The 518,272-nt window shown below is 36.2% G+C and overlaps 19 protein-coding genes and 1 long non-coding RNA gene across 41 annotated transcripts; 10 read left to right on the top strand and 10 right to left on the bottom strand.

Annotated features, from left to right (window-relative positions):
* Positions 1-29,940: 29,940 nt before the first annotated feature.
* Positions 29,941-56,701, bottom strand: LOC129753095 (cytochrome P450 4d1-like). Of its 2 annotated transcripts, none has more exons than XM_055748898.1 (6): positions 56,426-56,695; positions 56,259-56,365; positions 55,923-56,202; positions 55,761-55,830; positions 30,501-31,048; positions 29,941-30,437 (listed from the first exon to the last, which is right to left on the bottom strand). In XM_055748898.1, exons 1-6 carry the CDS (start codon positions 56,586-56,588, stop codon positions 30,085-30,087), a joined length of 1,521 nt encoding a protein of 506 aa, XP_055604873.1. In that variant the 5' UTR covers positions 56,589-56,695; the 3' UTR covers positions 29,941-30,084. The 2 variants fall into 2 exon arrangements, with proteins under 2 accessions (XP_055604873.1, XP_055604872.1); XM_055748897.1 differs by lacking the exons at positions 29,941-30,437; positions 30,501-31,048 and adding exons at positions 40,260-40,784; positions 40,849-41,396 and having other exon boundaries at positions 56,426-56,701.
* A 9,702-nt stretch (positions 56,702-66,403) lies between these two features.
* On the bottom strand, positions 66,404-79,790 carry LOC129754500 (cytochrome P450 4d1-like). Its single transcript, XM_055750612.1, has 5 exons — positions 79,480-79,790; positions 67,686-68,072; positions 67,552-67,621; positions 66,936-67,489; positions 66,404-66,872 (listed from the first exon to the last, which is right to left on the bottom strand). The coding sequence occupies exons 1-5, from the start codon at positions 79,640-79,642 to the stop codon at positions 66,520-66,522; spliced, it is 1,527 nt and encodes a 508-aa protein (XP_055606587.1). The 5' UTR covers positions 79,643-79,790; the 3' UTR covers positions 66,404-66,519.
* Positions 79,791-81,525: 1,735 nt separating this feature from the next.
* On the bottom strand, positions 81,526-89,761 carry LOC129753727 (cytochrome P450 4d1-like). Its single transcript, XM_055749571.1, has 5 exons — positions 89,559-89,761; positions 89,364-89,470; positions 82,230-82,874; positions 81,744-82,170; positions 81,526-81,683 (listed from the first exon to the last, which is right to left on the bottom strand). The coding sequence occupies exons 1-5, from the start codon at positions 89,719-89,721 to the stop codon at positions 81,526-81,528; spliced, it is 1,500 nt and encodes a 499-aa protein (XP_055605546.1). The 5' UTR covers positions 89,722-89,761.
* A 6,996-nt stretch (positions 89,762-96,757) lies between these two features.
* LOC129757427 (cytochrome P450 4d2-like) lies at positions 96,758-102,889 on the top strand. Its single transcript, XM_055754651.1, has 6 exons — positions 96,758-96,943; positions 97,034-97,140; positions 101,319-101,981; positions 102,039-102,166; positions 102,219-102,508; positions 102,568-102,889. Exons 1-6 carry the CDS (start codon positions 96,793-96,795, stop codon positions 102,744-102,746), a joined length of 1,518 nt encoding a protein of 505 aa, XP_055610626.1. The 5' UTR covers positions 96,758-96,792; the 3' UTR covers positions 102,747-102,889.
* Positions 102,729-110,145, bottom strand: LOC129757428 (WW domain-containing protein tag-325-like). 2 transcript variants are annotated; one of them, XM_055754652.1, is made up of 6 exons: positions 109,958-110,145; positions 109,799-109,835; positions 109,438-109,732; positions 109,032-109,355; positions 108,871-108,967; positions 102,729-102,928 (listed from the first exon to the last, which is right to left on the bottom strand). In XM_055754652.1, exons 1-6 carry the CDS (start codon positions 110,047-110,049, stop codon positions 102,748-102,750), a joined length of 1,026 nt encoding a protein of 341 aa, XP_055610627.1. In that variant the 5' UTR covers positions 110,050-110,145; the 3' UTR covers positions 102,729-102,747. The 2 variants fall into 2 exon arrangements, with proteins under 2 accessions (XP_055610627.1, XP_055610628.1); XM_055754653.1 differs by having other exon boundaries at positions 108,871-108,964.
* A 7,593-nt stretch (positions 110,146-117,738) lies between these two features.
* LOC129754318 (carboxypeptidase D-like) lies at positions 117,739-177,599 on the top strand. The gene is made up of 13 exons (XM_055750293.1): positions 117,739-118,705; positions 142,310-142,545; positions 142,636-142,963; positions 156,570-156,718; positions 156,786-156,877; positions 159,065-159,170; positions 168,900-169,530; positions 169,587-169,996; positions 170,057-170,330; positions 170,395-170,768; positions 175,633-176,508; positions 176,565-176,857; positions 176,925-177,599. The coding sequence occupies exons 1-13, from the start codon at positions 118,220-118,222 to the stop codon at positions 177,023-177,025; spliced, it is 4,356 nt and encodes a 1,451-aa protein (XP_055606268.1). The 5' UTR covers positions 117,739-118,219; the 3' UTR covers positions 177,026-177,599.
* A 9,539-nt stretch (positions 177,600-187,138) lies between these two features.
* Positions 187,139-327,471, top strand: LOC129750781 (SNF-related serine/threonine-protein kinase-like). 8 transcript variants are annotated; one of them, XR_008738487.1, is made up of 12 exons: positions 187,147-187,422; positions 188,268-189,506; positions 298,879-299,214; positions 299,278-299,496; positions 301,349-301,524; positions 302,744-302,885; positions 302,988-303,197; positions 303,262-303,399; positions 304,945-305,059; positions 313,958-315,676; positions 315,794-315,884; positions 323,907-323,951. XR_008738487.1 is itself a non-coding variant. In XM_055745831.1 (11 exons), exons 3-11 carry the CDS (start codon positions 298,997-298,999, stop codon positions 324,351-324,353), a joined length of 3,384 nt encoding a protein of 1,127 aa, XP_055601806.1. In that variant the 5' UTR covers positions 187,139-187,244; positions 189,320-189,506; positions 298,879-298,996; the 3' UTR covers positions 324,354-327,471. The 8 variants fall into 8 exon arrangements, 7 of the variants coding, with proteins under 7 accessions (XP_055601806.1, XP_055601805.1, XP_055601800.1 ...); XM_055745831.1 differs by lacking the exon at positions 315,794-315,884 and having other exon boundaries at positions 187,139-187,244; positions 189,320-189,506; positions 323,907-327,471; XM_055745830.1 differs by lacking the exon at positions 315,794-315,884 and having other exon boundaries at positions 187,142-187,244; positions 189,154-189,506; positions 323,907-327,471.
* LOC129753726 (uncharacterized) lies at positions 219,746-220,939 on the bottom strand. The gene has a single exon (XM_055749570.1). It carries the CDS (start codon positions 220,937-220,939, stop codon positions 219,746-219,748), a length of 1,194 nt encoding a protein of 397 aa, XP_055605545.1.
* A 10,382-nt stretch (positions 327,472-337,853) lies between the features above and the next one.
* On the top strand, positions 337,854-365,702 carry LOC129755328 (choline transporter-like protein 1). Of its 3 annotated transcripts, XM_055751759.1 has the most exons (9): positions 346,555-346,958; positions 352,212-352,268; positions 355,733-355,843; positions 356,190-356,309; positions 360,218-360,321; positions 360,382-360,868; positions 360,930-361,298; positions 364,874-365,254; positions 365,323-365,702. In XM_055751759.1, the coding sequence occupies exons 1-9, from the start codon at positions 346,899-346,901 to the stop codon at positions 365,566-365,568; spliced, it is 1,935 nt and encodes a 644-aa protein (XP_055607734.1). In that variant the 5' UTR covers positions 346,555-346,898; the 3' UTR covers positions 365,569-365,702. The 3 variants fall into 3 exon arrangements, with proteins under 3 accessions (XP_055607737.1, XP_055607734.1, XP_055607735.1); XM_055751762.1 differs by lacking the exons at positions 346,555-346,958; positions 352,212-352,268 and adding an exon at positions 337,854-337,933; XM_055751760.1 differs by lacking the exon at positions 352,212-352,268.
* Positions 362,703-363,889, bottom strand: LOC129755329 (uncharacterized). Its single transcript, XM_055751763.1, has one exon. The coding sequence runs from the start codon at positions 363,784-363,786 to the stop codon at positions 362,704-362,706; it is 1,083 nt and encodes a 360-aa protein (XP_055607738.1). The 5' UTR covers positions 363,787-363,889; the 3' UTR covers position 362,703.
* A 1,294-nt stretch (positions 365,703-366,996) lies between the features above and the next one.
* On the bottom strand, positions 366,997-389,402 carry LOC129754952 (uncharacterized). 2 transcript variants are annotated; one of them, XM_055751218.1, is made up of 5 exons: positions 388,201-389,402; positions 372,884-373,082; positions 371,504-371,720; positions 370,512-371,433; positions 366,997-369,587 (listed from the first exon to the last, which is right to left on the bottom strand). In XM_055751218.1, exons 1-5 carry the CDS (start codon positions 388,316-388,318, stop codon positions 367,495-367,497), a joined length of 3,549 nt encoding a protein of 1,182 aa, XP_055607193.1. In that variant the 5' UTR covers positions 388,319-389,402; the 3' UTR covers positions 366,997-367,494. The 2 variants fall into 2 exon arrangements, with proteins under 2 accessions (XP_055607193.1, XP_055607194.1); XM_055751219.1 differs by lacking the exons at positions 372,884-373,082; positions 388,201-389,402 and adding an exon at positions 371,840-371,918.
* Positions 389,403-391,738: 2,336 nt separating this feature from the next.
* On the top strand, positions 391,739-395,759 carry LOC129754257 (vacuolar protein sorting-associated protein 11 homolog). The gene is made up of 6 exons (XM_055750206.1): positions 391,739-391,869; positions 391,953-392,468; positions 392,528-394,148; positions 394,209-394,506; positions 394,567-394,795; positions 394,997-395,759. Exons 1-6 carry the CDS (start codon positions 391,855-391,857, stop codon positions 395,543-395,545), a joined length of 3,228 nt encoding a protein of 1,075 aa, XP_055606181.1. The 5' UTR covers positions 391,739-391,854; the 3' UTR covers positions 395,546-395,759.
* A 327-nt stretch (positions 395,760-396,086) lies between these two features.
* Positions 396,087-398,679, bottom strand: LOC129755322 (dolichyldiphosphatase 1-like). 3 transcript variants are annotated; one of them, XR_008739237.1, is made up of 5 exons: positions 398,364-398,679; positions 398,199-398,299; positions 397,963-398,141; positions 397,208-397,794; positions 396,087-396,428 (listed from the first exon to the last, which is right to left on the bottom strand). XR_008739237.1 is itself a non-coding variant. In XM_055751754.1 (4 exons), the coding sequence occupies exons 1-4, from the start codon at positions 398,476-398,478 to the stop codon at positions 397,434-397,436; spliced, it is 756 nt and encodes a 251-aa protein (XP_055607729.1). In that variant the 5' UTR covers positions 398,479-398,679; the 3' UTR covers positions 396,453-397,433. The 3 variants fall into 3 exon arrangements, 1 of the variants encoding a protein (XP_055607729.1); XR_008739236.1 differs by lacking the exon at positions 396,087-396,428 and adding an exon at positions 396,453-396,665; XM_055751754.1 differs by lacking the exon at positions 396,087-396,428 and having other exon boundaries at positions 396,453-397,794.
* Positions 398,680-402,414: 3,735 nt separating this feature from the next.
* Positions 402,415-406,742, bottom strand: LOC129756462 (uncharacterized). Its single transcript, XM_055753353.1, has 4 exons — positions 405,785-406,742; positions 405,665-405,723; positions 403,169-403,388; positions 402,415-403,109 (listed from the first exon to the last, which is right to left on the bottom strand). The coding sequence occupies exons 1-4, from the start codon at positions 405,816-405,818 to the stop codon at positions 402,943-402,945; spliced, it is 480 nt and encodes a 159-aa protein (XP_055609328.1). The 5' UTR covers positions 405,819-406,742; the 3' UTR covers positions 402,415-402,942.
* LOC129756461 (uncharacterized) lies at positions 405,587-407,026 on the top strand. The gene is made up of 4 exons (XM_055753352.1): positions 405,587-406,291; positions 406,355-406,507; positions 406,572-406,688; positions 406,760-407,026. Exons 1-4 carry the CDS (start codon positions 406,220-406,222, stop codon positions 407,024-407,026), a joined length of 609 nt encoding a protein of 202 aa, XP_055609327.1. The 5' UTR covers positions 405,587-406,219.
* Positions 407,027-413,622: 6,596 nt separating this feature from the next.
* Positions 413,623-414,687, top strand: LOC129757723 (uncharacterized). Of its 2 annotated transcripts, XR_008739774.1 has the most exons (4): positions 413,623-413,728; positions 413,964-414,060; positions 414,116-414,276; positions 414,409-414,687. XR_008739774.1 is itself a non-coding variant. In XM_055755011.1 (3 exons), the coding sequence occupies exons 1-3, from the start codon at positions 413,860-413,862 to the stop codon at positions 414,410-414,412; spliced, it is 366 nt and encodes a 121-aa protein (XP_055610986.1). In that variant the 5' UTR covers positions 413,752-413,859; the 3' UTR covers positions 414,413-414,687. The 2 variants fall into 2 exon arrangements, 1 of the variants encoding a protein (XP_055610986.1); XM_055755011.1 differs by lacking the exon at positions 413,623-413,728 and having other exon boundaries at positions 413,752-414,060.
* A 12,222-nt stretch (positions 414,688-426,909) lies between these two features.
* On the bottom strand, positions 426,910-427,979 carry LOC129756312 (uncharacterized). Its single transcript, XR_008739437.1, has 3 exons — positions 427,649-427,979; positions 427,421-427,573; positions 426,910-427,307 (listed from the first exon to the last, which is right to left on the bottom strand). It is a non-coding gene; the product is annotated as an uncharacterized LOC129756312 (long non-coding RNA).
* A 1,168-nt stretch (positions 427,980-429,147) lies between these two features.
* On the top strand, positions 429,148-431,643 carry LOC129756321 (translationally-controlled tumor protein homolog). Its single transcript, XM_055753170.1, has 3 exons — positions 429,148-429,301; positions 430,219-430,474; positions 430,539-431,643. The coding sequence occupies exons 1-3, from the start codon at positions 429,274-429,276 to the stop codon at positions 430,768-430,770; spliced, it is 516 nt and encodes a 171-aa protein (XP_055609145.1). The 5' UTR covers positions 429,148-429,273; the 3' UTR covers positions 430,771-431,643.
* A 27,431-nt stretch (positions 431,644-459,074) lies between these two features.
* Positions 459,075-473,852, top strand: LOC129755165 (glycerol-3-phosphate dehydrogenase, mitochondrial-like). Of its 2 annotated transcripts, XM_055751523.1 has the most exons (10): positions 459,075-459,387; positions 470,061-470,176; positions 470,247-470,513; positions 470,578-470,690; positions 470,751-472,020; positions 472,077-472,265; positions 472,328-472,429; positions 472,501-472,627; positions 472,811-473,212; positions 473,461-473,852. In XM_055751523.1, the coding sequence occupies exons 2-9, from the start codon at positions 470,072-470,074 to the stop codon at positions 472,831-472,833; spliced, it is 2,196 nt and encodes a 731-aa protein (XP_055607498.1). In that variant the 5' UTR covers positions 459,075-459,387; positions 470,061-470,071; the 3' UTR covers positions 472,834-473,212; positions 473,461-473,852. The 2 variants fall into 2 exon arrangements, with proteins under 2 accessions (XP_055607498.1, XP_055607499.1); XM_055751524.1 differs by lacking the exon at positions 472,811-473,212 and having other exon boundaries at positions 459,076-459,387; positions 472,501-472,757.
* Positions 473,853-484,880: 11,028 nt separating this feature from the next.
* On the top strand, positions 484,881-504,437 carry LOC129751912 (transcription factor Sp4-like). 6 transcript variants are annotated; one of them, XM_055747682.1, is made up of 9 exons: positions 484,881-485,323; positions 487,392-487,723; positions 487,860-488,135; positions 488,217-488,805; positions 489,048-489,422; positions 489,583-490,899; positions 497,822-498,030; positions 498,291-498,740; positions 502,109-504,437. In XM_055747682.1, the coding sequence occupies exons 2-9, from the start codon at positions 487,631-487,633 to the stop codon at positions 502,226-502,228; spliced, it is 3,429 nt and encodes a 1,142-aa protein (XP_055603657.1). In that variant the 5' UTR covers positions 484,881-485,323; positions 487,392-487,630; the 3' UTR covers positions 502,229-504,437. The 6 variants fall into 6 exon arrangements, with proteins under 6 accessions (XP_055603657.1, XP_055603659.1, XP_055603658.1 ...); XM_055747683.1 differs by lacking the exon at positions 484,881-485,323 and adding an exon at positions 485,512-485,659 and having other exon boundaries at positions 498,321-498,740; XM_055747681.1 differs by lacking the exon at positions 484,881-485,323 and adding an exon at positions 485,512-485,659.
* Positions 504,438-518,272: the final 13,835 nt, after the last annotated feature.

Raw genomic sequence — 518,272 nt, 5'->3', positions numbered from 1 at the left:
GAACAGAAGGTTGTACCGGGCAAAAACGTTGTAGGTTCGGATGTGGATGATGAAGGTGATTCTGTGGATTATAGGATAGATATACCATTTTTTAAAGGTTAGAATTTAAGGCAGTAGTCTCAAAACTTTCTTTTTGAACATAGGGAAGTGCCACATTACCCTATATACAGAATTCATGATCGTGATTCATTTACAAAAGTTTATCATTTGATTCCTGCAGACCACAGTAAAACAAAATCAATACTTCATCATTAAATCTGAAAAACAATCCGAAATTGCTGATTTTGTGATATGAAGCTTTAACTCATAAGCACAATTTCCTTCCAAATATTAATTTTTCTAACAATTCCTGAGCATAGCAATTTCTTTGAATTGCATCAGTGGAAAACTTTTGAGAAGAATCAAATTCTTATCCATAATCATTATTAATTTAAAGAAAAATTCGGAAAACAAACTTTAAAAATAAAGAAAAAAGAAAAACAAACAATCAAAATATAAAAAAAAACATAACTAAAAACCCAAAAACTACGAAATAAAAAAAATGACAAAAATGAAAAAAAATTACAAAAATGAAAAAAATGAAAAAAATGACAAAATGACAAAAATGACAAAATGACAAAAATGACAAAAATGACAAAAATGACAAAAATGACAAAAATGACAAAAATGACAAAAATGACAAAAATGACAAAAATGACAAAAATGACAAAAATGACAAAAATGACAAAAATGACAAAAATGACAAAAATGACAAAAATGACAAAATGACAAAAATGACAAAAATGACAAAAATGACAAAAATGACAAAAATGACAAAAATGACAAAAATGACAAAAATGACAAAAATGACAAAAATGACATAAAATGACAAAAATGACAAAATGACAAAAATGACAAAAATGACAAAAATGACAAAAATGACAAAAATGACAAAAAATGACAAAAATGACAAAAATGACAAAAATGAACAAAAATGACAAAAATGACAAAAATGACAAAAATGACAAAAATGACAAAATGACAAAAATGACAAAAATGACAAAAATGACAAAAATGACAAAAATGACAAAAATGACAAAAATGACAAAAATGACAAAAATGACAAAAATGACAAAAATGACAAAAATGACAAAGAATGACAAAAATGACAAAAATGACAAAAATGACAAAAATGACAAAAATGACAAAAAATGACAAATATGACAAAAATGACAAAAATGACAAAAATGACAAAAATGACAAAATGACAAAAAATGACAAAATGACAAAAATGACAAAAATGACAAAATGACAAAAATGACAAAAATGACAAAAATGACAAAAATGACAAAAATGACAAAAATGACAAAAATGACAAAAATGACAAAAATGACAAAAATGACAAAAATGACAAAATGACAAAAATGACAAAAATGACAAAAAATGAGACAAAAATGACAAAAATGACAAAAAATGACAAAAATGACAAATGACAAAAATGACAAAAATGACAAAAATGACAAAATGACAAAAATGACAAAAATGACAAAAATGACAAAAAATGACAAAAATGACAAAAATGACAAAAATGACAAAAATGACAAAAAATGACAAAAATGACAAAAATGACAAAATGACAAAAATGACAAAATGACAAAATGGACAAAAATGACAAAATGACAAAAATGACAAAAATGACAAAAATGACAAAAATGACAAAAAATGACAAAAATGACAAAAATGACAAAAATGACAAAAATGACAAAATGACAAAAATTACAAAAAATACAAAAATGACAAAAATGACAAAATTACAAAAATTACAAAAATGACAAAATTGACAAAAATGACAAAAAATGACAAAAATGACAAATACAAAATGACAAAAATGACAAAAATGACAAAAAATGACAAAAATGACAAAATGACAAAAATTGACAAAAATGACAAAAATGACCAAAAATGGACAAAAATGACAAAATGACAAAAATGACAAAAATGACAAAAATGACAAAAATGACCAAAATGAACAAAATGACAAAAATGACAAAAATGAAATGACAAAAATTTAAAAATATGACAAAAATTACAAAAATAACAAAATTTTCAAAATTTACAAAATTTACAAAATTAACAAAATTAAAAAAAATTTACAAAATTTACAAAATTTACAAAATTTACAAAATTTACAAAATTTACAAAATTTACAAAATTTACAAAATTTACAAAATTTACAAAATTTACAAAATTTACAAAATTTACAAAATTTACAAAATTTACAAAATTTACAAAATTTACAAAATTTACAAAATTTACAAAATTTACAAAATTTACAAAATTTACAAAATTTACAAAATTTACAAAATTTACAAAATTTACAAAATTTACAAAATTTACAAAATTTACAAAATTTACAAAATTTACAAAATTTACAAAATTTACAAAATTTACAAAATTTACAAAATTTACAAAATTTACAAAATTTACAAAATTTACAAAATTTACAAAATTTACAAAATTTACAAAATTTACAAAATTTACAAAATTTACAAAATTTACAAAATTTACAAAATTTACAAAATTTACAAAATTTACAAAATTTACAAAATTTACAAAATTTACAAAATTTACAAAATTTACAAAATTTACAAAATTTACAAAATTTACAAAATTTACAAAATTTACAAAATTTACAAAATTTACAAAATTTACAAAATTTACAAAATTTACAAAATTACAAAATTTACAAAATTTACAAAATTTACAAAATTTACAAAATTTACAAAATTTACAAAATTTACAAAATTTACAAAATTTACAAAATTTACAAAATTTACAAAATTTACAAAATTTACAAAATTTACAAAATTTACAAAATTTACAAAATTTACAAAATTTACAAAATTTACAAAATTTACAAAATTTACAAAATTTACAAAATTTACAAAATTTACAAAATTTACAAAATTTACAAAATTTACAAAATTTACAAAATTTACAAAATTACAAAATTTACAAAATTTACAAAATTTACAAAATTTACAAAATTTACAAAATTTACAAAATTTACAAAATTTACAAAATTTACAAAATTTACAAAATTTACAAAATTTACAAAATTTACAAAATTTACAAAATTTACAAAATTTACAAAATTTACAAAATTTACAAAATTTACAAAATTTACAAAATTTACAAAATTTACAAAATTTACAAAATTTACAAAATTTACAAAATTTACAAAATTTACAAAATTTACAAAATTTACAAAATTTACAAAATTTACAAAATTTACAAAATTTACAAAATTTACAAAATTTACAAAATTTACAAAATTTACAAAATTTACAAAATTTACAAAATTTACAAAATTTACAAAATTTACAAAATTTACAAAATTTACAAAATTTACAAAATTTACAAAATTTACAAAATTTACAAAATTTACAAAATTTACAAAATTTACAAAATTTACAAAATTTACAAAATTTACAAAATTTACAAAATTTACAAAATTTACAAAATTTACAAAATTTACAAAATTTACAAAATTTACAAAATTTACAAAATTTACAAAATTTACAAAATTTACAAAATTTACAAAATTTACAAAATTTACAAAATTTACAAAATTTACAAAATTTACAAAATTTACAAAATTTACAAAATTTACAAAATTTACAAAATTTACAAAATTTACAAAATTTACAAAATTTACAAAATTTACAAAATTTACAAAATTTACAAAATTTACAAAATTTACAAAATTTACAAAATTTACAAAATTTACAAAATTTACAAAATTTACAAAATTTACAAAATTTACAAAATTTACAAAATTTACAAAATTTACAAAATTTACAAAATTTACAAAATTTACAAAATTTACAAAATTTACAAAATTTACAAAATTTACAAAATTTACAAAATTTACAAAATTTACAAAATTTACAAAATTTACAAAATTTACAAAATTTACAAAATTTACAAAACTTCACAAAATTTACAAAATTTACAAAATTTACAAAATTTACAAAATTTACAAAATTTACAAAATTTACAAAATTTACAAAATTTACAAAATTTACAAAATTTACAAAATTTACAAAATTCACAAAATTTACAAAATTTACAAAATTTACAAAATTTACAAAATTTACAAAATATACAAAATTTACAAAATTTACAAAATTTACAAAATTTACAAAATTTACAAAATTTTCAAAATTTACAAAATTTACAAAATTTACAAAATTTACAAAATTTACAAAATTTACAAAATTTACAAAATTTACAAAATTTACAAAATTTACAAAATTTACAAAATTTACAAAATTTACAAAATTTACAAAATTTACAAAATTTACAAAATTTACAAAATTTACAAAATTTACAAAATTTACAAAATTTACAAAATTTACAAAATTTACAAAATTTACAAAATTTACAAAATTTACAAAATTTACAAAATTTACAAAATTTACAAAATTTACAAAATTTACAAAATTTACAAAAAATTTACAAAATTTACAAAATTTACAAAATTTACAAAATTTACAAAATTTTCGAAACTAACAGAGATTAGAAAGATTACAAAAATTTCAAAAATTTCAAAAATTTCAAAAATTTCAAAAATTTCAAAAATTTCAAAAATTTCAAAAATTTCAAAAATTTCAAAAATTTCAAAAATTTCAAAAATTTCAAAAATATCAAAAATTTCAAAAATTTCAAAAATATCAAAAATTTCAAAAATTTCAAAATTTTCAAAAATTTCAAAAAATTTCAAAAATTTCAAAAATTTCATAAATTACAAAAATTACAAATATTGAAAATGACACAAACACAAACTGATAAAATTTTTGTTTTAAGGGCACCAAAATTTTCTTTAATCAGTTATTTTAACATAGGCACCAAAATTGGTTTTCCCGAATGAAAATTTTTTTTGGACTTTCATCTTATTGAACAATTCATCTTTATGTCCTGACTTCTCAAATATTCCTCTAGCTGAGTGCTTTATGTTCATTGCTGAACAAAAATTCTAAAAATAAACTCGTTTTTGCTGCTAAATAATCTGAAAAAAAAACTGAAAATACCGGAAGACAAGGCAAAGGTGTATGAGTCATTTCTGTTGACCATTTCAGTTAAACGACCTTTAAAATGCTTTGCATGTTTCCTATGTCTGTTTGTTTTTAATCATTTTCGTCAACAGTCATAAACTTACTCTTTAACGGCTTTGACGTAATCCGAGTCCGAATGGATTTGTGCATTGACCAGAGTCCCTAAAGCTGATTCTGCAATTAAAAACGAAAAAACGACGAATCAAAGCTTCGCATAAAAAAAAACTCACCAAAACAAAAAAAAAAACATTAAAAAATAACCCTACCACAAATAACATCCAACGCATACAAAGTCACCAGGGGAAAAACGTCAAAACATTTTCCGCCGGCCGCGTTCTGGCGCAGCTGGTCGATGAAAATGTTGCTCTGCCGATCGAACACTTCCACGAACTGCTCCAGAATCTTGAAGTGGAACGTGGGCGTAATGATTTTCCGGTGCCGCCGCCATTTCCGGTCGCTGCTAGTTAGCAATCCTTCCCCGAGCCAGGGTCGAATGAAGTCGTACTCGCCGGACTTTTCGATAAACTGCTGGCTGCTCAGAATGGTCTGTGGCGGGAAAACAGAGAAAGAGGAAATCGGTTCGTGAGAATCATAAAATTCAGGTTAATTTTAACAACATGCGACGCTTATGCACGCTTTAACTCTTTATGAACGTTCATGTTGAAAAAATTCTTAATTTACAAATGAACAGAATATTTTTTTTTACTTATTCGAATTGGAAAAATGCAGCTAATCTGAACTGAACTCATCCACAATTCCGCGCAAATGACAGCCGATAACGATTGCAGGTCAAGTTCTAGATCTGAACTTTTTCATTCACCTAGTTTCTTCTTAATGAATAACAGACTACACTTGGCCAAGCGCCACCAATTATAGATATAGGTACTTTTACTTTGTCTCTCGATGTAAGTATAAATTCCGTTCGATGCAGTTCTGACGCCTAGCTTGACTTAGACACACATTGATTATTAGACAAACGGCTTTGAAATATTTATTAGTAACACTGCTGCGCCACGCTGACATATGAACTAGTACTCATAGGAGACGCCGCTGCTTGTCTAAGCCAGTTCGTGATAGTGAACTTGTACGCCGTGAATGAAGGTTGCCGGCTGATTAGAGTCTGGGTTGAGTTCGAATAATGATTCCGGAGCTCGATCTTTATCCCACAAGCATCTGAGCATCTTTTAATTACTTTGAGTCGCGAGTAGTGAACGAATAACTAATACATACATACATATCTAAATGGGACTTCAGAGTTCAGATTTCATCGTGATCTCACCTCAGTGATCTTAGCGTCGGTGACGATGATGAGCATTTCCGGGCCCAGCCACAGTCGGAAACATTTTCCCGCCTCCCGAACGACTTTTTGTATTTCCAGGAAAAAATCTGTAACGAGAGAACAAAATGCGTAAACTTGTTACAAGCGTTCAACTATCTTTTCGGTTAGGAAAATCGAACGTTACGGATTTGTTGTTTCAAAATTTCAAACATCTGAATGTCTCGCGTGGGCTTGCATTACGTCGTATGAAACAAAAAGAAGCAATGAGTTTTATTACGAAAAAAAAAATACAAAAACTGGCATAAACTAGTCGCAATTTCTTTCCAATATATTTAAAACCTGGACAAAATATTCTATATGAGAAATACAAATTTTAAAGTTGTTAAAATAACATTTGCAGCAGTATTCTGTGAATTCATAAAATGTTTCATACGAAGTAATGAAAGCTCACACGAGGTATCGTTTAGGAAAATTACACTTAGGTTGACTGAAAGTAAATGACTGTTTTTTTTTATAACACCTTTCTTAATTTTATGCATGGTTATTCACCATGGGTGCACGGATTCAACGCAGTTTCTGCCTAAGTATGTGCTCGCATGCATTTTTAGATTATTAGTATGTACTGTTATGAATGAACTGTTATGGATGAATTTTTTGTGTTGATTTAAGTTCATTTTTGGAAGAACCAGTCAATAAGGTGGGCTAGTTTACTCACAGGTATTCCGGCGTCCTTGTATCTACCAGGCCAGTTGGCAACTGATTGACCATTCTTGTTAATTAGTCAGTTATATTTAGGAGAAAATACATCCTACGGGTCGGCCAATTATGGGATTCGAGTCCAAGGTTTTCTTGCCATACCGGGCATACCAAAGCCAGACTCAGGTCCAGCCTATCCGCTAGACCACATCGGCGCTCTTAACACCTTTCTTAATACGATGTAGATAAAACGAAAAAAAAAGGAGCCGTAGATTTTTTTTTTCAAACACATATATACATGATAGATTGTTAAATGCCTGTCTGATGTTAAAACGTCTGTCATCAAAAAATAAAAAAAATATATTTCAAATATGTTGGGAAAACTATTGTGCCTAACTTTTTTTCTCTTTAGGGGATTATTAGTTGGTCTATTGTGGTAATTGCCCCGCGTTACTATTGCTTAAAGGCTAACCTGCACTATTGCTACAAATTTCAGTTGATTGGAGATTTTGTAATCGGATATTATATCGAAGATATATAATATAATATACCGAGTTGATTTGGAGTCATTTTTGAATTTTCCAACCCTGGGGTCTAAAAAGCATCGGTTCGGTCGAAAACTAATCAATGATTTTGGTAACCTTTACATGAGTAAATTTGGAAATTTATGTTCAAATGGGAAAATTGAATATTTCATTCTGAAAAATCAAAAACATTTTTGTTTATTCTGAGGAATCGAGCCTGCTATTGGGTGTTCTACCCTTTTATAAAAAATTTAAAGAAATTTTTCCTATTTAAAAACTTTGTCGAAGACCATAACTTCGTATTTTATTTGGCAAAAAAGTTATAAGCTGATGAATAGGAGTATTTTTTATGCATTGGAAGCCAAACAAATTAACCGACATCACTGCTGGTGCCTTGCTAAGTATTGCATGACTACACTGAACCCAAAATCACACTTAAAATACACTTGAAGTTTCACTTAAAATTGGGAGTCAGTGTTTTTTTTTTCATTTCAAGTGGCTCATGTACATTTCACTTGCCCCTCACTTAAGTTTCAAGTGACCGAATCAATGTTCACTAGCTTATCACTTGAATTTTAAGTGACTGGCACCTGAAGTTCTACTGAATGTCAACTTACTTCGCCGCTCACTTCAATTTTATCACATGCTCACTGAAAAATCACTTGACCGGTCACTTAAGTCAAATTTGTACGGGTAGCGAATGTCAGCTATGTTTTGAACGATTGTTTTTATTATGGAAATAAAACAGAGTTGTGTTTGAGCTGGTAGGTGCAGAAAAGAGTAATTTCATTTCAGAATAATATCCTGTGAATAGGGTAACGCATCGTAGTGAAAATATTCGTCCAAATGAGTTACCAAAATAGTAATCAGCAGAAGTTCCCAAGTAACCATAAGCACTTAAACATAGCCCTTAAGCAACAATATATTCCCATATATAACTCTGAATTAACGCTTGTTTTGCACTATATGCGTATATAGTGCAGATTTAATGCTAAAAAGGCGAAATAGCGGGCTGATTAAATGCTATCACAACATAGCCTTTAATAAGCATTACAAATGCTTAATAAGAACATCATCAAAACGTCATTTTTCGCCAGCCGTATGAAAGCACTAACAATGCATACTTAGAACACCTTTTAATTTTTTAATTGATTGATCGTGACTGATGTGAAACGGAAATTCAAAAAATAAAATCATTATCTACAACATCAATCAACCTGCTGAATGAAGGATTATGCCTGATTAATGAAGGATTCTATGAAATGAGAAATGGTTATAATTGAATTATGAATTACATTTGATAAGTCTCGAACCGAGGATCCCGCAGCAGCCTTTATCTTTCCTTGCGCCTCTACCATTTCGACCACTCTGATGCTGATGTGATTGGTGAAAAAACATGTATTTCAAGTACTGTTCGGGTCACACCACATTTTTATTGCTTCTATGCATTAATAATGCTGAATTAAAACTAAAAAGCATTATGAATGTTGATATAATGCTAACTTGCATTAGAAATGTTGATTTAAAGCTGATTAAGGGTTAAGGCTTTATGTTTATGGTTACTATAGGGTTGTGCAACAGTCTTAACGCTTGTTAACTTTATATAGTAGCTCTATACGTGCATATAATGCTATCATTAGTGCTAACTTTTTTATTGCTTCTATGCATCAATAATGCTGATTTAAAACTAAAAAGTATTATGAATGTTGATATAATGCTCACTTGCATGAAATGTTGATTTAATGCTGATTAAGGGTTATGGCTAAATGCTTATGGTTACTTGGATTGTTAATTCCACAGGGCAACTATGAAATTTTGGTATGATGGGAAATGTTTGTTGGAATGTAAGTTGTGATGAATTTAATATAACAAATATGTTTTAATTTCACTTATAATTTTCTTCCTACTTTTTTCATTAAACAGGTTTCGGAAATGCTTCCCAAAGTTGTCGAATTTTGGAAATTTTCAAGTGCAAATAAAGGTCAGTGCATATTATCAAAACAGATAAACTCCTCGAATCATAATTAATTTGTGTTTTATTATTTTCATATAACGGCAACCAACATTTTCTGCTAGAGTAGGACAGCGGATGGATCTTTCAATTCACAACTTTTATTTGAATAATAATGTTTTTCATTTTTAAATGAATATTCAAATAAATAATCGTTTTGAATAAAAAAAAGTTGTTCATCATTGAAAGAACGAAATTTCATCTAAAAATCACTATTTGTGAAAGATATAGACGCCCTAAGCATACGTTTCACGCTTACTTAGAATTCACTTTGTCGCTTACTTGAAATTCACTTGACCAGTCACTTCAGTGAATTTCACTTGACGGTAATTTAAAATTCACATGAATTCTCCAATGGCCAAAATTTACTCCAGAGGTCAAATTATTGTCAGTGCACTTTTCAAGCAATACTTCGCTAGGCACCAGCAGTGATGTTAGTTAATTTGATTGTTTTTAAATGCCAAAAGACTATTTAACAGGTAATTATATCTTTGCATGAAAAGATACAAAGTTTTGGTCTTGGACAAAGTTGTTCAGTGGAAAATTTCTTTAAGAGAATTTATACACTGACTTGAAACTCATTAGCAAGATCGATTCCACAGAAAAACTAAAAATTATGTTGATGTTTCAGAACAAACACTTCAACTTTCCCTTACATACATAAAAGTTCAAATTTACTCATGTAAACGCTACTTTAAAATTCTGCGGAAAATCGTAGATGAGTTTTGAAAAAAAACTTTTAAGGCACCATGGTTTCAGAAATTCAAAAATGACTCCAAATCGACTCATTCTAATGATATAACCTTTCTTAGGACTTATGTGCAACCATATGTCTTGTACGCTTATTAACTTTGTCCCAAATACACGCTCTCTCCGATAAAGGAGGTCGCAACAGTTGCGTTAAAGATGGTTAAAGCTCATGAACTGGAAAAGTACCATTTTTGATTCCAAATGGAGAACAGCAGAGGGAGCAGCTCAGGCGAAAATATTCATTGAACCAAGCGCACGACTCTCTGTTTCTACATGTTGAACCTAAATAAGCACGAGTCAAGTACTTACACAGGTCTCTTGACCGGACAAAGTCTAACAAAACAACACGTCAAAAGAATAAACATTATTCAAAACGATGGCTGTAGGCTTCTCGAAATTCCAAAGAAAGGTTCAGCTCCAATCAACAATCCGTGAGATCCTTCCCTAGCTAACTGGTCTGCTTCTTCGTTCCCTAGGATACCGCAATGGCCTGGAGCTGTTCCTCATGGCCAGGTTTCTTAGTGCAACAGTACATTCCCATACTAGCTTTGAGTATCAACTGAACGTACTTTGTTCTCGAAGAGTGGCCTGGCTTTTAGAGAACATGTAGATACTTGTAAACCTGCATACTACTCTTCTTAGGCAGTTTAGAGTGCATTCCAGAATTGCTATAACTTTAGCTTGGAATTCTGTGGTCCAGTTTATTTTGTAGATCTTCGGGATTTATGGTGCCCTGTAAGATCCACCTCATGGCGAGTTTTGTGTTTGGAGAGTCTCAAGGCACTACATTCTGCCTCTAACTCAATGAATTGATGTAGTGGCAGAATATTTAGTAGTGCGTTTAGAACCTTGTTAGATGTGCTTCGCATGGCGCCAGTTATAGATACGTTGCTATTCTTTGAAACTTGCACGGTTTTGGTCCATAGGTCCAAGAGGGATAAAAAAATTAGAGTCTTTCTTTACTAACTCTATGAATGCATGGCGTTCCAGAAGATAGTGGAGATGAAAAGTGGAGTCTTCTTGCCGAATAATTCTTGGTGTAAACGAACGCCGCTAGTTTCCGTTCAATTTGTGTACTTTTTTCTGTTTTCGTGCTCATTTTCACGGTGAGTGGTCCCCTGGTAGTGCACCATAATGTGGACGGTGGAGCACTCTGAAAACACTCAGTGTTACTTGGGCCCTCACCAATACTATCGTGAATTTTGACAGGTCGTACTTCCAGATGTAGACAAATTGTATGGCAGCGAAAACAAAGATCAGCTGGTGATGGATTTTCACAGCTTAATGTTTACTTTTGACTCTATCGATATCACGCACACCAATTACAAGTGATTTATACTTGTTTTTGACTGGGACGGTGCAACACTATTGAGTGTAAAAATCGAAAACGGTATTAGCGTTCTCGATAAATATTTTAAACTGTCGTGCATTCTTGAGTATGTTTAGTTAAGTTGCATAGTTTTTATTTATGCTATAAATTTACATTAAAGAGAAAATTTACGATGTTTGAGGGAATAAAAAATGGACGTTTTTACAACAGAAGGGATCTGAGACAAAAAAAAAATTTTACATCAAGTTTGGTAAAGCAAAAAGCAGATAAAATTATCACATTACAACCAAATCAGTCACCTGAGCCTTGAATCGATCCAGGTCCGTTTCATAATCCGGGTTTGGACCCATTCTGGACCGATAATGATTTTCGAAAAATCTTATTTTTGTTCCACGACGAGTTCGTACATTCGAGGGATTCATATTTGAATCTTCTATATGCATTATCTATAGTTGTAATTTATTTTCTAGAACTATCGTCTGATCTAGTCCTTGGCGTGCCAGTATGTCTGTTGCTAAATTAATCCAACTGAACAATTGCCTAGCGCGTTTTACAGTGACGAATGTACTGCGCTGGAATTTACGATTTGTTTTGGTTTGTTTAATGTTAGGTTTATTTTTACTACATTATCTAGTCGGGTTCAACTATTGTCGGTTCACTGAATTTGGTACATTTTGTCTTAAGTTTAGCTACATGCAGCTTAGAATGGAACCACCACTGTCGTAAAACAATAAACAGTTATTGACGTTCTGAGCACGATTGCTTGATAAACCTCTTACCTCTCTCTGAAAAAAAAACAATCAACAAACTCTAACTATTTCAGTGGAAGTTCTCTTGAACCTCTCGGATGAATTTGAAGAAATGTTCTGATTACTGGGAGCATCAAAATCCTAGACTAATTCCAAAGTGACCAATAAAATACATAAAAAGCAAAATTTTCTACTACGTATTAATTTAGACATTTTTTTTTATCAAAAGTTAATCCTGCATTTATTTGAATTTCAACCTTAGAGCTGATAGCTTCTACTGGGTTGAAGTCATTCCAATTTCTTCGGAAACCACGTAAAGTTTTAAAATTCTAAAAGTTACTTTACAACAATTTACAGCTGGACATATGTTGAAAAAATCCAACATTTTTTAAATGTTTTCATTTAATTTACCATTGACAATGCGGGTATGCGGCTACAAATGACATTGATTCAGGAAATTTATAAAAGTTAACAAAGGTTAATTGCCCTACTCTGGACCCTTTAAGTGGTGGTTTATACAAACCCATGTTTTTCTCATACACTGCCGGCCAAAAGTTTGGGATCACCCACTAAAAAACATGCAAATTTTGATCGTTCATATCTCAGCCGTCTTAGAACATATTGAAAATCTTCTGATCTCATTTGAAAGATAATGAGCAATAGCTATCTCGGAGGTATTTGGCCCAAATATAATGTTTTAGTTTTGAACATAAAACTTAACCTAAAGTTATAATATTTTCAAAAAATCGCACTCAATATTCAAAGCCGATCATCTCGGGATAGGGTGGACCAAATCTCAAAATTTGAGTGGCATTAGAATTCCTGTTCTTTACTTTTCAAAACACAATCAAAAAAATTTGAGAAAAAATTCAAGAATGTATTTTTAATTAATAAAATAGACACTTGAGTTACCGTCCAAAAGTTTGGGATCACCTCTTTGTATGGTGAGTTTGGGATCATTCTTATAAAAACATGCAAATTTATTTTATTCATATCTTTCTCATCTCACATTGTATTGCACTGCCGCTCATAGCAAGTCCGTCCCATTTGCATTTTTGTTGAGTTGAGAAAACAGCAATTGAATTTTGTTACTTGTTTTGAGAATTTTCGAATTTTCCCGCGGTTTTGATGGCGGCAATCAACAGCATTTGTTACTTACGTGACAAACAAATACTTTTGCATCATTGCTCGTTCAAAAATACCAAAATTTGGTTTGTTTGTGATGAAAATTATGCTCTGGGACGCATATGCGATTATTTTCATGGTAGGTATCTAGCAAAAATGATAGCAAGTCAGTCCCATTCCATAGCCAACTGCTAACGCAGATGAAAAAACAAGGCTAGAAGAGAGCTTGTCCCGGTCTATCGGAACCTATTTCTTGAACAACCTACGGTTAGCATTCCAGATTGCCCAATTTTAACCAGGCTACCGGATCTTTAAAGAATAAATGGAAGATACCCGGTCTGGTCCGGTTGCCCGGATATCGAGGAAACAAAACCCGTTTTTTCTGAGTTTTTTTTTCACAATTTTTGCAAAATACAAACCAAAAACTCTATTTAATTTATGAAATGTATCATTTTTGGGACAAATTACTTCGAATATAAAAAAAAAATTCGCATACATTTTTGGAATAGTAAAATTATATTAGAATGCCCGCCGTTGATGTGTCTTGGTAAAAAAAGTCTGTTTTCATGCGTTCATTTCTTTCCTTCTCTCTTGCCTTTTTTAGGAAATTATCTGGATTTTGACCAGATTTGACCGGTTATGTCCCGGTTTTTGAGTATAAAATTCAGAAATCCATTGCCCAGGAGATTGCCTTATTTTTGAGTGAAAATGATCGAATTTTCCCGGCCGGATACATTCAGAAATAAGCTTAGAAAGCTTAATGTAGGGTATGAAGAGAACTGTAAGTTAAGACCTTTTTTGCGTTATATTTTATATAATTAAAATTTTATGTAGAATGTTCGGAAAATAGCAAAAATGTTTCACTTTTTTTATAACATGCGATAAGCTGCTGTAACAACCGGGTTGTTCTGTATCATATCCAATATAACTGCAGGCTGCACAACTCTTACAGTAGCAACGTTATATTTCAAAGCACACTACATGGTCGTCTATCACCATATAATTATTGACTTTGGGACCGACTTGTGATGATTTTTTGGATGGGACCGACTTGCGATCATTTTCACGATGGGACAAATTTACTTGAGGTTTTTTTCAATGTTCATCAGAACAAAGTACTCAAAAATTTTTTTTCTCCTAAAACTACCGATAATTTTAAGGTGATTCCACGGATAAACTCAAATATGATGAAAATGCAAATGGGACGGACTTGCTAAAGCTTAGTTCTTTTAGAAATGGGACAGTTACGAATGCCTGTATCTCAAAAACTATTCGTTTGAACGAAATAGTTTCTATGAAGAAAATGAAGGTAATGTTATGATCTTTCATGAAAAAATTTGAAAAAAAATATTTACTGTTTTTTGTTAAGGAAATTTCTACTTTATTTTTGGTATCTCCCATTGGCCGGCGCACACTTTTCTCAGTCATGGTATTGATCAGTTTCTTCAACTTATACTTCGTAAAATCTATATTTTAGGTGGCTTCACCTTCCTTCTTCAATTTCTGATACTTTTCGGTCCAATACTTCTCTTTTAAAAGAAACTGGAAGCATTTCAGTGAATATACAGTTGTTTCGAAATGAACAAATTTGATTATTTTTGATCACATTTTTTAACGTTTTGTTTTTTGTACCGGTTTAACAGCTTAAGAGCTTTGGAACTATCAAAAAATGGTTGTTTGAGGTTGGGTTTCAATGAGTCATCACTAGGCAACACTTTCAGCTTATCGGAGAAAATTGTTTTGGACATTTCAGCGATCTACCCTTAGTTTTTCGTTTATTGAAAATTAAAAAGGCTGGTATGAGACTTGACTTCCTTGATGACCCTTAACCGTTGTTGCCGATCATGTGCTTCACTCCAATACTTGATTTGAACTTTGTGGACATTATTGACAGTGTTTGCATACTTATCCACCACAAAAACTCGGTAATTCTTTGAATAATCAACGGTTTTGTCAGCTATCAATTTGATAATGACGAATTTTAAAGGAAACTGTGCAAAATTATTTTTTTCTTTTTCTCTTGCATCGTACATATCTCAAAAACGAGTAAATTTTAAATTTTGAAAAAAATAGGTCGAATAGTACTTTTTACAGGCAACAAAATGCTGTCAAAATTTTTAATATCCAATAACTAGTTAACGAGCTATTAGCAAATGAAAGTGTCCCATTTCTAAAAGAACTAAGCTTTATGAGCGGCAGTGCAGATCTGAAGGGTTCATTTGGAAGCTTAGGAATTGTTGGTTTTTAATAAATTCATACAAAAATTATATTTTAAGGTGAGAACTATATAAAAAATCTGGGAACTTTCAAAAAAACAATTAATTTCAGGTGATTTTTTTATGGTTATCACTTCAAAATATTATTTTTGAATGAATTTATTAAAAAACAACAATTCCTAAGCTTCCAAATGAACCCTTCAGATCTGCAATACGATGTTAGATGAAAAAGATATGAATAAAATAAATTTGCATGTTTTTATAAGAATGATCCCAAACTCACCATACAAAGGGGTGATCCCAAACTTTTGGACGATAACTCAAGTGTCTATTTTATTAATTAAAAATACGGTTTTAAATTTTTTCACAAAATTTTTTGATTGTGTTTTGAGAAGTAAAGAATAGGGATTCTAATGCCACTCAAATTTTGGGATTTGGTCCACCCTATCCCGAGATGATCGGCTTTGAATATTGAGTGCGATTTTTTGAAAATGTTATAACTTTAGGTTAAGTTCTAAGTTCAAAACTAAAACATTATATTTGGGCCAAATACCTCCGAGATAGCTATTGCTCATTATCTTTCAAATGAGATCAGAAGTTTTTCAATATGTCCTAAAACGGCTGAAATATGAACGATCAAAATTTGCATGTTTTTTAGTGGGTGATCCCAAACTTTTGGCCGGCAGTGTACATGGACGAGTTTTAAGTGCTTTAAAGAAACCCCATTAGTAGTTAATGGTCTCATCTGCAAGTTTTCATGAGAATTTTTATCCTTGGTTTTGCCGTTTTTGATAGATTTCCAAAGACATGGACAAATAAAATTTCCTACGTTGAACCTACTGTTCCTGATTTGAATCTGGACTTGTACCCTTTATTGGACCTCGAAAAAACATCAAAAAACTAATTGAGTATTTTAATATAAACAAAAAAACACCATGAACTAATATTAGGAATTTTCAGCAAACCTTTATAAACCTAAATTTCTGTTATGAATATCTCAAATTTTTTCCTCATTGGCGCATTTCTCATCAGCTTGACAGTTAGAAGGGTTTTTGTGTTTACTTGTAGCTTATTAACCTAAAGCTAACAAAAAATGTTGAAAATGCTCAATATAGGTTTCTAGTTATGCCCTTATAAAAATTTGCACCTTAAATGATCGGTTACTATTGAAAAAATTAATGTCAGGTCTAAAAAGGGAAAATCATTGCTGAAAGTGTCCCATTCTTGGACCCGGTTTCTCCGGGTTTTCCAATTATTTTTTGTATTATTTGAGGAAAATAGATAGTATATTTAGTTCATATTCATCACAGCAATGGTAACACTAAAAAGAAAGCACATTTTCAAAAACGTTAAATTTTTTATTAGAACTACTTTTTATGGCAAATATCGGTATTATAGGATAAAGGATGAATAAGAGTTCATTATTTGCATAGGAGTGTCTCGAATTTATGCAAACGATATGAGTTATTTCCGATTTTCAGCATTTGAGGACTAAAGTAGGCTCTAGGTCATGGGTGGCCAACATTTTCAACAGGCGGGCCAAATTTCAGAAATGGGATTGGCTGGCGGGCCACAAAAACAAATTGTTCCGGAGTATTAAAAAATAAATTATAACAGATTTTTAAAACGCTATGGACAAAACATTTGCCTAGGTCACATCGAGTAGAAATAAGTCATTTTTGTTACTTACAAATTTTAACAAATTTCGCTCCATTTGAGAAAAACTATTATCCCTCCTAACTTATGTATGTTTCAGAGATTTAAAACCTCCCCGATGTATTCATCCAAAAAATGTCAAATCGGTTTACTACAACTTTATCGTCGCCAAATTAAAAAAAAACTGACAGCCCATTTGCCAAAGTTTTCAAGTTCACCGTTCTCCTTAGAATAATTGGATAGACAAATAAGGAAAAATTGCAGAATAGAATTGTTGAAAAAAAGTAGCAGTCACAAGCTTTTGATATGTAAAAAAATAATTATTTCAACGATTCTATTTAGTTATAACATAAAAAATATTGATTTTACAAAGCACGGACCTTAACATTAACTAAATACAACTCTTTTCAAATTTTCCAATAAATGTATCTATGTGACAAGTATTTGGGAAAGACTTCTTCAAACAGGGTGAATACGAATTTCATTGTTTTATAATCATGGCACCTTCTTTTGAAAAATCATCTTAGGCCCTTAGAGCCAAAGGGGTATAATTACTAAAATTATCGATTTTGGCTAAATAATGTCGAATAATTCAAATTATGTTTGGTGATTTTTAAATAATTGGGGATACTTTTACGTTCGACAGAAAATTGCAAATGTTCGAAAAATGTATGGAAAATGGCCAACCACAACAATTTAAAAGCATTTTTTCACAAAATAAGTTTAACACACTTTTATTCCTTTGGTGTATATCATTTCAAAGAAATTTCCAGATCTTTGTTTTGAATTTGAATAGTGTTGATTCAGATATATTTATCCAAATGATATATGAAGAATAGGAAAAAAAAACGTTCAGTTCTTAGAACATGACTTTTCTAAAATGAGCTCCGCGGGCCACAAAAAGTTGGGCGCGGGCCACATGTGGTCCGTGGGCCATGGTTCGGCCACCCATGCTCTAGGTCCAAAGTAGGAGAACTCACCTCACCCTATAAAAAATCTTTATAGAAATATCAATCTTCAAAAATGACGAAAGCCTGATTTATCCTGAGAAGACCGCTCTGAGCTCTAAACGATTTCTTAAACTGTTTTTTGTTTGCCCCAACACCTTAAGAATTCACAGAAAACTGCTGAAAAAGTTATTAAAACAACTTTAATATTAGTATCTGACATATAGAAAACTACAAATCCATACTACAAATATTCTAAATGGAAAAAAGTTGCGACTAGTTTATGTCAGTTTTAGTATTATTTTTTTTGTGGTAAAACTTTTTGTTTACATTTTGTTTCATACGACGTAATGAAAGCTCACGCGAGAAATGTTAATTTAAACCGTCTTCATCTTAATATTTCATCATGAACTGAAAAAGGCAAATTTCAAAAATTGTTATTATAAAAGAATAAAATCCGAAAAAAATCAACTTATGCCACATTTTTCTTCCCAATTCCAAAGTTTCCAGTCTGCGATAAATTTTGCTGTGCATTCAAATAGTTTGGCTGTTTACGTAATCTTAAATGAAATAACCTGTCCCTAGTGAGGCATAATGAATTTCGCGAAAACGCATTCAAAAGAGATTAGATAAGAAATGTAAAAGAAAGCTGTTTTAAGTATCTGAAAATCTGAAGAAACTTCTGAAAAAATTGTAATTTGAAAGTAAAAATTTCAGCTGCAACAAAACATAAATGGAGCTGACATTTTATGATAAATCTATAATACTTCTTCATTTGCACCGCATAAACATAGCTAAATTGAAAAGCTCTTAAACATGAACAAATCAATATAAAGGAACGCGCTCACCGAGAGAAATGCCGATCCTAAATGTTGGAGGAATCCGCCAGGAAAACAGCTTATATCTTCAGGGGAGCTTTCTTTCCGAATGTTTCAAGTTTCAATAGCTTGATTGATTAAAAAATTGAGCCAATTTTCCGAATTTCGAAAAAAAAATTCATTTCAGATGACAAAAAAAACGCGTCCACTTCACTCAGTCACAGCCTACCAAGTCTCTTTTTTAAATACAATTATTTATTTAGAATTTTTATTTAGGTCTGAAAAGTTTACATCAATCTGACCTGTAAACGTACTTTGAGATTGTGTTTTTTTTTATAAGAGTGCATAGTAGAGTGTCCCAAATGACCCGACATTTGAAAAAGTTATGCGCTGCAAGCTTAAATTGATCCTCGACCTAGTACAAGGTCTCATGCCAAATTTGGGCCAGATCGGATCACGGGAAGGGGTCGCCCAACAAGCCTAAAGTTTGTATGGGATTTTGAGACATTTTGTTCGGAAGGAAAATGAAAAACCAGTTTTTCTTAAAGCCTAAACTATGACAAGTATTTCATCCGAAGACTGCATTTCGATTCGAGTTAAGATAAAAAAGTTATTAACCTTCAAAAAATAGCTATCTTTTTTCAGGGTGATATTCATAACTATCAGTGAGAGACATTGCTTCGAACATTTTGATGCAGCATCATCAGTGATGAAAAAAGTTACCCTATTTTTGAAGTCTAATAATTTTTTTATCATAAGTCGAATTGAAATGCAGTCTTCGGATGAAATATTTGTCATAGTTTAGGCTTTGAGAAAAACCGTTTTCGAAAGAAATCGGCTGTACCAAAGTTATTCATGAAAAATTGGATTTTCATGTTCCTCCCGAAAAAAATGTATCTAAATCCCATACAAATTTTAGGCTCGTTAAGCGACCCCTTCCAGTGATCCGATCTGGCCCAAATTTGGTATGAGACCTTGTACTAAACCTAGGATAAATTTAAGCTTGCAGCGCATAACATTTCACAAGCTTGTAATTTTCATACAAATTTGGGGCAGTCTAGTGCATAGTCTTTCGATCCATTTTATAATGAAGTGTGATTGAGATTTTCTATTAAAGTTTTCGTTGATATAATTCAAGAACCGAATTATTCTAAATCATGTCGGTTTTGATTTTTGGTCAGAGGTTGTGGTTTTTACTAATCAACAATCACCCTTATTCTTGTTTACGGCGTAACTGTCTGTCGTTAGAACGGATACTTTTGAACGAATTCGAAAAAAGCTATTCTTGTTTTCGTTCGAATGCAAAACGTTTGATGTTAGTGTTACCAGATGAACTTCGAAATTTCAAGCGATCTGCTTTATAATCTAATAAATTTCAATTTTCGAATTCTGATTAATTTTTTTTTTAATCCGATATATGATTGTAAAACGTGAAATTTCTACATTCCTCTCCACTGGTCAGCGGACAATATATTTTTTTTAAAATGCCCATAATTTGCGTACGGTAGTCCCGTTGCACCGCGCCGCTAATGACATTCTCAGAAAGTACCGATTAACAATGGCTAAACGATTTTGCACCAGTCGATATAATTTGAATAATTAAAGAAGTCGCGTGGCCCTCGATTTTGCCATGTGTGAACCAACAGAAGTTTTCCGTCGTCCGTCTTTGCTCACCTGGTGGCGATTTGTTGACGAAGGTTAGTGCATTTCCCAGCAGCGGATAACCTTTCGGTCCACCGATAAGTGCCCCGTAGTGTAGCGTATCGGCAAACTTCCGGTACAGGAACAGCCCCAAAAAGGTGGTCACGGCCAGGAGCACCAATATTAGTGGAATCATTTTGTTTTTGGCTATTGGTCAGATTTTAATTTTTCCCACACTTTCGAAGATAGATTTCATTCCAGTAGGTCACGTTCGATGCACTAAGAAGTGAGATTTTCTATCAAGAATAGAATCCCATCAGCAAAGAGACGCTCCCAGAGCTTTGTTTTGTGCAAAATGTTTACAAAAAAATGGTTAACTGCTGTAATCAGTAGCACGTGCTAAGTGATTTCAGTTATTGGAACAACGCTTTAAAACATCCGAACGCGGCGCCTTATCCCGAGTGACTAACGTCGTTCTAACTTAACTGCCTTCTAGCTAATGAGTGCATTTTACAGCACGCGGGTTAGATGGGATTGGAGTACTATAAAGTTAGTACACCTACTTGCTAGGCCCAACTTACTATCGGCCAACTGTACTTACTACGTATATAGGTTTTTTATATATTTTTATTCTCGCCGTGACACTGAAAATCGAGCCGGACCTGTAAAACGCATTAAAATGCTGCCGCCGCTTTATGTTAGGTTAGGTTTGTGAGGGTATTTCGCATCAGTGTGGGTCAGGCTTTTCCAGCAACGATCCTCTGGTAACACTTTTCGTGTTAGGTTTTGAGGTAGATTATTTGCATGTGATTGTAACGAGTTACGCCGACAGTTAGGAACCGCGATGCGAGAGCGATGAGTTAAAACTTGGAATCGAGACGAATGCGACGGTTAGAACGCAAAAAAACACACGCGCGCACTCATCTGGGAACCCATATGTGCTGGGGTAAGGCCGTCCAGTACCGACTATTTAGGCCTATACCTAACTACTACTAAGTTCGCGTTTCGGTTAACTAGTTACGTGATATGTAACAACTTTAACCCGTTTTAATCAGCCACAGTCGCAAGTTGACGAGGAGTGAATTATTTTTCGAGTGCAACTACATGCAGTCTCAATTCAATGGCACATACATACACATGAAGTCGAGATCTGGATGGAAATAGATTTTCCTGGTGACCTACAACTCGTGCGAGGCATGCAACTTGATCCGATTTTCAATGTCTCTTAGTTTTTTTTAGTAAAAAAACGTTAGTGTAACAGTTTTTTTGCTACTATGTATAAAATTAACCAGTTTTTTTTAGCTTTTGCTGATGAATAATTTGACGGGTTTGAATATCATCGTTATCCATATAATTGGCCTTTGTCTCAGAGTCTTTACTATTTAGTCATAAGCTGAGATTCAAACTTGAGTGGAGCTGTACGCAGAATGGTCGAACACGTGCCCTTTGTAATTAATAACATCACACAGGGATCATTCAACAGGTTCTATCGGGATTGGAACAAGTAATCTTAATTTTATGCAGGTTATCGTCTAATGGCAGTCGGAAGTAGGTTTTCGGAATTCTGTTATGAGCCTTTGCCGTCGCTGCTTTTAAATCGCCAAGCGAGGCCTCATTCAGTACGCTCCAACGTCTGAAGAGAGTCCTTCTTACAGGATCAAAGAAGGAATAGAGGATCACTTTTTGTGCGGTACGGTTTTTCCGATGCTTATTTTGGAAACTACTTCAACAACCGGTTCATCGAAACGAGATTCTCTTCTTCAATGTTGAGTAATGTGCACGATAACGAATTATTCGTAACTCGTAGAAGCTAAACACATTAAGATGACATTCTCTGAACGAAATTCTAAAAAATTGTCATTTTTGAGTTGTTTAAGGTGTGTGATTTATTTCGATGAATATAGATTAGTGAGCTTTAGAGTTGTTCTTCTTAATGTAACACACTCGTAAAAAGCGATTTGACACAATTTATAACGTTCGACATTTTGCAGATTTTCGAAATGAGATTAAAGCTAAGGTACCGAGGTTTTGATTTGAAGTTTTGTATGGAAAACTCGCGAATTAGTTCGGATAATAAAACTTTTAAATTTTTCTCGAATATTTTCTTCATGCGATGTAAAAAAAATTTCAATACCTGGAGTCACCAGCTACCATGATTTTGCAAACAATCTACGTCAATTATGTTGAACTGTCATTTTTGTTTCAAACGTTCCATTCGGGACGATTGAAAGCTTTCAAAAAATTTTAAAATCGCATTTTAAACTGATCATTTTTAATCCAGCGCACAATGGGGAAAAAGTGTATAAACCACGAAGAAATTCAATATCTTCCCTCAGACATGAACCAAATCTATGAAATTATACTTTCCTTTACTGAAAATGTCCGGAAAAACGATAGAACATAGCTTCAGACACCCGCCGCACGAACTTACGAACGGAGATATAGGGTCTTTTTAACCCCTAATTCCCCTAAATTTTGTAAACAATCCGGAAAAACACTGATTCAGACTAGAAAACTTTGAAACTAGATAGACCTATCTTGAGTGACTTTTTGAGGAATCAAATGAAGGCTGTTTGAGTCAACGCACGCATCGGAAAGTTATGGCTGATTTTACCCTCAATTACCCAATATTTTTCGGTTAATTGAGAAAAAATCAAGTTCGAACTTAAAATTTTTGAACCCAATGAGACCAATATAGAGTGTTTTTCTCCAAAAAATCGAATGAAGACTATGTGAGCCGACGGACACATCGGAAAATGGAATTATGGCCGTTTTACCCTCATTTTCCCAACATTTTTAAATAGTTCAGAAAAAAGTCGGACTGGCTTGTGTAATTTTTCCGAAATATCGAACGAAGGCTGTAGTTTTGTGGCAGCGGCCTAAAGAATACTGCCACTGGGATACTGGTCCATGTCGTACGAGGCGACATATCCAGTACTTCCCAGCTCCGTTTATCTCATATTTCTGTCAATTGGAAATCAATGAGGTTGGATCTGGGAGGATAAGAAAATAGGTCAAGGTCAATTATAACGTGCTGATTTCAGAATTGTTTTCAGTTCAGAATTATGTAAGCCAATGTTTGGAATCTGAATTGGTTTTGAATTCTTGCTGATATTTTTGAACTTTTTGACCTATTTTCTCTCGGGGAGGATATGCCAATAGTGCGTATTGTCAAACATGCATTTACACAAGCTGTATTCTTCCATATTTATTTTCTTGTTTTGCCAATTTGGAAAATGATCTATTATTTAACAAACCTGTTTGCTTTCTTAGTAAATCTTTCATCAAAATTCCTACACATGTGATTCTTAAATGTAAATCTCTTTTATGTGCATATCGCTTACAGCCCAATGGGATATTCTTTTTTATTTTGTCAATCTGTTAAGATTGGCTAAGTTGAAATCTTATAAAAATTTGATCTACCTACATAAATTGCATTACTATTATTTATGTATAGGCATTACATATACTACATTACCATTTGTGACATCAAATAATTTCTTCATAGTAGTTGGAAGTCAAAACTGATATCGCATGTCGACAGTTATTCTTGATTCACCAAATATGTATGTATGTGTAACTTCTCTTGTATTGACACATGTGACAAGTTCACTTTAGCTTTAGAATGGTTAAATGTATGGCTTATAAGAGTTGAATCTCGTCTCATTTCATTTTCTGATGCTTCGTTATCATACGCTAGTCCTGGTTCTGAAATTTACTGCACTAGTTTCGTGCAATAAAATCGCTTCTCACTCAATCTTCAAAGCTGCATTTCAAATTTCACTTTAAAGACACTCATAGTAGCTATCTGACCAGAGCACTTACTGGTTTAAAAAAAAAAATTTTGTATAATGAATCTTCTGTTTGGCTTAACTATGATACCGAGGTAGTAGGTACTAGCTATATTTTCCTTCCACCTAGATTGCCCTTTTTGTCTGACTACATGATATTGATATGTCTGAATTTAAGTAAGAAAGTTATATAGAAAAAAAATCATTTTGAATGAAATTTTAAGAAGCGCAAATGCGTGAAATCCCTATGTGGATAGGCTAAATGCCAACTTATATCAGATTTATTATATGCCCTCACTGTAGCATCCTGGTCGGAGCATTCACTGATCAGTGTAAAATCAAATCTCCTCAAATAATTTATGATTCTTAAGATTCTTTCCAACTTATAAGAAACTGTCTCTCGTCCGCTTTAAAACTTTTCTGTACTCTGCCTATCATTTTATAATTGAATCTAATTCTAAGAATTTAACCTAAATTAACATTTTGTCACTCTTTACCTTTGAGCTTTGACGCTTAAAAATCCCAATGTGGATAGGCTTTATGCCATATTTTGTCAAGAACTCCCATGTGGATAGGCTACATGCCATGTTTAATACATTGAATTTATTTTTTTATCCTTTTTATAGGTTTTTAGATTTCTCACGTATATTATGAAATCTGCAAAAAAGGCTAGGCACAATTTTCCCGTTTCCGCTAGCCCTTTTCTGATACCAGATACCTGAAAAGTCGGACTGGCTTGTGTAATTTTTCCAAAATATCGAACGGAGGCTGTTTGAGCCACCGCACGCATCGTAAAACAGAGTCATGGCTAATTTTACCCTTGATTCCACTATATTTTTTCAATAAATTATGAAAACAGCACAGCAATTCAGATTAAAATTCAAATATTTAAGCCATAACTCCGTTTACGTAGCGTGCGGTGGCTCAAACAGCCTTCATTCGATTTTTCGAAAAGAAAAAAAACACACAAGAAAGGTCTTATTTGGTTTTAAATATTCAAGTCCAAACATGCATTTCTCTGAAATACTTGAAAACTATATCCCCGTTCGTAAGCTTGTGCGGCGTCTAAACTATGTTCAATCAATTTTCCAAACATTTTGAATTAAGGGTATCATATTTTTACAGATTTGATTCACGTAGGAGGGAAGATATTGAATTTCTTCGCGGTTTATAAACTTTTTACCCATTATGCAGCGTTTTTGGGTCCAAATATATGCATCATAAAAGCGCGCGCGTTTCCTCATCTCTCACATGTCTAGTAAGGATCTTCGATTTCACTGATTAGGGACTGTTTTATTACATCAGATTTTAAAGAACAAATGTTTGAACCACCATTAACATTACTGTGACTGTGCGTCCAAACGTCTCATCCTAGCGTAAACTTAATAACAGTCCTATGATATTCCGATGTACCCAAACGGCATACAAAACGATTTTCGAAAGTAAAATACAATCCATGAGGTAGAAGAAGATGACTAGAAAAATGCAGATCAGAAGTTTTGCGCCATTGTCTAAAACATCTACAAAGTAATTATCTACAAAACCTATAATTGTTCTGTCCGAACTGAAATCATATGTATCTTAAACATGATATAAGCGATTTATACTCATTGTGCAACAGTAAGTTGAATAAAAGTAATATCGCAGAGTATGATTTGTTATTTTGTTATTATTTAGATAAAACTTGCTCAAAACAATCGTTTATGGACGAAATAATTAAAAATTATAATCATTACATTTAAGTATTTTTTGTTAGGTTTTGCCAATGAAGTGAATGAATTCTGGTAAACACCTGGCTTTTTCATCGAAATACGGGAAATCAGGTCGGACCGAACTTTTCCTAAATTAAGTATCAAAAATCCGGGCAAGTCAGGATAAAACGGGGCAATCTGGAAAACTTATTCTAAGCATTCCAACGAAATGCCTAAATGTGACTAGCATCGCAAAATGTAAGATTATCATTTTCGCAGTGATCAAAGACAAAGCATGTAGATATTTGTCTGTTGTAATGTAACAGAAGGTTTGTATGGTCGTCGCCACAAATGAAAAAACGGAAGAATTAGGTTAACTTTACTATTGGCCACATTTTATTTCTCACCCGTCGAATCACCCGATCTTTCCGGTCGTTTTTGTTAGAGTGTAGTTTCTTTTAAACTTCCACTTACGGTTCTCGTCCGAATGGCACCTTCCTGGGAACCATGCCTGGTCCCACTGTCGGCCTCGTACTCGCCTCCGAGACGCTCGATCGCCTGGCCATGCTGCTGCTGGAGTTGTTGTTGCTCTACTGCTGGTGCAGCACTTCCTACGCAGCCGGAGGTGTGGCTGGCATCGCACCGATGGCTCGCACGACGTTGCCGTGTCGGATGTTGTTGCTGTTCTGCCGCTGGCGCCGCATTTCCCGGGCTACCGGAGATGTGGCTGGTATTACACCGATGGCGCGCACGACATTGCCGTGCCAGATGTGGTCGCTGGGGTTGTTGTGTTCTGCTGCGGGTGCAGCACTTCCCACGCAGCCGGATCCCTTGAACCGTGGAGCCAGTTGATTTTTGACGCGCCGTGACAGTCGCCGGACGATGCAGCTGATGACGTGTAGGATCCCACACGGCTTTCCCGCTTTGGTTTTGGTAGCGGTATCGCCACGGGAATCGCCCAATAGCACACACAACGGTGGCCATCCTCTGGGCGTTGCAATTCGCGCGCACGTGAACGATGAGGAAAGGGCCCTGGTTATCGATTTTCCGTTGAGCGCTGCAGACGAAGCACCTCACTCCTCTTCAATTTACAAAAACTGACCGACCTCCGGAAATATCGATGACAGGACCAGTTTTTTTTTTCTTTTTGTTTTCAGTTTTTTCGGGAGCTATGGGCTGTCGGGTTTGTTTAAAAATAAATTCGATACAGTGGGCCAAATCTGGTCGAACCAATTCACTTTTAATTTGTTGTTTATTAGGGTTGGGTTTTTTTTAACTGTATTTTTGCTCAAATCACACCATAGATAAACTTTTAAAATCAACTGTAACAGTAAAGCAATTAAATCAAAATAAATCAGGAAAACTTATTTTTTTTATTTGAAAACATTACCACTCTAGGTCAGAGTCGAGTTGAGGAGTTGAATTATAAGTAGCATAAACGTAAGAAATTCATCAGCTAATAAGAAAAAAGCTTAACCATTGTTAATTTTACAGAAATAATTTAATACATCCTACGTATTAACATTATTGGAATCATTTGCTTCCCGAAACTCCACAATTACTGTATCAATCTTAGTATCAGTTGATCAATGGTGTTCTTAGAAATCTAAAAGATATTCTGTTTTCTTCGCTTAGATATATTTTCTTTTTTATATCTCATTCTTAAATCGTGATAACAGTACTTTTGTTGTGAAACAACTCAAAGGGCCTCAGAGCCAAAGGGGTATAAGTGCATAAATGTTTTCCCAGACAACCATTTAGCGGGTATTTCGAATTTGCAACGCAAATATACGTGTAAACATATCGTATATAATGTAGCAAAGCCAGTATATACGTATTATTTTGGAGGCCACATAGGTACATTAGCAAACATATTCTTGATTTGGATTGTATTAAATTACGATTTGCACGACTTGTCATGCACATCATTTACTACTACCCTGATTCTTTTTGGAATATACTGTAACAATTTACATCATTATAATAAATGATTGAGGTTGTAATATACGACATTTTTCGTAACAATATGGAAAGTTTGACGACTTATTTGGACGTTTTTTGGGACTTGAGTGTAGGGCTCTCATTTTTCGTCAGTTGAAAAAAAAAATAAGATTAGGTATCATTTTTTTTTTGTACTTTAAACCAATTGGTTTATGCATCCCCAAAAATAATAAAAATAAGATTATTTCAAAGAAATGCTTTTTTGCTGTCAAATTCAAGTTAATATCGTACAAATTTATTATTTGCCTGATTGCTGATTTTTTTCAACGTTCATGAAGTTATTGTTAGTACCTGGACTTGATCCCCTGACGATACGATCTGCAGCTCATGATGGTTCCTCAACGCTATCTGGAATATATAAATTCAAGAGGATTTGCTTCAAAAGCATTAAACCAAAAGCAAATCGTATATTTCTATTACTAAAATCTTTTAAATCGTAGAACACGTCATCGATTATCTAAAAATAAACCAGCATTTTGAAGCCTCCTTAAATACGAGTCTAATCATCGATGTCATATTATCATAAACGATTTTATTGAACTTATTTGTATTCTTTTACGATTGCCAGCAAATACGTTTTACGAAAATCAGACCTGCGAATTAATCATGCAATGTATTCAAATACGATAAATAATATGCACGGGCCGCACATTGTAGGTGCAGATCTACGAAAATGAGTGTAAATAACATTCTGTACGATATAATTTGTAAAATAAAATACGACTTCTGGTTGTCTGGGTTGCTATTTTGAATCAATTTGGTACACTTCCACGCAAAAATTTGATTTATGTTGATGAATGACAATTCTCACTTTTGTAGCATGTCTCTTTCGTGATACCATCACTTACAAATGGGTGCTCAGATTGACGAATAATGCCGATACCCGTGGGGGTTTTTGGCCATTGATGGTTTGTATAATAGTTCCAAGACCCTCCCACGATAAGAAGGAGAGTGGGCAGCTCCCATACAAAATTAGCTTTAACTATGACCAGGAAAAGGAACCTTTAGAAACGGAAGGAGGAGAGTCAAAATGTGTAAGAAAACGTCTAAATTAATGAAATTTTTATGAAACAAATTATCAACACATGCATGTTTCAAGATGACAAGATAATTTTCTTGAAATGCATAATGTTTTGCATTGTAGATTGTAGATACAGAATCTATTTAGAGGGAAAATTAAAATTCGATACAACATTACCAATGTTCAAATAACGTTCGTCTTATTTAGGGAACAAGTTTGATTTGGCATAGAAAGATTATTGGAATGAGTTTCTACCAATTTTGATACGAGGTATTCCATATTGAATCAATGTAGAATACGACACAACGCGATTAAATTTCAAGTAACTTTAAGTTAGGAGCACAAATGAATTGATTTTTCGAATTTTTATAAAACGAATATTTCAAGCTTCTTTAATGAGGTTTATAGTCAAATGGGTCAGCAGGATGGATTAAACCACGATTAAACTTTCCATAGTATGGACTAGTTGACCATTGAATTGTACTCTTTCAAATTCAAACCCTTGGCAGAATCACGCAGCCTCAGGTGACATAATAAATTCTGCTAAAGCAAATACGAGGATAAAATAAAAGAATCAACAAATTAAAATAGAACTGTGTTTAGTTTAAAAATATATATATTTTAAAGGGATAAAATTGTAAGTAGGCATATCAGCCTTCCTAGTAAACACTTTCCTTGTTCTCTCAGATATTGAGGCTCAATAGATCTGCTGAGGCATTTGTGGGTCATGAGGATATGAGAATCAAACTCTTTTCCTGAGCTTCACCAACATTCCAGCTTCATCGCGTAAAATCATTTCGGCCACGAAAGTACTCTTGGTCGGGTCCTTGGCAATGCCAGACGGAAGCAGCTCGTAGTGACGCAAAGTTTTGCTGATCAAACTCTTGATTTCAGCAACGGCAAACTTCTGTCCAATGCAGTTCCTGGGGCCAGCGCTGAACGGAACATACCGATAGGGATTATTCTTCTCGGCTGAGGTTTCCACAGAGAAGCGTTCTGGACGGAACTGTTCGGGATTCTCGAAATAATCTGGATCATTGCCCATGAAATAGGGTAGGAAGACCACGTTGCTGCCTTTCGGGAAAATCATTCCGTCTGAAAGAAATAAAAAATTGGTAAGGATATTTTGATATTTCAGACCTGTAGATGTCTATTTACTGATTTCATGATTTTCGTGGAATTTTCGACCGAAAATCGGAACTGAGGGGTACATGCGGAGGCACTCCTTGATCGTCTGATCAAGATAGTTGAGTTCATTTAACATTTTCAAAGTAATCGGTGTACTAAGATCATCTCCAATAACATGACGAACTTCATCGTACACTTTACGCTGAACATCCGGATGTTCAGCCAGCACCCTCAAGAGGAAACTTATCGCCGATGTGGTTGTATCGTGACCCTCAAACATGAAAGTGTCCACCTCTTCACGGACTTCTAGATCGTCCAGAGGTTTGCCGTCGACCCTCGTCTCCAGCAGCATATCGAGAAAAGCGACCTTCTTACGGATGCCAAGATCATCTTCGGCATTCTCGGTTTTGCTTGCCTTGCTGGCAAGTTCCTTTTTCCGGGACTGAATCACGCTGTCGGTATATCCATGCAGCACTTTAAGCGCGTTTTCGTGCATCTTGTAAAAACGAGTGAACCTGAACGTTAGATTAGATCTAGCCAACACATTGAAGACTCGCTGTTGAATTAAATGGGCCATGCTGTAAAGAAACGCAAGCAGAAAAATAACATACTTAGTTCTGTTGTTGGCTTACAAGTTTTCTTAGTTTTTTTTTTAATAATATATTATTTTTCACAAATCGGAAATTGAATTATCTTTGCATAGCTGACACAGGGCCGTAGCAAGAACTGGGTCAAGAGAGGAGAGGTAGGTAAGTTTTAGTAAATTTTTAACCTTAATCGTGCATCGAACTAAATTGTTACACCAAATCCTATTTCGCAATATTTCTCATTATACCAAAATAGAAGGGATACTCCTTTTTTATTTTTTTTTTTCAATGTGGCTTCCTTGAATGAAAACAGACATAACGAAACCTTAAACAACAAAAAAGAGAACTGTTGTGAGAGAAGATACATTTAAAATTTTCTTGAATAAGTAAGCCAATGAAATGAAAGTTTTATTAATAACTATTATTACCTTCTAGAAAATGGTCAAATATTTTAGTCATCAGAAGAAATGTAAAAAAATGTAAAAATTTTGTACTGAAAAATAAACATCATTTTTGTGTCTTCTGTGGAACCGAGCCTGCTAATAGATTTTTTGCGAATTCATAAGTTTTTAAAAGGAAATTTTCCGCTGAACAAATTTGTTCAAGACCGTAACTTCATATTTTATAAGACATAAAAGTTATTAGCTGTTTAACAGGGGTATGTCTCTTCGTATTGATAAACAATGAAATCAATTGACACCACTGCTGACCCCAGGGTTTGAGAAATTCAAAAATGGCTCCCAATCGCCTCAGTCTAATATTCAAGTTAGGGTGTCAATGGAGTTATGGGAAATATTTCATGATTGAATTTCGCAAACCGGCCATACACATATTTTAGATTTGCCATGAAAACTAACCTGTGTAAAATTTCAGCTTAATCGGACTTGATTAAGGGGTGCCTCAAAGCGCTCAAAGTTTTGGTTTTTTTATCCTCAAAAATCATAAAAGGGGCGCCAAAGGAAAGCAGAACAATTGAAAGTTTTAATTTTGATGCCAAATGACCAAGAAAAGCTTAAAACGTCAAAATCCGTTGTTATCTCGAGAATTAAAAAAAATTGGTACAAAATCAATTTTGAAAATTTAGAAATAACGTAAGGGGAAGCCAAAGGAAATTCGGAAAATCGAAATTTAAATTTTGATGTCAGATGACCTAAAAATTTATGAAACGTCGTGATTTGGTGTTATCTCGAAATTGTTTTTGGTTGAAAATCGACTTCCTTGGAAAACACGGTTGGTTTTCAGAAAAAGTCTCAAAAGTCGATTTTTGTTCTAGAAATATTTTTTCGAGATAACACCATACTCGCCGTCTATGTATTTTTTAAGTTTTTTGGCATCAAGATAAGAAATAAGATTTTCCCAACGTCCTTGATTTTCGAAATTTTGAAGACAATTTGTGACAATCTTTTTTTCGTAATAACACCGTTTGTCATTTTAATAAGAAGAGAAGGCGTTGACTTGCCGGGGACGGATGCGTTTCTTTCTCTCGTCTCGTGGAAATTTGTTCCGATTTGTGAAATTGATAGGATGTGAAAAAAATTATAATCTAATTATGATGTAACAGTGGCTGAACTTAGCATAAGCCGCCGAAAATACGATAATATACGTTTCAATTTGTGTTTAAAAATGGTTTCCGGCGGAAAACTTAGTCTGTAATTCGAAGAGTGCGCTGATTTACATCTATTAAATGGTGTCTTAAGAGAAAACGAAGGCGTAGCGCTGCAGTTCTTTCTCCCGAATAAAAAAAATAAATGGTGTTTTTAAAATTGGTTTACTCTAACGAATGTTTAAGCCTAAATAGCTGGAATATGTTTCGTTCCGTATTATTTTATCGTATCACCGAATGTGTGTTGTCGCTCGGTTCACTGCTATTTTAAATATTCTTTTGCGATTCGGCGTAAATAGTTTAATTTAAAATGATGTTTCGAAAAGTATGAAAACATTGATGTAGAGCGAGAATTGAACATTTCGATCCTTCTTGTGAACTATGAGCGCGCATGGACTTGAAATTCTGGACTGCTGTGATTGAAAGAAATACGTATCTGAAGAAATTGTATTATGTGTATAGCACCAAACCGAATAGCGACAGTTTTACTAGCGACACTTTTTAACTAGCGAAATTCCTGTCACTCGCAGGCTTGTTATTCTTTTTTTCAGTCCAGTTGGCGATTTTCATGTAGTGCACAAACTTTGTTTATGTTATTTACTGTTGATTTTCCTTAGGTCATCAATCGCATACTCCAAGTTTCCTTGGAAACTCGATACGTCGTTATGATTTTCAACGTCGCGACGTATGCGCCGTGTCGCTAGTAGGCGAAGCTGCTATGATTACACTAGTTTACAGCATTTTTGAACTCAGTAAACTGAAGGTCATTTCCAATGTAAAATCGGGCGCTAAATCCGAAAATGAAATTCAAAAAAATCTCAGTAGAACCGTTTTTGAGTTATGCTCCAAATATGAAATTTCGAAAAAATTAAAAAAGTTCTTGTACTTAGATTAAAATATCTCGGACGGCATAACAGTAATTTGAAATCCCTCTTTTGCATATTCAAGGTGAATAAGTTATCTATCGATCATCTGAACACTATTTTTGCGTTTGACCAACAGTATTGTTGATATTAGTGACTTTATGAGAAAAAAAATTATAAAAAACGCATTTTTTTAGAGAAAATTTTGTTTCAACGAAAGCTTAAGACTCGATGGTAGCATTTAAAAAATCTGATTTTCTTTTGCGCTTGAATGTCAATTTAAAACAAGTGGTTCAAGTGGTTATTTATCAAAATCGGTTGAAAATTTAAGAAGTTATGGCTACTTTACCATAACTGAAATTTTTGGAGTTTTTAATAATTTAACGAACCGCAGTACACTTATCATAGTATAGGAAGAATGGAACATGATCAATCTCACTCGCTCTAAGTCAAAATTATTTATTAGCTTACCAGAAGGTCACATGCCAAGTTTCAGAAAGATCTGACCATAGGGAGGGGTTGCTTAAGTTTCAAACGTAAATCAAATTTTGAGGTATTTTGCCCGGGAGGAACGAAAAATACTGGTTTTTCATCAATAACTTTTTTCATCACAAGCTGATTGTTTTTTATGGTTGATTTTCTTAAAGCCTAAGTTGAGACAAATATTTCACCCGAAGACTGTAACTCGATTGGATTTGAAACAGAAAAGTTATTGCGGTTCAAAGATCGTATTTTGGTCGAAAACTGTCGTATAAAACGCAATGCGTAAAAAGTACTCATTGCGTATTGGACAAAATTTGCGGCCTTTGAACCGCAATAACTTTTCTGTTTCTAATCCAATCGAGTTACAGTCTTCGGGTGAAATATTTGTCTCAACTTAGGCTTTAAGAAAATCAACCATAAAAAACAATCAGCTAGTGATGAAAAAAGTTATTGATGAAAAACCAGTATTTTTCGTTGCTTCCGGGCAAAATACCTCAAAATTTTATTCACGTTTGAGACTTAAGCAACCCCTCTCTATGGTCAGATCTTCCTGAAATTTGGCATGTGACCTTCTGGTAAGCTAATAAATAATTTTGTATTAGAACGAGTTAGATTTATCATGTTCCATTCTTCCTATACTATGATAAGTGTACTGCGGTTCGTTAAATTATTAAAAACTCCAAAAATTTCAGTTATGGTAAAGTAGCCATAACTTCTTCAATTTTCAACCGATTTTGATAAATAACCACTTGAACCACTTGTTTTAAATTGACATTTAAGCGCAAAAGAAAATCAGATTTTTTAAATGCTATCATCGAGTCTAAAACTTTCGTTGAAACAAAATTTTCTCTAAAAAAATGCGTTTTTTATAATTTTTTTTCTCATAAAGTCACTAATATCAACAATACTGTTGGTCAAACGCAAAAATAGTGTTCAGATGATCGATAGATAACTTATTCACCTTGAATATGCAAAAGAGGGATTTCAAATTACTGTTATGCCGTCCGAGATATTTTAATCTAAGTACAAGAACTTTTTTAATTTTTTCGAAATTTCATATTTGGAGCATAACTCAAAAACGGTTCTACTGAGATTTTTTTGAATTTCATTTTCGGATTCAGCGCCCGATTTTACATTTAAAATGTTGGTCAGTTAATCAAGTTCACGATTTTTTTAAAATTTTGTAAACTAGTGTTATTAGCGCTCATATTTTGGTTTATATCTGCATGTATAATAAAATGTTTTTAAAACCAATGACGAACATCGACATGGTAAGATCTTTCCTTGACATTTTAAATCAACCGTTAAAAATATATTCACATCTTTACAGCAGAATCGATTTTTTAAAGTTAGAAAAAACAGTGAATATATTGAAAAAAAAAAACATATATAAGCCGGGAATGTCTTTGTCGATTTATTGATGATTGTTTTTTTTTAGTAAAGGAGCGTTAACTTTGGTAGATGCCCAGAAATGAGGGTACACTGAAATCAAAAACAGAACATAAAAATCATATTTTCACGAATGTTTTTACTAAACTAAGAATGTTTGGAAAAAATTCTTCAACACGTTTCGATGATTCCTTTCCGGTTCAAATTTAGATTCAAAAATCAATTTCAAATCAGGATGTCAGAATTTTTATTCAGGTTCATAATGCGGAATTCAGATTTTGAATAAAAATCAAAATTGCTCAAAAAAGTCCAAAAGGGATGAAAACCACTCTCAAAATTCGTTCGCGCTGACATATTTGGATGTGGTTCTTACTTGAAAAAAAATCTGAAAACTAACTGTTTCGATTATTATGAAATGTTTGCAGCATTTTGTAGTGTTTACTTGGAAAAAAAATGTTGTGTAGTGTAGTGTAGTGTTTACTTGGAAAATGTTACTTTTTAACATAAGTCACTGATAAAATGAAGTTTCCATTTTGAAGAATAGTTCAAACATAACTGCCTGCCAAAAGTTTGGGATCACCCGCTAAAAAACATGCAAATTTTGATCGTTCATATCTCAGTCGTCTCAGGACATATTGCATTGCAAATCTATTATCAATTAAAAATAAATTTTTTGGATGATTTTCGAAATGTTTACCTTTTAGTTTATTTGTTTTGAAAAAATTTCGCCAACTTGAGCAAATATGTACGCAGGATTTTTGGCTTTCCGGGCTTTCTAGGCTGATTTGCTGTTTTAATGTTGTGATCTCCATCTGGATAGCATGTCGAAGTGTTCTAACTTTTAACCAAAATTGAAAAACTTTCATCTAAACTTTTTTTTTATCAAATTCTCAGATAGATTCCATGAAAGCTTAAATCCGAATGCTGTATCTGAATATGAATCTGAATTCTGAATTGTATTTCGAAATTCCGATTGCAAAAAATGGATCCGAATGCCCAATTGAGATTGTATATTTTTTTATTGTGTCGCATTTTTATACATGTCAAAGCTGAATTACGAAACATAAATTTAATTTCACAACTGAATTCTTGTTTTGAATTTTATATTTTGATTCAAAGTTATAAAGCTGATTTTTTTTATCTATTTGTATTCTGACTCAAAATAAATGGTGTGAATTCAAATGTGAAATATGGAACAAACAATAACTTAAAATTATTCAAAAATTTTTATATATGTTCAGAAATAAGTATTTCATGTAAATGAATCAGGAATTTTGGATTTGAATCATGAATATAGGGGGATATTTGATCCCATTTTCTTATTTCCAACATATCTTTTAGGAAAAATTTAGCAACTCACCGTCTTTTGAACGAACTTTCTGACAGCGTGTAATTTTATGTTTGTATGTTCTAAAAGTTGAAACGATACTCGAACCCGTAGATGAACTAGGAGCATTTTCTTGGAAGTAAAAAAAAATGCGATATTTTTAAAGTTAAAGAAGACTTGATCCTTCATTCCGGGGGCCCTAATCCATGGAAAAAAAAACAAACAAAATTTCAAAATGGAATGTCAATTAATTATTTCGGTCATATTTGTTCTCTTTTCACAATTTATAAATGTCAAAAGAAGAAAATTCCAAAACTATGTCAAAATTCTAACACTAGATGCATACTTAAAGGCGCCATTTTCTAAATTGGAAAGGAAATCAATTTTCTTAGCCTTTTTTGCCAGACAATTTTTGGAAAAATATCAGTTTTTATCCAACAACTAATCAGCGCGCAGTAAAAGTAATCTCGTAATCAGCAATGATCACGATCTATTTAGAATGAAAAGATATCTTTTTGAAATCTAGGAATCAATTGAACCCATAATGAACATTTCAGAAAACTTTGCGTGAAAAATGTTGAGAGTTTACCATTGTTTTGAAAATATGGTATAATGGAGTTCAAATTACAGTCTAACAATTTATATCCACTAAGGTCTTTTTTTAACCGGTTTGATTTTGCTCAGTTTTTCTAACACGGCTTCTTTTTACGAGGTTTTTTGCCATGGATATGATTCTTCTACACGGCTCTCGCGAATCAACACGTTTTTTGAGCGAAAATATTCCAAGTCCTTTACGTTAACGACGGAATTCATACCACGTAAAAAAAACGTTAGTGTATTGGAATAAATATTTTTGTTATCTTTTTTCATGTTAGAAACATTTACAGTGTTTAAAAACTATCCTTAGTCGTATTCTGTGAGATTTTTCAACCAAAGTTCAATAACTCATAAAAATATTTTGTTAAAAATTTTTGCGCTGTTTTGCTCTATTTGACATTTTTCTAGAACTTTTGATGTTTGTAAGTCATTCCAGTTACGAGATATAGGAAGGATCGAGTATTATCATTTTCCCCTCATTTATTTTTTCCGATAAATTTGTAGTAAAATTTATCTGATCATTCTTATTCTTATATTATGTGGTTTTTAATTAATAAACTACAAGGTCATTTCTCAACGTTTTTTCGAAACGATGGTTTCACATTCATAAATGAATGATAAAGAATAAAAATGAACATTCCTTCCTTCAACCTTCAGAGGAGTTTCATGGTTTCTTAAAAAGATTACTAGCAACAGTATGTCAGCAGAAATGGCCAATGATCTACCAAAAGATCTGATCTGATACTACGATACAGATATTTCCAAAATTTGATTCATATACTACTCAAATATGTACCATGGTATATGTAGCTCCAACAATTCGAGGAAACATTGTAACAATTGTTAGACCAAGCCCACCGGGCGTTCCTATTTCGGTCGGTATTTTAGATGGTTTAATTGGTTGCCTTTTTATCTACTTACTGATTTTCGCACCCATTGTAGCCATCCAGGTTGGTATTTTTGTTTGTTTATTTTCTCATAGCGATGACCGGTTGTGTTGCTACCGGGTTGCTACATAAACGCATCCAGTAACAACCTACTGCTCGAATGCTATTTCTAGAATCAAGTTAGCGACTGTTGGTGCGATGATGGATTGATAGATATGTCGCTGAATGTACTCGAATCGAGGTTTAGCAACCATTGGTGGGCTTAGTCTTAAGAGGGTATTTTTAGAAATGTCCCTGACTCAGCTAACTGCTAAAAAGAGATAACTTTCAGAGCATTCATATCCAGTTTCACAGGCTGATATCTTACACCTTTAACTGTGACTTTTGAGTAAACTTGCATGCAATTCTAAGCTTTCCCTAGTCACAACTATCAAAACAGCGCCACCCAAAGTAAAAAAAAAGTGCATAGTGGTGATGAGGGTCAACTCCTGTCGCAACACATTGATTTGATTTCGATCGGTTTGTTCACAAGCATAAAAGAAAATGTAAATCATATTCCGAAAACATTTGGTTTTATGTTTATCTTTAAAGGTTTACCATTTTCTGACCAAGCATATCAAAATGTGAAAACTTTAGATACTCAGTGATGCAGGAAATATTCATGGTAATTAATTTTAAACGTTTCATATGTACACATTTGTGCGGATTCGAAAAGGTGTGCTATAATGAAATTAAAGCTGATCCTTATTTTTGCACCATCGAAATGTTAGGTTTTGATTCCATATCGTTGTTTAAATATTATTCATTTAAAAAACATATTGAGACTCTGTTGAAAAGCTACTTGGCGACCGTCGTAAACCTCAAGAAAACTAATTAATTTCCAACTGAGGTATTTCATTAAATTTCAAAAATGATAAATAATATATATAAGTATTAATTTGTTTCGTTTGAAAAATGATTGGAAAAGCATAAAAAAATTTTCCCGATGTGAAGAAATAACTAAATACTTAAATAAATAGGAGAATTCCATGGTAGTTCATAAGGAATTTTGAATGTTTTTTGTGAAACGTTGTCGAAATATTTATAAGTCATGAATGTATGTATGCATAAATGGTTTCAGATAAACTTTTAACAATCCAAATTTCTGAAACCAAAATGATTTTTTTTTTTCTAAAAATTAGATTTGACTGTTTTTTACATAAAACTTTCATTATTCAAAAATTTTGTTTAGTTTTCTCGAAACTTTTTACCTTTTTCAGTTTGTTCTTGTCCACATTACCCGTTACTCAAATATATTAAATAAGCAGAATTTCGTCAATTGGTTTCTGAAATATTAAATGCCGAATTTTGGTGTCCTTAAACAATACACTGAGAAAAAATCAATTTTTGTGCAGATTTTTATGTGAAGATACATGTTTCTGTAACAGCAAATTTTTATCATAAAGAATCAATTCCATAATGGAAATCCTGTGGATGATTTAAAAAAAATAAAATTTACGTTTTTTTCGCATAATACAAAAAAAACTTGAATTCCAATTCTAATTAGTAATTTTTAGCTCAATTGTGTTTACATACTAAGTTTGATTAAAAATTTGAAATCTGGAAATTGAATTAACAAGCAATCTAAGGTTCATGATCTCTTCAATTCCTCCTCAATGGTGATTGTAAAATTTATTTACATTGTTGATTGTAAAATTTAATCTGCATTCTGAATCTGAATCATGAACCTGAATCCAAAAATTGCGCTTTAAATCTGTATCCGAATTTTCATACAATTTCTGAAATGTACAAAAAAACACGATTTCCGTAAAATTTTGTGTAAATTGTGGCATATGGAAAAAAAAGATACTGAAAAGATGATCAATAGATGAGCTAAACCAACCAGATACAGAAGATAAATGGGAGAAGCATAGTAGTGTGAAAGAATTTCGAAGCTCAGAATGAATTTTGTTAGATGATAGAACAGAGTATAGTGTGTTTTAATGGTTCAGTTTTTTTTCTCGATCAGTCGAAAGGGCTGTTTCATCCTGTTTTCCACAAACTTTTCTCAAATTGCAGTCAACAAGTTTCCCATCCTTCCATAATATAATCTCAAAGCTTCGACAGTTCCTATCGGTCATGGGTGGTTCAACTATTTATCGTGTCCATTGCATTTAATCTGTTCTTAAATTTACTTTTCGAGAAACAGGAAGTTCTAGTTCACCAAAACCGGCACCAAAAACTTTCTAAGATCTTTTACGAAGCTTAACGAGCAGTCCAGCATCATCCCTTAGGACCAGCTCAGCAACGATGGTACTCTTCGTTGGATCTTTTGCAACTCCCGATGGAAGCAACTCGTAGTGACGCAAAGTTTTGCTGATCAGACTTTTGATTTCAGCTATCGCAAACTTCTGCCCAATACAATTCCTTGGTCCAGCGCTAAACGGAATATACTGGTAGGGATTGGTCTTTTCGGCCGAAGTTTCGGCTGCAAACCTTTCCGGACGAAATTCGTCCGGCTTGTCGAAATATTCCGGATCATTGTTCATGAAGTAGGGAAAGAAAAGTACGTTAGTTCCCGCCGGGAAAATCCTACCATCTGTAAAAACGTAATTGTCCTAATCAAACTTAAATTATTAGAAAACATTTAGGAATAAGATTACTGATGTCGTAATTTTCCATCATTCTCCGACCATAGAGGGGAACTGTAGCCCACATACGGAGGCTCTCCTTAATGGTTTGATCTAAATAGTTGAGCTCGTTCAACATTTTCAACGTCATCGGGGTGTTGATATCATTGCCGGCGACTTCCAGTATCTCGTCATACACCTTCTGTTGAACTTCCGGATATTCCGCCAGGGCCCGCAAAAGAAAACCTATGGCTGATGCCGTTGTATCATGCCCTTCGAACATGAAAGTGTCCACTTCTTCCCGGATCTCCAAATCATCCAACGGTTTGCCGTCTACTCGAGTAGCTAGCAACATGTCCAGGAATGCAATTTTTCTACGAGATCCAACACCATCGAAGCTCTCATCCAACAAACTTTGACCGGATCCGAATTCTTTCCTGCGCGATTTAATAACGCTATCTGTATAACCGTGCATCACCTTGAGGGCACGGGTTTGCATCTTGTAAAAATGGGTAAACTTAAAGGTAATATCGAATCGAGCCAAAGGATTGAAAAACCGCTGATGAACCACATGAGCCATGCTGTAAGAGAAATGGTACAAAATAAGGTAACCTTGAGCCTTTCACGTTTATACTGCACATTGATACCAACTTTGGGCTTTGGACTAGCTACTGACACTGGGCGCTTACATATAATCAAATTTTATTTAAATAACCTAAGGTCTTACAAAATAATCTGGAAGCGATGAAGAGCTGAACAAATTTTTGAATTTCTATTGCATTAAAAACGAAATGACAATATTGATCAAACTTGGTAATGAAACTTTTAGTTTTATCACGTCACTCTACACTAGTCTGTTGAAGAATTTCTCTATAACATGAAAAATATGTAGGTACAAACAAACCAAAAAAACAAACTTAGTATCGGGTCGTTTTCTTTTATTTTCTGCAGTGCCTCTATTGGTGGAAAAAGTTGCCAAAATGGCAGAAAGATCTGTATTTTCACAGAATTTTAAGCAAATTTTCATCACAGAATCTGTGTCACAGAACACAGAATTTTGAAATTTTCACAGATTTCTCAGAACTTTTAAATTTTGAATGGATTTCCAAAATTATATACTTTTTTAACAGTATCCAATTTAGATTTCTTATTTTGAATAAAAAGAGTATGATAAGATCAGTAATGGTATTTGATTTAGCCCAACTATAATATGAATAAACCCAATTTATCGTGAATTTTCTATGAAATTCATAGGAATAACATCACAGAAATTCATCACAAAATTTTTGGGTGAAATCAGGAAAGTCAGAACTATTTTTCTCTAATAAACACAGATTTTTTTCGGCAACCTTAGTTGTCGTACCGAGAAATTTATGACAGCGTTTTGATCTGGAAGGTTTGTTTACCTAGTGGTGAAAATTTCGTCAGGATTGGTTTACGCGTTGAAAAGTTATCCAAATTGGAACGCGAGAAATAAAAAATAATTCTATACAACCACGTTGATGAACCACCATGGTGAAAGGGAAAGGATCCCCACGGCTCTCAAACTCTCGAGATCAACTGGGAAAACCATGCTAAAACGTAACCAGGATGCATTGACGATAGATTGCGCTAAACAAACCAATCTTTGACGTGGAAAATTGGACCGTAAACTACTCGCAACGGTCTCTCTCCGTAATTTGGCGAAAAGGTCAGTGCAGCACATAGTACACCCACCAATCATACTACTCCAATAATGAACTTCCTTGGAGGTCTGAAAGAAACCAAATAAAATATATCCCAAAGCCGGATTAAGGAGGGGGCAATTGCTCCCCCTTCCCCCCTCCTGAGGAATTAAAATTAAAACATTATTTTAATCGTACTTTTTTAAGTTCTAGACATCTAGAAAAAAATGAAACTAGAACATTGGTTATAAAACGTAAAATATAACAGGTTAAGGATCCGTTAAATAATATTTCGAATAGTTTCACTATAATATAATTCAAGGAAGACTTCTAGAGTAGAATTGTAGATTTTTTTCGCATGTTTTTTGGCTGGGCACATCACAAACTTTTACAAAACCTCACAAAGGGCATTTGATTTCGATTTCTATAACACAAGCATGAAACTAATCAAAATCCTGTGATTATGCGAGAAAAAATCTTCAAGAAAGCTACTGAAAACACCTCAAATTTATTTTTTTATCAAAATACATCAGACCGTTAAATTTTTACTTTCCACTTTATTTTGAAAACCCCGAGCATGTCTGAATATATTCGAGAAATTTGATTGTCCACGAGCACACTTTCTCTTAAAGATTATATTTTAGAAGTTTCCAGCGAATCAAGCATTTTGTTTGATTATGAAATATGATTTCCAAAAAAACGGCGTTTATGGGTTTTACGGCGCAGGTAAAATAACTTTTTCTTAGATTTATCGAAATAAAAAATAACGGTTATTAACAGTTTTACAAAAAAAAAAGATTTGCAGTACATAATTTCGTTATTTTCATTAAGATCATTGTTTTGCAATATACAAGATATATTGGATTTACTTAAACCATTATTTGTTCACTAAATTAATTGTAAGACTTTAAAATTAAAATTCCATAATTTATCCATCCAATATCCGGGTAAATACCGGGTATTAGTGAAATAAAATTTAATATGATGAAAGCTGAGGCAAACATAAAAATCCTTTGAGTTTTAAGTTTTCTCGAGCTTTGCTGGGAATAAAATTAATAAAACCGCGTAATCTGGAATGGTCACTGTATAAGCATAAGTATGAGTATGAAAAGTGTGAAATAAATTATAGCTTTTCGATCATTATTGAGATTTGCGTTGGTTTAATCACTTCCACATTTTTTTTCCACGATAAGTGTTTGATTATCATAAAATACCAGTCTCTACTATAAGAAAAAAAAAATATGGGTCATTCCATGTCAAGTGTGCACAGCGAAAAAAAAAACTTATCGAAAATTCGCCAAACTTGGCCGATAGACTTTCTGATGCCTACAAAACAAATCCTCAATTTTTGATAATGATCCGCCCACCTCTCGTTCCAGGACCCTCCCTTCTTTTTTACAAGATTTTGAAAAATTCATCATTTTTAAATTACAACATCTCTTGACTGAAACATCGTACCAAAATGACAAAATATGCGTTTTGTAGATTTTATTAAAATCTATCGATTGATGTTATTTATTACTCGAAAAAGTGACGTTTTAAACGTCAAAACACAGCTCTAAAAAGAAAACGTTAATTTTCTCAAGGAAAGTATATTTTTTTCTTGAATTTTATGATTTCATTATTTTCTTGAGAAAATTTTACGTAAGAACCAACCAAAATCCCAATATAATATTTCTCGTTTTCGAGATATGAAAGATTTAAGTTGGATTGTCTCGCAATTATTTATTCGCAGCACTCAGTGATTTCACTAAACTGCATAATTCATCCAAATTTTTAGCCACATCGTTCTTGCTCGAACAGATTTTTTGTTTTCATGATTTGTTTGAATGATTTTGAACGAAAGAAAAAAAATCATCTTAAAATTGTCTTTTAATTTTGCATACATTTTATATTTGAAATTTCGGTAAGCTTGAACATACTTTCATTCCAATTTTTCCAATATCTAAAGAGATTGCGGCATGAAACGAACGAAATCTTCTTCATGGTTTAACAGGTTTATCATGTTGAAACGGTTAATTTTAATAAGCAACAAACATTTGTAAAAAAATATGCTTAAAAAATTAAAATAACACTTTTGTGTTTGAATTCGTTTTGCTGTTGGGTAACAATTTTATACATTATAACTCTGTATTCAATCATTAAGTTAGTGCTTACTCAGTGGATGGTGCGGATGAATCAAGGTGAGGAATGTCATTAAAATAATGTTATCAATTATATCGGCGATTAAAATCTTAAATCAATTATTCACAAATAATGTTTAAATCTCGAGAATCTGCTCGTACATATGTTGATTACTAAACTTTCACAAATTATGACTTTATTTGTTTTTGTTTTTCTGGGATTTTATGACTCTCGTGTTATTCATCCCTAAATAAATTATGGCGATACTGATATTTATAACAACAGCATTTCTTCATTGTATATTGCCTTCATTTATACATCTTAAGCTCAGCAGATTTTTTTGTTGATACCGAGAGGAGCACTAAACAATAGCGATTTTTTTAAAGTGATTCGCTGACCATTGTGAACGAATTTTGGCCGCATTTGCTTGCTACGCACTCGCTTGCTGCAACCTGCTAGTAGTTTTGAATACAACTTCTCAAATCGAAGATTGCGGTTGAAATATCCAGTTGCTTCCTGTAGCTAAATTAGTACGGAGTTGTTTAAGTGACTTACATTAATAAGCTTCTAAATAGTCGGGAACAGTCCTGAGTTTTCTGAGCAAAAGCAACGTGTTCAATTGGAAAAGAACTTCATGAGCGATGTTCAGTGGATAAATAACTACAACAACAACCAGGCAACGCTACACTCATTTGAGATGTAGTACTCCGATGATTCAAAAGTAGTTGCAATAAACTTCGTGATCATCTCAAATTGCTTGGAGCATATTACTTCTACAGTGTAGAATTTTTCAAAACCAAGTTCAATGGATTGGAGAAAATGCTCATTTTTCTGATAGAGCAGTTTCTCAATACAATTACCGTTTCAACATGAAAAACCTGTTACACCATGAAGAAGATTTCGTTCGTTTAATGCCGCAATCTCTTTAGATATTGAAAAAATTGGAATGAAAGTATGTTCAAGCTTAACAAAATTTCAAATATAAAATGTATGCAAATTTAAAAGACAATTTTAAGATGATTTAACTTGCATTGTTGGAACGAAAAAATATAAAGAAAAATATAGTTATTTTTGGAATTATAATATTCAATAAAACGATTTTTTTTCTTTCGTTCAAAATATTAATTGAATTTTTGTTTTAAATTTAAAATAAATCATGAAAACAAAAAATCTGTTCGAGCAAGAACGATGTGGCTAAAAATTTGGATGAATTATGCAGTTTAGTGAAATCACTGAGTGCTGCGAATAAATAATTGCGAGACAATCCAACTTAAATCTTTCATATCTCTTTATTAATAAAATCTACAAAACGCATATTTTGTCATTTTGGTACGATGTTTCAGTCAAGAGATGTTGTAATTTAAAAATGATGAATTTTTCAAAATCTTGTAAAAAAGAAGGGAGGGTCCTGGAACGAGAGGTGGGCGGATCATTCTCAAAAATTGAGGATTTGTTTTGTAGGCCTCAGAAAGTCTATCGGCCAAGTTTGGCGAATTTTCGATATGATTTTTTTTTTCGCTGTGCACACTTGACATGGAATGACCCATATCTATTATCAACTTGATCATATATGATCGTCACTTGTTTGCAGTTGCATTTGTTCCTTAGTCATAAAGATTGTTGACTTTTTTTGTAGGATTTAAGCTTTTTATTGAGTTCTTTTGAAGGCATGAAAGCAATATTTCTCATTGGAAAAACGTAATATAGGAGTAAGTTAAGTCACTATTTTTTTTATTATTATTAGATTTCTTATCGACATGACTCAGCAAAATTCTGATTTCTCGACAAAAACAATATCTGTAATTCTGTGATTCAACCCAAAAAGTTTGTAATGATTATTCAAGGAAACAGCATTTTCGGTGCCTATGTTTCAATAACTGATTTTGATAGATTTTGGCGTCTTGAATTCAAAACATTCTACAGATTTCATCTATCACTTCTAGTTTCAGTCATATGGAGTGTGGAAATGTTTAAGTTGATCAGTTTCGGGTTAAATCGATCTTTCATAACTGATAATCCAATAAAAATTTCAATCATTTGTCTACCCTTCATTCAATCAAGGACTCAGATATTGTCAAGATATTCTTGGATCACAGATACAAAGCTTTCAAAAAATTGAATTCTACGATTTATAGAAATTTCAAAAAATAAGTTTAAAATTTCTTCTGGCAGAAAATCGTTCAATGTTGGATATTGAAGATTTTAATCCATTTAACCCATTTAACATCCATTCCATTGCGAAATGAGTTGACTTACGGTCTTAAAAATTTCAAAGATTCAATTTAGTTTAATTTTTCCTTAAAATTTCGTCAAAATTCCCGTTTATTGAAAAAATTGAAAATTATTTGCGGTCTTTGGGAAAGTTGATCATTGAGTCAATAAGTATTTGTATTTTAAAGTTTTATCAAAAAGGTACACAAATTGATTAATTTTTTAACTTTTTTTAAGAGCTATCTCGAAAACTAGAGCTGACAAAAAAATCGAATGTTTGGATTCAGCGCCCCCGACTAAGCCAAAATCAGGTCTGAGATACCTTGCACCTCAGAAAAATGAGATTTTTTGTGTTTATGTGTGATGCTAATTTCAGACATTTCATAGGCAAATCATGCCAAACATTGATTAAATTGAGTCATTTTACTTCAAAACCAGCAAACCACATTACCAAAGTCATGAGATTTTCATGATTCAACCTTAGAAAGCCTATCCCAGAGGTATCTAAATTAAACTTAGCAAATCTATGAAATCTGGAAAACAAAATTTAGAATCGAAAATTTAAACTGTAACAATTAACAAATCTGGTTAAAAACCAGTAAAATAATGAATTTATCATGATTTCGAAACCTTGTTCAACATCTCAATGCAATGTTTTCATACGGAACTATAAATAAAAAAAAATTACCGTTTAAAAAAAGGAAGCGTTACAACAAAATTTAAACAAATTGTGAAAAAACTTTTCGAAAATGGACACAGAAAACAAAAACGCTATGGATAATCTCCATGGAAATTTAAAATGAAAGTGATAACGAAAAATACCATCTAATCGGGTCGAACAAAAAAGGATTTTTCCCAGAAAAAGGTTCAAATCTTTTTACAAACCATAGAATGACTTTCAAATTTTTTCGTTTTTAATAAATAGAAGGGAAGCAAATAATATTTCTTTTTTTTTTTGTAAAAATGAATATTAGCTAAACATTTCAATGCAATTAAACATCATTGAAAAATGTTGAAGAGATTTAGTGATGAACTTATTCAATTTCGGCTGGTTTAATCACCTTTTATTTAAAAAAAGGGTTTATTCAAGAACAAGAATTCGTTTTATTTATCATTTTCAGTGTTGTTTTTGTCAAAAGTTTGTCGCTCTGTAAACCATTCTTAATTTAATTTTATTTTCAAATAAAAAATTTTCAAATTAAAAGTGGCCCGTTGCTTAAAAAGGTTGCTCACCCCTGCTCTACACCATGGGTTAGACCAAGCCCACCAATGGTTGCTAAACCTCGAATCGAGTACATTTAGCAACATATTTATCAACCCATCATCGCACCAACAGTCGCTAACTTGATTCGAGAAATAGCATTCGAGCAGTAGGTTGTTACTGGATGCGTTTATGTAGCAACCCGGTAGCAACACAACCGGTCATCGCTATGAGAAAATAAACAAACAAAAATACCAACCTGGATGGCTACAATGGGTGCGAAAATCAGGAAGTAGATAAAAAGGCAACCAATTAAACCATCTAAAATACCGACCGAAATAGGAACGCCCGGTGGGCTTGGTCTTACAAAACCATGGCCACATTTGGCCATGCTATGACTTTTTGTGTGTTGATACACAATCTGTTCGTTCCAACACTTATTCAGTAATGTTTTTTTTTTTGGCTTCTTCTTTGGGTATAAAAACTTTATTCATCGTTACAGAAGCATTGAATCCTTTTATGTGGAATTTATTTCTTATTTTGAGAAGTGAAGAGCTTAGAGGGCATCGGGAAGACAGTGAGATGACTTCAATCTATCGATTGAAAATCGTTTAAAAACACCGTATCACATTCACAATCGTATTTTTACAGTAACTTCAATTATCCGTTTGCAAAACTTCGTTTATCCATCAAAATTTTTCATGAGGCGCTTAGTAGTGAAAGTATGAAATTTTAGAGAAAACGCGCATGAAAACAAAGTTCGTAAATATTCAGAATTCGAGCAGTCTTAATTCAATCGAAAAAGGCTTTGACAAAACTACAAAAAATGAGTTTCGCACCAAGCGTAGTTTGAGCTATGAAAAACCAATTATGTAGTGTACTTAACTCAAAATTATTGATTCTACTTTTATCCCTTATATCCTGAGGGCCTCATTTATGTAATGATGTACATATATCATAATTACATTAAAAGTCAATTTTTTAAATGCAAAACGCTTATAAACGGTATTATTTTTTTTACAATTCCATTCTGTAGTGTTTTTTTTCAATTTTATAAAAATTTGCGAATTTATTTAAAAGGGCGATGAACTTGAAAACTTTGGAAAATGGGCGGTGTTTTCTTAAAATATAATGTTCACGAAATTGACTAATGTCCATTGTAATCACACAATTTGGCATTTATGGGATGAATAAACCCAGAAGGTTTCAAGTCCCTCGAATAGAAAAGGAAAACTATTTGGCGTATTTCATAATAGGCAATTTAATTCAGTTTAGATGAAGTTTTAGAACAAAAGTATTTTCTTTGGGATTTTTTGAAATATTTCAATATGATTATGAATAACTTTTAATCGATTGAAGCAGATTTTATATGAACACATACGAGTAAAAAAATGACCTATTAATGCATATGCAAAAATTTATCAATTTTTTTTTGTTTTCTTTAAATACTAAAGAAAAAAATTGGTTCGGCCCGCTAACTAATCTCTTTTTGAAAATTTGGCCTGTTAAAAATGTTAACCACCCATGCACTACACCCTTTTTCACGAAAATTTAATTCGAAAAATATCAAAAGTAAAAACGCTACAGCAGTTGATTGCTCATCATATCTGCTAAAGTAGAGGAAAATTTCAAAATAAAAGTTAATCGAAAGCCTTTTTTTCCTAAAAAAAAGGAAATACAGAACGAAACATATGGCAAGGCAGACCTCAGATATTGTCCATTTAAATAAAATTTTAAGAAACGTCGCTGGTGAACTGGCAGCAAAACACAAACTTCCGACATTGTCCGAGAATCTAGTACTTTAATTTCCTTTTTCGGAAGTACGTCGGTTAGAAAGTCCGGACTTTTGAAGTAAAATTCAGTGCTGACGCGATAATAGCTTCCTGGACAAGAGGTTTATACAGCAACCGGAAGGGGAAAGGTGGCAGATATTTACAAGCATATTAAACTACCAAAGTCTGCCAAGAAATATTTCGTTTGACAAGCTATAGGGGGACCCATTATGTCTAAGCACGGTTTTGATACAACCTTGCTCTTTGACGTTTAAACAACTGATTTGCGCTTGGTGTTTTTGTTTACAGTTTAACTTAAAAATCTGTGCATCGTGAGCTCCAGTTTTCATCATTTTTGTGAAAATGAGAAGCATTTTCTCGGGAAAGTGCAAAAATATCGTGAACAAATGGTGTTCTATCCCCATCATTTTGCAGCCAAGACCCCGAAAATAATATGATCAACTACTGTATAAATAATCGGTGTGCGTTAACATCGAAGACCGATATTAGTATTCGTATCATAATTCAAGAAGTGTCACTAATACTTTTCAATTTTTGGAACATTTACCTCAAAAACGACCGTGTTTGTCAGCTGGCTGCCCAGTTTTTGCACTGAAATTTGTACCGAGAGTTTTTGAGGTTAATTGTCTCGACTCATCTGTACACGCTCAGCAAGTGTGTATAGAGTTGTTTTTTACATTCCTTACGCACACTTTCAGAGCATGTACAGATGAGACGGGACAATTAACCTCAAAAACTCTCGGTACAAAAAACGGGCCGAATGTTAAGGTGGATGTTACTGAAGCAAATGGATTTATTAAATATGTCCGGCTATTTGGCTTACCTCCAGAGCTGGAGGACAAACAGCTAACGGCAGTATTTTCACAATATGGAGATATTAAGCAGATAGTGCGAGAGCGTTACCCGGCGGAGCTTGGGCTTCCAATCTGGAATGGCGTCCGTGGTTTGCACATTGAACTGCGTGTCGAAATTCCGGCTCAAGTACTCGTACAGAGATTTATATCCAGGGTTTACTACGAAGGAATGGTAAACAAATGTTTCACATGTGGATCAGAGGGCCATTTGAAGGTTAATTGTCGAGCCTGGAATACGATGAATAGAAGACTAGGGTCATACGCTCGCCCGACAACAAGTGACAGATCTGGAATGCACCAACAAGCCAGAAGACAAGGCACCATTCCCAAAACTGACAGAATCTACGGAAAACAAACAAGAACCTGGAGGAAGTGCATCAGCTCGCACGTACCGAACCCTTGAAGCCAACAGGTAAACCAACACGAAATCGAGTGGATAAAACCAAATCAGGAAGCTTTCATTCATTAACAAAAGTATTAGTAATTTGAAAAAAAAAAAACAAAACTATAAATAAAAACCGTCGCATGCATCCCATGATCCGCAAGCATGATTTCCAGTACTGTTTAGGCCAGATTTTGTAGATCGTACAAATCCAACAAAGTCCAGATTGTACCAAAGGAGATGAATCCGCCAAATTGCCCTCAAGCGAGACCGATTGAAATTTTTTGGGCCCTCACCAAATCATATTTGAAACATCATGTGAAGCCGGCAGATTCTTTCGAAAACTCGCAAAAGACTTGAAAAAATGGCCAAAATCATCTCAAATCAGTTTGTGCTGAAGCTAATGAGCAGTCTCGATCAAAAATTCGATCACTTGCCTTTGATTAACCGAATTCTATATTTTTATTGATTTACTATAAAAGACTATAGAAAACTGAAAAGTTAAATAAAATTAAATTTGCTCCTAAATTATGTTTAAACTGTTCATTTCAAACTGTGCTTACACATAATGGAACAGCCTATATATCTGCATCTGTGGCTTGAAAGCACTTTCATTGCAACTGGGACCGACAATCAGGAAATTTACATGAAAGAGTGTCTTCAAAAGCCTTTGCTGCCTTTCCTGAAGAAACATAACTTTTCTGTGCTGTTTTGGCCGGATTTGTCATCCTGCTATTATGGAAAAAAAAACCCATGGAGTGGTATGCCGCTAACAACATTTAGGTTGTGCCCAAAGATAAGAACCCTCGCAACACACCAGAACTTCGCCCAATCGCAGAATTTTAAGAAGGCACAAATAACTGTAAGCAGCGAGAAGCAGTTCAAAGCAAACTGGGGTTCTACGGCGAAGAAATTGAATAAGGTGGCTATACAAAATCTGATGACAGGCATCGAATGAAAGGCTCGCCAATTTGGACTATGCCGGTCGGGATCTAAACTGATTCACACGCAATTTGGCTCGATCACTTTTGATCCGAGCACCTTTAGCTTAGCTTAGCTTAGCTTAGCTTGTTTGACTACTCATATCCACCATAAATCATTGAACTCGAAATGCTATTTAATTGTTTCAGAGGATGGTAATGCTATTTAATTACGTACTTCAAAAGAAAAGATGATTTTTTTGTTATTTTTTATCAATTCGTGCGCATTTCGAATTCCATGATCGCTAGCGTGGCTAAGCAGAACAAGTTCCACGTCGCCAATGGTTGCTACTCCGTGATTAATCGAGGCCATCAATTTTGCACAAAGTCCAAAAGAGTGGTGCTTGGGATTAGCAGTTCATTCTCAATGTACAAAACTCATGCTCTCCGTTTTTTAAATGATTAATAACGGCGCCGGCCACGTCCTAGTAGTCAATGGGGAAAAGGAAGGAATGTTAATTTGATACTCTTTAGGTTCAACTACCAACTTCATGGTCCTGCTTACTCCAAAATAATTTTGAAACAGTCAGAACCAGAAATAAGTAAGTATCACCAACTATGGAAACCGTCTGTACGTCTGCGAATCTATATTCAAGTATCAAAGGAAGGGGTGTGTGTGTTAGAAAAAGGTAAAGATCAGGATCCATTTTGGCCAATGGTGCGATCGTATTTTCCTACACCTTCTATGCTCCTAGACATTTCATAAGGAAACTCCTACTTCTACGAGGCATTCGATAAACGTTAAATAAATATATATTGAGTTAAGTATTGAAAGAAAAATATTACCATCCACAATTCATCCCTACCAAACTATCTTTTTTCCCTAACAGTGGTCCCTGTTTAATTAAAGAATTATCAAAAGGCTTTTATGATTGAAAAAAAAAACAATTTTTTTGAATTGAATGTATTTTTCATAATATGCCGACAAAAACTTTTCAAACTATTTTTCGTGATTAATACCATTTTGAAAATTCTTCAATTCTTTCTTCTCCTTGCCTCTTTTTGAGCTTCATTGCATGTACAAAGCAATGTTCAAATTTTTGCTACTTTTGAAAAGATATGATATTTTTTCGATTTACCAATTCGAGTAACTACTAATCAATCAGAACATTTTATTATTTTTAAATACTGGATTACTCCTATTAAAAACTGTTAATATAACTCAAACTCCGGAATCAATAACTAAATTTTCAAGTTGGTAATTCATTATACATTTCACATTTCGTTCTGAAAATTAATTTTTAAGTTTTGCCATTATTTTTATTTCAGTGTTATGAGTTTTCAAACAATTGATTATCCACATGGAAATGTTTCTAACAAATAATCCTTCAAAGTACTTCATACATAAATCAATTTTGTAAGCCATTTTTCTTTACTTGGATTTATTGAAATCCGTATAAGCAACAAAAAATCTCGCACCGTTACAGTATTGATCATTTGGGTCGATTAAATTTTCAATTTATAACAGTCAAATTAAAAAAAATTACTTACTCCACAACATAACATATTAAACAAAATGAACTCTTTTAGCAATATGAAAAACTTCAATTGTAAGGAACTCTGATGTACGATTGCTAGAGAAATGAGGTCGTTCATCTAGCATCTGATTCTTAACGCTCAATAAGGTTAAGGTAATCTTGATTAAGTAACATAAAATTAGTTACCTTTAAACAAAGAACAACTCAAAGTAAAAAGAAATTAAATGATCAAATAAATAATTTGTTTGGCATTATCGGTATCAAAATGAAATTTCTTGTCGGACAATCAAATTGTTACTGAGCAAGTTTACCTTCAATTTAACTGTAACTAGTATCATTAACAGGGTAATTATCCGGAAATATAGAAATACCACTTATCTTATACATCCCGCCGGTCGCAAAGAAATAGGATCCAGGGACAGTCCGGAGGGCGAAGAATCAGCCCCTTTCAGGCACAGTTCCAGCAAAGAGTATTCCGAGAAATCTTCGCCGAATCCGAATCAGGAAGCCAACAATTAAAAAAACCCTGTAATCTTCAAAGAAAACACTCAACACTAATTCAAAACTGCACTTGTAGATTCAAAAATATCAAAAAATTATTCAAATTTTAAAATTTTTGACAAGAGATAAATTTTTCGCGTCGTATCCAGCCAGAGCCTACTCCGAACTCCTCCATTTGATCCGAGCACCTTTAGGGATGATTTTCTCGGTTGGTATGAATGTAGTGGTCATGCATCATTTTGCCAGAAGTGCTTTTCCAATCATATCAGCTTTTACACTTTTCAGCGCATTTTTGGCGCCGAGCGGCATTGAAATTTTGCAACCTCTTCTTTGGGCGCGTCATTCGTCACAAGCGTGTACGCTGTCAGTGAGTTAGTAGGCTAGCGAGCGAGCGAGTCGAGTAGCGTGTGTGATTCTCTCGGTAGTTCGTGAAAAGTCGAATCTCCGGTTCTGCTTCCGGGCTTCGGAGCTCCGGACCGGTGTGCACAGTAACGAGCCTATAGGCTGATATGAATAAAGCTGCATTCATATTTTGCCATTCTGAAGTTCGAGCTAAGTAAAGCTATCGAAGCAATTGCTATTTTCTTATTCATACCATTCTATGAATGAAAAAAGAGACGAAATGTCACGATTGAAATTTTAGATTTTCTGTCAGTTACATTTCAATCGAGCAAAACCAAGCAGTCTTAAAGGCAGCAGGGTTGCCAGCTCGATATTTTGAAAGGGATCAGATGGCGCCTCTTTGTTTACTATAGTCTCTTTAGGATGTAGTTATTAGAAGTTAATTTTTATTTATATTTAGTCATCTTGTCACAAAACGCTTGTCTATAAATCTTATTAAAAAATACGAGTAATAGTTATGTCATTAGTGTTTGGCAAACATACTTAATTGTTTTTTTATCTTATCTAATTGTTGAAAATTAGGATATGGGTAATGTAATATCAAAAAGCGATGTAAATTTCTGAATTGCCGAAACAGTTGATTAATCCATATGCTTTTAAATTTGATGAAAATCGCAAAAAACTTTCTGTATTCAAATATTATTGGTGTAAAATTTTCTTGACCACCTTTATTCCGAACTCAATTTAAAAAACCAGAAAAAGTCAAACTAAAAAAAATGTTAATACAAACAACAATAAGAATAATATATGTATATCACTACAAGATCTCAACACATGCTTTTAAAATAAATACTAGTTATCTTTTTTCACTTATTCCACAAACCAATCAAATCTTTATTCCTCTTGCTGAAATTTTGCGGAAAATTTCTTATAAATACTCATTCTCGCACACACTATTATGCGACCGATATTGCAATACAAATTAAGAAATATAGTGAAAGGAGAGACACACGCCGGCCATTTGTAGGTTCTAATAAGAGATCAAATGGTGCAAGTTTTGTATAGCATTCTATTCAAATTTCTTCTGAACATGGGATCGGCAACATTTAAACCGACAGATTCAAAAAAAAAATTCGAATACAACAACAAACTTTTGATCTTTGAACAAAGCACCAGGAAAAGTTACGACAATTTCAAACAAAATATTTTATAAAGCACTTATAGTCCGTTTACTCCAAATGTTTCAACAAACCAATAAATTTTAATTAAAAAAATATCTGTATGAAAATTTTTTTGTGCTGTCTAAAACCGAATATTAAAAAGCATATAAAAACAATGATGAAGCAAATATTAGAGCAAATCATTACCGAGGTAGTAATTTCAATAGAAGTCCCCACCACCACAATTAAGCTTACTCTTTAACAGCTCGCACGTATTCGGAATCGGAATTCAGTTGCGCATCCACTTTCGTCCCCATGGCCGTTTCTGCAAAATGGATGGAGATACGTATCGAATATATGTGGATTGATCAAATCATCTTCTCATTAACATCCATCTCAGCTAAGAAGCAAACTCACCACTAATAACATCCAGCGCACAGAGTGTCACGTACGGATAGATATCGAACGCCTGACCACTCTCAGCTTTTTCCTTTAGTTGTTGCACAAAAATGGTACTCTGTTGATCGAATGTCTCCACGAATTGTTCCATAATTTTGAAATGGAACGTTGGGGTGATGATCTTCCTCCGGGAGTGCCACTTTCTTCCGGTGCTGGTAAGTAATCCATCTCCCAGCCAGGGTCGCACGAAATCGTACTCGATCGATTTGTCCAGATATTTTGGGCTGCTGAGGATCGTCTACAGTTGAAATTACGTAAGAATTTGAGTTGTCCCAATTCAACTATCGAACTTACTTCAGCGATTTTAGCGTCCGTCACCAGAACGAGTAGATCAGTTCCGAGCCAAATTCGGCAACACTTCCCGTATTCCTTGATAATATTTCCCAGCTCGATAAGAAACTCTGTAACGAAGGTTTTTCGTTGTATTAAGACACTGAATCCCCTATCTACAAACAACCAACCTGCAGTAGATTTGTTCAAAAATCTGCCCCCATTCCCGATCAACGGATAAGCCGGAGGTCCCGGCAACTTTTCCCCGTAATAAATCAAATTTCCAAAGCGTTGATACAGGAACCAAATCAGCCCAACGGTGGCCAACACCAGGGTCGCCGCTAAAACAACCATCTCGATCACAATCCCAACTGGGAACTGGGATCAACAAAAGTTTGCGCAAACGTCTTTCCCCAACGACCGAACTGAACTGTACTGAGCCGATTCAGGACGGGAGTAGTCGCTTGCCGCGAAGTGGCCAAATTTTCGCAAAAGTTGTCTGATGTAATTTCCCGCCCCGTCACGCACGATTATCTCTCCCAGCAGAACCACTATCATCATCCAGGCAGCCAGGCAGCAGCAGCAGCGTGAGGAGACGCGCGCCTCGCGGATTGTAAACATTGTTCGGGAATAGGGTGGTTCAAAGTTTCGAAAAAATCTAAATTTCCTAAGAACTCTAGGGTTTTATTAAGCCTTAAAGTTGTACGTCAGGGAACTTTAAATTATATAAAAGTATTATTTTGGAGTTGTTTGAAATATTGTGAATTCGAGTTTAGATTACAATCCATTGACCAAGATATTTACCACCTTAGAGTAAGATCCAATCTATGAAACACATGCTACACATTTGATTATGATCAGTGAATTCTACCGAAAAATAGTCTCATGTTTATTTTTTTCTCATTCTTTGTGTAGATTTATTATATTATATTAATTTCCCTAGATTTTAGTTAGGTTATTAAAAATATAAATTCTGGCTCCATCATATGAGGCTTTTTTGTATGAGATTTAAGTCTCCCACCAACAGTCATGGCCAGCAATACGACCGATAAGGAGGTACTAAAATTAGTCTACACGGGCTACGTCTACGTATTGCCAAAGATAAGGCTCGCTGATAATTATTATAATTTCGAGCTTGACAAAAAAATTCCTACTAACTATTTTTAAAAGTTCTGGTCGCGAAACAACTCTCGCGGAAGCTTTTGGCATGGAATCACCTACTCACCATTACAGATCTGAAAGTTCAACTGAAGTGTCTACAATTGTTGAGGCCGGTGACTTTTTTTTGCACTTCTTGGCCGAAAAAAGCCGTCTTCCAAAAATAAATCCGCTGTATGTTGGAGCGTGATGATGTTGATATTTTAATAAGATAAAATCAAACTGGGCTATATCCACCTTCAGTTATCCAGAGTATACAATTAAAAAAGTGAACTGTTAAACTCGCCAAAATTTCTTAATGTTTTGCTTGCCGAGGTTTTAAAAATAGTTCAATTGAGTAAAGCTTGAATGCTTAGCGTAGTTTTATGATATTGAGTTTTTCGTAATGCCATAATACTTCATTCTATCTATAACTATACGTTTTTTTTTATTGAGAAAAGGCAACAGAATCTTGCCGGACAATAAAAGAAAATTAAAATCTTTGAATTAATGGTTAGATTTCAATTTCCTACTAGAAAAACAATTTTTTTTCTTCTTTTTTATCACAATACATTTTGAGCATCCATTTTATTTTTTTTTTCAAGGGGTCATGGAATTTTAACTAAAGTCGGAAATTAAGAATTTCAATCGATTCAAAATTTTGAAAAGCGAACCTGTGTTGCAAAAATGATCATTAAATACATAAAATGCTGAGTTGAATTGGAACTACAAATTCGTATTAACGAGTTTTCTTTAAGGTCTTCCAGTTGAACTTTATTGGTTACATGGACATACATGGTGTTCAATAAGTTCGAATACACTTTTTTAATGTTGTTATAAAGCCATAATGCAGGGGTGAGCAAAAAACGAATTTGAAATATTTTTGGCGGGCCGCACTCAAGATAATATATGTATATACATATATGTATACACTTAGCAGAGCTTTAAGTTATTTTTATAACGACAAATTTTTGATGATTAAAAGGGAAAATGAAACGAATTCATGTTTTAATGAAACAGAAATTCAACACCGTTTCGAAGAAGTAGGCCTTGGCTTGTTGAGATCGCACGTGTTTTTTTTGCTCCTTCGTAGTGAAAATAAAACTTTTGAAGCTTTAGTAGTTTCTTATTGTTAAATTGCGATTTTTTCTAGAATTATTGCATGTTTCATCGTTTGTGCCCGACCCAATTCTCCGTTGATTTTGTCCACCTTCAACAGGTTGAATGACTTCAGCAGGTTGAATGATTTGCTACAAGAGGAAACACACTTGCTACTTCAACAATTGGTGAGTTCGTTCCATTATCCATCTTATTAGTTTATTCTGAACTGGGGTTGCAATCCAGGAGTTTCAACCTGAGGATTCTCAGAAGCCTACAAAATTTGAAAATTCTGAAAAACCGTTTATTAATTTACAAGAGACGTGAGGTGATCCTCCGCAGTTTGCGGGGAGTGCATATAAGTTTTTTTTTCAACTACAACTTACTTTTTCAACTGAAGAAGTACAATGTCGCAAACATTTTCGGGTTTCATTTATAAAGTTAAAAAACTTTTCCGTATAAGATCATTACATTGCTGCATTTTGAGCGACGATATTAAAATCTCAGAAAATTTCATAATTTCACAGATATTTAAACAAACATCTTCAAAGTTACAGTTTACATTCTTGATTCTTCAAATTCTTTATTACAGATTTCATGGATTTCCATGAATTTAATTTAGATGCCGCTGGGATAGGCATTTTATAGTTGATTTATGAAAATATTATGATTATGATCATGTCGATTGCCAATTTTCGAGATCAATAAATTGAGTCTTTTCATTGATATTCGGCATGATTTTTCTAGGAAATTAATCTGAAAATAGAATTACAGAAAATCGCCACAAAATGTTTGGGTCGAATCACCGAATGACAATTATTGTTTTTGTCGCGAATTCAGAATTTTTGTCGGATACTTTGATGCTTAGTCATGTTGATAAGGATTCTTAAAAACTTTTTCTTTGCTTGAAACAAAAAAAAAATGATACCACTAAAGGACTGAGAAATGGCTGTGATCATCTGAAGCCTAGCGATTTTTTGATAACTCTTCCGATCCGCTTTCATGGATTGGAATTTTAAAGTGCTAGATAAATAATAACGAAAAATATGTTTTGCAAATAAATAAGATTGCATCTACATGCCTACAAGAATACAATAAATGCTTAAAATGCTAGAAAAAGTTAACAATTATTTTACACTGTGTACAGAAAAACTGCTTATAGCGTTAATATGAGTGCCGGTCAAAAAGATTTATTAATTTTCGTATTTGGGTCTGAGCAGATTGACTATATGTTAAACAGATGAGCTGGAAAGCCCACAGTTTTAAATAGTTTATTTTTGCCAAAGCTGCATTTGGCAAAGAGTTTCTCTCCACGGAAAAGGAGAATGCTATGGTTAGATAAAATCTGTGTATCAAAAAGTATCAAGAAAACGGGCTAAACGGCAAACTATAGAGTGATGCGGTAAAAAATGCACCGAACATATAGAATATATTAAAGAAACCCAACTTAGCCAAATATGGATTATTTTGATTTATTTGGATTATATGATTTTATTTGAATTATTATTCAAATAAGTCATATTTTAATTATATTCAAACTTCGGAACAAAAATCAAGATGCTGGATTGTAGTTCTTGATGGAATTTTTCAAATTCTTGCATTGTGATTTTGTTTGAAATTTTAAAAGTGAATAAATTTCTGAACAAATTTTAACGAAGAAAAATAAACCAAAAAGGAAAGTAAACAACATGTGGTATCATCTTGAACCCAGTTAGGCTTAAATGCATAAGCAGTGATGAAAACTGAGAAACGTATGGAACGCACTATTTACGAAAAAAAATGTATCGGAGAGTCTAAAACAATTTTTTATTAAAGATTTGCGAACAAAATACATGAGATTTTTTCAAATTTTTACTAATAATAATACCTTAAAATTTCAAAATTTCACATTTTTAAGCATAGATGTATTGAAGTTTCTTCAAAAATGACAAAAGATTATATAGTTATAGTTTCAGAACGCTCCGACTGGAGGGAAATCAAATTTTCTACAAAACAACTTTAACACCATGATTGTATTGTTGAACATGTTTCGACATATTCAGATGATTTGTTATATAAATCTCCCTCGCCATGTTTAAAACGGGAAGGGGGGTCTCATGTAAAATCCATGAAAAATGTGACAGAACACAATGTTTAAACTATTTTGATGTATACCAAATCCAAGTTGAAAGTTATGAGATGATTTAAACTATTATGAGGTGGTTTTGGTTTTTGTGAAGGGGGCTGCCATAAAAAATGAAAAAAAAAATTGACAAAACTCGTATTTTTTTCAAGAGACTGCTGCAAGTAAAAGTTTATTCATGATGATATAATTGATTGAATTTTCAAAAAATGTTTTGGTTTAGCCTTCCATGTAAAAATACTTTAACAATATCCAAAAAGTTATAAAAGATTTGCATCAAACTTGCTACTTAACTAAATATTACATAATGACATCATTTATTACATTGATTGATAAGTCGTGATATAATATGACAATTTATTGTACTGTAAGAGCACTTTTTTTTCAAAAAAAAAAAGGGAGGAGGGCTCCTATACGAACTTGAAGTACTATATAATAAAACTAGAACAATTTTCATGTGTTTGCGATCAAGTCAAGAGATGATTCACCGATTTGAAATTCTCTCTCAACTTTTGTGGAATGCTCCCATACAAAACCAACGTACGATTTTTCATAAATCGGAAAAATTTCAAGTGGTTGGCACCAAGCTCGTCGTGGTTTGTATTGATAGATATTGATTAAATATTTTCTCTGTGTTCTAACATATAATCTACTTGAACAATTTATGTGTAATTGCACTAAGTTTGGTATACGAGTCAGATTTTATAATAAGAGGATTCAATTGAAAAAAAAAACTCCTCCCACTTTCACCAATTCCAATTTTTTTTTTTTTAAAGGGCGGGAGACTGTTCAGAAATTGAAAAAAGCTGTTTCTGTAAAAAATTTTTAAAGAATTTTCGAAAATTCTTAAAATTGTAGCTAGTCGGAATAAGAACAACATCGGGTAAAACGGACACTTCCAATATTTCGAAAATTGCAATATTTGGCACAAATCTATTGCCGGGAGTATATTTGCCTAAGTGTATCAACACTTTCGAGACTCTTTGTTTATTTACATTAAGCAAGGTTTCATAATAGTAAACAAAACAAAACAAAACTTTGTGGATCCACTGTGACTAACGGGTGAAACTCCTATCAAAAAAGGAATAAAAATGAAATTTCAACCGATTTCAAAAATAGAGTGTTTATTAGGCTTCTCTTTAACCATCTGGAGGAAAATTAGCAAATTTTCGGTCGAAAGGCTTGAGCAACAAACGTTTTGAAAAAAAAAGGTGCTAAAGCGGGTAATACGGACGCTTCAAGGTAGGGTAAAACGGACCCATCATTTTCTCAAGATATTTCTAATTTTTCATCGGTTGGATCCTCTTTATGTCTTCGAAAGACCTTGGCAAGAGAAATTGTCGGTCGAAAAACACCCAGCATCTCAAACTGGCCATAAAAATGGTAAAAACTGGATCCCCTCTTAATACAGTGCCTATAAAATATGGAAATCCTAAAGCCTTACTGTTTCGTTTCTGGACTAGAACTAGTTGGTTCCATTTTGGATTAAACACGTTCTCAAATACTAAACTCACAAAAATATGTAATTTTATAACAAATTTATCGTCAAAATGTACCTTTTCTACGTTTTCTCTGACCATATATGAAAAGTGTAACCATATATGTAAAGTGCTATAAAAACGGTCGTCATGAAGGAGATTTGCCAATCCCAATGGTTAATGCGATAGCAAACAATCCAAACTACCCATCTGCACGAAAACTCCTTTGAAAAACCCAATATCTGATTTTATATTGCGATTCTACCTTAGGGCGTCCGTCTTACTAAAATTTCCCCTAGGTATTTAGAAGAATACTTAAAGATTCAGACCTTTCTAAGAAAATAGCAATAACTAATGTTGAAGGTCAATTTTTGAATTTACACAACAAAAAGAATTCATTTCTAAATTATTACAATTCAAGATTAATACTTTTTTTCAAAACTAAAATTTATTAACTCGTATCTGAACTGCAAAAGGTCGTTTTTTTGTGAATATTCCAGGAATATGGTATTTAAGATTAAAATATATTCTTCTATGAAACTGAATTCAAGAAACTGAGCCAAATATTTCAATTAAGAATATCAAACAAAAAATAAATTCAACATCAGGTTTTCTTTCAAAAAATTAATATTATTTGGAAGGTGTTGCAAAGCGCACTGGGTCAACTAGTCTGCAATAAAAGTTGTCTTGAAACAACCATAAAAATAGCTGGTAACATTCTAGAAAATTTAGAAACGCTCGTTGGAATGTACAGTATGACCCATAAAAAATGAGAAAATTTTAAGCACTCTGTTTTGGGTTGTTTTTTACAATTTTTGAGGATGTTTTTGTGACCTTCATCTGTCAGTTGACGTAAACAGTAGTATACTAACTATGATGGCAAGATGTACACAAAGAAGATAGGGACCAGTTTGCGGTGGCTGTAGCATGCCATCTAGGAATTGTTTAGTGCGTGAAACTTTTTCTTCTTCATGGACCATGTCCCTGGAAGCCGGATAATGGGAGATCACGGTATGCTCACAGTCAAAACAGTGATGAAATCTGTCAAGACGAAAGTGAAGCGGAATCCAGTAAGATCAATCCAGATGCTGGTTAAGGAAGCGAATGACTCGATGTTTTCTACGCAACATTTGTTGATCAAAGATGACTTAAATGACTTAAAGAGCAAAGCGCCATTTGATAACAGAACGAATTAAAGGACTGCGACTTGAACGCTCGAAGCGATTTCCGTCTAAGATTAAAAAGAAGCAGTTGAAACAATTTTCGATTGATCTTGTTTCCAATTCACGTACGATCGGTATATTTTACCCCTGAAGGCTTAGAATGGGAAACTCTAGTTCACTATCAAGCATCTCGACGGAATCATGGTATTTTGAGCCTTCAACTGCTCCTCCTGTTTTCATTAAAGCTGGAGTAAAAGTTAATACTGAAGTCTACATAGACATTTTGAGGAAGCAGGTGCTTCCGTGGATTTGTTCGAACTTTGATGAACCCGATAATGTTGTTTTCCAGCTAGATGGAGCCCATACAACACCTCGAAACGGACCAAAACCTTGCTAAAATTAAATATGGATCTTTGGCCTCCGAGCAATCCGGATTTTAACACCCCAGCAAAGGCCTGTGGATCCTCTCACCCTATTTCTGAAGATTTCCATCTCTGAGGCGTGGGATTCAATTTGGATAAGCTCCTAGAGGAAAAAAATCAAAACTATCTGTTTTAATAATCATTGAATAAGATCATTGTTTGTATGCGATAATGAGAAAAGAAAGGATAAAGCCGAACATGATCGAGAAAAAAGATTGAAACGAAGAAAAGATTCTGCATATTAAATATAGCAGTAAGTTCTACAGAAAGATTAAAATATAATATCTACAAACATAGTTGGATTATGCTAAGATTCCATAACTATTTATTTGAGACTTTCAGATACATTCGAAAGAATTCAAATACCTTTTAAGATTTTTCAATAGCAACACCCTGGTTTCAGTATTGACATCGAGTATTGATTACTGGATGGGATTGAGTGACAGCAATTGTAAATGATGATTTGCTGTTTCCGCGCCTTATAACCAGAAAAATTAAATGAATTATTATTGGGTAAAACAGGGGATCTGTCAGCATAAAGGGCAAGTTTTCTCTAACCAGAGCGTCAACTTCGATATTAGCTTGAATGATTTTTAGTTTTAAATTATTATTCTGACAAACCCCACCAAAAATCAACTCTCCATCAGATTTCGACACGTTCCTTTTGTAAACAATGAAGCGCTATTTGTATTCGCAGCAGCACAGAATTTGCTTATAGCAAACTTCTCCATCGAATACTGATTGATGAAACTTGGTATGAATTGGTTTACTGTGCCTCTTGTTGACTTCATCGAGCAGAATAAGTACTTTAAGCCACCTGACGTCATTGTTGTTTTTCGGAGTAGGTTCAGTTTAGGTGGGTAGGTAATTCCTCAAAGGGTTTCATCATTTACAGGTAAAACTTTAGGTACAACATAATGGATACGGGAAGTTGATCAAAAGTGCTGAGTCGTTGTGCCGACTGATGAAATTAACATCAGCTTGGAGCAATTCTACTTGTAATGTCACACTTAAACCGAAGAAAAAAAAACGAACGACAAAGCAGCAAGGCCTCGTTTAGTTTTGCTTTGATTGAGCTTTAAGTAAGCTTTGTGTAAACTTTTTAAAAATTCTACAATTTCAGAGGTTTTTTATGGAACGTGATTCTTAGGAAAATATGGAGGTTCAAAAGGAAAATATAACATTCCAGCATTCCAATGGATGAAACCAAGAAGATTGATAAAAAATTGGTTTAAAAAATTCCATCATTCCAGTATCAGAACTCTGAATCCAATACAAACTTTGAAATTAGATCCCCAATTTTACTAGCAGCTTTTTATTGTGTTTAAGAGATATGATTGGGATTTTACAGGTTTCACACAGGTTCTTTGTGCGAATTGATCAATCAATATAGGTATATTTACTAAACATATCGAACTGGATCAACTGAAATATTTTGAACTACAGGACTATTTTTATTTTCAAAATGCAAGTATTTTTTTCCTAGTTTTGTTGATTCCGAAAAACGAATGTGGTAGACTTATTTATACTGCCGTGGGTAAAATGACATCATGCCCTTTTCCCGCTAAAACTGACTTGTTTTTCAACTGATTTTCAAAATTATTCCTAAGAAAGCTTTTAACGTGACTCAAGTATGATTTACAGACAATACAAGTTTCCGGAAAAAGGGCTGTAAATCAGTTATTGAGTGCTCGAAAAAAGGTAAAGGCTTAATGTTGCTCAGATGGAACATTTCAAAACTTTTTTAAAGATCGTGACCACGAAACATATAAAAAAGTGTTTTAAAAAAACCGTACTTTACAATCAACCAACTGCCAAAGTTGTTCTAGGCACAGAGCAAAAATTTTAAAAGAAATGTGAAAGTAAAATTAACGTAATTTGTCACATTTTGGCATTTTAAGATTTATAAAGTACGAACACACGACTGTTCAAATGTGGACTTTTTATCATTCTACATTTTCTGACTAAATGACTAAACTCGTAATAAAAATAAACGGAAAAATATAAAAAAAAATGCCAAAAATAAAATATTGAAAAAACTTTAAAATGGTAATTGAACAAGACTACACAACTGACAACAGACACAAAAATTTCAAAACGACGCAAAAGAAAAAAAAATTGTTAGAAACAATCAAAATTTATAAAAATGACAAACCAGAGAAAAAGAACAAAATGACGAATTAAAAAAAGACTATATGTCATTTTTGTCATTTTGATAATTTTTATAATAAATGTAATTTTTGTAATTTTTGTAATTTTTGTAATTTTTGTCATTTTTGTCATTTTTGTCATTTTTGTCATTTTTGTCATTTTGTCATTTTTGTCATTTTTGTCATTTTTGTCATTTTTGTCATTTTTGTCATTTTTGTCATTTTTGTCATTTTTGTCATTTTTGTCATTTTTGTCATTTTTGTCATTTTTGTCATTTTTGTCATTTTTGTCATTTTTGTCATTTTTGTCATTTTTGTCATTTTTGTCATTTTTGTCATTTTTGTCATTTTTGTCATTTTTGTCATTTTTGTCATTTTTGTCATTTTTGTCATTTTTGTCATTTTTGTCATTTTTGTCATTTTTGTCATTTTTGTCATTTTTGTCATTTTTGTCATTTTTGTCATTTTTGTCATTTTTGTAGACTTGAATTCAGATTATTAGGGCTTTAAATGACAATTGTTTGAATCTTAACAATCGAAGTGGTTGAAAAGATAGAGTATTAAATACAGTAGTTTTAACCTTCTTTTATTTACTTCTTTAAAAAATGCTATTAACAAAACTTTATAAACATATGCACACATTATTCTCGAAATTTTGTGAAAAATAATCATGCATTATCAGAAATATTGTATTTCAATTGTTCATCAAGCTCCACTACACCCTTTTGCGCAACCTCACCGGAACACCGCCTTCATCCCTCAAAATCAACTCCGCGACAAACCGCCCCGTTTTGGCAGCACGTGCCGCCCCAACCGGAAGCACTTCGTAATGACGCAAAGTTTTACTGACCAAACTCTTGATCTCAGCCACAGCGAACTTCTGTCCAACACAATTCCTAGGACCAGCACTGAACGGAACATACCGATAGGGATTGGCCTTCTCCGCAGAAGTTTCCGTTGCAAAACGCTCCGGCCAAAACTCATTTGGCCGCTCGAAATAGTCCGCATCACGACCCATGTAGAACGGCACCACCACCAAGTTACATCCGGCCGGGATTGTAATGTCCTCTGCAATGAGAAATGGATTGTTTCAGTTCTGTTCAACTTCAAAATACTTTAATGTCTAATTACTTCCTACAATCATATCTTCCTTTAGGTTTCTGGCATAAGCTGGAACCGATGGGTAAAGTCGAAGTGTTTCCTTAATGACCAAATCCAGATAGTTGAGGTCGTTCAACACCTGCAAGGTCACCGGTCTACTGACGTCATTTCCAATTACGGTCAAAATTTCTTCGTAAACCTTTGCCTGAACCTTCGGATTTTCTGCCAGGCAGCGGAACAAGAAGCTTATGGCCGATGTTGTGGTATCGTGACCTTCGAACATAAAAGTGTCAACTTCTTCTCGAATTTCCAGATCTTCCAGAGGTTTGCCATCAACAGTTGTGGCCAGCAGCATGTCCAGGAAGGCTACCTTCTTACGAATTCCGATATCGTTGTCGTTTTCATCGATTTTCCATCCACTAGTCGCTCCCAGCTCTCGTCTTCGAGATTTGATAACGCTGTCCGTATACCCATGTAGAACCTTCAATGCTTGTTCTTGTACTCCACGATAAGGCATCAAATTGAAGGTAAAATTCATTCGGGCCAAAATCTTGAAAGTTCGCTGGTGGACAATGTACGACATGCTGGAATAAGAGAGTGAAAGTGATTACAAAATATTTTCAATATTTGATTCTAACATTCGTACTCTTTAACGGCTCGCACATACTCGGATTCTGCATCTTCTTGTGCGTTGACTTTAGTTCCCATTGCAGATTCTGAAGTTAAATGAAAATTTCAAACTTTATTCTAACTATTTTTTTATTCAATATTCCAAATTACCACAGATAACATCAAGCGCACAAAGCGTTACCAACGGATAGATATCGAAGGCTTCTTCACTAACAGCGTGCGGCCTAAGTTTCTCCACAAATACGCTACTCTGCCGATCGAAGATCTCAACAAATTGTTCCAGAATTTTGAAATGAAACGTAGGGGTGATGATCTTTCGACGGGAGTGCCATTTCCTACCGGTACTCGTCAACAACCCATTGGCCAACCAGGGCCGCAAGAAGTCGTACTCGTTCGATTTGTCCAAAAACTTCTGGCTACTCAGCACTGCCTCCGCCACCCTGGCGTCTTTGCTTACCACCATCAGGTCCGGACCCATCCAAACGCGGAAGGTTTTTCCATGGGCTGCGAAATTTTCACCGACCGACTCCAGGAATTCTGGAAGTACAAAATTTAAAAAACTGTCAATGACTTGAAATTTGAACTTTTTCCAGCTTTTTGGGGAATTAAACCACGTGGTGCGTGAGCTCTCACGGTCAGTCTCAGCTTCTGTTGGCTTAACTGGATTCCATCAATTCGCTATCTAAAACACACACAAAACGGCCACTGATTTCGTGGCCCTTTTGGAGATCCTTGGCGATGAAAATTGCCAGCGGTCTACAAACGGGCGGACAAACTCAAATCGATCCCGCATTCTCCTCCCACTTTTCGTGAAGAATCTGGTGTTCTGAATCTTGGCAACTTGCCTTGAACCTAAGGATAGTCTCACTGAATATTTCGTCAAGAGGTTGGATTGAGGACAGATTATGAACCTCAGATGTACGAGTCCTCGGGGGTGAATTAAAGATAATAATGAGGAATTTGTTCTGGACTCGTTGGAGCTTAATGTGGTGTAGTTTAGCGCAGCACTCCCAACCCAGCATACCGTTTTCGATAACGGGAAGTACTACCTGTTTCATGAAACCACTCCACTGATGTGTGATTCATATCGATTATTCATTCCTCATCCGGGATTAGTTCTCGGGACCATGCTTCCAAAAATCAATCATTTTCACTGAGCCATGCTTGACTACATTCAGAGCCAAAAAATCAAAGCAGTCAAATTTTCCTTCTTCAACCAAATCATACAAACAATCATGCATGACAACGACGCTTCTGTATTTGAAACACTTTTGCGATACATGATGAGGTAAAAAAGGACGCAGACTATCAGCAACGAACGTCTCGATGCTGATTTCTTTCCCTAACGACTTTCAACCTTTAGGATCATAACTGATATGTATCAGTTCTGAGCGATCTATGTAGGCTATGAGATGATTTTTTATTTTTCGTTTTGCCTAGAAGGACAAAATCATGACTAGGTAACCGCAATGAACTGTCCAGCATGTGCTACAGCTTTTTTGAACATGTGGTCCTGGTATTTATTCAGATTTTTCCTTTTGAAACATTAATGATCGTCTATCAATAACGAGCATTATCAACAATGATGCGAGGATATACGTTCGGGAATGATTGAGGGAGCGACGTTCAAAATGTATCACCAAGTATGTCGATCACCGTCGATTAGCCACGTGACGAATAGCAACGGTAGCCTCCGGTGGGGCATGGTAGGGTGAGTGCTCCTACTTTGGACCTAGAGCCTACTTTAGTCCTAAAATGCCGAAAATTGTAAATAATTCATTTTTCTAGCTTAATATAAAGATACTACTATGCTCACAATGAACTCTTATTCTTCCTGAATCCAACCATACCGCTTTTTGCCATAAAAAGTGTTTCTAATAAAATTTTCGACGTTTTTAAAAGTGCACCTCCTCATCAGTAGTAAATCAGACAGCTCAATTAGTAGGGTGCGTTTTGTGAAATTTAGATGAACAAGGAAAAATCTCGTTTTTTTTCTGTTCAAGCCAAATTTTTTAGGGAAATTACTCTCACTGTGAAGAATATTAACTATACTACCTATTTTTCCTAAAATAAATTAAAATTTATGGAAAATCCGGAAAATTTGTGATGGGTCCAAATATAAGAGACTTTTGACTATGATGTTCCATTTTTAGACCTAACATCATCAAAACTTTGTTCCAATACCAACAATTCAACAAAAGTGCGAATTTTTAATTGAAGCATTATTCAGAACCCATATTTATTGAACATTTCAGCTCTACACAAAGCTTTACAGTTACACAAATAAACTTCAAGTAAGTAAACAAAAAAAGTTTCAGCTATTGTTCTGCTGATAGAGCTGACATGGAGTAAAAGTGTTTGAAATATTCGTAACAGAAATTTATGTGTTTTAATCGTTAAAAATCTTTGATATTTTTTTAAGATAATATTTGATTAAAGATTACATTTTTAAGGAATTTGTTGATTTATTTTCGAAAATTCATACTTTTTAAAGGAATTTTAGGTCTAAGTCCAATGAAAGGAACCAGTTAAGTACCAAAATAGGAACAGTAGGTTCAAAGATGGAAATTTCTATCATCCATATTTTTGCATATCTTTCAATAATGGCGATACTTATGTCGAAAATTTTCATTGATACTTGCAGAACAGATCATGAACTATAAACAAATTTCCTTAAAAATTTAAACCTCACGCCCATTTATGAAAAAAGCATGATTATTTAAAAACCACCGCTTAAAGGGTCCAAAGTAGGGCAACTAACCCTATATCTTCTTGTATAAAGTTAGTGTTGATTTTCGACATATTTTCAATGGGTACTTTTACCACGTGCGTATCACAGCACTCGGAGGTAGCATCATTCTAGCTAGAAACCATTCCTGATTGCTTTTCTTGAGCGATTTTCCGACCACTGCCGGGACTGTGAGTGTAGAAAAAGTATTACTTGAGTTTTTGTAGCATTAATACCACAGAGAACAGACGTACAAGCTCGAACAAAAAATCTTCAAAAAAGTGTATAAACATTTAAAAGCTATCATCAGAAAAATACGGTAAAAATTGACTGAAATTTTTTTAAGCGCGTAATCGTATATGAGCTCATGAATAAATTGACCACCCAGACAACCATTTGGTGGGTATTTCGAATTTGCAACGCAAATATACGTGTAAACATATCGTATATAATGCAGCAAAACCAGTATATACGTATCACTTTGGAGGCCATATAGGTACATTAGCACACATAGTCTTGATTTGAATTGTATTGAATTACGATTTCAACGATTTGTCATGCGCATCATTTACGACTACCCTGATTCTTTTTGGAATATACTATGACAATTTACATCATCATATAGATGATTCAGGTTGTAATCTTGTAGGGCTTCGCTCAATATTTGATTGGGAATATCTTTATATACGAAATTTTTCGTAACAATATGAAAAGTTTGACGACTTATTTGGTCGTCTTTTGCAACTTGAAGGCAGGGCTCTCATTTTCCGTTAGTTGAATAAAAATATTATTATTTTTTGGGGGATTTTAAAACAATTGGTTTATTCATCCCCAAAAATAATAAAAATAAGATTATTTCAAAGAAATGCGTTTCTGCTGTCAAATTCAAGTTTATTTCGTACAAATTTTTTATTTGCCTGATTGCTGAATTTTTTCATCGTTCATGAAGTTATTGTTAGTACCTGGACTTGATCCCCTGACGATACGATCTGCAGTTCATGATAGTTCCTCGACGCTATCTGGAATATATAAATTCAAGGGGATTTGCTTCAAAGGCATTAAACCAAAAGCAAATCGTATATTTCTATAACTAAAATCTTTTAAATCGTAGAACACGTCATCGATGATCTAAAAATAGATCAACAATTTGAAGCGATTGAATACGATTCTAATCATCGATGTCTTATTATCATAAACGATTTGATTGAACTTATTTGTATTCTTTTACGATTGCCAGCAAATACGTTTTACGAAAATAAGACATGCGAATTAATTTGCATAGGTATACGATTGCATGCACATTATTACGAATCAATGCAGTTATATACGATTTTATAGCATATAGTTACATACATCCCTCTCCCAGAACCCGAGACAGGATGTATAAACGTGGCGCTCCCAAGCCACGCGCAACCACGCGGTGATCATAATTGCATCGTAAGCAAATATGATCACTTAAATACCGATAGCGAAGGCATGCTCGCTCTCTTTGGTTCCCGACCCGGCAGCAGTAAGTGGTTCAGCAGCAGGAAGTGCAGTTAGCAGTTAGTTTAGTGATAGTGATTAGTGGATAAGTATGAGGAATGTGAAAATAAAACTTTTTTAAAAACATCCTCGGAGACTCGGTCTCATAATTATATATCTCCAAGGGCAAGCAAAGTTGCGAGCTTATTTTCTTTCTGCTAAGATCTAACACCTGGTTCTTAAGACAATATAAATCGTATTTCATGTTAAAAAAATCTTAAATTCGAATAATTTTATGCATAGCACGACAAAATCTGTCAATCATTTTTTTTTTTTTTTTAATCAGAGGTCTGTTTATTAAGGCATTTTACTTACAAAGTTTCATTTTGCCGAGTGTATCACTTAACTTATCTATGTTAGTAGAAGGGGGAGCCGTAATAGTCGCGGCGACTCAACTGTTAGATTATAATTTAATTTAGGAGAGGGAAGGGGAATGTCTAGGGTTCACTATAAAAATTTTTCATCTGGGTACGCTGATGGCTTCCTGTAGCTGAGGTTCCGATAGCTACTCCAGGTGATCGTCTTCCTGGCCAGCCTTCTGGTAGAGTTTGTCGGACCCATCGCATGAGAGGTTACTCTATTAATGAAACGAGGCCAAGATTAATAGGGTACATATACAGAGGAAAGATTAACAGGGTACATATACAAGGAAGGTAAGAGGACTAAACGACCGAGTCAGACATTTTAAGATATTTGTAGATAGGGTAGGGGAGAGGCGGGCTATATGCGCATATTAAGGAAAGCACTCATTTTCTCCCATATTCCAATAGATAGGAGTCTGAAAACAATAAGCACATGAGCGGACATCTGTTTTACATACGTTAGAGCAGTTTTTCTGTTGAAATCTCTTACAGTTTTTGTGAAAATATTTTTTTAGTAGAAGAAGCCAAAATAGCCTATTTCCGAAACTGGCGGGCTAAATGCGCATATTTATGTTTTTAGCTATATTTCATTAACACTTGTAATAATTTGATATTCTTTAATTGAAAATTGTAGAAACGGATGTTAAGCATACGTCAAGGCTGAAATTTTGGTGAAATTTTTTACATCACTAGTTCTTTTGCATGAAACATAGTTAGGTATGCCATATGGCCATATTTCATGGTAATATTTTGTTCATATCGTATTTTTATCGGATCAGTATGAAGTTCTTCTTTTTTCGCTGTAAGATCGTGATTGGAGCGTAGATTTGATGTTTCAATGATAAAAAGTAAAAAATTTATAAGACTTATCTATTTTTCTTGATATAGGCATTTAACCTGCCTTGATATGGGCATTCAGAACCTGCCTCTTATTCTAATATCTTATCATTTACAACTTTGCCAAAAGCTTCAATTTGTTGAATTTTCGATTTCCAGATGAATGAGAAAGAAAAACCTTTAAAATTTATGTTCACAGAATCTGTACGCACGATAATTAAAGTTCAATATATTATAACAAAACTGACAAAAATCTTGTTTGAATTTTTAAATTTTTTCGACTTTATATAACAATTTAATTTTTTCATGCCATGTATTAAAAGCGTATTACCCCCAAACTGCACTGATTAGATGTGATGAATCTCCAGCCATATCGTCAATCGGCTGTATGCGCATTTTACCCAATATGCGCATTTAGGAACACTTCCCCCTACAAATATTCAAGATCAAGTTTTGCCAAGATGTCTCGAATTGGAACACCAGGTGGTTTACGTCGTGCCCTAAGGGTATCCAGTAGCCAAGCCCTCGATCGATCAAACCGTTCACACGTCCACACAACATGATCAATGTCGTGGTAGCCATCCCCACAAACACAAACATTGCTTGTAACTAGTTGTATACGAAACAAATGCGCGTCAAGCCGGCAGTGATTTGACATGAGCCGAGAAACCACGCGAATGAAATCGCGACTCATGTTGAAATGCTTAAACCATGCCTTCGTCGGAACCTTAGGGATAATCGTATGGAGCCAACGTCCCTTTGTGCCATTATCCCAGCTAGACTGCCAAGCGTTAATCGCTAAAGTGCGAGGTATTGAAAAATATTCATTGTAAGTTATTATCCTCTCAAAGATTTCACCTTGTAACGTGCCCACCTTAGCCAATGAGTCCGCCTTCTCATTGCCTTGTATAAGACAATGAGACGGGATCCAAGCTAAGGTAATCCTATACGAATTTTCGATCAGAGCGCCCAATATCCCTGAAATTTCCAGCAAAAAAAGGGAAGAGCGAAAATCTGTCAATCATGGCTGATCATCGTCCCAGACAACCATTTGGTGGGTATTTCGAATTTGCAACACAAATATACGTGCAAATATACGTGTAAACATATCGTATATAATGCAGCAAAACCTGTATATACGTATTATTTTGGAGTCGATATAGGTACATTAGCACACAATTTCTTGATTTGGATTGTATTGTCGTAATAAAATCATGCAATGTATTCAAATTCGATAAAGAATATGCATGGGCCGCACATTGTAGGTGCAGATCTACGAAAATGAGTTTAAATTACATTGTATACGATATAATCTGTAAAATAAAATACCTCTCCTGGTTGTCTGGGGTATATCGGTCGTTTCACAGATTTTTTGCGAATTGTCGTACACAAAAGTCGAGTTCATATGTACATAAATACAAGTCTCTCTTCTTCTCGTAATAAAATCATGCAATGCATCTAAATACGATAAAGAATATGCATGGGCCGCACATTGTAGGTACAGATATACGAAAATGAGTTTAAATAACATTTTATACGATATAATCTGTAAAATAAAATACGACTTCTGGTTGTCTGGGAACTACATATATCAATGTCATCGGCAAAGCAGATAATTTGACTGGATCTGTTGAAAATCGTGCCCCGCATTTCGCCCACCGCTCGTCGAATAACACCTTCTAGCGCCACGTTGAACATCATGCAGGATAGACCATCACCTTGTCGAAGCCCCCTGCGCGATTCGAATGAACTCGACAATTCGCCCGAAATCCGCACACAGCAATGCGTTCCATTCATCGTCGCCTTGATCAGTCTGATCAGCTTCCCGGAAAAGCCGTTCTCGTCCATGATTTCCCATATCTCGTTACGGTCGATCGTGTAGTATGCGGCTTTGAAGTCGATGAATGAATGGTGCGTAGCGACTTGGTGTTCCGGGCATTTTTGGAAGATTTGCCGTAATGTGAATATCTGGTCCGTCGTTGACCGTCCCTCCATGAAGCCGCCTGATGACTTCCCACGAATCTGTTTGCTTGTGGCGTTAGGCGGCGGAGTAGAACTCGGGACAACACTTTGTAGGCGGCATTGAGGACAGTGTTCGCTCGGTAGTTCTCACAGTCCAATTTGTCGCCCTTCTTGTAGATGGGGCATATTACACCCTCCTTCCACTCCTCCGGTAGCTGTACTATGTCCCAGATCCGGGCTATCAACCCAGTTTTCATGTAGGTTTATTAATATGTTTATTATTTATCAATGATCGATTTTACTTAAAACTAATAAACTTTATTTTTATCTTCTAAAATCAGTTATAAAAACATAGGCACCAAAAATATTGTTCCGCTATGAATGTGTCAAATATTGTACAGTTTTCAGAATGTAATTTTTTTTTTATTGGAATTGTAATTTTCTGTAAAATTACATCATATCAAATTAAGGAAATTCCTCCGACTTTCATTTCGAATGAAGTTGATGAAGTTATAACGTTTTTTTTTCAAATGATAACGGGTGGCAACTAAAATGTTGGAACTTCTCTTTAAAGTTGTGAAAAAAGGTCAAGTGGACTTGAAGAAAATTTGATTTATTGGAGTTAAAGGTACATTGTCCATTGTTGAAAAAAAATAGTGAACAGTTGAAAACAGTCCATAATCAGCTGTTCGGCGAAGTTTCCGTTTGATGTCGGAACAGGAGCGTTGTACGGCCTTCATGTCAACTTTGTGAATACATCACTTGATTCTACCAATCTATATTTTGTAGTTCTCGGCTCTCTAATTATTTTTGTAGACCTATGAGCTCAAAGTTCGGAGAAAGAATCTTCGATTGGTCAAACCAGACGACTTCAACCATGGCTTAGAAATACCTCTCACGGAAATGGCGACGTACAGCATCACTTTCTGTTCAAGCTTATGTTTGGACTTGTATTTTATGTTCGGAGATGTAGTAGAACTATTTTTGGAATAGTATTGATCGTTTCGGAGATGTGCGTCTCCGAAAAAAAGAAGTAGCTTTTGTCGTCCAAAACAAAACAATTTCCGGGATATTTTTTTATTACCGAGCGGCATTGAGATTTAAGAGTCGAAATCTGATCCTCAGTGTATTCTTGTCTTCTTTCGCCACTTAATTCCAACTTTTTTCAACGTCTTGCCAATGTACCTACTGGTGAGAACAATTGATCTTTTTGGCGGCTCCCCTTGGCTTAGTGAATCCTTCTTGTTGAAGGCACGAGAAAGAGAACGAAGTCCTTTTGCGTCCATAAGTTTCGCTGGGTTTTTAGGATATGCTAAACAGTGAAAGCCGCCACATTTCAACTTTTAAAATGTTGTACTGTATACTTTTTGCAGAGATTTTTGTGCAGTTCGTAGAACTGTACAACGCGCTCGCGAAACACTTCTTGTTTCGATGGCATTTTGAGCAAAACTGGGCAAACACACAAAACAAAAAAAACTGGCGAACAGAGAAGAAGAAAAGCTAACACATACACACTCTCATTTTTCTCTAAGCTCGTTTATGTTTGAGTATGAGGGCCCCGAAAAAAATTCCAAAATTTTTGTTGCCACCCGTTAAAACCAAGAAATACATTCAAATCTGGTAATTTCAAAAAGAGCTTCACCGTCCACAAAAAGACAGTCACGGTCCAAATGTTAGCTAGCCGACTCATATGGTGCACTGGGTAAGATATCGGACTGGCAAGGAGAGATGAGATTTTGCAGTGAGTTCGATTCTCACTATTTTTTTTTTGACGAATTATCCAATAGGATGAAAATCCCATAAAATGTTTTTTGTTGTTCCGCTTTAATGTAGTGGTCATGTATTATTTTGCTTGGGAGCTTCGAGTGCTTGTCCAATAATATCATTTTTGGTATATGACACTTTTCTGCGTATTTTTAAATAGCCATTGGAATATTGCAACCTCTTCTATGGGTGTACCAAACGGCTGGCATTGAGGCTGAATTTTGGGTGTACGAGTAAAGCTGCGAGTACGATATCACATTGTTTTTCCCGTTTGTTTGAATAAAGTTTCGCTTTTAAGCCTAACCTTTTCCTAAACCACGGTTCTCCCAGATTGGATTTCGATAAGGATTTCGTACACAAGAAAACATAAATGGCTGCTGCAGTAGGTAAGTCTTAGACATTTGGAGTAGGGTTCGTCTGAACGGTAGGCAAGGGCGAAGCTTTGAGACATTGGTGGTCGGTCACAGGCAAAAACTGGTGGATTTATAACAGTTGCACTACAAGAAGTCAAGGTACACTCACTGAACACGCACAGTTGATTAAGGAACCGAAGACAGGCTCAATGACAGCCATGTTGGTCAGAAGTGTACACTGTACAGTAGAGTGCCCCAAATGACCCGACTTTTGAAAAAGTTATACGCTGCAGGCTAAAATTGATCCTTGGCCTAGTACAAGATCTCATGCCAAATTTGGGCGAGATCGGATCACGGGAAGGGGTCGCTCAATGAGCCTGAAGTTTGTATGGGATTTTGAGACATTTTGTTCGGGAGAAACATGATAAACGAGTATTTCATCAATAACTTTGGTTCCGTCGACCGATTCCTTTCAAAAACAAGTTTTTTGAAAGCCTAAGTTATGAAAAATATTTCATCCGAAGACAGCATTACAATTAGAGTTAAGATAAAAAAGTTATTAAGCTTCAAAAATGAGCTAACTTTTTTAACGGTGGTATTCAGCACTGTTAATGAGGCGTCAATATGTTCGACCGCCTCGACTCATTAACAGTGATGAATACCATCCTTAAAAAAGTTAGACCATTTTTGAATCCTTATAACTTTCTTATCTTAACTCTAATTGAAATGCAGTCTTCGAATGAAATATTTGTCATAATTTAGGCTTTCATGTTTCTCCCGAACAAAATGTCTCAAAATCCCATACAAACTTCAGGCTCGTTGAGCGACCCCTTCCCGTTATCCGATCTGGCCCAAATTTGGCATGAGATCTTGTACTAGGACTAGGATCAATTTCAGCCTGCAGCGCATAACATTTCACAGGTTTCGAATTTCCCATACAAATTTGGGGCAGTCTACTGTACAGCCAATTTGGCTAAATGAGTTCTACGGAATTTTTTTTTAAGTCTTTGAGGTTGCGCACAATGTCGAATGCTCTTCGATCGATGTTAAAAAAGTGGTAACCCATATGGAAAATTACATAAGAAGATCGTTAAAATTGGTCAATTTATATTTTAAGGTCAAATGTTCATAGAGAAACGGATGTTGCGAAATGTCGACATTACACACCCAAAATAATCTGCACGTTGCTGCTACGTGAAAAACTACATAATTTTTATCCAATTGATTTTCACGTAATTTGTACAAAAAAAATAAGTAAACGCTTCCATGATAGGATTTTTTCTCTATGAACGTCACGTGCAACTTACGTGAATTTTTAGTGCGTTAAACGTGTTATGAGGATGCAAGCTACGTAAAATATGTTTAGTATCGAAATGATATTTGGATCCTGTCTACTATTTTTTTCGTTTCTACTTTTGAAAATAAAATGAAAACAAATTGAATTTCATCATAAATAAAATTTATTTCATGATCACTGGCACTACACTAAATTCACGATTTAATAAAATCACAATTCCGGAACTTCTTGCCAGTGCAGGTTGTGGAATCCTGTAAGAAATTAAAAATATTTAATAATTAAAAAAAGAATCATCAGAATGATAAATAATTTACCTTGTTTGAATTAGAGTTCATCTGGGCAGATGTGGTGCTCAGGTTTCTCACGGCATTTACTTGTTTTCTCCACGGGTTTCTAGAAGCTTTCTCCGAAGCTGGAAATATCACAAAGCACAGCTTAAATTGAATTAAATTTCAACAGAAAGACAATTCACACTTACCACCTTGCTCCCGAGGCTCGGAGTTTTGTATTTGGGACTCGCAGTATGTCCTGTGTGGTGTACTGTTTGTCTTCCGACGCTGAATGCTCTTGAGCTGCCGCATCCAACCAAAATCAAGTTAGCTAACTGACAAAAATTCCTTTTCCAATAGGAATTACTACCACAGGCTTGAAAAAAATCCAAAAAAAAGGATTCAAACCTATCCATCTAGAATTTACGTGAAATTCATGTGACGTTTATATGAAAGAACAGTAGTTATTTACTACAAAGTACACGTAGAATCGATGTGATGCCACAAAAGCTTAGTTTACGTGAAAAATCCCGTATAATTAATTTCTAAATTATTTTGGGTGCAGTATAAAAAACACATCTCTTAAACCTTCTTAAAAATAGTGAATTATCCAATGATGAACTGGTTTTGATCCCAAATTACTGTCTAAATCGTTCTCCTGGGTATTTTCGCTTCCGTGAACTTGTTAATAAGTCTTGGTCATATAACAACCTCAAATGAGATGAAAGGTGTTTTCTTGAGAAGGTTTACCAATTCAACGGAAATTGTGAAAGGCAGCTAACCGAAACTGTTTCACGTCTGTTTTTCAACTACATTTCCTAAAGATTCTTCAAAGCAGTTGCACTAACCATGTGGAGTTTTGTTGACATATTCCAACGCATTTCCAATCACGGGGAAAGCCGGATAACCAGGAATTTTAGCACCGTACTTCAACAGATGACCAAAACGCTGGTAGATCCAAAACGCGACTCCAATCGAAGCTGCCACCAGCGACAGAATCCAAAGTGCCATTTCCCTCGATTCAATTAGGCCACATTCACTTAACAAACATCACATTCAACACACGATTCTTCAAACAACTGAAGCCAGATTCAAATGCGATTTTTCAACGTCCGCCACGACTTAATCAACGGGTTCAGATAATTCCCCCCGTGTATGATTCTTATCATCGAAACTTATCGAAAATAGAACTTTTTTCTGTTTTCAAACCAAAAAATTCCTGCTGATAATACGATTCGATTTGAACCGGGCTACGTTAACGCGAGGATTGGCGCATAAAATGCGAAGTCACAGGCTTATTCCCCCCTGGGAGATAGCAGGAGTTCAGTCAAGAACTGGCTATGTTTTTTTAGTTTTTCTATTCTGGTAACATGATAATGACCTGAAAACAACAATCGGCTAATAAATGTATTCAAACTGTGATTAAAGAGTAAAAGTTTGTTATGATTTTCAAAACAAAACAAACCCCAGCACAGTCAGGATCGAAAACAAATAAATATTTACAGATGTTGTATTTTTTTAATTTCTGTCTTCCTGTTTTCTTTTCTTTCTGTATTTTAGTCTTTTTTTCTAACAGTTTTCTTTCCGTCTTTTAGATTTTCTATCTTTCCGACTTTTCGAACGCCCATCTTTCCCACTTTCCGTATATCCGTCTTTCCATCTTTAGTTTCTTCCGCCTTTCTGTCTTTCTGTCTTTCTGTCTTTCTGTCTTTCTGTCTTTCTGTCTTTCTGTCTTTCTGTCTTTCTGTCTTTCTGTCTTTCTGTCTTTCTGTCTTTCTGTCTTTCTGTCTTTCTGTCTTTCTGTCTTTCTGTCTTTCTGTCTTTCTGTCTTTCTGTCTTTCTGTCTTTCTGTCTTTCTGTCTTTCTGTCTTTCTGTCTTTCTGTCTTTCTGTCTTTCTGTCTTTCTGTCTTTCTGTCTTTCTGTCTTTCTGTCTTTCTGTCTTTCTGTCTTTCTGTCTTTCTGTCTTTCTGTCTTTCTGTCTTTCTGTCTTTCTGTCTTTCTGTCTTTCTGTCTTTCTGTCTTTCTGTCTTTCTATCTTTCTGTCTTTCTATCTTTCTGTCTTTCTGTCTTTCTGTCTTTCTGTCTTTCTGTCTTTCTGTCTTTCTGTCTTTCTGTCTTTCTGTCTTTCTGTCTTTCTGTCTTTCTGTCTTTCTGTCTTTCTGTCTTTCTGTCTTTCTGTCTTTCTGTCTTTCTGTCTTTCTGTCTTTCTGTTTTTCTGTCTTTCTGTCTTTCTGTCTTTCTGTCTTTCTGTCTTTCTGTCTTTCTGTCTTTCTGTCTTTCTGTCTTTCTGTCCTTCTGTCTTTCTGTCTTTCTGTATTTCTGTCTTTCTATCTTTCTGTCTTTCTGTCTTTCTGTCTTTCTGTCTTTCTGTCTTTCTGTCTTTCTGTCTTTCTGTCTTTCTGTCTTTCTGTCTTTCTGTCTTTCTGTCTTTCTGTCTTTCTGTCTTTCTGTCTTTCTGTCTTTCTGTCTTTCTGTCTTTCTGTCTTTCTGTCTTTCTGTCTTTCTGTCTTTCTGTCTTTCTGTCTTTCTGTCTTTCTGTCTTTCTGTCTTTCTGTCTTTCTGTCTTTCTGTCTTTCTGTCTTTCTGTCTTTCTGTCTTTCTGTCTTTCTGTCTTTCTGTCTTTCTGTCTTTCTGTCTTTCTGTCTTTCTGTCTTTCTGTCTTTCTGTCTTTCTGTCTTTCTGTCTTTCTGTCTTTCTGTCTTTCTGTCTTTCTGTCTTTCTGTCTTTCTGTCTGATTCTCATTCCGATGTCATTTTCACCTATTAATTGAAAATTATCTACGCATACAAAATCAATACACATGGGATAATGTCGTGAACACATTTTTATTGATTTTTATAAAATTTACTTTTAGAGATTATTGTGAAAGAATCACGGGCATATTTTTTCTACTTTATCGAGGTAGAAACCTCACTGGCATTCCATCGACTGGCTTCAGGATAAGTTCGGCTTTGAGCCGTGGCTCAAAATCGGGATCTTCCAGCTCTGCGCGACAAAACGTGAGCACATAAATCAGCAGCACCTTTATTTTGTTCATGGCAAACTTTTGACCTAAAATTTAAAAGTTTGAAAATGATTTGTGTTTTTTTTAAATTTATTTCATAAAATTACCTATACAATTTCGACTTCCGGCGCTGAAAGGAATGTACGTATAAGGATTCCTCTTCTCGGCATCCGTTTCCATGCTGAAACGTTCCGGAATGAATCTCGTCGGTTGTGGGAAATATTTCGGGTTTCGCTGCATGAAAATAACACCCAACGATATGATCGTTCCCTTGGGGTAGGTTACTCCGGCCACTTCCTGATCGGCATCGATCGTTCGGGACATAAACGGAACGGTGGGATAGATCCGAAGCGCTTCCTTGATCGCCAGGTCCATGTACTTCAGTTCGTTCAGCATTGCGGTAGTAAGTGGGGGAATGGATTTGGAGCTTCCAATTACTGAAACAATTTCGTCATAGACTTTCTTCTGAATCTCGGGATGTTTTGCCAGTAGAAATACTATGAACGTCAAGGCACTGGAAGTGGTGTCGTGGCCCTGGAAAACCGAATTTGAATTTGATTTCTCGAAATAAACACTTTGAAAAAAAAACTTACAGCAAACATGAAAGTGTTGACCTGTGCCCGGATTTCTTCGTTCGTCAACCTCCGTCCTTCAACTTCCAGCTGCAGCAATTTGTCCAACAGAGGGATGCGCTTCTTCATCTCATTTTCATTCTCATCCACTTCTTCAATGATCCCATCTACCAGCTCAGCACGACGCTTCAGAATAATGCCCATCGTGAAGTCATCGCTAACCTTCAACATCTCCTGGTACGGCTTGTAGTGCTTGGTCCACCGGAAGGTCCACTCGGCATACCCCATGAAGTTGGTCATCCTCCAAAACGTGATATGACTCAATCCGGCTACTGCCCTGACATACTCCGAATCATTCTGCTGAACCCCGATCCTAACTCCCATAGCCGTTTCCAGCAGAACATCCAGCGCATAAAGTTTCATCGCAGGGAAAATATCGACCGGACGGCCACCGCTGGCCAAAAGTTTCTGGACCAGTACCATGGCCTGGTCCTGCATCGTGGGGATGAAGGTTTCCAAGATTTTGAAATGGAAGGCCGGTGTCAGTGCCCTCCGGTTGACGAACCAACTCTGGCCGTGGTCTAGCAGGATTCCATTGCCGAGCCATTCCTGCAGAACGTCGTAGTCGTTCGATTTTCGGTTGAAGTTGGCATCGGTGGCTATTTTCTGGAAGTACATAAATCAAATCAGTTGGTAATGCATGAAACATATTTTTTTTTTCAAATCACCGCAACAACATTTTCCGAACTTCCCTTTAAACTATTTCAGCTGCTATTGGTAGGTGGCATCACGAAGCTGTTTCATTTTAAATGACATCTATTCCAAGAAAATTTTCAATTCTACAGAGCTCCGGCGCACCCCTCCCCGGAAATCGATGGTACTCAGCTTTATCGCTCTGTACAGAACTAGAACGGCTCTCCAAGTACCTTCTACCATGAGTCCAAATCGAAAAATGGAGCTGAGCCTGATGGTCTAACGGTAGGCAATAGGAAGCAACAGTTTCCTGGCTTTTCGCTGCGTGATTACTTCAGATTCTAAGGTAAATATATATAGAAGACCAAGAGAAGGTTGAGGATCAGGATCAGGATCAAGATCAAGATCAAGATCTGGATAAGAATCGCGATTAAGATCCGGATCATCCGGATACCCAACCCCGGTGGTTACTTTGGTCGCAAGCTAACTAAGCTAGGGGCCTCCGTACGCGTCTGTTCTCCATGTCAGGGGCGGCGTGCGGTGTGCCACAATGTCCTGGTGGTGTTCGGGATCGAAAATAGCAACATCACGACGGTCCTCCTGTGAGATAGTGGGGTTAACTGGGGCTCGCGAGCTCGTGACAACAAACAAAACACATGCAACGAACAACAAATTTCGGATGGAATTCGGCAAAGAGCCACGCGACGAAACGGGACCAGCGATTGGAAACTTGGAACATGGAACTGCCGATCTATAAATTTCATTGGCAGTACCCACGTGCTCTCCAACGAATGGAAGAGCCGCAAATTCGACATTGAAGCATTGCAGGAGGTGTGCGGGAAGAGCTCCACGGTATGTGCGTTCCGAGATGGTCATAAAATCTACCAGAGCTGCGGCAACACACACGACCTGTGGACAGCTTTTATGGTGATGATGATGATGAAGATGAAGAAGCGAGTGATTGGGTGGTAGCCGATCGGCCCACGAATGTGCCGGTTGAGAATTAAGGGTCGGTTCTTCAACATCAGCATACTCAAAGAGCACAGCCCTCACCACGTAAATACTTTAATATCAAGATCGTCATCGACGGTTTTATCGCTCAGGACTTATCAAAATGGGCCGGGTAAGTTAGCCGATTGCCTACACCGGTTTGGGTCTGGATATGGGACACAGATCAGCTACCGGAGGAGTGGAAGGAGGTGCTCATCTACAAGAAGGACGACAAATGGGACTATGAGAACTTCCGAGTGATTACTGTCCTCAATTCCGCCTAAATCGGCAAAAACGGTGTTTGTTACAACAAAGAGTTGTCCCTGAAGAACAAAGCGACTGATGATCAAGCAATCCTTGGAATAGTTAGTCAATAAGTTAAAGAGAAAATAAAATTAAAGTCTTACTTTGTCCATCATCGAAACAAGTTGTTTCTCTCGATCTACTGCCTAGTCCAATAGGTTATGGGCCTACGATTTTTCAAGTTCCCTGCAAGTAGTTTCTTGAAGATTGTTGAGGATGGACGGAAGTCGGTTCAGCATTGAAAAGCTGAGGAGCGGAGGATATGAGTCCTGGAGGTTCAAGACCGAAATGCTCCTGATTCGAGCAAACCTTTGGAAACTTGTGTGCGGCGTTGCACCGGAACCTGTTACGGATGTCTGGGACGAAGGCGATGCGAGGGCACGGGCCACCATAGCGCTTTTGGTGGAAGATAGCCAGCACCCCCTTATCCGCAACTGTACAACTTCAAAGGCGACCTAGGAGGCATTAAAGAACCATCACCACAAGCAGATGATGTCCTCGAAAGTTTCATTCCTGAGGGAGATCTGCCGTTCGGAATTCAAGGAGGATGACAGCATGGAAAATTTTCTTTTCCGCATTAACGAGTTGTTCCAATGTTTGGAAAACGCCGGTTAAGCCACGGAGTAGCAAATGAAGGTTTTCATGGTGATGCAAAGCATTTCCGACTCCTACGACGCGCTCGTTACCGCACTTGAAAGCAGATCTGACGACGAGCTGACGATGTATTCGGTCAAACGAAAATTACTCGACGAGGCACAGAAGCGGTTAGAGAAAATACGTCCCAGTAAAGCACTTCTCAGAACGGGCCGAAACGAAACCGGAAGGAAGGTGGTCTGTAACTCCTGTGGGATGCAAGGCCATTTCAAGCGGAATTGCCCCGAAACACTTGCCCGAGGAGAGAGTCCGAGAAGAGGGACGCAATTGCAACCGAAACCGAAAAGAAAGATTGCCAACGTGAGTAAAGTAAATCCATTCGCATTTATTGAACGCAACGCAACAGAACAGAAGCGTTCCTGGGTAGTAGATTAGGGTGCCACATCTTACATGTGCTCGAATCGAAAGTTTTTCACCGAACTGCGAAGCTGTACAAGTTTGACGATCACCTTGGCCGATGGCAGCGAGACGTCCGTGAAGGGTGTCGGAACCGGTCACCTGTTAGCATTCGACGAAGCTGGAGCGATTCAAGAAATGTTACTGCCCGATATGTTTCACGTCCTAAATTTTGAATCAAACCTGATTTCAGTCGGAAAACTCATCACGAAAGGTGCGGAAGTTCTTTTCACGAAGCAACGAGGCTGCGTTATCCTAAGCGGCGGCCATGTATCAGCTGAAGCAGACAAGATAGGCGGTTTGTTTCTGTTAAATACCCCGGAAGAAAATTCGTTCCTGCATCCGAAAAACTGTATCCACAGTTCGCATCGAAAGTTGGGCCACCGAGTTTGTGAAGCAGTCCAACGAACAGTGCGTGAAGGTTTGACAACAGGCATCTCCATTAGCAAATGTGACCTCAAGAAGACGTGCGAGTGCTGTGTGAAATGTAAAATGGCGCGCTTGCAATTTCCCCCAAAAGCGCGTCAAAACCTTAGGACCTCATCCACACCGATATTTGTGGTCCTATGAACACAACTTCGATTGACGAATCAAGATATTTTTTGACGATGATCGATGACTTCAGTCGTTTCACCGAAGTCTATTTCTTGAAGCGGAAGTCCGAGGCGAACGAAAAGATTCAAGAGTACGTTGCAATAGTACGAAACCGTTTTGGCCGCAATCCAGTGACAATTCGCACAGGCCAGGGTTGCGAATATTAGGGTGGAACCGTTGGGAAAGTTTTACCTAGCTGAAGGAATTGTTCCTTAGTTCACTGCTGTATATTCCCCGCAGCGAAATGGAGTTGCTGAAAGGAAAAACCGAAACCTGGTGGAGATGGCACGCTGTTTAATTCGAGATGCCAAGATGCGTTACCGATTCTGGGCGGAAGCATACAACACCGCCACGTGTCTGCAGAACATTCTACCATCAAGAATCCTGGAGAAGACGCCGTTCGAGTTATGGTTTGGGAAAGTGCCGAGCTATGCAGACCAACATCTCTTTGGTTGCACTGCTTACGTTAAAGTCCCATCGCCGCAGCGGAAGAAGCTGGATCCGAGAGCCGTCAAGCTCGCATTCATCGGCTACTCAAGTAAACACAAGGCGTTTAAGTTTGTCGAGCCAAGTACTGACCAAGTTGTGATTAGCCGTGACGTCCGATTCATCTAAATGGAAGAAGATGACTTAGCTGAGACAACAACTGTGGAATACGAGTCGATTTTAGTTCCTGCCAACGAAGAGCCAAAACTGAAAATCGAGAATCCGACACCAGCGCTTACGATACCACGTATGAAATCGAGAGTGATGCCGAACAAACACCGCTGAGACATTCAACTCGTAGTACCAAAGGTAAAGTTCTTGTTCGTTTTCCCGAAACTACCGGTATGGCAAGAAAGATTTGTACCGAACCGAGGTCGTACAAGGAAGCCATTAATTGTAAAAAATCCGAATTTTGGAAAGCCGTCATGAACGAAGAAATGCAGTCGTTAACCGAAAATGGAACGTGGAAGTTGGTACCAATGCCGGCCGATCGTAAAACAGTCGGTAACAAATGGTCCCTGAAGGTCTTCAAACGCAAGCTAGAAAAGAAAGATGAGGTGATCCGATCCAAAACCCGTTTGGTCGCCCAGGGCTTCACCCAAAAGTACGGTATCGATTACGACCAAGTCTTCACATCAGTGGTTCGTCAAGTCACATTCAGAACCTTGTAGAAGGTAGCCAGCCAGAAGGGTTTGTTGGTATCTGAACGGGGAGCTCAAAGAGACGGTCTGCATGCGACAACCGCCTGGTTACGAAAAGGATGGTCGGGGCAACGTATGTTTCTTGAGGAGGAGTCCTTATGGCATAAAGCAATCAGGTCAGGAAGAACGGAGCGACTGATGATCAAGCAAGCCTTGGAATAGTTAGCTTGTCCATCATCGAAACAAGTTATTTCTCTCGATCTACTGCCTAGTCCAATAGTCTCGAATTGTACTCCACCGCCTAACGCCACTTGCAAACAGATTCGTGGGACGTCATCAGACCGACTTCATGGAAGGACGGACTAAGATGGACCAGATCTTCACAATACGCCATATCCTCCAAAAATGCCGTGAACACCAAGTCCTTACGCACCATCTATTCATTGACTTCAAAGCCGCATAAGACACGATCGACCGTAACGAGCTATGGAAAATCATGGACGAGAACGGCTTCTCCGGGCTCAAGGGCAAAAAAAATAGTTTTGTGAAAAAACACTTTTCTGATTGCAAAACTGTAAAATTATAAAACCGAACTCGTCCGAACTCAGGAGATATAACCAGTTCAAAATGACTATTTTTGTTTAGTATTTTTAAGATATCTCGTTTAAACTTCAAAATTTGTATACAGTATATTCAGCAAAAGTGTACAACTTTTCTGTCTTCAAAACTCTCTAGAACATATTTTATATGAAAAATCACGCGCAAAAAAGTTATGTTGAAAAAAACTGAAAATTGATGTTATTTTTCTAAAAATTATCATAACTTTGAAACGATTAATGTTACAGCTATGACTTCTTTAACAAAGTTGCTAGAATTGGTACAAGCTAAAAACTTTCCTCAGACAATATAGCTCTAAAATTGACATTAAAAAAGTTAGTTTTTCTAACTCACTACTAGGTGGATTAATCAATTTTTCACAAAACTAATTTTTTAGCCCTTGTAATGTTGGTAATTTGTCTCGAAGACACTATAGGTCTAGAACGCATAGTTTTGGCGGAAAATAGTTGTGATCGCCTTTTTCATATTTTACCCCTGTGTGCGACGATGGATGGAGCGTAGTGCTGTGTGCGGATTACGGTGTATTGTCGAGTCCATTCGAATCGCGCAGGGGGCTGCGATAAGGCGATGGTCTATCCTGCATGTTGTTCAAAATGGCGCTAGGAGGTGTTATTCAGAAAGCGGTGGGCGAATTGCGGGGAACGATTTACAACAGATCCAGTCAATTTATCTGCTTTGCCGATGACATTGATATAGTCGGCAGATGATCTGCGGCGGTGGAAAAGATCTACCGCAAACTGAAACGCGAAGCAGGAAGGATTGGATTGATGATTAAAATGTCCAAGACGAAGTACATGCTGGCATGCGGATCCGAGACCGACCGAAACCGCTTGTCCAGTAACAACAAGGTCACGATCGACGGCAACGAGCTGGAGATAGTCGAAGACTTTGTCTTCAAATTTTAGATCACTATTGAGTCCTCTAGGACTATTTAAACGATTCACTATGTGAACTTTGGTCGAAAAGTTGATTTCCAGCTGTTTTAAGGTCTCCCACTGGGGCTTTTCTGGATTTCATCAATTTTCATAGATACATACATTCAAAAGCTATTCACAAAACAAAGTGTTGCATTATTTTTCGAATACACTTCTTACTCCGAGAAAGTGTAGTTAATTTTATGACTGTTTTACGAGTTTCTGGTTTCTGGTTAAATTCTATATTCAGAAGATATGTTAGAAACGAAGACTGATAATATAAACAAGTTATAGCGCAAAACAAATCAGTATCCAAAAATTACCTCTACAATTATTCACTCAAATTTCTACTAAATCTTCAATAAAGCTATATTTTTATATCCATCTTTTAAAAGGTGAATATTATCAACGATAACATAAACAAATATAATGTGACCTAAGGGCATGAAACATTTTTGCGCGATAAAAAAAACTTTAGATCCCAATAATAAAATTTGACTTTCCGAGCATGGTCAATTACATTTTACAATGTAGGTTGAGTTAGCAGCCTTCGCTTTTCATTGCTCAAGAACGCTTAGTAAATCAAGAACCGGTCATCTTGAACGTTTTCCTCATTGCATTGCGCAACCGTTATGCCGTTTGCACCACCGATGAAAGTGAACGTGCAGCTTTCCGACCCATTATGCACTATGTCTATCTGCAACTAGTTTACTATTAATGCATCCAACGGTCGTCGTTGAAGGCGCTTAACTGTTTTCACTTTTATTCAAATTTGTTTTACTAAATTATTGAAAACATTCTAACAAGATTTGTGAATTTAAAAAAAAATCTCGCTGAAATTGTTTTGAAAGAAGAAGATAACTTACCTCAATATCCTCAGGTGAAGCATGCATAATCCAAAATTTAGTGAAGAGATCAAATTTGGTGCGGGCTCCGTAGGTCGAGGTCCATATGAACATTTTTTCAAGCAACTCTGTTGACGTAATAGACACATATGTTAAGGAACTTTTTTTTCACGGGAATATTCTTCTAGGCTGAGAGAGATCACAACAAATCCTCACCGGTGGTGTCCAATCGGGCCACTTCGGGTGCATTTCCCAGCAGCGGAAGCCCTCTGGGGCCAGGAATTGGAGCGAATGCGGTCAGGAATTGGCGCCGCTGGATGTGGATCTTCCACCAGAACAACCCGAGCAGCACCGGGCACAACAGCAGCAGAGCCAACATTTCGAAATCCACTGAACGCGAAAAACCTATCGAACTGAGACGTAATCCACGACTGATCGTGGACTGGCCAAACCAAACCAAAGAAAATGTTCAGTTTAGTTGCAAGTTCTTCTGCAGAAGGCCGCCTGCTGCACCACGGAGAGCCAGAAATGCAACCATGCATCTCTGTATATTGATTTTACCACTATTCTGCATTATTCATTATTATATCAAATATCTTAATGATGCCCCATTAATTTAAATTCAGCTCGATAAGCAAATTTTCTAACCTTTCGGCAGTTATTATATTACGATGATGACGATATATTTTATGGTTCCATGATTTGATAACAACGCAAATCAAATTACCTAAATTCTTCTGTTTCGATGGCGACCGTCATTATAATGTTAAGTGAACCCGTTGGTCCAGGTGCTACGATGATGTCTACGCACAACCTCTCATCACAAATTCTAAAAATTCAATCAGTTATGTTTTGGATTCTACATACATATGTATGAATAATATTCATTGAATATATTGTATTATGGTATATGGTATTTTGAAAAAACTGATTTTGGAGTTCTAGATTCATCTTACTTATTATGAACGAAATCTTATCTTCTATAAAAAGTTTAAATTTCAAAACAAGTGTTCTGAATTCACGTTCGAGAAAGAGAAAAAAATAATGTTTGAAAACCGACGATGCACCATTTCAAATTCAAATTTATAAAGCAGTTTCGTATTTAACTCATAACAATTCTAATTTTGACCCTTCCCATTATTCCCAATGTCTTGAATCTCAACGTAACTTGAAGGTTGAAGGAGCCACCCTTTAGAAAATTTAGAATAAAATAGAGAACCTCTACATTACAATAAATAAACCCTTTAAATTAATCGCCCCTAATTCAAGCGGGTTGGGTTTATTTTTTCTTCATTTTAAGAGACTTTCAGCCTTTGGCAGGTTCGTCTCTGCGGGAGGAGTTAAAAACAGGAAAATTGGTACAAAATCAAAAAATGTGCCCTACTTCATGAAATCACTTAGACACTGGTTTTGTTAATAATATGAATGTTACATTTATTGAACACGAGAGTCTTTATTAGGAATCGTCTATCAATACAATATATCATCTTATTTTGTAAAAACTTTTTGTCAATTCAATAAAACATCTTAAATCGCTTACGCTTATTAATTTATAACGAAAATACTTCGACCATTGTTAAAATTTTGTCACATTTTTGTTAATTTTGAATGGGATTTTAAAAACCATCTCCGACGCCAAAAACTCTTACATACAAATTTTACATTGATCGGTTCAGTAGTTTTCGAATCTATAAGAACATTCATTTTTATATATATAGATGATTTTTTCATTTCTGTAGGCCAGGAAGAACATAAAATTCCTTGGATTTTATTTTTTTATTTTTCTAATAATTTCTTAAAAATTCTTCAGGAGTGCCGATGGTTATATCATAGAATTAAACTAAAAAGTCCTTATTAACGAATTTAAAGCAATAAAAACAAAGTTTTGATTCTTTAAGAACGAAATGTTTTCCCTGAACCTACTTCATATCACAAGACTAAACTTCAGTTTTTGAACAGAAAATTTGTGTTTGCGATCGTCATTTCACAATTGAATACAAATTATTTTCAGCAAAAAATGATCTTAGAAAATACAAAGCCATTTTTAAGATCTTCATTTTTAGCTGACAATATTTACAATCTTGGCATCAGAACATTCTTAATAATAAAAATATATACTAGTAAAAATATTTTATGATTGTGAGTATACTAAATACGGATATAGGAAATTCTGTATTTTCCACTTTAAATTAACTTGAATTACTATGTGTGTATCAAACTTCTTCATTTGGCAAAAAAAAAAAAACAAAAAAAAAATTAAATGTAAAGTTAATGTCTCCAAAACGAAATGTTTAAAGCAAAGGTTTTAAAAAATAATCATGAAATGTTTTTTGGAAGCTTAAAATACAGTTTAAAATCAGTGTATGAGTTTTGAAGACAAAAAATTTTTTTATTCAAATCTTTTCTAGATATTTGTTAAGTAATTTCTGGATTTTGACAAATATTACCCGAATTTTTGGTTGCAATTATGAAATCCAATGCCCAGATTTTGCCAGGTTTTATATAAAGTTGCCCGGATTTGTCCGGCCCGGATGTGTGCTGAAATAATCATGCCTTTTTTTGAGGCTCAAACAGTTGAAATAATTTGCAGAAAAAAATATACATTGAGTTTTTTTTCCAATATTTATATTTTTACTCAATTTAACAGTATGTTGTTTGTACTCATTTATATGCTAGTGTCATGGCCGTAGAAACCCACCCCCCTCCCTCCCCCCGTTTAAGGGTAAACCCACGAGAGTCCAAATTTTGAATTATGTTTAATCAAAGGCAGTTTGTAGACAAAACTCTGATGAAAATCAAATATATCAAGTTGTATATTCCTATTTGTGTTTATTTTGCAAGTTTTGATTCATGAAAAAACTGAATTTGAATTTGAAAAAAAAAATCTTAAAATTAGCCGGACCAAATTTAACAAATTTACTTTTTTTGTTTCGTAGAACAAAGTTTCATAATTAAATTTAGAACATTTGAGTTATGCTGCTCAGAGTAGCACATTTGCATCAAGCGAGAGATTTCTCGTATATGGTCCGCAATGTGATAATTATAGAATTGATTTTTAATAAAAAATATTTTCTGATGAAGAAGCATGTAATGTAAGAATTCTTAAAAAAAAATCTGCAGTGAATTTCATATGTTATCGGTGTATTGTTAAACGTTATTAATATTGCAGTTTATTGAAATTCAAATTTCAAACTAGATTTGTAAATTTGGATCAGATTGAACTGCAAAATTTTATTTCCTTATTTTTAAGTTTGAACATCTGATTTACTTCTATCGACGATTAAAATATTTGAATTTGTCAAAAGTTTGAGAGTTTGAGGTAAATTAATTTGATCATAGAAATATTTTTTCTTTCTTTAAAAACATATTCTATACTCAAATCAAATGAATTAAATCTTCCAGACTCCTGAGCAAATTCTTAGATTTCAACCATTGATGAAAGTTTCCAAAATCAAACGTTGTTTTCACTTTTTACTACAAAAAAAACGGTTATTATCATCATTAACGTAATTTTTAGTCTATATTCGACCATTTTTAGTCATTTTGTATTTTTTATATCATGATGCATTTAGCACTTTTCTTATTTTGTTTATAATATTTTTATTTTGCCGTATTTGCTTTTTTGTAATTTTTCATTTTTTAATTATTTTTTGTCATTTAAAGTATTTTTATTGCATTTGTTTTTGGATTATATGAAACTTTCATTATTTAAATAATTTTTAAGAACCGTAAACTGGGGTAACATTGATCACTTATTTAATTCATTTTCGAATATTTTGGAAGGGGTTGCTTTTTTGTAACACTTAAAAGTTTTAAAAATTTACTGAGGTAAGGAATATAAAGCATGACCATTGAAAGCAGAACATTCAAAAGACATTGGTGGCTATAACTAAATGTTTGTTATCAAACCGGATTTAATGTTTCGGAGTAACTTTGATCACTATGGTTTTAACGTATCTCTTATCATCTTCAAAATTACTGTTTTTAAGGCATTTAGCACAGTAGGCTTAAAAAATCAACAACAGTAATTTATTCTTCGGACTCATTTGAATTTTTCAACGTTTTCTCATAAAAACAAATAGACTCAAAAGCTGGAGATTATTGCTGCATATATTTAGGGGCAAAAACTATTAAAATTTCTCAATATTTTTTGGCCTCAAAACCAAATGAAATTTTACCTTCATGCAATTCCTCAGGCCCTCTCACTGTTCTCATGTTATTTTTTTCTTCAAACTTAACCATTTGATATGGTTTTTAGCCATTTGTTTTATACAGGCTTTCTCATTGAAAATGTTCATTTTTCACATAAAGTAACCAATTTTCTTCTAAACGCTATCATGTTATCAGGAGAGGTTTTTGTTTGTGAGTCTACGAAAAACTTTAAACTTACATTTTAAGTAATATAAAAAAAACTCCAACTATAAAACAAATTTAGCATTTTTAAAACTCAATTTATAGGCTTTCAAAAATATAAAACAGTTTCCAGATATTTTAACTTCAGACTTAGTTAATGATGATTATCTGCAAAAATTTCATGTTGATCAAAGTTACTCCGGTGGTCAAAGTTCCCCCAGTTTACGGTACTTAATAATTTTACAGAAGAAAAACATGTTTTTTTTGTATTTTATCACCATTTTAGAACGTAAAACGTAATTATGGTGTTTCTCTAAATTAAATTAGTACCTGTTATAACGAAAATTATAAGGCAATGTCGTTCTAAAAAACCGTTTGGATGTTGCCAAAATCGAATGTTGCCAAAATCAAATGTTTCCAAAAACGAACAGGGTCTGTATTTTTAAAGTTTTTTTTATTCAATTAAATCAATGGAAAAAATCATTTATCAAACCATCCCCAAGGTTGAAAATGCAAAATTCTCAGGTAATCTGGATGGATTCTTTATAAATATTGAAGTTGATCCTGATATTTCAATCAGAATCATGCATGACCCGTTCCTAATTTTCCTATTTCATGACAAAATTTACAAAATATGGTTCGAAATCCAGAATCTGGGACTTCTTTTTTTAACTTAAAACAAACACACACATTTAGGCACTCCTTTGTAATGGAATTCTACTATCCAAAAAAATGCTTTTCTAGAAATAAAAAATAATTTAAAGATTTTTCTAAAAGAATATCTTTTAGAATTTAGAATTTATTTTTCGTTTCAAATTCAAAATCTGAATATTCGGTTCAGTTTTCTAATTTCTGTGATTTTAAAGCATATATTTTAAACTTACCTACGATATTTCTTGCATTTTCACAAAAAAAAACGATTCATTTCAAGTATCCCCAGTATAGATCGGACTTTTTCACGCTTTATAATATATTATATCATCTTATAACTTTAAAACCTAGATGCGTACGAAATTTTATGAAATAGTTTAAGAATTGTTAGAGTTCTGTCACATTTTAAAAATGACAAGGGAGTTTCAAATAACAAATCGTCTGAATATGTCAAAACATGTTCCACAATAAAACAAATTGATGATAAGTTTTAATCGCCGATAAATTTTATTCATTTAATCATGTTCATTGACACGTGCGGCGAGATGAAAATGCTAGTTAGAATTTTTGTAAAGGAATGAAGAATAGGCGGATAGGCAAGCATCAGATGAGCTTCGTAGGATTAATTATCGCAAAGTAGGGACGCCGAGTAGATAAAATGTGAAAAATCAACAAGTAGCAACTACTCTAAGCGAAACCCAAAAATTGCAATCATCGCTAGAATCGGGTGCGCATCTAAGAAAGCACATGTAAGTCGGTGTGGTGCTACGTTTTTGCCCGATTGCGTATTCACAATACACAATCCAACTGGCCTGCTGTGTTTAGGAATGTGTTGATCAAAAGTCGATCACGCTTCCTATACAGAGTAGTCTGTTGTACGGCAAAGGCGTACCACCACACTTTCATGCTTTCCAATAAAAATGCCCTAGACTTACAGTTTCAACACCTATCCAAACTTTATCCTACGAAGCTCATCTGATGCTTGCCTATCCGCCTATTCTTCATTCCTTTACAAAAATTCTAACTAGCATTTTCATCTCGCCACACGTGTCAATGAACATGATTAAATGAATAAAACAAATTATATCATGGTGTAGCATTTCTTTTGTAAAAAAGTTAATGGAAATTGATCGAAATTTTTCAGAAGATGTGCTATATAATATGTAAATTTTGTATGGGAGCCTTACCTTTCTGAAATCGGAGAGTTCTGAAACTATTATAGAAACCATCCCCGGTACTGAAAACGGTCATATATCAAATTTCACGCTGAATCAGACAGACAGACAGACAAACGTTCATCTTTTTTTATAAATAGATAGAGTAACAGTTATGATTTTATACTTATAGAATGAATAATGAAGCTCAAACGTTTTAATATGGCGACCGTCAAAAATTAAATAAAAAAGGTTCGATGTAGGTACAGGTTGGTTAGATCACGAAATTTAGAACATATTTTTCTCGATCGTTATTCTTTGTCAAAGAAATGCTTTCTAGAATGATTCTAGAAAATTCTGCATCTGCATGAAACACTTAAACTTAAAGAACTGAAATAGTGAGATTTTTTTCTTTAAAATTCAAGCTCGAGATCGAAAGCGAAGAAAGTAACTTTCAGTCGTTTCAGCTTTGCCGTGCTGTCTAGTGCAAACCTGTTGCAAATACGATGAAGATATTATGTAGGCATGCTTCAACGGGGGTGATGGAGTGAACGACGACGCGCAGCCAAATCCTATACGTAAGGTGTTCTATCAAACACTTTCTGCACCTCTACATATAATAGGTAGGATCAATTTCAAGACCAAAGAAACTTTGTTGAGGAGTTTAAAAAACCGAAAAGTTTGTAGTTTTTGTTATTCAGGAACTTGTGTATAAAATTAAATAATGATATCATTAACAGGAACAAAAAAAATGAATGGAACGCATCACATACCTAACGCCATTGAGGCCTCATTGTTCAAGATGATTATTAGATTATTCTAATCGGTTCCTTTTAAGTATGACTTACAAATAAGGCGTGTGTACATTTTACTAGTTCCTCAACATGTTAGCGATGTAGATCGCTGATAGTCAAAGCTAGAAATTTAATAATAGCACTTGTGTTTATCAACGACGCAATCATGTTTATTTGCATTCGCTCCATGCTTACGAGTACGGGCATGATTCTTACATTATTTAGTAGATATCCTTTAATGGGTAAATCTTAATTCTGAAATCAGAATACGTAATGAATTGAGAATTCAGAACTCAGAATTCTTAAGATACCACCAGGTGAATCATGAGCGGAATGTTATATTGCAAACTTCTCACAGTCTGTAAGATCCAAGCTCAAAAGTGATGAGAGAGTAATGATAATCAAAACAAACCCACCTCACTCTGCTTCAAAAAGTTCTTCTGAGCCCGCAGTAGTGCTGAAACTTTCACTGTGTCTCCCTCATTCTCGTTCATTAGAATGTTTGTATTCATATTATCTATAGCAATATGTTTAGTTTTACTTTTGCTAGCCATTCAAACTATCTGTCGGCAGTTCGAGCAGCTTCCGGGGCCTCGAGAATGGCCACTGGTCGGAAGCAGTCTGGAATTTGTGAATCTTAGTCCCGTGGGTAAGTGAAAGCGCATTTCCCCCCGTTCTTTTTCCCTGTTTTGTTGTGATATGCTCATTTGTCGATTCATTCCTCTCCATGGACGCACAGCCATATTCGACCTGTTGCGGCACTATTCGCGGACCTACGGGAGAGCGTACAAGATCAGCTTCGGGTACGAGTGCACCCTGGTGTTCTCCAAGCCGGAAATCGCAGAGGTAAGCGCCGACTCGATTCTTATGTTTAGTTCTACGAAGAGATTAATCACCGTATTTTATGTTTGTCGGTGAAAAGTGTTGCCTTTTTTAGTGAGGACATCTTAAGATTATGAAATTTTTTTCTGACGGATAGAAAATTAGAAGAAACGAATGGTGAAAATGAGCGGGTAGATTTTATTTAGAAGCATTATCATCACATACCAAATTTATGTTCGGCACGGGCCTATGAAGTAGTAGATACTGATAGAGTTTCTTCTAACACCACACATTAGTTTGTAGTTCTGAATCCAGGATATAGATTCTTAAAATTTAGAATTTTTTAACTCGAATTCCAAATTTTCAATCTGAACTTGATTCTCAATCCATACCATAATTCTTTATATGAAGTTTGAATCTGAATACTCGGTAATCCATCGAATTTTTGACGGTCGCCATGAAGCAGCATTAAACTGTTTACTATTTTTTCCGATAAGCTCGCATGCAAATGGTTTAATTTTCGTCAATTTCTATTTAAATTCTAAAAATTCACAAGAGGCTTAAAAACTGTGAATTTATGGAGATGAGGTGCTCCCAAATGGGATTTAAACTCTGGACGGTCAATATCATAATGAAACTGCAGATTCTGACAAAATAAAACTCAAATTACATTCACCGATCGATCTAAAAGCTGATGACTTAAAATCGGCTTAGGCTTATATTCATCAGATTTAAAAAACAGTAAAAAATTGAGTAGGAACACCTTAATGTGATTCTGAACCAATTGATCTGAAGTACCCACATGAACAAAAAGTGTAACCAAACTTGGTATAAAATCGAACTTATCACTTTCGACAAAACTGAAAAATAATAACAATAATGACAAACATTTCAGTACCTGATATATTAACTTCTTTTCTAATAACTCGAATGGTTTGAAAAGATTCAACTAAACGATATTGACAATAATGACAAAAAGCACACAAATGATGGAAATGACAAAAAATGATAAAAAAAAAAAAGGTAAAAATCACAGAAATTACAAAATGACAAAAATCTCAAAAATGGCAAAAATAACAAAAAAAACAAACAAAAAAAGAAAAATATAACAAAAAGCCATAAATGACAAACACGACATGATGAAATAATCGTCAAAAACGACAAAAAAGCAAAACTGAGAAAAACAGCCAAAATGGAAAAATATGACAAAAATTACAAAAATGACAAAAATAATTCAAAGGATACAAATAACAAAAACGACCAAAATAATAAAAATGATAAAGTGCAAGAATGGCAAACGAGAAAAAATTGTAGAAAAAGCAAGAATTGCAAAAATGACATATATGGCAAATATTATAAAAATCAATAAAAACTTATGAAAGACAAAAATAACAAGAATAGCAAAAATGACCAAAAAGATCAAAATGTCAAAATGAAAAAAAAGTTAAGAATGACCAAAATGACCAAAACGACAAAATGACAAAAATAACCAGAATGACAAAAAAATGACAAAATGACAAAAATGACAAAAATGACAAAAATGACAAAAATGACAAAAATGACAAAATGACAAAAAGGACAAAAATGACAAAAATGACAAAAATGACAAAATGACAAAAATGACAAAAATGACCAAAATGACCAAAATGACAAAAATGACAAAAATGACAAAAATGACAAAAATGCCAAAAATGACAAAAATGACAAAAACGACAAAAACGACAAAAATGACAAAAATGACAAAAATGACAAAAATTGACAAAAATGACAAAAATGACAAAAATGACAAAAATGACAAAAATGACAAAAATGACAAAAATGACAAAAATGACAAAAATGACAAAAATGACAAAAATGACAAAAATGACAAAAATGACAAAAATGACAAAAATGACAAAAATGACAAAAATGACAAAAATGTCAAAAATGACAAAAATGACAAAAATGACAAAAATGACAAAAATGACAAAAATGACAAAAATGACAAAAATGACAAAAATGACAAAAATGACAAAAATGACAAAAATGACAAAAATGACAAAAATGCCAAAAATGACAAAAATGACAAAAATGACAAAAATGACAAAAATGACAAAAATGACAAAAATGACAAAAATGACAAAAATGACAAAAATGACAAAAATGACAAAAATGACAAAAATGACAAAAATGACAAAAATGACAAAAATGACAAAAATTACAAAAATTACAAAAATGACAAAAATGACAAAAATTACAAAAATGACAAAAATGACAAAAATGACAAAAATGACAAAAATGACAAAAATGACAAAAATGACAAAAATGACAAAAATGACAAAAATGACAAAAATGACAAAAATGACAAAAATGACAAAAATGACAAAAATGACAAAAATGACAAAAATGACAAAAATGACAAAAATGACAAAAATGACAAAAATGACAAAAATGACAAAAATGACAAAAATGACAAAAATGACAAAAATGACAAAAATAACAAAAATGACAAAAATGACAAAATGACAAAAATGACAAAAATTACAAAAATGACAAAAATGACAAAAATCACAAAAATCACAAAAATGACAAAAATGACAAAAATGACAAAAATGACAAAAATGACAAAAATGACAAAAATGACAAAAATGACAAAAATGACAAAAATGACAAAACTGACAAAAATGACAAAAATGACAAAAATGACAAAAATGACAAAAATGAAAAATATTAAAAAAATGAAAAAAATTAAAAAAATGACAAAAATGACAAAAATGACAAAATTGACAAAAATGACAAAAATGACGAAAATAATGACAAAAATGACAAAAATGACAAAAATGACAAAAATGACAAAAATGACAAAAATGACAAAAATGACAAAAATGACAAAAATGACAAAAATGACAAAAATGACAAAAATGACAAAAATGACAAAAATGACAAAAATGACAAAAATGACAAAAATGACAAAAATGACAAAAATGACAAAAATGACAAAAATGACAAAAATGACAAAAATGACAAAAATGACAAAAATGACAAAAATGACAAAAATGACAAAAATGACAAAAATGACAAAAATGACAAAAATGACAAAAATGACAAAAATGACAAAAATGACAAAAATGACAAAAATGACAAAAATGACAAAAATGACAAAAATGACAAAAATGACAAAAATGACAAAAATGACAAAAATGACAATAATGACAAAAATGACAAAAATGACAAAAATGACAAAAATGACAAAAATGACAAAAATGACAAAAATGACAAAAATGACAAAAATGACAAAAATGACAAAAATGACAAAAATGACAAAAATGACAAAAATGACAAAAATGACAAAAATGACAAAAATGACAAAAATGACAAAAATGACAAAAATGACAAAAATGACAAAAATGACAAAAATGACAAAAATGACAAAAATAACAAAAATGACAAAAATGACAAAAATGACAAAAATGACAAAAATGACAAAAATGACAAAAATGACAAAAATGACAAAAATGACAAAAATGACAAAAATGACAAAAATGACAAAAATGACAAAAATGACAAAAATGACAAAAATGACAAAAATGACAAAAAATGACAAAAATGACAAAAATGGCAAAAATGACAAAAAAAATTTCTGAAGCATGTATTTCGTTTCGGATTTTCTCCGACTTTGTATATAATAGAAATAAATGATTGACCTTGAATTCAAATGAGACTTGAGACTTTTTATTTAGAAAAAAACGATTGGGAAAATCTAACGATTTCAACTAGGAGTGCCATATTGACAATCTTGAAGGAGGTAAATTTTTTATCTGGACTTTAGGGAAGCGTCCATTAATAATTTATGGTGAAAAATAAAAGATCTCATGAACTTATTAGGGATACTAGATAAAGTTTTAGTTTTGGTGAGCCTGGAAAAAGTAACAAGCAGTCAAACTTCTAATAGTGTTATATAAACACTCTAGAGTATTTTAGGATTAAACAATAATGAAAATCATCACATGAAAAGTGTTCATAAGTACCTATAGGTTTTTGTTTCTTTCAATTTTCTGAAAATCTTACCCTGAAAACTTGTTCCATACAATAGTAAGATGATACCGTCATTATTTTATCGAAAAACCGGATAGCTGAAAACGTTGCAATTTGTGCTGATAATTAACCCAACCTACAATTTTGAGTGAAAGCGTTTTAAGATAAAGCTCTTTTTCTTACACTAGAAAATCCTCAACACCCAATCGTACGCCACGAAATCGGAAGACTACGATAAGGTAGCCGAATGGATCGGTTACGGGCTGCTAATATCTCGGGGAGAGAAATGGTTCACTCGGCGCAAAATCCTCACCCCGGGCTTCCACTTCAAGATCCTGGAGAGCTTCGTCCGTGTGTTCGGCGAACAGAGCGATGTGCTCTGCGCAAAGTTGAGGTCCTTTAGCGGAGCCGAAGTCGACGTATTCCCCAACCTTAAACTGTTCACCCTGGACGTTTTGTGTGAAACGGCGCTCGGATATCGGTGCAATGCTCAGACCCAAAATTCGTTCTACCCGTTGGCCGTCGAAGAGCTCGCCTCGATTTTGAACTGGCGGTTTTTCAACTTATATGCGAGTTTCGATGTGATTTTCAGATTCACGAAGGAGAGCAAAAGATTTCGGCAGCTGATTAAGGAAACTCACGATTTCACGTTGAACATCATTGCTCAGAGGAGGAAATCATTGGAGGAGGAGAAATCGAGGATTGCAGACCGTTCGGAAGAGGAGGACGAAAATAGTTACGGAGCTCGTCGGAAGATGGCTCTTCTTGATATACTTCTACAGGCCACTGTCGATGGAAAACCGCTCTCGGATGAGGACATTCGGGAGGAAGTCGATACGTTTACCTTTGCTGTGAGTCAAACAGTATTTGATTTTTATATTCGAAAGCTTGAACTTTGTTTTTCTTAGGGTCATGATACTACAGCGTCAGCACTTACCTTTCTTTTGTACAACATTGCAAAGCATCCGGTAGTTCAACAGAAACTATATGAAGAAATTTTCAGTGTAGTCAAAGATTCTAAGCATCTTGATATAAGGTAAGTATAGAAAACCTTTGAAGTTCCTCTCATTCAACAGTTCCTTTCTCAGCACTCTGAACAACCTACCCTATCTGGATTCGGTGATCAAAGAAACGCTCCGTCTCTTTCCCCCGGTTCCGATGATTGCAAGACTGGCAACGGAAAACACCACAATCGAGGGTATGGACATTCCCGTAAAAACTTGCGTGTGCATTGACATCTACGGTATGCATCGTGATCCCGAACACTTCGAGTATCCAGAACAGTTCAATCCAGAAAGATTCGCCATCGCTCGGGACGCTGAGAAATCTCATCCCTTCACCTACATTCCTTTCAGTGCCGGAAACAGGAATTGTATTGGTATGAACCTGATATTTTAATCAACACAATTGAAATTATTTTCCCTCTAATAACTACAGGTCAAAAGTTCGCCCAATACGAGTTAAAAACAGCAGTAATCAAACTGCTAGAGGCATTCCGCCTGGAACTTCCCACCCCGAATTTTGTACCAACCCTGAAGTCGGAGATTGTTCTCAAACCGGCCGAAAAGCTGCCGATCAAATTCATTGCACGTTCAACTAATAAATCCTCTCCGTAGTTTATTTCTCGAAAATCTCCTCATAATTCTCGATCATGGTCACGATACACTCCCGCGGCACAGCGCTCACCGCCTCGAACCTTTCCGGACACACGTCGGATAGGGTTTCGTTGAACACGCAGGAACTGAGCAGGATGCCGAGGCTGCGGGTATCCATTTCGTTCTCCTCGTGTGAGGCGACTCTGCAAATAGGAGAGAAATTAAACTTTTGAACCTGAAGCGAAACTAAACTATTTTAATTACACAAATGTCGACTAGGAAATTTCTTCATTTCCACGCTTTTAAATTCCAATTTTTTTTTCGGAAACAAATGCTCTATAATGCAGAAAAAAAATGGCTCAAAAGCAATAACATTTCACAAAAAAAAATTCATTGAAATATTCCAAGTTTGAAAATCTAAAATAGATCCCGATAAAAGTTTAAAAACAAGCTATAATTTTGTAGCTGAAACTTCTACAGATCGTCAGCCTTCTCAAGAACTAGACATTATTTTTTCAATTTGTTTCTTCTTGTTTATCTCCGGAAAATACAGACGGGACTTTTCAACGAAATGTTTCTGGCTGGAAACCTATCAGGTGCCCGCTAAAGAGTTCGTTTGGCTGTCCATTTAGAAATTTTTCAAAATATCTCCCCACTAGCGGACCAAATATTTTGCGCACGATTTGACCACCGTTTTTTTTTTATTTTACCGGTGGGCTGCTTTTCTATCTTGTAGAAATTAAGTCAGGCCTGTTTATTAGGCAAGTAGACGAATCAGTAAGAAAATTTTATCTTTTTATCGCTTCTCCTATTGAAAATTTCGGATTGCGCTTGATAAACCTCTCACATTCCTGAACTTCGTGAACATGATCATCTTCAATTTTATTTAAATTTAAGCTCACTGTTAGATTTTCTAGGACTCCATAAACGATTTACCATAATAACTTAGGCCGAATAGTTGTTTTCCAGCTGTTTGTAGGTCTTCCACTGGAATTTTCCTGGATTTTTAATGAGTTCACATGGGAATTCTGTTTCTCAGTTTCTCATACATAGGTAGCTGGTGTGTAGAGCAAAGGTGTAACAATTCATTGGAGCTTTTCATCGACATGCCCTCTAGCCTAAAATTTCAACACCTATCAAGCTTTCTTCTATTGGCGCACTAATGCCTGTCTATCCACCGTTCTTTCATCTATACATATAAAAATGAATGTTTGTCTCTCGTCGGTTCCCTATAGACTCAGACACTTCTGGACCAATCATCGTGAAATTTTGTATATGACCGTTTCCAAGACCGGGGATGGTTTCTATTATAGTTTCAGAACCCTCCATTTTGAAAGAGGGTGGACTCCCATACAAAAGTAACATAGTCTATGACATAACCTGAATAATTTATGTACAAGTTATCTTCATCAGGAGTGACTCGATAGCAAATGAACCAAATTTAGAACGCGATAATAAACTATTGGATACGAGAAATGCTTTTATGATTGTGACCCTCCTCTGCAAACTTCGCTTACTATTCAGCCGCTGAACAGGAGACTCGTGTCCTGTCCCAATCAATGTCTTCGGCTGACCGAGGCTCACTCGCGGCACGACAGCTTAGCCGTTTTGTGTGTGCGTGTAGTGAGGGCGATTGAGGGAGATTGCCGACTCGGAAAGGCCTATCGGTTGAGAGAGTGTTGGGCTCACGATAATTGGCTACACCTCTCCCCCCGACACAAAAATGAAATACGGTAGCCAAATGTTTCAGTAGCAAAATTTAAAGCTGAGAACATGACAAGCACACGTGATTTCTTTTCCTCGAGTGCATTCAAACAGTTTTTGTAAGCGCAGTTTCTATCTTCTTCTGTTTTAATTTATTCTAATATATCTTTCCAACTCATAAACACAAGCTTTGGATAACCTCACATCAAAAAGTAACAGCAAAGTAGTGTTCAGTGCTCAGTCAGGTCTGCTCTGCGAATTCCAAATTTAGCTCATTCGGCGGCTTTACAGATTTCACAGAGAACGCACCAGAACGAGGCTGAAAACCGTAGATGAGAGGTCAACATCAAATTTGATAACACTTAACAGCTTATCATTCTTAGGCGTTACTCAGAACCTTCACTGTATCTCGGTTCTAAAACAGATTTATCAGTACGGCACTTAACGAAAATTTACAAAACAAAAGAGATTCTTCTTTTTTTTTAAATTTACTTTTGTCTGTTATCAGTGACGACATCCTATGATTATAAAAACAATAAAGATGCTTCAATAATATATTTTTGATCCGTTGATTCAGGATTCAAATTGACGAGTCGTACCTTATTAAACCCAGTGAATGAAGCAACGAGACCTGCCTTTCCAATCATTGTGTACCTTTTTAATAGGAGGTTTCCCAAACCAAATAATTTCTACAAGCTACCCTGCTCCAAACATGATTTGTTGGTCCTGCCGCTCCAATAGGTGGTTCCTCTATTCAACCTTCAATACACTCCTCATGTTGGTCCTTCCGATCTAACGTAAATCAATGAAGTGAAACTTCAGAACACTCCTCATGTTGGTTCTCCCGGTCCAACGGAAGTTTATAAAATGAGCCTTCAGAACAATCTTCACGTTGGTCCTCCCGATCCAACGCATATTCATAGAGTGAGCCTCCAGAACACTCTTCATGTTGGTCCTCCCGATACAACGCATATTCATAGAGTGAACCTTCAGAACATTCTTCATGTTGGTCCTCCCGATCCAACGCATATTCATAGAGTGAACCTTTATAACACTCTTCATGTTGGTCCTCCCGATCCAATGCATTTTCTAAGAGTGATCCTTAAGAACACTCTTCATGTTGGTCCTCCCGATCCAACGGATATTCATAAGGTGTACCTTAATAACACTCTTCATGTTGGTCGTCCGAATCCAACGCATATTCAAAGAGTGAGCCTCCAGCACAGTCTTCATGTTGGTCCTCCCTATCCAACGCATGTTTATAGAGTGAACCTTTATAATACTCTTCATGTTGGTCCACCCAATCCAACGGGTATTCACAGAGTGAGCCTTCACTACACTCTTAATGTTGTTTCTCCTCCCAATTCAACGGAAGTTTATGAAGTGTGCCTTCAGAACACTCTTCATGTTGTTTCTCCCGATCCAACGCATATTCATAAAGTTAGCCTTCAGAACACTCTTCATGTTGGTCCTCCCGATCAAACGGATATTCATAAAGTGTATCTTCATAACACTCTTCATGTTGGTCCGCCCGATCCAACGGATATTCATAGAGTGAGCCTTCAGAACACTCTTCATGTTGGTCCTCCCGATCCAACGCATATTCATAGAGTGAGCCTTCAGAACGATCTTCATGTTGGTCCTCCCGATCCAACGCATATTCATAGAGTGAGCCTTCAGAACGATCTTCTTGTTGGTCCTCCCGATTCAACGGAAGTATGTGAAGTGAGCCTTCAGAACACTCTTTATGTTGGTACTCCCGATCCAACGCATGTTTATAGAATTTACCTTCAAAACACTCTACATGTTGGTCCTCCCGATCCAACGCATATTTAAAGAATTAACCTTCAGAACACTCTTCATGTTGGTCCTCCCGATCTAACGCATGTTTATTGAGTGTTCATGTTGGTCCTCCCGATCCAGCGGATATCATAAAGTGTACCTTCATAACACTCCTCCTGATCCAATGCATATTCAAAGAGTGAGCCTTCAGAACACTCTTCATGTTGGTCCTCCCGATTCATCGAATATTCATGAGGTGACTCCTCTCATCAATGGACATTAGAGTGCCCCAAATGACCCGACATTTGAAAAAGTTATGCGCTGTAGGCTTAAATTGATCCTAGGCCTAGTACAAGGTCCCATGCCAAATTTGGGCCAGATCGGATCACGGGAAGGGGTCGCTCAACGAGTCTGAAGTTTGTATGGGATTTTGGGACATTTTGTCCGGGAGGAATACGAAAATCCAGTTTTTCATGAATAACTTTGGTCCCCTTCGGCCGATTTTTTTTGAAAACAGGTTTTCTCAAAGCCTAGACTATTAAAAATATTTCATCTCTTTATTTGCAAACAAAAAACTCAAATCGAGTCGTGTGATTTTTTTTTAGTTTTTGCGTCTAAAACGGTTTTTTAGCAATTTTGATCAAGATAATCATAAACTGTTTGATTGGAAGACTAATATGCGATTCAAATCTGCTGATGTGTTACGATGGAAAAAAAATGATATCATATTTGTGTAAAGTTTCGACGTTTTGGAAATTTATCAACAGCCGACCCCATTCGAACCCCACGTCAAGTTGTATCAAAGAATCAGCCGATTCATTTGCCGAATTTTTCAGCAGCGTATATAGCTCGATAACTCCAGACTGCTCCGATTCCTACTTTGGAACTCTGCCCAACTATGACATTAGGCGCTTTTCTCTGAGCTGGAAGTTACAATTGTTCTGGGTACTCTCGATCCATCAAAAGGTCCAGGGCCGGATGGAATTCCTCCGTCATTGATCTCGAGAATTGCAGTTTCCCTCGCCAAGCCGCTTTGTCTGTTATTTAACCGATCAATCTCAGAAGGAGTTTTTCCGAGCCTTTGGAAATCCGCGTCAATTGCACCGATTCATAAGTCTGGAAATGCACATCGGGTGGAAAACTACCGAGGTACAGCACGGTTATATTAGGAAAAGATCAACGTTGACCAACTTGATGTGCAATGCCAGTGATTTACATGCCACAATTAGTAAAAAAATGCAAGTGGATTCTATCTACATCGATTTTGCCAAAGCCTTCGACAAAGTTCCTCACATTCGTGCAAGAAATATTGAGGCGCTTTGGATTTCCAGAGTGGGCAACTAAATGGTTACTTTCGTATCTATTAAATCGTCAAGGCTATATAAATATTCGTGGAACACACTCTACTGTGTTCGAAATACCGTCCGGAGTTCCACAAGGCAGTCACTTTTATCTTCGTGCTCTTCATAAACGACCTGGCAACATTTCTTAAATCGCCTAAACTTATGTTTGCAGACGACTTAAAAATCTATTGGACCATCGACTCCAGAGTGTTGCCATGGTGTGAAAAACACAGAATGGTAGTTAACGCTGAAAAATGCAAATGTATCAGCTTCTTTAAAAACTAGAACCACAGTTGTCTTTAACTACGCTCTAGATGGTACTCCTCTTTAAAGAGTGACTAGCATAAAAGACCTGGGAGTAACCTTCGACCAAAAGCTATCGTTTATCCAGCATATCGCCACTACAACAGCAAAAGCTTGTTCTTTGCTTGGATTTCTTCGACGAAACAATTTGAGCTTTTAGGACCCGTACGCTTTGAAAGCAGTGTTATACTCATTAGTCCGCAGTGTCTTGGAGTATGCGGTACTAGTTTGGGCGCCTTATGTAGAAAGAGTTAATAAAGTTCTTCGCTATGCGTTGCGCCGACTGCCCTGGCAAGATCCTCTCAGGCTACCGCCCTACCCACAAAGGTGTGGCTTGCTGTCTATGACATCGTTGAGTCAAAGAAGGGTGTACCTACAAAGAATGTTTGTCTACGATATCCTGTCCAATAATATTGAGTGCCCGAAACTGCTTCAGAGTCTAAGTTTAAGCGCTCCAGCTCACCGACTGCGTCTCAAAACCACCTTTTGGAGCCAAGGAGTAGAACAATTTTTGGACAAAATCACCCGCTGAATCGATGCTGTCAAGTTTTCAACGAGGTATCGAACTTGTTCGATTCTAATGCTTCAAAATCTGTGTTCAAATGTGCAATCCGTAACTTCAGCTTTCTTAGACACTAAGTGAAATTTTTTTTTAGCATTCCATAGCTGATTTACATTTTTTTTCCGAAGCACGTTTTTTCGGATTTTTTTTCTTAGATTTTCAATAACGGAAAACCGAAGTGATGTAGGTGAATATTGTCTGAGAAACATGTTTGAGTTACATTACGAGGTTTCTAAAACTATAAATTTGTAAGCATCTGTTTAGGAACAAGAGAAATATATTGGTTTTTAGCGAGGAGTGTCATGGGAGGGATGTACGCCATCCCTCCACAAATCTCATGCTGAGTGTTCGGGGATAAGAGTAGTGTGGCATAGGTTATCAGTATCACCTTGGTAACCAATTGACCTACCAAAAAAGCTAAATGCGCATTTTAGACAAACTTAGTACTCACTTTTTCAAGTGCCTCATCAGACAGCAAAGCGTATTCCTCCGTACTTCATCCAGAGAATTGACTAGCTCCAACACCTTCAACGTTCTGCTATGAACTGCTAAAAACATAAATAAAATCATATGAATCCAACAAAAACATCAAAAATTCCGCTTAAGCATTACTCATATCCGACGGCCCTGGGATCACCCTCGCCAGCTGTTGCAACGATATCAACGGTTCCTTGAGCTCCCTCAGAAACAGCTTCAACACTCCACAAACTTCGTGCGGACTTTTCTGCTTCCGCAGTTTTTTGTAGTTATCGGCATTGATGTCATAGCGCAAATTTTGAATGGTGTTGTGATTGCCCGATACCCGATAGAGACCAACCGTATTCAGGAACTTCTCGTTCGATTCCACCACCGCAATACACTCATGCACAATTTTGGGGATTTTCGGCCTATCGTGCATCACAACGTGCTCCAGGAACGTGTCGAAGCATGCTTCATCTGAGGGAAGATGATTATGGTTGAAAATGTGATTTGATTCTTGAGTTCAGCTGAGATTGAGTTGAAGGAAGTCATAACTTACTCTGTATAATATTCCTGGTCACTAGATTCTCCTTCGTAGCTCGTCGTTTTAGTTTCAAGTTGACCAGCAGTTTTCCGAAGTTGAAATGGTTCTGCGAATCTAGCAGATTGTTGTAACTCTCCTGTAGTTCTTCGTAGGCGTCTTTGAGGCTGGAGTTTTCAATCCGTAGCTGCTCCTGAACACTTTCGAGCCTCTTGTTTGCCGCCTTCAACTTCCGGTGTTGATCTAGCAGTAACTCGTGCTGGGTCTGAAGGTATCGGAACTGATCCACGACACTGACGGAATCGATAACTGACTAAAATCGACATAGACCATTATTGAGGTTGGATGGTTCTGAAACTTTACGGCTGTTATTTATTACCTTTGATTCACGATTTGGTAGATGCTGATTTTTAGTTCTGTAACGAGAAATGAACAATGAATGAACTCACCACCGTGCTCTTCGTTTGATAACACTCTACAAAAAATTAGATAAGAACATCGGAGTACAATGGCATCAGCCTGAGTACCACAAACAAACCTTCTGGGTGGGCCCGAACGATTTGTGAAGCCTTCGAACAAATTTCTGGGACGATTCTTCGGCCTATTGGGATCTCCAGAATGACCTGCCATTACTTAAAACCAACGCCGGATCTACTGTTTGAGGTCGAATTTCGCACAAACTCAGAGTTAATCAACCAATTTCAGGGAGCCTACCAGCTGGAGTAATGCTCGGGAGCTTACTGAGTCAACTGTCTGTGAATGAGTGCTTACTAGAAAGATAAGCTCGAACCCGATAGTGATTGGCCATCACTCGCCGAACGCAGAGCATATTTTACACAGCATTGCGAAGTTTTTTTCCCACTTCGACGCTGAGATATTGCCGGCACTACATATGACTAATAGTTTTGGGATATTGCGAGATAAAATATGAGTGTTTTCGCAGAAACCGGGTGGCAATTTTGCATGCTCTCGACTTAAATGCCACTTCGAGTGATGTTGATTTTTATCTTCAATCGCGTTCTGAGTTTGGTAAAAAGTGGAATGAATTGAATTAGCCGCAATTAAAGAACAATTAAAACTGTGCTGACTGCGGCTAGTTTAAAGTGGAATTCTATCGATCAACGACACAATTCCGGTTTGCTTACCGGATGCTAAGCTAAGCTTGATTGAGTAATCTAGTTCGTTTCTGTGAATCATAAAGCCCGACATGCTCCGTAAAGCATTTTTGGATCGTGCTTCATTTTTGTGTATCACATGTATAATTTAATTGAATACTAAATATATTTCAACTATAAGGTTCCAGATTCGTCTGAGGGAAACAAATGATTTAAAACCGGTGGTTGGCTGTCAAACAAGTGATGCGTGGGTGTTATTATCAATCAGTAAACAACAACGAGAAATCGACCTCTCTGAAATGATAAGACTCAGATCAAAATCCATTAGTCAAAGTATAAATGAAGAAGCGGGACAGGCACAAACTTTACAAAATTTATCAAATTTACAAAATTGACAAAATTAACGAAATTGACAAAACTTACAAAATTGCCAAATTTACAAAATTTACAAAATTTACAAAATTTACAAAATTTACAAAATTTACAAAATTTACAAAATTTACAAAATTTACAAAATTTACAAAATTTACAAAATTTACAAAATTTTCAAAATTTACAAAATTTACAAAATTTACAAAATTTACAAAATTTACAAAATTTACAAAATTAACAAAATTTACAAAATTTACAAAATTTACAAAATTTACAAAATTTACAAAATTTACAAAATTTACAAAATTTACAAAATTTACAAAATTTACAAAATTTACAAAATTTACAAATATTACAAAATTTACAAAATTTACAAAATTTACAAAATTTACAAAATTTACAAAATTTACAAAATTTACAAAATTTATAAAATTTACAAAATTTACAAAATTTACAAAATTTACAAAATTTACAAAATTTACATAATTTACAAAATTTACAAAATTTACAAAATTTACAAAATTTACAAAATTTACAAAATTTACAAAATTTACAAAATTTACAAAATTTACAAAATTTACAAAATTTACAAAATTTACAAAATTTACAAAATTTACAAAATTTACAAAATTTACAAAATTTACAAAATTTACAAAATTTACAAAATTTACAAAATTTACAAAATTTACAAAATTTACAAAATTTACAAAATTTACAAAATTTACAAAATTTACAAAATTTACAAAATTTACAAAATTTACAAAATTTACTAAATTTACTAAATTTACAAAATTTACAAAATTTACAAAATTTACAAAATTTACAAAATTTACAAAAATTACAAAATTTACAAAATTTACAAAATTTACAAAATTTACAAAATTTACAAAATTTACAAAATTTACAAAATTTACAAAATTTACAAAATTTACAAAATTTACAAAATTTACAAAATTTACAAAATTTACAAAATTTACAAAATTTACGAAATCGACAAAATTTACAAAGTTTACAAAATTTACAAAATTTACAAAATTTACAAAATTTACAAAATTTACAAAATTTACAAAATTTACAAAATTTACAAAATTTACAAAATTTACAAAATTTACAAAATTTACAAAATTTACAAAATTTACAAAATTTACAAAATTTTCAAAATTTACAAAATTTACAAAATTTACAAAATTTACAAAATTTACAAAATTTACAAAATTAACAAAATTTACAAAATTTACAAAATTTACAAAATTTACAAAATTTACAAAATTTACAAAATTTACAAAATTTACAAATATTACAAAATTTACAAAATTTACAAAATTTACAAAATTTACAAAATTTACAAAATTTACAAAATTTACAAAATTTACAAAATTTATAAAATTTACAAAATTTACAAAATTTACAAAATTTACAAAATTTGCAAAATTTACAAAATTTACAAAATTTACATAATTTACAAAATTTACAAAATTTACAAAATTTACAAAATTTACAAAATTTACAAAATTTACAAAATTTACAAAATTTACAAAATTTACAAAATTTACAAAATTTACAAAATTTACAAAATTTACAAAATTTACAAAATTTACAAAATTTACAAAATTTACAAAATTTACAAAATTTACAAAATTTACAAAATTTACAAAATTTACAAAATTTACAAAATTTACAAAATTTACAAAATTTACAAAATTTACAAAATTTACAAAATTTACAAAATTTACAAAATTTACAAAATTTACAAAATTTACAAAATTTACAAAATTTACAAAATTTACAAAATTTACAAAATTTACAAAATTTACAAAATTTACAAAATTTACAAAATTTACAAAATTTACAAAATTTACAAAATTTACAAAATTTACAAAATTTACAAAATTTACAAAATTTACAAAATTTACAAAATTTACAAAATTTACAAAATTTACAAAATTTACAAAATTTACAAAATTTACAAAATTTACAAAATTTACAAAATTTACAAAATTTACAAAATTTACAAAATTTACAAAATTTACAAAATTTACAAAATTTACAAAATTTACAAAATTTACAAAATTTACGAAATCGACAAAATTTACAAAGTTTACAAAATTTACAAAATTTACAAAATTTACAAAATTTACAAAATTTACAAAATTTACAAAATTAACAAAATTTACAAAATTTACAAAATTTACAAAATTTACAAAATTTACAAAATTTACAAAATTTACAAAATTTACAAAATTTACAAAATTTACAAAATTTACAAAATTTACAAAATTTACAAAATTTACAAAATTTACAAAATTTACAAAATTTACAAAATTTACAAAATTTACAAAATTTACAAAATTTACAAAATTTACAAAATTTACAAAATTTACAAAATTTACAAAATTTACAAAATTTACAAAATTTACAAAATTTACAAAATTTACAAAATTTACAAAATTTACAAAATTTACAAAATTTACAAAATTTACAAAATTTACAAAATTTACAAAATTTACAAAATTTACAAAATTTACAAAATTTACAAAATTTACAAAATTTACAAAATTTACAAAATTTACAAAATTTACAAAATTTACAAAATTTACAAAATTTACAAAATTTACAAAATTTACAAAATTTACAAAATTTACAAAATTTACAAAATTTACAAAATTTACAAAATTTACAAAATTTACAAAATTTACAAAATTTACAAAATTTACAAAATTTACAAAATTTACAAAATTTACAAAATTTACAAAATTTACAAAATTTACAAAATTTACAAAATTTACAAAATTTACAAAATTTACAAAATTTACAAAATTTACAAAATTTACAAAATTTACAAAATTTACAAAATTTACCAAATTTACAAAATTTACAAAATTTACAAAATTTACAAAGTTTCAAGAATTTACAAAATTTACAGAATTTACAAAATTTAAAAATTTACAAAATTTACTAAATTTACAAAATTTACAAAATTTACAAAATTAACAAAATTTATAAAATTTACAAAATTTACAAAATTTACAAAATTTACAAAATTTACAAAATTTACAAAATTTACAAAATTTACAAAATTTACTAAATTTACTAAATTTACAAAATTTACAAAATTTACAAAATTTACAAAATTTACAAAATTTACAAAATTTACAAAATTTATAAAATTTACAAAATTTACAAAATTTACAAAATTTACAAAATTTACAAAATTTACAAAATTTACAAAATTTACAAAATTTACAAAATTTACAAAATTTACAAAATTTACAAAATTTACAAAATTTACAAAATTTACAAAATTTACAAAATTTACAAAATTTACAAAATTTACAAAATTTACAAAATTTACAAAATTTACAAAATTTACAAAATTTACAAAATTTACAAAATTTACAAAATTTACAAAATTTACAAAATTTACAAAATTTACAAAATTTACAAAATTTACAAAATTTACAAAATTTACAAAATTTACAAAATTTACAAAATTTACAAAATTTACAAAATTTACAAAATTTACAAAATTTACAAAATTTACAAAATTAACAAAATTTACAAAATTTACAAAATTTTCAAAATTTCAAATTAACAAAATTTACAAAATTTACAAAATTTACAAAATTTACAAAATTTTCAAAATTTACAATATTTACAAAATTTACTAAATTAATAAAAATTACAAAATTAACAAAATTTACAAAATTTACAAAATTTACAAAATTTACAAAATTTACAAAATTTACAAAATTTACAAAATTCACAAAATTTACAAAATTTACAAAATTTACAAAATTTACAAAATTTACAAAATTTACAAAATTTACAAAATTTACAAAATTTACAAAATTTACAAAATTTACAAAATTTACAAAATTTACAAAATTTACAAAATTTACAAAATTTACAAAATTTACAAAATTAACAAAATTTACAAAATTTACAAAATTTACAAAATTTACAAAATTTACAAAATTTACAAAATTTACAAAATTTACAAAATTTACAAAATTTACAAAATTTACAAAATTTACAAAATTTACAAAATTTACAAAATTTACAAAATTTACAAAATGTACAAAATTTACAAAATTTACAAAATTTACAAAATTTACAAAATTTACAAAATTTACAAAATTTACAAAATTTACAAAATTTTACAAAATTTACAAAATTTACAAAATTTACAAAATTTACAAAATTTACAAAATTTACAAAATTTACAAAATTTACGAAATTTACAAAATTTACAAAATCTACAAAATCTACAAAATCTACAAAATTGACAAATACAAAATTGACAAAAAAATTAACAATTTTGACAAAATTTACACTATTAACAGATTGACTAAATTGATTAAAAAATATCAGAATTTTTTATTTAAAAGAAAATATAAATATTGCATTATCGATTTTTTTTATAACTTTTTCAAATGACTTCGTGTTTTTTTTTCACAATTTGTAATACATGTAAATTGCTGGATTATCTTATGTTCCTGTAGAGTAAAGTTAAAAATTTGTTAAAATTTCAAAAATGTTTTTTTTATTTTTTGCTAGTGATAAATTTTTATTTTAAAAGACTCTATGAATTAATTTAAATTGCATTTTAGTCCTATTCGATTGATTTTTAGAAAATTCCTAGTTTGTTATGCAAAATTTTTGCAAACTTAGAATGATGTTGAAAATTATTGACGTCGACATTATCGAACAATTTTTTTCCAAAATTTACAATTAATATTGAAACAATCTGAGCTGTTTGATTATCAATAAATATTTGGCAAATTAAGCAACTTTTAAAGATTCTATTAAATTTCGACAAAAAAAATATAATTTTTTTTAAAGGTTTCAAACGTTAGAGATAAGAAGTATTGCAAGTGCAAAAAGTTTTTAATTAAGCTGAGAATGAAGCTTTTTGCGATATCGAGAAATATGAGGACAATTCTTTGAAACGTAGGTTATTCAATTTTCATCATACTTAAGACATTTGAGGCAATTTCTTTTTCTAATTACAATAAAAATTATGTTGATGATATTTGAGAATTTGAAAATTTTTCTAAATTTAATTTTTTTTTCGATAATGCCGACCATTTGAGTTGCTTTTATTGGCAATTTGGCAAAATATTTGAAATTTAGGAAATTTCGATTTAAAAAAATACAACAATTAAAACCATTTTCAAATAATTAATTTCTAGATGATTTTTTCAACATTATAAGCAGTTTTGGATGATTTGGTTCATTTTCGAAGCATTCCAACAATACAATTTATGTTATTTTTGAATAAATTTCTGACATTTTGAGAACATAAAAAAAAACCCAAAAGGCTTGGCTGCCAAGCTTAGCCGCAACAATTTTTTTAAGTTAATTTTTTTTCTAAATAAAAAGATTATAAAAGAAAATTATAAAAAAAAATTATAAAACATGAAAAAAAAAATCTATATAAGAATTTTTTGAGTTATTGCCAATACCGATTTAGTATTCTTGACAATGCTAATCAAGCAGTTGGCTTGTACTTGAAAATATTGGGTTAGTCAAAGCAACTTTGGGAGGTTAAAAACAATTTTATGAATTTTACAATTTTTCGTTAACTTTGAAAAATCGTTAAAAAAAAAATTGTGAATTTTTATTTTCAGAATCTGTCCAATTTTTCACGCGGTTTTCAAAAACTGTTCATGATAAGGTTTAATTTTTCTACGTTCATTTCATTGATTACCTGAATTGCCTGGATTATCCTGATTTTCTATACTTTATCGACGTGAATTTAATGTTAGTATGTACGTTTCCATACTTTTAAAAATATTTTAGCAACCTTAAAAGTAAGTTCACTCGTGTTGGAAGAAAGTGGTAGAAATTTTTACACTTGTAGCATATTTTAAAAATTTTACAATGCAAAACATTTTTCAAGATCTGCTGCCATCAAATTGCTTTACAACACTGTTTCTATTTCAGGCGTATCTGATAATTCTAACTATTTTTTCATCACAGCATGCGAAAATAGACATAGTGTTGTAAAGAAAATTAACGGCCGCAGATCTTGAAAAAAAATTTATATTGTAAAATTTCCGAAATGTGCTTGAAGTGCCAACATTTCTACCACTTTTTTCCAGCACGAGTGAAGTTGATCTTATCATAAGTTCTCACCTCTTAAACTTGTCATTGTTATATATCGCTATAGCAACTGTCTTTTCCTGCACTCACCCACCGAGAAGCTTTTCCACTTTGGTAAAAAATTTATTAATAATCTTAAATTTAAAATTAAATATGTGTTAGAATTAGAAAAAAAATCGAATTGATACTATCAATCAATTTGATAGTGGAAGTTTGGTATCCTAGTAGGATGTACTCTATGCTCTTGATCTCACACCGTATGGAAGTCACACTTAGCAAACGATGTTAATCAATCGCTACCACAACTGACCTTTCCAGTATCTAGCTAGCAATCCAGTGAGTTGGGTGACAGTTTCTATAGTATCCCTGAAAATAAGCTGATGAAACAAATAAGATTTTCAGCCGATGGAACTGTTACTGCAAATGAGATTTTCAGTCGCTTAACCGTATCAGTAGAATTGAACCACACAAAATGACGTCATTTCATCGTTCCCGCTGTATCAACTCCATCTACATCTGAAAAAGTGAACCTGTTTTTCTGTTTTCTCCTCACGAATTTTCTTCAAAAGAAAATCAGCAAGTATTTGACAGTCCGGTCAGTTCCCATTCGTTTGGTTTCTGACGTTCTCCCCACGCGTATTTCATTCGCTCAGGCGTAATTACGCCTCAACACCACTGCAACATCCATGCACGCTTGAGGCGTTTTGTTGTTTTTGCTTTTTGTCCGATTCTCTCACGGACCACGGACGGAACGGCTGACGTTGTGTTTGTGTTTTGTTGCTGTGCCTTGCCTGCTGGCAGAGAGAATCTGTACCAGAGCGACCAAGATTAGGCCCTGCTGGAAGTAAAAGCAAACTTCACTTCGTCGCGGCAGCACACGCAAATCGATTGACGTCGGACGGGTGTCAAAAATTTTCCATCCAGCTGGTGGAAATCGAGTATTTCGAGTGGCAAAGTGGTGGTGGGGGGAGCAATTTTCCATATTTATCCCCGTGGAAGATTGTCCGTACGTGGGTAGTTTTCTCCAGTTTTGCCTCCTGGGGGGCTAATCGAGTCTAGGGGTTTTAGAATTGTGGATTAGATTCATGGTGAAAAGTGCTTTGTGAGTGATTCATTTGCTAGTGTTTTTCGAAATCGAAATCTCGTTCCGTGGAACGAGTTAACCACATCTGAAAGGGGTTTAGGGCACTTAGTGCTCTTGCTTGATAATGGTGCTCCGGAAGCTGCTGCTAATCGTGGTGATTGCTCTACTACAGAGTTGCTTTACCACCTATGGGTATACCCTGCAGAAAAGTGGTGGTCCTCCTGCTGGGACCGTAATCGAAGATGAATCGTTCCTGCAGAATCCACACTACGAGACCAACAACGAGCTGCAGGACCTGTTGGCTCGGATGCAGAAGAACCACCCCAATCTGGTGAGGGTTCACGCAATCGGTTCCTCGCTGGAGGGGCGACCTCTGCTGGCAGTGGAAATCCGAGCCAATGCCGATCATCCAAGACCTGCCCTGGTTCCGATGTTCAAGTATGTGGCCAATATGCACGGTGACGAAACAATCGGCCGGGAGCTGCTCGTCTATCTGGCCCAGTATCTGGTCAACAACTATGGCCGCGATCCGGAGATCACAGCGCTGGTCAACAGCACCGATATCTTCCTGATGCCCACCATGAACCCGGACGGATTCGAGCGTTCCAAGGTTAGTGAATGGCAGCGAACCATATTGTTGAAAGGTGGTCGGTCGATACACCCAAAACTACTAGCCATTGCTTTTTTTTGCTGTTCCCCAAACAATGACCTATCAAAGAATGCCGTGCCTCAAACCCAAAATTTGACCTTGACAAACCCACCCGAGAATCCTTTCAAATTACTTCCCTTTAAAACCCGTTAAACAAGCTCGGGGTGCCCCCTAAGAAAATTAATCTAACAAAAAATAAGACTTTTCTGCTGTGTTTAGTCTTATTGAGTGGCGCTGCGTTCAGTCAGGGACAGGGTGTTTTGTTTCTGTAGAATCGGCAGCTTTCAGCTGCTTACTTAGTTTCATTCCGTCCATGGTAAGTAGACGCCATGACGTCACCTAGACGACTGCGACGGCGTTCACACTATTGAAGGCTTTTTTTCTATGACTATTTTGGTTCGTTCAACCAGACCAAATGAATGAATGTTGATGGATAAGCTGAACCGAATATGCCACTAATCAAGTGCCACGCCAGCTGTTCCATGGTATTTACTTACACTAAGGTAATCACTAAGGCAATAATATAGTTGGTGGTGCATTTAGAGCTGTTTTGCATGCCTAAATTAACTTGAGATGTTTGAACAAGAAACAACATCAGTTCCTTTGAAGTTAAATTTTCACACCAGTGACCAAGATTTTTCGTTGTTTAATTGTTTGTTGATAAGGTCATTATAAACAAAACCTGTGCTGCAGAAATCAATTTTATCCATTTTTTTTGTTTGCTCGAATAAAAAGCTTATGGCTATGTTTCTACTTCATTGCTTTGCCAAAGCCGGCATCTGTCATTTCATTGAGGTTCAAATATGAAGCGCTCATGGACATTTTTCTGTATTTTCGTCATTCAAATCAATTAATTTGGTTTTGAATGATTTATATGAAATTAATTCAAAACTCATTTAATTCTTTTAATTACCTCATACCTTGAAAGGGCGAACATACCTTAAAAGGGCGACACCGAAAATGTCATGCCAATTTTCTTATAATGTTCAGAATCAAACCAAAATTTCAGGGTACTTTTATACATACATTTACAATCAAAAGAAAAATTAGTCGATGGAGCCTTGGGTGCAAAATTGAACGCATTTTCTCTCGATGTCCTCCATCAAAGTCTTTACATTGTCTTCCGGTACCAGTTTTTCAGTTTTTTTTTTCCATTTTCTTAACATTTTCTTCTCGTCTTTGAATGCCTTCTTGCTCTTCCGAATGTTTTTGGAACAAAATGGACAGAATTGGCCTTATACCACTCCAGGACAATTTTAGAATAGTGGCATGGCGCCAAATTTGGCCAAAATAGCGGAGCTTCGTCGTGCTCCTGCAAGAACGGAAAAAGGCGCTTCTCGAGGCACTCAGGCACTGTGCCCTTTGTCACGAAAGGCTTACTCCTCAGTGCGCAAGAGCAAATGGCCTGCCAAACGAGATATATGGAGGCGAACTTCGACATTTTCTTCTTCTTAAATTTGTCGTCCACATCGAACTTGCTCTTGCCGGTGAAAAACTCCAACCCAGGAATTTGCTTAAAATCGGCTTTTATATACGTTTCGTCGTCCATCACACAGCTGCCATATTTTGTCAGCATCTTCTCGTAGAGCTTCCGTGCCCGAGTTTTAGCCGTCGATTGTTGCCGCTCAACGCGATTTGGGAAGTTGTCTACCTTGTTTGTATGTAGTCCAGCTTTCTTCTTTGTATTCTGGACGTAGCTCTGCGACATGCCGATCTTTTTAGCCAAATTACGGCTTGAGACGTTGGGATTTGCTTTAATCATCCGCTTCACCTTTCCCTTCGTCTTTTTGTTCTCCGGTCCCGGTTTTCTTTCAGCTCATTTGCCGTTGTTCCACGTCAACTGCTCCTGGAACCATTTCAACACTCTGGAGACGGTTAAATGATGAATGTTCAATATTTTTCCCAACTGCCGGTCTCAGAAAGGTCAGAAAATTTCAGGTGTTTGGCAACAAGATTGATTGAGTTTCTAGAAAACTCCCATAGAAATACCAACATGGGTTGCGTAAAGGTGGATCTACGGAGATTGCCGTGTTAGAATTGATCAACAGTGTATCTCAAAACCTCGACAGAAAAAGGAAACACATGGCGCGTTATTTCTCGATCTATCGAAAGCCTTCGATACAATTCATCATGATTTTTTGCTTAAAAAGCTAGAAGCATATGTCAACGACTTTATGGGAAGTTATTTGAAAGATCGTAAACAAGTCGGAAAGATAAAAAATACGTTTAGTTCTCAGTTACAGCTATAGGCGTTCCCCAAGGAAGCAATTTAGGACCATTACTGATTCTAATTTACGTAAGCGATTTACCCAAACGGGAAAAAACCTGGAATTCAGATCCAAAAACGGGAAAAATACACAAGGAAATAAAAATTAATTTTTGGTTCCAAGATCAGGGATTCAAACGAAAATTCGAAATTCAGAATTGTAATTTAATTTTCCGAGTCAGAGTTCAACAGATAAAAAAAACTTTTAAAAGAAGATCATAAGTTTTAAAATCCATACTTTGATTCTTCTCCAATTGCCTCGAATTTGAAAAAAAAAAACTCACATTTTTATCGGACCTTAGAGTTCAACAGTGTCTCTGAAAATCACTTAAAAGTCACTTAAAATGTGTTCATGTACCGCTTGTCATTACAATCATTCATAAATCAAAAAATTATATGAAAACAATTAAATCAAAGTTAAATTTTGTATTCAGAACTCTTTGTTGCAAACTTGGAAATGTGAAAAGGGTCTTCTATTATAATTCAATTTAACAGATAAACACAGGACAATTAAACAATTATTAATAAATCTAAAAATCATCTTTATGTACGGTACCGTCTTTTTTATAGCTTCAAAACAACAAATAGGAAACTTTCTTCCATCAAACGAATTATTTCAAAGGTGGGTTTTCTAAATTCAAATACGAATTACAATTTATTAAAGCTTAAGTATGTTACGATCTCTTTAAAAATTTACGAAAATTTAGAAGATTACGGAGGAACTAATAAATTTCTTACCTTATCCGTGGCAAAAATTTGAAGAACATTTAAAAATTCCCAGTTAAATTTTACAAGAAATAGCTATACAAGAGATTTGTGATGAGGGTGTATTCATGTTTATTGAAGCTGTAGATTGAAACGCTTTAAATATCAAACATGTAACAACTTTTTTAAAAATACATCGTACCTCCCTTACAATATATATTCGTGTTTCGAGTATATTTTTTATGAAAGAAATCCTTATTTGGATTCTGAAATATAAGAGGGTTTGTTTCTTTACAAAGTGGAACACTCAAATCTCACTCATCGCTAGTTTTGAAAGTACACATGAAAACTAATAAACCCTCCAGAGGTTTTTTTCCAATTTCATCAAAAAGGAACTTTTTGCTTCTTGCTAATAATTTTTTTTTTCAATATGTTTTATGATCTCCCTTTTTTGTAATTTTTCTACAATTTTCTCAGTACAGCTGTAGATAAAGATAACCGCTACAAGAATGTAAAGTAAATGTATTGGAAAAAACTTTAGTTTGTGTCTCAAAAGCATAAAATGCTTAAAAAAATTGGCTAGTTTTCGGTAATTTCTTTAACATTTTAGAATGTTGAACTGAAAGATGAAGTTCATATGACATTTTTTTTTTCAAAAATACGTGTATGTTATCTAGATTCACAGGGTTGCTGAAGACATGTATACAACATTTTTCAATGCTTTGGAAATATGAAATATACCCATCGCACATAAAACTTCCTTCATACTTAAAATGCCTTCATACTTACCGAAATCATTATTGAATTAGGATTTTTTTTTTTAAATAATTTGTACATAATTTTTTCATTGATTAAAAACTAAGTATTGGAAAAAAAATATATAAAAAATCGTGTTTCCCCGGGCTATTTTTTAAAGTCTATTACCTATCTGATTCTTAGTACTTCAATTATAATACATTTAAAATGAGAAAACTGGATGTTTCTTTAATCTGATTTATTAATCTTTAAACTTTTTTGAGCGTGTCTTTTTGTTCTTAAACTATTTTTTGTATAATGCAGGTACTGAAAAGTATTAAAAATTAGCGGAAAGTTAAAATATTGATTTTACGCTGTGCCACGCCCAATTTTGTGAATTTTAAAAAAGGTAAATTAAATGATACGCAAAACTCCTAATAATCGAATTTTCATTCTAATTTTAATGAAGGTTTTTTTTTTATTTTGAAACATCCAAATTATTTTTATACACTATATTTACAAAAATCTATCTTTACAAGTTTACAAACGAGAACAGAAGCAAAAAAAATTATCAAACGTAATTTCATGCAGCGTCTCAAACCAAGCAATTGTTAAAGTTACATTTTTTTAAAGTAATTCGGTTTATTCAACTATTAGCCATTTTGTGTTTTTAACATTCTTTGTTTAGAAAAAGCTGCCGTTTTTGTCATTACAATAAATTAAAAACTATGCATGAAATTTTTGTGGTTCCGTTCGTTTTTAAGTACCTAGTTGTTCTCTCGCCTTATCTACATTTTATTATCTACATTTATTCGCGAAAACGCGTGTAAATCGGTGAAATCGTTTATTTAAAAAATGAAATTAAATTTCTTTTTCAAGTTTAATTAGTATAAAATTCAGGAAAAATATTCAGTTAGGCTTCCGCTTTTCCAAATCCGAATTGCCGGGCCTTACGCTTAACCCCTGCCATCAGATTTTGTATTAGCACCTTGTCCACCTTCTTCGCCGCAGAAAGCCAGTTTGTCTTGAACTGCTGCTCGTCTTTAGCAGTTTTTTTTTGGTTTTCTTTAGGTTCCGCTTGACAATAGCCCAGTATTTCTCAATTGGGCGGAGCTCTGGCGTGTTGGGAGGGTTCTTGTCCTTGAGAACCACCTGCACGTTGTTGGCGGCGTACCACTCCATGGCCTTTTTACCGTAATGGCAAGATACCAAATCCGGCCAAAACAGTACGGAACAACCGTGTTTCTTCAGGAAAGGCAGCAGACTTTTATTCAAACAATCTTTCACGTAAATTTCTTGGTTGACAGTCCCGGAAGCTATGAAAATGCTGCTTTTCAAGCCACAGGTACAGATGGCTTGCCAAACCAGATATTTCTTCGCGAACTTTGACAGTTTCATGTGCTTGAAAATATCTGCTACCTTTCCCCTTCCTTTTGCCGTATAAAAACTTCTGTCCCGGAAACTGCTTGTAGTCGGCTTTGACGTAGGTTTCGTCGTCCATTACCACGCAGTCAAACTTCGTCAGCATCGTCGTGTACAGCCTCCGGGATCGCGCTTTGGCCGTCGTATTTTGTTTGTCATCGCGATTAAGAGTAACTACTTTCTTGTAAGTCGATAGTCCGGCTCGTTTTTTGGCGGGATAAACGGTTGTAGACGATACACACAGCTTATTTGCGGCATCTCGGAGAGAGAGGTTAGGGTTTCGCTTGAAACTACCGGCAACTCTCTTTGTCGTCTCAGCGGCCTCCGGTTTTCGATTTCCCCCCGATCCAGACTTCCTGGCTGTCGACAAACGGTCCCCAAACTCTTTAATTACATTTGTAACGGTTGATTTGGCAACTTTTAGCGATTTAGCCAGCTTTGCGTGCGAGTAGCTCGGATTTTCACGATGCGCGAGCAAAATTTTGATACGTTGCTCTTCTTCCTTGGACGGCATTTTGACAACTGAAGAGCATAAATCCTTAAAATTAGTTTTTATTCTTGCTCGATTCTGCAGAAATCTATAAAATTTATCTTCCTCAACATATTTAAATTTTGATGTGAGATTCTCACTTCAAAATATTTGTTGATGGAGGTACAATAATATGTTGAACAAATGACAGTATCTTTTCTACGGATTTGATAACCACAAATTTTTGCATTGCAAATCAGCAAGTTTCTTAATTTTTTAAATATTTTCAACTTTGATATGTTGTTAAATAACCCAAAAAACTATAAATTACAGACTATAAAAGTCGTTGCCCAAATTTTGTTTAAGATATTAGAATTCAAAATTAAGATCGTGATTTTCAAATTCTGCAATACGAACTTCAAATGATGCAAAAACGATGTTTGATTGATTATTTCTGAAAAAAATTTCTTCAACAAAATATTTGAAAAATAAATATGAGTTTTTTTAATGTATTGGCTTTGGTAAACGACAGTTTTAGCACAACTGGTGTAGGTAAAAGGCCCGTTTATAAGTGTAACATATTAAAAAAATGATAGAACAGGGATGAGCAAACCGCGGCCCGCGGGCCGCATGCGGCCCTCGAGACATGTTTGTGCGGCCCGCGAAGCTTATCTCACATTAAATTTATTTCACTATTTTTTTCTACGATAGTTTGTTAATTATCATAAAATAGCAGCACCAAAAATGTGATATACCAATAACGTGATATGCACGTCACTTGTTTGCATTTGCATTTGTCTTTTAATCATCCAGATTGCTGACTTTTTTTGTAGGATTTGAGTTTTTTCTTGAGTTCTCTTGAAGCATAGGTGCAATGTTATTTATAGGAAAAATGTAACATTTAATAAGTTAAGTCATTATTTCTCCTCTTAAGCAACGTTCACTGTATGATGAAGTTAAGTATTTTTATTCTTGATAAATACCGGAAATAAGGAAAGTTTTATAATAAAGACTGTTTTTTGGGATTTTAAACTAAATAAAGACTTGTTGAACGATTATAGATTTCTTATCGACATGACTCAGCGATATTCTGATTTTTCGACAAAAACGTTATCTGTAATTCCATGATTCATCTTAAAAAGTTACATTCATCTTAAAAAGTCCAAAAACGATTAAACAGGGGAACAGCGTTTTTGGTGCTGATTTGGTAAGATTTTGGCGTCCTGAAATCAAAACATTTAACAGATTTCACCTATCTCTTCTACTTTCGGTGATATGGCGGGTTGAAATTATTAAATTGAGTTTTGTGAATAGTCGATCTTTCATAACTGATAAATCACCTACATAAATAAAACCAAAAGCTGGTTTTCAATCAATTAACTACCTTTCATTCAATCAAGGACTCAGATATTGCCAAGATATTCTTGTATCAGAGATATAATAACGCTTTACAAAAAATTTAATACTACAATTTATAGAAATTCCCAAAAATAAGATTACAAACTTCTTCGGATGTCATTAAAAAGTTATCGAATATTGAATATTCAAGATTTAAATTCATTCAATAATTTTGTTGAAGACTGCGGAATTATTTGACTTTCGAGTTTAAAAATATTAAAGATAGAATTTAGTTTAGTTTTCCTTAAAAATTTCGCCAAAACTATCATTTTGTGCAGGTATGGAAAAAAAAATAACAAAACAGAAAACTTCCATAAATTTTTTCTCAGAATCCAAAGTTGCTTGCAGTCTTAGGGAAAATTGATCATTGAGTCAATATAAAGTTGTATTTTAAATTTTTGTCAAAAAACTACACAAATTGAATAACTTATTTTTTTTTAATTATCTCGAAAACTTGAGCTTACCAAAAACCAGTTGAACTTTGGGGTTCAGGCCCCTGAATAAGTCAAAATCAGTTTTGAGATTCCTTGCACCTTGGAAAATGTGAATTTTGTTGTCTTGTGTTATGTATGATGCTGTTTTCAGAAATCAGGCAAATTATGCCAAAAATTGATTTAACTTCAAAATTACCAATCCACACTACTAGAGTCATGAAATTTTCATGATTCGGTCAAAAAACCTATCCAGGAGGAATCTAAATAAATTTGATTTATGAAATCTTTAAAAAAAAAATCCAGAATTAAAAATAAAAACTGTAACATTGATAAATCTGGTTAAAAATCTGTGAAATTATGAATTTTCCATGATTTTGAAACCTAGCTCAATATCTCATTGCAATGGTTCTATTCGGAACTTCAAATAACAAAGAAACACCGTTAAAAGAGGCTCGTGAGGCTTCACTACAAAATTAACATAAATTGTCAAAAAACTTGTCGTAAATGGGCACAGAAAAAATAGCCATGATTAAGCTCCATTAAACTTTTAAATGGGAGTGATGAAAAAAAAAATTCCATCACTTCGGTTCGAACAAAAAGGGATTTTCTCAGAAAACTGCTCAAATCTTTTTACGAACCATAGAAAAAACTTTAAAAAAATCAATGATGTTTTTTTGAAAAAATTAAAATTCTCTTTACAAAATCAATTAAAAAAATTAAATAATTCAAAAAAGATCAAGTTTGAGTGATGAACTTATTCAATTTTTGGTTTATTAACCTTACATTTAAAAAGAATGTTTATGCAAATACATGAATTCGTTTTATTTATCCGTTTCCAGTTTTGTAGTGTCAGAATTTTGTCTTTATTATAAGTTACATAAAGCTCTGAAAACTATTATTACCTAAATTTTATTTTAATGCGGCCCGCCGAAAGAATTTCAAATTATAAGTGGCCCATTGCTTCAAAAGGTTGCTCACCCCTGTGATAGAATATTACATTTGAAAATTTATAGGTTCCTACCACGGCCATAATGACGACTGAATGGTTGAAAAGTCCAGTTTTATACACTATTTTTAAATTTTTTTGTGAGCATGATTTAAAAACATCTTTCAATAATATTGTTCAGGATCGCCCCTGATGGTAGGATCGATAGCATCAGATATTTCGAGATTTAATAAATACGCACTCATTCTCAAAACATTACAACAACTTTAGTGGACTGTAGCAAACATATGAAATCTTTGTGTTGAATTGATATTCAGAGTTTATAGAAAATTAGATTTTAAAAATATTACCATCGAGTCTGAAATTGTCGATAAATAAAATTTTGTCAGAAAACATGCTATTTTTATCATTTTTCCTATCATTAGTTCACTCATATCAAAAATACTGTTGATCATACGCAAAAATGAAAGTCAGATGATCGATAGCAAATTCATTCACCTTCAATATGCAGAATAGATATTTCAAATTAATGTTATGCAGGCCGAGATATTTGAATCTAAGAACAAGTTTTTTTTTTATTTTTCCAAAATTTCATAGCTGCAGCATAGCTCAAAAACTGTTGTAGAGTAAGGTGGGGTAAAAGTACGAGTCGAGTAAAAGTACTTTTTGAGATTATCTCAAACTGAGAACAGCAAAATTACAAACTCCGACGTGGATTGATATTGATTCAGAAAGCCTACATGCAGACATAAATTTTTTTCGCAGAAGTTGGGAATACTCCGAAAAATTAAGTAAAGTAGCGTTTTTGCATAAATTATGTAATATTTAAAATAACGGCAAACATGTTTGAGCTTTTTTTTTGTTTCGATTATAGTCATTCTACCATCTTTATGGCATTTGGGACTTTATCAACGTTGCAGTTGGCGGATCGTTATTGTAAAACCTATCCGGTACAACTGTGTTCGAAGTTTACTCTTGGGCTCGAACTCACGGACATCGGCTCAAGAGACAACAGACTGTCAACTGAGCTATATCACAAGCCACATGTTTGAGCTATCGGAATTCTAGCTTTCAATGAAAGCGTTAATGTGTCTGTTTAGTTGTTTTCAACTACTATCAAATGTAGAAGAAATAATTTCATTAATATGTCTCTGTTTTGCACAATAAACTGTGAATCACAAGTAACCTTCAAGGGGCAAAAGTACGAACTGCAAATGGGGCAAAAGTACGAATTATATCCAGGGTCCACTGAAGTTGCACTGGAAACAAAGACCTGCTCGCGGGAAAAATTGCTCAAATACGATGAGAACTGGATTTCATAAACTTGTTGAATATGGACAGTTGTTTAGTGGAGAACTCTGAATTCGCACAGGTTGTTCGCTCATGTATAGGATTTGTATCAAAAGCGAACACAGAAGCTGCTGCTGTAAGCAAAGATGGATATAAAATAACTTTCCTCTTGACTTCATGCAGAAATGTAGAATTTTGAATGGTCGTACTTTTACCCCACATCATTCGATCTTTTGCGCCAGAGGTGGGATAAGAGTACGTTTCGATAGCAGTTAAAGGTATTTTCACTACAGTTATCAAATGTGTCGATTTGTTACCTTTGTAATTTTTTAGAAAAGAGATAAAAGTCCAAGGAATCGAACACTGTTCTTGGATTTTTGGAAAAAAGAACTTCAAAATTTCTAAAAATAGTATAGCACTAAGGTCGTACTTTTACCCCACCATAGTCTACTGAGTTTTTTTTTAATATTATTCTAGGATTCAGCGCCCGATGTCACATTAAAAGTGATTTTCAGCTTACTTAGTTAAAAAATGCTGTAAACTAGTGGTAATCAGCCTGACAAACGCAGTTTGATTCCTTTGACTTACAGTTTCGATTTCTCTTAATCCTCATTCATAATGAAAGCACGCCGTAACTTACATTCGTTGGTGACAGTTAAAGGCAGCTTCACCAACTGATCGATCCAGATCTAGCTCGCGGAACAAGCGTATTGGGATTTCCATTCACTTTTATGACGTTTCATGAACCCCACAGATAATAATATCAATAGGACAAGTTAGAAGACCTGTTTGCAAACTTAGCTAGTACGATTGCTTGTTCGATATAGTTTGTTTTGCTTCATTCTCTGACCATTCAATCTGAAGGAACTTTTTTACGAAAATTAATTAATTCAAACTATTACCTGATTTCCTCTTCCATCAGTTGACGAATTCCTTTTCTCTCTGCGTCCATGAACTTATATAACCGGCAACCGCAAAAAAAACTATCACGTTTCAATCAAAACAGCTTTCAACAGGCAAAACACCCAAAAAACCGGAGCTAGATCAACTTTCATGATCTGACTGAAACCGAGGGAACAGAAGAAAGCAGAGAAAAACATCGTTAACATAAATTAACTTCTGAAACATGTCGAACCTATCCCAACATTTTGCATAGATTGCTTTTGTCCCCTCAACGATTTGTTCTGTTTTGTGTCCAATTTTTGCTCTAGATCGAAGAATTCCAGCTATTCAACTCAGCAACGGCTCTGTTACACAACAGCTCGCCCCCCTTCCATTTCATTTCATGATCCAGATTGGGCACGAGCGCCACGTGAATGGAACATAAACTTTCACTGCTTTTGATCAGCTCTATGCAGGTGCTTTCCCACCCAGCGTATGGAAGCTATTCGATTCTTGTTTTTTGAAATTCTACAGCTGATTCAGTTCTGCCCCCCTTTTTGAATCAATCAGCTCAGCAGCTGGAATGGAAAAATGGAAAATTGCATGATGGAGCCGTAGAAAAATGCATCTCTGCATTTTTGTATTCAAATTTCCAGCTCACATTCTGCTCATGTTTTTCCCCCATATGAAACGATGAACGTGTGAATTGTTAGATCGGTTCGAAATTGGAATCTTAATGCATCCACCAAAGAGGTTCCATAAAATTATAATAATTTCTAGCAAAACTGTAGAACATTATGAATATTCAACGTTACTAATTTGTAGCCCATGGAATAGCTTTTTTCAACATCGAAAGCTGCTTAGTAAATTTTTAATTTTATTGTTGTTTTTGTCCTACAAATCTCATTGAAAAAACACGTTCAATTTAAAATACTCAAAAATGTTCAAGAGTGTTGCCAGGTTTTTTTTTTACTATTTTCAATAATTTTTTTTTTCGATTTTCCTTTGTAAAAATTTATGCTTTTCAAGTTTCCAAATTCAAAACCAAGCCGGTTTAGCAGTATCGTGTTTAGTTCACTAGAGCACCGGTGCCAGCAAATAGCAGGGTTATTGGGCATTTGAGAAATACCGGTTGATGGCCATCATCGAAGAGAATACAAGAGAGATTCGATTCGTCACCGTTTAGCGAGTTTTATTTTTCTCGCCCGGTTCGAAAGTTAGTTGACACCATAACGAAACGAGTGCCTTTAGCTACCTACTTGAATCTGGGCCGATTAGCATCTGAGCTCAAGATGGGAATTGGAAATGCCGGTATTGAATGCACAAACACTGATCGAAAATTGAATTTCGTTTTTGAAATCTACAATCATCCTTGTAACAAAACAAACTGAACTCTAAAAATTGGTTTCTTAACCCCTGGCTCGACAGATTTTCCGAATATTTTTAGGGATAATTTGGTTCACCAAAAACAGTGCAAACTATAAATATACAACATTTTTTATCACCTCTCAGAAAAAAAAACACAATAAACAAACATCTGTGGACAAAGAACGCGCTCATGCAAATTGTGTTCACCGTTAATTTAGTCATTATGAAGTGTAAGCATTCGACGTGGGTCTAATTTGCTGGATTAAGCAATATGAAAGGTTGTTTTTGTGAACATTATAAATACATAGAGAGAGGAAAAAAAATAAACCTAAACAACAGTCTGCAAAACGATGATAATGGCGACGATAACGCAAGTCAATGTACTTGTTGTTGCTGTTGTTGTGAATGGATATCGATCGCTGTCGCATAAAATCATCCAGCGTGTCCGTTCGTCCAGGATGGTTCAGTAATTTTGAGATGATTTCGAACGTATTCGATAAAATTTCAGATATCCCCATAAAATCAGTTCCTTAAAAATATTATTTTTAAAACAAGTAATCAAATAAAAAAAAGGCCGTTTAATTAAGAACACATCAGGATAGTCTCGGATTAAGGGTAGTCATAATAACTGTAGTCGCCGACTGTGGCCTAGAGTATAGCGTCCAAGTTTTCAAAGCCAGCGGTTATGAGATCGAATCTCGGTCACGGCATACATAGTACTCTTTCTGTGGGTTGATGGAGTTAGCATTTGTAAGATGATAACCACCCTTTCCTTGGAAGATGTACACCATAGTGTTAAGTTTTTAAATTAAACTTCTTAAAAGAAACATGAAGTTTCACTGTGTGTTTCCGTTTAAAAAAAAAAACTGTAGAAGAAGCAGTGGAAGAAGTATGAAACAGAACAAAAATAGAAGGTATTCGGTTGACTTTCATCATCAAAACAAACTCGGGCAATCTATGAATGGGGATTTCCAACAACCACTATCAGTTCAATACCAGTAATAATCATCAAGTGTTAAATTCATTATCTTGGCTGAGTGCGCCTCATATCCACTCTGTATGTTTTCTAAATGTTTTTGAAAAATCATTTCCTGGAAATATGTGGTAGATCTCCTGCCGGATTTTGAAATTGCAGCAATCTTGCTGCATTGCAATCTATGCACGAAATATTAGGGTGCGTCAGATGCGAATCAAACCATAATAAAAGAAAAACCATAAACCTTAAGCTTACTGTAGGGATGAGATGAAGTATATACAGAAAATAAATCAAATTTAACACTAAACATACCGACACTCTGTATATACCTATTCATACCGCGAGCGGTCAAATGACGGCAAACACCGTTTTCGCTAAAACTTCCTTGTTTCTCAACCGATTTCTACCAAATTTATAATTTTGAAAAGCTTATAATTCGACTCAAATATGTTTCTCAGACAATTTTCAGCTACAATCAATAACTTTAAAGTTATTTACAGTACAAGAAAAGTTTTATGAAAAAACATGCTTCAGGAAAAAGGTTGTTAAGTGCTCGAAAAAAATTTCACTTAGTGCCTGAGAAAGCTGAAGTTAGAAGCTATATGTTGCACATATGGAAATTTTTTTTTTAAATTTTCTAAGATCATGGCCACAAAAAATGTAAAAAAGTTGTGTAAAACCCGTACTTTTCAATCAATCAACTGCCAAAGCTGTTCCTGTTACAGTAGAAAATTTTGAAAAAGTGAATTGAAAAGTAGACGTAATTTGTCACATTTTGGCATTTTTAGATTTTTAAAATACTATATACATAATTTTTGACGGCTTTTCAAAGGTAGTTGTTTTGCGAACTTTTTATGAATCTGGATTTTCTGAGACAATCCCTACACCAAAATTCAGCTTTGCACTGGATTTTGAGTACGTTAACGTAAAGTTTAGGCAAACAAACTATATGCAAAAGAAAGCAAATTTCATGCCGGTTCTAGTGATGTAACTGCATTGGCGGTGCAATGCTTTTCAAAAATATAATAAATATATTTCTGAAAGTAAAACCAGAAAATTTGAGCGAATGCTCGTTTGTTTTTTCGTTACTTTTCACCCGTCTTCGTGTGCAAAATAGCTTTGAGATATTACCACCCACTGCGCCCGTCTGCCAAGCAAGAATTTGTGCTGACTTCTCAAAATTCAGAAACTAGTTCACTGTTTTATTTATCATATTTTTGCCAAGCATTGCACCGCCAATGCAGTTACACCACTAGAACCGGTATGAAATAAGCTTTCTTTTGCATATAGTTTTATTGCCTAAACTTTACGTTAACGTACTCAAAATCCAGTGCAAAGCTGAGCTTAGGTGTAGGAATTGTCTTAGAAAATCCAAATTGATAAAAAGTTCGAAAAACAGCTACCTTTGAAAAGTCGTCATAAATTAAGTACTTCGTATTTCAAAAATCTAAAGATGCCAAAATGTGACAAATTACGTCTACTTTTCAATTAACTTTTTCAAAATTTTCTACTGTAACAGGAACAGCTTTGGCAGTTGATTGATTGAAAAGTACGGGTTTTACACAACTTTTTTACATTTTTGTGGCCATGATCTTAGAAATTTTTTAAAAAAAATTTCCATATGTGCAACATATAGCTTCTAACTTCAGCTTTCTCAGGCACTAAGTGAAATTTTTTTCGAGCACTTAATAACTGATTTACAACCTTTTTCCTGAAGCATGTTTTTTCATAAAACTTTTCTTGTACTGTAAATAACTTTAAAGTTATTGATTGTAGCTGAAAATTGTCTGAGAAACATATTTGAGTCGAATTATAAGCTTTTCAAAATTATAAATTTGGTAGAAATCGGTTGAGAAACAAGGGAGTTTTAGCGAAAACGGTGTTTGCCGTCATTTGACCGCTCGCGGTATGAATAGGTATACCACATACGTTATTCGAAAACCGTAACACTTAAAAAAAATTTAAAAACGCAAAAATACTTGCATTTCAAAAACAAAAATAGTCCTGTCGTTAAATTTGCGAAAAAACAATTATATAAGGCGTAATCATCGTTTAAAGTTCAAAAACCGTCATTTGACCGCCTCCGGTACGTTTAGTGTTAATGAGGAATAAAATAAAAAAATAATTGTATTCGGCAACACTGTAGATGAATAAAATAAAATAAATTTCAATGACAACATTTGCTATTTTGGCACCACTTGACATACAAACAAAACAAAGTCAGTCATTGATCTATTCTTGCGAGCGACAGACGTGTTTAAGTGAATCTCTGAATTGAGATTCGTAAAATCACGACAATGGCGTGGTTGGTAGAATAAGCACAAATAGCGCAGATATTTAAGGCTGCTGCTGCTGATTGTTTTGATTTGGCCTTCCGGTGGAAATAAGACGGAATTGCCATTAAAAGCGCAGATATTTAAGGCTGCTGCTGCTGATTAAGACTAAAAAATCAATTTTTCTCTACATGATGAGGCTGATTTAGGTTATAACACTCAAATATCGATTAAGCACGATCTTTAGTAAGCAATAATGGCCCTTATTCTGAATTAACATCTGTCACTTAACTTACCCTGACTGTATAGGACTAAGGTGACTAGAGTTTTGAAAATCCTTGGAGATAAATAAACCAACTGGTTAAAAATTGATTGTTAAAAACAATCAGCAGCAGCAGCATTAAATATCTGCGCTTTTAACGCCAATTCTGTCTTATTTCCACCGGAAGGCCAAATCAAAACAATCAGCAGCAGCAGCCTTAAATATCTGCGCTTCTAACGGCAATTCCGTCTTATTTTCACCGGAAGGCCAAATCAAAACAATCAGCAGCAGCAGCAGCCTTAAATATCTGCCCTTTTATTTTCTGTATATACTTCATCTCATCCCTACACTCAGAAATGAAAAAAATATAAAAATATTATTTTTCATGTATTTCCACGCTTTACCGTGCCCACTCACAGAGTTATTTCTCTGGGTGTAATTACTGGGATATTTCTCGCCGAGAAATATCTCGGTTATTAAATTTTATGCATTGGAACTATTCGGAAGTGACATCTGGTGGTTGGGGAAAAAGGTTTAGCCGGAGCTTATAACAAACGATTAAAGCAGAACTAGACAAACAAAACCAAACGAAAATCATTTGATTTTCGTTAAAGTTCTATGGCTAATGTACATTATTGACCATAGCATGCAAAACAGGCATATTTTTTCTGTTGATCATGACTTGCTGCTGATTCCATGCTTATAATATATTATTTAAAAACATTTCCACAAAGGATGGAAACAACATGCAGTCAAGTTGAAGACCATGTAGCAACTGACAAATCTAGCACGTACTCACAAACTGGCTAGCAGAGACCCAAACGACAAAAGACAAAGCGTTTGTTTTGGAAAGAAATATCTCGCGGTTATTTAATTTTATGCATTGGATCGTTTCTTGGCTAGAAATGATCGTGAGTCATTATTTTTTAGTGATTTCAGTTTATTATCGTCAGAAAAATAACCGAATACCTGAAAACTAATAATTTTTATATTATTTTCATTTCTGAGTGTACACTTACCTTGATATTTCTTGTGATATGTTCACACACGGAACATCACGCTCCTACTTTCGGCACTTCCGGCGCCCAAAATCTCTCCTCACTGTTCGTGACCGGAACACGAACCTGCAGCAACTAATCCGGCGTAAAAATCCCTTCTGCGCTCGAGGCTGGAACACTAACTTGACACGCCTTGTTCAGAGACAATTCTCGGCATCAAACTCTGGCCTTTGCTCGGGGCTGGAATACGGGCAAGGTCCTTTTGGCGCTGGTGGCCGTGATGAACAAATGGCCCCATGATCAGCACACAGAAACCCGACATCAAATTATGGAAATTGCTCGGGGTCGGAACACGAGCGGCGCTGGTGGCCGAAATAAGAAAAACAGCACCTTAATCGGCACTTAAATGTCCGACATCAAACTCCCTTCGGCGCTCGTGGCCGCAACACGAACAACCGCTGACCCGGTTTTGTTCTCCGGGGTGATTTCCCCTGCGGCGCTAGTAGCCGGGGAATAAAATATACTAGGCAATGGTGCCTGAAATAATGCACAATCCACTCCGACGGTGTTTGTCGCAGCGCACTGAGGTCACCACAGTTCACTTCGAGGTGAACAGCTCCCTCAAGTGCTTCAAGTAAGCACCCTTGAAGCGATCCACCAACTACGTCCCGCAAGCGATGATCCAACTCAGTGACGATTCCACGTGGGTGTGGAAAATACCACACTGGAGAAGCCCTGTAAAGTGACCACCATTAGTAACTCATAACCACAAAAATGAGAATCGCCTACCTCTTGCCAGAAGGCCTCTTTCGTGCTGGGTTTCGTCGGATCTTCGCTGGTCCAATTAGGACTCAAAGGGGCTGCTTTTCTCTAGCACTATCCGGAATATCTGTTCGGAAACGGAAAATAATTGTGGTTAGCATTCTGTGAGTGGGTTTGCCAGTCAGAGTTATCCGTCCTCCGGAACTGAAGAACGGAACTTTTAATTTGGTGCGTAATGTCCTTGAACATTTACTTACCCGAGTATCTTTAATATCGTACGGTTAGACTACCGGAAACCGGACTGCTGCACTCGGATTTTCCGTACTTTCGAAATGACGCGTGCTTTTTTAGACGACAATCACTTTCCTTTTTCCCGCTTGGTCGTATATCTTATGATGTGTGTTTTGTTGTTGGGTTTTGAATTTTTGGCCTGAGGAACGATGCACGCTCGGCCATATTGAACCATAAATGTTTGAAAAATAACCATAATCCAAGTTCTGTGGGTTAAGTCGTTTTATGACTTTTCCGTAAAAACTCATAAAATGAGATTTCGCGGAGAACTTCGATTATGGTTATTTTTCATCCGTTTTCGTATAGGTAGAAAATGCTTGAAAAATAACCGTTTTCAGAAAAAGGTAACGCGATTATTTATTTTGAGAGTTAGAAAAAACATTTCCGCAATAAATTGTGTTATTTTTTTCAAATTCAAATTTTATGAAATTTCTTTATTTTTATCATTTTTAATCAATATTACAAATTTTTAAGCAATAAAATTATCCTAACCATTTATTTTGATGATTACCTTTGGGCTAACTGGAACAGCTGGGGACGATAATGAGTGCGCCGATCAAAAAACCTTCTTAATCTTAATCTTCTTGAATACGGACTGGAACTTTCTCGACCTAGCATCCTGCTCCCGATAAGATCCCGGTGGTACATCCTGCTTCCCGGACTAACTTGATACTCGGAACGTCTCTGAAGAGAATACTGTAGAGAGCCAAACTTGAAATCAGGAAACTCAGCACCAGCTAGTTGCACTTGGTCCGGAATTTGGATTCAGAACTTAATTTTATGGGGGAACCTCAAAAGGTAGAACCGAGAAATAAAACTTAGAGGTTATCTAAAATCAACTAGAGGCAAATCAACTAACATAATATTAAAAAACAAAACTCACCTCTTACGCCTTGAACACGATTCCTTCGAAATAAGGCTATCCGGGTCTACCTTGCCCGGGAGATACTTCCTTGGCAGATGATCTTTCTTAACCATTCCGAGGTGTTGACGCTTACAAAAACAATGGCTGACCAATCACTAAAGAAAGATGCTTAAATTTTTAACCGTTTTTTTTGGTTTTCCGCTAGAACTTTGAAAATGGTTGAAATTTAACAGTTCACTTTGGTTCAAAAATAACAATAATAGTTTTTTTTTTTCGTTTTGGGGGACTTTTGGCGTGTTAGACCGATTTAAACAAAACTTACATCAAAAGAAACCTTGTAATGTCACTGAAATATGTTTAAAACATTATATACACTCAGGTTTTTTTTACGCGGTATTTCGTCCCGCGTAAAAAAAAACCCGCGTAAAAAAAAACCGCGTTAATTCGAAAATCCGCGTAAAAAAAACCGCGTTAATTCGAAAATCCGCGTAAAAAAAACCGCGTTAATTCGAAAATCCGCGTAAAAAAAAACCTCGGTAATTCGAAAATCCGCGTAAAAAAACCCCGAATTTCGAAAATCCACGTGAAAAAACCATTTTAATTAAAAAATTCGAGCATAAAAGCACGTTACTAAAAAAATGCGAAAGAACCATGATTATTTAAAAATTTGCGTACAATGATAGTTTATTTTTAAGATAAAAAACAAAATCAATTAGATCGTCTGATGTCTCATGTCTCAGGTCTCATGTTCCATGTCTCAGGTCTCATGTCTCATGTCTTAGGTCTCATGTCTCAGGTCTCATGTCTCATGTCTCATGTCTCAGGTCTCATGTCTCAGGTCTCATGTTTTATGTCTCTGGTCTCATGTCTCATGTCTCAGGTCTTATATCTTAGGTCTCATGTCTCATGTCTCAGGTCTCATATCTCAGGTCTCATGTCTTTTGTCTCAGGTCTCATGCCTTAGGTCTCATGTCTCATGTCTCAGGTCTCATATCTCAGGTCTCATGTCTCATGTCTCATGTCTCAGGTTTCATGTCTCATGTCTCAGGTCTCAGGTCTCATGTCTCATGTCTCATGTCTCAGGTCTCATGTCTCAGGTCTCATGTTTTATGTCTCATGTCTCATGTCTCAGGTCTTATATCTTAGGTCTCATGTCTCATGTCTCAGGTCTCATATCTCAGGTCTCATGTCTCATGTCTTTTGTCTCAGGTCTCATGTCTTAGGTCTCATGTCTCAGGTCTCAGGTCTCATGTCTCATGTCTTTTGTCTCAGGTCTCATGTCTCAGGTTTCATGTCTCATGTCTCAGGTCTCAGGTCTCATGTCTCATGTCTCATGTCTCATGTCTCATGTCTCAGGTCTTATATCTCAGGTCTCATGTCTCATGTCTTTTGTCTCAGGTCTCATGTCTTAGGTCTCATGTCTCATGTCTCATGTCTCATGTCTCAGGTCTCATGTCTCAGGTCTCATGTCTCATGTCTCAGGTCTCATGTCTCAGGTCTCATATCTCAGGTCTCATGTCTCATGTCTCAGGTCTCATGTCTCATGTCTCATGTCTCATGTCTCATGTCTCCGGTCTCAGGTCTCAGGTCTCAGGTCTCAAGTCTCAGGTCTCAGGACTCAGATATCATGTATCACGTTCTTAGTCTCAGAGCTAAGATTTTCCCAACTACAAAAAGATTCTAAGTGTTTTCCTTTGAAAAAGTCTTAGAATATTTTCTCTCAAAAACCGCGTTAATTCGAAAATCCGCGTAAAAAAAAACCGCGTTAATTCGAAAATCCGCGTAAAAAAAGCCACGTAAAAAAAACCGTGTAAAAAAAACCGCGTAAAAAAAACCTCAGTGTATAGCTAAAGTTACTAGTTTTCTCGTTATTCAGCATGAAAGAAAAAAAATCCGAAAAAACATGCCTCACGAAAACTGCTGTAGTTCATATGTTACACGTTCAAAAAAATATTTGCCTTATGCATATGAAAGCTGAAGTTAATGCCTACATCATGAAGACAAGAAATATTTTTTAAAATTTTTTTTAATGAAATGGTCACAAAAAGTTCAAAAAAGTGGTCTAAAAACCTACTTTTTATTCGATTGCTAGTAAATACTGTTTGAGCGATGGTAGAGTTTTGAAAAAAATATGACTACAAAATGTATTAAAATTCCAACATTTTGCTGTCTTTAGATTTTTGATGCAACAAAAATTGAATTTACAGGAATTTTTCAAAGTTCACTACTTTGCGCGATTTTTTTACAAATTGAAATTTTATCTGTTTTTGTGGTCCACCGTCAGGTTGTACCCGGATTATCAGTGCTTTTACTTTTTTTGGACCAACCAAGAGTATATTCATTGGAAAGTACATTTAATCTTCATTCTAGTGAGGTGCAACAAATCACGCTGTGAGATTTCACAAAAATATGAAAATTATAAACGTAAAATCATTCCTGAATTTCTAGAACTACAAGCACCGCGTCCAGCAAAACGTGTTTGTTTGCTCTCCGAGAGGTACGGTGGGTGGTGATTTGGGCAGAGAGCGAAGCCGAAAGACGAAATAATGATGCGTGTCGTGACTAGCAAATGCAAACTACTCTCAATAGAATATTTTCAACCAAGAAATGTACGACACGCGGGCTTCGCTCTCTGCCCGAATCACCACCCACCGTACCTACTCGGAGAGCAAACAAACACGTTTTGCTGGACGAGGTGCTTGTAGTTCTAGAAATTCAGGAATGATTTTACGTTTATAATTTTCATATTTTTGTGAAATCTCACAGCGTGATTTGTTGCACCTCACTAGAATGAAGATTAAATGTGCTTTCCAATGAATATACTCTTGGTTGGTCCAAAAAAAGTAAAAGCACTGATAATCCGGGTACAACCTGACGGTGGACCACAAAAACAGATAAAATTTCAATTTGTAAAAAAATCGCGCAAAGTAGTGAACTTTGAAAAATTCCTGTAAATTCAATTTTTGTTGCATCAAAAATCTAAAGACAGCAAAATGTTGGAATTTTAATACATTTTGTAGTCATATTTTTTTCAAAACTCTACCATCGCTCAAACAGTATTTACTAGCAATCGAATAAAAAGTAGGGTTTTTAGACCACTTTTTTGAACTTTTTGTGACCATTTCATTAAAAAAAATTTTAAAAAATATTTCTTGTCTTCATGATGTAGGCATTAACTTCAGCTTTCATATGCATAAGGCAAATATTTTTTTGGACGTGTAACATATAAACTACAGCAGTTTTCGTGAGGCATGTTTTTTCAGATTTTTTTTCTTTCATGCTGAATAACGAGAAAACTTGTAACTTTAGCTGTATATAATGTTCTAAACATATTTTACTGACATTACAAGGTTTCTATTGATATAAGTTTTATATGAAGTTCATAATAATTCAAACGACTTAAATAGATTTTACTTTTGTGGTGTCAAAATGACACCAAAAGTCGGAAAAGGGAGTTTTTTTGTCCAGGCTTCCAGGGTTCGTCCATAAAAAAAGTAAAGATGCAATATTGAAGAACTTTTGAATTCATTTTGGGTCCCCGAAGAAATTTTTGTATTTTGAAGCTTCTGAAAAAAGTTACAAGCCTTCAAACTTGCAATGGTGTCAAAATGACACCCTAATGCGGATGAGGGTTAATTAAAATTCAAAACAAAATCAAGAATTCAGAAGCTCTGAATTTGAATTAAATACTAAAATTTGTTCGTGTTAATTGAGGCATATGATGGAGATTAGTAACAATTTTAAAAAAAAGTTGTACCTACATTTTATTAATAGCAAATTCCAAATCATCACTCAACAACACACATTTGTTGAGTAACTTATCAACAAAAGATATTTGGTATAATTCAGTCCAGGGAATCCTTAGTTACAGCTGTTTGAGTCTGGTGGACCGATTTTTTTCAATATTGAGCCTTTTAAGTGATAAATTAACTTTTTTGTTGAATAAACACCCCCACGGAGTGGAAAATTTTTAAAATTGGAAAACACATCTACTAAGAAAAGTTCCAACTTTTTATAGAAATTCGAGCTTTTGCGGGTATTTTGTAACGGATTTTTGCCGCTTGGGGGGGGTGATCACCCCGATCACCCCCCCCATAGGACCGCGCCTGACAAACAGGTACGATATTGAATACAGCATCGGCCTGGATTTCAAGAAGAACTTTTTTCCCAGCAAATACCTCAGTTCTTTTGTATCGCTGAATTAATCGACTGTAGGTACTACTCTTCCGACGTTTTATTTTTTTTTTCATTTTAGCAATTTTGTTTGTACTATTTAGGTTAAAACAGCCATAACTTCATTTTCTGAAGCGTGCGTTTGCTCAAACAGCCTATAATAGATTCCTTTAAAAAATCACGCAAGATAGGTCTATTTTTGTTCAAAATTTTCAAGTTTTTTTTAACTCTCCGGATATTTTCACTAAAGGAACGTACTTTTTGATAGATTTTTTTTAGTGTTTCTTCGCGGTTTATACACTTGTTTCTCCATTGTGCAATGGTTTTGTTCGTCGTTTTATTCTGCAAACCTTGTACTCAACTTTATTGAACCACCATAAATCCATCTAGAACGAAATCATTCATAATTCTGTGTATGAACCGGGTAGAAATATAAATCACGAAAATCGCAAATTGACCACTAGCGCGCCAACAACACCATTCCAACACAAATGTATTAGCACGCAAAGTTCGATGGACCTCGTGAGATATGGGTCAGGTCAATCCATATTATCGTGATCCCGGAGCGTGTATAATTATTGCGCAATTTAACGGTATCCTCTTTTTACATTTTCTCCATCCCCCAGTAAATAACATTAAATATTACCCTCGTAGGTATTTCCTTTGATTCAAATGTATTTTTTTACATTTTTGAAATAAGGCTGAAAATTTGGCCACTGAACGGATTTAGGATGAGGGTTTAGATTAATTCAGCTGTAAAAAGTTTGAATGCTCGATTTGAGTTTTCTCCTATGCAAATCATTCATGCGAATCCTCGCAAAAGCTCTGGTGAAAATTAATGCAACAAAAGTTACTCACTCTCTTATCACTTGATACTATTCGATTTGCGTCACTGGCAAGCAGTAACAGCATCAACCCAGAGCGTCATAACGCACAATGGCCACCCCCGCAAGATGTTACCACTCGTTTAAATATAGCACCTACACCCACAGCAAAGCATCAAACTCATCCGTTTCTTTTAACTTTCTCGCTCACCCTCTCCACCTATAGGAAGGCTACTGCGAATCCCTGCCCGGGTACGTGGGACGCTACAATGCGGCCCAAATCGATCTGAACCGCGACTTCCCGGACCGGTTCGACGACGACAGGAAGCGGATGATGCGTCGCAACCGGCAGCAACCGGAAACCGTGGCCGTCATGAACTGGATCCTGAGCAATCCGTTCGTGCTGTCCGCAAACCTCCATGGGGGTGCCGTGGTGGCCAGCTATCCGTATGATAATTCAATGTAAGTAGGAGCATCGAGTTTAAAAATAACGCCCTCAACCCTCAAGCTCTTATCTAACGCTTTTCCTTCTTTTTAACCCCCACCCGCCAGTTATCATCACGAATGCTGCGAGGATAGTCCCACGCCGGACAATCATTTCTTCAAATATGCTGCCCTGGTTTATGCTGAGAATCATCCGGTGATGCGTAACGGGCACGATTGTAACGAAACATTCCAGAATGGGATCACCAACGGGGCGTATTGGTACGAGCTGAATGGGGGCATGCAGGATTTCAACTACGTCTTTAGCAACTGTTTCGAGATAACGTTGGAGCTGAGCTGCTGCAAATATCCGCGGGCCTCAGAGCTGCCTAAGGAGTGGCACAAGAACAAGCGGTCGCTCATTGAGTACATTAAGTTGGCACATGTTGGTGTTAAGGTGAGTGAACAATTTCAATCTCAATCCAGGCTAGAAAAAATCCGAATATCGACTTAAGGATTAAGAAAAAACAGAAAATAAGAACTAAATTCAACTTCCAGAACTCTTATTTAAATTCAGAATTTAGACTTTCATTGCAATTTTAAAACTTAGTATTCAGAGTTCGGAATCAGTTATGTAGGTGAGATTAGGGCATAATGGCCACCTTAAGAAGGACGCTTATTTTACCATACAAAAAAGCTATAATATGTGAGCTTCGTCATTGCCTCGTGTTCAGACACTTAAGGAGTCTTTTTTCTTACTGGATCTGTTCTCCAGAAAAAACAAAAATTCTGTTGATTTTTCAGTTCAAAATATTCTTTTTCCCATACAAACCCAAAAGTTTAAATTTACTAATGTAAACGTTACTTACAAATTCTCCAAAAAATCAGATAAGTTTTAAACCAAAACTAAGTTTTTTAGACTCCAAGGTTTGAGAAATTCAAAAATGACCCCAACTCGACTCAGTCTACAGAGTCCGGCAATTGAACTGCTTCAAAACTTTAGGAGTGATTATTTCGAAGTATACAAAACTGAGTTAGATGACACCTTGTCACCTTGTTAACATTAGGTCTAAGAAGACAGAGGGTATTTTTGTTAATTTTTTAATCAAGTGTTTTTTTGTAAAAATAGTCCTCGAACCTTAACGTAGTGCTTTGATTGCCTAGTTTCAGGCTGTGAAACGGTAGAACGACATATTTCGTGAGTTGTCCAAAGAGTGTATGTATTTTTTTTATTATTTTGGCTCGGAAGATACCTGGAGATCAGAAGTACCCAAGTATAGTATGGTGGTGATCGTCAAGCTACAGTGGCGACACCTACCATGGTGAAGATCATCAAGATGCACCCTGAGAGAATTTCTTGGCGGAGTAACACTAAATTGGCGATAGATTTTAATACACCGGATCAAAATCGCCGTCAGATCTTGGAAGATGATCTTTAGGCCCAGCCTTACAAGATCCTAAGATTTCAAGACCTTTCGTTTGAACAGAAGCAAGAGCGGGTAGAAAGGGCAAAGGCGTAGCTTACGCGGTCCACGCATGAAAAGTTTGGAGAATAAAGTGTCTTCTGCCGGACGCTCTCCTAACACGTCCTAATTTTGGTTGTGGTTGGTGGTTTTTCAGCAGAACTTCTCTTTGGCCTACGAAGGAAAGAAGTCCCAATTTTTGTGTGCGATTTTTTTTCGAGGGTTAATTTCGAGTACGGAGTGGTCGGGGAGTTCGCCGGACCTGAATCCTATGGACTTGGCTGTCTAGCGTATACAGAAGCCCGAAGTCTACTCCACAAAACATGACGGGTTGGAAGTTCTGAAGCGCCATCTAGTTGAATCCTGGGATAAAATACCAAAAAAAACCACCTGCAGGTTTTTTAGAATATGTGCCTTGAGCTTCTGCAGTGGTTAAGCTCAAGGACAAAAAATTGAATGGCGCCAATGGATTTTAAAAATGTGATCTGTTTTGATGTAAATCGTATTAAAGTGTAGAAGAAGCTTTTCAAGCATTTTTTACCTTAAATCGGGGGTTTGTTTGAAACCAACATCAATATCGGATCATTTTTTATTTATCTAGAGTTTTACGATGCCACCAAGAAGTAACAAACTTGATAAAACAAAGTACGATTCCAAATTGGTACCTACTAATAATAAACATCGGTTTAGCAGTTTTACAGATGGAGCCAAAACTGTAACCGGCTTTTTTGTGGATTGTGTTTTTGATCCAGAAGTTTATCATAAAAAATCTTCAAAAATGCAAAAAACATTGGGAAATTGTTTTGGTCAAAACTGTATAAAGTCTCTGGCACTGTTGTAGGTTTTCCTGTTCGACCTTTTTTTTTTAATTGGTATTTTTATAATGTAATTTTTAAACTTATCTTACCAATAATTAAAAATAACGATAAATTTTTAATTATTGGTAAGTAACAAAATATGTACAATTTTTTAGTCTCGAAACGTCGGATGAAATAAAATAATCATCATTTCGAAAATAGACTGCAGTGCCAATTTAAAAACTACACACATCTTGAATTGGCTGTTACATTGTTACAAGTGGTACAACTAACAATCAAGCCCAACACTAGATTCCAAAATGAGTACCTGGGTTCAATACTCATTTCAAGTGTTGTTATTGACAATCAGGTTGGTACCATAATGCACACCGTGACAAGTCAACGTAACCATATAGGGATAATCTGAACAGCGAAATGAATTTTTCAGGTGCAAGAGAACTCATGCGACCCTACATACAAGGATGCTGTTTCAGATAGGTAAAGAGAGGGCTATTAATTGTGTTTATAGGAAATCCCACTTGGCAGATAGGATTGATGGGTAAAAATATTGAAATGTACACAAATAGAAAATTAAATAAAAATAGAAAGAGCTCACCAATTTTTAGTTGTGTTTGCACTGCATTAGCATTCCGCTCTGGGATCTACAACCTGATTCCTATATCTTGTAGTTTATGGTCCTTCCAAATTCATTCCTTTACGAATATTTTCTTCCTTTAACGATTTTCTATCATCCGGAACCTAAGCTGGTTAAACACGGGTTCGATACTCATCCTTGGATAAAAATAATTGACTTGTTTAATTATATTAATAATGATAACGTTTTTCAATGTACTGTTATTATAAATAAGTGTTCAAACGATGGGTTCATATTGATCTATTCAGTATAATTTTTTAAATTGCTATTCGCTTCAAGAACCCAGACTTTTTTAATATTTTTTAAATTAGATAAATTACACTTTTCTAGAAGAAAAGTACGATGATGAGTGCGTTAATCTAATCAGAACTTTCATGGCTTAAGAAATTGCATTTTATCAGTTCATCGAAAAAAAAAATTATGGACCGCAAATGTAGTCTAAAAATCTGATTGTCCAATTGATGGAGTTTTTATCTCCTCAAACTGATAAATATGAGTATAAAATGAAAAATTGCGCAGAATTACGACAAATCACGGTACATAGTGAATCATTTGTATGTAGGAAAATTCACTACAGTAAATGCAATGAACTAAAAAAGAGAGAATGTACTTAGCTTTGAATCCGGAAATCCTTTTCCCTCTATCTATAGTGCCAATAATCCAGTGGTTCAGGGAAGCAGGATTGGTGCTTCAGTGAGTCTCAGTTGAAGACACTTGAGAATTGGACAATTCATCTAAAACACCGGAAACCGGGGTAGCGCAAATCACCTCGGCCACACCACAACAAACCCGTCTGCGTTCCCAGGTACAGCAACAAACGCCACCAAAACTTCAAAATTTTCAATGTTTTGGTTCAACTTCTTCAATTTTCACGTCGAGCAAAATTTTTAACGTCTTGTCCGACCAGTAGATTGCTTTGATCTGAAAATCAATACCACATTTAAAAAAATGTTAACTAATGCCGTTTTCGTTTATCTCCACTCGCGCGGGGCAAAACTTTTTCTGAATAAACAAACAGAATCGTTACCCGGGACGATGCAAATATATGGTTGCTATACTCACCCTTATGCTTACCCTCAACACTGACAACTTTTACGGGGTGCAACCGCCTGCTTGAGGTTCAAATCTCGGGCATAACTAGTGGACTTCTGAATTAATAACCGAACATAATAACAGCAGTTAGGGCAAAACTCGTGGGTAACTAGGTTGCCACTGCCAATAAACGAAAACACTATAATCAGGGCTGGTAGCGAGTCACTTTTTAGTGACTTGGTCACTTTTTTTGGGTCAGTCACTAAAAAGTCACTTTTTTCATCATTTGGTCACTAAAGTCACTATTTTCCGATAAATGGTCACTTTTATCACCAAAAGTCACTTTTTTCACCGAAAATAAACCAATGACAGAGTAATTTGAATTGCGCGTGTTAATATTGACATGAGGCGAAAATACGTAGTAACGGTAAATTACTTGATCAGTCAGTCAGAATTTTTTTCGCCTCCGGCGGAATTTCGACATGAATCACCCTTGGCTTGAGACATTTCGATCTACGACATTATTTGACGTTCATGCATTGAAACTTACTTTGATTGTAGATTTTTATTTTCAGTTCAATCAACCTTTTGTATTGGAACTCAAAACTTGATATACAAAAACCCTATCTCGTCTTTAGAATGGGTTTTTTTAAGAAGTGTAACTAAGATTGAGATTGAAACGAACCATTTTTTTTATAAAAAAAAATCTTTTATGTCATAACAAATGTTGATATGAAATATTCTTAAAAAAAACGGTAATTTCAACTAATTTGGGTTCCCCGAATCTAAATATGCAATATTTCTATCAGCTTTTGTTATTGAAATGACTGTTGAAAATAAATAAAATCTATAGAGAAATTTCTGCACTTTTTTTACAAAAACTCAAATCAAAAACATATTATTTAAAAATAAAAGTTTTATATGAATTGATGAGCTTAAAATTGAATCAAGTTTTTTTACACTTTCTGCCATGATGTCAAAAATATTTGTAATGATATTTTTCCATAATCAGTTATCTATCAATGTTTGATTTCACTTAAACTGATAAATAAAGTAATAAACTCTTTATCACCAAAATTAAATGTGTTCGGCCGAATTTGACAAAATTTCTAGTTTAGGACACTATTTACCAAATCAATAATTCAAAAAATAAGCACCAAAATGGTTATGGTGAAACATGTTTATTAAAAAAATTCTTCCTGAATTGTTTTCAAAACTAATCTTTTTTATTTCCATATTTTTTTCATTTTCAAATAAACTTACCGAATTTTGTTGTACAGTTTTTTTTTCAATTTTCTAATCAGCTTGTCGGATTTTTTTCAATCAAACTTTTTAAATTTTAAGACATATTTTTAACAATTGTTTCCTTGTTTTCAAATTCTGAATTTTCGTGTTCTTCAACCATAAGCCTCCAAATTTTGAAAAATAAAACATAATTTCAACCTTCTGTTCTTTCTAGGACTCAATATTTTAATCAAAAGAGACAAAATATTCTGAGCTCGTAATTTAAAGCTTAAAAACCTGCGATTGAAAATTTAAAAACTTTTAATTATTTTTTTTAATATGAAATCATGTTTTTTGGATCGATCATAATTTTTAAATTAATCTAAAAAGTTAGAAAAATTGTTCTAAGTAGCAACTTTAAAAATAAATTTTAATACGCAGTGTTAACTAACTTTGTATTTGATTTGTGCTTTCGATATTAATAACAAAAGTTTTGAACTCATTATTTTTAACTTTTTATCAGTTTTTATCATTCACGTAATTACTCATTTTCTAACATTTCTTTGTCAGTGTGGTTGAACATGAAGTTATTATTTAAGCTTCAAAAATGAAATTTTGATAACTGGAGGATTTTACTTTATTAAAGGCTTTATGTCTGGCTTCTATAACTGGCACTTTTAAAATAATTATAAATATATTCTTCTTTTTATAAAATTAAATTAAACCATCACACATTGAATAAATTCTGTTCAAAATTCATTCAGTAATCGGTAATTCACATTTTAAATCGTGATTAAATATTTTTTGTTCAAATTAAAAAATAACAGCGGAATTTCTCACTCCACTTCCAGTTGAAAATGAGGAAAAGAATTCCAAATTTAGATGAATAAAAATTAACAATTATTATCATTTTCCCAACATCTATTCATGGTAAGTTTTGTACAAGATTGCTCATTTAGTTTCGAGTTCAGATATTTTTAAATTTTAAATTTGCTAAGAAATTCTTTTGAAACTAATTTAGTTCTTACTTTCTTTCATTTGTAATATGTTTCCAAAATTTTGTTTATCAGTCATTTTTTTTAGTTTTTGTGTTGAACATGAGTGACAAACGGTGTAAGAAAACCCTTTTGTTTTCAATTGTTTATTTTTGGTATTGTTATTATTTTTATCTAAATTTGAATTTCGAACCCCCCCCCCCCCCCCCCTCACATTTTTTGTACTTCAAAGTTTTTTTTTTCGTTCTACATAGTCACTATTTGGTCACTTTTTTCGGTCCTCAAAGTCACTATTTGGTCACTTTTTTTCAAATTTTGGTCACTAAAGTCACTACTATTTCATTGTCAAACCGCTACCAGCCCTGTATAATACACCTTCAGCTGCAAATTTTAAAGCAAAATACCCAATGATTTATTTTCTACAGCGTTCTCAAGGTGAAGCAATTTAATGGGACACTAGACCAGACCCGTGCGAAGGAACCGTCCATGGGGGGGAGGGGTTTGAGGGTTTGGAAATTCAAATTTAGCTAAAAATAACAACATATACAAAAAAATACACAATAAAAAGGAAATGAATTCTTTCCATAATTTTCTCACTCATGATTATCACACAATCTCAAAAAATTATAAATTTTACTGATAAAATAAATTAAAATTTCCAAAACAAACAACTATGAAAGTATCAACTCAATGATATTTTCGGTAAGTCATTGAAAAATTTTACAAAATGGTATACCTTATTCTGAACTAGAAATTTGCTTCAAAATAATTTCCAAGCAGTCTAGTTTTAAAATTTGAAATAAATATATCCATAGTACAGATATTGAAAACATCTGAATTCTAAAATAAATGTCAGGTCAGGTAAAAAATTAACCATGATTGTTAGGAAAATGATAATAGTAGTTAAGTTATTTACTAGTTAAGTTATCTTAATTTACATTTCCTTCATCATTGAAGGGTGAATTAAAAAATTGCGCTGTAGTGTTTGAATTTGAAAAAAACATAATAATCGCGATTTGAAATGTGAATTTTCTATTAATGAAAAATTAAAGTTTTATATTTATAGAACACAAAAATTCAAAATTAAAAAACATAGGCAAACTTATCGAAAATAATTCTAAAAATTTGAATAGGTTGAAATTGAAAAATCTGTACTATAACATTCGAGATATATATTTGAAAATTAAAACAAAATATGAAGATGAAAATTTAAGTTTTTGAACATTTAAGAAGGATCTTTTTTTAATAAACATTTCTTACCATTATAAAAACTTGTTTCTAGACTTTAATAACTAATTCAAGAGAACAGCATTTTTGTGCTTATGTTTTAATGATTCATTAGGCAGATTTAAACGTAGTGAACTCGAATCTTCTGTTGAATATGGACTATCCCATTTTGTTTTGATAATATGGAGTTTTTAGTTGTGTCAGTTTTACGTGATCTTATTCATTGATAACTGATTAACTATCAAACCTATATAATACTTCATTCAATTAAGAAATAATTTTATGATGATGTGTGTTCTAAAACAGTAAAAATCAACAGTTTTTAAAAATTTGAGAAGATATAATTACAAGTATTTTTGACATTACTGCAGAAAGTTAAAAAAAACTTGATTTCATTCACAAAAAATGTTGGAACCTGCAAAACAATCAGATTAAAACTTCTTTCAAAATTCGTTAAATGAGGAAAAGTAAACAAACAGAAAACTCAAAATTACTTGAAGTCTTGATGAAAGTTGATGATTGATTCAAAACTTTTATTTTGAAATGTTATGTTTTTGTTTTCAAGTTTTGTTCAAAAAAGTGCAAAACTTCCTTTAAAATTTTTTGCTTATTTTGATAAGTTTTTCAATAACAACAGCTGATAAAAAAAATGTAAATTTTGTGTAAATGTAATCATGTGTAAATAATCAAAAACTTATTACATAAATGTGATGATGAGTATATAGTAGGACAAGAAACACAAATTAAAATTGATACTGAAATTGGTTTCTTGAAGAATACTTCATATCAGCATAACATTTTTATTGACATAAACGTTTTTTTTAATCAAAATTTATAGTAATAGGGTAGAGGATATTAGATTTTAGATTTGGTTTTGCTTATTCTGTTTATCATAGTGAGAAGTAAACGCCTGTTACATGGTTGGCAACTTGTCGATATATAAAACTAGCTGATCCCATACGAACTCCGTTTCGCTTTCAACTTGGAATATGTCATGAACAGTTTGTATGAAAGTCAATTGCCAAGCATTTTCCAGATTCATTGTTAAGTAATAATTGCAAAAATATTGGATGATCAGCTCGTCTGTCGTCTGCTACTAAATATGAAATCAGGTATCAAAAACCACGTGTATAAATTTCGACTAAATCATTGCATAACAACGCAATTGCCAAAAAGCTAAACCCCTTTCGGGGGCTCTTATAAAAACTTTTATACCTGAAATCGATTGCCCTTCCCTCAAAACTCCCGTGTGCAAATTTCAAAGCAATAAATTGTATTATAACGTCAATATTGCTAAAAACAGTGAAAAATTAATTTATATGGACGACCCCTTTCATCGACCCCTGGCAAAATATTTGACATCTGAGATCGATCGTCCGTCCTTGAAAACTACCTATGGAAATTTTTATCCAAATCCGATGTATAATAACTTCGATATTGCAAAAATATTGAAAGGTTTATATGGACGACCCCCTTTGCCGGCCCCTTACACTAAATTGAATACCTGAAATCCATTGCTCATCTCTCAAAAACCTCGTGTACCAATTTTCGTCTGAATCCGATGTATAATAACGATAATATTGCATCAACAGTGAATAGTTAACATGGACGACCCCTTTGGCCGACCCCTGATTTTAGTTCGTATAAGTGAAATCAGTTATTTGTCCCTAATAACTCCTATGTGCAAATTTTCATCCCAATCCGATGTATAGAAACGACAATATCACTAAGATACTGAAAATTTAATATAGACGACCCCTTTTGCCGGTCTCTTACACTAAATTGGATGCCTCAAATCGATTGCACGTCACTCAAAACTATCGTGTACCAATTTTCATCTGAATACGATGTATAATAACGTCGATATCGCAAAAACAGCGAACAGTTAATATGGACGACCCCTTTGGCTGTCCCTTTACACAAAATTTGACACCTGAAATCGATTGTTAGTCTTTCAAAACACTCATGTGCAAATTTTCAACACAATCCGACGAAAAATAACGTCAATATCGTGAAAACCATATTTGTCTTGTATGGACGACCCCCTTCAGAAGGGGTCATCCAAAAATCTGAAAACATTTTTCATCCTTCCTGGTCCTAATGAGTATCCATGCCAAATTTCAGCTCTCTAGCTCTTAAGACGGCTGAGTCTATAGAGGACAAACAAACAAACAAACAAACAAACAAACAAACATACAGAAATTGCTTTTTATATATATAGATTAGAATTCGATGAATTAATTTGGAAGTTTAAAACTCTGTTCTTGTTAAGTCACACTTCTTAATAAAAACTTATTCTATAGACGAGGTAGGGTTTTTGTATGTAAAGTTTAAAGTTTCAATATATCGGTTAATTTAATTGCAAATAGAAATTTACAATTAAAATTAGTTTCAATTCGTGAACGTCATATAGTGTGGTAATATCAAATGTTTCAAGCCTAGGGTAATTTAAGATTAAATTCCTGGCTTTCCTGTTAACACTTCTCTTTAAACACCTTTCAAGTTCCAGTAATTTTCCGACCTTTATACGGAAAAAATCTTCATGGGTGGGGGGACTCGGCCACTTTAAACTTGAGTGAGAGGCAAGTGAAATGTACATGAGCCGCTTGAAATGAAAAAATCTGATTTTTCACTTTTAAGTGAATCTTCTAGTGTTTTTAAAGTGTGATTTTGGGTTCAGTGTATGGCTACTTCTCTTCAAACACTTCAAACTCTTCAAACAGTTCAAAACTCTGGCCAGTATTTATCAAACAAAGTTTAAAACAGCAATTGAGTAATAAAGATGGATGTCGAGAAACCGGCAGCATCACATGGACTGGTGATGACCGATATAGGAGAGGCGAGAAGAGATATTTTTTGGTTTTTGCTAATTGAACGATTACTTGGAAGCTGAATAGAAGGCCGTTCAAATCTGTAATGAAACTTAAATAATATAATCAATAATATAAAACAAACATTGATTATGCTAACTAAGCTGTGTTTGACCTGTTTGAAGAGACTTTTGGTTTCTTGGGTAACACTTATAACTTAATTATGAGTTTCTAAATAAACTTTTTTCTCTAAATTTTTTTTTCGGCATTTTTTATTTTTATTTATCAACATCTCGATCATGATACTTCCAACAGCTCTAAAATTTTGATCATCTCTTAATCAAAGTGCAACCTTTCAATAAAAATATTGGTGGCAATATTCCGATTTTTGTCCACCTGATCCCAAGCAACCAAAAGTTCGGATAACATTCCTCTATCAGGTTTGATCAGCTTAATCGAGTATGCTAATATAACTTCTTTTCAGCTCAATTTTTAAGTAGTTAAACGAACTTTAAAGTTGACAAAAAGTTCGCATAAATCGTCAAACAACTTCTAACCAGCTTAAAAATCCACTTTATAAGCAGCATAAAAAATCGAAAAAATTACTCTTCCGCTCCTTCAATTGCCTTCTCAAGTCTGCTATTTTGATTCATATTAATCAACTATATTTGTTACTAACTCACATTACATTTAAAAAACACGTTCTTACCAAGCCTCGAACCCGAGCTCACCGCTTGAAAGTTGAGATCCATACTTATTGCCCTATATGAACATCATGAGTAGGCAACGATTTTACTCGATGTGATGGTTTTCTTTAAAACGACTTTCAGGTTCTTTATTTCTACTTAATTCCCACTTTCAAGCTGTTAAAAAGTTCTTCCGGAACTTAATGTGTACTTCATATAGTTGTTTCCCAAGTAACAATATGTGTTTATTTATGCAAACACGTGTTGAAGTTCGAAAAAAAGTAGATTTTAGCCTTTAAATCTACTTCAAAGTTTCTATAATACGAAGTTGTTTTTGAATGCCCGTTGGAACTAATTAAAAACTTTCAAGTTCACAAAATAGTACAGCAGAGATTTTTTACGAACTATTGAGCTGTACAAAAAGACTTGCAACCCTTTGATAGCTACTTGATTTTGAAAAAAATGAGAAGTACGTAACAAGTAGATTGTTTTTCTTCATACAAACTTTAAAGTTCCCAAAAAGTAGAAACAGAAACCAAAACAGTACTTTAAAGCTTTTTTTGAGTATTGGCTGAACTTGATAAAGAATGAAGCTCCATGGACCTCGAAAAAGCATTTTGAACAGCAAAAAAGTTCCACAGAACTTTTGTACAGCTATATATGAACTTATTAGTTCGTTCCTTAAGTGATATTCGAACTTTTGGTTGCTTGGGATGTGATCTAGTACCAGGCAGGTTCAACTGTGTTCGATTCATACTGTTGGCCTCGATCACGAAAGACTAGCGTTCTACCCAAACCAAGCTGTGACCAAAGCCTGGCATAAACATTATTTGCATAAAATTGAATAAGCTTACATCGATTTTATGTACTGGAAGAAGTAAAGTATAAATAAAAGAATTTAGGAAGAGTTTGAAAATTGTGTTCATACAGCAGTTCTGTAACGTCTTCAATCGAGCAACAATAGACAGAGATGCCTTTCCCCACACTGAGATAAGGTAGTTAAACTGAAAGTGTTGAATGCAAAGAAAAATTTCATAAAAATACCACACGGTACAAAGTTCCTAATTCTCCAAAGAATGCCATTCAAGGACGATGTTTTTTTTTTTTTTTTTTTGAGTATTTTATTAATATGAAAACTCCAGAAAAGTGTTTCATCCAGTGCCAATCCCAAATATTTAAAGTTATGAACTTTTTCAATTGTAGAACTTGCAAAATAAAGGCGACTACTATAACTGGAGATAATTCTCCATTCAAAAGATCATGCATTTAGATTTCAATAAGTTTGAAGTTAGCAGATTACTGTTGAAATATTTGTGAAGTGTTTCAAAGTCTTTTTCCATTTGTTTAATAATGATCTTTGGATAATTCTCAGTATAGAAAATGCCGTTTAATGGCAAATTGCTTACATCGTTTATGTATAAAAAAAATAATAATGGTCCAATATTACTGCCTTGTGGTACACCCAAATCAAGGGGTTCTAAGGAGTTTTCTGTTTGGTCAACGAAAATGCCATAACGATCAACGTTTTATATGAGGACTTCGTGATCTAAAGTTTCAAAGGCTTTTATAAAGTCCAAAAACAATCCTCCAACGATTTTTTTTCTGTCTTTATTTCCTATGACAGAATCAATCAGTTCACACATAAATAGCTATCAGTTTAGGGCAACCGGCTTTTAAGCCATATTGAAAATTATATAGAATGTTGTATTCATTTATGAATTGGTTTAGTCTGCTCATTAGAAGTTTTTCAAACAATTTACTAAATACGCTAAGTGTTGAAATTGGAAGGTAATTGCTGATACACGTGGCATCACATGATTTAAAGAAGGTAACAACTTTTTCAATTTTTAAGGTTTTGGATAAATTTCAGTTCCAAGAATATTATTGAAGCATTCAGAAAGTATTCTTAAAATTCCAAACAATTAGATTTGAGCAAGTTGCAAGGTATTTTATAAGGACCACTATATTTTTGTTTTTTTAGAAAGTGGATTATGAGGATATCTTCGTTACTAGTTGCTGGACGCATGAAAATGCCCAAGCAACCAAAAGTACCATAAAACAGGTACAAAAACGCTTACTCAGCCTCATCATTGATATGAAGTGCGTTCTATGCAGCTCAAAATTTAAATTCTTATTGATACTTTCAAGTTCCAAAACAAGTCTTAATGATCTTCTATTCAGCTTACAGCGGCCTCTTAATTAAGCTTCCAAAAAATTGCAAAATGAGCAAAAAATCTCTCTCTATCTCAACTGAAACCTTGGCTTCGGTTCATATCACCTTCTCTTGATTATTTACTATGTTCTGTACCGGTGCCGCCATGATGCCACGCGCCGGATTCCAAATTCAACGAATTGCTCAATTGCTTCTTACCTACATTTCCTACATATATAGCATCAGAATGGTCACTCAATTACTAAATTACTTATTTAAAAAAAAACTTGCCCGGCTTGGGGATCGAACCAGACCTTCGTGATGAGAATCGAACACGCTTCCACTAGACCACGCCTAGCTAGATGTTGTTCTAACTGGAACTAAAACTCGAAGTGGTTATTTGATTTTGAAAGCACACCAATGCACTTTTTGTGACTCATCCCGTTTTGAGCACCTTACCAAATCCCGTTTTGAGCACTTTTGTGCCCTTTATGTGACTTAAGTCTCGTATAACTTACATATAGATCACTTTTGCAACTTTCAAGTTCGTTAATGAGCACATATAGTTCACTCATGGGAATTGGGCAAAACAAGTCACATTCAACGTACATATTAATCACTTTTGCAACTTTCAAGTTCATTTATGAGTACATAAAGTTTATTAAAGAGAATTGGGTAGTTGTTTCTCTTTGTCAGAAAATATGTAACTTTCAATGCCTTCGTTCAAGTAAATATGTGACTTTTGATTGCTTGGGTAGTATCTGAAACTCTCTTTAGTAAAATAGGAATCTCTATCGTTGACAAATTTCTTTTTATTTGTTTGTATTGCGATAGTTCACATTCAGGTTCATCTCTGACCTCGATTTTTTCTTGGAAGTTCCCAAAAGAGTGTTAATATTTTTTTCATAATTTTGCAAGTGAAGAGTTGTTAAGAAGGTTTTCAGAAGCGTTTCTTTTTTCATGATTATCTCATACAAATTTCGACCTTCTTGGAATCATCAGAACATTAATTTCCATTCCAGGGTTTGGTAACGGACACAAATGGGCTACCGATCAAGGACGCCGACATCATCGTCGACGGTATCAACCAGAACATCCGTACAACCCCACTTGGCGAGTACTGGCGCCTGTTGGTTCCTGGAAACTACAAAATCCGTGTCGAAGCTGTTGGGTGAGTTCTATCATTATTCAAATATTTTCGGGTTGACTCAATGTGATGGTTGATTTTGCGTCACCAGATACTACCCGAGCAACGAAGTCCCAATCACGATCACAGCCGAACAGACGCTCCTGGTGAACTTCAGCCTCAAATCGTACGACATCGATGAAGGTAAATAAGACGGCTGAGCGTCGTCGTCATCGTCCTGGTGGGGGTCAGCCGAGGGCGCTCCAGCCAGTCCGGGTCAGCTTAAACATCTCTACAGTATTAACTTTAGTCGGTCACCAACCCCACCAAAACCCGGTGATTCGGTGGAGCAGCCCAGGCAACCCAGTATTCAGCCGATGCATCAACATCGTCATATAACTACTACGGTAGAAGTGTTGCCAGTGCTGCCTCTTGGGCAGTTTAGCGGCACCATGCCTAACACAATCATCACTACTAACACTAACACAATTAGAACACTGGGTTCGGTTATCAAGCTTTTCGCCATAGATCATGACTTTGCCGAATGTCGATAGAGTGAAGAATTGATGGTTTGTACAAGGCCAGTCTCGGCTATTGACATTCGGTGAATAATTTACTTCAAGCACTTCTTTTTAAATTATATTACACACTGAACACACTGCCTCTGCTTCTGACTCCTCCCTCTGAATCTCATCACATTTGTATTTTAGTTTATCATAACCTGAAGCTTCATTTTGTGTTTAAGGAATAAAGCAAACGAATGCATAGTTGCACAAACACTCATATTTCACCTTTGTTTCTTGTTATCCGGAGCGAGTAAACGCATCGTTTATCATAACGACAGCCCTGTCATTCCATAGTGGTGCAATCTGGCGGTGAGAGTATGCACTTACCAGACCGCTCCATTTATTTTGTTCTCTATTTTTGCGTCATAATTGAATTTCAGTTTTATACCGAAGACCATACTATCGACCTTTACCCATACCACAACACCAACCATGGACCACATACCCTGCTATCCAAAAACAGAGAGAAAGAAGACCAAAAAAACCAACTCAGCTCATCAAAAACAACAAAAAGTTCAACTCTCCTTACAAAACAAACACTTCTCCGCGGTTTCCAGTTTATTTGAACCCTTACTATGGTAACCGTCACTACGCCATACCCTATTACCAGAACCGATTTTAGTCAAGACGACATGAGAGAACTCTTCAAATCAATAGACAAACATTGTAAGCTACAAAGCAGCAAAACAAAAACAATTCCGTTTCAGCTTTTATTCCCCAAAATACAAACACATCTGTATTGCTAGCGTAGTTGTCAGTTGATCGCATGTCCACCATCTTTAACACAAAACAAACAATCACTTGGTGATGGAACAGACGAAAAAACAGAAGGAAAAAACATGCACAACAACTTATACATATACACATTTAAATGTAAATTTTCATATAAATATTATATACCCGCTATAAATAGGAAACTGTATGTCAAACATGCACACACCCGTTCGAACAAAAAATAGAACAAATAACCACGATAAAATCTCGATCCTTTCGATCCCATCAGGCTGTTTTCTGTAGCTGTGTAACAACCATTAAAAAAACCAATAATACAAATACAAGCTACCGCCTACTATAAGACAAGCAAAAATCGTCCTCAGATGTGATGTTGGTGAAGGCACAGAATTCTTCTCTTCAACATTCTTCCTTTCTCCTCGAAACTCTAGCAAAGCAAAAATCAAATTGTTGTAGATGTTTTAACCAAAAAACTGCTGTATTATTCATTGAATGAAACCCCAATACAAAAACAAACACACAAACACTTTGAAAAATAAGAACAAATTAATTCGATCAAATCATTGTGTTGTAAAACTTGTGTATAGAATACCAACCAAAAAGAACAAAACTGTTTTCTCTGATTACATCTATGAAGAAACAAATATTATAAAAATAAAAATGTATGAAATAAAGCAATTTTCCCAAAAAGTATGCTCCTCAGAACAAAAAAACCAATCCGTCTTTCATTACGACTTTTTTTTAAGTTTGTTTTTCTCATTTGAAATTCGATAAAAAAAAATTGATAACTTTTATTTCTTCTTAAATGTGTATGTGTGTAGGGTGTAGTGAGTTTAATCGCTTGCGCGCTTTAACAGTTAAAAAAAAACAACAATAAACAGTGAATGCCGTGCTACCAAATGCTACTTACCTACTTTTAAGACGAACCTATAGAGACAAATAGTTAAGGTGGGTCATGGTACTACATATAAGTATTTTAGCTCGCTAACGATATAACCTTGTAAATTGTAACTTTCGCTAAGAGTGCTATTAATGTCGAATGCATTGTGCTCGTAACTAATAAAACACACGATTTTGGTTTGTACATTGACAGTTTCAGATAAGACCAAACATCCGAGGGTCGTACGGCAGCAACCGGATCAGTATGGATTCCTGATTCCACCCAAGTTCGAGCACCATAACTACACTGCCATGACGAGGTGAGTAAAATTTATATCAGGGCCTCCGACTGTCCGAACAACCGAATAACAAGTTAGAAAAAGTAGTGGGCTCATTTTACCGCCCTAGGGAACACCGACATTTAGTATTTAAAAAAAAGCCGTAAAATATTGTTTATTCCTGAAATGTAGCCTATTGAACTGAACAATTTTAATGTTCAGATTTCACTTAATCATTTAAATATTTAACCCCTGAGCCGCATCAAGAAAACGAGTTGTAAAAAAATGAAAAAATCCAAATGTTGGGACAACAAAACACAAATCATAAAATCTAATGTTCTGATTTTTTCTTGGTACATCTTCGTACCTGAGAATTATCACATTTTCAAAGGTGATGGAAAGTATAAGATATACATGAGATATCAAAGAATTTCTGGAAATTGCGTGTTCAAGTTCCGTTGGTAAACCGGTGTATTTTTTTTTTTTTTTGAAAAAATCATGGTATTTACGGCTAATGTTCTTCTTTCTTTGATAAAGGGGATAAGTGCACAACGAGCATATCATATCAATCAAAAGAAAACCATCAACCAGCATATCAAAAGAAAACCAGCTTGATTCTCAAATAACGAAAAAATTATATTTTTTTATGGATAATTATAATAGATAAATCCTCTTGGTCTAAAATGTATAAAAATGATGTACATTGTTTCTCAAGTTTAATCTTCATTGAAGTTTTCATATTTCACTGTAATCAATTTTAAAATGCGTTTTTACTTTAACTTGTTGACTCTGGGCGAACAGAGACCATTGATCGAGCCATGATGAGCATATTCTACCGTAAAACCTAGCAACGATTTCAACTTGATGAAGTCAACTTAATTATAGTCCTATTTGCCGCTGGTAGTGTTCGTGAAATTATGCTGGTTGTTTCACCAACACTTTTCAGTTTTGGGACAATTAACCTAAAAAACGACCATGTGCGTCGACTGGCTGCCCGTTTTTTGTACCGAGAGTTTTTGAGGTTAATTGTCCCGTCTAATCTGTACACGCTCAGCAAGTGTGCGTAAGAAATGTCAAAAACAACTCTATAGAGTTATAGCTTGACAGATTTCATCTGAGGAGTTGGCCTAGAGGTAAGATGTCGGAGAGGTAACTCAAAGATCTCGAGTTCGATTCTTGGTCGAGGCGATTTTTTTTCATTTACCACTGATTATCATTATTATCATTCGCCAAACAAAGCACCAGAAAAATAAAGTTTGTGTTTGTGTGATTTTTTTTTTAGCGAATACAAACACATATTGGATCTTAACGAAAATTGAAGTTTCCTCGAAGAGAATCCATTAACTTAACACCAAGTCGTACATCTTTCGAGGATATTTTGGCACCTTACAAATGCTAACACCATCAACCCACAGAAAGTCATCAACTCTGTTTGCCGTGACCGGGTTTCGATCTCATGACCATTGGCTTAGAAGACTATTCTACAAACACACATACATTATTTTGTTGTTGCTTTGTTTGATGGAGGATGTGACTAGCCGTATAAAAGAAAAAAATCGCCTCGTCCAGGAATCGAACATAAGTCCTCTAAGTAACCTCTCCGACACCGTTCCACTAGGCCATAGGTCGGCAACCTGCGGCTCGCGAGCCGCATGCGGCTCTTTTGATGTCAAGCTGCGGCTCTTTAGTTAACTGCACTAATGTTATATATATTTTTGAATAAAATATTTATAAGATCTTGCTAAAGTGATAATTAAATCTTATGACCTGGCACACGGATTTTCATAGGTTCAGAAAAGAATTTTAAAATTGCATCCACTGAAGGAACAAGCGGAAAGGACCAAATGACAAAATAGCATTTTTAGAAGCCTAATTTTACAATTTCTTTGCTTTTTACTGTTTTTGAAGCATCAGCATAGAAATCAAGAATTAGTTTACCATTAACTGTAAATGCAAAGATTCTTCTTCAGCAAACATTCTTCATTTAAAATCTATTCCAAAGCAAAAATCCTGTGGATGATTTTTTCATGAATAGAAATCAGTTTTTCTTTCCATAAAACCAAGTTCCAAATAAAATCAAGTTTCGCCTTATATTTGTGATCTTCAGCTGAAATTTTAAAATTACGTTACCAATCAATGTTATAGAACTCAATTTACCATCTAAATCGGAAATTGAATTTTTAGTATTATTTCTAAATCCAAATTCTGAACCTGCATTCGAAAGTTGAATTTTTAATCTGTTTCCGAATTTCAATACGCTTTCTAAATCTTAATTCAAATTCAGAATAAAAAAAATGAACCAAGATGTGAAATATATTCCAAGGCCTTCAAGCATGAATCTATAATTATAGATTGTTTTTTTCATCCGACTTGCAAATCTGAATTTTAATATGAATTTTTAATGAAGATCTGGTTCCGAATTTTCAGTTGTGGATGGCCATTTTTAAGCTTGGTTATACCTGAATTTAGCATAAGAATTAAGTTCAAGATTTTTTAATCTTAAAACAAAACAAATACTCAGAACGGTTTCTAATATTCTTTTTTCCAAATACTTAAAATTAACCTTTTTAATTTTGAAAATGCATATACATTGTGAAATTCATGGATCAAATTTTGTATGAACCAGGATTTCCAAACTTTATCTTTCTATCAAAAGTTTCCAATAATTATTCGAATTTCAAATCAAAAATCTTAAACTCGATACAGAAAACAAAATATAAAAACAGAAATACAATTATGATTTTGACAGTTAGGAACCAAAATTGCTGGAATGAATTGATTCTCATTTAAAATTTAATATAAAGAACAGAGTTTCAATCAACAAGTGAGAAAATTTTTAATAACTGTTGCAGAATTTTAAACCTGGGATTATTGTGGGTTGACTTGACTTGAATTAGAACTGGTGCTAAAGTTACAGATCAAGTTTGTTACTTGAATAACCTTACTCAATCATCAAAATTTTATTGAGAACCAAAAATTGAGTGTTGAGTAAAAACCTCGCTTGCTTTTCTTGGACCCTGATGGGAGAGGGTTTAGTACCCAAAGCATTCCAATTTACCGCTTCATCCGGAGCTTGCCCAGATTTTCTAAGAAAAAAAATTTGATGATGCCAGACCCGGCCTGGTTACCGTATATCGAGGAAAAAGGCCCGGTTTTTCCAGGATTATTCACAATTTTTTTTATGAAATTCCAAATTTTCCACTAATTTTTCAAAATAAATTCGCATGCATTTTTTTAAACTGTTAAATAAGATTTGAACGCCTCTGATGTGCCTTGGTAAAGAAAATCATTTTTCTTGTGTTTATTTTTCAGCTTTTTTCTTGTCTTTTTCGAAAAGTACGTTGATTTTGTCTGGATTTGCCCGGATTAAAAAAATGAATGAGATTTTGAATTTTCCAGATGCATAAAATTCTGAAGACTCGTTCGCTTGATGTCATGAATTTTTAAAATTCTACCAGTTGTCAAGAGCATAATTTTTGAAGATTAAAATTTTCGACTAAATAAATGTTATTGATTTTTACCTCATACTTCTAGATTTTGGAAAGAATTTACTAAGTCTGGAGAGTGTCTTAAAAAAGCTATTCAATATAAAAAAAATATTTCTCTTTACTTCGTTATTTTAAAAGCTTGTCTTTGCCGAAGATATTATAAACATTATTCTTTTGTAAATAAGTAAAATCCTTCGCATTATCATCATGCAAAGCATTCATATAAGCTTTATATGCACTTAAATCTTTCTTGACTCGATTTTGCCAACATATTCACATTGACATACATTCAAACCATGTAAGAAGAGTTGACGATCCAGAAGAGATGTTCTTAAAGATAATCAGAAACGGAATAAAAAGAAAAATCCAAGCGTTAGAGGAAAAAAAACTAACGCATTTGAAGTTATTTTCGAAAAAGTAATGTTCATTGATCATTCATTTATTTTGATTTTTTTTTAATTAAAAAAAAATCTTTAATGTGGCTCTTTCAAACTCCAAAATGTTCAAAATTTGAGGTTTTTGGCTCCTCCGACTGAAAAGGTTGCCGACCACTGCACTAGGCCAACTAGTCAGATGAAATCTGTCAAGCTGTATTTCTTTAATTTAGATAACTTCATCGAGTTGAATTCGATGCTAGTTTCTACGGCAGAAAATGCTCGTTGTACCCCTATTAATGATGCTTATATTGCCCCAGGGAAGGGTGTTCTTATTATAGGGCTATAGTGACCAATTTTCAGCTTCCGTTGTTGGAAAATGGCTTGAAAAAAAGAATTCAATTCGTGTTTTTATAAATGTTATGAAAATATTTAAAAATGTAGGTACATGACTTTTTTATTTAATCTCTACATGGGATGAGTTTGAAGTTTTTAGCTGGGAAATTATTGTTCGGCAGACTGAAAATTTATTATTTTGGAAATGTTTACAGTTTTATTCAAATTGGCAATTTTGACTTTACTTAGAAATCTTTGACTTGACTTTGAGTTTTTAATGGACTTTTTTTAACGTTCAGCTCAAGTCCAAATTAGATTTTTGAAATTCTTGAAAATATTGACACTATTACCTGATTTATTTTTAACTTTAAAACTTTCAACATAGCACTCCCGAGGTCTGCCTCCATTGTTGAACAATACCTTATACAGCTTACTTTGTGAGAAACATCTAAACTTTGCTCACGTATATTTTGCAATTAGAAGGACATTTTACGTGGTGTCTGTCATAGGATCTTCTGAGTCTCATCTGCACAGACCTTTACAAGATACTTTTAACATCAGGTATCAGGTATCAGAAAATGGGCAGGCTTGATAGCGGCACGTTATCCAAACAAACGGGAAAATTGTGCCTAGCCTTTTTTTTTACAGATTTCATCATATACCTGAGAAACCTGAAAACCATAAAAGGATTAGAAAAAAAAAATATTTAGGGCATAAAGCCGATCCACGTAGGAATTTTGAAGCATTGAAGCTTATAACCACGTTGGGTGAAAAATGACAGATTGTTATTTTAGTTTAAATTCTTAGAATGAGATACACTTATATCAGGATAGGCGGGAGTACATAAAAGCTTTCTAGCAATCGAAAAACAGGCATATATGAGCTAAAAGAATCATACATTATTGATTCACAACTACAAAATTCAGGAGATTTGAGTTTACAATGATCAGAAAATGTTCTAACCAGGATGCTACAATGAGGGCAAATAAACGATTTTATAATGGCAAAGTTGGCATTTAGCCTGTCCACATAGGGATTTTTAAGCAATGAAACTTTTTCAATCAAAATATTGGAAATAAGGACTTTTTTTTTAACTTCCTTTGTAAATTCTGACATACATTAAAAAAAATGAAGTCGGGCAAAAGAGGGACATGTACACACTAAGTGGAAGGTAAATATAGGTACAATAGTACCTCTGAATCATAGCTTAACCATACAGGAGATTCAGAACACAAAGTCTTGATTTTATATATTTTTATTTAACTGACCAGTTAGCGCTCTGGTTAGACGACTACAATGAGCTTCTGTGACGCCAAATTTGAAACAAGCGATATTAACACTGCACGAAGCTGTAGCAGTGGATTCCAGAACCAGGATTGACGTATGATACGAAATATCAGAGTACGATATTAAAGGAGCTTTGACTCTTCTTCACACTATAACCATTCTAAAGCTAAGGGAATATGTGTCAATACGAGAGAAGTGACATATATTAGGTGAAACAGATATGACTGTCGACATGCGATACAAGTTTTGATCAAAAACTTGATTTAATAGGGAATATTGAGGCTTTTTGGCAACCTAAAAGAAATTTTTTTTTTAATTTTTTTCCACGGAAGCGATATTTGTACGGCTTCAATGATTGAATAACCATAACTTTAAAACTTTCAACATAGCACTCCCGAGGTCTGCCTCCATTGTTGAACAATACCTTATACAGCTTACTTTGTGAGAAACATCTAAACTTTGCTCACGTATATTTTGCAATTAGAAGGGCATTTTACGTGGTGTCTGTCATAGGATCTTCTGAGTCTCATCTGCACAGACCTTTACAAGATACTTTAAACATACTTTAAATGTTCATATAGTGAGGAGGGAGGAGGGGAGCCTCCTCCATTGAACTAAATCCGAAGTATTTTGAAAAATTTCTAAATTGGAGAAGAAACTTAAACTTTTCTAATCTATTTTGTACATAATCTTATTTCGATATCGTTTGATTAAACTTCAATCTTCAAATTTGAAATATTTCCTGCGATAAAATTTCGATTAAAAGGTGATTTTCGTATATTGTATACCGAGGACTATTAAAAAACGACTTATGAGCTCTCTAAAGAATCCTCATTATAAATGTCATTTTCTAAACGAAATTAATACACTTGTTGTTGAAAAGGAGAAAATTCTGAGGTTACTTTTAATTATCTCTTTTCCTGAGCTTTTCATATCGAGGTTAGCGCAAGGTTAGCAAAAAGCAAATATTTGAGATAAGTTTTTGATAATCATGGCTATGAATTTAAAACTAATTTAAAAACTTAAATATTTTAATATTATTCTGATATATTTTTCTGAAGAGTGATTCGGAAATATCGTGTTGTTTTTATCATATCTGAAGTTCTTCTTCAATGTAAATTTTAATTCCAAAGTTACATTTAATTCTGATTAAAATTATGATATGTGATTCTGATATCTGGAGCTCATGGAACTCTACTTTCATTGATTTGCTCTTAATTTCAAGCTCTCATACAACATTTTTAACATTTCTTAACCTGGAACGGATGAAATGCAATTTGAATCCTTCGTTACGGAAAGTAAGAATGTAAGAATGAAGAGAGAAAAAAAAACCTCAATAAACGAATTATTTCCATTTTTTTTTTTATTGGATTTGACTGGTTTAGACGTGTTGAATCCAAATATGCGTTTTCTACCAGATCTCACTCAGATTTAAGCTAACATTTGAAAATAGATAAAAAATCATTTGATAAATTTGTGCACTGCTCAAAAAAAACTTTAAAATGTTACAAATATATTGAAAATAAAGTTAAGAACTAAAGATCTACTTTTTCGATGACTTCTGAGAAAAATATACGTAAGTAGTATTTATTTTTTTTTTTTTCAACTTTACAAAAATTTATGAATTGACGAAATTTTCAAGAAATTTTGAAGAAGTCTTCAACCAAAAAATTTCCACCAAGGGGTACAACGAATAAAGAGAAAGAAAATTCCTCAATAAACGAATTATTCCCATTTTTTTTATTGCTTTTGACTGGATTCAACACATCTACCAAATATGCGTTTTCTACCACTTCTGAGATTTAAGCTAAAATTTTAAAATAGATAAAAAGTCATTTGATAAATTTGTGCACTGCTGAAAAAAAATTTAAAATTGTTAAAAATATATTGAAAATAAAGTTAAGAACTAAAGATCTACTTTTTCGATGACTTCTGAGAAAAATATACGTAAGTAGTTTTAATTTTTTTTTTTTCAACTCTACAAAAATTTATGAATTGACGAAATTTTCAAGAAATTCTGAAGAAGTCTTCAACCAAAAAATTTCCACCGACTCCTTCACAAATATGTTAAATATATTCAAATATTTAAGATTTAAATCTTCAAAGTATAATTTGTTATGTCCAAAATAAATGTATTTTTTTTTCAATTGAATTTAATAAAAATTTTAGAATGTCTTTTTTTTTAAGTATTATCTCTGAAACTTAAAAACTTTGGCAAAATCTGCATCCTGATTTAAATAAAGTTTAGTAAAAAAGATTCAAAATTAGGTTTTAGTTTTTATGTAGGTTTATTAGCTTATCGACTTTTAATTATATTTTTTTTATATTCTCTTATAGAATGAAATCTCATGAAGCAGGGTAACGTCAACTGGGGCAACATGCAACAATTTTTCAACTTCAATGGCTTCTAAAATCTTAATGCCTACAGATAAACATACCTCTTGTACATCAAAAGTTTTAAGGTTGTTGGGACGCCAAATTGACGTAGCCAGAAAAATTATTGGTTCAACCAGTTATTTTTAAATTTACAAAAACATGCGATTTTCACCCTACTATGAAAAAGGGGTAAGTTGCAACAAACTCTGTAATTAATGAAAAATCAAATGAAAACGTTTGAAAATTTAAAGTGTTTCATACATTTGTGATGTCATGACGCATAAAGCACCAATTGCAGTAATTTTTGGTTTTGTTCGAATCAAATATTACATTTTTTCTGTAAAAAATGTTTTCAAGAAAAGAGTGTTAATATGCTGCATACATTTAGGGGTAAAAAATACTACAAAATATTCTATTATCTTAAATCATGTAAATAAATCTTAGGGTGGATGAAATTTTAATGTTTACAAACGCATCATGCAAAACAATCATATCCCAGCACATGGAATCGCGATTTATGAGATTTAGTTCTGATTTGCATTTTGTTGCATTTTGCCCCAGACGGCTAACTGAATTATAAAAATATTTATTTTAAAAAATTTGGAGATTGTCCGAAAAACATTTATACACCAAGAGTGTTGGTATAGGATAATGAAAGCAATATAAAGTTTGTAGATGATATCATTAAGCCAATCCGTCATACTAGGTAAAGTTTTTTAAGGCATCGAAAAATGTAAAAATTTGTACATCTATTGCTCGATTTTTTAAATTTTTTATGAGAATCAAAAACTTTAAAAAACTCTTTCACGATATTAAAAACTATGTCATCATCAATTTGTTATCATTCAACGATAACTTTATTACATTATATTGAAATAAAAATTGAATGAGTGTTGTGGTATACAAATGTTGCATCTAACCCTACTTTTGCATGATGCCCCGTTTGACGGTAACAGTTATTATCCAAGTATATTGAATATGAGTCATGGTATAAATTACCCGTGCCAGCATTTAAACTAAAGTTTGCCTCTCTGTTATCGGAAATAATAATAATAAAAATGATCCAAATATTGCGCTGGTACCATCTCTACTCTACTCCGTTTCGTTTTGTTCGTTTTTCAATCGTCGGTAAAAAAATATTTTTGCTAACGGAAAGTAACAGTGAAATTTTGCTAAGTGGAGCCCCGAAAGTTTTGTGTGTAGAAACCCGGTCGGAAGGCGGGGTTGGGAAAAACGATAACAACTCGAATAATAATATTATGTTCAATATTTGCAACCTAAAAAGTAATGAAAATAAGTTCTTCAGACCATGTGGTTATGCAAATTAAAAATATAAAAAATGTTTCCAGAACGATAAACTTTTTCGTTAAACTAAAGTTGTATGTTATCATAAAACAAAACTTCTGTGAATTATTCAACCAAAAAAAATTGGGTTTTAAAAGTCCTTCGCCACTGAAGCGCCTATTGGAAAATTGATTAGCTTTATGGAAAATTTGAATACAATTTGAATTTCTTACCATAACGGCAAATTAAATAAGTTCTTTTATTTCATAAATATTTCCACGTAGTTGAAAATTTTGAAAATTCAAGGGTATATCGTGTAGGAGAAGCTCTGGATTTTTATAAAACTTCGAGCATTTTCGTGTATTTTGTAACAATTTTTTCCGATTATGTGGTGATCACCTCCACACCACGCTTAGATTTCAGAAACTAATTGCAAACGATAATAAGTAGGTATATTTAAAGACTAGTCTCGTCTTTATTAAACCTGAACTCCAGTTCAGTAGGTACTCAGAAATTGTTATTAGATAAATTACCATCAAACCTGAATTAATACCATCATTCTTAAATTATGGTTGTTAGCATTTTATAAGGATAACAATTTCAAATACAAAACCTTCTCATTCCAGCTTTATCCACGACCTTAACGGCCAATACCCCTCGATAACGAAGCTATACTCGATCGGCAAAACCGTCCAACAGCGAGACCTCTGGGTTATGGAAATCACCCGGGACCCGGGTCGACACATTGCTGGCAAACCGGAAGTCAAATACATCGCCAACATGCACGGAAATGAGGTTGTAGGTCGGGAGATGTTACTGCTGTATGCTAAATATCTGTGCGAAAACTACAACCGAAATGGATCGGAACGGGTTAGTAAGTTGGTGAATAACACCCGGTTACATTTGCTGTTCTCGATGAACCCGGATGGGTACGAGATTTCCGAAATCGAAGATAAGGACAACTTGAAGGGACGAGCGAATGCCAACAACGTCGATTTGAACCGGAACTTCCCGGATCAGTTCGGTCGCAATAAGTACAATGAGAAGCAGGAGGTCGAGACCTTGGCGGTCATGAACTGGTCCCAGTCGATTCCGTTTGTACTGTCGGCCAACTTGCATGGAGGAGCACTGGTTGCGAACTATCCGTACGATGATTCGCCGAAGGATTTCGCGTACATGAACGATAACCCGAGGACGGTCTATAACCCTACGGAGGAAAACGAAATGTTCAAGTATCTGGCGCATACGTATTCCGACGTAAGTTTAAATTTGAAGTCCCTATGATTAGAGAGTTAAATTTTTTACAATTCTAGGCTCACACAACAATGCACTTCGGTAAACCTTGTCCGAGCTATTTGAAGGAATCGTTTAAGGACGGGATCACCAATGGAGCTGCGTGGTATTCAGTTACCGGTGGAATGCAGGATTGGTCCTACATTGTCGGAGGAGCGTACGAACTTACGCTGGAAGTCGGATGTACGAAATTCCCCAAAGCCGATGAACTGCCAAGCTTCTGGTTGCAGAACCGTGAAGCACTTCTTCGATACGTTGAACAAGCTCAACATGGAATTACCGGAATGGTACAGAGCACCATAGGTCATGCCATTCCTCACGCTACGATACAGGTCAACAATATTCAGCACGTTACTTATACCACGAAAAATGGGGACTATTACCGGATGCTTCTTCCGGGACTGTACAACATTACTGCCGAGGCCGATGGGTAAGAGCATCTACCATTCTTCAACGTAATACTCAGTGTGTAACATATTCGTGTTTTCAGCTATGAACCACACACAACGGAGGTCCTCATCCCTCCGGAAGCTACCAAAGCGGTGGTTGTCGACTTCCAGCTGATGAGAGACGATCCTCAGCACTGGTCCTCGGCCTACGATTACCGCACCCTTGAAAACGTGGTCCGAACACGATACCACACCGATGTGGAGATCCGCAAAAATATGGGTGAATTCGAGAACAAACACTACAAAACGGCCTCCGTTGAATTCGGAGATAACGAGGTCTCGATGATGTATCCCTCGGTCAAGATTACCCACGAAGTACTTAACCTCATTTTCCCTTTAAAAAAAGTTTCTGTTTCAAAGTTTTTTTGTTTTATCGTAGATCGGTAACCCTGAGGAAACGAAGCTGCACGTTCTGGTGCTATCGTCGCTGTTCCAAAGTACCATGATCGGGCGTGAGTTGGTTATGAACCTAGCCCGACACGTTCTGGCTGGTTACCAAATTCCGGAACCGGAAATACTGAAGCTGTTGCAGAATGTGGTGCTACACTTCGTGCCGATCAAGATCGATTCGGAACTGCTGTTGGAGCAGTTCCAATCGAATAGGAGCGTCTGTGATCCAACGGTGAAGGAAGAACTGGCCGATAAGTTGCTGAGTGCGGAAACCGACAAACAGAAGGATATGCTGCTGCGAATGCTGCAGGAGGAGGAATACGATCTGGCGTTGAACTTTGCTGCCGGTGGAAATGATGTGTTGTAAGTATTGATTGCCGACTTGTCCGAATATAGCCGTAAGGTTTCATAATCAGACTTCCCTCTTTTGTCATTAAGGTCAAGACCTCAAACGTACGTACTTACATTTCTAAGGATCATGAGTTCGTCATGCTCAAACGGGAGTATCCGATGGTCATTAAAAGACTTTTTTGCAATTGTATTATCCAAACTGCAATCAGATATACCAGCCTTTGTTCCGAGAATATCGCATTGGCATCAAATGACGGTCTTCCGTTAAGTCCTTTACCCAGAATTTTATCAAATGGTAGCAAATACACTTAAATAGACTTTTTCGGAAGGTGATTAAAAAGAACCAAGACAGATAACTGAGTTCTGTGATTTTTCAATGGAAGGTCATAACATGAGTTAACTTAGAAAAATATTCCCTTCCAAAGATACCCTTCCAAAGCGACCTTCCAGCGTTTATCGAAAAATGTAAAACGACGGCATGTGTGGACATGTTTTTTGCCATATTCGTTTTCATCTGGTGGAAAGATGGTTGTGCACCAACTGCTGTCATCTTCATATAAAAAAACGCTTTGACAGCACTTGGTGCACTACCGGTGCACCACCAGGATGAAAACGAATATGGCATTTGAGTCCTTTCTTCGGCCATAAGGTGTCCCTTTTATTTGAACGCTCACGTTTCAATACGGAGTAGCTGAGTAGTTCTTCTTCTCCTCTTGATAGCGAGCTTGTTCAGCAAAACTGCCATGCTTCACTGTTTTCGCCATCACAGAAAAAGTTTGTTTATTTGTTTATTTGAATAAAATGACCGGATCGTACGTAGATACTAATGATAACTTAATAGTAATTACAACTACAATTACAAATTACAAATTTGGGGCAGCCTAATGTCTATACAGTTTTTGAAACAGCTGAAAAATTTCTCCGGGATGCTCAGAAAAGCGCTTGAACGATTTCAATATGCCGATAAAGGCGCTGTTCGCTCCGTAGTTGTTAAGACGAATAGGACCATAGAGCTGCAAAAACTGGTTTCTCAATTTTATGGGACGCACACTGAGAGGAATGATCAGCAACAACGACGTAGAGCATACCAGATGAACCCAGCAAACATTTTTGTAGCTATATTTTTATGCTGTGTTGATATACCTGTACAAACACGTGAAAAGGATCTATCTCCATATATGGCGAATCGAGAAAAACGCGTTTGAAAAAAATACAACCTATTTTAAATCGCTAATTAAAAGTTACTTGAAATTTTTAATTTTTATGATAGCCTAACGATTTTTAGGAGTATCCTCTATATATTGGAATAGAGGAATATCAATTTTCATGAAAAAACAACGCGCTATCGTAGATAGAACCTAGCTCACGTAATATTTTATCTCCCTTGTTTATACACCCTTTGCTATTTTCTCATTTATAGCTTTAGTTTTAAGCTCGCGTTCATTTGCAACTATGTTTTTATTTTGAATAAAGTGTCAAATATTTACCAACACACAAAAAGGATCTATATCCAGGAGGGCGTATTGAGAAAAACGCGTTTGAAAAAAATACAACCTATTTCAAATCGCTAATTAAAAATAACTTGAAATTTTTGATTTTTATGAAAGACAAACGATTTTTAGAAGCATCCTCTATATGTTGGAATAGAGGAATATCAATTTTCATGAAAAAAATAACGCGCTATCGTAGATAGAACCTACTTCACGTAACATTTTGTCTAACCTGTTTATACACCCTTTGCTATTTTCTTATATTTAGCTTAAGTTACAAGCTCGCATTCATTTGTAACTATGTTTTTATGTTGAATAAAGAGTTAAATTGATTATTTTGAGTTTGTTGGCGGAGTAGTAGCGAAAAATGGTTTCGGAGTAAAGGGTGTATATCCATGGTAAAGGGTGTACATCCAAGTAAAGGGTGACAGTTCTGGTTTAAGAATGTTTATAGATCCTTTACTCATATTGAGTTTTTAATATAACGGAATATTATTTTCTCAAAAGGGTTTTACCGTTAAGTAGTGCAAGTGTTGGCCTATCGCGAGGTACTGAAAATGGTTTTTGTTTACTTTTGGAGATAGATCCTTTTCACGTGTTGGTACAGATACGTTCTATATAACTTATAGAATGATCGTATGAAAGTTGAAAAACAGCATTTACCTACCAATGTAAAGCAATATACATACATAAATTTCATTTCTTTCTAAAGCGACGAAAACTACACCAATTGGTCGCTATCCAACACCTTATTCGTGCCTAAAGGAAGAATCCAAGGGGAGCGCATGATTTTTTCTCTCAAAGCCTTCAAATCGTTGCCACTGAAAATGTTTTCCAGTTTTCTCATTAATCAATATTACTCAATTTTCATCTGGTCTTAAGCCATCTGGATGCACTGCTGGTTGCAGGGAGAACGTAACGAAGATACTCTCACTTGAAGCTCGCGCGGGACCAAAATCATTTCAAAACATATAAACATGGCGGATTTTCTGTCATATCCGATTTAAACTGACTTCGGACGACATTTTATACGATCTTTTCACTCTGCAGTTGCAATTGCGATTTACAACACCATTGTAAACGACTTGAGTTATCATTTGTGAAACGATTTCATGTTTGCTGGGAAGCGACGTTGGATAGCCTCGATTCTCCCAGCCCCATTCTGGAAGAAAGGGCACCAAACAGCTGAAGCATACCCGTGAATGGAACGAACAATACAGCAGTAAAGACTTTTCACGCAATACACGTCTTGGAAGTCTTTGGCCATGCGAAATACGAATCCAAGGCTTCTGGATTCTTTGTCAACGATATAGTTTGTGTGAGTCTTAAACTCCAGCCGTTGATCGAGAATAACGCCCAGATCGTTGATGTTGTCCACCCGAGAAATGATTCCGTCTCCGAGAGCGTACTCAGCGTAAAGAAGGTGTCGCTTACGGAAAATTATACGACCGAGCATTTACTGCGATTTAGGGACAGGTTATTGAAGTCACACCATTGAGCAAACGCATTGAATTGCTGTTGCCGGAAATCGATGTCCTCTTGGCCGTTTATGGTGTGAAAGAGTTTCAGGTCGTCGGCATATACAAGTTATTTGCTGTCAAGGAGCGAGAGTACATCTTTAAAATATATCACAAAAATGAGGGATATAATAGCGCCAGCACTAAATTTTACTTCGGAAGTCCGTACGGTATTTCCATCTGAACCGCTTTCCGGTCCTATCTACACTGAGCCCTGCTCTCGATTATGCTCGCTATTTATTATCTCAATACTCTTGCAGTTTGATTCGCTCGCCGGGATACCACAGTCCGGACTCCGGACTTCCGACTTCCGAAAGACTTCCGACAAGGAAAAGTGAAATACTAGATTGTCGGAAGTCTGTGTTTTGTTGCCAGTTCACCAGCGACGTTTCTAAAAATTTTATTTAAATTCACAATATATCTTCGATGTCAACGTTCCTAAAATCGTGATAGAAAGACGAGGTTTTCTCTTCTGAGGCATGTATTTTAGTGACATCGAGTGAAATCACTAGGGCTGGATGATGCGGGACAGTTTTAACAAGAGGAGCTGGAGCTGGAGCTGATTTAATTGTCGAATTCTTGATCCCTTCGTTCACAAAGCAGAGGTTATTTGTTGACCTGTCGAAGAGTTGCGGCACTCAAGGAGTCTAGGAAGATGTTGGAGGATGCCGAGAACGAAGAACGAGCAGGATCCGGAAATATAAAGTTTGACTCATAGAGGTGTCTAAATCCTTCTGAACACTCATCGGTAATCATGAGTGATGCTGCATGAGAAATTTTGTCCGTGCATGAAAAACCCATATGAAAAATCGGCAAATTTGGTCTTGTGTTGAGCTAGATTTCCAAGGTCATCCCATGATACTCGGATCAGATTTGCGAATTGAGACCTTTTTTGACATTCATGGCCAAATTGACATTTCGTATTCTGAATGTTTGGGACTTATTGACGAATGAACGAAATGGTTTGGAGGAGTTCAGTGTTCAAGTTAGGAGTAACATTTGTAGACTTTTCAAGAATTGCCGACCTTAAACAGTTTATTTTGTTTCGATAATTTAGTCGTTTTAACATCTTTATGGAATTCAAGACTTCATATCAACTTTGCAGTTGGCGGACAGTTATTGAAAAACTTATCCAGTACAACTGTGTTCGATGTTTACTCTTGGGCTCGAACTCGCGGGCTGTTGAAGTGATGTCGTGGTAGCCCCTTGATGTTCATAAGTGTCGAATGGATTTAAAGCCGCGTTACGCGTTGAAACTGTGTAGAATCGCCTTTTTTACTGAAGGCGAACCACAGTAAACCTAGACACAAAGTAGAAAGCTTGGTAGGTATATAACCACAGGCGACTTTGTGTCGTCTTATCAATTCGGCCTTACTTTCATTTGAGCTTACGACCTTCCGCTTACGACCAACCCACCCGAATGGCTTTGGTCAAGTGCACAGGCTCAAAGAACGCTATATTGTACACTTTTGCTTATAAGGCGGAAGTAGAAGTTCAATAGAGCATACTTTACAAAACTACGAAGAGCTCATTCCATACTGAGAAGCACAAAAAGACATAGAGATCGTCAAAACCTCAGTGTTCCGTAACAGAAGTCCTTTAATCCTAGAAGTAAGTACGATGTGTTAAGCATCCTGTGATCACGAACTACTATTTACAATCTCAGGTCTAGAATCGACTTTACGTAATACAAATTCTATCCACATAACAAGTCCAAGGTGACTTCCTCTGGTACTGCCACCAGGAGGCGACGGATGTACATGAGCGTGAGATTTTTAGCTACGAACTTAGCAATTCAAGTATATTTTAAGAAAACCCGAGGGTCATGCGAATATATCACGTATTAATGAATCATATTCTTCCTCACAGCTACCCCAACACCGACGACAAGGTGGCCATCTACCCGCGATTCGCGGAGAAGATCAAGGGTCACAAATACACCGTGATCAGCAACGAGCAATGTCCGTCGACCGCAAGCCGGTTGAACCAAGCCGACGCCATCCAGAGGGTAACCAATCAGCTACATAGCCTGTACAAGGTTCCACTGTTCACACTGCAGGTTGGGTGCTGCAAAATGCCACCGGAAGCGGAGATCGCCACCGTATGGCGCCAGAATCTCGAACGTATGACCAACTTCTTGCACCTGATCGATACCGGAATCAAGGGATATGTGCGAGATGTCAATGGCAATCCTCTGAGGAAGGCAATTTTGAAGGTCCGGGGCAACAACTTGATCTACAAGGTGACTCCGAATTTGGCGCACTTCAGGGTAGTTTTGCCCTCGGGACCGATGGAGATCGAGTTCAGTTGCATGAACTATACTTCGAGAATCCAGGCGGTTACCCTGAATCAAAACCAAATCCTGGACATGGGAGACATCATTATGCAGGAGGTGGGACTACCTGTTGGAAGGGGCACGGTGGAACCACTTCACCCGACTCCTCAGCGGCTGGGACAGGTCCCTACCGGCAAGCCGGAGCATCACGATAGTTTTGCGGTGATGGAACCCATGGATCGAATGAAAATCTTCCCGCAAGACGGTGGAGTCGAGATGCAGGGACGGATTTCCGGACTGGTATTGGATGAGGCCAACCACCCGCTGCCGAATTCCAAGGTTTACATTGAGAACAAGTTGGTCAATTTGACAACGTACACCGACCCCATCGGTAAATTCCAGCTGAGTGGCGTCAACCAGAAAGATCTGGTTCTGCACGTGGAAGCGTCCGGATATTCATCCGATGAGAGGTAAATATTTCGTCTTAATCAAGTCTCTCGCGTTTCTTACTAGTTTTGTCTTACAGAACTGTCCACATTGGACCGCTGAACGATCTGTCCGGAGTGATCTTCCACCTGAAACGAGACGAGCGGGTGCTCGGAATTCCGCGGCTGTTGTTCGTCATCTTGGCCGGTTGTGCATCTGTTGCCATAATTGCCTGCGGCATCATGTGCTTCATGTTCATTCAGAAGCGGCGACACAATTCCCGCTACTATTACAGCTTCTCGATGCTGCCGCAAAAAGGCGAGGAACAGACGAAGCGACTGTTCGACGATGACGACGATGGGGAAACGGAGTTGTTCCGCGCTCCTGTTAAAAGTGAGTTCTTCAAGTTGAATGTTTAGTGGTTCTTTAAATGATTGATTTATTTACATCTTTCCTACAGAGCTTCAACCGTACTACGATGACGATCGGGATCCGGTGACGGATTCCGATGACGATAGCGAAGAGGAAATCGTCATGCTAAATTCATCATTTAGGAGCTAGGATCTGATTGAGGTGCCTCCGAAAACCGTAGAATAAAGAGAAAGTAAATAAATCTATAGACAGGGAGATGTGCTGAAGGATCGGATTGCTGCACAAAGAGCACGTGGATCACGATCGATCTGAACTTTTTCAATAGCGCATTGAAACAAGCTGTTCAATAGTAACATTTTTGAACCTATGTTAATAGTTGTTCTTCGTTCTGTTACACTCGACAAAAACGTTAATTTTCGCAGAATAATCATTCCTAAAAAAAACAATCTATTTTCCAACTTTTGATCGGTAACTGATCCAGAGAGACAAACACAAGTAAAAGTAATGTGATAAATAGAAAGTTAACATGCGGGTACGTAAGCATGTTTAAGAAACTGACAAAATGTGCGGCTGAAGGCAGCCGAAAAGGCTGACGAATTTTTTATAATAAAGATTTATAGTTAAAAATAAACTTTCGAAAATATTTTCACTTCGAATAATGACACCAAAAAAGAGGTGATGTGAAAAAACATTGATCTGCACACTGTTAGTAACAATTAAATTTACTCAAATACTGCGACTGCAAAGTCGAATAAAGTCCGTTACTTGATAAACTAAAACAAATTGTAAAATTTCGTTTGATTTTGAAATAGATTCCTTGAGAAACCATAAAAAAAGCCTAAGAAAACTTTTTTTTAGACTAATAGGTAAATAATTTTGTTTATGTTTTATTGCTAAAAATTGCAACTGTCGAATTGAACCACATCATATCTCCCCCAACTCCCCTTGGCGTTTTCTTGAGCAAACGTTTTAATGAAGCAAACGCTTCAATGGCGATTTCGGCGGACGCCATTTTTGTCCAATTTGAATCATGCATGATGCGGTAGACAAGAACGGCATGTAAACAAAAGTGGGGTTGCCACGTGAGAGCGACCGGGACAGAGAAAATCACATACACAGGCACGTGGATGATTTGTTTTTGTTTTTTTTTCTAGTAGCGTGCTCTCCAAATAGCGATACGCAAAGAGAAGCGAGCTCTGAATATCTCTCATTCTCTTGAAGGTTTGTAGCAGGCGAAGAGAGTGGTTTTCATTCAATATCTTTGAATATTCATTCTTATTTGGAAAAGATTTTTCAGCATAAAGATTGGAATTAAAAACCTTTAAAATTTAACGCAAAAAGAATTTTAAGATTCTATTATTCGATTAAAAATAAAAGTAAGACATGAGTCTTTCTTCAAGAAACAAATTTCTAAGAGATTAAAACTAATATTTACGATCCCATAAGAATTTAAGAATCTCTATTTCAGCAAAGATTGAATCTTTCAAATTTATGGTTTGAAATTTCAAATTTATATTTCAAAATTTTAAATTGAATTTCAGAATCAGATTCCAGATTCAAATTTCAGATTCAGATTTTAAATTCAGATTTCACATTCAGATTTCATATTCAGATTTCAGATTCAGATTTTAGATTTAAAATTCAGATTTCAGATTTCAGATTCAAATTTCAGATTCAGATTTCAGATTCAGATTTCAGATTCAGATTTCAGATTCAGATTCAGATTTCAGATTCAGATTTCAGATTCAGATTCAGATTTCAGATTCAGATTTCTGATTCAGATTTCAGATTCAGATTTCAGATTCAGATTTCAGATTCAGATTTCAGATTCAGATTTCAGATTCAGATTTCAGATTCAGATTTCAGATTTAGATTTCAGATTTCAGAATCAGATTTCAGAATCAGATTTCAGATTCAGATTTCAGATTCAGATTTCAGATTTCAGATTCAGATTTCAAATTCAGAATTCAGATTCAGATCTAGATTTTAGATTTAAAATTCAGATTTCAGATTCAGATTTCAAATTCAGATTTCAGATTCAGATTTCAGATTCAGATATCAGATTCAGATTTCAGATTCAGATTTCAGATTCAGATTTCAGATTCAGATTTCAGATTCAGATTTCAGATTCAGATTTCAGATTCAGATTTCAGATTCAGATTTCAGATTCAGATTTCAGATTCAGATTTTAGATTCAGATTTCAGATTTCAGATTCAGATTTCAGATTCAGATTTCAGATTCAGATTTCAGATTTCAGATTCAGATTTCAGATTCAGATTTCGGATTCAGATTTCAGATTTCAGATTCAGATTTCAGATTCAGATTTCAGATTCAGATTTCAGATTCAGATTTCAGATTCAGATTTCAGATTCAGATTTCAGATTCAGATTTCAGATTCAGATTTCAGATTCAGATTTCTGATTCAGATTTCAGATTCAGATTTCAGATTCAGATTTCAGATTCAGATTTCAAATTCAGATTTCAGATTTCAGATTCAGATTTCAGATTCAGATTTCAGATTCAGATTTCAGATTTCAGATTTCAGATTCAGATTTCAGATTCAGATTTCAGATTCAGATTTCAGATTCAGATTTCAGATTCAGATCTCAGATTCAGATTTCAGATTCAGATTTCAGATTCAGATTTCAGATTCAGATTTCAGATTCTGATTTCAGATTCAGATTTCAGATTCAGATTTCAGATTCAGATTTCAGATTCAGATTTCAGATTCAGATTTCAGATTCAGATTTCAGATTCAGATTTCAGATTCAGATTTCAGATTCAGATTTCAGATTCAGATTTCAGATTCAGATTTCAGATTCAGATTTCAGATTCAGATTTCAGATTCAGATTTCAGATTCAGATTTCAGATTCAGATTTCAGATTCAGATTTCAGATTCAGATTTCAGATTCAGATTTCAGATTCAGATTTCAGATTCAGATTTCAGATTCAGATTTCAGATTCAGATTTCAGATTCAGATTTCATATTCAGATTTCATATTCAGATTTCAGATTCAGATTTCAGATTCAGATTTCAGATTCAGATTTCAGAATCAGATTTCAGATTCAGATTTCAGATTCAGATTTCAGATTCAGATTTCAGATTCAGATTTCAGATTCAGATTTCAGATTCAGATTTCAGATTCAGATTTCAGATTCAGATTTCAGATTCAGATTTCAGATTCAGATTTCAGATTCAGATTTCAGATTCAGATTTCAGATTCAGATTTCAGATTCAGATTTCAGATTCAGATTTCAGATTCAGATTTCAGATTCAGATTTCAGATTCAGATTTCAGATTCAGATTTCAGATTCAGATTTCAGATTCAGATTTCAGATTCAGATTTCAGATTCAGATTTCAGATTCAGATTTCAGATTCAGATTTCAGATTCAGATTTCAGATTCAGATTTCAGATTCAGATTTCAGATTCAGATTTCAGATTCAGATTTCAGATTCAGATTTCAGATTCAGATTTAAGATTCAGATTTCAGATTCAGATTTCAGATTCAGATTTCAGATTCAGATTTCAGATTCAAATTTCAGATTCAGATTTCAGATTCAGATTTCAGATTCAGATTTCAGATTCAGATTTCAGATTCAGATTTCAGATTCAGATTTCAGATTCAGATTTCAGATTCAGATTTCAGATTCAGATTTCAGATTCAGATTTCAGATTCAGATTTCAGATTCAGATTTCAGATTCAGATTTCAGATTCAGATTTCAGATTCAGATTTCAGATTCAGATTTCAGATTCAGATTTCAGATTCAGATTTCAGATTCAGATTTCAGATTCAGATTTCAGATTCAGATTCAGATTCAGATTTCAGATTCAGATTTCAGATTCAGATTTCAGATTCAGATTTCAGATTCAAATTTCAGATTCAGATTTCAGATTCAGATTTCAGATTCAGATTTCAGATTCAGATTTCAGATTCAGATTTCAGATTCAGATTTCAGATTCAGATTTCAGATTCAGATTTCAGATTCAGATTTCAGATTCAGATTTCAGATTCAGATTTCAGATTCAGATTTCAGATTCAGATTTCAGATTCAGATTTCAGATTCAGATTTCAGATTCAGATTTCAGATTCAGATTTCAGATTCAGATTTCAGATTCAGATTTCAGATTCAGATTTCAGATTCAGATTTCAGATTCAGATTTCAGATTCAGATTTCAGATTCAGATTTCAGATTCAGATTTCAGATTCAGATTTCAGATTCAGATTTCAGATTCAGATTTCAGATTCAGATTTCAGATTCAGATTTCAGATTCAGATTTCAGATTCAGATTTCAGATTCAGATTTCAGATTCAGATTTCAGATTCAGATTTCAGATTCAGATTTCAGATTCAGATTTCAGATTCAGATTTCAGATTCAGATTTCAGATTCAGATTTCAGATTCAGATTTCAGATTCAGATTTCAGATTCAGATTTCAGATTCAGATTTCAGATTCAGATTTCAGATTCAGATTTCAGATTCAGATTTCAGATTCAGATTTCAGATTCAGATTTCAGATTCAGATTTCAGATTCAGATTTCAGATTCAGATTTCAGATTCAGATTTCAGATTCAGATTTCAGATTCAGATTTCAGATTCAGATTTCAGATTCAGATTTCAGATTCAGATTTCAGATTCAGATTTCAGATTCAGATTTCAGATTCAGATCTAGTTTTAAAATTCAGATTTCAGATTCAGATTTCAGATTCAGATTTCAGATTCAGATTTCAGATTCAGATTTCAGATTCAGATTTCAGATTCAGATTTCAGATTCAGATTTCAGATTCAGATTTCAGATTCAGATTTCAGATTCAGATTTCAGATTCAGATTTCAGATTCAGATTTCAGATTCAGATTTCAGATTCAGATTTCAGATTCAGATTTCAGATTCAGATTTCAGATTCAGATTTCAGATTCAGATTTCAGATTCAGATTTCAGAATCAGATTTCAGATTCAGATTTCAGATTCAGATTTCAGATTCAGATTTCAGATTCAGATTTCAGATTCAGATTCAGATTTCAGATTCAGATTTCAGATTCAAATTTCAGATTCAGATTTCAGATTCAGATTTCAGATTCAGATTTCAGATTCAGATTTCAGATTCAGATTTCAGATTCAGATTTCAGATTCAGATTTCAGATTCAGATTTCAGATTCAGATTTCAGATTCAGATTTCAGATTCAGATTTCAGATTCAGATTTCAGATTCAGATTTCAGATTCAGATTTCAGATTCAGATTACAGATTCAGATTTCAGATTCAGATTTCAGATTCAGATTTCAGATTCAGATTTCAGATTCAGATTTCAGATTCAGATTTCAGATTCAGATTTCAGATTCAGATTTCAGATTCAGATTTCAGATTCAGATTTCAGATTCAGATTTCAGATTCAGATTTCAGATTCAGATTTCAGATTCAGATTTCAGATTCAGATTTCAGATTCAGATTTCAGATTCAGATTTCAGATTCAGATTTCAGATTCAGATTTCAGATTCAGATTTCAGATTCAGATTTCAGATTCAGATTGCAGATTCAGATTTCAGATTCAGATTTCAGATTCAGATTTCAGATTCAGATTTCAGATTCAGATTTCAGATTCAGATTTCAGATTCAGATTTCAGATTCAGATTTCAGATTCAGATTTCAGATTCAGATTTCAGATTCAGATTTCAGATTCAGATTTCAGATTCAGATTTCAGATTCAGATTTCAGATTCAGATTTCAGATTCAGATTTCAGATTCAGATTTCAGATTCAGATTTCAGATTCAGATTTCAGATTCAGATTTCAGATTCAGATTTAGTTTTAAAATTCAGATTTCAGATTCAGATTTCAGATTCAGATTTCAGATTCAGATTTCAGATTCATATTTCAGATTCAGATTTCAGATTCAGATTTCAGATTCAGATTTCAGATTCAGATTTCAGATTCAGATTTAGATTTCAGATTCAGATTTCAGATTCAGATTTCAGATTCAGATTTCAGAATCAGATTTCAGATTCAGATTTCAGATTCAGATTTCAGATTCAGATTTCAGATTCAGATTTCAGATTCAGATTTCAGATTCAGATTTCAGATTCAGATTTCAGATTCAGATTTCAGATTTCAGATTCAGATTTCAGATTCAAATTTCAGATTCAGATTTCAGATTCAGATTTCAGATCAGATTCAGATTTCAGATTCAGATTTCAGATTCAGATTTCAGATTCAGATTTCAGATTCAGATTTCAGATTCAGATTTCAGATTCAGATTTCAGATTCAGATTTCAGATTCAGATTTCAGATTCAGATTTCAGATTCAGATTTCAGATTCAGATTTCAGATTCAGATTTCAGATTCAGATTTCAGATTCAGATTTCAGATTCAGATTTCAGATTCAGATTTCAGATTCAGATTTCAGATTCAGATTTCAGATTCAGATTTCAGATTCAGATTTCAGATTCAGATTTAGTTTTAAAATTCAGATTTCAGATTCAGATTTCAGATTCAGATTTCAGATTCAGATTTCAGATTCAGATTTCAGATTCAGATTTCAGATTCAGATTTCAGATTCAGATTTCAGATTCAGATTTCAGATTCAGATTTCAGATTCAGATTTCAGATTCAGATTTCAGATTCAGATTTCAGATTCAGATTTCAGAATCAGATTTCAGATTCAGATTTCAGATTCAGATTTCAGATTCAGATTTCAGATTCAGATTTCAGATTCAGATTTCAGATTCAGATTTCAGATTCAGATTTCAGATTCAGATTTCAGATTTCAGATTCAGATTTCAGATTCAAATTTCAGATTCAGATTTCAGATTCAGATTTCAGATTCAGATTTCAGATTCAGATTTCAGATTCAGATTTCAGATTCAGATTTCAGATTCAGATTTCAGATTCAGATTTCAGATTCAGATTTCAGATTCAGATTTCAGATTCAGATTTCAGATTCAGATTTCAGATACAGATTTCAGATTCAGATTTCAGATTCAGATTTCAGATTCAGATTTCAGATTCAGATTTCAGATTCAGATTTCAGATTCAGATTTCAGATTCAGATTTCAGATTCAGATTTCAGATTCAGATTTCAGATTCAGATTTCAGATTCAGATTTCAGATTCAGATTTCAGATTCAGATTTCAGATTCAGATTTCAGATTCAGATTTCAGATTCAGATTTCAGATTCAGATTTCAGATTCAGATTTCAGATTCAGATTTCAGATTCAGATTTCAGATTCAGATTTCAGATTCAGATTTCAGATTCAGATTTCAGATTCAGATTTCAGATTCAGATTTCAGATTCAGATTTCAGATTCAGATTTCAGATTCAGATTTCAGATTCAGATTTCAGATTCAGATTTCAGATTCAGATTTCAGATTCAGATTTAGTTTTAAAATTCAGATTTCAGATTCAGATTTCAGATTCAGATTTCAGATTCAGATTTCAGATTCAGATTTCAGATTCAGATGCAGATTTCAGATTCAGATTTCATATTCAGATTTCAGATTCAGATTTCAGATTCAGATTTCAGATTCAGATTTCAGATTTCAGATTTCAGATTCAGATTTAATTTTCAGATTTCAGCTTCAGATTCAGATTCAGATTTCAGATTCAGATTTCAGATTCAGATTTCAGATTCAGATTTCAGATTCAGATTTCAGATTCAGATTTCAGATTCAGATTTCAGATTCAGATTTCAGATTCAGATTTCAGATTCAGATTTCAGATTCAGATTTCAGATTCAGATTTCAGATTCAGATTTCAGATTCAGATTTCAGATTCAGATTTCAGATTCAGATTTCAGATTCAGATTTCAGATTCAGATTTCAGATTCAGATTTCAGATTCAGATTTCAGATTCAGATTTCAGATTCAGATTTCAGATTCAGATTTCAGATTCAGATTTCAGATTCAGATTTCAGATTCAGATTTCAGATTCAGATTTCAGATTCAGATTTCAGATTCAGATTTCAGATTCAGATTTCAGATTCAGATTTCAGATTCAGATTTCAGATTCAGATTTCAGATTCAGATTTCAGATTCAGATATTTCAGATTCAGATTTCAGATTCAGATTTCAGATTCAGATTTCAGATTCAGATTTCAGATTCAGATTTCAGATTCAGATTTCAGATTCAGATTTCAGATTCAGATTTCAGATTCAGATTTCAGATTCAGATTTCAGATTCAGATTTCAGATTCAGATTTCAGATTTAAGATTCAGATTTCAGTTTCAGATTCAGATTTCAGATTTCAGATTCAGATTCAGATTCAGATTTCAGATTCAGATTTCAGATTCAGATTTCAGATTCAGATTTCAGATTTCAGATTCAGATTTCAGATTCAGATTTCAGATTCAGATCTGAGATTCAAATCTCAGGTTGAGATTTTAGATTCAGATTTCAGATTCAGATTTCAGATTAAGATTTCAGATTCAGATGCAGATTTCTGATTCAGATTTCAGATTCAGATTTAAGATTCAGATTTCAGATTCAGATTTCAGATTCAGATTTCAGATTTCAGATTCAGATTTCATTTTCAGATGTCAGATTTCATATTCAGATTTAAGATTCAGATTTCAAATTCAGATTTCAGATTTTAATTTCAGATTTCAGATTCAGATTTCAGAATCAGATTTCAGATTCAGATTTCAGATTTCAGATTCAGATTCAGATTCAGATTTCAGATTCAGATTCAGATTTCATATTCAGATTTCAGATTCAGATTTCAGATTCAGATTTCAGATTCAGATTTCAGATTCAGGTTTCAGATACAGATTTCCGATAAAGATTTCAAATTCAGATTTCAGATTCCAAATTCAGATTTCAGATTCAGATTTCAGATTCAGATTTCAGATTCAGATTTCAGATTCAGATTTCAGATTCAGATTTCAGATTCAGATTTCAGATTCAGATTTCAGATTCAGATTTCAGATTCAGATTTCAGATTCAGATTCAGATTCAGATTTCAGATTCAGATTTCAGATTCAGATTTCAGATTCAGATTTCAGATTCAGATTTCAGATTCAGATTTCAGATTCAGATTTCAGATTCAGATTTCAGATTCAGATTTCAGATTCAGATTTCAGATTCAGATTTCAGATTCAGATTTCAGATTCAGATTTCAGATTCAGATTTCAGATTCAGATTTCAGATTCAGATTTCAGATTCAGATTTCAGATTCAGATTTCAGATTCAGATTTCAGATTCAGATTTCAGATTCAGATTTCAGATTCAGATTTCAGATTCAGATTTCAGATTCAGATTTCAGATTCAGATTTCAGATTCAGATTTCAGATTCAGATTTCAGATTCAGATTTCAGATTCAGATTTCAGATTTAGATTCAGATTTCAGTTTCAGATTCAGATTTTAGATTTCAGATACAGATTCAGATTTCAGATTCAGATTTCAGATTCAAATTTCAGATTTAGATTTCAGATTCAGACTTCAGATTCAGATTTCAGATTCAGATTTCAGATTCAGTTTTCAGATTCAGATTTCAGATTCAGATTTCAGATTCAGATTTCAGATTCAGATTTCAGATTCAGATTTCAGATTCAGATTTCAGATTCAGATTTCAGATTCAGATTTCAGATTCAGATTTCAGATTCAGATTTCAGATTCAGATTTCAGATTTAGATCTTAGATTCAAATCTCAGGTTGAGATTTTAGATTCCTGTGTCTTATTTCAGATTCAGTTTTGATATCTGTACATATCTTATTTGAAATTTAGATTTCAGATTTAGATGGTTAAAAACATTTAAATCAAAGCTTAAATTTCTCAATGGCGTTCAAAAAATATCACAAAATGATTATGCCTTTTTACTTAAGGTTGAACAATAATTCCTGAATCGGAGCCCAGAACGAAGTTTAATGTTTTCTGATTCTAAAATTTGTCTTTAAAATCGAAAAATTTGGTTTTTTTTGTAAAATTTGAGATCTGAATTGAAAACAATAGCAATAACAAGTTGAAAAATTAAAAAAAAAAACTTACCAGTTGCCTCGCCACTGACTTGATACAAACAACCTTAACGGAAAGTTCCGCTTCGCTACAGATACCGCTATTTCTCTCTCGCGTAAGTTGCGTTGCGCAAGTGTGCGTATCAGCGAGGTGTACGCGAGAGAAACCGTGCAGCGAATTCGCTCAAACAGAGAATTTTCGCCCGCTTATCGCGGATTCGAATTCGTCGCATCATCCGCTGCTTTGCTTGCTTCTGTTGCTGTCTCTGTATTTGTGGTCCAACTTTCTTGCTCGCTGCGAGAGAACTGTGGCTGGCAGATGGGAGAATTACAAACGAACAAACTCCAATCGTTGTCCAATCGTCTCGCCAGAAAGATGTCGGCGGTGTCCGGATTTTTCGAGGTTTTTTAAAGTGTTTGATTCAGTGGAAAAAGTTGAAAAGTCGCTATTGAAAGTGTCGGTAAGTGATTTATCCGCGTTGAAAACGTCGCATTCCGAGCGTTTGAATCGATTTCCGGTTCCGTATCCGGGGCTTGTCGCTTATTTGGGGTCGAAAAATGACGTTTTCGGACCCGCTTGCTGCCTCGGTGGAGAAATTTTCTTATTGGTGGTGTTGATGCAAGGAATATTTAAAGAAGGTAGTGTCGAGGCAGCCCTGCTTTAGTATTAGTACACACTGCGACGTCACAATCACGAAAAATCTGTTAATTTACTAGGAAATTTGCCTTTTTCATTGATAATTTGAAGAATTTGCTGGAAATGTTCCACTTTTAATACCTGTTATTCTAGAAGGATTCTTGCTCTTCAAGATTAGTATGAAAAAAGTTGGATTTTCGAGTAATTTTCGTATGAAATAGACCATCGAAGTTCGAAAAAATGGTGAAATTTCCCTACTCAAATTTGCAAAACTTAAAAATTAGTTCAAAGTCTTCCATGAAAATGATCAAGTCAGTGCAGTTTAAGATTTTTATTACAAAAAAGTTATCGAAAAACAAACTTTGATATAAAACCACAATTATTTATTCGTATTTTAGGAAATCGAGTTAACAATAATCAATTGATGTTAATTGTTCTACATAAGAATTGAATAAGGTAAACCGATTGGATTAAAATCATGACAATCAGTTGAACACTCAATAACTACCAGCTAGACCTTTTTAAAGTAGATTTTATCTCCGTTTTTGAACGTTTTAGCTTCAAGATGACATCGCGTTCATTATTAAAATGAGAAAAAAACATAATACAATCTTCAAAGGGCCAGAAAATTTCATAACATAGTGAAAAAGAGGTCTTAAAACACAATCGAAATGAAATTGGAATTAATTTTCGTTCTAAAACATGTTTTTTTTTTAAATTTCTGCCATTCGCATATAAATTTTCGATATATTCGTTTTTGTGACGTCACAAAAAAAATCCAATATGGCTCTCGACACTACCTTATTTAAATATTCCTTGGTGTTGATGAATCTCTCGCCTGAATGAGTTTTTGGGAAAAGTCAATGAATGCTACGATTACTGGGTGTTGATGTGTTTTGGTTGATGATGGCCAAGTGAAAAATATGGGGGCCCCACTTGTGTCTTATTGCGGAAATGAAAAGTGAAATTTGTGAGCTGCCAAAAGCGTTTCAGTAAGCGACAATTGCTTTCGACGAATGACCCGAATCTGGTACCCGTGATTCGCGATTGGATTGGAGAAGGCAAATGCCTAGCTTCCTGTTGCTGCCAGGTGAATTTTCTCGCGTCTCTAGCATACTCAAATAATGGCCACTACTGAGCTACGAGTATAGTAAAGCAAAACAGCCAAATTGATGTTTGCTCCTCTGGATCTTGACTTGAGTTCCAACAGTTACATCACTGGCCCAAGCTGATTCAGGTGATCCTAATCTCTACTTACCTGTATAAAAAGTAAACCCAGACGGGGACATTCCCAATCAAGCGTCTTCTTACTCCCACGCCATATCAAATCAAAGGCTGGACCAGATTACGGAAAAAGAAAGAACTTCTCGAAAGCATCATCATCATCAGTGTGTGCGATACCAAATCCTGCTCGTCGTTTTCGAAAAATAGATGGTGTCGATCTACAATTTTAGATTAGACCGAAACCGCATGTAACAAAGTTAAGTGAATTGGGTGCTGCCTTTCGGAAAAAAGAAAATCAAAGGCAATTTAGTCGGGGCCGCAGCCAAGTTGTGAAAGCAAAATAAGAGAAAAAAATAATATTGATAAAAGCTAGAAGAGGAATCGACCACAGCGGAAAAAAAAAGAAGTTCAAAAAGTACATCAGTTTTTCGGAAGAGCACCGTTTTGTTGTGTTTTCCTTTTTTCCACGCTTCTCGTGTATTGTGGGTGTCGTCTTCTTCCTCTATTAGCAGTGCGTTCAGTCAGTTCCCATGTATGTGTGTGCCCGTGTATTGATCTGGGGCTGAGAGCTTGGAAGTAGCGGAAGAATCTGTGTCACCCCCGCGCCATTCCATCCTTTAGTGCATAAGTATTTCGGTTCCGTCTTGGATAACAACTTCATCTCACCATTGCTAGATGTGCCAACTGGTTTATCGTCGTCGCCATCGATTGTATGGGAATTTGATGCAGCTGCTGGCGGGATGCTGATGCTGTAACGCAATTTAGAATTCAGCTGTGAGAAGAGATCCTGTTGGAATTCGACGGTATATTGACTGCTGTAAGAGGAAACCGCCGAAGATAAGGAATTAATTCAGTTTTAAAAGTAAGTTGAATTTTTTTTATTTCTTTTAGGGGGGAAGCTAAACATACCTAATGAGTAATATCCAAATTGTAAATTATTACTTTTCAAATTATCTTAAACCTGAATCTGACAATACGAAAACGCTATAAATCTTATGATATAACAATTGTACACCACAATCTGTTATCTGAATATTATATTCAGGAATCGAATATTTAATCCAGGATTCTTGATTTAAGATTTAAATCTTTAATCTATAACTGAAATCTGAATTTAATACCAGAATCTGAATTCTGAATTTGAAAAATGAACCTGTAATCTGAATATTAAAACTGCATTTGAAATCTTGATCTGAAATCGGAATCTGGAAGCTGAATAAAAAAGTCCCAATCTTAAATCTGAGATCTTAATAAAGAACCGAAATTTGATGTTTCAATCTGAAATCTGAATTCGAATTTGTATCTGAAATCTAAATTCGAATCTGAAATCTGATTCTTAAATCTGATCTGGAATATAAAATCTTATTCAGAAATCTGAATCTGAAGTCTAAATCTGGAATTGGAATCTAAATCTGAAGTCTGGATCTGAATCTGAAATCTAAATTTGAAATCAAGAATCAGAATCTGAAATATAAATTCTGAATGTTCATTGGAAATTCGATCACCATAATCTAATGCATATTAATGCTGTTTTAAATAATTTTTGAGTTCTTGTTTTTTTTTTAATTTTTTTTTATTTGCTTTATTTTTCTTGTTACTTCGACAAATTTCTCATATGAAATTACATAAAGAATTGATTTAGCCAAAACTTTAAAAAAAAACTTTCTACTGAAAATTACTGGAAATTATAGTAACATAGAAGTTTAACCTTAGATATAATAAGGATTAGTGTCCGTACCCTGGGTTCCCATGGGTAACGGCGGCGGTGTGCATGCTTGTGATAATGATGGTTTACTATCATTGTCCTGACAGTGTCGTTGCACACACCTTATCAAGCATGGATCATAATATGATTCAAATTAGAAGGCGTGATGGACACCTTTATTAAAATTAAATTAGCTGTAGGTTCAGTGGTGTCCCAATTTTTCATGATCCATGCTGATAAGATGAATGGGAGTTGAAACACTTGCCCTCCCTTCCGTTGAACAATGGGAAAATTTGGTAGCGAAAATATCACAATTTTCCGTCATAAAGTGATACTTTTCAATAGGGCATAATCTGTTTGATGAGGTAGTTAGCTAGTTTAGTTTCATAGAATTAGGATGTTTCAAGTATTGTTAGGTTAGGTTTAGGTAATGGTATTTGTCTCCCCAATGCTCTAGTAAGTGTGCATTTGCGGTTTATGAATTTCGTTGGCTTATTCTTAAATCAAGCATTTTACAAGAACTAGAGGCTCATTGGACGGAAATGCTGTTTTGACAAATATGATATTTCATTTTGTAATACACTTTCGACATTTGTTTTTAATTATTTATTTACTTTTCGTAGATCTATACATTTTTCGGTTAGGATTGAAATTTATAAATCGAAGTTAAAATAGAAAATATAATTTCGATAAGCAAGAATGAGAAGACAGTTCAGATCATTCATTTCGGGCATTTAAAAACAGGCACACGGTTTATTTGAATTGAACCCCTATCGTGTAGATTGAGTATTATAGTTTGTTAGTGAAATTGACCACAATTAGAGATGAGGTTTTAAAGAACAGCACTGTTATTTTCCTGTTCTGTTGATAAGTTGACGATTCCAATAGAGCTATTTAAGCTTACAGTTAATCGTTTGATGAGTTTAAGAGATATGTACCTTTTATAGATTCTGTTTTTATGATGTCCTTGTTGAGTTATCGAATAACCGTAGTCGCGTAGAATCACTTGAATACATCTTTTACTTAGCAAATCTATGATTATTTTTAAACAACAATCCAAATTTATGGAAACGAGTAAGGTTAGGTGACAGGTAGGGAAAATTCAACTACGGTAAGATAGTGAACCCTTCTGACAACGATATCGAGGCGTTAGCATATGATATCATATTATTTGATACCATACTGCTATTGCTCGGTTGAATTGAAGGTTGGGTCAACTCGAAGTTCATATGGGGCCCACCAACCGTCCTAGTCCGTCGAGCACTATCTTAAAGCTTCCCTAAACTGGTGCTTCAGAACCCTCGGGCTCTGTTGCCGCTATCCTTTTCTAAGCTATTCTACTCTCATTTAAAATTTTCCTCTTCTGTCCCCCGTTCAGTTTTTCATTTCCGGGTCAGCCAGGCGCTCATAAACCCATAAACAAAAAAAAAAAAAAAAAAAAGATATAATAAGGATTAGTGTCCATATTTCTTATGATTATCTTGAATTATTACACGCTAACTTTTGGCTACCCCTTAAAGGTGTAAAATTGACCCGTTATTGAGAACCGCAACGATCTGTCAAAAACGGGTCATTTTATCGGGTCAATATTACCCTTTATTTCAAAAAGCTCGAGTCCGCTTCAAAGGGGTAGTTTTAGATGTTACATCGAAAGCGTTATCATTTGCTCGGTAAATTGCTTGATGGAGAAGATTGAAAGTATTTTATTGTATGATTATTTTGCTTCCTTTGTGAGATTTTAATTATTCATGTAATTATTTCAGAACTGCACAGTTCCGGACGAGGGCGTTGGAAATTTGTTAGCCGATGAGTGAAACCGGAATCGCGGTGGATTAACATGGATGGTAAATAAAAAATGGTGATTTATTTATTGTAATTTTTTAATAAACCAAATGGAACATGATATTTGTAGTGATTTATTTCCCAGCAAACATATTTTCCATAAGCGGCTCTTAAAATTTCCACCATACGAAAGCGTCTCAAATAAGGGGTAATCTTTATCCGGTCGTTTGGAATAAGGAGTAATTTTGATCCGCTACAAGCGTTATGAAGCTGAGTACCCCTTAAGGGGTACAGCGACTTTATCCTTAAAAAGGATTTCTCCCAGTCTTATCGAATAACGGGTTAAAAGTATTCGTTAAGGGGTAGCCAAAAGTTAGCGTGTAGAGAGTTTCTGTTTTAAGTATTATCAGGGTGGCCACAAAACCAGGAAAACCGGGAATTGAAATTCGAACCGGAAAAAACGGGAATTTAGACCAATAATTCAAATTTCCAATACATAATTGAACAGTTCAAAAAATGTGTTAGGGGAATATCATAAGTTTTTAAATTTATTAACTACTCTGATCTCTCTTCAATTACCCCTCTAAATTTAAAAAAAAAATCACAAATTGTACCGAAACCCACAGTTTTAAACTGCCTCGAAGAACAAGATAAGAAATTCAAAATATCTTCTAAATTTTGTTCACGTATCACATCATGATTCATTAAAAAAAACAATCAATCATGTAAAAAACAAACGAATTAAAGTTAAATTTTTGTTTCAAATTTGGAAATTTTTGAAAGATGCTAATATTCTAATTTTCGAGTGATAATGTTTAATTCGAGAGTTGAACACAACACAATCATCTTTACGCACGGCACGCTGTTTTTTGTAGCTTTATAATAATAAATTTGACAAAGGTTAAAAAGGAAACCATCTCCTATCAAACTCAATGTTTGAAAAAAAAATACCATAATTTTTTTTACGTTGTACTTTCAAAATTAACATTTTTCCAAAACTGGTCATAATTTATCCAGAAAATTTCGAATTACACTTTTTAAAGCGTAGATATGTTGAGATTCCTTTGAAGATTTGCGAAAATCGTGACAAAAATTGAAATAAAATAGTCATATGAAATTTTAGTAACACTGTTCAGAATTTTACGAGCATTTTTATGAGGATGTGTTTATGTCGGTAGAATACACTCAGTAAATTCTTTAAAAATGTTAAAATGATTCAACATTGCATGGTACTTCACTAAAAATATACATGTTTGTGTTTCGAGTAAAGCATTTAAACATAATAACAAAATATTGCGATAAAATTGATTATTTTTACTTTTTTCTTTTCGATGGTACAAGGCATCTAAATTTACGTTTTTCCGTTTAAAGAGAGTTTAATGTGCAGTGACGAATGATTGATTGAAAAGTCCTGACACATAATTTTTATTTATTTTTTTGTAAACATGACTTAAAAACCCAAAACGATTTTGTTTTGGATGTTTTTTATTTATCATTTTTAGAAAATGTGATGAAAACCTTAAAATAGAATCGAATTTTGCTAAATGTTCAACGATTTTAGTGTTATGAAACAACCAAATCAATGAAATATGTTGAAAATTTTGATATACCCCGACGAAAGTTGTAAATAAAAGTCTGGAAAACCTTGAATTTTTGACCGGGAAAAAACCGGGAATTTCAAAATGAAAATATTGTGGCCACCCTGTATTATCAAGGTGGTCCAAAAGGGTATCTGGTGATTAAAAGTAAAGTTAGGTTCATTATTTTGTACTCCATTCTGGGCGCCCTTAGGCACGGTTCATAAAACCATAGAAAAGAATAGAATAGAATAGAATAGAACGACCACTTCGTTGGATTATTTTCAACTAAATATGTCATCGGTTATCATCACTTACTATACTACAACACTCCTCCTTAAGCAGGAATCAAATTTGGCTTGGAACATCCAAAACGTCTCAAGCATCATCTCCACTTTGCGGTTCCATACCCGACTTGACTGCTTTAACCCGTACAAGGCCTTATTCAGACGACAAACAAGCGATTTAATCTGGTTCTCGAAGAGATGGGGTTGCTGCATGTAAATTTCTTCATTGAGCTCTCCATGAAAAAATGCAGTTATGGCGTCCATTTTCTGAATCTGCAATCCGTGCTTGACCGCCATCGCAAACAGATATCGCAGCGAACTGCGATGAACCACGGGTGAATACGTTTCGTTGTAGTCCACCCCCTTTCGATGCGAAAATGCCTTGATCAAGTTCCTTCATGGTTCAAGTTCCGTTGCTATCTAGAGCATCGTACTCCTCCTGCATAACTGTTTTCCAACGATCGCAGAGCCTCTTGGTGGGTAAAAGGGTCATCGGAAATGGGTACAGTTGACAAGCTATCCGAGGGCTTGGCAATAGGTGTTAACTTGTCTAACAAGAACTGGTGCGATTGTGCAGTCTGCGCAATGGGAAAACATAGCAGACCCCAATTTCCAAACCAAGGTTCAAGAGCACGCGATCTTCTTGAAGTCGTTCATTCAGATGTCTGTGGTCCTATGGAAGTAACGTCCATAGAAGGCAGCAGATACTACGTTACTGTCGTGGATAACAAATCACTCCGAATATCCATCTATTTTCTTCGAACGAAATCCCAAGACGAGGTACTCAAGGCTTTCAAAACTTTCCATTCGATGTCCGAGAGGCAAACTTGAAAGAAATTGAAGATTCTTAGAAAGGACAACGGTCTAAGACAATTCCGAGAGCGAAGCCGACGATTTTGATTCTACAATGAGTGATGTTAGTACTTCATCCACAGATACCGTAACCGATGTGACCGTGCTCCCATCGCGACAAGTTTCATATCCCTCTAAGTCACAGACGTTGAGGCGCAGCGTTCGGGAGCACAGACTCCAGGCAAATATGAAGGTTTTTTTAGTATCTTGCTAAGGCTTGCCGTGTTCTCCTTCCCTAAAGAACTTGTGAACACAAACCGATCCACCGGAAAGGGCTGAAATACAAGAGGCACCACTCAACTCACTCCACGTTAGCGAGATTTTGGGCTAGATGTCCCATGCGACGATGGCATATGTCCAAACTTGATGTAGTGGTGGGCACTAGAGCACTCAACGTTTCTTCATGTTGTTCCAACTTGAAAAGTTCATTGACGCGGTTTCCAGTAGCTGCAACCTGACCGTCGCGGTTCAAAACATTGCAACCAGCATTGTTGAAAACCACCGTGTAACCCTTGCTGACAATCTTGTTGATCGAAAGAAGGTTTGCCGTTAACTGCAAGATATATTGCACATCGTTGACGGGAATAGCATCTCCTTGACATCGAGGTTGTAACAAAGCAGTACCAGAGCCTTCGATCTGCATCGTTGCCTTATTCGCTGCTGTAACCGATCCAGAGGCGAGCTTGATGTTTTTGAGTAAATTTTTGTTTCGGGTCATATGAACTGTTGCACCCGAATCGAAAAACCATTCGCTGTCGCTGTGGCTTTTTTTTTTTTTTTTTTATAAATTACTTTATTTGAAACGGCTCATACCTTTGAGTTTTAAGGAGCCAAACTCGTTTTGTGTTTATAACAATTGATTACTTAGGTCTAGCACTTTTTGTATCAAGAAAAGAAAAAGATAGAAAGGGAAATAGGAAATTGAAAAGAATTATAGACGGAGATCGATAGCTTTTAGAAAAAGATAAATTTCGAACATGTAGTCCAAATCTAGCACAGCTAACACATCCCTCACTGGAACATAGGGTGGTTTTCCTCGGGCCCGAAGGGAGTCTATCAAATTCGTTCTAGCGACAAGATGAACCTCGCACGACCAAACAATATGCTCGATGTCGTGGTAACCTTGGCCACAGCCACACAAATTGCTGCCAGCAATATTTAAACGATAGAGTACCGCATCCATGGAATAATGATTGGACATGAGACGGGAGAATATACGAATAAAATCCCGACTCAGGTCCAACCTATTAAACCAGGGTTTGAGGCTTACCTTTGGAATAATCGAGTGGAGCCACCGACCCATATCATCCTCTTTCCATTTGCGCTGCCAGTTGACAACAGAGTTCCTTCGTGCCAAGAAGTAAAATTCGTCGAAGACGATTTCACGGTGATACGTGTCGCCTTCTGTCGCCCCACTTTTGCCAGAGAGTCTGCCCTCTCATTACCCATTATCGAGCAATGTGAGGGGACCCAAACAAAGGTGATGGCAAAGCAACGTTTTGATAAAGCACTCAGAATATCTCGTATCTTCCCAAGGAAATACGGCGAGTGCTTTCCCGATCTTATTGAACGGATTGCTTCAACAGAACTAAGACTGTCCGTTACAATATAGTAGTGTTCTGTTGGCCGTGATGCGACGCTTTCCAACGCCCAAAAAATGGCTGCTAACTCTGCAATGTATACAGAACATGGTGACTGGAGATTATATGAGGCGCTAGCTATTTCGTTGAAAACTCCAAATCCCGTTGATTCCTCTATTAGAGACCCATCGGTAAAGTACATTTTATCAGCATCGACGTGTCTATATTTAGCATCGAAAATTCTTGGAATCAAAAGTGGACGATGCGATTCCGGGATTCCTCGAATTTCTTGCTGCATAGACAAATCAAACTGGACAGAAGAGGTGTCGTAGTCAGGGATGAAAACACGAGTTGGAGAGTACGAAGAAGGATTAAACTGCATGGACATAAAGACATGATATATAGACATAAATCTTATTTGAAGATTTTGCTCAAGTAGTCTTTCAAAATTTACGATCACCAATGGGTTCATGACCTCACACCTGATGAGGAACCGGAGTGATAATAAATTAAATCGATCTTTTAGTGGGAGTATGCCTGCTAAAACTTCAAGACTCATGTTATGCGTTGAGGGCATACAGCCCAACGCTATGCGGAGACAACGATATTGAATACGCTCGAGTTTGATGAGGTGAGTTTTAGCAGCTGACTGGAAACAGAAGCTACCATACTCCATCACTGAGAGAATAGTTGTTCGATACAATTTTAAAAGATCTTCTGGATGGGCTCCCCACCAGGTGCCAGTGATTGATCGGAGAAAATTGATTCTTTGTTGGCATTTTCCTTTCAGATACTCAATGTGGGCTCTCCAGGTACACTTGGAATCAAACCAAACCCCAAGATACTTGAAACACCTCGATTGAGTGATCGTTCTGCCTAGGAGTTGAAGCTTAGGTTGAGCAGGTCTATGTTTCTTAGAGAAAACCACCATCTCCGTTTTCTGAGGGGAAAACTCAATCCCAAGCCCCAAAGCCCAGGAAGACAATCTGTCTAAAGTATCTTGTAAAGGTCTGTGCAGATGAGACTCGGAAGATCCTGTGACAGACACCACGCCGTCATCTGCAAGTTGTCTTAGAGTGCAGCCTTCAGAGAGACAACTGTCGATGTCACTTACGTAAAAGTTGTACAAAAGTGGACTTAAACATGAACCCTGCGGGAGGCCCATGTAAGAGGTTCTTCTAATTGCAATATCTCCGTGAGCAAAGTTCAGATGTTTCTCACAAAGCAAGCTGTATAAAATGTTGTTCAAGAGAGGAGGCAGACCCCGGGAGTGCAACTTGTCTGACAACACCTCTATTGAAACTGCATCAAAAGCTCCCTTTATGTCCAGAAACACTGAAGCCATTTGCTCACGTTTTGCGTACGCCATTTGTATCTCTGAAGACAGCAAAGCAAGACAATCGTTTGTCCCTCTGCCCCTTCGAAACCCAAATTGAGTATCTGAAAGGAGACCATTTGTTTCAACCCATTTATCCAAACGAAACAAAATCATTTTTTCCATCAATTTGCGTATACAAGACAACATCGCTATTGGACGGTACGAATTCGCATCGGACGCTGGTTTTCCGGGCTTTTGGATAGCGATAACTCTCACTTGTCTCCACTCTTGGGGAACAATGTTATGCTCCAAGAATTGATTAAATAAATTTAACAAGCGAAATTTGGCAGCGTCCGGAAGGTTTTTCAACAAGTTAAATTTGATTTTATCAATACCCGGAGCTGAATTGTTGCAAGAGAGGAGGGCAAGTGAGAATTCGACCATCGAAAAGCTGGAATCCATACCACACCTATCTGGAGGCACATCCCGTATTATTTTTTGTACAGGCGTAGAGTCTGGACATACTTTCCGTGCGAAGTTAAATATCCATCTATGTGAATATTCCTCACTTTCATTCGTAGTTGATCGATTACGCATGCTGCGTGCCACTCTCCACAAGGTACTCAAGGATGTTTCTCGTGATAAGCCACCCACAAAATTCCTCCAGTACGCCTTTTTCTTCCCCTTGACCAATTTTTTAAACTGATTTTCAAGGGAAACATATACTTCAAAAAGGGCGAGAGTTCCATATTTCCGGAAATCTTTGAATGCTTGTGATTTGTCCTTATAAAGCTTGGAACACTGCTGGTCCCACCATGGGTTTGGAGGCCTTCGAGGAACTGATGAATCTGGGATGGGTTTTGTTTGAGCACGAAGTGCACTTTCATGTATTAATCGTGAAAGAAAGTGGTACTCCTCTGTAGGAGGTAAAACATTCGTAGCACCGATAGCTGATGTTATTTCGTCCGTGTACTTTTTCCAGTCGATGTGTCTTGTAAGGTCATATGTCATATTTATTGTGTTTGAAGAGCTGACCCCATTGGTGATTGTAATTTTGATAGGCAAATGATCACTACCATTGGGATCAGGGATTACCTTCCACTGGCAATCCAATGATAGTGAATTTGAGCAGAGTGAGAGGTCAATTGCACTGTGTCTTGCAGGTGGTTTAGGTACTCGTGTTTTTTCTCCCGTGTTCAAAACTGTTAAATTGAAACTGTCACAAATGTCATAGATAAGAGTAGAACGACCATCGTCAATTTGTTCTCCCCAGACAGTTCCATGCGAATTGAAATCGCCCATTATTAACCTTGGCTCAGGGAGCACTGAGCACAGGTCCTCTAGGTGATTTCGATCCACTGCAACTCTCTGAGGCCAGTACAAACTGACAACACATAAGTCCTTACCTCTTATAGTTGTATGACACGCAACAGCTTCAATTCCGCCTGATAATGGAAGGTGGATTCTGTAAAAGGAGTGGCGCTTATTGATCCCCAAAAGGACCCCTCCATAAGAATCGTAACGATCCAGACGGATAACATTAAAATCGTGGAATGAAATGTTCGATTGAGAAGAAAGCCAAGTTTCGGACAACGCAAAAATGTCACAATTTATTTCATGAAGAAGATGTTTGAACGGATCCATTTTCGGAATTAGACTACGACAATTCCACTGTATAACAGTGATATCTCCGACCTCTCGGCGTAAATTAGCCATCGAGAGAGATAAACACTGAAAGAAGGGGCCAGGTTTGCATCAATTGCTTCAAAAATGTCTTTGCCAAGGGGAGCATTGCGAAAACAATGTCTCTTATGGATTCAGATACGTTGAAAAACGATAATATTCCATTTACTATATCAGTTAGCTTGAAAATTCCCGCTTGGGAGGTTGGTTCTCCCGAAACTACGTTGAATATTGGAGACTTCGAAGATCCTGTCACTTCTGGTTTACTCTGGGGTACAAATTTCATGGGGAATCCAGGAGGGCCTGTTTTGGCATTTCTCGAACTTGATGGATTTTGTCTATTATTTGTTGTAGAGCTAACTGAGGGTATTTTTTTTGGAACTTTGGGGGTTTTAGGAGCAGGTTTTGCCCGTTTCCGGGAGTTTCCAACGAAGATAACTGGTCTATCCTGATCAGTGGAATCAGTGTCTTCACTGTCAACTGACAGCACTGAGAAGATGTTACTGCATTGAGGTTGGGTCGGAGGCGCCGCGCTTTTTAAAATTGCGGCATAGGAATGTTTTGACCGTTCCTTCAAAGAGCGCCTTTGTTTATCCCAGCGGCTCTTGAATGCCTCGCACAGGGAGATATCATGGGGTGAGCCCCCGCAATAGACACATTTCTGCTCTATTGCTGAGCACGCTCCTTCCCCATGAGTCTCCCCACAGTTGGGACAACGCGTCTTGTTGCAGCAGTGGGACGCTGTGTGCCCCAATTTTATGCAATTTTTACATTGCATCGGTCGAGGCACAAAGAGCCGCACAGGAAGCCTCAAAACTCCGTCAATCAAGACGTAGTTAGAGAGGGCGGTACCTGCGAAGGTAACACGAAATGAGGCTGAAGGAGTGTACCTTTTATCTCCATTAACGACGGTGGTAGTTCTGAGTTGGCGACAATCCAAGATTTCAACCGAAGTCGAATCAAGGCTCTTGAACTTACCAACGCCGTTGGATTTAATGTACTCCTCCTTGAGACTCATCTCTGTGATCACGCCCTCGATCTCTACGTCTCGAGACGGGATGTAGACACGGTACTCAAGGTTTATGAAATTGCTAGCTACAATTTCATTTGCGGCTTTCCGGTCAGCCACAACAACGCGCAGCTTGTTCGGACGTACTTTTGTAATACTAGTTACAGAGGGCCACCTTGCCAGATCTTTGGTGATCTGTACCACATTTAGTTGTTTACCGTTTACTTTGGGCCGGATGAAAACCACCCAAGGTCCAGTGAGAGATGAGCCCTCTGTGTATTTTCGGAGTCGGGCTGTTCCACTCTTAACCGAGGGCGATGAAGAATTATCACCTACCCGAGAAAGGTTCGCATTTGAGGGACCAGCATGATCTGTATCTTCCAAATGCTCTTCATTCTCGTAAGTTAAATTCTCATCGTCTTCGGTTGAAGAGTTTAACTCCCCGCCTTCATCCATATTTATCAACGGAGACACTAGTGCCTGCCGTTTTCAAAAATATGAACAAAGCACTAAAATTCGAAATTTAATAAATGAGAAAATGATAGGGTAGAAAAAGAGAAAAAAAAAAGAAAGTTACAAACTTGTTTCCTTATTCGTAATCGACGATTTTGTTCAGTGTCAGCAATGGTCCTATTTTCCAACGTCAACAATGGCCGTCCACCACGTGTTTTTCTTCCGATTCGATAAAACCTCGTCCGAACTGCTTGTCCGCCTTGATCAGACGTAGATTGTCCAAATTGTGTTCACCTGGATGAATTGGTTCCCCGATAACGGCAATCAAATCCGAATTATTCGGGCTTCCAAAACAATCCCTCCGCCGTTGCGGTAGATTTTATCCGGATGTATCCGGCTGTCTGGAGAAAATAATCCTTTCCGGTACTACTGTCGATTGTCCACTCACGGTCCAATTTTAATCGCACTTGTACCATAAAACTCCACAAAACTTTAAACTTTTTTTCACGCTTTTGTTTGGTTTCACTAGCAAAGGGTAAAAAAGGCGACCGCCTTCGGCGAGTGATGCAAAACGAATGTCGCTGTGGCTTGAGGATGTGAATGTTGACAATACGGTGCAGACAGCTTCAGCCTTCTTGTTGCTTCTGCATTCCTTGGCTATATAGCCATATTGGCAACATTTCCTACATTTTGGTCCTCTTGATGATGAATTTGTCAACTTCTGCTGTCTGCCGTGGTGTCCTTTTTTGACTTTTGCCAGTAACGCTACATCCGCTGTTGGTACTTGGATTTCCTGCAACAGTTTCGTTTTGATGGCGTCTTCTGTGATTGCAACGCCGGAATTCTCCAAGGCCATGATCATCGGCCTGTATTCCTTGGGTAGACCATATAACAGCAGCGCATCAAGCCATTCCTCAGAAATGGCGAAATTGATCCCATTTAGCTGATGGGCTGTCGATATAATTGTGTTGACATGTTCCGGCATTGATAAGCAGCTTGCAAAATCCGTCTTGATTAGTTTCCAGAGTAAACCAATATGCCGTGCAAATCCGGTGTCGTCGAACGCCTTTTCTAAATCCGCCCACACTTCTTTGGCCGGATCGAGGATAATGTTTGCCCGAGCTTTGCGGTTCTTGACGGGATCAACTGCTACATCAAAACCATCCGGTTTCACCTTCGGCTTAACGGCATCCCAGAGTTCTTCAAGTTCGAGGTAGGTTTGTACGGCAAATTTCCATGTTTTTTTTTTTTTTTTTTTATTTATTGTAAATCAACGGATCATATATTGACCCAAATGAAAAACTATAATTTAAGACAATGTACATACAAGCGGTAATCTACGTTAAACTTAAAACTCTAAGAATTTTTCTTCGGAATACATCACGCGAAACGTCAAAGTCGAAGTACCCGGAGTAGCGGTTAAATGTTTTTATAACACCGATTAGAGCTGTGTTGGCCCCATAATTGTTCAGCCGGAGAGGGACAAAGAGCTGAAGATCACGATTCCTCAAAACTCGTGGCCGTACGTTGAGTCGAAGTTCCTCTAACAATGCGGGGCAGTCTATTCTCGATGGCGGCGATGTGGCGGTCCGGCGGGCTTGCAGCGTGTCGATGTCGATTAGACGACAGCGGCTCTCGTAGCTGGGAAGTCGGAACGGGTCGTGCCAGTTGAGTTGTCGGAGAGCGTATCGCAAAAAACGCCCTTGGATGGCCTCAATACGCTCTGAGCCGTTTTGATAATATGGGCACCAAACAGCCGAGGCATATTCAAGGGTCGATCGAACCAAACTACAACAAAGACTCTTCAAGCAGTAGACATCCTTGAAGTCTTTCGCCATGCGGAAAAGGAGACCCAGACATCTGGAGGCTTTGTCGACGATGTAGTTAGTGTGAGTCTTGAAATTCAACTGTGTTTCAAGAATCACGCCAAGATCTTTCACTTGTTCGACGCGAGCGATAGCCTCGTTTCCAAGATGATAAATGGCTGATAATGGGAGCCGCTTGCGGGAAAACGAAATTACTGCACATTTACTGCGATTCAAGGGAAGGCAATTTACATCACACCAAGAGGCGAAGAGGTTGAACTGACTCTGTAGGAAGTTTACATCCTCGGGACCGTTGATGCGGCGATACAGTTTCAGGTCATCAGCATACGCTAGTTTTGGTCCATCAAGGAGCAACAGCACGTCGTTGAAGTATATCAGGAATATTATTGGTCCTAGATGACTCCCTTGAGGCACTCCGGATTTGGCGGAGAACTGACTGGAAAATGATTCATCTATTCGAACAATGAGTTTTCGTCCTACCAGGTAGCTACGGAACCATTCCAGTAGAGACCCGCAGATACCAATACGATCGAGTTTGGCGATGGCTATGGAATGTTTCACCTTGTCGAAAGCAGCTGACAGATCAGTGTAGATGAGGTCGGATTGAGATCCCATGGCAAAACTGTCTTGCACAGTAGACGTGAATGTCAACAGGTTTGTAGTCGTAGAGCGCTTGGGCATAAATCCATGTTGTTCATTTGAGAAATAAGGCTTGCAATACGAAAAAATGGGTTCCAAAACAACCAGCTCGAACAATTTGGCTATCGCACATAAGGCAGAAATGCCACGATAGTTGTTCACATTTCGTCTGTCCCCTTTTTTGTGCACCGGAAACATATAGGCCTCTTTCCATAAGGATGGGAACGTAGACTGATCGAGTGAAACTTGGAAGATTATTTTTAGAGGTATCAGCATATGTGATATATATCGCTTCAAGAAGGTAGCTGGTATCTATGTGGTTAATCTATAGGTGGGGACAATCAAAAACCTTAGTATTAGTTTGTTGTATCCATACAGTTGTTTATGAACGATTGTGACGTAACCGACGCCATCACGGAGTCCAGTATTAGGCGTCCGAATGTAGCCATAGAAACTTATTAGAAGGAAGGTTTGGGACGCAAATAAGTTTATTTATTATTGAGTACTCATAGCGTGCAGTACTGGGCGTCAGGAAGAAAAAGCGTAAATAAAAGGGTGCGTTGATTGTGATTTTTTAAATAACATGGAACGTTGCATGTCGTCGATGAATGGCGACTTCAACGTCGAGACGCTCATGAACGTTTGTAACGTAGCAATCAAAACATTGAAAAATATGATTCTCACACTCGTGCAAGGGTAGTCTTGTCCCCACCTATAGATAAACCACATGGAGCTTATATGCCATCTGGTCCTGCGAAAAGGCTGTGTTTCAGCTTAGCGGTCGCTTTCAAAGTAATATCGTCGTCTACAACTATTTGATTCAGCCATGTGTTCAAATGAGGGACGTTACAAGCCGGCTGGTAACTTGGTCCGAGGATATTGAGTTTGAGTCAAATACACTACGGAATTAGTCAGCGAAGAGGTCACAGATTTCAGGTTCCGAAGTCGCTAAATTATCATCCAGAAACATGGAGGGCGGTAGGCTGGATTCTTTACGCTGGTCCTTGATGTACTGCCAAAATGATTTGGGTTTTGTTTTGAAACCTCGCTGTATCCGAATTAAGTAGCTCTGGTCGCAGCGTGAGCATAGTTTTTTGTAAGCTGAGTTGAGTTTGCAATACTCATTTTTAGCGCGGAGAGTTTTGTGCTTGGTGTAATAACGGAGAGCTTTATTCTTGACCAGTTGACCATGTTGACCAGTTCTCTCTGCCTTGAAGTCGCTCTATGCCCGAAAGGTTTGAAATTCCGTAAGAAGGCATATCTTGAGGACAAAATCTTCTAAACGTAACCTGGGCCCATAACCTTTTGTAATAAGAACGACTTGTTCGTTTGATGGTTAGGAATAGAATAACAAAATTTATTTTCAACTATATATGCTATCGGTTATCACCGCTTACTACAACAAGTATCACTAACAGAAGTTTGCTAAAAAATCTGTGAAATTATAGACTCAAATGTGATTTCGACTAACTTGTTACAAACAACCTATAACCCTAGAGGTGTAGGTTCAATTCTAAACGTGATATTTGGTGTTAAATGTTTTTCAGTCTGTAGAACCTAAATGGGCTATTATATTTTCAAATATCACTTACAAGTGTTTGATGGCGCCATGTTCTGTTTAAAAATATCACTGTATACCACTAAAAGTTATGGCAAAGCCAAGGCTTATTTCGTATAGCACGTAAACAATTTCCACATTTTCTGGTTAAGTTTGTTATTGATATTGTGTTAGCTTGTTGGTTTTTTTAACATGTGATTTGATCACATGTAACCACTCGTTTTTCTAATTCCATCTGGAAATCCTATTCCTAAATTAAACATTATGAATAACATCCTGATATCAGAATTTCAGAATCATCATTGAAATAGACCCTCTACCTTAATTTATGTTTTTTTTTTATTTGAATTTGAGTATTCTATAATTCTCAAATATTAAAGAAAAATCAACTTCCCAGCTGTACTATTTATACGGAGCTGAATCGAACTTCTCCATGACGAACCCATTCCATTTCAACGTGCCGCTACTAAATGAAGGAGGAGGAAAACATAACCTTGGTTCCGTTGTTGTTTTGTCTGTTAAGATAAACAATAAATGGCAATATACTACTGCTGTTGGCTGCTACTGCTTTAGACAACCGTGTGGAGGTTGTCTGGAGGCAGAACGATAAACTTTCGATCCAACGACCAAGCGGCTGCCAGCCAGAACGACGGCTTCTGATGGTTTTGCTAGAAAGGGTAGGAAGGTAGAAAACTGCCGCTGCACCGGAATTGCAATAAATATGACGCCCCATGTCGCCCATGTTGTGTGTTGTTGTACCGGGTTCAGTTGTCAATGGAGACAAATTATCACACTATTCGGTTTCGACTGGCTGGGTCCAGGAAAGAAGTCTGTGGATTAGTTCTGAGAAATTTAAAATGATCTCTAGAGTTAAATTTGTTTTGATTTCTCGTTTTTTACTGATTTTGCTTTAATCAAAGATTATGTTGATTAGTTCAGATAATTCTTTGTTCTACTTTATCCGAAATAAATGAGCTAGTCTCATAGGCTGCAGAGAAAGCTCCCCCACATTGACGTAGGTACGGAATAAATTCGTTCACCCACCGGCAGCTCCCAATTGCATAAATTAGGCGCAGGTATTTGTACTTCATTCTTCAAAGGTGACCGCTGCCGTTGTTGTTCGGTGAAAGAAAAGTTTTGAAAGGACAATAGAGAAACCTAATACAGGAGCTTGACTCTACTAGAAGTAGGTGGGAGGTTGTTTTAAGTAGCACAAATCACGCAACTGTGCTGCTCCAGTCAGTTATGCGACAAAAACTCTTCTCTAAGGTGTATTACCCGCCACGTTATTTTTTCTTGGAGAAACAACTTCGGAAAGCTAGAGAAAAAGAAAATTCCCCAATGTTGACCAGTAAAATTTTATGAGACGAGTTCAGGTTCCAATCAACAAGGCAAATTAGCGAGCAATGCCGTGAATGTTTCCGGAATGACCCTTCCGCTGACATTCAGAGACATAATTTTTACGGACTGTATGACTTATTCATAACGAAAATATAAAATGAAATTTTAAAATGGGAAGCATCTCCATATGGTCGAAGAATAAGTCGGAAGTTTCCAACCAAAATGGATACAAAAGAGGCACATTTAAAGGCACTAACAGATTGGTACAACTGCACAGAATAAATGATAATCATTAGGACAAATACGGAGGTGCAGAGACCGTCATAAAATATATCACGTGGAGCACAGAGACGCCAAACGGTTGTTTACCAACAGCAGATTCCATCCGTCGTCTTCCGAGCTGTATTTTGTTATTGTCATTATTATCATTAATATTGACCTTCTCGAGCAGACGAGAAATGTTAAACAGCAGCAAAATATCATGGCTGAAAATGGGAGATCGAATTACGTTCTAGAAAATTTTGTATTCCATAGGAAAGTTAAATTTAACTGTGAGTCTAAAGCCAAATTCAAAGAATTTTAATTAGAATTATGACGAAATTTATAAGGAAAAGTTACCATCAGATTGCAGCTTTGCCAAAATATGGCATCCTCGCTTTATGACAACATTGGCATAAGGAGAGGCTCGCGAATGGAATGAATAGCGTGAACTGCATAAACTCTCTTAACACCTCTTTATAATGTTGACTCTCCATGTTTGACTAGTCCAGAGTTCAGAACTAGCTCATCGAGCTCATCGCTCAAAAAGAGCCATGCAGTGCACCATTCTTCTAATACCGTATTTGTTTATGCCGAGTGTTGCACTGGTGCACCACTAGGTGCTGTCAAACCGTTTGTTTATTCGGACAGTGTTGCACTGGTTTTGACCTGGTGTTGCACTGCCATCGGGCGGTGTTGCCCCGAAAATTTTGTCAGTGTTGTGAGAGAGCGTGTGAGTGAGTGAGGTAGCGATACACTGGCGATGATTTGTGTTTGTTTTTATCGGGTACGGTGGAACACTGGCTAGTGAACGGTGGACAATGTGCAACTCGAGACCCCATACACCCAACCTTCGGGTAGTGGTCATATCACCTCTTGTCTGCAACTCCGATTCTCTACCTCCCCGTGGTGCTAGCTGGGGTGCGAGCAACCTTTGCGGAGATCGGGTACCCAACCCCGGTGGATGCTTTGGTCGCATGCAGACTGAGTCAGGGGGCTTCGTACGCGTCTGTTCTCCATGTCAGGGGCGGCGTGCGGAGTGCAACAGCGTCCTGGTGGTGTTCGGGACCCAAAACAGCAACATCACGACGGTCCTCCTGCGAGATAGTGGGGTTAGCTGCGGGCCTTGCGAGCCTGTGACTACAAAAAACATAAGCAATGAACAACGAACAACAAATTTCGGATGGAAATCGGCAAAGACCCACGCGACGAAAAGGGACTAGCGATTGGAAACTTGGAACATGGAACTGCCGATCTCTAAATTTTGTAGGCAGTACCCACGTGCTCTCCAACAAATTGAAGAGCCGCAAATTCGACATCGTAGCGCTGCAGGAGGTATGCTGGAAGGGCTCCACGGTACGAACGTATCCAGATGGTCGTGCCATCTACCAGAGCTGCGGCAACACACACGAGCTTGGAACAGCTTTTATAGTGATGGGAAAGATGCAAAAGCGCGTGATCGGGTGGTGGCCGATCAACTCTCGAATGTGCCGGTTGAGAATCAAGGGCCGGTTCTTCAACATCAGCATCATCAACGTGCACAGCCCTCACCTCGGAAGTACCGGTGACGCAAAGACGAATTCTACGCGCAGCTGGAGCGTGAATACGACCATTGCCCAAAACATGATATCAAGATCATCATCGGGGACTTCAATGCTCAGGTCGGCCAGGAGGAGGAATTCAAACCGACAATTAGAAGGTTCAGTGCGCACCAGCTGACCAACGAAAACGGCCTCAGACTTATTGATTTCGCCGCCTCCAAACGAATGGCCGTACGTAGTACCTTTTTTCAGCACCGCCTCCCACACAAGTACACCTGGAGATCACCGTAAACTTAATCAAAGATCGACCACGTTTTGATTGACACCAGGCACTTCTCGAACATCATCGACGTCAGATCCTGTCGGGGCGCCAACATCGAGTCGGACCATTATCTGGTGATGGTGAAGATGCGCCCAAAACTTTCCGTAGTGAACAACACGCGAAACCGGCGCCCGCCTCGGTTAAATATCGCGCGACTGAAGCAACCTGAGGTCGCGGCAGACTACGCGCAATCAGTCGAAGCAGCGCTGCCGGCAGAGGGCGAGCTTGATGAAGCCCCTCTCGAGGACTGTTGGGATACCATCAAAACAGCCATCAACAGTGCTGCGGAGAACGTCATCGGTTATGTGGAGCGATCTCGACGGAACGACTGGTTCGACGAGGAGTGTAGGAGGGTGATGGACGAAGAGAATACCGCGCGGGCGGCAGTAGTGCAGAGAGGCACCCGTCGAAATGTGGAAAATCACCGACAGCGGAAGAGGCAGCGAGTCCGACTTTTCCAGGAGAAAAAGCGCCGCCTGGAGGAGGAGGAGCTCGAGGAGCTGGAGCAGCTGCATCGTTCCCAAGAAACACGAAAGTTCTATCAGAAACTCAACGCATCCCGCAAAGGCTTCGTGCCGCAAGCCGAAATGTGCAGGGATAAGGACGGGGGTATCCTGACGGACAACCGTGAGGTGATCAAAAGGTGGAAGCAGCACTTCGATGAACACCTGAACGGCGCACATGCAGGAGATCAAGACGGTGGGGGAAGGTACATCGCCGGCGTAGCCAACGACGAAGAGGAGCCACTCCCAACGATGAGTGAGGTTAAGGAAGCCATTCGCCAGCTGAATAGAAACAAGTCGGCTGGGAAGGATGGCATCGCAGCTGAACTCATCAAAATGGGCCCGGACAGGTTGGCCGATTGCCTACATCGGTTGATAATCCGGATCTGGGACATAGAACAGCTACCGGAGGAGTGGAAGGAGGGGGTAATATGCCCCATCTACAAGAAGGGCGACAAATTGGACTGTGAGAACTACCGAGCGATCACTGTCCTCAATGCCGCCTACAAAGTGTTGTCCCGAATCCTACTCCGCCGCCTAACGCCACAAGCAAACAGATTCGTGGGAAGTCATCAGGCCGGCTTCATGGAGGGACGGTCAATGACGGACCAGATATTCACATTACGGCAAATCCTCCAAAAATGCCGGGAACACCAAGTCCCTACGCACCATCTATTCATCGACTTCAAAGCCACATACGACACGATCGACCGCAACGAGCTATGGAAAATCATGGACGAGAACGGCTTTTCCGGGAAGCTGATCAGACTGATCAAGGCGACGATGGATGGAACGCAGTGCTGTGTGCGGATCTCGGGTGAATTGTCGAGTTCATTCGAATCGCGCAGGGGGCTTCGACTAGGTGATGGTCTATCCTGCATGATGTTCAACGTGGCGCTAGAAGGTGTTATTCGACGAGCGGTGGGCGAAATGCGGGGCACGATTTTCAACAGATCCAGTCAACTTATCTGCTTTGCCGATGACATTGATATAGTCGGCAGATCAACTGCGGCGGTGGAGGAGATCTACCGCAAACTGAAACGCGAAGCAGGAAGGATTGGGTTGATGATTAATACGTCCAAGACGAAGTATATGCTGGCCTGCGGATCCGAGACCGACCAAACCCGCTTGTCCAGTAATAACAAGGTCACGATCGACGGCGACGAGCTGAAGATAGTCGAAGACTTTGTCTATCTCGGCTCACTGGTGACCGCAGACAATGACACCAGCCGTGAGATCCGGAGGCGAATTATCAGCGGAAGTCGTGCCTACTATGGACTCCACAAGCAACTGCGGTCGAGAAGACTTAGCCCTCGCACGAAGTGTAACCTGTATATGACGCTTATTAGACCGGTTGTTCTCTACGGGCACGAGACATGGATATTGCTCGAGGAGGACCTGCGTACACTCGGAGTATTCGAGCGACGAGTGTTAAGAACCATCTTTGGCGGCGTACAGGAGAACGGAGTGTGGAGGCGAAGGATGAACCACGAGCTCGCGCGACTCTACGGCGAACCCAGTATCCAGAAGGTGGCGAAAGCTGGCCGGATACGCTGGGCAGGACATGTTGCGAGAATGCCGGACGACTGTCCTGCAAAACAGGTGTTCACTACGAATCCGGTAGGAACAAGACGAGCGGGGGCGCAACGAGCGAGGTGGTTAGACCAAGTGGAGCGTGATCTGGCGAACGTGGGGTGCCCGAGAAATTGGAGAACGGTTGCTATGAACCGAGTGAATTTTTAGGTGGAACACTGAACGAGGGGAGAAAACAAATACGCCCCCTTATTCTGCGCCGCGCGTGAGGTGACGATATTCGAGTCACCCGATTCAAGTAGTCGCTTTAGGTGAGAAACGTCTTTTAGAATGAACTTTTTGAGTTCTTATCCTAATCTAGTAGTCAGCTGGGCATGAACCTCTGTCACATCTGCTTCGGGAATAAGGTGACAAGACTCACGTGGCTCCGACTCGACTCGACTATCGTCACATCACGCGCGGCGCAGAATAAGGGGGACGGTATAACACTCTCAGAGCTGAAGTCTAGAGAAAAAGTAAGCAGAAGCTTCAGGCACTCTTATAAAAGCTGAACGAGCATCTCTTGATCCCTTCTCTCTTTTTTTCGGTATGCGTATCCTTTTTCTCATTTCTCTTGGAAAAAACATCTTCGACCGTGGAACAAGTTGTTGTCGCCATGTCGATATCGACGTTATCGATCAATATAGATTTGCTCGCACTCAACTCATTGCGAATTCAAAAAAATCTTACGTCAAGACTCAATTTAATATCTCGATTGAATCATTGAACATATTCATGAGGTTAGAATGAGATAAAATGATCTTATAACGATTTTAATTTGGAAGTTGTTTGTACTAATTTCATAAATAACTTATAAATTCAGTTATTTATGAAGCTAAAGTTTTAACCATTAAATGTAGGATTTCAAGGGTTTCGCCAGTTCTCCAATAATTTGTAAACGCACTGTTTAAAAAATAAGATTAGGACTTTTTTTATTTATAGACATTTTAGAATTTTTAAGCTGGTTCATCTCTTAGAACATAAACTAATTGAGGTTAGTTCTCGAACAAATGTGCTGTAAAATATGCCATAAATTGAAATGTTTCTTCGAAGCACTCTAGTAAAACTCTTACATAACCAATCCAAAAACAGTACTTAATTTTAATCACTGCAGAAAGCGTTCGAATCGGCAGTTAATTTCATTATTTTTCGCTGATTAACTGTGGCGCTTCACGACTTCAACCTCGGGAAAAAAAATCGTCCTTGAGTCCTTCTCGGGGTGCGTCTCGAACCATTTCTTTCCTGAAACAAACCGTACTGAATCTCTGCTAAAACCTTACATTTGTTATTTTTTTTATTTGTATTCTCGTATCCAACTCGTTACGAGCAAGAGACCAAGACCAACCGGACGTTGATTAATAGTAACGATAATTGGCTCCCGGCTTTCGTTCGTTTGAAGTTAACGATGCCTCAAAAGTTGGGTGATTTATTGGTCGGTGATTGTTCGTTCAGTTCATACGTCTCCCGAAGAATGAGAAACCGCCAAAATGGGTCGGTAACTGAGTACGTTGAAAACGGCGACAACCACAACATGGTATTATTTTCGTTGGAGACTATCTAGAGAGAGCTTCAAGGACGACATCAGCTGGGTATGACTTTAGAACTGCGTTTATACGCTTTTATTATATTGCAGCTGAACAAATATTATGGATTCCACCATTTTAGTGCGTATCCTTTTGGATCGAGTAACTAATATTGACTACAGAATTCTTTTTTTTTTTTTTTGCAATGTGATTACAGAAACTCTGAAAATGTTTTAATTAACCAAAGTTCACCCTCATGGTTTTTATTTTAATTCAAAAATACATTCGGGGTTTAGTTAAAGTTTTATTGATTCCATTTTCGTAGTTGAATAGTGGGTTAGTTATCATAAACTAAATTTGCTCGAAAATTATAATCGTCGCGTCGTTAAATTCAAAGTTATCAAAAAAAACTTTTTATAAAAGAATCGCGTTCCGTGCACAAACATCTAAAATTATTTTTTCAAGCACGAGCACCAAAAATCTAGCGTAACATGTGAAATGGGCGAAACTGCCAAATTAATAATCACTTAAAACTTTTAAAAAATTGCAAAATTCAATTGGGCAAAACTTCCTGTTGGTGCATTTTCGTTGAAACGTGAAGTTACGCCTATTTAAAATTGGGTTAATTTTTCTATTCGTGTAGACCAGTAGGCGTAACTTGTCCATTACTTGTTGAAATGCCTTTTTATTACTAAAAATATCATGGTTACTGTTGTTTCTAAAAGAAATAGATTTTGTTTTCCGAATGTTATTGTACTAGAATGTCTCGAACTTCTTATTCTATAGACTTAGGTATTCTCATAGTTTTTAGAGTTTCTTTTTTAGCTATTTTAAAAGCTAGTCTAAAAGTATTTGGAAATCGAATTTTGAGTTAAGAAAGGATCGGATATTTGAGAAATTTAAATGAGAATATGCTTTATATTGAAAAAAAAAATTAAAAAAGATTGGACTTGAACTCCTTTTTTGAAATGTAGAATATAAAATTTGGACTATTGAAAAATGACTTAAAAATATGAAAAAATTAAGGCTATAACCTCGATTATTCGAAAAGGTAAGAACCTTCGAAAAGTTCAATATATAAAGAATTTGAATGTATGCACACATTGAAAATTCATTTTTTTAAAGCCTTGTTAGATAAAAATTGGTTATGCTGAACTATAAAGTTATTAATAGATTTGAAAATTTCAAACATTTTAATACCTACTATTTTATACATTTTAATATTTTTTTTTATTTTTAATTGCAGTATTATAGTACTTGGATTATTTGAAAACCAACTCGGAAGTTTGATGAAAATTGGAAGCTTATTTATTTTAAGATTGAATACACATGGACATATGTGAGTTTAGTATTCTGAAACAATTTTACAATTGAATGTTTGAAACTTTTGATAATATAGAATTTGATAATGTGAAAATTGAAGGAATATAGGAATTTTGAAAGGAAACTGTATAATAGACTTTGTGAAGAGATTAAACTGTCAGATCCATACACTTGTCAAAAGTGTTTCCAGATCATATCCCTGAACCTCCAAACACCCAAAAAAAATTATTTGCTAGGATGCAGAGGTGACCTCGGTCCTAAAGCACAATCTTAACTCTTTCATCCTTTTCTCTTATTTTCCCCTCTATCTATTGACTACTAGGACGTGGCCGGCGCCGTTATTGATGTAAAAAGAGAGAGCATCAGTTTTGTGCATTGAGAATGAATTGCTAGTCCCAAGCATCATTCTTTTGACCTTTGCACAAAATTGATGGCCTCGGTCAATCACGGAGTAGCAACCATTGGCGATGTGGAATTCGTTCTACTGAGCCACACCAGCGGTCGTGGGATTCGAAATGCTATCATGTATTGTTCCTATTATTCATATTCAAATAAAATACAAATATTAATGAAATCTTTAAAAAAACTCCTACAAATATCTTTATCTTAGAAAAGCATTTCGGATTTGACGATTTAAGGTGGATGTGAGTAGTCAATCAAGCTAAGCTAAGCTAAGCTATATAGGACCAAAGAGCGAAATTTCAAAACCGAAACAAAAATGGCCGATCTATTGAGCAAATTTGCAGACGTAACTTGAATCGAAAACATAAAAGGATTTACTCGAAACTATCTCAAATTTGGTTAAAAAGGTAAAAGTTCTTGATATCCAACGAACAATAGGTGAATAAAAAGCACATTTCTTGATTTTTTTTTAAACAAAAAGAGGTCGAGTTTTTAAATAGGATTTGATTAGATGTTCCGAAATTTCAAACGCGTTTTTCTCGTTTCAAGCTAACTGCTAGTTTTCAAAATGTTACGCTAGAAATGATGTTTTCAATATTTTAAGTCTCCAAATCTATATACAGACCCCGTCCAATTTTGGCAACATCCGAGAAAAAAAATTTTTTTTGTCACTTTTTTTTTAATTTTTATTTTAAATTAAATAAAATTAACGCTAAACGTAAAATTATTTGATTTTTTTTTTTAATTTGGCCTTATTATATTAGTTTTAAACAGTAAAAACATGAATTTTTCCATGTTTTACTGCTTAAAACTCATAAAATTGAGACAAATTGAAAAAAAGTATGCTAATGTTTTAACATCAATTTTGACTAATTTGGAATGAAAATTAAAGATAAAAAAGTGACAAAAAAACCCTTCGATTTTGGCAACATGAAATTTACGAGCGTATTGCCAAAAACGAACAGAGTCTGTATCTACATTAGGGTGGCAGTAGATGTATGAGAAAAATTTAATGATCCAATTTTGAAAACCAACCATAAACATTTTGAAGATTGGCCCAAAATTTCAGCTCAATCGGACTTGATTTAGGGGTGCCTCAAAGCGTTCAAAGTTTCGGTTTCGATGCTTTAAGCATGTCTGGGTCATTTGACATCAAAATTCAAATTTCGATTTTTCCGATTTCCCTTGGTCTTTGCTTTGGTGTTTTCTGGGGGTCAAACTTTGAGCGCTATATGAGGCATCTCTAATGGTTTTCTCTCTTTCTGTCTGTCTGTTCCCTGGACCCTGAACCGATTTACGTGAAACTTGGCAGGATGGGTCGTCGGAAACTAGGGAAGGTTTCTTTTATAGCTTAAGCCCCTCCCTCTCACAGGAAGGAGAAAGGGGGCTTCCAAACAAAAGACAAATCGGTATCGATCGATAAACGTATTAAACTTTCTATTTTTTATCTAAAAATATGATCCTTTTAAAAAAAATTTAATTCAAGTGTATCTACATTTGATTTGTTTAAAAAGGCGAACAGATTTTTTTATGAGTGTGCAATCACAATGCTCTTTGGGCCATCTTCATCCCGGGACGAAAATTAATTTTTGTTTATTTTCATCTGGCGAGGTTTTTTCCCTTCCAAATTTCACAGCGTGAACAAAAATGCCAATATTAATTCCGAGATCAAAAATGGGCATTCTTATATTTTTGTTTCAATTTTGCAATGCAAAAAAACGCAAATAATAATGATTTTTTAATGTTTATGTGTTAAAATGCGTAAATACGTTCAGTGAGATTGCTTTTAGCTTATTTGCAAAGCAAATATTGCTTATCGAAATATTGCTTCTTTGATAAGTGATCCAAAAGGCGATCAGTCATTCTGGATTTCTAAAGCGCGCTCGCCCCTTGGCGAATAGACAGAATTAGAAAACAAAAGGGCCAAAAATCCAATTTATTCATTTTCACGTAACGATTACGAAAAACTTGTATTAACCTATCAAGGAATGAAATTATGCTTATTTTTAAGGAGTTTAGGTATTTAGTTAGGGAAATGATAAGATACAGTGAAATAGGCAATTGATTATACTTTCTGAAACTTCAAATGAATATTATTATAATATATTTTCTGAAACTTCTCAAAACAGAGGTCTTAACGTACTGGCCCTTTTCAAAAATCGATACCAAAATGTACATATACATTACTCGAGAACCGATCGACCAAATAATACCAAATTTGGCATGGGAGGGTATTTTGGTATGAATAATCATAGAAATATGAGACCCCTTCCTTCTTCCAGTTGGAAGATAGGAAGAGGAAGAGGACTCCTTTCCCATTTTTCAAAATGGAAAAAAAAATTCGCTTGTGAGCGTATTAGGGTATGATGAATTTTAATTTTAATTTTTGGCCTTTTACGGTCTTGGATCTCAATCAAACAACTTATTTTTCGAAATACTCGACGTTTCGACCATTTTTTGTGGTCTTTCTCAAGGGAACTGGAAGTTTATTTGAGTATAATTAGTTTTGAGCATTGTTAGTGGACTATATTAAAGTGTGTAAACTCACTTATCTGTCTGCTGTTATTGTCAATATCGTTTTTTTCCAACGGCTAGGTGTCCAGTACTTGCAGCTCTGTAGGGGGGTATTGTTGTTTTTTTACATTTGATCATATTTATAAATTTACCATCTTACAATTTTAACCGGAAAGAAAAGAATATTTTTCATCCGATTTCCTATGGTCGCACTTTAACAAACTTTTTGAACTATGGATGTTGTGTTATGTGGATTGTGTGGGTATTGTTTGGGGTTGAGCTTTCTGAGTTGGTAAGTGGGATTTGAATTGGTGTAATGTGTGAGTTTAGAGTATTCTTTATGCTATTGCTATTGCTGGTTGTCTGTTTTGGTTTTACGGATTGTAATATGCCTGTGTATGTTGAATGTTTCTATGAATCTATGGCACCCATCTCTCATTGCAGTGAGGAGATTGGAAGAGGGAGGGGCTTCACAATATTTTACATAATTTATAAACTATTCAAGCAAATGGAACCAAATGGTTCAATGATTCTTTGAGTCCCCTCCCTTCTTCCGTTGGAAAGATAGGAAAGGAAGAGTGGGGCTCCCATAAAAATTTTATATTGCATAACTTGAGAACTATTCGAGCAAATGGAACCAAATTTGGCTGGGAAAGGTTTTTGGGTACGAATATGGTTTGTATTCTACCGGTGGCGTGATATGAAAAGAGAGGAGGCTCACTCAATTTTTTTCTTCCATCCCTTGAGAAGCAATAAAGTAAATAGGACCAAATTTGGCATGGGACAGGTATGTGGTACGAGAAATGGTTCTATGATTGTTTAAGACGCCTCCCTTCTTCCAGTGGAAGGAAAAGAAGGTACAAATTTTTAGCACAACCCGATAACTTATTTAAATATTGTTTTGTTGTAAGAACTTATCAACTAATGGAATCAAATTTGCTAATGGGGAATGATTATTAGTAATTTCTACCAGCTTCAAGTAGTGGGGGATGGGTAGGGGAAAGGAGATAGGCTCCTATATTAGTTTTTTTTTGTATAAACCCAAAACGCGTCATGCAAAAGCGACCTTATTTTATAAGAGAGGTTGTTTGTGTACGAATATTTGACATTATTCGAAAATGTATCAAACAAATGGAGCCAAATGTGGCATGCGGCGGTATTCAGATACTAACAATGTTTAATGGTAGTTCGTGAACCCTTCTCACTCTGGAAAAGGGAAAGAGTGGAGAATCTCTACCAGTAAAATATACATTTATGTAGGTATAATAATAGAATTTATAAATCTATAATCTATATAGTTAAATTTTCAGATCTTAAATATCAAATTTAGAGTTTGAGTTTAAGTAACTAACATCTGAAATCATCTTTTTATTAAATATGTTGCTTTTAAATTATGTTTTTTTAGTTTCACTTTTTCTTATTTGCATCATATTATTTCAGAAAAGTTTAGCAACTCGCCATGTTCTGCATTTTCTAACAGCGTGTATTATCAAGTTTATATGCTCCAAAAGTTAGAACGATACATGAACTCATAGATGAATTAGTAGCATTTTTATGAGACGAGAAAAATTGTGATATTTTTTAAGTTAAAGGACCCTTGGCAAAAGGCAAGCAAAATCCAAAGATAAAAGGTCCGTTGACTATTTTTGGCCATTAGTTCTCATTTAACAGTTAGCAAGTGTCGGACAAAGAGAATTCTAAAAGTTTGTCTTCCACCCTATAATACTGCCGTGATATGACGAAGTGACGCATTTCCATTTTTTTTTTCGATTTTGACGCTATTTTGCTCGGATTTGAAATAAAATCATATTTTAACATAACAATCTGTTTAAAATAAAATAAAGAAGACCTACCCTCCTTCCTCGGAAAAAGGGGGTCTCAAACAAAAAGTTGTCGAGGTTGTTTGGTAATTAAAAATCTAAAGCAAATTTCAACATCTACAATAATTTAAAAACTTGAAAAATTATCTAACATTTGTACAATAAAATTTTTTTTTTCATATATTTTACGTTGCTTTTTTACCAATAAATTTGTTTGTGTGGTGAAATCAAAAGTATTATTTATTTTTAAAGCAGTACACTCGAATTTTTCTAACGACCGGAAATTGTTTTTAATGTTCAAAGAAATACATACCTTGAGAAGTTTCTCCAATGGCATTACATAAATTTTCTTCCTCACTCGAGTACAATTTAAGAAGATCCAACGCACTGGCCATTTTTACTGACGAACGAAATTTGTTCCAATTGCACCACAAGACTTAGGATAAATGTCACTCCGACGGAGAATCGTCAACTCAAAATAAACGTTTATATGCCAAACTGACGCATATCCATTTGAAGAATTTATACGAATTTTACGCAAAATGATGAGTTGTGTTTCAAAAGACTGCATTTGACATTTATTTTTGCATAAATTCTACAGATCACATTTTATGAACAGTCCCAGATAAACGAATAAATAGAAAAAAAGAGAAAATCGCTTTTATTCACTAAAAACAAAACTGGTTTATGCGTTACTGTTACGTCTGTGTTACGCCGAACACGGCAGTATAGTCATTGCATAATTAGTGGCATAATTATCAGAATTTAAATTGAAAACAGTTTTTTGAGTTCTTTTTATATAACGAATATTAGTAATTTCGTGCTTAGCAATGATCAAGATTCATTCAAAAGCAAAAATCTATCTTTTTGGACACTAGGGGTCAATTGAACACATATCATTTATTTTGGAAAACTTTTTTTTTTGAAAAAAAAAATGAGAGTTAACTATGGCTTTGAAAACATGGTATTGTGAAGTTCATATTATTCTTTGACGATTGTCGTATTGCAATAAATATTTTTAATATAATTTTTTAACATTTTAAAGTAACAAAAAAATCTTCAAGTCAATTTTTGTTAAATTTTTCAAACAAAGTTCAATAACTCCAAAATTAAATTTTCGAAAATTTGTTGAGATAACAGCATTGTTATTTTGTTCTATTTAGCACATTTTTCTAGAACATTTGATCTATGTAAGACATTCCAGTTTCGAGATATAGCGAAGTATCCACAGAGTCAAGTATTCTCCAAAGGAGTCGTCCTTACGAACTTTTCAATTTTTTTGCGATATTGACGTTATTAGGTATGCATTGGATTCATCTGAAAATTTGCAAGTTTTCAAGAGATTTTGCAAAAAGAAGTTTTAGGGGACGGACAATTGATTTCAGGAGTAAAATTTTGGGTCAGGGGTCGGCAAAAGAGATCGGAAATCCGATTCCGAAAGATGTTTATATATTGTCCTACTTCCTAACTTGCCGTAGCACAGAAGTGCTTAAAAGTTTCTTGAAAAAGCTTGTAGAACAGTATGTAACAAAGTAAGAAAAGTTCCGGGAGTAATGGCTCTTTTTTTTTTTTTTTTTTTTTATTCATAAACTTAAATTTATTTAAGGCAGTAACTTTTATAAGTTTTAATGTGCCGAGGATTCCACTTAAAACTAATATTAAAAACAGGAGTAGGGGAAGTAGAGGAAAGGGGAAAGGGAAAGGAAAAAGGGGTTATCTGGGTATTTGCTTGCGATTCTGTTGTGCGATGGTACTCGCACGAAGATCATAATTAAAATTTGTCCTTTCCTCACTGACAACTTCATTCACTGAAGAAGGGTGAGAAGCAACCGGAGGGGAGCTGGAAGAATTTCCTTCGATGAGAACTTTTTCTGTTACTGCTGGTGACGATACGTTCTTCTTCCGAGGCGGAGAAGTGCAATCCGATAATTTGTTGGTTTGCTGCGCTGATTGTGGAATTGTTGCTGGCTGTTGATGAACTCTTTTCTGCTGGGTGGTTTGCTGCTGTGGTTTCTTTTCTTCTGGTAGTGTTTTGTGTTGTGGTGTGTTCGATGAAGTAGATTGTTTTGGCTGGTTTTGGGTGACTCTTGCGTACGTTGGTAATGCGTTTTTATTTTCGGCTAGTCTTCGGGCGGATGAAATCGAAATATTGCTATCGGTGCTAAGTTTCAGTATTACTTCTTCTTTTTTCCATACCGGACAATCCCGAGAAACGGGAGCGTGCGGTCCTTTGCAGTTCTGACAAAACGGTTTTGATTTTGATGGGCAATTTTCGCTTTCATGCTGGCCTGAGCAAACATTACAAGCTTTTGGATTCTGACAACGGCTTTTCGGATGACCATACAGCAAGCAGTTTCTGCAGAGCAACGGTAAAGGGTAATAGGGGCGAGTGCGTACACGGAGGAGACCAAAGTCAATGAACTCTGGTACCACCGACGAGTTTATAGTCAGAATCAGTGTGGATGTGCCTACTATTCCTGTCGACGTTTTTTTAGTTATTCTGCGAACCTCAGTGATGTCTTGCGATGCTAGTTCCTTCTTAAGATCTTCCTCTGACATTTCATCTACTTCCGAGCAACGGATCACAAATTTTCGAATATTCAATTTCGGGTGGCGTCCAATTTCAATTGCTGTTCCATCGAGAAGATGCTTTAAGGTGGCAATCTTTCGAACTTGATCTAAACTTCGAATTTTTAGCACGTACCAGTTATTCTTCTTCTCGAAAAAGGCTCCTTCGATTTTTCCAGCATGTTGTTCTATCGTTCTTCCGATAACGAATGGGTTTTTCGGGAAACTCGCTCCTCCACGTCCTCTGAGCACAAGGTAATACAATTGTCCATGGATATTTTTTGGATCCATCCATTCCGGAACAGTCCGGTTAGGGTGGTCACCCGGTGACGGGCTCATCACCACAACTAATCCACTAAGCAAACAAAGCCTTTCAACGCGATGGGAAAGAAAAAATCCAACCGATCTCTTCGAAGGCAGAGAAACAACTGTGAATAATGGCTCTTTTGCCAATTTTTATTTTCTACTGCAAGATATCAATCCAACTCCAAGCAACTGGATGTTGATAAGCGGTATCAAACCGCAAGAGCGACCTCGCGATAAAATGCAATCATGCAATGGGTGGTGTTGAATTTTGGCTATTTTCCTAAGTTCGGTAACTCGGTGAATTTTTTTTCAAAGGCCAATTGGATAACTAATATATAACTTAACACAGGTTGGTTCTGATCTAAAATAAAAGGGAATTTAAAAAAGATTCAATCAACAAGTCCTAATCAGCAGTAACCGTTATGATTGGTTTGAGGAAATAGAAAAAAATCCTAAACATAAATAGAACCTCTATAATAGAAGGTGTAAATCAACTGGTATGCGACAGTTTATTGCTGGCTGACTAAACACTTAAATATGATCTAGAAAAATAACTCTATTTCTGGGTTCAACGACTGCATTCGCATTTTTGGGACTTCCGTCATTTGAATTGAATAAGTATTTGTTTTGATTATGCCATGATATTGTCAATATCGTTGAAAGTATTCCATGAGAAGATATGAGTCAGCAGAATGTATGAATGTTACAGTGGAAAAAAGTTATTATTTTTGGAGTTTCATAGTCTAGGAAGGTTTTCATAGCAAATCATGAGAATTTTTGAGCACTTACCATACTGACTGGACACTCAATTTCGTTTTTGGATATTTTTTCCAACAGTACGCAATATCAATTCTAGAGTGCGCATCGATCGATTTGAAGAAATGCTATCCCAGTTAAAAAGTGCCACCCAACTTTCAAAAAACAGACAATTTCTACGATACAATCAGGCTAAACAGGTAAATTTTTCCTACAGGGCATTTTTTTTTGTCAAATTTTGCAGGTTCGCCACTTACCGTCGGTATTGCGAACCAGCAAAATTTGACAAAGCCAGAAAATGGTCGAATTGTTGTTCTAAGGGTCATGTTAGCGTGATTAGTGTTTTAAGGTTATCGACATAAAAGCTAGCATATATCAATGCCATTTTCCAAAACAATTATGCCAAAAATGCATGAAAATGGGTATTGTACCAAATTTTCAAACTTTATGAACAAAATGGCTTGAGTATTATGAATGACAAAAAAACGAAAAAAAAATTGCAAAACAAGATCATTCCTCACGAAAAAATTTGCATCTATTAGTGTATAACTGTGTTATGAATTTGGCTCGATGTTATTATCATACGAGATGTCATTCAGTGGTTGCATATCTGTATTGAAATCTCTGTCTAAAAAAGGTGCATTCTTTTCAAAACCATGAAATTGGGATTGAAATCCTTCTCGAGTGATACGTATTAGCTACTACTATATACAACATTCGAGCGAAAGCAGAAAAAAAAATTCTGCGAGAGAGTGAGAATCAAATGCCTCATGTCATGCTTACCAGCCGGGTGTTTGTCAACTACTCAATTCAAGCCTGTTATTGAACCTTATTGAGGTTTTATTCCAGACTACCACACAACTGACCTGATAGTTGGCTGAACTCTGGAAAGGTCAGTTATGCTATCCATCGCTCAACATCGTGAGTTGAGTTTGGTTCTCGTATACTCTCTTATGGGGGGAGCGCAAAGAGCGATGATATCAAGAACCCACAATGAGCACTTCCCAAAGCTGTTCATAGAATTTATCATCTAAGCTTAACATCGATTGATCTAAGAGTGTATTATGAATGTAAATAAAAGGTCAGAAGAGCCAGGTTTTAATACTCAAATTTTCGTGTTGTTCCCAACTTAAGTTATCCTTGAGGCATACAATTTTTCTTTTCTCCTACGAATGGTAAACCATAAGTTCAATGTACGAACGCCTTTTAATGGTAGGAAACATAAACTTTAACGACTAGAAAGGGAACCAAAAATTTGACAAATACCAACTACACGGTAGATTATAGATGTAACTCCCAAAAAAAAAACATCGTTGAAACACGAAACCTTGCGGCGACAGAAACGGCAAACCAGTCATCATTCCCAAAACCGTTAGTAGTTAGTTGGTGATAGCGTCGAAATTTGAGACATTCCATTTCGAAGGCAGCGAGACGGGTAAGCCTCAGATAAACAATCGATTGTTTTGTTGGTTTTTGAGCCGCGTTAATTAGATTAGTAAGGTACCAGCAACAAACGTCGAGGTGGCATTTGTGACTAGAAACGTGCCCCAGTATTATTATCAACAAGCAGCAGCAGGGTGATCAATAATAAAGTTTGGTTGTTGTTGTTTGCTTGGTCATCATCGCTTTATTTTGCCGCAGCTTTTTTGTTTTTCCTTTCATGGGAAGAGGAATCGTTCGATGACTTCACCGAGCCGAAAGGCGCGCTGCTGCTGAATTGACTGCTTCAAGTAATAAACGGCTTCAAATCGGATTGGCAGCTTGTGCAACCTGTAATGGTTCACGCTTGTAAGACCGACTGGTATTTTGGCATTTATTTATTGATACTCTTGGTAAATGGAAAAGTTACCGGGCCTTAAGTCGTAAATTCGGCTTGGAACGGCCTAATTGAAGTTGATCAAAAAACGAATGTTAGCCAAGATGTTAGCAAATTCGAAATAAAAATAATTCGGCACAGAATTCAACATAAAAAATAATAAACTCCAACTGAATGAAGTCTTTAAAATGCAAATCTGTTCTTCACAGATTAACATTTAAAAATAAGCTATTGTTGTGCTTTTTTGCCCTTAAGCATACCTGCACCTTGGTACACTTTAAAATGGAAGAAAGAAGCACAATTCCGCTGAGAAAAATTCCCACCCCAACAAACCGCCTTACTAAGAGCTGGCTGCTACTTGTTTTGTTTTTCTTGTCGGTAGCGGGCGGAAATGCACCATAGCCCTCTAAAGATCACTTCCGGGGGAATTGTAATGATGCATTTCTTTGGCATTTTGTTTTGTTTTGCTCGGCGTGTGGGCCTGCCGTTGTAGTAGGTGGTGCATAATCTTCACGGATGCTCTACCTACTCTAGCGAAATGGAAATCCATTAGAAGAAGGAGAGGTCCGGCACCGTTGCGAAACTCGGTCAGTAGCTACTCAAAATTGTAAATATTTATCCAGCTGCAGCTGTTTAGACAGAAGGAATTGTAAACTGACACTAGTCTTGTGTTGAGTCATAGACTCGAATTAAAATGTGACATTAAGGGTTTCTGAGTTTAGAGCAAATGATTTTTATTGGAAGTTCTTTGTTTGAAGGGTTTCAAAGGTGAAGATGCGTTTTAAGGTTCTTTTTGACACCTTTTTGAAGTTTTTCCAGCTTTTTTCAAACTGGAGTTCCGTCTAACCGTGATCAGCGTGTTGACGATGAAATAAGTTGACTTTTACGTTTCTTTGCTTGCCCAGCCATGTTTTTTTTCTAAGGCACCCTTTTTTTAATTTAATGTGTCTTTATTTGTACCAATCCATTATTACATTTATATTACATTGTTACATTAAATTAGATGTTCAGCTCAATAATAAACTGTTCAGAGCCCTATAGTTAACTAGAAGATAAATTTTTTTTTATAAGACTTGAATTTGCTGAGCGCAATCAAGTATTTAATGTAGGAGAACATCCTGTAATGTCAAAAATATTTTAAACTTTTTTTTTTTTTTTTTTTTTTTTTTTTTGTTTCGATTATAGTCGTTTTAACATCTTTATGTCATTCGCGACTTATATCAACGATGAAGTTGGCGGACAAGTCATTGAAAAACTTATCCGGTACAACTGTGACGAAGTTTACTCTTGGGCTCGAACTCACGGACATCGGCTCAGAAAGCAACTGACTTGCCAACTGAGCTACATCACAAGCCCTATTTTAAACTTAATACTATAAACTATCCTAAAATTATAAAGAGAACGAATCTCTGCCATGGAAGACTGGCATCGATTTGCCTCTGAAGTTAGAGATGATTTTGTTGGCCATCTCTTCGATAGATTCAATGCCCGCAATCCGATGAAGATCTTCGGTGCTGTGCCGAGGTGGAAGCCGCAAAATCATTTAATCTAAGGCACCCTAATTTTTCCCAACACTCCTCTTGTTCTTCTTTGAACCATTTGGATCAATCGCCATTTGTCATAATAATCCAGGCAAAACTGTCAGTGACTTTCGAAGCACTATCGCAATGTTGTTTCAAATGTGCACCGAAACTTAGTGGATTGTCAATCATTTCTCCGAAGTATTTCAGTTGTTGTATCCAAAATGTCGTACGTCCTTTATCGTAATCTACATATCCGGCACATTTTTTTGTTGGTAACCAGCATTACTTTGGTTTCGTGGTGTGCTATCTGGAGCATCACATCTCTCATCTAGATGTCCACCCCGTTTTTACAAACAGGTCCTTATTACTTCCTCGATTGTCTTGTCAGTAATCATGAGTACTACTTTTGTGCTACTACTTCAGCGTAATCACCCCAATATACATTGCATCCCAGATACTGTTAGGAGTATGAAACTCCGTGGAACACCCGCCTAGGCTAAAAGGTTGTATAGCCCAGTTTTTATTTCGTTATTCAATTGTCGGTTTTCAAAAAAGCATAGGTACATTTACTCAGTGTTCTAAAATTGAGATAATCCAAGAAAGTTATAGCTATTAGTCGAACACTCTCCAGTTCTTATCAGCTTTCAGTGATGGGCCCGACATGTTTCCTCATTCCCTGATATTCGATTGTCCATGCTCTTTCCCAGAAGCTAGAGGATATTTTCATCGAGCTTATTGTTTAACTCTCCTATCCTGTCTTGGTGGAGTGCAGAGAGATACCGTTGATCTTTGTAATCACTGAACCGTCCCGCGAATCTATCAAAATATCCTGGATATCCGGGCAAAATTCCTCTCTTCGAGGCACCTTTAAGAACTCCGTGCTAGGTCAGGTTTGTTACAACTCCTTGTATCCTAAGCCCTGTTCCAAAGCACCCATCAGTAGCGTATTGGTCGCTCTTGTCGAGAAGTGCTGGTTCGATGAGCTTAAAAACTAAAACCTTCTATAGAGTAGACCATCGCTACCTGGCCTAGGCTACTTTCAACGCGCTGTTTACCATTCTGTCCCTTTTCAGCTTAAATGCAGTTGGGCTCAACTCCTTTTGAGGACATGGACTCCACCAAACTAAGTGGGTTGTCAATCATAACTTCAAGGTATTTCAGCTGTTGTGTCGAACAGATCAACACCAAATCGGAATATTTGCGCGCCTGCTAGCTACCTCATATTACTTTGTGTACCAGAGAACAGATCCGAGTAAGGAACCTGTGTATCACCCGTTGTTAGATCAATTGATTGTAATCCGGTTTCTGTTTCGTAGATCAGGACAAAGTTGTTTGGAAATCGCATCCTGTGATGCGCTTGGCAATGGCTCTTCCTCTGGCGTTGCATTATCGATTTCGATAATAACACAAACTTTGCAGTGTTGACAGGTTGTACACAGATTAATCAGCGGCCTAAGGCGACCGAATCTTGCAAGCGGTACTTTATATGCTTGGTCTTAGGGATTGTCACACTGCCTCGGCAAGGGTGTAAAGATACTAAAAGTCTGAGCAGGCGTTCCACAAGGGTGAATACTTGGCCCGGTCCTTTTTAACATTACGTACGATGAGCTGCTAAGGTTGAACCTCGCATTGGGAGCTATTGCGATGATGCCGTCCTCCTGGAGGCAGGAATTTCCACAGCGAATGCACCACGTTAATCCTGCGGTACGGGGTGGCGTCCTGGAGGCCGGCCCTGGGATAACAGTGTAACCTGCAGAGACCCAGGCTGATGTCATGCTGAAGCAACTAGCAACGCGACCTACAACGCAACGTTCACACGACTAACCAGCTCTCATTTGATCTCCATGGAAATCGCGCAGACCTGTCATACTGGTCGCTTTGTATAGCGCAACCAATCTGACGCCAATGTGTTTTGTAGCGCGACTAGTAGGAAATCCAATAGGAATATTGTTTTTTCTCGATTTGAAGCAGTGATTCCGGGTTTTAAGCACAATAGTACGAAGATCTGTCCGAACTTGTGATAATAAACTAAAAAATATCTTAATCGGCGAGAAAATTTTCATGAATTCTTAGTTCCGGCAAAAAACAAGGAATTTTGTCTGTTCAATTTTCGGCATTCTTGCAATCCGGGTCGTGATTTGATGAGTTTTTGATGGCTCCAGAAAGAAAGGAGACGATTCAAAGCATTATCAGATGTAGAGAAGTGATGATTTGTAGGGAATTTCAAAGTGACAGGTCGCGCCAGCATGACATACCAATGCGTTGCAACGCAATCTTATTGGAACGTTGCGTTGCGTTGCGTTGCTAGTTGCTTCAGCATGACATCAGCCTCAGTAGCGTATAACGACTGATGAACCTGTGGGTTATCAGTGACCACCGGACCATTTCGTCCGAAATGGCCTGCGTAGTGCCCATCTCGGTTTTGCTAGAAGAGGATGGCTATTGCTACGACAACAAGGACACGCACAACGTGCGAAAAATCGCCAAGGAGGACTTGATTTCCAACTGGCAGCAGTTCAGCGAGAGACGAATAGGCTCATCGTCTGATCCCGTATATAGGGAGCTGGCTAGGGCGAAAACTCGGTGATGTGGACTTTCACATGACACAGCTCCTAACTGGTCATGGCTGTTCCAGGAAGTACATCATACTTGTCGCATGTAGACCTGACACAACGGTTGATAACGTGGTATAGAGGATGTGTACGGATTCCACAACTTGGAATGCGGTCAACAATGGATTATCCTGGAACATGATTGCCCTGCAAAGGAGCTAGAGTCAGCAGCAGCCTGTGAGTGGTGTAGGATGACTACATCGCCGGCGAGCATCTGAGTATTGTGCGTACGATCCCATGATTGAAGCTACAAAGATAAGTCATCATCTGGTGCGCCGCGAACGTGAGTAGGATATTTAACCCACCGCCGAGGAGTATTCGATTAGAGCCACTTCCTAAGGCGGAAACTGCGGAGATAAGACAAGACCTTCTTTGCAGCGGATATTGTCGGGAGATACCCACGGGTAGAGAGGTTATCGACGCCGGCGTTCCTCTTGAGTCGGTGTAAGATGTCGTCGGGAAACATCCGAGTCGTGGCTTTCAAAGTTCCGAACATGTGCTGTGACAGGCGCTAGGCCAGGATAAGCTGTTCTCGATCGGCACACGACGAGCAAAGAGCAAAAGATCCTAGGGTTGTCAACAAACAACGGGCGGAAAGAAGACCGGACAACGGACGGAGTAGGCTGACCCCATCGACGGGGAGCTATCGAGTAGAGTGCGTCCGCTCCCTTCACTTTGAATTCACAAAGATAAGGCACATCTGCGTAGCGAATGCCGCGTTCGTGCGTAGGATGCTCGACCTTCGGGGAGTATCCGAGTAGCGATTTTCCAATGATCGAAGCGGGGATAAGACTTGACCTTCTCCGCAGTGGAGGTTGCTAGGAAAGGGTTATTTCACGATCGGGGGATACCTATGGGTAGAGTGGCTCTCTACGGGAAAAAGGGAGCGAACCTCGAATCCTGGAGATAAGAGGTCGGGCCTCAAGTCGTTAGAAAAAAGGTCAGGCCTCGAGTCTTCTGGAGAAGAGGCTTATGTGGTCAACCCGAGTCTTTACGATGAGAGGTCGGATTTCGATTTGGAAGAGGATAGATCAGGCCTTGAATGAACAAGAGGAGGTGTAGTTTTTACTTCGAGTCATTACGAGGAGAGGTCAGGTCTCGAGTCGTCAGAGGAGAGATTGGGCCTTAAGTCGGGCAGAAGAGTGGTATGTGTGTACGTCAACCTCGAGTCTATGCGAGGAAGGATCGGATCTTAAGTCGTAGGAGGAGACATCAGGCCTCTAGTTGCCAAGAGGAGAGGTTTGTGAGGGAAACTCGAGTCATTGCGAAGAGATGTAGGTTCTCGAGTCGTTAGAGGAGAGTCCAGGCATCAAGTCGTAACAAGGAGAGGTATTGCTGAAAGTGGTCTGGTTAATGAGTATAGCCTTGGAGAGCACCAACACGAATAGACCTCCCACTATTAAATGATAGTGCTAAATCGTTCGAGGTGGGAATCAAAGTCTGTCTTCGAAAGATTCCCTTTAATTCAACCACGGTATATGAAAAGCTCAGATATGTACCAACATTTCGATAGCAATTTACTATCTTCTTCAGTGAGCGTTTTCGATTGATTAATCATCAATCGGGTGACACTGTGGTTCGCCGTGCCTTGAACTGCAATCCGTAAACCTGGATTTACCACCACGATAACCAACTAAAAAAAGCAATCATCCTAGGCATGGTCATGTTATTTACCTCAAATATGATTTATTTAAGCTTTTTAGTGTTCAGGACTCAAGTTCATAGTTTCGGCACAGATTTCTTATCATAATTTTTGGTATTCTATATCCGCTTCACGACATTACCGACCGCCTAGCAACTAAAAGATTTCAGCCCCTAAAACTAGCTGGATTGTTTGGTAATCGCTGAGCGTGTTATAGTTGCACACTCTGCGGTTTATTCTGCAGGTATTCCATACTCTACATCCAATTTTGCACAGGCCTCTTATAATCTGTGACCTCTGAGTTAGAACACCTTCTACTTCTGTTTGCTGCCCAAACTTTAAAATTTGTACAGGGTTATGTCAGCCCTTGGTAAGTTCATCCGGCGTGGTGTTAACCACCTTGTTCGTTCATCACTTGGTTGACCATTGTAGTTGCAGAAGAAGATTCAGTTGATCTTTGCTTTCAGCTATCACGAATCTAATGTATCTAGACAGTAACTAAGCCTGACTACAATGTCCAATTACAACTTCCATGTACTCCATAATTGAAATCTTTGATAGAGTTCGGACTACTTAGTACAGTACGCCAGTGTCCAGCGCAACAACAAAACTCAGCCCACAGTGGTTATTATTTGTTTGTTACATCACACAACACAGCATTACACATCGTAACAACAAAGCTCAGCCCACAGTAGCTATCATCTGTCTGTTACATCACACAACACAGCATTACACATCGTAACAACAATGTTCAGCCAACAGTCGCTATTATCTGTCTGTTACATCACACAACACAGCATTACGCATCGCAACAACAAAGCTTAGCCCACAGTGGAGATTATTTGTCTAAAACATTATACAATTCAGCATTACACATCGTTAGAACAAAGCTCAGCCCACAGTGGCTATTATTTGTCTGTTACATTACACAGCACAGTACTACACAACAATACGAAGTGGCATATTGACACTTTACACAATTATTATTATTATTATAATTTATTAGAGACCTTTTAACCACCCGGGTCATTCGGGTCTGTCACTTTACACAATGAATAGTAAAATCTTCTCATCTATCAGGGAGCAACCAGTGTTCAATTGAGTGCCAGTGCTTGGTTCCTCTTTTTTATTACGGTATCGTCCAACTCCTTCCCAATTCATTTACCTAGCTTTCCCCCGCAGTAAGAAGTTTTGGCCTCAAAAGGGCCCTGTGATTTATCACAAGCTGTCGCATAAAAAATAGCGAAACAATATTCCCGTTTCTTTACATCAAAAACGTTACAATGTTCCTATTTTTAGATATCTTTCTTATACCCATCTCTAGATGCCCCTATCACGATGTTTTTTATTAACTTGTGAAAAATGTTCTCATAAACAACTTTCAGTGATATTATTTACAGACTCGCATTTCAATATTTACACGTTAAATCGTAGCATTGATGTGCTTAAGAGAGAGAGTTTAGCCAGACTAGATTAGGATTAGATCCAAAATTCAGAAAGCTAAGATTTATTCATTAAATTCCAGTGCAAGCCAATGTCAATATTTTATAAGATTTTTTCCTTTAATTGTAAGAGTAAATAAACAATAGACCCAAGAGTGCTATTTTGTTCCACTCTACCTTTTCATTTTTTTTTTTAATTCAGTTATCAGAGGGTTTCGGATATTGAAAATCCGAAAAACCAGAGAGCAAGCAAAAATGGTGAGGAAAATTGATACAATAAACACAGAACCACTCAACGAAAATCGAATTGGAAATTTAGCTCAGCTCGGTAGCCAGCAGCCAGCCGCCCGGTAAAATCGATAACAAGCATAGCTAATAATAATTCTCGCCCTTCGCTTCGGTGTTCCCTTTTGGGACCGATCAGCATTCGGGGTTTATTTGGCACCTTTTTGCTACCGTTTCTTTTTGTGTGTCGAGTTCCGCTTTTTTTCTGTGCTCTCGTTTGATTATTGGTGCTCATGCTTTGTGGAGCACTCGATAAGATGGCTTATTTGATTTAAATCTACTGAATAGTTTAAAAAAAATTTAAACTAAGCACTTAAAAGTCATCTGTGGATGATTTTTAAATTTTTATGAATATTTTTTTTAGTGATTTGTCAATTATGGTAGAATCAGAGTATACTATTCGAATCCCAACCTGGCCGTTTCAACCAATTTCGTTCCCTGGCTTATTTTGCAAGTCAAAGCTGCTAGGAGAACAATTTTCGAGGGTCCGGGTCAGGAGTGCAGACAGCAGCAGAGACACCAGAATATATGTAAAAAGCCAGCTTTGCCATTCTACATCCATAAGTATATCGGCACCACATCGAACGCTTCCCGGATTGGGACAGATTGGACTAAAAATAGTACACCTAACCCTACTTTTCCTCTCTGTGTCTCGGTCTCTACTCTGCATTAATATCTCTCCCCAGTTGATGGTTGACTGATTTTGTTGAAGCCGGTCGGTGTGTCGATGATTTAGATGGTACCTGGTATTGTTGATGTTGATACTCGAGAATGAGATTTATCCTTTTGACTGAGTGCCACTTATTATGGCAGCTCTTGAAAGAGTAGCCACACGTGTGTTACCAATCGGGCAATTGAGCTGAAATCAAAAATATTAAAAATTTAGTCTCTTTGGCCAGGTATAATTTCAACCTAATGGGGACCAAAAACGTATGATTCAAGAAGATTTACCGACAACATAAACTTTGGTTTACTTACTACTACATTTCAAAACTTAGTAACCCCTCCATCATCAAATCCTAATAAGTCGAGGGATTGCATAACTTTCTGCTTATGAGAGCACTACATTAAGGTTCTCGACTGTTTATGGTTGCTCTTAAATTCGATTAACCTCCAATGATGACGATCGACGGTATATAGAGATACAGAAAAGTGTCGTCATGGCATCCGCAAGGTGAATGCATAGAATTCTTTTAACAATCCTTCCTTCCTGCTCCGTTTTTTTGTGTTTAAACTTTGAAAAGAGACTGCCTCTCAGTTTAAAAGCACTTTGAATTGAACCTTCATCAGGTACCCAGACCAAAAGTTGAACACCATACCTTAAAAACCTTCAGAATCAGTAGTCCTCAAATATGCGCCAGTGGATGAAAGGTTCCCCCAACTCAATTTACCCCCTTGATACTTTCAGTGCTTTTAGAGCCTTTACACGGTGTCATATTTTGTTAGCGAATGATGGTGTGTGCCACTTTTGAATAATTAAATTCGGTCTACCAAGTACTAGAAAACTTTTATCGTTCATTATCTATGGATATTTCTCGAAATCAGTACGATTTTAGGGATTCATTCTGAACGGAAAACTTTTGCCAAAGTTGAATAATTTAGCAAATTATCGATTTGGAATAGTAGTTTTCGGCGAATCGGTGCAGTCCATTTGAATCCAGACTCTTAAAAAATTGGATTAAAATCATCTTGGATCCTTTGTTTTATATTGAGTTGATTTATGTTCATTTCATTAGAATTTAATGCAATTTTCAACACTTAAATATCTTAAGACGCAAATAAGAAATTGTTTCCTTTCTTTTTTATACAACTATGCTTTCGAGATCAGTTCTAAATAAGAACAAAAATCCGGACAGTTAGGCTGAAATTTCGTATTCTTCAATAGTCATCACTGCTATACCCGAGCCTTTTTCAGTAATTTGAAATTAAACATTACGATTTCCCCGATGTAATGTACGATCTTCAAGAAAATTCCTAAGTCCATTTCAATGGAAAACACTCAAACATTTTTCAAGTTAAAAAAATTTAGCTTTAGGGCTTGAAAAGTTGCACATGATATGAGAACGAGATATGATTCAGGAGACACAAGACCTTATTCATAAGACCTGAGACAGTGAGACATGACACATGAAAAATAGGACTTTAGACCTGAGACATGACATGTATAAAAAATGAGACGATATACTTGAGTCATGAGGTCTGAAACTTGAGACATGAGACCTGATTCCTGAGACATGAAATTTAATCATAACCACCAATTATAAGAACTCTACCGGAACAATACACAAACAAGCAAACAAACATGAAGCCTGAAATCTGAAACTTGAGACCTGAAACATGACTCATGAACAAGGTTGCCGAAACCACAGAAAATTCTGTAATATCACAGAGTTTTGAGCAAATTTTCATCATAGAATCTGTTACACAGAATTTTGAAATATTCACAGATTTCACAGAATTTTTGAAATTCGAATGGATTTCCAAAATTATGTTTATTTTGCAATAAATAATTTTGGTTTTTTACTTTGAATCGAAAAAGTATGATAAGATTTGTAATTTTAATTGATTTTACCCAACTCAAACGTAAAAAAGACCCAATTTAACATGAATTTTCAATCAAAATAAAGTAGATTGGATCACAGAAATCCATCACAGAATTTTTGGGTAAAATAACAGAATGTCAGATTTTTTTTTCAAAATCACTGAATTTTTTTTCGGCGACCATGCTCATGAATAAGCTTGCCAGATTACCCGGATTTAACCGGATTCAATCCGGTCCTGCCCAGGATTTCGTTGAAAGATGCCCGGATTTTGCAAAATCAAACAAAAAATTTAAATTGAGTTGGTTATATTTTTTTCAGAATTGTAATAAACGGATTTTTGAAAGCCTAAAAGTATGACTTAAACTCCGCTGATGCGTTTCGATGAAAAAAAAAACAATTTTTCAAGTTTTTTCCTAAATTTTTGTTGAGTAGTTGTTGGATTTTGACCCATTTTGCCCGGATTTTGGGTGGAAATTTTTTAAATCAAATGCACGGATTTGGAGATAAAATTGCCTTCATTTGTCCGGTCCGGATGAGTGCGAGAAAAATTCTGGCAACCTTACTCATGAGATATGAGAAATAAGATATGAGATTTGAAAAGTGAGGCATGAGAACGGTCTCTCGTTAAATTTCTCAAATCTCATTTCTTATCTCTCACATCCCACGGCTCAAATACCACTTCTTACGTCCTACTTTATTTTTCTCACGTCTCATTTTTCACGCCTCACGACTTGCTTTTCATTCTAACGTTTCACATCTCACTTCTCACATAACACGTAAACTAAACTAAATAAACTAAAACAAACTAAACACTCTTTACGACTCACTTCTCAGGTCCCATCTTTCCATTTCCCACATCTTACGTCTCACTTCTCTCTTATGTTTCATTTCTCACTACGCATGTCTCATTTTTTAATTTTAACGCCTTTCGCCTCACTTTTAGTTTTTAGATCTGACTCCTCGAGTTTCACTTCTCACATATCACTTCTCACGTCACATGTGCCATGTTAGTCTTATTTCTCAGGTTTTCCTCATGTCTTAAGTCTTATTTTTCACGTGACATTTCTGATTTCTTTGATCTCACATCTCATATGTCATGACTTAAGTCTTAAGTTTCAGGTCTCACGCCAGGCTTAGATCTCATGTCTCTGGTCTCATATCACAGGTATCAGACAGTCTCTCGTTTTTTTGTTCATGACTCACTTTTCAGGTTTCGTTTCTCACTTCTCACGTCTTACGTCTCACTTCTCTTGCCTTCCGTCTCACTTTTAATTTTCGGATCTCACTCCTCGAGTTTCACACCTCACATACCACTTCTCACGTCACATGTGCCATTATTCAGGTCTTAAGTCTTATTTCTCAGGTTTTGCTCTTGTCTTGGGTATCATTTTTCACGTGACATTTCTTATTTCTCTGATCTCACGTCTCATATGTCATGACTTAAGTCTTCAGTCTCAGGTCTTAGACCAGGCTCACATTTCATGTTTCTGGTATCATGTCTCAGGTATCAGACAGTCTCTCCTGTTTTGTTATGAAACGTTTTCCACAACACGCTATAGATCTCTCCACTTAACGCGTTTACCTAATTCTTCATAAAACTATGGAAGTTTCAAATTAGGTATAGAATCCAGATATTGTTCACCAAAACGACGCTACAATAGCTACAATACCGCCAGATATGGATAGAGAATTGTACTGCTTCTTGCCATACCAAGAATTAATTTTAGCAGCTACATCTCTTACGTTATCAAAAACAATAAACAAAACTATGGCAACACTAAACTTCTGCCCTGTAAATTGCGTTGTATCCAACTTCATTTAGGTTTCTTACATAACTTAAAGCATTATCAGTCACTCAAAACGTCTTGGTTCTGCGTTTGATCACCTCGTTTTAGCTACATTCCAGATAGCTCAGTTGTGAAGAACGCCAACTGTTATATTTTTTTTTTACTTTTCGTAAACTCTACATTATTTGCCTTGGGATGGTTCCCGATACATCTGCTGGTACTTTGTTGCATTTAAAAAATTATTATATCTTTTTTTACCTATTCAGCATTCTCTTAGTTCATTTAGTCAAATGTATAGCTTACTTCCATAATAAAGAGTCTGACTTGTGATGAAAAATATCACTTCAAAGAAAATTACGAATTCGATTCTTGGTGAAAATTGATAATGATGACCATTTTTTTCGTTGTTATTAGGCAACACTGATTTTTTTAATCTTTCAATATAACGAGTTTCAATTGTTTTTATTTTGGTAAATTTCGTTTTTTGTTTCTTCCAAGAAAATTACTGAAATTGTATCGTACTCTGTTTCAGATGTTTGGACCCATTTTGACGATTTATTTTTAATAGAAAATTTCAGTTAAAATAATGTTGACCACTGTACTACAATTTTCCTCGATCTCATAGCGCTTATGACGTTTAATTAAATTATAGAAGTTTAGACGTAATTTCTTGTTTATCATTCTCACCTAGGGTTACTTTAAAAATCTTTTGAAATCTCCCTTCAATTATAGGTTTTTTTTACTTTTACTATTTTTAAACAATAACAATTTCCACTAGAAAACCGCTCTACCAAATATCGAAAACACTTGCCAACCCGGCACACCACGATGACACGATGATTGACGATTGTTTTTCTTTCTCTTTCATTTTCAGGGTAAGCTTTCAAAGTCATTGAAGCCGGAAATACCGAGCGAGTCGAATGAAAATAAGCAAATTCAGCCGATGAAGGTAAAATACAAGAAAAACATCCACTGCTCATAGGTGGTGCTACTGGTAGGTAGCAAATAATCGAAAGTGGACTGCACATCGCGACTTTTCACCATCTTATGTGTTAGGAGCAAATTGGATCAAAAGGAAACCAAGAGTGTAGGAAAATAATCACCCGAAATTAGTCGATCGTTTGCCAAGGGTACAGTGATTAGGTTGTTGGAATGAATTTTTGTAACGAAATTTCTCAGCTCATTGACAGTTTCTCTTTTTTCAAGAGCCCTGCAACTATGAAGTGCGGGAAAAAACTTGGAAACAAACAAATCGGTTGAGTAGATGTTACAGCTTAAGAGTTAGGCTTCATGTATTACCATTTTCTCCATGGACAAGTGTTTTTCGGATGTGAAACTGATGTTGATGTAATGCGCTAGATTAACCATCTTACGGTAGGGCAACCTTGCATGGCAGGTGAAATTTCGTTCGCGAGTTGATTCGGAATTTAGTAGCTAGATGAAATTTACAATTACAGCTTGAGGCTCTGAGCCGATAATTTTTCAATCCTCAAAAAAATTACAGATTTTTTAACAGCATTTACTGAATTGGAGAGTTTTTCGGGAATTTTTACCACAATTGCCGAAATTTTCGGTATTTTTACCGAAATTTTCGGGATTTTTTATCGAAATTTAGTTAAATTTTAAATTTGCATCAAGTGTTGTTTTTGAGTATGCAACGTTCAGCATTGACAAAGACCGACACAGAAAACAAAGCTATAATGATGAGAATTGAAAAACGACATTGAAAATGCACGTTTCCGCACCAGATGCCGATGGAAAAATGTTTGCTCGTGTGAATATATTGCCGGTAACATCGTCAGCATCTCCATCGCTATGTAGTAACGATTCATCCGCAAGCTTCCATCCGTCCGTTCGTCCGGCCATCAGCGAAATGTGGGCTTCATGTGGGTCATTTAAATTAATTTTCGCATTCACTTGAACGGGAATTTCTCATCAATGGCCGGCGGCCTGGTTGCCGCCATTGATGATGGAGGTGCCTCTTTTTTTTGTTCCTCCGTGCCGTTCATGGTGCTGTTGATGATGATGATGATGCTGATAATAGCTCAATAATTGAACCGTAATTGGTCACAAATGCCAATTTTCACTAGGTATATGTATGTTCTCCAAAGTTTAAGGTTTTATTATGCTAGTCGGTCACTTCATAAGCCGGGCAGTCCCTTTTTGTCGTTTGATTAATTGATTGATCATTCTAGGCTGTGCTAAGTCTGATGACATTACTATCTTCATCATTCTTCATCTCCTGTAGCTTGCAACTTCCTTAAACAGTTCATCAGAGGCATAAGTCAATTAAAATTTCAACATCATTATGAATTATGGTCTCGAAAGTTCTCTCGGCGTGACTATTTTTAGAACAAAATTACAAACGTATAAGGGAGCACTCTAGATTTTCGATTCTCCCTCGGCAAACTGGGTGGCCTCCCCCTCGCCTCCTCAAAATAACTCCCCGAAACTTCTCGTTATTCTCTCTTGTGCGGGTCTTTTTAGAAATAACCAGTTGCCCTCCCCGACTTCTAAACACCGACAGCTAACTAGTCCCATAGTCGGTCTTTAATAATTTAATTATTCTTGCTCTAAGATTTATTTATAACTTTGTCCTCGTGAGAGCACGCCGGCACGCGGAAAACTGTGCGAATCAAAACTTTAGAGCACTACTGACTTTCGCCACAGTCACAGGAAAACTATTCGATTGAAGTTTAACCATTTTGATGATGTTGCCTCGTGGGAAATTGCAATTCAAATTGAAATCTCGGATCTCAAATCAGAATATCCAAATATGAATGTTTACTCAATTTCATTAATTTTTTTTTCAAATTTTGAGTGGAATTTTAGAAGTTTCACATCAAATGTATATCTTCGCAACTGTACATTTTTCTTCAATTTCAGATTATTTTTTTTGAAAATTTGCATAAATAGATGTCTGAATACATTATAAGTTACGATATATCTGACATTTTATCTAAGTATATCTAAAAAAAGGAATCTGATCAGATAAGTATACCAATGCAAATGGGTCGGTTCACGCACTGTCTGAACTCATTGTTTTGACAGTTCGCAGTTCCTTATTCGCGATTACGAAGCTAATTTTTGATAGATCGTTTGCGTGCAAGAAAATGTAAACAAACGGGTGGAAATACTAGCTTGTAATAAATTATTATTTTCTCCGGTTTGTTAAGGATTTAAAAAAAAAAGATGGATACCAACTTAAAGTAGAAGGTTCAGAGATTATTGCAAGCTATAGGAGAAAATGTGTAGATATGTGCCGTGAAGCTTAGTGAATCGACGACAAAAAAGGTCATTTTTTATTATTCCAAAAACTTCTCGGAGTATTTCACATGTTTTTGAATAAAAACATAAAAAAATATTGATTTTCAAATGCAATTTATTGAAAGAGGAGTCAATTAAAATTAATTCAAAGTTTGGAAAAGTCCCATCTAAAAATTTCTATTAGAAAAAAACATCAATTTTTGCTATATAATACCAGGTTTTCTTCAGCAGCTGCATCAGGGTGGCCAGTGAACCGGAAAAACCGGGAATCGAAAAAAGCACCGCGAAAACCGGGAAATAACCGGGAACTTGAAATCAAAACCGGGAAAACTGTCAACAAAAGAAATCATTTTTCCTCTTCATATACTTACATACTTAATAGGAAAGTTCATCAAAAGAAAAAAAAATCAGAAGCTTTATGTACAAACTGGTCAATTTTGTTCAGTTATGATTTAACAAGAGATGGAGTTGCAAGTTTTTTTTGCTCCAATTGAGCTATTCCTTCAAATGTTAGAAATAACTAGCCATAAGAGTCCGAATTTAGAAAACGTGTTTCAAATAATTAAATTAAAACATAATTTTGAACTTTTATTAAAAATTCAAATATATTCATATGTGATTTGTCATGTGATTTCAATGGATTATTAGGATATTTTTTCGGTCGACATGCGAACAAAAACAACTATAACTTAACTTATGATTCCAAGGATCGAAACGTTGGAATGATAAGTAAAAAGTCGTTGTTGCTGTTTATTAGACTGTTTGTCGAAATAGTATCAAACAGAATTTACATTCAAAATTTTGATAAGAATTTCAGAATCTTAATTTTTATTTTTGATTTGAATTCAAAGTTTAGGTAAAAAAATCAAGTTAAGAGATCGGATTATACTTTTCATTATTTATACAGAAGTCTGACTCAAAATGCAGATGAAGAATTCATATTCAGAAGGTTTAAGGTTAAGATTTCTTATTCAGAAATCAGATTGAAATTTCAAATTTACAATTTAAGATTAAGATTGAACTGCAATTTTCAAACAAATATACAGCTTCAAAATTAGAGTCTGTTTTGGGAATTTCTGTGGAAAAGTTAAACTTTTGAAAAACAATTCAAATTATGCAACTAAAATTAACCTAGATTTTAAAGTTGGAATCTTAGAATACAAATCAAAAATACAATTTTTTTTAAGTATAAATCTTGAATTCGAAATTTCTCAATCACTTCTATTATAAGTGATATGTCGTTTGGAAGCTCTAATCCTCTTCAGTTCTGAGTAAAATCAACATTGATAATTGATGAGCTTATAAACTTATATGAGGCCCTCAGAACCTAAAGGGCATAAGTATTTTCAATTTTGAGTTAATAACGCCAATCGATTCTTCATATTTTGAACTATGTTTTGTGATTTTTTCAGTTTTTAAGAATTAAATTTACATTTTTTAAAATTCGGAAGTAATTTTTTTTTATATTCGCAAAATAACCAAACACCACATCTTAAACGTGTGTTTTCTCGAAATTAGCTTTTATGCACTTATACCCCTTTAAATCACAGGGCCTTATATGAAAATAGAAAACGATTTCTATAAACTTATGTTGCCCTCGAGGATTCTGATTTTTCCTAGATGTTGTAGATCTCATAACACCATACCTTCCTTTTGACGTGAAATTCATTTAAATGTCTTCGGAATTTCCGTGTTTTATTGAATCGAAAAAAAATAAACGAAATGAAAACTGATGTTAATCGGAAATTGATACAATTCACGATTTTCAATGAAATTATTATGACAAAACATCATAAATTCTGAAATCCTTCCAATGTTCTTCAGTTTTTCTTAAAAAAGGGTAAATACAAATTTTTAAAATAAATGTATCTTCAAAGGTTAACAAAACCTCAATTAACTCTTTAGCTGATAAAGAAAGGTTATTGCTTAAAATCAGCGCCTCAAATAGAAAACAGCTCTTAAATTCTTGTTTCTTTAGAAAGGGTAAATTTTGTAAACTCGTGTTAGCAATTGAATTTAAAATAAGATTCTGAAATTTAAATTCGATTCATTCGCTTTTACTTTTAAAATTTGCAAAATGGTTTTTTTTCTACAGTATAGAAAGTATGAAACCGGAAAAAATGATTAAAATCCTCATCAGGAGAACCGTGAAAAAACCCAGAATTTGATTATAGACATCGTAATAATTTAAAAACTGGAAGACGGATTTCGATGGGATTATGATGGGGGTTACACAATACCAATTTTCTTTGATGCTCTTCAATTGAAATCGTTTAATGGTTATATCATGTTTTTTACTTTTATCGGACCTTATATTGTCTGAATTTTTAATTTATACACCCACTTGCCCTACAGAATTTTAATATTAAATTTAACATTATGATACTTTTTTTTAAACTCTTTCTAAAATATTTATTAATTGTAACAACTAAACCCAATCCAATTGTAATTTTAAAGTAACAACGAAAAAATCCTTCAAAGATACATATACGATGGATCAGCGAAAAGCGCGTAAAGTTTATTATAAAGTTGTTACATTAAAATTCTAATATATAACTAGCAAAAACGAAAAGGTTCCAAACATGGGTAAAGAGAATAAATATAGACACAGTTTCTCACATGTTGGTTTTTTCTCCGACCAACTATTTTAAATTGGAACAATCAGAAAGAATTGACTCTTCTTCTGGGCTTAAAAGAGATCCCTTATTCTATGTTTTTCTCAATTGTGATGTTAAATTTGAAATCTAGATTTAAATTTTGGTATCATTTAATATCTACGCTCTTTTTCCGCTCATACAGACTTTCATCATCAATTATGAATCCTTTGAGAACTATTTTTTTGCTGATTGAAATCAGCTGCATCAGCTTCTGCATCTGCCAATTCTCCTGTCTGTTGTTCTAAATTTTGACTAAGATGGTGAAGTTCAGCAGCACTTCAACCGGATGTTTCGTCAGTCAACAAACTGAAAAGTGAATTTAAAAAATTAGGTGCCTATCGAGTTTACATTAGCTTTCAACTTTCATCAAAAATAAATTTGAACTCAAACTTACCAATTTCACAATTTTGTTTCTGCTATTTTTCATAAGACTCTTGTGAAATATAATGGTGAACTAAAGGCAGTTCATAAGACGTATGTTATAAAAATTATAGTATAACTATGCATCCCTTACACTCAATTGAAATCTGTCCATACATCTTCTTAGCACTTTTCTTGCTCAGCCTCATACATGATTGGTTGTTTTTATGCAGGCCTCAAAAAGTAAGGTTTAGTGAATTTTGTGTAAAAAATTGAAAAAATGTTTCAGAGACAAACAAACTTCCATTAAATTCTTCCGGTATCTTCGGAATATTCTTTGAGCAAAAAACTGAGAAAAATCATGTAGCTTAGGGTTCTTCGAAAATAAAACATGGCATGCATTAAAAATATGAGCCAAAATACGTAGCAAAGACTTGACATAACTACAGGGTTGCTAGCGAACCGGGAAACCCGGGAATACCGGGAAAAACTTTGGAATTTCATCGCATAACCGGGAAAAAACCGGGAATTTCAGCATCTCACCGGGAAAATTGTCATGCTTGAAAATTTTTCACGGAATTCCAAAATTATTTTTAGAACTATTTCTTAATTTAAGAACAGTTTTTGACGGCCTTAATATAGATTTATCTCATTAACGATTATTTTCGTTCATTATTAAACAAACGAAGTTTGAATCGCTTTTTTAACTAATTGCTAAGCAACTATTCAATGTGTATTTGATAGAAATCTACTGATTTATGAGAAACCAGTTGATGCATCAGTTCGAAGTTTTCTCTAGAGAGTTTCAATATGGAACTGTGGATATTTGCTTTTGGTATATCCTTTTGGTACCAAAAATTAAATACGAAACTGGTATTTTCTCTAATTTCCTTGGGTCAGTCAGGAAAATGACTCTAGCTTATAGAGGTTTTACACTCTCACTTATAGAGGTTTCTCACTCAGGTTCGACTGTATCAGTTTTAGTTTTAGACGTCAAATATTTCAGTGTTTGATATAAATATTCCATTAAATTATTTTATACAAAAAGCAAATAAGATAGCAGCTTGAGATGTTTTTCAATAGAGTTACACCTCTTTTAAACCAGAAAAAGATATCGATTGTTCAATGTTGTTGCTGTTGTTGTTGTGTATTTCGTTTGAAATGACCTGAAGAACAAAGCATTAAATCACAAGTGTTTAGTTTTTAATTCTTCCTACGTTAAGTTTTTGCAGTTTCCTACGCTGGATTATATGTGTTATGGAACAATTGTATCGAAAATAGGTCCTGTCAAAATCCAAGGTCTCTACCCTGATACAAAATCATATCTTACATGCAAACGATTAAAGTTCAGCCCTGTCTTATACACGATTTTTATATTTTCACAAATTTTTAGTTCAAATGACTAGAGCAATACTTAAGATATTCATTATCTTATACCTATTGGAAGATTATTTTTTTCTTAAACATATCTTTGGATTTGTACAAGAAAAGATAACATTGCATTGAGAAAATAACCAAATATTTTACTGCAATCTGATGATTTTTAAGTTTCGTAAGACAAATCCCCATTCAAGATAACAAGCTTATTTAATCTTATGTTTCAATGTATTTTTTTAACACATTTTTATAAAAAATTACCAATTTTTTTTTTCTAGAACTACACTGCCGGCCAAAAGTTTGGGATCACCTGCTAAAAAACATGCAAATTTTGATCGTTCATATCTCAGCCGTCTTAGGACATATTGCAAATCTTCTGATCTCATTTGAAAGATAATGAGCAATAGCTATTTTGGAGGTGTTTTGCCCATAAATAATGTTTTAGTTTTGCACCTAAAACTTAACCTAAAGTTAGAGCATTTTCAAAAAAACGCACTCAATATTCAAAGCCGATCATCTCGCGATAGGGTGAACCAAATTTCAAAATTTGAGTTGCATTCGAATCCTTATTCTATACTTCTCAAAATGCAATCAAAAAATTTTGTGCAAAAATTTAAGAATGTACTTTTAATTAATAAAATAGACACTTAAGTTATCGTCCAAAAGTTTGGGATCACCCCTCAGTATGGTGTATCGGTCAAAAACATGCAAATTTATCTCATTCATATCTTGCTCATCTAACATCGTATTGCAGATTTGAAGGGTGCATTTGAAAGCTTAGGAATTGTTGTTTTTTCCATAAATTCATACAAAAATTATATTTTAAAGTGATAACCATAAACAATTTACTTGAAATGAATTGTTTTTTGAAAATTCACACTTATGATTGTAATTTTTTTATGGTTATGGATTTTAAATATAATTTTTTAATAAATTTATGAAAAAATAACAATTCTTAAGCTTTCAAATGCACCCTTCAGATCTGCAATACGATGTTAGATGAGAAAGATATGAATGAGATAAATTTGCATGTTTTTGAAAAGATGATCCCAAACTTTTGGTCGATACACCATACTTAGGGGTGATCCCAAACTTTTGGACGATATCTCAAGTGTCTATTTTATTAATTAAAAGTACATTCTTAAATTTTTGCACAAAATTTTTTGATTGTGTTTTGAGGAGTATAGAAAAAGGATTCTAATGCAACTCAAATTTTGAAATTTGGTCCACCCTATCGCGAGATGATCGGCTTTGAATATTGAGTGCGTTTTTTTGAAAATGCTCCAACTTTAGGTTAAGTTTTAGGTGCAAAACTAAAATATTATTTCTGGAAAAATAACTCCGAAATAGCTATTGCTCATTATCTTTCAAATGAGTTCAGAAGATTTGCAATATGTCCTAAGACGGCTGAGATATAAACGATCAGAATTTGCATGTTTTTTAGCGGGTGATCCCAAACTTTTGGCCGGCAGTGTAATTCTAAAAAAATTCACAGTGGCTGAATTTAACCGAACTTATTTTTGCAATATTATCGAAAAGAAGAAAACAACGAATAGATGCCAATTTCATTAGATTCATTAAAAAAAATAATGAAAACCTGTCAATTTGATACGAAAAGACTGCGTGTTAAAAGACGCCGAAGTATAATTTCTTACCGTTTAACAAGTTTTGGGATACAATTGTTAAAAATTTGAGGCCCTTTACATGGATTTTTTTGTTCACCGAGATTTTATATTAAAAACAAATAAAATTAATAAATAAATTATCATTAATTCTTTAACAACCGGGAAAAAACCGGGGAAAACCGGGAAAAACTTTGGAACGAAAAATCGCTAGCAACCCTGTAACTAACTTGGCTGCATGATGACACGTCGATTGTGATTTAAAGTTGTTTTCGACACTTTCACGCTTATATACCTACTTATTGTTAGCCATGGATAGAATGACTCCTCATATAGGCTTGTCCAGTGAAAGAGAGTGCAATTATTCCGTCTGCTCCTCCAAACTGTCCGAAAAGAGATAAAACGCACTGCAAACATGAGTTAGATGGTCAACACAGAAGAGTGAGCAAGAGCATTCACATCCACCACTGATGAAGAAGAATTCCCTCCTCAAAAAAATTCTTTTGCGCATTATTTTGAGTCGAATTCTGAGAGCAAACGCAGTTTTTTGTCGTTTGCGACAAAAGACGCTGCTCTGCGAACGCTACCTTCGGCATTTCTAGATACAAGATACAAAATCCAAAACAACAATGGACATTAGAGTGCCCCAAATGACCCGACTTTTGAAAAAGTTATGCGCTGCAGGCTAAAATTGATCCTAGACCTAGTACAAGATCTCATGCCAAATTTGGGCCAGATCGGATCACGGGAAGGGGTCGCTCAACGAGCCTGAAGTTTGTATGGGATTTTGAGACATTTTGTTCGGGAGAAACATGAAAAACCAGTTTTTCATCAATAACTTTGGTTCCCGTCGGCCGATTTCTTTCAAAAACGGGTTTTCTTAAAGCCTGATTTATGAAAAACATTTCATCCGAAGACTGCATATCGATAAGAGTTAAGACAAAAAAGTTATTGGACTTCCAAAATGGGCTTACTTTTTTTACGGTGGTATTCATCACTGCTAATGAGGCGTCAATAAGTTCGACCGCCCCGACTCATTTACAGTGATGAATACCATCCTTAAAAAAGTTAGCCCATTTTGGAAGCCTAATAACTTTTTTGTCTTAACTCTTATCGATATGCAGTCTTCGGATGAAATGTTTTTCATAATTCAGGCTTTAAGAAAACCCGTTTTTGAAAGAAATCGGCCGACGGGAAACAAAGTTATTGATGGAAAACTGGTTTTTCATGTTTCTCCCGAACAAAATGTCTCAAAATCCCATACAAACTTCAGGCTCGTTGAGCGACCCCTTCCCGTGATCCGATCTGGCCCAAATTTGGCATGAGATCTTGTACAAGGTCTAGGATCAATTTTAGCCTGCAGCGCATAACATTTCACAGGTTTTGAATTTCCCATACAAATTTGGGGCAGTCTAATGGACATGGTTGCTACAAGTAAAAAGTTATTTAAAAAGGTACCCATTTTTTCACAATTTTTTGGTGGTGGTAAATTTTGAGAGGAAAGAAATGGTATCAATATTCAAACAAAATTTAAAAAAATCATATTTTCTAATATTTTTATCCAAGTACACTGAGGTGTATGACTGAAACACTAGGGCGCTTTTGGCTAGAATGATCTCTCTCTCACTCGCTTACAGCTTACAGCTCTTGTAAACTAGGATAACGAGTGTAGCATGATCAGCTAAGGAAGATTGTACTCGAAAGCCGAACTGAAAACAGTGTTTTTTCTTCTAACACTTTGTTGTTTGGGAGGAGCAAACGTGCTGCCAGTAATACCGGAGTTCGCTCGCCTAGGATTTCTCTAAGTGTGAACAATAACATCAATTGTGGACCTTGAAGTCAGGTTCATAAAATCTATTTTCTTAAAAAAAATAGCAGTTTTCGTTCGAACGTATCAATCTAAAAATAAAATTCTTAAAATCTTAATATTTCAAAAAATATAGTATGAAATATGAAAAATCAGGTGGCATAATTTACCTAGAATTGATCATTTATACACTTAATACCTCTTCGGCTCTGAGGGCCTCAAATGTAAACAACATCCAAACAGCAATAATTGTTTAAATGGAAGATACTCTCCAGTTGATTAACAGTAAAATATCCATACCAGCAAAAGCGATGCCAAGAGGCTCAAAATTGACCAACATCACTAGAAAATCTTTTTTTTTATAACACTAAGTTCCAAAAAAGAAAGAATTCCCCATTGATGCAAGACCAAGTTTTAAAATACACAACATTTAAAAATAACCCCGTGATTATTTTCACATACAAGCCTGTCTACTCAGTCTCCCGGATGCAACAAATTAATACGAGAGGTGCACCAAAATTGATTGAAAACTCATTAATCAGCTTCATTGTTGTGTTACTTAGAGCACGATTAATGTTGAGCGCATAGAACGGCTGCGCGTGGAATTCATTCAGGCCCAGGCCGCCGTTGCCGTCGCTTCTACCGATTACCGAACGCGACGACGACGACGACAACGTGTAATCTCACCCGCGTTAAAAAACGTGATCGGCGGCAGTCAAGCCGTGACCGTGAGAACCAAAGCGAGGAGGAGGACGTCATTCGGCCAACGTGTAACGTAACGAGAGACAGTCTCACTCTAGTAGAGAGCGTATATGTGTGCATATTTGTATAGTTTTTATTTTGAACTGGATGCATCTACAAGCCAGCAATTTGAACTGTTAACTATTACATGTTCATGCTATATACAAAAAAGGTCAAAATATCTTCTAGTCCAAAAAGTGGGATAAATAAATATATAAAGATATAAATATATAAAAAGATATAAAGTTTCACAGAAGAAACAAAAATGATGTTGATTTTTCAGTACAAAATATTTAATTTTCCCATACAAACTTAAAACTTCAAGTTTATTCATGTAAACGTCACATAAAAATTTTGCAAAAATTCATGGATGAGTTTTGAACCTAAACGAAGCTTTTTAGACCCCAGGGTTTGAGAAGTTAAAAAATGACCACAACTCGACTCAGTCTAATGTTTGATACTTTTTCAAGAGCTGAGAATTTTAATAGGAATAAATGTTGAAAAAATGACCTAGGACGTGGCCGGCGCCGTTATTGATGTTCAAAGAGAGAGCATGAATTTTGTACATTGAGAATGAGTTTCTAATCCCAAGAACCATTCTTTTGACCCTTGTACAAAATTGATGGTCTCGGTCAATCACGGAGTAGCAACCATTGGCGATGTGGATTTTTTTCTACTAAGCCACGCCTGCGATCATGGTTTTCGAAATGCATTTATTTAAAAAAAAATTATAGACTATCAACGATACCATGAATTGATAATAAAAAGAAAAAACTGTAAGTGAAAGTCATATTATAAAAATTGATAATGGAGCATTTCGGATTCAATGATTCAGGTGGATGTGAGTAGTCAATCAAGCTAAGCAAGCTAAGGAATAAATGTTGAAAAAATGACCTTTTTTTAAATTGAACCAGTGCGTCCTCTAAACATAATTTTTCTGAGTCGCCACCGTATAAAAGTTTGTTTTTACACCCTATACTATCATTTGAAGGTTGAGCCCCAGAATCCCTGACCACCCTAATGTTCAGGCTCCTGTTTTAGGATTCAGGTCATGGAACTAAAACCCCGATCAAGTTCAGGAACTTGTATCAGGATGTAGATCGAAAACAGTATCAGGATCTAAACTTCAATATCATGATCAAAACTAGAGAGACGAAATACTTGGAAAATAAATAAAGAACAAGTTACAGTTACAGGGGTCCGGCTCAAAAATGGAAACAAGGTCAGTATAAGAATCAAAACCAGGATCAGTATTAAAATCAGATTCGAGATCAGAATCTGGATCAATATCCAGATAAGCATCGCTATCTGGATTTTGATCAAGTCAGGGTGGATAAAAATAAATGATTTTTGCAAAAAAGAAAACGGGTTTTTTTTTATTTCAATCGTATTTTTTTTTTATTTAAATAGGATCTGTTCTATAAATTGCATTTGAGGGATATATTTTGGGAATCGTAGATTCTTCCATCATGTGATAAAGCTGAGTTGTTTAACTCAGTTTTCTAAAGGCTGTATATTAGACTGCCCCAAATGACCCGACTTTTGAAAAAGTTATACGCTGCAGGCTAAAATTGATCCTGGGCCTAGTATAAGATCTCATGCCAAATTTGGGCCGGATCGGACCACGGGAAGGGGTCGCTCAACGAGCCTGAAGTTTGTATGGGATTTTAAGACATTTTGTTCGAGAGGAACATGAAAAACCAGTTTTTCGTCAATAACTTTTGTCTCCTTCGTCCGATTGAAGGCTACAAGAATTACGTGTTTGACAGAAGCTCCGAAAATTTCAAGAGTTTTTAGGAACAATCGTGTGGGTGTAGAGAAAAAATAATACCCAATTACCGAAACGGGCGAGCTGCAGAAATTTTCGATCAAATGTTTTCCCAAACTGCTCTGTGGACCTAGGATACCAAGCGAAGAGAATGAACTGCTGAACCTACGATATTTCAACAAGGAAAAGATGGAAGAATTTGGTGTGATCGATCCTTGATTATTCTTGCCAGTTAGGTTCCCGATTCCTGACTCGGTTGGTTTCCCTCCAGGAATGCTCTTCATTAGAAAACCTGGTATTATCAGCCTGATATCACAAAGCTAAGTATTTTTTTTTTAATTTTTAGTCTTTGAGTAAGGTTAGACTTTGATAAATCACAGTTCCTAAATTGTGGTACAATTTTAAGCTTCTAATGGAAAACTTTGACTTCATTTTCTTCGGGTTTATCGGTTTGAGTTAATCGTTTAGTTATGTTTCTGATTATCGGTCGTAATTAGAGATGTACCGAATAGTGGTATTCGGCGAACGGCCGAATACCGAATATTGACCTTTTCAACTATTCGGCCAAACGAATATTCGGCCGAATATTCGGTCGAATATTCCACTGAGTTTTCAATGAAAAAACCTTAAGTGATTATTTCAATGCTTTCTATTTAATCCATATTAACCTCACGTTTTTAGTCGATTTTTTTCACCCAAATGAAATTATCAGAGAGTTTTGCAAAATATTTTTTATGTAGGGGTCTTTCTGATTTAAAAAATCTCACCAATAACTGAAAAGACGTCAGATGACTTGTCGCTTCTAGGGCCAATGTCTTTGGCGTTCCTTTGAAATCTGAGATAAAACATGTCGAAACAGATGCCAAGCTATTTATAATTGCTTCTCTGATATTGAATTAGATAAAGGTCGCATTTGAGCAAGATATCTTTAAAATATTTGTTGATTAGATAGCTGATCTTTAAACTTAAGCAAACCATACTTTCAACCACATGTATAAAGACGTTCAGGCATTCAGAACGATTTTTGAAAAAAAGGACAGAATTTAAGTATATTTTGAAATTTTTGAGAAATTGAACCCCAAATCTTAAAATTTTTATAATGGATTTGGAGTTTTTTATTTGATTTAGCAAGTAATCTGAATAAACCCGAGAAAAACTCGGGAAGTATTGAACAATATCTGGATATCCCGTTAGGTTTGACTTATCTGGATTCATATTATTTGATTTATGGGCAAGCCCGAATATATCCAGAAAATCTGGAATAAACTATAACCAAAGTATAAAGCGATATCTTTCAGCATTCTTCTGTACGATCTACAGTGAAAGATACATGGATACACCCTAGATGTTTTGCTGAAACCATAAGTTTTTAATGATTGTTTAGCTTTTACAACATTACTTTTGGATATTTGATAAAATTTTCAAGCCTGTAGAAGATATTCGGCCTATTCGGCCTATTCGGCCGAATACTTAGCTCAACTATTCGGTGAGCCAAATATTCGGCTTAACGGTTTTTTGTTGATATTCGGCGCCGAATATTCGGCCGACCGAATATTCGGTACATCTCTAGTCGTAATATTTATTATATGCTTGACGTGTAGGTAAACATATATTGTTAATCTACATCACTTTTTTCTGTCACGAAATTGACTTTGAATGAACTTCAGAATTCATCGGCGTTGCAGTGCATTTTCGGAAGTTAAAAATTGGCAAAAAGTTGCTGTTTTGATTGGAATTCCAATTTTTGTAGGATCATAAATCCTGGATTCCATAGTTTTGAAATTTGGCTAAACCTTTAATGGATAATTAACTTTTTTGGTAACACAATAGTAATATTTTCATAAAGTAAAATAAGTTTTGACAAAATTGAAAAGGACTAATCTGATACATTCTTTATTATGTTAAGATTAAATTTAGTATGTTAAAGGTTAAAGAAAAGAAAGACAGTCACCATCGTTTTATTAAAAGATTTTTTTTTTAACATTGATATTATTTTTTTCTTCAATTTAATTCTTCAATAATGGAAGTTAATGTATAAAAACATTATGCATTTTTAAACTTTCGAGTGTCGTTAGGGAAGAAAAATAGCGTAGTACAATGTATAGTATTTGGTTTTTCACATCATTACACTAGTCAAAAGTATATCCTGCTCAAGTCCTTTTCTCCCAAACCTCCAACTTTTATTTATTTTGCTAGGATGCAGAGGTAACCTCGGTCCTAAAGCATAAAATTGATCTTTCATCCCTTTCTACCTTTTCCAATCTATCCATTGACTACTAGGACGTGGCCGGTGCCGTTATTGATGTTTAAAGAGAGAGCATCTGTTTTGTGCATTGAGGATGAGCTGCTAATCCCAAGCACCATTCTTTTGACCTTTGAGCAAAACTGATGGCCTCGGTCAATCACGGAGTAGCAACCATTGGCGATGTGGAATTCATTCTACTGAGCCACGCCTGCGACAATGGAGTTCGAAATGCATTAAAAGTAATGTGAAAGCAAAAATGGAATCACCTAATGATAAATAAATTCAAGATGATGTATTTCGGGTTCCATAGTTCAAAGGTGTTTAAAATCGGTCATCATTTGACGAAACGGCATGCATTTCACATTGAGTGTTCTGGTCGGACATTTAGTCGCCTCATTAAAACAGTGATGAATGTCACCCTTAAAAAAATTAGCCAATTGTTGAAGCTTAATAACTTTTTTATCTTAACTTTAATTGAAATGCAACCTTCTGATGAAATATTTGTCATAATTTAGGCTTCAAGAAAACCCGTTTTTGAAAGAAATCGGACGAAGGAGACAAAAGTTATTGACGAAAAACTGGTTTTTCATGTTCCTCTCGAACAAAATGTCTCAAAATCCCATACAAACTTCAGGCTCGTTGAGCGACCCCTTCCCGTTGTCCGATCTGGCCCAAATTTGGCATGAGATCTTGTACTAGGCCTAGGATCAATTTTCGCCTGCAGCGTACAATATTTCACAGGTTTTAAATTTCCCATACAAATTTGGGGCAGTCTACTGTATATGTGTAACATTGATGATTCATATCTAATTTTAAACATTCATCAAAAACCAATGCTAATCAAACTAAATCCACATCGATTCGACTTTGTTTCTAACAACTCTAAACGATTGACGATTGTCTTGGAAAATTTTGTTAAATTTCTTCGCAAGCTTACTCTTTTGTAATGCATGTTTTCCACTGTCCCCGTCTAATTTTAAAATTTGTACACAATTTTTAAAAGTTTTTTAAACTTAAATGGTTGATTTCAGTAACAAATGAGCAATTCCTTTACTGAATGAAAATATTATCGAAATTCACCAAACACTTTTTAAAGTCCGTGAATCTTCTTTTTCTCTTGGTTCAGAGAAATCAAAAGATAAAAAAAAATTGAATAAATTATAATTCATAGCTTTTCACAACGTTGAGCGTCGAAATTTAAGCAAAAACATGAAAAATCAGACGATGTAAAAAAAAGGAAAGAAAACTGACATCAGATTGCTTGAAAGAAATGAACATAAATGATTTTGAGCAGATTTGAGCGGACATTGTTTGGGTTATTTGATTGAAATGCCAACTTGTCAAATTTCCAATCAAAATATCTTCATTGAATTAAATTTGAGTAATATATGAAGTAAGTCCACGTGGACATTATCCAAACCCCTACCCCCTTCTACGTGGACAAGCATTCCTCTTCAATCACAACTTGAGGACACACAAGGAGCAAGAAAAAAAATTAATTCTAAATGCCCGAGGGTGTTAAAAAGCCTTCGTTGCTTGAAAACATGGAAAAATGAACAAAAAACCATTCCACATTTACTAAATTTCAGGTATTTTATTCACTGAGAAACTTTGATTTAAATCACTAATAAATCATGATTTAAATCAAATCCACCCTGAATAAAGTTATCACATTAGGGACCGCTAAAAAATCTTAGCTATAAATCACCAAAATTCGGATTTCTATAACTCAGAATCCAATGAATTAGTTTTTACAAAATGTTTAACCTTGAGCTACCGAAAGTGTGGTTTTTAATTTAATACGTTTAGCTTTTGAGTTATGCTCCTAAGTGTAGCCTAAGTGTAACCGGGAAAAAAACTGGGAATTTGAAATGAGACCGGAAAAACCGGGAAAACCGGGAATTTAAAAACAAAACCGGGAATTCATGGATTATATTTTTCTATAGATATATAAACTTTTTAAAACCTAAAATACATTCATTTCATCATGACGAAACTTTCCAGGATTTTTAACCATTTGGAGGAAAATGTGTAGATTTTATATAAATGAGTAAAATGCCGGGAAAAGTCGGGAATATTTGAAAAATTGAGATTTTTTAACTCAGTGCATACTTTTGTCTGAACTATTTCTTAGCTCTCGCATATTGTGCACTGCAGTGAATATACAAAAGTTTTTAAATTAAATAAACATTTCACAACTGTGAAGTTTTAATACGTTAAGTCTTGGTAGTTAACTTTTATCTGAATATCTGAAAAAAAAAGAACTTAAAAATCTGAATGAAGAAATAAGTGAAAGGTATTCTAATGTGAATTCTTATGTTGAAATCAGACAGTTTTCTATTGAATCCACATCTCGAAAACTAAGATTTAAGCTTATCATCTATCTTAAAACTGGAACTATCATACACTAGTCCAGAATTGATGAAGTTCGAGTCTGCATTAGGGGCTCATTTTTTTTTTTTCAGAAAAACACGTTATGCTGAAATGAAACTTGGAAAAATAAGCAGAAACTTAACATTTAAACTGGGGGAGCTATTTCGAAGAGATCGACTAAAATATCTGATTAATTTGGTGAAGAAAAAAATGAATTTTAATCGTTAAGAGAGAGATATGAATGTAGTTATTAATCCATGAAGTCTAAACTCGGTCGACAAATTTTCTGAAAAGCTAGCGATATTTTTAGATATCATAATGATCAATGGTAGTTTTAAAATGGATTGAACAATGCGATTTTTTTTGTCGTGACTTTACTTATTTTCAGCTGTTTTCAATAGAGTTGACAGTACCTCAAAAATCAAAAATAATCATAACCATACTTGAAATTTTTATTTGATTAATAATATATTGAAAAAAAATTATAATAAAAAATAAATATTATATTTGTGCTTTATGTACTTAAAAACTTAAAATTGTCAAAAACTATTAAAACAACATCAAATTTCCGACAAACGAAATAACCTCGAAATACTTACTTTATTTGGTTCCGAAAATATTTCTTTTAATAATAAGCTCAATTTTAACTTTTGGAAATAGGGAATTGTCCCTTACGGGAAAAATGCCGGAAAAAAGATGCCACCATTTTATTCGGCTAATTGATAAACGCACAGAAGGCAGAAGTTGTAAAAAGAGACCTAGTTTTTGTGTGATTCTTGTTGTACAGAAAATCTAGAACTCAGCGCATTCTAATCAAAATGTAAAAGGTATCCAAACAAAACCATGATTCAGTATTCAATATGAGTACCGAAATAAAATATCAGATTACTTATCATGAATAAGGTTCACCTGAATCTGTTTTAAGAACATCAGAATTGAACTATCAGAATATTAATCAGTAGATTTCAATAGAAAAATTTTGTATTTAAGCTTGAATTTTAAAAGTATTTTATTTCATAATATCAAAACAATGGTTTATCCATGCAAATAATAAAATATAGCAGTTTCTTTTAAAACAGCGAGGATGTTATGCAAGACTGAAAAGAAGGTAACAATTTTGGGTTAAGGTTTGGACAACTAGATTTATTTTCTTATCGTATTACGATCACCTATAAGAAAAAAAAGTAATTTGAATAACCTTTGAGTTTCAAGATTAAACTAAAAAGAATTAAGTCCTCTCACACTTTCACATTCAACTTGCATAAACATATCTTCAGTTTTGGTCCAAAAACCTGATGGACATATTTATTTGTGTATTTTGATACGAGGGAAACCATATAATCTCCATCGGGAAAACCGGGAATTTGAAAAAGGAAACTCGCTGGCCACCCTGGATTAGGGATCAGGATCGGTTTCAGAATCAAAATCAGAGTCAAGATCAACCGCAAGTAAAATTGGAATTAAAATAAACTTTTTATCACCACATATGATGTCAGGATGGCCAGTGAACTAGAAAAGCTGGGAAAACCCGGAAATTGAAATGGAACCGGGAAAACCGGGAAAAAACATGGAATCTCAAATCAAAACCGGGAAAATTTTGTATGTATAGTTTTTCTCATATTTAAATCTATTGAATTCTAAAGCTTACTCATTTCATCACGCTTTTTTTCCCAGAAGCTTTACATTTCAGAGCAGCAAGCTGGCATAGCATTCGAAAAAAGCGGGAAAGAATCGGGATATAAATTTTGTAAGAAAAATATGGATAAAAGTCAAGATTTTTTTAAAACATCGGAATTTTTGTGCTTAGCGCTTACATTTTCAGTGTTCCAGTTTCAGTCCCAAAACATTTTATACGTATTTTAAATAGCGAAACGTAGCATAAAAAATTCTCGTCCATAAACTACATATTTCTAAGCTCACGAATATTGTGTATGAATAGTAAAAAATGTGTTTTAATTGGAAAAAAAACCTTGAAAAAATGTAAAGCTTAGATTTTTTTTGATTGGCTTTATTTAATGTGAGAATTATATAATTTATAGTAAGTGCACTTTCTTTGCGAATTCTTAAAAATATAAACCTGATAGTCTGGATGAAGAAATTAGTTTAGGAAATCAAAAATTTTGATAACATTCCATTCATATGTTGATAGTTTTTTTTCCTGAATTCTTATTTCGAACCTTGAGATTGATGCTTAATACCTTTTTTACAACTGGCCTAGAATTTATTATGTTCAAAACTTCATCAAAGATGCGCTATGCTGAATCAAATCTCAAAATAAGCAAATAGAGAACATATTTCAAATGTACAATTTTGACGAGTCCGACCATAAAATCGAATGAATATGTTGAACAAATGAGGATGAAATGAAATTAACTAACTTTCGGCTATTTTGAATTGGGAATACGACGGCACACGAGCATCACAACCATACTTCAAGATTTCATTTAATTACTAAAATATTTACAAACACAATTCTAATAAAATTTATTGTTTGTGTTATTTATACCTAAATTTTGCGCTTTAACTGGTAACCGCATTCTTCATTAGGAAAGAAATGTGAAAAAATACTTATCATATGTGTATGAATTTCGGAATTATATTAATAAAGAATTCATTACAAAAAATCCAGAATTTAAAAAATTCACCCGGAGCACGGTTTTGAAAATTTGGATTTAAATTCAAATTTTAAAGTTTTCATTAATACATTTTCGGGTCTGGGCTGAAATTCTTAGATTTTTGATTAATATTTATTGCAAATCCAAAATCCAGCACCCATAGCGCTCGGACTCTAGATACGCATTATAGAAAAAAAATTAAAGTTATCCAACAAAAAACTGAATTCCACCTAACATGAATCTTAAACTAACATCAGAAGTAAAAATTGAAATTTAAATTCGAATTATGAAATTGAATTAAAATTCGATCAGTTGTTCAATCCAAAATTAATTGTTCATGATCATATCTCAACTATAAGGGGCCAGAGCTTAGTAAAATTCAGTAAGAGCGCAGAATATGATAAACAAATTTTTTCAGTCGAACTTCAACTTAGACATATTATATCAAAGCAAAAATATAACAAATGCAAATCATGAAAATAAATTTTAAAAAATGAAGTTGTTGTCAACGACTGAGAAAATACAACATCCGACGAGATTTCGCAGGATACTAGAATTATTTTCTACTGAAATTATTTTCTTGAAGCTTTGAGTTTCAACTTGTTAAAATTTTATTTTCTGTGTCCCAGCAAACATTCATACACATACATGTCTACTTCTTTGGTAAAAAAAACCGATGCTGTGCATTTCTTTATGTTATTTTAAACCGGGGAAATCATAAAATATGTGTCTTAATTGCTCTCTAACTAGAATTTCAATTTGCCTATATGCCATAAATTTAGATAAGAAAATATGTTATGGAAAAAAAACGGGAATTTGAAAATGGAAACTCGCTGGCCAACCTGTGAGGCAAAAAATGGAATACAAAATAAAGGTTTTCGTTATTCTACGTTAACCTCGTAGTCGAATGTCAAACATAACCTCTTCAATTCTTTTTCGTTTAGTGTTTGTAAAAAAATACAACTTAAAAAATAAATAAATAAATTTGATGTTTGCAATTTTTTTTTGCATACTTTGTTTGACATCTCACACATACATTAAAATATCGTAATAAAAATACCATAGGCCAATTTTTTTTAATCACTAGAATATATTTTGTCAATACATCACCTAAAAATATCCAAGCGTTTCCGAGATATTTGGATTTTGTACAGTGTTGTTTTAAAACAACACTATGAATTAAAGGGTAAAAACAATTATACATTTAACAATGAAATTACACACGATGAAAACCAACGTTGAATTTCTACCCCTCCTCCTCTTGGGTTTGTTCGCCTTCCTGAATGAGTAAAGGTTTTTTTTAATAAAATATCTACGTATAATTCTAGATTATTATAAAAGCAATCCGAACTCTTTCGGGGCCAGAGTTTTTCATTTTCATGAAGTTTTAAGATTTATTGTATCGAATTAAACTATTTTTAACAACTTTGTACATTATGATAAACTCAGAAGCTATTTCCGGAAAGATTGATGTTTTTCAGCATTTTTTATTTCTGAAAATTTGAAGTATTTAAAAAAACGTTTAACTAGTTTTGCCTGTTTCATTATTTATTTCTAAGGTTACTTTAAAAATCCATAAGTGTGTGCTGCTATATTTATTTCCTATATGACACCTATCGTTAGTGAACCCTTTTTCCATATGACATTTAACCTTTCGACAATTTGTTCGACAAAGCTTTTGGAATTTGTTATTCGTTTGAACGTACAGGAATATGAGTTTTTCCATTGAAAAAAGTAGGTAGGCGCCCTGGCCCTAGCAACTTGTGTTGCAAGTACAGCAAATACAACAACCACACCGGAGCACCGGGTTCAAATGTAGGTCAACCACAACAACTGCTGCGCAACAGTATGAAGAGCTTTTGTGAATGAAAGTTAAAATCCAGAAAAGAGTTTGCACCATTATCATCCCCTTATTATCTGTGTTGCCAGGGGGAGGAGGGAATCTCCAGCCAGTCAGCCAGTTAGTCAGTCGACAATGGGCACACACTTGGCTTGGCCACTCCAGTCAGAAGGGGGCCAACAGCAGCAGCAGCAACTCAGCAAGCTGAAGTGAGAGTGCATAGCTAAAAAGGAAGGTGCTTCATGAATGCCGCCCGGGTCGGCCGGTGGTTGTTCTGGTTGCTCCCCGAAGAAATGGGAGCTAAATTTATCGATCCAACACCCATTAATTCATTCATGATTTTTTTTTCTTATGCTTTTCATCCACCACCACCAAAGCGCGGTTTCCTCGAGCTATGCCAGGCGCTCTAAGCAGCAAGGAAAAATATTGCCACCGTTCATGCTCTGGCGGTTGCTGCCGGCTTGGCAATGCCGCCACCGGCAGAAATTTGCTACGAAAAAATGGCTTATATGCCACAGGAATTTCGACGTGAAGACGGGTCGATTTGAATGCTTGCTTAGATTTGGCAGGATCGCCAAAAGTTTAGCCACACTACATCATTTCCGAATTCTGAATTTGGCCCTGTCCTAAAAATATTTGGCATTGAAATCTTATGATACATTTCAGTTAAAAAATTGATTAATGATTTCAAAAATAAAAAACTCAAAAATCGCCACATCCCAATTTCTAGTGCAACGAAAAACCATTCGGAACCAGGCAGCAGTCACATATCTAACCGGTCGTCGCCGTAGACAAATATATTCGCGTGCTGCTCATCGGTTTCCTGTTCAGACATATTTTATTAACAACTGCGCCCCGGCAACTTCCCGGTGAATGAATGATAGAGCCAACAAACGTCCGACCATTCGTTGGCGTCAGCCATGGCCATTCACAATAGGCGTCGCGAAGATTCCTCTCGGGGTATCTACTTTTTTCTACTTCATATTTTTGTGGAATGCCTCTCAAGCGGGAACCAATAATAGTGTGGCACGGTTCCTTGCATCCATTCCGACCGGTTCCAATCGGTTGATTCGGACGATTCAAGCTATCTGCTTTCATAATTATCACCTAACGTTTTAACAAATTGATTTGCTGTTGCATATTGCATCAATTTTGGTCTAAAATTCGATATGATTTTTTTGGTCATTTCTAAATTCGTTTGTTAATTGAGCTCGATTAAGTGAGTCGTTGTAAAAAATCACTACGTATCGATTGGTAAAAATTTACGGTTAGTACTGTGGTTATTCTCTTCCATACTGGTTAGTGTTAGTGTGTTAAAATTAAAAATTAAGAAAACCCTGTTTTATTATGTTATCATATAAAATAAAACTTTTGATTGTTTTTTTTAATCTTCTCTTTTTCTTTTTCTTTCAGGTAAGATATGGTACATCATACGGTAAATATATAGACATCACAAATGAGACTTCTCCAAAAATGCCCTTCCTTGGAGGTGGAATAATCGGCATAAGATTCTATGCCGAACCGGCACTAACAACATTTGGAACTTTTTTTTTTAAATTGAATAACCATTGGGGCTAAAGAGCTTAATTTTCAGTACTTCTTTGGTTGTAGTTGTTACACACTTCATCTATTTTTTTTTTATTCTTTAAACCTATTTAGACTGCTTCATAGCTATATTTTTATAAAGCTTTTGTTTAAATTCTCCCACAGATTACTGGGATGTTTGAACTATGAAAAGTAAACCATGGACTTAAATATTTATCGATTTGTTGTTTTTCCCAATCCCGTCTTCCGTTATACGGGGTTTATATTTTCTCTTCTACCTAACTTTGGATCATTTTTTTTTTCTCGAAAAACCAATCCAGAACAATTCTAAAATTCGTTATTTGTATTTGAGTCGAATTCGGTCGAAATCTGAAGTATAGATATGAATCTATCTATTCCGTTTTATCCACAGATTTGTTTTTCTGATAAACCAAGTAAATTGCTGTTCATAAGCATAAGCCGGTGTTTTACGATAATTGCCGAATTCCCCCTAGGCCTAAAACACTAACGGTTTCCAAAGGTTTACCTAGACATATAAAAATCTAGATAACCATATTTTTGTACCTGTCGAAGAGTATATAAACTTCTTCAGATTTTAGAAAATCTCCATCAGAACTCGCCATGATGTCTAAGTAAAAGGTCTGACCCGAAGTCGAGCCGGACAATGTTGATGTTTCGAACACTTCGAAATTTCTCATGTCTGCGTGTTCCTTTGGGAAATGATAACAAACCTAACTGAGCGATACGAACTGATGACAAAAAATGTTCAAGCAATTTTTAATTATCTTAAATAATTTATTGATCCACCAATAGTTTTTGTTAGCTATATTTATAACTGGTGTATCGTGCGCAGCTTAATTTTAAACATTTCAAATTCAAAAAATGATGAAGAAAGCATCAAAATTGGACCGTTGTTTTACAGAAAACTATTTATGAGAGACAATATTGAGGTTTTTTTATTCAGGATCTTTGATCTTTTTTTATAAATCAGGCACAAAAATGTCAACCAAACTTAGAGCGATGAGCAAAATATCTCAGAGCCGTTTGCTCAAATCAATGGTCCTCAAAATTGAACTGTGACTCGCAGCCACGGATGTTTCACGGATTGCCTGATTTTTCGAGGCTCAGTCTGACAACCTGATAAGCCATTGAATTTCCCTGATCTTTGAAAATATGCCTGATTTTTGCGAATGTGACGAAAAATGGGTAGTAAGGAACTGGATTAATTATTATTACCGTCAACTGGGGCAACATGCAACAATTTTCAACTTCAATGGCTTCTAAAAAACTTATGTTCACAGTTAATCGTATCCTTTATGCATCAAAAGTTTTAAGGATGCTGGGGCATCAAATTGGCGTAGTTAAAAAAAATATTGGTTTCTTCAGTGATTTTTAATTTTCTAAAAACATGCGATTTTCACACTCCTTAGAAAATGGGGTAACTTGCAACAAACTTTGTTTTTAATGAAAAATCTTATGAACACGTACGAAAATTCATAGTTTTTAATATATTTGCGATGCTTTAAAGACTTTTACGCATGACAACACCAATTGCAATAGTTTTTGGGTCTGTTAAAACAAATTTTCACATTTTTCTGAAAATAAGGATGCTGCATACATTTAGGGGTTAAATAATACTACGAAAAATTCTACAAGCTGAAATTATAAAAATAAATGTTTGGATGAATGAAATTTAAATGTTTACAAACGCGTGATGCAAAACATTCATATTCCAGCACATGGAAACGAGATTTACAAGGTATTTCTTTGATTTGCATTTTGTTGCATTTAACCCCAGACACCTAACTGAATTTTAAAAATATTCATTTAAAAAAATTGGGTGATTGTTCGAAAAATATTTTTACACCAAGAATGTTGATATAACATGAGGAAACCTACAAAGAGCTTGTAGGTAATTTTATCAAGCCGATCCGTCATACTGGGTAAAGTTTTTTTCGGCATCGAAAAATGTTAAAATTTGTACATTTATTGCTCGATTTTTCAAATTTTACATAAAAATAAAAAACTTAAGACAACTAGCTTAAGATGCGAGAAATTATGTTATCATCATTTTGTTATCATTAAAAGATAACTTTATTACAATACATTAAATTAAAAATTGATTCAATGTAGTGTTATATAAATGTTGCATTGAACCCCGCTGTTGCATGATGCCCCGTTTGACGGTACTGATGTTAAAAAGTAAAAATGTGGCTGAATCAAAGAAATCGAAAGATTCCCTGTAATTACACTAGTTTACAAAATTTAAAAAAAATCGTGAACTTGATTAACTGACCAACATTTTTAATGTAAAATCAGGCGCTGAATCCGAAAATGAAATTCAAAAAAATCTCAGTAGAACCGTTTTTGAGTTATGCTCCAAATATGAAATTTCGAAAAAATTAAAAAAGTTCTTGTACATACTTAGATTAAAATATCTCGGACAGCATAACAGTAATTTGAAATCCCTCTTTTGCATATTGAAGGTGAATAAGTTTTCTATCGATCATCTGAACACTGTTTTTGCGTTTGACCAACAGTATTGTTGATATTAGTGACTTTATGAGAAAAAAAATTATAAAAAACGCATTTTTTTAGAGAAAATTTTGTTTCAACGAAAGTTTTAGACTCGATGGTAGCATTTAAAAAATCTGATTTTCTTTTGAGCTTAAATGTCAATTTAAAACAAAGATTTCAAGTGGTTATTTATCAAAATCGGTTGAAAATTGAAGAAGTTATGGCTACTTTACCATAACTGAAATTTTTGGAGTTTTTAATAATTTAACGAACCGCAGTACACTTATCATAGTATAGGAAGAATGAAACATGATAAATCTCACTCGCTCCAAATCAAAATTATTTATTAGCTTACCAGAAGGTCACATGCCAAGTTTCAGGAAGATCTGAGGACTTTTTTAATTTTTTCGAAATTTCATATTTGGAGCATAACTCAAAAACGGTTCTACTGAGATTTTTTTGAATTTCATTTTCGGATTCAGCGCCCGATTTTACATTGGAAATAACCTTCAGTTTACTGAGTTCAAAAATGCTGTAAACTAGTGTTATTATTCAAAAAGGACAATTAAAGGGAATATTTCGATTGCTTTGAATCAGTAGAATTATTCAACCACATATTTAAGTTAAAATGTGGGGTGATGACCAAAAAAAAGGTCATCACTTTGAGCGGAATTTCCGTAACTTACGTAGCCTAATTTTGCCTGATTTTTATTTCACCAATCACCAGTTCCCTGATTTTTGAAAAAAAAAATTGTTGGCAACCCTGCTCCCAGCTCAACATTAACTGAAGAGTGAAGAAAGTCGTAGTCAGGGACAGTGATGTCAATCTTCCAGATTTTGTCTGGATCTTCCAGACTTTTTGGCAGACATATTTTCAGGTTTTCAGACTTCCAGATCTTCCAGACAATTCCAGACTTTTGGGTTTGGAGATAAATTGTTCTAAGAAACTTTGAAAATTCAATTTGGTCATGGTGTAATATGGCAGGAAATGATTAGAATTTATGAATTATGAATTCATAAGTGTTCGAAAGTGAATATTATGGAAAATGAGAAGTACAGAACTGCATTAACACATTAATGAAGGTCAACAAGTGGATGAAAGATAAAAAAAGGTCCACTCACTTCGACCGAAATTCCCGTTAAACCTGAATCCTGATTTTTTTTCCTTATGTCCCCCAATTTGAGTAAAAAAAAGTTGGCAATCCTGGTGGCTTGTTTAGTGATGAGAGAGGAACCAAGAGCTGCTTATTTGACCCAGCCATGATGAATCTAGATATGGCGGTTTTACTTTGACAAAAAGTAGACAAGGGTTGGATGCGGCGGTGGGGGCGAAACGCAGCCGAAATTTGACAGCTGGCTGTTGGCTGGCTGGGATGCCAGGTGCTCTGATTTTTGTAAAACACGAAGTTTCCCAACAGATTTATGCTTATCCAACACTATTTTCTTACCAGAGCTGTCTGGAAGCAGCAGAAAATCATCGAATCGGATGATAACATGGCGAGGTATGACATTCCATCGTCCGAGAAGCGGCTGGTCTTCTTGCAGGAAAATCTGATCTTCATCGAGATGAAACAGCTGCTTCAGGAGGAGTTGATTTTGTATCTCAAACACCTGACATCCCTGGACCCCCTTTTTCGTAAACACTTCAGTCCGCTGTCAAAACTTTTTTCAATATGGCATGTGAGACCACCATACTAGATTCATCATGGACCCAGCTCTTTTGGAGAGAACGAACGGACCGTGGCTCTCTACTCTCCGCTCTTGCATTTTGCACTGAACCTCGAAAATACTCAAAATTGAGAACTTTCCCCACCCCCATTAAAGGGAATATTTCGATTGCTTTGAATCAGTAGAATTATTCAACCACATATTTAAGTTAAAATGTGGGATGATGACCAAAAAAAGGTCATCACTTTGAGCGAAATTTCCGTAACTTACAGGTTTGGCTATTGACGGCTTAGCCCAAAGTTAAGCTCTTTTATAAGAACTCATTCCCCAAAATATGATACCGCAATAAAATGAAAACCAAAATAGAAAAAAATCACTGCAGGAACGGGAATCAAACCTCTACCTGCAGTGGCACTGCGATTACCATCTCAGGATGCTAACCGCTCGGTCATCGAAGATTTGTCGGAAGAGGCAGCTACATCATTGCATATGCAATAAAATGTATCCCCTAAAAACAGCTCTCCGCTTTGAACTTACTCCTCAAGCCTCAATCTGCCACGATGGAAGTAATAGAATCAGATTTGCCTACAACAAAATACATTTCTCCACTTGAAGGGCAACTTTGGCAAGCTGTGATTTTTTCACAAACTTGAGTTGTCAATATTGAACTCAGCTTTGGGAGGTGAGTGTTCTCAAGTTTGGGTATTTTTGATTTTCAGTGTAAATTCTACTTTGGGCAGTGGTGCCACGGCTCATTTTCGAACCGCGGTACTTTTTTAAAAAGCCACGGTTCGTTCGTTCTTTTTTGAAGAACCGATTTAAATGAGCGGATTTTGAGCTTTCGCGCAACACTAACAAAACTTAATTGATGCCCGTTACGAAATTAAAAAAAAAATCTTTGAAAAAGAACCTGTTGAAAAAATTTCTCTGCATGCAATGAAGATTTATATCGACAAGTTTCTTGCTTGTGGAATGTAAGATTTTTGGGAAATCTGAAAAAATATTTTTTTTGATGCGCTTGAATGTTTGTATGTAGTGGTTCTGCATCATTTTACCCGAGAACTCGAGTCTTCATGCCAGTGATGGGAAAGCATTCATATCCTCTTTGGCGCAATGCACATTTGAAAGCTTTTTCGGCACATAGTTTGCTCCGATTGGCATTGAAATTTTGCAACCTTTTCTTTCGGTGTAGTCTTTTAAATTAAGTTTAAAAAAATGTAACTCACACTTTCCCTGTACAACATGTGGAAAGTCATCAGTCCATTGACTTAAAAAATAAGCAAATTTCAAAGTGACATCAATTCTTTCTCCTCCACCGCACACAAACAGTTGCATCCGGTTTGCCGATTTCTCCACCGTGAAAAAAAAACGGTAAAATAAAGCACCGAAAACAGTTGGAAAACAAATGAGCCAAAACAAAAATATACTCCCCCGCAGCTGCTGTGGTGTGCTTCACCTTGGATTTGGACCATTACTCATGCTGGTTAGCTATAGTTTGGTGGTGGATATTATTTTCCGTCCCAGAAATAACTACAGCTAGCCTCTGGGAGAGATAGGAACATCTTCTTAGAGTAGGTGGAAGTGGAAGTGGCATTCGGACGTGTGTATGTTCCGGCAGGGTTTCCGAAAAATGGAGCGGAAATATTTTCATTCATCCCACTAACTATTGCCGGTTGCTTGAAGTTTGTTGTACATCAAGCGGCAAGAATGACGTCCGCGTTAATGCACACGTTAATGGTTGCAGCAATATAATGTCTTTGTTTGGTTTTTTTTGGGCTAGAAATGTTCAATTAGGACGTTAAAATGTATGGAAACGAGGCGTCAGCCGTAAATTTGTATAAATGTTGTTTACATTTGTTTGTCATTCGAGTTCCGTGTCCATTTCTCAAGTATGTTCGATATTTGTTTCTATTTACTAAACTCTAGGACTTATGCATCGGTAATTTATAATTGGCAAAAGCTTTGATTTATACTTAAAACTAAAAAACTCATCGCTGTGTTTTACGACGATATTAAACATAAAAGGGTAAATTTTTAGAGCTAAGGACACGAGTACGAATTAGATTTTAATGATGATTCTTTATTGTTTACTCCTTTATAGTAACAGAAGTTGTTCTCTACGTGTATCATCTAAATACAAGAAGCTGTTAGAGAAACGTGAATATTTGTTTTCGCGTGAATGCGAACCCTTTTAACTTTAAATATTTTTCAGGTCGAGGTTCAATTAGAGCTTGTTTGTTGGTGGCCCGAGAGGGTTGCTGCTGCTGCATTTGAAACAATTTTAATGAACACTTGCCCGTTATATTGCAGGCACTAGTTACGATTCCCGTTTGTTGTTTACAGTGATTATAAAATACTGTGACTAGGTCGACCCGACCAACCGGCAAATCGAACACAAAGCTCGCCAACAGGTCTGTCTATTTCGGTTGCAGTCATCAGGATACTACACACGTTTGGGCAAATTGTTTCAAACGGAAATCTGGCATTGCTCCATATCGTTACGACGAAAAATGGGGGCTGGCTGCGCTTCTGATGAATGTACCTTCCTACTAGCTTTAGGTACCATTTCCGGATGTTTAAAAATAAACACATCCACACACTAACTTTCAAGCGACGACTCTGGCTCTGACTCTGACACTAGAGGGTTGGGAGATTGACATTCTTGCGGCCCACGAAATCGGTCGACAGCTACTACTGACGACGGCATCGTAGGTAGTTTCATTGTTGTTGTTTTTTTGTTTTTTTTTTGCTATGCTGTTAAAATTTGTAAACATTGGAAACGAGCTTACGCCATCCAGTTTTAAAGTGTAACGCGCTCATTTCTCTAGGGTGTCCCTTCTTAACTGAAGATACCTTGAATTTTTTTTAACATTTTCATCTATATTGAAGCTAAAAAGTATTATTCCCTAAGGCTGTCTATACTTTTTCCAATTGGCATAATAGCAGAGAGAAAATTTTCTATGAGTCTGATAGAGACTGAATATCGTGTTTCATAGCCCCAACTAGAAATTTACGTTTTACGACTATGTTTTTATGTCTAACACGTTACTTTCTCACGTCACAAATATCAAATCTCGCATTTCATCTCACTTATTGACCTCTCACTTCACATCATGTCTCACTTGTTACCTTTTTCTCATGTTTTACGTTCCACGTATTCCTGTCTCTATTTTCACTTCCCACATCTCACTTAACCTTCTCACGTCTTACTTCATATTCTTAAGTCTTACATCTCACATATCACGTCTCATCCCTTACTTAATCTTTTCACGTCTTATTATGTCTCATCTTTTCATGACTATCATTCCATCTTCCACGTCTCACCTCACCTTCTCACGACTCACTGTCATAAATGCAATGCCTTGCGTCTTTCACCTTGCCCATCTCACGCTTATCTTATCCTCTCACGTCTCACAAATCTCGCTTTTCACATTTCATCTCATCTCACGTCTGATTTCCTCACGATTTGCACTCGTTGAGTCCTTCCAGGGAGGGAACCGTTTCATTTTGGATTTCAAATGTATGCTCACGTTTTCAACACCTCAATTTTCCATTACTTAAAGTTTAAAAAAAAAATCGGAAAAACATACTTAAGAAAAAGTCTATAGAACAGCTACGAAATATTAAAAAAAACCACTCAGTGACCAAGAAAGCTGAAGTTAGAAGATTTACGTTGCGCACAAGGATATTTTTTTAATGTCATGGCCACAAAAATAAAAAAAATGGTGTAAAATCGTACTATTCAATCAATGAACCGTCAAAATTGTATTAGTCACAGTAGATAAATTTTGAAAAGTGGACGGGAAAGTTGAAGTAATTTGACACATTTTGACATCTTCAAATTCTCAAAATACAAAACACACAATTTCTGAAGAATTTTCAAAGGTAGCTGTTTTTCGATCCTTTTGTCAATTTGCAATTTCCAGATTTTTTAACACTTAAAATAAACTTATCATATTTTTGACGTAGAATTACGTCTTACGGCAACACTATAGGGGGGCAAATTGAAATTCGCGAACCGATCTCGCGTCACGAAAAACGCCTCTTTCAAAGACATCTCTCTTAAAAGACATACCAAGCCTGCTCAACGTTGATTGGCTATTCGAAAATGGAAAAAAAATTAGACGCCCCGCCCCTTCATGAGTTTTGTTATTTCCAGCCTACGAAAGGTATAAAACAAGGGGTCAACTGACGGTTTGGTTCATTGTATCAGAGAAATTGAAACTAGTGACACGGGCAGTAGCAGAGCTGACCAACAGCGGCGGAAGCAAGTTGTGTTGTGACAGCTCAGAACCTCACTAACCCATCACACACACACACACACACACACACACACACACACACACACACACACACACACACAAACACAAACACACAAACACACACACACACAAACACAAACACACACACACAGCCGCAACCCCCTTACCACCTTTACCCACCACACTCCTCATCCCCACCCTTCGATTAACACCCACCATCGCACACCACCCGCACGTAACACACCACCCGCCCATCAAATACCACCACCACCCACCCATCGCACATCATCGATCCATCACACACCACCCACCCATCACGCACCACCACCACCCATCGCACACCACAGCTCATCACACACCACCCACCCATCACACACCACCCACCCATCACGCACCACCACCACCCATCGCACACCACAGCTCATCACACACCACCCACCCATCACACACCACCCACCCATCAAACACCACCCACCCATCAAACACCACCCACCCATCAAACACCACCCACCCATCAAACACCACCCACCCATCAAACACCACCCACCCATCACACACCACCCACCCATCAAACACCACCCACCCATCAAACACCACCCACCCATCAAACACCACCCACCCATCAAACACCACCCACCCATCAAACACCACCCACCCATCACACACCACCCACCCATCACACACCACCCACCCATCACGCACCACCAACACAACGCACTCGTCATCCACCTATTGTAAAAGAAAAGTCAAGCGCAACTCTCTTTAAGATTTTGGCCCTGTAAAGGGCCTTTTTTGTTATTTGTAGATATGAAAACATGGTCAATCTAACGCTTCCTCGGGAATCTCGTGTTTAAGCAACAGTTTAAGCTAGTGATTGCTATGTGATCTTAAGGGAAATGAAAACATGATACTGATTCCAATCCAACGAGACGCATGAGACTAAAAACAGTTTGAGAGCTTTTGCCCTGAGTCAAGCGTTTAGATCAAAGCAGTCATTGTAGGCTTTTCTCGCAAGCGTTTGATACAAAGCTCATGTGTTTATCACATTATTTGCATAACTGCCGGGCGCATAATTTCGACGACATCGGCCTTGTTTCTGCTTATACTTATATTTAATTCGCCTTTTGTTATGCAGTTGAAAAAGCTACATACTATCTTTATGGGTCGATTTAGACCATTAATAGTTATTAAAACGACAATTTATGGAAGAATGATTTTTTTCGAAGTTAAGTTCCTTTAAAAAATTCGACACACTTTATTCTAGAATGCTTATTTGAAACGAAAAACACATTGACTGGATAGGCTGTAGTAATTCTACGTGAACTTCTCGGTCGTTTCATATATACAACCACTGTAACTTTTTTTTTTCAAAGCATTGCAGCAACGCTCATGCAATTACACCACTTGCACTGGTGTGGAAATGCCTTTCTAGTGAATATAAATTTATTGCAGGAATTTTGCATTAATGTATTAAAATTCCAGTGCAAAGTTAATTTTTAAATATTAGAAAATCTAAAAAAAAAACAAAAAACAGCAACTTTTAAAATTCTTTAAAAATTGTGTGTTTTATAATTTGAGAATTTAAAGATGCCAAAATGTGTCGAATTACGTCAACTTTTCAATCCACTTTTCAAAATTTTTCTACTGTGGCTAAACAATTTTGACGATTCATTGATTGAAAAACGGTTTTAACGCAACTTTTTTACATTTTTTGTGGTTATGATCTTAAAAAAAGACTCAACAAATATTTACTTATGCCCGACATATAGCTTCAAACTTCGGCATTCTTGAACACTAAGTTAAAATATTTTTGAGCGTTTCGTAGCTGATCTACAGATTATTTCCAAAGCAAGTTTTTTCAAAATTTTTTTGTTACACCAGGAGACCGAACTTTTTTTTTCTCACTTAAAGAGGTTTCTCTGTTATCCAATTTTTCTTTTATAGTGGTTCTGGAACAATCCTTTTTCTTTATAGCCGTTTTTTTTAATCGCGCCAAAATACCTTCCAAGGAGGTAATTGAAATTATTATGAAAGAGAATAATAGTGCTTTAAAAGATAACAAAGTCACCCCAAATAAGAACTCCAATAAATTCAATGGTTTTTTTTTCCTTTTATAATAAAAAAATGCTTTAAAAAATGCAGTGTGGCCACTCTTTCGGGAAAGTTGGGAAATGCCTGAAAATGTCGGGATTTAAAAACCAAAAATTAGCGTAATCGCGATGAAAAAATTTTGAAACAACAAGATTTTAATCTCATTTACAAGACTGATATAGCATTTATGATTGATGAAAATTAGTTTCTTGAATTAAACACTGCTGATTCTTTCTTGAAGGGTTGATTTGAATATTTGAAGTTCCTCGAAAAAAATGCTGATGGAGTTCTGGTCTGGTCGAATTCCGACCATATGTCCCTCGGTGCAAAATAGAAAAAATCAGAAAATATTTTCAAATTAATTATTTAGGAGATAGAAATAAAAGTTTAGGTGTCCTTGTGGTTGCATGGATCATATCAACGCGAAACACATCCTTTAATTTCTGATCTAAATTGTCACGGTGAAATTAAAACAGTTTTCGAACTGAATTCACGTCTTGAAAATCGATATATTTTCTTGAAAATCATGTGGTTTTACAAAGTTTAAAAAATACATTCAAACGAGGTTTATGAAGTAAATAAAATACATAATGGTTGCATATAAGATTTAAAAATTACCTTCTTAGTGATTTGAATTTACTTATTTGTCGCTGTTTTGAATAAGTTTAAAAAAAAATGAAATTATATTAAATATGCCATTATTTATGGGTTTATTAATAACAATTCTAATTCAAACACTTATTAAAAGTAGAAAACCTTTAAATAGTGCTTTTAGGACGGAATTTTTTGTGAGAATCGGGAATTTCGTGAGACCATGCAGTGAAAAGACGGAAAAATGCGGAAAGTCAAAAATTGAATTTGATTGAACACCCTGAATATGCAATATGCATAACTTTTATTTAATCTTTAGCAAGTGTATGGCAAGGTAAAGTGTATTGACTTGACTTTTTCATACTTGTTCATTTGAACAACTAATCCCAAACGACTTTTTATAGATTACTAGCTGACCCGGTGTGCTTTGCTACACCTTCCAAAAACTTTTGAAATTTGTGTACATGTGCATGTACATTTAACTTTTCATTTATTTGCACAAAATTTTCAATTCAATTTCAAAGTCAATAAAATGTTTTTTCAAAATTGTTTTTCAACTTTTTTATTTTTAAATGTTAATTTTTTTAAATCTGTGTTTTAATCCTTTTTATGACTCTGGATTTTTTTTTATATATGGAATTTTTGCCGTCCATTTTAAGTGTGGAGAGGGTCTCAAATAATCATAGTAACATATTTTGTAACAAAATAACGTCACGGGACACTTATTTTACCTATTCGTTCTCGAATTATAATACAAATTGTGAGAGTGACCCCCTTCCGCATTCCTATATCCCTAAAGGAAGGAAAGGGGGTCTCACAAAATCAGAAAAACATATCTTCAATACAAACATGGGATCCCATGTCATATATGGCTCCATTCTCGATAAGTTCTCCAGTTATTCTTAAAAATTGTGACCTTTCCTCACTTTATATCTCCCCCTCTGGCAAGAAAAGTGATCTCAAACCATCGAAGAAATATTGCCGTACACAAATATGCTCCCGTTCAAATTTGGATCCAATTTCTCGATTAGTTATCGAAATATTAAAAAATTATATGTGTGACCCTGTTTCCACTTTTTATCTTTCTACTGAATAGAAAGAGGGGTGCTAAACCACTGGAAAAAAAACATACCCTCTCATGATAAATTTCTTTCGTTTGCTAATTAGTTGTTGAATTATGCTATAAAATTTGTATCGGAGCCCCTCTTCCAACCTATCCCCTATCTGGAAGGAGGAGATCAAGATCAAACACTTCGTGTATTCAAATACACTTCCATGCCCAATTCTGTTCCATTTGCTCGATTGTATGCTTGTTCCCATTTTGTTACATTTGTTAGATAAGTTCTTGGTTTATGCAAAACAATCGTATGTGAGCTTCCGTCTTCCTTAACAGTATCCCCAATTGTAAGAGAAAGAAGTCTCAAATAAGTAAATAACCATTTTACGTATCCAAATGCTTTCCCATGCTAAACTTGTTTCCATTTGCTCGATTAGTTCTCAAGTTATGCGGAAAATTGTAAAGGAACCTCCCTCTCTCCTTTTTATCACCCCACACTGGAAGGAGACAGTAGTACGAAATATTCACAGAACATTCCTTGTGCTCAAATGCCCTACCAAGCCAAATTTCGTTCGATTGGCTGGGTAAGTTCCCGAGTGATGTAAAAAATTATAAGGGAGATTTTCCGACTGCAAGAACGGAGGGTTCTCAAAATATCGTAGAAACGTTTCTCGTAATCAAATACCTTCCTAGGTCAAATTTGGTTCCATTTGATAGATTAGTTTTTCAGTTATGCTGAAAATTGTAATGGAACCCCCTCCCCTATTTCTATATTTTCACTGGCAGGATGGGTACCAAATATTCATAGAACTATTCATAGTACCCATATACCCTTCAAAGCTAAATTTCTTTCCATTTGCTTAAATAGTTTTTGAGTTATGCAATAAATAAGGTATGAAAGCCCCCCTATTTCCTTCTTGTTTCTCCACTGAATAGAGGGAGGGGTCTGAAATAATCATATAACCATTTCTCGTATTCCACTACCCTTCCACGTCAAATTTGGTTCCATTAGCTTGATTAGTTCTCTAGTTATGTAAAATATTGTAAGGTAGGCCCCCTTCCCCCTTCCTATCATCCTACTGGAAGAAGGGAGGGGTACCAAACAATCATAGAAGCATTCCTCGTACCGAAATGCGCTCACATACCAAATTTGGTTCCATTTGCATGATCAGTTCTCGAATTATGATGAATTATTACATTTGTTGGAGAGACCTACTCCCCCTTCCAGGGATAGGGATGGGTCCCAAACCATTATAGGAACCTTCCCTGGTCTCCAAAAGCCCTATCTGCCAAGTTTAACACAAATCGGTTCAGTAGTTTTCGAGTCTATAGGGAACAGACAGACAGACAGAAATTCATTTTTATATATATATATAGATTGTTTTTTTTTTGTCTTTATTAGAGAGACTTTAAGCCTTTGGCTGGTTTGTCTCTAGAAGATTATTGTTCTTTTTTTTTTTTCAAGAAAAGCACGTGAAAAAAACAACTCTACTTTGCTTCTTACAAAGTTTAGAAAATGTGTTTTAAGGTATTGCTGATTGATATTGCAAACACTGGTTTAACTTCTGATGCTAGTGGTAAGGAACATTTTGCCCAGTGCTGAATTTCGATGCTGCTGTTAGCGGCTGTCCAAGTTATCATAATCGGTTCACTGAAGAGTACAGTTGACGTGCCCCTTTTAAGCTTACTCCTTTTCTGATATCTAGTTTTGATATTGATATTTAATATTTCGTTTTTGGGAAAGTTTAGTTTTTCAGTCATTTCTTATGAAATTAAGGTATAAAGTTTTCGTCAAATCGCAAAAAGAGTAACCCTTAGCTCAGAAAACGATGCGCCTCGCTCAACAGGAGGTGTCGATATCGCAAAACCGAGTGGGATATCTGAAATAGCGCTACGGTAGCGCGGTAATAAAAGTTGCATTTCCGTTTTGGACGATGCTGATGCTTGCGGAATCCATCGCCGTTGTCGTTTTTAACCTTCCTACCTTGAAAAAAAAATTAACGATTCAGCGTGCAAAAAAAAACAAACCGCATCTGCAATTTAAGCTCCTCACCGCCTGATCGAGTCAAATTGCCTCCTAAATCATGTTACAATGGAACAGATGACACTAAGGTTAGGCATAAAATGTGTAACTTGATTAGCAAACGACAAAAGTGTACGTGCTAAATTCACTCGCTTCAAAATATTTTCTCAACTTTTTATTATCAGAAATTAAATGTTTTCTTGAAAATGTATGGTGTTATTCGAACGTGTTGAATCATACGAAGCAGTAAACAACGAACCGGGTCCTAATCCATTATGTAAATCCCACTCTGTCACGATTTATTGGATAACATTTGTCGCGCCGGTGTTTGGGGCCCCTTAATTGTGTGACGTCAGGAAACAGGACCGAGCCAGATAGCGGTCGGTCCAAGTCGGTTAGTGGGATACCGACAACAAACGTTAGACCAAAAATATCATTTAAAACTGAAACAAAAAATTAACCTGGGGAAGGGTGCTCCAACACACGATGAATGGCGCTCAGTCGGATTTTAAAAATACCCCTAAAACAGAATGGTTGGATACAAACATTGACGACAAATGGTTAAAAAATTTGAATCAGTTTTCCTTGCTTCAGGTCGAGGTTTTTCCACTTCGACGGAAGATTTTTGTTAATAAAGAAATATTACGATCGATACATCAAATATCTATTTTGTCACTAAATTACTACCTTTTTATTTCTGTTAAATCCTGGTTTGTTTTTTTCAGCGTTCAAAGTAATTTTTGAACGCTTAAAATTTACGAAATCTTTAATTTTGCATCATTTTTTTTTCATGGGCCCTCTCCGAAAGCCCAGACAAATAAATTCCTTAATCAAACCTCGAGTGTCAATTTAAAACTTCTCACTTAAAATCGCAATATACCTCTTGTTTTTCAACCGATTTGTACAAAATTAATATTTTGAAAAAACATAGTAATGTAACTTATACAATATTCAGTTACAACACTTCAGTTTTCCGTTATTCAAAGTCCAAGATAAAAAAAATCCGAAAAAACATGTATCGGAAAAATACTGTAGATCAGTTACTGTACTGTAGATAAATTACAGTTCAAAAAAAATTTACTAAGTGTTCAAGAGCTGAAGTTAAAAGCTATACCTAGGACCAAGGATTTATTTTTGGAAATTTTTAAAGATTACGATTGCCACAAAAAAATTTAACACCAGATAAATTTTGGAAAAAGGATTGGACATTTGACGTAATTTGGCACATTGTCGTATCTTTAGATTTTCAGAATACGAAACACAAAATTTTTGACGAATTTTTAAAGGTAGCTGTTTTTCGAACTTTTTTATCAATTTGCAATTTCTCAGATTTCCCAACATTTAAAATCAACTTTGAACTGAATTTATGGAGCATATATAAACCATACCAACCATATAAAGCACACTGTTTCTAGTGGTGTTATCAAATAAGCGCTGCAATAGTTTACTAAAATATGATTTAGTCAGGAGGTCAAATCGACTCTCCAGAAGCTCTAGCGGGTAAACTTTTCTGGGATTGATGGGGGTTAAGAGCATTTTCTACACCATACTTTCGGTAAGGCTTTTCAACTCGTAATAACATTTTTGGCTAAGTTTGTATCGCACAAAGTTAAAGCCAACAAAGTGACTTTTACTAGAACAAATGGTGTCAAACTCTAAACAAACTTGAGCAGCGACATATTAGAGCTAAGCAAATAAAAAGATTTTTTTTACATTCGAAGACCTATGATAAGCTTCCCAAATTGTTCGGTTTTACCCGGATTTGCCCGGATATTTAATACAAAATTTGGGAAAAATCCGGTCCAGCCCGGTTGTCTAGGTTTTGTTAAAAAATGCCTGGATTTATTCCTTTTTTTTGCATAATCGAACAAAAAACAATATAGGTGATTTATGATTTTTGCGTCCAAAATCAAATTTTTTTCAGCAAGTTTTATCTGAATAATCATGATCGGTTTTCTGCAAACCTAGAATACGAATGGGAATCTGCTGATGTGTTTTTATGAAAAAAAGTTTCAATCATTCTTCTTCTTGATTTTTGTTGAATATTTCTTGTGTTTTGATTGGATTCGCCCGGATTTTGCCTGGTTTTAGGGTTGATATTTTTTTTGTTCACGTCTCAAGTTAAGTTTGGAAAAAATAACACCAAGTTTTGCATGTCTTTTACACTTGAAAGTATATCACGTTTGTCTCTAGGAAGTTCTGAAGAGCATAAAAACAATTATAAAATCCTCAAGATTCAAAGGTTTATTTCTGGATGTCTCTTATCAATCTGTTCATTCGATTTTGTTGAGTTGAAATGTTAACAGTCAACAGTTTTGCCAAAATCAAACGATTTTGTTTTCTCAACTATTATTTTACTTGTTCGCCATTTTTCGTAAATTGATGAGAATTTTCAATCATTTTTTATTACTGACTCTGCTCTTTTTTATTGTTTTGTAAATATTGTTTTATTTTTGCCATACAGTGGTAGAAATTTATTTTATTATTCTATCCACATTAGCTGAGCAAATTGAAAATTACACATTTTTGTATAGGAAATTCCTGTAAGCCTATGAACTTTCATTGAGAAAACATCGAAATTAATGATTAAAAATCCAAAAACTGTTAATAAAAATGACTGGTTACAGTACTTGTTATCAAAATAGTGACAATTATTGGGTTTTGAGATATTCGAGACTTTTTCTAGCCGACTATAAAAATGTAAACCTTTAAGTTCCTTTGTATTGTTTTTACATATTTACAACTCATGGACTGATCCAAACTTATGATAATTCCGTTAGACACACCTGGCAAAGATATTCCTGAGACTTAAAATGAACTCAGAGCTAGATTATGACCTGGCACTCCGGAAAATGATTCTTTCTCTTGGAAATCCTTCCAATTTTTTCTTGAAGACTCGAATTATGGCATTATTTAGCAGAAAGCAAAAGTTCAAATCTATAACATCCTCCGTAAACGAAACAAGTGCACTGTCTAGCAGTTCTGTGTAGTTGTTTTAATTCATTTTACGCGAAAATATGAATTCTTGGATTTTGTCTTTTCGCAAAAATCCGATCCATACCATGAAACTGTCTCCTCTGAAGTTGCAGTTCTGATCTGATTCTGATCATCGAAAATAAACTCCTTCTCGTTGAAAACACCACATAATCCGTATTTATCCTCAAATTTGCCATTATCTTCGAAAAGATCCCGAGGCAGAAGATAACTGAAATTTCATAGGACACAGTCTCATGGTATGGATTTGATTTTTGCGAAAAGGCAAAATACAAATAATCATAACTCAAAATATCTACACAAATTTGAAGGGATCTCCATGAGAAGAAATCATTTTTCGGTGTGCCGGCAGGTCATAATCTAGCTCTGAATCCTATTTAAAGTCTTAGGAATATCTTTGCCAAATGTGTCTAAGTGATTATCGGAAGTTTGGATCGGTCTATGAGTTGCAAACATATAAAAAATACTAAGGAACTTGAAAATTTACAATTTTTTAGTGGACGAGAACAAAAAGTCTCAAAAAACTTTGATATATCAATTGACTAAATGCCGAACCAAATATTTCATACTATTTTGATTACAGGTATTCTGCTGAGACATTATTATCTAGAGTTTTTAGTTTTTCAATTCCCAGTGAACATTTCGGTTTGTATATTTCAGTTGTTTCTGAGATATACACACTTTTGTACAATCTGACAAAGTTGTATAGAATATTCTATATGAGCCTGTACGTACCAAAGTGGAGGCAATATACGGACCAAATTTTGCTCACCTTGAAAATATAAAACTTTGTATTGCGTTTTCAACAATTCGATAGCAACTTTGCTTTGCATAAAATCTTAGGATTGTACAACTTTCAACTTTCTATTGCCTGCCCTACAATTTGATTACAAGTTCCTTTTGCAGGTAGCCTGAGGTTTGTACAACTTTCTTCGCCATTTAATACAATTTATTGTTACTGTATCCCAAAGAAATTATATTTTTCCTTTATAACGATTTTACTAAGAATTGCCGTGAACATTAATACAATAGAATTTGATGTTTACTGCGAAAAAAAATTGAACCATATACAACTTTATGTGTCTCTTTTTCCTCAGTCTCGAACTCACAACGTTCCGATCCCTGTCCTTCGATACTTCCTCGGCGCCATTTCATATTGATACAAACAAGCCAATTTGTTCATGTACAGTTGAGAGTTCCGTTTAAAAATCAGTTGATCGTATAAAGTACCACTGAATGCATCATTTCGGACTCCAAATCTATTTATAGATGACGTTTTTTGATATACAACTTTAACCTATCTCATAGACGATTCGATTACAATCAATAATTGTATTCAGCGCTGTACGATCTTAGCTAGCTATTTACTGTACTGTTAAACAATTCGACAATCTGCAGATTGTTTAAATTCCATTATACGATGTTCTTACAATTACTGTACAACCTTTAATGGAAATAATGTGTCATCATAGATCGCAAGCATGAAAGATTGCTTAAATGTACAGTGGGATATAATATTGAGCTTTGAACAATTCTACTGCAATTCAAAACAACTTTTGTGATCTTTCTATACGATTAACAAAATATTATTGTGTATAATGCACTATACAAACCATAAACGATAAAATATAACTTGGTTTAGCTACAACATGATATTTATACAATTCCAATCTAAACTGGATGCTTATACAATCTACAATGAACACTGCTTTACGATTTCTGGTTATCTGGGTTATTAATTTCGATATTCCGATGTTATTAGAAACATGAAATGGACTTATAGGAATTTCCACCCCAAAAATGAATAATTTTCAATTTATCCAGCTAATGAGGATAGAGATAAATTGTATTATGGTAAAATAGCGGTAATTTTTGAAGATCTATTGAATGGTTTAATTTTTTTTGTGATTTTCAATTCCTGATGGAAAAAAACCTCAAAACTATGTTGCGGTTATACAGTGAGCGAAACAAGAATAGTACCTACCACTATGTGTTTTGCTTGTTAAAATATGAATGATTGAAAATCACCAAAATTTTCTTCTACAACTTGTGTTTAACTGTTCAACGGACAAATCAAGCATATGTTTACTTTATTTTATGGAGCAATTGGCGTTGAGGACAAACAATATGAATAGTACCGCTAATGTTTTTCTTCAAAAATCAAGATTATTTCTTGAAATTAACTGTGTAAATGTTAATGCTTCTAGAAACTTTTTGAATAGATACCTGGATTTTTTCACGATTTTCAGCATTACAAAGGTTTTAAAGGGGTTTCAAGAGATGCTCCTCTAGTACTAAGGATTTAGATATTTGAGCTGTAATACTTTACCAAACTGCTTACTTTCTTCATTACCATTCCTGACATAAAATGATGAAACACAGATTCTAGGCTGACTTTGAACCCAAAAAACAGGCTTCTCCTTAAAAAATACTAATGTTTTTAAACAGTCAATCACTATATTTCCAGTTTGAAAAACACACGTAGTACTATTCTTATTCCGCACTTTTTTTTTTTTCATATTTTGATCCATCCAACAAAAAAAAGTAAACTTATGATTGATTTATCCGTTAAATAATTTAAAACAAATTGTAGAAGAAAATTTTGGTGATTTTCAATCGTTAAAATTTTAACATGCAAAACAAATGGTGAGTGATACTATTCTTGTTTCGGTCATTGTAGGAATTTCTACACTGTATTTGTAATCTTTGTCAATTTACATAATTTTTCAGTTATTTATTGTTGTTTTTAGTTTTTTTTGTTATGGAATTTTATGAAATTTTTATTATATTTATAATTTCTGAGTACTTGACGATATTTTGAACTTATCAGTGTTGTCTGAAAATAAATTAATGGAGCTGGCAATGAGATGGCCACATTTATTTGGCGCTCAATTTGTAAGCATTGAGAGTGTACTAAGTAGGTAGAAGCAGGTATTATAATTTATTTACAACATTATATAAATTCTTCTAAAGTTATTTTCCTTTATTAAACAAAAGAGTTATGAGAACGAATTTTATTTAATCTTCTGCAACCATAATTAGCTTACAACTCTTTTTTGATTTAAAACTGTTGCTTTGATCATATATAACGACTTAGTTCACAAAAATCTGTTCACATAACTCAAATTTGCCAGGTTTCGTTATAAAATTATTAATATGTCTCGACTCGATACGTTTACACCTAGATAGATCCGTCTCATCCGGTTCTATCTCTGTTTGGCAGAGATCTGCTACGCCATTATGCAACCGGCATTTTTTTTTCGTTCACTTCTCTCAGCCGTGATCCATAAAAACCTGACGGGTTTGTGTTCGGCCGTCTGGTTTGGATCAATATCGAACCACAAACGGAACTGGAGCAACCGGTTGACTTTTGCTGCTGATGGATGTTGGCGTAACTCTGAACCAAGCTGGACGGTACCTGAGAGCTGGCCCCTTCACCCTCCCTTCTGTATCAAATCCTCCCAGACTCCCAACGGTCAAATTTTCCTTCTCGCAAAAAAAACAGAGCACATAAGTCGCGTGTGATACGTCAACAAGCCACCGACAACGCCTCAACAAAAAAGTGAACGGCGAAGGACTATTTTTAAGCTTCCGCTCTTGATCCAACGAGAGCGCTGGGGCAAAAACATTGTAGTAGGTAGTTGATGGTTGATGGTTGGGTGACGAAAATTTCGGTCCACGCCAAACCGCCCCCGGCCAAGTCTCCGGTCAACGAACCCTTTGGAATACGACGTTGCGTACCGTTGTTGTGTTGTTCAACCTTGGCGGCAGCGCGTTGCGTTGAGGCGTTCTGCGAACCGCGTCGTCGTCAATCATCGACACATCCACTCATCTTTTCGAAATGATTTTTTTTTCTCATTTTACTCAGTCGTTGTCGTTGTCGTCGCATCTTCTTCCCTATACCTACATATTCTTAGCAGCCGCCGACATCGGTTGAATGTGTTAACTTTTTCGACTTTCGGAGAGTGTTGCGGAGTTACGAACGACAACAACCATGACCCTGAAATGTCGTCTGCTGCAAATGTGCACGCAGTTTCGAATTAATAGCATCCGTTCGACACGACCCGACTAACTAGCTGGTTGAGCTGAGCGTGAACGAAGTTCACGATTCAAACTCCTTTGAGATGCGATCTCATTTGACTGAGGAAATGGATAGTTGCATGCAAAGTGAATGATTCACGTTTTTTTTTGTTACAAACAATTCGACAAATTTATTTACTATTTGCTTAGTTCCTTAATGGTCCCGCATCGATTCCTTGGCGCATAGAGCCGTGGTAAAAGACATCCACAGTTGACGATCCGGAGCCAGCGTTTTCACTTGGTCCCAGTCAAGATTCTCGTCGACAGTTCAGATTTCGTCGGCTAGGCTTCGCGCCACGAGTTTCTTTACTCCGGATGAAATTATTAAGATCACTACACAATAGAAGAGGTTGTAAAAATCCAATACCTATTTAGCAATCTCGGTGTCGAAAATGCGCTGAAAAGTGTACTGTGCCAAAGATGATACGCTTGGAAAAGCGATGCTGGCATAAAGACTCGAGGTCCCAAGCTAAATGATGCATCTCTACTTTCAAGCAAAACAAGGACAAATTTTAATGGGATTTTCATACTGTTGAATAATTCTTAAAAAAAAAATGGGAGAATTGAACTCACTGCAACATTCTCATCTCGGCTTGCCAGTCCGATATCTAACCCAGTACACTATCTGAGTTGGTTAGCAAACGAAAGTCTATTGTCATAGCCATAGCCCTTCTGCCAATGCCGATTACTAAAAAAAACACACTGCATTGGTCGTCTGCCGTTTGGCCGGTGTTTTTTTTTCATCCTCCTTTATCTTTGATGGGGAAAGGATGAAAAAGGAATGAGAATGGGAAACTAGAAACTATTCTCTATTGCCGGCCGGTTTACATACACACGTACAGCTCATCTTGGCAGTTGGTTTTTTGCCGTCGATTGGAAACAGAGAATTTTTTTAATCCGGTTTACATACACACACACCGTGTGATTGTGATTGGATATGGGATATGTTTTATTTAATTTGTTTCAGCCATATGTAATGCGGTTGCGCTGGGAGGACAGTGCCAGTTATTAGAAAGCTTGTTAATGCCGGTCCGGCATAGAAGCTTATTCCGATAATTCCACCTCCAAAGAAGTTCATTTTAGGAGTAGAGTCTGATTTGTGGGTGTATAAGTGGACGAACAGTCAATAAGTCCTGTACGCGAAAAATGCCTAACTTTCTTTTGTCAATAACTTTTTACTGAGTGGAGGGAGGGACCCAATGATATTATCAGCAAGTTAGTAAGTAATGTGAAGTTCATATGTGCAAAGTTTATGACAATCTGTGTTTTTTTTTTTTTTGAGATAGCTCCTGAACAACAATTACATAGACTACGAAACTTTCGCAAGATTGTGGAAAACCTAGGAAAGTCCCACAGGATTCTGAAATACTCGTTGTTACTTTGATTTAGTTATGAAGTTCATATGTGCAAAGTTTATGACAATCTGTGTTTTTTTTTTTTTTTTTTGAGATAGCTCCTGAACAACAATTACATAGACTACGAAACTTTCGCAAGATTGTGGAAAACCTAGGAAAGTCCCACAGGATTCTGAAATACTCGTTGTTACTTTGATTTAGTTACTGCAGGTCTCGTGATATAAAGCGAAAACTGTGATCTACTGTGAAACTACTTTCGATACGAAAATTCTTAGTTATTTTGAAAGGCAACATAACTTGAAATACATTTTTCATTCCTGTTAAAAATTTTAATGCCTAAATAAGTTATGAAGAATATTTTGTAAATTTTATTGAATGCGTCTTTATCGTCATAAATCCTTTATAAGGATTTTTGCCAACACGTTCACGAGCCAGGTTTTTGAAAGTATTCGATCATACACAACTCTCTTTATTATTTCCTCACCTGATATTGCTTAATGAATTATGAAAGTACAGTTTGGGGTCAACTCATAAACTTTGTATGTTATTTGGTCATTTTGGATTTGGTGGCCCGCCATTCCCTACCATTTTTTTAAATAAAAAAATGACTTTTTTTAAACAGTTGAAAATAAACTTATAACTAAATAAATAAAATTGCCTAATGATACGTTAGGAATGTAGAAAACCATAACATTTATCTTTTTCATTGTATCTTTTATAATGAAAAAGTTATGGAGCAAAGAAAAAAATGTGGCCCATGATACCCCACTCTCCCCAACTTTTTTTTAAACACTCAGTACCCGCAAGAAAATTGAAATTTTGACAGTTGCTCAGAAGAACCACATTATAATTTAAAAATCAATTTAAACGACTTGTTTTCGCAAAATTGTTGAAATTGTTGTGTGTTTTTAGGTTAAAAGAGATCGAAGTATTTATTTGGATTGCTAACCAGTTATAAATTTTTGGAAACAATTGTTAGAAATTTGAGGGCTTTAAATTGATTTTTGTTATTTACCATGATTTTATACTGAAAAAACGGGTATAATAAATATTGGTAAATATTGGGAAAATTATCTTTTTCAACCGGGGGAAAATTTGGAATTTCATCTCGTCACCGGGAAACCGGAAAAACCGGGAATTCCAGCACCTCACCACGAAAATTGTTATGTGTGAAACTTTTCCACGGAATTTCATAAATATTTTTGAATTAATTGAATTAATTTTAATCATTAGTAAACAAACAAAGTTTGAATCGCTTTTTTAACTGATTGCGGAGCAAATACGAGATATCTCATTTTTTTCGCTCTCCGCGTTTATGCTACACGTACAAGCATAACACAAATGTTATAAATTCAATAATGAAACTAGAATGGATGAAACTTAACAACAAAACGTTTGATAACTCAACGATACCAAGTTTGTCGAATTTCGGTGTATCTCGGCGTAGATTTCTTTGCGGTCCTTAATGTGTTAACTAAACCAGTTTTAGTATTCGACGTTAAATGATTCAGTGTTTGATATACATTTTTCAAAGTGGGACGTTTATAAGCAGGGTTACATTTTTCTGACGAAACGAGTCCAGAAAAAAATATGGGGTAAAGGTAAACATTGGGAAAATCATGTTTTTCAACCGGGGAAAAACCGGGAAAAACTTTGGAATTCCATCTCGTCACCGGGAAACCGGGAAAAAACCAGGAATTTCGGCACCTCACCTTTATACATTTTTTCACGGAATTTCAAAAATATTTTCAAATTTATTTCTAAATTTAAGAATAAGTCTTGATATAGATTTATCTCATAAACGCTTATTTTCGTTCATTAGTAAACAAACGAAGTTTGAATCGCTTTTTTATCGAATTGCGGGGCAATATGAGATATCAATTTTTTTCGCTCTCCGCAAGTGTGCTATACTTACAAGCATTACACCAATGTTATAAATTTAAAAAATGATAATGAAACTATTATCGATATGAATAATGAAACTATTATCGACAAAACTTACTACAGTCGAACCAGGATAAGTGAGAGTCCAAAGGACTGAATATTTTTTCTCGTTTATATGTATGTCTTATGTAAAAATTGTATTCAAAACAATTGTAATCAAATTGTATCAAAAACAAGCTCCTATCGAAATCTAAGATCTTGACCCTGATACAGAAGAATATCTTCCATTCAAACGATTAAAGTTCACTAAATTTGCTGTATCTTTGACAATTTTCATTGAAAATTCTGGAAATTTGGTATAAAGATGTAAAAATGTTTGATCTAGTAGCAGGCCAAGTTTCGCTAAAATCGATCAACGCGATCAAAAATGGCGTCAGATAGAAAATGAGGTTCATTTTCGCCCAGTAGACGATTTCATTCTTTTTTGGCGGATGTTCGAATAGAAAATACCGAAATCCATTTTTTTCTGGTTTTTTCTTTCACAAAGTCAAAATTTACCACAAAAAATGTTGTAAATTGATAAAAACATCATTCGTGCTTTGTTTAGAATGAGAAAATGTTTCAAATGAGTTCAGATAAGAAGTACAGAGTTTCAGAAATGAACTGCTAAATATACTGATAAAAAAATGGTACACAATTAAAGCGAGTATTATATTCGCTCTTGTGTTTAAATACCAGCTCTGTTGGAACAATTTCTATTTCTAAACAAAGCAGGAATGAAGTCATATTAATTTACAACATTCTTTTTAAAAAATTTGATTTTGTGAAGAAATAACCAGGAATACACGGACTTCGATGTTTTCCATACGAATATCCGTCCAAGAAGAATGAAATCGTCTGCTGGGCGATAATGAACCTCATTTTCTATCCGACGCCATTTTTGATCGCGTTGATCGATTTTAGCGAGACTTGACCTGCTACTAGATCAAACATTGTTTCATCTTTATACCAAATTTCAAGAATTTTCAATGAAGATTGTTAAATATACAGTAAATTAAGTAAAGCAGTTCTAAATTTCCCTTTTTTACGGGAATAGCTGTATCTTTGCTTCCAGTCATTGTAAAGAATTCAAATGTTGTAAAGCGTTAGTTTGATAGTTGAACTTGATTGTGTGAAAATTTCATGAAAAAATATCTACCGATTGACAATCGCAGCTTGTCAAAGTTGGAAATGGGTGCGCAGCTTCACGCTTTTTCATTCTTTTTTAAACGCAACTGTATATATTTTTTACATATTTCTATACAAACTATACAATTTTTTCTAGAACTCTGTAACAATTCTAGAAAATTTCACAGTAGCGGAAAAGTGCTACATTATAGTTTCAAGATCAATCGACCTCGATTTTTTTGCAAAAATATTGTGGAGCAAAGCAACGAATTGATGCCAATTTCGTTAGATTCGTTTTAAAAAATCATGAAAACCTGTCAATTTCATACGAAAATATTACGTATTAAAAGACGCCAAAATATTTGTCATGATTTCTAACCGGATAACAAGTTTTGGAATACAATTGTTAGAAATTTGAGACCCTTTTACAATAATTTTTTTTATTTACCATAATTATATATTAAAAAAACGAGTATATTAAATGGGTAAATTTTCATTCATAACCGGTAACGAACGGGGAAAAACCGGAAAAACTTTTAAATTTCGAAACGAAAAATCGCTAGCAAACCCTGGATTTAGAAAAACATGTGAAAAAAAATTTGTCGTGCTAAAAATGTCGAAATATGAGTCCAACTACCGTGAAATGATATGATGAGAACAGAAAATAGACAACAAAAATGATGAAGATCATATAAGAGAACAGTTCCCTTGATTCCGATAGACTTCTACAAACGACCAGTATAACTATCATACGCCACGTTATTCCCACGTAGTAAAATGTCAATAAATTGGCCCCGGAGAGGCGCAAGATGTGGGTTCAAGTCCAAGTCAAGTCGAATTTTTTCGCATGTTTTTCAACATCAATTTTCATCTAATCTATTCCCTGAAATTTAAACTTACCCAGTTGGATTCATTTCTTCACAGAAAAGTTTCGCCGACTGAATGTTTCAGTCAAGGCCCATCTTTGGGTCACAGTTTAAAAAAAAATCATGTTTACATTTATAACATTTTGTTACTTGCGTCATGATTTGTTCAACTTTGTTAAAGTCATGGTTTTGTATGAATTTGTACTAAAAAGACGAAAACAAAGCGAAAAAAAAATTAATTTTAAATGATTGGTACAAAAATAACAAAATGATTAAAATGGTCAAAATCTTGTAAATATAATTTTTATCAATTTTGTCACATTTTGCTAAGTTGTTTTGTCTTACGAATAGTTAAATTACTAGTTTTATCCAGCGCAAATAGTAAGAATCATTTTCTCAAATAAAGCTTATTTAGTTCTTTAAAAAATGGGACAATTACGAATGTTTATATCTCAAAAACCATCCGTTTGATCTAAATACTTTTTATGAAGGAAATGTAGGTAATCTTATGATAATTCATGGAAAAATTTAAAAACAATTATCGTTTTTTTGTAAGAAAAAATTCTACTTTATTATTGGTACCTCCCATCGGCCGGCGCACACTTTTTTCAGTCATGATATTGATCAGTTTTTCAAACTTAATACTTAATACTTCATCGAAGCAAACTGTGCCAAAGAAGGTGGCAGTGTGGCAGGCATCAAACAAAAGTCTCGCCAATTTCGAATAGGTCGACCGTAATCTTAATTGAGTATTTTTTCCGTCTTTTAAAGCTTAGCTATTTGAGAAATGGGACAGTTACACTCAGAAAAATACTATTATGTATGCCATAAGATTCTCTTATAAAGTGGCGCCATAAGAAAAATTATTGAAATTCATAAGGTTGTCTTATGATGACCCGAATGAATTCTGCAGATGAACACCTCTTTCAATGAGAGGTTTTTGCTTTTTATAAGAAGTTCTTCTAAAAACAGGATAGTAACGTTTAATGATAATAATTCGAAACAATTGATGTTTAAAGAAGTTGTTCGGCCGCATTTGGTCCTTTGATCTTGGTTTTTTCCCGGTCAACGTGCTGAAAAGTAAACAAATAACAAATTTGAATTATCCATTATGTTTAACGTTTACAAAAAAAAAACTTCAAATTAAACTTAACATTTAGAAGAATTACTCCACAGCTTCGTCAGACGGTTCAAAAATGACTGATCGAATGAATGTGTTCATTTTTTTCACAATGCCGGTTTTTCTAGTTTTCATAAGAACTTCGTATGAAAATTGGGAGGATTTCATAAGACTCTTATGAAAAATAATTTTACACTCTAAAAGGCGCTTCATAAGACGTATGAAAATTATAATAATAATTTGCCTGAGTGTACGAATGCGTGTATCTCAAAAACCGTTCGTTTGATCTAAATACTTTCTATGAAGGAAATGGAGGTGATCTTATGATAATTTATGAAGAAAATTAAAAAAAATATTTATCATTTTTTTTGTAAAAAAAAATTCTATTTTATTCTTGGTACCTCCCATCGACCGGCGCACACTTTTTTCAGTCATGATATTGATCAGTTTTTCAAACTTAATACTTCATCTAATCTGTATTTAAGGTGGCTACATTCTCCTCCCTCAATTTCTGCTACTCTCGGTCGAATATTTCTCTTCTAGAAGAAACTGAGGGCAATTTATTGAATTCAAAATTAACAAATTTGATTATTTTTAAGCCACTTTTTTAAGTGTTTTTAATGGAATTTATGCTGGCAAAACTTGATTATAACTAAATCACCTGTCCCATAGCCTCGGTACCAGCTATACAGCTTACGAGCTCTGGAACTAACAAAAATTGAACGCGTTAATTAAAAATTTTGAAAAAAATAGATCGGACAGTACTTTTTACATGCAACAAAATACTGTCAAAATTTTGAATGTCCGATTACATGTAAACGAGCTATTAGCGAAACAAAGTGTCCCATTTCTAAAAGAACTAGGCTTTAATAACACTAGTTAACAGAATTTTTGAACTAAGTAAGCTGAAGATCACTCTAGATGTGGAATCGGACGCTGAAAACGAAAATGAAATTCAAAAAAACTTAGCAGAACAGTTTTTGAGTTATTCTCCAAATATGAAATTTTGGAAAAATAAAAAAAGTTCTTGTACTTATATTCAAATATCTCGAACTGTATAACAATAATTTAAAATCTCTTTTCTGTACATTAAGGGTGAATAAATTAGCTAACGATCATCTGAGTTTCTTTTTTGCGTATGATCAACAGGATTGTTGATATTAGTGAAATTGTGATAGGAAAAATAACAAAAATGCATTTTTTAGAGAAAATTTTGTTTTATCGACAGTTTTAAGACTCGATGGTAACATTTTAAAAATCTAATTTTTTACGGACCGTAAATGTCAATTTAGAACAAAGATTTCAAGTGGTAAGCTAATGATCAATTTTACTTGGAGCGAGAGAGAATTATCATGTTTAACTCTTCCTATATGAAGATTAGTACACCGCGTCTCGTTAAATTATTCAAAAATGCGAATATGACTGTTTTAGAAAAAAAAAACTTCTTAAATTTTTAACCGAGTTTGATAAAAAAAACCACTTGAAATGTTTGTTTTAAATTGACATTTACGGTCCATATTTCTAAACGGATTTCTAAAATGTTACCATCGAGTCTAAGACTGTCAATAAAAAAAATTTAACTGAAAAAAGCATTTTTTTTATCATTCTTTTCTCTCACAACTTCACTAATATCAACAATCCTGTTGATCATACGAGAAGCTCAGATGATCGATAGCAAATTTATTTACCCTCAGTATATACAGAAAAGAGAGTACCTACTTTTTTATTTTTCCAAAATTTCATATTTGGATCATAACTCAAAAACAGTTCTACTGAATTTTTTTTTAATTTCATTATCGGATTCAGCGCCCGATTTCACGTTAAAAATTTGGGCTAGTCGATAAAATTCCGGATTTTTTAAAATTTTGTAAATTTATGTAATCATTCTCAGACTGATGATTTCCAAAACCGAATTTCATGGCACCTGCTAAGCAAATCCCTAAGCGTACTTTAAGCCTCTCTCTCTAGAGACAAATCCACGATTGACCCGGATAACACTGTACCGTCTTCATCACAATTATTGTCAATGTTCCGCTTGTTGAATGCTCGTTAGTTTGCAAACAAGACTACATTTTGCCGTGAGACGCTTCGTTTAACATATGGGATAAGTCTCAATGCAATGGTGGCTTGGTCGTAAATGTATCGGCTAATGTAAAAAGTGGAAGTCAAGCTGAGTAGATAGGTACACAGCAACGGCAGTAAAGGGAGGACACATAACATAACATAACATATCTATAGATGTTGCTAGTTGATATCTATCAGAGAATAAATTTCCGATGATATTGATACCTATACAGTTAGCGTATTTCATGTTTTATCGAAGAGCAGATTGTAAATCTCGAAATAGGTTGTCATGCTGCTAAGTTTAAAACTCACCCGTGATGAGCATCTTGCCTCATTGACTGATCGTATCCATAATAGCCAAACAAACTCCCCGAAGTGCCATATAACGACACATGCACGTGATCCAATGTTGATCGATTAGTTTTCAAAGCGAGTATTTAGATTCCGCCAATGGTATTCGATAGCTACAATTAGGTTTGCATCACGCCTGTCATCATGATCTGTTATGTATGTAGGATGAACGTGTCAGCGCGCGATCGTCAAATTAGCTATACTTACAATATGGTACAATGTTACGTTACGGGCAATAAAATCTACAAAAAAATTAACTTGTAGAAATCAACGAACTTATCAATTATAATATAACTTGAGAACTCTCAAGTACCTTAACCCACAATACTCCAAAAGCAACCTTAAACATCTGCTATCTATCTAGCTACATAACAATGTTGGCATCCATTCGGTTGACAAGATCATCACGTCATTCGGAACGGTTGAGTTGTTGGCGCATTGTATATAGTACGATGCGATATGCGTCATTGATTTCAATTCAATTCAATTTATCCTGCCGCATGCCACCACCTTCAGAGACCAACGAGAAGTGCTTCTTAGCAGAGCTCGAGATCGCCCGATTGGGATTGCACGGATCATCAGTCAGATGCAAGTGTGATTGTTGAGCTCGTTATGAAATGAAATTGAATTGTAGCATTGAATTTTCAACTTTAAAATATGTCCAAATCAGTTATATTATAAATTGAGATGTATTTACCACACATGCGTGGCATAATTCTCAAAAGTTTCATAATTCGTTTCTAATATTTTCTATGTTTTTATCAACTATGTATCTCTTCTTTTTATTTAAGATCAATTCATATTTAATTAAATTTTTCAGTAGCGTCCAAGAAAACGAAATAAATTGGTTTGAACATGCATCAATTTTTCCCATAACAAATAATTTTGATGCATAAAAACTAAAACAAACCTGCAGCTTGCTCAAATCCGGTACGTTCGGCTGCAAATTGATCCCAGCCCAAACATCTGTTGTGGTGTGCGCCAAAATCGCGCAACAGATTCATAATAAACGTAGCACAGACAGTTTTATAGATTGGTTCCGTCCTTCCCAAAGGTCGTTTGTTTTGCTGGCTTCTTCCCGCACAGCATTCGCGCAAAACGTCCGTGTCGGTCGATCCGGGCAAGGTCGCGACCATACGGTGACATTTACGGTAGTTCCGTGACGCCATATGCTGTGCCATGGCAGGCAGCTATCTTTAACGGGTTTCCATATTTTATGGTCCCATCTTTTATATCTGGTGTGTGTGGTTCTGTTTTTTTCGGCTCGTTTTTTTTTTCTGTTTACCTTCTTGTCGGTTGGGGCAAGGTTAAGAGCGCTGCCGAAAAAAGAAATATTTTAATTCAATTATGCGGACAGCTCAAACAATATCTGCGTTGAGGTCTAAATGAGTTGGTCCTCGAAATTCTTTCGATTATTGTGGACGAATTTTGGGTTTGGCATTTTGTGAAGCATAGTGGGATTAAGAGTTTTAATGAAGTTAACTTTTGATATTCTACTTAAAAGCACAATAAAATTTCTTAAAAAGGCACAATCTTTCAACATAAAAATATGGTATTCATCAAAATATGGTTTTTTTGTTACTAACATGGTTTGAGTCCTATGCAAAACTTTCTCAAACGATCATGTGATAAACAAACGTGCATTAGACTGAGTTGATTTGGAGTCATTTTTTAATTACTCAAACCCTGGGGATTTTGCAGATTTTTTGCAGAATTTTTAAGGACTACTTTGAAAAGTAGTCATGAAATACCTCGCTAAGCACCCAGCAGTGATGTCAATTGAATTTATTGATTTTCAATGTCAAAAGACATATCCCTGTTAAACAGCTAAAAATTTGTGTATGTCTAATAAGATACTAAGCAATGGTCTTCGACAAAGTTATTCAGCAGAAAGTTTCCTTTAGAGAATTTATAAATTAGCACAAAACCATCAGCAGGCTCGGTATTAAAGAAAAAAACAAAAATTACGTTGATTTTTGAGTACAAATTTTCAATTTTTCCACAGAAACCTATAAGTTTAAATTTACTCATGTAAACGTTACTTAAAAATTCTGCAAAAAATCATGGATGAGTTTTGAACCAAAACGAAGCATTATAGACCCCAGGGTTTGAGAAATTCAAAAATTACCCCAAATCGACTCAGTCTATTGTCGTGACCTTAGAATAATACCATTTAAACCTATGCTGTTCCCAAATCATAGACTTAAAAAATTTCAAATTGATGTGTAGGGGACAGTGTTCCTAAATGGGCCTATCGGGTTAAATACGCCTATTTGGGGAAATGACTGCCTGGACAGCATATCTAACCAAAGCATTCTGAGGGTTATACGCTTTGAACATCAGGCAAGAAAGAAATTTATGAATTTACCAACTCGAAAAATATAAAAATTCATTCAAGGTCTTGTTCTTTTTTTATGTAATATTTAATCAGGGTGGCCAGCGAACCGGGAAAACCGGAAAAACCGGGAAAAAACCGGGAATTGAAAATAGCACCGGGAAAACCGGGCATTGAAATCAAAACCGGGAAAAACTGTCACCAAAAAAATCATTTTCCTCTTAATATACTTACATACTTAATAGGAAAGTTCATCAATATAATTTTTTTCAGAAGCTTAAGATACAAATTGGTCAATTTTGTTCTGTAGTGATTCAACAATAAATGGAGTTGTATGTTTTTGTGCCCTTTTTGAATTTTTTCGTTAAATATTAGAAATAACCATCAGCCATCAGCTCTTATCAAAATTTTGATAAGAGTTTCAGAATCTGAATTTAATTTGAATTCAAAGTTCAGGTGGAAAATTCAAATTAAGAGATCGGATTGAAATTTCTATTATTTATACAGAAGTCCGACTCAAAATGCAGATGAAGAATTCATATTCAGAATTCAAGTTTAAGGGTAGGATTTCTGATTAAAAAATCAAACTAAAATTTCAAATTTACAATTTAAGATTAAAATTAAAATGCAATTTTTAAAGAAATACACAGCTTCAAAATCAGAGTCTATTTTGAGAATTTCTGTGGAAAAGATAAATTTTTGAAAAACAAATCAATTTATATAACTAAAATTAATCTAGATTTTAAAGTTCGAAACTTAGAATAGAAATTAAAAATTAAAATTCTTTTTTCAAATTACATTGGATTTTTTTAATTCGAAATTTCTCAATCACTTCTATTTTAAGAAACATGTCGTTTGGAAGCTCTAAACCTCATCAGCTCTGAGTAAATAAATCTATATGAGGACTTCAGAGTCAAAAAGGTATAAGTGCAAAAATGTTAGATTTGGAATTAACACCGTCAATCTTTTATTCATATTTCAAACTATATTTTGTGGTTTTTTTTAGATTTCAAGAATTTTATTTTTATATGTTAACATTCGAAAAAAAAAAGTTTTTTTTTTAATATACGGAAAATAATAAAACACCACATCTTAAATGCGTGTTTCTCGAAATTATACCCCTTTGGATCAAAAGGCCTTATGATTTCTACAAACTTATGTTGCCCTCGAAAATTCAGATGTTTCCTAGGTGTTGTAGATCTCTTAAAACAATGCCTTACTTTTGGCGTAAAATTCTTTAAAATGTCTACGAATTTTCCGTGTTTTACAGAATCAATACAATTCACGATTTTCAAAGAAATTTATATGGCAAAACATCTATAATTTTGAAATCCTTCGAATGTTATTCAATTTTTCTAAAAAAAAGGTAAATACACATTTTTAGAAAAAAATGTATTTTCAAAGGTCAACGAAAACTTAACCAACTCTTTAGCTGAAAAAAGCTTATTGCTTAGAATCAGCGCCTCAAATAGAAAACAATTCTTTAATCTTGACTCTTCATTAAGGGTAAATTTTGTAAACCTGTGTTACCAATTGAATTTAGAATAAAATTTTGAAATTTAAATACGATTCATTTTCTTTCATATTAAAAAATTGTAAAATGTCTTTTCTATGGTACAGAAAGTATTTATCTGGGTATGTTGAAACTGGAAAAAAGATTAAAATCTTTTTCAGGAAAACCGGGGAAAACCCGGGAATTTGATTATGGACATCCGCTGGCCACCCTGTATTTTGAATTTTGAAAAAAAACGTAAAGAAGCTCAAAACAAAAACTTGGGTGGTTTTTACTCTTATTCAAATGTTCTTCAAAAGTAAAACAAATGACGGTTTAATGATGATAAGATAGTGGAATAAGAGTGTTTTTGTATGCCCCCATAATGTTTGTTAAATGCCTCCATCCTCAAATAACAGGTTAAATAGAATAAATATATGATTTTTTATCATTAAAACTTAAAATCTTAGCTCTAACTAACACTCTAAGAAAGAATTGAAGATCTAAAAACATATTTGATAAACTTTTCTTTTTGGATGAACTGCCTCCGAATATGGCAACCCTAACTTTTGTTATCTATATATATAAAAATGAATTTCTGTCTGTCTGTCTGTCTGTCTGTCTGTCTGTCTGTCTGTCTGTTCCCTATAGAGTCGGAAACTACTGAACCGATTTGCGTGAAACTTAGTAGGTGGGGGTATTGGAGGCAGGGGAAGGTTCCTATTATAGTTTGAGACCCCTCCCTTTCTCATGAAGGGAGGGAGGGGCCTCCCAAGCAGAAGTCAATTTTTCGCATAAATCGAGAACGCATCAAGTAAATGGTATCAAATTTGGCATGGGGTGATATTTGGGAACAAGAAATATTTCTATGAATATTAGGTACCCCTCCCTCCTCTCAATGGGGTGATAGGAAGGGGGGAGGGGGGCTACCTTACAATTGATCATACAACTCGAAAACTAATCAAGATATTGGAACCAAATTTGGCATGGGAAGGTATTTGGATACGAAAAATAATTCAATGGTTATTCGAGACCCCTCCCTCTTTCCAGAAGAAAGGGGGGGGCCTTTTTCATAATTTTTTACATAACTCAAAAACTAATAAAGCAAATGGAACCAAATTTAGCATGGAAGGGTATTTGGATACGAAAAATATTTCTATGATTATTTGAGACCCCTCCCTCTATCCGTAGGGAGATATGAAGGGGGGAGGGGCCTCTTTTATAATTTTTCACATAACTCAAAAACTAATTAAGCTAATGGAACCAAATTTGGCATGGGCGGGTATTTGGGAACGTGACATGTTCTAATGATTGTCTGAGACCCCTTCCTTCTTCCAGCGGGGAGTAAGGAAAAAGGAAGGGGAGTTTCATACAATTTTTACTACATAACTCGAGAACTACAACCGCAAATGGAACCAAATTTGGCGTGGAACGATATTTGAGTACAAGAAATGCTTCTATGAATATTTGGTATCCCTCACTCCTTCAAAGAAGTGGATGAAAAGGAGGGGAGAGGTCTTCCTTTCAATTTTCAGTTTAATTGGAGAGCTGATCGAGAAAATTGAACCATATTTGGCATGTGAGGGTATTTGGAGACGAATGTTTTTATAATAAATCGAAGCCCCACCTTTTCTCAGCGGAAAGATATAAAGGGGGAAAAAGGGGCTTCCATACAAATTTTATTTCATAACTTGAAAATAAATCGTGCAAATGATACCAAATTTGGCATCATAAAATATTTGAATACGAAAAATATGTTTAGGAATATTAAGTTTTCACCCTTCCATTCAATGGGCAGAACGGAAGGGGGGATGGTACTTCCTTTCAAGTTTATGCATAACCCAATAAATTACAACGCAAATGAAACCAAATTTGGCATGGGATGGCATTTTAATACTAGAAATTTTTTTATGTTGAAACGATTCCTTTCTTGCAGTAGGAGGATAGAATTGAGAATAAAGGAAGGGAAGAGGAATGCATTTAATTTTTTTTAAATCCGAAAAATGGACAAAACTTTACATAAAAATTCATTTTGGTATGATTCTATGATAATCTGACACACCATCCTCCTTTCAGTGAGTAGGTACATAGGAGGAGGGAGGTGAACCCAATACAATTTTGTAAGCATAAGTTCACAATTTATGCTAACGAAGCCAACCAATGGAAACAAATATGGCATGGAAAGGTACTTGGTTACGAGATATGTTTCTACGATTGTTATAGACTCTTACGCTTCACAGTGTTGAGAGGGGAAGAAAGTAGAAGGCTCCATATAAATTTTGATGCAAAGCTCAAAAACTTATCAACCAATGGAACTATATATGATATAAGAGGATTTTGGGGAACAAAAAAAATGGGTATGATTATTAAAGATCCCGTCCTCCATTCACCAGGGGGTGAAAGGGAGGACAGGGGGGCTCTCTTATCAGTTTTTAGAACATATCAAGCAAAACCAACCAGATTTCATAAATTAGATTGTTTGCGTAAGATTAATTTGAGACCCTCCTTTTTCAGGGCGAAGCTTGAAGAAACAGATTAAAATTATCATATTTTTAACACAAATGCACAGATCAAGATTCAGAAAATTTGTTTAAGTCATCTTTGTATTGCAATTCGAAACTCCAGCTGTAGTTCTCATTTTAAAGCGGTTGCTTATTAATTTTGTTGTTATTTGATTTAAAATAATGCCAACAAAACAATAAAAATTTAAAAAGTTTCTGAAAATAACATTTGTTTTTGAAAGGTGTAGCAAAGCACACCGGGTCAGCTAGTATTCCATAAAATTATAAAAAAACATAGTTTTTAGAAAACTTCAGCTTTGTCGTATGAAAGTTATTAGTTTCTAGCATTTTCAATGAAATCAAACGAAAATATTGCCTGAAAATCAGAAATTTTGCCAAAACATAAATAGGCGCATCAATGGTTGATGGTTCGGCGTTTAAGACAACAGTTATAATAAAATCAAAACTGAAGGAGATTTCAACATAAAAATTACTTCAATGTATAGAAAACAGTTGCCTTGTGATGTGTAGGGGAGATAAGGGCATAATGGCCTTTAGGAAAACGTTTATTTAACCATAGAGAACAGCTATAATATGTGAATTCATTGTTTCGTGTTCAGACACTCAAATAGTGAATTACCTAATTGGATGAAACTTGAAAAAGTAGATAAAAACGTTTAAAAATGCATTTTAAAATTTTTTGCCGAAAGCTAGAAACCAGTCACTGTAGGGGCATAATGAGAACCCCCTTGAGGCAGTATAAGCACCATTAATCAAGGCAAGGTGAGCGTTTTCTGCCGACGAGCTTCTTCAGCACAAAAACAACATATTTGACTTTTTATCATTCCACTTCTTTTTTCAAGTAATTGCACCATTCCAAATCCAATTAACATAGAGTTTGTAGGATCTATGGAAGTTTTATTCAGGGATAATGGTCGCATTTGGTTGCTCCCATCTTTCTATATTCAACCATTCATTGTGTCAATAGTTGTTTATCTCCGAAACATCCAGGCAAGACTTGTCAACGAAAAGTTTCTGGCTAGGAACCTGCCAGATGCCCGCTACAGAATTCGTTTTGCTGTCCTTTACGTTATTTTTCAAAATATCTTATCGCTATAGGTTCCAATATTTTGCGCACGATTTGACCACCATAATTTGATTAGTTTTACAGCGGGCAGCTTTTATATCTTGTAGAAATAAAGTCAGGCATGTTTATTATTCAACTAGATGAACTCAAAATATGTAATATTCTCGCTACCTTCATGGAATCAATCACCTTCATTCCATGAATAGTCAAAATTAGAATGAATTTGCTCACTGCTAGATTCTCTAGGACTTCTTAAACAATTTACCATATGAACTTTGGTCGAATAGTTGATTTCTAGCTGTTTTTGGGCCTCCAACTGGGACTTTCCTGATTTTTTTACGATCCTGCCCAGAAAGTTTTTTCAATGACCTTCTGTATTGGACGGTATCTCAAAGACCACTTGACAGAACGCCTTAAAAAATTCACATATGTTAACATTACACTAGCTTCACTAGCTTTACTGAAAAATTTTATCAATTTTTATTCATGCATGCAGAAGTTATTAACAAAACAAAGTGTTGCATTTTTTCGAATACAGTCCTTAGTACAGAGAAATATAATTAGACAAGGGTTCAAGCGAAAAAAAAAGAAAATTTAAAAAAAATATCACAACACTCAAAATTGATAGGTTTGGCAAGAGCTTGCAAATGCTTTTTCCAAATACGGTAATGTCATCTATTTGAATCCACGTGTTTACGATCGTTTTTAAAATTATTTCTTGTGAAAAAAACGAAACATAAAAGACTCAACAAGAAAGTTTTCAATGTTGATCATGATCCAAGTTGAGCCTTTGAAATCAGGCTTCGGGATTGAGAGATGGGCTCCAGTTTAGTATTAGAATCCGGCATTAAGATCCAGAGTATGAATAAAGGTCCACAATTGTGATCCAGGATTATGATCAGGATTCTCGTTCGGGATCAGGATGCAGTACATGATAAGGTACTCAGTATTTGAGATCAGCATCAAGAATTCGGAACTGGGATCACTATCTACGATCAGAATCAACAATAAGATAGTGAGTTCAAGTTACAAGATCAGGCTCTGGATCAGGACCCAATATCATCAATAATGTCATCGTAAGAACTGGCCAGTATGTGTTAAGCATTAATAAAAAAACGAACACATCTGTCAAGGTTATAATGGTAAGCATTTTACAAATGCTAAAATCACCAGCCCACAGGAAGAGTACTATGTATGCCGTGACCGGGTTTCGATCTCATGACTACTTGCTTAGAAGGCTTGAATGCTATCCTCTTAGTGTCAGAAATCAGGATCAGAACGAACACAAGATCAGTTTCCAGGATCCTGGATCAGGAAAATATGCCGTTAAAACCTGTTCGAGCGCACTTCACTAGGGGCAATTAGTAGGTTATTATTATGTGAAAAAAGTCTATTTACACGATGTCCAAATAGTTCTCATATTTGGTAGATATAAACAATACGTACAAAATAAAATTAAAATTGCAATTTTTCGGCTTTGCCACGAAATCTTTATGAACGTAGTTCATCTGAAGCTCATCAAAGTTGCTGAGGAGGGAGTTTTTGAGAACATGCTTAAAATCTTATAGCACATGGATTTAAACCACAAAACCACACAAAGAAAAATTTTATTAAGGAATCGTGAAAACATATTAACGTCACGTTGAATCATACTCATTCAAATGCCATTGTTGAAGATGGAATTTAAAACTAAATGCAAATACCTATTCAGATATATTTTGAAGCTCTAACATAAAAAATGTAAGGATATGAAAATTTGTTTGTGAGAGTGATCCGAATGCACTGAAGCAAAAATCCTCCATTACAATAATTCTTATTTTCCATTTCTTTTACTTTGATTTCAGGATAACCAATGGATCAACATAGAAAATAAGGACATCACCTAAACAGTGGTGATCGCGCCAACCGCAACAGTTTTATCTTGATAGGTCCTAACAGTCCTATCCAAAAGCAACCACAGCCATGCAGCGCAACTTTGGGCTGTCCCCGGCAAGCCGGGCCGGAGTGTACGACGGGAAGATAGCTGGCCTATACGACCTGGAGGAAACGCTCGGTTCCGGCCACTTTGCCGTGGTCAAGCTGGCCCGGCACGTATTCACCGGCGAAAAGGTCGCCGTCAAGGTGATCGAGAAGACCAAACTGGACGAGATTTCCCGAGCGCATCTTTTCCAGGAAGTGCGGTAAGAGTTATTGGGTTTAATGATAAACAAAAATGGTATCTGAATTTGTGTATTTCTCTACAGATGTATGAAACTGGTTCAGCATCCGCATGTGGTGCGACTATACGAGGTGATCGATACCCAGACCAAGCTTTACCTGATTCTGGAATTGGGCGACGGTGGCGATCTCTATGACTATATCATGCGACACGACAAGGGTCTGTCGGAGAATCTGGCCCAGGAGTACTTCCGACAAATTGTCAGGGCCATCTCTTACTGCCATCAGTTACATGTTGTGCACAGGTTTGTTAAATTTGTAATTTTCTGGTCAACAAGAAGTTTTAATTTGTTTTTATGCTACGACCGGATGTTTTTCATTAAATATTTTTGGCTTTTTCGGTCTTTTTAGTATATCAAACAACTTTGTTTTGAAATACCCGACGTTTCGACCAGTTTTGGTGGTCTTTTTCAAGGGAACTAGAAATTTATTATAGATTTACAAATTTGTTACGGAGCGTTGTTAATTAATAAATTATGTAGTGTGTAACTCACTTATCAGTCTGTTGTTCTTGTCAGTGTCGTTTTTATCCAACGGTTAGGAGTCCAGAATTTGCTGCTCGTCTGTGGTAGACAACATGTTATTTTAGTACAATAGATTAATTTTAACTATCTTACATTTTTGCACGGATAAAAAGTAATAAATTTCATCCGTTTTTCTACGGTCCCACTGCACATCAACGTTAGAATTTAAAATGGTGTCTGAGATGTGTGGGACGTGTGGGTATAATCATATGTTGAATTTTCTGGTTCGGATCTTAGGTGTGGAAATGATTGGTTGTGTACAGTGTGTGGGCTAAGTGTGTTTGTACTATTTCTATTGCTGTTTTTTGTTTTGGTGTGTGTTTTAACTGAGTGTAGAATTCCTGCGTATGTAGCACTAAGTCTGGCGGTGTCGGTTCTAAAGTTTACGGCATTCTCGGTGTTGGTTATATGGCACATCTCCAATACTCGAAGGCTTGATTTGTATTGGGCACGATCGATGATTCTCGCTCTGATGTGGTCAAACCTGTGTGTTGTTGAGATGATATGGTCTGTCATAGCTGTTGTCTCTCCGAGTTTTTTCTTTATGTCCGTGGTGTCTGTGGTTCCATTGGCGAGTACTCTCTCATATTTGTTTACATCGGATTTGTGTCCGTACAATCTTTTTGTAAGAGTGTTCGTACTCATTCCAATGTAAACAACTTCGTGACTGCGAAGTTGTTTACATTGGAATGAGTACGAACACTCTTACAAAAAGATTGTACGGACACAAATCCGATGTAAACAAATATGAGAGAGTACTCGCCAATGGAACCACAGACACCACGGACATAAAGAAAAAACTCGGAGAGACAACAGCTATGACAGACCATATCATCTCAACAACACACAGGTTTGACCACATCAGAGCGAGAATCATCGATCGTGCCCAATACAAATCAAGCCTTCGAGTATTGGAGATGTGCCATATAACCAACACCGAGAATGCCGTAAACTTTAGAACCGACACCGCCAGACTTAGTGCTACATACGCAGGAATTCTACACTCAGTTAAAACACACACCAAAACAAAAAACAGCAATAGAAATAGTACAAACACACTTAGCCCACACACTGTACACAACCAATCATTTCCACACCTAAGATCCGAACCAGAAAATTCAACATATGATTATACCCACACGTCCCACACATCTCAGACACCATTTTAAATTCTAACGTTGATGTGCAGTGGGACCGTAGAAAAACGGATGAAATTTATTACTTTTTATCCGTGCAAAAATGTAAGATAGTTAAAATTAATCTATTGTACTAAAATAACATGTTGTCTACCACAGACGAGCAGCAAATTCTGGACTCCTAACCGTTGGATAAAAACGACACTGACAAGAACAACAGACTGATAAGTGAGTTACACACTACATAATTTATTAATTAACAACGCTCCGTAACAAATTTGTAAATCTATAATAAATTTCTAGTTCCCTTGAAAAAGACCACCAAAACTGGTCGAAACGTCGGGTATTTCAAAACAAAGTTGTTTGATATACTAAAAAGACCGAAAAAGCCAAAAATATTTAAAGAAGTTTTAATGTGTCTTTTGTGTCAATTTCAGGGACCTCAAACCAGAAAATGTAGTATTTTTCGAGAAGTTAGGTGTAGTGAAGCTAACAGACTTCGGCTTTAGCAATAAGTTCTGTCCGGGCCAAAAGCTGGAAACCTCCTGTGGCAGTTTAGCGTATTCGGCACCGGAAATTCTGTTGGGTGATTCGTACGACGCACCGGCAGTTGGTAGGTTTCTCTTTCTTTTCTAATTCTTCGCTATCATTAGAACGGACTGACTGATTGACTGTCTGACTAAGGAACTGACTGGCTGACTGACTAAAGAACTGACTGACTAACTAAGGAACTGACTGAGTGACTGACTAAAGAACGGAGTGATTGACTAAGGAACTAATTAACTGACTAAGTACCTGACTGACTGATTGAAGAACTGACTAACTGACTAGGAAACTGATTGACTGACAAAATGATTGACTGCCTGAGGAACTGACTGACTGACTAAGGAACTGATTCACTGACTAAGAAAATTACTGACTGCCTAAGGAACTGGCTGACAGACTCAGAAGCTGACTAAGAAATTGATCGACTGACTAAGGAACTGACGGATTGACTGAGGAACTGACTGACTGACTAAGGAACTGACTGACGGACTAAGAAAATGACTGACAGACTCAGAAGCTACTACGAAACTGACTGACTTACTAAGGAACTGACTGACTGACTGAGAAACTGACTGACTTACTAAGGAACTGACTGACTGGCTAACGAACTGATTGACAGACCAAGGAACTGACTGACTGACTAAGAAACTGATTGACTGACTAAGGAACTGAATGACAGACTATGGAACTAACTGACAGACTTAGGAACTGACTGACTAAGAAACTGATTGACTGACTGACCAAGAACTGGTTTTCTCACTAGGAAACTGATTGACTGACTAAGGAACTGACTGACAGACAATTGAACTAACTGACAGACGTAGGAACTAACTGACTGACTAAGAAATTTATTGACTGACTAAGGAACTGACTGACTGACTAAGGAACTGATTGACTGACTAAGAAAATGACTGACTGACTAAGGAACTGATTGACTGACTAAAAAAATTACTGACTGACTAAGGAGCTGACTGACAGACTCAGAAGCTGACTAAGAAACTGATCGACTGACTAAGGAACTGACTGACTGACTGACTAAGGAACTGATTTTCTAACTAAGAAAGTGACTGACAGACTCAGAAACTGACTGAATGACTACGAAGTTGACTGACAGACAAAAGAACTGACTGACTGACTGAGAAACTGACTGACTGACTGACTAAGGAACTGACAGACTGGTCATTAAAAACCTGTAAAATTCCTGAATTATATTATTTGTTTTTCTAATTTTTTTTTGAAAAAAAAAGAATCAACATGTGCCCACTAATATTCCACTATTCTTCCAGACGTTTGGTCCCTGGGGGTGATTCTCTACATGCTGGTGTGTGGCCACCCCCCGTTCCAGGAGGCTAACGACTCCGAAACGCTCACCATGATTATGGACTGCAAGTACACGATGCCGGATCACGTGTCCGAGGGCTGCCGACAGTAAGTGTACAATTTAATCCCTCGCTCGTGGGTCACGTTCCGGTGATTCCAAGCGCACGTGTTCTGAACTTTCGATTTCTACGTGTTATTTCTGTCCAACAGACTAATCGCTGCCATGCTGGTACGGGAACCGGAAAAGCGCTACACCTTGCAGCAGATTGCCGAGGACCCGTGGCTGATGGAGGGAGCCATCGAGGACACGCCCGAATATCTGCCCCTGGTCAGCCGGGAGCAGGTCAGCGAGGAGGACCACACCCTGATCATCCAGAAGATGATCAACGGCAAGATTGCTACCAAAGAGGAAATCTTAGAGTAGGCTCAAACCTAAACTATATTTTTTTAAATGTAAAACTCACATCGGAATTCTTTCTTGTAGGGCTCTAGATCGAAATGAGTACAATCACATAACGGCCACCTACTTTTTGCTGGCCGAACGGAAGCTGCGGGCTCATCGGCAAGAGGAAGCCCAGAAGCGGAAACCGGAACTTACACTTCCGGTATCGAGCGCGGCAAGGTATGCTTCCTTTATTCGATATTTATTATTCGTCGTGTGTTGATTGCTTGGTTGCTTAATGCTTGGTACTCTTTCGAAAGCCACTTTGATTTGCTTTTTTTGGTAGTAACAATTTTTAATTTTGCATAGTTTTGATTTTAAGATTTTAAATTCATTAACCCTGTTCATCTCAACCAGAAGAATCATTTCCCAATTAAGGAAGGACAGATTTATGGATGCTCCAAGAATTTTCTCAGAAACTTAATGCATGCAAAAAGCTTTTGTTAATTTTTTTTTCTATTATCATACAAAAAGATTGAGATCATTTTCCAAATGTGTCCGAATGTGTTTGGGCTTATTAATATTTGTATGCATGGTTTGTATTCAATTTTTAAGTCAAGATTATGATTCTCGAATCAATCATTTTAATAATTCTTAATATATTTCAAAAAATCCTACATAGAACAAATTTGAAAAAACAATCAATGATTCTACTTAAGGTTTGTGTTGCTAACATTTTAATTTTTCTCTGTCATAAGGGTAAACTTTTAAACCATCAAATTCTAAAATTTTAACGTAAGGACATACTCAAGAAGTTGATCTAACTATTTATTTGTTGTCGTGGATCTAAAGTTTACAGGATTGAAATATTGTTCTCCAACATTTTTCAAAAAAATTGTGCCCAATTGACAAGTAGAGATATTGATTTGGCTAGGTCCTGTTAATCCGACTATATTCCCTGTAAATAAAAATCGCTACTGACACTCATGCCGAATAGTTCAGAACTTTTTCTAGAGTCTGTCAACATTCAACAGTCCAAAATATTTGCTAGCATTAAACTTCAGTCTTACTCAAATGTTTTTTCTGACAATTTCCAGGAATCATATTTTCAAGACCTCTAATCGATAATCGGCTACCGAGACTGTCAAGTGTTGACCTTTTTGTTATTAACTCCTTCTCCGTTACATGTAATTTTGTCTCCTCTTTTTCTGTAACATCGACTGCACCGTGCACTGGCACCTGATCACCATTTCAAATGATGCAAATCTTTTGCAGGAACCTCGCAATTCTGGGCAAGCACTGCAAACTACTACCGATCAAAACAACCACCACATCCACTTAACTTCTACCAAAAAACTACCACCAACGCCCAACCACTACTAGTACTACTAATGATGGGTTATGCTGCGCTCTAGTGAAATGCGCATACGTTTGGTTTTCTTACTTCTTAGGGAAAGCTCTAGTTTTTTTTTTTCAAAATTTAGTTTTATCTCATCATTTGCCAATTTGAAATGCATGTTTTCAATTTGAAAATTGGTTGATTGGGTTTCCACAAGTTTTCGTAGCACTTAGATAGAACTATAAGAATAATAACACCTAGACTGTGCTGTAAGTATAGATTGATAAAACAACCACAAAACTGCATGGAAACGTGTTGTAATAAATGTACGTAGAAGAATTGAAACGAGTTTTTTATTGCCATCCCTAGTATGAAAAGTTTGGAATGATTCTAATTTACCATATCTTTTTTCTCTTTGTTATGAACTGATTACATATTTTCTAAAGACTGCAAGACTTCCGGAAGGATTCCGAAGACGACCTTAAAGGAGACAGTCTTTTACCGCCCAAACTAGGAATGCTTCTAAGCGTTCCTAGAACACCGGGAACCGAAACTGGACAGGTAAGTTTTTATTCAAAGTAGTAGTATATTTTATTCAAATCAACTTTCTTCATCCCAATATCATCATCGTTTCATCAGCAAGGACAAATTTCAACCTCAAAATGAACAGTTGGCATGGTCAAAGTTGTGTATCGATGTTTTTAGTGACGTTTATAACAATTCCTAATTTGTAAAAGAAGGTTGCTTGAGTTCGACACATCATCACAAGCTGAAATGTAGAAGCGATACCCGATCATAAATTTCTCTAAATCAAATTTGATCCAGAAATGGAGAAGCGAATCTCGGTCCTTACCTTCGAACTACAACGTCATTCATCTAAATTCATATAGCGCACATGTCAGCAGATTGTTATATTCTTCTCAATAGCTATATAGTAAGGCAATCTTTTTAAGCGAAGCTCAGGGTTGCTAGCGAACCGGGAAAACCGGGAAAAACTTTGGAATTTCATCACGTCACCGGGAAACCGGGAAAAAACCGGGAATTTCAGCTCCTCACCGGGAAAATTGACATTTTTGAAATTTTTTCACGAAGTTTCAAAAATTTTTTTTGGATTATTTCAAAATTTAATAGTATTTTTGAGAGACTCGATATAGATTCATCTCATAATCGCTTATTTTCGTTCATTAGCAAAATAAGCGTTTATGTTATCACTAATTGCGGAGAAATATGAGTTATTTCGTTTTTTCGCTATTAATTTAACAATGAAACTATTATCGACAAAACTAAACACAAAACTGTACTTCTTTCCTTTCTTAAAGAGGTTTCTAACTTAACCAGGTTCTCTTTTATAGAGGGTCAGCAACATACAAATGAATTAAAGTAATCTAGGAATTCAACTATTCAATATGTATTTGATAAAAATCCACCTGACACCAGTTGACGCCTCAGTTCGAAGTTTTCTGAGTAAGTTTCAATATGGTACAAAAGTGTTATTTTCTCTATCTTCCTTGGTCTAGTCAGGAAAATGACTTTAGCTTATAGAGGTATTACACTCTCACTTGAAGAGGTTTAATAAAATTATTTTATGCAAAAAGCAAATAATTTGGCAGTGTGAGACGTTTTTAAGTAGAGTTACACCTCTTTTTCATCAGAAAAAAATATTGGTTTTTCAATGTTGTTGTTGTTCTGTATTTCGTTTTAATTGGTCTGAAGAAGGAAGCATTACATCGCAAGTGTAAAGTTTTTAATTCATTCTACGTTAAGCTGTTGCTTAAAGTTTCCGAAATCTAAGGTCTTAACCATGATAAAAATTAATATCTTACACTCAAACAATTAAACCTCAGCCCAGTTTTATACATGGTTTCTATATTTTCACGAATCTTTAGTTCAAATGACTATTAGGTACTACAATTATTCATAGTTTAGTTAAAAAACATTTTTTTTTAAAACATGTCTTTGGATTTGTACAAAACAAATTTAACTGGAAATAGAAAATAACTAAATATTTTCCGGCAATCTGATGATTTTAAGTTTTGTAAGACAAATCCCGATTCAAGTTGATTTTATAGTATGTTTCAATGTATTGTTAACATATGTATTTCTATAAAATTTATACTTTTTTTCTAGAATTTCATAGAAATTCTAGAAAATTTATGTTGGCTGAAAGGTACTTACATTATAGTTTCAAGATCAATTGAACCGGACTTTTTTTTTGCAAAATTGTTGAAATTATGGAGCAAAACAACGAATAGATACCCAGTTCGTTAGATTTGTTTTAAAAAAAAATCATAAAAGCCTTTAAATTTGAAACGAAAAGATTATGTGTTACAAGACGCCGAAGTGTTTGCCATGATTTCTAATCGGTTAACAAGTTTTGGGATACAATTATTATACATTTTAAGCCATTTATATTGATATTTTTTATTCGCCGAGTATAAAAAATATCGGAAAAGTCATCATTTATAACCGGGAAAAAACCTGGGAAAAACCGGGAAAAACTTTGGAATTTCAAAACGAAAAATCGCTAGCAACCCTGGAAGCTGTTTTTTCAGTCCCTCGGCAAATTCGCTTTCGAGAACAATCTGGTTCAGCTTTCGTTGGCCTTCAGGTTCTTGTTCTGGCCCTCTTGTGTTTGCTGATTTAGCACGATTGATGGCATTTTTCTCAGGCTTATCCAAGGAAATGTATACGTAATACTCTAGAGTAAACTTCTGACAAGAGACCCAGCAAACGTACTTCGGGCCCGAGGAAAGCCTCCCAGTAAAAGACGTACTAGCTGCGATAGACATTGATTACATGTTCGAAACATACCTTTTTCTAAAAGCTTTTGATCTTCGTCTATAATTCTTTTCATTTTCATATTTCCCTGTCTATTTACTGTTCTCTATAAAAAGTGATGATCTAGACCTAAGCAAACAATTGTAAACATACAAAACGATTTTGGCTCCTTAAACCCTCAAAGTATGAGCCGTTTCAAATAAAGAAAGCACGAAAAAAAACAATCAAACATTTTTGTAGCATTTGTGACATGTATGGCGGTCTTAATAAGTATGCAGGAGAGCGCAAGATTTTTCTCTCAAAGCATTTAAATCGTTGTGAGCGACAAAATTTTCCGGTTCTCTCATTCGTCAATTTACTCTCACGAACACAACCGATTTTCAGCCATCTGGTTGCACTGAGAGAACAACACGTTGAATTTCTCACTTAAAGCCTGCACCCAAAATTCAGCCTCTGTGCCAATGGCGTGTAGTCAATTTCATAGCATCATTGGTACAAGAAGATAACGCGACCGGCACTGATTCGATTTGCGCCCACCGGCATTAACCTCCCAGCGCAACCGAAATGCGTATGTCTGAATGAAACAAAATAAAAACGTTTTCGCGTCCCTCCCCATCGCATCACAAGCCGAAGAAGGATGGAAATAATTACCGGCCATCACCAGGCAGCCAGCGAACCGAGCACTGTGCGTGTGAATGTAGCAACAGCAAAAACAAAAACATCCTTCTAATTCAATCCACCAGCAAACACGGCTAAGCTGTGCGTGTGTATGTAGCAAAAGCAACAACAAAAACATTCCTTCAATTCATCGGCAAACAACACCGGCCAAGCTGCCCGGCTTTAGCAGCTGTGTATATGTAGCGTGTGTATGTAATAGCAGGCAGTAAGCAAAGCACAGTTCTCATTCAATGGGTTTCCCGTTCCTTCACTCCCGTTCCCTTTCCCGTTTCCATCATAAGACAAAGGAATGCATTGAAAGGAGGCCAAACGCCGGGAAGCCACTGTCGTGCGTTTCTTTTGTGATTGATCGGTGGCAGCATGCCTATGACAAATATCCCTCATCCTGCATGAAGCTCAAATAGTACACTGGTTAAGATGTTAGACTGGCAAGACGATTTGAATGGTGAAATGAGTTCGAATCTCCCCACGGCGCTGTGGTTATTAATTTTATTTTCTTGTTTCTGGGATGGATTATCCAATAGGAACGAAATCTCATAAAATGTTTTTCTTGTTTCGCTTGAATGTAGTGGTCATGCATCTTATTGGTTGGGAGCCGAGTCCTTATGCCAGTTACGGTTTTTCAAACATACCGTCTTCGGCACAGTGCACATTTCAGGGCATTATCGGCACAGAGATTTGCTAAATAGGCATTGGATTTTTGCAACCTCTTCTATGGGTGTGCTCGGGAGATAAAACTCAACTAAATCGTTTCAAAATTTACAAACATTGCGGACCTTCCTTCAAATTCGATTTAAATCGACTTTAAACGTCAGTTCATACGATCGTTTCGTTATTTAGTTGGTATTGCGAATCTACCTACCTACCTAAGGGTCCAGCGCCGATTGACCGGCGCATAGGGCTGAGATAAAAGATCTCCACTGCTGGCGATCCGGAGCCAGCGTCTTCACTTGCTGCCAGCCAAGGTTCTCGTCAACTGTGCGGATTTCAGCGGCTAGACTTCGCCGCCACGAGCTTTTGGGCCTGCCTCTTCTTCGATGCCCATCTGGATTCCAGTCAAGCGCCTCTCTGCAAATCTCGTTTTCATCTCTTCGCAGCGTGTGCCCAATCCATCTCCACTTACGTTCCCGAATCTCGATTTCTAGCGCCTTTTGATGACACCGGCGATGAAGTTCAACGTTTGAGATCCAGTTGCCAGGCCACCAAGCGCGGATGATGTTCCGCGGGCACCGATTCACAAAAACTTGCAGTTTTCGCGTCGTCACCGCATATGTGCACCAAGTCTCACACCCGTACAGCAATACGGATTTGACGTTTGAGTTGAAGATTCGGATCTTAGTTCGTAGAGAGATCTGGCGTGACCGCCAGATGTTTCGGAGACTCGCAAACGCAAATCGGGCTTTTCTGATCCGGGTTTCGATGTCCTTCTTGGTACCACCATCAGGCGTAATCTGGCTACCAAGATACTGGAAGCACTCCACTGTCTCAACCTGTTGTCCAGCTACCACGAAATTGGAACGATTTTCTGTATTGATTTCCATCGACTTGGTCTTTCCGACATTGATTTTGAGACCTGCTGCCTTGGAGCTTTCGGTGAGGTCGTCGAGTTTGCTCTGCATGTCTTGTTGTGTTTGGGCGAGCAAAACAATATCGTCTGCCAGGTCAAGGTCGTTCAGTTGCTCCATGGTTGAAGGATTCCACGGCAATCCTCGGTTTGGTCTACAGTCAATCGATCCAGTCAAGATCTCATCCATTACGATGAGAAAAAGCAGCGGTGACAAAATACATCCTTGTCTCACTCCAGCAGTTACCGGGATTGGTTCGGACAAGACACCGTCGTGTAAGACCTTGCACGAAAATGCCTCGTACTGTGCTTCGATGAGATGGACTAGTTTCTCTGGGACCCCTCGTCGTCTAAGAGCAGCCCAGATGTTTTCGTGGTTCAGTCGGTCAAATGCTTTTTCGAAATCAACGAACACCAGCAGAAGAGAGTCCTGGAATTCGTTGATTTGTTCCAGTATTATTCGTAGCGTTGTGATGTGGTCCACACATGATCGTCCGGATCGGAATCCAGCTTGTTGCCGTCGGAGTGTAGCGTCGATTTTCTCCTGGATCCTGTTCAGGATCACTTTGCAGAGTACTTTAAGGGTTGTACAGATCAAAGTTATGCCACGCCAGTTACCGCACTCTGTTAGGTCTCCTTTCTTTGGGACCTTTACGAGGATACCCTGCATCCAGTCGGCCGGGAATGTTGCAGTATCCCAAATGTCAGCGAAAAGACGGTGCAACATTTGTGCTGACAAGGCAGGGTCGGCTTTGAGCATTTCAGCAGGAATGCAATCGATTCCAGGCGCTTTGTTGGATTTCATGTCCTTGATTGCCGCTTCTATTTCAGCCAGCGTGGGCGCTTCCGAGTTGACGCCATTAATGCGACTTACTGTGGGCGCCTCGAGCTGCGGGTTCTGTTGGCCATTGCTATTTGTAACTCGGAAAAGTTGATCAAAATGCTCAGTCCAACGCTTGAGCTGATCTGTTCGATCTGTCAGCAGCTGACCTGCTCGGTTTTTCAGCGGCATTCTTGCATTAGTCCTTGCACCACTAAGGCGGCGAGAAATATCATATAATAATCGGATATCTCCAATGGCGGCGGCTCTTTCTCCCTCTTCGGCTAGGGAGTTTGTCCAGGCTCTCTTGTCTCGTCTACAAGCTCGTTTAACTGCCTTTTCCAGCTCCGCATATCGTAAGCTGGCGGCTGCTTTGGCTGACCCGGTACATGCCTGCTCAATTCCGACTTTCGCCTTTCTCCGATCATCGATCATCCTCCAGGTTTCATCCGACATCCATTCACTTCGTCTTCCACAAACTTTACCGAGAGTACCATGGCTCGTCGTGATAAAGGCATTCTTGATTCCACACCACTGTTCTTCGACTGTTCCGTCTGTCGGCAGTTCCGAGGCTCGGGATTCTAGCTGTTCAACGTATGCCCTTTTCACCTCTGGATTCTCCAACCGGCGGACGTCGTATCGACACCCGACTTTCTCCTCGCGCCGTTGGACACGCGCAACCCTCAGTCGTATCTCGCCAAGGACGAGGTGATGGTCGGATGCAATGTCTGCGCTTCGTTTGTTGCGGACATCAAGAAGGCTCCTTCTCCATTTTCGACTGATGCAGATGTGGTCAATTTGATTTTCTGTTCGGCCATCTCGGGATACCCAAGTGACCTTATGTGCTGGTCGATGGGGGAAGAGCGATCCACCGATCACCATGTTGTTGTTGCCACAAAATTCTACAAACAGCTCTCCGTTTTCGCTCATCTGTCCTAGACCATGGCGCCCCATGATGCGCTCAAAGTCCTGATTATCGGAGCCAATCTTTGCGTTGAAGTCGCCTAAGTGGATTTGAATGTCACCCTTCGGAATTCTCTCAACCACGCTGTTCAATTGACTGTAAAACTGCTCTTTCTCCTGCAAATCGGCAACGTCAGTTGGCGCATAACACTGGACCATTGTAAGGTTTCTAACCCGTGTTCTGAATCTGGCTACGATTATTCTTTCGTTTATCGGTTCCCATCTTATGAGGGCCGCATGGGCCTGCGGGCTTAACAGGAAACCAACTCCTCGTTCCCGAGTAGCATGTTCTCCTCGTATGCCAGAGTAAAGCAGTACTTGCCCGGACTGTGTCTTGTGTTCTCCAGTGTTAGGCCAACGGACTTCGCTCAGTCCCAATATCTCTAGCTTGAGGCGGCTAGCTTCTCTAGCAAGTTGAGCCAGCTTTCCTGGCTGGGCAAGGGTCAAAACATTCCAAGTTCCAATTCTAGTCCGTGTTTTCATGCTAAAAGTCGTTGCCAAAGTTCCAATTCGGTTATTTCTTCTCTCAGTTTCTGTAACAATATAAGGTATCAGGAGCAGTAGGTTGTTAGCCTAAAGTCCCTATCCTGCGATGGGGCTGCCATCTTGGACTTAGCTGGCGGGAGCTGCATTTCATAAATTCAGCCGCTTGCTGCAAGACAGACGCTGTTTGAGCCGCCCCTGACCTGGAGAACAGACGCTCGGTTGTTGTTGCACGCCGCCCCTGACCTGGGGAACAGACGCGTGCGGCCACCTTCTCAGTCTGCATGCGACCAAAGCATCCACCGGGGTTGGCTACCCGATCTCCGCTTAGGTTACTCGCACCCCAGCCGGCACCGCGGGGAGGTAGAGATAGGAGTTGTGAATAAGAGGTGATATGACCACTATGGGGTCTCGTGTTGCACATTATCCACCGTTTACCAGCGAATCGCAGTATATATATTATTAACGATTTGTGCTATTATTTATAATACGATCACCCAAAATTCAGCCTCTGTGCCAATGGCGTGTAGTCAATTTCATAGCATCATTGGTACAAGAAGATAACGCGACCGGCACTGATTCGATTTGCACCCACCGGCATTAACCTCCCAGCGCAACCGGATTGCGTATGTCTGAATGAAACAAAATAAAAACGTTTTCGCGTCCCTCCCCATCGCATCACAAGCCGAAGAAGGATGGAAATAAATACCGGCCAACACCAGGCAGCCAGCGAACCGAGCACTGTGCGTGTGAATGTAGCAAAAGCAACAACAAAAACATCCTTCTAATTCAATCAACCGACAAACACGGCTAAGCTGTGCGTGTGTATGTAGCAAAAGCAACAACAAAAACATTCCTTCAATTCACCGGCAAACAACACCGGCCAAGCTGCCCGGCTTTAGCAGCTGTGCATATGTAGCGTGTGTATGTAATAGCAAGCAGTAAGCAAAGCACAGTTCTCATTCAATGGGTTTCCCGTTCCTTCACTCCCGTTCCCTTTCCCGTTTCCATCTTAAGACAAAGGAATGCATTGAAAGGAGGCCAAACGCCGGGAAGCCGCCGTTGTGCGTTTTTTTTTTGTGATTAATCGGTAACAGGAAGCCTATGACAAATATACCTCGTCCTGCATGAAGCTCGAATAGTACACTGGTTAGAATGTCGGACTGGCAAGACGATACGATTGGTGATTTGAGTTCGATTCTCACTACAGCGCTGTGGTTTTAATTTTTATTTTCTTGCTTCTGGGATGAATTATCTAATAGGAAGGAAATCCCATAAAATGTTTTTCTTGTTTCGCTTGAATGTAGTGGTCATCATTTTGGTTGGGAGCCGAGTCCTTATGCCAGTTACGGTTTTGCAAACATACCGTCTTCGGCACAGTGCACATTTCAGCGCATTATCGGCACAGAGATTTGCTAAATAGGCATTGGATTTTTGCAACCTCTTCTATGGGTGATATTATGTTTGTAGGAAACAGACAATATCATATATTTTCTTCAAGCTAGTGGAATGATCTCTTTTCATATAATCGAGGTCTCCACTTCAGCCATCCAGTTGTTCCAAAGAGTTTCATAGCGCGTTCTTCTCAGTAGTTAGTTTGAGTTCATCGACCGTGAGTGGAAATATAGACGTGATACTCGATTGTAAACTCCTAATAGGAAACATGTTAACACATTTGTTGACTTTGAAGAGGTGATCGAGTTGGAAAGATAACTGAATTTTACATTACGATTTTACGAAATCTTATTTAAGATCAGCTCGTAACACCAGTATCTTACATTATGTTGACTTATACTGAGGAATATTTCTGTGACTTTATCACGAGAATTTATAAGCGATATTCGAGAAACCCTTAGAGCAAACTATAATTTGCTATCGTCAAGCTACTAAAAGTAATTTAACGGATCCTAGGTCCCGGCTCAGCTATTTCAAAGAATTCGATTGCGTTTTTCATATCTCTCTTTTTGGTGGAAATATACGCGATACTCGATAGTTATTTTCGATCATAAGAAAATTACATAGAATAATTTAATGGAGACATTATTAAAAAAATTCATTTATCCCATGTGTCATCCTCATTCTAGTAATTCTTTCACAACATTTTTCTGGGAATTTACCATTTTGTGTCATTCTTCCCTATTTTTCACCACTCTATTCTTCATTTTCATTGTAGACCGGTCGAAATCGCAAGTGCAGCATCGTACAGGAGGAGGAGGACGACGAGGATGATGGTGCCGCCCACGAGGAACTATCGGCACAGCTGAACCGCCGTGGTTCCCGATCCGAGGGTCGGATCAACGTCACGGTCCAGGATAGGATAGCCGAATCGGAGCGGCTCAAGCTGGAGGCCAAAAAACAGCTGGCCGAAGCCAAAGAGAAGGAACTGAGTGAGCAGCTGGCACTGGAAAAGATTGCCAAGGAAAACAAGGGATCACTGTTCGGTGGGCTGGGCAATGTGACGCTGATCACGAGTGAGAACAGCAGTACCAAAGATAGGCTGGGCATTGCGGGAGGAGGTTTGCAACGGAAGGTTCCGGAAATCAAACGAACCGGAATGGATTTTAGCAAAAAGTCTTCTATACTGAAACCGAGTTTAGCAAAAATGGGTGAGGGGAACTTGAGAACTGGTTCGTTTGATAAATGTATTGCTAGCATCAGGGATGTTGAGCACGTAACAACTAAAATTATTACCGACAGTTCGACGATAACGATTCCTTTGCCAAGCTTGAACGTTGTCACAACTTCTACTATACCCAAGTATAAAACGATGCCATCGCCCACCAGAGCCAATACCATCTTGAACGCCACCACCAACTGCTTGAATGAGATTTTCGAAGAAGGAACCGATGTAGGGAGTTCTGATAGCACTTCTACCACGCCTCGACCTGTAGTCCGGAATCAGTTCAATGCGAGGGCGCAGAGTCAAGGCAGTGGAAATGGAAGCGTCGTTCATCGGAGGACAAAGTTCAACAAATCTCGGACGGCATCCTGCAGCAGTTCCGATGCGTCTGATGACGATTCGGAAAACCGGAAGAAGCGTGCGCATAAGATCGTTGACTCTACCGTAAAGCCACAAACTCAACGACGAGATTCGCACGACGATTCCAGTGATTCTCAGGATCCGGGTAATTCGGCAGCTCCCTCCGGCGGTCAAACCGCTGGTTACATGGCGGCAACAGTCATGATGACCAGCGCCAGTAGTAGCAGCAATGATAACAGTAGCCAACCGTCGTCTTCGGACAAACGTTCCTCGGGCGGGGGCAATCGGCAGAAAACCTCCCAGCAGGTTGACTTCCGGAGGCACCGGGGACGGAGGAGACCTGTCGAAACTCGGCTCCGTGAGAGTCAATCGCTTAATCGAATTACGGAAGTGCAGGAGTCGGAGATATCACACTCAGCTGCCGCAGCGGCAGCAGCAGCAGCGGCCGCGACCGCAGGTGCCATATCAACTTCAATCGTGCCAAACGAGATTGCCGTTGCCAAGGACAATCTCAACACCACTGACCAACCGGAAGAAGCTTCCAACGTAGAGGACGGTGCTAGTAGTAGTAATCCTCCTGTGGAGGAACCGACGCCAACCGATGCCACGGCTAATGCCAGCGGCAATAGCAATACAAATAACCCAGCAATCAGCAATCCAACCAAACCGAAAGGGTTCAGCGCCCGGATATTCCATCCTTTCAAGAAGCAGCATCACCACAACCAGCAGCAGCAACAACAATCGTCGAACAGCTCAACCCCGGCTGGGGACGTTCCTTCATCAACGGGAGCAGCTGCTCCGCAAGGGGACGATATCGAGATCGTTGTGGAACTCACCAAGGCGCTGAACGCTTCCGAAAGCAGCAACACCAAGAGTACCAAGAAAATCAAAATTCTTGGGCGGTACTTCCAGGTGAGTTTGGATTTTTTCCTTATTTTGATTTTAATTGTAAAAAAGTATTAATTAAATTAAGTTTTTAAATTGAATCAATACAACGAAACACTTATCTAAAATGGAATTATGTTTCAGGAACATAATTTACAACAAATAGGAAAGACCAATTGATACTCGTGTCAATCATGTAAAAACGCGTTGAAAAATATTATAAATACAATCTACTGTAAGTAGATGGATATAAAGACTCTCTCTTTTGTGTTTCTTTATTAATGTTGAAATTCAAGTTGTGGTGTCTCTAAATTTTTAGTAGTTTTCAAAATTTACTCCCCAGTCCTGGATGAAGCTCTGGCTCTCGGGCCAACCCTCGAGAAATTTCGTATCTCATATTTCAGTGTTTCCTTCATAAAGTCTGATCCTTTCTTTCGAAAGTTTGTACCATAAAATATGTAGCATAATCCCCAATTCTTTTTATATCTCGTACCATTTGTAACTAAACCCAGTAGAAGTGGCTAGACATTTTGACAGTACTTCAAAGCGTAGATCATAAGTCCCCTTTCGTGTACATAACTCAACCGTTTACCACCTTTCACATGTGAACTTGGAATATACCAGATGTTGATGACCTGTAAATAATTAGTTTCTATACTTCGAAAAATTAAACTTCTAATCGAGTAGATATTGTTGTAGCAGCACTTTGGGCAGTGGAAAGAAGAGACTTCTTATGGTTGGAGGTAGATCTTTGAATACTTTATTTTTTATCTTAAGTGTTGAGACAAATCTCAACACTTCTCCTCAACATACACATCCGCAGTCTCCTTACTGCCTTCGGCGGCTCCTCTGAATATGCGGCTGCTCCTCTTCAAAACACGCACCGTACCCGACGCTCTCGCCCCTGTTGCAACTCGACGACCTTACTTCTGGCTTCCGACTCAACGATCTGCCAGTGGCTCCAGCCCGTCGATCTTCCATGATTCCTGGCTCGACGACCTCTAACTGGCCTCCAGGTACGACGACCTTCCAATTGGCTTCTGGTCTCGACTCCCTTGCTGCGGCTCGAAGCTTTCTCCTTCGCCTCGACGCCTTTCCTGAGGCCTGCGTCTCCTAGTGGTTTCAGCCCAAAGACCTTCATTTGGCTTTCCGGTCCGACCTTCCATGTCACCGGCTTGGCGACCTTCCGTAGTACCCTGCTCGTAAGTCCACCAGTGACTCCTGGTTCGACGACGACGTTCCATGATACTGGCCCGTCAACCTTCCATGGCTTTCGGTACGACGACCTACCAGTGATTCTGGCTCGATGACTGCTTCGTTGTCAAGCGACCTTCAATGGCACCGGTCCGACGACCTCCCAGTGGATCCGGTCTGACGACTTTGTTGGATCCGGCTCGACCTCTTATTTTGACCAGACGCCTTACTAATGGCTCGACGACCTTCCGCTGGCTCTCGACTCGCTGACCTTCCAAGGATCCGACCAAACAACCTTCAATGGCACCTGTCCGACATCCTGGCCACCTGGCTTCCCGGTCCGATGATCTTCCAGTTGGGTCCTGGTCCGACAACCTCCCACGGTCTCCGGCTCGCCGACCTTCCAGTGGCCCCGGCTCAACGACCTCCATACGACTCTGCACCGATGACCTTCCAGTAGCTCTGGTTCCTGCCTCGATGACCTTCCAATGGTTCCTGGTTCGTTGTCCTTCCGGGCTTCGGCTCGTTGTCCTTCTTTGGGCGCTGGCTCTTTTGTCACTTTTGATTCCTAGCGATTCTTCTTTTCCTCCTTTCCACTTGTGCTGGGCCCATAACCTGTTGTGGGAAGCACTTTGGGCAGTGGAAAGGTGAGACACGATCGGAGTCGTCGATGTCCTCGTGAGTGGTTTTGGAACCGCCAACAAGAGTAGATTCATTGAGGTTCTCTTTGAGTTTGATTAGCTGTTCCAAAAGTTGTGAAACTTGGGCTTCCAGTTGACGGATCCGCTCGTCTTCTAGGGTTTCAGCTTGACCTCGTTTGGTGGCTTCCTTTTGGTGCTGTAATCGGCTTCTGTAAACCTTGGCGGCCTCCCCTTGGGAAATTCCCAAGTCGACCTTAAGGCGAACGATGGCTTGCTCCGTGAAGATGGGGCAGTTCCGGTTTATTGAAGAGTGGGTGGACGAAGCAGGAAGAATTGGGTTGATGATTAATACGTCCAAGACGAAGTACATGCTGGCCTGCAGATCCGAGACCGACCGAACCCGCTTGTCCAGTAATAACAAGGTCACAATCGACGGCGACGAGCTGGAGATAGTCGAAGACTTTGTCTATCTCGGCTCTCTGGTGACCGCAGACAATGATACCAGCCGTGAGATCCGGAGGCGAATTATCAGCGGAAGTCGTGCCTACTATGGACTCCACAAGCAACTGCGGTCGAGAAGACTTAGCCCTCGCACGAAGTGTAACCTGTATATGACGCTCATTAGACCGGTTGTTCTCTACGGGCACGAGACATGGATATTGCTCGAGGAGGACCTGCGTACACTCGGAGTATTCGAGCGACGAGTGTTAAGAACCATCTTTGGCGGCGTACAGGAGATCGGAGTGTGGAGGCGAAGGATGAACCACGAGCTCGCGCGACTCTACGGCGAACCCAGTATCCAGAAGGTGGTGAAGGCTGGCCGGATACGCTGGGCGGGACATTCTGCGAGAATGCCGGACGACTGTCCAGCAAAACAGGTGTTCGCTACGAATCCGGTAGGAACAAGACGAGCGGGGGCGCAACGAGCGAGGTGGTTAGACCAAGTGGAGTGTGATCTGGCGAACGTGGGGTGCACGAGAAATTGGAGAACGGTTGCCATGGACCGATAGAATTTTAGGAATTATGTTCGTCAAGTTATGTCGTGAGACGGAATACTATGTAAATAAATAAATAAATGATGAGTGGGTTCCTTGGCAATTAACACAGTGCGGTTCATTGTGAACTTTTGAGTCACCGCAGTCGATGCAGATGGGAGCGTTTTTGAATCGAAGCTTCGAGTGGCCATATGTGCCGCAATTAAAGCACAAGAGCGAGCGGGGATAATATGGTAGGGTCGCAATACGGATAAAACCGAAGTAGATGTGAGGAGGAGGAATGGTCCCCTTCACGGTAAGTAACATTGAGTTGGTCGGTACAGTTTTGTCGTCTGATTTTCTTTGAAAGCGATAAATTTTAGTCACGCCCTGATCTGCAAGGAAACGTTGCAGATCATCGTTGCTAAGTCCAACAACGTCGTCACATGACACCACGCACTGGCTGAGGTTAATGGTCGGATGGTGTTGATGATGATCGGAGTGCCGTCAAACAGTCGATCCAGTTTGAACAGCTTGTTGACTTGAAAGGTGTTCTTAACTTTGAGGAGATAACTCTCCCCTCGGTCAGTAGAACTCCCTCCGTCAATTTTACCGACGTATTTTTCGACAGATGTCGAAACGATGAAGGGGTTTTTAGGTAGTTTTTGGTTGCCGGATGGTTTCATTCGAAGGAATTGGATATCACCATACTTTCCAAGGGGATCCATTCATGAGGGAACCGTTCTCAAGTTTCGATTTCCTGGCGGGTTAAGTGCGCCGCCCCACACCGGAGGAGTTTCCCTCATCCCAAAGGAAGGAAATATTGGTTGCGGTGTTTCGCTGGAGTTCAACACTGACACTAGAAAAACTCAGGCGAAAAGGATGTCCGTGCTAGAGGAAAACACGAGAACGCGAAAGAAAAAACTGTAATCAGAGCAAATAGAATAAACGTCCGATCGGTAGCGCGGTCGAAAGCGAACTATCAAATCAAACAATCGTTGTGGAATCATCGCATTTTGTGGTGTGGTGTAGCCCATGATGGCTCTAGATATGGTGGTCTCTCTTTGGCAAAAAGTAGACGAGGGTTGGAGGCGGAGGAGGAGCCGAAATTTGACAGCTGGCTGTTCGGCTGGCTGCTGGCTGGCTGGGATGCCAGGTGCTCTGATTTTTTGTAAAACACGAAGTTTTGCCAATCATCAAGATATTGCTTAGACAAAGATTTCGCCTTGATTTTTGCAAATATAATTCATAGCATCGAAACAAAATCTTCCGGCTGAGCTCCGGGCTGGTAAGCAAAGCTGGAAGAAGTTGAACCTATAAACGACGGTGCCAGCTTTGTCGGTAGCGGTTAGTAACATTAATTTTGCATTACTTATGATAAATTTATGCTTATTCAACACTTTTTTCTTTCAAGAGCTATCTAGAAGCAGCAGAAAGTCATCGAATCGGATGGTAACATAGCGAGGCGTTACATTCCATCGTCCGAGAAGCGGCTGGCCCTCCTGCAGGAACATCCGATCTTCATCGAGATGAAAAAGCTGCTTCAGGAGGACCCCCGTCTGTTGCCATCGCTGCTCCAGAAGATCCAATCGAGTAATCCGGATCTGATGGGTAGCATTTCGAATCATAAAATCGTTTATCATTTACATGAAAATGATCAATAGCAGAATTTAGAGCATTCCTTTAGCAGAACCGATTTACGTTTATTTTCATCCAACACTTTTCGATTAAAGGGAAACAAAATAGCTCTTTGGATAAGGTAAAAAGAATATAAGGAGCAAACAACATCCGGTTTAGGGTTTTAGTTGTTTGTTCCACCCTTTAAGATCCTTTCTATCATAACGGTCAAAAAAAGTTTTTCTTTTTCGGAACATACGGATAGACCGAACTGTATTGTAATTTTATTGAAAAAAAGTGTTTAGAATACAAATTAATTCATTGAATATACTCATATCATTGCTTTTTTCCGAAAACTCAATTTAAATATAATAAAATAAACTAAACCCCAGTACGGTTTTAAATCTTTTTAACTTTCCTTTGCGATTAGCTTCTGCACATATACACACTTTTTTCCCATCTGATTTTTTATCACTAACACCTGGCATCCCTTGACCCCTTTTTTCGTAAACACTACAGCCGGCTGTCAAAACTTTTTTCAATATGGCGGAATGGCGATTTGGCATCTGAGATCACCATATCTAGAGCCATCATGCACTGAACCAAATCGGGCTATAAAATGTATAGGCTCATTTCAATAATTGTTATAATTTCATTGCCTGATAAATACTAATGAAAAATTTTATAAAAAACATTACGAAATCCAATACTTTCTACAAGTTCGTCGATATCCGACAGTATCCAGTAAAACATACTAGAAAATCCAATGAATCGTAAATACTTGTAGCACTTTTTGAAACGTATAGGAAAATACAGTAGCTTTGTTCGTTATTTAGTTTTCGGTACTTGTTTAGACTTGGAAAGTAAGCCTAGCTGCTGGTAAACTTAAATGCCCAAAAATAAAACGGCTGATGTGTTTTTGAGCCCATTAGTTTGTACATCTGGTTGGTGCGGAATCAAAAAATCATTTGGCAGCGAAGAATCGAACAACAAGGGGTAAAAAAATAAACTCCATTATTTTTTTGGTCAAGTAAGTAAACACAAATTCAAAATTAAATAAAATTAACTTTTTTAATGTTTTTCAGCTTTCATCTGATTTAAACGGAAGCATCGTTAATTGAAATTTGCTCGTCTGGTCAGAGTAACTTGCGGGTGCAAGATTTTGATCAGGCGAATATGCTCAAAAGGTTCACCATACAACAACAGAAAGGAGAATAATTAAGCTACAACTTCAGAATGTACGTAGTACGTGATACTTCATTCAACTCCCGACGAGATTTGGTTCTTCGGATGATATCCTTTCTGTAGAAGAGTGGAGTAACCCGGACCAGAAGAACTTCCAGACCTATACCTTCGCGATTATGGAAAGTCTTAGATAGGTAAGTTTTGAAACATACATACATCTTCAACGAGTAATGATTTTATAATTAATGTTGATTTCAGATGATCACATAAAAACGGAGTACGAGTTGGCGAGGGGAATCACTACAGAATCCTCATCAATAGAACGGCTGAGAACAATAACCGAATCCGGAAAATGCTCCAATCTACATGGTACAATTGATTTCAACGGAAAATTTTCCTTGAATTTCAAAGGCCAGAGATGGATGTATTTTTTAAGACGGGATAAATCCAGTAACAATAAATTTTTAATAATTAATCTCAATAATGTATTTTATTTACGCTCTAGTGAAAAAAAAACTTCAAATTTAATAACAAATTGAACTGGGACATATTTTATTGAATCTTTACACTATTCATTTTACTTCTTTTCATAATGAATTATATTATGTTGGCGCACTTTAAAATTCATTGAAATTTCCTATAAAATTAATCAACCCTATTTCGACCGTATATTAGTAAAAAGTATTGGATTTTCTTTTAGTGCAAAAACACTAAAATTCCCAATAAACCTTATAGCCCGATTTCGTTCAGTGTGGTGTAGCCTACACTGAACCTCGAAAATACCCAAACTTGAGAACTTTCCCCGCCAACCCGAATGAAACTCCCTCCCTACAGGTTTGGCTATTGGTGGCATAGCACAAAGTTAAGCTCTTAAAGGAGAACTCATCCCCCAAAATCTGATACCACAATAAAATGGAAATCAAAATTAAAAAAAAATATCGCCAGGTACAGGAATCACACCCATACCTGCAATGGCTTTGCGATTACCATCTCAGGATGCTAACCGCTCGACCACCGGAGAGTTGTTGTGAGAGGCAGCTACATCATCGTATAAGTGAGACTTTCTGCGAATGAAGCGGGAATAAAAGTTATCCCCCAAAAAAAACAGTTCTTCGCTTTGAACTTTCCCCCCAAACCTAAATCTGCCAGGATGGAGGTAACAGAATCAGATGCGCTTACAACAAAAAACCCCCAAAAAAACAGTTCTTCGCTTGAAGGACAAGTTTGGCTTATTGGCAAGCTGTGATTTTTTCACAAACTTAAGTTGTCAATCTTGAACTTAGGTTTGGTTGGTGGCAGTTCTCAAGTTTGGGTATTTTCGATTTTCAGTGTATGGCCTGCTTTAAGCGGGCCATAGACTACACAAATGGCGTGTGCAAATTCGATGATTCCACGACGATTGTTTGATCTCAGCTCACCCACACACGATACAAACAAATTCGGCGTGAACTCAAACGATTGCTGGCAAAAACAGCAACAACAACAAAAAACACCTCCACCCCGACTGGGGCAGAGTAAATGGCCTGAATTTTGTACAAACAGCACCATACACCATACCACAAAGGGTGGTTTGTACAAAATATTTCGATCCCGATCGATTTGACTCATTTGACTCTTGCTGTGGCTGTTTCCGCCTGCCATCATTTGTGTTCGCGCGAAATTTGTTTGTATCGTGTGTGGGCGAGCATAAATCCAACAATCGTCGTGGAATCATCGAATTTGCACATGCCATTTGTGTAGTCTATGGCCCGCTTAAGAAAGATTTGCTCAATTGAAAACCCATGAACTGAGAGCAATTACGTGCGATTAGAAGTCTGTCAGATCCTTCTGGCACCGAAGCTGCTAGCCCGGAAGTCGTCATTGGCCGAAGAAAATCGATCTTGGTTTGTCTGCAGGTTGCAAGAGCAACAACGAAAATCCGGAAGTGTACTGTGTAAACGGATCTCTTGGAACTGCTTCGAAAATTTTCCGGAGAAACGAGGAGGTACCTGGCTGGCAGGTGGCAGTGCTGGGGGTTTGTCCAATGGGAGTGTTTCACCGAGTGGCGATCCAGGAAAGTCGATAATATCGTTTGTTCCTGTTCCGGAAAATCTTCCGGACCGAATTCGCTTTGCTGAGGCCAACAAATCATCGGTGACGAACCATGTAGTAAGTCGATTCTAAAATTCGCACAGTGTGCCGCAAATATGTATGTATAAATTATAATCCGAGGAGCATAAATAAAATATGTGGTGTTATTAAACTTTGAATTGTTTTCTTACAGAGATTTAAATCGTACTTGCAGAATCTTATGAAACTTATTTAATTGTTGCTTGGGTGTAAAAAGTAAATTAATTTTGTAAAAAAAATTGAGAGGTAATAAATTTTATAGAATTTTGTCAAAAAGGAACTCTTTATTCAAAATTGTTTGTACTTATTCCTGTAAATCAAAACTTGTTCGACAAAATCGTTCCCTGTGTCTGGACAAATCTCATTGTGTAGCAAAAATTAAAACCCTTTCTCCACGTGACGAAAACGTTGTAATAATGTCGACTTACTGTTTATTGGTTTGATAAAAATAACCGGCATGTCTCAAATCTCCAAGCAACTCCATGAAGTTTTCAATGTGTAAGTCCATTTTATTAAACACACTCCCTAATCTTTCAGGTACACAAAAAGATCTACGTGCCCCTGTCCGGTCTCTTTCAGCGGGGCCGTCTTTACAAAGCCCAGTCATGCGGGTCGATCGTCCGGGACAAGGTGAACGTCAACCCGAACGGAGTCACCGGTTGTGGTGGCCGGGGATCACATCCCTCCAACGCACGCCACTCGACGATATTCAACGAGAAGAACCGGTTCATCAAAAACTGCCTGACCGGGTCCCGGCTGCTGGGGAGCGACGGAGACATCAACCACAACAACGGAGGCAACAGTTTCATGACCGGAGCCGGGTCGGAATTGTCCAATGGAAACAGTGTCGGTGGCAGTGCTGGGGGTTTGTCCAATGGGAGTATTTCACCGGCGGAATTGGTGACCTCCAGCAGTCCCACGCCGTGTAGTCTTGCGGTTGCCAATGCTGGAACCACAGCTTCGCTTCCGATAAAGACGGCGTAGTACAGAGGGTCTTTGGCTTCGGCAGGGGAAACTATCGATGGGAAAGTGGACGCTGGCTGTTGAATGAACCCTTACCACTTCTACTATTCTTACTACAACAACTATATGCTATTACAAATACTATGTACTAGTTTTAAAAATTCTGCTGTCGACACTACAGATTTGGTTTTAACAAAAACTGGAAACCAAAATGGATGGGTTCTTGCTAGGTTAGGACAACACCTTGAATGTTTCCTATATTGAATATGTAGGGAGGTGTGTAACTGTGTAGATCACCCTCACCACCCACAAATGCTCTCGTTAGAAAAAAAAACTTATAGAAGACTCAGCTATTGAAAACAATCCACTACTTAGCACCGGTAGAAAGGAAACAATACTACTAGCTGCAGAATAGCGAATCAGACAGTAGCTACGCGTTTTTTAGACTATAGTACACGGATACCAAAGAGATCTCGAAAGTATTGTTGTTACCCAAGCGCGCGAAATTAGCGAAACGGCGGGACATGACTCGAGTTTTACTTCAGCACTTTAAACTATCAACGGCTCAGCTCAGCTCCGTCCGCCGGATTTTCTAGAATGGTATGATTGATGAAATCGAACACAACTGAGCACCAACCCCACCAAACTCTTTTGAAAAAGCACGAAATTTGAAGCAAGTGGACGAGTAAATAGCTGAAGAGCTCATTTCATTGATTGACAAAATATTTTTTTTTTATCTGGAAGGCTAAGAGCAAGATTCAAGGAATCGCTATCTTCACTTACGTGCAATAATTTACAGATGAGCTTAGGTTTTCTGTGTTGAGTAAATGATTGTAAAAAGCGCAAACGAGATATCGCTAGATTTTTTTTTCCTTATTCATTATGTGTGTTTGTTGAATTTTTATGTTTCTAAATGTTGAAATTATTTTAAAAAATTGAAATTTTTCGTCCTTAGAACTATTAACTTTATAGATAGAATAGCGCCCGGACAGCAACATAAAACACTCATCGTGACAGTTTTAGTTGTACAAAATGACAAATTCAAAAAATGACCCCTATTAGAAAATAATTTTATTTGGTTCCTGTGTGTGTTGCACTAGAACGTAATAAATCACCATCCAAACGTGCAAGTGCAGCGTACATTTAAATAAAAATGACAACTCACAAATATAATCTAAAAGAAGAAAAATGATGTACAACGTCAAAAACATTTCCGTTTAAAAAAACTATTGGAATTGTTAGAATTTCCCCTTCATATATGAACAAAATTGGAAGTGAAAATAGCTACCGAAAGACACACATAAAAAAAACATTGAAAATCTCAGAACTAATCAGCAACAGTAACAAGCAAACAGTAACAAATACAAAACGATAAAGAAGAAAGTTAATTCGTATGTGCTGTGCACAGCTTTATTCACAAAGTAGAGTATGACAACTATCGTACGCGCTAACCATTCTATTAGGGCCCCATTCAAAGACAACATACGATTGAGTTGCAAATGCTGTGTTTGTTTGCAAACGAATTGAGATTACAACAACTTATTGGCTCTTGCATGAGAGATGATTTTGAATTGAACGGCTTATTGCTTCCGTTGATTTTGCGGAATTCGTCCAACATTTAAGTTAAGTAACTCATTCTTGTCGTTATTTTTTGTTTTTTCAATGAACAGAAATTTTGGTTTAAGAAAATGAAAGAGTTCTCGAGCATTCGACATGAGAGTTTAAATTAAATTTGAATTTATCAGATAGTTTGCTAAACATGCTTATACCTAATCATTTCATTTGAAAATCGTCAAATTTTTGAACGGAAGCAATAAATCAATTTGAATCATTTTCCTAAATTTTTCAAGAAACATAAGTCAGAACCTGAAAACGCTTTCTATTTCACAAAGTTTTTCGAAGTAAAAAAAAACCATCAAAGCACCTTATTAGACAACTGCAACTACAAGGTATGTTTGAAGTCAGGAGGTAGTTTAAAAAAACACAAACACAGTGCACACAATTAAGTCGGAATGGAGCGCAAAATAAGTGTGACCAATACTACAGCAAACGGTAAATCTGTGTATATTAAAAGAAAACCAGAAAACAATTTGTGTAAAACCAAGAGATATACAAAATGGACATTGAAGGGAGAAGAAATTTAAAAACAAAACTGTAGCAAGCTGGACTTGTGAAGGATTATAAAAGTATATATTTAAACGCAGAAACCGAGAAAGATTTAACAAGCATTAACCAATCATATTAGTTCAATGTTCAACTTTATATTTCGCGCATTTTACTTTTTAAGATGAATTTACACGAACGTCGATATGAGAAAACACATTTGCAAACGTGGATCTAAACTAACTATTTGTAGGAAAGAAAACTAAGAAACAAACCAAGCTAGTGAAATTGTACTACCGATGAAATGATGGCTAAAGATAAGAAAATACCCTCTACGGCTACATGGAAACAAACAAACAAAAACATACAAAAATCAAAACTATGAAATCTCTCATACTGATTCCGAATACTTACTAACCAGTATATGCTACCTAAGGATCCGCTAAATAATAGAAAACCACCCGAAGACAAACCCTTATCCTAAAAAAAACAAAAGTACCGATTATCAAATTTCTGCCCACACCAAATGATGAAAACATAAAACTACTTAATATCTGCTTATCTGCTGTCTATCGACTTTAAACAACTCGAACACAACATTGTCCCACTATAACAGTCAAACCACACGGAATGAAATAATAGTAAAAATTTGTCACATTGAAAAGATAAAAAAGTAAAAGCAGCACAATATTCCTACAATCGTGTGCAAAACATACAAACATAGCTCACATAGTGGTGCATTGATAGAAAGCCAACCGAACATTCACACCCTCTCTCCTCCACAACTCAAAACCAACACTAGAGAAAGCAAACACACATACACACCAGACGAACAGAAAACAAACCGAAAAGAAAACAAAATAGATCAAACAAACATATAAGCGCAAGCTACATGGCGAGATCGATGTTTTAATTGGGTAGTGATCATACAACATAGGTTATCAACACAATAGATAAAATAAATAAGAACAAACAACTTGATGCAACAGAAGAAAAATAATACAAAAAAAAAACACAACAACAAAACAATGCAAATCTGTCAAACTTAAAAAAAACTGTGAGTTGGACGATTTTTTTAATTGTATACATTGTGAAATTCCTTTCTAGGTTTGGCTCAAGATTTCTTTTACAGGAATCATGCTTTCTCAGCGCAATGTCTTTACATCATGGCGTGAAATCGTTCAGGCTATCAAGGCTTCGATATTCTGACACAAGACACCTATTGATGGAATTAGGAAGACGAGCGTCCAAATGGGTAAGTAACTCAAAACCTAAAACAACACAACACTTCAATCCGAAATTCGGAAGCTTTTGGGAACATAGAACAGGCACGTATAGGGTTGTCCTGCGCAAGCCTTAAGCTCCTGGCACAGGTTGGCATTTGGGAGAACTAGGCCCAAAGCTACACAAATCGGGAAGGCATTGATACCCAGAAGGTAGACAACCTCGTTCTCAACCACTGCACTCAAGACAGGTTTCAATATGCTACAGAACTTGCAGTAATCCACGAGGACACAACTTAACACGTGGTGTTTCATTACCCAACAAACATTTTTGTAGCTATGCACAGGAACAACTAGGGCTTCAGTTTGTCTGGCCAGGTAGGGATGGAGCTATTCTCACCAAACGTCGGTCTGATTCTAAAGTGGAGATTGTTCGTGCCAGAGAGGATTTGCGGAAACTAGAACCACCAAAGTCGAAACGGTCTCTTGAAACCTCCAACTTGGATATTTCGCTACAGTCGTCACCCGTCCTCGAGCCTCCTAATAAGCGTCGTTAAAGATTAATATTGTCATAGTAAACAGCTTTTTTTCTATCACAATGGCTCCAAACGATAACATTAATAAAAACTTTGTTTTTTTTTCAGGGATTTTCATCCTATTGGATGATGAAAATCCCTGAAAAAAAAAACTTTATGTATGAATGTGTAGAAGATTTTTTAGTAAATAAATATAATTTAACATACAGTCACGGTTTAAAATTACTACAATGGAATATTCGCGGGATGAACAATCCTGAAAAGTTTGATACCCTCAAACATTGAGAATCGCTGTTCGAGTAACATTGACATAATTGTGGTGAGCGAAACATGGGTTAAATCTGGAGATTCACAAATGTTCACTCTAAACGGATTCGATGGAATATTTTCCTGCCGTGAAATATCGCATGGGGGACTAGCCGTATATGCACGTAGTGACCTGAACGTTGATACTGAGGAAATAGAAGAAGATGATGGATTTCACTACATACGACTTCGTCTTCGCTTGGGTAACGGGCCACTATCTCTACATGCTGTTTACCGTCCTCCTGCATTCCGCTTTGCCAACTTTGTCGAGAAGCTTGAAAGCAAGTTGTCCCGTAATAGTAAGCACCCTAACTCAATCCTCCTGGGTGATACAAACGTGCCAGTTAACCTGTCGAGCAACATAGTCGGCGAGTATCTCAGGATTTTGGAATCACGCAACTTGTTTGTTGTCAACAACGAGGTCACGCGGCCAGCCAGTGGGAATATACTCTACCATGTTGTATGTTCACAGAGCATCATCGCTTCAACAACACGCAGAGAAAACTTGGATTTTGATACAAAACAAAACTGACTTTGATTCAAAACATTCAGTTTTTTTAATCAAACTCCTGTTTTCTTTGAATCAATGAATTATCGTTCTGATTCAAATGAATAATTTTTGAAAGAAAGAATTAATTTTTTGAACTGAATAGTTTTGGACTTTGATTTCAAACAAATTCTTTGATTCAAAAGAAATTTGTTCAATTGCACATTTCGTTTAAAACAAAGTAAATTTTCTTTCAATCAAATAACATTGTTTTCAACAGAAAGGAATAATTTCTTTAAATTAAAATTTTAAACTAAGAAGAAATTTTGGAAGAACCGAATTTCGAATAAAGTTGTCCGGTTGTGTTGAAAATCAAAACTAGTGAATCAGAGATAGCTATTTAGGAGGATTCAAGATGAAGAATGGTAAGTGTCTGTTAATCCATTAATCAAAAAGTGAATGTTTAAGATTTTAAATAAACTCTTGCATTGTTACAGGACCACGGCTGATTCCGCCCCAAATCCAGCGGTCTGATTATCTTCGGTCCGATCTTCAGCGACAATCACCAGTTGGATGACCTCTAAAGCTAGCAACTAGAGCTGCTTCCGGAATTCTATTAAGCGGCCCAAAAAGAATGCCCTCAGGCCAAAATTAGGACCGGATGATTCAATTATAGTGAACCAGTGTTAGTGTTAATTTTGTGAATAAAAATTAATTTAAAATGTAAATTCTTTCTTTTTATTATTCAAAATTCCTTATAGGAATTTCAGACAACAGAAAATATTTCTTCCAATTGGAATAAAAGGGAAATGGTTCAATGAACCAGTCCTTTTAAATCTAAGTCTAAATAACATTGTAGCAAACGGGAACAACTTTGCATCAAATGGAACTGTTTTTTGTTTCAAAGCATTAATATTATAATTCAAAGATTTTTCAAAAGAAAAATTCTTTGGAACAAACGAAATTGCATTTGAATCAAAGGAATTTTTATTTATCCCAAAATCAAAGGAAAAAATCCTTTGTTTTTGCGGCATTTTCCTTTGAAATAAAAAAGCTTTTCGCTGCGTGAATGAATGAGACTATCTGCACGGATATAAGCGACCACAACATGATTGTTACCACACTGTCGAGCAGTACCAACAAAGATGTCCAATTCTTAAGTAAGAGCATCGTCAACCACCACCAACTAAACGCAAAATTCGCAGAAGCGCTGCAGAACATTCCGTCGACAACATGCGCTAACGAAAAGATCAAACTCATAGCCGACAAATATAACGAGATCCGCAATCGTGCCACAAAAACAATAACAATAAGAGCAAAGGTGAAGAGGAACTGCCCGTGGATGACATTCGACGTCTGGAAACTAATGTCAACGAAAGACAAGATTTGGAAGCATTGCAAGCGTCACCCTGCGGATGAACACTCTAAGCATCTTCTAAAAGACATCTCCGGAAGACTGGCAAAGCTAAAAAGTCATTGTAAACGGTCATACTTTCTTCGACTTCTGCAAACAGCATCGCCAAAGCAATCCTGGAAATTCTTGAACGAAGCCCTCGGCCGCAAGTCCAAATCGCATGATAATATTACGCTTAAGATTGGAAACGAAGTTCAGGTGGACCCAGCACAAGTTTCAAACAGCATCAACGACTACTTCTGCAATATTGGTCCCCAATTGGCTGCTAACACCGCAAGCAATCGAGACATTCAACAGTACAATTCACTTCGCTCGCAACCATCGCCTTCCTTGTTTTTGAGACCGGCAACCGTTTCAGAGGTACTGTTAGAAATCAGCAACTTAGATTCCAACAAATCTCCTGGTGTGACAATATTACCGTGGACACACTAAAAACCAGTGATTGAATTTTGCTGAGCATGAGTTGATCAACCATCTCTCGCTCAACGCTTTACTCGGAAGCAAAGGTTGCTTTGAGGCAGCGAAAACGACAAAACCGATGATGTATACGCTCTCAACATGGCCGCCTTCATGAAGCAATATACATTCGAGGCAGCGAATCCAAAAAACCAAACGAATGGCTCTCACTCATCTCCTGTCACAACTTTGAGGGAACCGAATTCAAAAGGCAGAGCAAACCCGAGTCTCCTCGTTTGTGCCTGGATCGAATGCGTGAGGTTTTTCTGCTATTGCTATTATTGCACAGCAACCGCACGCAGGCAGCTAGTTTTTTCATTTCTTTTTCTTCCCCCCTCTTTCACCATACGTTGCGGGCCGTGCAACGCAATAAGTTCGGTTGTTTTTGTTGTTGCCTCAACCTTTGCGGTCGGCTCGAGTTATTCAAATTCAACAACGTAAATGAGTATGTGTGCCTCGTCTTCTTCATGCATCATGTAGCAACCGAACGTTGAGAGAGTTCGTTCGGGGCAGCAAACGGATAGTGTCTCTCAGAGCAGATCCTCCTCATGGGGGGAGGTTTGAATGAATGTATATGTATCGTCTCCTGTATAGCTATGCGAGGCCTCAAAGTGTGTATTTTGAATGCCTCTGATGAGAAAATTGGTGAGGATTTCAATCACTGCTAAAAACACATCGCTTGGCGCTCTCCGATATCCTGACAGATATCTTTAATGAAATAGTCGGAACCGGAGTTTATCCCGACGCATTGAAACTAGCCCGAGTAACTCCTATTTTCAAGTCCGGAGACAACTCAGACGTTTCAAACTACCGTCCAATCTCAACGCTCTCAGTATTGAACAAAATCTTGGAAAAACTTCTCGTCACCAGGATAAGTGAGTACCTATCGAGATACGACCTTATAAGCCCGCGCCAGTATGGATTCCGAAAAGGATGCAGTACATTAACAGCAACTACTGAACTCCTGGAAGATGTATATGACGACCTGGACAATCGTAAGTACGCCGGTGCCCTGTTTTTGGACCTAAGGAAAGCATTCGACACAATAGACCACGCCTTGCTGTTGCAAAAATTGGATTGGTATGGCATACGAGGTCAGCCTCATCGGTTAATTGAGAGCTACATAACAGATCGACAACAATTCGTGTCTCTGAAAGGACACTCAAGTAGCAAAAAATTCATTACAACGGGAGTACCACAAAGGAGTAACCTAGGTCCGCTGATGTTTCTAGTTTTTATCAACGTTCTTCCACAACTGAACCTACATGGCAAAGTTCGGCTCTTTGCCGATGACACCATAATATCATATAGTCACTCCAACCCCCTCCAGATTGTGGAATGAATCGGTGACCTTGACCTTCAAGTCCTTCAGCAATACTTCGATTGTAACCTGCTTTCGCTCAACCTATCAAAAACATCGTACATGTTGTTCAACTCCGGTCGTCGCTTCATACCACAGCTGCCATGAATCCATATAGGCAATACGATTATTGAACGAGTGCGCCAGTTCAAATATCTGGGATTACTTCTGAACGATACTCTATGCTGGTCACCCCACATAGAGCAACTGAAACGAACACTCGCTCCGGTCTGTGGTGCAATATGGAAAATATCAGTTCCTACTCACTGGCTGGAAAACGTTTATTTCGCGCTGTTCCACTCGAGGTTACAATACCTAGTATCGCTGTGGGGCAAAGCATGTAAAATCCGCCTCAGGGAACTGCAAACCATGCAAAACCGTGTCCTCAAGACTGTCTTCAAGCTGCCTTATTTATATCCTTCTGAGTTGTTATATGGCATGAACAACTCGGTACTTCCTATATGAGGTACCCAGGAATTCCAAACGTTAATGTTCACCCACAAACTCCTGACAAGCAGAGAATCCCACCACAATTTGCGCCTCGAGAGAATGGCGTCGCACCGCTTGTCCAGAAACGCAAATCATCTCCGCCTATCCCGTGTAAGGACGGAATGAGGGAAAAAGAAACCTAGCTACTTTGCCAGTAAACTCTACAACAACCTGCCAGAGACCCTGAAACAGTCTTCAACGCCTTCGCGATTCAAAGCGCAACTGTTATCGATCTGCAAGCAGAACATAAACCGCTTCCTCCGCTAAAAAAATTATTTGTGCCACACCTCTTATTAATATCATCTTTTCGCTCTCGCCCCTCCACCTAATCCACCGCCGCCCAAACGCCGCTCCAAACCACCGCCACCCACCCGCCACCCCCCATCAGAAACGCACCACCGCAGCAGCCACAAAAAGCTACGAATATGTATAATACAAGTGTTAACACCCTATTATATTGTATAAAATTGTGAAATAGCAAATGAAAAGTGCCAAGCACTCCTTCACAGAGCATTATCTCGCTCACTGGAGTGCTCATACATATTTTGGAATAATATTGTAAACGAATTGTTAAAATTGTTTTGACAGGGCTTTGTGCCTGTTGGAGAAGAGGCTTGAAAGAAGCTTAACTCCAGCGGGCTTTCCCTGTCCGAGGAAAAATAAATAATAATAATAAAAAATATATTTTTACGCTGTTTCGATATATGTATAATCCATATACATTATAGAATGATCGTATGAAAGTTGACAAAACAGCATTTACCGACCAAAGTGGAGGAAATACACATACATAAATTTAATTTCTTTCTAAACCGACGAGAACTACACAAATTGAGCGCTATCCGACACCTTATTCGTACCTATCGGAAGTATTCAAGAGAGCGCAAGATTTTGCTCTCATAGCCATCAAATCGGCGGGGGAACTGAAATGAAGGGAGAAAATTCGTCAATGATCACACAAATTGTGCAGCCAATGATTGAATTTGTGGTAATTTGTGGCAATTTGTTAGAGAAAATTAGAAGGTTTGAGTTCAAATGAGAGAAACCAGAGCTGAGAGAGAATGAAAATGTGCTTATTGTTGCAATTTGTGAAGCGGTTGTGTTATTTTGATCATTACCACTTCAAGTGCAAAGAACTCTCTCTTGATTTCAATCCCTTGAATATTATACTCAATTCCCATCAGATTTTTGGACATCTGCATGCACTGCTGGTTGCAGAGAGTACATGCCGGTGATTTTCTCACTTGAAGCCAGCGTGGGAGCAAAATCATTTCAAAATTTACAAACATGGCGGACTTGGTTGTATACTGTTTATCGGAATTCCATTTACCGGACTTCCATTTACCGGAATGAACTATTTACCGGCCTGACATTAGCCGGAATGTACTATTTACCGGAATGCCATTTACCGGATTAAGAGTTTTAAGTACAAATCTATTATTGTATCCCCTTTACCCGTAACATTTTGCCCAGAATCATTTTAGGCAAAGTTAGGGTACTTTAATTGATTTTATGCTAACCAGTGTGGCTTTTAAAAATCGTTTTGGTAGCCGACTCCTCACGCTGCGCGTTCGAACTTCAAAGACATATTGTCCTTCACGCTCGTTGGTTGCGGCATTGCCGCAAATTCTAATGTTCTAAAAACTCTTTTGGAAAGAAGTTCTTCTTTTCGAATTCCATTTTTCCATTTTTTTGAAATTATAAATTCCGGTGAAAAAAATTTTGAGGAATGGTTCACTTTTACGTGAATTTTTGGGGAATTGAGGTACAACCCAAATGTATACGTATTAAAGAAAATCCGGTAAATGGTAGTTCCGGTAAATGGTTTTCCGGTAAATGGTATAGTCCGGTAAATGGAATTCCGGTAAATAGTAACTCCGGTAAATGGTACTTCCGGTAAATGGTTCTTCCGGTAAATGGTTCTTCCGGTAAATGGAATTCCGGTAAACAGTATACAACCGGCGGACTTTCTTTCATATCCGATCCAAGCCGACTTCAGATGACAGTTTATACGATCTTTTCACTATGCAGTTAGAATTGCGACTTGCAACACCATTGTAAACGACCTACATTTCTGATACGATTTTATATTTCCTGGGTATTGCCAGTTGAGGACTCTTGAAATGCGGTGAAAAAATATCAAATGCATCCGTTCTCTTTTTGTTACTGTATTTGTCGAAGTGAGCGTGAAAGAGAAACATGCCAAATTGCATTGAAAAAGCTGACGATTAGAAATTCACGTCTTCTGATTCAACAGAGTAAAAGGGATTTTTCAGAACTCCTATCAGGAGGTCAATGACTTCCATAGAGTGATGCCTACATCACTGACCACACTGTAGTATTCGGCTAATTAACAATTCAAAGGTTAGAAACAATCCCTATCTGCGAACGAAGAAACCAACATGAGATCTCAACAAAAGAATTAAATAAATAGTCCAGCTCCCAACAAAACCAGACGTGTTTTGTATCTTTTATCTAACTAAGAAAATCCCGGTTTAATAGATTTTATCAAAATTCATAAAATCATCCGGACACTTCACACACAAGATGGTCATGGCAAAACCTAGAGCTGGTTGTAAAGTGCCTCAATAAACTGAGAGGTTTTATAACTCTTAAAAACTTCAAGAAAGAAACGTAACTCCAAAGATCTATCGCAGCTCGTTCGAACTAACATTTCTAACATGGGAGGAGAATAAAAGTGTCAGCACTACGAGGTTAAATTAGGCAAGTCACGTCACGTGACTCGCAGAAAAGCCCCCGGAGCTGTAATCACACCAAATTGTTACAAGCTCCCTTCCACTTGGCTACGACTTATGTTCAACGTATTTAAAAAAAGAGACTGAGTTCTTCATCTAATTTAACTCTCAGATTATTTGCTGAGGTTTTTCTAGCGATGGAACAGGAAGGAACGTTTTCAGATCATAGGCACCAGCTCAAACATTTCACGCAAATACGAAAAGAAGGGGTCCCAAGTGACTTCCTAGTGATACGCCACTGTTGGCCGAAAATACCGTGTATCTCGCATCTTCACAAACTGGACTTTTTATGACAGATACGAACGTATCCACTAAAGACAAATTTTGGTTTTCACATGTCGGTGAGGTACACCAGGGCAAGTGCAGTAAGGAAGTGTTGCGAATCGCAATTCCAGTTACACAGTGAAAAGATCATACAAAATTTCGTCTGCAGAAGTCAGTTTTTATCGGAAATGATTGAAAGTCCGCCTTGTTTGTAAATTTTTAAATAATTCAGCTCCCGCGCGGGCTTCAAATGAGAAAATCATCGTCATGTTCTCTCTTATACCAGCAGTTCATTCAGATGGCTAAAAATCTGATGGGAATTGAGTAATTTTGACCAATGAGAAAACTTGAAAATATTGTCACTGGCATCGATTACCTCTTGTAAATATCAGGTTAGGATTCCTTTATTTTCCTTTATAATCAAAAATGTGTCGAATGGAAGCACTTTTCGACACTGTTTTTTTTAAAGAAATGCAGGCGCTTCGAACCAAATTTCGTGCCACTCCTCACTAAAATATCAATTTTTCAAAACTAACTTTGATTGCATAAAGGCCGGCTTCTCCTACCGAAAAACAGTGTCAAAAAGCAGCACTTTTTAATACTTTTTTTTTAATTGGTGTCGAAAAGTGCTACTTTTCGCCACTGTTTAGATTCTTAAGTAAAAGAATTTAAATTTGTTTCTCAAGGATTAAAAAAAGCTTGATTTTAAAGGTTACTTTGCAGTATTGCAGCACTTTTCGCAATTATGCAATTCGGCAAGACTAGTTGCATCACCCAAAATTCAGCCTCTGTGCCAATGGCGTGTAGTCAATTTCATAGCATCATTGGTACAAGAAGATAACGCGATCGGCACTGATTCGATTTGCGCTCACCGGCATTAACCTCCCAGCGCAACCGAATTGCGTATGTCTGAATGAAACAAAATAAAAACGTTTTCGCGTCCCTCCCCATCGCATCACAAGCCGAAGAAGGATGGAAATAAATACCGGCCAACACCAGGCAGCCAGCGAACCGAGCACTGTGCGTGTGAATGTAGCAAAAGCAACAACAAAAACTTCCTTCTAATTCAATCAACCGGCAAACACGGCTAAGCTGTGCGTGTGTATGTAGCAAAAGCAACAACAAAAACATCCCTTCAATTCACTGGCAAACAACACCGGCCAAGCTGCCCGGCTTTAGCAGCTGTGTATATGTAGCGTGTGTATGTAATAGCAGGCAGTAAGCAAAGCACAGTTCTCATTCAATGGGTTTCCCGTTCCTTCACTCCCGTTCCCTTTCCCGTTTCCATCTTAATACAAAGGAATGCATTGAAAGGAGGCCAAACGCCGGGAAGCCGCCGTTGTACGTTTTTTGTGATTGATCGGTAACAGAAAGCCTATGACAAATATACCTCGTCCTGCATGAAGCTCGAATAGTACACTGGTTAGAATGTCGGACTGGCAAGACGATTGAAATGGTGATGTGAGTTCGATTCTCACTACAGCGCTGTGGTTTTAATTTTTATTTTCTTGTTTCTGGGATGAATTATCCAATAGGAAGGAAATCCCATAAAATGTTTTTCTTGTTTCGCTTGAATGTAGTGGTCATCATTTTGGTTGGGAGCCGAGTCCTTATGCCAGTTACGGTTTTTCAAACATACCGTCTTCGGCACAGTGCACATTTCAGCGCATTATCGGCACAGAGATTTGCTAAATAGGCATTGGATTTTTGCAACCTCTTCTATGGGTGTAAATGTACGACTCGTGTTAAAATTTTTTTTATAAATATTTTTCAGCGGTGTCACATCGTCACTTCTGATGGTTAAGAGGTTGAAAATTATGTTTAAAAAAGGGAATGCCAAATAAGTATTATAATTTTATCAATTTAAAAATGCTTGCATAAACTGCACCGTTCTGCCGGCAGCTTTCAGTAAAACTAAATTTGTTTTTTTTTCAGGTGAAACAGCCCAACAAAACATTCGTTTAAAAACAGTCCATCCTGCAGGCCTGCATCCCATAACCGCAGGTTTGGTTCGTATTGGCATCGAGGTTACCATGTACACCGCGCACCACATTCAGGTCGGCACCCACACCAACCACGTGCAATTCAGGGGCCAGGTTTCCTATTCTTGGCAAAAAAAATTGGGTCTGGAATGGTGTCACGAGTTGGCCGTTACTGGGCCGACCTAACTATAAAGGAAACGGAAAAAGAGCGCCGCGCCAGAAGGGGTAAGTGTTTTATTTCCTTTCTCGATGCTAGAACCAATTTGCAATGTATAGGGTTTACCTTTCGCGACCTGCCGCCTAGTTGAAGTTGATTGACCGTTCGCGGAAGCAGCTGCTCAGGTAGCCGGATCAAAGTTATTTATAGTGACTAACTTTATTTTGAGCCAATTTTTAGCTGTTTTAGAACCGTTATTGGTAATTGGTAATTGTCGACAGACAAATCAAGTATAAAAAGGACCTATACAAGAATGTGTAAGGCGGTATGTACTTAAGTGGTCAAAATAATCCTGGAATAGATGTAATTTTAACACTTGTAAAATTAATATTCCAAAATGACCGCATGCTCGAAAGTAGGAAACCGAAGAACTATAGGCTATTATTGTTTCTTGCCCTATCGTCAGATGAATTGAAATTTGTGCAAAATCTGGCTTATAGATCGCATGATGTTTGCATGGAAATATTAAATGGTTTTACTTAAAACACATGAAAAGAGGCTAAGGTAGACTCAAAATTACTCTCAAATACTTTTCTTCATTGTTTACATCTCAAACGCTTCAAATCAAGTTGCAAGAGATAAGAGAAAAAACCTATTACTTCTTTTTTGACTTATAGGAACCATTTAAGAATCGAACACATTACCAGTAATATCTTGAGAACTATCTTAACGTTATAAATTTACTCGTTTGGCTTCTTAAAATACTTAATTATTGTTGGAATTTCAAATTGGCTGCCCAAAAGAACATTTTTTTGGGGTTTTATGAATTTTTGTGGCTCCAGAGAGCAAACAAAAATCGGAGGCCTCAAAAGAGTTACCTTTCCTTACTTCTTCATGTTCTGCTTAAAAATTGCCTCATATTTGTAAAGTGGGCAAAGCCATCTATCCGATGTTTATTTCGATACAATTCAACATGTTTTGTCTCGATACCATGATAATTTCTTTCTAATGTAGTTGCAGGTAATTCGCAAAATTTTGAATTTTGAAGTAAATAAGAATAAGTTTGTTTTTAGGCACTTTTGCTCATATGTAAATTTAGGAATCCATAATCTTATATGTTACAAAACTCTGTTTTTCGTCAGCTGCTGGCTAATAATACGCCAGATAATACAATATTTTTGCACATTTATCGTTAAAAAGCCAGGACAGGGGACTACGTCCTACCAATTTTACTCATGAAATTGAATTTTTTTTTAACACCTTCAAATGCGTATATTCGATCCTTAGATTCATTAGGACTCTTGTTAAGATTCCTTTGGTTGGTATTATTTTTGGAATTTAACTAGCTTTTCAATGAACCTATTAATAAACATTCAAGTTTCATACGGAACTAAATTGAAGCTTTTTGGAATTTGGGTGATATTGAATATGTTATTAAATTTTGATTCTCTTGCTTTTTCTAAATTCATTCCTACACCAAAGTAAAAATTAATGTGGAGAACATTGCCAGAAAAATAATATAATAGACATTATTTCAATCAAAGGAAACAAAAGTTCTTGAAATTCGTGTTTTCAAACGGTCCCACTGAAAGGATGGAAAGCTATCTATGTAAGGTCATGTAACTTTGATAAAACACGATACAATTTGGCTGTTTGTTGGCTTATGATATAGCTTAGTTTGCAAGTCAGTTCCTGAGCCGATGTCTGCGAGCTCGATCCCAAGAGTAAACATCGAACACCGTTGTGCCGGTTAAGTTTTTCAATGACTATCCACCAACTGCAACGTTGATGTTAAGTCGCGAATGCCATAAAGGTGGTGAAACGATTACCTATAACCGAAACAAAATAAAGATAAAACATGGCTGAATGGCTATTAGGCACTTCTGTTATCAGAATGATCGTGGCTCCAGAGAGCTATGACATTCGGTCATTGTGTCTGATCACATTTTCGATTATGTCCGCAGAAATCAGTTAAAATGATAACACCGTGATACCAAGCAGTAGATAGATCCTGCTGCATGGGCATTAAGAAAAAAAAATCCGGGCACGCGCCGTCCGAGAGATCTCAGCAATGCTGACGAAATAATAGAAAAAATTGAACAGAATTCACATCGTGCTCCAGCTATGACATTATCGCCTTCACTGAAACATGGCTGAACTACCACACGCTTTCCAGTCAGATTATCAGTCCGGATCGGAGACAACTCCTGGGAAGATTTGAAACGTTTAAGGGCCCGCATCGATCTCGGTGACCGGAAACTTTACTTGTTCGTTCCCGAGACCAGGAATTAGCTAAAACTTTCTCGCGCTGCCTCACTGAAGTTAGCTCTATGGCTCTCCCGAAAATGACATACTCGTTATTGATGATTTCAACTTGCCCTGTTTGAAATGGTGCTCTTCGCGAAGTGGCTTTCTGTTTCCAGATCCCATACGTTCTTCGTTTTCGACATCCTCCAACATCTTCTTAGAAAGCTTAAGTACAGCGACTCTGCGTCAAATCAATAATATCGAAAATGTCAACGTAGGGTTTAGAAATCCAACTATCGATTTAGCTCCTGCTCCCCTTGTTTAAGCTGTCCCACATCACCCCGCCTTAGTGATCTCACTCGATGCTGCCAGGATATGTGCTCCCGCAGAGAAAACAAGATCCTTCTATCATGATTACAAGAATGCTGACTTTGAACCTATCTCCCTAGTTCTGGATGCTATCAATTGGGAAGATGATTTCTCTGATCCGAACGTGGATGCCGAAATATTTTTGAATGTTCTTAATTACACTATCGATCGCTATATGCCAAAACGCAGCGTTGATGATGATCTACGAACTCCCTGGGTTACTAGAGATCGGTCACAGAAATCTGCTAAAAAGTGCGCCCTTCGAAACTACAATAAGCACAAGTACCTCAACACGAAAGAGGAATACCGCAAACTGAACTCTGCTTATAAGAAAGCCAGCTAACGTTGCTACCTAACCATATCTGAACCGGTTACAGCGAAATTTCAAGAGCTGTCCGAAGTCGTTCTGGAAGTATGCCAAAAACCAGTGAAAGGAATCCGGACTTCTGTTGCACATGTACCTGGACGGCGATATTGCTACCACATACCCTGGAATCTGTAATTTTCGAGCATTTTTACAAGCGGGTCCATTTCTGCAGAACAACTGACCAGGGCTGTGAGAAATGTCTCATCTCTAGGCTCAAAAACTCTACCAGCTTCTTTATCGAAACGGTTTATGACTCATCTGCTAACATCAGGCATATCTTTCAAGCATCGCTGGACGGCGCAATCTTCCCCGCCTTGTGGAAAGAATCCATAATGTTTCCTGTTCACAAAAAGGGAGATAAGAAAGACATTAACAATTAGGGGGAAGTGTTCCTAAATGCGCATGTTGGGTAATATGCGCATACAGCCGATTGGCGATATGGCTGGAGATTCAACGTATCTAATCAGTGCAGTTTGAGGGTAATACGCTATTGAAACATGGCATGAAGAAATTTGATTGTTCTATAAAGCCAAAAAAATTTAAAAATTCAAACAAGATTTTTGTCAGTTTTGTTATAATATATTGAACTTTAATTATCGTGCGTACAGATTCTGTGAACAAAAATTTTAATGGTTTTTCTTTCTTATTCATCTGGAAATCGGAAATTCAACAAATTGAAGCTTTCGGCAAGGTTGTTAATGATAAGATATTGGAATAAGAGACAGGTTCTGAATGCCCATATCAAGGCAGGTTAAATGCCTATATCAAGAAAAATAGATTAGTCTTATAAATTTTTTACTTTTTATCATTGAAACATCAAATCTACGCTCAAATCACGATCTTACAGCGAAAAAAGAACTTCATAATGATCCGATAAAAATACGATATGAACAAAATATTACCATGAAATATGGCCATATGGCATACCTAATTGTGTTTCTTGCAAAAGAACTAGTGATGTAAGAAATTTCACCAAAATTTCAGCTTTGACGTATGCTTTACATCCGTTTCTACCATTTTCAATCAAATAATATCAAAATATTACAAGTGTAAATGAAATATAGCTAAAAACATAAATATGCGCATTTAGCCCGCCAGTTTCGGAAATCGGCTATTTTGACTTCTTTTATTAAAAAATTATTCTCACAAAAACTGTAAGAGATTTTAACAGAAAAACTGCTCTCACGTATGTAAAACAGATGTCCGCTCGTGTGTATAGAGTTTTCAGACTCATATCTATTGGAATATGTGAGAAAATGAGTCCTTTCCTTAATATGCGCATATAGCCCGCCTCTCCCCTACTGTGGTATCTCAGCTCTGTGTGCTATTGCAAAACTGTTTGAGCTGGTTGTGTTCGATCCCATTTTTTAATTCTGCTAACACCACTTTTCAAACGATCAACACGGTTTCATGCCTAAACGATCAACTACTACGAATGTACTGACGTACACATCTTTTTTACAAGAAAGCTAAGCCAGAAAGACCCAAACCGATGCTGTTTATACAGATTTGTCTGCTGCATTTGATAAAGGGAACCACGAGATCGCTCTGGCAAAGCTAGGTCGCTTGGGCTTCTGTGGATCTTTACTGGAGTGGTTTGGGAGTTCAGAACAGTGTTAGGCTTAATAGCTGCACGTAATCCAAACATACGGAAAACTTGGGCCTAAAGTTGTCCGTTCATGCTGGAGAATCCTCCTCGAGACAGTTTCTTGGGTCTTCTGGATGCCGCAAGGGAGCCGTTTAGGACCAATAATTTTTGTTATCTATTTAAATGATATTCTCTCGCTTCTCGATATCCAAAAACTCGCTTATGCCGGTGATTTGAAACTGTATCACACCAACAGTGGTAAAGACGACATCGATTTCCTGCAACGGCAGTTCCACATTTTGCTGATTGGTGCGACAACAACTGCCTGCCGCTAAATCGCGGTAAATGCTCCATTATATCTTTTTCTCGCAAGCGGCACCCTTTTTATGCTGAGTACATTCTCGGAAATGAAATAATCTCCCGGGTTGACCAAATCAATGATCTGAGTGTTATTCTCGATCAACGGCTTGAGTTCAAGCCTCACACGAACTGCGTTGTAGACAAATCCTCTACACAGTAAACGAAAATTACCGAGTTCGGTAATTTTTTTTTGCGAAATCCTAACATGTGTAAATCGTTAAACTGTTCGGTAATTTTTTCGGTAAAAAATAAACGAACATCGGTAAATCGATTCTTCATTTACCGATGCTCGTTTATTTTTTACCGAAAAAATTACCGAACAGTTTAACGATTTACACATGTTAGGATTACGGTAAAAAAAAATTACCGAACTCGGTAATTTTCGTTTACTGTGTAGAAATCTTGGTTTCTTGTTTCGCGTGGCTAAAGACTGTAAAGCTTAAAAAGCTTATATTACAGCATAATCCGTTCCGATCTTGAGTATGCTTCTGCTGTCTTTCTACCAGAATGGAGTTGAGCGAATCGAGGCTATCCAGTGGCGCTTCATGCGATATGCCCTTCGACACCTGAACTGGCAAGATTCTTTTCGTTTACCCAGTTATGAGAATCGTTCCGCCTGATAGACTTGGACACGCTTCAAGTCCGAAGAAACGCTACACGTGCTTTGGTCGTTGCGGATCTCCTTACAACGAGAATTGACTGTCCCTTGCTGCTGGAAGCTATCCCTCTCAACGCGAGGATTGAGAAACCAGAATTTGCAACTCTACGTTCCCGAATTTTAATCACAGAATCTGTGTTACAAATTTTAAAAAACTTCACAGATTTCACAGAATTTTATTTTGTTCTGTTTCAAAATTGTACATATTTTATATTTATACCAATATTTATCTTGGATATCTTACACCAATTCGTTAAAAAGTGATGAGCTTGGTATTATCAAATGATTATTTTTCCTAAAATGATGTTGCATTTTGTTTTAATCAACATGACTTTTCAATCAAATAATGGAAAAGTGTCACATAAATTATCAAAGAAAACTAATGTTTTTTGCCAAAAACAGCCTTTTTTTCGGCAAATTTGGTTCTCAGATTCGCCGCAAAAATCAAGCATTGTTTAGTTTAATTCAGTAATGAGCGGGGGACTGCAAGAAAGAGAAAGGATACGCCAATGATCACACAAATTGTGCAGAAAATTATTGCAATTGTGTAGCAAATGATTGAAATTGTGTTTAATTGTGCACAACTATTGGGTTGAAAAATTTCGTCAAATACAAGTCAAAATTTTGGCCGAATTGGACTACTTATGTGTGTTCATATACAAATTTTATTAAGATGATTTTTGAAAACCTCGCTACTGTTATTTAGTGAAATTGTATGATTTTCAAATAATTGTGGCTCCAGAGAGCTAACCGATATTGGCGATCGGAAAAGTACAAAACCTCACCCGAAATTGCGACATTTCGGTATCTACATGTTGTAGAAATATAAACTTTTTCTTTGGTTCTTACTTTCAAGCGCGAGTATAGGCGCCATAACCTTAAAATCCGTTAAGCTTCAGGCCTAGACGTGTGATCCCCTCATCAAGTACCATTTTTCTTAGCATGTTTTCTACGAATTTTTCCACTTGAAACGTATAATACTGCAGGTGGTCCAAGTTTTTTCCTGTTCTCTGCTCCATGGTAGGCTCAACCAATTTATGTTTTCGATCATTTTATTGTTTTTATGTTATAATAATGAAAAACATGAACAAAGACAAGAAGAATTATAAGACATTTTAATTATTTCTTGGGACTCAGACATAAGTTCTGTCTATGGAATAACGATAAGTGATTGGTGAATAAAAACTTTTTTTTTGGTTGTGATCGCTTTGCTGAATGTAAAAAAAGAAATCAAAGACATTGCTCTAATTCAGCAGTCAAATCTATCATACCTTTTTTTTTCTTTATTGAAAAAAAAAATTACAAAACTCCCATAAAAGGATAATACATTTTTAATAATTATTAAGTTTTAACAATGTGCTGTTAAGTTTAATTGTTTTTGTTTTAAAAACTTTTTAATCAATGTTGTACATATACCTCGTCAGCTTTATCGAGCAATGCACATAAAAATACCTATGTTTAAAATTAACCAGTTTTCTGATTGATTTGGTATATAACTGGTAGGGTTATTAGGGATCTTGGTGTGATTATGGATAAATTTCTGACATTCAAGGAACACTTGGCTGCAACCGTGGCCAAAGCAAAAACTGTGCTAGAAATTCCAGTAAGAAACACAAAAGCATTGTACTATTCACACGTTCGCTGGCTTGGGGTAAAATATCCAAATATGGGACCAAACTCAATTGGCGAGACGAAACTACTTGAGTCAGTCTAGAAGCGATTCCTGCTATATGCGCTTCCAAATTTGCCATGAAATGAACCTCAGCGATTTCCCTCCTACCATGCCGAATTATATGTGTGTTTTTTAAACATAAGTCAGGATACTTTTAAGCGTAGTTTAAGTTACCAGTCTGTACTGTATGATATTTAGCTATCGAAGACCGTGAGCAATAAATATAATTTTAATTGAAGTTTGAAGTAAAACTACCTGAAGACCAAATAACACTTCATAGATCATCAATTTGTCCTTTTCGTCTTTTTTCTCATAAATCATAATCAATTTTATCAGAAAGCTGGTAAAATTTTATTATTCAATTTTAGGTAACAATGAAAATTAACTATATTAAAATGTGGAAAATGAGCCGTTTAATTGAAGAATTTACATTAATAAATCTTAAAATTAAAAAAAAAAAAATCAAACATTCTTCATAGGTGCAGCTTCTGCTCACACATAAATCTGTTTTGTAACATCCAAAGAAAGTTTAACTACACGATAAGTCAGCTCCACTCACTTCGGTGTACGTGAAAATAAATAAAGCTTATTTCTTGTTCTAGTTAGCTGCAGTTATTTTATGTCTGGAAGAACGCACTAAAGGTGGTTTAGAAACGAGTCCTTATTTCACTTCTTTTACAATCAAAGTCATGTTTCTGTAGCAACACCCTCTGTTGAATTCCAGAAAACTGATATCGGAACGTGTGACTGCCATTGAAAGGTTTATCGTGCCTAAAGGATACCTTAATATAACATCATCGATGCAGCAGTTAGATTCTTCCGTAGTTAATATTGTTGATTGTTATCGACCAGGTTTGATCTATTTCCTAAATGAAAATTCTATCCTATTCTTTTCTATTTTGTTTATTCATAGGGTAATTCAACCAACTCATCTAACATCATCTAAATAAAAATGGATTCTTAGACTAATAAAATAAAATATTATACAGAAGTAGTAAACTATTACGAGTCTCCAATTCGTGATGCGTTCTAACAAAAAAAAACTACAAAATAAGGCTTCATTCTGATAACGAATACATTAAAAAAGGTTTTACACTACAACTATTTTTTTTTGCAAAAGCTCCAAAGCATCACGAGTGTTATAAAATTTATAGACAGATAATTTGCTCGACCATTCCGAGAACTACCGCCGATTTGCTGGCAGTAGTACATATCTAACTACATATTTTAATATTTGCGGCGTCTGGTGCTATTTTCCCACCCCCATGCTTTTGGGCGACAAACAAACGCCAGGATACCGACATACCACCCCAGGAAAACAACTAACGTATAGGCCCGAGGACTGCGAGTGTACCCCCAATTGAACCAACAAACCTAGGGAAGGCATTCATTCAAGTTCTGCTGTCAGGACATCAGTTGGCTGCCAACGATTGAAGGATACAGTCGGTCCGAACTATTGGGGGGGATATCACTTTCACGTTTTGCCAACCCCAAACCCCAAACGGGACAGGTTAAAGTTCACCGAAAGCGATAGCGGCGAATTTATTTTTTCATGTTTTTGTCCGAGGAATAGTGAAAGTTTTTCCATTCATGACGCATTAATAGTTGTTATCTTTGAAAACATCTCATGTTATGTGGAAAGATCTCAGAAATGGGTTGGAACATGAATCGTAATCGATTGGATTGCTAACTTGGAGTCGAACTGGATGGGATCCGCAATTTTACCACACAAATTTAACAATCGTCGTCGTTAACCGTCATCGGAACCAGAAATGCTTTGCTGCTGCCTAGGAACCAGAAGTGATAAAGTGTCTCCCGGAGAATCGGTCGAGGTAAGCCAACTATTCAATAACTTTAGAAAAATTTTTCTTTTATTGACCAAACATTGAATCACCTAACCGATTTGTTTTTGTTATTTCAAAAGTTGAGGCTCATGCAGGAATGAGTTTTACAGTTATGCGCCCCTTTTTGTAGGAAAAATTCAAACTATTTTTCAAACAGTTTCGGGAGTAGACATTTGTGTATAAACATCGTCAATCTAATTGGTCTACTCAGATGTGACTCCTAATTTGTTCGTCTTATTTATTATCTCTTCCACCGTCGACCGTTGCCCAGAGGATACTGTTCAAATCTTCTAAACCAGTGGTCAAGATATCGAATCTCGGTCACGGCATACATTGGTACAAATTCCTATACGCGCATATATATTTTTGAGGTTGATTCGCATCAGGAATTAAATATCACCAAAAAATGATAACATTTGACAAATTTTTCAAAATTACACTTATTTTACCATAACACAACCCAATTCTATCTTCATCCTCAGGAAAACAACTGTTAAATTGTCCTGTAGGCTCGCAACGGCTTGCTCCTGTAGTTCACAGAAAGTTTTGGGACTATCCTGTAGGCTCACGACTGTTTTCTTTCGATTCTTACATTGAAATTCGAATCATACCAAAACATTTATTTTTTTAAATCTATTAATTTCTTAATGAGAAGCTACCGCTAGCTATTCATACTCTAGAGTCTGTGACAAGACACTGAAGTTTTTTTTTTCAAACTCTTCATTTCAAGCTTAGAAAAAAAGTTTCAAAAATAATAAAAAATCAAGTGTAAATCATTTTTTCGGGACGGAAGACCCTAGTGGTAGATATTGTGAATTAAAATAAAATTGTGATGATGAAGACCCTAGTGGTAGATATTGTGAATTAAAATAAAATTGCGCTGATGAACTGGCAACAAAACACATACTTCCGACAATCTAGTACTTCACTTTTCTTTGTCGCAAATCTTTCGGAAGTCGGGAGTGCTGGCTTCCGAAGTAAAATCTAGTGCAGGCGCGTTAATAGTAGATACCAATAATCAGGCTGGCCACAACTTTTTCATTTTGAAATTCCTGGTTTTTTCCAGGTTTTTCCGGACAAAAATTCAAGGTTTTCCAGACTTTGATTGTCCATTTTCGTCGGCATATGGCAAAATTTTCATATACAAATTGATTTTGTTGTTTTATAACACTCAAATAATTGAACCCTTAGACGAATTCGGTTCTATTATAAGGTTTTCATCACATTTATATAAATGATAGGAAAACATTCTACACAAATCGTTATGGAGTTTTAAATCATGTTTACAAATTTTTTGATGTGTTACAGATATCTTGTGTTACTACAGCTCACAAAATCCACGTCTCTAGAATTTGAAATTGTTCTAAGGAAGTTCAATCATGTAACTCCCTTGTCACAATAAATTCAGTAAAAATGTTGTTTTCAGATGTTTTATAGCCAGTAATAAATGCATCTTCAAGTGTAATATACATTTTTGCTAAACATTTATCATACTGATTTACAGTGGATTGCTTCTCATAGCCCATGTTTTTCAAAACACGGGGCAGTTATGAACACTTGTTTTTATGCATTGTTTGATAATCTAAACTTATGTTTAATGTTTAAAATACCAATAACCGTCATGATCTTGAAAATAAATTGTTATACATCATAACTTTATCAGTTTCTAAAATCTGTGAATATGAGATTGTATGGGCAAGATTTCTTGTTCCTTTGTCAATAAAAAAATTCCCTATGACTAATTAAGGGGATTTTTTGAAAGACTACAAATCGTATCTAGACGCAATGTTAAGATTCCTGTAGAAATATTGCCAACACTTAGAATCTTAAAAGTGTTCATTACTACCTCTTGTAAACTTGGGTAGTTATGAACAGATATAAGAACAAAAAAAGCATGATATTTGTTCATGATAACTTAACAGGGTGGCCAGCGAACCGGGAAAATCGGGAAAAACCGGGAATTTAAAATGAGACCGGGAAAACCGGGAAAACCGGGAATTTCAAATCAAAACCGGGAAAATTAATTATTAATTATTTTCCCCCATAGATATATAAACCTATTAAATCCTAAAATACATTCACTTGATCATGACGGAACTTTCTCTCAGAAACTTTACGATCTATAGTCGTTTATTCCAGGATTGTTAAACATTTGTGAAGAGCAGGAAAATGTCGGGATTGCATATTAATGATTAAAATGCCCTGAAAAGTCGGGAATATTTGAAAAATTGAGACTTTTGAGACTCAGCACATACTTTTGTCGAGCAAACAAACGTCGTAGAAAAATTTCTCAACCACAAACTATTTCTAAGCTCACGCATTTTGTGCACTGTAGTGACCCATTTTGCACCATTTTGCACTTTCCTTGCGAATATCTGGAAAAAATAGAACTTAAAAATCTGAATGAAGAAATAAGTGAAAGTGAAATTTCTTAATGCCGCCGACTTTATAGTTCTGATGTGAATTCATACGTTGAAATCAGACAGTTTTCTTTTGAATGCACATCTCAAAGACTAATATTTGGCTTATCTATCTTATAACTGGAACTATTATACACTAGTCCAGAATTGATAAACTTCTAGTCTTCATCAGCAGCTATTTTTTTCAGAAAAACACGAAAATTTAGAAAACTTGCTGAAGCGAACCTTGAGAAAATTATCATATATCTAACAAACACATTTAAACTGGGGGAGTTAGTTTGCAGATTCCGACTAAAATATCGAATTAATTTGATGAAAAAAATTGAATGTTAATAAAACGTTAAAAAAGAGATATAAATTCAGTTATTCATCCATGAAGTCTCAACTCGGTTGAAAAATGTTCTGCAAACTTTTTTTTACTAAGATCTTATGATCAAAGGTAGTTTTTAAATAAATTGAACAATGAGAATTTTTTTAGCATGACTTTACTTACTTTCAGCAGTTTTCAATAGAGTTTCTGGATTTGTAGGTTTAAAAGTATTATATAAACTATTCCCTGTTTTAAAAACGGCTACACACCAAATTTCATGCTGATCGGTTTAGTAGTTTCCGGAATTTTTTTGAATTGTATCATAATTTTATTAGTTTTGTATGGAAACCCGCCTCCCTCCACCCTCCCCTATCTTAATTTGGAGGTGTTAGAAAGTATTATAGAAACTATTCCCGGCCTTCATAACGGCCCATAACATACAAAACCAAATTTTGTATGGAAGCCCACCTTCCTTTAAGTCGGAGCGGTTTGAAAGTATTTTAGAAACCATTTTAGAAACCATATCATATATCTAGATCAAAACTTGTTTGCCAAAGCAATAAATCTTCTCATCATGTTAAAACACTAAAATTTATCAATTTTTGAAAAATTTTATTCGAAACTGGTTCTAATTTAATCATATTTTTGACAATTTTGTATAGGAGCCCCCTTCACAAAAATCTTTGAATAATCTCAAATAATATGCCAAATTTTATCAAAATCGTTGGAAAATTGTTCGAGTTCTTATATATTTTACAATTAATTTATAAGACCCCCCCCCCTCCCCAATTTCCTACTCAATTATTTTTAAATACAATTACTGGTCCAAATACATCAAAACCAGTTCATCCCCATAATAAATCATTTAGTGATAGCGAAATACGTTTGTGTGGAAAATTTGATGAAAATTTCTAATAAATTGTATGGATTGTTTCATATTTTATGTGAATATTGTGTGGGAGCCCCCCTCCCGGAGTCGGAGGGGTTTGTAACTTTGATAGAAACCATCTCCGGCCCCAAAAACCCTCAAACGAAAACCTCGGAAAACCGGGAATTTGAAAATGGAAACTCACTGGCCACCCTGACTTAAGTTGACCCTACCATTTTGCGAAGAACTTGTCTTCTGCTTAAGCTAAGTTTTAGAAATATATTCTTTAGAATTCAGTAGAGATTTTTTATATATTGAAAAAGTCAATATTTCCAAAAAAAAATCAAATTAAATTTTGGATCGTTATTATAATTGTATTTTATGCAATTCAGTGCTAAAAAGTTAACTTTTGGATACTGAAAACACTATCGAAAAGCGATAATTTTTAATACAAACTGTTTTTTTTTTGTCTGCAAAAGTACAGTGAACGATCTACTTCATCACAAATTTTCAGTCATTTTGCATAGTCATTGACATGTGGTTATTTGCCAGATGCACTTCTCGTGGGTCAATCAATAGATTTTCAATGGATTTTTCAAACTTTCAAAAAATTGTGTATGCCATTCATTGCAAAACTCGATTTTTTCAGCACTCGACGTAATTTTCCAACTTGGCAAGCCCCGTTGGGTAGATTTATGACTAGTGCTAAAAAAATAATCTTTTTGCAACTTGTTGCAATGAACAACTAGTTAGAAACCATTCCCCAGACATTGTTTTTGCATCTCGAATTCTGACTTCAAAAGTTTAAAAAAAATATGGACAACAAGTTACAGAGTCTTTATTAAAACCGTTTAGGGGAATATTCAACAGCATATCAAAATTTGAAATTAAGACAAAATTTGAAACATTTATTCAATTTAGATTCACCAATTGTTTTTTGCCTTTCTTTCAGAAAGGTATAGTTATCGGTCGATTTGGGAGATCATTAATTATGGGTCTTAGATATACCTTTATAGGTACCTATCGAATCAGCTCGACGAGTTCAGACGATGTCAGTGTATTTGTGTGTGTTGGTGTGATTTTTTGTAAACTTTGTCCACACGTTTTTGAGAAACTGGGAAGTACAATAAAAATGATTTTTGTCTTAAAAAATTTGATTTTTTTCCCTCTTCAATGTATAAAAGAAAGAAAAAAAACAAAATAGTTTGAAAAATAAATTTTCATAGTAATTATCTTCAAATCATCACTCCAAAAAACGTGTCAATTGGCCTTGCTAGCCACAACCAGCAATCACTAAAATCAAGATTATCGTATATATGACGTCAAATTATACGTGACGTCATAGATACGCGCTTGCTTTCTAAAAGTATGGACCTGTCGATGAGTGGAAGGGAGAACAGACAGGCTTCACTCCCACTCAGGTTTGATGTCATCGTGACAGAAACCGTGTAGGAGGAAGACGACAGTTCTAAATTTCCCAGCTAATGGTGATATTTTCTCATTTTAATGGTTCAGTTTGAAACCGAACCATTTCAAAATTTCGGAACCGAAGCTCCGAATCATTGAACATAAAAATGGTTTTCACCAAGGGGTACGACCCCGAAATTAATTTTTTTTTTTTTTTTTTTTTTTTTTTTTTTCAGGGATTTTCATCCTATTGGATGATTCATCCCATCGCCCCGAAATTAATGAAGTCGTTGGTGAGTACGTCATGCCCACACTGCATGGTACGAAAGCGATAGTAACTTCGCCCAACATTAAATTCAGGAACAGATTGCTCTGAGAAGGGGAAAACAACACGGGTACGCGGACGATGTATGCACATCCTCTCATCTTCTCACGTGCCGTTCGTGCTTACGAAGCTTTTTCTTAAGCAGCAACGACAGGAGAGTATTTCGCCCGTGAAAGCAAATTAAATCTAATAAGACAAATGCTACTGAATCCTCTCGAGCTTTGAGCTCTCGAGCTTGTTTTTTTGTTCCCTTTTCTCTTCCTCTCTTCAGATCTAACGTTGCGTTGTTGTTGTTGGGGTTGGTGTCTTGCAAAAACGATGACGGCTTGGAGGTCAATCTGAACTTTCACTTGCTGAAGCCAATGGAAGATGACAACCAAACAGTAGCGCCACCAAGCCCTCCATAGTAGAGTTTGAAGCATTTGGGATTTTTTTGGAACATGCATATATAGCTAAAAAGCTAATAATCTTTATTGACAAAGTTGAAGAAACAGAAAAAAAAATTGACTAAATAGACCAATTTGACGAAATTGACAAATTTGACATAATTCATTGATTTGACAAAATTCACTTGATTGAAAAAATCATAAAATTGACAAAACTTATAAAATTGACAAAATCGAGAAAATTGGCAGAATTGACCAAATTGACGATGAAAAACTGGATTAAAATTCACTGATTTGATAAATTGATAAAACTAACAAAATTAACAAACTTGAAAAAATTGACAAAATCGACAAAATTGACAAAATTAACAAAATTGACAAAAGAGATGACAAAATTCACTAAATTGACAAAATTGACAAGATTGATAAAACTGACAAAATTGAGAAAATTGAAAAAAATGACTAAATTAACGATGACAAAATCGAAAAAATTCACTAAATTGACAAAATTGACAAGATTGATAAAACTGACAAAAATCGACAAAATTGACAAAATTGATTAAATTGACCAAATTGACGAAATTGACAAACTTGGCTTAATTCATTGATTTGACAAAATTAACTTAGCTGAAAAAATCATAAAAATTGATAATATTTATAAATTTGACAAAATCGAGAAAATTGGCAGAATTGACAAAATTGACGATGACAAAATCGACAAAATTCACTGAATTGACAAAATTGACAAGATTGATAAAACTGACAAAATTGAAAAATTTTTTACTAAATTAACGATGACAAAATCGACAAAATTCACTTAATTGACAAAATTGACAAGATTGATAAAACTGACAAAAATCGACAAAATTGACCAAATTGACCAAATTCACAAAATTGACAAAGACAAAATTGACAAAATTCACTATATTTACAAAATTTAACAATTTGAAAGATTGACAAAATTGACTGGCGAAATTTACAAAATTGATCCAATTGACCAAATTGACAAGATTGACAAATTGACAAAATTTACAAAATCGAAGAAAATTGACAAAATTGAGAAAATTGGCCAAATTGACAATGACAAAATCGACAAAATACACTCAATTGACAAAGCTGACAAAATTGACAAGATTGACAAAATTGACTAATTTGATAAAACTGACAAAATTAACAAAACTGACCAAATTGACAAAATTTTCAAATTTGAAAAAGTTACAAAATCATGAAAATTGTTAAAATCGACAAAATTGACAAAATCTAGAAAATTGGTTAAATTGACAAAATTTATCAACTAAGAATGCTGACAAAATTATGAAAATTGAAAAAATTGACATTATTGACAAAATTGAAAAAATGACCAAATTAACAAAATTAACGAAATAGACAAAATCAACAAAACAGAATAAAAATCTCAAAATAACAAAATTAAAAATACTACGCTTTCAAAATTTTCAATACTTTTAATTTTCAAAATTTATTCTACCGATTTTCTGCATTTTGGTATCGTATTTTACTCTAGCAATTGAAATTTTGTTCCAATAATTTTATCTATGTATTTGATTCCTCTACTTGAGAGGTTGAATTATTTGAAATACATGGTCAGGCATCTTTTTTCAAATTGTATTCTTAATTTTTATACCCCTTCCATTTTGAAGATATCATATGCTGTAACTCCAAAAGGAGTAAATTGAGTTAGATTATAATGGCATAGAAACGGAATCATACATGATATTCCAGAATCTAATCATTCAAAAATCTCCAACTAGTTGCAAATAAGGTTATTTATATGAAAATTATGATCATATAAAAATACTTTTATCCTAATAAAAACTTTGAATCTTTAATTCCTAAATTCATTTTGGATTTATTGCGTATGAAATTCATTAATCATAATTCATAATTCATTCTGTTTTATATATACCCAAATATAATTTACAGGCTGAAAGAAAGGCTACAATCCACTGTCAAGTGTATTAAATCGGGTTTTTATAATTTAAACTAAGGAATTTCAGTTTCAAAATGAATATAAGAAAAAAATGCAAAAGGAATTTAAAATTATGATTTCTAAATTTATTAAAATAAAATCGAAAGTATCATTTATAGAAACATTTATTTTTGATTTTCAAAGCGTAGTAAAATTAAATTTTGCAGTTTAAATTGATTGATACTCGAATTAAACTACCTATACTATTAAAAAAAAACTGAACTTCAGGACTCATGGATTTTGAGTTCAAGATAACATTTTGATAAATTGAAATAGCAAATTAAAAAAAAATGTAATTTTTTGTAGAAGCCATAAAAAGTTTAAAAAAAATTCTAAATCCTTTGCTGCATACTACTTCATATTTGGTTTCGAACTTTTTTTAAAAATATTTTTAGCATGATTCAATACTGTCAAACATACTATATTTACAACTTTAAAAAAAAACTGATTTCGTACATTATTATAACAGTTAAAATGATTGAAAAACAGATCTTTTTTCTGGCAGTAAAAATATTTCCATGAAATAAATATCTAAACGTTTTCATTTTTCATTCAGTAGAGGATTAGGTTTGTTATGCAGAAAAATGTGCAGAAAAAAACAAGTTGTGGTGAGTTTCTCGTTCAGTCCTAAATCTGATTTGCTTACAAATCAGTTACATATGATAAGTATTTGAAATGCAATATTTACCAATTGAAAAACTTTCTAGGAAAAACAATTCAATTTATGAATTTAATTTATTTAAGTGAAACCATGCATCCATGGTCAAAACCCATAACCATTTAACATTACTTTCCGGTAGGATTGGTAATGTATTTTAATTTTTCGAAATTGTATGAAATATTCAATATATGACATACACGCAATCGTCAAAAATGAGGTGATTCCGTGCACCCATGGTGAAAAAATATTTCCAAAAAAGTTATATATTATGTTTTAAATATTATGTTATAAAAAAATTCCCCTTTACAAGTCATTTTGACTGGTCATTCTAGAGCACCTTCTTTTTAATAATATAGCAATGCAGCGGTCTAATCAATTTTATGATTGTTTCATTCTAGCAATCACAATCTCCTTCGCTACAACGAGGTGATTCCAATGCATTTGAAACGGATCGACACTGTACTGACATTTTGTTCATAGGATTCAAAGCAGCTTTCATCTTCATATTGGTATGATAATGAACTAAAGAATTATAAATGGCGACAGATTGATGCTTTGTTGTCAAAATCGTTGAAAGTGAATCTAGCATCTCTGAAATAGAAATTCCCTCACGAACATCCGTGATGATTCAATCATTCAAACCCGTTGGCAAAACATCAAACTGCATTATTAATAAGTGCCTTGCATGGTCCCTCCCCATTGATTTATTTGTGTATTCATGGAACGATTTTTCTTTTGTTGTTGTCTATTTTTTCTAACCTTGGAACCAAATGAACCGAAACCGCGTGACATGACATTCGGCGGGCTGCTGGCTGACCGATTCCGGTACACACCACATACGACGACGGACGACAGTTGGCGCTCATTATCTACTGCATGGCGTTTGGCGACGTCTATCGGATAATAAATGGCTACGACGATTGTGCCAATGTGTGTGGCCGGGACAACAAACCAGATAAGGATCTCTCGTGCAAGGTAAGGCCGAAGGTAATGGGGGTTCCACACTAGAATGTAGTGACTGTTAGAGGCTGGAAAAAAAATCGTTAGAGCATACAAACTTACATATGGTATACGTGCCTATCTCCTGGTGCCCTTGAATAAGATATTGAAGTCATTACACGGTTCACCTTAAATGAAAACGATTGCTCTAAAGCCCAATTATGGTCGTATTTATCAATGCGGGACCGCATGCAATCAATTGACCTTTTCTGAGCTGTGCTGTGACAGTTTCTGATGACTTCATTACGGTCAATAAAAATTAGGTTCTTGATGCAACATTAGGTACCTAGGAACCAAGCCTGAATTCCACCGCGTATGAATAAAACAGTTGCATTTAAAATTTAAAAAAATAAACTGTTAACATCAGAATGTCAAACCAGTGGAAAGGAGACTGTATTTTGTTCAAAATAACTGGTGTTTTGACATTCGGATGTATTCGATTTACAGAAGAATGGTTCAAAGCTCATTCAAGTTATTTAAGAGTCGATTCAAAGGTAAACAGTTTCAAATTTCGAGGTAATTTTTTTGTAGAATGTTCCATTTGGTCTAAGTCGGATCCAAGCTCCTTCCGGAGAAATCGATAGATATGAGGAAGATTTAACGATCAAGTCGCTTCAACTACTCGTCTAACTAAGCATTTATATTAGAAGATTCCGTAGACTTTGGTTATTACAATCAGGATAAGGCCTACATTTATATCCTTAGATATCGTTACCAGTTTGGCACTAATGGTTGAAAAATATCTGCTATCGAACGTGGTCTGATCTAGTGGGTAGGATAACTTTAACCACGAGGATTATCCGAGTAGTGCCGTTTCCTACGAATGAAGAATTGTTGTTGGAAGCACTTTGGGCAGTGGAAAGGAGAAATCTGTACTACTTGGTGGTAGAATGTGGAATACTGTATTTCTAATAATTTCCTACATTATATACTAAACCATTTTCATGGTAATAAAATAATCAGTTGTTTATTAATTATAAACAAACATCATGCGTGTGCTGCTACTCATCTCATCGATTTCTTCGATGAGACGAATCTCAACACTCCTCAACACACGCATTTTGCAGCCTTCTAACTGCCTCCGGCCGCTCCTTCTGAAGATGGGACTTCTCATCTTCAACGCACGCACCGGATCAGGCTCTCGCCCCTGCTGCAACTCGATGACCTTCCATGGCAACAGTTCGACGACCTCCACCGGGATCTAGCACGACAAACTTCCAGTGGCTTCTGGTCCGACGATCTCCCAATGGCTCTGGCCCGACGACCTTCCATGGCTCTGGTCTCGGAAATCTTCCTGCGGCTCGAAGCTTCCCTTCCACCTCGACGCCTTTCCTGAGGCCTGACGCTTCTAACGGTCCAGCTCGACGACCTTCACTTGGCTTTCCAGTCCGACGACCGTCCATGGCACCGCCTTGACGACCTTCCGACGCCTAACCAATGGCACTACGACCTTCTCCTGGCTCCCGATTCGCCGACGTCCCAAGGTTCTGACCAAAAGACCTTTCATGGCACCAGTCCGACGACCTCCCGTGTTTCCTGGCTTGTCGACCTTTACCTGGCTTCCCGGTTCGATGATCTTTCAGTTGGCTGTTGGTCCGACAACCTTCCACGGTCCCAGGCTCGCCGACCTTCCAGTGGCCCCGACTCAACGAGCTCCATATGGCTCTGCATCGAAGACCTTCCAGTGGGTCTGCCTTGATGACCTTCCAATGGTTTCTGGTTGTTGTCCTTCCGGTCTTCGGCTCGTTGTCCTTCCATCGGCGCTGGCACTTCTTGCTACTGTTGATTCCGCTTCTCCTCATTTCCACTAGTGCTGGGTCCTTAACCTGTTGTGGGAAGCACTTTGGCAGTGGAAAGGAGAGACTTGTTCTGGTTGGTGGACGAATTTGGAATACATACTTTATTTAAGTAATTTCGCTACCTTATATACTAAACCATTTCCATGGTTATCTACTTATAATACTCGTTTAATAATTGTGTGTGTGTTGTTATATGTCCCATCGATTGCTTCGATTAGACAAATCTCAATAACAGTGGCAAGAATAGCCAGCGCCGAAGGAAGGACAAAGAACCGAAGCCCGGAAGGACAACGAACCAGGAACCATTGGAAGGTCATCGAGGCAGGAACCAGAGCCACTGGAAGGTCGTCGGTGCAGAGCCATATGGAGGTCGTTGAGCCGGGGCCACTGGAGGTCGGCGAGCCTGAAACCGTGGAAGGTTGTCGGACCAACAGCCAACTGAAAGGTCATCGAACCGGGAAGCCAGGTGGAGGTCGACAAGTCAGGAAACACGGGAGGTCGGTCGTCGGACAGGTGCCACGGAAGGTCGTTTGGTCAGATCCTTGGAAGGTCGGCAAGTCGGGAGCCAGGGGAAGGTCGTAGTGCCATTGGTGAGGCGTCGGGCCAAATTAAGAGCGTCGAACCGGAACCGAAAAGGTCGTCGAACCGGAGCCACTGGAAGATCGTCGGGGCGGTGCCAGCAAGGGAGTCGAGGCCATATCCACTGGTAGGTCGTCGTACCGAAAGCCATGGAAGGTTCGCGGGCCGGTATCATGGAACGTTGTCAAGTCAGGAAACAGGTGGTGTTCGTCGAACCAGGAGCCACTAGAGGACTTACGAGCGGGACCACGGAAGGTCGTTAAGCCGGTGCCATGGAAGGTCGTCGGACTGGAAAGCCAAGTGAAAGTCGTCGAGCTGGGCTACTAGAAGCGTCAGGCCTAAGGAAAGTCGTCGAGGCGAAGGGAAGCTTCGAGCCGCAGGAAGATCGTCGAGACCAGAGTCATGAAAGGTCGTCGGGCCAGAGCCATTGGGAGGTCGTCGGACCGGAAGGCACTGGAAGATCGTCGTGCCAGATCTCGGTGGAGGTCGTCGAACCAGATATCGGTGAAGGTCGTCGAACTGGTGCCATGGAAGGTCATCGAGTTGCAATATGGGCGAGAGCGTGTTCCGGTGCATGCGTTGAAGAGGAGTAGTCCCATCTTCAGGAAGAGTCGCCGGAGGCAGCTAAAAGGCTGCGAAATGCGTGTGTTGAGGAGGAGTTTTCGATGAGGTGAGATGAATAGGAACACACGCATGATGTTTGTTTATAATGAATAAACAATTAGTAATCGTAACTATGGAAATGGTTTAGTATTTGAGGTAGCGAATTAGATAGAAATAAATGTACCAGCAAGTACAGATCTTCTCTTTTTACTGCCTTCCAAAAACACGAATGACTCTGTTGAACTATTTCAGCACGTATAACGCATGGTTCAGTCGACATACCAACATCCATGATTATTTCCTCTTCGAGTTCTCCTTGGAGAAATGCCTCCACAGGATTCATCTGATGAATTTGTCAACCGCGGTATCTTGAAGCCAGCGGAAAAAGGTACCACAATGAACTGTGACGCACGACTGGGGAGCACGTGTCATCATTCTTCCACGTCATCCAACTTCCCCGTCTATAGAGCCTCTCGATCAAAAATCTTTACTTGCCATAACTTCAGAGTTTAATGTCGAAAACTATAGGCCCCCGGGCGGGAGAGGCTTTGCAGGACTTTGGAATAGGCTTTGCGATGTCATCAAGTCTATAAGTTCAATCCAGTGTCAGTATTCTTCGTCAAAAACTTCAACGCTACATGAGAATGTGTATACAACCTTACAATCCTCAATCCGATGACCCCAATCTAGTTCTGGTCGGCTTCGGACGACTTCGTTCCCGCTTCATGGCTGCGGTACAATGGTATTTAAATGGCTCCCTCCCTACAGTGGCTCTTGTTCAACGACCTTCCATAATTCAGGTCTATTCAGACTTACTATTAACTGCAAAGTGAACAAAAAAATGTCAACTAAAATATCAAACAAAAACCTATTTTCTTTGATTAATTATATTTGTCCAACTAGGGAACTGACCGTACGGAACAAAAATATCTGCTGGTAGATAGCTCAGGAATCGCTAGTGACCTGCATCGTCAGTGTGTTGCAAGATGTGAGGACTTCGAAGGCTAGTAAGTCGTCACGTTGAAGGGTGGCAAACGCACCAACTAACTTTTCACTGTTTCCTGCAGCAAACCACTCCTCAACCGCTGCGTCCTCAAGAAAAACGTGGCCCAAGAGGTGGCCACCAAAACCGGTCTCCGCAACTACTTCCAAGAGGTTTCGGAGGATTTGGAAACGTGCTACCCGGAGGTCCTGTGGTTGTGCACCATCGCTTTCGTTTTTTCACTACTCACGCTAGTTTTGCTACGATACATTCCGGGATTGATCGTCTGGTTGGTGCTGATTGCCGTGATCGCGTCCTGTTCCGTGGGCACGATCTGGCTCTGGGTGAAATGGGACTTCGAGAAGAGACAACTTCCATCGGAAGCCGGTGAAGGAGCTAAAACTCGTACCAATAACTATCTGTACTACGCAATTGCCGCTACAATCATGACGGTTCTGGTGTACCTCATCATACTGGTCATGAGGAAACGGATCAAACTTGTAGTTCAACTGTTCAAGGAGGCCGGAAAAGCCATCTCCAACATGCCCTGTTTGCTACTGGAACCTATCCTGGTAAAAACTGGGTTGACCTATTTAAGTTCACATTTTACTGATCAAGTTATCACATTTGCAGACTTTCGTATCGATCGCCGCGGTCATCACCCTGTTCGTGTACTTCACGATGTGGATCGAGAGTTCCGGAATGCTACGAGTGGAGAACAACCAGAGCGCCAAGTACGTCAAGGACTCGACGATGCTGTTCACCCGGTGGTACAATTTGTTGGCCTTCCTATGGTTCTGTCAGTTCATCATCGGTTGCCAGCACATGGTCATTGCCGGGGCGGTGGCCTGTTGGTTTTTCACCCGAAACAAGTCCAACCTGGGCAGCCCGATACTGAAGAGCTTCGGCAATTTAGTGCGCTACCACATGGGAACCGTAGCGCTCGGGTCGTTCATCATAGCCGTGGTACAATTTCTGAGAGCAATACTCAAACTGGTCATGGTGAGTTTTTAAAAAAAAATTCATTATAAGGTAGTTGGGAGCAGCAAAATGATCGCTTATTCGCACGAATTATGATAACCTTTCAACTGGAATATGATTCGAAATTCTTCCTGTTGATGCTCAAAAACGGTCTACAGTGGATGGGTAGCAATGGATGTATGACAAAAATTGCACCTTCAAATTAAAAAAAAAACGACTGGTCGCTTTACATGGTATATTTAGAAATTGGCTTTTATAAATAATAAATTACAACTCACTTCAAAGCACATGGTAATCATTGTGATGTTTTTAAGGTATCCTAAAGTTGATTTTAGGACAATTTTTTCAGTTTTTCTGGTCATTCAAATCTAAGATGCAAATTTGAATTCTTCACCCAATTCTCAATTCGCATTTTTATTTTCGATTAAAATTATAAATGATAGATTCAAATTGTAGATGATTAGGTATAGGGTCCCGGTGATAAAACAAAGATAAAAATAATAATCTAAGATACCTATAAAAATATAAAACAAGATGAAAATGGTAAAAATAGATTGAACATGAATACCTATAAAAAATGAAAAACAAAATGAAACAAGATAAACCAAATAAAACATAACAAAATCAAATGAACAAATACATTAGGATAGAATAAAATATGAGGAAATAGAAAAAAAGATTGTTAAAAAGACAAAACTAAAACAATGTTAAAAGGGAAAAAATGATAAATAAAAATTAAAAAAATAAAGTATGAATGAAAAGGTATAAAAAAAATCAATAAAATAAAAAAAAGATGAAACATGACAAAATAGATAACCTAGATAAAATCAGACAATATAAAATAAAAAAGAAAAACTAAATAAAGCAAGATGAAAAAATAAAAATTATGAAACGAGTACGAGATAGATCAATATCGAATACGTTTCAAAAAGATAAAACAAAATAAACCTTCCTTTGCGGTTGGGGTATATATGACCCGAACTGTACCGTCTAGATGCGATATCTCAGGAACGGTTGAAGTTAGACACATGAAATTTTCTGACTTTTCCTAAAATGAGAAACTCTACAATTTCTCGTTTATAGATTTTTTGAATGGAGTTACCAGTCACCCATAAAAAAGGACAATTAGCCGATTAGGGTCATATACTGTTCCTATTTTTATGAACTGTACCATTAAAAAAAATGGGTGTAAAATTGTTTTTCGGGACATTTTTCATTCGGAATCATTTACACGTAACAAAACCGAAAGAGGTTCTTCTATAGAATTTAGATTTGAGAGCCAGAAAATATAATGCCTAATCAGAACAAGGGATGTTCAGAATTCAGATCACATTTCTAATTTAGATAGAAAAATTTTTTTTCAATTTGAATTTTAAAAAAAATTAACAGCCTTTATTAGTTTCGTTTATCATTTATTTATTTGCTTTCAAGTATCTGATGTCAATTCGCACTCAAGGATTTTTCGCACACAGTTTTTGGCGAACTTGCGGGAAGTTTTAGGTGCGCCCCGAGCACTCAAAAAATTGTTAATCAGCTTTATGTTTTTCGGATTGATAAGTAGATTTTCCATTTGAGCCTGCACTGCGGCAATGGTGTTCTCTTGAGTTGCAGGTTTTTTCCTCAACGCCAGCTGTCCTTTTGCCCACTCGGATAGGATTGGGTACCGAGATTGCCTCCAAGCGCTTCCCACATAAGGCGTTTTTCCTTGAAGGAAAAATTTTATTATATGTGGCTTCGGCAACATGACCATAAAGAAAGGATCCGTTGCAATCAAACGCCTTATGTCTGACAGGACATCAGACTCAACAAAACGTTGCTTGCAGAGAACGGAAAAGTTATCGAATGGGACAAACATCATTTGACTTCTCAATGCTTTGTACATCTCTTCCTTGGTTTCGAATTGAACTGCAAATTTCGTTGCAGTCAACCGAGAGACGAATTCAACCTTCCCGAATTTTAGGAATATTCTTTCGGCCAAAAACTCCAGCGGGTATAGGTAAGTATCTTGAATAGTTTCGTAATCGGTGGCCGCCTCATTGAACAAGCAACTTCTGGACCAATCAAACTGATCGTGAACTCGACCGCAGGTTACATTCATCAGGTAACCATGGTTGATTCCCCGATGGCAGATTCTAATAGCTTTCGCGTAATCCTTCTCCGAAACGAAATAGACAAGCATATCCATCACCTGGTATTGCAACTGGAACTGGAGAAGCTTTTCATCCGACTCGCAAAAGTATATCATCCTGGTGGGCAATCCGAAAAAGGCAAAATAACTTGCCACTTGATCGTACCAGGTGCTGCGATCCGGCGAAACAAACTTAAAGCCACTCACGTACACCGGCCAATAGAATTGAAGGGGACAACCGGAATTGGGCCCCCGGTACAATCCTTCCGGGAAAAAATCTTCCTTCGTATGAAGCTTCAGCCTTCCATTCATCTTGTTTTTCTTTTTCTTCTTCACCAAATCGGATTCCTCATCCGTCGTATCGAGCTCATCGAACAACATTATTTAATATTCGGTTGGTTGAAATTTAAGTTTAGAATCAAATCACTGCAGCAACCTGTTGTGGATGATTGGTTTTCACTGGGAAATTTGAAATTTTGGTTTGTTTTTGACGGCTTGAATGAAAAGCACTTTGCACACGCTTAAAAAAATTTAAACTGAAATATCTTTCCAGTAAAATTCTGAACAGATCTTTAGCAGCAAGCTGAGTAAAACTTACTCAGCTAACACTCATTCTGAATAAATTTTATGTATTTTAATAATTGACTTTATTGTTATTAGCGGGCCATAGACTACACCACATTTGTGCAAATGCGATGAAATTCTGTCGCTGTGAATACGATTAGCATAGTGTATGGCACTGATTAAATGATCGCGCAAACGTTTTGAATAAAATAGGTCGGTATCGAAATATTTTGTACAAATCATCTTCTGTGGCATGGTGTATGGTGCTGTTTGTAGAATCTTCAGGTCATTCACTCAGCTCCAGTCGGGGTGGATGTGATTTTTTGTTATTGCTGTTACTGTTTTCGCCAGCAATCGTGTTTGTTCCGCTTTGTGGACTGTTGAGACACAGGACATCTGCATCCCTGGTCGATTCTTGGGTCTAATTTATACAAGAATTGAAATTGTGAGTTGAACAAAGAAGTCTGACCAAACCCACTCGTGTTCCATTTTACAATAGAACCGGTATGAAATTGCCTTTCTTCTAAATTTAATTTTATTGCGCAAATCTCGCGTTTAAATACCTACTCAAAATCCAGGCGACAATTGAGAAAGTCGAAGTGATGAATGTGCTGACAAAATCTGAGAATTTGATGATTTATAAAAAAACAAACAGCTACCTTTGTAAAGTCGTAAAACATAACGTATTTCGTATTTTAAGAATCTATGCCGAAATGATATAACGTTGAACTTTCACAAACCTTTAAAAAAAATTATTACTGAATGAAACGGCTTTGTCTGTTTTTTTTTTTTTGGAAAAGTACGCTGAAACAACACATTACTCAAAATCCTAAATTCTTTTTTGAAACATCTTAAATTGTAAAATTGTTCACTGACTTCCTTCAAATTTCTTTCGATTTTCCAGTACTACACCCGTGACCACCAGAACCGCGTGACGGCCTGCATCTTCGAGTGCTGTCAGTGCTGTTTGAAGTGCTTCGAACAATTTCTGCAGTACCTGACGCGCAACGCGTACATCATGACGGCCATGCACGGCGATCCGTTCTGCACCGGGGGCAAGAATGCGTTCCGGTTGCTGTCGAGCAACGCCCTGCGAGTGTTTGCCATAAATTCGGTGGGAGATTTCGTGTTAATCTTGTCCAAGGTGTTCGTCGTCGTTGTAACCTGTCTCATCGGCATGGAGGTGATCCAGAAGAAGTCCGGGATGCATCATCCCTACGTACCGATCATATTGGTGGGAATATTTGCCTATTTGGTTGCGCACTGCTTCATGACGGTTTATGAGGTGATGTTTCCTTTTTAATGATGCTTCAACCAATACCATATTTTCTAACTTCAATGTTCATTTTGCAGATGACCGTCGATACCATTTTCCTTTGCTTCTGCGAAGACTGCGAAACAAACGATGGCATTAACAAACCCTATTTCATGTCCCGAGGGTTAATGGAATTTGTGCAAAATTCCAAGAAAGCACTGGCCATCCTGGACAACCGAACGGCAAGTACCATGAAGGATGGCAACGCGTGGACTAGCAGTGGCGGAGTTAATTCCGGGGACAGGGCCAAGCTGACGAAAACAATCTCGGAAACGGTAGACTGATGGTTGGGGAGTCCGCAGATGCTTCTAGTAGAAACCGAAAACTTACGTGCACATTGATACTGATTTTTGTAAGCTTTGATGGTGTGTGGTGTGCTTTTTACATTTTTATGAATAAAAATACATTTTGAATAAAACGTTGTAGGTACATTAACAGAACGATTTCCAATCGAATTTTTTAGGGCGGTCATCGTTGAAGTCAAAACTTTTTCTTAAGTTATTTTTAGAGTTTTTCTTTTTTATTGTTTTTTCTTTTTGTTTTTTTTTTCTTGGTTTTTTTGAATTTTTAATAATTAATAAATAGTTATACGCTTGCAAAGAATAAACGCCTATTAGCTCTTGAATGCGACACTAGTAGTTTAATTTTTTTTTGCCTGTTGCCAGAGAACAGATTTTATTAGACGATACAAATGGGGAGTAGTCATTGATCCATATAGTTTCTTTTGCTCAATATAATTTTCTATTGCTCAGCTTCACCGACAGGCTAACTTTCCCGCCGATGATCGCTTTCGTTCCGTATAAATGATAACTGCCTAGAATACCCTTCTAAAGTGGTTAAATATGCTGTTTTCGATAATATAGAATGAAAAAAAAATCTACAGGAAAAACCCATTTTCCGGTTTAGTTAAGTTAGCAAACTAAAGATAAGCATATAACTTTCAACACATGCGGCTTATTTCAGTTTGACTCTGGCAATTTTACGGTTACTATTATTGGTATATGACAATGATTCTTTTTATTACTCTTGCTCTGTAGACGGATTTGAATTTAAATAGTTGCCAACTACTAGTTCACATTGAATATATATGTTTTTAGTTTTACTTTTTTTCATTTAGTTCAGATTGTTCCAGTTTTGATGTTTGATTTTGAAAATCATGCTTTGGTTTGTATTTGTTTTGAATGAATAAGGAGACTCGTACTTCGAATGCACGCTAAATTTTAGTCGGTGCTTAGTTCTCACAATTCGATCAACAACATGCTGTGAATGATTAGATGAAAATTTTTACACTCATTAGCAAATTCCAGTATGAATTAGGCAAATTTTTAATAAAATATCTAGCTATTTTTTAGTTTTTTTTTGTCTTTTTAAATCTTACTAATTTGTAATAGAAACTGCTAAAACAATAAAGTTTGATATTTCAAGGATTTTTATCGATTCTGATCGAAAATCAGCAAAGACATCCCTCTCGTTTTCCAACATTTCATATTATCAGTCTTTGATCCACCACGATGCATCTTGCAGGTTATCTTAATTACAAAACAAACGAACAATATCGTAATCAATTCTTTACGTGACATTCTAGAAACCCATGACAGAGAGGGATAGAAATAAAATAATTGATTTTTCACCACTATGACCTTTTCCCTGCTAAAATTTATACGATTTGAAACTAATGTTGGCCATACAAAAATATTAAAAACAGTATAACACACATTTAATAAGAAATTTATTTTAAGGGTGAATTCCCAAACAAATGTTAAACCTTAATGAAAGGCATTCCTTGAAGAGGAACACACAAAAAACTATTTTGAAATTATGTTGTACAACAGATGTTCTAACATATGTATATATTAAATTACAACTAAGTTCTTCTATAGATTGTGATTTTGTTTGTTTTCCCATTATTAATAACTACAAATTTCGAAAAAAAAAGTTAATAGAATGTCAGCGTCACACCTAAAATTTAATAACATTGTCGGGGTGAGGAATGAAAACAATTTCGTACAAATCAAACGTGCCTACATTAGCCTTGAATGTAAATAACCTACAGTTTTTTTATTCAACCGGTTAAAATCCAAGTTAGTAAATGATCTCATACCAGTAAGAATTTATTTCAATAAGTCCCTAAAAATGATTATTTTCTATAATAGTATATTCCCTTGCGATTTCGAATTTCGGCAACACCGAATGTTTTCCCACCCGCAGTCCTAAATTTTTGGCAATTTCTGAGCCACTACCATGGGGTTTTCCCGTTCCAGAATCTTTTTGCCCTCGAGCTTGAAATCGTAGGAACAGTTGTGCGCCTCGGCGTAGCGATGTTGAGCGCAGAATATTTTCTCACAATGGCACCGCATGATCATGATGACCCCAAGTTTTCTATTGCATTGAGCGCAGCGTAGTTTCTTGGATTTCACCGGTTCAGCAGGATGGTGGTGTATAGTGGCGGTAGCCGAAATGGATTGCTGGGGAAAATCAGCTGCTTCCTGAACGAGACGATTGCCCCCATAAGCCATGGGGTTGTCCGGATGCGGAACTATTTCCGACTTGATCATCTGCGGTACCATTTCACCAGCATCGATTTGGTGGATAAGCGAGGCATGGTCTCCATCGACCAACAGATCGTTAGCTTCCGGGAAGCTCGATTGCGTTTTCAGCAGCAGTTCTTCTTGGGGAAGCAATTCTGGCAACAGAAAACTGGTATTGTTTGATTTTTGCAGGGAAGAGTTTGAATTTCGACTAGCACCACTACCCATATTGATATATTCTGCACTGTCAAAGATGTCACTGGTATCGATTTCGACGAAATCATCGAAAAATGAATCTATATTGAACAGACTTTCATCCGATGGAAAGTAGTAAGGATTTGAGCTGCTGGTGAACGGCGAGGAGGTGCTATTGAAAGGCATATGTAAATGTCGATTTCGGTGGTTCAGATCATTTAACGATGGTATCCGATGACTGCTGCCACTTCCACTGTGACAACTACTATGGTGTTGGCTATTACTGGTGCCGCTGGTTTGAGTATTGCTAATGCTACCACTACAACCGGCTGGATGTTGCTGGTGGTGACTGGAATTACCGTGATGTCCATTGTTACTACCAGCACCACCTCCACTTCCACCAGTACAATTTAACCTAGAGAACCTACATTCGAAATCAGCGAAACTGTCGTCAATCAAATTGGAACCATTTCCGCTGCTGCTGTTATAGTCAGAGTCAGCTATACTATCTAAATTACTAATACCAGGCAGTAGCTGCCCTGCACCCTGTTGACACCGAAGAATATCGCTAGCGTCGCCGTTTTTCGTCGAAAACGCTTTATATCGATTCAAATTTTCATAACTCCTAACGTAAGCCACCTGGTCGTTATTTCTATGCTTCAACAATGGCGATAGCTCACCCCCATCACCATTTCCAGTCTTCTTTTTTGTGGTCGTATTAACACACTCAAGCTCAGATGTAGAGCACGAAAGCCCAGCATCATTCAGATTCGTATATCCTCTGCGATACTGCGAAGGTATTGCGTCTAACCTGGGTAACTGTGGGGCCAAGTTACTATTAGTTCCACCGAAATTGTTCAGCAGCGTGGGACTACTGCCAAACGTCTTACGAAATTCGTTCAAATCAATCGATTTTGATTTGTTGGCCTGGTTTTTGTAAATCAAATCCGATATGCTAAATAAATCATCTTCATCAGACGAAATTGAAAGATCACTATGGACAAACCCACTCGAGGCACGCGCATTGGCATTTGGTTCTCCCTCCTTTCCTTTTTCCGGTACAACTTCATTAGACAAAGCGTTCCACTGGTTGATATCCAAATTCGGAACCGCCGGCAGTTTGAATATGGATCCCCCGTTTCCAGCCTTGTCCAATACGCCATTGTTGATAAACTTCAACTCTAATTCATTGATTCCCAGATCCGAGTGGTGATGGCCCACACCTCCATAGTGCGGGGACCATGTACCACCACCGGACGAAACTCCTCCGCTGCCAATGGTCCCAGCCGTAGTTGCAGCAGCAGCCGTTGCCGTCGCTGCAGAGGTTGCTGAAGGATGCTCGTACAGCTGCAACAATGATCCGGAAGCTAGCTTACTCTTTTCACCATTGTTGGTCGGAGGAGCTAGGGATCCGGTACCGGTTTCCGTAAGCCCATTGTTGGCTGGACCAGCACTGTTGAAGCTTCGAGGTGATTCCCCGCGCAGGGCTACCGTTTCCAGCTGTGGATAGGAACTGTGAAAAGACTCAACCGGGGAATCCTCCCGGATTAGTAGCTTCGGAAGTTCGTAGGTACTGTTGTCTGAAAAAAAAAACAGATGAATAAAGAAATTATTAGATAAGACTAAATTATTTGAAAGCTTGAAAGGTAAAAAAGCCTTTACTAAACAATGTTGTGTCGGGAAATTAACGGAAATTGTTTATTAAAAAATCAGGCATCACATATTATAATGCCAGTCTCATATTCCAGGTCTCGCGTCTCACGACCTTTCAAGTCCTTATCTCAGATCTTATATCTCTGGTCTCATGACTAAGGTCTAATGACTCCTTTGCGTTCAAAGGATAAAATTAATCTTATTGACATATTATATGTCAATAAGATTTATTTTATCGTTTGAAGGCAAAACATTAGACCTAAGTCATGAGGCCAGATATATAAGATCTGAAATAAGGACTTGAAAGGTCGTGAGACGCGAGACCTGGAATGTGAGACTTAACACCTCAGACTTAAAAAATAGACCTGCATGTTTCAGGTTCCATGTTTACGGTCTCATGTCTCAGATCTCTAACGTTATTCAATCTGGTAACTGCAAAACCTTCAAGTAGACGTTGTCCTCTAGTATTCGTAAAGGAACTGGTCCGTTTCTGGGCCCGTGCGTTAAAATTCCCCGCAATAGTCCCCTAACTTCGACTTGTGAGCTCCTCGACTGTCTCATCCATCATTGCGTCAAATTATTTAAGGTCCACCTTGGCGGAGCGTAGCAGCTATTAAGAAAGTCCAGTTGACTTTGGCTATCACGAAGCCCTCCTCGTTTATGTGACCACTACAGACTTGTATATGAAACTTCCCCGTCACCACTGTTCAGAGGTCAGGGGTCTTCATCACACATCACATCAGGCTTTCATCACACAAGAGCTAATCCCACTATCAACGTAAAAATCATCACTTAGATTCAATGCATTGAACCGAGATTTAAAACTTAACATGTATTGTTTAAAAACTTACCATCCGAAGTTGACTTGTACAGCGCACGGAAGGTTTTATCCAACCCGTTCCCGTTGGCACTTTTTTCGTAGCCATAATCCGTGGGACCGAAGCCGGTATCCTTGTTGAACATACTCTCTGTCAGCAAATTGGCAGCGGTAGAACCACCACTGCATTCCCCGCCAGTTGCAGTTTTACACCGGCTACTCATCGCCGCGTCGTAATCCCGCAAAAATTCATCAATGTTTTTGAGCGAGCTGTTGTCTAGCAGTTTGGCGGATGACGATTGATGATGGTGGGACTTTTTCGAAACCGAAACTTTGTTCAAACCGTCGTGTGAAATCGTTCGCAACTTGGAGGGTGTATATTTGAGCAGTTCAATGATATCATGTAGTGAGGCCGAGGATAACTGATGTTGCGATTGGGACTGATAGGCAGCCGCACTGGTACTGCTGCTGCTCCGAATGCCCCCGCTGCCGGTGGGATCCGAGTCCATGCGGTTCAGGATACCGTTGGAGTGGAACGAAAGCGACCGTTCGAGCCTGCTCGAATCGTGCACCGCTGTCATATCGTGGGCGGAGACATTCAGGTGGTGCTTGGCGCTTATTGTTTTGAAGGAACGATTGCGTTGAAGGTTTTCGCGTATCTGCGAGTGATGGTGCCGATCGATTTGCTCGACGTGTTGACGTGTGATGGCATTGTGAAAGTTGATATGTGGCAAAAACGGTTCTTTGGTGGCCGTAGCGATGGAAGCCGTTTGAGCGAACTGTCGCGGAGTCTGGGAGATAGCCGAACCGATCGGACCAGCCGAAAATGTAGGTCGGGCTATCGGAGTTTTCTCTTCCTTTATGATGACTTCCGGGTCACAGGCAACCTGGGTCGCAGCCGATCCAGCGTGTTTCTTTTTCTTCTGATGAAGCTTCGTTTTGATTTGATTCAATTTCTGAAAAAAAAAAACAATGATTAGTACCACCTACATGTCAACTTATTCAGGAAGTTAGAGATTGTCTCACCTCAGCAGTAATCTTATCGTCGCGTTCTTTCTGTATTTCCCGCTCCAGTTCTTCGCCGTCGAGATCGCTGGCACAGCTTTGACTGCCAATGGTTCGCGATATGCCACCCTTGACACTGTCGGAAACCTTCTCAGCACGTACCTTCATTAAACGGTGAATGTTCTTCTTGTTGACCAACAGTTTTAGCCCAGGGGTCTTGAAGTTTGCCGTATCTTGTCTGTAACGAAAGAAAATAACAATATTGTTAACTGATGCATTTATAATAGAGGAGAGCATTTAATTCATTAACTTAGAAAACTTCCAAACTTCTATTCAACATTTTCTGAAAACACTAACCCTCACATCCTTACTATTTGTCGCAGCTTGACTTTACGCGACAGGAATAAAAAGAACCCACGGAAACAACATGCTGCTAACAGCGATGAAAGATATAAATTGAGCTGCTGTTGTTACACAGCGAACGTTAAAGTAAACAAGTCGCGACGCCATAAAAATTCCTTTATCAGAAGACAACGCAGTACCAAAGATTTCATCGGAATGCAGTCGATTTTGAAAAACTAAACCTTGAGTAAGAGCCTTTATTTATTATCAAAGGAGATTATTATAATAATCCAGCCTTAGGAATTTATTTTAGCAAAATTGGAACAACTTTTCCGGTGAATTAATAACAACACAGCGTCTTTTCACGGGAAACCCATTTCATTTGCACTCTACTCTGGTGCAGGGTATTGAATAATACCGGTTCTATTTTTAGGTTCAATTATTAATAGACGGTAACAGCCATGTCTCTGATCCTAGACTATTTTGAGTAAACCTGGCGTCTCGTCACTCTCGAAAATATCTCATGAAGCGTGGGATAATGATGGTGCGGTTTCAAATAGTGTACCAGCATAAAAAACATCTGAAAATCGATTTCTTTTATTTCAACCTAGCAGCAAATAGATCTCTGAAAGCTGGCGCTTCTTTAGCCATCAGTAGCGAAAAATCCAGACCGCTATTCAATCGAGCGGTAGGTAGATCATCAAGTCAGTTGTCTCTACTTGAACGTAAGCATAGTGTTATCCTGGTTTGTGGTTTTTCTAGTCAACCGAGACACGATACTAATAAAAATAGACTGCCGTTTTGAACTATTGATAGGTGTAGTACTGAGTGATGCCTCAAAGTGTGTCGGAGGCTGGCTTCTACAAAATGTAGCATCTTTGCACGTGGTGCTCAATTGCTTTTTGTCACATGCCTTTGGGCACTCGATATGAAATTTGATATAGGCAAAAGTGACACAGATCTATTTCCTACTTTCTACATTAGCAAATTTTTTATAAACTTCTCACATTTTAAAAATTTGTCCCAATTAATTTTTTGAGAAAACTTTTTGGTACTGACCTTGCCAAAACATCATTCATATCGAACCAGTTCTCGTAGTCGGAAATGGTGACCACCCTCTTGGAGGAAATGGGGCCACCCTTCATGCCCAGTACCAGCTTCAAACGAGATCCGTTGACCAGCGGGATGTCCTTCATCTCTTGGCCATCGCTGAGCTCCTTGTGGTTGTACAGGAGATGCTGCTGGTTGACCGGAATTCCTAGACAAGAGAAGAAAAAGGAGAAGAAAACATGAACATAATGAAATTGTTTCAACTGCACATATTTATATCGGTATGTAAGGTAGGGTGTTTATTTTTGAACAGGCGATGGTTGAATTGCTATTTTCAATGGCTGTTTTGTCGGCTAGTGGCAAAGCAAAAAAAAAAATGAAAACAATTCAAGTCACTAAAAATAGAGAAAAACAATTCCCTGAAGACTTTTGTCTATTTAAGGTGCATCTGTCGTTTCTTCATATAGAAAATTAGAAAAAAAAACTATGAAATATTTTAAGTAATGTTATTGCAAAGCAAAAAATTTCGAAATATGTTAGTCTAAGATCATAATATAATATTATTTTATACATATATTAAAATATCATATTATGATAGTCTTCTGACTTGACTAAACAATTTGTGAATCTTTTGAAACCTTCATTGCCAGTAGCTTAAGTTGTGCGTTACACTTTTGATTTTCACGTGATTTTAGAAAATAGAATGCTCTGTCCATTAAGGATTCCATTTAGAAGTTAAACTTATTTGAACGCTTGTCAAAAACACAAACGACGCCATGAGCATCGTTTGTTATAATATGCTTGCAGTGATACTATAAATAACTTGAGCAGAAGTTATTGTACTTTGATCATTTCTCTCGTTTTTCCCACCAACCAACCAATGTTTTCGGACATGACAAGTGTGTCACTCAACACTCACTATTTACACCGGTTTGGTGGGTAAAACGACGGCATAGATGATAAAAACAATTGCGTCTTGGCCCATATTTTTTTCAGCAAATTTTGTGCGAACGCTTTACCGTGGTACTGGTGGTATCTTTTTTTTTGGTGCTGTTTTTTTTATTTATCTCCGGTGCAAAAATCAAACCAGTTGGTTCGGTTTTAGTATCTTTTTATTTTCGTTTTTTTGTCTGTCAGTTACCACGACGTCGACGAAGCGACACTACATTCGCGGGAAAAATAAAAAAAAAACGAAAATCAAATCACAGCAGCAAGAAAGCTACAACGATGAAAAGCGACAGTCTCATTTTGGGATATACATAGGTATAGGTAGGTATGATGTTTTGAATAAGTATTTATTCACCGACTGCGCGCTACAGAATGGGAATGACGCTGCCAAAATGACCAGCTAAATAACGATTTGAAAGAAACCGACGAGGATCACGTCCCGTTTCTGTGATTATTCTTCTGTTGAAGCATTGTAGCAGTGTCTGGTGCCGGCGGTGCCGGTGTCTTTGAGGAAGGTTTTAAGACATGACTTCAATAACGGCTTCAGAGCACTAATTGATGTTACTAAAATCTGAGGTATTTCTTCTGCCTGAATACGATTTCAGTTATGTGTGATGATGGTGGAAGCAGTGAAAAATGTTCCATTGATTTTTAGGAAGCACATGGGAAATGATCGTTTGAGGATAGCTCCAAAACGTTAAAGTATTTAAAACGGCGTAAAAACAAGAACTGTAATTCCTAATACCTATAATAGTAACTTCCAATACCTATGAGTGTTTTGTTGACTTAAAATTTGAATAAATCAAATCAAATATAAAGGGCGAACACGAAATTATTGTGACACATTTAACAGGGCATAACTTTTTTACCATTGGGTAAAAATCAACCAAATTTCGCACACTTTCTCATTGATGTGTATTGTTTACATGCTGTCAAATTCGAAGTCGTGTTTTTCGATTCAAGGAAAATGAAAGTGAACCAAAGCAAGTCGAGAGAACAAATTCTTCCAAAACACCTGGAATTTCCTGACCTGTCGCGCACCGGCAGTTGGGAAAAATGTTGAAAATTCCCCATTCAACTGTCTCCAGTGTGTTTAAGCGGTTCCAGGTCGTTAAGGGTGACGTTGAACCACGGCAAAGGAGCTGGAAGAAAACCGGGATCGGAGAACAAAAAGATAAGAGGGAAAGGTGAAGCGGATGAATAAAGCAAATCCCAACGTCTCAAGCCGTGATTTGGCTAAAAAGATCGGCATGTCGCAGAGCTACGTTTAGAATGCGAAGAAGAGAGCTGGACTACATACACACAAGGTACAGAAATTCCCAAACCGCGATGAGTGGCAACAATCGACAGCTAAAATTCCGGCACAGAAGCTCTACGAGAAGATGCTGACAAAATATGGCTGCTGTGTGATGGACGACGAAACGTGTATAAAAACCGGCTTTGAGCAAATTCCGGCAGTTCTCCACTGGCGACAGCAAGTTCGATCTGGACGACAAATTTAAGAAGAAGAAAATGTCGAAGTTCGCCTCCAAACATCTCGTTTGGCAGGCCATCTGATCTTGTGGACTGAGGAGTGAGCCTTCCGTGACAAAGGGCACAGTAAATGGCGAGATCTACAAATCTGAGTGCCTCGAAAAGCGCCTTTTGCCGTTCTTGCAGCAGCGCGACGAAGTTCCGCTATTTTGGCCGGATTTGGCATCATGTCACTATTCTTAAAGTGTCTTGGAGTGGTTTGAAGCCAATTATGTCTATTTTGTTCCAAAAGACATGAACCCGCCTAACTGTCCGGAGCTGCGCTCGGTGGAGCAATACTGGGAAATAATGAAGCGGAAACTTCGGAAGAGCAAAAAGACAGTCATAGACGAAAAGGACATGTTAAGACATTTTCTTTTCGTCTATGAAACTGGTCTGAGAAACTGGTACCGGATGACACTATAAAACTACCCTAAAGTTATGGTTTGATTCTTAACATTATAAAAAATTTGCATGACATTTTCGGTGTCGCAATAATTTCGTGTTGGCCCTTAGGTGTTTACAAATTATGATAATTTTGAACAACGAACTATAAATATAATAATTTCAATCATATTGTCTGATTGATTTTTTTTCCTTCGACTGTAAATAGGTGTAATGTATTGAATCACAATTCGGTAGTGAATTTTGAAGAGGGCGAATGCGCCAAATGTAAATGAATTGAGATATCAGCAAATCAGCAGGGTCAAAAAGTACGTTTTTAAATCTACATTTTGATAGTACAAAGTTATCTGAATGATATTTGCTTTTCGAGAAATTGAAAAAAAAATAATATTTTTGCTGAGAGCTTATGGAGCTGTCAAACTTTGAACGCGCTTTTTTTCGAAACAGTGATGTTGCCGCATTCGTCGTATTCAAAATTCGATACCGGATTGTGCGATTGATATGAGGCAGTGAATTACAAATTTACATTACAGTGGCAATGGAAGTATAGGAAAAATTTCATCATTGATTTTCAAAAAACGACCATATACATTTTTTCAAAGACAAACACCGTCTTAGCCGATTCAGGCTTGATTGAATAAACGTGGACAACTTAAGATTAACAACATTTAACAAGCAGCAGCGAGATGGGAATCAAAACCATGTCATTAGTGGATCAGCTATTATCACGCTAATCGCTCGGCCACCGAGACGTACAAAAAACTGACCTGTGCAAAATTTCTGCTCAATCAGACTTTTTATTTGAATATTTTTTCTTCTTTCTTATAGTAATCTAACCCAACATTAAGGTAATTTTTCTTCGCTCAATCGAATTTGATTTAGGAGTGTCCCAAACAGCTCCCAAATTACGATTTTTAACCCTTTAAAATCACCAAAAGGAGGACCAGGAGGGAAAATTGATATTTTAATTGTGATTCAAAATTACTTGAACATTGCTAATACGTCAATAAAAAACGCGAGATTGACTTTTTGAGATTTCTACGATTTTTTAAGAACTAAGCTACAAAAAAAATCACAAATCCCTCCTAACCTTAACCCACACGGAAAATAATAAAAAGGTAAAATTTGCCGAGATAGCAAGGTGAACGCTCTGGAAGCCGAAAAGGTAACTTCTACCTTTTCGAGGTGCAACTCACCTCACAGTGAATGTGAGGTAAAGTTTACCTGAATCAAGTAGATAAAAAAGGTACATTTCATCGAGAAAAAAGGTGAATCCAAAAAAGGTAAATTTTACCTAGCGAGGTGAAGTTTATTAAAAAGGCAAATCACAAAAAAAACTAGAGATGGTAGACCAAATTTAACAATAGATTCGAATTTAGAGCGCTAAATTCTTCCAAATCCAGTTTTTGAAACCAAAAATGCTGTTGCCCTCTGCAATCAATCAGAAAAATATAGTTGAATTTAAAATATTTCAATTTGAATTATTCAAATCAAACATAAAAATGTAGTCAAAACTATTATTTGTATTGTTGAATTGCCTAATTTTTCATTATTAAGGCCATAATTTGTTTTAGACAGATTAAAGTATCTATACAAAATAAGGAAACTGAGGTAATTTGTATACCGCATTGGATTAATGGAATCATTTAAAGACCTGTTACTAGGTATCGTCAGAATAGATCAATAAGTTCATTGATTCAATATAAATTGCTCAATATTGTTGCTATGTCGATCATAGAATGAATCCACTTAAGTTTGCATCAATATTTGTCGTCTGATTCGCGATCCATTTCAAACAAATTATTTAACAAGTTCTATATTACGAGGCGACTTTCGTCATTTTGCTTGATATTTTTCTCCTCCAATAAATGATTTCAGTCGCTCAAAAATACATTCAGCATCAACGAGTGGCAGGAAGTACCCAGATAACTGTAAACAACAACAGTAGACCTTATCATTATCACCTGGGCACTGAAAACCGCACCACAAATCGGTAAAAAAGGAAACAAAAATCATTCCAAGTCTATGTGCACACATTCTTCGAGATGTGAGTTGCAATCTCCAAACATTGCTAATAACGTTATGAAACACAAACACAAGTGGTAGCTACAAAAAATATGGCGATTTATCGTCATTCGGTTGTTTGTTACTCAGGGAAACAGCTGCTCGTTACTAACCCATTTGACGGCGTTGCAGGAATCGATTTATTGGACCGTACCTACTTCAAACATACGTGAAAGTGAGTTGGAGTTGGAAATAATAAAAAAAAATTACACACAATTCTAAAAAGAAAAAGAATAACCTAGAAAAAAATCTTACTATTAAAGCATTAGGAAAGAAAACACGTTCAGTATCAATGAGCTGGGCATAATTTGGTTGTGGCTGTTGTCGTTTCGTTTCAATTGGACCATCCGCGTGTGACCGACGATGATAGCTACCGACTGTATTTCAATTACCCGTATGTATGGAAGAAGGCCCGCCACATTACCAACAAGCATTTATCGTTTTCTCAGACGACAATGGCCACCACCACACCATGCCATTCATATCAGCAGGGTGACAAAAAGAAAGGACGATTGTACCGTCCAAGGTTAATCATCCATCGTTCTGAGCCGGATTGGTGACTATGCAAGAGAGTCGCAGTTGTATTTGGGAAGATTATATGATAACGCGAACGACCGTTCAATTTAAGTTATCCAAAAAATTACACAATAAGTCAGAGGCTTTAATCTTCTGTTGTAAAAAATTCTCATCGATAAGAATATACCGAGTCTTGCTATATTGAGTCAGGAATGCAGGTTTTTTTTTAATACGTTTAATACGTTTTCGGTAAAAAATAAAAGGTCAGAACGTTCGAAATATTAGATATCGGTTGGTGCGGTGAATAAATTCCTATTTGTTTGCTGGATATTCATTAGAGTGCCCCCAAATGACCCGACTTTTGAAAAAGTTATGCGCTGCAGGCTAAAATTGATCCTTGACCTAGTACAAGATCTCATGCCAAATTTGGGCGAGATCGGATCACGGGAAGGGGTCGCTCAACGAGCCTGAAGTTTGTATGGGATTTTGAGACATTTTGTTCGGGAGAAACATGAAAAACCAGTTTTTCATCAATAACTTTGGTTTCCGTCAGCCGATTTCTTTCAAAAATGGGTTATCTCCTAAATTATGAAAAAAAATTCATCCGAAGGCTGCATTTCGATAAGAGTTAAGATAAAAAAATTATTATTAAGGCTTCAAAAATGGGCTAACTTTTTTAACGGTGGTATTCTAGCACTGTAAATGAGGCGTCAATATGTTCGACCGCATCGACTTATTAACAGTGATGAATACCGTCCTTAAAAACGTTAGCACGCTTTTTGAACCCTAACAACTTTCATATCTTAACTCTAATTTAAATGCAGTCTTCGGATGAAATCTTTTTCATAATTAAGGCTTTAAGAAAACCCATTTTTGAAAGAAATCGGCCGACGGGAACCAAAGTTATTGATGAAAACAGGTTTTTCATGTTTCTCCAGAACAAAATGTCTCAAAATCCCATACAAACTTCAGGATCGTAGAGCGACCCTTCCCGTGATCCGATCTGGCACAAATTTGACATGAGACCTTGTACTAGGCCTAGGACCAATTTAATCCTGCAGCGCAGAACATTTCACAGGTTTTGAATTTCCCATACAAATTCGGGGCAGTCTAATACTCATGGTAAGACATAAGAAAAGTTTTAAACCAAAACGAAGCTTTTTAGACCCCGAGGTTTGAGAAATTCGAAAATGACCCCAAATCGACTCAGTCTACTGTAGCATGCCATCTAAAGACTTTTTACCGCATCAAACGTTCTCTTCTTGATGGATCATTTCCACGGAAACCGGGTAGTGGAAAGCCACGTTCTGCACGCATTGTAAAAGTTAAATTGATCAAGACAAAAGTAAAGCGAACTCCGTTAAGATCAATTCAGACGCTGGATAGCGAAGCGAATATCTCGAGTCTTTCCATGCAACGAATGGTCAAAAATAACTTGAATGCATCGTCAAAGGCAAGAGGGGGAGGAAGTATAACAACTTGTTACGTTCAAGTTTTTGGCTTAGCCTAACTTAGTTGACTACTCATATCCACCTGTTGTTACGTTCGAGGTTTTGGATAGAAAATCTGATACGAATGTGTTACGTACGGAGGGACGAAGATCCATAGCTTTTAGGAAAAGGTATATTTCGATCATGTTCTCAATGTCTATCGCAGCTAATACATCTCTTACTGGGGTGCAGGGTGGTTTTCCTCGGGCCTGACGGGAGTCTATTAAATTCGCTCTAGCGGCCAGGTGGGCCTCACATGACCAAACGGTATGCTCGATGTCGTGGTAACCTCGTCCACAGCCACACAAAATTACTGCCAGCAATATTTATACAGGGTTGCTAGCGATTTTTCGTTTTGAAATTCCAAAGTTTTTCCCGGGTTTTCCCAGGTTTTCTCCCGGTTATAAATGATGATTTTCCCGTTAATTATTAAACTCGTTGTTTTTTATATAAAATCATGGTGAATAAAAAAATAAGTATAAAAATAATCAAATCAACTTGAATGGGGATTTGTCGTACAAAACTGAGTTATTTTCTAAAGGCAGTTATATTTTTTGAACAAATCCAAAGACATATTTTTGAAAAAAAAAAAACGTTTTTTTTAATACAAAACAATGAATAACTTTAGTAATAGTCATTTGAAAGATTCGTGAAAATATAGAAATCGTGTAGAAGACAGGGCTGAGCTTTAATTGTTTGAGTGTAAGATATTATTTTTTGTCAGGGTATAGATCTTAGATTTCGAAAACTTCAAGCAACAGCTTAACGTAGAATGGATTAAAAACTTAACATTAGCAATATAATGCTTCGTTTCTCAAGCCAATCGAAATATAAAACAACAACAACATTGGAAAATCAACATCTTTTTCTGGTGAAAAAGAGGTGTATCTCTGCTTGAAAACGTCTCACCCTGTCAAATTATTTGCTTGCGGAGAGCAAAATAATGAGATAACTCATATTTCTCCGCAATTAGTTGAAAAAGCAATTCAAACTGCGTTTGATTACTAAAGAACGAAAATAAGCGTTTATGAGTAAATATCAAACATGTCAATTTTCCCGGTGAGGTGCCGAAATTCCCGGTTTTTTCCCGGTAACGTGCTGAAATTCCAAAGTTTTTCCAGGTTTTCCCGGTTCGCTAGCAACCCTGTTTATAGAGTACCGCATTCAAGAAATAATGATTGGACATGAGACGGGAAAATACACGAATAAAATCTCGACACACGTCCAATCTATTAAAACAAGGCTTAAGGCTTACCCTGATACGCAAAATAATTTTCACTTAAAAAGTAAGTGACATCTGTAGTAAATTCTTGCCATACGTAATTTCATTTGAATTTTAAGTGATGGGTCAAGTGAATTCACTTAAGTGACCGGTCAAGTGAATTACACTATGACGTTCAAGTGAAATTTATCTGAATTTCTAAGTAACGACTTGAGGGATGTTCTACACACTCCTGAACTCCGTGATCAATCAAACGAACTTTTTTTCCCACCGGTTGGTTCGTTTCCGGGTCCGATAGTTGTCCATCTTCGAAAAGATCACGTATAACGTTTTTCTGGACATATGAACAAAGCTTTATCTCTAGGGTTTATAAATAAAAGAACATTTATACAACACCACTTTGATTTCAACTACAGACCCCGTTCGTTTTTGGCAACATTCGATTTTGGCAACATTCGATTTTGGCAACATCCGATTTTGGCACATGTGCCAAAATCGAACGGTTTTTAGAAGCGACATTACCTTTTAGTTTTCTCTTTAACAGGACCAATATAATTGAAAAGAACATCATAAATACGTTTTTATGTTGTAAAATGGTGGCTAAATACAACAATAAAAACAAAAAAATTTTCAAAAAATTATAAAGTACTCAAAAATGACAAAAAGATGATAAATTTAAGAAAATTTAAAAAAAATCAAACAAGACTGGAAATGACGAAAAACAACTAAAAAATGATGAAGAATGACAAAAACAGCAAATATGACAAAAATAACCAAGATTACAAACAAAGCAAGAATAGTGCAAAATGCATCAAAAACATGAGAAAAAATAATAAAAAAAATTTACTAAAATGGTCGCAAATTAACTAAAAGTAATGTTAATGATAATAAAAATAGTTATTTTGTAAAAATAAAGGAAAAACATTGAAGAAAAAAAACCGTTCGATTTTGGCAACATTCGATTTTGGCAACACAAAATGTGCGGGCATGTTGCCAAAATCGAACGGGGTCTGTACTTACATTACACTTTCGCCATAAATTTATTGATTGGAAAATTCCATCGTAATCCCAAGGCAGATCGGTTACTGCGATAGTGTGAAAATCTGTCCAGTCCAACCCACAAGGTGAAACATGATAACATCTTTAAATAACTTTTTCTTGCATCACGTTTAACACAATCTACCGCCAAAATCGCCTAGTAAAGGATTGGGAAAATCCAAATCCAGCATAAGCTTTAAACGCTGCTCTTTAGAATTTGCCATTTTGAACGCTGAAAATAAACACAATTACAACCCGACATTCACTTGAAATTCAAGTGATGAGGAAGTAAATATTTTTTCTCACTTCAAATTCAAGTTACGACTGAAGTGAATGTGGATGAATTCACTTGAAATTTAAGTGACTGCCAAGTGAAATGTATATGGCCCTTATTCTGCGCCTCGAGTGACGTGACGATAGTAGAGTCACCCAAGTCACTCTATTCCAGCAGTCGGTTTAGGTGAGGATTGTCACTTCGGATGAACTTAGTGAGTTCTTACCCTATTCTCGTAGTCACCGTGGGTGAGAATCGTCGCATTCGGGTGACGATTTTAGGTGACAATTGTCGGTACGTTTTCAGGTGACGACGAGATGGAAATGAAATGAAAAATTACGAAAATTACAGTAAACCGGAGTTGTTAGTTGTTAGAAATCAATCAAAAAATATATCCAGCATGTTTTAAAGCTTTCAATTATCTATCAATTTTTAAACGACGAAAATTTCTTTTTATAAACGTGTTGGAGTTGAGGGGTTTTTTAGGGATTTCTGCTCAATTTGGCTGAATTAAATTTCAAACTGTTTGTTACCGATAAGTTTTTTTTGTAACATCTTTATTTGGTTCATACCTTTACGATTTAAGGTGACAATTGGCGGTACCTTCTAGGTGATGACGAGTAAGAAAAAAAAAGAAATATAACGAAAATTACTGTAAAGCGGAGTTGTTAGAAATTCAATCAAAATTGTAGGTTGCAAAGAATCAGTTATAAATTCAATTTAAAACCGAATTGTGGGTTCAGAATTAACTTGAATTGCTGAATTGAAACGGCAATCGGATCTGACAATCAACAAAAAAATTTATGGTTAAAAAGTGAGAATTACCGGTATGGTTTCCGGTAATGACGAGGTAGAAACTTAATCAAATTTTCGCATCCACTACAAACTGCCAACCAATGCTGCCCTCTGGTGCTGCTGCAGCCTTGTTGACTTCGATACCAGTGCTCGGCATTCCATAATCCCTATGATCTATTGGCGACTGGGCTGTGGGCTTATGATTTCCGGCATGTCACGGTGATAACCTCAGGGGAAGCACCTAGATCGGCAGCACCAACTGAAAACAAAAAAAATCACGTTAATCGCTTATATCGTGTAATTTGTGTAATGACACAAATTCCGGAAGCTGTTCTGGCCAAGCGGTATACAAAAGAAAAATCACCTTACTTACTTGAATCCGCCTGTTGGACACCTGTTGGTTGCAGCAGCAGCTGTCGATTGTTATTTTTTACTTCTTGTTGGAGTTTCCGGTTTCAGCTTTCTCCACTTAGGACGCACAAAAATGCCCGTTTTTTCTCTTAAGTTGCTTGCTGTCACCTTATGACTCGTTGGTGGCCTTTTGCGAACCGGAATTATCACTAACCGCTTTAAAAATCAGTTTGGAAAACTCGAAGCGCGAACGAAAACAAATCAATACAGAACAAATTCTACCATTGTGTTCATTCAGTCACTCACCTCTGTCACTTCACCCACATCGACTCCGGGAATAAGGTGACAAAACTCACGGTGACTCCGAGGTGAGGTGACAAGCGTCACGTCACGCGCGGCGCAGAATAAGGGCCTATGTCTCACTTGAATGGCAGAAAATCACTGGATCCTTGTTTTTTAAGTGAAAAATCATGTGTATTTTAAGAGTGAATTTGAGTTCAGTGTAGGATAACCGAGTGAGCCACCGACTCAACTCATCCTCGTCCCATCTGCGCTGCCAGTTGACAACAGAGTTTCTACTCCCAGCTTAGAAGTACGAGGAGTACTTGGGTGAAATTGCTTGCCATGAATGTTTCGTGCCTGTAAAGCGGGCCACAGACTACACAACATTTGTACAAATGCGATGAAATTCGATGAAATTTCGTCGCTGTAAACACGATTTGCATAGTGTATGGCACTGCTTGAATGAGCGCCCAAACGGTTGGAGTTAAATCGATCGGGATCGATATATTTTGTACAAACCACCCGGATTGCAGGAATGCCAAAATTTGAACCGACAAAATTCCTTGTTTTTTTTTGCCGGAACTAAGAATTCATGAAAATTTTTTCGCCGATTAAGATATTTTTTAGTTTTTTATCACAAGTTCGGACAGATCTTCGTACTATTGTGCTTAAAACCCGGAATCACTGCTTCAAATCGAGAAAAAACAATATTCCTATTGGATTTCCTACTAGTCGCGCTACAAAACACATTGGCATCAGATTGGTCGCGCTATACAAAGCGACCAGTATGACAGGTCTGCGCGATTTCCATGGAGATCAAATGAGAGCTGGTTAGTCGTGTTAACGTTGCGCTGTAGGTCGCGTTGCTAGTTGCTTCAGCATGACATCAGCCATAGACTACACAACTTTTGTACAAATGCGATGAAATTCGATGAAATTTTGTCGCTGTGAACACGATTTGCATCGTGTATGATACTGCTTGAATGATCGCGCCAACGGTTTGACTAAAATCGGTCGGGATCAAAATATTTTGTACAAACCACCCTCTGTGGCATGGTGTATTGTGCTGTTTGTACAAAATTCAGGCCAGCCAGGGTGGAGGTGGTTTTTTGTTGTTGCTGTTGTTGTTTTCGCAAGCAATCGTTTGTGTTCGCTTGAAATTTGTTTGTATCGTGTGTGAACGAACATAGATCAAACAATCGTCGTGCAATCATCGAATTTGCACAACCATTTGTGTAGTCTATGGCCCGTCTATGCTGTGTTAGCATGCGTGAAGAAGTTGATTAGCAATCACTAGAGGAACACGCTACTATATAATGACTTCACACATATTACATGTTATGTGAAGGGTGATACGGTCAAAATTTGGTCAATAGCAACTTGACGTATTTCTTTCAATTTTGCATTTGAAAAACCTGAACTCCCCTCATTTTGAAGGTGTGTGTGTGTGTTGAATGTTGCTCTTATTTTGATTTTGGAATTCACTCTTCAGTTGTCAAAATGCCGTCCAAGGAAGAAGAGCAGCGTATCAAAATTTTGCTCGCGCATCGCGAAAATCTGAGCTACTCGCACGCAAAGCTGGCTAAATCGCTAAAAGTTACCAAATCAACCGATAGAAATGTAATTAAAGTGTTTGGGGAACGTTTGTCGACAGCCAGGAAGTCTGGATCGGGGGAAAATCGAAAACCGGAAGCCGCTGAGACAACAAAGAGAGTTGCCGGTAGTTTCAAGCGAAACCCTAACCTCTCTCCGAGATGCCGCAAATAAGCTGGGTGTATCGTCTACAACCGTGTATCGAACCAAAAAAACGAGCCGGACTATCGACTTACAAGAAGGTAGTGATGATAAACAAAATACGACGACGCGATCCCGGAGGCTGTACACGACGATGCTGACGAAGTTTGACTGCGTGGTAATGGACGACGAAACCTACGTCAAAGCCGACTACAAGCAGCTTCCAGGACAGGAGTTTTATACGGCAAAAGGAAGGGGAAAGGTAGTAGATATTTTCAAGCACATGAAACTGTCAAAGTTCGTGAAGAAATATCTGGTTGGGCAAGCCATCTGTACCTGTGGCTTGAAAAGCAACATTTTCATAGCTTCCGGGACTGTCAACCAAAAAATTTACGTGAAAGAGTGTTCGAATAAACGTCTGCTGCCTTTCCTCAAGAAACACAACTGTTTCGTACTGTTTCGGCAGGATTTGGCATCTCGCCATTACGGTAAAAAGACCATGGAGTGGAACGCCGCCAACAACGTGCAGGTGGTTCCCAAGCACAAGAACCCTCCCAACACGCCAGAGCTCCGCCCAATTGAGAAATACTGGGCTATTATCAAGCGGAACCTAAAGAAGACCAAAAAAACTGCTAAGGACGAGCAGCAGTTCAAGGCAAACAGGGTTTCTGCGGCGAAGAAGGTGGACAAGGTGGCTGTACAAAATCTGATGACAGGGGTTAAGCGTAAAGCCCGGCAATTCGGATTTGGAAAAGCGGAAACCTAACTGAATATTTTTCCTGAATTTTATACTAATTAAACTTGAAAAAGAAATTTAATACGTTTTCCCTTGACCAAATTTTGACCGTATCACCCTTTAATAGCCATCGTCCACAGTTACCCCGGTGTACCTTATTTGTTTTTTTCTCCTCGTTCAGTGTTGCACTTGAACCGATAAAAACAAACACAAATCGCCAGTGTATTACTACCTCATTCACTCTTAAGCGGGCCATAGACTACACAAATTGGCCTGTACAAATTCGATGATTCCGCGTCGATTGTTTGATCTATGCTCGCCCACACACTATACAAACATATTTCACGCGAACACACATGATTGCTGGGAAAACAGCAACAGCAACAAAAAAAACCATCTCCACCCCGGCTGGGAGAATGTTTTGTACAAAATATTTCGATCCCGACCGATTTTACTCCAACCGTTTGGGCGCTCATTCAAGCAGTGCCATACACTATGCAAATCGTGCTCACAGCGACAAAATTTCATCGAATTTCATCGCATTTGTACAAATCTAGAGTTTGTTTTGATTAGGTCGTATGAACCAACATAAGCCAAATTGAGTTATTTACTGCAAACGATTCAAAAACATGTATTCTACGTTAGGTAGAATTTTGGTTTCATTTTATCAATTAATAAATTTTAGAACATGAATTAAAATTAAGACGTATGACGACTTTCTCATTTTCGAGTGCAATTTGGTTTTAACGACTATTTGCATCGCGCTAATTTGCCGTGCATGCAAAAAGTCGCAAAACAACAGTTCAGCGAAGTGGTTGAAGCGTCCTTTTGCATTTTTTCCGGAAATTGCTTCAGAAAGACTACAAAAGTGAAAATATTAATCAGAAGTGGTAAGAAAAGATAGTTTTTGCTATTTTGGTACAAAAGAGGGCTTCAATATGTAACTTGGTAAGTTCAATTAATGTTAATATTTATGCTGCACCAAATCGGAAAATATCAATCTCATATTTTACAGAGGCATCCATAACAAAACAACTAGAGGCTATTTGGAAACGTTTCCGCATTCCTGGAACGTTCATGATTTCGAACAGCAAGCCACCAATGGTCAGTGGACTACGAACATTCCGTATGGACACTTCCTCGCAGCACCGATTCCGGTAATCACAGAACGGGTACTTTCAGGTAACATCTCTGCATACTATTAAGTTAAACATCAGTTTTCCATTAATTTCGATGGAAATTACAAATATTGAGAAACATCCAATCAAGTTAAAATGAAATTAATGTTAGTCTGCATAACGACGTTAGCGCCAAGTAGATAATGCAAAATGTCGTAAGTGCATTTTCACTGAATATAACTAAACGAATGGCCATATCGAATACATTAGCATGTTCTTCAACTATTTTCACATCTAATATAAGTTTTCCAGGCAGCTCTAAGCCTTATTCAAAATACTAGAATAAAATATGTGTTCAAAATTTTCAACAGCGATTTTCCCGGAACACGCAATGTGGCTCATACGACCTAATCAAAACAAACTCTAGAAATGTTGTGTAGTCTGTGGCCCGCTTTACGCTCTCTCAAACTTTTCTATGCACTATCACCGGTTGGCCTACCTAAATGGCTATAGATTTTTTTTTTTTTGTAAATTCTTTATTTGAAACGGCTCATACCTTTAGGCTTTAAGGAGCCAAACTCGTTTTGTTTGATAATGGCTATAGATGTTATCGAAAAATTAAAATCAATACACGATTTAAATTTTATACTGTCTCATCCTTATCACATTTCAGAATTGGCATGACGCAACATCTTAGATTATTTCACCCTTTGCATAAATATTCCTCATCAACTTACCGTAATATGCACATTTGCTACATTTTGTGTAACAAACTTTGCTGTGTTGTAAAAATGTAATATAATTTCTGAGAATGTTGAACAATAGTTAATCAGCTTCTTACCTTCATATTTCTGTATCTTGGACTTGATGAACCCGACCGTGTCACGATCGCAGACGGTCACCTCGAACTCGGACCCAGTCAGCGTCTCCACGACGATTTCGAACGATGGGTTCCACATTTTCGGATGATCCGGTTCGATAGGAAAACAATCCACCGGAAATCTTTGAGAATTGGAAGTTTATTTCATTCACCAACACCGGCACTTAGCAACTTCTGGTACGGGTACCAACACTAGGCCAGGGAACGTCTTCTTAGCCTAGCATATAAGCTCATAAATCGCGAACACACAAAAATATTTCCAATCCACGTTTTCTTCCTCGATTTAACAGAAACCAAAATCCACACAGAATTGAATGTTTTTTTTTTCGAGCCACCAAAGTAGGAGGGAAAGAAAAAATAAAACAAAAAGTGACACGAGTGAAATTTTTCTTTCTGGCCACGAGTTTTCTCGCTGTCGTCTATATCTGTGTTAAACTTTTGAAGGGCACACGGGACTCGCCTCTCGTCCGGAAAAACTTCTCGGCTTAGTCCGAGTCACCCAAGGGAAACCTCCGCGGAAATGGGCGGATTTATTTTCTATAACTTTGGTTGCCGAAGCCACGGCTGGTTACAAATTCCAAACAACTCAATCGACCTCTTGGGATACGCTTATTCCAGCTGCCATCAGCAACAATTGCCTCTCCTGCAAGACCAATGAGTCATTGCTTATTCCGGTCACCGCAGTCACTATTACTCACTAGCAGCAATTAAAAGAAAATCCAATCCGGGAAAACACAGAAATTATCTTCCTCTAAAATCAATTTTCACTGATTACTGCAACGTCCATACCGAATAAAAAACCAAAGAAGGCTGATAATGCGTTTTAAATTTTCATCGCCGTCGCCAACTGCTGCAACGACGACCATCTTTCTTTTCCACACGAAAGATGAGAAAAATGATATTCGCACCACTCGCGCACTCAAAAAACCAACTGGGATGGCCAGCAGCAGAAAATCCGACCCGCAAAGGGTGTTCCGCCGGATGCCCCCTAGGTCCCTGGCCCTAGTCACTGGATCTGTGTTCCATCCGCTAAATGACCGCGACTTTGAAACAGCACCATACGGGAGGAAATGCGGACTTTTTTCCGAATTATCCGAGGAGAAAATGTCGCCACGAAAAAGACCACACAAACGACGGTTCGAAAATGCAAGTCGCTCGACGTCGTCGTCGATGATCAGCAGCAGCGAATCCGCATCGCCAGGTCGGTCAGAGGCGTATACACGGTAGTTGGTTTTGTCGAGTTTGATTCGACTTCTGTTCGCGTTGGTATCACTTTTGGTAGACTTTTGGCAGGGAAATCAAATAGGCTAAAATGATGGCTTCGAGTTTGATAAATGAGCGCTAGGTGTAGGCGTTTTTTTCAAATTTGACAGACTTCAATCGAGGAAGCGATGCCAGGTGTACCGGATTTCCGGAATTTTGAATTTAATATAGATTTTTTCATGTAAAGGAATTAAAATTTCTCTCGTTGAAGAATTAAAATTAATTATTGTTTATAATTCCTTAAATTTACAATGTGGCACTAAGCCATCGCAGTGTGGAAATAGTAACCATCAATTGGTCTGTGAAACTTTAGTGATTTTGATACATGCTTTAATTAAGCATTTCCGGTTCGGTTTGAAATTTATGGTTCTTTAATTATGAATATCAAGTTTATAAAGAATCACTATTAATTTTCTCCGATCAATCACTGGCACCTGGTGGGGAGCCCATCCAGAAGATCTTTTAAAATTGTATCGAACAACTATCCTTTCAGTGATGGAATACGGTAGCTTCTGTTTCCAGTCAGCTGCTAAAACTCACCTCATAAAACTCGAGCGTATCCAATACCGTTGTCTTCGCATCGCTTTGGGCTGTATGCCCTCAACGCACAACATGAGTCTTGAAGTTTTGGCAGGAATACTCCCTTTGAAAGATCGATTCAATCTACTATCACTTCGGTTCCTCATCAGGTGTGAGGTCATGAACCCATTGGTGATCGTTAATTTTGAAAGGTTACTTGAGCAAAATTTTCATACAAGATTTATGTCTATATACTATGTCCTCATGTCAATGCAGGTAAACCCTTCTTCGTACTCTCCAACTCGTGTTTTCAGCCCAGACTACGATAATTCTTCTGTCCAGTTTGATTTGTCTATGCAGCAGGAAATTCGTGGAATCCCCAACCCGCATCGTCCGCTTCTGATTCCAAGAATTTTCGAAGCTAAATATAGACACGTCGAAGCTGATAAAATGTACTTTACTGATGGGTCTCTTATAGAGGAATCAACGGGATTTGGAGTGTTCAACGAAATATCTAGTGCCTCTTACAGTCTGCAGTCACCATGTTCTGTTTATGTAGCGGAGTTAGCAGCAATTCATTGGGCTTTGGACAGTATCGCTTCAAGGCCAGTTGGGCACTACTATATTGTAACGGATAGTCGGAGTTCTGTTGAAGCAATCCACTCAATAAAACCGGGAAAGCACTCGCCATACTTCTTCGAGAAGATACGGGATAGTTTGAGTGCTTTATCAAAACGTCGCTTTACCATCACCTTTGTTTGGGTTCCCTCCCATTGCTCGATAGAGGGTAATGAGAAGGCAGACTCTCTGGCAAAGGTGGGAGCGATGGAAGGCGACACGTATCAGCGTGAAATCGCCTTCAACGAATTTTACTTTTTAGTTCGAAAAAACTCTCTTGTCAACTGGCAGCGCAAATGGGACGAGGATGACAAGGGTCGGTGGTTCCACTCGATTATCCCAAAGGTAAGCCTTAAACCATGGTTCAATAGATTGAACTTGAGTCGGGATTTTATTCGTATATTTTCCCGTCTCAGTTCCAATCATTGTCCCTTAGACGCGATACTCTATCGTTTTAATATTGCTGGCAGCAATTTGTGTAGTTGCGGCCAAGGTTACCACGACATCGAGCATATTGTTTGGTCGTGCGAGGTCCATCTTGTCGCTAGAACGAATTTCATAGACTCCCTTCGGGCCCGAGGAAAACCACCCTATGTTCCAGTGAGAGATGTGCTGGCAGTGATAGACTTGGACTACATGTTTGAAATATATCTTTTCCTCAAAGCTATTGATCTTCGTCTATAATTCTTTTTAATTTCATATTTCCCTATCTATTTTCTTTTCTTTAAAAAAAGTGAACTAGAAGTAAGCAAACTATTGTAAAAAAAAACAAAAAGAGTTTGGCTCCTTAAAGCCTAAAGGTATGAGCCGTTTCAAATAAAGAATTTAGAAAAAAAAAGAAAGAATCACTATCGATATGGCTCAGAAAATTATTCCTATCTATTACCCGTTTCCTGGATTTTTTCCTTTTACCTTTTTAGATTGATATTTTTCGGTTATTATTTTTTTTACATATTGTTCAAAATATTTTTCCCGGTTATAATGTTTTTTTCTTCATTTCCATGTTCAAAATGAATCACCGAAAATCTCAACCACTTTTCAAAGGCTTATTTTTCTCAGTCAACAGCACTGTCATCTCATCATCATCATTAAAAAATTATCATCATTCTTGTAAACATTGAATATTTTAGGTAAAGTGACTAAACTGTTAATTTGTTACAATTCCGGTTTAGGGTACAGTGGAACGTCCCCTGGGTAGGCTATTTTGTAGCGGAAATGGCTATCTTCGAGGTAAGCTCAACAGATGTTAAAATTAACTGTAAACTGAATTGGAGTTCTAAACGCCTTCTTTTCTATTGTCTGGTGATTATCAGTGGCGAAAATTTAACTTTTTCGACCTCCGGAAAGGCGTTGATAAGGACCGGCTGGCGGAAACGTTGCAGGGAGCTCGAATTACAGCCACCGCCACTGGAAATAATCTTATCGTGATATGCGACTCCGAGGGGATGATTCATACTTTTAGCCGGTCTTGGGAACCGATAAGCTTCAAGGGTCACGAAGGTTCTATCTTGCTGGCGGACATTTCCAAACAAAACAACCTGCTGGTCACGGTTGGAGAGGACATTAATGGCCCATCGTTCAAAGTTTGGAACCTGGCTAAAGTCTCGGCCATTGCTGGGGCACAGTGTTTGCGGACGGTGCGCACCATGGTTTCGGTTCCGAGTGCCCTGGCCGTGTCCGAGGGTGGTCAGTTCATGGCCATCGGGTTTGCGCAGGGCAACATTTCGCTGTACCGGGGCGACATCAGCCGTGACCGTTCGAAAACGCTGAAACAACTGACGGCTGGTTCGACATCCATCAGCGGAATAGCCTTCAAACACTCCCATAAGGTGAGAAATGGCATATTCGATTATTTCAATTACCTACCAAAATTTTATGCTTTTCACAGGTAACACAGATGTTCGTATGTTCCGATTCTGGAGTGTATTTGTACAATCTGCAAAGTCGGGACAAAGAGATCCGCATCAATCTGGACACGGTCCGGTCTCCGGTGGGTTGTTGTGCTCTGCAAACCGGACACAATGAGGGACACTTCATGGTGGGTCGGGACGATGCCGTTTACTGTTACACTTCCGATGGGCGTGGTCCGTGCTACGCATTGGAAGGTAAAAAGACGCTATTGCAGTGGTTCCGATCGCATCTGTTGATTGTTTCGAAAAATACTCGTGCCGGGGCTGGAAACGGTTTTGTGTTGACCGTGATCGACATTCAGAACAAATTCATCGTTTTCACTTGCCCGATCGAGGAAGTCGTGGCAATTCTGACAGAATTCGGTTCATGCTACATACTGACTGAAAGCAAGCAAATATTTCATCTGGATGAAAAAGATTTGCAGAGCAAATTAAATCTGTTGTTCAAAAAGAACTTGTACGATATTGCGGTTCGGATTGCGAAGAGCAATCAGTATGACGCGGACGGGTTGGCCGGGATATTCAAGCAGTACGGTGATCATCTGTATAGTAAGGGAGATTTTTCCGGTTCTGTAGATCAGTACATAAAGACTATTGGTTTTCTGGAACCATCTTATGTCATAAGACGATTCCTGGATGCGCGCCATATTCACTATTTGACGGATTACCTTCAAGCGATTCATAAATCTGGGAGAGCTTCCGCAGATCACACTACATTGCTTTTGAACTGTTTCACTCGATTAGATCGTACCGAGCAACTCAAACAATTTCTAGAAAATGAGAACAAATTAAACCTTTTCGACGTAGATGTAGCAATTAAGGTCTGTAGAAATGCGTCAGTTGAACAAGCACTAGCATTAGCCAAAGTTCACAGAAAACACGATCTTTGCCTCAGTATCCTCACAGAAGATTTGTCCCGATACGACGAAGCACTGGTTTATATCCAGCAGCTGCCTTTCACGGAAGCCGAAAGAAATGTCAAGAAATATGGCCACCTCCTCATGGAGCATTGTCCAAATCAAACAATAGTTCTGTTGAAAAAGCTTTGCACCGAATATATCCGGACAGATCTTGGAACGAGTGCCGTCAACGATCACTTTGGCGACGATGTCCCAACTCTGTTTGAAAATGAAATAAACGCCGAACGTGGCAACCCAGAAGATTTCATTCATCTGTTCAAGGACGATGAACTGCTAATCGATTTCTTGGAACATCTAATCTGCTATTTGCCGTCCTGCAGTCAATTTGTTTATAATTCCCTGGTGGAACATTATTTATACCGCTGGCATTCCTCGGGCTTCGAACAAAAGCTGTTGGATTTGCTGAAATCCAGTCCTGATCGGTACGACAAAAATCATGTTCTGATTCAGTGTCGACTATACCAATTTTGGCCCGGAGTAATGTATTTGTACGAAGAAGACAAACTGTACCATTTGATTGTGCGACACTATCTGCGGAATAGAGATTATGAAAATTTGCTCGCGTGCTGCAGAAAGTTGGGACAAACGGATGCCTCTCTTTGGCTGCTGGCTTTGAATGGTTTAAAAAATGATGAAGGGGCGCCGCCCAAACTTCTATCGCAAGTGCTACAGGTTATAGGTGAGTTTCAACAAAAATGTAAAGTTTAAGGACACTGATAAATTTGCTACCCTTCAACAGCCCAAGAAAAACTTCAGGCCCCTCTGCAGATCCTAAACTGCCTGGCGGTCAACAGCGGCCCCACGCTACTTCCGGTGCGCGATTATTTCATGCAGGTGTTCCACAAAGAGCAAGAATCAACACGCCATGACGAAGAGCTCACACGAAAGTACAGCGAGGAAACGGTTTCGATCAAACGACACATCAAACAACTACAGGAGGGAAACGTAGAGTTTAGGAATACGGTGTGTGACACCTGTAAACAACCTTTGTCCTGGCCGGCGCTGTTTTTCCTCTGCAAACATTCCTACCATCAAGAGTATGTTTCTATTTATTCATTTTTTGTAAGATTGTCATAATGAATATTTCTTTGTTCTAGTTGTATCCGTGGTTATTCGGAAACGGAACGGGATTGTCCGGTTTGTGCTAAGAAAAACATCCAATGGATGGATGCTCTGAGGGCCCAGAGTGAATCACGCGGTCAGCATGAGGCTTTCCACAATTTGTTGGACCGTTCGCCGGAACCGTTTTCGGTTGTGGCTGAGTATTTCGGAAGGGGTCTGTTCAATAAGCTGGTTATTGTTGAAGAGGATACTAATCATTTAGAGGTAAGTTGAAGCTTAAAGGAGAAGTAGAATCGACGAGATTTCCCTATGATGGTTAAGTAAAAGGTTCGATGCTAGGTCGAGCCGTTTGTTCCTAACTTTGGAACATTTCAGAGATCCCTAGTAGATGACAACGACTTTGACTGAGGGAAATACAAATGACGTACCTATCCGACAAAAATTAAAGCAATCTTTATTACACAGACCTCCACCGTTCAACCGGACAGCGCAATGCACCAGCTGTCGAAACAAACCGAAAATATGCGCATCACCAAACCGATACCAACCGCTAGCAACAATTCCTCTAACGCTTTCGGTCCCGGTGCCGAAGCTAGGATTCGACAAGAAGAGAGTCGGCATCTACAGGTGCGTCTCGAAGCACAGGAAAGTGAAATGCGCTTAAGGCTGCTGGAACAGGAAAGAATCCGGCAACGACAGCAGGCCACTCTATTGGCCCAGCAGCAGTTCCGTCCGAGGGGAGAAGATCGTAGTTCGAAGCTATCACCATATGGCAGTCCGAAACCCCCCTCAACGCTGTCTAACTATAGCGCAATGCCTAAGCAACCATCCCCAATTCCAAGCAAGAATCCCCCAGCCGCAACAAGGAATCCTTTCGATGAGGATGAAGGCAACGATTACGACAATTCCAAGGATCCGTTTGCAGATGATGCAACTCCGAAGAAAACTGCACCCGATGCTGGCAATCCTTTCGGTGAAGATTACGATAGTGCGTTGGATCCGTTTGCGGAATAGTTTTTTTTAAAGAATAAAAGTTCTAAATCGAAAGAATATAATAATCGAATAGTCTACGCCGGACTAGTGCATGCATATTTCGTTATAATTTCGATATTGTATTTATTCCAATTAAGCAAAATATTATAATCTGCACCATTCTTGCACTGGAATGTTTGACAACCGAGGCATGTGCGTGTTTCATCGCTATCAAGTTTATGAAAGCAAGAACAATAAAACAGAAAATTGTTTAAAAAAAATGCATGTCCTTTGATTGTGTACAATTGGTTTTTTTAATTGAAGAATCAGTCACCTATCTCAATGTTTTATCTAAATATTGATCCTAATGATAACATAGCCTACTTTGAAATATCATTTTCCATGTACTATGGATTTGTCGTGGATCGATTAGGCACAATTTTTCCGTATGTTTGGATAACGTACCGCTATTAGCCTACCCCTTTTCAGACGGTATAAAATATTTTCGCAAAAAAACGGAAGTAACAGATCAAATAATTAAGAGATGACAGTGATAAGATAAGGGTCCTACTTACTCATTTATCACCGGTCTCCCCTGGTACGACACAAAATGCAGCAAAATTCAAGATCTTCACTGTTGACTTCAATGCATGCCAGTTAAAATATTCGTTGACAAGCCTGCCTGCTTCTTCGATGTCCATCTGGGTTTTGATCAAACGCTTCTCTGCAGATCTCCACTCCCACTTACGCTCTCGGTAATTCATGCATTGCGCTTTATGATCCAGTTGCCAGGCGGCAAAGCACGAATGATGTCCCTCAGCACGGATTTCACTTTTGAGTTCGGATTTGGGTTTCGATGTTCTTTTTGGTACCAGGCGTAATTTGGCTTATTTCTTTCTGCTGGGAAGGTTCGAAGAAAACTAATCTATAGTAAGAAAAAAGTAAAAACTAGTTTTCTTATATTGAATTTATTATTATTTAATGTCTCTCAGAGGATATTACAACTCTACAACTAGCAATATTCTAAGTTAATAATTTATTATATCACGGAGATACGTTCCGTTGTTTTTTTTCTGTTTTCTTTCATCTTTCGGTGTCGATTCAAGTTACTGTGCATCTGACGCGTTCGCTTACACGTATGCATGTTTGAAACTGTTGGGTTCTATGCAAAGGTTATAGGAAAAAGTAAACAAAAAGCCCGGCAAATAATCTTATAATTTGGATTGCGTAATTTCGATAATCTCTGTAGAATGTGCGTAGCGCACAGCATTTTATAAAATCGATAATCTGAATCTAATTGTTTTCTTTTATTTTTGTTTGGCGAATAATTTTGATTTTTTTTCCAATTTGTTTGATTTTTCTTTTCATTATTTCTGTATGTATTAGGTATAAAAAATATACTAAAAAAGATTTGGTTTTTTTAAATACTTCGAAAAGTATTTGTTCACTTCGAGAAATGAAGACTGAAGGGTTTAGTTTTTAAATAAATTCTAAAATGAACAAATTTTACAAAATTGCATAAGAAATCGCTTGGAGTTTTGAATTACTCGTTGCCAGGAAAAAAAAAATTGAGAAAATTACCGCCACGTGTTAAGTAAGTTTCATCTGTGCGTATCTGTACTACATTTTGAGAAAATGTATTTTTTTCAGTTCTGCCCAACAATTCTCCTGCCTTGTTATTGGTGGAATATGTGTAGTACTTACGTCGGGTGAGTCTTTTCTGAACTTCCGCAAATGGAGACTGTTAAGTGTGAATGCATGCAACTTTTTCTACCAGTTTCAATATAGGTCAGCATCTAGTTAATGTTTGTGATTATCGGATCGGTCCTCTCGTCCGTTCGGCCAGTCAGTGTTGTGTGCGTTCTCGCTACTTGATACAGCGCCTACGAGCTGCCCCGTAGCACTCGTCATATCAGGGTGACCAGAAACGTCACTGAGATTTCATGCTGACAAGCTTGCGGGACCTGGCCCGGGCTTCCTGGCGGGTAACGGTGTACTCGAACCACAGAATGTTGGGAATCAGGGTGGTGTCCCGCAGCAGGAACAGTTCCGATATTCGCCAAGATACCACCATCGGAAAGTATGGCGTCAGGTAGCAATGGGTGAGAATGAACCAAAGCGTTCCGACGATCATTCCAACCAGGGCTCCGACCAGAACCTGCTGCATGCTGTGATACTGCAGATAAATCCGGCCGAAGCACACTAGGAAGGTTCCGGCCCAGCAGACGGCCAGCACCAGCAATCGCACCAGTCGCTCGATGCGCGCATTATTATTATTCATATGATGCAGTCTAGAGAAATGCAAAGGATTTCTATCTTTAGATATATCCATATTTTTCTAAATAAAGTCTTGTTGACAAGGTCGAGGAATAATATCAATATTGTATAGTGTATGTTGTAACTAGGTAGTTAATTAAAAAAAAAAATTATGTTACCAAGCCTGAGGCGCATAACAATACCTTATGAATATGAACAGCAGCACGTACTGCGCGAAAAAGCACATGAACTGCGAATGACTGGATGGCATCCCATACTCGGTCCAGATCTGGGACCGCGTAACTGGCCGTGGTTCTTTGATGCAATGCTTCAGCACCGCGTTGACCGCTTCGTTGAAAAGCGTTCCGACAAAGAAAACAATCTAAAATGAAAACCGATTATAGATGCTACCCCAGCAATGCGGAACCGAATAGCTTACCGTGTGTAGATCCCTTCTGAACAGTATTAGCGCCACAAATCCAGCACCAATACCCAAGGGTGCCAAACTGATCCATGCCAACAATTTGCCCAACAAATCGCCTGAAAGTTACCAGAAATAAGTCAGATGAAAATATTACATCCTTCGTTCAAGGACAAAACTCACCTTTGGGATATTCGACCAGTGTTAACGTAATCGGTTGCCATTCGGAGTAGTTATATTCCGGATAGACGGCCCCTGCCGCTGCTTGTTGCAGGACCGTCTCCGAATCCTGAGACATTTTCAATCCACTATAATTTAAATATTAACACTTGGAGCCTCTATTTTTGTTTTGACATTTGCCTTTTTATAAGCTTTCTGCAGCAGCAGACGATGCGAGAGAATCCTTTTATTTGTTGGATTCGCAAGGAAGGCATACGCAGAAGGGCAGGAGGACAACACAGTTCTTCCAACTGCTCCGAGTAGCTCCGAGTGAGCGATTTTATCCGAGTCCTGCGATGATTATGATGATGATGACGACGGCGCGGAGATGTGTTGTCATTTTTTTCGGTTTTACAGGGTGGCTCGTATACATTAAGCTGAAGTAAAAATAGCTGGAACTATAGGAAAACTGCGTATACACGATATACTCGCTTCTGGAGGCGCAGCAAAATAATCGATCAAATAGTTGTTTTTGACATTTCTAGCGTAACATTTCAAAAGGGCGAAACTGCCAAATGTAAACAAATCGAGTTAACGGTCATTCCGGATGTACGCGGTTGCACTTTACCTTATAAGCGCGGTTTCATCTTAAAATCGCTTAAAACTTTCAAAAACTTGATAAAATTTAATTGGGCGAAACTTCATGTTGATGCATTTTCGTTGGAACGTGAAGTTACGCCTATTCAAAATGGGGTTAATTTTTCTATTCGTGTAGAGCCAATAGGCGTAACTGTGTTGAGCGTGTGTGACAAAAGGGCCTAATTAGTTTTTGCGTGTAGGGCCAAAGGGCCTAACTTCAAAACCAAAACAAAAACGGCCGATCAATAGAGTTGTTTTTGACATTTCTCACGCACATTAACTGGCATCCCACTGACGTGTATGGACGAGAACGGGACAATTAACCTCCAAAAATTCCAGAGCAAAAATCGAGCAGTCGGCCGACGAACACGTTCGTTTTATAGGTTAATATTCCCAAAATGAAAAAGTGTTAGAGCAAAGCCCTGAATTATGGCACGAATACTATTAGCGGCAAATAGGAGTATTGGGCGAAACTTGCAGGCGTAACTAGAATCGAAAACAATAAAGGGCGAAACTCGAAAATCTCTGAAATTTAGTGGAAAAAGTTAAAGTTCTTGATAACCAACGAACAATAAGTGAATATAAAGCACATTTTCTGATTTTGTTGTACAAAAAGTGTTCAATTTTGTAAATAGGATTTGATTAGATGTTCCGAAATTTCAAATGCGTTTTTCTCGATTCGAGCTAACTGCTAGTTTCGCCCTTATGAAATGTTACGCTAGATTTCTCACGCAAACTTACCGGAGTCCCACTCAATGTGGTGGAAAGAGTAAAAGTGTACCTCAAGGCGTGTAAAGCTTCAGGTGTGTTCTTATACGAATGCACGGAATCGTCCATCTTTTTTTTTTTTTTTTGTTAATTCTTTATTTGAAACGGCTCATACCTTTAGGCTTTAAGGAGCCAAACTCTTTTTGTTTTTTTTTTTTACAATAGTTTGCTTACTTCTAGTTCACTTTTTTTTTAAAGAAAAGAAAATAGATAGGGAAATATGAAAATAAAAAGAATTATAGACGAAGATCAATAGCTTTAAGGAAAAGATATATTTCGAACATGTAGTCCAAGTCTATCACTGCCAGCACATCTCTCACTGGAACATAGGGTGGTTTTCCTCGGGCCCGAAGGGAGTCTATGAAATTCGTTCTAGCGACAAGATGGACCTCGCACGAACAAACAATATGCTCGATGTCATGGTAACCTTGGCCGCAACTACACACTACCAAAAAAATCTGGAAAATCACATCACATATGATGTAAATAAAAAGAAGCATCATATATGACGGAATTTTCAGTGCGAGTTGAAAATCACATGCATGTAATTTAAAAAAACCTATAATGCGCTGGAAATTACACGTCTGTAATTTTTACAGACGTGTAATATAAAACTGATGTAAATCTGAAAAAAATAATATTGGAAAACTTTCCTATTGGAATTTGTACAATAGGATTAGAACATTTTTTCTTAAATAATAATAATTGTCGTTTGGATTACATTATTTATTTTTCATCACACAATTAAGGCACAATTAATTCGCCTGCCAAAATAAGGTTTCATCGCATTCAAAGCGGATTTCATTTTTTTAAATTCCAAAATAACATTCGAATAGATAGCTGATAGCTTTGGCAATGTCGATCTTCCTGTGTTTGAACCAAGTCGTGATCAGTATTTTGATCCCACTGTATCGTTTGGGATATAATTTTTAGGATTCCTTTTGATTTTTTCTTAAAAGGTAAATAAAATTAAAAAATGCCAAATTTATTATTTTTCACAATTGAATATCGTACCTGGCGGTCGACTTATGGGCGGCAATCGCAGTTGTGAGCGTTGCCCAGATAATTTGCCAGCATCTGAAATGCTTTTTGTTGTTGAAGGATTTAGGCACCGACAATGGTGAGGTTTTTTCTGCCGCTGTGATGAAAGCTGCTGCCGCACTGATCCCGCTGGACTACTCATCGCGACTGGCGTGTGAAGGGTTTATTTCGTCGAAATGGTATCTTGGCCGCTGAACAATTAATTCCGAAAACCTAATAATTGATGCCTACAAAAACAAGAAATAAAAAAAGTTGAAACTTGAAAATTTTGAAACTTATTGAACTTACAATGCTTACAATAATAAAGAACTGCTGGAATCGAGCTTCCTGACGAGGAGGTCAATCTGCGACATGAGTCTCGAACTGTGGTGGCTGCTGGCTCCGAATGGTGCCTGTGCTACCATCGGATTGATCGTCTGTTTTCGCTGCTCGGAACCAAAACCCTCTTCCTGCAATTAGCTTCCAGCTTTTAAACACACCTCAGCCACCCCGATTTTGTCACTACTTTACAACAGTTTGGTGTTTTTTTGTTTGCAATTGCGTTTGTTCACTTCGTGTTTTTCACACCGTGACTCTGACAGGAGAAGGCCCAATACACTCAGAATAACGCATACTGAATTAATTTAAATTTTCTACTATAATTTGTGTAATATTCAATGCTGTGTAAATTTACACTACAAAACGCATTCCGTGTTCGTCATAAATGAGAGATTTTTACATGCGAGTTTTATATTACAGTTTTTTTTTTAAATTACAGACGTGTAATACTCAACTCGCACTGAAATTTCCGTCATATATGATGCTTCTTTTTGATTACATCATATGTGATGTAATTTTCCAGATTTTTTTTGGTAGTGTGAAAATTTACACAAAAAATCGCGTTCTGTGTCATGTAATATTATGGTTTGCTTGTTTCAGTGCTGTTATAGATTCAGATTTTTTTTCTGTGTACACAAATTGCTGCCAGCAATATCAAAACGATAGAGTACCGCGTCTAAGGAACAATGATTGGACATGAGACGGGAAAATATACGAATAAAATCCCGACTCAGGTCCAATCTATTAAACCATGGTTTAAGGCTTACCCTTGGGATAATCGAGTGCAGCCACCGACCATCCTCATCCTCGTCCCATTTGCGTTGCCAGTTGACAACCCGAATAGAATTGCACCGTGAAAAAACTATGAATTCCATATTCACAGACTATGAATTGTATTGTTTACACAATGATTATTATCGTCCTCAATACCGTGAATGCACATTGGAATTCATAGTTTTCGACCATACGTTTCATCGTTTTGGCCAAAATAACCATGAAAAAGGGGTATTGTTATGCAGCGTGACCATGAAAAAAATGGCGATTCTCCATACATTGGAAAGCTCAAAAATATAAAGTTCATGGTCATAACAGCTTCCAGTTTTTCATTATAAAACCATGAATATTCATTGATTTTCATCGTTTTTTAGAATATAGAAATCAAGGTTAATTGATGGTTCATGAATATTGTTTTAGCCATACAATTTCATGGTTTACTATGAATAAATCAATTTTTATGGATGGAAACGAAGCAATATTTCATTATAAACTACAATAAACTTAAGGTTTTAGTTTTCGGTTTTAGGTTTTAGTTTAGGATTGCTTGTTTTTCAATGCGTTTACTGATTGGTTATAAAAGTACCGTAGAAAATTTTCTTTTGTAAAAAAAACCATTAAAAATATGCTAGAATATGATCACATCATGAAGAATAAATTATTTTTAACCAAGCTTTTTAGCAACTTTGATTGTATTACAAAATATTACAAATTATTTTTCATGGGGGTAAAACAAAATATAGTATGTTACATAGGGGGAGTCGTAATCTTACCTTTATAGATGCTTCATCGGTCAAAACAATTTTCATTTTTTTTTCTCTGAAAGTTCTAGGGCAGATACCAAATGTGATCAGAACAGGAATTTCTTCCAAGCATTTAATCAAGAAATAATTTGTGTACTATTATTCATTTTTTTATTTCATTAAAATGCAAAACAACTTTAAAAAAAAACATAAACGAAACCGAATGCTTTTATGAACATCGGTTATGATAATCAAAGCTTTAACTTCAAAGCAAATAAATGTCAGTTATAAAAAAAAGTTCAAATATTTGAAATATAAAATTAATTGGCAGTGCTCAACGTTTTAGCCATTGAAAGTTTATACGCCTTTCTTAAATTCGAAATTTTCTCAGCAATGGCTCGATTAACTAATGTCTTATTGGCCATTAGCTGCTGCTCGGAAAAATTTGTCGTTCCCACATCAAGTGCAGCTCTCTCGAGGGCCTTTTCTGAAAAAAGGAAACAACAGTTATACATTCAACCCAATTCAAGTTTTTTATAGACTTACTATATATAAAATCCATCTTAGATGGAGAAATTGGCTTCAGAGTTTTATCTTTTTTAGTTATGGTGTTTTTTGCAGTAACCGTTCTAGATCTCAGTTCTTCTGGACCGTACAGGTGCAACACCAAGTTTTGCACAAACTGCCCAATGTGCTTTGGTGACGCAGCATTTATTTTCTGTATTTGAGCCACAGAAATGTCTAGCTCCACATCTTCTGTAAATACCTGGAAGAATTCAAATGTTATTATTGAAGATTTTTTTTACCCCAAAGATAAACCTACAGATTTTTCGTGCCCGACACGACTTCGCTCCCTTTTGGCTGCTTCGACCACCAAATCTCGAAGAGTAGCCACTTCCTTTTGAAGAGCCTCGCATTTTCTTTTCAACATTCTATTTGTATCGTTAGTTTTTTGAAGTTTTTTCCTTAGTTTTTCAGTTTCATTACCGATAATGACATCCTCATCAGAATCTGAGCAAACACCTTCTGAATGTCCCTTATGTGGCTTCGCATTTTGAGATAATGAACCTAGTTGCGAGTCGTCGAGGTACTCAATTGTTATATTAGAAGAAGCCATAACTGGTGGTGTTTTTGGTGTATTATGAATAACCACCATAGGCGGTTCGGTATTCTCTTGAGAAAACATTTCAGAATCTAGGCTTAAGTCTAGAGGATCCACTCCTTGCGATGAACGAAACTTCTTTGAACAGCTGGCTTCTGACACATTAACAAAAGTGTGCCCAGTGTTGCTGAAGCCAATTAGGTTCCTTGTTGTTAAGGCCAATGAAAGCTGGGGAATAAAATTCATAACTCATTTTTAATTGGTACACATTGATAGTCCAACTCAAATTAAATCTATTTAAAAAAAATTGGTTTCTGATATATCAATCAGGCAAATTCTTATTATAATTTCCATGATATGTGTCTCATGAACCGATTTTTAGAGCGTAGAATTGTTTTTCATAAGGGTCTTATGAAATTCTTTCAGTTTTCAAAAGAACATCTGATGAAAAATAGAAAAACGGCATTGTGAAAACAAAATGAACACATTCATTCATTCCATCAGTTTTTGATTGCAGTTTTTAATTTTACTTAAGTGAAATGAAATTGTAATTTATTAATGGTAAGTTTTTCTTGTAGTCGTTAAATTTATTTGCAAGCTTAAACACATTTTCTATCTTACTTTTCAGCACGCTGACAGGCAACGAACGCATCGTCAAAGATATGACAAAACACTTTATTGGAACCGGCTGCTGTATGCTGCTGATGATGACCATGCATGAAGTTATTCCACACAAGTTTGCGATAAAATAAAATTAAAAAAATAATAAAATAAAAATAAGACTACTGCTGATTACTTTGAGCATTCCATCTAATACGACCAAGCAGTAGCTGAAGGGCTGAAGGTGGGTGGTAAACAAATTTATTAGAAGAACTGAAAAAGAATTAATTTAAATTATCTCCTGCTGCGTAGAACTTCATTAATTTTAGCGATCCAGCCCTTGAAATTTTGAAGGTTTGGTTTATGGGACGGTTCCAGATAGCAACAAATGAGTACAATTTCATCAGAAGTCATTCGTGTGGCCAGTTTTTTCCTGCAAAGAAAATAACTTATCTTAGGAAAAAAAAAATGTACTCTACGATCACATTCACAACGCGATATTTTTGATAATCAGTAGGAACGATGATCACTTCCATTCTCATTTGTCTTCTCAGGGCAGGAACGGGTACACAAATAGGCGGTAAGGAACACAGGATATGGGTTTCCCTGAGAGTCACATATAGTCATAAGAAATCACTAGTTCCTGTGGCTAGTGTGGGTTTCTAAAACAAAAAAAAACAGAAATACTTAGGACGAATGAACTTGCGAATTCATGATACTCACCTTTAAGTGCCTTATAACTGATAAAACAATTGAAATTTTTATTATTATTCTTGTATCATAATTCGCTAGACTAATATTAAAAAAGTTTCTATTAAAGGGTTTGATATCTCGCGTGAGATATCAAACCCTTTAATTACCCTTTATTACCATTCTTGTATCATAATTCGCTAGACTAACATTTAAAAAGTTTCTATTAAAGGGTTTGATATCTCGCGTGAGGTTTCATTACATCGAATGAAACAGAAGCACCGAGCCCAGGAAAACGCTTCTGAAATTTGAAGAGTAATTTTCAAATCCCATTTTTATTCTTTTGCCGATAACTTTTCAAAAAAAAAACTAATAGTATCAGATTTTCAAATATAAATCTCGTTCAAAAAAGAATCTGCAATAATATTCATCGCCACCCGGATCGAAAAAACGGACCAAAATGGATTTCGGTCCGTTCAACCCGTGATGCGTTCCGATCCGGGCACCGGTGCTCAATGTTGGGTGTGAACTAGCGATGACAGTTGCCCTTCCGACAAAGTACATGACTGCCACCGGATCTGTTTTGTTCAACCCTTTCTGCCGTGCAATTTTTTTTTTTGTTACTAACTACTATTTTCAAAACTACTTACAGCGTTATCCAAATCTTCCGCGCCTCCTCCCGGGATCAATTGTTTCGAGGTTAGAGCCACTGAAAAAGAAATGAATTAAGCATTTATTTAAATACATGATTTCAAAATAATCATACTTACCATTGTCTCTAGTGTATGTACGCTTTTGAGACATTTTTTTTTCGGTTAGTGTTAGACAGCGTCAACTAAATTTTCACTTTTTTCCGACAAATCTAAAAGAAAGCAAGAAATTTTCACTTCAGCTTGGCAACGATAAATTTACCGATAAACAAACCGCACACGCTTATTGTAAAACACTATAAATTGGATTACTTGAACACGAAGAAAAATTGTGAAATAAGGTAAAATATTGTGAATAAACTATAAATTATATCGTTGTATGATAGGTTTTGATAAACCATTCTATTGACATTATCATTTAATTGTGTACGTCTAGGGTGATTTCGGTTCCCGAAGATTTAATTTAATTCATTCATTGAAATTACGGTATGTAATTCGAATTTTCGAGCGAAGATATATTTCATAACGAAATTTGAAAAATCAAGTTGAGGAAAAATGAGAAATTCAAGAATGAGTTCGTTATTTACCCGAAATATGGAGGTTCCGTATGCCCGAAAATATCTCAAGGTAATCTTTAAAACGCAAGACAGATTATCATTTTAAAGTTTTAAACACTTCGATTAATTTCAGCGGGTTCCGATTCCGAACAACTCAGGGCAACCTGATCAAACTTTGGAAAGCTTTCCTGCAAATCAACACAGACGTATTTCGACGGATACTTCAATGGTTATTGGTGATAAAACAGAAAAAAAAGGTGAAAACCCGATCAGACCTGAAATGCATGTAAGGATTTTTTTTTCAAATGATTATGCATATACCTAATTGGAAACATCTTGAAAAATTTCAGACAATGTGTTTCAGTGACACGGATTCCGAAGAGGACGAAGCCATATCTCGGCTGCACGATTTTGAAATGGATGAGGAATTATTAGGCGGGTACTTTTTTCCCCAAATCGATTCAGATGTAAGGAGTATAACATTATTTTTCAAACGATTCCTATTGAATTCCAATTAATTAATCCTTTTCTTTTTTAGATATCATTCAATGCTGATAACAACGGATCGCCGATCTTGGAAGATAATAAATTCGAAGCCATGATGATGGTATTACATATTTTTTTAAGACACAATCTTAGCATTGTTGCTCTCGAGGATATCTTGCGGATGGTTAATTTAATTTTAAAAGCAAAATGTGTTCCTGAATGTGGCAGAACTTTCTTGAATTTTTTTAATAACCCTTCATATGTACGGCATCACATTTGCAGTAAATGTGGAATTTATTTAGGTAAGTGTTTTTGGTAAAACGTGACTTTTCTTACTTTTACTTTTGTTTATTTATTCTAACTCCTACATTATTGTTTCATGTACCTGTTATCAACACAATAGGCATTGAAAAACGATGCTGCCATCAATGCCAAAGTGGAATTGAGCTCAATGAATTCTTCATTATTTTTGAAATTGCCTCAGCTCTTCGAAGTATTTTAAAGAATCATTGGGATCATATAACTGAATATAAAAACAAAATGTCAAGACATACCAAAATAGCGGACATCACAAATGCAGCTGTTGTGAGAACCAATGTTTCTGAAAGCGAAATATCTCTGTGTTTTAACACAGATGGAGTGAAACTATTCAATAGTAATATAAAACGATCTTTTTGGCCGATCCTCGCTATCGTTAATGATTTACCGCCTCACCTGCGTTTCTTGCGTCAGAATGCTTTAGTTGGTGGCTTGTGGCTTTCTTCTAGAGAACCAGATGTGGATACCTTCCTCGTCCCTTTCCTGAAGCAATTGGCTCAGCTCAGCTCAACAGGATTAGATATTGGGCTTTCTTCCCCAGTGATTGTAAAAACAGTGGCTTGCTGCACGGATACCAAAGCCAGATGTAAGGTGCAGAAGTTCAAGCAGTTTAATGGGTATGACGGCTGTAGTTTTTGTCACCACCCAGGGAACATGTCGTCGACGGGACAGGTTAAGTACGGGTACATAGAAGATGTACCCCCTCGAACGTTCGACGACACCTTGCTAGCGATGGATATTGTCAGAAAAAAACAGAGTACAATTCGCGGAGTAAAGGGTGTCTCACCCTTAATCCTGTTGCCCTCCTTTGACATTGTAAAACAATGTCCTGTTGATTACATGCATTGTGTCCTCCTGGGTGTAACTAAACAGCTATCTAGAATATGGTTTGAAAAACCGTCTTCTCCAAGCTACATTAAAAAATGCATTCCAATGATCGACAAGTCCCTGTTATGTGTAGCAAGATTTTCTGAAGTATCTAGGGCGTTTAGGAAAGTCACCGACAGAACTAATTGGAAGGCAAATGAGTGGCTGCAGTGGCTACTGCATTTAAGCTCGCCAATTCTCGAACCTCATCTACCAGCAATTTATTATAAACACTATCGCCTTCTTGTTACAACGATATCAGACTTGCTGAATGAGCTTACGCCAGAAATAATAGAAACATGCCATGATCGAATGGAACGATTTACCAAACAGTTCGAAACGTTATACTCTTTAGAAGAGATGACGTATAATGTACATCTTCTGAGACATTTGGCGGATTGCTGCAGGAATTTTGGTCCTTTATGGACAACATCGTTGTTCCCCTTCGAAGACATAAACGGAGTACTAAAAAAATGTGTAATGGGTCCAAACCAACCGATATTACAAATGGCCAATCGATACGATTTATCTCGCGTAAGGTTTGACAATAAATTGAAGACAAAATTGTCAACGGAAATACGAAATTTTTGTGAAACCCTGAACAAGCGATCAAAGCCTAAACAGAAAGAATTCCAAATTCACCTTTCGGATCTCCCAAAAAATATATGTGCTTACTTCGATCCATCCTCTGATATATTTGAAATTTCATATTTAACTAAAAATGGCTTTACATTCAAACCAGTACCTTATGTAGATAGCTTTTCTGTGAACGATTCTTTTTTTTCAAATGTCAACGAAACATTTATTGGTGAGATAATCAGAATATTAAAAAACAACGACGAATATTATTTTCTTTACAAAATTCACAATGCTAGTGTATCCGAAAATGGATTATTAATTGAAACATCATCATCCGAGGAAATCCATTTATTAAAAGTGAATGATTGTATCACGAAATACATTAAAATAGAATCCGCAGGAAACATATGTTTTTGTAAAATCGTTTTTAAATTGATTATTGATTAGATGATAATTGTTAACTAATGAAAAAATAAAATTTATAAATATATGCATTTTTTGTTTCTCAACAGTTAAAACAGTGTTTCAATGCATTACGATGTCAGTCCTAAACTAATAAAATCCCTAATTGCTGCCGCCATTAATATTTTTAAATTCATCGTTCCATCGGATCCCAAACAGGTTGTACCTAAAGACTTCTGTTTGTTTTTAATTAAAACATACCATACACAGTGCACGAAACGATGGGACTGACGAATTTTATCGCTTCCGAGATCGAATCAATTTCAACTTCCCGTTGTCTAGAGGTGTCTCTCTGGGCTCTCGAGGCTTATATCATTCAGAAGGGAGAATGACATTTGGCATAAAGCCATTTGACATAAATTCAGCTCACCGAGTGGTGACTGTTTAGATTATCTTCGTATTTTCTTTTAAATTTTGCGGCGTTGCTGTAAACATCGAGTATGCAGGGGGTGAGGCGGCACAAAGCCGCCGAGGCTCCCCAATCCGTGGTGGCCGCCGACCTGCCGTCGGAAGCGGATCAGTGATTATCCTCAAGGTAGAACGAAAAAACTGCAATTCCGACACTCCTTTTCCCCGCCAATTGGATCTTTTTCTATGAACGGTGATTTCTTCTAGACCTGGCTGTTAGACGAAATGCCTCACCTGTAGAATAAAATGCACAATTAGTCAGAATAAAAAAAACTCACCACTCAGCGCCAGTACTACCGTAATCGACGGCCCAAAGTGTTCAAAAACTTTACCGATTTCACTACTTCCGACCATTCTGTAAACATATTTTATTGTTTTGAAATATTCGCCTACACTAAAGATTGTTAATACGTAAAACTACTTTGAAAGTTATGGTTATTATACAGTTTGAACATGTTTTGGTTTTGAATAATGAATCAACTTTATACTTCACGGTTACTACGAATAATATAGAGATTTCACAATCCATACCCATGGATTAAAAAGATGATTCCACGTTGAAATTTATTGTTAAATTAGAAACCATTGTTTTTTTATATTTTTATCATGGTCTTTGCTATTCGGGAAGAGAGTTTCTTCGAACTAAAAAGTAAAATTCGTTGAAGGCGATTTCACGCTGATACGTGTCACCTTCCATCGCCCCCACCTTTGCCAGAGAGTCTGCCTTCTCATTACCCTCTATCGAACAATGGGAGGGAACCCAAACAAAGGTGATGGTAAAGCGACGTTTTGATAAAGCACTCAAACTATCCCGTATCTTCTCGAAGAAGTATGGCGAGTGCTTTCCCGGTTTTATTGAGTGAATTGCTTGAACAGAACTCAGACTATCCGTTACAATAAAGTAGTGCCCGACTGGCCTTGAAGCGATACTGTCCAAAGCCCAATGAATTGCTGCTAACTCTGCTACATACACAGAGCATGGTGATTCGAGGCTGTAAGAGGCGCTAGATATTTCGTTGAACACTCCAAATCCTGTTGATTCCTCTATAAGTGATCCATCAGTAAAGTACATTTTATCAGCATCGACGTGTCTATATTTAGCTTCGAAAATTCTTGGAATCAGAAGTGGACGATGCGGATCCGGGATTCCACGAATTTCCTGCTGCATAGACAAATCAAACTGGACAGAAGAATTATCGTAGTCTGGGCTACAAACACGAGCAGGAGAATACGAAGAAGGGTTTACCTGCATTGACATGAGGACATGGTATATAGACATAAATCTTGTATGAAAATTTTGCTCAAGTAACCTTTCAAAATTAACGATCACCAATGGGTTCATGACCTCACACCTGATGAGGAACCGAAGTGATAGTAGATTGAATCGATCTTTCAAAGGGAGTATTCCTGCCAAAACTTCAAGACTCATGTTGTGCGTAGAGGGCATACAGCCCAAAGCGATGCGAAGACAACGGTATTGGATACGCTCGAGTTTTATGAGGTGAGTTTTGGCAGCCGACTGGAAACAGAAGCTACCATATTCCATAACTGAGAGGATAGTTGTTCGATACAATTTTAAAAGATCTTCTGGATGGGCTCCCCACCAGGTGCCAGTGATTGATCGGAGAAAATTGATTCTCTGTTGGCATTTTCCTTTCAGATACTCAATGTGTGCTCTCCAGGTACATTTGGAATCAAACCAAACCCCAAGATACTTAAAACACCTCGATTGAGTGATCGTCCTGCCAAGAAGTTGGAGCTGTGGTTGAGCTGGTCTATGCTTTTTAGAGAAAACCACCAACTCCGTTTTCTCTGGAGAGAACTCGATTCCAAGCCCCAAAGCCCAGGATGACAATCTGTTTAAAGTATCTTGTAAAGGTCTGTGCAGATGTGAATCAGTATTACCTGTTACAGAAACTACGCCATCATCTGCAAGTTGTCTTAAAGTGCAGCCTTCAGAGAGACAACTGTCGATGTCACTTACGTAAAAGTTGTACAAAAGTGGGCTTAAACATGAACCCTGCGGGAGACCCATGTAGGAGGTTCTTCTAATTGCAATATCTCCGTGAGCAAAGTTCAGATGTTTCTCACAAAGCAAGCTGTATAAGATGTTGTTCAATAGAGGAGGCAGACCCCGGGAGTGCAACTTGTCTGACAAAACCTCTATCGACACTGCATCAAAAGCTCCCTTTATGTCTAGAAACACTGAAGCCATTTGCTCACGTTTTGCGTACGCCATTTGTATCTCTGAAGACAGCAAAGCAAGACAATCGTTTGTCCCTTTGCCCCTTCGAAACCCAAATTGAGTATCTGAAAGGAGACCATTTGCTTCTACCCATTTATCCAAACGAAACAAAATCAATAATCGTCCATCTTGTGACAGGCAATCGTAATCGTAGGCATGGTAGGCGAACAATTCGCTGTCAAAAAGCGCTCCGTCTCCACCCCCCACCAATGAGAAACTATTGGTACCCCTTGCCTACTTTTCCTCAATATGCATCCACCCGTAGCTGGAGGCACTCTGGTGTACCTCATTGAGTCCCACTGGCGTGTCCGAATGAGAACGGGAACATTAACCTCCAAAAATGGCAGTGCAAAAATCGGGCAGCCAGCTGCCAAACACGGCTGTTTTGAAGGTTAATTGTCCCAAAATTAAAAACTGTTACGGCGTGTTCGTAAATTGATTTTTTCTATCGAAGTGATTTTTTTTATCGATGCTGGCGTTCGTGAATTACAAACAAACGTATGCAAAAGCATTGGGAAGTGATTTGACATATCTACTCATCGACTGATGCATCACCCAAAAAATCATTTTACGAACGCGCCGTTAGTGGAACGACCTGGGTTGTGACACGAATACTATTACCGCCAAATAGCACTATGGGGTTAATTTTTCTATATTGTTGTTTTTGACATGGTGACGACGCACATGGTCATTTTTGACAAGGGGCTGAAAGAGAAGGAAATTTCCGAACTGACATTTCAGTACCGCACTGACGTTTTGGTACCAAAATGCCATTGAAATCAAAGGGGAACTGACGTTCTGGTTACAAAAAGTCGGTACGGTCTGTTTGTATGTGATTTGACAGTTGCTTCAGTCCTTTGATTTTTGAGGTTGATTGTCCTAAAACTGAAAAGTGTTGGTGAAACAACCAGCATAATACCACGAACACTACCAGCGGCAAATAGGACTATTCGTGGGCCAATACTCGCTAACTTTCAGCTACTCAGTTCAGAGTGGCGTCTACGCAGTTGTCGCCAAAACCGCACTTACTCAGGTCTGACTAAACGGCCTTTACTCAGATCTGACTAACTGCAGGCATTCCCTTTTCGCGACTTCTGAATCAGTGTTACTCAGAATGCGTGAATGATTTCGGAACGGTTTTTAACCGGATTTTTTATGCTGTAAAAGTAAAAACCTGTATAATTGTTGGAAAAAATGATGGACTTGTTGATTCAATAAATAACAAGTCGAAATATTGCACATAAATCTTTATTTAAAAAAATCGTTATGTCGAACCATTTCATTTTTCTGTATGTCCCCCGCTGGATTTCGTCTCCTGCGGGGACCAATGTATCTCAATTTCCTGTAAAATGATCAAAATTACGTTATTATAATTAGATTACCGTTGAAAATGTACATTTACCATCTAAATTTTTCAATTCTTTTTTGTGGAAAACAAACAAAGTCGTCTGCCTCACACAAACTGATCCAAATTTACTCATCCTTCAAGCACTCGAATTCGCTGAGTGCCAATTCTCGAGTCGTCTGAGTAGCCGTTTTCGCCCGAATAGAAAAACATTATGAAAACACCATGAATTTCATTTTCACTCTACCGAGGATTTTATGGTTGACACCATGAATATCACGGTACATGAAACCATGATTTCACTGTCAAACTCATCGTTTTCAACCATGGTATTCATGGTTTTGGCCAAAATTACCATGAAAAAGGGGGGTTGTTAAGCAACTTAACAATGAAAAAATGAACTTTTTCCCATACATTTTAGAACGCAAAACTATGAATGTTATGGTCATTTCAGCTTTCAGTTTTTCTCGAGGAAACTGTAAAATTCATCGTTTTTCATTGTATTTATATTGTTTAAACGATGATGAAAATCGCGATCAAACGACGGCTGCGCCATACAAGAGGCGATGTCTGAGTAAAATTGAGTCGGGCTCTGAGTATTTCAAAATTAGAGAGTAGGTCTTAAAAAAATCCTTAAGTTATTTTTATTTATTTATTTATTTATTGCAAACAGATACATAAAATTAATACATTTTAGATACACGCAGCGAAAAGTAGTATCATTGAAATTAAAAATACACATCTTTGATTCAAAAACCTTGTGTACATAGAAACAAAATCCAATTTCCTTGATTTGGGTAAATTTTATATTGAACCGAACTATTTTTCGTTTAAAGCAAAGTTCCAAGTTTTAAAATCAAAATATTAAATTTGAATTCAAAGAATTTATTTTTTGACGCAGAATCAATGTAAAAATTCATTGATTTAGATGGTTTTTTTTTTGAATCAAAGTATTTTTTCGTCAAATAGTCGACATAGCTTCTGTTTGGCGGAAAAGTTTTTCCAACAACCAGTCAGACCTATTTATTTCAGCGGAATCTTCCTGCCGGGCAACCCCAGACAGCACGGTGAGATCCGGCGTAGGAAAGTTTCGACAGCTATGAAAGGGCAAACGATAGTGGGCTCCAAGGTAGGTCTTTCAAAATCAATTTGATTTTAAATAACAACATAACAAATTTTTTTAGGGCAATCTTTCATCCAACCAATTTGAAGAGGTAACTGTACTGACTATTCCAGTCCTCCGGCTAAGCGGTTGCAATCGGTTCCGATCCGGTCTAAGGAGACACGACGGCTGGCGCCTGAACCCTTTGGTCGAAAGCAACTGTCCACCAACAAATATCGTTCAGTAAGTACTATTTCCATGTTATGTATGGAAATTTTTTTTTAATTGTTAGAATTATTTAGCTTAATGTCGTTTTTTGTGAGCTTTTTAACATTTTTGTCATAATTTGTATTATGTTCTACTCTTTATTTACAGATGAACCGGTTTAAAAATTCAAACAAGGGAAGATCGATTATGTGAAGTGGAGAAAGGTAGAACATCTACTTATAGAGAAAAAAAACTTACAGAGAAATAAAATATTTTAAAGCATAATTTGATTTCTTTTTATTTCCAATAGGACGAAAATTAATAAGTAGTACTAGAATTTTTGGGAACAAAAAATAGAATTGAAGAACGATTTTTTTAAAATTGAAATCCAAATGCCGTTGAATTAAAGGAAAATTACATTAATTCAAATGAAAAGGTTTTTGAATCGAAAGCATTTTGTTTTTTGGAACAAAGAAAAAGTTTTGATTCAAAGGAAAGCATTTCTTCGAAACAAAAGAAAATGCATTTGAATCAAAGGCATTTTTATTTGTCCCAAAATCAAAGGAAAAAATCCTTTGTTTTTGCGGCACTTTCCTTTGAAACTAATTTTTATTTTTCTGCGTGTAGTACTCCAATGGCTTCGCCGTTTAAGGAGTTGTTATTGATCTTAAATTCTATAATCTATGATCTAATCAATGATAAAGCGATAAAAAAAAAATATGTACACAAATCATGAAATTAAACTCAGCAATGAAAATAAATTAAAACTAAATGAACAATAACATAAATTCAAATATATACATGATGCAGATTAATTTTGATATAATGAAAAAATATTGCACGATTTTAAAAGTGTTGATGATACATTGGAATTAAGAAGAAACTGCTTTATAGAATTTTTGAAATGACCATAATTGCGAAACGGACCACACTTTTCTTCAAGAAAGTTAAAAAGTTGTACGCCTCTGAAGGCTAAAGAACGTTCTCCAATAGTTGTACTGACCGAAGGGCGGGTTAACATATTTCTATTACGGGTTAAGTATTGATGATTGGTACGATCAAAATATACATTGCAGTGTGTGCTATTTGTAATGCTCAGATAAATAAAACAACAAATTTGAAATATGTACAGGCCTCTTACAGGAATTAAGTTATTATTTACATTAGCTTCGTTCAATCGTTAGTAAAAATCGGTTTCAACTGGTTTCTGTTAACTGATAGATGTTCAACGAGCCAATGTTTTGGTCGAAACTAGTCAGGTCGTTGTTCAATGGAGCAAGTTGAAACTAGTCGAAACCAATCCAGCTCGGCAGCAGGATTAGTTTCGACTTGGTAGAAGTCGGTCGAAGTCAATTGGAAAGAGACAGGTGATCAACTATCAATCCATTTCTACTTGTTTCGACCCGTTTCTACTAGAGTTGATTGAACAGACATATTGTAAAGTTCAGCAGAACGACTGCGATATGGAAGATTATTGATAAGACGTAGGATTTTATTTTGTGCTACTTGAAGTTTATTAATTCGAGTGTTGGGGAAGTCGCAGGTGTCAATAAAACACAAATTTTGATAGCGGATGCTTAAAACTAAAATATATAATTCAGTTAGTTAATTATTCGTCATTTAGAAGTTCCAGATTCAACCTACATTTAAAGTGTTCCGACAATCTGATATTCTGCCCTTCTCCAACTCAATATAATTCAAATATAGCTGAGCTACTCAATGGATTCGATCTCCTGCTGTATAATATTTTAATGATATCGGTTAAACTTTCTATTTATCTTTAATTATTTAGGTTACCGTTATACTGTGAAAACTTCTATAAGATGCGACGTATTTCTGGCACTCAACACTTCCAAATCTGCTTTTGCCTGATAGAAATAATTAATATGATTTGTACCAAAGGGTTAACAAGAAAAACTTACAATATGCAACTGTGATAAACTGCTAAACTGGTATTTCAAATGATTGAGTTAGCATCAAGACTCGAACTGCTATTCGCCTAGAAACACGTTTCTTCGATCAGGATCATATCTGTTATGACAACAAACTGACAATGACAGATGTCGCTGGAACTCACCCTTTATCACCAAGGGGCTCGCCAACATCCCCCTCCCCGTGTAGTTTCGTCGACATCTACTCCTGACGAACATCCAAAAGAGCTACTTTAGTAGCTGGTCGACGACATACTCCGGTTGCAGTTTGTATGACGACCTGCCGCACTTGGCCATCAGCAGCCTTGACTACTTCCAGGATACGTCCACGTTCCCAACCATTTCGGCGATTTTCGTTGATCACTATTACCACATCTCCTTCTTCTAGTGGTTTAACGGCATCAAACCATTTCGTTCTCCGAGCTATCGAAGGTAAATATTCCTTAATCCATCTGGACCAGAAGAGATCAACCAACGTTTGCGCAAGGCGCCAACTGTCGCGTAGAACGCGTGTGTCTGTTTGAATCAATCGGGCTGGTTGTGTAATCCCTTTTTCACTGTACATTAAAAAATGATTAGGGGTGAGGGCTTCTGAATCGAAATTATCAAGAGGAACGTAAGTTAAAGGGCGGGAGTTGACAATTGATTCCGCTTCTAGAACAACCGTTTCCAAAATCTCATCACTTGGGTTTTGTACATGTTCACCAACGGCCTGCATTGCCTCTTTAATCGAGCGCACCATTCTTTCCCAGCACCCTCCCATGTGTGGGGTTAGCGGTGGGTTAAAATGCCATTGAGTATTGGTATTTGTGAAAGTAATTGCACATTCTTCATTAATGTTTTGTATCTGATGCCGTAGAATGTTGTACGCACCTCTGAAATTCGTCCCGTTGTCAGAATAGAAGGAAGAAGGTGATCCACGACGAGCAATAAACCTTCGAATAGCTAGTATGCAAGAGCTGGCCGATAGACTGTGAACAATTTCAACATGGACTGCCCGTATAGTCAAACAAGTAAAAAGAGACACCCAGCGCTTAACGAGGCTTCGACCTTGTTTAACCATTAGAGGTCCGAAGAAATCAACTCCAGTATGAGTGAAAGGTTTGATGTATGGTGTAAGTCGAGCGGTTGGCAGAGGAGCCATTCTCGGAGGCCGTGGTCGAGCATTTCTAATTTGACATAGTTTACATGATTTTGCTACTCTTCGCACAGAAACGCGAAGGTTTTGAATTCTATAACGTTGATGTATTTCGTTGCAGACTGTCTCGTTGTTACGATGAAAAAATCGTTGGTGATAGTGGTAAATGAGAAGATCAGTGAAATGGTGGTTCTTCGGTAGGATGATGGGATACTTGTTTTCAACTAATGGATGCGGAGCCACGCCGATTCTACTGTCCATTCGTATTACACCGAACTCATCCATAAACGGTGACAACGGGTACAAAACACTGAGCTTAGATATCGAAACGGTTTCCGCATTTTTGATATTCTTTTTGAGAAGCCGGTATTCTGCGGGGTATACCTCAGTTTGTACTTGTATGATCAAAAAAGTCTCCGCTCGCTGCATCTCTTCTGATGTGTAGGGACCTGTTATCACCACCTTTTTGAATCTTTGAGCCACACGAAGGAAGCAGGATGTTGCACGAATCAATCTTTCCCACCGTGAATACCGTGTTATTTCAATAAGAGTATTGGGCAGTTCGTTATGGTGTAGAAAGGCAGCCCTAAGTTCCTCTTCCGGTTGCGAATTGGTTTTTCGGTCTGCTGGCCACAAATTTTCCGGCTGTTGAAGAAACTCGGGACCTGTGAACCACCGATCAGACGGACAAAAGCTTGGTCCGTTTCCCCATTTGGTTGCATCATCCGCCACATTTAGTTTAGATGGCACATACCTCCACTCAGAAATAGTTGTTTTTGTTAAAATTTCTCCAACGCGGAAGGCAACAAATTGGTGATAACGACGACTATCGGATCGAAGCCACGAGAGAACTGTGAGGGAATCAGTCCACAAGTATCTACGACCAATTGGAAGTTTCAAAGTTTCGGACACACTCTCTATCAGCCGAGCTCCCATCAACGCTGCTTGTAGCTCTGACCGGGGCATAGATATGGGTTTGAGAGGAGCTACTTTCGTCTTCGCAGCAACCAAAGCACATGTAGGATTATCACTTTTCAGGATCCGTAAGTACGCTACACATGCGAATGCAGACTCGCTAGCATCAACAAGCACATGTAATTGAAGTCCATCGAGAGCCGAAATAACCATCCCAGGAAAAAAACACCGCGGTACGCTGACTTCGTTCAATCTTGGCAGTAAATTTCTCCACCTATTCCAGACTTCAATTAACTCATCAGGTATAACATCATCCCATTCAGCTCCATATTTCCACAGTTCTTGCATCAGTATTTTACCATGCACTACAAAGTGTGCGACGAGACCTAAGGGGTCAAATAGACTCATGACCGTGCTCAAAATTTGCCGCTTCGTAGGCGCTCTGCTGCTATTTAAAATTCGTTCAATCGCTGGTTGCATGATTGTATTGAAGGTAAAGGTATCGGAATGAGGTCTCCACATCATTCCTAGGATTCGCTCAACTTGATTTGACTCTTCTACGCCTGGCTCGAACTTGAGCGAAATGTTCTTTTGTACAGATGCGGCACCGATTTTTTTGAGAACTTCAGTCGAGTTTGACACGAAATTGCGAATCTCAAACCCTCCTAAAGAATGCACATACCTGACTTCATTTATACGCGTAACCGCTTCCTCTGGAGTATCCAAGGAATCCAAGTAGTCATCGACATATGTTCGCTCAACTATGGCCTCAGCCGCTAGTGGATACTGTTCGGCGTGCTCGTGGGCGTTTAAATTTTTAATATATTGCGCGATACATGGCGAGCAGGACGCGCCAAAGGTAGCAACATCCATTACATACACTTGGGGTGGCTGGTCGGGCTGATCACGGAACAGGAAACGTTGCGCCTGTCGGTCTTCCTTTCTGATGTTTACCTGATGGAACATCTCTTTAACATCGCCGCAGATAGCAATGTTCTTCTCACGAAATCGTAGTAGAATGGCAGTGAGGGAAGCTAGCATATCAGGTCCCTTACTCAGCATATCGTTCAGCGATACGCCGTAGGATTTCGCGGCTGCATCCCACACTAAACGGATCTTTTCCGGTTTTTTTGGGTTACGCACTACGCCAAGTGGTAGGTACCATACCTGTTCAGGCTGGGTTTCCGCCAACTCTTGGTCGGTTATTTTATGTGCATATCCCTGATCAAGGTAGTTCTTTATTTGCTCTCGTACAACTTTATACAACTGAGGATCCTTTTCCAATTTTTTATGCAAACTTATTTCTCTGCGTACTGCAGTAGCATATGAATTAGGAAAACTTCGATATTGATATTTCCACAATAATCCTGTTTCGAATCGGTTGCCTATGCGCCTCGTTGTTTCCTCGAGCGTTCTCAATGCCCCTTTTTCCACACTTTTATCAAATCGTTTGACAACTAAGGATTCTTCTAGGCCGAAAAACTGACCAACCAGTCCATGCAGTTCTTGGTTCGATGTCTGCTGATCAACATGAACATGAAGATGCTCTACACAGTCCGCGGTACTCAATTGTTTACCATAGACGCTCCAACCCAAACGCGTTTTTACAGCAACTAACTCGTTGTTTCGTCCTTCTCGGGTAGCCAATGGTGCTAACAGTCGAACTTGATCAATCCCTATAATAATCCCTGGAGTAGCACTGGAATAACTTTGCAAAGGGAGTCCCTTGAGATGCGGATATTCTTTCTGTATGGTTTCATAATCAAACGATTGTTCTGGAAGTTTCAATTGTGGTACTGTCCTCACGTCTTCCATTTTAAACATTTTGTCCGATCCCTGAGCGGAAATTAAAACGGAAATTCGCTGCGATTTCTTCTCTTCGCGAGATATGTCCCCAGTCCACGATAACCAAAGGGGTCTACTCTCCCTGTGATACCAAGTTTATCGGGAATCCACGATTCAATCATGGTTGCTGAAGATCCGTCGTCAAGGAAGGCGTATGTTTCGATTTTCTCACCACCACAGTGTATTTCAACCGGCAGATATCGGAAGAGAGCATACGAAGTCACAGCATGGTGGTTATGATAAGCAGTTTCTCTGTTAACCTGGTTTTTCACATTATGATTGCTGGGGCTACTAGTGGCATTTGAGTGAAGTAAACTATGGTGTCGTACTCTACACCCTTCAACTCCACACTCTTTAGTAGATCGGCAAGGCCATCTTCTGTGGGGTACAAGACAGTTTCTGCACATTCCTTTCTGCTTGATAACTTTACACCTCCCTTCTACATCGAGAGCTTTAAACTGACTGCAGTTAGCCACTTCATGACTAGGGTTAGAGCAGTAAACGCAAAGCTTCCTTGGTACTTGTTCAGAATCCGACGGTTCCTCGGATTCATGATCTTCCACGTGCACATAAATTTTCTGCTTCTCACGCACAGACTTTCCAGACTTTTCGGGGTTAAGAGCCGCCTTTTTCGGTAAAACAACGTCTGCTGTAACTACAACGAGTTCTGTCATGAATGTGCTGAACGTTTCAAGATTGACAACCGAGTTCTTTCGCTTGAAGCGTGACCAATCTATCTGCAACTGTGTGGGGAGTTTTTCCACTAGTTCTATCAGCAACGATGAGTCAAAGAGATGTTCTCTCAATTGTGCTGTTGTTAAGTAATCCACCGCATTTTTTACTGCCAGCCCAAATGTTATAATGGATTGCAAATTTTCATGTTTGGGTGGTGGTAAACCGCGGAGCTGTTGTAGCATGGTGTACAGTAAAATTTCTGGTTGCCCGAAAAGCATTTTCAAGGTTTCTATAATTTCTGGTACTGCTGCTGGAAATTGTAGCTTACTTTTAACTGCGTCCAATGCCTGGCCTTTCAGGCAACGTTGAAGCCTCGCTAGATTTTCTTCGTTGGTGAAACCACATGAATCGGAGCTGTTCTTGAAAGACCAGAAGAATAGGGGCCAATCTTGCGGATGTCCCGAGAAGTCAGGAAGTTCTCGTTGGATCACTTGACGTGCTGCCAGTTGTTTATTCGACGGGCCGGTATAATCTTCCCGAGGTATCACTGGTGGTGGGCGATAATTCAATCTCGTCTGTAACGGTACTTCCACTGGCTTCGCAGGTAGCACTCGGGTATTTTGCAAAAACGGAGACATTGTCGATGGAGGGCTTAGCCCTTCGTGCCCAATTGGCAATGAACTAGAGGCTATTGTAGTAATTGGCACGGATGATAGGGGATCTACCACCCATGTAACATTAGGGGAATTATTCATAGCAGATGCATAAGGATGAGGCACCCCTTCGGATAATCTGACAGAGCCCTGTACTAACGTCATATCGGTACAGTTTGGAACTACCGAGTATGCAAAAGGTGGGCCACTATTGGGGCCTGTTGTAATTTTAACTGATTCATTCGCTGACATAGGAGCAATAGGTTGTTGCTGGAAGTTCGACAGTGGAACGCTTAAATTGTGTCCGATTGTTTCTTCCGAGATTGTAGAAAGTGGTCTTCTGTCGCATAGTGAATTGACAAAACAACGCATTGCTGAACTGTCTGGTGATATACAGAACGATGATGGTACTAAAAGTCGATTACCTAGGTCCTCTGGGCGATCCATAGCTGTCCGATTGGGCTCTGCCAATGGTAATGCTGATGGTAGTTTTTGGGAAAAGGTTTCTGGTACGCTCACTCGCGGTACTAAACGTGATCCTGTCGGACTGACAACCGTTAACTGCGGCATTCGAATATCCGGAAGAACTACGGGAGTTAGCAACGGTAAACCTTGTCCAGCATACGGTGTTGAGGCAGATTTCGGAACTAGAGGCACATTCGGGGGACTACTAAGTGAGATCGAAGAAATAGCTCTAGCTACTGACACGAATGGCTCTGTGTTTGATGATTGCGGCGGAAACTCCCAGGCAGCAACTCTTTCCGGTTGTGCACCCACCGGTTCCTTCGCCAACCAATTTTCTACAATTTGCCTACTATTCCTGCTGCTAGCTTTGCTTTGCTCACTCCTATTACCTCTCGAACCCTCTCGCTGGACATCGTATTTCTGTTTTAGAAATTCCTTTTCTATTTCCAATCGCTTCTTACGAAATTCCTTCCGGTCTTCCTCTTCTTTCTCTAGTGCTTTCAATTCCATATCCTTTTCCTCTTCTAGCATTTGTATATTTTCTTGGATTCGTGACGATCGTCTACTGGATCTTGATGCAGCCTTCGATGCGACTTCAACAGTATTTGAAAGGCATGCTGCACATACCCAAGATTTCTCAGTGGCCTCTATTGAAGATGAGACGCCCGCGCAATCGTAATGAGCCCAATTCTCACATTTGTCGCAGCCTACAAGATTAGCAGCACTGTCCGGCCGACTACACAGGAAGCAGTTGTGTTCCACGGCGGCATCAGGGGTAACAACTCTCTTGGAACGAGCTTCTTCCGTTGGCATGTTTTGGTTGTTACGATCCATTGTATGCAACTTTAAATTTTTAAGTTTGTTGGGGAAGTCGCAGGTGTCAATAAAACACAAATTTTGATAGCGGATGCTTAAAACTAAAATATATAATTCAGTTAGTTAATTATTCGTCATTTAGAAGTTCCAGATTCAACCTACATTTAAAGTGTTCCGACAATCTGATATTCTGCCCTTCTCCAACTCAATATAATTCAAATATAGCTGAGCTACTCAATGGATTCGATCTCCTGCTGTATAATATTTTAATGATATCGGTTAAACTTTCTATTTATCTTTAATTATTTAGGTTACCGTTATACTGTGAAAACTTCTATAAGATGCGACGTATTTCTGGCACTCAACACTTCCAAATCTGCTTTTGCCTGATAGAAATAATTAATATGATTTGTACCAAAGGGTTAACAAGAAAAACTTACAATATGCAACTGTGATAAACTGCTAAACTGGTATTTCAAATGATTGAGTTAGCATCAAGACTCGAACTGCTATTCGCCTAGAAACACGTTTCTTCGATCAGGATCATATCTGTTATGACAACAAACTGACAATGACAGATGTCGCTGGAACTCACCCTTTATCACCAAGGGGCTCGCCAACATCGAGTATTACAAGCATTGCCCCAAGAAGAAATAAGGTACATTAATAAAGACTGAAAAAGTGAATGATAAATTATATGAAGAATATTAGACGGAATCCTATGTTTGACTTTACAAACTAGACCTGTTACTTTGTTAAGTTTTTGTAATAAGTTATCGATATGTAAGTTCCAATTCAAACAGTCATCTAAAATAACTCCTAAATATTTACAGTCAGTTACAACTTTCAAACTAGGAAAAACAGATTTAGTAAGAATTAAGGGATTAGAATTTTGCCGTTGAGAAGTTTTGAAAGCTATGATGTTAGATTTATCTATATTTAAAGTTAATTTATTTATACGAAAAAAATCGATCAATAATGTCATATCGGAACACAGGTTATTGTCATTTTCTTCTGAGCTGTTATTGTTATAAAATAATGCAGAGTCATCTGCAAATAACCGGAGAACTCCTTTAAGTGGCAAAGCAGCCATATCGTTTAAATAAACTATAAAAAACAATGGTCCAAGTACAGAACCCTGGGGAACTCCAATATCAATTGATGATAAACTACTGCGACAACTATTTACATTAACATATTGAAATCGGTTCATAAGGTAGCTATTGATCAAGGCTAATGGAGCTCCACGTACTCCAGCAAAATTAAGTTTTTCAAGAAGGATTTTCCTGTCAACCGTGTCAAACGCTTTGGATAAATCCAAAAATAGGCCAAGAACGTCTTCTTTTTTATCGAGGTTCAATTGGATGTTATTAATAAGCTCAATAACTGCATTATTTGTGGAAGATTTTTCTCTAAAGCCATATTGCATGGAATAGAAAAAATTGTTGCTGTTTAAAAAGGATTGTAATCTTCTCGCTAATATTTTTTCTAATATTTTGTTAACTACTGATAATATTGAAATAGGACGATAATTATTGCAAAATGAAGGATTTCCGGATTTAAAAATGGGTGTTACTTTTGCTATTTTGAGACTATTAGGATAAATACTACGTTCAAAACAAAAATTAAAAATATCAGATAGAACAGGACTTATGATGTCACTAACGGACTTTAGGACATAGACACTAATATTATCATGACCTGGACTAGTGTGATTGCAAAATGATTTAATTAGGGAGGATATTTCTATTTCATCTGTAGGTGAGAGGAAAAATGTGCTGGCAGAACTGGATAGAGTATTATACTTGTTAATTGTATCATTACTATTTAAGATAATTTTGGATGCCATATTTTTGCCGATGGTTGAAAAATAACTATTGAAATTATTAGCTATGGATTGTTTGTCTGAGATAATTTGCATATTGTTGTCATGAAGTTCATGTACTAATGTGATGGAATTCGAACGACCTAGAACTTCGTTGATTGTATTCCACGTTTGCTTAGAATTTCGGGAATTAGCAAATTTATTTTCATAATATTTATTCCTTAAGGTTTGAGAATAAAGTTTGATTCTATTTTCAAGATCACGTATTTTACTATCAATTTCATTAACAAATCTACCCAATCTTAACAGTTTTCTTTTTTTTATTTCTCAAATTCCTATTAGATTTTATTAATGTAAGAAGTTGATCGGTCATCCATGGGTTGATCTTGTATTCATGAGATTTAATTTGAACTTGTTCTGTGCATTCGGCTAAAGTTTTAGTTAATGTATTGTGAAGTAATTATAAAAATTATCAGGATTATCAAAGGTACCCATATATGATGGAGAGAAGCGCATGGTAAGAAGTTGATTGAGTCTCGGAAAATCTGTTTTATGTCTAAATTTAGGCGTATTTTGAGGTCTTTTGATGTTATACGGAAAATGTGTTAGGATAAAATTATGATCGCTTCCGGAGAAAAATATTGTATCATTCAATATGGGATATTGCTCGAAGCTGTTAAAAAGAACATGGTCAAGAAGGGCGTTACTATTTGGACGTGTTGTAAAGGAATTAGAAACAAAGAAACCAAAAGATGAGATTAAACTATAGTAGTCGTGAGCTTTGCTTGAAATACTCGACACGTCAACATTCATATCACCTGCTATTATGTGAGGTGCACAATTATGCGTAAATAAATTATTTTCCAAGTGTTCCAAGAATTTTTGAAAATTCTGCGAATCATGTGGAGGTCTGTAGTAAGCTGAAAGTGTTAGACATTGAGAGTTTTCAAAAGATATTTTAACTTGAATGAAATTAAAACTGGAGCCATTACAAACGTGTTCATTGCATTCAATCAATTTAAAACTTAAACCATTCAGAACATATAATGCTAAGCCCCCTCCAGAACCAGAACCTCTACACGAAAATACTCCTTCGTATCCATTGATTTTGTATAGCTGTTTAATACTGTCATTAATCCAAGTTTCACTGATAACTATTAGGTCCGGTTTGCAATTAAGTTTAGTTATTTCAAATTTTAAAGAATCAAAACGATCTATGTTCAAAATGCTTCGCGCGTTAATTTGAAGAACAGATAAAAACTTAGATTTATCAAGGTTACAAATATGATCATCAATACTATTAAAGTATTTATTGTTTTGCAAAACCAAATTAAAATCTGAATCGTTAAACAACCTGAAGTAGTGCTCTGTGGCATTCATGTGTTATTAATTGAAATTCAAGAACTAATAAAAATTAATAGATTTAGAAATATATACAAAAGTTAAAAACTAAAGTAAAATAAAATAAATTAAGTTACGAAACAATGTCCTCCTGGATGGTGGCCTCCGGATTTTGCTGTTGTGTCACAAGTAGAAATTCTATTTCTTCAACGTCAGGTACGTCACGAATTCGGAATCTCTTTTTGGTTTCAGGATGAGAAATCCAAGTGGATCCTTGGTAGATCCACGGCCTTTGCAATCCCAATTTGATAAGCTCCCTAACTTTGGAATGGAGCTTACGTTTTTCGAAGGTTAGGTTGTCCTGCACAATGATGGCCTTGTTTTTCGACGAAATGCCCAGCTGCTGAGGGGACAACTCTTTACCAACACTTTTGACTGCCTTCATGAACCGTACCTTTTCTTCCAAATGGTTGAATTTCACCAACACAATGTCTGTTTGATCCGATTTCAAAATAATTGGCCGAACCACTTCAACACCCTGTTGGAAATCAATTCCAATTCGATCACCAATTTTTTTGCACAGTTCAAAGTGATGCTTCGGATGCTGCAACTTCACACCTTTGATGACGACTTCTTTCTTCAGTCTCTCCTGCTTAAGATCCTGAATTTCCTGTTTCAGTACCCGGTTTTCTGCAGCTATTTCATCCACTCGATGTGTTAGTTTAAGCACGGTTTTCAGCAGTTCCTTGTTGAGTTTCTCCAATTCATCAAGTTTCTGCAACTTTTCGGAAATTTCCTTCAGTTGGGCACACACATTAGGACTTCCTGCACCTTTGCTGTCGGTAGATTTCCTTTTGGCCTGCTGGTCCGTTTTGCTAGCTTTGCCCTGTCCAGTGGTTTCACTAGCACCTGCCATGGTATCACTGTCAGCGAAATGTTTTGAAAAGCGATCTTCCGGCGTCAATCAAAAACGGATGGGATAGATCGCAGAATCTTCAGCACACACAGGCTCTTCACAACTTTAGTAGCAAAAAGAACCGAAAATCACACACAAAAACCATACACACAAAATTTTCGAGGCCGAAAATTAGCAAAATTTTGCTCAAATTTGACCAGCTAAAAACTTAGCAATCAATTTAGCAATTTTTTTCAACTAAAATTTTAGCAAAATAGCAAAATGTGTCCTGACTGAATGTTTACTAATTTTCAAGCAAACAAAAACCTTTGTTTGCTAAAATTTTAGCAAAATTTATTTTTCTAACATTTGCTAGAATTTGAGTAAAATCCAAAATTAAATTATTTTTGATGAAGGGTTTTCATTTTCAAATATTAAAAAGTGAGATTAGATTTTTTTTTTATCTACTTTTTTATTTTTGTTCGCATCACTCCGCGGGTTTCGAAAAGTGTTCTTGAAGCTTTTACTATTACACTATGATCAGTGATTACATCTTCACCAATGAAATCTGAAAAACAGAAATAATTAAGTTTAGTGCATTTTATATTTTGAAGAATAGAAATAAAACTATAATAGGTATACAGTCTATTTTTTTTGTTAACTGATAATAAAAACACTGACCACCAAACAGGTAAACCACACACATCACCCGGCGGAACCACTACTGCTGCTTCGGGGTTCGGATTTTTCCACTGATTACCGAACCGGTAACCGTTCCGCTGGAGGCAGAATGGCTACTTCTGCAGCATTCCGTCCAACGAGCTGCTGTTGATCCTGGAAAAGTTCGGAAACCTGATTAGTCGATGCCGATTTGATTTTCTTTTCCTTTTAATTGTATCTACTACTTACCAATTTTAAATTCAAATAAAACGACGAAAAATCGAGGAGCGGAACAAAAATGTTTTCACGGCGCGCGGTGCAAAATAAAAACAAGAATAACCTAACAGGTTTCCGCCTGTGTCGCCTTTCTAAAATTTGAGCACATAAAGAACGCGGTTTGGGCACAGGCTAAAAGTTTGAGTCCATGCTACTATTAATGCTAAAATTAGTAGTAAATTGGTTATTTTTACTCAAATCGAGCAAAAGTCATGACAATTTGGGAAAGTGCTAACTCAACAGTAAAAAAAAAATTTTGCTAACGGAAAGTAACAGCTCATTTTTGCTAAGTGGAGCCTCGAAAGTTTTGTGTGTATATTTCTCAGTTTTTTCAATTTTATTTGAATTCTTGCGTAACATTTCATAAGGGCGAAACTAGCAGTTAGCTCGAAACGAGAAAAACGCGTTTGAAATTTCGGAACACCTATTCAAATTCTATTTAAAAAATCGACCACTTTTTGTCCAACAAAATAAAAAAATGTGCATTATATTCAGTTATTGTTCGATGGTTATCAAGAACTTTAACTTTTTTCACTTAATTTCAGAGATTTTCGAGTTTCGCCCTTTTATTGTTTTCGATTCCAGTTACGCCTGCAAGTTTCGCCCAATTGATCGGCCGTTTTTGTTTTGGTTTTGAAGTTTCGCCCATTCGTCCTACACGCAGAAACTAATTAGGCCGTTTTGTTACACACGGTCAACTCAGTTACGCCTTTTGGCCCTACACGGATAGAAAAATTCACTCCATATTGAATAGGCGTAACTTCATGTTCCAACGAAAATGCATCAACATGAAGTTTCGCCCAATTGAATTTTATCAATTATTTGAAAGTTTTAAGTAATTTTAAGATGAAACCGCGTTTAATAGGTAAAGTGCAACCGCGTGCATCCGGAATAACCGTTAACTCGATTTGTTTACATTTGGTAGTTTCGCCCTTTTGAAATGTTACGCTAGAATTTGAAAAAACAAACGTGCGCGATTCGAGCAGTGTTGCCGAGATGATACGTCGTGTTCGTAAACAGATTTTTTGAGTGATGCATCGATTTTTTTGGTAGATGTCAAATCACCTTCCAATGCTTTTGCATATACAGTTTGTTTAATTTACTATAACGCTAGCATCGATAAAAAAATCACTTCGATAGAAAAAATCGATTTACGAACACGCCGTTAAAGTGAGTTCCTCCTCAATTGTTTTGCAACTATACACTTAAATGGGGATTTAGATAACAATTTACGAAACCATCAAAAATCATGTTTCAAAAAGCTAACAATTTTTGATTTTTTTTGAATATCCATTAGATGCAATTTCTTTTGATGTACCCAAATTCAAGTTCCCAACAAACAGTGTAAAATCGATCAACGCGCCTCATCTTGATCGATTTTACCCGCTTGTTTATTTCACAGTTTTGACAGCTCGCCAGGTAAACAAAACAAAAAACTACCGCGTCGCGACGCAAATTTCTACCGCGCCGTAAAGTTGCCAGCCCTGGGACCTGACAGCGCCGTCCCGTTGACACATTCTTTTTCCGGCGAGATCCTCAGGTGGACGTGTCGTAGTTTTTTATCATTTTAGCCGTACCGTTTTCTCCATCTTCCCATAATGAAAATCTGGAAGGATATCTTCACCGGTAAGTGCGAGAGGTTGAATCGGGGCGTTGGCTGCTGTTGGAGTTTTCCGGATCGGGGCCCGGGGACGCCCGGAATCTGCGATCGAAAATTTTTGTGTTCAGTGATGGTGAATTTGATGAGACGGGCTTACATTTTTTTCCCCTATTGTTGCTGTGAGAGGTGAAGACGTGTGCAATTAACTTGCAGGTAGATGAAAAGCATCTGGATGTGCATCGGGTGAAATATGGAATTTAGTTTTGAAAATACGTGGAAATGAGAATGTTGAATCACAAAATTTTGATGTTAACTTATTTCAAAGTGGCTAATTGTAAACAAGCGTCTGACTTTAATCTGAAATTCTTACATGTTCAGATGAATAATATGGACGCATGGATAGTGTAGGCCAGTGACCCCTGCAGAATTCACCCGCACTGGTAGAACAAAAAAAAATAACCCGATGACTCATCCCATTTGAAAAAGGAAAATCCGGGTGGAAATTTCTCGAAAAAGCTTAAAATGCGATGTGAAACGTTGGAATTTCTGACTGACTACCTGATCTATAAACAGTAAAACATGATTTTTTCTGTCGAGATTAGTCAGCAACGAAATGAGGTTTTATTCAATCTGAATCAGAGTTTCCTACATTCGTAAAATATTGATATTTTCTTACAAATGGTTTATACATTATACAAAAAGATCAGCTTGGAAATCTAATTTATCTTCCTAATCAGTAATATCAGTGATCAATCCTGATGAAAAGTTGTAAATTGAAGAAGATGAAACGGTACTTTTGTTTTATGAATTATCTGTCGCAAAATATTTGAAAAAAAAGGAATGTGAAAACTCAACAGCTGCTATAACAGGCCTTAATGTTTCAATAAGAATAACAGTTTATTAGTTGATGAAACATGAAATTAATCTATTCACTTCTTTTCAGGTGACGAGATGTTCTCGGACACCTACAAGGTCAAGTTGGTCGACGATGTGATGTACGAGGTAACCGGCAAGCTGATCTCCCGGAAGCTCGGTGATGTCCAGCTCGATGGAGCCAATCCGTCCGCCGAGGAAGCCGATGAGGGCACCGATGAAGCCGTCGAGTCCGGCGTCGACATCGTGCTCAACCACCGACTGTGCGAAACCGGCTTCGGTGATAAGAAACAGTTCACCGTCTACCTGAAGGATTATATGAAGAAGTGAGTGATTTGAAATAAGAGTAAATTGTACCCATTTTCTAACTGACTTGATTCCCATCCACAGACTGGTTACCAAGCTGGAGGAAACGAACCCCAGTGAGGTCGATACGTTCAAGAACAACATCAACAAGGTGATGAAGGAGCTGCTCGGCCGCTTCAAGGAACTCCAGTTCTTCACCGGCGAGTCCATGGATGGTGAAGCCATGATTGCCATGCTCGAATACCGCGAAATCAACGGCGATAGCGTTCCCATCCTGCTCTGCTTCAAGCACGGCCTCGAGGAGGAGAAATTCTAGACTAGTAATTCGTGTATAGCCAAAACTCACAACTCTGCTAGACTACTACAACAACTTCTTTATAATTTTTTCTACCAAATTTTTTGTCGAATGAACGAATGTGCATGGGGAGTGTGCGCTTTTTCACACATCTAATTCTCTCTCTAATCCAGACAATTGGGCGGAATCGGTCCTCGATATCCACTAGTTCACGCTCCAGGTAACTTCACACATTACATCCGATTATTTTTTATATTTATTTATGTTACCGAAACAGATTTTTATAACAATTGAAAATGAAAAACTGTGGAATGATTGCGTAGTTTTTTTTCCTTAAACTATCAATATTTTGGAAATATCTGAACAGGTCTAGACTATTAATAGGTAATACAAATATCTTGAATCAGGTTTAAGGCGACGATCAAAGAATTCCATTTTAGAGTCCTCACTCGATGGGTGCAGTTTAACGTAGAAAACCCCAAGTGTATCACTATTATAAGCTTTTTGCCAAAATCAGCGCGAAAAACTACTCAAGTATCAATAGAGGCACGGGAAGGCTCGCATTTAGCAGAACACCTCCGGGAAAGGAATCACTTGAAAATAAAAAGAAAAAACTAAATTGCAAAGCAGGAAAGGCCGAACTACCCGAATACTCTCGCTTAGCTGTTGATTTCGGCAAGTCGGTATCTCGTTAAGGCCGAAACAATCGGAATGGTTGAAATTGAAAAACAAACGGTGATGGAAAAAACACAATCCTTCCATTGCTGGAAACAATGATCTACCATCTACATCTCAATATCAGATGAAGCAAAAAATTGAAAAGAGAAAACATTTACAATAAAGAGATTGGACGAAACATGTCAACATCTATGTTTCGTAGGTGTTGAAAGGAAACTTTTGTGGTTTTTATATTTCATTGAGAAATTTCTTTTTAACAATAACATTTAAAAAGAATCTGCGGAACGAAATTATTTTATTCCAGTATCGTTTTACTAGAGGTCAGCAAAGCTGCAAAAGAAAGTTTTTCGCCCCTTTTTCTATTCTACATCACACATGTACGCCGAAAGGTACAAATTTTCCCTAAATGTCGTGTTCCCAGACGAATGAAAAGGCAAGTTGACTAAACTAAAGTATATGTTTATTCAAGCAAGTGTGACAACTGAATGACAGAGCTTTCACACAAGGGGTGGTATTTATACCAGCAGGTACTCCTAGCGTGATGATAGCATGCTGCGACATTCTAGTAGCTTCTGATTGGTCGTGTAGTCGTGGCCTACCACATCTCCCTTTTTTTAAGAAAGATCGTACGAGCTCAATCGCTTGGGCGGACAGCGATTTCGGGTTGGTCTTGTCCGCGGTGGTGGAACTTCAGGTGACTGCAGAGGTGAGCCATACTCGGAACAATCCAAATCGTCTTCATTCCGCAAGGAGTCTGTTTGGTCAGCTTCGGAGACTGGAACAACGAAATCATCCAACAACACCGACAATGGAAGATTTGGTGTTGGAACCGCTGCTGCTGTTTCGATGAACCAGGCCTTCAGTTGATTGGTGTGGGATCGGATGAGTCGACCGTTGTCCAGGAGAACGGTGTACATTACGTTACCTTTGGGTTCGATGATCAGACCCGGAATCCACTTGGCGGAATTCCCTTGATGAACCTTGGCCAGATCCGGATTTCCAGCGACGAATTTCCTTTGCACAGCGCCGTGACGTTTATTGAACTGAGCGTTTTGAGCATCGTTGATTCGTGTTGGGCTTGGTAGCGTTGGCTTCAGAAGGTCCAGTTGGGTGGAGATTTGCCTACCGAGGAAATGATGAGCAGGGGTCTTGCCGTCAGGAGCGCTTCGAGCTGGCGTGGAACGGTACACTGACAAAAATGTTTGTAAGTGCTGTGTTGTAGCCATGCTTTCCCCTTTTGCGAGCTTCTTGAGTCCTCGTTTCAAGCTGTCCACAAACCTTTCCGCTTGGCCGTTCGATTGCGGATGGTATGGAGCAGTCGTCAGATGGCCGCCGTGTTTGGATGCATCACCAGCTACGATGATTTCCTTCCGAGGGTCGAAGTGTGTCAAAAGAAGGTCAGACTGCAGAATGGATTTAAAGCGGTCGAACGAGCTTTGGCATTCTGGAGTCCATTCCCAGCTGGCGTCCTTCTTCAGTAACCGGTCGAGCGGCGCACGGAGCTCCTTGATTTGGCCTACAAACCGTCCATAATAGTTTATAGCGCCAAGATAGGATCGAAGCTGTGACACATTCGTGGGGGCCGGCATCTCAGAAATCGCACGAGTCTTGGCTGGATCTGGGCGGAGACCTTCCTTGTCGATGATGTGACCAAGAAATTTAATCTGAGGAAGAGAAAAATGGCATTTTTCGATGCGTAGATGAAATCCGTAATCACGAATCCTTCCAAGCGTCGCGTCCAGATTGCGATCGTGTTCCTCTTGAGTTCGTCCGGATACCAGAATATCGTCGAGATAGGTTTTTACACCTGGGATGCCAGCTACCACGCAGTCGATTATGCGTTGAAAGGCTCCAGGTGCCGATTTTATACCTGGAGCAAGACGGTTGTACTGGAACAGGCCTCGGTGGGTGTTAACCGTCAACAGTTTGCGTGATTCTTCCTCCACTTCGACCTGGAGGTATGCGTCCGACAGATCGATTTGGGAGAAAATGCGTGCCCCAGCCAGGGCAGTAAAGATGTCGTCGGGATGAGGCAGAGGATGCCGGTCGGATTCTAGAGCTGCGTTGAGTCCAGTTGAGTAATCGCCGCAAATTCGAACAGAGACGTTGTCCGATTTGCGAACCACGACGATGGGGGCAGCCCAATTGGAGAACTGCACTGGAGAAATGATGCCGCGTTCTTGTAGCCTTTGGAGTTCAGCATCCACCTTCGGGAGAGCGGCATAGGCTACCGGGCGCTTGGGGCAGTGTACTGGTCGGGAATCCGGCTTGAGGTAGAGTGTAACCTGTGCTTTGGTACACAGCCCAAGGGAACTCTGGAACACTTCGGGGAACTTAACCTTCAGTCGTTGTGCCACGTCTTCGGATTTCTGGATGGAGTTCACCAACGAGTCGAAGGGGACCGACCAAAGGTTGAACAACTCGATGAGGTCGATACCCAGTACGTCGAGATCGGAGTGGTTGGCAACGTAGATGCACCCTTGTTTGGAGACGTTCCGGATGGTTACTTCGGTGATAAACTCTCCTTTCAAGTCGAGCTTGTCACCGGAAGCGCTGACAGCAACGATGTTCGTAGGGTTGATTTTTGGTTTCCCGATGCAAGCCCAGGTTTCCGTCGAAATTATGGTGATGTCAGCCGCACAGTCGAGTTGGAGCTTCACATTGACACCGTTCAAATTTACCTCAGCAAATTTGCGCTTTTTGGAGATGTCAACATGTTTCACCAAACTGATGCTCTTCATCTTTTTCGTCTTCTTCCCGGGAGGCTTGGGATGGAGGGACACAGGGTTGATTGAGGGATCCTTCTTCTCAGCCTGGGGAGCTGCGTTGTTCTGCAGGAGAACTGCCATCTGCTGCTGCTGGTTGGCCAGGATATCGTTGAGCCGGAGGAGAGCGTTTTTAATATCCATGTCCATGATCGGGATCCTTCGAGGTTCTCGTCGCCAATTTGTCGTGTTCCCAGAAGAATGAAAGACTAGAGACTAACTAGAGTATATGTTTATTCAAGCAAGTGTGACAACTGAATGACAGAGCTTTCACACAAGGGGTGGTATTTATACCAGCAGGTACTCCTAGCGTGATGATAGCATGCTGCGACATTCTAGTAGCTTCTGATTGGTCGTGTAGTCGTGGCCTACCACACTAAAGAGCGGCAACCGTAAGAACAAGACTATTTCCCAATAAACACCAGTTTAAACTCATCTTCGTTAAGTGTAGTTACCTTTTATTTTCTAAATCTTTCAAATTCTTGATCGATTCGATGTCAAATAATCCTGATGAACATTAATCATTTAAAAAAAAAACTCTCTGGAGCCATCACCTTTATATGAAAGAAAAACGTGGATGTTCAGATTTTTTCGGGATGAATAAGCCACTGAAGCTTAAAATCTCTTGAGAAAAAAAAATGTTCAGATTTTTAAATTTATCATTTATGATACGAGATTTTATACAAATTGATGTCCTGTAGTTTTTCAACGATTTCTAATTTTTTTACCGTTTTTGGACGCATTCTTTAAAGAACCTCATCCCTCACAGTAGTAAAAAGAGTTTATAATATTTACGAAATTACAAAAAAAAAAAAAACAATTATAACTGTCTCAGCCGGAGAGGAGTAACCAGCGACTCGCAGGCTGCATGCGGTCTTTTTTTGGCATGTTTTTCAGATATAGTTTATTTTATAAATTTCTATGGAATCTGAACTGTAGATCTTTATTAAAGTTCAAATTCTTAATATCTATTTCTCATTTTTTCAATTTCGATTTTTAAGGTTTATATTCTTTCCGTCCCTAAAGAAAAAAGAAAATATTTCAATTGGAATTCCTTCACAAAATTTATCATTATTAATTTGAATTTGGAGTTGGAGAGCTTCGGATTCAAATAACAAATTTAAACATAATGATTTGTATTCAAACATTTTGGTTGTCTGTTTCCAAATATATGCAATTGCAAAATTTTTCTGAGATTAGTTCAAAATAAAAGGGGGGTATGCGTGAGAGAAGCAGGAGGTGGTTTTTTTTGCTATCATGGAACCCCCGATAGAGCATGTAATAGCGAAGGCTACAACAGCTCTATGCCCTATGGCCTCAAAGAAATAGGAAAACAAATGGGGCCTACTCAGGCCGACAATTTTCTATTGAATATTTAAAGCTTTTATAATAAGACCCAAAATCTTTAGTATGGTGGACTAAAATTGTGCGAGCTACGGTTCGGAAGAAACTAGCGAAGCTTCGGAGAATAGCAACGCTATCAATATTTGGCGCCATGCGAAGCACATCAAACGACGTGCACTTAACTTGAGTCTCTAAAGGTATCTAATATTACATTGTTTAGATGTAAAAAGCTACTACACGATTTTGATGTACAAAATTACACTTAAAGTAGGTATGTAGACGAATTCGAGCACAAAGATAACGTTGCACCTTTTTCTCTAAATTTGGCTTAATTTCTTACACGTTCGTTTTTCTGCTGAATTAGAGCGATCACAATTCAAACAAGTTTAAATTTATAAAAAAAATACACTTGCTGCAATCCGGCAGGTACCGAAATGTCTCAATTTCGGGTGGGGTTTTGTACTTTTCCGATTGCCGATATCGGTTTGCTCTCTGGAGCCACATTTATTTGAAAACCATAGAATTTGTACTGTAAACACAATTTAAATCATTGGTTACCCAATTGCAATAATTTTCTCCACAATTTGCGTGATCTTTGGCGTATCCTTTATCTTTCTTGCAGTCCCCTGGTTTTTGCCCAATTTAACTAAACAGTGGTTGAATTTTTAAAAGATTAATCTGAAAACCAATGTTTTCCGAAAAAAATATAAAAATATAATATGCCAATGTTTTGGCAAATATAATTTTTTTTTCCAAAAAAACTGTTTTCTGTGATTTTATCCAGAAATTTGTGACGTTATTTTCATCATGAAATTTATGAATAGAAAAAAAATCATGTTGATTAAAACAAAACGCATTTGTTTAAACATTATTCTGAAATACGATTTATATTATCATAGGCATGCCAAATACTTTCAGAAAAAAAGCGGGACATTTCACGACAAAAAAGCGGGACACAGCAGAAAAAAGCGGGACATTTAAGATACTCTTTAAAAAGCTTAATTGTATTGCCATCCTTCTACATCTACCATCAGCCAAGGTTATTTATAGAAAGTCCACAAAGGTTTTTTATTAACGTGGATTGATTTTGCTCAGGTTTTCTTACATGACTTCTATTCACACGATTTTTGCCATAAACAAGGTCATTCTTCACGTTTCTCGCAAATTACCACCAAAGTTGCCGAAAAAAATCTGTGTTCTGACGAATAAAAAATTTGATTTTCTGTGATTTTATCCATAAATTCTCTGATGATTTTCTGTGATGCTTTTTTCAATAGTTTCATTCAAAAGTCATGGCAAATTGCTTCTTTTTTACATTTTACTTGAGAAAAATCAATGAACATTACTAATCTTACCATCAAAATCCAAAATTTATAATTACGTAAAAAAATATATTTAAAAAAACGTATGCAATTTTAAAATTTTGTGTAATCTGTGAATAATTTTGAAATTTGGTATTCCGTGACACAGATTCTGTGATGGAAATTTGCTCTAAATTCTGTGAAATTTTGGATTATTCTAAGATCTCGTCAACTTTGATAAACACGTTATTTGAAAGAAATATTCGATTCCTAGATGTAAACGGCGGATTTAATATCGCGTAAAAATCCTTTGAGCAATAACAATTATATTTTAAATTTGCTTCAAAAATTTGAAACCTCAAGCAAATTTCCTTCAATGTATACTTTGAATAAAGGAGTCGAAAAAGATGGTATATAAAAAGCAATTTAACTTAGATTCTTTCGAAAAATTAAGACTTATAATCCGATTAATATAATTTAGAAGCAACTTAAACAATATTTTATTTATACTAAAGTTATTTATATTTCATTGGTTGAACTTGCTCCAAGAACGCTTAACTGAATCAGAATCTTATTGTAACCTTAGGACTTTTAGTAATGTATTATGTTAACTCTGAAAAATTGATATTCAATTTTTTTTGTATTGTGTTGCTTATTTAAAAAAACACATATTTGAAATAAAGACAATAAAGATTGATTTTTTACAGTGTGAGTCTGTGAATTTTGTAAAAGTTGTCCATGAAAAAAGCGGGACATTTTGAGGAAAAAGACGGCGGGACATTCAACAAAAAAGCGGGACATGTCCCGCTTTTGCGGGACGGATGGCAACCCTAATTATCATAACAACCAGGTGTTAGATCTTAGCTGAAAGTACATTTTTTTATCAAACAAGATTGCTAAAATGAGGTATTGTATTTTAAAAAGAAAAAAAAATGTCGGAAGAGTGGTACCTATAGTTGATTAGTTCAGCAATACAAAAGTACTAAGGTATCTGCTGGTAATAAAAGTTCTCCCGAGATTGTTCACATTGAGCGCTGCGTCGAAACATTTCTACCCGAAATCCAGGCCGATGCTGTATCCAATATCGTACCTGTCGATGCAAATAAAAATTCACAGAAAATTTCCGATAGGGATCAGGAAGCCTCCGAAAACCGTAAGATACCGTGTTATACACCTATGCCTAAATTACAGTCTTATTTATTTAGCTGGCATCACAAGACTAGTTGATAGAATTCGAAACTGGTCTACCGAATTCAATATAACCCACGCTGCTTTGAACTCTCTTGTAGGAATTCTGAACTCTGACTTACATCTAAATCTTCGGAGCGATGCCCGCACCATTTTGAGGACGCCCAGAAAACTGAGCATAATCAGTATGGCGAATGGTGGAAAGTATTGGTATCAGGGTGTTGAGAGCTGCCTGCGCAAAGCATTGACTTCAATTAAGATAGATCACTATCTAAATATATAGACGTGATCTTCCTTGACTTAGCATATATTAAACAGGGGACATATTACAATAGATCAACTAACTGATCGCAGTGATAGGTACCCAACAAAAAAACAAAGTTGTCAGAAGTTATACAGTTTAAAAAAAAAATTTTTTTTTACTTTTTTTTTCTTTCGTAACCATTTTCTGATAACCTGCTTTTACATATCGACTTTCTTTTCAAATATCCAAAAACTAGAATATGTAAACTGCCTAAACAATGAACTTCATATCAACAAAACCGATCGGAATAAAGTTTCCCCGAAGCGGATATTTTGCGATCAGCTTTGGAGAGTAAAGAAAACTTATTTTTGCCCAAATCAAAGAATCCAAATTTCCCAGATTCTTCAGCAAATTCAAAGATTTCAATCATCGATGAAAATAAGTTCCCTATTTTGTTACTGAAAGTTTCGTTATACAAATAAAACTTATCACCTTAAAATTTTAAGACGTTTTTCCAAAAGTTACTTTTAAATATGAAAAACTGTTAATGTACAAGAAGTTAAAAATGAATAACAAAACATGTAGTGCGAAAAAAATTTATTTCAGTTTTTTGAAACGACTCAACTACTCAAACTTACTAGGAATTAAGGAACCGAGAATGGATTTGTTTTTGCACTATTTACATTTCTTGCTTAAACTATAAATAAGTAACAGATTGAAAAAAAGTTAATAGAATAAGATCTGTAGTTTTAGAAATATATAGAATTCGTAAAAAGTAAGTTAAAGTTCATGCACTGTTTTAGCAAAAAAATTCTTTTAATTCAAAATTTTAAACCAAATGAGACTTGTCTTGTGTGTGTTATTTTTTCGAGGAATCAAACGCAGGCTATTTAACCCTCATCCGCATTAGGGTGTCATTTTGACACCATTGCAAGTTTGAAGGCTTGTAACTTTTTTCAGAAGCTTCAAAATACAAAATTTTTTTCGGGGACCCTAAATGAATTCAAAAGTTCTTCAATATTGCATCTTTACTTTTTTTATGGACGAACCCTAGAAGCCTGGACAAAAAAACTCCCTTTTCCGACTTTTGGTGTCATTTTGACACCATAAAAGTAAAATCTATTTAAGTCGTTTGAATTATTATGAACTTCATATAAAACTTATATCAATAGAAACCTTGTAATGTCAGTAAAATATGCTTAGAACATTATATAAAGCTAAAGTTACAAGCTTTCTCGTTATTCAGCATGAAAGAAAAAAAATCCGAAAAAACATGCCTCACGAAAACTGCTGTAGTTCATATGTTACACGTCCAAAAAAATATGAACCTTATGCATATGAAAGCTGAAGTTAATGCCTACATCATGAATACAAGAAATATTTTTTAAAAATTTTTTTAATGAAATGGTCACAAAAAGTTCAAAAAAGTGGTCTAAAAAACCTACTTTTCATTCGATTGCTAGTAAAAACTGTCTGAGCGATGGTAGAGTTTTGACTAAAATATGACTACAAAATGTATTAAAATTCCAACATTTTGCTGTCTTTAGATTTTTTATGCAACAAAAATTGAATTTACTGGAATTTTTCAAAGTTCACTACTTTGCGCGATTTTTTTACAAATTGAAATTTCATCTGTTTTTGTGGTCCACTCTCAGGTTGTACCCGGATTATCAGTGCTTTTACTTTGTTTGGACTAATCAAGAGTATATTCATTGGAAAGCAAATTTAATCTACATTCTAGTGAGGTGCTACAATTTACGCTGTGAGATTTCACAAAAATATGAAAAATATAAACGTAAAATCATTCCTGAATTTCTAGAACTACAAGCAGCGGTCCAGCAAAACGTGTTTGTTTGCTCTCCGAGTAGGTACGGTGGGTGGTGACTTGGTCAGAGAGCGAAGCCGACAGACGAAATAATGATGCGTGTCGTACGTTTCTTGGTTGGAAATTTTCTATTGATAGTAGTTCACGTTTGCTCGTCACGACACGCATCATTATTTCGTCTGTCGGCTTCGCTCTCTGACCAAGTCACCACCCACCGTACCTACTCGGAGAGCAAACAAACACGTTTTGCTGGACCGCTGCTTGTAGTTCTAGAAATTCAGGAATGATTTTACGTTTATATTTTTCATATTTTTGTGAAATCTCACAGCGTAAATTGTAGCACCTCACTAGAATGTAGATTAAATTTGCTTTCCAATGAATATACTCTTGATTAGTCCAAACAAAGTAAAAGCACTGATAATCCGGGTACAACCTGAGAGTGGACCACAAAAACAGATGAAATTTCAATTTGTAAAAAAATCGCGCAAAGTAGTGAACTTTGAAAAATTCCAGTAAATTCAATTTTTGTTGCATAAAAAATCTATAGACAGCAAAATGTTGGAATTTTAATACATTTTGTAGTCATATTTTTTTCAAAACTCTACCATCGCTCAAACAGTTTTTACTAGCAATCGAATGAAAAGTAGGTTTTTTAGACCACTTTTTTGAACTTTTTGTGACCATTTCATTAAAAAAAATTTTAAAAAATATTTCTTGTATTCATAATGTAGGCATTAACTTCAGCTTTCATATGCATAAGGTTCATATTTTTTTGGACGTGTAACATATGAACTACAGCAGTTTTCGTGAGGCATGTTTTTTCGGATTTTTTTTTCTTTCATGCTGAATAACGAGAAAACTTGTAACTTTAGCTTTATATAATGTTCTAAACATATTTTACTGACATTACAAGGTTTCTTTTGATGTAAGTTTTGTTCAAATCGGTTTAACACGCCAAAAGTTATAACGATTTGAGCTTGTGGTGTCAAATTGACACCACAAGTGCTGATTAGGGTAATGAAATCTAATGCGGATGAGGGTTAAGCCACCGCACGCATAGCAAGCATAGGCCGGATACGCTGGGCGGGACATGTTGCGAGAATGCCGGTAGGAACAAGAAGAGCGGGGGCGCAACAAGCGAGGTGGTTAGACCAAGTGGAGCGTGATCGGGCAAACGTGGGGTGCCCGAGGAATTGGAGAACGGTTGCCATGGACCGAGTGAATTATAGGAATTATGTTCGTCAAGTTATGTCGTGAGACGGTATACTATGTAAATAAAATAATAACGCATAGCAAACTGGTTGTTGTACCCTAAATTTCCCAACATTAATTCAAAAAAAACTTGTTCGTTCAGGACAGTTTCGGAAAAATGGGTACTATCTGGTGTGTTTTTTTCCCGAAGAATCGAATGAAGCCTGCACGCTTCGTAAAATGGAGTTATGCCATAAATATTTGAAAAATGTAGGGGAAATAAAATGGTCATAACTTTTTTTTGTGATGATTCCACAGGCCCATTTGGGTCCTTCCACCATCCCATACGCTTCTTTAGGAGTGGGAGGGACTATAAATTTATTCTCTGAATAATTATGTTTACATTATTTGATCAATTTCTGTACGACTTGTTTGTCTTACTCCCGCGTATGTCCATCACCGTACATTTTTTTTATCTGATACTTCTTCAGATCTTCATCACATCCATATGATCCTTTTTAGGATTGGTCATTGTTTCAGATTGACTGTTTAACGTATTGTATTGTCAGTTTCTTAAAGTCATTTAAGTTCGAACTGGCTTTGATGTTCAGCGGCAGCAGGTGCGGTCCTATGGGGGGGTGATCGGGGTGATCACCCCCCCCAAGCGGCAAAAATCCGTTACAAAATACCCGCAAAAGCTCGAATTTCTATAAAAAGTTGGAACTTTTCTTAGTAGATGTGCTTTCCAATTTTAAAAATTTTCCACTCCGTGGGGGTGTTTATTCAACAAAAAAGTTTATTTATCACTCAAAAGGTTCAATATTGAAAAAAGTTGGTCAACCAGACTCAAGCAGCTGCAACTTAGGATTCCCTGGACTGAATTATACCAAATAACTTTTGTTGATAAGCTACTCAACAAAATTGTGTTGTTGAGTGTTGATATGGAATTTGCTATTAATAAAATGTAGGGACAACTTTTTTTTAAATTGTCACTAATTTCCCTCATATGCCCCAATTAACACGAGCAAATCGCAACAAATTTTAGTATTTGCTTCAAGTTCAGAGCTTCTGAATTCTTGATTTTGTTTTAAATTTTAATGAAATGAAAAATTGGGAAAAGTCATATAGGGGGGTGAAAATGGTTATAACACTGAAATATTTGTTCTGCTTTCATCATACATTTATCGCCTTCAATTGCAAAATAAAAAATCAGCTTCTGAATGACAGTAAAGATTCTCTTTTGCGAGAATTTTTCACCTTCAATTAATCCATCATTCAAATATGAATTATTAACTTAAAATTAATAACCTATATTATGAAATTCAAAAACAAACATTTAAATTTTAGATCTGATTTTATTTAATTCTGTTTGAACTGTATCACATGTATCGGTATAAATTTTGAAAATACAAGGCTCATTGGAGAAATTCGTGTACTTTTTAGCAAAAGTGTAAAATATTAAAAAAAAATTAGAAAAAAAAGGTAAAAAGTTAATGATCAATTTTCATAAAGACTGTGAGTAATTTACCATGAGAAAAAAAATTATACAAGTAAGTATCTTTCCCCATTTTGTAAAACACGAAGATTTCTTTTAGATAACTCTGTATTGTTTTTTTCCGGGAATTTGTTACTTTATAGCATTCTTCCCTCTGACCTGCATCGTTGAATGAATAAAGGATAATGAAAATATTTAACATATGTTTGGTTGTTCATGTTAGTTACTTCATCAACTATCATTGATCGATTTCACTCTGAACTGCTAAGTTTTAAAATTACTCAATGCCAGAAAATAAACAGGGAAAAACAGACAAAAAATCAAGTTTGGTTGAGCTAGGTATTCGGCCGAATAGGCCGAATATTTATTTTTTTTTTTCAAATTTATACAAAAACAGACTTCTCAAATTTTTCAACTAATGTTGGATAATTTATAAAATATCCAAAAGATATGTTGAAAACCTTCAGAATCATCAAAAACTTATGGATTCAGCCATTCAATTTAAATGTATCCGTGTATTTTTCACTGTAGATAGCTTTATACTTTGATTAACGTTTATTCCAAATTTACTTGATTATCCAGACTTGCCCATAAACCAAATAAATAATTCGAGATAAGTTAAATATGACCGGGATGGCCACATATTTTTTTAAACTTTCCGCATTTTACTCGGATTAATTCAAATTTTTTGTTACATCCAATTTTCTGTTTTGAAACGGTTATTTAGAATAAATTTATCCGTTTGATTCGATTTGAACACTGGTGTTGTAATTCGATGAAAACTTTTAATTTGAAGTAATTTTATTTCCTTTTCCTCTTGTAAATTTCAGATTAATGAGTAGTTTCTGTTCAGTTTTCCCTATTTTTTTACAAGTTTTTCAAAAAATCGTTCAAGGTCGGTAGTGTAGATAAGTGTCGTAGAAAGTATTGTATGCTTGAAGTCAGAGATCATTGTTCTTTTGTCAACTCTTATGATGTCATCTAGCAAAAAATAGACATTCATCTTTTTCGATATAAAAAAATGCTATTTCAAATAGCTTAACACCTGTTTTGACATGTTTGTCCAAGATTTCACTGGAATCCAATCTCTTTTGTAATTAACGTCCTAGAACATATAAGTAATCTGATGTCTTTTTAGCTAATGGTGGTTTTTTTTTAAATGAAATAGATCTCTACTTAAAAATGATCTGGAACATCTGGTTGGAAATAATCGACTCAAAAACATGAGGGACATTAAGATGACAGAAATATAAGATTTCTAATAGAAATAGCAGTAGACATAGAAGTATTTCTATGGAAAACTCAACTGAATATTCGACCGAATATTCGGCCGAATATTCGTTTGACCGAATAGTTGAAAAGGTCAATATTCGTTATTCGGCCGTTCGCCGAATACCACTATTCGGTACAACTCTAATATTCTTAATCTGAAAGCTTGGCTATTTCAATTGCAAATGATAGAGACTGTTCACTAAAGAAGAGTATTAACATTCGGAATTAACCCTGCATTTCATAATTTTCTTAATAATTCAAAATTATTTAAATAATGGGTAATTATGTGAAGGTGAACAAAGGTTAATCAGTTTTCTTTGTAATTTATTTGTTATAATATAATTAAAATTGAAAATTTTGAATGAAAACTTTAAATTCGAAAGCAAATCAAATAAAACTCGGTTCCAGAATTGAGAAACTGATTTTGATAATTGGTTTTTTCTACTTAATTTATATTTAAAATGTTGATTTTATAAATTGTGTTTTCAAATTTGAAAATTATAATACTAAATTTCCAAATCACGATTCAGTAAAATACCCCAATGAATAATTTTATGCCCGTTAGTTATGTTGGTTAATTTGTTTATCGGGCTGTAAAATAGTAAAATACTTCCGATTAATTATAATTAACCAGAGCTCTAATATTTAGAAGCTCGGGAAAAAAATGAAGTTAACTTGAATTTTTTTTCTACGTATTCATCTCTCAACAACGTGTGCATGATTTTCATTGATAAAATTACATTTATAACGAGAAATTAAAGAGCTCTTAAAGTGACAATTCTAAAATCCCAGATATACCTACAAATAAAAAAAAAAAAATTTTTTTTTTCGCAGTGGTTTTTATAAATTCACTGGTTGTTTTATAAAGGAATAACCACCCACCTATACCCCCCCCCCCGCAACCCCTCCCTTCTCCTTTCGCTAACACAAATGATTGCTTTTTTCAACATAAATTAATGTGACTGATTTTTGAAAATTAGAAAATCACCCCCCCCAAGAGCCGACTCTAGGACCGCCCCTGAGCGGCAGGTTATTATACATCTTCAGTCCGTTGTAGAAAACAGAACGTTTGGTCATCTCTTTTTTCGTGTTTGATGATCTAAAATCTTGAGCTCTTCTTGTATTATATCTGTGTATATCGATACCACACTGTAGACCGTCCAATAAAAAGATGGTAACATTTCTTTCTTCATTTTGTATGTATGTATGTATGTAGATAATCCACCATGGGTGCACGGATTCACCGCAGTTTCGCCAACGTATGCGCTTAATTGCATTCTCTAGATTATAGGTTCGGCAAATCTACAATGCAACTAACCACATACCCGACACCATGGCTTCGTGTGAACTGTTTTGGAATGAATGTAATATGTATAAATGTATGTGTTATTTGGATGAACAATTCAATCACTTACGTAACCGTTATAAAATTAATAACATTTTTAATGTTATTAATCTACGACAGGTATTACGCATACGTTTAGATACCGGCCCAGTTGGCAAGTGATTGGTTGTTCCTTTATATTTATATAAAATGATACAAATAGAAATTCAATAAAGCAATCTTACCTTTTACCTTATCTTACCTTTACCTTTACCTTATACCACTCAAATCTTACCGTAGCTTTAACCTCAGTTCCGTTTACCAACCATCTTGAAACACATAAGACATGTTTAAATTTGCTCAGCCGCTTTGAGTTCTGATTTTCCAAATTCTGATTTAAACCTAAAGTTTATAAAAAAAAAAAACATTTGAGGCCCCTCAGATCCAGACTTTTCCCGCCGTGCGCGACTCTTATTGATGCATTTTTCTCCTGTATTGAAGTTGAAACTAAATGATCTTACTTAAGAAACATGGATAATTTTGGAACAAATTTCAATAAACGCTATGTTGTGTTGAACTAGATGCGCTCAGAATCCACGGAAAATTTTATGACTTCTTTTAAAAGGCATCTAAAGGCGGATCCATCTGATCCACTAGACATTTCTTTCTTCCTTTCTTCATTTTGTGTATGAAAATCAAACTGTTGTACGCAATTCTCTGCTTAACTGTCAACCGGTAAACGGAATGGACCGTTTACCGGACTGCTATTCACCGGAATGAACCACACAGAAAGAAAAATGTAATTTTACATTGCACTTTTTCGCAGCCTCGTCACAGAAAATATGAACAAGAGTATAGCATCTTGACATTTGCGATGAAATTAACGTGCAATTTCATGTAAATCTCAGTATCGCAACCTTGATCGCTTGATCTTTTTCTTATTGGATAAATAGCCATATATACCTAAGGATGAAACGGGAAACGTAAACCTACATTAAACAACGCAGTAGATTGCGATGGGAAGTTTACATGAAACAAGCAGTACTGATGCATGTAAATACCCGATTCCTTTGTACCCATGCCATTGCATGTAATGTCACGTGGATTTTTCTAATTGTGCATTTACCGGACTGACATTAACAGGAATGTACTATTTACCGGAATGCCATTTACCGAAATAAGAGTTTTTAAAGACAAATCTATTATTGTATCCCGTTCACCCGTGAACTTTTGCCCACAATGATTTTTGGTGAAGATTTGGGTACTGTAAATGATTTCATGATAACCACTGTTTATAAACCAGTGTGGCTTTTAAAAATCGTTTTTGTTTTTAGTATCCGACTCCTCACGCTGCGCGTTCGAACTTGAAAGACATATTGCCCTTCGCGCTGTCGCGTGGCGGACGGGGCTAAAGGACAGGGCCGCTTCCGACGGCGGGTCGGCGGCCACCTAGGATTTGGGAGCATCAGCGGCTTTGTGCCGCCTCAGCCCCTTCATCCTCGTTGGTTGCGGCTTTGCCGCAAAGAATAATATTATTAAACCCCTTTATTGGAATCAAGTTTTTTTTCGGATTCCAGTTTGTATAAAAATATTCAATACTCTGAGTTTTTTTGAAAAATGGTAAATTCTGGCGAAAATTTTAGGGAAATGGGGTACAACCCAAATTTAACCTATCAAAGAAATTCCGGTAAATGGTAGTTCCGGTAAATGGTTTTCCGGTAAACGGTATAGTCCGGTAAATGGAATTCCGGTAAATAGTACAGTCCGGGAAATGGTATTCCGGTAAATGGTACTTCCGGTAAATGGAATTCCGGTAAACAGTATACAACCCTGCTTATCCGAGTATTCCATATTTCATGGCAATCTCCATAACTCCATTTTCCGATGCCTACACGGTGGCTCAAATAGCCTTCATTCGCACAAGTCGCTCTACGCTCAGAACGAATACCGCAAACTGAACTCGACTTATAAAAAGACCAGTAAGCGCTGCTACCAGAATTATCTTAATCGGCTCCAGCGAAACTTCATGACCAGTCCGAAAAAATTTAGGAAGCACATAAAAAATCCGCGGAAAGAAACAGGGCTCCCGTCCCACATGTTTCTAGACAACAACACAGCTGCTTCCGACCCCGAAATTTGTGAGCTCTTCGCCGGGAAATTCTCAAGCGTTTTCACCACCGAGGGCATTTCTTCTGAGCAACTAGCCAGGGCTGTCCGGAATATTTTACCTCTAGGTTCATGCAGCCATCTTGAAAGCGACAGCAAAGTTGAAAAATTCTACCTCTACGGGCCCGGATGGTATACCAGCAACTTTTTTGAAGCGTTTTATGCCACTTTTGCTGACTCCCATCAAATATATTTTTCAATCATCGCTGAACAACGCAATTTTTCCCTCACTGTGGAAGGAAGCTCATATGTTTCCTGTCCATAAAAAGGGGACAAGAGAGATGTTAGCAATTTGTTAGCAACTACCGTGGAATATCAGCTCTATGCACGATATCCAAACTCTTTGAACTGGTCGTTATGGATCCTGTTTTCTTGTTTTGCAAGCCTCACATTTCCAACGACCAGCATGGATTCATGCCTAAACGATCCACAACTACCAACTTACTGAGCTTCACATCTTTCGCTCAAGACAGCTTTGCCAGGAAGATCCAAACTGACGCCATTTACACTGATCTCTCAGCTGCGTTCGACAAGGTGAACCATGATATTGCAATCGCAAAGCTCGGACGCTTAGGATTCTGTGGATCTCTACTGGATTGGTTCCGGAGTTATCTAACGGGACGGAAACTATCCGTTCGAACTGGTGAATCCTTTTCCAGGCAATTCCCTGCCCCCTCAGGAGTACCCCAAGGAAGCCATTTAGGGCAGATAATTTTCGTAATCTACTTCAATGACGCACTCTGGCTCCTTGAAGGCACAAAACTTGCTTATGCTGATGACCTGAAACTTTTTCACGCCATAAACAACCAAGACGACATCGATTTTTTACAGCAGCAATTTTCCGTATTTGCTCACTGGTGCGACATTAACTGCCTGCCGTTGAACCGCAGCATATGCTCGGTTATATCATTTTCCCGTAAGCGGCACACTCTTCGTGCGGAGTACATCCTTGGAAGCGAAACCATCACCCGAGTAGAACACATCAACGATCTAGGAGTTATCCTCGATCAACGGCTGGAGTTGAAGATTCACACGAACTAGTTATGATGTTGACAAAGCTTCAAGAAACCATGGATTCCTGTTTCGCATGGCCAAAGACTTCAAAGACGTGTACTGCCTTAAAAGTCTTTATTGCAGCATAGTTCGTTCCATTCTCGAGTACGCATCAACTGTCTGGTGCCCCGTCTATCAAAACGGAGTTGAACGAATCGAGGCTATCCAGCGGCGCTTCCTGCGCTATGCCCTACGTCACTTGAATTGGCACGATCCGTTTCGTCTGCCAAGCTACGAAAATCGTTGCCGCCTCATAGACTTGGATACGCTTCAAGTTCGTAGGAACGCTACTCGAGCTCTGGTTGTAGCTGACCTGCTGACATCGAGAATAGACTCTCCAACGCTGCTGGAGGCTGTCCCTCTCAGTGTACGACCCCGAGGATTAAGAAATCAGCATTTGCAGCTCTACGTTCCCATTAGTCTGAACAACAGCGCTTTTGTCGGAATCTTTTAAACTTAATTTTAATCGTTTTTCTGTGCATTTCGACTTTGACGTTTCGAGAAATGTGTTCCGAAGGAAAATATTAGACGTGTCCAGAACTGTGTCGTGTGGATTTTAATTTTGATGAGTTATTTAGGATTAAGTTATCATTTGGATCAACATGTGATCCGTTGATTTTTTATACAAATAAACAAATAAACAAATTCGATTCCTCGGAAAAAACACATAAGATAAGTCTCATTTCATTCAAAACTTTCAATTCCTAAATTTTTTTTCACACTCAATTGAAAAATTGAGGGTAAAACAGCCGTAACTCCATTTAATGATGCGTGCGGTGGCTTAAACAGCCTTCATTCGATTCCTTTGGAAAAACCACATAAGATAAGCCTCATTTGGTTCAAAATTTTCAAGTCCGAAAATGCTGTTTCGTAACTACATTAAAAATGTTCGGAAATTAAGGGTAAAACGGTCGTAACTCCATTTTCCAATGCGTGCGGTAGCTCAAAAACCTTAATTTGATTTCTCGAAGAAAAAAAAAACACACAAGAGAGGTATGTTCAAAATTTTGTTTTTTTTTTGGATTGTTTAAAAAATATAAGGGAATTAGGGGTCAAAAAGGCACTAAATCTCTGTTCGTAAGCTCATGCGGCGTCTTAAACTATGTCTAATCGATTTTCCGGACATTTTCACGAAAGGAAAGTATATTTTCTTAGATTTGGTTCATGTAGGATGAAAGATAGGACATATGTATATGTATCCTAAGAATTGAAAAAAGTGTTAAGAAAGATTTCAGTACATCAAGATTTAAAACTCGACTATTTTAGAATTAGGGATGCTCTGAATGTAGCAGGGAAAGTTTGATATAAAATAAAAAATACTCGCCAAACAACTGACCGAATAAAGAAAACTTTGTACCTCAGTTGCAGGAATTACTCTTACAGACAATGTAAAAAGTTGAAATGTTAAAATTTTCCCAAAAAGAGTCCATATTTAATTTTTGTTTTAAAGTATGTAGAATGCCGCCAATTCGGTGATGAACGCGCAGTAATGAAAATACCAAATGAACCATGTTGTGAACCACAGCTGTTGTTACACGGAAAAGGGAAATTCAAGCATTTTCCCCGGCCATGCGCACACGAGTCGGGTCACCTTTTGACATCCATAATTTTCACGGCCTCCCTCAATAATAGTGTCACTAGTGAATTGCACGTGAACCCAACCGGTTGTGGTTGTGGGATTTTTGTGAATATAAGTCCTTGTAGGAGAAGAGGTGAAAAAATAAAACAAAACACAATCGAATTTATCCGAGCTGGAATTAGTGTAGCTACGTAAGTTTTCCCACTCTCCAAATTAATCTGAATGAAAGTTGGATCCGTGTGCGGAAGTGTGTGGTGATTAGTGAGGATAAACCAATAGTGCGATGGCAGCTTTCAGCTCTTAATTAAAGTGATTATGTTGCAATTTCACTGATAAGGGTTGAGCAAATAATATCAAGTGTGTAAGAGGGCGAGGCGCAACTTTCATTAGCCCAATTTTTATCTCTTCGTATTGCTTCTTTAGGATTGGTTACAACTTTATCGAAGCTAGATTCGTGTATAATTTTAGAAAGCCCTAAATAAGAAAGTGTAAAATACGTAATCGAAACATGAAAGTCATTTCTTACTTGACGATGAATTAGTTTTCGGTATGCTCGGTTCATTGGAGGTCAAATTTCTAACAGTGCTCCACTTTCATTGGTGACTCCTGCCTTTCGGAATAAGTATACCTAAATACACATACATCAAAGTAAAGCACCAATAAAATTAAAGCTGTGCTTCACACAAAACGATACATTCTTTGTGAATAACAAATTTGACCGGTCATCATATGGAGTTATCTATCTATTTAGGACTTTTCTAATGATGTAAATCCTCATTATGTAGAAAGGTTAATTTTATCTCTTAGCTCCACCATACAGTCATTGACTTAGGATAACAGTAGAACATGTTGCACTGTCCTGGACAAACAACGTTTCGTCATGACTGGAACATATGAAGCTACTATTAATATTTGGCAAACAACATGAAATTCGAAGTGGCTCCAGAGAGTAACGCATAAAGATAGCTACACTCTGGGACTACCTCGAGTTATATTTCTAACACAGTGCAGAACTTAAATAAGTTTGCTTAATATTTTTAGAGGTATAGTTTTTCATTTTACAACCATAAAACTTTATGATGGTCCATCATTGATGGATGAGCTTCAAACATTAGAATCAAGAGCAAAAATGTTTCAAGATACCACAAATAATTTCTTACTGTTGATTTCAGCAAGTTCAAGTCACCATCTGTCACCTATTAGTTTTCTCAAACATTTTGGTGACGAGTCATGTCTGCACTCATCTAATAGGAAAAGCTCGGGAAGCAAGATAACGAACGAAACAACTAGCGTTAATCAATAACAAACACCAATCTGGGCTAAATTTGGCACCCAGAAAGGGTTGAGGTTTTAGGCAAACAATCAAAAACACAAAACTAACGACGAGAGTGGGCGGGAGATCGTGTTATCAGTTTCGTCATTACGTAAGGATTCCGGATTGGCAGCCATCATATGGCGATGTGTTTGATTGGAGCTGTTCACTGCGTCGTTTGCGGTGTATATGGCTGAAATCAACAAAAATTAAGTATGAATGAAGCTTTTAATGTTACGAGTACTGACGAAAAATTCATAACTCAATTTAACAACATAAAATTTTAAATTCGCGATCGTCAATATCGTGGAAATCGATCAAGTATTTGTTGGGTCCTGAAGTTACTGATTCAAGATTTTGAGGATGCTGCTATCATGTTTTTGTCTAGCATCGCATCGCCACTGTAATTACATCGCTACATAGGACCGTTGTAAAATTGCCTTTTTTGTGTATGTTTTTTGCTATTCCGCTCTAATCCAAATCCAGTGCAAAGTTCAATTTTGATGTGACAATAATCTGAGAAAATGCAGATTCACAAAAAAGTTACAACCTACTGAATCAAAGCAATCGAAAGATTTCCTTCAATTCAACCACGGTATAAGAATAGTTCAGAAACCGGTATTTCGATAGCAACTTACTACCTTTTTTTTTCTTTATTATAGAGACTTTCAGCCTCGGGCTGGTTCGTCTCTTCACTTACTACCTTTTTGAGTGATCGATTTTGATTGATCAATCGAAAACGCTCACTCAAGAAGTTAGTAAGTTGCTTCGAAATGCCGGTATTCGAACTATTCTTATACCGTGGTTGAATTAAAGTAAATCTTTCGATTGCTTTGATTCAGTAGAATTAGTCAATCAAGTAGGCTCACAACACACAATAGAGTTTCAACCTACCTTTGAATAGTCAAAAATTCTGTGTTAAGTATTTTAAAAATCCAGTGCCAAAATGTGTTTAATTGCGTCAATTTTTTAAACATTGGCTGATATGAATAAAGCACTAGCTACTTCAGCTGTTTTCGAGCAGTTATGTGAGTCAAATACTTCGAATGGCATGCATATTTTTAATCCGGAGCTGATTGAAAGTAAATGTTCTACTCTGCTTTTTCGTATCTAGTTGAGCAAATGCTTTCAAATTTTGCCATTCTAAAATTCGAGCTAAGTAAAAGCTATCAAAGCAATTGGTATTTTCTTATTCATACCACCTATTGTCTAAAATTTCTCTACTGAGGCTGAAACAACTTTGATTTTTAGTTGACTGAGAAGTATGGTTTTTACTGGTAACGAGCATTCAATGATTGCTTAAAACAAATTTCAATCATTAATCCAAAGATTATGTTGATGACTTTCCATATCAATGACCGGGAAAGTCGAGGCAGCAGCGGCAGCATTAACGACAATGTCTGAGAAGCCATTCAAATCTAGTCCCTCTTCTTCAATCAATTCGCAATCCAAAACTTCTCCACAGGTTAGAATAGCCAAGCATTCCTGTTCACGTTTTGCCACAATTTTAGTGGGGCGGGCTTTCCTGAGTGTTGCAGTGAAAGTTTTTTTGTGAACTTTCTTATGCTCATTCATTAAATGAACGGTGCAAGTATAATTTTATTGAATTTAGGATAAAATTATTTTTCATTGTTTTGTTTTTTTTTTAAACAATATGTGATGTCATGTTCAAGCTGACCCCCCTCCCCCCCATGTCACAAATTGTCACAAAAATCGAAACCCCCTCTCCCCCCCCTAACGCGTGACATCATTTATGGACGGCCCCAAATCTGCTTTCAATCGATTGTCAATGAATAGATAAGGTCAGTAAGTTTTTTTTTTTTTTTTTTACAAATCGTTTATTTGAAACGGCGGTCAGTAAGTTGAAATTAGAGATGTACCGAATATTCGGTCGGCCGAATACCGCCAAAAAACCGTTAAGCCGAATATTCGGCTCCCCGAATAGTTGAGCTAAGTATTCGGCCGAATAGGCCGAATAGACCGAATATCTACTACAGACTAGTAAAATTTTTAAAATGACTTTTTTATAATTTATAAAATATTGAAAAGTAATGTTGTAAAAGCAACACAATCATTAAAAACTTATGGTTTCAGCAAAACATCTAAGGTGTATCCGCGTGTCTGTCACTGTAGATCGTACAGGAGAATGCTGACAAGTATCGCTTTATTCTTTGATTTTAGTTTATTTCACATTTTCTGGATGTATTCAGATTTGCCCATAAATCCAGTGAAGATTTCAGATAAGTCAAATCTGTCCGGGATGTCCGGATGTTGTTTAATACGTCCCAAATTTCGACAGATTATTTGCTAAACCAAATAAAAAATTCAAATTTCTTCAGGTGTGTGAGTGTAGAATGTTGCTCCTATTTTGATTTTGGATTCACTCTTCAGTTGTCAGAATGCCGTCCAAGGAAGAAGAGCAGCGTATCAAAATTTTGCTCACGCATCGCGAAATTCCGAGCTACTCGCACGCAAACCTTGGAAAATCGCTAAAAGTTGCCAAATCAACCATTACAAATGTAATTAAAGTGTTTGGGGAACGTTTGTCGACAGCCAGGAAGTCTGGATCGGGGGGAAATCAAAAACCGGAAGCCGCTGAGACGACAAAGAGAGTTGCCGGTAGTTTCAAGCGAAACCCTAACCTCTCTCTCCGAGATGCCGCAAATAAGTTGAGTGAATCGTCTACAACCGTACATCGAGCCAAAAAACGAGCCGGACTATCGACTTGCAAGAAGGTAGTGACTCCAAATCGCGATGATAAACAAAATACGACGGCCAAAGCGCGATCCCGGAGGCTGTACACGACAATGCTGACGAAGTTTGACTGCGTGGTAATGGATGACGAAATCTACGTCAAAGCCGACTACAAGCAGCTTCCGGGACAGGAGTTTTATACGGCAATAGGAACGGGAAAGGTAGCAGATATTTTCAAGCACATGAAACTGTCAAAGTTCGCGAAGAAATATCCGGTTTGGCAAGCCATCTGTTCCTGTGGCTTGGAAAGCAGCATTTTCATAGCTTCCGGGACTGTCAACAAAGAAATTTACGTGAAAGAGTGTTTGAATAAACATCTGCTGCCTTTCCTGAAGATACACGGTTGTTCCGTACTGTTTTGGCTGGATTTGGCATCTTGCCATTACGGTAAAAAGGCCATGGAGTGGTACGCCGCCAACAACGTGCAGGTGGTTCCCAAGGACAAGAACCTCTCAACACGCCAGAGCTTCGCCCAATTGAGAAATACTGGGCTATTGTCAAGCGGAATCTAAAGAAGACCAAAAAAACTGTCAAGTACGAGCAGCAGTTAAAGGCAAACTGGCTTTCTGCGGCGAAGAAGATGGACAAGGTGGCTGTACAAAATCTGATGGCAGGGGTTAAGCGTAAGGCTCGGCAATTCGGATTTGGAAAAGCGGATGCCTAACTGAATATTTTTCCTGAATTTTATGCTAATAAACTTGAAAATGAAATTTTATTTGATTTTTTAAATAAACGATTTCACTGATTTACACGTGTTTTCCCTTGACCAAATTTCGACCGTATCACCCTTTAGCGGATAAACTCCACCAAAAGCAATCAGTCAAGGAAGAATGCTGATATATGCTTTTTTTTCTAGTGTTTGGCGATAAATCGCTAATCGCTAATTAGTCCGCTACTTTTATGTTGACAAACTCCTCTAGGCGTAATTATTCAAGCAAGAATGCGGATGAATGTTATTTTCTACAAGGCAATGGAGTTTGGTCATCCGTAAGTACTTTAAAAATAAAGTTAAAAAAAAAATACTAACAAAAATGTAGCTATTCGCTTATAGCGCTTTAATGCCGACCTCTGGACTTTGTTAATATGGAATACGAATTATAAGTGAAATAACTCAATTGATAGACGTCTGTTATAAATTTTCTATCAAATTTCTGAAAAAGGATAACAGATAATCGTCAAAGACCTTTTGGGTCGAATCACAGAATTTTAGATATCTATTGTTTTATCAAGAACTAATATTTTTTGTCGGCAACTTTGATGCCAGCTGATTCATGTTGATAAAAAAAAAATCTGAAATGATTCACCCAGGCTTTCGTAATTTTCGTCAATATTCATAAATAAAAAATAGGTTTTTGTTTAAGTTTTTTTGCCAGTATTTGAATGCTAACAGAACAAGCCTTTTTGCAGAATTGGATAGAATAATTAAAAAAAATTATCTGCTGAGCATATTTTCTATCTATCTCTTTATTTTTGCTTGAAACGAATATAACGACTTCATTGTTTTGATCATGTGTAGCTTTCGATTTTGGCAGCTCTTCCGACTCACTTTGATGGATTTTGCTTTTCAAAGTGGTAGGAGTTAAATTGTTAGGAAAAATGTATCCTGAATAATAAAAAAAACCCAATATTACGTTATGCCAATGAACAATATTGCATTAATGCCTTGAACAGAACATAATAAATGCTTAAAATGCCGGAAAAAAGTTAACAATCTGAAAGATTGTGGGGCAAATGCAGATAAGAGCATATTTGAGCAAGTCATAAAAATTACCCAAACAATCCATTGTAGAAAAAAGTTTAGGCAAAAAAATATGAAAAAAAGCTTCGCGGGCCGCACAAAAAAGTCTCGCGGGCCACTTGCGGCCCGCGGGCCTCTGGTTGCTCATCCCTGGTTTAAAAGCTTATTTGTAATTTTTTTTAAATATTTTTCATTCTTACACGGTTAACAAAATAGTGTAAAAAATGAGTAATTTTTATGATTTTCTTTGAGGATTTTAACATTTTTATCTCTAAGAAAAAACCCCAGCGTTGCCCAAAACATACACGGGAAATAAAAAAAAGGTGGGGCTTCCTCGGTAAATTTTACATTTTTTTCATGCAGCTAGCAAAAAGGTAAATTTTACCATTTTTTAATTCACCTAGCAAAAAGGTAAATTTTACCTTTTTCTAGTAAATAGTTAATAACACCGTTTTCTAATTTAGAACATAAACTACCTGTTTTGGATGGTTTCTTCAATTAAAATAAAACAAAATTCATTCAAAAATTTGTATTTATTTAAGATAAATAGTCACTTTTACATTATAAATATTATTAGAATGTATCACCGTGTTTTAAAAATATTGTTGAGGCAAGACTAGGTTAACTTTCTTCCCCCAGGGTCGTGGTAATCCAGCTCGATGGTCTTCATTTAACTTTCTCACGATCACCTTCTCCGCGTGCTTCCAAGTCACCATGCCCGTTGAATCCTCCTGCATTGATTAACACATTCATGCCCTTCTGCGTTCCGGTCAAGAAAATATTTAAATCACGAAGCTAAACTTGTTCATTAGTGACAAAACAGCTAACCTTAATAAACGGGTTCACAAATAGTTACCTTCTTCAAGATTAATTGTAGAATTTTGTTTAGCTCAATCTAGGTTAAATTCACCTCGCTACAAGGTTAAATGAACCTTTTTTGAATTTAAATTCTTTCTAGGTGAGTTGTACCTTTTAATTTAGCTCTAATCAGGAAAACTTTACCTCGCTGTGAGGTGAGGTTCACCTCGAAGAGGTAAGTTACCTTTTTGGCTTCCACGATCGTTCACCTTGATATTTATCTCGGTGAATTTTACTTTTTTATTATTTTCCGTGTAGGTTAAGGTCTAATTAATGAATCAAAATACCCTGAGTCAATTTTTTATCTCTAAAGTATCTTTTGTGAACACATAACTCAAAAATATCCACGCGTTTCCGAGATAATATGCTTTAGGTTAGTTGTTTTTAAACTACACTATGCATTTGAAGAGTTAATGTTCCATTTTTTTTTGTCCTTTCTGATTACATCTGCAAAACATAGCTGGAAATAGTTTATATCGCATGTTAAATGCACACAATTCATATCAACTTCAAAAAAAGTTCATTAAATGCAGAACAATATTGTTGCCGCCTTAGTTTCCATAGTGCGCTGAGAGCCTTGAAAATCTACATGAATATACGCTGTGTAAAGTATGGATGCAATGATTCATCTTTATAATGAATTGACTTCTTCAGTCGAATAACTATTTGGACTGTGTGCTGAAGACTTATGTTCCAGCTTTTAGGAAACTAATCTTTTCATGTTTTTTAAATTCCTAATAGGGAAACGAAAAATAAATTGGATTTGGAGTTATGAGTTGAAGGCTGCGATTTCAACGCTTTGATAGCCTTGTAGGAATTCAAACGAGGGACTAGACAATTAAACATTAACTTTCTGGGAAAAATTATAACCAAATTCGATACATGAAATTTTTTTGAAATTAAATCTGAGGTTTTTATTTTTGTACAATTTAATTTCATTGGTCAATCTAAAACTTTCGAGTTATTGTAGATCATGTTGGTCAGTTCTACCATCTATTTAAACTAAAACTGTTCAGTGCTGCAGACGACTCATTTTGATTTATATTTTATGTGAACATGAGCAAGGCCGGGTAATATCAACTAGTATATTATAAAAATAAAACATTTATATTGCACCATATTTATGGAACTATATTTTTACGGTCGCCATGTAACGAATAAAGTCACTATATGCAGCATGATCAATTTCTAAAATTTGATGGAACTTTAAAAAACAGATCACCTCCAAGAATAAAAATAAATTAGGATCTTCTCATTAAATAAAATTCAGAAGTTACCACGCAAACTGTTCATGCTTGATATCGCCGAGAAAAATAGTCGCCAAATCCTTCGACCAAACAATCAATCGTAGTTATTTTTCGTATCACCCAGCAGTTCTCATTTCCGTCAAAGTTCAGTGTAATCTTTCCCTATCACCTAATTTGATCTAAATGATGGTCGGCTCTTTTTGATGACCTATCCAATAAAATTTCGGTAACGCCGATGTGACGTTTATTTCACGTCGTTTCTTCCGCCCAGGTTTCATCTATCGTATTCCAAAGACGAATGACTAATATTGTTGAAACCATCCACTCGCAACTCTCCAGACGGCGAACGGATTCTCGCACACGTGCCGCTCACATGAAGTGCGACTGACTTGCTGACTGGAATGACTCCAGTTCAAGGTCATCCTCTGAACGACACGCGCCCTATGCCTCCGGGCACCATCATCCTTATGATCATAACTCGATCTCAGACAAGAGTTTGTTCTAAACAACACATAACCGATTCAGCGAACGTTCGTCGATCAGCACCAAAGCGAGAAGAACTGACAAAATTTTGCACCAACTAACTGATGGATGATTTCAGACTTGTGTGGTGGAAGTCTCGCATGAGTGGAAACTCTTTCGGGATACACCCAGAAAATAAGTGATGATTTAAAAGGGACATCTGTTCAATGAAAAATCGATCACGTAGGATTAAAACTTTCATTAGGACCCTTAAGGAGATGTCCTCCAATTTTCGGAAGTATTTTTTCCGTTATAATGGTCAAATTGGTATGTTGACTCTTCTAAGATATTTCAGTGTTTAGTCAGAATTTTTACAATATCTTCGGGTGTAAACCCCGTTAGTTTGTCCACTCATATCATTGCAAAAAAGGTAATTGGCAAGAGAGTGGATTCTGCCGGTATCGTATCGGCGTTGGATGGAACTTTGATAGTTTCGTGAGCTTCCCGCGAGTAGGTGGTTGGAGACTCAACAACCACTTGGTTTGTTCATCGACGCGCGGAGATTTTGCGACGCTCGGTTTTAGCCAGAGAGACGATTATGGTCTGGCCAAGCCAAGCTCAGTTAGCGAGATTGATTTAGTTCGCTTCGCGACGTCCTCGAATCGAATTCATCTTTCGCACTGGTGACACAGTTCTCCCCCTCAGGTGCCCCAACGATCCTCGCCAAGCTTCGAGCTGCAGGGCTCAGTCAGCTCCAGTTCCGTTCAGGTGTGGAAAATTGTCCGCGATTCTCTTGGTTGACGTTCCAGAAAACCCTAGTGTTGGTGTTTTGTTTCTCAAAGGTAATAGGAAAAATTGGAATCCCCTATAAAAATGTGCATGAAAGTGATTGTCCCTTGAGTGAAAAATTGCAGCTGAAAATTGCACCGATTACATAAGGGCGACAACGGTTATCTGGTCCTGAAAGTGTCAAGGGTTCTTGCAATTTTACCATCGATGAGAATAGTGATCGAAAAAAGTCATTTGAAGGTTAAACGCTGACGCTGACTCAACAACTGACTGGAGCCACTGTCATTTGCGCTGGAGTCTACCGACATCAAGTGTAAACCAAACTAACTGTTAAACGCTCGTGTGATTGGGAAAAACGTGACTTGATTAAGTGTTTGTGGTGGATGTTCCATGTCTCAGATAATGGTGCATTTTTTCAAATATTTTTAAAACCGCGTAAACCCAATAAAAAAAGTATGTCAATACAAAACTGTTATCGAGATGAAACTCATTTTATAGCATCACATTCTATTCGTACCAAAGCCAATCCTGCAAGTTGTCTAATACTACTTGTTTAAAAATACTACAAAGGTGGCAAGGTGGAGATCGGTTCGGTAATTCTCAATTCGGATGTAACATATGATGATCGAGAGAGGTGCTAGCTACAGTTTAGTGTGGGGAAATTATACAACCGATCGTAGAATCAGCGTGCCGCTGAACCTCCTATATGTAGGTAGAGCGAATCGGTGCCAAAATGTCAACACCCTCTCGGACAGGAATCACGTGAACGCAACAAGAGGAAGGAAAAGAAAGAAAGAGGGAAAAAACAAATAACCGACCTTCGGTGATCACACGATTTTAGCGTGTAAGAAATGAAGTGCGAACATCAAGGGAATAGAGAAAAAAAATGCCGGCTGTGAACACTTGGAAGACTTTTATAATGAGTGGAATTTTTTTTTGTTTTCCTCGTACAGAATGGGCTGAAGAATATTTACAAATCGTACCATGTGGAATATTCCATGAAGAAGGCCGAAAAGAAAGACCGAAACGTTGGCCTTGATAAGCACAAAATATTGTTTTGCTTTCTTGAATTCTGAACAAGTTGTAAGAACCTCAATCCTGAGTTTTATCTTTCGTTCAAAATTTTTATAAACTCTCATGATTTGTGAATCGTAACTTAAGAATTCCCAATATCAACGGGAAAATTTCAGTGACGTTTTGTTCTGAACAAGTGTCATCTACCCTCCCACCCGTGTGGGTGAACAATTAAAAGCAAAAGTATCGCTTTCTTCACCAGCCGGCCGGCTAGTGTTTCATCGTTTGAGAATTTTGTTTCGTATCTGTTTCTCACATATTTATGATGTTATTTGGGTAGATTGCAAGGGAACTGGCATCTCCCATCCCGTAGTAGTAGTAATCGGGCTTTGGATATGGATGTTAAGCTGAGCAAGTTAAAGTTGAAGAATTCACATCTTGATGCTTGAATGCTTGTTGTGAAGTATATGACATCATTGCAAGTTACTAAAGGTTTAAGTTTTCTATGCGTTGCTGATGTATTCGCATCATCATTAGGTATTTGTTAGATTTACTTTAACACTAGGTAGTACTGAATTCCCTGCGTAAAACTACTACTCTAGAATATTTAGTATCTTATTTTCATTCAATAGCCTGTAGTTCTTACTTTATGAACTTTAATTATCCATGTCATACATTTCCGGGTCAAATTACAGCAATACAGCAGACCATGGCCTAGAAGATAACGTTCAAGCCAGGGGTCATGAGATCGAAGACTTTTCCATAGCATACAATTTTTAAAACTGTTCTATTGTAACACAGGAAATGTTTCGTTTATCCTGTGTTTTAAAAGAGCCCTGAAATTTTTGCTCAAACTTGAATAAAACTCTATCTTAAAGTGTTGTAAAAAAGTTGCAAATGTATTGCTTCAGCTTCAATAAAACACATACTTTCCTGTTATTATTAGGGCTTTGGTACCTGTTTTAATAAAGCACTCAATGCTCTATTAAAACTAGCATTCAAGCCATGTTGAAAAACTATTTTATTGGAACAGTGGATGAAGGCATGATAAAACTAAGTGACAGATGCTTTGACAATCGAGAAGAACGTATACACGTCTAAACTTTGTTACCTCTTTTTGAGATTGCATAACCTGTTTTAAAAGGATTTTGAGTGATGGCTTTGAGAAAACGGGCTCTCAAAACGATATAAATTTACAGAGCTAAATTCATCTGAAAGATAAAAACAAGTTTGTTGTATCCGCATTCAAATTTCAAAAGAATCGCAAATCAACCGTATTGAACTGTCAGATATTGAAGAAGACAGCATGATAGAATTTTCAGTTCCAGATTCGTTTCCGAGTTTCTCAACAGGCCCCAAGTCCAACACAATGTTCCGACAAAAATCGGATTTTAAAATAATTCAAAATTAAATACTTACACTGACTAAGGTAAATCTTATTACGTCAAACGAAGCTGTGATTCAAGCTCTCTTAAAACTCTCATAAAACTGCTTATTGCAAAATATTTTCCCAACTGGCATAAAACAATTTCAAAACTGTTTTACAACTGCATTAAGATTTTCAATATTAACTTACCAAACGCCATGTTGACTGTGAAACTCAATCGAAATTACTGAAGCCATCTTGCTGGAAGTAATCTTAGAATACACACAAACAAATTTGACAATATTTGCGGTACTATTTGTTGTACAGGTCATGAATTTCAATGCAAAAAAATCGCTATATTGAGCAAATTTAAATGTTCCTGAAATTATAATGTTTAATTAAAAAATGCTTAAAATGTGGTCAAACTTGTTTTTTTTTTTCATTCCATGCTAACATATTAATAAATGGATATAATTTTCAAATTATTTAAATGCAATCTTTACCAATCACCATATGCTTGGGAGGTGTGATAACACAAGAAAAAAGAACACGAATTAGAAAGCTCTCACAATAAAATTTCTATCAGATTCCATGACGTAGTTTTAAAAGAGCTGATGGTTTTAATCATTTGTGCTAGCCATCATCTTCCTGAAAGATGTACGCCTTTGTGTTAAGTAAATAAGATCTCTTCAAAGAAACATGCAGTTCCACTGAGATTCCATATGAGTCACCTTGCCAAAGTCTTTATTCAACACTTCATCTAGAAATTGAGCCAAATACTAAACAAACTAAATGAAATTAAATATTTTTTATTCCTGTTATACACATATTTCATTCAATCCTGGATGTGATGCAATATTAAAAGCTGTGTATCAGTGTTTTTGTTCTTAAATAAGCCTTATTATGATACAATGAAATGTTCAATATTAACTACTAGAATTTTTTGTCATATTAAACTCCTTTAAAGACCTTTTGCTTCAGATAATTCTGATCGAACGAATTAAATAGGAAACGTTTTAAGGCTCTACGATCAAAACATTTTTTGAATAAATTTTGACGTTTAAACTTTTATTTCTCAATGGACTTATTGATAAGATATATCTGAATTCATGGCCGTAGGAACAGGGGGTTTGGGGGTTAGATCCCCCCTTGAGGGTCCAAAAATGTCAAGCAAAATCTTCTTCTCTAAACTCAAAATATTAAATTCTTAATGAAATTTTTATGAACGACTAAAGCGAATCAAGAGTAACAATCTCGACTCAGAATTAAGGCCAAAACCTCGAAATCTTATCCCAGTCCTTAGTCTCCAACATAGAATTTTCAATAAGATTAGACTCACTAAGGTTGCCTCATATCCGGAATTTTTCCCAAATGTTTTCTCTCTATTTGTAAATTCAAAGAAAAAAAATTAATTAATTGATAACAGTTAGGTATGTTGCACCCAAAACTTTTTTTTTTGGAGCAAAGTTTATCCAAATAAACTGGCTGATGTGTTTCGCTGATGAATTTCCTAATTTACCTGAATATTGCCAAGATTTTGGGTTGTAAACTTTGAAATCCAATGCCCGGATTTTGCAAGGTTTTAGATAAAATAGTCCGGATAAGTGCGGAAAATTATCTGGTAACCTTAGGTTTGAATTGTTTCCGAGGTTCTGATTCCAAATTTTTTTTAATAAAAATTAAAATTTGTTGCCAGTGACCGGATTGTGGAATCTGTATCCAGGTTGTTATTCTTGATCATCAGTTCGGTTCATGATTGATACAAAATCCTGATTCGAGTTTTGGTTTTGAATTTAAAACTAACAATAAATTCATTTTCCATGTTCGAAACTAATCATTCCGGAATATTAAAAGAAAACATTTAAAATAACAAACCATTTTTAAGATTTGGATTTGAAATTTTACACTTAATTCTTATTCAGGATATAAACTTAAAAAGTTCCATAATGATGATTCAGAATTGAAATATCAGAGTTTCATCGTTCGGGATTTTCATTCAGATTCACTGGTTGAATTACGAATAAATAATCGAAGAACAAATTCATACAGAAAATCAAAGATTCAAAATTCAAATGAGAGATTTCTGAATAGTGAGATACTTTCAGTAGGGCAGAGTGGGGATACTTGATCCCCTTTTCTTATTTGCACCATATCTTTTTGGAAAAATTTAGCAACTCGCCGTCTTTGACATTTTCTGACAGCTTGTAACTTCAAGTTTCTATGCTCAAAAAATTAGAACGATACTTGAACCCGTTGATGAACTAGCATTTTCGTGGGAGTAAAAAAATTGCGATTTTTCTGAAGTTAGGGGAGACTTGATCCCCTATTGAAGGAGACTTGATCTTTTAGTCAGGAAGCCCTAATCCTTGTATAAAAATCAAACAAAACCCCAAGATAGAATGTTAATTGACTATTTTGGTCATGTTTGTTCTCATTTCACAATTTATAGCAGACATAAGAAGAAAATTCTATAACTTTGTCTCAACGCTAATAACATTGCATACTTAAAGGCGCTATTTTTTATAATTAAGAGAAAGTTAATTATTTTGCTCTTTTCTTCAGACAATTGTTTGATAAATATTAGTTTTTAGATAAATATTAGTAATTTCGTAATCAGCAATCATAACGATCAATTCAGAAGAAGAATATGCCGTTTGGAAGGGGGATCAATTGTACCCAGCTCTAGTGAATCAATTGTACCCATAAATAAACATTTTAGAAAACTTTTTCTGAAAAAAGTTGAGAGTTTTCCATTGCTTTAAAAATATGGCATTATGAAGTTCCTTTTACGCTCGAACGATTGATACATTGGAACAAATGTTTTTTTTTCATAATTTTCCCATGTAAGAAACATTTTAAAGTGATGAAAAAAAATCTTCAAGTTACATTTTGTGAAATTTTTCAAACAAAGTTCAATTACTCAAACAATTATGTTATTAATTTTTTTAAAACTACAAGCATTGTTATTTTGCTCATTTTGGCACATTTTTCTAGAACATTTGATCTTTGTAAGACAATCCAGTTTCGAGATATAGCTAAGGAATCAAGTATCCCCAGGGATCAAGTATCCTCATTCTCCCCTATCACTTTTTACTGTTCTTTGTGTGTGCACTTTGCAAGCAAAAATGTTCTAGGAAAATTTTTAACAAACCCTGAATTCATTTGATCATCGACATCGGGTACATACCTGTAAATAGAAAAGAGAATAATGTTCATTATTATTTTTTATTTCATACATCGCGAACAATTTTGAACATTAGCTAGTTTTGACGTAAACAGTTGATTTGTTACTTTCAGTGATTCCTTCAACTTTCAACATTTAAGTGAGATGGGGGTCGACACAAGATCAATATGATATATGATATTAGACTGAGTCGATTTGGGGTCATTTTGAAATTTCTCAAACTCTGGATCCAAATGGCTTTGCTTTGGTTCAAAACTCATCCATATTTTTATTGCAGAATTTTTAAGTAACTTTTATATGAGTAAATTTGTACTTTTGTTTGTATGGAAAAATTATTTATTTTGTTCTGAAAAATCAACATAATTTTTGTTACGTCTGTGCAACCGAGTCTGCTTATGGTTTTCACGGCAATTTATTAATTCTATAAAGTTACTAGCAGACCCGGTAAACTTCGTCTTACCATGTTAAACTTGGCGTCAATTTCCATTTTTTCTTCGCTGTTTAACTTCAAAAAAGCATCAAATCTTGAGTTGTTAATCGTCTCGCATTCTTGAACATGTCCTAGTTTTTTCCCATATCCATCTTTTCCGTTTGCTCGAATTGTCCCGCTTGATTATATCGAAATCAAATCTAAGAATTTTAACTCAATTCTACGGGTCTTTTCATAAATTATTAAAAAATTTGCTCCAATCAATCTTACATGCATCTTACATGAATGTCTTTCATTTACATTTCTTTGATTCGGATGCTTTGAATATTGCCGAATTCGTATCAGGTATCAGCTTCCCGTTGCAAATTCGATTTTTTCAGCACTCAACGTAACCATCAAACTTGACAAGCCTTATGCTAAAATAAATCCACTCTTTGTAACTTGTTCCATAAATAACATATGTTGATTATATCTATGTTTCATTTATTGTATACCATTTAGTTTATTTACTCCGCTTTCCTAAAGATCACTTAAGGTTGAAACCGAAATCAAAAAATTTTCATTTATTGGAATATTGCATATGAAATTTTATAGAAGAAGAATTTTGAATATCGGGACAATTTTTGGAGTATTTGCCCAATATTAAGCCTAGCGCAGCACTTTTAGCTTCCGAAAGCTTTGGACGGTACATTTTTTCGCCGTTTTTTTATTTGTCGGAGCAAAAATTGCAAATTTTATTGCATAAAATATTACCTCAATAAATCAAGTTTTCATGATTTATTGGTTTAATGTTCAAAGGAATTTAATTTGGTTTTGAAAGGAGGAAAACTATGTTTAAATTTTTTGTTGTTAACAGTGTTGAAGGTGATTTGCGATTTCATTTAAGATTATGTGATATTTTCAAGATTCAATAACATATAATTGGAATGCAGGTTTTAAAAAAATTAATACATAAAAAGAACTAATCTGTTAAGGCTACGATGATTTCATGTATTCATTCTATTTTCTAGAAATTTTCATGTAAATTTACCTCGAAACCTTTAACATTTAAGTGTCTTTCTTTATTATACATAGTTATTTTGATTAAAGAAACATCGGGGCAAGTGCAAATGGATATCATCACAGTTCAACTTTCATATTCTTTCAAAATGGAAAAGAAAGACTTTAAAATTAATTTTATACTTGTTCCTTTTTGTCTTTTTTATCATCTTTCATTGATATATCTGCAGTTTTTCTCCAGAAAAAATAATTCTTGGTACTTCAATTATTCTGAATACTGTTTAACCAAAAGACCTTCATTTACGAAGACATTTATAATTTTTGAATATCCGCTTCAGATTTAACACTCGGGATACCCTTTTTGACTATTTTAGAGAAAAATTGGTAGGTATTTGTTTCATGGCTAATAGCGCGCTGCCACTTGTTTCACTGTGTGAAATGACAGGAGTTAATATTATTCTCAACACTTTCAGGTCATCTTAAAAACTTATCAAAAAAAAAATTCTGCTTCTGTTATCAAAAAAATTTTGCTTCTGGAATATCAATTACAAAAAAAAAATCAACAAAAACGCGAATCTAAAGTCTTTTCTATGTAGCCAAAATATGTTAAACAAAAACACACGTTTATGTTAAGTACGTACTTGAATTCTGTGTAAACAAACAGGGAACCTGTAAACAGTTTTTCGGTGAAAGATTTAAAAAAAAGTTGAGTTTATTTAGTCAGATTGTTTATTTGGGCCCAACCATTTATAAATTAAAAATTATGCATACATGTTTTGTAAATGTTGAAGGTTTGCACTTCTTTGCATTCGGCATTTAAATAAACATCAATCCTATATAATCCATTTTAAAGGACAGGCTCTTGTTCAGTTCATGTGTCTGTTCATTTTCAACGGATTTTGAAGTTGTTCTGTAAATTTAAAGGCGCTGTATACAATTTCAGTAAAGCACATTTGTACATGATCGAAAAATGTTTCTAGGCGTATTGGATTATAAACCAAATCTTTCGACTTTTCTTTTTTCAAATGTCCGTAAAGAATCATACCATTATTTCATATGCATCAGTACTAAATTCATATTTTTCAGACAAAAATTCCTTCTTTAAATAACACGAATTAAAGTTAAATTTTTTTTAAATCGTTTAAATGGTTATAGCCACCATATAGCCACCACATGCATTGAAATTATGCTTGGTTGAAAAAGGCGCGCCCAAATATTCCCACAAATCACAATCAGTATGCTATGCCATGGTTACTACCCTTTCTCGACGTTTGCTCGCGACGCCTCGACCATGGAGACGAAAAACAAACCGCCCGGCCGGCGCCCAATGGAAAAAAAAATCTCGAAAAAATGGAAGCCATGACTTTTATTTCATTCTAAAAACTACAAATTTAATTATTACGGACAATTGATGCGACTTTGTGTTATTTTTATTCGATATAAACCGATTCGCATGGCTACAGAATATTATAAAAATAATTTCATTCTAATCGTTTGGGTCATTTCGGAGGAGAAGTACTACAAACACCGTTACAAGAGAATTTTATATAATAGATTAGTCGATGCATAAGGGTATGTCTTTTTGGCATTGGAAAACAATCAACTCAACGTGTGCCTAGCGAGGTACTGCATGACTATCTCGCTAGATCCATAGGAAAAACCAATGTTAAAACGAAAGCATTCAAGATTTTAAATAAAACCTGGTACACAAGCAACGTTTCAAATAACGAGAATTGAAAACATCTTCCACTTTGAAAGGATTATGATATCATATCAATTCTTTGATTTAGGTACCGTAATCCGGGGTAAGATTGATCACTTTTTTCAATATATTTCGATTATTTTTTCTGTTAAGGAGAATGTGGCATGTTTTATATTTTTAAAACCAGTACTCGACTCCTATGAACGTAGTACACGGTTGCAGAAATTTATTAGACTTCTTTAAATTTGATTTAAAAATCGTTTTCTTCTCTGTTCAGAATTTGATGCTTTGGGGTGACATTGATCAGTGTCTATTCTGACGGTTATAACGAGTTTTCTTGATCATAAAGGATACAAAACACCTTCATAATATTTACATGAACTAGTTTATCAGTTTAACCTTGGTCTTTAACGCTTTATTTTAAAAATATTTATGATCGAAAAAGTAACTATGATGCTGCTTACATTTAGGGGCAAAAATTATAATAATTGCTAAATAGTTTGAGCTTCAAAATACAAATGAAATTTTTTCACACATTCCCCTAGGCCCTCCCTCTATTTCCATTTTTATTTATTCTTCAAAGTTAACGATGTGATAGGGTTCCTATCTATTTGTCCAATACGTGCTTACTCTTGGATAATGTCCTTATTTTTTGAATATCAAAAATTTATCATTAAATGACTATAAAAATAGCACTATAAATGTTCATTATTTATTTACATAGTATTCATATACATAGGATATACAAAGGATAAAAGTTGTTCTTTCACATTAAACAACTTGTTTGCTTCTAAATGGTTTTTGGTATCATCAGGAGAGCTGTTTGTTTGCGAGCCTTGGAGAAAATAGATGATTTTAAAATTAGATTTTTACTAACAGAAAAAAAATTCAAATACAAACTAAATTTTGCCTATTTGATACTCAATTAATAGGCTTTCAAACGTAGGAAACAGTTTTCAAAAATTCAAACTATAGACTGAGTTATTGATGATAATATGGAAAAATTCATTGTTGGTCAAAGTTACCCCGATGATCAAAGTTACTCCGTTTTACGGTACCTCAAAAGCGTTTCGTCGCTTGCTAAATGAGCCGATGTCCGCGAGTTCAAGCCCAAGAGTAAACATCGAACACGGTTGTACCGGAAAAGTTTTTCAATAGCTGTTGTCCGCCAACTGCAACGTTGATATAAAGTCGCGAATGCCATAAAGATGGTAAAACGACTGTAATCAAACAAAAAAAAGGAAAAATGAAAAAAAAAATCATTGAAAAACTGAAAAGTTAAAATTACAAGAAAAAAAAAGATATTTAACAAAGATGATGGGAAGTATCAGGGAAACATGAGATTTCAAAGAAAGAAAGAAAGAAAATAAGCTGTAAGGGATTTGAACACGCAATTTCCGTAAATTAAGGGTTCAAGTCCCTGCCGGTGACCCGTTGTATCTTTTTAGAGATTTTTTTTTATCCTTCAAAATTTTTTATAACAAACAGGCTCTTGATTATTGATTATGTTGAACCGACAACTTCTTAGTATTAAATTTGTATCACTTGTATCCTTTGTATCATATCCTCATTCGAAGTTGACTTCTGCATCTCGACATGTGGATCGTGGACCTCATCTTGGATTGATTTTGGACCTCGATTAGAGAAATTTATGATATTTACGGCTTATGTTCTTTCTTTCTTGGATATCTCATGTTTCTCTAATAAATACTTCCCATCACCCTTGAAAATGTGTTCATTTTCAGGTACGAAGATGTAGTAAGTCGAATTGAAAATCATTTGATCTGATATTTAACAAAACTTGTGTCGTACATATTTATGTATATCTTGGCTAAAAAAATCTTGTAACTTTATCGATTGTCCAAAAAGTCCCTGGAATTTGAGTTCCTGTCAAAACAGTAGCAAGTATCGACGTTTTAAGTTTTAATATTTTCAGTATTTAATTTTCTAATTTTGTTGTATTTTTTCAATAGAAGAAAGCTTAGTAATCATCGCATGGTAATAATTTCAATTTGTATTTTTTTGTTCTAGATCCCTAAACCATGGCCTCACGTTTGCGAAGATTTGGGGTGACGGCAGCCGGGGTCGCTCTTGGAGCTGCCCTGACCACTTACGCCATGCGCCACAGTGATATTTCACCACACCATGTAAGTCATCATCAGTGTTTATGGTCTTAGAAATTATATTCTCTAATAATAGGTTTATCCTCAATTACAGGTTCAAATGGAGGAAATGCGAAAGATCACCCGCAAGCGAACGCTGCCCTCTCGTAGCGAACAAATCAAGGCACTGCAGAATGAAGAGGAGTACGATGTGCTGATCATCGGCGGTGGTGCTACCGGGGCTGGCTGTGCCATGGATGCTGTTACGCGAGGACTCAAGACGGCCCTGGTCGAGGCGGACGATTTCGCCAGCGGCACCTCGTCCAAGTCCACCAAGCTGATCCACGGTGGCGTACGGTACCTGCAGAAGGCCATCCTGGGGGTGAGTGGGCTGCCGAGAAATAATAAGTTGATTTTGAAGCTAATAACGGTTTGTTCTATTGTAGCTGGATATTGAGCAGTACAAAATGGTGAAAGAGGCCTTGCATGAACGAGCTTCTATGCTGCGATCAGCACCACATTTGACGAGGCCGCTTCCGATCATGTTGCCCGTTTACACGTGAGAAAGTTCGAAGGATTAAACAGTTGGTATTTAATGATCCATTGGTTTGCATTACAGGTGGTGGGAGATCCCGTATTTCTGGTTTGGTATTAAGGCCTACGACTTTGTGGCCGGTGATCGTAACGTAAAAAGTTCGTATTACCTGTCCCGAGAAGATGCGCTGGAGCTGTTCCCCATGTTGCGAGGTGATAAGCTCCGTGGTGCTATCGTCTACTATGACGGTCAGCAGGATGATGCTAGGATGTGCTTGGCGGTTGCCTTGACGGCAGCTCGTCATGGTGCTGCGGTAGCCAACCACGTGGAGGTATTGGAGCTGTTGAAGAAAAAGAACGAAGCTGGAAAGAATGTTCTATGTGGAGCGAAGGTTCGCGACAACATTAGCAAGAAGGAGTGGACCATCAAGGCCAAGTGTATCATCAACGCAACGGGACCCTTCACGGATTCTATTCGTAAGATGGATGATCCAACCGTGAAGACGATCTGTTGTCCAAGTTCGGGAGTACATATTGTGCTACCCGGATTCTACAGTCCACCTCAAATGGGTCTACTAGATCCGGCGACTTCGGATGGGCGTGTCATCTTCTTCCTTCCATGGTTGAACGGTACCATTGCTGGAACTACGGATGCCCCTTGTGATGTCACACGTAGTCCGTCTCCAAGTGAAGAAGATATTCAGTTCATCCTTAGCGAGATCAAGAGCTATCTCAACAAGGACGTTGATGTGCGTCGTGGTGACGTTCTGTCGGCATGGAGTGGTATTCGGCCTCTAGTATCGGACCCGAACAAGGGTGATACGCAATCGTTGGCTCGTAATCACATCGTTCACGTAAGCGATTCGAAGCTGGTAACGATCGCTGGAGGTAAATGGACGACTTATCGAGCGATGGCTGAGCACACGATTGATGCCGCTATCAAGGCCTGCAACCTGAAGCCGGAACGTGAATGTGTCACCGATGGACTTTGGATCGAGGGTGGTCAAGGCTGGACCCCGACCATGTACATCCGTCTGGTTCAGGATTTGGGAATGGACGTTGAGGTCGCTAAACACATTGCCATTTCGTACGGCGATCGTGCCTTCGCCGTTGCTAAAATGGCTTCACTTACCGGTAAACGTTGGCCCATCATTGGCAAGAAGTTGCATCCCGAGTTTCCGTACATCGATGCTGAAGTCCGTTACGGAGTTCGTGAGTACGCCTGCAGTTGTATCGACATGATCGCTCGTCGGCTTCGTTTGTCTTTCCTGAACGCACAAGCTGCCAATGAGGCCTTACCCCATGTAGCTGATATTATGGCAGAAGAATTGAAATGGTCCAAGGAAGAGAAGGAGGTACGCTGTTAGGAGTCCTTAAATTACCGTATCCTAATTTTTGCTTTTCATTTCAGCGACAAATCAAAAACTGCGAACACTTCCTCGCCACTCAGATGGGTCAGGCTGCAAACAAGCAGCTCAAAGAGAAAATCCCTGTCAACTTATCCCGGGAGGAGGTTAACATGTACAAGAAGCGTTTCGAAACGATTGACAAGGATAAGAAGGGCTACGTTTCGATTAACGACATTAAGCGTGCTATGAAGGTAAGTGACATTCAACTGACGCAGTTAATCGAAAACTGTAACCTGATTTTCTATTTTCTCAGGCCTTCGGAGATGCGGAAGTCACGGGTGAACAGCTGCATGACATCTTGAAGGAAATCGATACCAACATGAACGGCCAAGTGGAACTGGACGAGTACATGCAGGTTCGTCTTTCATGATCACCCGATCTGTTTTTAAATTTAATAACCACCCATTGAACTCTCCCCCTATTCAGATGATGTCGGCCATCAAGTCCGGTTACATTTCTCACTCGCTTTTCGGAGCCATCGCCGAGCAGGAGGAAATCCGCAAGGAACAGGACCGAATGCGGGAACAAGTCACGGTCGACCGTTCCGGTGGTGGTCTGTAGATTTTCACTTTCTCCCACTGATCTGATCGAAGAAGTTTAATCTTCGAAAAAAAAACCGTTATAATTTTTAACTCACCCCCTCCATTGGCTTCGATTACGGCGCGAGATTATCCCTACCGAAGGTAATTCGTTCCCAGTGTAGATTAAATGTTGTTTTCTCTCTCTCATTCCGCAGGTCCATGGAACAAGCCTCGATAAAGCATGAATCCGAGTCTTAATATGGCACGTTTTCCAACTATGTCTAATACACCCATAAACAAAAGAAAATTCAACATCACCAACCCAAAACTAAACTAAAGCATATGTTCAATACACAGAGACTACCTTCGACGCTTAATGTCCGCAATTCAGAAAACTGCACCGTTGCAGTTTCAGCTGGAAAGTCTTGCACGAATTTTTACTGTTGATCACCTCAACAACACCTTAATGTTTTGAATTCCTCATCGTTCCCCTAATGTGTTGATGTAAATATATCTGTAATTAAAACAAGAGTTTCATGTGAACACTGATCCAGCGGTAGAAAGCGTTGCAACCCAGAAAGTGGCGATGTTGCAAAATATTTCGTTTTATAGGATAGGTAACGTTCTCATGAAAATTTCAAGTTTTTCAAAGTGTGTGTTTTGTGGTTTAAGAAAACTGTAGTATTTTGCAAAATTATTTTATTTTGAGCGCTTCTTTTATGTGATTGGTTAAAAATTCAAAAAATTAACAAACTTATTCGTGTATTATTTTTTGCTAATTATTTGGTTCCGTTTCAAATGTTTTGTGTAATTTGAAAAACATATGTGTTTATCCGATACTAATTCTAATTTTGATGTTTTTCAGGATCTACGAGAATCCCGCCAATTATCTTAAGCGTAATAAATTATTTTTAGTTATTATTTGCAAATTTTATCAATAAGAAATAAAAGAACTGTGTTTTGTCTTCATGAATTGGTTATCTGTCGGGCGACACACGTCGTCTACGTGCTACGAGAAGAAAATCGTTAAAGGACCTGAATACGAGGAAAACGAAGGAGCAGTATTGTGCGCAAAAACGAAAAATATGAATTCTTCTATCAGGAACAACAATTATATAGATACTTAATCTTCTAATCAAAAACTTAAACAAAAACCTGCACATCGATGCCGAACAAACGTTTTATAAAATTCATATTATGACAACTTCTGAGTGTGTTAATTGGTTACGGAGGTCAATAAGAAAGTGAAATCTAAAAGCTTTTTTTTATTTCATTGAATATCACAATCCTTTCGATTTGGAATGTGTTTAAAATTAAGTAATATCACTTGACTTGAAGCTCCTATGTAGATTATGCCTGAATATGATGATAGGTGACAGTGCGTGTCTGCTTTGGTTTGGGACTCTTTTTGGAATTAGTTGGCTAAGTTATTTCACTCGTTTCATTCGCATATAGCAAGGCTCTAGTCTTCTGAAACATTCGCTTAGATTTTGACTGTCGAAAAAGTGTCAGATATCGCTTGAGAGCTAAACGTTTAAATCATTAAGTGAGGTTCAAGCGAGCAACTTCCTTGAAAGGTCTTTCAGAATTAAAAATTTGAACCTGCGAGATCAATTCTTTGTATAAGGACTACAAAACGAGAAATACTAACTAGAATTGGCTTATAAGAAGACTTACAAATGTTTTTCAGCAGGTGTTAATAATTTTTATCAACTACTCCCCTCTGGTTCAACATTTTTTCCGTACAGCTTTTTCAGTTCGGAGGATCGCCGGTTTATGAATTAACCTATGATGCGATTGCACAAATCCGGACCTAGCTTTTCACAACTCCGAAGCTTTCATTTAACATTTATCCATTACTTTTATTCGAAACTTCTTTTACATTTACAAGAACCAAGAATGAAAATTTTTGAGTCCAATGATTCGGAGTGGATATGAGTAGTCAATAAAATTTACATCGACTTTTCGAATGCGTTCGTCCGTGTTCCGCACAAGATATTAATTGTAAAGATGGATCCACTTGGTTTTCCAACTTGGTTCCTCGAGTGAATTACCTATATATCCCACCGCCAAGCTTGCGCGAATATAAAAAAAAACATGCTCTAAGATATTTTCCATTCCGTTGAGATTACCTCAAGGTCGTCACCTGGGACCGTTGCTTTTCATCATTTTCCTTGTATGCCACGCTGCAATCCGATACGCTTATATACGCCAACGATCTAAAGCTTTTGAAGTCGTCATTGAAATTAAAAGTCGTCAGTGAAATTTGTTTTGAATCACTTTTCCTATAATCAGTAGTGTTTTCTGGTGTGTTTTGGATTTGCGCCAAGACAGCTCTGTTGGTATACTTTTTATTACGTCAAACATTCCAAATTGTGGACAAATTTGACAAGCATCTTAAGATAAGCATCTTATTTTTTTTATCCCCTCTTCGTGATGTTTCAACTCCAGGTGACAAAAGAAAGATTTGAAATTTGTTCCGGCCTTATTTCCAAACTACATTGAAAATAGCATAGCTTAGCTTGATTAACTACTCACATCCACCTTTAACTATGTAATACGAAAATGCTTCATATTCAGTTTTTAATTTGTAAATTCAACAACTTTCCTATTAAAATCATTTTAACGTATTTCGAGCTCCATCGTCGAAGGCGTGGCTCAGTAGAACGAGTTCCACATTGCCAAAGGTTGCTACTCCGTGATTGATCGATGCCATCAATTCAAAAGAATCAAAAGAATGGTACTTGGGATTAGTAGCATCAATTACAGCGCCAGCCACGTCCTAGTAGTCAATAGATAGTTAGGAAAAATAGAAAAAGGGATGAAAGATATAACTTTGCGCTTTTGGACCGAGATCACCTCTGCATCCTAGCAAATAATTTTGTTAAGGAAAGTGGGTAAAAGGATATTTGTATTTTATTTTTGTTAATTTATTTGAAACGGCTCATGCCTTAAGGTTTTAAGGAGCCAAACTCGTTTTATTTGATTACAATTGTGTGCTTATAAGTGTTTTGATCTTAAAGAATAAACCAAATATTTTCCTGTACTCCTATTGTTTGTGTAATTAAACCACTTCTAACAAATTAACTAAGAAAAGATTGAATTTAAACGCATCATTTGAATATTAGAACTCATCGCTATATCTGCAACATTTTGGAGAACTTTATAGATTAATGAAATTCTCAACATCAACATCTTGTTTTTTTAATGTTATAGAGGGAAGTGTTCTTAATTTATGGCTAACTTTCACATAACTTTATCGTTTTTTCGTTCCGTTTTTTGAAATATTTAATGCAATCGGGACACTTAAAAAAATTTGAAAACTATTTCTTTAAAAAACGAGAAAAGGGTTCTATTCAATATCAACCCAGTTTTGAAACAATTTACTTGAACTATCTACACCCAAAATACAGCCTCCATACCAATCGCGTGTAATCAATTACATAGCATCATTGGCATCAGAAAATAACACGACCCGGTCGTAGGAACGGGGAGGTCTTGGGGGTTAAACCCCCTTCTCCCATGAGTTTCAAGGAAAATTTTTTTTCCTGGGATTTTAACGCCTGTACGTTATTCATCCCCTGGATTTTCAAGGAAAAGCAAGCGAGGTTTCCTACTCTACACTCACAATTTTAAATACTCAAGCACATTTTGATGAATCATTAAGGTTTTTTAAAATTACAATCTTGACTCAGAACTGATGTCAAAACTTCGAAAATTCATCCCAAGTCCAAAATTCTGCTAAAGGTTTTTCAATTTTTTATCACTTGTTGATAGAAATTCAGTTCTAAATATTAGGTTTTGAATGAGATTGAACTCACTTGGAAGATTCTGGTTCAGAAGCAGTAAACTCAACTCAAGAATATATTTCTGTTTCCATATTTTGGAATTAGAAAAATCATTAGAAATAAGAAATAAAAAGCTATTTAGAGGCCTTAGATAAAATTTTGCATTTTACACAAAATTTGAATAATGATTTTAGAAACTCATTTACCTAATATGAAAAAAATAGAATCCTTCCAGAGTTTTTGTTATATATTTAGATTCAAAGTTCTTAAACTAAGGTTGCCAGGTTGCCCGGTTCTATCCGGGTTTGCCCGGATATTTTATACTAAATTTGAGAAAAATCCGGCCAGGCCCGATTGCCCGGATTTCATTGAAAAATGCATTGATTTGCATGATTTTGCACGGATTTATTCACTTTATTTGGCAAATTAAACAAAAAAAAAAAAAAAAAAAACAAAAAACACTTCCAAAACAAAATTTTTTGAGCAAGTTTTACAAAAATAATCATGAAAGGTTTTTTGGAAGCCTAAAATACGGTTTAAAATCTTTCGATGAGTTTTGACGAAAAAAATTTTTTTTATTTTTTTTTCTTGTTTTTTTGTAGAGGAATTTCTGAGTTTTGAGAAAATTAACCCGGATTTTGCCCGGACTAATGGTCGTCAATTTGAAATCGAATGCCCAGATTTTGCCATGTTTTTTATATAAAAATTGCCCGGTTTGTCCGGCCCGGATACGTGCTGAAAAAACTCTGGCAACCTTATCTTAAATTCAATTCTAATGCTGAATTCAAACATAACAAAGCTACAAAATGACCATCCGGTATTGAACACTTAGCGTCATCATTCAAAGCTTATATTTTAATTCAGGTTCACAAGGATTAGAAATAAATATTTGAAATTATGAATCAAAATTAAACTCGAAACTTAACAATTTAAATTAAATATTTATGATCGAAGGATTTGAAACAAGTTTCACTATTTGGCTCACATTTAATATTGTGATCTGATGAATTTAGAAATAAATTCAGAAATTATATTCAAATTTGGGAACAGATTCAAAATTCAAATTTTGAATTTAGGATCAGAATTAATTAATATTCGAAATTCAGATTTAATTCAGCCTGTTGAAGAATCTCACAATCAAGATGAATCGTAAAATGAACATTTCGTCGAAGAATTCAAATCAAAAGAGATCGCAAATTTAGTATTTTTGAGTCACCGAAAATGCTGTGTTCTGTTTCGGAGAACAGAATTTCATTATTAAATTAAACACATTTGAGTTATGCTGCTAAGAGTAGCAAGTTCGCGGCAAGCAAGAGATTTTTCGTATATGGTCCGCCATGTGATAATTATGGAATTAATTTTTGTAAAAATTTTAATCGGATGAAGGAGAATGTAATGTAAGAAACCTTAAAAAAGCTGCAGGGAAATTCATATTTTCGCGGTGTATTGTTCAACGTCAATAATATTGCAGTTTATTTAAATTCAAAGTTCAAACTTACTTTTAAATTTGGTCATTTGGTTAACTTTTATCGATGATTAAAAAATTTTAATTTGCTCAAAAGGTTGATAGTTTTAGCTAAATTGATTTGAGCATAGAAATATTTTTTTTCCAATAAACTTTATTTCTTAAAAACTTATTCTATGCTCAAATTAAATGAACTAAATCTTAAAGACTCTGAGCAAATTCTTAGATTTTGATTTCTTAGGATTGATTGACTATTGTTATTCATCTACCTTAAAATTTCATCTAACCAGAACTAGTTATCAAAGCTATATACAAATGAATGAAACTTCATGTTACATTTGGACAACACCAATTATAACGAGGATAATAATAAATTTTTATTAAAATTTCATATAACTGTTGATTTAATTTATCGGCCTAGCGGTAAAAAGTGATGTCCTTTTTAGTAGTTCGTCCGCACTGCAAGTTTTCCCTTGTGGGGCGGACCACGCTTGGCCTACTAATGTGTGGTAGATGCAACTCTATCTGTATCTACCGCTTCATAGTAGTAGGCCCGGAACAAAAATTTGATATGTGATGATATGCTTCTAAATAAATTCTATCCGCTTATTTTCATCATCTTTCATTTCATCTAACCTTCTATCCACCTATATAAAAATTTTTCATAATCTTTAGATGCCCCTACTTAAAAGGACATCACTTTTCACCGCTAGGTCGATAAATTAAATCTACATACAGGCCCCGTTCGTTTTTGGCAACATGCCCGAACATTTTGTGTTGCCAAAATCGAATGTTGCCAATATCGATCGGTTTTTATTCTGAAATTTGTTTCTCCTATTTTAACAAAATAACTCTTTTTATTATCATTAACGTTATTTTAAGTCAATTTCCGTCAGTTTTTAGAATTTTTATAAAAAAAATTCTCATGTTTTTGATGCATTTTGCACTATTTTTGTTTTGTTTATAATCTTAGTTTTTTTTATCATTTTTGCTGGTTTTATCATTTCTTATCATTTTTTTAGTTGATTTTGTCATTTTAAGTCTTTTGTTTGTATTTGTTTTAGATTTTTTTTTAAATTTTCAATATTTTTGTAAATTTTGAGTACTTTATAATTTTTTTTTCAAAACTTTTGTTTTTGTTGTTGTATTCTATCACCATTTCTGAACGTAAAAACGTTTTTTAGTGTTTGTCCAAATTATGTTGGTCCTGTTATAGACTAAACTAAACTTAACTAAACTAAACTAAAAGGTTATGTCGCTTCTAAAAACCGTTCGATTTTGGCAAATGTACCAAAATCGGATGTTGCCAAAATCGAATGTTGCCAAAATCGAATGTTGCCAAAAACGAACGGGGTCTGTATATAAATTACGGTGATTAATTCTTCATAAAATTTCATATAACAATAACAGATTTAAGAAAATTCACATCACCAATCTTCCCAGCGTTGTTATTTTTCAGTTATTGTTTCAGAATTAGAACAATTTGAATAAAAATAAAAAAAATTCTAAGAATTACATTGCTATTCCTTTGCACTGTAATAATTTTACAGCTGAATAAATTTAAAATTATGGACAACAAATCTTTTAAAAAACAAGTGTATGGGGACTCACCGACCAAATATTTTGAATTAGCCTGAAAATGACTCAGAAAAGGCTATATTTTCCATTTCTGAAAAATATAGAGTTACTGTTTTTTTTTCTTTCAAACATCTTCTATAAACACACCGCGTTTTGTTTCTCAACCGGTTTGTAAAAAATTTATAGTTTTAGAAATTTCGCAATGTAACTCAAATATGATTCTCTGATAACATTCAATTATAACAATTTATTTATACGTTATGTAAATTCTAAGAAAAAAAAACGAAAAAACATGCATCGTAAAAATACTATAGATCAGTACCAAATGCACAAAATATCACCTAGTAACCAAAAAAGCTGGAGTCAGAAGCTACATATGTTGCGCACAAGTGTATTTTTTTCTTTGAATATTTTCAAGATCATAATCAGAAAAACTTTAAATAAATGTGGTGTAAGAGTATCATATTTTATCATATTTTCGAAAAATCATCCGCTCATTTAATAACTTCACTAGAACCGGTATGAAATTACCTTTCTGGTAAATATAGTTTTATTGCATAAATATTGTGTTGTTCGTTGCTTATGTTTTTTGTAGTCACAGGCTCGCAAGGCCCGCAGCTAACCCCACTATCTCGCAGGAGGACCGTCGTGATGTTGCTGTTCTGGGTCCCGAACACCACCAGGACGATGTTGCACTCCGCACGCCGCTCCTGACATGGAGAACAGACGCGTATTGTGTTAACATACTCTAAATGCAGTGCAAAGTTGAATTTAGGTGTTAAAAAATCTGATACATTGCAATTTTACAAAAAGTTCGGAAAATAGCTGCCTTTGAAAATTCGTTAAAAATTCTATGTCCAGTGTTTTGAGAATCTAAAGATGCCAAAAAGTGTCCAAATATGTCAACTTTTCAATAGCTTTTTTTCAAAATTTTCTACTAAGACTGAAACTAATATGACAATTCATTTGTTGAGAAAAACGGTTTTCACACACTTTTTTTAATTTTTTTTATGGCCATGATCATTAAAAATATTTAAAAAAATATATATATCCTTGTGCGCTATATATAGCTCCCAAATTTAAATTTCTTAGGCACTAAATGTTTTTTTGGCATTTGGTAGGTTCTATAGTATTTTTCCTAAGAATGTTTTTTTCGATTTTTTTCTTATACTTTGAATAACGTAAAAATAAATTGTTGTAACTGAATATTGTCTGGGAATAATGTTTAAGTTACTTTACGAAGTTTCTTAAATTACAAATTTTATACAAATCGGTTAAGAAACAAGAGAGATGTAGCGGTTTAAGCGAGGAGTGTCAAATCGACCGTTTGATTTCTGGTCGAGGCGATCTTTTTTTCGTATACTATTCATGATTGTTTATTTTGATGGTTGCAGCCCAGGGGGCCGTTCACATACCACGTGGACAACTTATTGAGGGGGGCAGAGGGATATGGAAATATTCACGCTTGTCCACGGAGAGGGGGGTAGGAGTTTGGGTCATGTCAACGTGGACATACTTACTTTCAAAATATTTTCTAAAGGTGAATAAATATTCAGATGTTTAAATCAAAATCTTAAAATGGCAATGCTTTTCAGTTTGAGTTTTAAGAATTAGTAGCTACTTGAAAGCAAGTGATATATAATAATTTAGAAATTTAAAATAAAAAAAAAATTTATATTGAGTATTTTTTTTTCTTATTTGGTCGGCCATCAGCACAACATGAGGCTATTTAGGCATATAGAGAAATTCTTATTCGTTTTTTTTTTGTCAAATTAGCCATTTCTATAACTAAAAGGCAAAAAGTTGTGTTTTCTAATTGTCAAATTATAGGTATTTAAAAAAACAATTTCAAATCTCTCCACGTGGACATCCGGGGAGGGAGGTATGGGTTTGCCAATTGCCCACGCTTGTCCACGGAGGGGGAGGAGGGGGTCAAAAATTTTATTATTCTGTCTACGTGGTATCTCATTACGCCCCTATAGTGACCGATTTTCAGCATTCTTCAAAAAATTTTATAATGCATTTTTTAACGTTTTTATTTCCTTTTCAAGTTTCAGCTAGATACCAAATAGACTCTTTTAGTGTCTGGACACGAAACAGTGAAGTAACCCACATAATATAGCTGTTTTTTATGGTTAAATTTAAGCATCCTCCTTAAGGTGGCCATTATGCCCTTATCTCCCCTAATAAAGCAAAATTCATTGAGGGGGCCCAGAAGAATTTTTATTTCGTTTAGATGCGCCTGAATCAAGGAATATTTAAAGAAGGTAGTGCCAAGGCAGCCCTGCTCTAGTATTGGTACATGCTGAGACGTCACAATCACGAAAAATCTGTTAATTTACTAGGAAACTTTTTTTTTCGATGATAATTCGAAGAATCTGCTGGAAATTTTACACTTTGGAAACATGCTATTGTAGAAGGATTCTTGCTCTTCAAGATGGGTACAAAAAAAGTTGCATTTTCAAATAATTTTTCTATATAATAGACGTTTCTATATAATCGAAGTTCGAAAAAATGGTACATGTTGACCACTGAAATAAGCACAACTTTAACATTAGTTCAAAGTCTTCCATGAAAATGTTCAAGTGCAGTTTAAGCTCCTCATTACAATAAAGTGATCAAAACACAATTTTTTATACAAAACCACAATCTTTTATTGGCATTTTAGTAAATTGAGTTAACAATCATGAATTAATGATGATTGTTCTACGTAAGAATTGTATATGGTAAACCAGTTGGATTAAAATCATGACAATCAGTTGAACATTCAAAATCTACCAGCTAGACCTTTTTGAAGTTAATATTTTCTTTATTTTTGTACGTTTTAGCTTCAAGGCGCCATTTCATTCATTAATAAATTTAAGAAAAAAAAAACATAATGCAATCTTCAAAGGACCAAAAAACTCCATTACATAGTGTAATAGAGGTCCTACAACAAAATCGAAATGAAATTGGAATTCGATTTCGTTCTAAAACGTGTTTTTCTTTGAAATTCCTACCATTCTCACATAAATTTTTGATACAATCGTTTTTGTGACGTCACATAAAAATCCAATATGGCTCTCGGCACTACCTTATTTAAATATTCCTTGCGCCTGAATAAAGTTTCAAGCAGTCAAACCTCCAATAGTGTCATATTGATACTCAAAGCAGAGGTGCCAACCGTTTTTCAGAAATATCTGGAAGATTTCGGAAAATATTTTGAAAAGTCTGGATGGTGAACTTTATCGGTGATTTTTTGGTCGCCCGATCCCATTATTGCAGTGAAGGAAATAATACTCATTACTTGATGATAATCATACATTCTGTACATTATCAATGCCTGAGACCATTGTGGTGGTGTCGGCAGTACTACGTTCTATGGCTTAACTTCCTGGCTTTCAACCATTCGAATCATTTCAAAAGTCTGGAAATGTCTGGAAGAAATGGGAAAAGTCTGGAAGTCTGAAAAGCTAAAAAAATGTCTGACAAAAGTCCAAAAGGTCTGGAAGATCCAGACAAAATCTGGAAGGTTTGACATCACTGACTCAAAGAACGAATGAGGTTTAACTATTAAATTTACTAAAAATTACCAGCGTTTGAAATGAGGTTGCTCATCATCTCAAACATCGAACAAAATATTCAAAACGCACAATATCGAAATGTTTTAGCTAAAATTTCCGAACAAATCTTATCCTGAGACCAACTTATCTTATATCTCATAGGACGTTCTGAAGTTATAATTATTCAACGTTCTTAGAAAATTCAGGTTTACAGATGTGATAGGGGGGTTGTATTTTAAAATTGCATAAAAATTTAAAAACAATTGCATTGAAATGCAATTTTTAGCAAACAAGGAACGTTTTTTACATAAGAGGTTTTCTGGAATAAGTCCAGAATTTTCGCTAACACCACCTATGATTGGTAACATTCGTAAGAAGAACGCTGTTGTGATTCGTCGAATGTCCACCATCCAATACGAATGTTCGATAGGGGGTCCTTTTCCACCTCCACACGAGAGGGGGCCTATTTTTCCTAACCGAAGTTTCACGCCTTTGAACGACCCACCATAAGCTTAGCCTCTGGTGCTGAGAGAGAGAGCGCGACAACCACATCCCACATATTAGAGTGGGCTTGGAAATAGTTTGTGATTTGCCGCGGCTTCAGTCCAATGGTAAAAATAACAGGGGGTCAACCATAGTCGGTCAAAGCAGGCGGTGGCGGGTGTTGTCGGAAAGGATTTTCCTTTGCTGTCTACCGAAACGACCAAACGAACCAACCCATGCATTAGCCATAGCCAGCACAAAAGAGGACGATCGACGACGAAGGGCAACGAGAGCAAAAGAGAAAGTTGTATCGGTAGGACGTTTACTGGCCGAAAACAGGCCGCACATTTGTTAGAATGGTAGGGAGAATTAAAAAATCTATACGCGAGGCCTATTTGATTAGGCTTCCGAGGGGATGGGGCAAAAATATGGCAACAGGGCCTTTCCTTATGTTGGCCTGCTGCGAAGCGTTGGTATACGCGCTTCCCGGATGAGGGAAAAGGAGAAGGACTTCGAAATGAAATGCTCTCCTCAGCCCCTAGAGAGTGTTAGTAAAAGAACCACCTTCAATTTCTCATTTTGGTAGGGTAAAACAGTTTTGTACGTTGTTTTGAGAAGTATTATATTGATATTTAAAATTTTAAAACGCGTTTTCAGAATCGAATTCCAGGTTACTGACTTTAGATTGAAATTAAAATCTTAAATTTCTGATTCTTCTATATATCAGACATTGATTGAATTATTTTTTTTAAACATATTCTGTGGAACTATCAAATAATCACGTATAAATTCATTAAAATTGCGGATAAAAAATAAATTACAACAAGTCATGTGCCATCTTCAACTTTTTGCTTATGGTCCTCAGTCAAAACTGGAACGTTACGAAAAATAGCATTTCCCTGCCTCCAAATTTAATAATTTTAGAACCGTCCGTCGTTCAAAAAACTTTTAGCTCTTTTTCTCCCTCTCTTCCGATAACTCTTTTAATTTTTGCGAGCAGCGGCTCTACCTACTTTATGCAGCCCTCGAAAAGTTGGTTCTTGTTTTTGTTTTCTATCCCATTCGCTCCCATTAGTTTAGGCAGACTGTCGCTCGCCCCGTTAGATTCACACGGAATGACCCACTTTTGAACGATTAGGATGCTTCAGCATTAATAATAATATTACCTGTCGTAGTTCAAAGGTTTTGAAATTTTAACTCTAATATTTGTTTTGAATAACAACTTTGTCAAATTTTTGTTGAGTTGAAAATTTAAATGAACAGAGCAAATTGAAACACCCTAATCTCAATTATGTGTGCGTGAGGCGGAGCTTTCTCAGTTTTGTGCTCTCCCTGTGGCAGCGATGATGAGCGAGCATCGTTCGAAAGAGCGAGCTTGTCTGCATTAAAGCAGGCCACACACCACTCTCAGAATGAGAGTTTCAGTTTCTCATGGTTTGCTACGAAAAAAGAAGCCTTCGGCTTGTCGGAGTATTATTTCCTAAATAACTAAATTATTTAGATTCGAAACGTCGGTTTTATGTGTAAAAATTAAGTTTAACATAGTGTGGAGTGGTTTAAAAATAAGAATTGCGATACTAAGGCCTTGAAAACGTGTTGAAGACTGTCCCAGAATAAGTGAAATGGATTTGAAGGTCTCGTAAAATTTTTGACTAGCCACACATACATGGGACAAAGTGGTTTGTGCAGTTGTTGTGTACAGGCGTACAAAGATATCGGACTTGAATCGAAGTGTTCTCAGGAGACGACCAAGCGTAGGGAACATTTTTCGGTGAAAATGTAACTCCGGCAGACGCAAATCATATCTCCGGGCATCCTTGAATGGAAGCGACTATAAAAAAGGAACCGGCCGATGATCCGGTTCCAACGATGGTAAGTCCGGTTCTGAAACAGTTTCTGCTCATCGAATCTCAGGTCATTATGTCTAGTAGGCGACGTCGATTTTGTTAAGCTCAATTTGAAAAGTGCAGTGAGTGTAAAACTCGGCTCACGGTGCTACTTTTTTGTGGTGGGTGTTTCGTATTTGCCCTCCTCTGGGCGGGGGCTTTCGGGGTGTTTCCATTCACTCGTACTGCCAATGCCAGCAGAGTCAATGTGTCAGTGTCTCGCTCTAATTTGAAAGTGCACGAACCGCGCGACGTTTGCGAAATTGGGCACCAAATAAGCCCGTCCGGTGCTACAGGCGACTTCAAAGTCGGCCTTCAAATGGTGAATTGCATGTTTGAAGTGTTATTTTAATAAAAGATTGCCAGTTACGCGTGTTTTCGAAGTGTTATTCGATGTTGAAAATTGCTTCCACGTCAAGTTGGCGACCGCCATATTGGATTCATGTTGTGGCGAGGAAAAAATTTGAAATGATCCACAAAACCAAAATTTCAAGAAAACTGAAACTAATTTCCCTCTGACAAGCGTTGATTTGAAACGATTCGAGCATTCGATGCAAGTTTGCAGAATTGCATTTCATAAATAAGCCGCCTTTCAATCAAAACTAGCTAGATGACCTTCCGCCGAGAAAGCTTGAACATGACTCGCTCAAAGTGATTTTCTGCCATTAATGTACGAATACAATACCTGTCTCCGCCTACAAAATCCCCTAAACGTAACGACTCTGCACAGGGTGTTCCTGCAGCTGCTTCGAACATCGCTCTCTCAAATCTCTCACCAAAAGTGTCTGCCCTCCCTTTCTGAACTCATCGTAGGCTGTCCCTTTCGGCTGAGACAGCCCACACAATTACAAACGCACCCGAATGCTAGTTCCACTTCGGCAATGTTCGGTTTGTTTTGATCCGGCAGTTCGTTGACACTGGCTGACGGACGCTACATAGAGCGGCGTCGGTTTCTTCTCCGATATGATGTGATAATGAGAATGGCACAGGCACGCTGTATTTGCTAGGGACGCATGGAATACGCACTTTCGCTTCTTGGTTACCAAAGTGATGTCTCGCTCACTCCAATGGGACGCGCGGAGGGGATTAATAAGCTTTTTCACTGGCTGGCGAAGGGACACAGACCACAGTAGTAGAATTTAAGGGGTGGGTCTGGAAAATTGGCCGCTAGACCACGTGCGTTTCGTGCTTCAATCGAGGGGAGAGAGAATGTTGTGCAAATGCAAAGCAATTTATAGTTTTTGTTTTGAGCTAATTAGGGAGATTGTGTGTTGGTGTGGGCATGTTGTTGTTTTGCTGACAGTCACCGGTTTATGGCCCGGTTAGATGTGCAGTGTGCAACATGTTCTATTTATAGTTGTGTCAGTTAATTCGGACACAGTTGATATCTCATATTGCATATTCATGAAGTAAAACTTTGTACCCGTGGTGTTAAAATATTTTTGAAACAATAAAAAAAAAATCCGCTTTGGTGAGCATTCTTTTAAAATCATCACAAGGAAATTTTTGAACAATGTTAAGATAGCGGGTCGGCAAAGATGTCCGTGCTGTCCTAGGAAGAAATTTTTATTCAAAATCGATTGTTTTGATTTATGCATAGAAATTTAGTAGCTTCTACACTCTCTAAGTTACTTATATGCTTTAAGTGGGTTCGAACCAGCACTCGAATCGCCATTTTTTTTAAGATGAAGATGATATTATTGTTTAAAAATCGAACGCAAAAACGATATTTCCTAATACTATTCCTATCCTATCCTCAGTCTCAATAGGTCTTTTCAGGAAGTACTTAATACATATAACGAAGTGTTGTAAAGCCAACATTGAATTATTAATTCAATTTTTATTAAATAAACAATACCAAAAATCAATATCAGTGATCAATGAAAATTCTACTCATCTTTTACTAACAGTTTTATTCTTATAGAAATAGAAGCAAACCTTATTATTTATGTTTCGACTAACATTTTTAAAAGCGGAATTCAATTTTTTGTTTTTATTTTTTTTGTTTATCACTTATCGGCTAAACTTACCGAAATTATTTTGGTCATTTACAGTGAACACTTCGGTCACACGTTGTTGCGACCCGGCGTCGCAAAACCGAGACCCTATTCAAATAGAGATAAATCTAAATCACAAGACTGTTGGAAGACAACGAAACCTCCCTTTCGCACTCCTAGTATAGTAGAAGTTAACTTTAAAGTTAAAGTTTTCGGAAAAAACGAAATAAAAAAGCGCGCGTAAATGAAACCCAGTGGAGTACCATAACCGTACTTTAAGCTCCACCCACACATAAATGGACTCCTCGCAGGGCAATTTAGCGCCCGGCCAAGAGATTCGTGTCGTCAGTGCCTCGGTAGTGGCCCAACTCCAGGCTCAAGGATTGCAGGTCCGTTGAAAAATATATGTTGTGCCATTTTTACGGAACTTTATTTTTTTATTTCTTTGTATTTTTTTGTGATATGGTTAAATGATCTTAACACGTTATTAGATAACCTGAAATTCACGAATTGTTATTTTTAAAGGGCAATGAACTCAATGCAGCTATCATGGCTGCATCGCAGCCGCAAACCGCTGCACAGCAAGCTGTACAGCAGCAACAAATACAGCAACAACAGCAGCTTCAACAGCAGCAACTTCAGCAGCAGCAACTGCAGCAACAGCAGCAGCAACAACAGCAGCAGCAACAGCAACAGCAGCAACAACATCAACAACAGCAGCAAACACAGCAACAACAACATCAGCAGCAGCTGCAGCAACAACACGCGCAGAACCAATCTCAGCAAAACATGGCACAAGCGGTGAGTTTGTATGAAATGTTCATAAATGTTCAGTTGTTTTGGTAAATTGAAACGCTAATGATTGTGTTTTTCTAATCAAAGGTGCAGCAACAGCAGCAGCAGCAGCAACAACAACAACAAGCAGCAACGCAACAAGCACAGCTGCAGCAACAGGTTCAACAGCTTGCTCAGCTGTCGCAAGCTCAGCAGCAAGCAAATCACCAACCACAAGTCATCACACTTCAGCAGCTACAGAATTTCCTACCCCAGCATCAGCTGAATACCATCACAACTGCCGATGGAACGCCCGTTCAGGTCGCAGTATCCTCGGCAACAACCACACCAGTTGGAACCCCAGTTAAAACATTCGTTACATCTCCTCAAGTGCAGCAGCCGCAGATACTGAACCTCCAAGGGATACCACAGCAGGTACTACCGGGAGGACAAATCATTCAGAATCCCAACGGACTTTTTCAAATGATTCAACCAGTGCAGACGGTTAACGTAGATGGGCAGGACACCCTGTTTGTACCGGGTGGAATACAGGGTAATCCACTGGCCGGTGCCCAGGCGGTGCAGATCAATGGTCAACAAGCTTTCCTAACACCTTCCGGCCAATTGATCCGAGCCCCGAATGGTGTAGTTCCTAACTTTCTCCAGAATATGACTCAGGCTGTTCAGCTACCGAATGGTGAGTAATTCATTGTTTGTAAACGAATCCATTCAAAGGTGTGGTTCATGTTTGTTAAGAGCTCTGTTTCGTTGTTAATTGCACCCCCACTAGCTTTCTGTATGTTCGAAGAGCATGTTCATCTTTACTGTATATGTACATTAAATCAGATAAACCTTGCACACACCGCACTTTTAATCCTTAAAACCTGTTATTTGTAAGTCCACAATCGAGATACGAATTCTCTGTATACTTTCATGCAGCTGGTCAGGCTACGCTTACTATCCCGGGAACTAATATAACAATCCCCTTGGGTACGGCAAACACCGCAGCTAATGTTCTAGCTCAACAGCAACAACAACAGCAGCAGCAACAGCAGCAACAAGCTGCAGTTGTGGCTGCTGCTACCGGTCAACAGCAAGCACAGGCCCAACAGCAAACGCAACAGCAACAGCAGCAGCAACAACATCAAGCTCAACAGCAACACCAAGCTGTAGCCACGACTGCCCAGCAGATTCAGCAAGTTCAACCACAGGCAACGATAACCATTCCTGGAACCAATATCCAGGTACCGGCCTCGGCATTAACAACGCAAAACATTTTGCCTAACAATATCACAACCATTAAACTGGAAGGAGGTAATTGCGGACAACCATCATTTATCAAATTACATTCACCATGCTTTCGTTTTCTTTTGTTATGTTGGATTATGCATGTTTTTTTATGTTAACTTGGTGACGGTCGCGTGGATTTGTCAGATAAAATTGGTAACAAAAGTTTTCCCCCATACCTAACCAGGTCAAAATGTGCAAGTCCGACCGGCAGCTGCGATACCTCAGGTTGTTCAATTCCCGATGCAACAGACCGTTCCGGTACAGGTTCCGATATCGACCGGCAACGGGCAAACAGTTTATCAAACCGTCCACGTGCCAATCCAAGCTATCGGTTCTGCCTTCGTTCAACCGCAGATGCAGGTGATCCCGCAGATTCCTCAGGTGGCAAACATCATCACTCCTTCGGGGCAGATTCAGCAAGTTCAGCTCACGTCGATTAACCCGCTAGCCGGACTGCAGGCAGCCGCGGCTCCTCAGAACATCATTCTCCAGCAGCAACCCAACCTGACCCAAACAGCCGCCTCGGCAGCTGTCAATGCGTCCAATCCGCTAGTGACATCCTTGCACGGAGGATCCGTACAACCGGGTGTTGCTACAACGCAAGATAACGGTCAGCAATCGCAGTCTCAAACACAGGCCCAGCCGCAACCCATTACGATAGCTGGACCGCAGGTGGGGCAGCAGATCACGGTGATACCTTCCAACACGCTGCCACAGCTTCGACAGAATGCAACCAACATCATCCAGGTGCCGAACATACCCGGCCTCCAGGCGATCCCGGTACAGAACATTCCGGGCATCGGCAACGTTCAAGTGATCCCTTCAAATTTCATGCAACCGGTTCAACCGCAAACAGCGGCGTCGCAGCCTCAGTTGAACCCGGTCAATCAAACAGGGCAAACTATGTCCCTTCAGCAGGCAGCGGCGCATCAATTATCAAATATAAAGCCGGATCCAAGCGACCCCGGTAAGGGTTGGTTCATCAAGCAGGAAGTTATGCCAATTCAACCGGTAGTGTCGGTCGCAGGAACCGGCTCTGGTGCTGGTAACGGAGTCACAGGTGGCAGTGGCACCGGTACCAGCATGCCCACGCACATACAACCTTCCCCAGCCGGGAGTAGTTCCTTACCCATCCAACCGAGTCCGGCGCTCGTAAATGTGGGCCCAGCGATCCATCAGATCAAAGGAGAAATCCTTCATTCGCCGACGACCACACAAACCTCGGTCAACGTAAACATAAGCCTATCGGGGGACGGAGGAGGAGGCGGGGGCGGTGGTCACGGAGCTCCCCGATCGGCCGGTGGCGATCGTAATTCGGAGGTCGGTGCAGGTGAACCTCAGAAGCCTCGCGTTCGGCGGGTCGCCTGTACCTGTCCCAACTGTGAAACCAAGGGCGAGGGACCTCCGAACAGCAAGAAGCAACATATCTGTCACGTGAGCGGCTGCAACAAGGTCTACGGCAAGACGTCCCATCTGAGGGCGCATCTCCGGTGGCACACAGGTGGGTGAATTTTTTTAAGGGTTTTCTTTTGTTTATAACATCACGAAATATCAGAAATTTAGAACAGTGTTGTGGATTTCATTGCGATGAATGTTAATTAAGTGACATTTCCTCTTCAAAATACTACCTGGGACATTGCTGCTCGATTCCATATTAGCCTTTCCCCGATCATTGACCGTTCTAGGAAAATGCCTCTTCATGATTGCCCAATATTTCTCAATAGGCGGAATTGGGGGCAGTTGGGTGGGTTAAGGTTTTTTGGAACAAACTGGAACCCTTTCTCTGCATACCATTCTTGAACGACTTTGCTGTAATGACAGTTCGCCAAAATATTACGGGATGGTCGTGGGATCGAATAAACGGCAAAATTCATTTTTGGAGACACTTTTTTTGGTGAAGTTCCGACATCATTGTCTTATTTGTAACGAAAACCTTCGTTTTTTTTGCCACAGCTACAAATGCCATGCCAAATCATAAATTTACGTGCAAATTTCCCAAGTTGCCGAAATCACAGAAAAATCTGTAATTTATCAGAACTTTGATCAAATTTTCATCACAGATTCTGTGTCACAGAACACAGAGTTTTGGAAATATTCACATAATTCACAGATTTCTTAATTAACGTCTTAAATTACGATTCTTTCCTACCTACCCTAAGGGTCCAGCGTCGATTGACCGACGCATAGGGCTGAGATAAAAGATCTCCACTGCTGGCGATCCGATCCGGTACAGCAATACGGATTTGACATTTGAGTAGAAGATTCGGATCTTAGTTCGTAGAGAGATCTGGCGTGAGCGCCAGATGTTTCGGAGACTCGCAAACGTAAATCGCAAATCGGGCTTTTCTGATCCGGGTTTCGATGTCCTTCTTGGTACCACCATCTGGCTACCAAGATACTGGAAGCACTCCACTTTCTCAACCTGTTGTCCAGCTACTACGAAATTGGAACGATTTTTTGTGTTGATTTCCATCGACTTGGTCTTTCCGACATTGATTTTGAGACCTGCTGCCTTGGAGCCTCGGTGAGGTCGTCGAGCTTACTCTGCATGTCTTGTTGTGTTTGGGCGAGCAAAACAATATCGTCTGCCAGGTCAAGGTCGTTCAGCTGCTCCATGGTTGAAGGATTCCACGGCAATCCTCGGTTTGGTCTACAGTCAATCGATCCAGTCAAGATCTCATCCATTAAATGAGAAAAAGCAACGGCCATGTCAACATAAATTTTGAATTTAAAATTTAAAACTTTGTTTCGGAAAAAAACATGATAAAATTGGTAATGTTTATTGTTCTTTCTCAAAAAAAATGTAAAAAATCAATTTTTCATGATTTTTTAAAGAAATTAATGCTATTTCCATCACAAAATTTTTGGGTAAAATCACAGAAAGTCAGATTTATTTTTGACAAAAACACAGATTTTTTCTCGGCAACCTTGCAAATATGTCGGCAAAAAACAATTTAAAATCGGCCGGAACAACCCCCCGAGCCGCTGCGAAGTAAAATTTTTGACCTAGGAACTGTCCAAAGTCAGCCTTCACATAGGTTTCATCGTCCATCAGGCGACACCCGTCGGACTTGGTCAGCATCGTATAGTTTCCGAGCAAGGATTTTGGCCACACTATTCTGTTTTATGATCCGATTTGGCTGTTTGCTATCCCGACCCGATACGATTTGATTCCTTCCCGGAGTCGAATTCTCCTCACGGTACTATGGGCTGCATTTGGAATTCCTCTAAAACGTTTTCAAAATCTTACCACGCAGTTGCCGGTCGAAACTGCGACGATTGGCTTGAGCCTTTCGAATCGTCGTCAATGATGTCCTTATACTGTTTGATAACACGCCATACGGTATTTCTGGGCAATTTCGGCTGTTTAGCTAGCCTAGATGCAGACCCCAATGGATTGTCCAAATAATTGCACAATTTTTTCCCTTCTTTCGGCTTTCATGTTGATTGTTTATAAAGTACAGTCGATTTCCGGAATGTCAAAAATACATAGGGGAAAGGTTTCCTAAATGGGCCTATCGGGTTAAATGCGTTGTCAAGACAACATATCTTATCAATGCATTTTGAGGGTAATACGCTTTGAACATAAGGCAAGACAAAATTTTATGAATGCACCAACTTAAATTTTTTTAAAAATTCATACAAGGTTTTGATACCTTTTGATGTAATATTTTGACTTTTTTGAAAATCACACGTTAAGAAGCTCAAAACAAAAAGTTGGGTGGTATTTGTTACTTATTAAAATGAACCTTACAAGTTAAACAAATTTAGGCTTTTATGGTGGTTTCATAATGATTGGAAAGTTGAATAAGAGAGTTTTTTTGTTTGCCCCCATCATGTTTGTAAAATACCGCTATCCTAAAATAACAGGTTAAATAGAACAAATATATGATTTGTATCATTAAAACTTCAAATTTAATCTCTAATTAACACCTTCAGAAAGAATGGGAGATCTCAAAACAGATTTGATATAATTTTTCTTATGAATGAATTGCCTCCATAATACTGCAACCCTAACTTTGGTTTAGTTTTATAAAATAATAAAAGAAATAGTTTTTTTTTAAATAAAATTTCAGCTTTATCGTAGGGTAAATGATCTTGAGCGGAACTAATTGGCCCAATTCGACGCAACTCGGAAGTTCAGTTCAGCGGATAGATCTTGGTTTCTTCTTTCTAATGATGATTTTAAGAATATTTTAGTGTAAATCCTTATAACTCTAGAACTGTTTTACTGAAGTAAGAATTCTGATCTTGAGCAGAACTACACTGATCTTGAGCGGAACTAAAATATGATCTTGAGCGGAACCATTTTCTTCTGTCAATATCTTTAATAGCTCTTATTCCTAATACTTGTGTAACTGTGGAAACTTCAATAAAATTTAATCTTTGAAGATTTTAAAGTTCATAAATTAATGTTTTACGTAAAAAAGAAACTAAGCGTTTCAAAGTTGTTCTCAAAATACCCGTTAAATTTATTTCTTGCTTTAAAAAAGTACAATTTTCACTTTGATTCAGTGTATCCTATTCTGAAAGAATCGATTCTCTAAATTCAATTTTTTTTTAACTCAAAAATTAAATTCGTTAGTATATTTGATTGATTTTTTGAATGTGCGTGTTTAGGGTCATATTGCCTTGAACAACTTTCGAAGTTAACGGCAAAGTCAGTAATACAAAAGAAGATGCCTTAAATTACAGATTTTGCAAAAAAAAACTCTACATTGCTTTAAATCAATGTTTTTGAGAAAAAAATATGTTTATTTTTATTTTTTATTCTCTCAATTACTTTAATTTTATTGGAAATTCATGATAAATTGGGTGATATTTATTTTTTAGCTAAGAAAAATCAGATTACGTTGAAAATCTATTCATACTTTTCTAATTCAAAGTAAGAAACCTAAATTTTATATCGACCAAAAGAATTATAATTGTGGAAATCCATTCGAAATTCTAAAATTTTGTGAAATCTGTAAATATTTCGAAATATCGTGTTCTGTGACACAGATGCTGTGATAAAAATTTCCTCAAAATTCTGTGAAATAACAAATTTTTCTGTGATTTCGGCAACCTTGCCCTAAGCAACTCATTTATAGAATAAAGTTTATAATAAATTCAAGTTTCTTATGAATCACGATAATATTTATTTATATTAAAAATTTATGGAAACATTAATCAATCAGCTCAATTGATAAAACAATTATTTCTCAAACTGATTTCCAGTTCGAGCTCAAGTGTAAAGCCAAACACAAGGGAATCGGATAGGTTTTCAATACCAGGCCACCATTTCTCAATTTTTCAGATCATTATCATAAGCACTTATCGTTTCACAGACATCAGACTTAGAAAATTTTGAAAAATATACTTTAGATCCAATAATATTCAAATCAATTTTTCTCCTTTAAATGAAATGCTACACCAACTTCCAATATATCGTTAGAAAGCTTATTTTTTAAGCTTCTTTTCGAAATATTTATCATTTTTACACGGTTAACAAAAAATTGTAAAAAATGAGTAATTTTATGATTTACTCAAAAGGTTTACACATTTTGGTCTCTAAGAAAAAAGCCTTACGTTTCCCAAAACTTTTTTTTGACTATTAAACATAGCTAAAGGTCTAATAATTCGAATGCAAGAAAAAAAAAGTTGCATATATTTGCATCCTTTAAAGTTATAATGAAAACAAAAAATGGGTAATTTTTAACCATTTTGGAAAAAATAGTATGTTTTATGTTAAACATCATTAAGCAAACATTGTTCATAACGTGCAGGAAGATGATTGTGATTGATTGTGACCAAAAGTTACGATAGAATTTTGATATCTGTAGAAATAATAGAGATTTTTTAAAAACTATTATTTCCCAAAAATTATTAAATTTTTATACTGCATTTTTTTGCGTGTACTCTTTAATTCTTCATACAAAACTGAATAATATTGAACAAAAATACCCTGAGTGGTTTTGCTTTAATCTCTCAAATATTTTTTGTGAACACAGAGCTTAAAAATATGCACGCCTTTCCGAAATAAGTTTAGTTAAACAATTATTGTTTAAAAACTACACAATGCATTTTTACGAGTTAAAGTTCCAGTTTTATTGTCCTTTCTAAGCATACATGTAAAACCAAAGCCGAAAATAGTTTATATTGGGTTTCGAATGTGAACAACTCATTTCATTTTCAAAAAAGTTCATAAATAGCAAAAATATACTTTTTGCCGCCTCATTGTATGGGGCTGTCCCATAGTGCATTTGAATCGTGGAGTATTATAAAATTGCTAACCCGGTGTGCTTTGCTACACTTTGTAAAACTGAAGAAATGTGTGTAAAAAACAATTTGAATTTTTGGTTTATTAGATAGTATATCGTTTTCAATTGGAATGTGAACATCTAAAACAACCTCTTTAAAAGAAAGCTACTTCTCAATGTACGAATAGTAATGGCAATGAAGATTGATTCTTATTCTTAAATAATGACTTGACTTTATTGGCTTTATGAGTTTTCGAATTATGCCAAAAAATATGTGTGAAAGCCTTCCTCCTTCTCCCCGTCGTCCCTCTGAAAGAAAGAATCAAAAACACATTTCTTGTACCCCAAAAAATTAAAATTTTTGTGTGCCTTGTTTGGTACGCAGTGACACCAATTAACTAGTTTTAGTTCTATTCGTACTTAATTTTACATTTTTTTTTTCCCTAAAGCTGATGTAATAGAAATATACAAAGGCATAAAGCAGCGCACCTAGCGGTTTATTTCGGAAGCTAGTAGTTCCGCTCAAGATCAAAGATGGTTCCACTCAAGATCATATTTTACTTTTAAAAACTACGCCATTAATTGATATTTTGATGGAAAACTTGTTACCAAAACCCATATAATGCTTTTTTATGAGTTTTTCTACCATTATATTTATTGAGAACCAGATTACAACGGTCAAGTGTGACATAAATTGACGTTAAAAATCAGCGTAGATTGATGAAAATTGCAACAGTATGTTTTTGAATCGTCTAATAACATTATTTCAGTTAATAAATTTTAGCAAAAATGTCAATGCTTGTATGAAAAGATCTTGAAAAAGTGTTTTTTTCAACAGTTTGGTAACATTCATAAACAATCATTGCCTAGATCTTAGGAAAAGTAAATGGTTCCGCTCAAGATCAGATTTTGACTAGTTCCGCTCAAGATCATTTACCCTATGCAAGTTATTAGTTTCTAGCATTTCCAATTAAATTATATGGGAATATTTCCAAAAAACAGAAAGTTTGCTCAAAACATTAATATGCGCATTCAGCCCGCACGATTTAAGGTTCGGCAATTTTGACAACAGTTTTAGGAAAACCGATTTCTCAAAAACGGAAGGGGGTTTCAACACTAAAATTACTCCAATCAATGTATAGAAATCAGATGTCTGCTCATGTGTATATAGTTTTTGTACACATATTTGATGAAGTATTTGATTAAATCAGTATTCTGCTTAATAGGCGCATATAGCCCGCTTCTCCCCTACGTGAAGCTGACAAAATTCCCGATACGCGGGTGCCAAGAACTTCCCCAGGAGCGCCACAATAGAACAAAAGTTTGTTCCAATTCTAAAATAAGCAAGCTTTATTTTTTCATTTTATTTTTTTCAAAAAATCGCCCAAAATTGCACGCGCGAATAGTATATTATATCCTCAAGGTTAAGTGTCATCGTTCTTTCGACCTTCTATTTTGAAGGTTTTGTTCAAATTTGACCTTCATCTAACTAGATATCAAATAAGCAATTTCAAATTGCTTGTTACCTGTTCTGAACTCTTGAAATCTTGGATAGACGACAGAACCATTCTTTAAAAAGATCTTATGCATTAAACATCTGGTTGAACATAATGAGCTCTAAAACATGAGGGGCATTTAAATGGGAGAAATAGAAGAAATTTGAAATAATTGTGATCATTTTTTCTTAAAAACTTAACAGAATTTTCAACCGAATATTCGGCTGAATAATCGTTTTTTTCTGGGATTTTCATCCCTTAGGATGTAGGAATAATCCTTTCACAGAATAGTTGAGGTCAATATTCGGTATTCAGCCATTCGCCAAATACCACTATTCGGTAGGTACAATTCTAGTATTTAACATTTAAATGATATCACCAAGCAACAATCACAGTCGTTAAGCATTCCTCAACACTTGCACCAAATGTGTAATGACATTTTCACGAATAATATTCATTGCGATGAAATTCGCAACAATAAGTAATAACGACCGTAAGCTACTGCCATATAATTTTGTAACTTGATTTAACAATCAAAATTTTCCATCTTGCCAAAAAAAACGATCGCATCGACTCAATCTCATTTAATGAATTCAAAGATCTCTCCTAACTTTCTCGTCCCATGCAATCCGACCCAATCCGATCTGACCCGACCTCGAAACGAACGTAACACAACGCACATCTGCAGGTGAACGACCCTTCGTGTGCTCCTGGATGTACTGCGGCAAGCGGTTCACCCGATCGGACGAGCTGCAGCGGCACCGAAGGACGCACACCGGCGAGAAGCGATTTCAGTGTCCGGAGTGCAACAAGAAGTTCATGCGCAGCGATCATCTCTCGAAGCACATCCGCACCCACAACAAACTGAAGAAGGACCACGTTCGCTACATCCTCGAGGTAGGTTGAAGTTTCGTTTGTTCGAACTTGCTCGTTGTCTATCATTCTACTGTTCTATTGTTCGTTCATCCGCATGCTGTGTTTGGCAATGGGCGAAACCTTCCTTTCGTCTTTGATTCTTTTCGATTTTTTTTCTAGTAACCTCTGGTAGAATATTTTAGTTATTTTCTCTCTTTTCTTTGTTTCATTTCTGCACGTTCCGTATCCATTGTTTCCTGTGTTTGTGTGTAAATGTGTTTGTTGAAAAAAAAAAACAATAGAACGACCTGCAGTATTGCGATCAATTGAAGGGCGGCGGTGGTTTCAGCGACGATGGCGAGGAAGATATGGATGACGATTATGAGCTGCGTGCGGATGACGAAGAAGACGAGGAGGAACCGGGCGAGATTCCTGCGGCAATGCCCGCCAAGGTGAAACAGGAACCGCCCAATCCGATTGGTCCTTCCGGCCAGGTGCCTATGGGAATGATGATAACGGCCGCCGGTGCTCATCCGGGAGGGCCGACGACGGTTCAACCGATGGCAGTTAGCAATGGAGCCGGTGGCACTGGGATTGTCTGGATAGCGTCTCCTGCCCTGATGGGCATGCAACAGCAGCAGCAGCAGGAGCAAGTTCAGCAACAGCAAGCTCAACAACAGCAGCAGCAACAACAAAATGCCCCACCTCTTCCACCTCCACTCTACAGCATCAAGCAGCTGAACAATGCTCAGGTTGTTATCTAGAATTAGTTTTATTTTTCGAAAAGATTGGCATAAAATCTCGATAATATCAAAAAAAAAAAAAAAAACTAGGAATTTCTGCCTTCTTTTCGAATAAGTGTCTTAAAGTTTTTGCCATTTTAGATACAGCTTAGATATGTTTCAGCATGTGTTAAGATCAGATTTTTGAATTCTAGGTTTTTTAAATTTGTTTTGACATCAGGACGTCCCTCATCCTTCTTGGATTCTAGGATAAAAAATCTCTCCAGCTTGATTTAAGAAGTACAACTTATTTTGTGACCGAATGTGAAAATTTGGCATCTCGCTTTGATTTTGAGTTTCATTCCTGAATGTGTATGCCCAATGTTAAGCAAAAATGTGATTTCGAAATTTGTATTTTTTCGGATTTTTACTTCTAAATACCTAAATGAAATCTGAATCTGAAGTATGAATCGTAATCTGAAATATGGAATAAGAATCTAATCGTAATTTGAAATCTGAATCAGAGATCAGAATTTAAAATCTGGAATCCGAATCTGAAATCTGAATCTAAAATCCGAATCTGAAATCTGAATCTGAAATCTGAATCTGAAATCTGAATCTGAAATCTGAATCTGAAATCTGAATCTGAAATCTGAATCTGAAATCTGAATCTGAAATCTGAATCTGAAATCTGAATCTGAAATCTGAATCTGAAATCTGAATCTGAAATCTGAATCTGAAATCTGAATCTGAAATCTGAATCTGAAATCTGAATCTGAAATCTGAATCTGAAATCTGAATCTGAAATCTGAATCTGAAATCTGAATCTGAAATCTGAATCTGAAATCTGAATCTGAAATCTGAATCTGAAATCTGAATCTGAAATCTGAATCTGAAATCTGAATCTGAAATCTGAATCTGAAATCTGAATCTGAAATCTGAATCTGAAATCTGAATCTGAAATCTGAATCTGAAATCTGAATCTGAAATCTGAATCTGAAATCTGAATCTGAAATCTGAATCTGAAATCTGAATCTGAAATCTGAATCTGAAATCTGAATCTGAAATCTGAATCTGAAATCTGAATCTGAAATCTGAATCTGAAATCTGAATCTGAAATCTGAATCTGAAATCTGAATCTGAAATCTGAATCTGAAATCTGAATCTGAAATCTGAATCTGAAATCTGAATCTGAAATCTGAATCTGAAATCTGAATCTGAAATCTGAATCTGAAATCTGAATCTGAAATCTGAATCTGAAATCTGAATCTGAAATCTGAATCTGAAATCTGAATCTATAATCTGAATCTATAATCTGAATCTGAAATCTGAAATCTGAAATGTGAATCTGAAATCTGAATCTGAAATCTGAATCTGAAATCTGAATCTGAAATCTGAATCTGAAATCTGAATCTGAAATCTGAATCTGAAATCTGAATCTGAAATCTGAATCTGAAATCTGAATCTGAAATCTGAATCTGAAATCTGAATCTGAAATCTGAATCTGAAATCTGAATCTGAAATCTGAATCTGAAATCTGAATCTGAAATCTGAATCTGAAATCTGAATCTGAAATCTGAATCTGAAATCTGAATCTGAAATCTGAATCTGAAATCTGAATCTGAAATCTGAATCTGAAATCTGAATCTGAAATCTGAATCTGAAATCTGAATCTGAAATCTGAATCTGAAATCTGAATCTGAAATCTGAATCTGAAATCTAAATCTGAAATCTAAATCTGAAATCTAAATCTGAAATCTGAATCTGAAATCTGAATCTGAAATCTGAATCTGAAATCTGAATCTGAAATCTGAATCTGAAATCTGAATCTGAAATCTGAATCTGAAATCTGAATCTGAAATCTGAATCTGAAATCTGAATCTGAAATCTGAATCTGAAATCTGAATCTGAAATCTGAATCTGAAATCTGAATCTGAAATCTGAATCTGAAATCTGAATCTGAAATCTGAATCTGAAATCTGAATCTGAAATCTGAATCTGAAATCTGAATCTGAAATCTGAATCTGAAATCTGAATCTGAAATCTGAATCTGAAATCTGAATCTGAAATCTGAATCTGAAATCTGAATCTGAAATCTGAATCTGAAATCTGAATCTGAATCTGAAATCTGAATCTGGAATCTGAAATCTGAATCTGAAATCTGAATCTGAAATCTGAATCTGAAATCTGAATCTGAATCTGAAATCTGAATCTGAAATCTGAAATCTGAAATCTGAAATCTGAAATCTGAATCTGAAATCTGAATCTGAAATCTGAAATCTGAATCTGAAATCTGAATCTGAAATCTGAATCTGAAATCTGAATCTGAAATCTGAATCTGAAATCTGAATCTGAAATCTGAATCTGAAATCTGAATCTGAAATCTGAATCTGAAATCTGAATCTGAAATCTGAATCTGAAATCTGAATCTGAAATCTGAATCTGAAATCTGAATCTGAAATCTGAATCTGAAATCTGAATCTGAAATCTGAATCTGAAATCTGAATCTGAAATCTGAATCTGAAATCTGAATCTGAAATCTGAATCTATAATCTGAATCTATAATCTGAATCTGAAATCTGAAATCTGAAATGTGAATCTGAAATCTGAATCTGAAATCTGAATCTGAAATCTGAATCTGAAATCTGAATCTGAAATCTGAATCTGAAATCTGAATCTGAAATCTGAATCTGAAATCTGAATCTGAAATCTGAATCTGAAATCTGAATCTGAAATCTGAATCTGAAATCTGAATCTGAAATCTGAATCTGAAATCTGAATCTGAAATCTGAATCTGAAATCTGAATCTGAAATCTGAATCTGTGATCTGAATCTGAAATCTGGATCTATAATATCTGAATCTGAATTCTGAAATTCGAATCTAAAATTTGAATCTGAAGTCGGAATATGAAATCCGGATCTGAAAAATGATTCTAAAATTCATAATTCATATTTCAAATGCATATTGAAGCTGAAATCTGAGATAAAAATCGTATAATATGAAGTGAAAATTCAATCTAAAGTTTAAATCGCAATCTGAAATGTCAAATCCGTGTCAGTGATCTAAAATTTGAAATTGAATGTTTTTCTCTGAAAATTGAATCCAAAATTTTAAGATCAAACGTGTAGTTTTGAAATTTTTTGATTCTTTCTTTATTAATGAATTTCGTTTGGATCAATCAATTTTCGGATCAATATGTACGTGTGTAATTAAGTCAAAATTTCCAAAATTGTAATTTTTTGTTTTGCCCGTAGTGCTTTGGCAAGTTTGGCTTTAGAAAATTTTCCTCGTAGATAACATTTAGTTTTAATTCCAAAATGTAGAATGCATTTCCCTTTATTTAAAAATCACAACTAACATAATTTTTCCAATTTTTTTTCCACAAATTCATCAACAGGAAGTAGCAAATTCGGCCCACTCGGCATCGTCGGACAGCAACGATAGCTCCGACGAGAAGATGATGATCACCCTGGGGAATTCGGGCGACGATCCGGATCAATCGATCGAGTCCAACTAGCACTTGGAACCGCTGTCCGTTCATCAGTTTACGACGTTCGACAGCATCTTGCAGCATCAGCACCAGCGATGGTAAATGGAAGGAGGTTTCCAATCGAAGGGATAGTTTTATTTTTAAATTTTGGAACTATGAGTTAACCGTTTAGAAATAGGTTCGAATGATTTCAGATTCCATCAAACATAGAGAAAAAGTGGTACGGAACGAAGGTTCCGTATTTCAATTTTAAAAAAGGACAATATTCCATTCTATTCAAAAATTGTTTCTAAGTTGAGAGAAGTAAACGAACCCGAACATAATGAGTTGGAGTAACAGAACAGGTATTTTAGAACAGTTTTGCTTGCGAGTACTTTTAAGTAACAAAATGAAGAAACAAAATCGTTCTTGGGCCTCGAAAATCTGTCAACATGATTTTTTATAAATAAAATGATATTTAAAAATGTTCGATATTCAAATTAGAACTTAATGTGTAAATACACATTTTATCTTATTCGAAAAAAGTTGTTACAGTAAATCAATATTATTGGTTCCAAAATAATGGAAAATGTCCTCTTTCAAACGTTATTTTGAAATTTTGTTTCACACTTTTTTCTGGAGACAGTTTTTTGGCTGAGGCCAAAAAAATCCAGTAATTTTTAGTCGCATAAAATCTTCAGACTAGATCTCCTTACATTTAAAGTGTTGATGAAAAAAGAGTGGAACAGAATTTTATTTGAATACTCATAAACTGAACAACTTTCTAAAACTATCCTTTCGAACAAAAATTAAAAAATAAACCAATTGAAGATAAATTTTACAAACAAAACACTTGAAAAAACTTTTGAAGAAATGAAAACGACTTATTTTCGATGCAAAATTTGAAGAAAAAAACTTGTTTTTGCGGCTTTAAAAACTCTACTTTCGAACACACCATATAATTTTTCTATTTTTCTTATCCAAATTGCAAATTAAAAAGTTAAGTTCTTCACTCTGAACTCATTATTTTTAATGTGAAAATTTAATCACATTGGAAATCATGAAGTCAAAAACCTAACTTCAGGTAGATAATTTAAATAATAGGATCCGTATCTTTTTTTAATTGTTTTCAAGATGTTATTTTTTGAAACTTTGTTTGTTAATATTTCCAACATGTTGGAATTGATGTCAATCGGACAAGAACTGATTCCTTAAGTATTTAAAAAAAAATCCCATTCACGATGAAATTGAATAAAAAAAAAACGATAGAAAAACATCCGCAAGTTGGGTTGTCCCAGCATTAAATGAATGTGTCCCAAGTCAGTGTAAAAAAAGAATAAAATAAACTTCGTCAGAGCGTGTAGAAAAGTAGTGAAAACAAACGGAAATCGAACAAATAAACCAGTAAACGAGCAAGCTCCGATCGCTCCAACCATTTGTTGTAAGAAATTTTAAACTGAATCGAATCGAATAAAATTTCAGTAGTGTAACAACCATTTTTTAAGTCAACAACTCGATGTCTGTATTTATATACGAGAAAAGTTAAAAACAAAATTACACATATATTGATATAATATAAACCCCTAAACAAACGTTAAACAAAACAACTCAACTCGCTTAATTAGTAATGATCGTTTTTTTCTCTACATAAACTTCCATGTTTTGATTAGGGCAATTATACCTACCTATTTCAGAATTTTGTTTCAAATCCCCACATTGAGTCTAGTGTAAACTTTTAAGAAATCGCAGATATATATAAATTTCTAATTTATTTAGTGAAATAATTACATAAATTGTTGATATTTGAGTAATGCAGTAAACAACGGTGAACGTTTTTACACCTTCACAAATGGGACGAATCAAAATTGATTATTGAAAAAGAAAAAAAAAATCCTTAACAGATAACAGCAAAATTACATACAGGAAAAAACCAATCAGTACCTTATTAATAATTTGAAGTCTAGCAATGTAAAAGTCTAGTTTCTAGGTTTGGCTATTTAACTGATTTCGGCATCTTTGGCCCACGTTTTAGTTATATATTTTCACGTCATGTCGTCTCCGTCGTTTTAACTCTACTTCGTTTCAGTGTACATTTCTGCAGAAAAGTAAACCGTAATCCGTGAAAAATATATATATCGATATTATAACATCTGTGAAGCGAAAGAAAAACTAATCGAAATCATTTGTAGGCAGTCTGGCAGACGGTAGTCTGGCGAATCCATTTAAAACAATAATAAAATTTTAATATTTTTCAAAACCGAGTTTTGTTTTAACAAAAGATTGTTTGATGACCTTTTCCCGATTGCGATTGATTCTAGAAAACAGATGGAAACTTCAACGTTCTCAAGTTTGTCGAAGAAGTAAAACAGATCCAAGTATCGAACAACATCAACGATTGAAAGCCCACCACCTGGCGTTTTCCTACATCCTGACAGACGTCTTCAACGAAACTATCAAAACTGGTATCTTTTCTGATGCATTGAAACTAGCCCGCGTAACTCTTAACTTCAAGTCATGTGATACAGTATTGTTCCGATTTTGTCAGCCCCTTTTGAATTTAGGGCTGACAAAACAGGGTACCTGACAAAATCGGGAAAAAAATTTCTTGAAAATAATTTCAATTTTGATTTGATAATTATCCGTTTACTTGTTATTTCGATATTTTATGTCAATACCGTGATAAGGGGTAACATTGACCCCTTTTCTTTATTTTTTACCCTTCTTAAAAAGAAGGGTATACATTAGGGTGTCCCAAAATTGCATAGTGTCTGGGAATCTGGGGGCCCACACTCCAAATGGTAGATAAGGATGTGGAAAACAAACTTTTGTATGAGGCCGATTAAAAAAATCATGTTTAGAGGTTCCGCAAGGGCAATCTTTGAAAAAATTTCGATTTTTTAAATATTTGATTTCAAATAAATTCTGGATCCAGAAATTTTTACTAAATTTATATATTTTCTATTTTTTTAAAATTTTGTTTGGATTAAATACTACACGTCAAAAATGAAAAAATGAACCAAATTGAAATAAGCAAGCTATTTTAAAAAAAAAAATTTTTTTTTGGTCCAAAAATTTTGTATTCAACTGACCAAAATGTGTACCTGACGTGAAATATTTGTGATACTAATGCCATCAAAAGATGCGGATTTTTGTGCACTTAAGCTTTGCTGAACAAAGCATGTTAATTGTATCATCGTGTGAAGAGCTATTCATGGTTTAATCCTTATAAAAAACACAATTTAGGATATTTCTTATTTAATTTATCCAATTCGTCTTAATAAATACCTACTTTGAAATCAAAACACTTGCAAAAAAAGACTTGGATGAATTACAAGAAAAATCAGAAGGCTATATGCCAAATTTTAGCTAAATCTAACAACGGAAAAGGGTTGCACTGAATCTCAAGTGTGAAAGGAATACTGAGACATTGTGTTCTGAAAAAGCATTAAACTGGTTTTCCATCAATTTTTTTTCTTTACCAATCGATTGCTTAGTTATGTTGGTTTTATAAAAATTTCAATAAGGACTAACATTTCACTGAAGACTGCAACTCGATTGGACTTGAAACAAAAAAGTTATGACTGTTAAAATATTGTATTTTGGTCTCAAATTGTCCTGTAAAACGCAATGAGTAAAATGTATTCATTGTGTGTTTAACTACAATTTGCCACCAAAATACAACCTTGAACAGCCATAACTTTTTTGCTTTAAATCCAATCGAGTTGCAGTCTTCAGGTAAAATGTTAGTCTTAATTGAAATTTTAATAAAACCAACATAACTAAGCAATCGATTGGTAAAGAAAAATATATTCGATGAAGAACCAGATTTTATGCTTCTTCAGAAAACAATGTCTTAGAATCCCTTTCACACTTGAGATTCAGTGCAACCCTTTTCCGTTGTCAGATTTAGCTTAAATTTGGCATATAGCCTTCTGATGGTTCTTGTAATCCATCCAAGTCTTTTTTTGCAAGTGTTTTGATTTTAAAGTAGGTATTTATCAAGACGAATTGGATAAATTAAAAATATCCTAAATTGTGATTTTTTTAAGTATTAAACCATGAATAGCTCTTCACACCATGATACAATTAACATGCTTTGTTCAGCAAAGTTTAAGTTCACAAAAATTCGCATCTTTTGATGGCATTAGTATCAAAAATATTTCACGCCAGGTACACATTTTGGTCAGTTGAATACAAAATTTAAGGGCCAAAAAATTTTTTTTCTTAAGAATAGCTTCTTATTTTCAATTTTGATACCAATTTGGTTCATTTTTCATTTTTGACGTGTAGTATTTAATCCAAACAAAATTAAAAAACTATAAAATATATGAATTTTGTAAAAATTTTTGGATCCAGAATTTATTTAAAATCAAATATTTAAAAAATGGACTTTTTTCAAAGATCGCTCTTGCGGAACCTCTAAACATGTTTTCTTTTAGTCGGCCCCATACAAAAGTTTGTTCTCCAGTTCTTTTTATCTACCATTTGGTGAGCCCTCAGATTCCCAGAAACTATGCAATTTTGGGACACCCTATTATACATACAAGTTTCAACCTCCTTCCATTCGTCGTCAATGAAAACTCTTATGAACCTTCAATCACCCCCAACCCTTAAAATACCAACCCTGAAAATTCCAAGTGGTTAATGAGTGGTCCTCTACGTGGGTCAGGACAACCCCCAAAAAACATACAGTGTTAAATGACTAGGAATTCTAGTTTAAAAGCAGAAAATTTCAACCAAATTTAAAGGCTGACAAAATCGGGATAAAATGCTGACAAAATCGGGGATAGACAAATTCGGGGGTAGACAAAACCGGGAGCTGATAAAATCGGAACAATACTGTACATCAAATGTATAAAACTACCGTCCAATCTCAACGCTCTCTGTCTTGAACAAAGTCATTGAAAAACTACTTGTCACTCGAACACATGAATATTTAACAAGATACGACCTCATGGGTTGCCGAAAGGGATGCAGCACTCTAACCGCAATTTCCGAACTTTTGGAAGACGTGTACGATGATCGGGATAACCGTAGATATGCTGGTGTTTTGTTTTTGGACCTGAGGAAAGCGTTTGACGCCTTTGATCATGCCTTGCAGTTACAGAAATGGTATGGAATGGTATGGATTACGTGGACAACCCTTTCGACTAATCGACTAATCGAAAGCTACTTAAAAAAAACGAACACACACATATAGCATCTCCGTTAAACTTCATGTTTCTTTGAAGAGATCTAAATTCTACTTAAAACTTAAGCGTACATCTTTCAAGGACATATTGGCTAGCATCTTGCTTACTTATGCTAACACCACCCACAGAAAGAGTACTATGTATGCCGTGACCGAGACTCGTTCTCATGACTTCTGGCTTAGGAGACTTAAACGCTATCCTCTAGGCAACAGTCGACGGCTTAACAGCTCGCCAACAATTTGTTTCCTTAAAAGGAGGCTAAAGTAGTAGAAGTAGTATTCATTTCAAAGGGAGTACCACAGGGAAGCAACTTGGGCCCGCTGATGTTCTCAGTATTCACCAACGATCTTCTCCTGTTGAACCTGCACGGCAAAGTCTGGCTCTTTGCCGACGACACATTAATATCGTACAGCAAAACCAATCCCCTCGAGATAGTGGAATGAATTGGAAATGATTTAGAAATCCTTCAGTAATACTTTTTTTTGCTGTTGAGGAGAGAGTCCACTGCGACCATTTAGTTGATCTATTGTGGTATTACCCCGCGTTGCTGTTTTTACTTTGCTATGCTACTTGACACCCCTGCACTATTGGTTAGCAATAATTTAACTGTAATCTTCTCTCGTTAAACTTGTTGAAAACTTAGTAACAGCTGTTGTATTCCGGTAATCGCTTCAATAATCCGTGTAGCCGACACTGTAATTAAATGAGTGAACAAGTTCAAATATCTAGGAATACTTTTGAACGATATCTTATTTAAAGCTGGGCAGCCTATTTAGAGCAACTCAATCGAACACTCGTCTTTAGTGCCATATGGAACATTTCTGCGTTCATTCCTACTCACTGGCTGAAAAATTTATATTTTCCGCTTTTTCACTGGAGGTTGGAATACCTGGTGTAACTATGGGGTAAAGCCGCCTAAGGGAGTTACAGGCCGTGCAGAATACAGCGCTAAAGGCTGTCTTTAGGTTGCCGTATTTGCATCCTTCTGAACTTTTATATTCATAGATCTGGATCTAGCTGAGCCGGTATGCTTTGCTACACCTTTCAAAAATAAATATTAAATTATTATTATTAAACTATTAATTTTTTTTATTGTTTTGATGGCATTATTAAAATCAAATCACAACATAATTCAAAAGCAACCGCTATAAAATGAGAGCTGCAGCTGGAGTTTCGAATTGCAACACAAACATGACTTGAACTAATTTTCTGAATCTTGCTCTATAAATTTGTGTCAAGATCTGATAATTTTAATCTGTTTTTATAAGCTTCATAAGTTCTTTGATTATTGAATTTATACATTTCCCACCCTCCCTTCCTTTGCCAGAGGGGCTCACGAACTATACCACAAAATAGTTTAAGTTTGTCTGTGGTTTAAGTATCTAAAAAACGTCACATGCCACATTTGGCTTCATTTGTTTGATAAGAATTTTCGAAATATGTTAAATAAAGCATGAGAAAAACCTAACTCTTTCTTCCCGATTCCGCCTTGCATTTTTATTATTCTTTCTATCATAAATTCACTAAGAACAACATTACTGTTGACCATATACGCAAAAATGTTTCAGATGTTCAATAGCAAATTTATTCAACTTCAATATGTAAAAAAGAGATTAAAAATTAATGTTATGCAGTTCAGTATATTTGAATCTAACTATAAGTATATACTTTTATTATTTTTCCAAAATTTCATTTTTGAAGCATAACTATTTAGTTACAAAATGTGGAGTAGGCGTTGTCTAAATGACATCGCACGTGCTTTTTTTCGGATCTGTGAAAATTTTACTAAATATATAGTTTTAATAGTGATTTTTTGTTAAATTGTGCGAAAAAATGTTCAACGATTAGCTGGAGGATAACTGAAACACTGACCAGTGGAAGTGATTTAAACGGGCTTGAGGGAGGATAGTTTTATTAAATTTACTTTGTGCAGGTGGTTTGTTTTTTTTTTGCCCAACTGAAGTGATATTTTACAAGCTTCTCCGGAAAATGGGAGGTTGAGTGTTCCAAAAATGGTCCATGGTATTGAAAATTTGTGATTGTGGTATAAAAATGTGTTGAATTCGGCATTTACAGTGGTGTTCGAAATAATAGCAGCGGCTCGGAAATTGTTTAAATAATTTAGGCAATTTTCTGTATTGTCACTTTTATTTCAATTCTCTCTTGGTTTAGTAAGCACATTAGTGGTACATTAGAAATACAAAAAAATTAGGATCAGAATATCAATTGCAGGCTGAGAATAATAAAAAAATGATTTTTGCCCTGTTCGAAATAATAGCAGCAAGAAATTAAATATTTTTTAAAAACAAATAATGAATTCATACCAAGTCTTTCTCTATGTGAAAGTCATTTATGACATCAATACTACGTAGTGTACCCGTTATTTCTGATCACTGCAGCGCAACGGCGTGACATAGAGTCCCACAAGCTTTTGGCACCGTATGACAGGTATTTCTGATCATGCACGGCGAACTACAACCCATAGTTGCTCTGCATTTGTCGGCTTTGCCTCGAAAACTGCTTTTTTGATGTCTCCCCACAAATTTTCGATAGGTTTGAGGTCCGGCGATTGAGCCGGCCAATCCATCACATCAACGTTATTGTCCCGGAACCACGCTTTTGCTCGTCTGCTGGTATGTTTCGGGTCATTGTCCTGTTGGAAGATCCATTTCAAGGGCATTTCCTCTTCTGCGTATGGTAGCATGATATTCTGCAGAATTTCCACGTAACCAACTGCGTCCATGATACCGTCTATACGATGAATGGGCCCAACACCGTGGTACGAAAAACATCCCCACACCATGATTTTGGCAACACCATGTTTAACCGTTTTCACGGTGTACTGGGGTTGGAATTCTGCACCTGGAGGACGTCTGACGAACATTCGCCTACCGCTGGAACCAAACAACTCTACTTTGCTTTCATCAGTCCACAAAATGTTACGCCATTTCTGGATGGGCCAATTGACGTGAGAGTTGGCGAAGTTCAAGCGGTTATGAATATGTCGTGAAGTTAGTAGGGGCACTTTCCTCGGGCTTCAAGCTTGCAATTCAGCTTCAATCAGACGTTTTCTTACTGTTGAGGTACTGATGGGAAGATCCAACTCTTGTTTCAGTGCTCTTGATGAGATGTGTGGTTGCATTTTCACCAACCGGATCATCTTCCGGTCAGTTCGTGAAGCTGTTGCTCGCTTTCTGCCACGAGTTTCACCCTTTTCCTTCCAGTGCAATGCATTGTATACCTTTTTCGCAGAACAGTTAAGCAGTTTCTGAACTTCACGATATGTTTTTCCGCGTGCAATCAGTCGTTTGATGTGATTTCGTTCTTCGAACGTACAATGCTGCGAGCGACCCATGTTGCTGAAATATTGCAGATTTTCGGTAATGTCTAATCAACCAAAACTCATCATGGAACCTTTATGTCTCTTACCACAACAAATTTATATCGAAAACTATGAATTTCTTCAAAACTTCAGCGATTTAGTGCACTTTGTAACCTGTGCTGCTATTTTTTCGAACAGCCCAAGAACGATATGTTTTCAAAATGGCAACCAAATAAAGTAAAGAAGTGCGTATTGCATCGAAATAGTCGAGCGTTGCACTCATCACTAATCAATACACTAACGTGCGTAACATATGTTAGCAGAGGACAACACTCATACAAGTACGCAGTATAATTCGATGCGCTTCACTTGCGCTGCTATTATTTCGAACACCACTGTATATGTTGATTTTTCAAAATTATGATCCCGTGTTATGATGGGCTGGGAAAGTAAATTCCTAAGTTTTAGCACCAGTCATACCAATCTCGGCATGCTGCGATAGAATAGGTTCGAAGCACTGTGAACAGCATAAAAATTACTAGAGCCTTTTTTGGTATAACAATAAGTACCCTTTCATTATAGGGGTACAAGAGTAAGTACATGGTAACAAGGTAAGATGTAAAACATCATTGAAAATGTAAAAATATTTATCTTTTGATTAAATATATTAAAAATAGCTTAACTCTATTATGGGGTTTCGTGGGGGGGTTGGACAGGACATCAAACGAACAGAATACTGATATACAATGGATTGTGGGTTCAAGCCAGCCGGAGTATCTCGGCAAATTTGGAATATTGAGTAGGTTACTTAGGTACCTTTTCAGGATTCTTTATTTGTTTCGAACAGTTTGAAGGGAGTAAGATGAGCCAAACCTGTCCCAAACCAGTGGTAACGGACCCCTTGATTGTGCTGCAATTATTGTTGATGAGTTAAGCATGAACAATATTTGAATTTGCGATTGAGACTTCCCGTACCGACACGGGTCGAAAGACCTATCAGCCACTGGTGGGTTCTCTTACATACATACATACATACATAACTATTTAGTTACAAAATGTTGTAAATAAGTGTTTTTAGGGACATAACACTAGCGCCCAAATTCAATTTACGGATAATTATCTAACCAGTGCACACTGGTATAGAACATCAATCTAGCGGAACTAAATTAATAGCGCCCAGGGATGAAAATATAGACTTTTGATGTCTTCGACAATATTCCATAATTTTATAATGCGCATACTTTGAAATAAAATATAGAGTCGAGGGGTTCACCAATAGCAAGATAAAAATGCTAACTTTTTTGTTAAGCATTTTAGAGCTTTGGTTTCTTCTACAAAGTTGTTTATCTTAACAAAATACATAAAGTGATATTTGTGAACAAAATACTAGATTTTGAATCTTAAAATTGCTTCGAGTTCCACCGAGTTCCACGCTAGTTTTATATGGTATTGATTCCTCTTAACACCAAAAATAAAATCCACATTGGTTGATGGTGCGAAAATTTGCGCAATTTGATAAACTTCTCTTTGAAAATCGTTAATATATTTCACTAAATGCTTTCTACAGCGCTTCAGCAATTTCAAAACACATCGTGGTGTATTAAAAGATTGTAGATCTTAACTTATTTCAACTTTGTTTCGAAGACTGAAAATGGTTTTGCCTTACCTACAACGATCCAGATTTAAAAAACTGTTTTTTCAAGGTTTTATTTTTAATTTCATTGTAACTCCTTAGAATGAAATTGTAGAACTTTGACTTGTTCAGCAAAGTTATGTATTTTGTTGAGATAAACAACTTTGTAGAATAAACCAAAGCTCTAAAATGCTTAACAAAAAAGTTAGCATTTTTATCTTGCTATTGGTGGACCCCTCAACTCTATATTTTATTTCAAAGTATGCGCCTTATAAAATTATGGAATATTGTCGAAGACATCGAAAGTCTATATTTTCATCCCTGGGCGCTATTAATTTAGTTCCGCTAGATTGATGTTCTATACCAGTGTGCAGTGATGAAATGACACTGGGCACCGTTTTCATCAACTTCTGATTCTTAGCTTAAAAAGTTTTCCGAATGTTTCAAAACACGTGGAAAATTATTTCAAAAAAATATTTTCAGCGTAGTCATTTCAGCCTACTTGAACTTTTCTGCCTGTAATCACGTACGTTTCTTCAATTTATTTTGTTTTCTCTTGATGGAAAAAATGACCCGATTTTTCAAATATTCAAATATTATTCAAATAGTAATGTTAATTTGATAACAAGGAATAATATTCAGGGTTGCTAGCGATTTTTCGTTTTGAAATTCCAAAGTTATCCCCGGTTTTCCCGGTAATAAATGATGATTTTCACGTTATTTATCATGCTCGTTTATAAAAATATATAAAAATCATAGTGAATAAAAAAAATCAATGTAAAGGGCCTGAGATTTCTAAAAATTGTATCCCAAAACTTGTTCACCGGTTAGAAATCAAGATAAATACTTCGGCGTCTTCTAACACGTTGTATTTTCGTATCAAATTGACAGGTTTTCATGATTTTTTTTAACGAATCTAACAAAATTGAAATCTATTCGTTGTTTTGCTCCACAATTCCAACAATTTTGCGAGAATAAGTCCGGATCAATTGAAACTATAATGAAGTACTTGTCAGCCACTGTGAAATTTTCTAAAAATTTTTATAGAGTTGTAGAAAAAAAATTTGTGTAGTTTTTTTAGAAATATGTAAAACTTGAATGAGGATTTGTCTTACAAAACTTAAAATCGTCAGATTGCAGGAAAATATTTAGTTATTTTCTAAAGGCAGTTATATTTTTTGTACAAATCTAAAGACATTAAAAAAAATGTTTTTTTTTAATACATAACAAGAATATCAATACAAGAGACTTGAGACATGCATCACATCGTCTAGTTCTAAATGTAAACATAAACAAGTCTCAACAATCGAAAAAGCAGTCCAAGTTGCCTAGTGTGCACTAGGCTTAAGATTACGACAGGAGCTTGTTTTCGATACTATTTTTACATGAGACAGCGTAGGAAACTTTAAGCAATAGTTCAACGTAGGAAGGATTTGCAAACAAAATTACAATTTTTTTATCCAATTTTGATAATAGAGTAATGTTATTTAATTAATCTTGACTCAAAACTGATGTGAAACCCTTGAAAACTTATCCCAAATTCAGCATTCTGCTAAAATTTTTTAAAATTTTGTTGATGAAAATTAGATTTTAAATTTCAAATGACATTTAACTGAAACTCATTCCGGAAGTTCTGGTTACCTCAATAATTTTTTTATTCCTGTTTTCATGTTTGCGATTCTGTATTTAGTTTAGAATTCGTGGACTACAGTTCGAATCATCATTAGAAATTAGAAATGAAATGCTTTTTTGAAATACTGGACTAAATTAGATTTTGAATTTCATTCATAATTTGATTCATGCTCATGTTCATTTTTAATAGTTAAATTAAAAAAAAATCGAATATAAAAAGGAAAATAAGAATCCATTTTGAATTTTTGTTTCATATTCAGATTCAAAGTTCTTTAACTTAATTATTATGCAGAATTCTGAATTTCAATCTTGAAAACGGCGATTCAAAATTGAAAAATCAGAATAAGATACATAATTAAAAATTCATAATCCAATTCAAATTCGCAAGCCCGATAAATTGAAACCCAAAACATCAGAATTTAAATTATAGAGCTCTGAAAGGATTGAGGGCTCCGAAATAAATTTCACTTCGTGGTTTATATTTGAATTTTTATCTCGAATATGAACACAGAAATCGTTTTTTGTTCATTTATGAAATCGTTTTGAAATTTGGAAGGGATTCAAAATTGAATTTTTAAATTCAGATTCATAATTCAGATTCGGCATTGATAATTAAAATTCAGATTCAGCTTATAAATGAGTTTAATATCAAGATGACTATAAATTAAATCACAAGAATAGTTGAGGAATTCAAATCGCAAGAGATCGCAGATTTACAATTTTAATTTTAATTCAATTTCATTCAAATTCTTTAATGTTATTCAAAAACAGTTTATATTCACTATTCAGCTGAAAATTAAGGTTTTAAGTAGAATTTGAGTTAATTTTGCAAGTTTTATTTAATTAAAAAAACTGTTTTAAAAAAATATCCACAGAATTTTAGTTAAGCAATTGTTTTTTTCTAAACATGATTTGCTGAAAAAGAAACATGTTATTTTAACGTAAGAAATTTGCAGTGAATTTCATATTTTCTTAGTGTATTGTTTAACATTAGATATTAATATTGCAGTTTTTTTTCAAGAACCAAATTTCAAACTTAAATCTAAAATATGGATCCAGTTTTCAAGAATCAGATTCTAGCGCAAAATTTAAATCTCTACTTTTAATCTTGAAAATTTGATTTACTTTAACTTTTTTTTCCTTTTTTCTCAGAATTTATTTTTACCAAATAGCGAAATATTTTTTATATACTCAAGAATTTGATAGATTTAGCTTATTTGATTTGAAAATATATTTTGGAAGACATTAAATCTATCAGATTCTTTAGAAAATCAAAAAATTTCTACTATCGATGAAAGTAAGTTCCTATTTTCTTACTAAATAAATTAAGGCTTTGCAAATGTAGCTAACCTAAGCTTGCCTGATTGTCCGGTTTAATCCGGGTTTGCCTGGATTTTTAATTAAAAAAAAAGAGAGCTCCGCTCTGACTCGAATGCCCGATTTTCATTAAAAAAAGCCCAGATTTTGCCTGGATTTTTCACTTTATTTACCAAAGTTAAAGCAAAAAAAAAGCGATTTGAGTTTTAAATTTATGTTTATTTATGCGTCCAAAACGCAATTTTTTTTAACAAGTTTTATGAAAATAATCATGAATGGTTTTTTTTTGGAACTCTAAAACACGATTTAAAATTTGCTGTTAAGTTTTATTTTTTTTATATTTTTGTAGAGAAATTCCTGTGTTTGACCAAATTTGCCCGGATATTGCCCAAATAATAAGTCAAATAGCCCGGATACGTGTGGTTAAACATTTTGGCAACCTTAAACTAACCATTATAAACATTTTGGGACGTGTTTTCAAATTCGAAAAACTAATGTTGAACAACTTAACGTGAGTAATCCTAAATGAAAAAAAAAATTTTTTTGAAGTTTCTTCTGTCAATGCATTGTTTGAGCGAAAAATATCACAAGAAAAATTCAGTCACCAAACCCCCCCCCCCCCATGAGGCGGTTCTTCCTACGGCTCTGCTTCGAACTGATGCATCAAATGGTGTCAGTAGATTTTTATCAAATAGACATGGAATAGTTGTATTTCTAGATTACTTTAATCAGGGTTTCTAGCGATTTTTCGTTTTGAAATTCCAAAGTTTTTCCCGGTTTTCTCTCGGTTTGTTTCCCGGATATAAATGATGATTTTCCAGATATTTATTATAGTTGTTTTTTTTTTATTATAACATCATGGCGAATAAAAAATTCAATGTAAAGGCCTTTCTGAAAATTGCATCCCAAAACTTTTTGACCGGTACGGAATCATGACAGTTACTTCGACGCCGTCTTTTCGTATCAAATTTACAGGGTTTCATGAATTTTTAAACGAATCTAATGAAAATGGCATCTTTTCATTGTTTTGCTCCACAATTTCAACAATTTTGCAAAAACAAGTCCAGTTAACTTGGTTTTAAAATTATAATGTAGTACTTTTGAGCCACTGTGAAATTTTGTAGAATATCTATACATTTTTAGAAAAAAAATCTGTAATGGGGATTTGTCATACAAAACTTTAAATCATCAGATTGCATTTTTTAGAAAAATTGTTAATTTTTAATACAAAATTATGAATAACATTAGTGGTGAACTGGGTAGTCACTTGAAATTACGTAACGCTGACAATTACCCCCCCCCCCCCCATCTTCTCATGATTTTAAACACTGATTATCGAAGGTAAAAAAACTAACATATTTTTTTAACGGTCTTTAAAACGGAATTATTATCAATCCAAATCGCTTCTTAGCCTACTCATTGATGATAACTCTCCGATTAAAAAAAATTATTTGTCTTACCTATTACGAGTTGCTCTGTGCTTGTTATCTGGTGATCTGCCTTGTTTACTTTATTTTGTTCAAGCAGCATAGCTTGTTATGCAAAATATACTCCACTTAGTAATATTAGTCGAAATAATCAAAATAGCTGAATAATCAAAATAGCTGAATAATCAAAATCAATTGAGAAAAAATAGTAAAATTTCCGTCTTCGGATTGGATTGAGTTCTTGGGAGTAAATGTACCTAATATTTGGTTTATCAAGAAAGCTGCGATTAAACTGAAATTTTTTAGGAAAAAAAATCGTTACGTAACGATGAACATACCTCCATCCCTCCCCTATTACACAATTCGTAACGCGAGAGCTTACTCACTCCCTCCCCTAGGAGCGTTACGTAATTTATGGATGCTCCCTAAGATATACATAAGATATACAGATGCGTTAAAAAAATAATGAAACCGCGTGAAGCTGCGCACCAACTTCCAACTTTGACAACCTGCCATTTCTTTCTCGGTTGATATTTTTTCATGAAAATTCTACACACTTTAGTTCAACTATTCAACTAATACTCTACGAAATTTGAAGTCTTTACAATGACGGGAAACAAAGATAGAGCTATTTCCGTAAAAAAGAGAAATTTGGAGTTGCTTCACTAAACTTGCTGTATCTTCGACAGTTTTCATTGAAAAATCTTGAAATTTAAAAATGTTTGATCCAATACCAGGCCAAGTTTCGTCAAAATCCATGAACATGATAAAAAAGTGTGTCGGGTAGAAAATCAGATTCATTATCACCCAGCAGACGATTTCATTCTTTTTTGGACGGATGTTTGTATGGAAAACATCGTAATCCATGTATTGTTGTTTTTTTTCTTTCACAAAATCAAAATTTGTAATTTGTTTGTAAATTGATAGAAACTTCATTCCTGCTTTGTAAAGAAATAGAAATTGTTCCAACAGAGCTGTTATTGAAACACAAGAGCGAATTGAATACTCGCTTTAATTGTGTATCAAATTTGTTTATCGGAATAATTAGCAGGTCATTTCTGAACCTCTGTTCTTCTTATTTCGAACTCTATTGAAACATTTTCTCTACCGAAACAAAGCACGAATGAAGTTATTATCAATTTACAACATTCTTCGTAATAAATTTTGATTTTGTTAATAGAGTTTTTCCCGGTATTCTCGGTTTTCCCGGTTCGCTAGCAACCCTGTCATTTCTAATTCATTACCTTCATCAAAAAAAAAAAAAATAGATTTCAAAATTTTTCGTTTTAAAGACACAAAGAGCTCCCAGAGAATCAGTACGTTTTTGAAGCTTATTTCTAGGGCTACACATCTGAAGCTTATATATCTTGGAATCACGGAAAACTATTTTTTTTGGATCGATTAATTACATAAGTATTTAAGTTGACTTGTTTAGATTTATTGATAGAAATGTTTTTTAGACAAATAAATCACTATCTGGATACAAACTTTGAATTTTTATCGCTCCAGCCCATCCCATCGCAGAGGCCTTAAAATTTGCACAATTGATAGGAACCCAAAAAAGAGAAG

This window comes from Uranotaenia lowii, chromosome 3, assembly GCF_029784155.1.
Source record: "Uranotaenia lowii strain MFRU-FL chromosome 3, ASM2978415v1, whole genome shotgun sequence".
Taxonomy (NCBI): Eukaryota; Metazoa; Arthropoda; class Insecta; order Diptera; family Culicidae; genus Uranotaenia; species Uranotaenia lowii.
This window is presented reverse-complemented; position numbering and strand designations above follow the sequence as displayed.

What these genes read in the sequence shown, in the direction of transcription:
- LOC129753095 (XM_055748897.1), bottom strand. Translation starts at nt 56,588, where the DNA reads ATGGTTGTTTTAGCGGCGACCCTGGTGTTGGCCACCGTTGGGCTGATT. An exon ending in TTTGAACAAATCTACTGCAG is followed by an intron (nt 56,366 to 56,425) that starts GTTGGTTGTTTG and finishes CCTTCGTTACAG; the next exon opens with AGTTTCTTATCGAGCTGGGA. An exon ending in CGGACGCTAAAATCGCTGAA is followed by an intron (nt 56,203 to 56,258) that starts GTAAGTTCGATA and finishes TTTCAACTGTAG; the next exon opens with ACGATCCTCAGCAGCCCAAA.
- LOC129754500 (XM_055750612.1), bottom strand. Translation starts at nt 79,642, where the DNA reads ATGGCACTTTGGATTCTGTCGCTGGTGGCAGCTTCGATTGGAGTCGCG. An exon ending in TATGTGCGAGCCGTTAAAGA is followed by an intron (nt 67,490 to 67,551) that starts GTACGAATGTTA and finishes CTCTTATTCCAG; the next exon opens with CATGTCGTACATTGTCCACC. An exon ending in GGAAGATATGATTGTAGGAA is followed by an intron (nt 66,873 to 66,935) that starts GTAATTAGACAT and finishes TTCTCATTGCAG; the next exon opens with AGGACATTACAATCCCGGCC.
- LOC129753727 (XM_055749571.1), bottom strand. Translation starts at nt 89,721, where the DNA reads ATGTTGGCTCTGCTGCTGTTGTGCCCGGTGCTGCTCGGGTTGTTCTGG. An exon ending in CTTCACCTGAGGATATTGAG is followed by an intron (nt 82,875 to 89,363) that starts GTAAGTTATCTT and finishes ATGTACTTCCAG; the next exon opens with AAAATAGCCACCGATGCCAA. An exon ending in TCAACACTTTCATGTTTGCT is followed by an intron (nt 82,171 to 82,229) that starts GTAAGTTTTTTT and finishes TCGGTTTTCCAG; the next exon opens with GGCCACGACACCACTTCCAG.
- LOC129757427 (XM_055754651.1), top strand. Translation starts at nt 96,793, where the DNA reads ATGTTTGTATTCATATTATCTATAGCAATATGTTTAGTTTTACTTTTG. An exon ending in TGTGAATCTTAGTCCCGTGG is followed by an intron (nt 96,944 to 97,033) that starts GTAAGTGAAAGC and finishes ATGGACGCACAG; the next exon opens with CCATATTCGACCTGTTGCGG. An exon ending in CCAAGCCGGAAATCGCAGAG is followed by an intron (nt 97,141 to 101,318) that starts GTAAGCGCCGAC and finishes TTCTTACACTAG; the next exon opens with AAAATCCTCAACACCCAATC.
- LOC129757428 (XM_055754652.1), bottom strand. Translation starts at nt 110,049, where the DNA reads ATGGCAGGTCATTCTGGAGATCCCAATAGGCCGAAGAATCGTCCCAGA. An exon ending in CCCAGGGCCGTCGGATATGA is followed by an intron (nt 108,968 to 109,031) that starts GTAATGCTTAAG and finishes TTATGTTTTTAG; the next exon opens with CAGTTCATAGCAGAACGTTG. An exon ending in CTGATGAGGCACTTGAAAAA is followed by an intron (nt 102,929 to 108,870) that starts GTGAGTACTAAG and finishes TCCTATTTGCAG; the next exon opens with AGTCGCCTCACACGAGGAGA.
- LOC129754318 (XM_055750293.1), top strand. Translation starts at nt 118,220, where the DNA reads ATGGTGCTCCGGAAGCTGCTGCTAATCGTGGTGATTGCTCTACTACAG. An exon ending in AACTACACTGCCATGACGAG is followed by an intron (nt 159,171 to 168,899) that starts GTGAGTAAAATT and finishes TTCTCATTCCAG; the next exon opens with CTTTATCCACGACCTTAACG. An exon ending in GCCGGTGGAAATGATGTGTT is followed by an intron (nt 170,769 to 175,632) that starts GTAAGTATTGAT and finishes TCTTCCTCACAG; the next exon opens with CTACCCCAACACCGACGACA.
- LOC129753726 (XM_055749570.1), bottom strand. Translation starts at nt 220,939, where the DNA reads ATGAGCCCGTCACCGGGTGACCACCCTAACCGGACTGTTCCGGAATGG.
- LOC129750781 (XM_055745831.1), top strand. Translation starts at nt 298,997, where the DNA reads ATGCAGCGCAACTTTGGGCTGTCCCCGGCAAGCCGGGCCGGAGTGTAC. An exon ending in CAGTTACATGTTGTGCACAG is followed by an intron (nt 299,497 to 301,348) that starts GTTTGTTAAATT and finishes TGTCAATTTCAG; the next exon opens with GGACCTCAAACCAGAAAATG. An exon ending in CGGGAACCGAAACTGGACAG is followed by an intron (nt 305,060 to 313,957) that starts GTAAGTTTTTAT and finishes TTTTCATTGTAG; the next exon opens with ACCGGTCGAAATCGCAAGTG.
- LOC129755328 (XM_055751759.1), top strand. Translation starts at nt 346,899, where the DNA reads ATGCTTTGCTGCTGCCTAGGAACCAGAAGTGATAAAGTGTCTCCCGGA. An exon ending in CTCCCGGAGAATCGGTCGAG is followed by an intron (nt 346,959 to 352,211) that starts GTAAGCCAACTA and finishes TTTTTTTTTCAG; the next exon opens with GGATTTTCATCCTATTGGAT. An exon ending in CGAAATTAATGAAGTCGTTG is followed by an intron (nt 352,269 to 355,732) that starts GTGAGTACGTCA and finishes GTTTCATTCTAG; the next exon opens with CAATCACAATCTCCTTCGCT.
- LOC129755329 (XM_055751763.1), bottom strand. Translation starts at nt 363,786, where the DNA reads ATGTTGTTCGATGAGCTCGATACGACGGATGAGGAATCCGATTTGGTG.
- LOC129754952 (XM_055751218.1), bottom strand. Translation starts at nt 388,318, where the DNA reads ATGTGGAACCCATCGTTCGAAATCGTCGTGGAGACGCTGACTGGGTCC. An exon ending in ACGATAAGATTACTGCTGAG is followed by an intron (nt 371,434 to 371,503) that starts GTGAGACAATCT and finishes TTTTTTTTTCAG; the next exon opens with AAATTGAATCAAATCAAAAC. An exon ending in GTACAAGTCAACTTCGGATG is followed by an intron (nt 369,588 to 370,511) that starts GTAAGTTTTTAA and finishes TTTTTTTTTCAG; the next exon opens with ACAACAGTACCTACGAACTT.
- LOC129754257 (XM_055750206.1), top strand. An exon ending in GCAAGTGCTACAGGTTATAG is followed by an intron (nt 394,149 to 394,208) that starts GTGAGTTTCAAC and finishes ACCCTTCAACAG; the next exon opens with CCCAAGAAAAACTTCAGGCC. An exon ending in AGGATACTAATCATTTAGAG is followed by an intron (nt 394,796 to 394,996) that starts GTAAGTTGAAGC and finishes TTTATTACACAG; the next exon opens with ACCTCCACCGTTCAACCGGA.
- LOC129755322 (XM_055751754.1), bottom strand. Translation starts at nt 398,478, where the DNA reads ATGTCTCAGGATTCGGAGACGGTCCTGCAACAAGCAGCGGCAGGGGCC. An exon ending in ACTGGTCGAATATCCCAAAG is followed by an intron (nt 398,300 to 398,363) that starts GTGAGTTTTGTC and finishes GGTAACTTTCAG; the next exon opens with GCGATTTGTTGGGCAAATTG. An exon ending in CTGCTGTTCATATTCATAAG is followed by an intron (nt 397,795 to 397,962) that starts GTATTGTTATGC and finishes GCATTTCTCTAG; the next exon opens with ACTGCATCATATGAATAATA.
- LOC129756462 (XM_055753353.1), bottom strand. Translation starts at nt 405,818, where the DNA reads ATGTCTCAAAAGCGTACATACACTAGAGACAATG. An exon ending in TACATACACTAGAGACAATG is followed by an intron (nt 405,724 to 405,784) that starts GTAAGTATGATT and finishes TTTCTTTTTCAG; the next exon opens with TGGCTCTAACCTCGAAACAA. An exon ending in CGGAAGATTTGGATAACGCT is followed by an intron (nt 403,389 to 405,664) that starts GTAAGTAGTTTT and finishes GAATTCTTCCAG; the next exon opens with GTATTTACAGAAGATGTGGA.
- LOC129756461 (XM_055753352.1), top strand. Translation starts at nt 406,220, where the DNA reads ATGAGAAATTCAAGAATGAGTTCGTTATTTACCCGAAATATGGAGGTT. An exon ending in ATGCCCGAAAATATCTCAAG is followed by an intron (nt 406,292 to 406,354) that starts GTAATCTTTAAA and finishes GATTAATTTCAG; the next exon opens with CGGGTTCCGATTCCGAACAA. An exon ending in TTCCCCAAATCGATTCAGAT is followed by an intron (nt 406,689 to 406,759) that starts GTAAGGAGTATA and finishes TTTCTTTTTTAG; the next exon opens with ATATCATTCAATGCTGATAA.
- LOC129757723 (XM_055755011.1), top strand. Translation starts at nt 413,860, where the DNA reads ATGGTTTTTTTTTTGAATCAAAGTATTTTTTCGTCAAATAGTCGACAT. An exon ending in AAACGATAGTGGGCTCCAAG is followed by an intron (nt 414,061 to 414,115) that starts GTAGGTCTTTCA and finishes AAATTTTTTTAG; the next exon opens with GGCAATCTTTCATCCAACCA.
- LOC129756321 (XM_055753170.1), top strand. Translation starts at nt 429,274, where the DNA reads ATGAAAATCTGGAAGGATATCTTCACCG. An exon ending in CTGGAAGGATATCTTCACCG is followed by an intron (nt 429,302 to 430,218) that starts GTAAGTGCGAGA and finishes ACTTCTTTTCAG; the next exon opens with GTGACGAGATGTTCTCGGAC. An exon ending in CTGAAGGATTATATGAAGAA is followed by an intron (nt 430,475 to 430,538) that starts GTGAGTGATTTG and finishes TCCCATCCACAG; the next exon opens with ACTGGTTACCAAGCTGGAGG.
- LOC129755165 (XM_055751523.1), top strand. Translation starts at nt 470,072, where the DNA reads ATGGCCTCACGTTTGCGAAGATTTGGGGTGACGGCAGCCGGGGTCGCT. An exon ending in GTGATATTTCACCACACCAT is followed by an intron (nt 470,177 to 470,246) that starts GTAAGTCATCAT and finishes CCTCAATTACAG; the next exon opens with GTTCAAATGGAGGAAATGCG. An exon ending in ATCATGTTGCCCGTTTACAC is followed by an intron (nt 470,691 to 470,750) that starts GTGAGAAAGTTC and finishes TTTGCATTACAG; the next exon opens with GTGGTGGGAGATCCCGTATT.
- LOC129751912 (XM_055747682.1), top strand. Translation starts at nt 487,631, where the DNA reads ATGGACTCCTCGCAGGGCAATTTAGCGCCCGGCCAAGAGATTCGTGTC. An exon ending in TCCAGGCTCAAGGATTGCAG is followed by an intron (nt 487,724 to 487,859) that starts GTCCGTTGAAAA and finishes TTATTTTTAAAG; the next exon opens with GGCAATGAACTCAATGCAGC. An exon ending in GCATCTCCGGTGGCACACAG is followed by an intron (nt 490,900 to 497,821) that starts GTGGGTGAATTT and finishes GCACATCTGCAG; the next exon opens with GTGAACGACCCTTCGTGTGC.